Source organism: Mugil cephalus, chromosome 14 (genome assembly GCF_022458985.1).
Source record: "Mugil cephalus isolate CIBA_MC_2020 chromosome 14, CIBA_Mcephalus_1.1, whole genome shotgun sequence".
Taxonomy (NCBI): domain Eukaryota; kingdom Metazoa; phylum Chordata; class Actinopteri; order Mugiliformes; family Mugilidae; genus Mugil; species Mugil cephalus.
In genome coordinates, this window is record NC_061783.1 from 13,896,881 (window position 1) to 14,365,904 (window position 469,024).

Below are 469,024 nucleotides of genomic sequence, written 5' to 3' on the forward strand. Positions count from 1 at the left end.
AATCTCTTAGTGTTGATTTTCATAACGCTGTGACATTTAGAAACAGCAAAGGAAAAGAGCCACGGTGACAAGTCATTTTATTGTTCAGTACATGAAACATAGATCATCTTAGTGTTTCCCCGGTGCATATTTTATCACTGGTTGGATGAAGAAGGAAAAAAAAAAAAAAAAGCGGGTGAGAATTGATAGGTAAAAGGTAATGAATGAATTTAGCATTTAATAACCGAAAACGTCATAGCCAGAGCAGCTAACTTTGAAATATGAAGGGCAGAAAAACAGCGCTTTTAATTCATGTGACATGATGAATTTCAGAAAAGTCTACATCTTGTTATTGTTCCTTCTACGCCCAAATTACCTTTTCTCCCCACTATCTCGGCGGAGCATACAGTATTTACCCCTTTCACGGTCCCCACCACCCAAGCGCAGACGTTTGAGCGAGTTTATTAGTTCAAAAGGATTATTATTCTAATGTGAAAATGGAACTAATGGTGTGCCAGATGCTTTTTGCACAATTATCTGAGAAAACAAGTCTCAAGACAAGTCATGTGTTATTATTTGGTCATTTCTCAGAGACCCTTCAAAATTGCCCAATTATGTTCTATTAAGGCAAGGCCAACCCTGTCAATCAATGAAGGCGCGTTTGCCCCTGCCTTCAAAGACGGTCCACTCAAGATTTAATGGCTCTCAGAAGTTAGCGCCGCGGCAAAGAGATAAAGCTGCTCAGACTAATAAAGTCAGTCAAACAGTAAATGTGCTAGTGATCAACAAAGATTCTTTTCGGTTTAGTTTTGTTTTAGAGAAGAAATCTGGTTCGATGGCAAATTTAGAGTCAACAGACGCGTCTAAATGCAAACCTGGAAAGACTTGGACATGCGCTGAAAACACAAACTCCGTTTCATGACGTTAAAATGAATATCGGTGAAGTGTGTTTGCCTCTTTCTGATGACGAGTGACATCGATTTGAGAGTTTGACAATGTCCTTGTGTGAGCCGCAAACCTTCGGAGGGTTCGCTGCATTGAATAAACACCTCATTCCATTGACACGTAGGAAGGTGGGATCACAGCACATGGTTTAGTAGAGCCTTTAAACACAAGTATAAAACATTTGTGAAATTCTAACATTTAACAGAATAAACTTCAGTTTTGCCCTTTGTGATCCTCCACGGCCATGTATAACTTTTCATATGCGTGGATGAGGAATCCTATGTGAGGAATAACTAAAAGCTCTGTGTTGAAGTTGTAAATGTCTTGTCTGGTAAACAGGAGGCCTTTATCTGTTTGGCATATTCACACATTTAAGTTCAAGCCCAGAGTCGATATCAGCAGCGTTGCTGGTAAAGGAGAGATGTGAAAATATGAGAAAACGTTTCATTGGGCGCAAAATTAGCACACGCCCACGAGTGCAAGATGGGTCCCTGTTGTTTTTTTTTCCCCTAGTGTCTAAAAGAGAAATCTTGAATCTATGATGCCAACTATTAAAAACAGATATATGCATTATATGAAATGTCTGCACATAAAATAAGAGCACGCATTTTCTGTCGTCAGTGTATTTACATGAGTGTAATGACACCAACATTGGATTTAGCGTTAGCAGCTGTCTGTGCAGTTCATATACAGGAATACAAAACACAATGCCTTCTATGGACACATGTATTTAAGATTAAATAATGCATCAGCAAATAAAATCACTTTATAGTAAACAGTTGACTTTCAATCTAATTTTGCCAGCTAGCGCTTATAAAAATTCAGCTAGTTCACGTTACGCCTGGAGTAGTTTTGGGTTTTGACCATCTGTCTTTAAATCATTCTAAATCTCCAAGGTTTAAAAAAAATCAAAAACCACAAACACTTGGTTTTTAAAAAATGGTGGAAATGTGTCTTTTTAGTAGTGAACAACACAAAAAGTTCCACATGCCATGTGAGTTGTCCGTGTCGTTCTCTTCAGAACGGAGCATGTGAATGGCTGGTCTGTGTGGAGGGTCTGGGGGAGGCATCTTTGGGGAGGGGAGGGGAGGGAGAGATGCTTTCAGGCAGCAGTGAGAAAAACCATACAAGCACAATGTTGTTGGAAACGTGCAAAAATGTTCCCGATTCATTACGAGCCCATGGCGACCGCGTCTCTGCTCGGCCAGGCTAAGGCAGAATGGATCCCTCCATATGAGCCGGGTTCTGCTCAAGGTTTTTCTTCCTGTTAAGAGGGAGTTCTGCCTTCAGGCTTCCTCTGGAGGTTTGTAAAGCAGCTTGTATTGTTACTCATGCTACATAAATACAACTGAATTGAATTGCCCAAGAGACAAATGAGAGAAATGGATGTTTATACATCAACGACAGGACAAGGTCTTTCACACCGATTGTAGTACAAAACAAAATGTAGAGACATAGCAATCTGGCTTTTTCTTCTTCTGATGTTAGTACTTCTTTTTTGTTCTGTTTTTGTCAATGTGTATCAAGAAAAAATATATAAAGAATTGAATTAAATTAAATTGGACGCCTGGTGGGCGGCGACAGTTTTGACATTACATGAGAAACGATGGTGATATCAATATTTTTCCTGTTGGTTTTCCAGGAAATGACGCACCGTTAAAATTTTTGTCACTTTGTTACTAAAACTTGTGCTAGGTCAACTCCAAACGCGTTCACTGCCACTGGGACATTTTGGCAGCCCGGGTGTCACATTTGAGTAAAACATCTGTTGTTTCACCAGCTTGGCCAAACCCATTCTGTCGCAGCGAATTAGGGAAAATGGAAAACAGCGTCACGCGAGAACCCCCGACGCCACGGCCTTATTGGCGTTTACCGTGAACAGACACGGGACGCACCGAACGAATGTTAGGAACGTACTTCAACAAAAGACGTTCTATCTGCACAAACGGTTTCATTTCCATCCGATCCAGCGCTCTCAGAATAACAGGTGAGCAGACGGGAGGTCCGGATAAATAAAGACTCGGCAATCAATCTGATCTCCCCCCGTATCCCCTTCTCTCCGTTTCTCTCTTTGTTTTCGCATCTCACCGTCCCTCCCTCTTCGTCCTCCGCCTCCCTCTCCTCTGTCTAACTCTATCTTGCTTGAGAGCTAGCATATGTCTCCAATCATTTCCTCCCAGCCCCCACCCCCCCCCGCCCGCTCCTTCCTCCCAGATTTCCTCTCCTCTCCCCCCGTTCCTTCCCCAGTCACTCCTTCATCTCTCCCAGTTTGACTCGAGCCGTGACTGGTGCAGTTATCAATCACCAAAGCCGAGCCTTGTCAGGGACGACTGAACCCAGAGGCGCCCCTCTCCCCTCGCTACCTCTCTCCCGCTTTTATCTGTCTCGGTCTCCTTCCTTTAACAAATTTGTTCCAGTTAATAAGCCCTCCCAAATGACCCCCTCTTCCTAATTAAGCACAGGCAGCATGTAGGGAAATATGATACTTAATTAATGATGAGATAAACTCTCTCCCAAGGCCCTGTCAGAAAACCATGACACCATGTTTGGCGGTTTGAAATCAAATTAACACGCCAAAAGACAGAAGAATAACTGATGGGTGATTTCACTCTCCCCCCTTCATACATGTCATGTGACAGCGTAACACTCTAAATCTGGATTAGGAGTTTGAAACCAATCTAGCAGTTGCGACTAGCTCGCGCTGCCAATCAAGCGCCGCTATCATCCACCGGCTTAATTTATTAATTATATTTTTTTTTTAATATTTTCTCCCAACATGCCACTCATCAGTGATAAACTTTAAGTGGAGTGGTCAAAAGCATCAGGGCATAAATTGAACCAGCTCAATCGTAGACTCTATGATGACTCAAACGATGAGAATCTCATATTGTTAGTCACACCGTTGCACATTTTTTGGCCGCATCATTGCCCGGTAATGTACCGTGGCAGGATAAAACGAGAGCAGATGTGTTTGTTGCCGCAACAGTCTCATCGCTGGTGTTGATCGTTTGCGACGTCGATTAAACAACTTCGTAACCACCTCCTTTACTGTTGTGTGTACTGACGGCTGGAAATGGACAGTTACCGTAAAAGAATCAAGTGTTGGGTACAGGTGTGCTGCAACTGAGCTGTGAATGATATACAGTTTTGTGAAAAAGTTTTAGGCAGGTGAGAAACTAAGAAAGCTTTCAAAAAATGGAATGATAATAGTTTATTTTCGACAATTTATTAAATGCAGTGAATGGACAGAAGAGAAATTAATATTTGGTCTGACCGCCCTTTGCCTTCAAGACAGCATCAGTTCTTCTAGGTACTTGAACACAGTTTTTGAAGGAACTCGGCTGGTAGGTTGTTCCAAACATCTTGGAGAACTAACCACAGATATTCTGTGGATGTGGGCTTCCTCAAATCCTTCTGTGTAATCCCAGACACACTCAATGAAGTTGAGATCAGGGCTCTGTGGGGCCAACCCATCTACTTCTTTCCTCTAAAGATAGTTCTTAATGACCTTGGCTGCATGTTTCAGGTCTTTGTCTTGTTGCAGAATAAATTTGGGGCCAATCATACGCCTCCCTGACGGTATTGGATGATGGTATTGTAAGCTCCATTTGCAGAAATGCAGCCCCAAACTTGCACGGAACCTCCACCATGCTTCACTGTTGCCTGCAGACACCCATCATTGCACTGCTCTCCAGCCCTTCAGTGAACAACCTGCCTTCTGCTACAGCAAAATATTTCACTTTGTGACTCATCTGTCCAGAGCACCTGCTGCCATTTTTCTGATCCCAGTTCCTATGTTTCCGTGCATAGTTGACTCTCTTGGCCTTGTTTCCATGTCAGAGGTACGGGTTTTTTGGCTGCAACTGTTTCATTAAGACCACTTCTGGCCAGCTTTGCCAAAACAGTAGATGGGTGTACCTGTTCCCACTGGTTTCTGAAGGACAACCAACATTATAAGCCAGTGTTAATCTAATAAGGTTGATATGAATGTAACGTTAATGCCAATTTCATATCTAATATTCTTGTTTGCTAAAAAAAATATCTATCTATATATATATATATAGCTTTATTAAGAACTTAATTGACAACCAACTATTTGGAGTTTCTTCTCAAGCTAAACCGAGACAATATCAAGTTTTTAAGTGAACATTATAGTGAGCTTTATCTAACAGTGAACAGCGACAGCTAGCTTTGACGATGCTAATCTGAGCAGGCCTGACGATGACCGATTAGTTCTGGCCAAAATGCTTGGAAATGTAGCTAACAGCAACATTATTTACAGGTGAGAATACATATAGGCACTGTATAACACCTGTAATAATGACAGCCCTCTACAAAATGCTTAAAAGAGACAAGAAACAAAACAACAAAACAATGACCTTACCTGTTACACATTTTAGTTAAACGGCTCATTTTAAAATCAGTATCAGGTGCCAAATTTTACACAACTTCAGACAATATTCCCTTTACAATAATCTGACTCCTCCATCTTTATTTTTTTAAATTTAATCCTGCTTTTCCACCTTCTACCTTGCTGTCTGCATAGCACTTGTGCCCATTCCACCATTAGCCCAAAAACTGGTACAGTTAAACTAATTTCTAGTTATTTTTTATTTTTTATTTACCTGTTCCAGTTGCAAGTATTTAAAGAAGTACTTTTCTACCTGCCTCCCTGTACACTTTGGTTATTAGTTCAGATTAATGGTACTAAACTAAAATTAATGGTACTTGGACTATGTCAGTATTTGAACCCTCTGTCCTGTTCCCTTTACGCTCAGTTTTGACACCTGCATTTAGCAAATATGATATGACCATCGACTTATCTCAGCTCGAGCTGCTTTCAATAACCCTGTGTAACTCAGACAGTGATACAACACCATCGTGAGCTTTTAAACATCGGTACATTTAAATACGCAAACAATTCACATATTCAAATTAGTTAGAACAAAGAATCCTTCAATCAGGAATCGCTCTCTTACCGGTGCCACAAAGAACGCAAAAGACACTGACAATAATGTATTCCCTCTTATCTCATTACCCTTTATACGATTTCTGTTTACAACAAACTTCAATTTCTTTAATCATGTCCAACATCTCATTCTTTTATTATGTTTTAACAAGCATTAATTAACGGCTGACACGGAACATCACATTTAATAATGCATGGATAATATTTGTCCAGAACATATGGCGTACTTTATTAATATTCAGCATCAATTGTCACGTTCTCTCTGTCAGACCCTCGCAGAAATAGGCCCATTTTGATGTGAGTGCAGATTTGAGCAAAGCTATGAGCGATTTGTTTGCAGTCACTGTCACTGGTATTTTAAGACTCATGTATGGCCTTCTAAGATGAAGACAAATTCATTTTTGAAAGGCAAGTAAAGAAAAAAAAAAAACACTGTGCTAAAAATGGTCTGTAACAGACACACATGACACAAATAAGTACATGCTTTTTATTCGGATCTTGTTGCATAGACGATGACCAACATCTACACATCTTATGGTTTGCAGATTTAAAACAATCTCAGGTAATCGACTTACAATCTGACAACATAAAGCTGCTAGCAGGCAGTATTTAAAGTATCTAGACATTAACAGACACCAGTCAAGCGAGTTTCTGATGGGTAACACCCACAGATGTTTCCTCCACAGCAGCAAAACACATAAAGTACACATATAGATAAAAACTCAATCAATGTTTTATGAATCTGTAATTGTCTTCCATTACATAGGACAAAAGTGACTTCATCCAGACATAGTCTGTCTCCGAAACATTGTCTTAGGTTCAGCTCAGTGTTATATTTAACGAGGGAGTCCCTACACCACTAGTGGGCACCATCTTTGTCTGCTCGGCTGCCTTTTGTCCATCAGTTGTCTCTATTTTTGTCAAGTTTGGAATGACACGCACATCCAACAAAAAAGTAAGGGTGCTGGATCATGAAAAGCAGGACAATGAAAGACTGCAGGAAAGATCTGCACACAGAAACGGCAGAAGCTCCCATTTAAACTTTTATCGTCATGGCGTTTCGGGCCAGCAGGCCCTTCGTCAGGCACCGAGCCACGTTATGACTGAAAGCAAAAGAAAAGAGCAAATGAAAACTAAACTAATGGTCTTCACTTTCCTAGGTGGATGTCCTGTGTGCGACTGGTTTCATGGACATGAATCGATTGCTTAAACTTCAGTGCGATTTTATGAAGTGCAGTGGGTTGTTTCGAGAGATAACAAGGTGGAACACAGCGCAAATGTGATTTTGCATTTAATAATTCCCAATATCTTGAGATGCACACATAATGAATGCACTGTCCAGGCAGCGTGCAATGACTGAAGAATTTTTATTTGAGAATGTCTTCATGAAGCGACGCGATAGGTCACTTTACGTCTCAAAATACATATATATTACTGATGTGCAATGACGTTCGGGACTTTTTTCTGTATTATGTTGCAGTGTGTGAAGTTATATGACATGAATATAACACAGGGAGCAGTGACAGTACGGTAGCTAGAGAATGGATGAACAAAACCTTAAACCTGGACATTAGAGACCCAGTTCTCTCTCAGTTTGAGGTTTGTGGAGAAAGCCACTGGCCTTCTACTTGTTATAACTCACCCATCGCATTGATTGTGTCTCAGAAAATAACACATTGCATTGCAGAAGCCCAATAACACTAAAGCGCTTGTTTCTTTTGTCCTTTTTAGATCGAAACGCAGCCCAAAGCATTCGATTTTTAAAAGAAGAAAAAAAACACGTAAATTAAGAGCGCGGGCCTGGATTTGTGCGTCTGTGTGCTTACTTACGCTTCATGGAATCATTAACACTGCGAGATTTATCTTGCAGCCACAAAGGTCAGCAAATCTGGTCCACATTACCTTACCGAAGCTCCATCAATCTGCGCTACATGCATAAATATGAATCCCCTCGCAGGATACATTCCAATAATAACTTGGGGGACAGGCCTCCTTCTTCTTTTATTTATTTGTAAGTACATCACAACGGTAGTTGGCGGTGAACTGATTTGTTCGCCACTCCAATGCAGTCAGCAAATGCACGTCTCTCCGCTGACATCACAATTATTAAAGAGACTGAAGTATTTTTACCGAGTTGGCCGCCGCGATTGCCTCGCCACTTGAGCTTCTCATCGCGGAAATATGTCTCGACAATGACAACTACATTTTGGCTCTTGTTCCCCCTGATCTTCAAATCAAATTTACACTGAATACTTTGATATGTGCAGAGTGAGCATTTACATCCCCGTGGACTGAGAGAAAAATAAATAAACCAAAACTATCACATCCGCAAACAACCAACAACAAATCTGACATATTTACCATAACAGCCGTTCTGAACTTTGGTCCAAATGAAACACATCCATAAAATAAGTGTTTGTTCTGCACCGTGCTTTGAAGTTGGATTTGTTTTTGCTCTTTAATGATTTCTTTCTTCTGATGATGATGGAAGCCGTGCTGACACCTTCTTTTGCTTCATCAAGTTCCGCTGCACAATTACATGAATTTACTTTCAATAAATTACCATCTTTGCATACATCAGTCAAATCATCCAGCTGAGGCATTCGCAAACAATATGCATTATTAATTTCATTGTCAGTGTTTATTTGGTTAACTTGTAACCGACTTGGACAGCCCATTGCCTTGATGATGCATTTAAAAGCATCAGGGTCGGCTTTTTAAAAGGAAATCAGGGGATGACATGCTTCCGCGCACCACTTCGCTCCCTGCTGAGGCCACAGAGGGAAAAAGACTGAACTCCAGCGAAAGACCAATCAAAAACTCCATAGATGCATCGCGAGCTGCTGTAGTCAAAACAACAGAATCAAGAAGATCATCCACATCACGGCGATTCTCAGTGAGCGGTTGTTAGCGCTGATTGACTATATTTCAATTTAACAAGTTTCCACCGTCTACTATGGTTAATTTAACGAACGCATTGTATTCATTAAAGCTAGGAGAAGAAAGGAGTCGAGTGCCGAACGATCTGTCGTTAATGAAAGGAGAGTTTGTCAGTCGTTTCTTCAAATGAGGACTTTCATAACTTCACGCAAGCAGTTACTATTCACAACACTAACACATAAAAGAGCAGGGAAAGGTGGATGAAAAGCGGACGAAGTACAAAATAACAGTCTATTCCATACACATATGTGCCAAGAAAAACACAGCTAGTGAAGACAAATCAGAGCGAAGAAGCACCTTCTACAAGTGCCACGTTGGAGCCATCCGTTTAGCCCCGAGGGCACCTGGAGGGTGCAACGATGGCAGCTCTCATCTGCCATCACACTATCATCCCAGGTGACGGCTCTCAGGTAGACTCGCAGCTAAATTCCAAACTCTTGCATCAGCTTGCATCAAACAAACAAAAAAAAAAAAAACGGGAGCGGAGGACGGCCGCGCGCGCCGTCTTGTAAATATTTCAAAAAAACTACGTAGAACGGTAGTTCTTATTAAGCTTAAAAACACACACACACACACACACACACACAAAAAAAACACAGCTGGAGGCCAAGCATGAGCTGGAAGTCACGGGTAATGGATGAATCAGTTTATTCGGAAACCGCGTTGAGTGGTTTGTGAAATGCCGATAAGTCGGAAAAAAGAATAGATTTGAAGTGGAGATATTCAGCATCGTGAATTAGTTGGCAGGAAAGTCAGGGATGGTGTTTTCAACGCACCCGTTGCTCAAATGCCTCAAAGTTGAGACGCCTTCACATGGCGCATGGTTTTTTGCACCGATCGTAGTTACAACTCCCTGAACGTAATTAACATGTCGTGGTCTTATGTTGCCACATCTCTTCCTTAACTCTACCAAACAAAGTGGCTCAATTCATTTCCCCCACTGATCATTTTATCAACCAAACGCTTCAGATAACAAGGCCTAAAGCCAGAGCCTCAAACGGAAGACTCGATGTCGTAATGTTATGAGACACGCTGTATAAAATGAATTTGACTAATTGCTGAACTGAATGCGTTTGCTTCGTCTTCCCGGTGTCATGTTTTATGTCATAGCGTCGGAGCTTGATTCCAGAGTGGATGAGTGTTTGGCGCCAACAGAGACACGTCGAGAGAGCTGGGACTCTGGGATTCCTGCTTTTCTCTGCCAGACCTAATGATGGCATCCACCTGCTGTTTTATGGTCACAGCTGGAGAGTGTAGCTCCCATTTGGCCCAAGTGCGCGCACACACAGACACACACACATACACACACACACACACACACACACTCTTTTCTTTCTTGATCTCCCTATTCCTTCTTCTTCTTCTTTTATCTTTCGGTCCAGTCAGTCATCTTACATTTTCGTCTTGGTCACCAACCTGCTTTCACTGTCCTCCTTTTCTCCGTTTTTTTTTTTTTTTTTAATCTGCCTCTCTTTTCAACACCCTACTTTCACTTTCCCTTCTTCCCTTCGTGGCTCATTGCCCTGATGTTCTTTTTATGGTCAACAGCCACAAGCTCCTCATCTAAGCTAGTCTGGCCTCATGTGTTTCAAGAGGGGATGAGTAGATGTGGGGGTGAAGGCCCACAAGGTGCCCAAACAGCCAAATATCAGAACAATATGTCACACAGCTGCCTGATGACCTCGGCCATTCAACCCTGCAGGGCCCCGACTGCGCGTCTCCATCCTAAGGGTGGCTGCAACATGAAGGCAATATATCTATTTCACGCTGCAGAGTATTCCTGCTTTGTTATCGCAAGATTCACAGATAGGACCAGGACACCGTCAGGGATTATTCCGTTCTTCTATCAAACACGCAAGAATGGTTCAATTATATTATGTTTTCTCTAAGGCTGTTTATACATGCACTACTGGATGAAGTAACCAACAGGCCATTTTATTCAAAGCATTAATCAATATTTTCAACAACAACTGAATTTTGGCAACCGACCGTGTGTTATCTGACGTAAATAACCGACGTATTACAGTTTGAGCATTTGCCAGTAATATATCGCATAGTTTTAGCTTTAGGAACGTTCCTTCGCATAATCGTTATAAATGAGAAAATGTTTTTTAAAAAAATGTGGTAAAAATGTGCAGGTTTATGACTTGACATTATCTGGCTAACGTTTCTAAAAATACACAGAAAGCAAAAAATTTGAACGTTCACTATAGCAAGTGGTTGTGACTGACATTTATATTGGGTCAAAACATCTGAGAAGATTTTTGACGAGCACAATAATAGCTGCGTTTTCGTTACCCCCAAATAAAATCGGTACTTCTGAAATTTCAACAGAGTGCAATTGCGCTTTGTACATGTTTCTGTTGAAAGGCGTTTTTAAGAATGAGATGTAAATTCTCATCAACTGTTGCCACGCGAGACTTCACTTTGAGGAACATGGACTTCCAATGAACTGGTCACGTGACCCCCTGTGTCATCTCCAGAGACGCCAGTGACAGGGTGACAGTGTTTCCATTGCACTTTTGCGATAAACTTTTATACTGATACATCTGAAGGTATGGTTTGGCAGGTTTTTAAAATTGCAGGCATTTCTGTTACCATTATTTTCACTGCAATATTTAGGTTTTGTGCATTTCTAGGGGTAATGGAAACGCAGTTAATGATGTGACTAGATCAGTGTTTCCAACCTTTTCCAACTCTCAACCCTCAGTCTCTCAGAATGATGTGAAGATGATCTGAATTCTGCTCGGGTCTAACTAGATGAAACTTCAATTTAAGCAAAGGCAATAACATCAAAGAAACCAAATTAAAACATTGCACTCTCACTTACGGCCTTTTCCTTTTAAAATAAAAACTGCAGTGGATCATATTAAGATGTCATGATGTTGGAGTTTGACATATAATGTCCCAAAACACAACCAAAATCCAAATATCAAATGAATGGTATACTTGCAATACCTTTGCGGCCCACACTCCACACTTAATTGTTTACATGGTATGTGAGCTTACATTCATATATACCATTATCATAATTATGTTAATTGGGCCATTATACTATTATTAATACACAGGACAAGATGTTACGATCCCTTGTGCCATGATCTGAGGCGAAACTCATTTAGAAGCCCAGTCCAACTGGAGAACTGACCAACCAACTAGCCTAGTCAGCACCAGTAGGCTGTAGAGATGATGGGACATGCGACTGCACTTCAACCAAACATCTCTCCCTTCTGCCAATACCAGAAATAAGATACAACCACACACCAGCTACATAGCCTAGTCCACAGCAGGAGGTAATGAGAGGTGGTGGGACATGCGACTACACTTCAACCACCAACTCTCCCTTCTGCTAGGACACCAGCTAATTAGCCTAGCCATGGAAGTCAAACGCTAGAAAACACCAGCTAATTAGCCTAGCCATGGAAGTCAAACATTAGAAAACACCAGCTAATTAGCCTAGCCATGGAAGTCAAACATTAGAAAACACCAGCTAATTAGCCTAGCCAGCAGCAGTAGGTAAGAAACTACTACAATCAACATCTCAATACTAAGTATTAGTGAAATACTAGTGTCTATGTAAATATATAAAGTCATTGTATGTTACATACATAGTAAGATATCAAAGACAAAAGAGGACGGACCTAGATTTAGATGAATGTTGTATTAAATGTGCACTTTCCTGAACAAAGGTACCCTGAATGACTGAATAGCTCTTCCTTAAGCAGCTGCTGTCTGGATTTTGACTGATAACCTAATTTCTGAGCTGAGTATTTCAAAGTCTTGTCGGACACGTTCACTTTACTTTGTTATTACCCAAGACGCACCCATGAAGGATACTCTGAATATCCACCAACAACAGAAAGATGAGGGCTGCACTTGAAGAGCGCTCAGCCACGAGACATTTTTCAACTACATTTCAGTCAAATTTCCAAACAACGAGGCTCACCTTACTTCCCTTTTTAATCTCCCATCACCATCACCATCTCCAGCTCAGTCGAGAAACCCTCAACTGACCAGATTTCAGACAGGTGATCTCAGAGGAACCCCGTAGCAGGTGTTACGAGACAACTTCTGACTGACTTGACTGAGGGAGACTGGACTAAAAATAGGAGAAACAAATCATTTCTGGGAGACAAGCTGAAATTACTCAACAGCAGAAGGGGGGAAAAATCATGATCGCAGCTCAGGCCCGTCAACAACCCGTGATGTCCTCAGAGAGAGGCACCAGCTTGACAACATGCCAATATCACTTTGAGCGCTTCTCCGCGAACGCAGCTCTTTGGGAAATCTCATTTACTTCCACGGCTTCACGCGTACAAAAAAAAAAGAAGACAGAAGACAGTGAATGTTTGACGAATGCAGAAGAAAAAAAAAATCCAAGCAGTTGATCTTTGAGACCGCAGGAAGACAATTTAAAAAAAAGAAGGTAAGACAACACCTCTTTGTTGATCACTGTCAGCGCGTTTACTGGACCAGACGGTGTTGTCTAACTTTCGGCAGCTAACGCCCAGCTGTCTGAGATCTTACGTTCACGGGAAAGAAATCTCTCTCCTTGAGTTTAGCCCCCAGTTCGGCTGCCTCTTAAATCTGTCACTCACGCGCCTCTCAGAAGCTGACAGGATGATTGAATACGAACCCGTATTAACAGTGACAACTCCAGCCGCGGTTAGGCGGACCTGAGCAAACAGAGCAACGCGGTAGGCAGGCGCAGCGCACAGACACTCAGTCACTCTGCAGGCACGCAGACAAAACGGGAAAAGCACGGAATTTAACAAAGACGTGACACGGGTTTATTTATATTAACGCCTCAGATAACAGCCGCGCAAGTTTTTTACGCAGTGGTATTTGGAAAGTGACAGACCGCGCAGTGGATAATGTGAACGAGGAGCTCCTTTTATTACGAAGAACTGCACAATAGGAAAAATATGCATATCGGAGCATGTCTTGCAATTTCCATATTTAGCTCCACACCCTTAGGTGGTTTTCTCAGTCTCCAGGGGCGACAGCCACTCTTGAGTGTGATTTGTCCCAGGGGCTGTTACACATGCTGAATAAACATGAGCCTAATCCTTCTTCCGCTACACTTGTAAGGGGTCAAAGTTCGTATTTACAAGAACAGCAAATCCACTTATAATCAAAACCTGTGTAGAGGACGGCCCTTCTTACATATTACCTCATAACCAGCGAGCCGTTTCAGTTCCTATATGTATATCTCCCATTTAGCAATAATCACGTTAGCTACTCAGGGTTTTTAATGACCAATCAGTTCCGTTATTTCCCAAATCAATGCAATTTTCTCTCTATCTATCTTATTCCTGGGGACGCTGGTGTAGAAACGACTGCAACTTCCTGTGAGACACTGGAAGTAGCAGTGAGCCAGTGGTTGCTAGCAGGTTTCGTTCATAGCGGTTTATTTGAACGTTTGACTGTTTTAATTTCTTAACAATGACCAGCCCCCGTAGTTAAAAATGTCCTTGGGCAGCTTTGCGAACTTGTTGCATGGTTCACAGTTGTACTAACAGCCAAACACAATTAAATCTGTGGCTAAAAGAGTAATGATTTGAACATGCACCCTGGACTAAGGGAGGGTGCTGCCACAAGAATCGGTTCAGTTTCTAATGCCTACTCAGGGATGAGAAAAACAAAAAACCTCAACTTAAAAAGACCACTACAGACGTTCTACATGTGCTCAAATCCCACGGAGGAACACCCGCATCCTACTTTGGGATATGTCAAACCGCCGGAGAAGAGACGCCGGCTGCTAAGAAGGTTGACAGCGGTGGCGCATTTGGACTGCTGGTCAGTATTAACCTAAAAATGCCATAATTTCAGCACAGACTTAACAAAATGTTCAACGATGCAGCTTCTAAGATTGTTCACTGCCTCACCATCTGAAGCGACAGAGTTAAGGCAGCAGCTAAAAATTCTACTACATGTTATCTGTGGCCAATTCTTCATGCCATCCTCCCACCCCTCTGTATTATTAGGCAGCGAGATTGTGACATTGTCGTGTTTGAGCTGCGACAGCTGACGTTCCCACATGTTTCACTCACAGAAAGTGGATTCAGCGCGAACAGCATGTAAACAAAAGCCGGTTCTGGTTCATACATGAAGTTGCGCCCATAATTCACGCAAGGGCTCATGAGGGCGAGGAATGAGGTGGAAAACAATTGTGCATTAAATACCGGAGCATGCAACTGTTCTTGTCAACATGTATATCAAGTATATTCCTTCTGAGGCGTTTTTCTTACACGTATACACTTCATAAACAGAAAGGTTTTTAATTTCCATGAAAAATCAATTGTTCCACACCAAGACATATGATTAATCGCAATTAAATATCATTCATTTTTAATCTATATCAATAGCGTTCCCTGCAAACTGAGTATTTTGACATATCATTATTAAAATGTGCAAACGATTGTACAGATTCATACAACCTGTACAATATAAATACTGAAGCTGTATGATGTATATTTCCGAGCTATGGTCGTCTATTCAAGAGCGCTCAAAAAATATAATATATATATTTATATAATGTGTTATGCAAATTTGGGTATCTTTGGAATGATTAGCATTGGTTAGAAAATGTGTCTACTACTACTATAAAGATCAACTGTGTGGTTACGATGCCAATCAAAGGGTTAAGCAACAAACTAATGAGCAACGGTTCAGAGATTTTACTGTATTTTTACTCAGTTTGCCTCATGGCTTCATGAAGTGGAACTGACCTGAAATATGACAGACATGGGTGGTGCTTTACTGAACAGAACTGATGACCTGTCCCCTCAAAGAATGTACATCAGGCAATCGTTGCTTTAATGTAGATTCCTTTCAGATGTTTAATATCTTTACAGAATACTTTAGGAGCTTAGATCTAAAAAATCCTGTGCAGACAGGCTGCAGTTCAAGTCGACTTTGATAGTTAGACAGCAGGCATTAGCTAAGTTTGCTCGCCGCTAGGCTCCTGTTTACGCTGTCAAACAGTACAAAAGCCAACTGTTGTGACATCATGGTTAGCCTGCTTCAGTTTGCGTATCTGGCACACTGTTTTGTCTTGTCATCAGTCAGTTTAAGTGTTCCCAAACAATGACGTTGGCTGTTTGCCTTTGTGCTGTTTAAGTACCGGGCCGGGGTTAAACGAGAAACTACACCATTCACAGGAGAAGGAGAAGGCGTGAAAAAGGGAAGACATGGAGCCTGTTAACTAGCATTGACTATAAAGGTTTCTGACCATCCTCCTCCAGCCAGAATCCATTTACTTTCCATGCAGCTTGTACTGTTTTGGATCATATCTCATCCACGTTTTACTGGTAACAAAATTGATTTCTCTCTCGTTTTCCTTGCAACTTTTAGGAAAATCATTACCTATTTTAAATTCATACAATAAAAAAAACACAATAAAACACACATGATCTTAAAATCAGACTTTGAAAAGCATCGAGCATGAGTTTTTACCCACAGCCAGACTGTGACGGACTCCATGACCCATCACTGACCAGACAAACAACCACAGGAACATCCACTAATCAGTGTTGACCTGCTACAAAACAGTTTGGGGATCCATGCTGGTTCAGTTCAAAAGTACGACTCTAAAACTCATTAAAACACCCCCTTGTCAGCGCAGGACAATAAAGGTTTGTTTATCCCATAAAAAATCTGCTTCCTTGAAACCATTTTAAAGATGTGTCATGATTCCCTGTTGCTGTTTTTTGTCTAATTGTGAAACATAGAGCGCCAGTAGAGTAAGCAACCCACTTTTAATTGTCATTTTTTATTGCAACTACCTCCTTCTTCCTCTCACCAATTAGGGAATAAAAAGAAAATTTGTCTTTAGACTTTCTCTCAGTATGTGCTCCATCTCCCCACTAAATCATTCAACAGCACTGTGCTTCTCATTAGCCCGCTTAGCAAAACTTCCTCAAAAATCACATAAATCAGCGCCTGGGAATAGAAATTAAAGTCTTTCCTGCAAGCTCTTGGGAGATTTTTTTTCGCCCTTCCTTTCAAAAAAAAAAAAAGACCAGTACTTAAGATTTAGAGCACTGCAGTCCTGAAGATAGGCTGAGGATCTGAATTCACATTTCACACTGAAGTGAGCACTGAATGGTGGAGTTATAAGGTAATCTGTGCTTTTGTTTCTTAGGAGGAGAGTGGGTATGTGGTTGAAAAGGAGATGTTTTTAACAGTGGGCGATGTGCAGCCTGTACTGATGGCACTGAAATCAAACACGCTGACCACGGATATGCAATGTCACCATTTATTCCTTCCAGCTGTGTCTCTCCCCAAATGTTCCCACATCTCGGCTTGTGTTTTCAGGCCGTTAGCTGGTCCTTATGCTGACTTTTCAACTACCAGCTAAAAAAAAAAAAACTCTACAGGATATAAGTTATTTTGAATGGAAGCTCGTTATAGGAAGCTACAGAATGACGGCTGAGAACAGGCAGAGTGATGCAGAATACATTAACGATCTATCTCAGGTATCTCAGAGTATATGGTTGTGATGCAGGCCAGCAGTAACAAACAAACTAACAATCAGTTTCACGGTCAAATAATCTGCTGACTTACTACCTGATCAAGAGATTTGTTCTTTGGACAATAATGTCACTACAACAATAACTGTTTAGCTTTCACAGAAGAACAGGAAAAACCTAAAACATCTGAAACTGTTTGAGAATTTTGCTTAAAAATGTCAGTTTGAACGACAACAGACTCATCCAGTCCCATGAACTAAACTATAATACGCTTCAGTTTGGCATTTTATATTGAAGTCATTAACAGTTTCTATATAGTTTATACATAAACCATAAATACACTGATCAGGCATAACATTATGACCACCTTACTGATATTGTGTAGGTTTCCCCTGTTCCGGTGCATCCCAGATACTTTTTTGTTGTTCCTAAACTATTTTTGTGTGTGTGTCTGTGTCAGACTGCATCCTACTGCACCAAGGAGTGTTATTGCTATGGGGTGGTTGGTACATGTCTAAGTGACATCCATATAAATGCCAGATCCAAAAGTTTCCCAACTGAATTGTAACAAGATGGTCGATGGCATTCACTTCCCTGTTTTTAATGTAGTGGCTGATCTGTGCATTCATGTGCAGTACTGACAGTATGAAAGGATGAACAATGGGATCAAGTCAACTCCCACTTTGAACATGTTCATACAGTGTACTACCAACAGAGTCGACTGTGTGAGTTAGGATTCGTCCATGAAAAAATGGACCAAACCATCAGACCTTTCTATCACTGCAGAGGCAAACAGATTAATCGTGCAAAGACAGTGAATGAATCCTACGACAAACAAGCTGTTAAAACATCTCCACCAGCGGAGACGGCTAAAGAGGGGAATGATGCTGCATCAGTGCGTCTACTCAGTTTCAGCTTAAACCATCATCAGCAAACTGATTTCAAAAAAAGGGCAAAATCAATCCTCCAGCGATTTTTTATTTTTTCGTTGTTCAGCTCTGCCTCTGTTCACGCCCGCCTCCCATAACGACCATCCTTTAAATGCGAGGCAACATCTGACGCTGTTTGGGCTCGGTTTGTTTATGGATGCTGATGGCTAGCCGCTGAGATGCAGGACTCACTCGGGACCGGACCAGTCAGATCTCGTCAGGCCCTGGATGACTAGATGAAACAGCCGTTCAAGGCCCATCCGCCCAGGTTTGCATTCAAAAGACAGCGTGGCATGAGGCCTGGGAGACGCAACCACCCATGGGTCTGTTTATTAAAAAAAAATATATAAATACAGAAAGAGCAGTGAGGATTGGAAAAAAAAAAAAAAAAAAGAAAAATATGATTTATTTAGTGTGTTTACTGTTTACTTTTTCCTGGAGAGCAAATTAATTTTTTAAACAAAAAATAGATGTGAAATCCCAAACGTCTAAACTTTAAATTCCTGTGAAATTTGACTTCAGCACTGATCACCTGTTAAAGAGAGAGGCTCTGATACAGTTCACCTTCATGGTGGAGTTCTTTTTATTTTTTATGATGTTCTGTATTTAGCAAATAGTTTTACCATCCAAGAGTCAGCAACAGAGGTCGGTGATAATTGAAGCCTCCTCTGATTATTAGTTATGAGTGAACAACTCACAATCACGTTTGATTAGGCCTCACCGAGGAACATAACTACTACAAAAGTATAATTATAAAGCTACGATTTACCTGATTTGAACTCTGCAGTTTAACCTGTATCGCTGTCACGTGCGACAAAAAGTCATCCGACTGTTTAACTTTTAAACGCGGAAAGTTAAGACTAAATGAGTTTAGATTAGTTGCTTTCTGTATTAACAAGGGTTTCATTTAGTTAATGTTGATGATGTTCACTTAAAGCAGGGGCAATTATTCCTAATTGCCCGTCGGGGATAAATAAAGTTTTTTGTTCTGATTATGATTCTGCAAAGCAACAGTGCAAAGTTTAACAGACACCAAAGACGATGCTATTTTTGTTTTATGTGAATGATCAATGTAAGTCGTTTTCTGTATTCTTTCTGGAAGAATATTCCATTTATTTGTTTACAACAGTTAATTGAACCCTCCACTTTGGTCTCTTATGATTTTAGATTGCATTTAACTCTTGTACAGACATTTGTTGTGCTAAAATAATCACTGATCTTTGCGGATCCTCCGACTGATTCTCTGAGGCCAGTAGAATGTGTGAATACGCCATTTACCGCCAAAAACAATCCCTATGATGCGACTTTTCCATCTCGCAATAAATGTGATAAAGGCAAGTTGATGATGTAGTTCAACTGTGGCTAAAGGAGGCTCCTCGTCAATAATATGCAACTGGCTCTGATATCATAAGGTGGCAAGGGTGCAAAAAGTGATAACGGCTAGCTACACAACAAATTTATTCAAGAAGCTGGAGTACGATGAAGGCGTCTAGAGAAAGTAGCCACATCCTCTGGCAAATTAGGGTGACTAGACATCTCTGATTCCTGGGGACAGCCCCCGTTTTGGATGACCTGTCCCCCCGGCTACAACTGTCCCTGAAAATGTCCCAGATTTTAGAGTTTCATGAATGAGAAAAAAAATATTGCACACACACTACAACTATTACGGTAGCCGGTCGTGTAGCTACTGACATGAGATACATAGCAGTTTAAAATATGTTTAAATAGGAATAAATATGTTAAAATAAATGAAACCATAATTGTCCCTGTTTCTTCATTTCGTCTTGATAACATTTAATTATTTTTATTTTTCTCTCCAATCTTTGAGTCGTAAATGTCCCCGGATCAAAAATTGCTAACGCATTCAGTCAGTCCGTTCTGTATGAGAAGCAAAGCAAGTGATGGAAAGATAGAGTTTTACCTGGCGGAAGACATGTTACCGTTTTCACATTTTAGACTCATGTGATTAGTCACTACAGTTTTCTCCACAACTTCCTACTTAACCCTGCAGTTAAGCAACTTATTTGACTACAACTGGTTAAGTATCCTCTCAGAGAAGAATGCAGTGACAGAGTGAGACGAAAACATGCATTGGAATTATAATATTTTTTATCATGATTTTTATCGTTATCATCCATTTTTATAGGTTTTTTGTTTTTTTGGTTTTTTTTAGCCCACGCCGTCCATCCCTAAAGGGCAGCCTCACATAGCTGCCGTCACAACTCTTGACAAACAAGTCCATCTTTAAAGACGTATATCTGCTCACCACCGAGCTCAGCTGAAGTAGCCGTGGTTTGTTAGAGGTGCTAGTTTCCTAAATCATCATAGCTGAGGTCTAGAAAATGAATTAAGGTAAATAAATTGCATAGTTTCTCAGTCTAGTGCACCTGTACAACTTATTTGATATTATTCAGCCAAGTCCATTGCAAGTGATGAAATGTCTCTTGTGATGGATTCTAAGCTCATATTTTATGCACCACTGTCTCCTTATTAAATATAATGTAATTAACACCTATTCCACACTTTTCTGATTCTCAACCTCGCTCCTTTCTTCTTCGCAGCCTTATCAAAGCCATCAAAAGTAACCTATTTAAATTGCAGAATACAAGCAGAGGTTCCTCAAGAGGACACGGGAATAACAGTAAGTGTCCACCATTAAATGACTTAATAAATATATATATATATATAAATATATATATATATATAAAAAGAGAGATAGAGAAAAAAAAAAAAAAAACAGGCACTGATGCAAATGAGGGTTACGACGAGACTACTTTGAGGCGACTTTGTGATGCAGCAGCTATTCATCACCGTGGCTCAAGATGCACCCTTTGCTGTCCTTAGCTTTGTCTAATGAAGCCCCCCATATGCAAATGAGCCTGCCCTTTTTCCTTGATTTTTTTCCTCATCTGCGTTTATAGCTGACTGCTGGAAAGTGGGCGTTTCAATATGGCAGAAATGTTACAGCACAAGCACTATAAATTCACTGGATAATGTATGTATGGAGGACACAATGTATAGAGAGAATCATGTTTACTTTTGCTCTTAGCTTCATCTGCATTCGTTTGCACACAACACACAAACACTGAGCTTAACTGGACAAAATTGGAAGGAAAACAAAACTTTTAAAGTCACCAACCAGTAATTTACAATATACATTGAAATCCTGAGTTGGCTTGACATTATCACTAGGCATACACCGATCAAGCATAACATTATGACCACTGACAGAAGTGAATAACATCGACCATCTTATGACAATTTAATGTTCTGCTGGGAAATGTTTGGACCTGGTATTCGTGTGGATGTTACTTAGACATGTACCATCCACCTAGACCAAGACCTAGAACAAGCCTGATCCACAGAGGCCCCTCCCCTTAACCCATAAGACCCAAAGGCCCCCTTGTGTCTCTTGTGGAGACACAAGAGAGACCTTCACAATATTAGGAAGGTGGTCATAATGTTATACCAGATCAGTGTACATTACAAGAAAGGAACTGGAAGGAATTTAAAATAAGTGCTGAGTTGTATGTAGGCGTGTACTTCACCGACAACTCAGGCTGTGTAAAAATACAAGACATCAAATGAATGAATTTGTAGTTTGGCTTAAATATCTGATGCACGGGGCTCAAATCTGAAAATCAAACCTTTTGTAAAGAGATACATTAATTATGGAATATTAAATTGAAAGAGGCTCTGTCTCTCAATGGCCTATAGCTTTATAGTTTTGTTTATTTTTGTTCTTTCCTTTATTCTTGTACACATTTCCAGACAGGAAATACACATCCATTCACGCAGATACAATCTTCTGACAAGATTTAATGAGCTCCCCAAACTGAACTGGACACATTAGATGGAATTTGGGTTATGAGATGGAGCACAGAACAACAAAGAAATACATACAAACAAGAAAACAGCTTGATGGTCCTGAGGCACATACCTCTTGGCTCATAAACAGACTGAACATCAAGAGAATAAAATTTGAAACTGAAATTTCCAAAACCTAATGGCTCGACAATGCAACTGATGCAGACATGTTCACATGTTGTGTACAGTAAATGCTTGTGATGCTTTGCATATGCAAAACGCTCATTATTCAAATAAACATGCCCGTATGAATTTGAAAAGGTCATTCTCAGACCAGACAGAGCAGTAAAACAGTGTCATCTAAGATTTCCACTGTGCTTACAGTTGCGTTGTAAACACATGACACATTTGCCTGTGGTCACACAGTGACACACATTATCTCCAACAACAAATCCTTTGGATTGTGAAGCTCCTCCCGGTAAGGCACATAGTTGCCGTACGATAATCAATTATCATGTCATTTATCGACCTTTGGTGGAAGTTGATGAACGATCACAATAACAGGATTCAGTGGTTACTGATCCCTCACACAATAAGCACAGGAAGCCACGAAAAACACAAATGAGCTTTTGAAGTTTAAAGGGTGAACACAGGAACGTGGTGACTTTAGATCAGCGATTGTTCATGAAGTTCAGCAAGTTGTGGCACCGATGGGTTAAAAAAAAAACACCTTTGGTGACAGGAAGTTCCCTAAATGTTTAATGCAGGGAAACACGGTGTGGCTTAGAGCTAGGTAGAGTGGCGTTGTCTGTATTTTCAGGTCAAATAGTGAGGGATGACGGCACGATTGGTGGTTCGTGGGAATCCACAACATCAGATTATGTTCTGCTCTTTTCGCTTGGAAACCTTTGGCGGCGGTAAACCCTGAAGAGCGTTACCTGTACAATCAGAGTATCACTTTATATGTGGTGTAACACAACACAGAGTTTGGTCTGATCTGTCACATAACAGTGGTACAGTTTATTGCATTGAACATCCGATCAGGTCACTGAGAGTGACTATATTTACCAAATTATAATGTTTTTACATAAACACATAGTCAAAGACTTTAACAGCATCTTTAAATAACTGAATTGCACGACCTTTTACATTTTTTTTTGGTATTTCTGGGCAGACATACTGCAGTATAAGATACTAAGTGGATTTATCGGTTGGGCTGTAATCACCCAGTCCAAGCAGCCACTGCTGACGTACACCAAGATTAGACCATAGAAGAAGACAAAATCTTGGGATTTACAGAACTTCCACATACGGATGGTGAAGTCTGCGGTCTTTGACTCAGTGATTAGAGAAAGCTTTGTCTCAAGAATGCCAATAGACTGAGGGTGTGTGAGTAATCACAAAGAAAACAGAAAAGCCCTCGATAGGAAAAAAAAAAAAAAAAAAAAAAGAGGAAACAGACCGGGAAGAAAGCATTAAAGAAAAAGAAGTAAATTAAATAATGCGCGGAGAGGATCCAGAGGATCACCGGGTCGTGAAGCGTCTTCATAGAATTATATGATTTGAACTTGACACAAGTGGCAAATAAGTAAAAGAGTGTGTAATGAAGAGAGAGCCGAACAGTCGGATAACATATTGCCAGACAGCGGCCATTAGCCGGAGAGCTGCAAAAGCACATCAGGGGAAAACTCAAAGAGATAGAGCGGCAACAAAGAGAGACAGGGGGAAGAGAGAGTGAGGGTTTGAGGCAGAAATGTGAAAGGGAGCGAGGGAGAGGGAGCAGAGCGGAGTGTGGAGACTGATTGCCGTTGATCTTCACAATAAGCGGGGCCGACAAGCGGCAAGCGCGCCTCTGCTCCGACACTAATTGCCCGTGAAAGGTGACCCGCGGTGAGGCGGAGGCGCTCAGCTCGGATCGGCCTCGCCGCGCGACGTCCGCCCTGATCGCGCGCGACACCAGACAGCCGAGCCGTCACACCGGCCACCAGCCCCACCAGAGCCCCACCAGCTCAGCAGCCGGAACCCATCCGGAGGAAGAGACAGATGAGGGGGGGGGCAGGGGGGGGCGAAAGGCACCGGTGGAAGTGAGGAGGAGGATGGAGGATGGAGGATAGGGACTGAGCGGATTGAAAGAGTGAGGGGGGAAATGGAAACAGGACAAGGGTCGGGAAGAATAAGCCCTGATGGAGTGTTAAGAAAAAGGGGGTGAGAGCGAGGCTGTACGGGAGGGAAAGAGGATCTGACAGGGGGGGGGGGGGGGGGGGGGGGGGGGGGCTAGTGGGAGAGAAAACGTGTGAGCAGTCTGACGGGAGGATGAACTGAGACTTAACCGAGGAGCTGTTCATTTGGTATATTTAAAAAAAAGAGTGTGGGCTTATGTAAAGAAAACAATACAATAATCCTGCTTTTGTTGCTTAAACTTTGGTAGATGCATTAACATATCATCATTTTCAAGTCATCAATGGTGTGAAACATAGAAAAGCAGCAAATCAGCACCTTCAGCTATAGCGTGTCCATTGTCTTTGTTTCCCATTTCACTCACGTTATTTAGAGACAAAACCACAGAAGAGGGGATAAAGTGAGAAAGATAAAAAAAAAAAAAGATGTGCAAGAAAGTGAAAGGAACTGGCCTGAGGATTTTTTTTCCCTACGAGCTGCAGTCAGGGTGGTGACAGGGCCACGAAAGTCATGAGAGGATGGAGACGTGGGGGTAAAAACAACATAATGGTTACAGATGATCGGATGAAAAGGGTTATTGCTGTGAGATAGAAAGGGAGAGAGGGCTGCGCTGTGTGTACTGTGAGAATAAAATGGCTGGCTGGAGTTTTGCCACAGATGACAGCTCTCCAATAAGCAGACCGTTTGAGAAGCTGCAGGCTCCCTTTCTACTTCAGCGTTTCTCCGCGTATCCAGGACACACAATCAAATGTCTCCTGCTATAGTTTCCTTTTACTCGGTTAATTTAATGGTCTTATGGAGAATGATATAGTCCGAGCAGGAGCGCTTTTCATGCGTTGGCTCCAGCGGAAAACGTCTAGCCTTCACTAAAAATAATTTCACATGTAACTTAACTGTATAATTCCTCCGAAGTGCACCTTTCATCTGCTCCCTGGAAGATAAAGCCTACTTGATGAACGCGCTGTATCGTGAATGACTTACTGTAACATTTATCAACTAGTTGGAAACTTCCAGAAGCATTTTTATTATTGATTTTCCCCGCTTCTCCTTGGTTTTAAGAGGTTATGAGAGGATAAAGAAGAGAGACAAGCCTGGATCTTTTTACACAGTGGAGCCAGACAGCTGGAGCCCAGTGTGGGGGAAGGAGTGCGGGCAAGGCTACAGACCATTTTCCCAGCACAGATACGGAGATATTGGAACGCGGTGGCCATTAATAACAACTCAGTTGTCATCTGCGCAGTCATTGACCCCCAGACCGGTCAATATGTGTGGAGAGAGTGAGAAAAACAGTGTGTCCCCACATGTGTGTGTGTGGACGTATGAGCTAAATCTGTGCTGCTAATAACATCAGAAAAAACATAGAAAATGTACATAATAAATATATATATATTTATATATATTTTCAACATATAGTGCAAGTGATGGAATTTCTCCATCAAACGTGTGTGCATGTGAATGCATGTGAGGATTACATTCAGTTTGGGGTTAGCACCACCCTTTGGTAGCGCGCAGTATTGTAACCGTATGTGGAAACACTCGCATGTGTGGTTCACGTTAATTAACCTCCCTGCACAAAAGGCTGCATGAATTATAAATCTATCTTAAGAATGGTTTCAGGTGTTGGTGAAAACATGCCTTCATTCACGTAATGATCTGTGGCAGCGGGTCAGCTCTCTCTTCTCTACTGCGGGCACCTTAAACACGAATAATTATGTACTGATGAGACACAATGAAAATACTCATCAGGGATTTGATTTGATTAAATGTTAAACGCACATAAAAGTATACGCCGAGATGGAGCGAGGAGAAATCCACGCTGTATTCAGAGGATTGTTCAGACATATAATAAAAGATTGATATCAGACCAAATATCAGTCATCAGAAAAACGTGAGAGACAGCAGGAGAGTGAGGATCAGCCGAGGGAGCGAAGTGACCGAAGTAACAGCGGCGGTTTGAAAACGTGCAGCGATTCCAGTTATCTCCTCAATTCGATAAATGCGTCTTTTGTGTGACAGTAATCATCATATTTCGCGCTGTCACTTTCTATCTAATTGCTCGAATTGGAAACATGCTTTCCTGCAACGCCGCGACGCCGCGACGCCGAGCCCGGAAGAGACAGACACACACCAATTAAAGAGATTGCGGTGCTAGCTTTGGTTACCTGCACCAGGAACACCTGACAAGTTAATTCTTCGCAATCATGTTGTTTCCTCGAGGAGCCCGACATTACAAGGCCCGCTTGCGAGTGCGTGAGGCAAACAATGCTCAATTACAGTCATGTAAGGATCAGGCGAACGCCGCGAAGGTTTCAGCGAGGTTCTCAAACAAGATGTTCAGTTGTTGTCTGCTAAAGACTGGGAATCACATCCGCTGGCTGGTGCGCTGGAAACTCAGAGGTGCGCGCGCAAAAGGGGTCCGCTTCAGCCTTCTGCAAAAAAGTGACAGGTTGGTTTCACCTGGTAATGTTATGTAACAAATGAATCCATAATCAAGCTTACATCTGACTGCAAGTGTTGTCTTCCACCGAACCAAGAAAACCAAGAAAACACAAAATGCTCTTTAAGATCCTCTTTAAAAATGACTGAGTTTACTAAAACTATAAATGAATACTGATGGACAATGTGTTTGATTATTATCATTTTTTTAAAGAAATACATCCAGTGGATTTTGTGTTGCTGCGCTGGATGTCGGAGAGGAGGAGAGCGGGCTGCTTGTAAGAACTTTTGTTGCTTACTGTAATAAATGTCAGCCAATCCAAGTGTGTTAAGGGCCAGGAGAAACGCTCGCAGTGCGATGCACTGGTTTGTTAAAGCTAGATCACACTCCACTAGACAGTCTCTCCACTTGGAAATGTCATTACAATAGACATTCTGCTCCAAAGACCGGACCTAAGAAATACAACACAGCCCTTCATTTTAATTGCACTGCACTTTCTGACGAAAGATTAGCTATTTTCTTATTTAAAACAGATTGAAACTGATCATTTATATATAAGTATTTATCTGTATGCTCTTTTAACAGTGTATTTGCACACATTTGATTGGGTATATGAAAATATTTTGCTTCTTTAAATTGTGATCTTCAAAATACGGCACTGGTAAATAAACCGATGACTGCAACTTGTTTACTTCCTTCATCGGCAAATTCATCCATCTGCAGCTTTGATGGAGCAATTTTTTAACCTGGATGTTGCACTTGCGGAAAATAATCTGTGGCTGGAAATGAGAATCGAGGTTCTGAAGTTCTCCAAAACGACTGCACATCCACGAGCCATCCGAGGAACTTGCTAATTAAGAAAGTTACCGCTCAAGCACTTTTTTTTTTAGCGGTTAAAAAAAAAAGTTCCTTAACTTCCCCCGGTCCTGCACACTTTATAGTGCCGGAGCATCGGCGCTCAAAGTCAAGGAGCTTTGCTGGGTTTTTCCCCGGAGACCGTCCCCGAGATCTCCCTTTGTACATTTCCGCAAGACTACCGAGAGTGGCGAGTGATAACGCGGTTTAAGATGCTAACACCTCGCCATTAACATGTGGCCAGTCCTAGCGCCCTCTCATCAGCGCCCCAAGGGTTTCTTCCTCTGAAATGCTCTTTTAGCAGCTCCCTGACAGGCGAGCGCTTGGCTTTCTAGTTAATTAAAGGGAAAAACATGGCCTTAACTGGTGCATGGTCGCGCCCAGCCTGCATAATGGGACGTAATTAACTTCCCCTCATCGTTACTTCACTTCAAAGGGTCGGTTTTGAGTCAGCCATGCAGACACACACACACACACACAGAGACACACACGGACACACAAGATGTGTATTTATTACTGCTTGTGCAGGCCCAGAGAAACAGATCCCTATAACTCTCCTCGGGGAGTTACACACGAGAGCATGAACTGTCGGGTAGATCCTGGAAAAAACTTGCTTCTGATAACTTATGAGTGAACGTTGGCTGCGTGAGCGCGCGCACACACATTCAGTGTAATCTTTAATACAGAAGCGGCATCTACGGGTTCGACTCTGATGTTAAATCGCAGCCCGTGAGTTGCTGTGTTCTTCCCTGCACTTAAACGCCTCCTCTTCTCACGTATGACAAAAAAATCCGTTATTCGGGCCTTTAAAAGCACCTTTCATCAGGCTGCATGTTTCTTCTGACCAAGGGTGAAGTCTGAAGGTTAAGTGATGGCGCTGGAAGATCCCCGAGGCTTAACTATTCGTTATTTTATGGATTAATCCTTTATTTTTAGTGTATGTTATGTTCTAGGAAATGTCACAGAATCGGGATTATTTATGTGCAAATAGCAGCCTTTTCTAGTTGTAACTATATATTTTTCTCTGTTGCGACCTCCATAAGCATCTCACAAATATATACAAGTATCACACACACACACACACACACCAGCACCTCCTTCCTTGTTGCAGTCCAACATTGCAGGGAGAAAAAAAAAATCTGAACGCTGACATGTGCCACATGCGTTTGGCTGCCACTGACATCGAGGTGAGCCCAATGTTGAGATATTTTTATTTTTTTTTGCTCCCCTCCCTCCTTCCCTCCCCACCTCTACCAAACCAAGTTACCGTGAATTTCCCAGCTGTGAGCGAACAAGCGAGCGACAAGGCTCGGCCAAATCGGACTGATGGCTGGGCTCTGTTTGCCTTTTGCCGTTATTTATTCATGTGTTTATTCTTCCTGTCGTTCTCCCCTCAGATCCAGCGTCCCTCCATCCTTTCCTGTCCCTCTTCCCGCGGGCCAGCGAGGAAAACAATGTCTCGTTACATCAGGTGTGATCTGCACCCAACGTACCCCCGCGTGTGTGTCTCTGATACAGGAGCACTGTGCATTTTACTGTTGGGGGAATCAAATTATTCAACATTCATCTAAAGTTTCTGATAAATCCAATCATAATCTCATAATAATATGATATTTTGTGTACGTTTTACGATCACATGTGAACTAATGTTGGCTGTGAAACAAATCAGTGTGACACACTCCAGGGTGAAATGTGCTTGGTGGCTGCTAGTAGTGATGATGGTCAAGTGGTCGCTGGCAGCAGGGGGTCCAGCACAAGCACTTGTGAAAAGAAGGACCCGCCGTCATTGGTCAACGGCGGTGGACGCCTCTCTTACACTTAGCGTGTTATCGTGTGTAAACTCAGTGAACCTCACACACACACGCACACACACGCACACACACACACACACACACACAGTCAACCCCCGTCATGAACAGTTGCCATGTTGCGGTAGCTTGTCCCTGGATGTGCTCCACAGTTACACTGCATTTACATGTGTGCTAATTAGACTGGAAGAAATGATTGGCTGCTCACAACATCGCAGTAAAGAGGGCCCAGATGCATACGCACGCACACACACACACACATACACACACACACACACACACACACGCTCGCCTGCACACACAGACACATATAAGGGCGTCTGCGTACTCAAAGCCGCGCTGGACAGTAATGCATCAGGGCGTGCCCCATCACACTGTGTCAAGAGACACACCTCGGCCGAGTTTGGGTTCTGTCACATGTGATTTAGTTGCCGTCAGACATCCTCACACCCCTCCCTTCACAGCGTTCGACTCCATCTCCCTCCAAGTCCCCTGTGTTTGTGTTTGTGTTTGCATGTGTGCTTACCCACATATTGGGAATCTAATTCAGCGCCATATGCTACGTTGTTGTGGGCTGTTCTTATACACGTGCAGCACTGAAGTCCATACGTAATTAACATGTGTGTGTGTGTGTGAGTGTCAGAGTGGCGAGCGCTGAAACCCCCACAGAGTTTATCCATAATAGTCCTAAATCAGCCTTGTAATAATAACACCTCACCCCGTGTTATTCCTCCTGCAATCCTATGTGCTTAGGCCCCCCCATCTTCTGCCAAATAGCCCCCTTTGATGTCTCCACTGCTGCCAGGACACAGTGGGCTCTTTGCTCTCCGCTTCACATAGTCCTACAGTGTGAGGGAGGAAAAGAGGCGATGACGTGGTTGCATCGAACAAATACGGCAAATCCTGCTTCCTCAAAAGTATTTTGTTTCATTTTCTTTCAACATTTTTTTTTTTTTTAATAATCACAGCACCCACACGATATTAAATGGAATAGATTTCACCGGCTTCAGAAAAAGAGACTTATCCGAACGTCATTGTGTTTTTCAGCTGGTGAGCGGAGAGCCCAAAAAGTGGGTCACGGGTTCTGTCAGAGTCGTACTTAGGAGAACGTTATTCACCGGACCGTCAGCTCATAGACAAGGTCAAATTGGATTACTCAGTTCAGAACCTCTGTGTTCTTTACTATTAGTTTCACACCAGTGCAGAGCAGTGTCTGCCTGCGCTCAGCTCCGGCTTCATAATCTGAAAAACATCACACAAGGTCAGTTGTTTCGCAGGTCCGGACGCTGCGTGTGCGGGTGCGTGCAGAGGAACGGGGGGACGCGGCTCCAAAAAGCTCCACGCCACGGCACAATTTAAATATTGCTGAGACATCACTACTTGATTCACTCAGACAAGAAGGAAATACTCCTCCAGCGCCGCGTCAAACCTTTCCCTCTCTTCTCCTGCTCGCTCTCGTTTTGCCACACATTCCTTTATTTTACTCTTTTACTCATGTTGTCTTCACAGCGCAGGAAGATGAGCAACGCATTCGAGTTCCTGACTCTTTTTTTTTGGGAGGGTCCACTTCCCACTTTAAATCTTGTTAATTAATTAGATGATTTATGCATGCGATTAAAACACAGACACATTCAGATTAATTATGAATGCTTATGTACATTTCATGCATTGCAAATTCCAAATGATTTGTTTGGTTTCTTACTATATCTAGAATTTTATTTATTTATTTTTTTTTGCTGGTTATTTTCTGTGTTACTCAGACAGAAAAAAAAATGTTTCATCATAGTGTAGGATGTTCTTACTAAATTACAAGCATTGCTTGGCCGTAACGGGCTCTATTTAATGAATTTCCTCATTTTTGACGTTCGGGTTTTTTTTAGTAAACACTGCAACACATCGACCAATCTGTGCAAATCTAAGTATTTCCGTGCGCATCGATGACGTGGCAGCCCTAACCTGCACGTTATCTTTCACTGGCCACAGTGCAGCGAGTGCACATTACCTGACGGCTTTATTCATTCTGAATAGACAGAGTAAATATTTTAACCTCGCGTGCACATATTTCTGATTGGCTGACGCTCAAAGCTTGAAAATTGATGTTTGTAAGGATTGTAAAGCAGATGAGTTTTTAGGTGATGTTGGTTGTTGTGCTGTGATATGCAACCTGCTGCTTCCAAAGTTTAAAAGGTTTTCAGAATTTGGTCTTTACATTTTAAACAAACGCAGTAAGGTCCAAGAAAAGTGAAGTTAGATCCAATAGCTGCTTTCACACTGGGGGAGTTCAGGGTTGTGAAAAAAGCAGGTTTAAGTTTGATTACATTAAACAGTGTCTTATATTTTTATATAAGTTATTTTAATCTAATTCCATACTTATATATGTATATATATAAAAAATAAATAATAATCTGTAGTTTTGGCTCAATCATTAAGATTGATCATTGATTAAAGACGCCGTAATGTTAAATAAATCCACACAAAGTGGCAAACTGCACCAGCAGAACACCCATTAAATATGAACATTAGAGATGTTTTAAAAGCTGCACATTGAGCCACATTACGGCCCATTACCATCCTGATGGAGCATATGCGTGGGCATACTGACCATGTAGTTTCCTTTGGATTTACAGAAAATGGTGCAAACATAAAGCAAAGACACCTAAGAGACAGTTCTTGTGAAAGAAAAGAACAGAAACACATCTGAAAAGGAACAAAAACTGTTTTCAATTTTGCCCCCACACCACCACCAAAAAAAAAAGAGAGAGAGACTGAGATAACTATCATCCCACCAGAAGAAAGAAAAAGGAAATCATTCAATTTAGCGAAAGAAGGACGAGCAGGGGGAAAAAATGTGAAGACCCAATTACGAGTAATTACCACTTTTCGCTCTCAACATGGTGAAATGATTTGATGCCTTTCAGTGGGTAGTCTGGTTTAGCTCAACGCAGACATCTCCTTCTGCCTTGTGTTAGTCTTTTGGCGGTGGTTAGCGCGATCGTTTGGTGGAGATAAAAGACGGGGGCGTTTAAAAATGATGGCGCCGGAGCCGGATCTGCTGGCTATAAATCACATGAGGTGGTGCTGACACGAAGCAAAGGTACGTGCCACGACAGCCCTCTCGCTGTGTGACCAAGACTAGAAATGATAAAGTGAAAACAAAAAAGAAAAAGCGCTGAGCTGCTTATGGGCTGCGTCTGTGCTTTTGTTGTCGAGTTTGTCGCTGGCATCTCGGTAGGAGAAAGACATCTAGTTGTAGAACATTTACTTGCAATCATACACCAGGTCAGATGTGGAGAATTGTATTGAGTGTAATCTGATTTCACTACCATTGGACAAAATGATCTATCATCTTATGACAATAAACAGGAAAACATCATATGTATAACTTATATTATCATTTGGAGGACAGGTTTTTCTGTTTCTGTTCTGAGTTATTGGTTATTGTGTGTGTCTGTGTCAGGTTGTCATATGGGGTGGGGGTGTCTGGTCTCGTCTGGTCTGGTCTAGGTGGGTGGCACATGTCTAAGTAACATCCACACATGAAAGCCAGGTCCAAACGTTTCCCAGCAGATCACTGTATTGTCAGTGGTCAATGTTATTTACTCCTCCTGTCAGCGGTTTTAATGTTGTGGCTGATCTGTTTATATACTCCAACTAGTGAAAAAAGTAGTAGCAGTGAAGAACGGCATTGCAATACGAAAATAATATTGGTCATCACATTTTTACCTGATAAAAATGACACAAGATAAATACGTACGAATAAATTTAACTGGAAATAAGTTAAATAATGATTTTTTTTTTCAACTGTATTAAACAGCCGACTCATGCAGTTACAATTTTAAGACAAAAACTAAATAATATCAACATTTAGATCATTTATATGCCTACCCCGCTGTAACCTTGGTGTATAGCTGAACAAACAGATGCACCAACTAGATAACGAGAATAAGCAAAATCAGAACAATGAAGGAAAAGTACTTATGTTACAGCTTTTACACACAATAAACAGCCTGTGTTACCGGGAGAGTTTCAGCGAGTCTGAGGTGGAGAGTGGTACACGGACAAAAGAGAGCATTTTCACCAGCGGAGACGCGAAGGAATGAAAAGAAAACTTGTTTTGAGGGTGAAGTGACCCCTCTTACACCTCAAATCACAACAAAAGCCCCCGGAGACAAGCGGAGAACGTATGTCTGTCTCAGAAAAGCCGCCGCACTCACACACACGTGAACAAGCACACACTCCCAGCGCCGCTTCTCAGCATCGACACAAATACAGTTCCAATCCACCTGGTCGTTTGATGGCTCACACACTCACACATGACAATGCATTGATTTTTATTTTTTTATTTATTTATTTTTTACCCCCCCTGCCCCCTCTCTCCCGGCTCTGCTGGGCGTATAGAAGGAGCAGTGTGGAGAAATCCATTAAGCCGACACTTCTCGTTTCCATTGACTGACAGGCCTTGACGGGCTCGGGCTTTTGGCCCACCCGCTTGACTGGCAGCTCGACAGTTAAACAAGCCCTCCAGTTGCTATAATAGTTTAAAACACTTTCAATTACCCGAGTCAAACAAATCCAGCAGACGAGCGCTCGGGTGCTTCTCTACAAGCAATCCCACACCCGAGCAAGTCCTCCTCCGCCTATCGTTCCGCTTTATCTGCAGACTGCTACGATGAAGGGGAAGAGGTTTCTTTTTTTTTTTTTTTTTTTTTTTGGACAAAAGAAAGCAGGAAGTCAGTGAGGAAAATTGAGGGGGGTAGAAACTGCAGGGTACCCCGAAGAGGGGAAATGGTTTCAAGGTTTTCTCTTACGGCGTCTCAAAACTCTCCACCGTCCCGCTTGTGTGCGGGCGCCGCTTGCATCATCATCCTCCCACTCAGACCACGGAGCCCGTTAATGCGCATGCGGCCGCAAGATTTATAACAAAACTCATTAAACATTAAGTAAATCAGCTCTGACCAACCCCACCGACTTCTACTGTGAAAATCACACAATAACAGGGGGTGGGCACTTTCCACAAATCAATGAAATCTCACAGTAATAAGGCAGACTCATAAATCACTTGTTAACAAGCACTTCACAGCAGCTGCATCATCAGCTGACTCTCTCAGGTTTAAACGCTCCTGAAGACTGCCAGACCTTAATTGGCGGAAAAAAATATATTAAAAAAAAAAGGAAAAAAAAAGGCAAATGTCATATTTCTCACGGGAGATTTTGTTTATTTAAATTATATTTATTTATTAAAATTGTGGCAAAGATGTCAACCCCATGGGGATCTTACTGTAATCACTTGATCTTCCCAAAAAATAACAATAATAATAATAATCATCCTTCGTCTTGAGTTGTGAATTTACATTTGAATTTGGATAAAATGCAACATAATTTTGTTGCTTTCTATATATAATGCCTTTTTTTCATTCACAAATGAGCCTTTTAGGTAATTATTGTATTGCTTCAAACATATTGTGGATATTGATTTCACTTTTCTATTTTTTTTTTTTTTTTACAGAAAATTAGATTTTAATCAATTAAAAAGTTTTAATCTGAACAAGTAAACAACGATCTCCTGCCAAACATTCCCAGCATATAAACCCCTAAAATACACCCAACTAAAAAAAAAAAATACACATTAAAGGGAGTATAGTTTACAGCATTCATTCATTAATTTGGAAACCTAATGCATTTATGTAAAACATACAGATTTGGGCTGGAAATGGTGCATTTTCTGTCGCCTTATAAAGATAAATGAGCGTAATTTAGGATAGCAACAGCGTGATGATTTAACTGGAATAAGAGGAGGACGGTGCACACCTCTTGCAATCAACAACCAAAGAAATATGTATATTTTTTACCAGTAATTCTCTGTTTTGTATTCCCGTCGGCTCACTTCTCTGCCATCTGATATGGCCTGAGAATCTCGGCACCAGCGCACCTTTTCTGAGGGGCTTCGTTTGTTTATGCACAATTATCTGGCATAACCGGCACTACCTAGAGCTCTCGCTGCAGTAATAATCTGCTTGTTGCCCCAGAAACACAAGACACACACCAGCAAAAACACTGAAGTCATTCCCTCTTTGTCCTTGAGTCGATGCGGGTGGAGGGAGTGCGAGGAGCGTGCGGCTCAGCGAGGGTAGAACACACCGTGAAGGGGTCCATGTTTCCACTGTGTGGTCAGCAGAATTCAATGCCACTAACTCAGGATGCTCATACACTGAAGGATTACTGATGGAAATGGGCTCTGTGTGTTTATCTTATCTTGGATTAAGGATTTCTTTTCTGTTAAGCAAGAAGGGAAAAGCATTTTAAATAACAACTTGACTCCACTCTTATGCACTCTGGTTTACACTCTTGTGTGTGACTCAGATAGAAAGAACAAAGAAGTAATAACACAGGACTCTCATTGAAATAGAATAGGGAAATATTAACAACATGTAAAATAAACTGAAAAAAGGAGTATGCTAATGAATAAATATATATACCCTATAGTGGTTTCCTGGTCCCACAAACAATCCCTCAGGTAATAGACAGAATTACAAAAAACTGCAGCTGAAATACAAACATTTACAAACATTCCTGAGTTTATCTCAGCGTGAACAACTGAGGGAATTTCCTGTTCAGTTTTAAACCTACGACTTAAGATTTGACTGAGAATCACACCACGTGCACCAAGATTTATTTATTTATTTATTTTGTGGAGTAGCCAATAGGAACGCACAGCAACAACTCAAACAGCGCGTCACCCCGCGTCCTCATAATTCCCGAGGAAGACGACGACGACGACGACCGAGAAAACCTGACCATCTCGCTAATTTTTGGCACCGTCTCAGAGGTCGACAAAGTTCATTTTTAATAAGCCAACTTTTCTCTGTCTCAGTCAAACGTTTCAACTCTCGGCTGCTGAAAATAGTTTGTCACAAACACGCTTGCTCCAAGTTTATCTCGTTCTCTGGACAACAGATCTGCTTGGCAAAGACAAAATACGCACAAATAAATAAATAAATAAATAAATAAATAAATAAATGCCGCCATTAAATATCTATTTTTACTCCAAATTTTCTGATGGATTCATCAAAGCTGCAACGATGCTAATTAAACCATAAACTAAATGTGACTAATCTATACTTTCACTTGAGACGTGATAATAAACTTAATTTGCTGAGTAAACAGGAAATGCAGGACATTAACAGTACAAAAAATACGTATATGAAAAAAAAACACCACAACTGTCCGACTAATTGATTATGAGGAAAAACTGGTAGTTGCATCCTGATAAACACTGAGCTAAAAAGCGATTATTTTACTAGTACCACCTAATTAGCTGTGTCTACTCGCTGGAATGACACAACATTATGACAGGCAGTACCAGGGCAGCAACTGCACATGACTTAAGTGTTCAAAACACTGAGGCGGTGGCAGACTATCCTCATATTTTACATGCCAGGCCGTAACTGTCATTCTGCTCACTGCGGTCTGCTACGACTCAACAGGCTTTTACTTACATTGCGGGTGTTAATGGTGGCAAACCAAAAACATTTCACAGATGATTGGATCTGTTTTTTTATTTTTTAAGGACTTACATGCTTTTCTCCTGTAAGTCGTCAACGTCGTCCTTTTCTGCACTGGTTTAATTTAACTATAGGTTATGATCCCATTTCAGAACTCGTTTAAGTTCAGAAAAAGAAACAAAAAAACTAAACATGACTCAATCGGAGAGAAAGAGTTGCACATTAGACTGGTTGGTGTCATCTAAACCACGCTCCAGATTATATTACTTGATAACAAGTGATTGTTTTAGACTAATATCGACGGTGAGATTTAGAGTAACCTTGTGAGCTTCGGGGGCAGTGGCTATAGAACCAATGAAAACCTCCTGCACCTCCACAAAAATCAGTCAGAAAAAAGTACGAAGTGATTCATCCGGGCTCCTGGCAGTATGGAAGCCCTGCAATTTAGGGCAATTCAAAATCTCTTCAACAATGGAGCTGATTCCTGAGGCGAGCAGCCGCTGGGTAAAAGTGTTATCTTTGACAAGGTTGGTGTCTTTCGATGCAATGAAGCCGAGTGTAAAACTGAAATCAATATTTTGAACGCTTAGCATGCAGGAACTCTGACTGTTCATATTAATTAATAAGTATTAAATTTGCATCTGTGGTAATTGTTATTAGCCGGTTAAAGTAGGATGGTAAATTTGCTTCTATAGAAAATGAGTTAAACAAAAAAATAAAGCAAATTATGTTTAAGATTTGTACGATTATTTTACTAGAAATTAGTTTGGACAAAACGAATACTGTTATCTAACTGCAAAGACAACATCATTTTAGTTTAGAGACGCCAAGTGTGAAAGAGCGAAAGCGACGCACGTTTCTCGGTTAAGTGTGATCATCGTCCAGTCCGAGAAGCGCGGTGACAAATCCTCCCTCCAGCCCTTAGCCTGGCTTCCTATCCAGGTCAATACACGCAGGCGCCATTGTGCAAACAACCCAGGACGCACCGTGTAAAGTGACTCTGCAGTCCCCCATCCCCCACCCCTCCGGTCGGACACTACTCGCCTTTAACAACAACCATTGATTTTTTTTTTTTTTTCTCCTTCCTGATGAGGATCTAGCCGGCATTTAATCTAACATTGTAGCCTCTCGATGTAGGACACGGCTGAGCATGTCATGCTAATCAATTGGTCACTGCAACCAGTGCAGGTTGAGAGTTCTCTTTACCTCCGCTGATGAGAAGTAAGCAGCTGTGACCAAGGATACTATCTATCTATCTATCTATCTATCTATCTATCTATCTATCTATCTATCTATCTATCTATCTATCTATCTATCTATCTATCTATCTATCTATCTATCTATCCATCCATCCATCCATCCATCCATCTATCTATCTATCTATGGGAAATATCACAAATAGCTTATACACAGAGAATTTGGCTAATCATCAAAACACAATAGAACTTTTTCCTTTCCTTGGTTCTTCTCATCTCAAGGACAAAAGCAGATCAGGATTAAATTATTGCAAAAGCCTCTAAGCCAAATGATAATTTGCATTTAGTCACAGCACTTCAAGGCACTGTACGTGTTTGCCTAAACACACCATCAAGCCTCTTGAGTAGCTCATTGTTTACACGGCTCTGACTTGACCAATGGTGCTGCGATCAAAACACACGGGTGGGTGTCTACCCATAATCCCCCTTTCTTTGGCTACTACCAACCCTCTTTAGGCAAGGACACATTAAACGCTGCGATATGCAAATTGTTGCATGAAATTAGCATTTTTAAATATCTCGAGCCCTCCGATTCACCGGATTCTCGGGGCACGCTGAGCCCAGATTTATGCCAACCCTGCCAATCACATCTCAACACTCGTATGCGTTTAACAATAACTCAGGAATGTGTGTAAATTTAATTATGCCCCGAGTGAATTCCTTATATATATATATATATATATATATATATATATATATATATATATATATATATATACATATTCTTCTGTGCCATCCTCGGGTGTTAACCAAGCAGCTATGAAGCTACACTTAGTCCTCTCACTGCCATGAACCCTATCTGTGTGGTCAGCTTCAGCTAGAACACATTTACTTTATCGGCTTATTATAAGAACCAGGGAATTGTTCTTCTTCTACCTCCTCAAATGCAGCAGGCAGAGGAAATGAATGAAACTAAATAAAGATTAAAAAATAAATAAATTTAAAAAAAGGTTATGTATTCATGCTGCACAGATTTTTTTCTTATTTGTTCCCCGTGATTCCAGCAAAAAAAAAAACACAACACGCCGTAAGAAACATTTTATCTAGGTCTCCGTTTCATCACACGCTGCATCTCCATCACAACATGAATAAATAACCAACATATAGACAGCATCCCTATTGTATATCAAACACAAGCGAGATTACATGTGACAAGGCTGGCAATTAACAATTTCTCTCACTCTGAATTCCAACAATAAAAAAAGATGATCAAGGCTAGCTGATATCCACAGACTATGCATAATTTATGTGGCTGGTACAAAATACCGTTCTGTTGCAGTTCTGTTCATTCACTCGACTAATTCATTGAAATAAAGCGTCCCAAAGGGGCGCCCGTGTAATCAAGCCTAATCCCAGATTGATTGGAGAGCGGTCGAAGGCTGAGAGGGCTGGAGAAATCTGGGAAAGCTCTCGGCCACGGGGAGGAGGAAGACTGCGGGAAGCAGGGGGAACTGTTCAGAGGCTTCGCTTTCAAATGAGAGGACAGGAAAATAGCAATTTAGCAAAGATGATTTCAATTTGAAATTTTGAGTTTCGAGAAGGTTCAGAGTAATTTAGTCCAGAATTTCATTAAGATTCGCTCGGTTTCGTTTATGTCTCGAAACTAATTTTGATCTTTACATGTGCTTATTTTTATTTTATTTTTTTTACCTATTAGCAATTTAAATGCTATTGGATGTTGTGTGTGTGTGTGTGTGTGTGTGTGTGTGTGTGTGTGTCTACTGAAGCTGTATATATTCTCAAAGCACCAGAAGAAAAGAGCAGGGATTCCATGAAAGAGCAGGAGAAAAATACAGAAACAGACGTCAGCTCAGGGATAAATAGTGGAGATACTTGAGCAGACAATAAAAGCACAGAGAGAAGACGGATATGTTTCACAGTCAATTTCATGATGTTATGCAACGTTAAATTAGCTGTTAAAATATGAGTCAGCTCGGCATGTTTGTTTTTGTTTTTTAACTTGTACTTAACCAGAATTAATTAACAATTTATCAAATAATATCTTTAAAATAACAACAAAAAAAAAAAGTGCACAAATACATCGTGTAAATCTGCAACCTGGTCCCAAACGACCTTTTCTCTCCATTAGCGCAGCGGTGGGGACAAATTATGGTCTCTGTCTCTGTCTTCATTGCAATTACCCTCTTGACACGCTCTCCTCTGCTCTCACATGGCTACAGAGGCGCTTGGTACGTGAAAAAGGACTTCTCGAGGAGCTTCGTTGCATCATTATCCTTTCCCACAGACCCTGCAGTCTCAGCTTGTCCCACTTTGGCTACCGCACAGCGGCCCCGGCGCTCCTCTCCGTCCCCTCGGTGTCGCCACCAGAGAGAGCGGAATTAAAAAGGTTTAAAGAAGGTGAATTTAAATAGAGACAAAGTCTCTTCTCGCTAACAGACCTCCTTTATCTAATCTATGTATTCTGCCCTAATTCTAATATCATCTCTCTTTGCAGAAAGAAGTGGATGACATTTGTGCATTTCCTGCTTTTATTGGTCTCTCTCCTCTCTCAGGATTAAAAACTAAATGCTGCTCCAAACCAAATGTTCTTCATCTACAAGACCTGAGCTTAAGTTTAGCAACAGCACCCGTGAGGTGGTAGGATCTGTATTAAAGGTCATCCAGCTCCATCTACTGACGATGCGTGGCCAGTGAAAACCCGATGCAAACGCACACATCACCATCCAACCTTTGTGTTTCAATCTTTAATTATTTGCATACATGCTTTGTTGTACTGATCAGCTTTACTGTTAATAGGTCATTTATCTCTGAGAAACACTTACCCGACCCATTTCTAACAAAGGTCATAGAGGGAGATAAATATTTACCCGTTTTATTTCAGTGGTTCAAATTTTCTCAAGAAATCATTCATTCATGTTTTAACGTTTTCTCACCCTGAGCTACAAGGTTTAACCTCCTGTGTGACACATTTGGCAAAATAACAAAGCAGATTCGAATTAGTACGACTTTTTAAACAACTAAACCAACATTCACGAACTTCTGGTTGCTTTTCAAATGCTGGTGTGGTAAATCTCCACACTGGCAACATGGGCAAAGCTGCCACATAGACAAAACTGAATGAAGGAATAATAATTTAGAAGTCAGCTGGCGCCATCTGCTGGTTTCCTGTGGCTAATACAGGTCAATGAAGTAAAGGAAACAGAGAACACGTTCATTTTCTACTGCAGCAAGACCAGTGGGATACTTTAACACAAGCAGGTTTTTGTCTTTGAAACACGGGATTCAACATTTGATTTATAAACTGCACTCAAAACTCATAACTCTACAATTTACCTTTTATTTTCTTTTTTGATATATTGATTTTCACTCATTTTATTTCTTAAAAATATGTGTTAATAGAACAGGGAAGTATTCTGTTTCCCAACGGCCCATTTAAGTGAATATATTCACTAAGTTTCTGTATACAAGCATCTACTGGCAGCACACTGTGAAGGCTGCTATTCCTGAGAGGGATGTTTACAGGTCAGCCGGCTCCATCTACTGATCACACTACGTCTGCAGAAACATGACTGCACACATCAAACACATAGAAAGATCCCCATGAAAATAAAATAAAATAAAAAATAAAAAACTCCAAAAATGTTTCTACTCATCTTTTGTTTGAAAACCTATTTTACTCATATTTCGAACACAGATAAGAGAAATAAGAGAAAACTGATTCTTTCAGTTTGAAATGAAATGTGCTGACCTTCATCCAGCATTTAGCATTTTTGAGGCAGATCCATTAAACAAGGGTTGTCAAACTCATTTTAGTTTGGGGGCCACATACAGCACAATTTGTTTTTGAGCAAGTCAGACCAGCAATAACCTGTAAGTAATGACAACTCCAGATGTTTTTTCATTTGTTTTAGTGCAAAGAAGTTCAAGTACAAAATTTAATAAAATATCCTTTGAAAAATGTTTTCAAGCCAATTTATTTCTTAAGAAAAATAGGTGCAATTTGAGTATGTTGCTGTCTGCTGGTTAATCCTGTCTCAGTATTGTGTTCTCTTCCTAAAACAGTGGACGATTTAGTGATAGCACTTATTTTCATCGAAAAATAGCAGCCTTCTAGGTAAATTGCAAATTCACGGCGTGGGCCAGGTTAGATCCTCTGGCGTACTGCTTTTGGCTCGCGGGACGTATGTTTGACACCTGTGCACTACATGAAATGTATGCTGACAATTCAGCGTTCAGCTGGCACCATCTAGTGGCCACATGAGGCAACACATCACTTCAAAGAGCACTGTGTATTCAGAAAAACTGGTCCAATACCAGATCCAAACAACTCACAATACCATCACTGGTTAATATTGATAGAAGAGACTTAGATTGAACTCAGAAAACAGCTAAAACAACACACTCTCTGCAGCTCTGTGATCACACCACAAGCCTCAGCAGATTCCAGTTACTCAAAGAAGACTTGCAGAGGCAACAAACCCGATACCAGGGTCACCATCTATGCACCACTTTGTATGGACCCCACATCTCTCTATTCAGAATGTCAGCTCGTCTGGGTGAACGTGACGGGTTTTTGGTTTTCAGACACCCCCACGCATTTGTGAAATACTGCATTAAGAATCACTCTTAGGTTTTCAAGTGCAATTTCTTTTAGCACAGTCACAGACAAAACCCTGAACAAGAACAGCCATTAAAAACCTAAAATTGATTGGTTCCATACAAATACATAAGAAATTTTGAGTATTTGATCATTTTGGTACCAGTGATGCACTAATGAAGGCCATGCTATTTAGTTTTTTTAAAAGACACGATTTTTTTTTTTTTTTACCTACTTTGTCTATATAATGTCAAAAATGACAAAAATGACGAAAATGGCCCTGCAAGGGTGTCATAAGTCCCTGATCATTGACAAACGGAGGTTAGCCTGGTGTCGTTGGGCCCAAGCACACAAGATTCTGTGGTCAGATGAGTCCAGTATCCAGCTTTATCTTCATACCGCTAATGTGAGGCTACGCAGAAGACCAGGCGAAGCATTGTCTCCAGCATGTACAGTACCTACTGTCAAACATGGTGGAGGCAGTATCATGGTTTAGGGATTAATGAGTGGTGTTGGTGTTGGTCATCTCACTGTCTGTGATGGCACCTTGAACTCAGACAAATATTGAGCCATTCCCCAAACCCACATGCTCCCTTCTGTACGTTCACTGTTCCGTCAAGGTCCAAACTGGATGTTTCAACAAGATAATGCCCTCCACCACACACCCAGGGCCAGCAGAACTTCAGGTCTAATCCAGGTCTTAGTGTGGTCATTTCAATCCCTGGACATGAGCCCCATTGAAAATCTGTGGTGGATTATCAAAAGGTCAGTTTCAAAGTGCAAACCAAAGAATTTAGAAGAATTAAAAGTAGTAATTCAAGAAGAACGGGAGAAGATTAGCCCTCAACATTTTGAAAGGCTCACGGGGAACATGCCAGCCATGATTAGAGCTCTACTGCTAATGGCGGGAGTATTAAATATTAATTTCATGATGCAATGGTTTATTTATTTTTTTGTTCAGATTTGAACACGTTCTGTTATTTGTTGACTTTGATACTATTTGTTCTGTTCTTGTAAACTATAAAAACAAAAAAATATACAACTTGTATTCGTTTTGGTGCCAGTCTAATGCAGCGACACCTTTTTTTACACAAATATTTCATGATAATATTTGAGATGGTGTAAAATTTGAACGGTGTCCAAAAACTCCGTGTACCGTCACTCAAATCATTTATTCATATTGTCATGTTTGCATTAGAACATGCACATAAGTGACGTAATGTGGTGCTCTGTAATGTCTTCTACATTATAGGGAATAATGACCTTTTTTTTTTTTTTTTTAAAAAAAGCAGGCTTTATAATTTATAATAGTTAGCTATTAGTAGGCATCAAATAATAGACATTATATTGCAGGGCAGTCACAGCTTCGTCTATCAGAAGAATAACTTTAGACAATGCGGCAACAACACCACAAACATCGGCGTCAACACCGATTCAGTCAACAACACCACTAGTTTACCGAAACAGCACCCGTCTGATAATAAGAGCGGCCCTAAAAGAGCTTGAAGCGTCTTAAGCATAACATTTCTTTCCAGGTTCAGCAGAAAATAAAAACCTGTCAAACGTTGACTCACCCGTTGAATCGATAAGACACTGGAGTCCTTTGATGTTTGCAGTTTCTCCTCGACGCGGCCCAACTTTTAATGTCTCCGCTGAAGCGGAGAAAACCTCCCAGCAGTCGTCACGATGAAAAGTATAGAAAACAACCCGAGGACTTTTAAGTTATCTGCTCTCCTCTCTTCTCCAAATAATACCCAGTCTAACTGGAAGACAAATTGTAGCAACTACGGCATACAACCAAACGTCTCACACAAACAAAGATGGCCGCCGGAAACTCCACAAATTAATTACGTCCGCAAATTAATTAATGTCGTATCATCAGTTTAAATAACTATCTCCATAAATATCTTTGTTGCCATTTATTTAGTACAGAATATATTAAAATAGAATTATTTTTTACATTTACATTTAAATTGATAAATTGAATAGTCCTCGATAGATAAATTTAAATAAAACAGCTTTATAATCTTTATAGGTACTTCCGGGACCTTCGTTAATCTTCATGAAGAACATAAAATCCATTAGTTTGCTTGTTAGGTATTTCTGATGTCAAGGAAAATTGGGAACACAACTTTTATAGACATCAAACTATATCTAAATATATGTAAAAAAAATATTTAAATATTTAAATAGATTTAAATAGCTGCCTCCTTTCATTGTCTAATTGATTACACTGATCAGCCACATCAATAAAACCACTGACAGGAGAAGTAAATAACATTGGCCGTCTTGTGATAATTCAGTGTTTTGCTGGGAAACCTTTGGGCCTGGCATTCATATGGCTGTTACGTGGACATATACCACCCACCAAGATCAGACCAGAAACCCCAACCCCATAGCAATGATACTCCTTTATGGCTGTTTACGCTGTTCTGCAAAGTTTATATGCGTAACAGTGACAAAATAACAAATGCTTATTTTTGTCATTTTAGGCCCATGGCTGATATCTTCAGGTCTCTTCAGATCAGCATCTATTATTCTGACAGCGCATTATCTGTGCTTCTCATTTGTCAGGGTAACTTGTGTGCATTCTTGAATGAAACCTTCAGAGGCCCCGTGGGCAGCTGCACATGCCGACCTGTGTCGTTTGATTCCCGATTTAATGTTGGACCAAAATATTGCTTCCTATTTACAACAAAGTGGATACCGGCAAACACGATTCATTCGTTTATAACCCCAAGGTTTGTAATATCTGTTATGTGTGAAATCTGTGCATTTCGCTTTCCCTGTTACCTGCTTCTCTAGCAGAGAGTCGGAGCAGCGGTCCAGCGGGTGCAGCAGCAGAAAGCGAAGCTGGATTCTCGCTGATAAGGACTTCCACAGCGAATGAATGGAAGAAGTTTAGGGAGTTCAGCTCAAGGTGAGATAGCTACACTGTATTAATATATTTCTATGCACTTTGTCCCTGCCGTATTCCGGCCCGCAAGACATTCCCAGACTTTGAAACTAGATTTCCAGCCACATTTGCACCTAAAGCATTTTTAAATTCCACATCGCTTTCCATTATATCCCCCGATTTAATTGTTCTCTGGTGTACTCGGGTGTAGGCGGCCTAAGGAAAGTCATTAAAAACACAGAAAAGGAACACACACATTTTTTTTTTTACAAAAGCAATTAGCCTTTTTTAATTTTACATTGCATTGAAAATTTACATAATAGAGTCATACATTTTACAAATAATTTCATCATAAAAATATATTTCTGTACAAAACACTTTTTTATTCTATATTTCATCTTTTTTTTCTCAAATGGTGAATATTTCCAATGTCCCCAGGCAGGAACGGCTTTAAGTCTTTCAAATCACATGGGGTCTTATTGCGGTCAGTCAGTAGGAAAAGCTTGTGGCAAAATAGACTGAAGCTTAGAAAAAAATGACCTCTGATGAAGGAGGTGGGAGGGCGGAGGGCACGGGGGGGCGGGGGGGGGGGGGGGGGGGGGGTTGCTGCTGGAGCAGGTGTGTGTTTGTATATGTGGAGGGGAGGGTCCCATGGTTTTTGGTAGGCACTGTGTCAGATTCATACCGATAAAACAACATCAATAGCAACGACGACAACAGCAGCAGCAGCAGCAACAATCAATCTGAAAGGAGAAACAATGTCACCACAGCGACGTGGGGTGGAGGGGGGGCAGTCGCTGATAAACCGGGGAGTTGGAGTTGTTACGGTTTCATTTAAATCAGTAATGACTTGGAAAAGGAGTTTTCGGTCGTCTGGTTGCCCGTGGACACAGCAGCAGGGGTTCGCAAAACAAAACTGAGATGTTTTCGCTCACCCTGACACACAAAATCATTAAAAAGAACAACTATTGATCATGTGTGGGACCCGAACTCACTCGGTTCACTCTTTAAAACAAAACCAGTGCTTCCTCAGTACTTACTGATGCAGATTGATCCATGTATTTATGTTACGTAAAGACCAGGTAATAGAGGTGTGGATTATTCCGCATTTTTTCAGACTGTGCCCTTACAATAATCAACTAGTATTTTAATATTGTATGAACATCTCCGGGGGCCCACGAACCATCAGAGAGGACGATAGCATGTGGAGCAACAACAGCCCGCAGTAAATGTTTTTTTATCGGAAGGTGGTAGATCAGATCTGAAAAATAGCTACGAGCCATGGAACACCGAGCTGAGATAATATGGCTATAGATTTTTGTGAAATAATAATGAAAAAAAATAAGCAAAAGCAAAGGAAAAATAAATATAACCTCTCAGTGACCTCATTTTTGAGTTTACTCAATTGTTAAGTTTGAGTTCAGTTGTAGCTTTTGGAACGCCATGAAAAACATTGGTGGGGTCATTAACGGGATTCGACAGGTCGTACAAACCTTTTAAACCTTAACTTAAAGGCTTGAATAGCGTGTGCCACTTATAAGTATAATAAAAGTGTTGACTTGTGAGGCTGCCCTTCATAAAATCAGGATGTAGTGGGTGTTAGACCTGGAGGTGAACTTGATGATGCAGTAAAATGCACTAACCTTGAACCTCTTAGTAGTTTTGTAACTAAATCAGTTTTAGTAGTAAAGCGAGCAAAAACGAGACCGAAACAGAGACAACTGAACGTGGGCTTCCTTGGAAAATGTTTCGCCAAAACTTCGAAACATCTTCAACAAAAGCCAACTGTTCCAGCTGCCTTTGTTTCATCTTGCTTTTGGATGAACCATGACCTGAATGACTGAGAACCTTCACGTATCCATTAAAAACGAGTCCAATCAAATTTCTCAAAAATCAAACGATTCATCGACCGCGTCCGATACAAATTTCCTACATGGGACAAAACATGTGGGACCTTCGTGTGTGAGCCATTTGTTGGTCAGTTCAAAGAAGCGTCTTCAATAAGAGCTGGGATTTCCGCGTTGCCATGACTACACCGGGGTAGTCGACATCTCTGCGCTGAAGATAAAAACAACATTAGTGCGGAGTTTTGATGTGCAAATGTCCGTGGCCTCGCATTACTGCGGGTTAGACGGCAGCGGCGATCATTAAAATGTTGTCTGGGTCACCGCGGTGACGGTAACGCCGCACGCTGAGGGTTTTTTTAGACATCCGCCGCCTGTGACAAATGCGTGGTAAAACATTTAAGAGATTATGACTGTTGCTGGGAAACCTTGCATCTCGAACAATAATGACAATAACAATACCACTGACACTCATGATTGCCTCACTGGGATAGACAGTGATGGTGAGAGGAAGGAACTTTACACAGGAGATAAATAAAATAAAAACCAGCTTCATGTTACAAAGGATCTGAAATGCTGTTTGTGACTTCTGTGAACAGCACGCAGTTGGAACATCTTTTGTTCGGATATTTCTTTCTCTTTTGTTTTTTTTTTCTAAAAACTCTGCTATAATCTGTCTTTCCCCTTCAGCCCCGTCCCTCGTGGTAAATATATAGCACAAAAATATAGGTGGTGAATGCTCCCGAATATATATGCAATAGATTTACAGATCAGAAGATTCTGCAGCAATAACAAAGAAAGAAGATAAGCACTCTCAGAGTGCAGAATTACGGTGGAACCGCGTCCACCATCGTAGGGCTACGACCCTGTTTGTCTTTCTTTTAGCCTGTCTATCAGTTTGTGTGTGTGTCTGTCTGTCTGTCTCCCTGTTAATCTGTGTTTAAACCCATCTGTCCCAGCTTGTCTTTCTTGAACCCGTCTGTCTCATTGTGTGACTGTTTGTCTTAACACCACCTGTCTTCATCTGGCTTACCGAGGGGAGAGTGTACCTGTCATTTTTTCTGTCTGTCATTCACTCGTCTGTCTGCCAGCTCTGTCTCTCTAACCTCTCTGTCCCTGCGTTAGTCCAGCCTATCTAGACGGGTAGTGTTCCTGTAAAATGTGCTTTAGTGCCAGAGCTTTCTCTGTTTCCCCAAAGTCTCTTTCTTTGTTAGTCCACCAGAGTCCTCTGTATCCACTCCGCGTCTTTCTGATCAAAATCCGCTGAAAACTCACAGGAACAGGAACATCTTTGCTCTCATCCATATTCTGTCTGATCCGATTGGTTACGTAGAAGGTGGGCAGACGTCTCTCAGTAGACGATGGGACGTTGAGACAGGCAGTCCTGATTTGCTGTGTTAGGATTTTAACATCTCACCTTCCCTCTCAATGACTCCTTTACTCCACTTTCAGTTCAGTTAGGAGCGTCTCCCGCCAGTGGATGAGAAGGGGGTGTTTATCCATTAGATGAGTCAGTCTCTCATCCGTTAGCGCTAGCTCCCCTTTAGACTCCTTTTTAGTTTTGCTTTGCTCTAATCCCAGTTCAGTTAGGATTAACACGCCTTCTCCGGGGCTGCCCTGATCCTTCGCTTAGGAAGGAGTCTCTTTTCAAAGCAACTTCTGCTACTGTCTGCTAGCATTAGCCACCTTAGCTTCCATTTCACTAGAAAAAGACAAGAGACTGGTAATACAGTACCGGCCTCGGGTTGTCATGGAGACAGTTTTGTCCTGTCTGCTTGTTAGGGCGTTGTAATCCGTGGTCATTTTAGAAATAGTTGTTTTTTTTTCTGATGATCTGCTGGTGACAGTGTTTTTTTTTGTTTTTTTTTTTTACTGTCAATGTCGAGCCCGAATAATTAGAAACAGTTTGCTTCACAGTGTCGACATCTTCTCCGAGTCACATCTCCTCATCTGCGGCCATTGTGATCCTGTTTTGTTAAATGCAGTCTGCGTTTTAAATGAAATCAACCCATTTCTCTTTTTTCCGAGCGCTGTTTACCTCCATGATGCGTAATCGTGGTCGGAGCACTATTAGTAATAACAATAACAATAATTATGTGTGCTCTCTTTCTCCGGGCGAGGATGAACGCAGAGCTCAGTCTTCATCTCCACGGCTTTGTTCGAAATACAAAATGTGGCTCTGGGTTCTGTTGACATGTCACGATGTCCGACAGGCGGGTCATGGCTTACTTATTAGTCCTGGTGGTGCGGACGGTGAGTGGGGTTAAATGAGAGGTCAAAGTGTAATGGCTGCGTCTGGTTTAGAATCAAATTATAAAGTATCCTTGACCCGCTGAGCCTCCCGGTTAGAGACAGATGATAGCCAGCGTTTAGTTTTCTGTTGAGTCGCATCCTTTCTCTTTCACCCGCATCCCTTCTCACTTTCAGTTTACACCGGTTGTTTGCATCTGTCAAGGGCAGCAGACCTTTTGTGTTCAATTTGCTTGAATTTCATTTGCGGACACAAATTGCTGTTGGTGAAGAGGACCGACTCCGGGGAGCTGATGAGCTTTCCCTCCGCCGGGGGTGTGTGTGGGGGGGGGTACGTCTCTGAACTGCGAGTGAAGGTCTTTTCTAATCAGCGTATTGACGATGTCGAAGCGTACGGCGCTCCCTTTCACAGCCTCGCACCAATTGTGGTCCCATTAGATATCTGAGTCATTAAGTTCAAGGAAAGGATGATCAATCCTCAGACCATGGTGCAGACGGTATTTAGATTCGGATCGAATCGAACAGCCTTTCCCTCCACAGCCTTGGCGTTGGTGTTGTACATGGGGTTCTCGAAGGCAGCCTGGCCGTTGTTGTTTTCATGGACTGAACAGCCTGTGTACTGAGTTTTTGGTGTGGTTCTGAGGGGAGAAAAAAGGCAAATGCAAACACGCCGTTAGAGATTTCAATTCTTCTAATTGTCTATTAATATACAAGACATCTGAGTAACCAGTGGACAATGGTGAGTGCAGTTTTGAGAGGCAGAGGCAAAGTAAACCAGCTCTAAGGAGGATTAAGGAGTTTTTTTTTTTTTTTTTTTAGATTCCAATCAGCTCATCCAAAACTAATTCCTTCAGCAAGCTTCTTTTTGTCGACATTAACATCAGAACAGGCGCCATTTGCATCTGTTAACAATGCTAACGCCAGTCAATTCCGTTTAAACCAGATCCTTAAAAATTCCAATTTGCCACTTTCCAAACAGAACTGTTTCGCAGCACAGATTGCAGCAGACAGCGACTTAAGTGTCTGTTAGCAGCTCAACAATCAATCCGCTGAAGCAGGTATTGTTTTCACAAATTACTCTTAAAGTGAAATGACAGTAATGGAAAACAGAGGCGAAGTAATGATGCAATGACAGGAACGTATTCTATCTGTAGCTCAACAACAGCAACAAGAACAAAAAGCCTCTTTGTGATTTATTTTATTTTATTTGGCACATACCTTTGTTTGTAGAGATAGAAGCCAAAGCCAGTGAAGATTAACGCAAAGAAAGGCACCAGGATAGCAATAGCCACAGAACTGCTGTTGGTACCAAGCTGGGGCGGCGGAGAATTCTGACTCTCCGACATATTCAAACCTGTGACATATGATAGAAAAGAAATGTCTTTATCACTGACAGAAAGACTTGTTGTTACTTATAAACCCGTTCACGATTTGTAAACAATGTGACGTTTTTTTGAGGTGGGGGCGGGGCTTAACTAGATGCAACACATCTTTAACAATATAGTCTGTAAACGGCTGTTAGCACATTTCAATGCACTGTTTTGGCAAGAATGGACGAGGAAAATGCACATTTTAAAGAATATACTAATACACTCACTCCTACGCTCTCACTCAGTTGATGGACGATTTGACCAATGGAAACACTGTGGAGGGTAACTAGTAAATGCAACTTCTGCTGGGACACCGCTGAAACACGCAACTAATCTTGCATTAGCTCGCGGTTAGCATTAGCATTGACGTGTAACAAGAATCCCCCAAATAATGATTAACATAATGTAATTTGTCAAATCCCACCTACAAAAATGTCTTAAATGGACATGTGCAAGATTTGCAGTTGAAGAATTTGAATAATGACTTTTGTCCATAGATGGGCTGTCTCTATCAACTGAAGCCTCTCCAACAAAGTTATTACAAGAAGTAAGTGGAATCACTGTGGAGGGTAACTGCTTGGACAACCCTGAAACACGCAGCTAATGCTGTGTTACCTTGCAGTTAGCATTAGCATTATCATGTAACAAGAATCCCCTAAATAAGGATTGATTGTCTCACTCCAGTCCTTTATTTTAATCACCAAAGCCAAACCAAAGTTGTCTATGACGGGCAGTGGCTGATATGTGATAAAACTACAAGTTAGTGTTTTTGATTTTACGGTTTTAGCACCAAAATAATACAGCACGACGTGTTCATGGTTGAAAGTGTTTGCCTCAAGCTTCCCTCTGTTTTGCCTCCAGCTAATGTTGTGACATCGCGATGAAATAGACCTTGAAGGGGTCTGTAAATGTGGTATCTGTGGACATATCCCGGTAACTGGCCTTAAAAAAGGGCCTTAAATGTCATCCAAAACTCACCTCCTAAGGAAAATTCATCCCAAACACCCAAAATTAGCATCAAACCAGGGAGTTCCACAAGCCACCCTCCCAGTCCCATTTAATCCAAACTGATCTGCAGCATCTAAGTTTTCCAGAATCCATTGAAATTGTACATTTCTGGTAGGAGGGGAATAAACAATCTCTTTCCCTTATATATATTTTGCATCACTTCCACCCAGCCTTCCACTCCTGTCTTCTGCTTTTCCATTTGCGGTTGACATTATCATAAACATGTATTCGTCTCCAGAGCTCGCAAGACTGATGTTCAATTCCCAAAGTAAGAGGAACATCCACCCTCAAACTCTTCTGCATATTTCCCTTCAATAAATGTCGATAGAGGGACATCCCCCGAAGACGTGGTAAATATTTGTTCTATCTATAGTCCACATTTTCTCCACTATCTTGTATACTGATTTCTCTTCCGTGTTGGTGTTCGAAAATCTTTAATAATGTTTTTATTTTTTCTTTCACCGCCACTCAATAATCTCTATTCACATCATCAGCCTCTTTCTCCCTCTTTTCATATCTCGTGTTCCTTTCAAGTCCTCCGCCCGCGTGTATAATTTCAAAATTAATTTTCCACCTGAATCTGAATCAAAGTAAACATTTTAATCATTCCTCACTACATCCCTTCAAAGCTCCCCTCCCCCCATTCTCACTGTTTACCCACTGTAATGTCTCGGTTGCAGGCATCTAAAGAAATCACGCTTGTTTAAGTTAAATTGGCCCTTTAATTCCCCCCCGAAAGCCGGGATAATTATCTTCTCAGCATTTGCAGGTGACTCTGTGAAGTTGGAGATGGTAGATGGCAGTAATCCTCGGATGAAAGTGGATGGAGAGCAGCCCTTTTAAGTCTGGAGAGACGTTTTTTGCTCTCTAGACGAGAATTTATCCACTGCTGAGCTGAGTCCGCTCGAGCTGTAAAGTCACCAGACGCTGCCTGATCACTTCCTCCATCAGTGAAGTTTATTATTTGTAGTCTTTTATAATCCACTTACAAGACAGGCATTCTGTTTCCGTTTGTCGCTGCTGATTAACCTACGAGATAATTACCCAGTCTCTGCAGTCCGAACTGTCCGTAGTCTTTTCCCTGAATGAAACCCTGGAATACGTAACTAGAACCGTCCGGCTCTGCTGACACCTGGAGAGGACAAAGTAAGGAGGGAAATGAAAAAGACAATTGAAGACTAATAATAGGGTTTCACCAAAATTCTTATTTGGCGTGATTCATTTGTTAATGTGACAAATGCAGTGTTTATTTATCCTACCGCACTCTGATTATGGAGCAGCAAAATATTTCACTCTACCTGAAATTTGTCCTTTCATTTGTTTACTAAAAAAATCATGGCTCTGTAGTAAAACGTACCCATGAAAATATTTGTCTCCTGCTTGTGATTAAGCACAGTAAATGCCATCAGTAGTGTGGCATTTCCTTTTTACCACTGTGAACTTTAACTGCTACTCCCAACTCAACTGAATTTATTATTATTATTATTTTTTTGTTACGTTTTTACTTACAAATCCGTCCATGGTCCAGGAGTCGTCGATGATCTTGGCTGGAGAGATGGCTGAATCTTTCAGCTGGGTCCCCTGGTTCACGTAGTTCACCTGGTACATCAGCAGCAACAGCCTGGCTTCTGAGGCCTTGTACACTCCTAGAAAAGGATACAATAAACACATATTTCAGCATGCGTGTTTTTCTTTTCCCCTGGGGCGTCAATGACGTATGTCATGTGCAGTTTGAAAATGCATTAAGGCAGCTTTGATTCTGGATTGAGTGAGCTGTTTTCAAAGCCTCCAGTTTTTAGCCAGTCTGAAGACATTCTGACTCACTATGCTGACAGACCACTGATAGAAAGGAAACATGTACTGTATATTTCCCAAAATGTTGAACGTCTCCCTTAACGGCACGGCTTTGGTAAAAAAAAAAAAAAAAAAATCATCTTAAAAAGAAAAACATGCAAGTTTTATGCAGCTGGGGACTGGCCTTTCTGTGACTGTGCGAGTGCAGCTTTAGCTGTTATTGATCTAAAGCCGCTCCTTAAAGTCAGAAGACGGATGTTAAACGTCTGATAGCGGCCTGTTTTTGTGATATGGTGTTTGTGCTCTCTGCTCCTCCAGGAACCAATTCTAGCTTCAGCAGGATTTGTGTTTTAATAGGGTCTTAACCCCCTGCTGACGCTGTTGTAGGACCCAGGGAGGTATGTGTGTGAGTAAGTGTATGTGTGTGTGTGTGTGTGTGAGGGGGGTTTTGGGTGGAAATACAATAACAGCATTAAGAAGAAGAGGCATGGTAGCTCCAAGAAAGGAGTGAAACTCAGACACCGCTAATCCACCATTAGGAAGCGGTACAAACGATAAAGTGTTCCTATTAAGAGTGTTCATAGCAGGGGCACCATATTAAAGTTAAAGGAGCAGAGTGCGGGATTTCAAAGGATATTTTATCAGAAAGAAGCCCCCATTTCATAAAGCCTAAGGCACCATCATGTACAGTAGCCCTCAAAGGACAAACACTTCTTACATCCCACTTTAGGTTCTCCTGCATCAGGGGAAGCAAACTCATTTTAGATCGGGGGCCACATGGACAACGGCCATTTTTTTTTTATCAGTGAAAATAACTGCTAGTCCTAATTTGTCCACTGTTTTAATCAGAGGACTGGACATAGCACATCGCAGAGTTCCAGGACTAAACAGAAGACAGCAATGTGCCCTCATTTTTTCTTAAGAATTCATTTTTGGAAGGATATTTTATTTCTCCTAGTTTGCATGTTCTTCTTTGCACTAAAGCAAATTGAGAAAAACCAGAGTTGTTATATATAGGTTATTATACCGCTATTTCACCGGTCTGGCCCCTTGAGATCTAATTGAGCTGAATGTAATTTTTGCACTTTGCAGATTCCTGCTGTGGACCAGATTAGACCCTGTGGCGGTCTGCTTTTGGCCCACGGCCGCATGTTTGACACCTGTGTCCTACATGCTCAGACAAAGAGTTGCAACAGAGGGGAATTCATTTGGTTGAAGTCTGCACCCTCGCCACTAGATGTCGCTAAATCCCACACACTGCTCATTCAACATGTGACTGTTCATACACAGTACAGCGCCGTATAATCATGGCACGCCTTCTTCTTCTTCTTCTTCTTCTTCTACTACTATATTCCATACTCTGTGAGTTCTATATTTAACCATGATGTAACATGCCTGACAGGAGCAGCTCCATGTTGCCGTTGCTAAGGGTGACGTTGACTCTCCCCGTAGTGGAGTTGAAGCTGGTGATGCTCAGCGTCATCGGCTGCTTCCTGCCACGGTAATTATAGGAACCCTTCCATATGTAGTTGGGAGCGAAGACATCATCTGGAACTAGAAGAGGAAAGAATGGAAATTAGAATAGAAGATAAATCGTCACCTGTCATTTAACTGTTTTTAAAAACTTCTCATTGAGCCGGTTCACCAAAAATATAAAAGCATTGATCCATCATTAGTCGTAAGTCATCTCATGCTAAATATTAACTAGCATTGTCAAAAATACTTGTACAAAGAAGCAAAGGCAAAGTGCTTCGTTTTTGTCATTTGCTTTTATACTCATGATCTTGTGCACACGATTACAAATAAGTAAACATGTAAATTGACAACGTATTTGTCATGTCTCGTCACTGTGCGTAGCAGTAAGTACAAAGATTTCCTGTGTGGCTTAATGCAGAATCTATCAGCAGTGCAGGGCTACTCCTTTTGCTACGATAGGTGCTTGCATGCAGGAGCTAATAGTTTTGAACTTTAACAACTAAAGGCAGCTCACAACAGCTGAAAACAAGAAAATTGAACAGAAATGTAGCACAGAAAAGAGCAGAACTTCTCTGTAGTTAGTTTATCTTTCTACGTGTGCTGAGGGAAAATAAATTATTTAAGCAAGTAAGTACAATGGAAAGCTGGTAAAATCGACAGGAACACAAGAGGAACAACAGCGAGGAGCAGAGGGAAAGCAAGCGGGGCAGAATTTATTGAAGCGCCGACTAAACCAGGCTTAAACAGAACAGATGAGGCAGTAGTGAAGGAATGATAGGGCTGCATCAGCCTGGACTGAAAGAGAGACTGACCGTTTAGTTTGGGACTGGGAGTTCCTGTTACTGGCTTCACAGGTTTCTTCTTCTCTCCGGCTACACACACAAAAGAGAAACAGAGGCAGAGGAAAAATTCACAAGCAGAACTGTAGGGATACATTTTGAAAATATGATTTCATCTTGTTTAATTTACAGCTCAAGTCCTTTAAAAACAGTTTTATCCCAGAGAGAGTGCACTTAATACAATCAGATAATCATAATACCACATATATATATATGCTCAGTCTGTCTTGCCCGGTAGCAACGCCAGCCAAACTCTAGATGGCGCTGTGTCTTTTTTGCCAGTCGGGTTAATTTGTGTTTCTACTTCCTGCTTCACTTTCAACATAGGCGGCTGGAACTTTCACAGAAATTTTGCCGAACACAATGTCTGCATCTCCCAACCTCCTCAGTTAACCTCAACGATTCCTTTTTTGATCCAAAACAATCAATTCGAAAATAGCAAAGGTGGAGAAGCAGTCGGAAAATACTAAAGCGCAAACACGCCACTACCAAGCGGACCAACCAGGTTGGAGGTTAGTCACAAATGCCCGTGAAATGAGTGAAGAGTGTGTTGAAAAAGGTCAATCAAATAAAGTGCAGAGCGATGCAAATCAAATTCACGACCAATAACACATCAGACCCTTTTCACAGTGGCCGTTCAGAAAAGCCTCTCTCATCAAGTCAAGACGCAGCCATTGTTGCCAGCAAGTAAAGCTAAGGAAGGGAATGAGTGTCTGTCCTTGAACCTCAAACTGGATCAGAGAGCGCTCCAATTTTAAAGAATATTTCAGGTCACCGGGGTGGCAGCCTTGGTAATGACTTCAAAAAAGGAGCTTGCAGTTTTCTCTTTGCACAGAGGAATCTTCCTCTGGCCCTTTGTGACTAAGACCAAGAAATAAGAAAAAAAAAAAAGTAGTAGTGGGTCATTTCTAAAGCGCACAAACCGTCATCGAGTGCACTCCCTGGGGAATCTACAAGTTAGTATTTGCAGTGGAATAGATAGAAGTTTCTCCGATAACAATCAAAAACTGAGTGCAGCCCCTAAAAGGAGCTTAGTGAGATTGATTCGTCTGTAACTTTCAGGGATGTGCTTCAGCCAAAATATAGACATTTAAAAAAATCTATAATTCAATCATAGACTTTCTGGCACACAATGAAAAGAGGTTGGTTTGGAAATTTAAGGTCAGTGGTAAATGGTAAGTATTCTATGGTAGTACAAATAAACTGGACTATACAGAAAATTGGAAAACAATAAATGGATATGAAACCACCCATACAACTCATCACCCATAATTCTGTTTCTCACAATGTTATAATCTATTATATATAAATCTATTATTACTACTAATGCTATTTTTGTAGGATATTTAAGTGCAGGTTTAGTAAAGCTGGGATTTAACAGGTGGCTCCATATTTTAACCTTTACAGTTTACAGTATTTTGAGCCCAGTTAGGGAAACAAACACTCATGAAGTAAACTCGTGACCTCACCTGTACGGTCCTGGCTGTCCGATCTACCGAGCAGACAAAACACAGCAGGATCTTAATTTTTTTTTGTATTGGAGCTGCTAGACTCACCACCAGCCCACAGGTTGAGCTCCCCACCAGGAACTCTCCCGCTGCTCCAGATGGCCGGTCCGTCCCGGTGTGTGAGCGGGCAGCGTTTCGGAGCATTTAAACACTCCTTCACTACTCGGGCCTAAACCGCCCAGGATGCAGATGCAGCACAAAGCGACGCCTCCGTGTCCGGCGCGAACCACTCACCTCGACATATAGGCATCTTCCCGGTCCAGGTGCCGTCGCTCTTGCACACTCTGTGCTCGGAACCTCCCGCCAGGAAGTAGCCATGCTGACAGCTGTACACCAAGGTGTAGCCAAAGCCGGGCAGATCCATCCCCACCACGTCCACATGGAGAGGGCTCTCCGGCTGCTTACAGGCATGGGCTGGAGGGCGGAGAGGCATATTGCTTACTCGGGTGTGAGCCTCACAGACAGTCAGGTGTAAAAGAGTAGTAATAGATGCATGTTTCATACGTATGCACTCGGGTTGGGTCCCACTCCACGTCAGGTCGGGCTGGCAGGTTCTAGAGGAGGATCCCTGAATCAGGTGACCTGGCTGGCACTGAAACGACACCACGCTCCCCACCTGTGCACAAAGGAGGACACGTTCTATACTCTATACGTTAAATAACATTCAAACGCTCAACATACGAAAACCACATAGACGGCTGTTTAAATTTATACTCTCGCCAACGGGCGCACACCCCGGACAGCTTATCGGAGGGCTAACGCGGAGAGACAGACGACCGTTCACGCTCACATGCACGCCAACGCAGGACCACCAATTAACCTAACGAGCACGTCTCCGGACGGCGGGAGGAGGCCGGAGCATCCGCTTCAGGCAGAGGGAGAACATGCAAACTCTGCACAGAACGGCCCCCAGCGGATTCAAGGCCTCATCGCTAACCACCGCGCCCCGAAGTTCCCGACTCACCCGGCACATCCGCAGAAAAGCAACTGCAAAGTTCAGCCGGGGCTAACGTTAGCAGCTGAAGATTAAGTCAAATCAGCGGAGGGTTATTTCTAGGGTAAAGCGTGCCCATTAACAACGTACCTGCACTTGTATCATGTGTTTTGTTTATTATATCACGATCATCGTGATTTCCTTGGGGTTTAATATCCGAACAGTGCGAACATGCCGTACGAAATCTGTTGCAGATTACTCCCTCTGTCTGATCAGAAAAGGGCTAAATACCCTGAAAATAACCTAAACAGAGCACTGTGCTTTCTAATAACATCTGCCACAAGGCACTAATATAATATTTGTCAACCAGAAGAGATGGTGACACACACTGGTGATATTTTACAGTGGCATGTAGCAGTGAGTCTGGTTGTAAAAAGTCATTCTGTGCAACAGGGGTAAAATAAACAATTTTAATCCGCCAGATAACTTGCCTATTACTCAGTTATTTATTTGGATAGTAAAAATATGTGCAGTATGGAGAAAGCTATTTTCCAGAGCCCCAGTTTCAGGCGCTGAATAAAAAACGACAACGCTGCAGAAATAATGCCTCGAGCAGTTTTTATGTACCAGTTAATTCACAGTTAAGGGCAGTAAATGGAAACAATTAAATCAGATTAACATTCGCCGTGACCACCGGTTCTCCCCGGGACTGCTGCGGGAACTTTTTGGAGCCACTTGGCATCGCGGGCTGTTTCGAGTATCCTGGAGACCTCGCAGCACTTCTTGTGTGGATTGAGGCTTTTAGCTGCCTCTGTCTCTCCATGTAATCCCAGACTGACTCCATAATGCTGAGATCAGGGCTCTGAGGGGGCCACGCCATCTGCTACAGGACTCCTCGTTCTTCTAGCGGCTGAATACTGTAGTCCTTTATGACTCCGGCTGTATGTTCGGAGTCACTGTCGGGCTGCGGAATGGATTCAAGGCCGAGCAGATGTCGCCCTGATGGATAAGAATCTTAAAGTGCCTCAAACTTCTGCACAGTACCCTGTTTGGGTGTCTTATTTTTATCTTATCCTGTCAAATGAACCACAACAGAAGTTCCTACATAATTAAGTAAAGTTCCCGGGGAAGAGGGACACAGAGTTGGCCAGTGCAGATGCTTTACCTTGAAGCCGTAGGTCCGGTTTAAAGAGCCGTAGCGCGGCGTTCCCGGGTTATCACAGCTGGTTTTGGTCGGTTCTGAAAGAGACGGCACAAGAGCGAAAGTAATTACACACACACACACGCACAATCTAGGAGAAAGATAAATTAGCAGCAGCATTATACATATTCTCTCAAGTCTCCTCTCCTCGCCTCTGTTGTCATGGTAACAGTGGCTCACGCACGCCACCGGGACAGCAGGGGGCAGTAGCGCGTCGTCGGAAAACGAAAGCGGACGCCTTCTCCGGGCTGCGTGCGCGTGTTGGTGTGGAAGGGTCATCAGCATGTAGAGCACATCCTGACGCAGAGCTCGATTCAATACAGCTTCCGAAATGACAGATTCACTCTCCACCTCCCTCCCTCTCTCTTCTTGTACCTCTTTATCTGCCCTCTCTTTCTCCCACTGTTGTCTCCTTCTACCCCCCCCCCCCCCCCCCCCCCCCCTTTATAACTGCTCTTTTCCTCTCTTCCCGTCTTTCCGTGTCACTATATCTCCATCTGCCCGCTCCCCCGCCCCTCCTCTCGTCCGTCTTACTTAAAGAGCAGCCTGCTTTGGCTCAAAACTCATTCTGCCTCGGCCGTATATTAATACACATCACACGCTAACACACAGCTGCAATCACACTCTAATAAATCACCCCAACACACACACACGCGCACGCACGCACACACACTCAACATTACAATCTCACTTCGCCCCGATCACAGAAGAAGAGCGGCACTGATAGTCATTTTATGTCCGTGTGACAGTTTCAGGCTCAAGGTGTAGAAGGGAGACCTTACACTTCAGCTGCTTCTTCCCCGGCACGTATACATCGAGCCCTTACATCGGCGGAGAAGCACTTCACAGGCACAGTTCTATTTTTAGATCATCCATTTCACTAGGAACATTCGACTTTACAGCAGCTGTGAAAGTCCTGGATATATGGCTTATCGAGTGCTGCCGAGGAAGACAAAGTCAGGTGTGTGCCGGCACTGGAGAAGCTCTCATTTATTTCAATTCTCCTCCGTACTTGATGCTCCAGCACCTGCTCTGAATCAGACATGTGAAGTGGTGCTCTAAACATCACATGTGGTGGTGAATTGACCCAGCGGGACCCATTTGTAATGTGCGCCGAATATCCCCGCTCATTTTCTCCCTAATCCTCGGATAGCCGCGGCGCGTTTGAAGCTGCGACGCGCACGCCTGCTCCCGGAAGCCCTCTGCTAAATACTGTAAGTTACAGCGTGTACGGGTGTTGTCTCACTTATGAGCAAGCACTTTCGCTGTAAATTCTAAAGAGGGCTCCTCGCGGATGCCAAGGCTTCAGACGCAGCTGACCTATTGCTGGGGGAAATTAGACGACTGGCAGCCTTCCTCGCAGAGGGAGGGGGATTCAGATACATCACACGTATGACATTATACGCCGATCAGCCACGAAAGCAAAACCACTGACAGGAGAGGTGAATAACGCTGACCGTCTCGTGGCAATTCCATGTTCTGCTGGGAAACGTTTGGACTGTGGATGTTATAAGACATGTACCAGACCCCCACAAACAACATCCTGGTACCAGACACCACAGGACACCCTCCGTTCTCTGATCAGACACAACTGTTTTGGAGGCCGACACAATATTAGGAAGGTGGTCATAATGTTGTGGCGGAGATGCGTGTAATCACATGTTTCCGCATATGTTTGAAGAAGGAAAGCGTCACATCAATATTCTGAACTTGCTTTAACCGGAGCGGCGCACCGCGGCGAAGCTCTGCAGCAGCACGCGAAATGTGAACGTTTAGCCGCGCGGCCTTGATTTGGACTGACAATTCAGTGGTCACATGACAAAACAGTAGAGTGGATAAACTCCATGATCCATTGGCACGATCGTGTCCGGGCTGCTGGTGACAGTCTGCTGCCGTTCCAGCTGGTGAGCCACTCTCCTCCAAGGCACGGCTGCCGAGGAACAAACAAGCACCAACCTCCAGGGCAGAAAAAAAAAACGAAGCCAACGCCGAGGCGCCAAGCGCTGCAGTTCCTCAAGCGGCCACTCGAGGATGACTCCAAAAAATCGAGTCAATCCCCCCGTGTTGAAACGCCCAGTTTCACAGTGGAGATAAACATGTTTACAGGCTGGGAAAAAAAAAAAATCTGGTTGATTCTGCATTCTGTCCATGGTACATTTCTATTGACCTCATTCGCTGAAATTGTATTAAGGCTTGAATTTATGAATAATGAAGGACAATTGAGTGACAGGCAGTGGCCAAAAGAGGTCTGCTCATGCTCCACCTCTGCACATTTGGATCAGACAGGAGTGAAACTGCCACCGTGGCAATGTCAGAGACATATCTTTACTTGTTCTTTCACACTTTAAGGTGTGTTCAGCTTATGTTGCACTCATCAGATCAAATACTATACGTGCAACCAATGTGTGACCTTCCGGGACCTTCCAGTCTTTTGTGAGATTGATGAACTTGTCAACTGAAAAGGAGCAGGGACAATTATTAGAAGCTAAAACTGAAAAAACTTTTAATATTTACAGTATTTAATGCATTTAAATTGCAAAACAAGATCTAAGATATTGATGCTGTTTAACAGTAAAGAAGGAGACGTTTCATTAGAAAACGTTGCCAATTGGAAAATGATAGTTTCTCTTACGTTTGGAGCAGTCCTCTACGGCTCGTCCTCCTTACGCCGCCTTTTCATTAACACGACCGTCTCAGATGAGCTTCCAGTCACTATTCATTATTATTCCAATAAGTCTACAAAACTTTAACTTTTACAGAAGTTGCTCAGCACAACAAACCCACAGAGAGGAGGGAGGGGGGGAGGTAGGGGGGTCGGACTGAAATGTGGCTGTCAACTCCGTAACGACGTCTCGTTAATTGCTGTGATCGTTAAGTACAAACACTGGAGCGGACTCAGAGCGGCGATGAGAAGCGGAGAGAGTAGCATAAACCAAATAATGTGGCTCATCTTCCATCGGAGACGTAAACACATAAAAATCTAAATTATATTATCTGGGAATCTCACTGTAAATTAAAAGGAAGCATGTACGACCATAACACTGCTCAAAGAAAACACTTTTCTTTGGATCAGAATGAGAAATCTCTGGATCTAGTCGACCAGTGCTTTTTATTTTTAAGTTGAACTCCAATGAGACTAAGAGACCTCCGTCTCCGACCTCCGATAAATAAGTGGTGATAACGTCAGGAAGTGTAAAAAAAAAGAGAAAGAATGAGTAAAATCAGTTAAAAAGATTTCTGTTGAAAGCTAAAACATAAATACTGTATTCTGAAGTTGGAGAGTCAGCTGGCCATGGTAAATACTGAACGAAAGTTAGGAACTCATTAAGAACTGCAGAGTCTGGGCTTTCACTTACTTTAAGTTGTCTGATTAAGATCTGTGAAGCTTGGTATTGAATTTCAAGATTTTTTTTTTTTTTTTACATATTGACCAAAAACGATGAAACGTAAAAGCACCAAATTGGAAGTGTGGCACTAAAAATCTTAAAAAAGAAGAAGAAAAAAACACACATTTCAGACACCCACCTCAATCCAAGTGGACTGACCATTATTTAACCCAAATTCTTGAGTGGCAGCCAGAGTTTAGACAATGTTTTATATAAGGTAGACAAGGTATTTTTGTAAAGTAGCACGTCAATAAAAAAGATGGTTTTGTTATCAGTTGGAAAACTGTTACTCAGTTGTGGTGGACGCGATGGTGTGAAGTTGACAAAAGTTTGAATGACTCTCAAGGCCGTTCTGAACCAAAAGTACTGACTGAGATCTGCCATTCTCATAAGCTTAAGAAAACCTCACGAGCAGCAGCTTTACTGGAAGCAACAGTACACTGATCAGGAATAACACTGTTACCACCTTCCTAATATTGTGTAGGTCTTCCTTCTGCCTCATCAGAGAATGGACATGGGTGTTCATGGGTTAGTGGGGGCCTTTGGGCATTTTGGGGCCTTTGGATCAGGCTTGCGCCCGTGCATCTCACAGATACTTGATCAACTTCTAGTGAATTTGGAGGCCAGGTCAACACCTTGTGCTGTTCTTCATGTCTTTTGAGTTATTCCTAAACCACCAAGGAGTGTCAGGAGGTGGGGGTGCCTGGTCTGGTCTAGGTGGGTGCTACATGTCTAAGTAACATCCACATGAAACGCCAGGTCCAAAAGTTTCCCACCAGAACATTGAATTGTCCCAAGATGGTCAATGTTATTTACTTCTCCTGTCGGTGGTTTTAATGTTGTGGCGGACCAGTGTTGGTCCAGTTGATATGACATGTGTAGGTACACGAATAACCTTACCGATGCAGCGTGGCTGTGTCCCGCTCCAGGTGCCGTCGCTTTCGCAGAGCCGGGTCGCCGTGCCGACCAGCATGAGAGGTGGAGCGCAGCTGAAGGACACCTCTGACTGATAGATGAAACTTCGCCCCTCTCTGAAACCTCCGATCAGAGTACCCGGGTCGCCGCAAAACTTGGCTGCAAGCGCAGAGGCACAATCAAACACACACAAAGCTCCATTTTAGTTGTGCTGCCGAAAAAACTGCTGACTTGCGCTCACTTTTCCCAAGGACAAATGTAGATTTTGCTTCCAATCGCGATCGGTTGTTGTGATATATGTTCTTGGTAATCGCATGCGTGTGTGTGTGTGCGTGCGTGTGCTTACGTAAGCATTGCGGTAGCATGCCGCTCCAGGTCCCGTTGGACACACAGGTCAGCACGGCTGGGAACGAGAGCTCGTAGCCGGGCGAGCAACTGTAACTCACGCTGCTGCCCCATTCAAAGTCACTGCCCTGCAGTACCCCGTTACTGATGCCAGGGGGAGCTGAACAGGTCACCGCTGGGAGAGAGGAATGGGAAGGGTAAGAGATTTTAACAAAAAAAAGTCCTGTTTTTTGCAGCTGCAAGTGATGCTACTGCTGCACTCAGCATTGCTGCCCTATAAAACCACTGAGGAGACTGAGACCGCTTGATTGCATAATTGATGCCAACCATCGATTTGGAAATTGGCTTGTAATTTCATTGCAATGACAATTTACCAGTGACTGCTAGACAATCACATCCAAATATTTGAATTCAGCTCAGTTTACATTCACTCATGATTACGGCACATGCACAGCTGCAGCGGTGGAGACACTGTTGATTTGTTTGTGTTTCTCGTTTTTTCATTCTAAAGGCTAAAGAGTCAAGTGGCTAGAATCTGTCCCGATAAAGCAAAGCTAAGCTGCTGGTACGAACACGAACAATATTCTATTATACTAAACGTTCACATGGGGAACTTTTTATATCCTACTTAAAAATTATACTGATAACAAACACATTGAAACGAACACTATATTAAATGACCTGGCTGCTGCGCTACGAAATGCGCACGTGTTAAAAATACACAACATCCATCACCGATTTGTGATGTACAACTCTGTACCTGTGCACAAAGGCATGTTCCCGCTCCACGTCCCGTTTTGGGTGCACATCCTCACAGGTGATCCATCCTCCTCCATCCTGTATCCAGGCTGGCACTGGAAGGAGATGTTCTGACCGATGGTGAAGTCTTCACCGTAGCGAAGGCCATTAGCTGGCACACCTGGATCTCCGCAGTTTATCACTTTGGAGGAGGACAAGCGGGGTTGGAGGAGAGATTACTTTGCAGGTGAATGCAATTATAATTTGGTTATTACTATTATTATTTTGTTTGTATTTTTTTGGAAAAATATTAAAAATATTAGGAGAAAAAGAAAGGCGATAAGATCAAGTGAACAGAAAGACATGTAAGGGAGAAAAGGGATTAAGGAACAGTTTTTCTTTCACTGGTAGTTAGATCAATCGGTGACCAACCCTAGAAAAGAACATATCATTTGAAACTTTTATTTCTTTATACAAGAACATGTCATTCCTGGAATCGCAGTTTTTAAAATACTGCAGCTGCGAGAGACGCAATAATCATATTACTGCTTGTGTACCGTATCTCCTAACGTAGGTTCACCAATCATAAGCTGATTTATGTGAAGATTAGAGCAGACGAGGAAGCCCTGATTGAACCGGATGATCTCATTCCTTTATGGTGCTCCTTCCTCATGAATGAAACAACAGCGATATTAAAAGTGGCTGCGGTTATCCCGAGACTCTTTTAAGGGGCATTAGGATTCCCCTGACTGTACTTTTAGGGCACTGTCCTTCATAGTCTAATAGGCAGTTTAAACGCTTTTAAATACGCCCCAGACACCGTCATGCCTGTTGTAATCTGCTGTAAAAAAATAAATAAATAAATGAAATAAAAAAATAAAAAAACATCTGCTGTAAGCCAGGTATTGTTTGAAACTTTTATTCCTTCCAGGAGCCTATATGTTTAAGAGTTTGGTTTCCTCAGCATTTCTGTGTCTTTGTCCCGTTTTTGGTGGACATTCTAAACCTGATTACTTGTTTTTGTATAGTGCACGGATGTAAGAAATGTTAATGGAACTTGGAGAACATGAAATAATACTAGAATTCCCTTCACAAGGCCTCTCGCTCTGACGGGAATTCACATTTAGCATGTATGCACGCACGGTGCATGTATATATTTACATAGAAGAGACAGGAAGCAAATTATAACTATCATTAATTAATGATTTAAGGAAGAGGGGAGTTTTTTTTTTTTTTAACTTCCACCCACTATGTAAATTATATTATAAACAGTTAAGACTATTTTTTTTGCATTTTGCTTAGTACTTGCTACAACTATGAATGCTTGTATAATATTCTCATTTAAATTTGATATATTTGGATTTCTTTATTCATACATTCACATGTAAATAGATGCAAACATGGATTAATATGTGTTGATCTCCTGCTCTGGTCATACTTACTTACATACAGTAAAAACAGGACTGCATTTTATGGTTATTTACTGTCTGGAATTTTCCCATTAAGTCCAAAACATAAATTAGCTAAATTGATGTCACCCCAGAGTAACAATTAAATACTAAGCTTATTAGACAGTTTACTCTTTACCTTCAAAGTCACCTAATGAGTTCACATCCAACCTTTTTTTCTTTGAAAACCATGTAACTTACTAGTGCAGTTGGGCTGTGCTCCTGACCAGGTCCCGTTGGCCTGACACAGCCTGGTGTTGGCCCCAGTGAGCAGGTAGCCGTCCATGCACGAGTAGACGACGGAGTGAGAAAACGTCGTCCCGTCCAGACGAAACACTCGTCCATTACTGGGGGTGCCGGGGTTACCGCACTGGACAGCTGAGGGGGGAGAGGAAGAGAAACTCTCGGTCAAGCTTCAGCTCTGTGACAATCGGCCGTCAAGGTGCTCGGTCAGGATGAGCTGAGATCAAGTCAAAGGAATCGTCCTACGTTTACAGAAGGGCTGCGTGCCGGACCAGGTGCCGTTGGGGAAGCACATCCTCTCCGAGGAACCGATGAGGTCGTAGCCCTCGGAGCAGGTGAAGTAGACTTTGGAGCGGATCTTGAAATCTGTTTGCTCCCTTGAGCCATGGGAGGGAATGCCAGGATCGCCGCAGGAGCCGGCGGTGTCGCCTACAGGGAGAGGTACAAAGAAAGGTCCCTGACATTAGTGAGAGCAAACCAGCAAAACCAGTGTAGTTCAAATTAGAAGGGGAAGAACTTTCTAAAATGTCACGAACATGGATTCAGGATTTTTTAAATCTTTAATGCTATTTAAAGTGCGTTCGCATGGCGCCGTGTGAATTAGCTGCTTCCAAACAGCAGCAGACCGCACACATATGCCGTTGACAGGAGGCATACGTTCGCCTGAAGACTGCATGTGTGCGTGCGTATGCGTATGCGCGCTGATGGGTGAGCGGGTGCATGCGTGTGATCCTCGCTCTGCCCTTGCGGAGCCGCCTGGTCAGCAAATTCTGTCTGACAGACAGAGCACGCTCCTGGGAACGCATGCATTCACTTTCACGAGCTAAAAACTCACACTGTCACACAACATGCCCACATGGATTAAAATATTGCTACTCTAATGTTTTTTTTTCTTTGGTGAGTCTTATTAAGGGTAATTAAGTACATTTGACTGTGTTTCTTAAATGTTCTAACGCTTGTCACCTCTACTGTCGTGCGATAAGTGTTTCCACAGTGTATCTGCAAAGTTTACTCGGGTTTTTCCGCCTCACACTTTTGACAAATAACCTAATTTAACATTGGCTCTGTTTGTACTTTACCTCAAATATCTAGAGGCTTGCTGCTAAGTTCAGCTCACAGACACAACACATAATGACATGACATCTTTTGTTGTGCCTTGGGATTTTCAGACGCAGATTCTCAGATGTAAATAAATAATACTCCGCAGCATTGTGCCAATGCTACGTGCCCCTAATGGTTTAGAGAAATGAGGAAATTCTCTGTGACAAAATGAATCATTTTGTCTCTCTGGAAAATCGTGAAAGCCTCAGAAAGCGAGCGGATGGTGGTGCGAGTCGACTGCGTGCACAAGTCTAATTCTGAGGGATGACTATTAGAAGGAGAGAGAAGACGTGAACATTTTGCTTTACAGCTGTGACTTCAAAAACCAACGCCTTTCATTTCTTAGGAACATCAAATGAATATCTGATACATGCAGCTTTGCAGGTTCTACTTGTAATTGTCTTATTTTACTGTGTTTCTATTTAATTTGCAGTAAAAATAATGATAATGGTCAAGGCTCCCTTTGTTTGGTAACTGATGCTAACCTGAACCAGGGAAAGTTTTAAAGCTTCAGGCGTGGTAACGTTTTTGTTTTTTTTTATTGTATCAGGGGGAATTAATTATGAATTCCACCTGATACACCTTGAACAACATCAGAAACGTTTTTGCCTAACAGCAACAATGGAGTGGAATCAAGTACTGGCTGAACCCTTGTCTCTGTGGTGTGGACCTGCCAGGTGAAATAATATGAATCACTTCTTCTTAAAGCACTGGCCCCCCCACGCACACGCACGCACACACACACACACACACACACACCCTCACCTCGTGCCTCCCCCCAGGCAACTGCTGTAAATAAAAATGTATTCTTAGTCAACTCATCTGGAATTTATTTCCAGCCAGTTTATTATATAAGCTTCAGCTGGGAGCCTCTCAGTCTGAAGAGCCATAATCGGGCCCCCAGCCGGCCGACTGACGGCCATGTAACTGAGACGTTTTGTTTATCCATGATGGAGGGTCAGGAGTCTTTCCGTCTGGGGAGTAAATCTAGCTCGGAAAGCGGCGAGATATGCAAATGCCCGGAATCCACTGGGGAGGGGATATGCTTGTGTAAAACACTTTAAAGAACAATGACAGTGGTGCGTTGACACTACACAATATTCTGTAGTCTTTAAATCCACCCAGTTCACCTGATAAAAAATACCTCCACTGCCTGCACAAGAAATGTCTACTGAATGTTTAAAGTCCCCATGAAATGTAATTATTATATTATTATTAACATGATATCACATGAGGTATACACAATGTTACCAATACACCACTATTTTCTAGTTTTTATAAATGCTCATTTAAAGTTTCTATTTTTTGGAAGGCTTTTTGATATTAATCCTGCACTTGGGGGCGCACCGCAACTTTTTGTCCAATGAACGCTTCCTTGACATGAATGGGGGGTGTCTGTTCAGGCTACTGGAGCAGAAGCTAAAGCAAGTAGAGCTCCCCCTGGTGACTGGCTGCAGTATAGGACATAAGCTCCACCCCTTCCATGTTAGTGGATGTGACAGGTCAAACTAAAACACTTAAATACATGTCAAGTAATTTTATGTTGTTAATATAATAATGATGCATGTTCAGTGTCAGATTTTTGGACAAGTTTAGTTTTGATTATTTGATGCTATAGAAACACGATGTGACATAATGGTGAACAACAGATCACGCCAACCGCGTAACTGGTGGAGGTCCCCAGTCCCCGGGACAACGGCGTAATATTTGTGCAGTCAGTTAGAGCAGGCTGAGTGTTTCAGGGGGGAGGCTCTGGAAACCTGGAAACTTCCAGTCATTGCTGTTTGTCTATTTTAATTCTCTATCCATCAAGTCGCAGTAGACCACAGGAGCTAAAAAAAAAAAAAACAACCTCCAATTTTCTCAAACAGCACCAAAAACAGGTTCACAAATTGCTGGAATTACACTGCCACTAGAGAAATACGCAGGTTTAAAAGTCCAAGACTGAGTTAAATGAGTGAGTGTGGGGCGAGGTTACGGTCCAAAAACCCTTTTAACAGACAGATACTGATATATTGTATTTGAGCGCCTTGAACCCGGCTCCTCTACGCTTCCATCCCTCCCGTGATCCCTCTTACTGAGTGCAAATGGTTTGAGAGCGCTGCGCCGTCAGGATGCAAAGACATGAACTGTGCCACACTCCGGTGGGTCTAGATGCTCTGGACATCTCCGTCTTTCACACGCGACCCCTAACTATCCGTCTCTCCATCTGATAGGGTTCACATTAAAGTCTGTATATCCAACGGAGGTTAAAATGGTTACCGGAGCAGAAGGGCATGGGTGCACTCCACAACCCATTGAGCTGACAAGTCCGGGATGATTCTCCTTTCAGCTGTCTTCCGCCCAGACAGGAGTATCGAACCGTTGAACCAAATGTAAACTTATCTCCGCTCAGCACACCGTTAGGGGGAGAGCCGGGATGACCGCAATTTACAACTGGAGATCCGGGGAGAGAAATGAGAGAAAGATAGACAGCTCATTTTGATGCAACACGGGTTTGAGACAGGAGTGGCACCAGAAACAAGACACAGAATCAGAGTGAAATAAGTGTAGGAAAATGAGAGGCAAAACACACAGACGTAATCTTTTTATATCTAGCGTGTGTCTATGTTAATTCAAGATGGAAATATACCAACCTATACACTCAGGCAGAGGTTTGTCCCATTGTCCGGTCGGTTGACAGGTCAGTACAGGTGATCCAAACAGGTAATACCCGGGGTTACAATCATAGAAAACCACCGTGCCAAAGGTAAAGTTGCCGTGCTCTATTTTACTCTGCCGGATAGAGTTGGCCGGGATGCCGGGATCGGAGCAATTGACCACTATAAACAGAGAGACACAGAGACGGACACACACAAATAGAGAGACACAAACGTATGTGTTATTTGGCATGAACCAGAGAGAGTCGTTTCTCTTCCCTCGCTTCCCAGTTCCAGGTTTTTTTATGCGCTGGGAATCATGCACAATAGGGAGTAATAAGAAGGATGTGGTGGAAGAGGAAGAAAGAAACCATCGGGGCGAATGCAGAGGAGATGTTAAGCGGTGATAAGGTGAGGCAGGTTCGCTGGTACCGGATCCAGAGCCCAAGCCGTGTTATGGCTTGTGATCAGCGTGCTGCGTTTTTAATTTTATTCTCAGTTCCCTGGCACTTCATTCCGCAAACTGGGCAGGACGCCGGTAGCTTGTGTACCAACTCGTGTGAGTGAAGCTATTCTTGTTGGTGTTATTTGAACAATCTGAGCTTGAGATTTAAGTGGTCCTGAAAAACAAGGTTTCGTTCTTGGGTTTGGAGCCATGTAGAGGATCAAACACTTACAATAAAGTATTTTTTTTAAATAGAAATTTAACTTCTCCGTTGAGGTGAATGTTTGTTTTAGGGTTGTGTCAGATGTGTTTAAGGCGAACAAAGTCGGAGGCAGAATGGATGTGGAAAGAAAACGGAGGGGGTGAACAGGGAGGAGGAAAAAGGAAAGAAAACAAGGCGTATGTTGAGGTGGTACCAAAGGCCAGGGAGAAATAAGGTTTAGGGGTGAATACACTTAACTTTTTTCCCCACCTTTACACGTTGGGGGCGGGTGGCTCCACTGGCGGTTGGCCTGGCACTGAGCACGTGGGGGCCCCTCCATTTCATAACCCAGGTTACAAACAAAGCTGACCACGTCGTGCAGGTTGAAGCCGTTTCCCACCGTGCGACCGTATATGGGGCTTCCTGGGTGGCCGCAGCTGATCGCTGAGGGGGAAAATGGGAAGAATCACGGTTACGCGCACCTCCATGCAAATTCTCACATTTATTATACCCACACACGAGATAAAGCATAAAGCATTACACATTTTTAATTCATTTAATGATTAGACAGCAACCAGCAACACACAGCGACCTACATTTACCTGTTTGCGCCGAGCAAACTCAACTCAAGCCATTTGAAAACAACATGGACCCGAACAAAGGAGAGTGATTAAAACCATTGTCGATGCAAAGTGGATGGATAACAAGTTAGACCAATCTCAACCATGGATGAGGCGACAATTGTGTACGGGCCAGGTCAACACCTTGTGCTGTTTTGTCACGTTTTGTGTGTCTGCGTCAGGCTGCATCCTGCTGGGGATGTCTGCTGCCATCAGGGAGTGTCACTGCTATGGGGTGGAGGTTGTAATGACTTTTTCAGTGAATTGGTCATTTCAAAAAATGCCACGCACAATGTTTTTTGGGGGCATGCCTGTCGTCATGTGCAGCTCCGCCGTTCCAGCTCCGGATGCATCGTAGCAGCAGTTTGACCACTGATGTGATTAAGATGCAGCTCTATCCTCTAAATGCTTTTCATAACCCACTGCCTCTTTTCCTCATTAAATTACAGAAAGCCAATCATGTACGATCTATTTAGTGATTTTAATATGAAAGCCACAAAAAAACTATGGCACAGATGATCATCCTAAACTATAAAACCACAGTGAGTACAGATATCTGTGCCATTCCTGCAGTAATTCATACATATTTATGAGAATGTCAGAGAATATATTACTAGTAATCCCATTTAGGGTTATTATTCAGGAAATATAAGGTTCTGATATCTACTGTGTTAGCAACGATTGTTCTGTTTTTGCCATCGCGCGTCGTAATAATTCGTCTTCTTGACCTCATTCACTTTGGCCTCTTAGGGTTTGCATGATGTTTGTGTAAACCAGCCAGTTCAACCCTTTCTCATCTGCCCCTTCAAACTCTATGCACATACGTATGCGAGAGGGTTTATTTTTAACAGAAAACCAGCGAGCGGTGAACAACGGAAAAAGAAACCAGCCGAAAGTGAAGAGGGCAGAACGGAGACGACGGAGACGAGCGAGAAAAGCGCAGAGAGGTAGGCGCAAAATGAACTTGATCAGTGAGAATCAGAAGTTTGTTTGCATGGCTCAGATACAAATTCATCTGACACCGTTAGCATGCCCTGCAGCCCCGCGCGCGAACACACAGGCGCACGCACGGATCGCAGTCTCATCATCATTCTGTGTTTGTGTCTCTAAACAAGAGCCTCTCATCTCCATAATTACAGTATAATTTGGCTGTAAAATGATTTCCCTCAATAACTCCTGCATGAATAACCTCAATAAAAACAGCACAGCACAGAAACTCTCCCGGATATGTAGCCCTGATACGCGCATTGTACAAACCACATATATACACAAAAGTCTACGGGGGAGTGGTCCCTATTTTCCTGAGTCCACACTTCTTTTTGGATTTGAAACAAAAAGCCTCATCTAGTCTGGAAATAGTAGCCGCCGTGACACCGCCTCCATCTCTTAAACACGGTGCTAATTTAGTGAACAAATAGGCTGTCTCTTCTGGGAAAAAGGGAGCCTGTAATTGGCTTCATCATCATCGCCACCTCAACGGCGCCCCGTGTGCCGCCTAAAAACATTCATGACGCGCACAGCAAGTGACCAATTTTAGAAGATTTTCACAGAGGCCTGCACACGTCAGATCCTTCTGCTTTATCTCCTAACTCAGCTATTTATCTCATTCAGATCGCGCCGGCTGTTGTGGCCCTCCGGCCCTTTATATAAGGCGTGAATCTGGACATCCTCAGTAATATTGCGTGGCAAAGGGACAGTTCTCAAACACAAACCACGCGTTGACTTTTATTAAATAATTTGTCTTTTGTAACTTTTGGTGCATTTTTGGCTTTTTTTTTCCCTTTCTAATCGGGCGGAAATCTCAAACTGTTTTCAGCACTGAGTATTCTGCAGCGGTGGCTACATTTACGTGCAAAAAATATTCTCGTCTTTATTCCCAAAAAGACACCACACAAACCCTAAAGGGGAGTTTCCAGTTAAATTTCTGTGAAATTGTTATTCTGGTTTTTACTGAACCACAACAAAGGTATGGCTACAGGCGATTCTTTCATAATCTGCTCGATCAGATCATATCCAAGGCTGCTCTCATTATTTAGCTACTACACTTTGACTGAGTGTACCTCATCTGGGACATTTGTTATCAACAGAAACCAGGTTAAAATTGTAACCCCCACTACTGCACTGCGTAACGAAGACATCTATCTAACAGATATATGTTAAAACGTATTTGTGTGTGTTAGTGCAGGGTGCCCACACGTCTCTACGTTTCCCTCAACGTGCAGGAAGTATTAAAGTGCGTGTTCCTTACATATACAGATGGGCAGCTGTCCGGACCACTGGTTGTCTTGGAGACAGATGCGAACAGACGAGCCTATTAGTCGGAAGCCGGGCAGACACTGATACACGACCGTATCCCGGTAACCGAAGTTCTCCCCGATCACCTGGCCGTTCACGATGCCCTCTGGGATTCCGCAGTGACCAGCTGAAAGAGACACATGTGGTTCAGAGTGTGGACAAAAGGAACATCTCTGACAGCGTAAACAAACTGACTGCGTGACCTTCAGCGACCATCTCCAACTCCGCGCCGCTAATAAAACATCTTTTGCCCTTATATCGCAGGGCATGTTCTCCATCCTTGTCCTGCAGATATGCCGCTTGGCTTTACTTCCCAGCCTTATTGTACCCATTAGATCGGTTCATTGGGTTATTCTTGCAGGAGAGCATTTGGCTTAAGCACTTGAGACCAGTTTCATTGTGTGTATAAGAGCAAACACACACTATGAATCATCAAAGTGGAAAAACAACAAGCAGCCGCACAACCACAAAACAGAAGACTTTCTGTCACAAATTGGATCAATTACGATGAAGGCTCAGGTGGTCAGCAGCCACTAGAACACTTTCACAGCTGCGTTCCTGTTCTTTACGACACCTTCAATTTTCCAATGAAGACTTCAGAAGAATCAGAGCTTGGCAAACAGGGTCTGGGGGGGGATAGGGCGGAGAGTGTCTTTAACTCACCGATCAGATTCGTTCGCAGAGGCCTGACTGATGCACAGCTCTAACGCAAGACACTTTAATCACAAAGCCAAACGGGAATGCGTATTTCTGTTCTCAGACTTTTTTGGATTGAGTATTGATTTCATTCTTTACAGTAGATAAAACCCGCACTGCGGCCCCCCCACCCCCCCACCACCACCTCGGGTGTCGGGAGACGCTGGCGGTTTAAAGGCAGGCGGTGAAGTGGAAGGGAACCAGAAAAGGTTGCCTCGTGTTAACTTTGTCATTTCACTTTGCGTTTGAGGTGCTGATTACTGGAGCTAAAGGGCATCAGTCAAGAGGGTCGCACATTTAACTGTTGTATGTGCCGCGTGCCGCTGTGAGTCAAAGGAGGGGAATCAGTCAGAGCCTGCAAGCTTTCACACCACACTAACACACCTGGAGATTAATTCAGTATAAATGTACCGATCTTTGATTGCTAATTTTGGATTTTTAATTAGCTTTAACAACTGACTGTGGCTTCAAAAATAACTGTACATTTTAAAGCCAGTTTTTGTTTTGAAGGAAAACTCATCGGAAGAAAATGCTGTTTATAGCGCTCTGTTTTTTTTTTTTTTTTAGGACTCTGTTTATTTATAACGGCATCGGGCCTCCTCATCAGCTCAGGTTAAGTTTAATTGAACTTCTCCTTTATAAACTGCCTCTCACATCCCCCCCTCGTCCTGTGAAGTATTCCGGGAAGCGCTGTCTCTACTGAGCCTTCGCGGGGGAGTGACAGCGCCGTGTCATAACATCTGTTACCTCTGGCTGGCAAGCCGACAGAAGAAAGTTCCCGCTTCGCTCCGGTTCGTACGAAAAAGGGAAATGAATTTGGCGAGGCGCGCAGCAGCAGCAGCAGCAGAAGTTTGCCGGTGAGAGTTTTGCTCGCGAGGTGGACGAGGTCAGGGGGAAGCAGCTGTGCAGCCAGAGACGAGGTGAGGGGCACACTTCTACCTTTGATACCTGTCCTCATTAGACTGACTTAAAATACCACATCTCTCCGGCTCTTGCTGTAATGGGCGCAGTGTCAGCGTGCATGTGTGCGGTTGCTAGTGTTAACCTCAAACTGAAAGCCTGACATTGCACACGCACGTGTCTAGATACCGTGCTGTATGTATCTCATGTTCGTGCGGGCACATACCTAAACACCGCGTTTCTGTTCCGCTCCAGAGCCCCGATGACAGGCACTCTCTGACGGCTGAGCCCACCAGCATGAAGCCGGCGTCGCAGGTAAAGATGGCCGTGGCGCCGAATGTTGTCTGAGTACCAATCTTCTTCCCGTTGGGTGGAGACGGCAGCTCGCCGCAGGAGATAACTGAAAACACACACGGTCAAACGCGGGGCCCATCAAAAAGCAGTCGTGCGCCAGTTTAGCGCCAGGTTAACGTGCGTGGCCGCGAGAGCTCATTGGTTTCGGTGATAAACGCTACCGGTCCCGTCAAGCTGTTTAATTCTGGTGGCATTTCTTTCTTTCCTCTTTTTTTTCTCCCTCCCTCACACACCAAAAAACCCAGAAAATGAAAGTAAATGTCACAAATTTCCTAAAATGTCAAGGCATCAAAACAGGAGAAACAACAGACGACGGTTTTAAAAAGTCAAGTGTGGATTGGAGAACAATGTAAAGCAATTATTAAACTTAATTAAATTAAAACTGAACATTAAACACACCTCTGACTTGTAACGTTCAGCCGTGTTTGCAGTGCAAGCGGTGTTTTGGTTCTGTATTAGCTCGTCTGTCCAGCTGCCAATGCCCTAAAGCTCCCTAATAGATAAGCCATAAGCTATTGTGTAAAATAAAAAAACAATACACTCTTTTATGGGCCAGAATTTGTCTAGGATTAGTTGCCAGGGGAAAAGAGAAGAATCCGGGAAGACTGTTAGAAACCCATTAAGGCCCTATTTTTTTTTTTTTTTTTATTAAATGCACACAAGAGTAAATTATTTATACTGTTACGTACAGAAATGTACAGTATGTGTAGACTAAATGCACCAAGGTTAATTGGTTCATTAACATCTGACCACACAAAAAAGTGTCTTAATTGGGGCAAAGGCCTAGATCATAGGTCTTCAACAGGCCCCTAGGGGTCAGTGGAGGTACTGCAGGAGGGTTTCCCCCGCAAATTTAAATTTCTTTAAATACACATCAAAATGAATCCAACATATTTTAATAAAGGGATAAATGGAGGCAGCACAGTTTCACACAGAGTGCCACACTAGGCTGTTTCGTATAGAACACATATAGTAGGTAGAGGGTCCCTAGATGCAGGGTTCTTGGCCTGAAAAATGTTGAGGACCTCTGGCCTAGATGTAGTTTGTGACGATTACCGATCTTCAAAATCGCAGCTACTCACCCTGGCAGTGTGGTCTCTCGTTCCTCCAGCTCCACACCCCGTTGGGTAGGCACTGGATGTGGGCAGGGCCTAATCTGAAGTACCCCGGATCGCAGGTGAACACTATGCGAGTTCTGTACTCGTAGTGTGAGCCGTTGACGATCCTCCAGCGGCCGTGCTCCAGAGAAAATGACCCGATGCTGGGACACACCACCACTATAGAGACAGAGGAAATTTTACTGTGGATTTACTTTTTAGTCATATAAATGGCATATAGTTGTGCCATCGTATCTGGCATTTGTATTTTTGATATTTTCCACGGCTGCCCACTAACCAGAACATCTCGGTATCTTGTTGTGGTTGCTCCACGTCCCGTCAGGCTGACAGATGGCTGACGTCAGTTCTTTACTGGAGAGTCTGTACCCGTCGTTACAAAAATAGGAAACTCTCGTTCCCACGGAGTAGTCAGCTGTTAAAACGCCGCCGTTTATGGGAGCCTTGGGTGCCCCGCATGAGACAGCTAAGGGAGGACAGATCCACACCGGTTAAGATGTAAACAGACACACACAGACGCTTTAATGCACAGTTACGTCTGACAGGTAGGCAGGTTTCATGAGCACTCGAAAAATGTTCCCGGGGATTCAAAGACACTGAATGCACTGTATGCTGATAAACAAGCCACCGGATCTCCTTTACTGGCGCGATCGAAACTAAAATTATACAATCAAGGGACGCCCGATCTCTAGTTCGAACCAATTCACACGAAAATGCATCCGTCTTGCAGAGCTCGCTCCATCGCGGCTCTAAATAGGCTGCGTCGAAAAGTGTGATTCTACACAGCTTCCTCAATCTGCTACACATGCATCATTTAACTTTCTATTAATAGTAACCGGGAGCTGCCTACCTACAGTCTGATACGCCAGATTAGGCAACAAAAAGTAACAACAAAAAACGCTGCATATGCTGAAAAATAAATACGGAAGGAAAGGTTTGCAGGTTTTTACAGCAGGGATTTAGGTGGCTCGAAGAATCTAAACTGTATTTCAAATAATTGTGGTGAATGACCATATGACGGCGCTGCAATATCTAGATTAATCGTATTAAGATACAAGTTGGCATATACTGATATTGTTCAAGATTTTTTTTTTTTTTTACTGAGTTACTTTGAAAAGGAACCAAAAGGATGAACTACTTTGAGCTGTTTGATGACACACTTCCCTCTTCTCAAGGAGGTAAGATAAGATAAAAGGGGATAATCCTTTATTTATCCCACAGTGGGGAAATTTGCAGTGTTGCAGCAGCACACAGTCCAAAGGACACTGTACGCAAGAGATAAAAAAAAAAAAAAAAAAAAGTAAATCACCAAATAACTCCAAAAAATATTGGGGGAGCAGACTTGGTTGTACAGCCTGACAGCAGCAGTGGGGAGGATGTGCTGTAACGCTCCTTCACACAGCGCCGAGCTGCCCGGTGCTGTTACAGCACCACGGAGGGGGTGGAACCGGTTTTCCATCAAGGCTGACAGCTTCGCTATCATCCCCCCGTCACCCGCCTCCTCCACGGGCTCGAGAGCCGGCCTTCTTAACCAGCCTCCGCTCGTCTGCCGCTGAGATGCAGCTGCTCCAGCAGACCACTCCGCGGAGGATAACTGATGTGACCGCAGAGTCATAAATTGACCTCAGGAGAGCTCCCTGCACTCTGAAGGACCTACGTGTCCTCAGCAGGCAGAGTCTGCTCCGGCCTTTCTTACGAGTTGCGCTGGCACGGCCAGTCCAGTCCATCAGTCACAGACTCATGTGGAGAGTGATCGAAACATACTTGTCATGACTTCTTGGTTAAAAGTTTGTCAAAATTCTGTAATATTAAATCTACATTTGCTGGTATTTGCGTCACTGCCTGCATTAGCTAGCTAGTTTATGTTACTGATCTGAACTATTTTCACTCACCATTAAGTTTGAAGTTGTTTGTAGATAACGCAGCCAGAGTGGGAGATTTATATAGAATATTTGCGCACGATCTAATCTAAATATGATCAGACAACTTCATACAAAACTTTACAAATGAACTTTCTAGAAGTTATATGATAGTTCAAATAATATGTTTATAAGAAATGGAAATTTAACAGTGGAAATGGAAATAAAAAAAACTTCCCAGTGGCCTTTAACTTTACACGCACTCCACACGGGGACGAACAAACGCACCTTGGCACGCGGGCACAGGGGAGTCCCAGGCGTGGTAGCCGAGCGGCGTGCGGCGGCAGGTCGCCGAGGCGTTGCCTATGAGGCGGTAACCGCGGTCGCAGGCCCAGCGCACCACGCTGTTGACGTGGCCGCCGCTCTGGGAGGAGATGGAGCCGTGGAGCGGGGAGTCTGGGGTGGAGCAGTAGAGGGCTGCAGGAGGAAGAAGGACGTTAGAGGAGCAGAGATTTTAAACGGCTTCGCACGCGGAGGTTTCTTTTCTGCTGCCGCCGAGTCGGAGCATGCTTCATTACAAACAGCACTTTAGTTTTCTACAACCATATTAGAAATATCATTTCATCCAGACCAAGACCTGACACGATGGATTATAGTCTTACCAGCAAGGTTTTTTGTGTAACTGACACTTCCATCTGGTGCGATGAAATAGCAGGGATGCTATCAGTTTCATTAAATTGTACTAACATGAGCCCCAACTTATTTATGACACAAAAAAGATGCATAAGAAATTGGACTAATGGGACCTGGTGTCAAGTGTGTTCATAAAATCTTTTTTTTTTTTACTGACAGCAATTTTGTCTTAGATTGTGGTATTTAAAGAGGCCCAGGAGAAGGATTAGGATGTCACTCAGAAGCATATCTCAGAACAAATAGACGGAAAGTTCAGAGTAGAAATATTAACGGCCGCATTCATAATAATAATTATGGCTTTCAGAGATATCTAAAAGGAGAAGTGTTTTTCAGCCAATTAGGATCCATCTGACGAGGCCATATAAATGCCAAATAAGAACATAAAACATCTCTCCTGGCACAGTTTTTTATCATTAAACAATCAATGAGATGAGTTACAGGAGTTGTCAGACATTACGGGATGCACAGCCCACAACCACATCAATGGATATATGTGAATTTAATAATTTTTATTTATTTATTTATTATTTTTTTTTACAGTAAGACTCATAAATCCTTTGCTCCAGACAAAATTGGCATCTGCAGGAGGGAAACTTGCTTCAACGGCCAACAACCTGCCAACATGTTAAGCACTACGTGTCTGAGTTTGTTGGTGGATTAGTTAGAATAATGTGCCTCTCTATATAGGGAAGAAGATAAAGGCATTTATATATCTATACATACACATAATAAGTAACCAGTGTTGTCATAGTGAAAGTCTCATTCATAGCATATTAAAAATACCCAGGCCAAGTCCGGGAAGATGCTGTTGTAACTCTCCAAACTGGGAAAAAAGGACGTTCTTAACTGACCCTATTTATTAGTAATGAGTCTGTTTTATGCTGTAAGTCCCTGTAGTGCGTTACTGGCCCAGCATCTGTGTGAATGCATGTAATCTTGAATCAGCGCCAGCGAGGTTTTGTACAGTTTTGTACAGTGATTTCTAATCAGCATCTCTCTCTGACACCATCTTTTAATTTCTAAAAGTAATAAACATTTAATTGGCAAATAGGCAAAGCAGGCAGTTGACAATATCTCATCAGGTCCAATCTAGGTTGTTTCCCCTGTAGTGATTTTAAGATTGATGGCATTAAAGCGCAGATTTTAATCATACAAGAGCTTTTTATAATGACAAAAAAAAAAAAAGAAAAAGACTGCTTGTTATAATGACATGGTTATAATTAGAAAATGTTATTTCAACACATGCATTAAATTTTCTCTTCATAATTAAAAGACCCTGCACATTATGTTTCCTCACAGGAGGAAGTGCGCTGACATGCACTGGCCTCATTTTGCAAGTTAAAAAAAAAATCATTCTTCAAGTTGAACCCTGGTATTAGTAGGCTCCCAACATATGTTTAACACTTCTCGCGGATGCTCACATTAATCACAGCAACCGAAGAAGGTTAGTGAATGAGAGCATCCTGGGAGGCTCTTCTAATTTTATTTTTTTTTTCTCTCTCATCGTGTAATTCATCATACGAAGCAGCGGCGTTTTAAAGGTTAAAGAAGCGGCCTCCTGACTTGAAGGTATGGAGTGAATGGGAGAGGCAAACAGGTAAAATGGTCTCCTTCCCTTTAGCTGTCAGATATGCCCTTGAATAAAGCACTCAAGCCTCATTACACAACGGTCTAAAAGGTATACTCAGCAGACCCAGGTGCAAGACCGTCTAAATGCAAAGCTGTAAAACAACATCTGTGCTCATCAAGCTTCCTTTTAGATAGATGAAACTTTAAAACAAGCGCATATTGCAATTTAGCAAACTGCTTTAGGAGACAGACAGAAGTTTGACGCATGCGCAGTCGGAGATGTGACACGAGCTTCCCACTTGCGATCAGATCACCCAGGATGCCGAGTGTGTGAATAGGGCTTTAAACTTTACACTCTGACACAACTTAGAGGTTGAAACGGCTCCTCCGACTGCACCTCCTTCTGTCTGCCTCTGTCTACCTTACTCTCATGCATTATATTATAAAGTAGTAGTAAAATAAAGTTGGGATACATACTTTGGTACTCACCAACATAGCGAATTTTGAAGCCTTTCTTGTTCGTGCCATGGTCTGAAGACCAGCGGACCAGGAACTGGTGACCGGAGGTCGTGATGTTAAAGGGGGTCGGCAGGTCGCCGCTCAGCGTCGCCAGAGTCGGACTGTTGGCTGTCGGGCCTGGGAGGGAACATGACAAAGCGAAAGAGGTGGGAGGGAGAGGAAAGAGAGGGATAGCGGGTGAATAACACGCCGAGTGCACGGTGACATGTGGCGAATACTTCAATTTCACTAAAAGGCTTTCTGTCTTTTACCGTCGAAAATCTCCAACACATCAAACTCTTTCTCAGTGTGGAAATTTTCAAGGGTTATGGTGACATTGTATCCTTTCTCTACTGTAACGCTCCAGGAGCACATCTGGAGGTTTGGGTAGCTTTCCGGCCAGCCGGGGCTCAGGATGACGCCCGACGAGTCGTAACGCACGTCATGCGCGGGGCACTGGACTGGAGAGGGGGAGAGAAAGGCAGCGGTTATTTTAAGTGACGGGAAACGTTGTCAAGATCTGGACCCAGTTCAAGACACGCACCCTGGCACGTTGGAGGCGGCGCGTCCATTTGTAGTCTCTCTCCTAAGCGACAGGTTAGAATCTCACTGCCGACCAATGAAAATCCAGGCTGGCATCTGTACCTGATGATGTCACCTGGAAATCAGCAAAATGGGCATGAATAACGGAACAACAGCAGGAAGAGGCAAAAACACACTTACACAGGAGAACCCCTGTCGAGCAGGAGGCTTTTTATACGACCTCGTGTGTGTTCACAATACCGAAGCAATTCACTGAAATGTGTCCCAGGCCAACTCTAAATGTGGTCTTGAGATCGATAAAGTAGTAAATACTGTACATCAGCTCTGGCTATACAGTGAAATGAAAACGTGCACGTCAATGCACCAGTAATAATTATCGAGCATATTATATAACTGTTATTCAATAGCATGAACATTAGTTTTTCACAGTTCTTTTTTATTTATTTTGCTTACTTTTTAAAGTTTTGTTAATAGAATAGTTAATAGACACTTTTACGTTAATATCTTACGTGCGTAAAAATTTTGGTTGGTTAGACATTTTATATATATATATATATATATATACACACACACATACATTAAAAAAAAAACATTCCCCACAATTTTACATTGCTTTAAATACACATTAATATGGATCCAACATATTTTACTAACAGGATAAATGGAGGCAGAAGACATTATCTTTCAGTCACCACTTCACATATTACACACTGACTCATACTGTCAGATTCCCAGCAACTGTCGACGAAACCCCAGATGCACAGAGAAGCTAAAACTGCAGCTGCTAACATTAAGTATGTTTATGTCAGGTATGTTTATGTTTATGCCAGTTGCCACCCTATTGTTGCACATGTTTGAAATAAAAAAAAAATAGCTTAATATTGCAAACAGTATTATAAGTTATAAGTTCTATATTAAAATAATGCAAAATGATAATCATAATGGATATTTATAAAGAGCACTAGTTGGAGTTTAATATACAACACATATAGTAGTAGGTCTCTAATTAATCTCCCCATCAGTTTGGGGGTCCTTGACCTGAAAAAAACAAAACAAAACGTTGAAGCCTCCTGAACTATACATTATATAATAACTATAATAACGTAGAGCATATCCCGGCTGCTGATTTTTCTTGGCACCCAGAAGTTTCAAGTTTCCATTTTGCATCCTTCAATCACGCTGACACATTTGGAGGGACGACAGGCAGACTGACAACTCACCTATCTCCAGCTCACCGTCCTCCATCAGTATGTCAGCATTGGGCACTTCTGGTGGAGGCTGGCAAACCCTTAATTGGTAGGCTATTAGAACAGACAGAGGAGAGGAGAGGAGAGGACAGGGAGAGGGAGAGGAGAGGAGAGAAGAGGAGAGGAGAGGAGAGGAGAGGAGAGGAGAGGAGAGGGAGAGGAGAAGATATATAAAAATATAAAAAATGTGCAAGAAAGAAAAACGCGGAGAATCGATGAGCTTGAGGAGAAAAGTTTAACATTCATCAGACGTCGCAGACTGCACAAAGAGGTGCGGTGTGACATCTGCTATTTGGATTTGAATTATTTAATCTGAGATGCCTGTATCAGTTTAACCTCACTTTCTTAAGTTGGGATGGTCAGCTTGGCAAAGCATGGAATCAAAAACAGACGAGCTACACAGATACGTGATAAAAAGGAACTGAGTTCACAGCTGCTGAGCTGAAGGGTGTAATCAATATTACTGCATGACTGTAGATCACTCACTAACACACAGAGAGAGAGTGTGTGTGTGTGTGTGTGTGTGTGTGTGTGTGTGTGTGTGTGTGTGCGCGTGAGAGAGAAAGAAACAGGGAGAGAGCAGGGGGAGGACTAGAGGGGAGATAGGGAGAGAGAGGAGCGCTGAGGGCTATAAGTCAGGATGAAATTGAGTATGAAAATGAGACCTGCCAATAGTATCTGCCGCTCTCATGCATACCAAAGCCCTGTGGTCTGCGTGTGTGCCAGCAATGCGCGCGCGTGTGTGTGTGTGTGCGCGCGCCGCGACGTTTGTGTGTGCAGGAGTGTCTGAGCCTCTGTGCGTGAGGAGGAGAGGATCGCTGTGAGCAGCCATTGATCTCACTAAGCTCTAAGACCATTTTTATAGCTACTTCCACATTCATGTCACATCGCCTCTCTCAGTCTCATGTCCATGACAACATTATCTGCAGCTGTATGGCACACACAGCCCCTGCATGGGACGGCTTGGCTTTCTGGGAACCCTGACCTGGAGATAAATTTACAGAAGAACAATGACTTAGATAAATATCCCGGAACAGTGTTCCGCTGCTTCTTTTGGGCTTTATTTGACATTTCAAACTAAATGTGCACTTTAGCAGCTGTCTCCGATGACTCAACGGTGACATTCTGAATTTCGGTCATGTGGCTAAAGATAGAAACATTGATTTTGACAAGCCCCTGCTTAAGGTTACTGCAGCGCAGTCATTGTGAATGGTGTAAATTCTTTCCCGCAATTATAATCCAACAATGCGAGTCTTCAACCGGTGACTCAATACGGTCTCGCTCTCGCCGCCGTCCTTCTTCCCTCACAATGCTGCCCAATAAAGCGGAAGCGACACAACACTGCTAACAGCCACCGCCGCGCACATATCATCGCCTTTCCATTTTATCCATCTTCCCTGTCACTTTGCGCCGTTCGTCGTCCGATAAAGCCAAAATTGAAAATAAACTTGAATCCATCAGATGGTGCGGCTCCTGTGTGAGTGTGACAGCTGACAGTTAAAAACCTGCCAACAAAAATTCATTAACAATGTGTCATCTGTCAGAAAAAAGGGAAGTCGACTCAAAAACAACCTGACATGCAGTGTTTTTTTTTTGTTTGTTTTTTTTACTAAAGAGTTGTGAAGAGAAATGTTTTGAGAAGCAGCTAATATAATCTTCATGAAGAAAAGTGTGGGTGTATGGATGTATAGGTCTGTTTGAGACTCATTCAAAATTATCCTGTCAAATTAAAACTTCATCCAGCCCTGCTGTGGACCGGCAACCTGTCCACTGACCGTCTGGGACCGGCTCCAGGTCCCCCCTCTGTGAACCCCCAAAGGACAAGCGGTTATAGAAAAAGGAATGAATGAATGAATGAAACCCCATCAACAAAGCCAGTTTATCAGGTCATAAACAATTATGACACGGGGAGCACATTTTCCATTTCTTTATGGTCTAGTAAATTGATGAATTGTACAGTCAGCAATAAGCTGATTCAAATAATACCTACAAAATATGAAATGTAATCAAAAGACATCACTTGTAAATTGGAAAAACCCATAAACAATTCAATTATGAAAAATAATCATGCGTGCAAGCTACTTATGCTCTGTATATATACACAGCACGCTTTATGCAGTGCTTGAGAGGGGCCGGGGGGTTCACCGTAAACAGCTGCTGGGAATAAAAGGATCTCTAAGTGCAGTGAAGGACCAGAGCAGGAAGAGATTGAAAGAAAATGAAAGAGTAAATGGCAGAGACAGTTTTGACATGGAGAAAGAGCAGCTCAGGGCCAGGAAAAATACAATCTGAACTACTCTGTGAAGAGAAAATGACTGAGGGGGTGTTTATGAGATAGATATAAAAATACTTTTAAACTGTTGAGGAAAAAGAGACTTTGTGACCGATCAAAACATCACCGAGAGGAACATCACAGCAAAACGTCAGGTTGACTCTTGCTACTTCACGTGAATACTATTGCTGTAGTACTGTTTAGTTACAAGAAAATGCGATTAAGGAAATTATTTTAAAGGACGTGTACACAGGATTAAGTGACACCTAGTGGTGAGATTGCAGATTACAGCCAACTGAATACACTGTCAAGAAGACGCTGAATTCAAGAAAGTTGTTAAGGAAAAATAATCAGTTAATATGAGCTGGGGGTAAGAGATGGCAAACACACAGCTGTTCAAAGCTTACCGTGATAACTTAAGACAAAGAACCCGGCTCCAGAGAAGTCTGAGTGGAATTTAATGAGGATGATGTTGGAGGTGGAGTAAACAGACTCCAAAGCCGTGTTCCCGCTAAACTGGCCGATCTGAGGAGACGACTGATCCGGACCATCCCTGCGGTAAAACAAGGACAGAAACACACACAGGAAAACTTCCATTACAAAGGAGGCAGTGACATACAACAAACAACCGCAAACGAATGGACCAGATCTTTCTTTATAGAACAACGGCAGAGAAAAAGTCCACCTAAAACACAATTCGGGTGAGCTATTGCCGTCATCTCTGACAGTTAGATGGCTATTAGTGATCAGGATATGGATTCTCTGAGTCTAGAAACAAAGACTGAATATACTCGAACGTATTTATGAGATACAACTGGAGCTGCTCCATTGACTGTGATGACTCTGCAGATGGACATTGTGTGACAAAGTGCCTGCGACTAAAGTGATTTTGCATGAATACGGGCACATCTTCCTTCTCGAAAACAATCCAAACTGCAATGTCATGCAGCTCATTTAGACACAAAACCCTTCACGGATTTAGATACTAACTCACTTAGAAAAGAATGGCACAGTTCCAATCGTTGGAGCTATTATTCTTGCTTTGAGACGCTCAAGTTCATAAATATTGAATACTAATTAATGGCGAATATGAATCCTTCTGTAGACGTGGCTTCAGTGTTGCCACTAATATTGGCCTCGCGAGAGAAAAAAAAGTTACACAATTACCACAGAAGGTAGACAGGGACTTATCTGTCACCTGGCAGGTCGGACTGTCGGTGCAGTGTTGTGAGCATATTTCACCTTTAATGACGGCACCGCCAGCTGTCAGACTGGAACTAACCAATGGTAGGCTCATTATCTGTGATTAAAAAGCATCATCATGGATTAAAATGGAATGATTATTTCCTGCTGTTAAGTGTTTTTGGATGGGACTAATTATACCTGTCGTGTTATATAAGGAATCATTCCATTCTCTGATTCACATTAGGCGGTTCAGACTCATCAGAGCAGTTCCACTCGCTCATTAGCAAATTATTAGCACATGACGCCAACATATACAACGCGGAGTAGGCTGCAAGTGTGAGGTTTCACAATGCTAGTAACATCTATGACATATATGGGGGGGGGGGGATTTCATTGAAACCCTGTAGTAAGCCTCCCAGCATGAGACCAATTAGCGGACTAAGTGACTGTCAGGTTGGCTCGCTCTGGACTGAGCAGACCGCTGCGAAAATCACACCTTTACCACTGACACTGTGCTCTCGGCAGGGGGCGGGGGAGGGGGGGGGGGCAGCATCATGACTGCACAACTGAGATTTCGAGTTCTTAGTAAGTTCTTGTGCGGCTGCCATCTTTGCTTTGTGTTGACTTCAGCAGTTTGGCTACTTTATTTTCGACAGACGGCGGGGTCAGATTCGCGCTGCGCGACCTGTTCGCGGAATTCACAGAATCAGCTGCAAGTGGGCAGCGCATGGTCCAACGGTGAGATAAGATAAGATGAGATAATCCTTTATTTTATCCCACAGTTGTGAGATTTGCGGAGCTGCAGCAGCACACGGTCGCGGGAAAGACGGTCCGGATGCTGTGGTTTTGAAATAATCTACGGGAGTCTATCTGCTGGTAGTTTTTGATAGTAAAAGAAAATAGCTCTGCAATGACAAGCGTGTGAAGATACCAGACTAAACTATAAAACAGATAGAGTTGAATAAAATAATGATATAACTGTGTTGTCTAGCAGCATTTTGATGAGAGCATCAAATAAATGATCGATTGACTTACAGAAAATAAAACTTAAACTCCAGAGAAAAACTAAATATTTTCATGATCAAATTCAGTGTTTGCTGCTTCCACACCTTAATCTACATTTAACTTGTTTATCTATACAATTCATTTTAAAATTTGGAACATTTCTAGTACAAAAGAAGCTACTTCAGGACATGTTCTTGAGCACTGAATATTTCATTAAGTCTCGCTTATTACCAATATTCACCATAGAGAAGTGGCAATAACAGAGAATAAAATTGGATTGGAAAAGTTAAAATATCCCACAGTGCTCCACCGCCGAAGAAAAATGGAGAAAGTTATGGGAGCAGAAGATTAAATTATTATGTGAGGTAAATGTCAATGTCTCTCTTTGACATTTGTTAAGACTTTATACAGGAAAAAATAAAGTCATACCATCACTAATGTGTACCCCGATCTCAAAAACGACCGACACCGCTTTACAAATGAATGAAGTTTGAATTTAACCAGGCCTTATGCTAGCTTTATGCTAGCTAGTTATCATGACTAAAGGCTTAAAGAAATGGCAGCTGACACGTAACTTTTATTATGGCTAGCGTGCTAGCGTTATAACAATAATACGAATGACAATACTAAATAACAGTAAGACTAGTTTAATTATTTCTGCGTATTCATAATTTTTCTGAGCAATTTCAAACTTTTAACAATGGATGCCGATGGATAAACACGATGAGACTGAGGAGCAGGTAAACACAGCTCCGTGGCTGATGAGGGGATTGGACTACAAAGCATTTTTCAAGCTCATTTAAGATATTTAAGGTAAGTAGATGCTGGGATATTTAAGTGAGGGCCTTTTACATTCCGACAGACGTTGGAAATAACATTTATTGGCCTATTAATGGTCAAAAATAAGCGTTTTAGTTTGACATAGCACATCCGCCCCATTGCGTTACACTGTAGAATCTTTCCTCCGATGTATCTAACATGGCGGCCATGATATGAGTTGGTCAGCCTCTCTCTAATATACAGCACTGGAATATCTGATTAACAGTAGCCATCTAGTGGTCACTAGTGGTATTGCTACTCAATGAATGGGCTACTAGAGCCAACATGCAACATTGCTCAACATTCAACATTGTTATTTGGTAAGAGCCAAATAAATATACTTGTGTTTAGTATTGTGTTGCTAATCCTCTCATGAAAAAAGTACAAAGTAAACTGGCTGAGTGAGTGTACGACTGCTTCACCTCAAATATCACAAAGAAACTGCCCTAAAAATAAAAAAGGTTTCAGTTATAATAGCCCCGGTGTTTGACAGTGCATGCATCACGACAGGCCAATGAAAGAACCAGACTGTGTCCGTGTAAAAATACATGATTTGCAAGAGAAATGTTTCCGCATCCAACCCTGTCTGCCCTGATGTTTATGTGTCCTCCCTGCTTACCCCTCCGCCTCTGCACGTCTATGTGGCAGGTGACGTCGCACCGCGGAGTCTATTTATAGGAAACGGGATTCAGAGAAGGGGCAGCGACACGGCAACCGCGGAAATAAGGCTGCGAGATCTATTTACGGTTCTGCTGCTGCCACCTCGGACCTTGAAGATAACTATTTAACATGGTATATGAGCGCCATTTAAACGCGCTCATTGACAAAATGTCGACTGTTGCCAATGGCGGCCTCCCTCGAGAAGAAGGATGAAGATAGAAGTCAAGGCTGCGCAGACAGGAAGAGAAAGATGTATGTAACATGAGAGAGCGACTGAGCATTGGGGAGATGCCGGCAGAGGAGGACTTATGGCTAAAGAAGAACGGGTAAACCATGACAATAAGGAAATTATGTCGGAGTGACTTTATATTCAAGGAGAGATGCCCGTAGTCATAGTAACCCCTGCAGAAATTTAGCCAATTAGTGACAAACTCTGAAAAGATGTTAAGGAGCATGACATCCACTTTGGGAGAGAACGCATATGTGGGTGACAGAAGTTCTGAGAATGTGCAGAAACAAATTAAAGTATTATGTCGAATAAAAAATTAACAATTATGGGTAAAAGATGAAGCGGAGGAAGAATGAGACCATTAGCAAAAGAGCATATAATGAGAATGGAAAACCAGAGGTAAATACGGCAAAATTGAGTAAATAAACAACATCTCTTCAACTAAATAGGACTTACCAGACTGTAATGTAGTCGTATATGGGCTCGGTGCTCAGTACAGTGAAGTTGATGTATATCCCATGTCCAGGAGGAACTCGAACACTCCACACACAGTCCTGGAAGTTTGGGTACTCCTCCGGGTGGCCGGGAGAGTAAATGGTTCCGTTTAATGATGTGATGTTACCACCGCAGAGCGCTGGGAGATAGAATATTAACAGAATTACCCTTAATAAATTACCAGCAAATTAGTATCACGATTGTCAGGCTTCGGTAATTGTGTGCATGGCTGAGGGAGGAAATGTCCCCATCAGTCAGGTAATGACCACTGGTTAATGCCTTAATACCTTTAATAAACTGTCATTACAGTTTTATCTCAGCACTGCAGCTCAGGTATTTCTCGGGCGTGTTACTCATCAGTATTGTGATCTTATCCTTGCTGAGAGCTCAAAGAATGAATATGTATTTTCTTTTTAAATTAAGGTCATTGAACAAGTGTTGAGGCTCAACAGCCTGGCCTTTACACACACACACACACACACACACACACACACACACACACACACACACACACACACACACACACACAGTCTTACTGTTTTATGCCTATATTCAGAATGCGCAGTACCAACTCGTTATGATACACTTGAAATAACTGTAAACATACTGTGCTTATACATTCAGGCTCATTTCTGCCCATGAGATAAAACTCTTCTGAAAATACCATGAATATATCTGAAACGTACGACTTAGTATTTCTAAATAACAGGACATTATAAAATACTAAATCATTATTTGGTATCTCAAAATAATGACTAACTCCTACGAGTCTCAAACTAAAGTGAAATGTTCTTAAAGTAATTATTTCACATGTCAAAATGATTTAGAACTTAATTCTAAAAAAAGAAAAAAAGAATTCGTTTTGTAATGCATTTGTGTTTGAAAATAATAAGAAACGTTCATAGAATAATGACTTAGTATCTTGTAGTGACTCATTATTTTCAGATCTTGAGCAATAATTTTAAGAAAGTTTCTCATTGTAATGTAGAATTCTATTTTATTTTATTTTTTTTTATGTAATCACATTGGAGAAACTGAGATTCCATAGGAAACACTGCTGGTTGTGTAGATATTAAACAGTTGCTGTAAATTAAACTAGATTAGCTCATTAGTGATATCAATATTTTCACATAATAGCTATGTATACCCTCAGCTATGGCAGAGTATTATGGCCACCTACGAGAACCAAAAAAAATCTGAGGAGGAAGATTTTTTTTTGTCACCATGCACTTTTGAGAGAAAAGTCAAAATTTCGAGAAAAAAGTCCAAATTTTTTAATATTTATTATTAATTAAGCCCCACTACTCCTCTGTGGAGTATTGGCGGTACCATGTGCATACGGTACTGCCAGTTTAAAGGTCTAATTTCTACTTTTGACTTTTTTTTCCATAAAAAAGAAAACTCTAATTTTGTATTCTCATGCGTGGCCCTAATACTCTTCTGTTCACAGTATCCTCTTAAGGATTCACATAATTTCCTTACATAAAATCTGACATTTATTTATCTTTGAGAGTGGAATATTCAATATTAGCAGAACTAAACAGAAAATGAAGTGACTGCTTTCTCAAATATAGAACACTGAACCCGAACTACAGCATACTGCATGTACTGCAAATGAGGCCGTGTAAGGTACCTTCACATCGTGGCAGTGGGTGGTTCCAGTTCCTGCTGATTCCGTGCAAACATGTGAGGGAAGCTTCTCCGATCAGAGAATACCCAGGCAGACACTCGAACGACACCGTCATCCCAACGCTGAAATCCGTGCCGATCACGATGCCGTTACGAAACGGCCGAGGGTCCGGGCAACTCTGGAGCTGATAGGCTGGAGACACAAGTTGCAACAACGCCAAAGTGGACTTAAACATTAGTTGTTTTTTTCTCTCTTGCAACATATGAAAAAACAAAAACAAAAACAAATGTCGGTTACATAAAGATACATCATTACTAATACAGAAAAATCGATAGTCAGCCAGCACATGAAATTCAGATGAGGCTGCTACTGTTCCAGGACTCAGGAACGAGTGGACTACGTGATGCCTTTAAAGCAGCTCAAACTTGTTTGAGTTCAAAACTCATGCTTTTTTTCTGCAGTCTGCAGCCGGAATTCCTAATATCACTGAAATATGACATGCTGGAGAAGAAAAATGTAGATTCAAACCAACTTGTTTTATTTTTATTTTTTTAGATGTTGGCAAAATTGGCAAATTAAATCTAACAATTGGCCATTCAAATGTTAATAGTCACGTTAAGTTTTCCCTGCACGGGCGTCAAGAATCAGGGATTTCTGCGACTAAAGAAAGACACGTCGTTGAGAAAGACGAACATTAGCGGCAATGGTCGGAGAAATAATAAAAACCGCTGGTATTCACTTATTTTTTTTTTCTATTTTGAAACACTTTGGCAGTGGCGCTGTCAGGAGATAAAAGGTATTATTCATCAGCCACTGTAATTTTCCCATTAAAGGAATTAGGCGTAACAAATTTAGACTATCCACAAGAACTGTCATAATAAATATAAGTCTGTTCAGAACCGTATTAGAGCCAAGCAGAATAAATAAAAACCTCGCCTCGCCACTAAAATTAATCCAAACTGAGGACCTGTGGGGACCCTGTAATCTTTTTGGCAAGCCTCTTATGAAGTCGAGAAACATATTTATCGAGTAGGTAATTTTGTGGTTGAGAAATGAGGTCACGCTCGGTTCCGCGCAGGCAACAGTCACACTGTTTGCGGCTAAACAGGCGGCTCGGTCGGATGTCTGCCCTTGTTTTCTTTGCTTGGGGAACGATCACCGTAAACAGGATGCTGGAGAGGAACTTGTTGAGACAACATTTACCTTGATAGGTGATGTGGAACCCGGGTTTGTTTTGGGAGTAGTCGCTGTGGAAAAAGAAGCTGCTCTGGTGGGTGGTGCTGAACAGAGGCTTGGGCACGGCCGGGCCGCTGAACCGGTCGATGACCGTTCCCGTCTCCAGCGTTCCACTGCGGATCTCTAAGTAATCGTGGATCGCTTCGGTGGAGAAGTTCAGAAACTGGAGATGGATACCTGAGAGAAAAAAATAACCCGACTTATGACACAAGCATCTGCACGGAGACACAAACACTACAAACATATTTTTGACTCAATGAAAAGTTGACAGTGTTTCTCACCGAAGCCAACAGGTAAGGTGACTGTCCATGTGCAGTCTAACCCACTCGGGTAGTTGCCAGGGTAACCCGGACTCAGAATGACTCCACTTACATCTGTCATAGACCCACCACACTGGGCTGCATACACAAGCACACACAAACAAACACACAGGAAAAAGGAAACAAAGGGGAAACGGTGAGTCCGCGAGTCTGACCTCAGAGCGAGCGGCAAACATGCTCCCCCTTCTGAAAACTCCAGTCTCGAACTTCCTGCGTCACTTTAAATGGCACATGAATATGCGGAGCCTTTAATAAATGCCCTCCTAATTAAATTTGCATTGTGCAAATGTGTCCGAAGCTTGTTTTCTCCAGCTCGCTTCTTGGTGTCTGTTGTACGCTCGGCGTGTTTACAGCGGAGTCTGATTTTTTTTTTTTTTTTTTTTCTCTGAGTTGAAAAGCGTAATCATATTCTTGCGCCGAATACTAAATTATCGCCTCATTGCAGAACAGTAAATTGATCAAACGGCTTGTTTTACAGAGAGCCGGAGAAGAAGTGGAGGCTGCTTGCATCAGTTCTGCAGCTTCTTTCAGTATAACCAGTGTGTGTGTGTGTGTGTGTGTGTGTGTGTTGTCAAACAACACCTACCAAGACACAGTGGTACAGGGTAGTTCCATCTTCTAACAGGTCCAGGCATACAGGTGATGTGGGCGTTACCCTAAAAGCAACCACATTTTTGTCAGTTATTAAGTCTTTACACGCTTTGTTTCCATGCACTTCAGTAACAGGACAAGATCTATATAAACACAGCGCGCCTTTATATTTAGCACGAGGCAGACAAACCTCCATTAGAGCTCCACAGTATACTGCACAGGAATTGGGAAGACCACACCAGAGACATGCATTATTCAGGAGTTGTGCACACCACACCAGAGTTGTGTGTTTAGTCGGAGCCGGGGAAAACCACCCGAGAGTGGGGTTTTCCTTTTGATTCGGTTTAAATAGTTCTTGGTTTGTGCAGCCAGGGGGATATGAAAAAAGAATGAATGGCGGAACATCAGAGAGGCAGAGCAGACTTTAATGATTTCACAAACACATCTGGCACCGTCGGTTGGTTTGCGCCGAACAACTTCTAGCGTGCGTTCGGAAATGAAAAAAATCCTCCAGCTGCACCCGGTCCCCTCAGCGGAGCGCGCGGCTCCGTGCAAGAAGCGGAACTTCTTACCTGCAGAGAGTATCCTTGTTCGCACGAAAACTGCACGACGTCCCCCACCATGAATCTGTCTCCTTGTCTGATCCCATAGTTTGGAGTTTGAGGCTCTGGACACGACTCCAGACCGATAGCTGATCAAACACACATCATCATAATCGTTACGTTGGACAAATTGCATTGGCTGCAGCTTATTTGTTTTATGAGGTGAACGTGTACCTGTGTACTCCAGGTGAAATCCAGCAGCTGACACACTAATATCCGAGCTGAAGCTGAGATAGAGGTTGTTAGATGTGCTATTCAGGAGAGGGGGGATGGTGGTGCCTGAAAGCAGGGGCAGAGAAAGAGAAAGAGCAGAGGACCACAATCACATTTCTTTCATTCCATTTTATTTTTTATTTTTTTTAACGGAGGTTCGAGAGCAAGTGATCTTAGTTATTTGACAGCAAAGGAAACAACAAAGGCCTCCCTCACCTACATTTTTCTTTCACTTTGCGCCCTCTCGAAGGAGGAAGGGGGGAATTTACTTTTATTTGAGACATCTGTTATATTTGAAACCACTTTTCAAATGCTGGCTTGACCTACTTAGGTTGGCAGGGAAAGGTACAAAGCCAAAGCAGCGGTGCGGCACTAGCAACAGTGTAATTCTGTCAGCGTGCTTCACAATGTGATGCATATAACACCATGTATTAAAATCCTTATCAGTGGGGGAAAAAAGTTACAGACATAATCATCTGAATGAACAGTGAATTAGGACGGCGCGCGTTATCGGTTGCCTATTGAGAGGAATTAATTAGCAGGTTTGTGAATAGTACCCCTGCTGGTCATTTTCGCGTTACAGAAAAAAAAAAAAAAAAAAAATCATTCATTATCACTTTGGAAAATAAAAAATAACTTTTCTCTCCTTCATAATAATTAATGGATGATGATGAATAATTAACTGCATGGATTTAACCATGACGGTTATTAAGGGCTTTGTGACAGAATTAATTAAGAGTTGTAATTAACCCAAATAAAAAAATAAAAGTTTTATTATTGCTCTGCGTGACTTTAATGACATTTTATATGGGGCGAAAAAAAAAAAGAATCCTTGTCATCAGTGTCGTGTCATTGAAATATTACCTCCTTTCCGGTTCGTCGTAAAGATTCATAAAGATCAAGGCCTCTCGTATATTATTAAACACGACCGACGAGGACATGCTCAGACGACTTAGCCGCCCTAAAAGCACGACTACAGCCCTCAGAAGATGCCAACTGTGGCTTTGCGCAGAGGTTTGAATTATATGACTGAGTGAATCCAGGGGAAGGTTTCAACCCGGACTGAGTACATATTCTTTAAATGAATATGAGCTGCTGGAGCTCAGGCACTTCCATTGTAACACCCCTGTGGAAACACCAGCTGCACTAATGACACACTAATATACAGCACTCTGATCCTCGCGCTCTATCAGGTTCTCCCCCATGTAAGAAAAGCAGCACTTTTTTTTTTTGCTTATACAATATGCATGGTGAAGTGTAAAACATAAGTGACTGACAAAATGATTTGAAAGAGGAGTAAATGAAGCCATCATGTGATACTGGGAAACTCAACAACAGTCTAAACATTCCTCCCGAAACAGTTTCACCTCCATTCACTCCTTGAGCTTTGAGAGTTTCTGGTTGTTTGTCACTTGTTAGCGAACCATTAACAGCGCAAAGAAAAAAAAAAATAACATCCTCGCATTCAGGTTTGACTCTGACCTGGTAGAAAAATAGACTGTAAATGATGACGGACAGCAGAACAGCTACTAAAAAAAGCCAAGTCAAAAGCAAGTAGAGCCCCCCCTGGTGGCTGGTGACCTAGGTCATGATCTCCTCTTTCGTGTCAGTGGATGGGGCTTGTACTCCACTAAAACACAAAAAATAAATGTCTTTTTTTCTTTTCTCCAAGGTTTGTTTCTCTCGTTTTAGGTGGGTAATATAATGCTGATGCATGTTCAAGTGTCATTAAGTTTTGTAACTACCAGTTGCCATGCCAACCTCTCCGTGAAGGGGTCTCGTAGGATCGTGAGAGCAAAGAAAAAAAAAAATACTAAGTACAGTGCATAATTCAGCATTTCTTTGTGACTGGTGGAGGTAGAGCAGAGTGCAGGATTAATCAAACGAAAATGCGAGTGAGTCTAATGGAAGTGTGGGCGGGTCATCTGTAATGTGCAGACCCTGGTTCCAAACCCGTCCATATTTAGATACAGTCTGTGGTTAGGAGGGAGTTATGATCATACACAGAAGCTACAAAACAGGAAACAGGAAAAAAAGTGATCAGTTGCAACTAGAAAAGCATAACTTTTATACCGTATTGAACATATCCAGAGGAGCTGTATATATTAAACATACGGTAATTTGCATATGCATACGGAAGTTATCTTAAAAGTGCAGCTAATAATTTTGGAAGTATTAAGAAACCTGAGTAATTGTATTAATCCGGAAATGAAGGTGTTTGACAGACCATCTCGTGGGTCGTTTGAAAAAAAAAAAATAAATGCGAGGGGCTCAATTAGTTATGCAAGAGAAATTTCTCATATGTCTTTGAAGGAATCACAGATAAACAAGCAGGTGTCAGTGGGTGTGCAACTCAGCTCCTGCTGGGAGACTTAGGAAGCAGCCAGTTTAGCTCTAATTGCGCTCGTAGGAGGGAGCAACATGGTCAGAAATGTTTTTTCATTATTTAACTGTCAAGGAATATTTGCTTTGATCAGGTCACAACACAGCGTGGTTCGTCTTTTTTATTTTGGTACCTGGACTATGAATGTTTGTAAAGGGGACACGTTTAAAAAATTAGATGTATTTTGACGCGCTCAAATGTGTGTTGCTGTGACAGGTATCTCTCAAAGAGACAGTATTGGACTCTGGACCACCACTTTGGGCAGCAAGTAATTTCAAAAACACCGTTGAGGTGTGTATGACGTGTGCCTACAGTACATAATATATCTATCTATAACCTACCGCTGCACATCAGACAACAAGCCTCACTGTCCATTTTTAAAACTTGTCTTTAAACCATTTTTATTCCGTGGCATTTTCTATTGCTCTTATTGTTTTATTGCTTTTTAATTGCTTGTTTTATGTCTTATGCTCTTATTTTATCCATGTACGGCACTTTGTCTCGGCTCTAAGTCTTTTTAAGGTGCTATATAAATAAATTTGACTTGAATTGAGTACATCCCTTGTCTTTTTTCCCTCTGAATGTCTGAATGATTTTCTTTTTAACCAAGATCATAAAAAAATTCTTAAATGCATCGTAGATTCTATAGCACTCTTCCTTATAACCACAAACGAAATTAGTAGCAAGCAAATAAGGACGAACTTAGTGGCCATAGGTAGTGTACTGCTACGTCTCTGTCACCATGGCTCCTCCTCTTTTCAGCTAGTGTGGGATTTAAAACTCTATTGGTGCTCTGTGTGAAATTGGATGTGATGGATATTAATTCATACTTTTGAAAGTATAAGAACACATTGGAAAAACTGTTTACCGGAGTAGCTGCCCAGTCTCGGTGCGTGGTTGTCGGCACCGTCGTAAAAGTCCAAAGAGTCCCAGTTATGCTCGGTGGCAAAACTCACAACTTGTATCTGGAGAGAAACAAAAAAAAAGGACCAAGAAGAGAACTTTTTTTTAGCATTTATTATTTTTTATTTATTTGATTGCATCAGTAAAAAACTGAACACGTCTGAATATAATTTAATATAATAAAAATATAAATGGTCAGTGCAAATGTAAAACAACAAAAAATAATCAGCTTGTAACAGAGTGGGAAACTTCACCTGAAATACTGAAACATTAGAGGAAAAAAAAATGTTTTGAGGTGCGTGTCAAATATTGTGAAAGGCCTGCACGCCGTGTAAGAGGCGTCTTTGCCTTTGTATTTGTCCGCGAGAGCAGTTTAGCTTACACGCAATCAGGCCCTATCTTTCATGATTAGATGCTATCTGGTTATCTCTGGATGGCCCCTCTCTTAGAAACCATCCATCCATTCATCCTTCTAATAATATCTTATCTACCCCCGAGATCCTGCCTGCTCAGCTTTTAAGCCAATGATGCATAGGTCAGCCAGGAAGCAGCGGGTGAAAAGTACTACCTGTATCCCAGCCCCTTCTGGAACGGAGACCTTCCACACGCAGTTCTGGTTGTTGTCGTACGGCTCAGGGTAGCCAGGTGACAGGATGGTCCCACGGCGAGAGGTCAACACGCCCCCGCAGGGAACTGGGGGAGAGGCAAACGAGTAAACAGGGCAGAGGAGAGAGGAACGGAGAGAAAAGCCGAGGTTAAAACAATACTTTTTCTATACGTTGAAGGGAAAGCAAGGGAAGGTGAATCACACCGATAATCCCCCCCACTACAAAGAGGGAGACGCTGGGTGACAGATCGACTATTGTTAGGTGTGTGGTGCACGCTCTGTTTCACTTGTAATTTTAAGATCCTTTCCTACCTATACATGTCGGCAGGGTGTCATTCCACTGAGCCAGGTTGTCTGGCACGCTATCACACCGAATGGCAGTGGAGCCATGCAGCACGTAACCAGGGTTGCACTCGAACTGCACCAAAGAGCCGACGGCGAAGTCGTTACCGAGGCGCTTGCCGAAGCGCGGCTCAGGCACCGAACTGCACTGGGTGGAGCTGGTCCTCGGCACAGCTGGGGAAAGACGGAAACAGCACCACAAAACGTTAAAATGTGCTAAAGGTGCTGTCGATTCCGGTGAATCGCGGCGAATGATTATACAGTCGTGAATAAAGGTTAAATATACAAAAACATACCTATGATAAAAACACAAAGGTTACCCACGTTAAATCAATTCTTACGGAGTGGCAACTTCTCGCCACTGTGAGACAATTTGTTTTTAAAATGACCTTTACGGACGTCTGTTGTGAATCCTGTGATTCGCGCAATTTCTTATAACGACAGGGCTAATTTAAAAGATGAACTTTTGGGTTCTTGCGCACGCCTGACCTTGGTAGACAAAGTGGAATCCCTTGGCAGTTTCCGGTCCAACTGTGGTGAACTTTATCGTAATCTGATTTCCTGAGCTCAGGGGCAGAGATTCACCTAGAGAGGAGAGGAGGAAAACAGTGAGATACGGGGGCCGGGGTTTAGTTCGTTTATCCGAATGCAAAGCCGGGCATCCGTCCTTACCAGAGTGAGACCCGGAGAGAGAAGACAGCAGCGTGTTCTGCTGAGTGGGCCCGTCGTAGATCTCCACCACGTCGTTCAGAGACGTCTGGAACAACACAAACTGACCAAAGAGAACTGGAGATAAAGAAGAGACAAAAACATATATATACGGATTAATCACAAGTGAACGGTGGCAAATTGTTATTCTATACCACTGACACAGCTCGACCTTCTGATGATACAGTTAACCTGTGATGCCTAATTTAAATTTTATCAAGCCGCGGTGTCAACTTCTATTTGAAGCTAGCGATTGGCGCAAAATTACACATCAGCAAAGCTAATAGTCAAAACTTCACATTATCGTCATCACGCTCCAGTCCCCCCCTTCTCCCTGAGCCGGATCAACTCGGCTACGGCGAATGTGTGCTGTCAGCTGGCGTGGAATTGCTAATATTAACATCATCTGGCGACATATGTCAGCGGGGGGGAGGGGAAGATCGAACGCAAGTCGTACGACAAAGGTGGTCGCGGCTGAGCTTTTGTCGCAGGGGCTGCCCACAAAGCCGCAAGGATCAATCCCATGTTCCCTGGCAGGAAAACATCCCAGCAGTTGTCCATTGATTACATGCTACAGTTGTAAGACAGATGTGGTACTCTTGACTCCTGCAGTGGCCACAAATTAAACCGGGGATTGCAACATAATAGCAATATATTTTTCTGGTAAGCCATGGATTTTACGGTGCTGCTGTAGTAGCAGGTAGCATTAGACAGTTCCCTGGAGGCCTGCGGTCCTGTATTTTCTCACTAATACTCCTCTCCCCTTCTTGAATGATCGCTATACGGTCATAGAAATCATTAGTAGTCTTAAGATGAAAATCTGTAGGTGAAGATGCATAAATATAAGCGAGTTTATCCACTAGATACATATATATATATATAAAAAGTCCTTTAGGATAGAATATCTAACAACATTCGAAGCTCTCTCCCTCTGATTACACACACATACAGTATATCACCTCAACATCTCCCCCTCCCTCTCCCGTCCCCAAAGGCTGAGGTATAAAGGATTAAATCTGAACATTGCCAAGGATTTTCCGCTATAAGAAGGTCACCGGTCACTTTGTGCAAGGCTGTTTCTTGCTGCAGATTTCTCCTGAAGATTGAGCTGCATAATACACGCCGCGCTGACACAAACACGCCACCTTCTCTGCTTTCATGTAAAACCTTGCCTCGTGTTAGAACGCTCAGTTCACACCGACTGGTCCAAAAGGGAACCTGGCCACCAAACAAGTCGACGACTAACAGCTCAGTTCAAGTGCGCGTTCAACAGACGACCGCATTCGGGGGTGGCCTGGGTCGCGTGTGTCCATATTCCTTTGGTAGCGTGAAGGCAATGCATCCGACTATACTCAACAGTGGTGCTCCTGCCTCATTCATTAGGAAAAAAAACAAACACACGCTGGCTATTAAAAATGATTGCCCGTGAAGGAAAAAGCACTGGCCTTTTAATATATTCTGTCCTTGTAGCCGTTGACTAAAATTAATAAGAATTCACCATAGAGGGTGGGAGATATCATCTGAGTTTTGTGTTGGTTTAACTAACGTCAGGCTGGAGATCAATACATAATAATTTAATCTGTGGCGTAAACACATAAACCAGAGATGTCCTCGGTTCTGGAGCAGCGGTGGAGATCCATTCGAGACAGTGGCTGTGAAAATACTCTATTGTGCTCCAGATGATGTTGTGGTTTATTAGCGTAGAGAGTGCGAAACTGGAGACGCCGTTTATTGGCAGGTCTGAACGCACACACCTAAAGCTGGTCACTTGGTATCGGCTCACCCAGATTAGATCTTAATGCAAGGTCTGAACGGGCCCTCAAAACCTGATCCATGGTTGAACATTTGGACGAGTACAGTGTAATATAATGAACATAAAGAGCATGCTGTCTGCCTGCAGAAATAGATAAAGGTGGCAGCCATTTGTTAATTTTAAGGAAATCAGAGTGATTACAGTTTGAATCAGCTCTTGCTGTGATATCGACATACTGCACAGCAGGTGGAGGACTTCACAGATGAAGCCGTTTCTACACAGCATAGATTCATGGCAGTGGGATACACTTAAGATAAGATGTGCGCAGTTATACGTAGTACAACACAATATGCAATGTACTGTTGTACCTGCAGCCAGTGGTAAAAAAGTACTCCAGTACGACTACTTGTACCTACATGCAATAAGTATCATTACACACAGGGAGCGGCTTACATGCCTAAGGTATCCCTGGCGAATGTCCCTCTCATGCTGAGATTAAAAAAATGGCAACATGCATTATAAACACTATGCACTAACACACTAAGTGCACTTAAACAGATAATTGATCACAGCATTGTTGTACCACACTATGTTAACTGCATGGCTCATTGGTGGTCAAATACCTCTGCACTGCAGTCACACACACCCACCCCACGAGACCTGCTAGGCCCAAAGATGTTCAATTAATGTTCAACCCATCCCTTGGACTCGTTATGAGATGACTGAAACTATTTCACTGTTCATTTGAAACGCCTCTTCTGCTCTTGACATCAGAGGGAGAAAATCTGGGCATCGATCCCTGTGGAGCTGCCATGCGTCCCGATGAGCTTCCTGAGTGGGTGTCCTCGGCCACGTAATCGTTCAACAGGAGGTATGGCATCTCCAAGACGATACATGCCAAGGGTTGTTCCCCACTCGGTGTTAAAACCGAAGCAGCAATTTGCACGCACACCGAGTGGCTTGATTTCAACCTGAGCCTGATGCAAATCTGAGATGAGTTATTTTCTATATGAGAATGACAGCTGTTTAAAAAAAAAAAAAAAAAAAAACTCTGGGCAGCATTTAACATAACAATCTGTCTCTGGCTCTGTGTGGGAAGTTTGGGAAGGCTTGTTTCTGTGTCTTATACAATACGTAGGCCAACCAAATGTTACCTTCTCTCAGTCAAAAGATTCCTCCAAGAGTCTCTACGCAAATATAAGGAGACAATAAGCATCAAGAGCCTCGGGTAAATTTATTTATTTATTCAGAACACCACGGGGCATAATTGGACATTGTACACATCAGTTACTGATTGTTTGTTAAAGCTCCAATCACACCCAACGCAGCAGTCACTCTAATGATCAATCAACCATTGATCTCAGTGTGTGATCATTGGATATTAGAGGGACGAAATTAATTTGCACATTTTTGAAAATTGAATGATGAATGGGATCACTTACCGGCTTTATCTGGAGCTTTTAACCAAATCTTCAGAAGAAGACAATCAAATTGTTTACACAGTCCAACAGCTAGTGAAATGCATTACAGCCGGTCTATCTGGTTCAAGATGTTCTAATCCTTTTGGAGCAATCATCCGGTTGAATGCTCCAGAAAAGAGTAGAAAATCAAATATAAGAGTATAAATGCCATTTGTTTTATTATTTAGTTTAAGAAGAAAAAAATCTACCTATAAAGTTTAAATCAATGTTGATATCGCCTGCACAGACCAAATCTAATTTGCGCTGAATTCCATTCTAACATTAACTCGTTTACAATGAATAGACCGGTATTTGGTACGGGTATTAGATATTCAAGAGTACACTGTTCATAGCTGTGGTAATTATCAGCACATTTTTACTCGTTACATCGTGACAGGGCCACTTCCAGGCCCTCCCTTCCCTCTAATGATCGCATTCACAGCAGGGCCTCACTTAATGTGAAGAATCCCCCACAATATTCCTATCGTCATAATGTGTCATTTATGGTTGGAATAGAGATCACAGGTCCAACGGGGCAAGATAAAAACAGTCTCTGCTTCAAAGATCACTTCAATTTCGAAACCCTGACCTGGAATCAAAGCTTGTGGAGCTTCTTTTCATCATGAGCATTATCTCTGTTTTCCAGTTTAAAACCCCCAAAAGAGCCTTTCAGAGGAGCCAGGAGCATTCCCATTAAAAAACGCATACGCATTAATATTACTTTGCTTCACTGAGCAAAAGACAATTAGAGAACACATGTCAAGGAGAATTGTAATCACAGGTTTTACTTGGTGTCATTCTTAAGAATAAAGGCCAAGTGACTTTAGTTAGCAACAACTTTTATGTAACATATTTAAAAAATGATGTTCAATAATATATATTCTACGATATTATTGTTCCATGAAGATGCTGAATGCTAGCCAGCTGAGCTGAGCGAAGCTAGCCTGAAATTTCCTTGCCCACAGACTTATGTGGTCAAAAGTTGATCTGGTTTTGCTCTGTATGGAAATAATTATGCCCCAGCAAAGATCTACCAGGCCAATCAGATGTGGGATTTAAGTTTGTGATATGAACACCATTGAAAGGAAGTTGTTTACCCACAAATGGCTCTGATTGGTTGTAGGGCTATCCAATGTCATATAGAGGTGTTTTTTGATCTGTATCGGATGAAACTTGTCCCAGAATGAAGTCCCATTGGTGAGTTACCAAATTTATACTCTGATAACAATCGTGTGTCAGCTTAGTTGAATGCAATTTCATGTTTGAAATGTGATAAATGTATGGATGAACTCACCGAACTCTCTTGGTACGGATATAGAGTAGACACACGTCAGGCCAGAAGTATAGTTTCTTGGGAAGTTAGGAGATAAAACAGTCCCCTCTGTTCCTGTAGAACGACTTCCACAGGGAGCTGGAGATTGACACATGTACGTAACACGACATTGAAAACGCACACACATACACAGGAAACAGCAAGCCGTGAACTCAAAACAACAGTGCTGAAATAAATGTCACACAATACTGATTAAGGTCATCAGCGCCACTGGAATCACTGTAATTCGCAGCATTTCAGCGTTTTAAACCTGCCGGTCCTGGTGACATTTGAGTATCGATGCACCAATAGTGACGTCTTTTATGTTATACAGCTTGCCATAATGATTGCTTGACAGAGTTGACAAGCAGCCATATCGACAGAGATGGAGTAGGGTAAAGCAGCTACAACTATGAAGGGGCATATGGAGGAGTTATGAATGTAACTGAAGTTCAGGATGACAGTCTCTGGCAGTCACGACAATTGTAGCTTTAAAAATGTTTTTTTTGTGTGTGCATGCAGGGTTCATTTCCCTCGCATTTTACCTTGACAACTGGGCAACGCCCTGTTCCATCCAGGTCTGCCATCATCTCCCATACTGCAGGTTAGAGTAGAATAACCCTAAACAAAACAAAATGAAAATGCTTTACTGCAGGAAAACCCATCAGGCCAAATACGCCAATCACCCACTCACTAAACAAACCAAGTGTGTTAGCTGAGCAGCTAATCACTCAGTCATTAATCCAACCAACCAACCAACCAACCAACCAACCAACCAACGAACCAACCAACCATTCAAATAGCCATGTGACAAACCCCTTATCCAACCAACCAACCAACCAACCAACCAACCAACCGACCAACCAACCAACCAGCCAACCAACCGTTTAAATAGCCAAGCGACAAATCCCACATCCAACAAAACAAATTATCAGAGACATACCTGCAGCACATAACCTGGCTCACAGTAGAAGGTGACAGTAGAGCCCAACTTATAATCGGATCCGAGCCTTGTTCCATTCAGGACCACACCTGGGTCGAAGCAGGATTCCCTCAGCTTGGCTGTGCACAGAGAAAGAGTACAAGGGAGTTAGATCGAGGATGAGGCAAAGAAAAAGCGACAGGCACACATGAATAATAAGGCAAATTAATAATAACTAAGTCTCTTGAAATAATCAAATGAGGCAGGCGTTCTGTTGGCCTTTCTAACAGTCTGTTTGACTTAGCTGCCTTGCCAAGATGGAGCAAGAGCGATAACTTGAACCCCCGGCTTCTGAATGCTACATGAACCTTGTAAATTATGGCTTGGCTCCCCTCCTAAAAGATTACCAGCCACCCGCATCAACTTAAGACTTAATTCCTTGGTCCACATGAAGCCAGTGTTGATCCATTTGTGCAAGTAAATCAAACTCACATCTCCTGACAGACTATTTCAACAGACACTAATTCAGCAGGGACTTTATGGTTAGAGCAATCATTCTTTTTCATCTTGAAATCAGCATGATACAATCTGTCATCAGTGTGGGAGACATCGCTGCATATATAAGTGCACTGGGTCCAAAGAGAAAAAAAAAGTTCTCAAAACATTTTGCACGTATCCTGTCATTACACGATACCTTAAAGAGCAATTTCCCCAGTTATCATGTTTATGAAAAACAGAAAACAGACAAAGCTCCTGCTGATGCTACCTCAAGCTGGGTATATTAAAATTATTTTTCAAAGCGGCTCTAAAAACCTTCTCAGTCGGGACATGTGTCTACTTTCTGTTTTTACACATTTTCTTTATCAGAAAAGGACAAACGTGCTGAGCCTAGTTGAGCCAGGATGACATCTAGCCCGTGATATAAACTATTAGATACCGACACTGGGGTGCTTCCTCAACATGGGTTATATTTCAGTAACGTTTTTCTGTGTTAAAATGTTCTCAAGAAAATCTGAATTGTTGCTGCCTGCTGTAGTTTCAGCAGTTCAATCAGCGACTTAAAGTGAAGCATACGCAGTGGTAATGTTAATGTTTTACCTTTGTATTCCAGGTGAAAGCCAGTGTAAGAGACCGACCCGTCACTGCGGAACGCTAAATGCATGGTATTAGAGCTGCTCTCTATCCGCTCTGGGAGTTTGCTGTCCTGGAAACTACCAATGAGTGGGCTGTTGCTGTCTGGACCGTCGTAGATGTACAGGAAGTCATAGTTTGGCTCAATGTTGAAGCTGGAGACAGAAGACGAAAAGACAAGGGGTGAGAAAGCAATTAGGGTGAGCAAATATATGATGTGATTGCCTTTTATGAAGAGCTGAATAGAATTACCACCAGAGGAGGATCTCCAAACATTTTAAGACTTCAGATTTAGACAGGGCTTTTGTCCGGCCTCATTTAATTTTCATTACATTGTGCCATGTTTATTGCACGGGATGAATATAGTTTTGTGCAGCTCAACTGAATCTGATCAAAGAACTTCACTTTACCTGATAAAGGCCAGTGACAGCACGTAGTCAGAGTTGACAGCAATGAGCCAGTCACAGTCCTTTGAGTGAGGGTAGGGATGCGGGTAGTTAGGAGAGAGTATAAATCCATTGGAGCCTGTTAGGTTCCCTCCACAAGGAGCTGTGAATGGAGAGATTATAAGCAGAGGTAAGCAACCATTTTAATAAAACGCTTAAAGTGCCATACAATTTAAATATTCTGTCAAGCTCAACCATGCGGAGTTATAAACACACTTTTGATCATTTTATGGGAAACAGATAACTCCTTTAACTCCCACTATATGAAAGTTAGACTTTTCACCTATGCAGACGGGCGGGCTCGGCTGCCAGTAGTATCTGTTATCCACTTGTATGCAGGTTATTTTGTCGTCCCCCTGGAGCTCGTATCCCGGGTCACACTGAAAGGACACTGAATCCCCCGGCTCACGGCCGTCTCCGCTACGACTGCCGTTCATTGGTACGCCCGGGTCCCTGCAGGCCGTAGCTACTGAGCCTGGGAAGATAGCGGATATGGACAACATGGGTTGAGTCAAAACCAGGGAATACAATACACACACACACACACACACACACACACACAAAATGCCGCACAGGATATCTATTCCTGTTAGGCCAGTGCTTTAACCCTATCTAAACACAATGTTAATGTAAATATCTACTATACTGTTTTTTTTTACAAAGACAATTCCTGGCTCATTAAATTAGTCCTAGAGAGAGTCCTTAGAGAATAATTATGCAAAGTTGAATTAGCTTGAAACTAAGTTGGAAATCTGAAAATTATACAGTTATTTCATGAATCAAGCTCTGTCTGGTATATGATTCATAAAAACATTTTCAAGACATTAAAGTATAAGATAATTAAGGCCACATACATAAAAAAGGGCATCAAATTAACAACAGCAGATCTTTTTATATGAAACTAGTCTTTTTCTTTCATTGCTTTGCTTCACTTACTGGAGAACTGAATAGCAAATCCTGACTTGCTGATGTAGAAATCAGTCTCAAACTGAACTGTGACTGTGTTCAGTGTGGAGTGGATTCCCTCGGGGAGCAGAGACCCACTGAGCTCTGCCAGAGACATCTCATTCTCAGGTGGTCCGTCCCAAACTTTCAGCATGTCATGGCTGGCTTCCGTGTCAAAGGCCAGGAACTGAAGGCTGTAGTTTCCAAAAAAGAGGTTGTAACTAGTCAGCTATAATCTTTCAAAACATCTTCATGGAAGAACTACAATCAAAGATTTTTGGAGGTTGCCAAACTTTTCGATAGATGACGAAGATAAAGTACACAGAGTAAATAAATGTGAGATACTTTAATCTTCTAACGGTCAGTCCCTAAACGTAACTTAAATGGGTTTTCATTTGCAAGTGCTACTATCACAGACATTTCAAAAGGAAGACAAGTTATTTCCCGTGTCTGTGTCACCTGCTCATTTCGACTAGCGACATGTCCTGAGGATGTTTCTTATCAATTATATTGCCACATTTTTCACAGGCAATACATCTTCTGAAGATAGAGAGTAAAATTGCATTTTTTTGCAAATGACAAATGACAAGAAAATGAACTTTCATGAAACTGATCTGGGTCTCTGATCTGGCACCACATGCAGACACTTCCAACACCATTACATACCATTAGCACAGCCTGTAATGCTGATATAAAACTCTGTTTGCAATATGGGAAGAAACATATTATAGAAATCTTATAATTCCACAAATGCATTAATAGTGACAGTAAAATGAATTTAAATAATTACCTCACAATATTTCCTGAGTCCACCTCGATGGTCCAGGTGCAGCGGAGGTTATTGTCGTAAGGAAAAGGGTACCCAGGGGACAGAATCCGTCCTGAGGACTCCCCTTTAAACCGACCGCCGCACTCCGCTACAGGTTTCAGACACACAGATAAGAGTCACCGCAAGACTGTTTCACGCTGTAAAAAATGTTCCCTGTTTTATAACTATAATTTGCATGATTGTCACAACATCACACACCCACCACCAGCAGCCCAAACAACGGCTAATGGATGGCTGTGTTCGTCTTAGTGTGTATATGAGCCATGACACGTCAGCCATTTATCTGTCGGTGGCAATTGTTTATTAAAGCAATCAGATTCACTAGGTGCACCTCGGTGACCACTGCGCGGTGATTAAACGATCTCCAGGGAGACGGATGCATTAAGGAAGAGGCCGACTATTATCCTCAGAATTCTTATGCACGGAAGATGAAGAGAAGAGCGGAACAGAGAGAAGAGGAGAAGAAAGAGACAAAGTGCTGATCTTGCAATCCTCCCCAAAGAAGCCGCCACACATTATATAACAGAAAATAATTCCCCCTTCTCTCTTTGTCCTGCTCAGTTATATATTTTCACAATCTTCATCGCCTGTCTGGCATCCTTCCCTCTCCATGTTCCTCCTCCCCCAGGCTCACCTCCCTTCATCACTGGAATATATTATCCCGGGTAATAGGAGCGATATTAAGAGCTGGGACGGAGGGAAGAAAGAAAGTGGACAGAACCAAGGGGGTAAGAAGGAAACACTATGAGTAATAATAATAAGAAATATAATATTAAGACTGGAGGTTAGGTGAGGTCACCGTGTGTCACTGCTAAAATATAAATGCAGAGAATTTCAGCCAGCGGTTTTTATGAGTCTTTCATTATTGATAGTGAGAAGGAGAGAGACTTATTAAGCTGAATCTGAAATCAGAAAGTTCAGAGGCAGCAATGAAGGAAGAAAGGTCCTTAAAACATTGGGCCGGCTCTTTTGCTTATGGCTCCCATGTGGCACATTGCACCAGAAGCCATTTTGCTTGTCACTGTGTGTAGGCTTAGCTTTCCTGGCTTTAATTAGAGGATGCAATCATTCAACCGGGTACTTATTCGGAAGAAATGACAATGGATCCAAATAAAGTCTGAATCATTTTAGATACTGCATACCGACGTGAAATTGCACCGCCAGTGAGATGCCATTATTGACTCGTTGACATCAATATTTGGAAGGTGAGGATATGATTCCCCATCAGTTTTAAAGCCTTGGAAAATAAAGTGAGCTAATGATGTTATAATTGAAATATTTACAAAGGCGTCAAGACTCAAAAGGGAGCTGGTTAATCGTTTCCCCTAAAACGGCCTGTTTACATGAGAGTCTGAAGCAAAACCAGATCGATTAGAATGAGCTTATGAAGCAGCGCTCACAAAGAGGGCTGTCGCTAAAACCTTCACAGAGCAAACGTAACGTAAAAAGAGAGAGAGAGAAAACAAGCACAGACACAAATAACGTTTCACAGAAAAGTTCGTTCGTATGTGTGCGCGCGCGAGGGCAGGAAGTCGGTCACTGCAGGAAAAGGAAATCCATCAGTTGAGCCGGGGGACCCCAGGTGGTGTAATGCTGAATAAATAGGCTGTTCATCGAGACTTTAAAACTACCACAGTGTGTGATATCCTGAGAAAATCAAGGAGGTGATTCCACAGAAAATTGGCCCCATCTGCTTTCTTTCCAGTGTGCATCCTGTAAGCAGAGTCTTCGCAGAAGTCAGTGAGCCACTTGTGTGCGGATGCATTAAAGAGCAAGAACCTGGCAAAGGGATGTTTTATGCAACTTAAAACTTCGAACGGTGTTAACATTTTTTTTACTGGCTATATCCTTCACTTGATTCTTGCTTGTCGAAATGTAAAAGGTTGAAATGTTAAGGTCCCCAACAAATCAGCTTTGACGTTTTCACCAGATGTACTGCATCTTGCAATATGTGTCCCCTAACTACTGGTCTCTGACCCAACATATTGAAATGGTGGAGTGACACACACAAATACAGCAACACCAATAAAAGTCAGGGCAGCAATGAACACTCCTCATCTTTCCGCCGTGTCTTTTTATTAAAAAAGAGCCGTCTTCAAGCTTCAAATCAGACCTTTGTGCGTTTGTATAACTGCGTATAACCTGCTTTTCTCCAAGCGTAAATGGCTTTCATGAAAAAAGATGGTTCACAAAGAAAGTGACATACCTATACAAGATGGCAGAGGGTTATCCCACACTCTCCTTTCACCTGTCATACACTTCAGAGTGGAAGCACCATGCAGAGTGTATCCAGGCTCACATCTGTATGTGATGCTGCTCCCAGAGAAGTGGCCTTGGTCGTTGACCTTGAAGCCAAACTGAGGCACGCCTGGATCCTCACAATGAGACAACTCAAAGCCTACAGGGAGAGGAAGAAGAGAGAGATGTAGGATGTACCTTTTAAAATACTCACTAAGGGACACCAAAGACCCACTACAGAAAAGAAAAATGAGTTTTATTCAGATGCACGGCAATGTTTCCTGCTTAATATCTGACGCACTTGAGTATTCTGTTTCTAAGCTGATATCACAGATCTTGTTATGCTCTCATCCCGGTTTAAAAACAAAACTGAAAAAGATACAAGCCGTTATTAGGAGTGATACTAGTACATGTACACACCTTTATCCAACTTAATGTTGTTTTTTTTTCAGTTTGTCTGAGCTCAGTTTCCATGGTAATATTGAGAATATTCTGTTTGTGCACAATTTTGAAGCGCGGCCTATGAAAAGAAGTATAAATAGCTTATCCTTATGAGGCCATAACTGGGATTTGATCTACTGGAAGACGAGATGGACCAGGGTTTGAGACATCTCCTGACAGACTGCTGCAGATGCATGTCTAAATCCTTAAAAGTGGCCATTTGGAAAGACGTTTTTTTTTTTTTTTTTTTTTTTTTTACTAGTGAGCATAAATAAAATCTGTCATCAACCTAATATCTAGTGTTAACAGTTGCCCATCCGGATTCATAAAACTGCATCTTGAGAGTTTTTACGAAGCTGCAGCCTCTGTATGAAATGTAAATCTAAACATAATACCACAACCAGTGGTACGGCGAGGCATGAGAACGGTGCAGATGCTCCATTCCACTCACACACTACAGGGACATTATAGCGTCAATCGGGAGGTAAATTGTGCGAGCCCATCATGCCGCTTGACTGATTTCCTGATTCCAGCTACGCATCTAAGGGGACACTAGTGAACATCTGAACACACCTTTAAAACACCCCACCCTACTTTGAAATCAGAGCGCTCTGAAAGCTTCGCTAATCAAACATGAGACACTTCTTGTGGTCATCACAGCGGTGGAATTCGCTTTCAGTTCTTTGATAAAAACCATCAGGAGTTGAAGTGAATCAGTAGGTATGTTGCATTTGTCAGTAATGAGTAGAGTGACCATGTGACATTTAACTTCTGATTTAATGTGACTAAGATACTGATTAGCTTTCACTCTTGTCAGGGTCTATTTTAGTCAATTTACCTGCATGCAGCTAACAGCTATATGTGGTATCGCTACCGTAGGTCCTTTTCATGTTAAAGATGGGATAAATAATTTAAATAAAATAATCAGATATAATCTTTGATATTAAAAATGCCAAATAAATACAAATAATTATACAAGATAGGATGCAATCTACAGCCTACATTAGTAATTGATCAGCCCAGCTACCCCAACACAATATTAACATGCATTTGTGTACACTAGTGAACAGACAGACAGGTTAACATAGAATAATAATAAAACCCTCACAATAAAAAATAAGAATCAACAGTGTATGGATGTGCCTCTGTCCACATTAATCCAGTTTATGCTACATGCGAGCTATTTGTGTACAAGCCCTGCAAAATGTTGTTTATTCACGCTCTGCTACTCAAGATGAATAAACATTTAAATTGCAATTTGAAAAATGTGCAGACATTCCAGTACAAGTGTATTTAATTCACCATGATTTATATTTATATGCACAGTATATATTTAACTAAAATAAACAGTGTATGTGTTTAAAGAGTCTATACTGATTAGCCAAGTTGGCTATTACTTACTGGAGTAGACCAGCTTGAATCCTTCCCCTGTACTCTCTGCATCACTGTAAAATTCCAGCCAGAGATGGTTTGAAGTGGATATCAGTGTCAGGCCCAACATGGATGACCCCGTGAACGCGCCAAGAACATGGGCTGTGTTGTCTTTACCGTCATAAATCTGTAATTAGAACAGCACTTTGCACTCATGATGCAGCACACGTAGGGGGGGAAAAAAAAAAAGTTACAGATACAATTAACAAGCATGAGGTTGAATCACCAAATGTGTGTGTGAGTGTGTGTGCTCTTGTGCAGCTATCTTTCTGGGGACCACTTTGGTTTTTACACCATTTCATTATGAATTACACCAATGAATGTCATCACGAAGACAGCCATACAAAAATGTGTGTGTGAGTGTGTGTGTGTGTGTGTGTGTGTTTGTTTGTGCTCTTGAACAGAGGATGTTTGTGCAAGATGAGGATGCTTTGGCCAGTCTTTGCTGTTCAAGGGTTAAGACTTGGTTTTAAGATAAACTTTACTACTACCTGATGTGCTTACTGTTAGGGTTCTCACCAAGATAGCCACACAAACATTTGTGTGTGTGTGTTTGTGTGATCTTGTACAACTGTCTTTCTGGGGACTATAGAGTTTTCCAGTGGAGTGAGGACATTTGTGCAAAGTGAGGACATTTTCTCCGTGTGTGCATGTGTGCGTGCGTGCATGCACACGTACCTTGAGTATATCACCCTGGGCGAGATGAAAGGTTCTAGCAGAGATGTTGATGCCTTTCCCAGCTTGCACCTGGATTTAACATGAAATTAGCTGCATTGACAAGCATAGCAAACTGCATGCACTCACAATGGTTTGAGGATGATATGTATTTTTCACATCTGGCCAGATGTGGAATATCTATATCATCTGCTATATAACTGCAGTGAACAATTGGAAATTATTTAAGTAAAGTCGATGTAAGACATTTATGACTGATTACCTGGATGCTGTAGATACACTCGTGGTTGTTATCATAGTTCATTGGGTAGTTTGGAGAAAGTAGTATCCCTTCATTATTTATCACTGAGGAACCACACTCCGCTAAAGACAGAAGAGCAGAGAATTACAAATGACACAGTGAAGAGACGTGGTTTAAATCTGCAGCGTGTTGCTATAATTGCAGCGGAACCATGTGATGATCTGCATTGAAGAGTTTTATTTCAAAAAAAACAAAAGCTGCGTTTTTAAAGGCTTTTAAAGTTGCTCAGTCGTACTTGATAAAAGTTCTCGTCGCAACACTGAACAAAGGCTGTCCTTGTGATAAGAGTTTTCAATCCGACAGAAGATTCCCTTTTTTTTTTCCATAAATGCATGAATACGTCTAATGAGGTTCGTGTGTTTGAGTGCATCAGAACAATTTAACAACCCTTTTAAACAGCTGTTTCATCAGCCGTCTACTTCCGTTGCGGAGAATGAGCAGGTATTAAAACTCTGAAAGTGATTTACCTAAAGATACTCGCTCTCTCTACTTTACCACATGTGCCCTCCATCTACAGTATGTATGTCCTCTCTCTTTCAACGCCCCTCCACCCCCCCAGCTTCCCTGTGTCTGTACTGGTGTAATAGTCATATTACAGCTGTCATATCGTCAATAAATCACCCTGCTATAGTTTCCATTTAGAAAATTACCTCTCCACCCTCTCTCTCTTTCCACTTTAACTTCCTCGCTCTTGCACGTTCTCTCTTTCTCCCACTCCATGAATAGTGCCTCCTTTACCCTCCTCTACTTCAATCAACCTTCCCCTTCTGCTTTTGCTGAGTTTTTTCTTCTGTTCTGTTCCCCCTTCCGTTTTTTCCCGCTCTTGTTTTCTTTCTTTCTTTTTTTTTTCTCCTCCCACTCCTGCCTGCTTTTCCTTAGCCAAGGCTCTAAATATAAGATAATGTCCAGATATAATAAGAGAGAAGAAAAGAACAAGCCAAAGGCACATTAGATTTTCTGAAAGAGCAAAGAAACCTCTTTGGTAACTCTCCAAACCCTTTCGGGAGAGTAACATTATGTTAGGAATTATAAACAACCTCTTGTAAAATCACAAATGCAGGCTGCCAAAGCAGTACTTTAAGGCTGCAATGTCCTTCTTTAAAGTTAACTAAAATCACAAAAAATAAATAAAAATGTTTGTGTGCCTTTGTGTGGTTTTAGATGATTAGTGTATTTTACCGTAACCGGCAAAAACTGATATCAATGGAAACAACAAACATCCCTTGTGATGTGCACCGTGTCAAGCGGCAATGAAACGCCACGCACAGGAACTAAATATAGCCAGCCGCACAACACCTAAGAACATCAACAAACAACACCACTCCCACCTCTTTGCATTATCAGTCTCATCACGTTGAGAAATGTATGCACGCTATTTACACATTACGCAAAGCTGCAAGTAAGAGTGGAGTATGATGTTTTGTTTTTTACTACAGCTGGATGGTCTGCATTGATCTTGTTCTTGAATTTCCCCCCGACTTCTTATGTGTAAAGCATCACATCTAGTAGAATCCTGTAGTTTTGTCTCTTTGCTTTTATTATAGCCCGTTATTGATTCTACATCTGCACCCAAATCACATCTCATTTTACACATTCCTTGTTTATTCAGACCCCGAGGTTGCAGGTACATGCTATTGCTCCCTCACGCTCTGTATTAGACTTATCCCATCTATCGAATGACGCAGGGGCAGCAATTCTCTGATGGCCAGGAAGCAATTGTGGGGCAAGTGCCTTGATCAAGGACAATTGCTGGTGTAGTTGTTATACACCCAGAGGAAACGAACACAAACAAAGTGAGAGGCAAATAACACAGAATTTCACAGAGTATTATTGCTTTCTTTTGGCCACTATGGTTACTTTCATCTCTTTTTATTTGTACGAACTTGACAACCCCAGTGCCCCATTGTTGACTGCAAGTTTCTGTTAGAGATGTTTTCTATAAGAAAAGTCATGTGTATGAGTTCATCCACTTTTCATTATTTCATTTCCTTTCATGCACACTTCTTATTATCTTCTGCCTCTATACATTAATCCAGTAATTACCAATCATTAAGTAATTGACAAAGTGAAGATGGCACAAATTCACATTTAAGGTGCAACATTTTTAACTTTCAATGTGCACATCATCACTGTAAATAGTGTTGCAGAGAGAGTATACTGTTCACCTCTCAGGTTGGTATACATTCACGTATACATTCATATACATTTATCTCACTGGCTTTTTTTTGTTTTTGTTGTTTATAGCACTCTATTGTAGCCTGCTATGACTGCATCATGTTGGATTAGAGTTAAACATTCGATAATCTCTTAAAGGATGGAAATGTTAAACCCCTAAACCCGTTTCTTATTCATCTTATTTGTCTTTTTCTATGAAACAGGAAATAACTGAGTTTTATCTATTTATGGTATTACTTGTAAGAGCATTTGCAAGATTGCACACATGGTTTTCCTTTGAACGGGTGCATTTTACACACAGCAAACACTTCATGTGATCCACTTGAAGTCTGCAGTGGCTGGAGACCAAGTACATAGCAAATACCAAATATCTGAAAGGCTAAAGGAATTCTCATACAAACACTGAAGCGTGACAACACTACTAATAATATTCAAACAATTGCCACAGCATTATTATTATTATTATTATTATTATTATTACATACCAACACATCTTGGTAAAGGAGCGCTCCACATTCTTCGTCCGCCTCCCAGGCAGATTAACTCTGGCGCACCCTCTAGGCGGTATCCCATGTTGCAGGAAAACGACAAAGTGTCACCGACACCGAAACTGTATCCGTTTCTCCTGCCAAACCGAGGCATTCCAGGGTCCTCACATGGCTCCAAAGTATATTCTGGAAGAGAGAAACAAAAACTGAACACAAATCCAATGTTGGTCGAACTGGCTCTTTCTATACTTCTGACTAAAAACCAGGGTCAAATTGAAGGTTCATCTACCATTTACAACACATACATTTTAATGATTGTACAGTGTGAAGTTCATTGTAACATATATATTATAGTGCCATTACAGTAAGTGACAAATTATACCAATAATAGTGTATATAAAAAAATATTCTTTGTGAGTGCCAGTTCAGAAAAGTCAATGCCCATCACACTCACAGACATTTAGCGCAAGGTCAACATCATAATAACAACATCATAATTTTAGATTAGCTGAGATATGCAAATACTTCTTCTCCTTTTTTTTCACTCACTGAATCTCATTTATGAATAAAAAAATCTTGAAAAATGCATCCATCAAAATATAATATATGCTTGATGTGCATATTCAAACGATTTGTGTCTGAGCTGACTCTGGCGTTTCTTCAATTGAACTTGTTACAATGGATGTCTGGCACAGTACAGAAGGAGATATATTTTCAATGGTTTCAGACCAATGATGCAAGGTGCATTTTTCAGTGTGCTGCTGGGTGGGTGATAAAGCATGTCGGGCATGTTGAGATTGGCAAGTCGAATCTCTGGTGACACCTCACATGCGTTACATCCAGAAAATCAGCTTATGCCATCTGGGTGCCGACAAAGCGTCCCTCTACGTGGATTCAAGTGCTTTTTTATGGGAAAGCACTGAAACAGTAGTTGAGAAGAGGGTCTTGTTTATTAGGGGCAGGTGTGCAGCAATCTTTTTTCAACAACTCCTGTCCCTGAACTCATACCTTCGTTATGGAAGAGTGTGGTGTAGGAAGTTCAATGGACATTTGACTTTTGTTTTGTGATTTAGTTAAACGAAAACCTGTTACATCAATATTGATGTGTATTTGCTGAAGGGGGCCTAAGGTGTCTCTGTAAGATTCTATAGGCAGTCCTTCAAGCCAAGGGTAAAACTGGTGTCTACAGAGACACTGACAGCTAAAAAGTCCCTTAACACTGCAACTGTTCTGTTTCAAATGTGGTCCAAAAGGACAAAAAAAAAACTGAGAATATCACATTGCTAAGTCCTAAACTGGTACATAAAATCTGTGTGTGCAATCTTTTCTAAAATAACTTTTAGTACCAGAATTTCCTGAATATATATTTTTACATTTACTGCAAAAAGCATGGCTGTGCAAAAATATCCTTGATACTTTCCCCAGAACCATCTCAAGTCAAAATCTCCAATTATACAGTATCTTAAGGCACAGTGATGAAGAAGCTTGATCAGCACTGCAAATCGCTGTGGTGTTCCTCAAGGGTAAGTTTTGGATCCCTTTTTTTTTTCCTTTGATTAAATAATTTGAAGCTTTAAAGAGTAACTTCACACTAGATATTTTATATATGGGGAATCTAGGTCACCACTAGCACAGCTGGATATGATTTGTTGTACTTGTGACTGCACAAATTTCTAATATAGCATGATACAAAGTGCTTCACAGGTTGTGGCAGTACAAGAAGTATTGTTAGGACCAAGGACCATTTCTGTATCACAATATGATTATGATTTTAATTATTAAAAACCTAATGATATAAGACCAAGATTACAATACAATTTCTTTAATTATGTTGTTCAAAATCTTTCTGACTGAGTTCTGCAAGGTCAGTGACACAAACATCTTATATAAGCCTTACATTACCAGAAAGGAAGAAAGGAGGATCTCAGGACCCGTTGTTTGCACTTCCCGTTGTGATTTAAACTAAATATAAGATTGTCTTTTTATGGTTGTGAACCTGTCTGACATTAAAATTTGTTAACATTTTGCATTTATTATTGATAAGCACCCTGGATGTAATAAGATATAAATTAATTCATTCTGAGATTAATTTTAAGTAATTGTCTTTTTTGGTGAAACAGTGCTCTTCTTTCTTCTCTTTAAAGAGAAGCTATCATTTCACAGTGGTGTCATAGATCCTCAAAAGTGTCTGATCAGTTTGGATTTACAAACCCTTCACAGCTTACAGCACTACTGTATTTTTCCATTGTATAAATAAAGCAGGACTCTGAGCTTCTTGAACTGACTGCACTCAGGGTAAATTGAATCGAGACTTTGCTGAAGTATAACATTACAATATGAGTATGACTAAAGCCAAGTTAATTACCGGAGAAAGTTATGTTGAAGCCTTCATATGAAATGGAAAAGTCAGAGATGAATCGTAGTTGGGCTTTGAAGTTGCCATAGAGACCAGCGTTGATGTTGCTAGGCAACTCGTTGCCGGTCAGGCGAGCCAGCGGTTGCAGGAAACTCCCGTTTTCGGTAACCAGGAGATAGTCATGCTGGTCCTCCAGATGAAAAGAAGTGAACTGAAACTGGACTCCTGTTCAAACAGGACAGAGAAACAGAAGTTTAAATCTTTAAAAGTTTGTTTTATTCTCAGATTACTCATGCGCACCCAGTTACAATCTCTGTGAATTGATGATGATTCATAGTGTGATAAGACGGCAGACACAAATTTAAACTCCCTAAGAATTTCACAGACATTATGTGAATGATCTATTTTTTCATTATGTGCTGTATGCTTTAACTCCTCTCGATAAATACACAGACTATAACCAGGCAACTTCTAAATGGCCTGAAACTGAACATGAACTTACAACTGTATATGCACCCACAACTCCATGAAATGTTTTTGGTTGTCGTATACCAGTAGCTAAAACCCTGTGCTCGCTGTGCCACTTGGTCCTGTCTCTGACTCTGTCTCTCTCTATTAGGGAGTGTGGATATGTGCGTATCTCTTGCCTTTCCCGTGGCTGACTTCGACAGTCCAGGTACAGTTGAGAGATGAAGGGTAGCTGTCTGGATAGCCGGGACTAAGGATGGTTCCCCAGGGACCTCTAACATCCCCGCCACATAGAGCTGGACAGATTGAGAGAGACAGAGTGGGAGAGTGAGGCAGAGGGGGAGAGATATAAGCAGAGACAGGGGACGGGGGAAGAGAGAAGGTTAGCATCAGATTGTTGATAGCTAAAACAGATAAGTCTTCCCCGTGGTCCCTTAATACCACTTCTATAGTACGAGCACACATGCATATCTACACACAAATACTGCAAGAGAGAAAGAGAGATCCGTTAAGAGTTGTGTGAACAAAGGTCTGTGTGCACTACCGGTGGCAAAATGTGTTCTTAAACACATTAGGAAATGAGAAAAGGTTGTCTCGGTTCACTTCCAACTTTACTTAAAGTCAGATTTTTCTGATTTATTCCTCCCACTGTTGCAGCGACATAAAATAATGACATAAATAATGTAAAATGCGCTACACACTGCACTGGAACTATAAATAATGCATTATGTGTTTGTATATTTTAAAGTCCTTGAAACTAACCAACACATGATAATGATTAACTACTCAGATGATTCGCATTCCTTACGGACGGGATTAACTGTGAAGGATTAACTATGTTCATTTTCACATTTAAAATCTGAGTGTGTGAATTATGCAACCTTAGTTGTTTACCTTTGCGAGAGTGTCATATAAAAGCAATTTCTTCAATACATACAGAATATATGGCGGCTCACCAGAAGGAAATAGCTTTTGCATAATTAGGGAGGGACTCAAGGTTCTGAAAGGGCTTCTTATAGACCTCTAATAACATACTGAGATGCAGATGCAGTGTGGAGGTGTTGGTATGTGGTGTTTAAATTGATTTATGTATTAAATCTGGAGAAACAGGTTTCTCCAGCACAACAAACTGCAGCATCCTGCTTAGCAACAACGTTAAGATTCAAGATCATTACTGCTAATTTAATATTGTACACATTTAACTCATCACAACTTCATAGTTCTGCTTAGTTTTGTAAATGCAACAAAAAAACACTTTCTGGCAATGGATAATTGGACCTGCAAAATGTATAAAGATGTAGTATGTTGCTTTGCAGCAAAAAACTAAAACTCACTTAAAATATTTTTAATATATGTAGTAGATTGGATGTGAGTCAAGGAATGTGTGCGAAAACAAAGTTAGTTGAAATATTTGGAGTTACTGGCTATCTTTTTAGTTTGTTTTTCTATTTTTTTGTTATATAACAAGTGGCCATCTGGACAAAAAAGTATAATTTCCGTTATTGTCAAACGTGGGAGATTTTAAAATTTAATTGCAAGATTCTGTTGCCCTAGGATGTGCAGTATTTTGGCTCAAAAAAAAAAAAAAAAGTTTTCAGTCAAAAACAAAAACCCCAAGAATAACAAGGCCGGGATATTCTTTAAGCTAGTTTATCCGCAACACTAAAGCTGTGTAATAGCTACATTGTGTGCAAGGACTTTAGAAGTCCTTTGTCCCTGAAATAAGTATTCTGTTAACTCTGATTTAAAGTGATTCAAAGCTGTGCTACTCGAGGCAGTGAGGCGAGACAAAATGTTTCTTAGAGACTACTTTGGAACATTTTGAGCCTCGCAGTATGGCCTCAGGTTGACCCTGCGAGCTCTGCACGTGGTTCCACTGCAGACATTGTTAAGCAGCGACAAACCTGTGCTCGCACAGAGAGGAACAGGACTGAGACCACTTCCTTGGACAAGCTTGAGCAAATCTGTTGCTCATTTGATGCACACTAATGCATGCATATGTTTCAAGGTTCCTCGTTTTTGCTCGCCCCAGTTGGTTTATCTCACAGTGGGATGGCCGACCCGCAATTTTCTCTCGCAATGATCCTATAAAACGCCGCAACATCACCTGAAAAGTGACATGTCGGCCGAGCAGGAGGGAGAAGGTCAAACCTAAAAGTTGAGCTGAAGTTTCTGTGCGCGGGACGTTCGGCCAGGCACTGGATGTAGGTGCGAGTGTAACACCGCAACACTCCTGACAACTGCAATCCAGATTAAAATCTTTACAGGCCCTTTTTTTTTTTGCTGACTGCTGCAGTCACCGCAACATGCAAGACAGGAATTGAGAATGTGCTCGACCCACAACAGGGCATCAATATCTTCACACTCAACCGCTGCGGTTTAAACAACATCGGCATCCAAAACAAGAGGAGAGAGAACATTTCCAAACCACACAAATACACACAGACACACGGCCATTAATTATTAATGCTTTTCTGCCAGAATGCTGAGCTGTGCGAGGAGTGTGAACCTTTTTGTCTTTTAGATCTCCCTCCATTTACCCCTTTCTCCGCCTCTGTGTGTTAGTCTGTTAGCAGTTCTTTCTGTCCATTTTCCTCTCTCATCTTTTTGTTTTTTGTTTGTTTTGTTTTTATTTTGCATCTGAATGGAGATGGGTTGTGTGCTTTCACACTGCAGACCAGAAACTTTGACCAAGTAATTGAAACATGTTGATTTATGTAACTCAAAGCCACTTTCAAAATGTAGAAATACTTCGAATATTCTGTCTGGTGTGAAAATATTGTCAATATGTCACTTATTTTATGTCATGTACTTCACCAAATGTGGAACTGCAGCGTACTTTCATCCCTCCTCGAGTGCAGATTACGAACAACACTCGCTCCCTGCTAGATTTTTTTTTCCGGGGCTGTATCGGCCGGCTTTCGTGATGTCTTGCTTGGATTTGTGGATGTGTGCGCCAGTTGTCAATCAGCGGGATATTTCATTTCTTACCAGCCCTCGCAGCAAATATTTCCTATATTTGTATGGGCACATACTGCGTAAACACAGTCTAATGGCATTCAGCCTGCAGATTCCAGGCAGCCCTCTTGATGTTTATATGCTCAAACTGCCTCCTTGGAGGAAACTTCTGCCAGTCCCAGGAACTGTGCAATTCAAATGCGGTTCACAAGCGAATGAGCCAACAAGCCAAACCACCAGATAACGGATACAGCAGTGCAGCATCTTTCTTTCCTCCATCTTCTCCTGCTCCGGCATGATTGGAATGAGAAAAAGAGAGAGGGCAGGTGAAAGAGAGAGAGAGAGAGAGAGAGAGAGAGAGAGAGCAAGATGTTTCCCGCTGCCCCCTCACCCACTGTAACGCCCCTCCCCGTCTCCTCCCCCGAATCCCCCAACTCCTTGATTCCAAAGAAATGAGAGAGGGTTGACAGCCTACACAGACTCTCTTCAGCCTCACCTCACATCTCCCGCGTTCATGGCTCACTAAGGAGAGGAGGTGACAGGAGGCTCGTGGATAAAAGCACAACACACGTAAGGGCGACAAGCACACATGTATGTATGCCGCGCACGCACTCACACTTGCTCACAGATCTCTAATCTTCCCCTGAAATCATCCCCTATCAGCCACAGTAGCCTTCACTGTAAATTGTCCCTCTGCGGGTGTGCGTGCGCGATTCTACCAATGGTTTTGTCGCAGAACAGCATGTGACTCAGATCGCCATACAGGGAAGGCGGCTCAACTTCTGGTCTTTTCCACACACCTTCTCCTCTTTTTGTCTGCTGTGATGTATACGGCAGATAATCTACAATTTTTGCTGATAATGATTTCTGTGGCCTGTGAGCACTGGATATCTCAAAACTCCTCATCAGTGCTGTAAAATACCAGTATATCATTGCCGGGACTGCAGTCAGGTTGACCTTGTGCCATCTTGGGCATGCGCACCAGCTAATCAAACAGCAGATATTGTCTATATTTGTACCAGTGTTAAGGCAAATGTTTTTTAATGTACCCAGAAAATCGTCTCTTTATTCTTAGTTAACTCACTGTGTTAAAACCTACTGTATTGAGTAAGGGGACTCATTTAAATTAAAAGCCATCTGGTTGCAGGTTTGCCCAAGCAGCGCTTTCCCAGTCAGCTTTTGTTCAAACAGAATAATGTATAAGTGCTTCCACAAACCAAAATGTAATGTAGATGTACTTTACACTGTGCACATACATGGCACTTAATTATTAGGCAGGACATTAAATCTTCACATTTCAACTCAAGCAACAACTTGCGAGAAGCGCCCAAAATTGCAGTACCGCAATTGTCCACTTGAGGGTGGCTTGAAGTCAATCTCCACAGACATTGGAGACATTGTGTTAAAATGGCCTCATGTTACCATCTGGTATAAAAACAATGTCAATTCCCAATTCATGGAAAAACACAAGGGATAGATTTTTAGAAATGTCTGTTCATGTTATATTAAAGCATAAAGTTGAAGCCACTTTGAGTGACATGTTGGTGCCACCTAAAAGATGCTAGCTGTCTTTCCAGGCATCCTCAGCTCCACTCACGTTCTACTTCTTGGTGTAGTTTTGAATTAGCTGGAAGTAAGGAACAACCGAGACGGAGGTGACTTCATGCCACCCACAATGCACTACCATGTTGCTCGTCAATCTCTATATCCTGTCAGCGCTTCAATTATCAGAAGCTGATTTGGAATACTCACCGTCACAAGTAGGCAAGGGGTGGCTCCACCAGTGGTTCTTTTCACATACTAGCGGCTCCTCGTGGCTGAGTCTGTAGCCGGAATCACAACCAAACGACACAGTGGACCCGATGGAAAAATCCTGTCCGTACCGAATGCCATTGACTGGGATACCAGGGTCCAGACATGAGTAGCTGTCCACTGTAACACCTGAAGGAAAAAAAAATGCTGATTTGTATTATGTGAAACTCATAATGGTTGTTTCTCCTGCATTAACCAAGTGAACTTGGTGTACATACATACATTTAGTGTATTTATTTCTAACGTACTTTCATATAGTATTTTGAAGCCCGCATTTGACCGGCTGTTATCCGTGGTAAAGAGCAGATACAGGAAGTTGCTGCTGCTGAACAGGAACTGGGGCACCTGGGTGCCGTTAAAGGAGCCGACCAGAGGGGACAGGAGGTTTGGCCCGTCATGGATCTCCAGGAAGTCATAACCCAGCTCCGTCTGGAACCTGTTAGAGATTATTATTTTGGACAGAAATATGGGTTTTAAATATCGTTTTATAGAGAAATATAAATTCAGTAAGTCTCATCTTTAAGGCTTTTTAAGCAAATGCCGCTAAATGAACTTTAGAGTGAAATAAAGCTGAAATACATTCTTAAACCAATAGCCCGTGAATTTAAAGGAATGTCCTGACTCTATTACCAGTTTGCAGCTCAGAGAACACGTAACACGAACAAAAATATGCCCTGCCTTCCTGATCAATATACAACTCTCCGTCTGATCTTAATAGCCTATAAAATTAAAGAGATCATTATTGTATTCTCTAAATCCCCATAAACGTAAAGCCTTTGCATGTCGATGTAATTGCTGGTGATCTCAATGAAGCTTCACAATTCTGGCTGCTCAAAGCTCTGAGAGTCTTTTTATTATGCGGGATCAAAGGATTATGCCACCCACCTGTCAAAAGTGATTTTGATGGATCGTCCAGGTTCTGATTCAATCACCCACTCGCAGCTGAGCGAATCTTTGTAGTAACCAGGCCACCCGGGAGACAAAATCACTCCACTTGGAGCTGAATAGTGGCCTCCACACGGCGCTGGAGGAGGTGGGGGGGGGGGGGGGAGAAAGAAGGAATTAAGGGGAGAAATAGAGGACAGGCAAGTCCGAGTGCATAAGAAGAAGACCAAGTCCGAGTTGATGTGTGGTGAATGACAAATTACGTTGCCGGGCGGATCTGGCAGGATTTATATGTAGCTTAGGTTTGTGAATCAGCTCCACCAGCAGCTGACACGCAGGCAACTTGAATGCATCTTTTATTCAGTCAATCTCCCTTTGAGTTTGTTTACTTGTAAAGCATAAAGCTCTGATTTTAGAATTCAACAACCATACGGGAGACTTTATTACCAAGCGATCAGCGATCACAAAATTTAACTTATAGCATTTATTTAAAGCTACAGACGTCAGCTACAAAATGAAAACCACGAACCAGTGGAGTGAGTAACATTGACCACACTGTTGCAATGTAGTGGCTCTGGACTCAAATATTGATTTTAGTTTTACACAACCCACCAAAACATTGGCAGTGACCTCCACCAGCTGGACATTGCATCCAAACACAGCACAGAAATTTCCAATGAACCAAAAAATGACCCAGAGTCGCAACACTGGGACACCAGCAGGAGGACCCACAAAATATTTAAATGTTGTGGCTTGATTGGTATATATTAAATTGGCCTTTAGGCACTTTTATTTAGATGGAGACTCACAACAATTTAAGTATTGCTTTGGAATATATTCCTGAGTACTTGGTGAATATAACTCCAATAAACAGTTTGCTTTCACCTAAGCTTTACGCTCCAATCTGTGTCTTTAGCTGCTAAAGTGCTACGTTCACCAGAGACGTCTGTGACGCTTTGTCTGTTTGGTGCTGGAAGCAACAGTTATACGGGGATTAATGTGTGAATTTGTAATTTTGAGAAACTGTGTTTTGACAAAACATAGCTAAACATGCCATTGCAAACAGTGAGCCAAGGCTTCACCATATTTAAAACAATCGTGTTTGCCAGAATCCCATCAGATCAGCACCCTTGGTAGTAAATCTAATGAACACATCAGATCCCGTCTGCTGAATTCTTTCTAGAAACACAGACTAATTAAGAAGATATATTAAATTTATACCAGATATGCAAGTACACATGGGTCATGAAAATCCATCAACTGTTATTATTTTAACGTCACATTGGCCCGGATGCATTCTGTTGTTTCTCGTGAATCTTGTTTAAAGTTGAGCTTAGTGTCAATTTGCAGATTCTCCATCAAAGCAGTTCCAGGCACACTTTAGATTAGAGTGGTCTCATGGCTTTAAATGACCTGGAGGATAATTAACACACTATCCCCAGTCCTATCAACAATAACTGTTTAGAAATATCTGTTGGTGTTAATTATGTCTACTGCTGGAGCAACAGCCAAGCACTCGTGTGCTACTGTTAATCATTCTGTTCTATCCAAGATTCACGGGTCAAAATCACACTTCTATTTTTTGTACTTTCACAGACACTGTTAATTAGGTGTGGGCTAACGCAATCTGGATAAATTACTGAACATTTAATAGACGCATAATCTTCATAAAACTGTATACCAACAATAAATGTGTTCTACAGTAGCTATATAATAGTTGCTGATGTAACTAATGGTGTAAGAACGCCTAGTAAAGAGACTTCTCATGACCTCAAAAAGAAGTTGTTACAGTTAGATTAAATCCAATTATATCTAACACATTCATATTTAACATGTTCCATGAATATTACAGTAGGGTTAAATGTCATTTCAGCAGCTTTCTGCCCACAAAAATCTTCAAAGAAATAACTTTAGATTGTTAAGTAGGACTCCAGTTGGAGTGTATTTGTAAGGTGCCAGCTGTATCTGAGGCAGGAGTGTATTAATTAGTTTTTTTTTTTTTTTTTTTCCCTGGGCATTTGGGTTAACTGGCCACCTCTATATCTTTTCCTCCTGTTGAGCTGACAGCAGATAATTTCCACCTCCTGGGTCTTTTTACCGTAGTAATGACGGGATTTTGGATGACACATTGCTCCCCAGTTAATAGTTTAAACAGCAATCTAGCTAATATTTACCTTCACATTTAGGGATGGGCCCGCTCCACATGACTTTTCCTTTTTCCAGCTGACACGTGATGGTCTCGCTTCCTTGGGTTTTGATAAAACCGTCCTCGCAAACCACAGAGATGGAGCTGCCGAGCTGGAAGCTGTCTCCAAAGCGGCGAGCGTTGATGGGAATGCCAGGGTCTGGGCACTCGTTATGGCCAAACGCTGTGGTAAAAAGTTACAAGGAGAAACATTTACGAGGGGGGGAGATATCGGAGACTAGAAAGAGACAGGCACATACACCAGAAATGTTATTAAGGAATATAAAACCTACAGTTTACAGGCACTCACAGGCTACATTTCCCTCATCATTCCGGATGAAATTTCTGAGAACCAATCATATAGATCTATTGCTGCAGCTTGCTCCTGGAAAACATCTATAAATATCTCCTATAATACGTCTAATCTGAACTCCTGCGCCGTCTTTCCACATCTTTGCTCATTTCTCAGAGCATACGTTCACTTCTGCCCGGGTTGTATCTGTAAAATGTAACTCCTGATAAAACTCTTTTGTGCTTCGGGATACGGCGCGGCTCCTCGGATTAGAAGTCCAGCCTTTTAAATGGTCACGTTCTGCCTGTTAAAGTCTGGTGTAATCAGGCGACAGAGACGATGCAGTGATCCAAATAAAAAAGACAAAATTGTATGAGGCGAAGTTATAGATTCGCCGTGGGGAAACTTGAGGGCAGAGCAGCTTGGCAAATACGCCTGCCGTCCAACCCAGTCAGATATCAGTTTCCAATTCTGCTGTCTGATAGAGAGACGTGTTTAGCCTAAATGAGCTCAAAGATCACAAAATCTTCTGTGTCTACTGTTAACGCCGTATCCTGTAGTTTTCTCGCAGGCGGGTCATCAACGCATCTAAGAATCACTTGGATTTTGATCAGTTATAAATGTTTGCACAGCTGAAAACTTTCTAAGGAATACATAACTTTTGCGACGCTCCTAAAACCGCCACGCCTCGGTTTCTATTTTGACACAGGTTAAAGACGCACGATATTGTGGTTAAAAATACTCCGTTTTGACAGAACTAACCTGGGCAATTCTTTGTACTGGACACACAGAGACGAAAATGACACCAGTCGTCTCGTTGACTTCAATTACGGCAACAAACGAATCAAAAAGTCCTTGAAAATCGTTCCTTTTAACGCTCCCTTTTGTCTTAGCTTCCTCTTTGTTCTGCCTCCTACACTTCTATTCTTAGCCGTAGTAACCACGCGACCCCTTTCTAATCTAAAAAGCTCTTTTGCCGTTTCAACTCTTTGCGCGGCTGAAGCCTCGAGTTTGATCCAACAGTAAATTTAAAAAAAAGCTTCTATCCGAGAAGAAACGGCTCATATGTGAGGAGAGAGGGGGGAAAAAAAATGCACCTGCACTTATTGGGCTTTCAAGGACTATTTGTCACCGTTTAACTAAACACACTTTAAAAACTGTTTTGATGTGATTGCGACGGTATAATGAGGTCCAGGCCATAAAGCAGCGACAAATACGGATGATATACTGTTTAAAAATGAAATCGCCTCACATTTAATACAGGCACTAGAAGTCTTGGCTGGAAGTTATGCATACAACTCATGTAGAGTTATGTATCAGAGGTGCTGCTTTATTGCTTCAAGAAAGAACAACACCTCTGCCTCGGTCTCTCCAGGATTTGTGTTTCGCATATTTAAATATAACCCACATTATCATATTCCTGAACTAAATTTGGGGTAAGGAAGTGGATAATTTGCATGCATTTAATAAAGCAAGGGAGAGGAATACGGCATACTGCTGTATGTGATGTTGAATCCTCTTCCCGACATGGAGTGATCAGCTTGGAACTCCAGCCTCAGCGTGTTGGTGTTTGACGTCAGGTGGGAGGGGCTCTCAGCTCCGGAGAACCTCCCGATGACGTTGGCGTCGCTCGTCTCGCCGTCTTTCACCGTCAGGGAGTCGTAGGGTGCCTCCAGGTCAAAGTCATTAAATGCCAAGTGTATTCTGGAGCCCGGATCCGACTGTATGAGCCAGACGCAGTTCATGTTGTTCCCGTAGCCTTCTGGGTAATCTGGGGAGAGCACGGTTCCCGAGGGAGCCGTGAAGTTGGACATGCAGGGGACTGTTGGAGGAAAGGGAAGAGGAAAAACACGGACAGACGGTGAGACAGAAACATTTCGGAGAAGAGTGGACGGGAAAAGGCACACAGGCAGGAAGAGAGAAATTTTCTGTTCAATATTCATCTCCACAGCATCATCGGTCATCATCCGCCTTGGGCCATAATAAACCCTGTCACCATGGTGACGGGTCAGACTGAAAGCTACCAACATCACAGCAGCACATGCAATACTTTTTGGTTGTTTGTTTTAAAAAAATGACCAATTTTCTGCAGCCGGTTTTTTACTGAAAACCTCTCAAGAAATACTTACATATGCATATGGGGATGTTTGCCGACCACTGATTGTTGTCTTGGCAGGAGATGGTTTTCTCCCCAATCAGCTCAAAACCGAACTGACATTCAAACCTCAGGATCCCTCCATTTAAAAAGCTGTCGCCTTCCCTCACCCCGTAGAGAGGAGTTCCGGGGTCGCCACAGCTCTCCTTGTCTATTTCTGGAACGACACAGATACAAAGGAAGGCATTGAAATGTAAAAAAAGGTTTAAAAACAGTCCACGTTGACCTGATTCTTGGTGGCAGAACACAGAGGGCCGCGTTGGAAAAATGTACGAAAGGCAGGGCCACTCAGGTTGAGGTGTATCGGCAAATAAATGTAAATAAATGATGCTGCTACTATATGAGTAGGGAGCAAAAAAACAGCAAAAGGAGGCTAAGAACAAACGGACAATTCAGGAATGAACACCAAACATGACCTGAGAAGAAAACACCAATAAGAGTGTTAAAACATAATGAAATATACAAAATTAAACACCAATTTATCGAGATAATGGACCTTTAGGAAAGGGATACTGTACATTTAGGGGCTTGACTGTCAAGTCTGGTTTATGCATTGTCAGATTGTCATGTTAGATGGACCCCTACTCTGCCCCAGCTCCTCTGTCTTGCCCAAATACTTCCAAGATGTATACAAGCCAGTCCACTTTTTACCAACAGCGTCATACGGCCCAGACGCCCAATTTATGCTAATTCAGCAGGATATTAATTTAGAGCCACGTGTATAGTTGGCAAGTTCTTTTCCTGTGCACAGTTTGAATGTAGAACATCTGGATCAGTTCTTGACAGACCCCTCCTCCAGCGTCCGTTCACGCACTTTAACCTTCACAGTACGTGTGAAAATGTCCCTGTGCGGTGCCGTCAACCCTCAAAAACCTCGGCGGTCGTCCGTCTCCTCTGTGAAATGCGACGTCATGGCACAACAGCTCATCATTCATTTTGAGCTGGAATATGTTGCCAGCTGAATTGAGTCCTGCTTCAAGAGGATTGGCGCCAGGTTCGCTGAGTCAGGGAAATTTCTCAAATGCATCTGCCTCTCAGTTCATGTAGCCTGGAGCAAGTTTGTGTCCATCTCTTCCTGAGTGCCTCCCCTGAGTGCTCATTGTCACGTATGATTTTGACTTTTTTTGTGTGTGTGTGTGACCATAAGGTTAACCGTAAGCATGTTTGATTCTTTATAAAGGTCCCACTGTGTCAACATAACTCTGTTGAAAATGTTGTGTACGGGATTTATAAAAATACACCCCTTCATTTCCCCCCCGGCGCCCCGCCTTCTTCATGCCCCTGTTCTCAGTATTATTTACAGGGGTGGACCGTGGCAGAAAAGGTGTGTGCGTGGGAGGGGTTTCGCTGTTAGTATGTGTGCGTGCACGCGTGCCTGAGTGCGCGCTTGTGATGTATTGCATTAATTTCCAACGTGACATCGTCTTTATGAGACCAACAAACTCGACCAATCGCAGCCTCGCTGACACACATGCACGCGAGGACGCACGAACGCGCGGCGAAAAGAATGGAGAACAAATTGCTTTGGAGAGAAACCCGGCGCACTGTTGGAACGTTCCCACGCTACGCGTACACACAAGAGCGCACGCATGAGCCAATGGCACATCCTTTTGCATCTCACACAGCGACGCGTACACATATCCTCACACACACACACACACAAATAATCCTATTGTGTTCGTAACAACAAGGCTGACAGATTCACAAAGGGGATTAGGCTCCTTAAAGTGTATGTATGTGTGTGAGTGCATGCGTGTGTGCGCGTTTGTGTGTGAGCTGCTTCAATATTTTGTGATTGCACATTCAGCCCCGGTTCCATGCTGTTCTATAATATTCCATCATGCTCACACCACAATGTCCCTTTGGAATTCATATACAGCACACATATGTGGAAGGAAAGCAAATGCTCTCCCTACTAAAGATCCGAGTGAGTAAGCTAATAGATTTTGGGAGGGATAATGAGATTGGGGTGAAAATTTTATCGGCTGTTTCTCCTTTGTGACCACAGTAACTGATTTTAAAGCTAAACTGCTAATAGAGATCGAATGCCGAATGTATAGTTTTATGCATGGGCTGATGGTGCACACTGTAAACCGCCTCCTGGAAGTTGGGACTGCAGCTGTTCTACCTTATTAGCGTCTCCCAAAGCAAACCCAAGATGCATTAAAACGCATTAAACCGCATCAAATATTAATCTCAGGTAGCCATAATAGCCACAGAAGAGGAGGAATCGAGTGGGAAGTCTATTAGGGCCTCGCTGGCGGGTTTGCAGTGGGAGGACGGGATGAGGCGTCGGGCTTGTCTAATTACCTTGTAGCTTGTGTCTGAGAGTGTGACCTAAAGGGAGTGGCACAAATTGACTGGTTCACGCTGCACACATCGGCGAGGACGCTCTGCTGAATGAAAACATCTGTTGCGGGCTCGTATCAGGTTCCACACCAGGTCACCGAGGAGCATTTTAGGATTGATTTGATGTGTGGAGAAGAAACATCAATTTTCAGTCCTCATTAAAACGCACCATCTCTCTGGGCGATTACAGTGCAAAACTGCACAAAATGATGTACGCTGTGCAACACCAAAACACCTGTAACTCCCCGTAAATTGGACTTCAAGAAGACGGATAATGACTTTGCTGCTTTCTTTGATCTGGACACATTTGGGCGCAGAAATACATCAATCCGGACTCGGCGGCCGCAGACCCAGACTCTCATGTCTCGTGACCTTGTAATAGGCTTGTGATTCCAGCATTATCAGTTGGCTTCAGGACGCACGTGTCCTCGGAAAGGTTCCCCCGCAACCATCTTTGTACAGAAAGCACAAGGAGAGAGGACAGGCACGGCCACATCTCAGAGGCACTTCTGTCATTTTCGTTCCGCGAAAACATGATAAATACCAACATTTGTGCCAAGTGCTCTGTGTTATAGCGAAACAAGAGAGCAAACCAATAAAGGCCGTGCTTAAGAAAAGGGTTGAAGCGGCGTTCTTTTAAAAATCTTCTCCTCTGTTAAGAGTAAACACATAGTCTAATGAGCTCTGAACCATCTGGAGCTCCTTCTCAAAGAGCTTTTTTAAATTGCTTCATGACCAGCGAGGGCTAAAATGACATCTTATTCGTTCCAGCGCTTAGTCAATCACTGTCCATTTTAACCCGTCCTCACACAGCGGACTGGCTCACTGTGTTTGAAATGATCAGCGTGGAGTTGAAGCAACACATGATCTGAGACACACGGGGCTGATTTGATGTGTCATCGTTACGTCCTAATGAGAGAAACCGTTTGATGCTTTTTTTATTTCAGGCTGAGTGAAAGACAGCTATGGTGTTTCTGCATCTGGATTAATATTACATGAGTCAATAACTCATGACGAGGTAATGAAATGCTGCGTAGAGTGCCATGATTAAGTAGGCCCTGCCACTCAAAGGTTACTACTTCTGAAGCACATACAGTATAATACCTGCGTACATGCACACACACTCCGGCTCAGCACGTCGATGGGGAGGTTACCGACTTTAAAGCTGAACCACGTTCCTGGTTTATGTTGCGAATAAATATTTCATCTGTTTCGTGGCGTCTCGGCTCCTCTGACTGAAACGCCGTCAGAACTGTGCAGTTTGACTCAGAGCCTAGAGTAAACTACCGCAGCACATTTAAGATCCAGCAGACTGTAATATTAGTGTTTAACACCGGGATAACCACGTATAGACATACTTTGTCTTTGAGTGAATAATATACGCCTACATGCAATATCAAGTTTTAATTCAGCTCATATTTTCAACCTTCTCTCAGCGAGCCAGCCTTTATCGATTCTGATGCGCCAGCAAACTCTAGGACAGGGCAGAGGCAAGAAACGCGCGGAGACGGGGCCGCAGACGGAATAAAAACAAACAAAACGAACGCGCAAGATTAAGACCCAAACGTGTTCAGAACGTGGAGGAAAGAAGCAGCGCTGCGTTGGACCAACCTGCAGTCGCAGAGATATATGGCTTCACAAACACGCGGCGACATGAATTAAACACAGATACACAACCACACACCGCGGCCCCACCGCGACACCCGTGATGACTCAGTGTGCTGGAGGTCAACTGTGCTGTAAAGACCCACCTTGACTTCTCTTCCCTCCTATAAAACACATCACATATTGAAGACGATAAAAGGCAGATCGGAAAAAAAAAAAAAACACGGGAAAAAAATTAAATCTGAAAAGTGAGAGCTGACATTATGACTCAGTAATGGGATCCTGTCGGAGAAGAGAAGAGAAGAGGAGAGGAGAGGAGAGGAGAGGAGAGGAGAGGAGAGGAGAGGAGAGGAGAGAAGAGAAGAGAAGAGAAGAGAAGAGAAGAGAAGAGAAGAGAAGAGAAGAGAAGAGAAGAGAAGAGAAGAGAAGAGACCTTTCGTACCACTGCGATCGTGTGTTTGAGCCTCAGCTGCAGAGTAGGTAGCAGGTAAACTAATTGCTCATTACGGGATAAACCTAATATCATCTAGCAAGTGGAATATACTATAATAAATAAATAAAAAAATAAAAAAATAAACATTTGTCATGAGATTAGCATATGCACCACTTGGCCCCGTTCTTTTTCAGCAGTGTGGGAAGCAGGCACTTGATGTTTATGCTGCACTTTGTAGTCTCCTAGACAGCGTTATGTAACGCAGGGTGATGGGATAATGCTGGAATGATGCACTTATAAAAAGCCCGAGCTGGAGGGAATGACTCATCGCCGGAAACAAATTCTCAAAAATCCTCATTCGAGAGTCGAGGCAAATATTTGCCCTTAATGTATTTCGTATCATCTGGGAGAACTGCATTAGATTCAAAGTAGAGTTCCATATGGTGTGCACACCATGCGTCGTTAGCGGCGGGCTCTTTTGTTCTAGCGTGCTGGAATGCTAACAGTGATCTCGTTCTGGCTGCGCGCTCTCGTTACTCTAACCGCCTCAGAAGGCGCAACACGTGCCGAAGCCTAGCTCGGCCGCTCGCTCTGATGCACAGGTGTCTTCGATGGCCACTTTCCTTGTCAGCACATTGCTTTAGTGAGCAGGAGGTGAGCGAGGGCAAGCGAGCACCTGCGCCCGCTTCAAATGGCAACAATCAACCGGCGCAGCTAACAGAAGGTTTCGCCTGTGTGAAGTGTCGATGCCTGCGTCAACCCAACCGGCACCTGTTGCACTTAAAGTCACGGACATTGGTGCACTCTGTGCACGCCCCTGAATAATCTGAAAATCTGAAAAGGGTGATGTGTGATAAATTTGATTTTGCAACCAAATCACAAGAAGGGCTGAAACAGGCGGATACAGTGGTGGATGTACAGGTCCTTACACCTCTAGTGGCCACATAATATTTATTGTTTTCCTATGAGCTACAGTGCAGTACATTTTGTCATGGACCTTATTCAGAAACATGTATCTGAAGAACTCTCAAATTTTGTGTTTAATTCAATTTTTCACTCATAACCTATAGTCACATTTTAAATGATAAGAAGGAGAAAAAATATATAATATCCCATTGCAATCTGGACTGAACTGTTTCTACTTCTATAAAATGTTGAAAGTGAGACATATATACACTATATATAGAGAGACATCGGTTCTCGGTGAACCAACACAGAGAAAATAATAATAAGTCACAGAGATGCTGTTTTATTGTTCCTGAAATTGAACTGTAAGGCAAATTTAGAGCTAATATTACGCTTTGGAAGTGCTTCCTCTGTGCGCGTTCCGTATTATTGTATTTTTTTTTTTTATATCTCGACAGTCACACACAGGCCGCATCGTGGTCCGAAAAACCTTAACGACTTCTCTTTATGGACTTAGTACGCAGACGGATTTTACAGGGTGAACTTATGACAAATTCCTATACTCACTTCAGTCGACAGAAACTCATTGAAACTTTAATATAAATGACGTCAATAACGTTGGCGTTCCCCTCTTAGATCTATAGCTGAGGCGCGCTACGGTTTGCGTTAGACTGAAAGATTGCTGTATTAACAGTCTAGACTGCTGTATGTGTGCGGCACTTATGTTATGGCCACATAAATCTGTCCGCCGCAGTAGCATTCTGCAGACTCGCTTCCCTTTTGGGGACAAAAAGCAAATTCCTGTAACGTAAATTATAAAATTTAAGGTTTGCAAGTAACTGTACTCTCCTGTGAAGCGACGGGAACGGGGTCGCATGCGTGTGATTTGTGTCAAAGCGGCGCCGGGTTCGAGACCTTGGCTTTAATAATGGACGCATGTGACAAGAAGAAAAAAAAGAGGGATGTGAACGGAGAAGCGGGGAGAGTGCAACGGAAAAAAAAACGCTGTACTGGTTGTCTGACAGGCACGAGAGGAGAGAGGGGACAGTAAGTGGCTTTGGAGAGAAAAAGGGAAGAAGCAGGGAAACCAAACCGTGCATTAGAGGGCGACTGACAGACAAAATGTTGTGATTTCAGAAAGAAGAGAATGAGAGGAGAGGACTGTGGACAGAGAGACGGCTAACGAGGAAAAATGAGAGTGGCAGAGAGGGGGAGGGCAGAGGGATGGGAGGGGATGGGGGGAGGGGGGTGAGGAGTGAAAGAGGTGAGCGACTTGTTGGTAGAGCCTCGTTGGTTTGCTGATGGAGGACCTGTCCAACAAACATGCACTCTCACATGAACACACACACACACACACACACACACACAGGTTGTGTATTGGCGGCTTTGCAGCAAGGCTGGAGTTACTGATAACGTTTATATTTCAGGTCTGTGGGATGTGGCTCCAGAAACACACGCGTACAAACACACACGTGTACTCCGCGTGCGTGCCCTCCTTCTTTCTCACATTACTCAAAAACCCACATGCACCTCACCCACCTTTACAGTGAGTCTCGTGGGTGATGGAGCCCGCACCCTGAGACAAACACATTTATCTTCTGCCATGTATTGGCAGAACTTTTCATGGTACTCGGGTGCGAGCGAGAAAGTCACTTTTAAAGATATGTTTCGGTGGGACGTGACCATCCAAGAATGTCAAAAGTATTAAAGCGCCACGTAACGACTCTGGATTATGTACGGGATAATGGCAAACGAGCTGTCCATTGTCTAGAATTAATGGACCACGAGAGGTCAATAACTCCTGATTGAAGGACGTCATCCCACTTACACGGTGAGAACTTGGCAAAGAAGAACAAGAAGAAAATTAATTATTATGTCTTTTTAATTAAAATGGAAGGTTTCCCTAGTAACACCTGAGGGTTTGACTAATACCTGGAACAATCATCATGATCCCATAAGGAATTTAACCGTACATTTTATTCATGAATCGATTCAATTGAATGTGAAAAGTTGACTCTGAACGACACCTCGCCCACATTTGCAGAATGAGAAGTGCACAAGGAGAATGAGGAAAAGACATAAAAATAAATAGTGTCTTTTTTAGAAAATAAATAGTGGGCGTATGCAAGAGTAAGATAATGGAGTAATAATAATAATCAAGAAATAATCAAATAAATGTGATAATTTAAAAATATTTAAATAAAAAAATATTAAAAATAAAATATGTAATAATAAAATAATAAAAAATAACACGGTAATTAAAATTGAAAAAATATACAGATACATAAAAGAATATTCATTTCCCTATTAATATGCCTATATTTATTTAAAACATTTTGTCGAATTAATTTACTAAGTCAATGAGCTTGTGTTCTTTGTCAGAAATTAATGGACAGCCTGATTATGAGAATCTATATTCACCCAGAGCATGACATAAGAAATGAACCAGGGACTGACAGCAAGAAAAAAAAAAAAAAAAAAAAAAAGGTTCCTTGGCATTTCAGTTCTGCAGCTCTGTGTAACTTCTCAAACAGCATTTATACAACTTTAAATACAGGACTGCCCAATCCAGTGCACACCTGCAAGCGATTACCTGCCATCCAGTGATCCACATGGGATAAGTATAGTGTAAAGGTACACCTGTTCAAATTCAAGTTAGTGTCATTTAGTCCCTGGGTATCTCAAATCTTACCTTTTTTCTGGTCATTATTGCTCGAAAAAACTCCACTGGTACAACAGCTCTGGTTAAGTCCTTTCAAACAGACACAGAACTGTGATCTTCAGTTTTAATAATTTTGACATTATGGTCTTTTCATCGCTTTATTGCTGCTATATCATTTGAACTTCACACTGAAACCGAAGGAGAATAAAGGGCAAAGATATATCAAAACAACGCGTCACTGTGGCAACACTTTTGGAACTCAACGCAGTTCCAGACTCAGCACTGTGACCTCATTATGGCAATAAATCCTCAGATGATGACATCCAAATGAGGCACACAAAGTTCATTTCTGCAGCAAAGCTCCCCTTTCTATATTTCATGGACTGTGATCAAATGAACACTACATCTATCAAACAGGAAACTTTGGAAAGGTTAATATTTTGAGTATGGCAGGAGCTGAATTGATAAAATGTAAAAATGCTTTGTACTTAAGATAAAGGTCAGGTGCTGCTAGACATATATATATATATATTTTTTTTTAAACATAGCCATGAACCAACTGATCAAAAATACAATTAATTTTGTTTTAAATAATGGGATTTACAGCGACAAATGTCAAGATACCAATCTCCACAAGGCTAATCTTTCTTGGAGAAGAGTGTACGGACCAACATATCTATGGCACGACTGCCTTTAGACGGGGAAAAAACCTTAAGTAAAACAAACCGTTACCTACTTAAATTAAATGAAGCTGGACCTGACAGTGATTCTTACCAAAAACAGGTGGTATTGGGACATTAATAGAGGGCCTGTAAATGGAATTCCTGATAATTACACGTGTCTGATGTGACATTAATACCAGGGAAATACACAAAAGGAGCCTGAAGACTAACAAAAGCCTTCATGCTCGGTCGCACTTAAAGTTTGTAGCTAACACTGACAATTACCAACATCATCTATTTGGAAAAGCGGAACAGCCAGAGAATGAATGAGCCCCCGCTGAAACGTTCGAGAGCTGAGGGAGGCAGCTTTTGATTTAGAGAGACATGTTTACATGAGGGAGCGCTGATGTTTGCTGATAGGTGAGGATGGATGATGAGACACTGTGTACTTCATCGCGAAGTCAGTAGCCTCAGCCAACACAGACAGATACACGGTCTTCTATAGATGCGACCAGCATGCGGGGAGTAGAAAGATTTTGAAGCCTGTGTTGTGGAGCCATTGAAGCAGAATGCTGCTACTCAGCAAGTTAGTGTATCTTCCACTCAGAAAGGTGAACTCGGAGTGACTACGGGCTACTAAAGCTTGTGCAGACCGGACAACTTCACTGCTGTACCAAGACACCTCATGTGATCATAGCAGCAGAGACGACTCAGAGAAGACAGATGAGGAGTGGGTGGAAATACTTCATGAAAGATGTAGCCCACGCTACTGTAACATGCAAAACATGTGAATCTGTCCTGAAATACAACAAAAGGAAGGATTCAAATCCTCTCAACAGCAGTCAGTTAACAGTTTTCACATTACACCCTGTAGTAACAGAGGGAAGGTGGTTGCAAATAACAATTTGCATGTCAAAGTTATTTGAGCTTTAGCTGCAGCACACGGTGAAGGGATCAAAGAAATACTTAAAAAAAAAAAAAAAAAAGCTACACAACAGATGGTGTTTAGTTGCTGCCCCGCTACCTGTTCTTATACAGGCTATATATATCTGCAGCGCACACACTCTAAAAAATGATGTGCTGGCTCAACGTAAAGATTTGATGTAACAATATGCATGAAAATCACTCTAGTTATTTTCATTTAGACCAACGTGTTAAATTAAGTTATCTGCTCATGATAATGTATACACAGAACTTATTTTTTATGCTCTTGATTTTGAGCTGTACTGACTAACCCCATGAATCATTTTTTAGAGTGCAGCAAGTAGCTCATAAGCTCAAGAACATTCATTTCATTCTTTCAAAGCTTAACTTCCAACTGTGCTTTTTATCAGTAAGATCATCAGTGACTAGCTGACGTAGATTTGACTTGAGATTGATAAGACAATGAGAACAAATCAGATCCGAAAACCAAACCTGATCTGAATCTTAGACAGTCATATGTCTCAGAATAGTGTGTAAAAGTCTTTCAAATGTGGAGGACTGCTGTGACTCTAAGGGTGAAGAGACACGGTGTTCTTTCTTTGTACGCAGCCACACAAGTCTGTCTTCTAACTTACACTGGAGTGTGTTGCAGGGTTGGAGGAGGTGCTCTGGTCTAAAGACAGAAGGGTCACTGACACGCAGCTATGTCACTCAATTCACTTAAAAACACCATTACTCACCTTTATAGTTGATCTTGAATCCTATAGATCCGACGCTCTCGTCTGACTGTAGGTGGAGCCACATCTGGTGGGTCATGCTGACTATCAGGTCAGGAACAAAGCTACCTGATAGGCTGGAGCACAAAATACACAACTATTAAACCATTGTCATCATAATTACCCATGCAAAAAGTAGAATTTTAATCACTGCAATCATAGCTATAATCAAATTCTCAAGTGCTCACTCCGAGTGTGAACAAATTGCTGGAATTTACAGCGCTGTAGTTGAACACTTTGCTTTGTTTGTAAAGTGTTGCCGCGAGGAAGCAAATTTCTCCGAGAACATGCACACTACCCCCATTTTTTTTTTTTTTTTGTGGGCCGCCAGTGTCTATAACAAATGAAACATAAAAGTGACCATTTACAAAGTGAACCAAAAGCACCTACTTTGTAAAAGGGCTGCATCTGTTATCCTTTTAGGCATCGCGGAGCCTTTTTCTGAATTCAAGAACGCTCCGTCTTCTTAAGGGGAGCGCACAAAACGTTGACTGCTGTTTTATTATCTGGCTATTTGCGTCAAAGGATGTGCAAGATTTTAGAAATAGCGGGATGCCCACAGTTACATAAAGAAGCAGAATAATGAAAATAGTGTAGTAGTTTTGCTTTTAAATGGAATATGTTACCCATGAAATGAAGTGTTTTCATACAGATGTGTCACCTATAGGCCAATCTCTGACATTGGGCTTTAAAATTTATGGTTTCTTTTCAAAAGGGGAGCAGATGGGTTTTTAGAGGCGGCAACATACGAAAAAATAAATAAATAAAATCCATCTAGTCTTTTCATGGGGATTTTAACTGTGTTGTGAAGTCTTTAAGAGACTGACAATAACACTGCTTCTTCGCTGCTTATGAGGACAGCTGGCAGTTATGGAAACATACTGTCTGCTGAACAATCTGCTTCATATCAGTAGTACTTATTTGCTTCTGGAAACTTGTTTTCAAAATGTACTAGGCAGCTGCAGTGCTACACTGTTTGATATGACAACCACCACCAGTCATGGCGGCGTTGCTTAGGAGATGATATATATTTATAAAGATAAGAACGGAAAAAATGCACAAGGATAACGGGGGGCATGTTAGAATACTTACACCTGTAGTATAGTTGTAGGATCTCCCACCTCCCCTCCATCCCCTATGGTTAGAGTATCGTAGGCTATCTCCAGGTCAAACTCCTCAAAGTTGATCTGGATCACCTACAGACACAAACACAATGCGTAAAAGTTACAACCTCAAACATATTCCAAATGCAATTCAAAAGTCCACAATTGCGTTTTATCTAAATATTTTAGGAGAACATTCAGTTTATGTGAATTTCCAGAATTTATGACATTTGAGTAAATAGTTGTTTGTCATGTAAATTGATCATTTGTTTTCATTAATCTGAATATGTGTACTATTATGTAACCAAATAATTTCCAGAAGATTATAGCTAGGAAATGTAGTTCTAACAATTAGATAAATTCACTGCACATGAATAATCCATCTATGATCTTCTATGTAGCCATTTTTACAGTTTCAGAAAGCTGAATAGTGGTAATTAATTTTTAGGAAAATTAATATTTCTCCACACAATAATTTTCTTTTTCCATACATTTCATTCCCATACCTGGAAATGTATTAAATCAAATTCCATACTTAGGGTAGGAACCCTGTATATCAATATAGTACAGAAACAGAGGGTACAGCCATAATATCTAAATGGATATATATATTTTTTTAAAGTCAAATTCAAATGTGGAATAGCCAAGAGCTGTAACAAAACAATCATAGTAAACACTGTTGTAATATTATAATGATAATGATGCAGGGGACGATGAACAGTAATTAAAATCAAACACACCATTACATTAAATATAAGTACAGATATCTCTGGATTTGAATATTCTTACAAATATTTAGGATGACATAAGTCACCAAAATATACACAGACAAACACTCATCATCTCCCCATCACAGCACCACAGGTGGGACATTAGAATTCATTCATGCATCACACTGTGTGGTGTGATTCCAGTCAAGTCTTCCAAGATGAAGGAGTTAACGAACACCTCGGCCCCGCGCTCGGAGCTGCGAGGAACAGCGCGCGGCTCAAAAAGTCTGATCAGGAATTATTAAACCAACACTTTCTGTTTCATCTAAGACCAGAGAGAAACACATTTGGCAAAGGAGAAGAGAGAATGAGGGGTGAGTGGATAGAGAGAAGGAAGAAGATGGAGGCAGATGGGAGAGGGGAGGACAGAGGAAGAGAGCGATGGGGCTACAATAATGAGCACATCTTTGATGGTAGCAAAGTACAGTGCTGGAAAATTTCAAACTAGAATTCTGACTTGACCCTCAGGGGAACATTGAAACCTCACCCTCCCTGCTCCCTCCCTCCCTCCTCCCCTCCCTCCCCCTCTCTGTGAGGAATTTTCAGATTTCCAGATTTAATATTCTGCTGGAGGACTTCAAAAACCTCCAGAAACATCACACAGGTCCGAGCCTCCCGCACGCCGGCGTGTTATTTAAATACATCCGCTTACTCCCGATTTATTTGCATTCCACATTGAAACTTTCCACTTCGAGGCAGGCATCACAAACACAGTTCTTTTCCACCTTTACTATAAGCAGCGTGAAACACCTGAGGACATGCTACTACTGCTGTGCATCACGCAGAAGAATAAACAGCTTATCCCAAGATGACCCGGAGCACTGAACAAAACTCGACACGGAAAACAGTGGCGGCGCCGCTCCACACACCTGCTGCTTTTCAGTTATCTGCTGGAAGTGATTTGTTTTTGTTCATGGGGTTAATTTTGATTACCGCCACACACAGTTGCTCAATTACTCTTTGATTTGCTCATTGCAGCGGCAATTTTTTTATTTTTTTTTTTTTATTATTTCTTCTCTGACATTACGGTGTACACAGGAAACAAAAGTTAATGCATCCGAAGCGGAATGAAATTAAGCATCAACTGCACGATCACCTGATTTAACAAAGGGTTTAAACACGGAGGAGGTGGAGGGAGGGGAGGGGTGGGGTGGGGGGTGGGGGGGGGTGCTACGGAGATGAAACGGGGATCTGCCCACCGCTCACAGTGCTGACTCAGCATTATCGGCGTGTAAGGCGGCAGATTGGATTAAAGCATTACCTACAAACCTGCTAAACTCTCTCTGTGGAAAGTACGTACACAAAAACACATTCACACACACACAGACAGGCAGGCACGGCTTTGTAGAGATTAATGTATCTATATCTGTGATTACACACAGTCATTCACAGACACTTCTCACCGTATCCCAACATAGTAAATAACACGCTTCTATGGAAAGATCGTATTTTACACATTTTTATTCAGAGTTAAGAAGAAAAAAAAACACTTCAGTAGCAGGACCAATCACTGTTGATATTCTATGACGCACATACTGTACTTGTTAAAATTCACTTCACCTTGAAATAATTCAAAGATGTTGGATTTTTCTTCGGGCCGGTCAAGACGCCTGTCACTGAATGCTTTAAATTCTATATAACACAACTCTGTGGATCTTTAAAGTGACTCCACATCTGCTCGGAGAAGTTCACACCCATTGGGAATTTATTTCCAACACAGGTGACACTTTATTGGTGCAACCTGAGGAGGAAAACAAGACCGGCGCAACGAGATATACTGAGTTTGAGTAATGCGACGAGGGACGGGTTATAGAAAAATATAAAAGCAGTCGGCAAATAGTGTCTCAGTAGAGGCTCAAAGACAGGTGTCCAGGTCTGCACACGGTGAATTCAAGGACTTTAAGTTTGTTACGAACGAATGTTAATATTCTGAAATGTTAGCTCGTTCACAGACGGCATTCTCAAAGGCTAATGTAGCAACAGCGGGTAAAGTCAGCTGGTTGCTAGTTATATGCCAGTGCAATTAAACTGTAGAATCTAACACTGTGCATGTGTATAGGGAGTGGTATTTTAAAATGTATGTTACTGCCCAAAAAGTGAACTCATGCATGCAAAATTATATAAAAAGAGCGGAGCTGAGGACGATGGAGGCATCAACAAATTAAATAAATGAATAAATAAAACTGCTGAATGTGCAGATTGCTAATGATTAGCGCATGGGTTGATGTGGATGTCATGAGAGGAGGCTTTCTTGTATCGCATTCTTGCCATGCATTGTATAAACCTAAACCGGACAATCTGTCTCCTTTTATATGTCCTTACAGAGCAGCCTAATGCCACATCAGCACAGTTCACAGAGCATTAAACACAGCTTGGCTATAACTATATTACAGCGAACCCATATCTGTGTGTGTGTGTTTGAATGAGAATGTTCAGCTGTAGTCAACTTTGATTGGAAGCTCATTACAGACTGTGTGTGTGTGTGTGTGTGTGTGTGTGTGTGTGTGTGTGTGTGTGTGTGTGTGTGTGTGTGTGTGTGTGTGTGTGTGTGCGTGCTTCTCTTTTAGTGTACTCAGTGTGTGAGAATGATAGATGAAAGTGAACACTCTACATATTTCCCCTCTACTCTAATTGGTTGGTGTTCATGCAAACATCCATCTCTCTCTCTCTCTCTCTTTCTCTCTCTCTAATTTTCTCTCACTCTCTCTCTCTGTCACCCTCTCTGCCTCTCTTTTTCTAATTGGCTGCTGCATTCCTTCCTTCCATCTATCCATGGCTTTCGGCCAGTGAGGTGACGGAATTGGATTTGTGCTTGATAAAGCACTTCCTTTGGTTGTTGTGGAGACGCCGTGGGGCGGGAGCATCCTCTCCACTCATGCCATATTAATATCTGGACACACCTCGAAGATGCGGTTACTGCGGGAATATCTGAAACACCTGGTGAGCGACGCGGTCACCGATGTAAAGCGGGCACTGTCAGGGCTGGGGAATAATAGATTGCCTGTGACAGTATTGCAGTAAACCCTCTGCCACCCGTTCCCCTTCGTTGTGCCCCGGCCTAGACAGTAAAAATTGTGCCATTGCGCGAGACCAGGGCTTTAGCAGATGAAGACTGATCGAATGCTGCTCAGTGTTTTACCCTTTACTTCTAAATCACTGAACTGGATCTACCAGGTGCCTTCTTTCCAGATACCAACTGGAAACAAGTATGAAGGAAACACTATACCCTCCCCTCTACTGTTGCTATGCAACTACTCTACTATAGAATTCATTTAAATGCAAAACTCCCCTGTTTACCATTTTAACCTGATCTCTTTATTAAAGTGCTCATCCTGTCTGCAGAGGTATGGCACTTTAATGACAAAGCAAAAAGAGGAATATTTTTTTTAAAGTCTATAGGGCATTATTTACATCAATGGCTGCGAAGTAATGCAAGGAAAGCCTCTACAAAAAAAAAATAAAAAAGATTTTCCTCTTGCTGAAGCTCTGAATCTTTCCTTTGTTTTTGTCACAAAGGATTCAGCATGGCATCCATGCCTTATGCATTAGTCTGCGCATGCAAATGTGAACGGGAGGGTGGAAAGCCAGTTACTACTTCAATGCATGTTTAAAAAAAAACAACAAAAAAAAAACACATTATCTAGATGGCATGTGCTAGCCATCATAATAAAATAAAAGACAGAGGACGCACGCTGTGAAGCAGCAGCAAACGGTATACGATCTCATGCAGCATTAACAAATGATATTAAGAAAGAATGCGTTGATTGGCTGATTTCACGGGAGATGGGAACTCGAGGAGGAAAAGGAAGAAACCGAACGATGGTGGAAGAGAAGAGAAGAGAAGAGAAGAGAAGAGGAGAGGAGAGAAGAGAAGAGAAGAGAAGAGAAGAGAAGAGAAGAGAAGAGAAGAGAAGAGAAGAGAAGAGAAGAGAAGAGAAGAGAAGAGAAGAGAAGTGTAGTAATGGCCACCCTGTCCTACCAGTCCCAAGGTTAAATGAGAACAGGAGAGAATGAATTGGCTCTAAAGGCTCATTCTGCCAAAACTAAATGAAGCAATAACATCAGAGTGCTATAGAACCCCATTAACACTTAACCTGAGAGAGAGAGAGGGAGCAGAGGAGGGGATAGACGGAGAAAGAGAGGGATGGAGGGAATGGGGCTTACAGAGATAGAGAGAGAGAAGAAACAGAAACCCTCGCTAACTTCAGCGTATAAGGAGATGGTGAGACAGGTGTGATAATGGGTGCAATAGAAAGAGAAAGAGGGACATATGAGTGGAACGGTGAAAACAGGTTTTTCCCCTCCGGTGCCCTCCTCCACTCTCGCCATATTCTCTCTTTCTCCGTTGTAATTTGATGGCTTCAGCCTGAGCTCTTTAATGAAGAATCTGGGTAATTCTGAGGACGGAGCCTCTGGGAGTGAAGGAGGAGGGGGAGGAGGAGGGAGGACGGGCAGCGTGAAGAAAAAAAAAAAGTACAAGACAAAGAGATGAGAGAACGAGAATAAGGAGAGACGTGTACAAGCAGAATTTTTTTATTTTTTTTTTTTAGATGAAACTATTCCCTGACTCTGGATGTGTTACCCTGCCTGCTCTGCCTCCCTCTTCCTCTCATCACCGTCACACTCTCTCGCTCTTATTTCAGGGTTTCGGAGCTGTCTCGTCGCGTCCCCTTCCACTGAGCTGACCACTCCCTTGTCCAGTAAATTGCCCCTCGTTCCCTCATCAGCCTCCTAATTGGGAACAGCTTTTTACTGCCAGAACACCAGATCATGATTGCTCCCATTAAGCCATATTCCGCCCGTTACCTGTTGTTTACCTGCCAATTCCCCACTGCGTCTTTGCCTCTGCCACCTGCCCAACATAAGCACGCCTTTGAACTACTAAATTACCTTTTGCTCAACGAGATGCATCCCCCGAGCAGTATTTTCCTGTTGCCGCTAAACATTTGAGCCGCGGCAGAATGTGAATATCTAAGCCAACAAGAAAACACAAACACTGAAATGTGCTCAACACTAACTGTTTCTCTTCAAACTTTAAAGATGATCACAGAAAGCGGTTAATGATATCGAGCCACTGTAAGACTTCTGGATGTCTTGGAATTGACTGATACCATTACATTAGTCAGCCTCCAAATCTTTAAATACTAAAATTCACTTTGAAGCGATGAAAGAAGAGCAATGACAGTTATCTGAAGCAGGAGACGGCACCGGAGGTAATAATCCGTGAACAATACCGAGGGTTCCTCCATGACAATACTTATGTGAATGCGCTTCTTCTCATGTGCTCGGCAACTCGACGTGACAGATAAAAAACGATGATGATTTGTAATTAAACAAGGAGTGGCCTTTCTTTGTCCCATCCGTCCTTTTGTCTTGCTTTTTATCTTAATCTTGCTAAGTATATAATTCTTTCTTCTTACACTGTATCTGTGTCTGTCTGACTGATGTTTAAACCTCAGTTTGCCTCAGCCTCATGGATGCATGAAGTGGGCGATGAGCAGTTTGTGGTCTCAATACAGTCAAAAGGTTGGACGTGATTTGACGGAGACCTCTCACCAACTAATTTCTTTTAAACATCTTTAAACTAAAACACAGGAAACTGCACTATGCAAATGTTAACGTACACACACCTTCATAGTGTGTAGAAGTCATCAGTGTGATCACTGGGTTCATATAACTGTCTGTCTTGATTTGATCGCACAATCTTCAGGTAGGATTAACTTGGTACGCACTCACTTGCCACTTTATTAGGTACACCTGTTCAATTGCTTGGTAACAGAAATAGCTAATCAGCCAATCACATGGCAGCAATTCAAAGCATTTAGGCATGTAGAGGTGATCAAGACAACTTGCTGAAGTTCAAACCTGCATCACAATGGGGAAGTAAAGGGGATTTAAGTGACTTTGAACATGGTATGGTTGTCATTGCCAGATGGGCTGGTCTGAGTATTTCAGAAACTGTTGATCTACTGGGATTTTCACGCACAACCATCTCTAGGGTTTACAGAGAATGCAGTGAGCTGCAGTTGTGTGGATGCTTTGTTGATGTGAGAGGTCAGACTCAAATAACCACTCATTACAACCAAGGAATGCAAACTTTGAAGAAGATGAGCTACAGCGGCAGAAGACCACACTGGGTGCCACTCCTGTCAGCTAAGAACAGGAAACTGAGACTACAGTTCACACAGGCTCATCAAAACTGGACAATAGGAGATTGGAAAAACGTTGCATGGTCTGACGAGTCTCGATTCCAGCTGCAACATTCGGATGGCAGGGTCAGACAACATGAAAGCATGGATCCATCCTGCCTTGTATCAACGGTTCAGGCTGGTGGTGGTGGTGTAATGGTGTGGGGGGTATTTTCTTAGCAAACGTTGGGCCCCTCAGTACAAACTGAGCATGGTTTAAATGTCACAGCCTCCCTGAGTATTGTTGCTGATCATGTCCATCCCGTTAAGGCCCCAGAGGACCCATCTTCTGACGGCTACTTCCAGCAGGATAATGCACCGTGTCACAAAGCCCATATCATCTCAACTGGTTTGACAGTGAGTTCACTGTACTCCAATGGCCTCCACAGTCACCAGATCTCAATCAATATGATTGGCATCATAGATGTGCAGCCGACAAATCTGCAGCAACTTTTTTTTCATTTGATAGTTTGATGCTATCATGTCAATATGGACCAAAATCTCTGAAGAATGTTTCCAACACCATGTTGAAAGTATGCCAGGAAGAATTAAGGCAGCTCTGAAGGTTAAAGGGGGTGCAGCCTTTTACTAGCAAGGTGTACCTAATAAAGTGGCTTGTGAGTGTATCTTTCTATTGAGTGCAAAACTTGCCATGCCCCCCACTAACAACCTAGGGACCCCAAAGGACACCCCCAGAAGACCCATGTCCATTCCATGATGAGTCACAACTCAACGGTGGTCATAATGTAATGCTTGATCAGTGTAGATAAGGCCACAATTTGTAAAGATGAAGTAAAGTAGCTCAAATGTTCCCAGGTTCAGATGTGAAATGCCCCTCTGGTGTCATGATGGAAAAGCATTTGTATTAATGTGCTTTATGTCTTGGCCCGTGAGGACGGCACCAGTGTTTGTCATAAATGGACCATGCTCTTCACGTCAGGACATGTACAAATTTACAGACCCGTGAAGACCTCTGGTTTGATGTAGTGTCATGTGTAACATGTGGAGCAATGTGGCGCATGACATTTCAAAATGATTCAGTGTGGTTCATGACATGTACAAGATAGAGCACGGGACATTACAGGACATGATAAGGGAGCACCTGCACAGACTTTAGCGCTAAAAGGCTATAAAATGTCTTGATGCAGATTCATTTGCTTTGGTCTTCATCAGTGTGTTATATCTGCCCCTCTCATCATCCATAATCATTCATAATGCATGCACATTAACGTTCACACTTACGCACATCACACATTCAGACACTCCCTAAAGGGTACAGAAGGACATTAGTACTGTGGCCTTCAACGGTCACATACACAATGCAGCCTTCAACAGAGGATGTATTGCTCTAGGCCATAAACCGGAGGCCTTGGGCAGTGACAGAGAGCTTTCTGTGTGTGAGTGTCCGGGAGAGAGAACCAAAGGTTTAGAGGAAGAATAAAGTGTTTTAAAGTGTATATTTGTATGGGTCTAAAAAAAAAAAAAAAGAAAAAAGATGGAATGCGTATTTGTCCACAAATACAGTATGAAAAAGTGTGTTGTTGTGTGCGCGCATGTGCATCCTTATCGTGCTGACGCAGGTGTTGCCATTGACAACGGTGCGGTCACCACAGAGAGCCAGAGTTGAAAAGGGATGCATCTGTGAATACCAATCAGATTTCTCCTAGGGCATAAAGTGACCAATGGCAGATATCCATCTAACCTCCAACCCTCTCGCCTGCACCTTTGTGGGATTAACCAATGACACGGAATTGGACACTGACATGCTTTGACTAGCATATCATTTTGCAATACCTCCTGCATGAGTTATCATCATCCCATTTCAATTATGTATAAATCCTAAACTAACTTGGTAAATACCTGTAAAAACTGCTGTGTTGTATGCATTAAAATTACACCGGCTGCATGAAATTCAAACGGGGCAAAGGCTTCAAGCTAGTTCACAAAGACAACATGACGTTCTCACTGCAACATGCTCCATAACCGACACAGCCTGTACAGCGAGGCACATTAAGCTGACATGCACTCCCTATTTTTGCTGTCAGTGCTGCTATTGCTTATTTAACATTTCATGAGTCCCACTTCCACACCGCCCACAAATATAACCTGTAGGCTTCAAGCTCCACATTTTGGTAGCTTGGGTACACTCGCTAGGAGAAATAAAATCCACATACTGAGTATTACTTTTGAACATCTTCCAAATACGCTTTCAGAAAGTTATAACGCAGTTTGAGTCTGCTGGTTGGTTAGATTGCTTGACAATATGTAGTTTTTTTTGTCTTGCTTATGGAAAGTTACCGAAGCGGGTAAAAAACACACATGCAGTCCCTTAAAGGTAGGAGAAGAAAGCACAGTGTGGAGCAGTAATCTCAGTAGACGTAAAGTAACCATGAATCCAACAATGTGTGTACACAGACTATTACATTTTGTTGTCATGAATGGAAAACAAAAACACGCACTGGCACAAAGTGGGCAGGTACCAATTTATGACATAAATACATCATTCCTCTAGCACAGGGGTCTTCAATGTTTTTCAGGTCAAGGACCCCCAAACTGATAGAGAGATTAGATAGGGACCCCCTACTTAATATATGTGTTGTATCATTTTGCATTCAATATTAAGATATTCAAATAACACATGTTCAAATTCCTACCGTGGGGCCTATTGTGTACAGGTGTACAAGAAACAGTGCGCTGTTGAGACAGCTGAAGTGTTGACTGAAAACCTATTCTGTCTGCATTTATCCCTTTACTAAAATATGTTGGATTCATGTTAATGTGTATTTAAAAAGATTTAAATTCAATAGGGAAAATTCAAATAAATAAATAAATATGTATATATAAAATGTCTAATCAACCAAAGATTTTGCAACATCCTCCCTGCAGTACCTCTGCTGACCCCTAGGGGTCACAGACCCCCACGCTGAAGACCTATGCTCTTACATTTACCACAGGAAAATGTTGTCCACAGCCTTGGTTCCTACCACTAAATTTACCATGATGGCTATCAAATAGGTATCAAATATGTAACCAATGATTGGACAATTGATAATTGGTTAATTATGAGCAGACCTGGGCACGGGAGGCCCCATGGGAAGTGTACGGCCCTTTGACTGACTCTGACTGGCCTGCATAAAACTTGATGCATACTCCAGAGAGAGAATTTGTACATATTCCAGGCAGAACGTTTTTCCCATGCAGTGTCTGAAAACTAGGCTGTCATTGTTCAGAATTTGGAGTGGGTGTGGTTTTCAACAAATCATGGACTACTAAGTATGTTTTCACTGGTAAAGTAAAAAAAAAAAAAAAGCTGTGTGTTGAATTTGTGGACAGCAGACCGCCGTGTTTCAGGACTTCACTTTAAATCGACATTACAAGACAATAACACGCAGAGAAACACAAAAACCTGAAGCACGGACTTCCACGTAATGTGCAGATAACTGTGTAATCATTGCGTGTTAAGTGACAGAGCTAAAGAGAGGAAAGTTTACCTTGTTTGGATTTGACGCAGTAATTATCCACACACACTGCGCGTTGCTCTCGTACTGGATCGGGAAGTTAGGGGACGTAAAGGTCCCCGACGGTCCCTGAAGATTACTGCCACACGTTTTCACTGTGATTAGGAAATAAAAGAAGGGAGAAGAAAACATCACAGTTATTAAAAGCAAGTGTAGAATTAGCGGCGGCATTATTAGCAAAAGCAATTGCGCGGCGTTGAGTCACCGCACTACAACCGAGTGACAATTACCTTTATAATTAAACCATTTAAGAGATGCTTAGACAGGCGTTCTCAGAATAAATCCAACCACATTTATAGTTTTTAAAAGTGACAGTAATACAGCTGAGGGCTGGAAGAGAATATGCAAAGAGAAGAGAAGAGAAGAGAAGAGAAGAGAAGAGAAGAGAAGAGAAGAGAAGAGAAGAGAAGAGAAGAGAAGAGAAGAGAAGAAAGAATCAAGTGAAGACAAAAAGAGAAAGAACAGAAGGTCACCTAGATGTTATTGATACTGTCAGCAATATCTCCGTGGATAACGGTACTTAATTGGAAGCTATTGGGTGTGAAATATCACAGGATTAGCTAGAGTTGTGGTATTGGCAGAAAGAGACATTCGCCAGCAATTTACTCCCAACATTTACTGAAAGTCAACAACTGCCAAATACTACCTTTGTAATAATTACACTTCATCTTAAAAAAACAAACAAAAAAAGAAACTCCTCACCACCATGGGGGCAACACACATCTTACATTTGATGGTCTTAACATTCCCTCTGGTGTGAAAGTGGATTACCATGCGTGTTAAGTGGCGACTCTCCATGCAGACACTGTAGCAGGCACTGGAGCCACACTCAGTGGGCTGCTGAAAATGACACATGCTAGGTGTTCGATAAACCAACTAAGCCTTTTATTAGGCTTCGTGTTCTGACTGGATGTGATAGAGAACCAGCTCGCCCGTCCTTGGGTCGTCCTGTTAGAGTTGGGAGGTAATTTTCTGGTTGGTTTGAAGCAGCGTTTGTCCCTTAATTAGTTTGTTCAGCGGCAGGCCGCGAGAATACGTACAGTTAATGGGTGCACGTTCGCACAAACACGCACGCAGAAAACAAAAGAGCGCAAGCGCTCGTGTGGCTGCGTTTTGAAAACGGGAAACAAACAGGAAATCATTCAGCCGCACGTACTTTGACACGCAAATGCGCGGTCAGGAAGTGAGAGTAACAGCTAGAGCTGCAAAACAATAGGCTTAATAGGCACATGTCTTCACTGAGCACAGAAATATATATTTCCAAGCACTTTCACACACGTAAACCTGGCTGCTACTGTGACTTAGTGGTCAGAGTGAAGGGAAGGGACAGATAAAAGAATTGTACCGGAGTGTGTTTATGAGTGTGTTTCTTCATCTGTGTAACGCAGTGTATCCGCGAGGTGCTGTAAGAGAGTGTCAGAGCAAGTGCAAGGCGCCTTAGAGACAATCCCATATCGCTCTTCTGTCTCCGTGTATGTGTTTTCCTGCTTCTCCGTCTATTGGATCTGTGTCTGACTCACCCCCTCAGACTACTTGATTCTGGTGTCTCTAATTCTCAGCGCCTCTCCAGCTGACCTTCCCTCCCGTTCAGCCCGCTGCAATTTATACACCGATAGATGCCTCGAGATAGAGTGTGCGCGCGTGCTCGAGTTGAGTCGCACGTGAGAAATGATTTATCTGCATGTCTCACACGGTTTGTGTGTCTCTGCGAGCGGGTGCGTGCGGGCGCGCGCGCGCGTGCGCCGACAGCTCAATCAGCGTGTCCTGAACAAATGGCCAGCCCATCGCCGTGCCAACAGCAGAATGGGCACGATGTTGCTATAGCGATAGCGCGTGGAGGGAAAGAGAGAGTTATCACCAGAATTACCAGAGGAGCTAACATCCCATAATTTATATCAAACTCCATCCGTCTCTCGGCCTGCGTCTGTCTGTCTGCTCGTTCCGTCTTTCCCTCCGTGCCTTTTATTCGCGCGTCGGGCCATTGTCTGTGGTTGATGATTTATATTACACTCTATCATTTGCTCTCAGTGTGTGTTCATCACCTTTTGTTCACATTTTTCTTCCAGTCTGTTCTCGTGTCTTATTAGGTTTAACTTGCCAGAGGTACTGTATTAATATTTCCATTTCAATCTGCCTTCAGTTTAATCTGCTGAACTTTTTACTACACTATATTTATCTGAAATCCATAACTGATGGTTACTTTGCTGCAAAAGTTTTAAGCCGTGTGATGAGATTGTGAACATGTACAGCGTGTAACTAGTTAGCGATGTACAGTATATAGACAACATGGAATCTTAATCTTACATTAACACTGTAGGAAAATGCTAAAGAGTTCAAATCAACGTTACACTGAAGGGGCACATTTTTTTTGTTGTTAACATTATTATTAACTTGATTGGTGATTGTGAATCCAGTATCCACTTACTTTTAGCTCTATTTCGTTTTCGTGGTTTTCGTAGCTCTACCAGAAATATTTTTGGCTTCGGTTTTCTGTTGCAGACATTGACGTTATGGGACCAGAAAATCATAACCAGTGACCTTAAAGAGGCTAAAAACACATCAAGTTGCAGAGCTACGTGCTAACGCTCGGTGGTTTGACTCTAAGAACGAAACTTTTTAAAACACACATGGTCATTTGGCTCATTATAAGCGACATAAACACGGCGTGAAGCTCAGGTACTCTTGCCACTGTCACCTTCGTGGCTGCTCGAGGGGTTTAAGGTCCCAGACTCTGCAAAACATCTTGAGACTGTTTGGATTTGTTATTGACTTCTACCTATAATTATGTATTTTTCGTATTATGCAGACTGGTGAAGGGTATGTGGTTTGTGTATTTTTTGTGTTTATCTCTGTGCCTCTTCCTGTCCTACTTGTCATTATTTCTACTGGCGTATTGTGTAAGGCCAAAAGAGCTGCTCTATTATTGAGGCGACGGAGACTCCCAGACCAAATTAGCTAATGTGTCAATGGGTCTATTTGATAGAGAAAGTTTTAAAATTGATGAATGCTTCAGTTATGTTGGAGCTTCAGCGTGTGTGTTACAGTCTACACTGGTTTGATTTTATGCATTCGGATCAAGTTGATTCCCTCAAAACTTTCTCTTTCTCTCACTTCACTCACACAAACATGCGTACCTACATAGACCGCTGGGATGCGGACCATAATAAAATGAGGTTTCAGGCGAGGATCTCCAAAGTCTACGCTGTAGCATCGGCGCCCTTGTTCTCATTTTGTTTCACAGCCTCAGAGACTATCAGACGCGCACCAAAGCCGCCGGGGAACCCGACAGCGAGGCTGTTTACACCGATATTTTAATATTGTTCAGCTTTACATTATGTTGACTCCCGGTGTTTCATTCGGCGGGATCTGCCTTTACACTCAAGGTCTATCTATCTCGGCGGCCTTCTCAGTGGGATGGCCTTTGTGGTTAGCGAATCGACCCCACCACCCACCCGTGGAGACTCCGCTTCAATCATCCATGCTGTAATTCCTGCTGAAGCATACCAAGGACACTTAACCCATGCCTGTTTCAGATTATCCGTCTGACCCCGCAACCCAACCAGACGGCATAAAGAAAGCTGGAGGTAAATCGAACAGAAAATAAAACTGAATCACATAGATGAGTTTTTTTTTTTTTTAAAGTGCTCGATTCATGGGCAGGTTTGGAGATGATATGATGGTACGGTGGCCTCTTGGTTCAAGTATGTATCTGCTCTCAGTGAATTTCTTAAAAGTCTTTGTTCAAGCAGCTTCTTGAATAGAGTAAGTTCATTAGTGGAGCAACATCAGCTTATAGGTAAATTTCATATTGAAGTGACATTAGCGAAGATGATATGTGGCGTGGAAGCTGAAATTAAACCTGACTGTGATGGAAAGGACCAGGGGTTATCGTTTATTTTCTTGTTGATCACAAGAAATAACATGTTATTAAGTTATTTTTTAATTACATGTACCCAACCTTTTTTTTTATTATGAAACCAACAAGTTTCAATCTCGATGTCGCGCGAGCCAGATTCCATCTCTTTGCGAAGTTCACGCGCTCACAATTGAGCCGTCACAGCCAGATTAGACATCCGGATTTTGTGCAGACTGTCTCTTTTAACAGGCTGCCTACGGGAGCAGATAGATTGACCAATGGACACGGAGAATGATTGATGACATCATTAAGCTGGCACACAGCGTTCCAGTGGCCCTCGTTCCGGTTGAAGCGTTAATGGCCGCGCGCGCACACACACACAGACACGCACAGAAAGACAGACTGTTATTTTGTATCGCTGTTGGACCCTTAAGCTTTTCTCCTCTTTCTTCTTTGGAATCAACATATGTGCATGTGTGTTTCTGTGCATGTGCAGCACCTTTTGTGGCATCAGTATATTCAGGCAGATCGACCGAACTCCCCTGGAGTTCACACACACACACGCACGCACAGACACACACACACGCACAGACAGAGAGAAAGAGTTGGCTCAGTGGCCTTGCCATCTGTCCATTAATCAAGGTGCCACATGGACTCTCTCTCATGAAGTATTATGGGAGTGAACGCAGGGCCACTGCAGTTCGATAGCTGTTTTTGTATCTTATTTTTTATTTGCGTCCATATTTGTTCTATTGTATCTAATAAAGCGATTATCACTCTGTTGTTTTACGTTTACCTCCCTCTGTTGACTCGCTGCTCGCTGGAGCCGAGGGGAAATATTCAAGATGTGTTCAAGTTGCCCCCCCCCCCAAAAAAAAATATCCCTCCCAAATACACATTTAGCTGTATTTAAGTTTTATGAAAGGGGTGAGCCCGTTATTAAGTCATCTGGCCTGATGCTTCCTGACAGATTGCTTCTCTCTCAATCTTATTCATGAGTTCCCACTTTAGCTACTGGCTGGTTGGAAATAAAGGTCAAATCTGAGTAGTGTTTAGCTAGATACAGCCTTTCTCTCATTCTATTTATGTTCAACAGGGTATAACAAAGCAGGGTAAATAAGGACACTGCGGCTCAAAGAGCATGATGTTTTCTCACTGAAGAATGAATGCGCATTTATTTGCTTACCTGTTGAACATACTCCAGGCATTTAATTTAGTTCCATGAGCCAACAAAGCAAAAGGATGCGCAAACACTAGTACTTGATCCTCTTTTATTGGGATCAAGCCTCCTCCTCAGTGTGAAAAAACAAGCTGTGTTCTGGGGAACGATTGCGGTAGCAGCTAAATGGATTTTCTTATGACTGGACTATAGTCTGTAAGCGCAAACTGTGTGGTACAACAGTAAGGTCAACAGTGTTTATGCAGTTACTCTTGCTTTAAAAAATGTAAAGAGTTGTTGGCATAATTTTTTGGTTTATTCATTATAGTAGATCAACCGATCAGGCATAACAATATGTCCACCTTCCTAATATTGCTTCCAAAACAGTTGTGACTCATCAGAGAATGGACATGGTCCATGGTCCTATGGGTTGAGGGGAGGGGCCTCTGTGGATCAGACTTCTTCCAGTGCATCCCACAGATACTTCATCAGTTTGGGATCTACTGAATTTGGAGGCCAGATCAACACCTTCTGCTGTTTTTCGTGTTTTTTGAGTCGATGTACATGTCTAAGAAAGATCTACATAAGTGTCAGGTCCAAATGTTTCTCAGCAGAACATCGAACTGTCACAGAACGGTCAATGTTATTCACTTTTCCTGTCAGTGGTGGTAACGATGTGGCTGATCGGAGTATCTAATGAGTCTAGCTGTAACTGTACACCACCATCGCTGCACCTGTTGATATTGTATGCTCACACTAACAATGCAGTTAGGACACAAATACTATAGAAATAATGTATCGACTATAGTCCAGTTCTTTGACTACATTAAGTCATCAATAATTTTAAGTCCTATTTTAAACCAAGCGCACTGCAACTTTTACTTCTGATTTTATTAACTTCTGGTTTTCATCATGCACTTTAATGTATTCTTTTAATTTGCTCCTTTAATGTTGTTTGTCCTGCTGTTTGTCATGATGTTTTAATGTCTTTGTGAATCGCCATTACTGTTGAAATGCGCTACATAAATAAACTCGCTTTGCCTAAAGTGGCCAAACATGCACTTGCATGTTATGTCTACTTCAGTATTATATTCTGGTTGCCGGCTGGTAAAAGAGCGAGTCTGGCAAGTAAGGTAGAAGATAAAGCAGATTAAATAATGATAACAGACCACATCTAGACAATACAAAAGTTGATTCTATTCACAGCCTATTATCTCGATGATAATGCTATTTAGATGAACTGTTCTCTCTTGGCTTGGAGGCATTTTTATTTTCAGAATTTCAATATTAGATTTATGTCCCCGAGGGCAAACCTGTTTTTTTTTTTTTTTGTGAATAGGTTTATAATAGAGAGGCAGTCTTCGGTATATTTCAGCCTTTTCTTTTCAGTTAAGCCACCACTACCGAACACCTTGAAGCCTTGAATGTATATCTGCATTGTTTACCGGTGCACAGCATTGTGGTTTTTTTTTTTTTCTTTTCTAGTTTCTGTTTTGAGCGGTCCCGACACATAGCTCCAATAAGGCCTGTACACTGTTGTCAAAAGAATGTGATTTGAGTGCTGCGTGTGTCTTGTCCTCGAAGCAATCTCGGTGTTACTGTGGGATTTGAGAGATTTCTGAAGATGGATGCCTTTCTGCTTCAATGTAGTAAGACAGATACACACGGCGTAACAATGACATGTGCTGGAAAGAGTGGAGCAACAACACAACTCTCTGAACGAGCACGAGTTGATCATTTGGGAAGATTTATGCAGCCGTGTCACAAACTGTGAACGTTTAGTGTCACACAGCAACTGTTTGCCTTCTAGTTTAAGGTGGAAAACATTGTTTATGCATTCGCTTGCATGAGGGGACCGCGCTGGAGCAACGCTGTGAAATTCTCAAAGTAACAAATTTCGCATGGCGCAGAACTGCGAGCAGCAACGGCCAAACTTCAGCGAAAAATGGTTCATGTTGGGAATACCGGCTTCTGCTTTCAGAATTCAGCTGAGCTTTAATAATGTACACCTGCTCCTCATAAAGTTACAGTGAAGACGCTTCACAGTCCACGTACTTCTCTTGCAAAGATCCCCGCTGAGTGATGAGTCTGTCCCTCAGTGATGGAGGTCATTCTTTTTAGCCGTTCGCTCCTCCGGGGGAGAGGACCGGTGACTTTTAATGTCACAGACAGCCTCCCCGTAGTGAACCTTAACCCGTCATCACATGCAGGTAGATGCACGACTTGATCAGCGTGATGTCAGCGGCTGTATTATAAAGTGTTTAGCTGTGATGGACCCCTAACAGCTACTAAAAAAATAATAAACAGCCTAAGAAGCGCTGCAATATAATGAGTTGGATAATAAGGCTGACTGGCAGGAACAAACCAGAAAGCGACACAGTCGTACTCCGGCTGCTTACAAGGATCTGCACTGTCATGGTAACAAAAGCCTAATGAAGGTCAGTCCCCTCGTGTGCCTGCAGACCGGGTCCTTAAAGGAGAGGGCAAGAGTGCAGGTCCCGCAGCTGGCTAGCATCTGTCCCTGCTCAGGTGTCTCAGAACGGGACGCCAAATCCCTCCAGGCTCCTCGGGTGCTACTTTCGCCTCAGTTTTTGCTCTCTGTATGCAAATGCTCTCAGACGGATTTATCGAGTTTGAGGAGAAAGTCTCTGCGACACATTTTCAGCTCTCTCCTTCCCTGCTACACTGAGGTTGTTATTAATTACGCTTCGAAATACGTCTCATTCCTTCCTGCTCTCCCACGCAAATGCACACACATGCAGACCCACGCCCACTGAAGATTTTTTTTTTAAATTTATTTCTTTATTTTAAAGCATGTGTCTCCAGCCACATTCTGAGGCCCAGTGAAGGAAGACGTGACAAATGACTTTGGCATTTAACATGACAGACGCCCTCTCTTTCCGTGCATGCGTGCGTGTTGAAAGTTCGAGGCTGCCAGTAAAGGAGACTTAAAGAAACGTGCAAAGAATCACGCCATCATCCGGTAAATGGAGCATACGGGCAGATTACACGCCTTGCACTGTCTAAAAAATAATTGCAGTGCAGTTTTCCGTATTGCCAATTGGTATTTGATTTGTACGCCGTATTGAGAAATAATGATCGAACCCGGTGCTTGTGTGCAGTGGTGTTTACTTACTGTGTTTATGCGATTTTAGGTCTTGAATAATCACTATCGCAGCTCCCGTGATGAAAGCGCGCAGCCGTAGCATGTTAGTGAGCCGCCGCACTGCAAACACTGGATCACGGAGTGTTTTGTTTCATAATTTTATTGCCACAGGCTTGAAACACAATTGGGATCTTTTCCACTCCAAACTCGGCCTTGTTCGACAAAAATTCGCCCCAGAGAAAGGCCGAGCCAGCCCGCCGGCGACATTGTAAAGCAACGCACATAAACATTTGCGTTTTAATGCTTTCCTACCTTCAGGTCTCTGATTAGAGCCACTGGACACTGGCGTTATTTTTGGAAAAGCAGAAAATCGTTGTAGAATTTGAGGATATTTACATTTAAGGGATATAGCAGAAAACAGACTCGAGATCAGGCTGGAAAATATTCCGCTTCTTTCCTACAGTAGCTGCTTTCACTGTAAGTTTTTGGCCGTTTTTCACACGTCAGCTGACGGTACAGTACACACATCAGAATTCATCTGCATCTTCTTCATCAGTGAACGCTACACATCCTGAGGCACTTCCTCCTCGTGACGCTGTATGTAGCGGATAATGAACCCTTCCTTTTCCTGCTCGTCACTCAGGTAGAAGTGATCCAAGTTTCATTTCTCTCAGGTTGTGAACCCTCCGTATCCGTTCTCATTAAGTCCTCCGTGTACCAGATTTGCATACTGAGACGTCTACCCCCTGGAGAGCATCTTCCGCATGCGGTGGCCAAATTGCATTGCTGTGGTGCCGGCAATATAAAAACTTGTTGTGTGTACGCATTTCTTACCTTTGCAGACGGGTCGGTGGTCACTCCAGGCTGCGAAGACTTCCGCCACTCTCTGGCAGCTGATTGTTTTGCTGCCCTGAAGTACGTAGTCTTCTCCGCAAGTGAACTGCACCACGCTGCCAATGCTGCGCAGAAACACAAGCCCACAATCAAAATGCAGGAAAAAAGAAAAACTGTACTTAATGTCTAAATGTAAGCTGAACCGAGTTGTACCTGAAATCACTGCCATGGCGTTTTCCGTTCTCTGGTTCTCCTGGGTCGGGGCAGGAGTTAGACGCCTGTCTCACACCACCTTCATTTACTAAACAGAGAGACAGACAGGTGGACATCCAGGACAGACGGGTTACACACTGACACGGGGGGGTCATAGCAAAGCAGCGCTGAGTCCGCTGGGTTCAGCAGGCGCACACTCAATTTAACCGAAGCAGTTCATTTGCAGAACACGAAGGTGGGTTTAAATTGCCTGCAATACATTAAACAGCCCATTTATTTTGTACTTAGGAACTGAAAAATATATCAGATCGTTGTTATGAAGGAGTATATTTAGATTCAAAATTCGCTGTCAAGCCAATGCCGCCGCTTCAGAGGCAGCAGGAAACAGGTTAGACGGAGCAGGAGGCAGACAAACAGACGGTTAGGGAGGCGGACAGGGACGACACAGCGCTCCACACACAATCTGAATTCTCTCAGAAACACAAGAGCTAATCTTGACAGTAACGCTCCAAACATCGCACGAGTAAAAACAGAGACAACAGAAAGAGGTGCACAAATACTGAGCGACACCACGACAAACGTGCACCTGACAAGTTGCATCTCCACTCAGTCTGTCTCTAATTAACGCACCGCTGTAGTACATGCATGCAGCTCTTATTCCCTCATCCCTCTCATTCTTTATTTACCTCGTTTTGCTTTTTTTTTTTTTTTTTTTTTTACTGTTTGTCTTGCTTCTTTGCTTTCTGACAACTTAATCTTTCGCCGCCTCGCTTTCCATATAAATAACCCCGTGTCTCTCTCTCCCCTCCCCCCTTGGCTTTCTTTGAAAGCCACCGCCATATTGAACTTTTATTTCCTTAAACCTCAACCATTCAGAGTCTTCTTTCTCTTTATAACTTTTGAGTTTTTCCAAAAAAAACAAACAAAAAAAAAAAACGGCAACAACAGAGCAATGGACTGTTTGTGTGTTGTTGTGGATGAGCAAAACAAAATTACATATATTTTCTGAGAAAGCTAAAGCTGTCAATCACAACTGGAAGGCTTTTTATTGTTAAACTTAATAGCCTAATGTTTTTTTCCTACTGCAGATTCATCACTATTCTATTAATTTCTAGTAATGAGCTGCACTCCGTTGATGACCTATTTTAACTAATGTGACAGGATCTCTCGTATCCAGTATTGAGGGTGAAGTTATTTGAATGACCCCTGAGTTTCCTGCATCTCTCATTCACACCAGTGAGTGTAGAATTAGGCCACTGAGGATTTTTAAGTGTATTTTCTCAGTCGGCCATCGCTCCCTAATGTCTGGTGTCAGAATATTACCGGAGGGAGAGACACTATAGTGCGCTCATTCATTTCAAATACACAGCAAACAATGCACCGCTCGTGTTTGTTGATATTCAAACGCACAGACGGATATTAAAATGGATTTTACTTTGGTGTAAGCTGCCGATTGGTTCCCTCAAGAGTGAAAATTAAATTGTGGTGCCGAAAACTTTGCGTTTGCATTATAAGATTGTCGAATAGAATATCATGATTAATAACTGATCTTTCCTGCACAGCTTCACCATTTGAAACTATTTTTCATCGAAGTGACCTTTTGCTTTCCGTGTGCCGAGTTACTCTTGCGGCTGCGATGAGTCATTGTAAACGAATGCGTTTCGCGCAATTATCATTAACATTTTATTGAATAAAGGTGGAAAACCGAGAAGAAAATGAAAATTCAAATCACTCGAAGTCAGTTTTTTGCTAGGTTTTTTCCGACTGCTGATTTTCAGTGACGACTAATGCGCTGTTTTAATATTTTATCTTGTTCTGACTCATACATTAAAATATCGATGACATAGATAGTTTATTTAATCCTGCACAAAAATGCCGAGGCCAGTGAACCCAATTATGCGTGACGAACACAGGCCGCAAGATAATACTGCCCATTTCTGCTTTCACGCGAACACCTCCCTACCCAGGGTGTCTGGACTATCTGGCTAACATGCATATACATGTTTTGTCCGTATCAACAAACCCAGCAGGTGGTTGGTGTGTATGTGTACGTGTGTGCATTTGTTCGAGTAGATAGTTTGTTGCTTTGTTGGAGCGGCTAATTTGACCATCTGGACTATTAACACTATAACAGAGGGACTGGTTACAGTATCAGTGCTGCGTGCACACACTCGAACGCACAGAGCCCACTGAAGTCGATGCACACTCACACGCGCACGTGCACAAACACAAAAAAAACACATCCACGGGAAAAACACAAACGGACGGGGACACAGACAAACTTCAGGTCCTCGCTGAGGAGTTAAAGCGCCGCTCAGAGCGAGAGCGGATCAGCGCCTGAAACCAATCGGAGCCGGACTAATCAACACACAAATTCACATCTGCAGAGTCCGACCTCCGCCGTGACTCTCCAGCCTGTCAGGAAAACCCGATGGATCCACGATGCGCTTAGCTCGGCCATCGCTTTTCCATCAGCCCATGCGGGATTTGAGAGGTTCACGTGTAGGCAACGCAATCACAGAAACACTAGCAAACGAGGAAGACGAGCAAAAAAGAAACAACAAAAAAATGGAATCGTTCAAAAATGCATCATCACCAAGCATGCAAACCAATTAATTACGAGCAAGGTCTATTTGTCATACAGCAGTTGCTTTATTAATGTAGTGCAGGATTGTTTTAAAAAACACATCCGTGCGTAAAGAAGTGCATATGCATGTGGAACATTTTTGAACTTTTGGGTGCGATGTGTGAGATGAATTTGTGCGCTGTGTTGTATCAAAGATAAGAACATGCATAAATATCACCACAATCTGTAGCACAAACAACCTTTGTGCATTACATGTACATTACAGCATCTGAAAACACAGACGGCGGAAGAAAGTACAAAGGACTAACAGAAAGTTAAAAAAAAAAGATAAAATAAATCTACAATATGTGAGGTTACAGCGAGCACTCGGCTTTTTAATAATCTCTCCACGCCTTTTATGCATGTTCTCCCAGTGTCAGTGCGGAATAAGGTTGAGTGAAATGAAATGGTGCTCATGTGGCCAATTTTGCCTTACAATAAATCAGATGACATGGGGACCATTAACACTATTACACTCTCCCTTCAAGGTGCCTGACGTGAGACCTGGATGTATTATTACAAAAAAAGGGGGGAGGGGGAGGGAGGGATTTCACAAAGTTAGAGGAAAGCGTGATAGTTCCAACAGAGGATCAGTAAATCAACAGGGAAGTTTTTACACTTATTAGGGTTGCAGCCTCCCTAATAAATTCACAATCCAGTTTTTGCACTGACTGTGAGGGGTCATAGATAAACCAGGACATAATGTAGGCGCAGAGATACTTTAGATATGTTTTAATAATTCCGGTGCTTCTCCATGAGAGAGGAATGTCTTTATACACTCAATAATTGCTCTGATAACCCTAATGGCCTGCGTATAAATATATATATAAAATGGGTGAGAAGAGAAGAGAAGAGAAGAGAAGAGAAGAGAAGAGAAGAGAAGAGAAGAGAAGAGAAGAGAAGAGAAGAGAAGAGAAGAGAAGAGAAGAGAAGAGAAGAGAAGAGAAGAGTAGGTGGGTGGTAAACAAACATAGGAACAGCTGATTCACATCCTCTGATCGACCATAGCCAAAGCAAACCATGATTAGGCTTATCAGAAACAAGCCATGATTAGATATATCAAAGCAAGCAATGGAGACGCAAGACAGCGGGACCCCAAACACAGACGCACAAACGAAACATCACAACAACACAAAACGCACAGCGGTCGAGCGGGAAGCGAAAGCAGCGCTCTCACAAAGGCTCGGGCACTTTCAACACATTTGTGATTCGGGAAAATTTAGCACAACTTGCGGCGTCAAACGGCGACGCGCGCGGCGTGCGCATTCATGACCTCACAAGTTATCCGAAAGCTAATGAGAGATGTTTCACGTGCCGCCAATAATCACAAAAGTGTTGAAGATAACAGCCTTTTTAAGAGACGCGAGCAAAACAAAAGCAAATCGGGGAGAAAAAACAAAAAAAAAAAAAGAAAAGAAAAAGAAAAGCCAATCCAAGCCATCACATGTTAGTTCATTAGCCAGAAGGGACATTAAGATGTGAACTCACATATTGAAAACTTGTTGCTGGAGTCTTTGCCAGGGAATAATTTAACGCCCCGCGACTTAAAATCTACTGATCGCTTCACTGCGGAGGAGAACAGAATACAGAAAAGAGAAGGGAAATCAGAGAACAGATTGAATAACGTGGAAAGCAAAGGATCTTTTATTTATTTTTTTTTTAAATATGGCAGATTCTTCTCCCTCGCAATGCTGGGAGAGAGAAGAGCATAGCGGAAAAGAAAGTTAGAAAAGCAAAGTAAATTTAAAAAATAATAATAATAATAATCATAAATGGTGGACAGCAAGAGGAGCATGGAGAGACAAAGGGATACGCAGGAAAAGGGAAAGACAGTTGGGCAAAGATTGTTTCACCAAGAGGCACCGTTTCTGTTCAGGAGGAGCTCAGTTCGCCCCTCCGCGTCGCTCAAACAAACGCGTCAGATGCCGGGGTGTTTTTTCTGGAAGCCCCATCATATTCCGCACAAAAGCTGGTAAAGGAAATTGCAGCTTTAATCAAAATGACAATGATGCAGCTCTGTAATCAAAGCATTCCGATAATGGCACGTTAGAAAATAGATGGATCCTTTAATCAGAGTGAATCAAAGACAAGAGGAGACAAACCGACGCAGGGATCCCTGTCAGCGCGAGCTCTGTTTTCTAACACCGGTGACATTATTTCACTACAAGGTGGGCAATGTTGGGCCTGTATGTTAATACGCATCGGCATGTATGCTTCCAGAGATAGAGTGTGGGAGACAAAGTGAGTGGGCGAGAGCGGTGTTTGAATCCGCGCTCTAATGACAAAAAAACAAAACACCCCGGGGTAATCTCAATTTGACTCCCTCCAGATTAGATCCTTCATTTCTTTATTTCTTTATTTTCCTGCTCCACATCGACAAAATAAATGAATATATTACCAACATAAATAATGAAACACGCAAATATATCTTGTCCCAAATGACAAAGTAGTACAGTGACAAATTGCTTTAATGAATGTCTGACGGACTGTCTGACAGACGTCGTTTTCATAATGACCTGACTAATCCATTGAATGGTGACAAATGGTACGCGAGTTAATGTGCTACAATTATCCTGGTGTTAAACGAGGACTACATACATGTACATGCATCATCGCGTGTACTCCATGTCAACAATTATGCTAATGCCGAACGGTGCCGATGTACATGCACATATGTCAGTGGCTGACGTATTACTAAATCAATTAAACTACTAATTAATCTTATATTAAGCAGTGGAACAGCAGCTACATTAGTGTAATATTGTGTGAACTTATAAGCATAAGGATTTAATGAGGAAAAATTCTATGCGTGTACATCATGGACTGTAAATAAAGAAGGGAGGTGGAACAGATCCTGAGTTAAACCAAAGCGAGCAAAGCTCCCCCTGGTGACTGGCTGCAGTATAGGTCACAAGCTCCACCTCCTCCATGTTAGTTGGGTGGGCCTTGGGCCAAATTAGAAAAACTAAAGCAAATGTTTAAGAAAAAAATATATGACATATTTATATATACAAAATATATTTTTTCAAGGATGGTTTCTGCCACTTTAAGTAGTTAATGGTGATAAGAAAAGTTTTAGTTAGACGCTATAGAAACAGAACGTGACATCATGATGACTATGAGTGTCCATGCCAACTACTCTGTGACAGTAGGAATAAATACATAAATAAATAAGGGCAGTGTATAAGCCAACATCCGCTTGCAACTGGTGAAGGTAGAGAAAAGCTCAGTGTTAACCAAACAAAACTGCAAGTTTGTTTAGAGGAAGTATGGGCGGGATTTAGTCAAGTATTAGTCGAGTAGAAACTTATGTTTATACGAGGTACTTAATGAATCTGTTAAAATGTTTTTTTCAGCATATGTAACTTCATATGGTGTTGTACATTAATACCAACTTAACACATTGTCACTGTAGTGTGTGCTTAAATAGCAATGGATAGTAGTTAATGAACATCTGTCAGGAAAGTTGTGACAGACCTGTACGTTTAATGCGAACGTATGTTAATTAAAACTTAATTTAAAAAGTACAAGACAGAAAACCTTGTCTGTAAACGGTGTAGCAAATATGTTATTTACTTAAAAAAACTCAAAACCAAAGCCATCTACCTTATTCCTTGAGGATGAGCGTGTGCAGCTACAATAATTTGCGGCTGTGCAAAATGTATGCACTGCGGTCGCGCCGGCTTGTGTTGAAGAAAGGCCGTGTGAGCATTGCTAGAGTACAAGGACTCACAAATGTAGTTAAAGTCCAGGTGAGATGCTGTTTAACATTCTCTAGGAACCATGTGCTACGTTCGCCCAGAGACAGGAAGGGAACGCAATGAACCACGGCTGAAGGCTTTTCCATAGAACTTGGCACAACTCGTTGACAGTTTGCTCCGGCCCAATTTGTATCTCGCACCAAGTCTGTAAAGGTGGAAATCATGAAATGACCTTACACATCTTGAGATTCAACTCAGAGGGGACCTCTGTGCAGGCTGACGGTTCCAGGGTGTCCTCATCACACTGATCAGTATCAGGCCCAATGCAATTTTTTTCAGACTCTATTGTATTTGTTGGAAAGTGAGGGAGATCTAACACTACAAAAAGCTTGCAGCATAAAACCAGCGCTGCAGTCTGCACCGTTTGCCTGCTAAGAAGTTGCCACATTGTTTTATGTTGTTGTCCTGGCAGTGTGCTAATCTCCTGGTCTGTGAAGCAAAAAATGAAAGGGCTGCTTCACTAAAGTCTGACGGTGTGGCTCTCCCGCCGTTGCTCTCATCAACGTGGACCAAACGCGAGCAACGAGCCTGGCTAATTAGACAAGCTAGCCTTAAAGCAGAAGTATCGCTGCTTAAGGTTAAGGTGATTAAGTACGAGCCAAAGACACGTGCGCAGCCGGTGGGGGTGCAGAGGGGCGTAACACTGCTGCGGTAAAGAACCGTGAATCTGGGTAGTATCGGATAAGGGGATAAAAAAACGTATCCATCGGAGTGTAATAAAAATCATAAAATTTTTATTTTTTAAGGTAAATGAGTCAAACTAATACACTCACGAACATGACATTTCTTTACATCTTGAGTTTGCACCCAGCAGCTCATGTCTCAAAGCTGGTTATAGCAGGCTCACAGCACTATACACATAGAAACTAAATGCAAAAACTTCACAGAAATCCACCTACACAGAGAATGAAATTCATTATTCATGAATCACTAGTGTCACAGTTATCCAAGGAGGATCATGCTCGATATGTGATACAGTAAAAACTAAAACAAAAAAACTCTTCCACTGCATCTTGTTCATGATATTTAAAAGCAGTGACTCATACAGCCCCGGATCATCCTAATCTTTTTCAGGTCATTACATAAATATTTCAGAACAACAGATTTATATAAAAGTGTAGTTGGCGAGAATGGAGTGAATACATTTTCCATTCCAATGCATGTACACATGAAATTTGATGTAACAAGACTTTGGATCTTTCTGACAGGTTGGTTTGTCTAAAAATCTTATTTGCCAAAAGCAGAATTGTATTGTATCACTAATCTCGATTATCGGATTGAACTAGTATTTCTAAATATTCTAGCTGTCACAAATAAAGACACTTGGACTTGTATTACTTTCAGTACGCAGGGGATGCTGTCAAACAGAAAATAGTGTGGAAATCTGGGCCAAAAATAGTTAAAAGTCAAATTAGTTTTCGTCTGTGCAGTTTCATTCACTATATCAAGCCCCTGTTAATATGCAAGAAAGTTAAAAACGTCCATGTCACTATTCCAGCCTACAAACAGCAGCTCTGCTGCACACAACAGATGGAAGGGCAGATGCATTTAAGTAAAACACATTAGTGAACTAAAATATTTTTTCATTTGGCAAAACCGCGTTTAAGTTGTGACGGAATAACCAAGCAAAAGTTCAACAGTAATGAATCAGCACGGAAGCAGGCTTCGAAGCAAACGCTCCTCCCGCAGACTGATGTAGATACTTTTCAAATCAAAACTAACCCCGTTACCTGAGGCACAAGCCAGATCTATGACTCACCTAGTTGAGTGGTACTGGCGTGTTACCCACAATACCATCTGGGTTTCACATTTTATAAGACCGGTAGCGTGGAGCGGGGAGACGATCTCTAAGGAGGTGATTCAAACAGATAGGGCACATGCACTTTGATTGAACCCAGCAGCTTTCAGGCTGGAGGCCCCTCGCTGGTGTTTTAATGTACCCACACAGGGAAAGCAAATATTTACTCCTGACTGCGGAAACGTGTGATCTCGGATGGGGGCTGAAATACCGTGGAAGGAATTTGAAAATCTGTCTTATCTGTGTGCTCAGATTCCCGTAATGAGTCCACGTGAGAAAATGATATTCATCCAGACTGGTTTTGAATTTGAATTTGGACTGGAATTAGTTCGCTGTAGTCAAACACACGGTGAAGACTTGATGCAGTTGTGAGCTGCTGATAAATAAATGAGTGGTGCAGGAAAGATTGGACTAGCGGTTAATGCTTGCGCATAGCAAGAACCCACAATGAATCCCAGTTTAAAGCAACATGTGAGAAATAAAGGTATATTTTATGATTAGTCTCTGTCACATATATGTTTCATATATATGGGTTTAATCATATGCAATTAGTGATGGAATCAGGGGGTGAGGATGGGAATTTTACCTTCTCGGATAGCCGTACAATACTGATCTCGGAGCTAACAGACGTTTTGATAAAGCCATAGTAGAACACCAAGTCAATAATGGAAGTCTGCCTTGGTAAAATACAAGCTTCCACAATAATATAAAAGATGATAAAGGGGTAGTTCGTAGATTTATGAGCTCATACGGACGCCCTGAGGCTAAGACGTGTCCCTGTACTCTGTCTGACTAATGACTTTTAAGCTGAGGCTGACAAGGCAAAGGACAGAGGGATTTATTTACACAAAACCTAATTGTATATTGTGCTAAATGCTCTCCTTTTCCTTGGCTGTAATTATCCGGAGCACTTAGCACTTCAAGATGTGTGCACTTGATCACGAGTAATTTTGAGACATTATGAGTGTCATATCGGAGGTACCATACAGTCGACAACATCCAATATGTCAGCCTCCCTAAGGGGGCGCGCCGTGTCACCGCTCCAGTTGAATAATGTTCCCGTATTGGTGTTTGACTAGTGTTGCTTTTCTACTGACTGACTTATTTTGTTGCCACAGCATTGGCTGACTGATAATGCCGTCAGTTGTTCATTAAGAGCCAATCACAGCCCTGCAGACACAGAAACTCATGAATAGGTAATGAAGAGAGATGATGGAGGGATGTGATTGGTAGCGAGTGCCGCAGGGAAGGAAACAGATTGTTCATACCTGACACACACATAGACAGCGGGTGGTGTGTGTGTGTGCGCGTTAGTAGACAGATTCATCAATTTGAAATGGAAGCAGGAACGCAAACTTGGAAATGCACATATACATACAGCATTTAGAGCTGAGGATCACAGACACACGGGCACACAGTGCTTTATGTGAGCAGACACACTAAGCACACACAAGGGCACACACACATTCACCGCCAGGTGTTGAGGGGTGTCGGGTTGGGCATGAGAGCAGAGCACCATGCAGGGAGGAGCGTGGACAGAATATCTAATCAAAGTTACCCTCAGCATTTATGATCCTGCGTCTATGGCTTAAGATTTGATCCTGGTGCTGCATCAGGACAGAATTAGTGGAGGAAGCACTGAGCGCCGAGCATTAATGAATGAATAAAAAATGGTAAATAACAGAGGAGAGGAAGCTAGCGAGCACACTGTCTTTACTTCATCGTTCAGCAACGAAATGAAAGGTTTGCAGTAGGTAAACAAACAGGCCATCAAGTATACCCGTAGCGCATGGTAATTATGTCTGCACGCAGTGTCTGAGGAAGGAAACATGTCACAGATGCAAGCCACACTATGCTTCACTGCAATATCCACAAGAGGAGGCACAGTTGTGAGCCCTAGTTTCGGTTCGCCGTTGACCTACCTCGTAGGGACCCGTAGGGCGCAGACAATCTAACTGTGAGTCACCAAAAGAATGGCTACTGCAGGTGTGGCCTTTGCTGATATTCTTGACACTTAATTGGTATTAAATTGACTTACAGTCTGCTAAAAGTTGATGCATCGCCTCCTCCTTCAGGTGCTTAGGTCGTTGGCGAAGACCGTTACGGGTCGGGGTCGGAAGTCCCGACGGAATACAGCAATCAGAGCAGCGTTGTGACATTTTCATTATGCTGATGCTGTAGGGAAACTGCTTTCTAAACATTTAAAATTGTGAATGCAGAATCGGCCCTATTGATTCAGGGGTGCCACCTAGAATTCAAACAGGATGACCAGGGAAGGTCACACGCAGCCGTCAGTCAAACCCCCCCCCATTATGTCTTGGGAACAGCTCCATCTAGTTTCACCTTTATGGATCAAATGCATCATAGTTTAAACAAACCGAACTGGATCATTTCCAAAACCACAGACGAGACTTTTCCTGCAGACTACAAAGCAGGCCAGCCTCCTTTGACTTCACATACGTATCAACTTGGGCTTGTAATTGAGATCGAAAGAACTATGAGAGAAACAACAGATTTGATTGGGCTGGTCTGCTCCAGCTGAACCTTCTACAAGGCATGATCATGGTTCTGCTACTATTCAGTTACTACAGTGAGCACACGTGTGTGGCTAAAAAAGTAGTTTGAAAGATGTGAAACAAGGCATTGCAATTACCTAAAAGCCCATAAGCATGGAAAATAGTATCGGAAAATTATGTTTATTACAGGAAAAATTGAGTTTTGAGTGTGCAGTGTGAAAGGAAATCACGAAACAGAAGAAATGTGTTATGTAATGCGTCGAACTCTATTGATGAAAACTAAATTGCATCTTCAAACGTCTTGTTTGAAAGAGAGGAGTATACTGATACACCTTAAAAGTTGATGTGCCGCCCAGCGATACTACTAAAATAAAAATGCTGTGTGGAAGTCTGCATTGGGAGATTGGAATCTGCCGATTCGAAACCTTATAAATCACACCAGGCAGCACAGTGCGGTACCCCTGCTGCACCTGTAGTCAAGTTTAATGGCTGGAAATATAAAAAAAAACACACTGCGAAACGTTGGAACAGATCTTTAGAGAGTCAGCTCTGCTTTCAGCTAATCCTCAAAGAGACGTCAATCCAGTTAATATTTGGCTGCAATCTCAGTCTTTATAGATTTTATGTTCTACGTGAAACATTTTCGAAATGGCAGCTGGCAGCAGAGTTCACATTGAAAAGACATGTATGATAATGATCAGTGACCTACTGGGCCTCAGACTGTGAACATTTCCAGACTGTGTTTGCCTTTAAATGTTAAGTAATTTCCGTCAAGAGCCATTAATACGAATAGGAATTACAGATACACCAATCAGGCATAACATTATGACCACCTTCCTAATATTGTGTAGGTCTCCCTTGTGCCTCCAAAACGGTTGTGACTCATCAAAGAATGGACATGGGCCTTCTGAGGGTGCCCTGTGGTGTCTGGTAACAGGATGTTAGTGGGGGACCTTAAGGTCCTTTGGGTAGAGGGGGGGCCTCAGTGGTTCAGACCAGGTCAACATGTGCATTTTTTCATGTCTTTTTTTTTTTTTTGAGTTGTTCCTAAACCATTTTTGTGTGTTTGTCTGTGTCAGGCTGCGAGGGCTGCTGCCATCAAAGAGTGTCATTGCTATGGTGTGGGGGTGTCTGGTCTGGTCTAGGTGGGCGGTACATGTCTAAGTAACATCCACACAAATACCCGGTCCAAAAGTTTCCCAGCAGAACGTTAAATTGTCACAAGACGGTCAACGTTGTTCACCCGTTAGTGGTTTTAATGTTTTGGCCGATTGGCATATACACGTTTTATAAAATAATCCAAATGACACATTTCAATTCAACCTCTCGTGTTCAAGAGAGAGTATTGTAGCAGTGAAGCCTCAGACGAGCTTCTCCGTGATCACATTCTCTCAAGATGTTTTAACTCCGGCGCCTCCTTTGTCTGTTTATCTGCAGCGTTTCGCTTTGAATACTGATCCCACCTGTAAAAGGAGATTTAGACGCGGAGATTCTGCGCGGAAGTTAAATTGCGCTTTTAATCATCGTGTTTTCAGGTAACTTCTACATCCTCGCTTTGCAGCACTGCCAAAGCTCCCCCCCCCCCGCCCTCACTTTCTGTAACGTTAATGTTCATTACGAGATGTGCCAGACATTATTTTTCATTGCGAGAGACCAAAATGTGTTCAGTAAATGGAACCTCTGGCAACCGTTCAATCAACCAGCGGGCTCGCTGACTGACCTGCTAACTGGCTGAACGTCGACAGGAGTAAAAATCTCATTGACTGGATATGAATAACTTCATGAATGACAATTAGACTGCAGGAATACAGCTGGTGTCTAGTGCGTAATGGTGGCCGAGACATTTTTTTTTCAGTGTGCTCCACAAAAAAAGCTCCGATGCCTGGTTATGAGGCATAAAGAAAGTTTACAGAATATGACAGTATGACAAAAAGGGAAAAAGGCAACACGATTGAAATGGAGTTGCTTAGACGGAAAACAACCCATGCCCGTGGCTATTTTGCTTCGGTATTTTCTTCTGTGAGTCCACTCACAGCAACAACTCAATAAGATGTAATGACTGAAATGCTCTGCTTCTACCTGTAGGTTTTCCAGCTAAATGATGATTAGCTCACCATGAACGACCCACTCTGAGGCACATTTCGAGCACTTCACTAATTGCCCATCATCATAAGTAACACATTATATTGCTTGTAACTTTCATTTCTCAGCCCAGCTATGGAAGTTGGAAATTGAAATGTGCACAGAATCCTGAGCTGAACTCAAATACTCATCATCTCAGTGTTAACTCCTTGTACGCTAGATGACAGACTGGCAACTGAAGCTTAGTGGAAGTGAAAAAAGTCAGGTATTTTGATGTTCTCCCATTCCCAACTCTGGGCAGGACTTTATTATTGTGTGGTGTCTGACAGCTATTCTGTGATTGGTCTGAAATTGAAAGCTGGCGTAATTAATGCAGAAAAGTGGATTGTGCAGTGGATCATTTTGAGCATTTTGCTGGTGAGAAACTACAAGAACCTGTATGATACGTCTTTAAGGAATACAAAAACGCACAAATGGCCTTATGAGGACTTCCCAGTACTTCTGCACTTGGGTTTCTCATTAAGTATAAATGACCTGACAAAAATGAACCTTGACCAATTTCTCTGTTCTTACAGGGCATGTAACAGCTTTCAGACAGTAACCTGGATCTGCTTCCATCATAGAGTCCTCATTCCAAGATGGCCTCCAGTTGTTTCCACGTATGCCCTTTGCACACACAAATGGCCTCAACCAATCATCTGTGGACAACCTTTTATTGTTTTATTGCGTCTTTACCAATCTTTACATGTGCATGTCCAGACGTTGTAGCTTATATTTTTGCATTTGTTGCATTTCTGGCTGGATGGGCATTAACTGAGTGAATTCAGAGGGGGGCGCGACAGCTGAGTGAAAATGTGACTTTCGGTGTCTGACTGAAAACCATGTGTGACATGCCGGCTGACTAGTCACGGCCTTTCACTTGTTCTACTTATAAATAATTGCACAGCGAGAATACTTTCCTTGAGTAAAAGTATGACCTCGAAAATGAACACGGCGCCCTATTTAAAGGGTAAATTCACTGTAAAATTGTGTTCTCATATATTATTCCTGTGGACATTCAGTTAATTTGGCAATGTGTTCCACTGGTTTCTAGCTCTGAGCGAGAGGTGATGGAAAAAAAAAAGTTTTTAGAGGTTATATAAAATCTTGAAAGATTCACTTGTTCTGTTAAACTGATGAATTATGTGTTTCAGGAGCATCGCTTAGTCCGTCTGCACAGATCTTAACATTCAAAGGAGCTGCTGTAACTCAACATAACACAAGTTGATTAACACAATGTTCAGAAGTTACATTGGAACTCGCAATATAAAGACTCATACAGTTATTATATATTGACTTCACTGACAACTGTGTCCAGCCTCTTGGTCTTGAGCAAAACTACACATATTTAGTGATTTAATATTTGTCTTTGTTAGGCATAAAAATACTTTTATTACTTTATTATCTTGGATTTTGGATCGTTGGTCAAATATAAAATAAATATTTAACTATTACCTGTCATATTATGGATGTATAAAAGCCAATATATTAAATAAACATTTACAAATCAGCTGCATAAAACCACATCACGAACAATTCAACAGAGCACCGTCGTTTTCTTCGAAAGGCAGACGCAGAACGTTATCCAACACTTCAAAGTGCAGATAGAGAAAATATACAGGCTGAATGCTTTATGATACCATCATCCCCGGGTGAGACACTCGCAAAGCTCGGGTAGAGTCCCCAAATGGCATGTTGTGAGGACAAGGATAATTAAATGCACTTACAGCGGCTCCCATGGCGAAAAACTCCATCAATTCAGATGTCATCTAGGACCCTATAGCGCATTTCAGAACACACTCACCATCTCTTATATGTATGTGTAAATGCATTTTGTTCCTGAGGTGAAAAGCATTTACTCTTTACTCAGAGATGTTGACAGAGCTCAACAATTGCTTGAGCGTCAATTAAACATGCTAATGGGCACTTAATGGCCGCGCTTTTATTTAGCTGGAGACTATGAAAGTGCAAAGAAACAACATCTGACTTATTGGCAAAATGATAGACATTTTTGAATATATTAAAACATACTCTTTTAAAACACTCAAAGTTATAATTATTTTCCATTCCTTCATTCCTTTAAATATATACATATAAAAAAAAGCCTGCTTGGGATATTGTGAATAAAAGAAGTATGTAAACAGAAATGATTTATCCTTGTAACAAGCACACTCTGTCCTAAGAAGAGATATTTGAATTGAAATGGTTAATGCTTTTAAATTAGGTTTATCAACATAAAGCCTATGGCATGTTTAAAGCTCTGTGCCGCTGTGAATCATTTTGAAGCATCAATTAAGCATTCAGCCGGACAATTAACTTAGTACATTTGGTTTAGCCATGCGGAGGAGCTGCAGGCTTTGCGTTACTAAGTACAGTAATTCATGAATAAAGGCTTTCCCACTAAAAACCATAAACACACACACACACACACACACGCATGCATGCGCACACGCATACACACACTTTCTCTAACAGCCATTTATGATTCGCGACATTAAAAATTCTTAATTTTAATCCTTAAATATTTAACAAACCACGTTGCTAAATGACTTGTTCCTCTAAACCCTCTCATCTCTCTCTGGTAGTTTATCTCACTCTCTTTTTTAATCACTTTTCTGGATCTCCTCACTCTTTCACCTCCTCTCCCTCTCTCCCTCTCTGTGTGTTATCCCTTGGTAATGGTTTTTGTATTTTGCTGCCGCGCGCCCCTTCTCTGAAGACTTGGACACAAATCATAAGGAGATCATTATTAATTCAGGACTTCATAATTTAGGCAGGAGGAGGAGGATTTTATGAGCTGAGTGGCTGACCTTATACACACAGAAACCCACCCAAACACACACACACACAAGCACACATTAGGAGAACAGTCTGTCCGGTTAGTTGGCACTACCTACAGCCAAAAGTGTCCCTCTGAGGTCTCATAGCAGCGTCTTATAAACTAAACTACCCCTGCCAAATCAGATTTGTTCATTTAGTCTGTCAAAGGCAAATTTGGAATTGTTTTCCTACAGTGTTTGCCACTAAACTCAGCTAACCCTGCCCAAGGGCTTCGCCATTACAGTTCATTCCCCTGTAGAGAAGTAGAAATTAGCCAACCATAGCAACATATGGTTTTTCCGGGCAGTGGTGGAATATCATTAAGTGGAACTGTTTATGATAAAGCGGGGTTGATAAACACTCCACAAACGCTAATTAAAGTGTAAATCTGGAGGGGGGCCCGAGAAGAGCGGACACAGCGCAACAAAGTGCGTGAAATGCAAAATAATACGGCGATTCCTGCGACACGCGCGGACACACTGGAAGTGGTTCCACAAGATATGAAGTCAATAGGAGATCATCAATCATTTAACAGCGTCGGTCGTGGGATTGGCGGCGTTGCAGTCAGAATATTGATCAGCCTCACTTCATACTGACAATGCTGACAAGCATTTCATGACATATAGTGAAGGGATGGTAACGTTTACAGTAAATAACAAACCACAAATATATCAGTTCTTTAAGTGGCTGGTTTTACATTGTTTTTGAAACAACCACGGCTAAAATGAGACAACATCAAAGAACAAATTGCTGTTTTGTGCGTTATATGACGAATCTTTTGAAACGCCCTGCGTTGTTAATCTGCAGTGTGTTATTTTAAGTCAAATTCTCCATTCTCCAGCCAGCCTGCCCACTCTGCTAATGTGCAACGGACTAATGGAGATGACTGGCAGCTGACAGGAAGTAGCCAATCAATCATAAGCTTGTTAAAAACTCCACTAATTAATCAACTAACTTATCACACTGACACCCCTCATTAACATGCTGATTAACCTTTTAAACTAAATAAGATCAATTAAACCAATTAAAAGGAATTCTCGAGGGGAGTGGTCAGGTTGTCAGTCAATCAATCAAGCCGTGTGTCTGAAGAGGAGACGAGGAGAGCGCGCGGATACGAAACAAGAGAGTGAGGAAGAACGGTGAGCCCGAGAAGAAGGATGGGAAAAAGAAGGCTTCACCAGATTCTGTCAGCTCACATCCCCGTGCTGTTTTTGGTGTATTAACTTTACTTGATGGCTAACACTGGTGGCATGCTGCGCGAGACATTCAATATCCAGGATGTCACCCGGTTCTGACAGAGCCACGCCGAAGTCCTCCCACACTGGTCATGCTTAAAAGCAGCGAGGAATCATCTGGGGTCAAATTATTAAACTCGTCATACCCGCAGATTGGAAAATTACGCTTAATTAATCTAATTAATGGTGTTGGCATAACTGGTCAATGCAGTAATGGATTCAAGTTAATAAAGACATTTTGTTTTTTGTTTTATATATATACATTTAGATGTTAAGTTAATAAAAACCACAGACAGATGGAATGAATTCATTTGTTCTTTACTTGCTCTAAATCATAGGTCTTCAACTGGAGGTCCATGACCCCCAGGAGGTCCGCGGAGGTACTGCAGGGGGTCGCAAAATCTTTAGTTGATTAGACCTGGGGTCTTCAATATTTTTCACACCAAGGACCCCCAACCTGCTGGAGAGATTAAGTAGGAACCCCATATATGTGTGTGTGTGTGTGTGTGTGTGTATTAATTTTTCCCCTCAAACACCTTACTGTTGCACATGTTTGAAACAATAAAAAAAAGACTATTTGTACCTGTATATGATTCAAGTAGCTTAATACTGAATTCAAAATGATGTATATTTATAAACAGTATTAGGACAAGTTTAATATAGAACACATATAGTAGGTAGGGGGTCTCTCCATCAGTTTGGGGGTCATCGGCCTGAAAAATGTTGAAGACCCCTGCTCTAAATCAAATATAAAATCAATGCAGCAACTGTATGTACAGTACACACAGATGGGTTTATGTAATTCATTACACTTTTAGTGGAGGGTTGGAACCATTTTAAATTACAAGCCATAAGACAATATTTCACTACCATTGGTTCTTGTCAATCTAAACGCCTGCTCACTTCCAAAGCCAGTTTCATCCTACATTTTCCTGTCAGGAAAATGCACAGTGACCATGACATGATATCATTTGAAAGCTGCACAGAGGCTGTCAAAAGCCCCCACAAAAATGAGCAAATGACCATGATTGCCGCTGAAAGACGAGTGTTTGTCAGAGCCTCTGAAAAATACATGAAACATACACCAGTGGGTATGGAAAACGGTGACAGAAAGACAAGGAGGGTAGGAAGCTGGGAACACGGGAATTAGCTCTGTGAAAGACGTTGCATCACTGAGTGGGTACGAGAGTGTCATTTCAGACCCATGCCGACTCCTCTGTGTGTTTTTGTGTTGTTAATGCTGACACGGATGTGTTCCTCTCCACAAACTCTCCCGGCAGCGCCCACATTTTTTTTCTTTTTCAGAACAGCACACGGCGCAAAAGCGCTGCTCCCGGGAGCTGGCATTTTGGATAGGTGGAGCACACCTTATTTTTTCTCGCCCGAGTGTGCTTGGTATTTTGGTGACTCGCTGTGAACCTGAGTGTGCTGAAATAAGAAGCGAGGCGCAGCGGGGAGTGTGTCAGTAATAATCAAGTGGCACAGTGCAATTTTGGTGTCAAGCATGACCAAGATTCAGGCTTGTGCTGCCTGCCCACCAAGACCGGCGCACTGGTGCATGGAGGACGCCACGCTGCACTGTTTCCATGAATTTACTTTACACTATTTACACTTTAGCGAAACAGAAACATATAAAATGATTAATTACACATCCGCAGGCTGAGTTTCCATCGCGCAGTGTTTGCGACATCGCTGCAGATGCACTATATGCCTCTAGCTAAGAAATTAACAAAATAATAAAAGAAGAAGAAAAGTGCATCTTGCACCGCTGATTACACCATGGGGGCGCGATTTACAGAAAAGGGGCTAACATTGTTAAGACTCATGCAATTAAGAGCAAGAGGCGATCAGAGACTAAAACTGAACGCTGGAGAGACGGAGGTATAAATAAAAATGCTATCTGTTCCAGCCTGTCTGTGCAGTTGTTCCACACGTTCAGCTCTCATTATTGCTGCTGGGAGACACGGACGCTGCCAAATGAATTTGAGAATGTTTTCCACCAGTTAGGGTTTGTGTCAAAGAAATCTAACTGTATGCCCATGAGCAGTTACCCGAGAGACAAAGAAAGACTAAAAGAGCCGGACAGAGGGAGGGGAAAGAGAGAAGGAGACGCAGAAAGATGAAGACAGTGGGAGAGGTTGTTGTAGAGAGGAGGCGATTGGAGTCAACAAGCGTAATTAAAAGGAGTTAGAGGGAGGGTTGATGGGAAGAAACTGTCAGACAGAAAAAAAAAAACAAAAAAAATGCAAAAAAGAAAAGAAAAAAGCAGAGCCTTGAAAAGAAGTGCTATCAAAAACAAAGAGATGTGTATATACTATACATACAGAGTCCTTTTTATCAGAATTCTATGCATATTTTAGGTTGGTGTGCGTACTTGTGTGCATCACGGCGGAGGCAGTCACACCTCTCCCATCTTACCTTGGTAATGTGCGCTGAAACCTCGGTAACGGTGGTTGGCATCAGTCACAAAATGCAGCCGCAGCCAATTCTTGTTGCTAACGATAGGAGAGGGGACGTTACTGCCTGACAACCTGACAGAAAGATAGAAAAGACGTGGTTAATTGAAAGAGAAGAAAAACACACATCTGCACACACAGAACCTAAGCCTTTACCTTCATTCTTCGCCTAACCACACAACGCAATAACACAGAGAATGGCATCTTGCCTGGCGTTAACCTGAATTGGGTCAGATATTGAAGGTGCTCCCTTATGAAAGACTCAGTGAAGGGTATTGAGAGGGTCTTCACCGAAGTGGGTCTGTTTTGCTTGACACCTTACTGGGGAGTCAGTATTCCTTGCAACGGTCCCACACACAAAGAATAAAACCAATTTGTGGCTGTGTACTAACGTAAAATGTTAAAGTTGACATTATATAGAATATGAGAGAAAACTTCTGAGTGCAATTTCTAGGTGTAGTAAAGGGGACGATGACACTATTTTGCTTTTACGGTCCTCAGTCTCTGTGTTATTAATATGGTGGCGACATACGTGGCTCTAGCTCATGTTTAAAACACGTGCGCCGGCTCTTTTGAAGATGGAAGTACAGGCAGACGTGCTTCACAGTATATGCAGTTAACCGTCGCCATGGCAGTTGGTCGCTAACGGATGTTCCAGGCTGCGGTAACCCAGGCAACCCTTGTGTATTTCCTAACAACAAAAAAATGTTCCTCAAATGAATGACAAACAGATCATTAAAATGCTGCTGGTGTAAAGACAGAGCGAGTTTATCTTGACGCTCCGTTTGAAAAGAAAATACAGCCACTTTGGAGCTACAGACCAAGGTTCAGGATGGCGGCCATGATGGATTTCCGGAAATACAGACGCTGAGGCCACAGTATCAGTGGCTCCCATTGGCCCCATCAGTGGGATGATTAGAATTATTTTTAATTTACCTACATTGCAACTAATATATTGTATGCACATATGCCAACTACCCAAATGACAGACTTCAGTGGATATTGTATATTGTGTACAGTATTATCTCTATACCGGTGCTTCGATGGCACAGCAGCAGCAGCAGATAGGGCCCAATTTGCAGCACTTTCATCAAGCGCCGAGGATAGGTTCCCTTAATTGGCCGAGAAGAAGAACAAAGCTCGTGTGGTTGGCAGAGTCAAGAGTGTGAGGTCACTGCTGGCAGGATTAGAGGAGGTGACTGCTTTGCATTTGACACATAAAACAGCCTTGTTCTCGCAAGACTTCAAACACAATCTGCCGGCAACAACCGCACTTCCATACATCGTTTCTTTGATGTATGGTGGTTTCATCTCGTAGTGTGTGGACCAACAGGTCCTGTTTTCCTCCCATTACATTTTCTTAGAGATATTTTTAGCAATATCACCCTCGTTGTTAAGTTACGAGACACATACACAATCGGTGTTAAAAGTGAAGCAGACTCTTATTTTCGGTCATTAATATCAACACGCACGCGGGCACATGCTCTCACACATATCAATAGCGGCATTGTAGTGTAGACACTGTCCTACAGCAGTAGCCTCTAATAACAGTGGTAAAAAAAAAAAAAAAAGTGGAGCACAGGAATGCTGAGCCGGCATTTTAGATTGGTGTGTGTGTGAGTGACTAGAGAGGGGGTCACCTTGTGCCCTAGATCAGTAGGATTCTCTGATGTCTGCTATTAGTCACACACACCCACACGCACACACACATATATACAAGATGCACAGCGGTTTCACACGCCCAGGTGTACATCGACTGCCAACACAACAAGACAAACACACAGCTGGGGATGTAGGTGAACAACATACACGAAGAGCTTGCTCTTAGTTGTACTGCATCATACACTCTGGGGAAAAGTACCATTGCACCGGCATTATATATGGTTAATTTGCTGGGGCTGAATCATTAATATTACTCAATAAATTAAGTTAATTAGTGGCACATGGGGAAAAAAATAGGCTGCAGAAAAAAGTATAATATCAAAGTTTATTATACAAATCTGTTTGTCTTAATCTATTAACAACAGTGCATTATCGTGTAAATATTTGTCTTCCCCTTATTAAATTGTATTCAGACAGACTGCTCGAATGGTATTTAAATTGATCACAATATCCCAAATCAATGGTAAATTAGTCCACTAACTGGACTGCACAGTAAATTCAATCCGTAGATTCACCTAGGACACGGGACATTTGAAATTTCAAATGTCAATACATGATGTAATCCATTTATTGGCAAGTTTCCTGAGATACCACATCAAAATAATAGGGTATTTATTCGCCTCTATTGTACACGAACACAGACCAAACTTCAGGATGGTGGTCACGATGGATTTCCGGAAATACCGACGCTGAGGCCACAGTATCAGTCGCTCACATTGGTCCCATCAATGGGATGATTAGAATTATTTTTAATTTACCTATATTGCACAAAACTAATATATTCTATGCAGATATGCCAACTACTCAAATGACAGACTTCAGCAAGGTGCATGCTAAATAATACTAACAATAACAAGCACTGAAACATGATCAACACTAGCTGCCAATGGAGCCATAGGAAACAGTAACAAGTTATCTCAGATAAATGAATGGTCGTTATCAGAATTTACTGTTCTATCTAAAAGCTTCAGGCATTTGAACATGCTGCACCATCAGGCACGAATCTGATTGGTTTATATGGAAGAAGATACTTAGCATCACTGCTTTACTTTAAGTAACTAAAATTTTAAATAGTGGCCTTAGCTAACCTGTGTCATTAGGGTGAGATCTTACTCATTGAGTCTAAATAAATTCCCTACTCTGTGTATAATTTAATAACCCTATGTATATCTAATGCACGTAAGCAGAAAGTATGGAGCTTTCTTGGATATGTTGTATAAGGACTGGAAGGTATGCATGCCAACTTCTCTGTGAGCCTGGGTGACATATGATTACCCACAAAAATCTTCTCTGCATATGTCTGACAAGATATTTACATGTCCTCTGGGAGAAGCAATAAAAAGACTGTAAATTGGCCCTGTACTAGAACACAATGTAGGGACAGAAGTAAAGAACATTTGCTCGGTGACAGTATTATAGATGAAGCTAGAATCAAGCTCTCTGCTGAAGTCATTTCCCACAAACTCTTTATTTTAACTTATTTCCATTCTCTTTTTTTAATTTCTTCACCTTACTTTTATGTGCCCTTTTACATGTTCACTCACTCTGTAATTCACCATTATTATTCCTGTTTACAGCCCCGTTTTTCTCTTCCTGCTATGACATTATTACCCGGAGTACGCCGTGAGCATATTCAGTCTGTTTTAATATTAAAACAGAAATTTAACCGTAAGTCTGTGCAGACAGTCCATGCGTGTGAAGTTAAAATATTTAACTATGTGCGCTGTAAGCACTTCACAAGTCCATGCTGCAAGATGAAGGTATAATTAGAAAAATCTCTCCTGGAGCAGCAGATGGAAATGTCACCAGTCTGCATCCCTATAATATCCGGGAGCGACTCATCCTAGCACTCTTTGTCTTATCAAGTACTTTTAAGAGGTGGTACTGCTTCTGCACAGGTCCTGAACATAGGATGAAGATGAAAAACGGCCGTGTGTGCTTACGAACTACTGCTGTGGATAATTAAAACCTACAATTAAGCTTGCAGCAGAAATCCTAATACTGAGCCAATAGCTCAGAAGCTAGCTGATCTTCCCTGTGTGGGCAATTTGTAATGCATTATTAAACCATTTATCTATTCTGATGACTTCTGTCTGTGACTGTTAAGTGTTCTCCCAAGATATGTGCTATAAAAGCACTTCAGAGCAGCCCTGAGGTATTATAGATCATCTTCAGATGGGCTCCAATGAACACTGTGGTCTAAGAGGGTGTCCTACTCTTTGATTTGACAGCGACAGAGGCGTCAAACACATCACGCAAAGCCAGGTTTGTGGTTAAGTGATCCTACCACTATGAAATGTCTAAAAGCGGAAGTGCAGGGAAAAAAAAGTTGTGTGAAGACTTCAGGAACCATGAACAAGGCTTTGGAGAGACAAGTATTAGGAAACAAAGAAAACTTTGCTCTGCTGACATTTCCCTCTTGCACAACGGTCTAGTTGGATGATACCTCTACTCCCAATGCAGTAGTTCCTCTATGCCAGGTTCAGACTACAGGGGTTTTAAAAGGCCAAACTATTTACCCGTCTCCTAACAGCAAGAAAGCTCTGGGTTTGAACCAGCCAAGACGACTTTGTGTGGAGTCTGCATATTTTCACAGTGACTGTGTCGGTTTTCTGCAGGCACCCTGGCTTAGTTCCAGAGTCCACCGAAATGTATGTAAAGTTAATTGGTGGCTCTAAATTGGCTGCAGGTGTAGGTGTGCGTGGCGAATGACTGGCAATTTGAGCAGAGAGTAAGCAGAGAGTAAGCTCCAGGCCCCCAGAGCCCTCTGGAAGATAATAGAATTTCCCATGCACAGGCTATAGGATTTAAAAATAATAAGGCGCCACACACTACAGTATAATACGGAGACAGACGGAGTAATGAACCACTTGGTGATCTCGAGTATTTATAGCGAAGCAGATGTCAAAAAAGAAAAAAAAAAAATTGTGGTGCAATGAATTGGAAATTTTGGTCGGACTTGAAAATGGCTGGAAGGATACGGGGCAAATGGGTTGTCTTGTCTTGTCTTCAGTAAGAACTGGAGGTGAGACTTTAATTTTCAGATTTAATATCTGTCATTAGTAAGCTAGCTAATTTTAGCCTGATGAGCTTAGCTAGATGTTTTCTGTTCTTGCTGCCTCTCTATTGTTCCTTTAAAAAAATAAAAAATATGCATAATCAAAAATCAGATCATATATATTAATAAAAAACTTGATAGGCAGCTCAGGGGGTTTAAGACTGGGCCTGTGGACCCCTCACATTACCAGATAATTTGGGGCTGAACATCAAGGTCGATGACAAGATTCTTCTTGTAATTGTTCAAAAGGGTGTTTGGGGGATAAATCAAGCCAAAGCTCCTGCAGTCTGAGTCTGGCTTTAGGGAGAAAATGTTTTATAATTGGTGCTTGAAACTTCACAGGACACTGTCAGCAATCAACCACCAACAATGGCTGTTCCTGTAGATTCTGAGAGTTCTCCAAGGCTACATCACTGCTATTGTTTTCTGAGAGTCATCAGTCTTGCCAGGTAAGGTATTGAATGAGGAGAGAAGCCTTGTGTTTCATGTCCAGCTACAACAATTCTAGGTTAAAAAAATAAATAAATACTGAAATAGAAATAGTGTGTGTATGTGTGTGTGTGCATGTCTGCAGGAGAGAGAATATCAAGTGGAGAGTTGCCAGAGGGAGCGAGAGAACATAATTGATTAAATACACTAGACCAAAAGAGCATCTCCCCCTCTCTCCATCTCTCTGTCTACCATCCTCCCATCCATCCTCTGTGCCTCTCAGAAAAATACAAACCAGCTTTGCAGCCGGCAGTATGGGAATGAAAGAGAAGGAGGAAATAAAGAGAGGAGTGGAAGGAGCGTCGAAGGAGGCGAAGATCGATGGAGGTGGAGACAGTAAGACACAGAGGTGGAGACAGTAAGACACAGAGGTGGAGACAGTAAGACACAGAGGTGGAGACAGTAAGACACAGAGAGGGAGAGAGAGGGAGGGAGGGAGAGAAAGAGAGACAGCATCGGAGGTAGGGAGGGGAGAGAGGATGACACACCGGGGCTGACAGAGGTACACTGCTTTGTTTGTTAGCTTGTTAATTATTCATCTTTAAGCAGAATGTAATCACAAAACACCAAAAGCAGTATAGCTGGAAAGCCGAGTTTAGTGTGAATAATTGATGAATAAAACATATAAAAACATTTAAATTAAAGAAAGTCATTTTCTGCTGAGTTGAACACATGACAGGACACATTATGTTATAATCAAATGGAGGGCTGTGTGCTTTTTGTTCATTCCCCAGAGCTTACTGGAAATAACAACAACTAAAAAAAGGGACCCGTATAAGTGTAGCACCGATAATAACTGAGTCAGAGGTTTGAACACGTGAAATACAACTTTTGCACGTTAACAGAATATTGGACTGTAAGTTTGGTTTTGAATTTGAGTTACCTGATACTAATGCAATTTGGATTCCATGCCGTCGCTTCGGTTCAGTTCACATGTAAGTGAACCGAAGCTTTTATTGTAACATTTATTTAATCTGGTCTAAATGCAATCAGGCAGCCGACGTCTAACGTTCCTGCGCGCTCTCATTCTTCCCCAGGTTGTTAAATTACTCACTGTGGACTTTCTGCTAAATGTGATTTTGATCTCATGTGACATCGTGTGCCGAAATGACAGACTCAGATGTACTGCGTGACCGGCAACTTGATCCCTGGCTTGTACATTGAGAGCTCCAACCCCTTATGAATGGACACACACATGTGATTTACACTAACCGACACAAACTTTTCGGTACTCACCCATGTGTGCGTCTGCCCGCGTGCACACATGTGAGAGTATTCATTAGATAGAAGGGGAATGCTACTTAATCAGGCAATCTGTCTTAATAGCCGCCTCTAATTAAGACAGGTGGGAACTGCCACACACATACACACACACGTACGGCGACGTTCACACAGAGGGAAAACGGGACTTTCACACACATGCACACGCGGAGAAATGAACGCACAAAGCCACACTGCTGGAGTGTTGGGCTGAATGTAGTCTTGGTGGAGCCATCATCAATCAGAGAGGTCCCCCACGTGTGTGCGTCACTGTGTTCCGTGTGCGCGACTGCTGCCGCGTAAGTTGTGTATTTATGAATCCGCGCGCGGCCCGATGCGTGTTCCTGCGTGTTCGTGCTTGCGTGAGCATGCCTGCTGTGTCACTCTCCATCAATCTCAAATGGGCAGAGAGTAATCAGTGTTCACAACAGGACCCTGCTCTGTCTCGCCCTCCCCTCCCTTTATCTCATCTAAATTTCTCTCCTCCTCCCTTGCCTCCCTCTTCACGGAGCAGCAAGGTGTTTTTAAACTGGCTTTCTCGCACGGAAAACGGATGACTGAAATAAAGTGTGCGGAGGTGGCGGCGGACTATACGGCGGGAAAGAAAAAGCACTTTGACATTAATATTTCATGCATTTAGAGATGAGGAATTTAACTTTGAGAAAAATCTGAGTTATGAAATCACTTGATCTACACTTCTGAGGAGGGGGTTCACAGTTTGTTTTCAGCCTCTTGACTGGTGCCGCATAAAGTCCTGATATTAACCTCATTTAACACCGCTTGGATGAAGTGGTCCCACTGATGAGCCAGGCCTCATTACCAGTTATCATTGCCTTATCTTCCTAATGCGTTTGCAGCTTGCAACCAGGTTCCGAAATGCTACAGAAAGCCTTCCCGGGCGTCTACATACTTATGGCAATTAAATATCTTCAAAGCACATCTGAATAAATATAGGAAGCCGCTCTTAAAATTAAATAAAGCACTCACCGTGACAGTCTGAAAAACATACCGTACGCATGGTGATAACGCTAAATTAAAGCTCTGACAGAGCTGCTTTTAGGAGGTGATCACAATCCTGCAGCTAAACAAATATCTAGATTTGATTAGAAGCAACTAAACAAAAGACTTCATTTTTTTCAGGCAGAAGCAGATGAGATTTGTTTATTTCAGAAAAGTAATTTTATATCATCTCCTGGGTTGTTTATGCTTGTAATGGCAGAGCAAGCAAAAACTAGGGAGACTCGTTCTTTTGGTTGGCATGCGCTAAAAGCATGATCTTCAGATTGCTAGAATGAGTGGCCGCTTGGCAAAAATCGAGGTACTGGGTGATGAAGCTCAGTTACAAATCACTCTTGCTCTCTCCAGGTTTTACGCTCCATCTCTTGTTCACTTCTTTCCGTCAGCTCAGTCCTCTCTAAACTTAGGTGGCGCCCTGCTTCACCTCAAACCGCATGCGCGTGCGAGAGGTTGTGTTTGTAAGTGTAAGTCCTTGTGCGTATAGAGTTGTGAGGGCCTGTTAGACTTTTGGACAATCAGGGTGAGGACATTTGGCCAATCCTCACTTTCTCACAAGGGCTGATTAACTGTGCGTGTGTGTGTGTGTGTCGTGCAGCTCAGCGCGGTAATCAGAGCAGAGAATGTGGAGAAAATGGGGACAGAGACTAGGAGATGGTGCTACTGCAATTTCGCACCATTATTAAACCATTACACACATAACCACATACTGAACCATGCAAAGACATAAGTACATGTTCGCGCACACGGCTCGGCTTTAGTTCAGGGGATGGCAGCGACAACATATTTACGCCAGTGGAATTAATTTGCTGTGGCTGCCTGGCAGAACTACATATTGTGCTCCAGTGGTGCTCAACCTTTAGCCCTCTTGGGTTTGGCTTAGCAACACCTGGAAAGGTTACTTGCTTTGGGGATAGTAAATATCCAATTTCCCTGCCTAGCAACAGTGACCTGTAAAAACACAGTCCCTGCAGCAACGACACATGTCCACTTTAATTAACGTCCGACAGCATCTAGTACCTTGTTTTAACTACGGCCTTTTGCTAAAAGCAGCACTTCGTGGTAGAAAACTAATATGTGATTTAACAAAGATATCTTTTCCGCTCATTTAAAGAAGGCAGGCGCATAATAGAAAAGTCGACCCAGGAGACTGTTCACCACATATTTCAAATTTCACTTGTAGAAACTGTCAAAATGTATTCCCCACTTTCATACCCAGAAAAAAGGAATCTGTTTTGTCATTTGTGCCAGTCATAGGTAATAGTTTGGATGTCAGTTAAAAATATAAACATCAAATTAACATAAGATAATTATAGCTTAGCTCTGTCATGGTGTTTGGTGTAGTAAAGTGCAAAAGTTGAAGATGCCTCAGGATGACCTATTTTGAGTTTTTTTTTTTTTTTAATCCCCCATGAATGTGTTTAACTTTGTTTGCATAAACACTATAATCTAATTATCATGCACTAATCTAATTATCAACCTTACTCTGATTCTAAGAGTAATTTGATTAAGCTGTTTACATGCATAGCAGGAGACAATTTATCTTAATATACCCATCTTGATGCAATCTTGCATAGTGTGCATTGACTCAATTAATTGTCATGTGCTTTCACCCCCCCATGATCAACTAGTAATCGCAGTAAACCGGCCTCATGAAATGCTAATTGTCGCCTTTTTCAGGAGCTCCTATGTAAGAACCCTGCAGCATGTCCAGATTGGAGACGTTAATGCCAGCAGGGAAAAAGACAGTAGCTCTACAAATTAACACTCCCATATATTGGGCGAGCTGAACAGACTGGAAGAACTCAGATGGACAGATTTAGCTAGCGTATGGTGTTTACATCTCTGAACAATCTCCCTGTAATGCGGTTAATTTCACAGTTCTCCACACATCTTAATCCTGCAGCGAGCACTTCTCCACCGTACATGTTCAGTGGAGGAAGCAGTGGATTAAGATGCAGGCTTGGCTTTAATTTAAATGCAGAACTCTCATGATTTACGAACATTTAGCTTCACGGACAGGTGGTGGGTGTCAGTTAAAGTTCCTCTGTGCGTGCATGAATCTGTCCTTCTCTGCCTTTCTCAACTGCTCTCAGTGGCTGTCTCTCTCTCTCTCTTTTTTTTTTGTCTACAACCTCTTCCCTCCCCCGTGAGTCCCCCTGATGGCTTTCTCTTTCCATGTATCTCCCTCCATTCCTCTTATTCTTCTTTCCACCTCTCTTCTCCTGTCAGCTCTCATCTCCCCCAGTCCGTGTCCCTGATTCCAGGGCCTCTACTTTCGTCTCCTCCCCAACTCACCTTCTTGCCTTTCATCTCCACTTCTTCTCTCCTGGCTCCGGCTGTCACCCCAATTGCCCTTTTCAGCTCCTCGTTTCTACCCATTCCTCTCTTGTCCCCTGTCTCTTTGCCTCTCTTGTCTTCTTCTGCGTGATCTGACACCGTCTCCCTAAAACGCCATGACACCTCTCTCCGTCCTCTCATTTTGAATCCCCTCTCTTGCACGCTGGCTCTCGTAAATAAGACCTCGCTCCAGTCATCTGTTTCAAAGCTCAACAAAGGTTGCGGGTTAATCAAGCACTGGATTTGTGTAGACAATAGAGTCGCAGACCTAAATTATGCTTTGGGCCACCAGAAATTGGATTTAAAAATTTATGGCCCCAGAGAAACGGTGTGAAGGTCACTGCTATAACCTATAAGCCCCAATGTTGCAATGAGATTCAGAGGGAAACAGTCTGCATCATGAACTTGTTTACAACCTCTCTATGAGAGTCATTTGGCCTATGAATGCGGCTGCTAATGGATTCTCTGGAGTCCTCCGTGACTCTCAAACAGGCGGTTGGTACGACTTGCTGCAGTTCATTTCAAGAAAAAGAAAGAAAAACACCATAAAATGTCCTTTTTTTCTCTGTGTTTCAGATGTTACACTATGTTTCCAGACCGACAATCATTACGCAACAATACTGACTGCACTTAATCTGAGCAGAGCTGTGGAAATTATGACCTTGTTTAACAACATTTCACAGAATACATCTAAAAAAAAAGAAAAGCAATGACCCTTTAACAATAGTCAAATTCTTTGTTGCCCGGGAACAAGACGAAACCACAAGAATGAAGTTCACGCTTTCTTAAATTCATCTTCAACATATTTTATTGCTGCAGGCTTCACCACGTCTGCGTAGATACAGATCTCTGGCTACGACAGTTGTTTAGAGACTCAAATGCTGATTTCCTCAAGCTAATATATGGTAACCCACTTGTCTTAAAAGTAATGCGATTATGAAGAGTCACTGTTCATCCAAAACTCTACAATTGCCCCTGTCCAATATGCTGCTGGTCCCTTTCCAAAACAGTTCTGATCTGCAAAGTCAGGACTCCACGAGACCTCTGGAGCCTCTGGGGATGTTAGCAAGTGATCCTTGCTGCACTATGAACTGATGTCGTGAGTTGTTGCTGTCACCAAACAGAGTTGTTAAAGCTAATCCCCAACTTCTCTGTGGCTAGGACTACTCTTGGTACCTCCTGAGAGGTAGAATAGGAAACATTGCGATTTATGCCTGTGTAGTTCCCACACAAGCAACACATGAACTGCAAGCACCTACGGCTCACTTATTGTCAAAAACATCGATCAGCCATCATTAAAACCATGATCAGATGAAGTAAATGACATTGATGATGTCATTATAAGGAAATGTTGTTCTGGAGAAACAGCCTCCACACTTGTTGGACTCCAATCAACAGAATGCATCAGAACAAGCCTGAAACATGGAGGCTGTATCATGCAATCTACGGAATCCAACTCTGCCTACGCCCTGGAAGAATAATCTGATGGGTAGGAACTGTTTTGGTGGGCCTACACAATGTAAGGTATGTGGTTTTAATGTTGGGGTTACCACTACTGGGGTTAGGGTCAAAGTTTTGCGCATTCTTCAGGCCTATTCGAAAATGTCACATGTATTTATATCCCCATTAAACGTTGGAGAATGTTTTTCAATAATCAGAAACCTGAACTGTGTGTTACCTTGTTGTATATCGGTTCGCTTTTCTCGCTACTTTTCTACTGAACCAGTGGGATACTGCAAACCCCCTGGTAATAACGTCTGTCACACCAACTCCTAGCACAGGATACACACACAAACATGCACATGCTAATAGTGGTTTAAGTATTCAGCGGAGTGCTTTTAAATACTGCCTATTAAGGCTATGGCCACAAAAGTGTTTCTCCAACCGGGGTCGAAGTCATTACCCGGTTATCCCAAAAATTAGAGCTCGGTGTGCCTCTCTGCGTGTTTCCCTGAATCTTTGATATAATGTGATATGTGTGTGTCTTTGATTGTTGTGGGTGAGTGAGAAACAGAAAAGGTGTGTGTTCGTGTTCAAGGTCACCACTCCATTTCCGATTCGGGATGGTGCCGCTATCCCAGCATCCTCTCTGCCAGCAGCATTGATTAGCACTCGGCAAGCATAACATCACTCACACACACACACACACACACACACACACACACAAACACACAAACACACCCGCTCTCTTTGTCTTGTACACACTCCGCTCCTTTCCTATCTCTCAAACGAATGCTAATGCCTTGAGCAGAGCAGGTCTCTCTTATGTAAACTCGCAAACGATCATGTGATGTGTTATGATGTTTGCATAGACTAAGAACAATGGCTAGCCATGCAGAGCCGAGCAAAAAACAAAACAGCTGAAGTTTCAACGCTGCACAACATGAGTAAATTTTGACTAACGATCCTGGAGAAATTGGGTTTATTTCTCTGGGACAAACATGAACCTTCTCCAGTCATGACGTGCTTTAGAGGTTGTTCACTTACTTAGAAATGCTGCGAGGTAGTATTTCAACTTTTGCTTCCTAGTTATTGGACTACATTAAGATTATAGTGGATAGGATTGAGTTTTAGCCACATGTCACCTTTTTACTGTGACTTTAATTAATGAAAATGCCAATGTTGCAATGCAAACTTTTCAAGATAAGACTGTTTTATATTGTTGACAATGCTTTAGAAGTTTAATTAAATCCCTTAAGACCCAGAACAAGAAAACAATATGATGTATTTTTTTCCACAGATCTATATTTTTCTATATTGCGTTGCAGTGGTTGTGTCGTTGAATGCCTGCTGCTGCCTTCCCTGTGTTGCTGTTCCAGATGTGATGAGCTAATAATAGGCTAATAGGTTGCATGTAGGAGGAAGCATTTATTTTTTTTGGCAAAGTACCAGCACACAGGTCTGCCGTGTCGCTTTGGATCACGGCGTTAGCCGCTAAAGCACAGTGAAATGAGCACTTATAGCTTCTATAAAAGCAAGTGATAGATATGAACTCACACAGCATTTGAATTCAGAATGAATGTTGCACTTACAGAGCAATATGTGTGCTTGTGAATATAAAGAGTCGGGGTGTCAGGGTAGAATCAACTGTCTGCTAAAATGGGCCACCTGCAGTGATATGACTCCAGGCAAACCTGACAAATTAATTTTTAGTGGTCGTAAAAAAACAATTCCCAGACAGGCAGGAGATTGGTAAATGACAGATTTGGAAAAGCCTAGTGAACATTACAGTGGATTTTGTGACAGGTTGTCACGTTGGGGAGCCTATGGGCTCTAAACAGTAAACTGTATTGTGTAGTTTTGTAGACTGACATGTAAGGAAGAGGAGAAAGCAACAAATGAATAGTTGGGCACACTTATGGATGGATAAATGGATACCGAGATAGATAGAAAAGGTGAAATCTCTCTACTTAAGATGCTATACATGGTTTCAAGGACAACTGATTCTGAAACAACAAAATATAATATATGTGTGCGTTAGTGCGAGTGTGTACTGCTGAGGCTGGGATTACAGGCATTTAGCTCGCCGAGATACACTTCTCTCGTAGGTGAGAGCACACCTCTCTGCATACTGATGAGACACAAGTGTCTGTATGAGGGCCTCTGAGTGTGTTTACGGACGTGTGTAAGTAGTGACTGCGTGAGCGTGCCGACCGCGTGTGTGCCGCCGTGCATGTGGACACCCGTGTATGTGCGCGCGTGAAACTGCTGTTGACAGCCCTGCAGCAACTGATAAACACACAACTCATTCTTCCACACACTAACGCATTAGAGAATAAGCCATTAGCGCTCTCTGTTAATTGCCATTGGAAATTAGCATTTTAGCTACTAGCTTCTCCTATAAATTGCAAGTGGAAACGAGTGCGTTAGCAGCTGGCGGTGGGTGAGGCGTTTTCTAAGGAATCAGGCAGATGGTCTGGTATTTATAGACTATCCCGCAACAAAGGGGTCAGCAGATTAAGTTTCGCAAGAAGACCTTTCACATGTATGTGTTTATGCCAATTGCGCCTTAGTGAAAAAGCAACATGTATCGCACCTCTTTTAATACCTTCCCAGCTATTTGAAGGGTGCAAAAACACTTACACCTTAATTCCTGAACATTAAAGCATTTGAACCTCTCATGAAAGTAAGCTTCCTTTTATTTCACTTCATCTGGGTGTTCATTGCTCCAACAATAAATAAAGATCTCATTTGCACACTTCCCCCACAGCCTATAATGCTGTTTGGAAATGAAGCCATGAGTCTTCTCAGGCGCACAGTGATTACCCAGGTCATCCTCCAATGCGTCTGTAAGTTGGCTTTGGAATATTTATCTGTCTCCATTTCTTTTCATGTTCGAATTGTGCTTTGAATTTGAATTCATCAGCGAAAATTTTTACACAACTGTGGCTCTACAGCTCCACAGGCATGGCTGTCCATCTCAGTGTGTAAAAGTCTTCGGTCAGCTCGAAAAGGGATGACATCTATGACTGTGTAATATTGTCACTTATAATAATAAAATTTCCTACTGTCATGAATACCGCATCTGGCCAGGTTTTGCAATCTGCATGTGTTACCTGAAACAAGCCTTGGGAAAACATAATTTACAAAAAAAAAAAGAAAAAGACACCTGCTATCAAACTCCTGTCAATTTAACCAGAAGCAGCTGGCCTGAGTTCCAGTCTGCTGAATGCTAGCAGGGCTAATGGCAATCACACTGGTGTAAGTCCGTCATCAAGATTACCTCAGAAGAATGTTCCTGTAATTTGCACCGTTCATATTGAAGGGTAAAATGTGCTTCAGGATCCTCTATGACAATATAATCTGCTTTGGTTAATATGTTTTAACAGATCACACAGAGATAGCTGGTCGCTGAAACAGCTTTCACGAACTTCTAAGTCATAATTTAACTTCCCGTTGAACTTATTCTAATGTCACTCCAATGTGTCACATCCTTCCGTAATCATAACCATTCTGATAAGACAGATAAATAAAGGATGTTTACGAAGTAGGGGCACGAACAAAAAAATCTTGTTTGCAGAGCGACTTTTTTGTCAATATCAAGCTTCGGGAATTTCCATGAGGACAAAGAGGACTGACACTAATGTACAAACACAAACAGGCACGCTGCTCAGTACACGGCATTACACCAACGTGACACACGCTTAATTATGAATGCACTTGACATTCAAACGAGCATTTAAGCACAGAACAAGGCTTACACAACGGAGCATGTGAATTGATGTGATGGGCTTCTTTTCTTTACACCGAACGTAACAAGAGAATCAATTCCACCTGATTTGCAACTAACTTCAACTCCCTCCAGATCTGGAAGAGGGATAACATGTTGTCAGTCAGCAAAGGCAGTCTTGCACGGGATGAGGACTGAGACCAAATTTCTATTTTGTGTGACCAAGGCACACATTTACAAAGACTACAAACAGGCGAAAGGAGGGAAAAAAACGATATTAACCTCGCTATGCTAAACATATACCATGATGTTCCAATGTGCAAATATACAGATGACAAATGTAGATTACACTATCAGTATCTGCTAATACCCAGCCAGCGGGGAGTTTTGACCCCAGGACTGAGTTGCTGTAAAACGATGTGCTTCCTCAGACATGTCGGTCCACGCTAAGTCCCTGTTGATTTCCCAGCGTACGCTCCCATAATCTGACAACAAATTCACTAATGTAAACATTTAAGATAGTGTGTTTGAACTCCGTGTGTTGTTAGAGATCACTGATCCTTGAGGCAGCTCTAAAGAAGGGTGAGTTTAGCTGGTACATTATTAACGACATCAGGACATGTTGGTATGAGTTTCGCTCCAGGCACTGTGACGGAACGTAGCCTTTCCTCTCAGCACAAAGCTACCGTGGGGTTGTAAAGCTGGTGCTGAAGGAGATTCGTTGACGGTATGAGGACATCAACGTGGTGACCTTAGCGTGCCATATGGGACTCCAGAGTTAATTCATTGAGCAAATAACTAAACAGCAATGCATCACATGGGTCAAGACACCAGCCAGGCTAAATCACACGCTAGCAGCCACCGACACATTTCACCCCAAAGGCCAACAGTCTAAATCTGAGCAATAAATATTGGTTGTAAACACGATAGAGAATGTGTTTTCTTTTTTCCTATATTTTTTCCACAGCAGTAAGGATTTGTGTAGCTCAAAATTAAGTATTGCTCCACACGTAATCAGATTCCTGAAAATATTTTACAAATGCATTGAGTCAGTTGAAAAATAATGCTTTTCTTCCCATTGGGAATTTGTGGCCTTTGTAAACAATACCACATCAAGTCCTTATCTTTAGAGCGCACCACTGGAGAATCTCAACATTCAGCTTATGACCAATTTACCTGGTGCCTCATTGCATGTATGTAGCTTCCACTTTGTCCAAGAGCAGGGCGGTGTTAAAGGTCAAATAAAACAAGTATTACGTGATAAATCAAAAGAAAAAGCTGGCAATGTTGTTTGAATTATCGTTCTTATCTGCATCTGCCTGGTGATTTATGCAGTTTTGCCTTCAGTGCATGAGTATCTATCATGGAAAAGGTTGAATTCCAACATCATCGATCTCTCTTCTTTCTTTTTTTTTTCCTTTTTTTGAAATACGTATTGAATATGTATGATCGTAATATATTATGTGGCTTGAATCAAGTCATTTCCAGGGAGCCGCTGTCAGTGCTGGTGAATAAGTGCGTGTGATAAAATGTGACCAGCAGAGCATGATCAGGAACAAATAAGATAAATTATTGAGAAGTTGTCTTTTTCCAGCGACGGCGGCAATATCCTACTGCTTGTATGGCTGGCAGCGTGATTGCGGCGACACAGATACGCACGCACGCTGGTAATCACCAGCGAGCGGGAGCGTCTGCACCTGTGTAGAAACAGTTTCCTGAAAGCAGTTACCTGAACGTGATTACTTCCAAATCAATTCCGCACGCTAATATCCCTAACCATGATTAGATTCAAATTGGTTACTGCAACAGCAATGGTTGATCAATACCCTAATTTGCCAACAATCAATAAACAGCCGCGGCAATAAAATATTGTTATGAGTGGACCATCTGAAAACACGGAGGGTCGTAAAAAGGTCTAACTAGTACAAATCAGTATTTTTCTCTGTGATATGTGACGCCTGTGTGCGCACACACACACACAGACAAGAACGGAGGTTATACGTCGACATTTTATTGATTTATTTATTTATTTTTCTCAGGGGAGAAAGAAGGGAACTGCTTGATTCCCAGAACAGGAGATAAAATCTGTACTTCACACCTGTAATAATGTTTACGTTCTATAACCCGTTCCCACTCGTGTTCTAACTTTATTACCCATTCAAACTTTTTATCACTGTACTCCGAGTGTGGTTAGATTGTACCATAAACTCAGAGGCCACATGACTACGCCGCCTTTGCAGAAATGTCAGAGTCGAAATGCCAAGCAAATCCCCCCCTTTTTTTTTTTTTGGAAAGTATGGATTTAAAGCAACATCGCCATCTTGCTGTGTGTTCCAAAACTTTAGCCTACCTGAATTTGTTGAATTGAATAATGGATTTTTATTCAAGGAGGTATTTTTTGGTAGTCGAGTGACCTTTTATCGAATTTTGCCATCCACCCTGAGGCAAGATGTGACCTCTCCAACACAGGCATAAATGCAAAACCTGACGTCAGACAGACAGACAGATGTATAAATAAACAAAACAAAGCGACTCACCAGATGGTTGGTGGTTCGGAGCCCTCCACTTCCAGGTAGTCGTACTTTTCCTCCGTCTGAAAGTCTGTAAAGATGACAGAGATGGTGTCTCCAGGTTCGGCCAATAGGATCCAAGTACAGTCGGCTTGGTTACCATAGTTGCCGGGGTAACCGGGACTGGTCACCACCCCACTGCCGCCCCTCACAGTGCCCCCACATGTGTCCTCAGCTGTCAATCAAATCAGAGTGACAAATAGAAAACCTGGGTTAGGGAGAGGAGGAGGGACCGAGGGGCGGACTTTTTCTTTTCTTTTCTTTTGTCTTTTTTTTTTTTAAATAATTGAATTTCTTGCTTTTGGGATGAGTTTTAACGGCTATATAAGAGTGGGGGTAGTCAATTCACAAAAAAAGATTTACCAAATTAGCATTTCAGATCTCATTCTTACTAAACCTAAGACGAACTCTCAAGTACTCTAATAGATTACAGGTCAGCCAGCCCAACTCCCCAGCTCTCTCCCTGTAGTAGGTGGCTTTTACTCTTAATTCTAGTATTACTGGTAAACTCTTTGCTCTCAGCTGAAGGTTACTTTGTGGCTTGAATGTTAGAAATGGATGACTTTATCATGACAAGTCATTAGCAAACCATATTATTAAAAGAATATGGAGCTCTCGCGTCACACTTTGGACATGGATAATAGCATGTACAGCGTATGTACAGGGACTCTCAGTTGTCTGCCTTTAGGCCTGTAACTCCATATAATGGTGTTCTTATAGCCAGTTAGCGTTAGGGGTGGGGTTTAGGGGTTAGGGCTGCAGTTCCTGTCACACTCAGAGCTACTGTCCTCTCCTCCAAGTTTTTCTCCAATCACTCCGCTCTCGTCTCCTCCAATCACCACCGAGGAAATTTAGACTCGACTGTTTCCCAATTGGCTGGTTTGGAGTCAGTCTATCCGATCAATTTGCCTCTGAACACATAGAGCAGATGTGACGGTGGATTGGCCCGATTTCCTATAATTGTCGATCACATCTGATTGATAGCAGTATATAATTGAAACTGATTACTGTGTAACAGATAAAGACACATGGATTGCGCTGTGCACACGGCATAAATTATACACATATAATTTATACAGATACACTCACTGAGAAAAAACATACTACATTGGACCTTGATGTATCACTGGGGCATTGGCTGTAAGGCGAAATATTGCTCAACTCACTTTTTTTAAATACTTTTTGTTTTTTTTAACACCCATCCAATTCGTAAATATCCTCCTTAAAAGGAGATTTCTCCAATTTTAAGTTGTATTTATCAAAAGCAAATTGAGCCCAGTCAGTGCCCCAGTGATAAAAGATACAATGTTGAACCTTTTTTTCTGAGAGCGTACAAGTCCAACTGTAAACATGGTATAAATTATACCTGTATAATTTATAGTTAATACATAACATAGGCAATACTGCATGTAACACACTCTTATAGCAGACATGTATTTTCCTACACACCAGTGAGTGCAATTTGGGATGATTTATATTACTCTGCTACACATCACACATGTTGATATGATCGGTATTTAGGGCAGACAGACAGAAAAGTGCCAGGCACGCGTTGTCCTTAAACTGCACTCACTGATAAGCTGAAAAAAGACACATCCTTTATAAGAGTGTAGACAGGCACTGTCAGGTATACATGCACATCCTTCGGGCTCATCCAGGCGGCGCCGCCTTGGGGGAGATGCATGTACAAATGACAGATAAAGTAGAGACCAAGCCAGACTCCACCCGCAGGAAGGGGCAAAGAGAATAACTGTGGTCCAAGACTCACATCTAGCAACAGATGATAACCAATAGAAATTAAATAGAAACACTGGCAAAAGATATTAGAAAACTGGACGGAACACTGAGTAGAGACAGGAAATACATAGAGGCTAACAGGGGAACAGAAATAGAACAGAACAGAGACAAATAATAATAATAATAATAAAAAAAAAGAGAAATAAAGTGAAGGAGGCAACCAGATAGGAAAACGTGAAACGGAATGAAACAAAATAAGTGGTCGAACATTAATTTCGAGATCAGCTCTTCTTTTTCAATGGATCGGGGAAGTTAGGAACAACACTCGTTCACCATCGTTTGTCACGCGAGAAAAGCTGCCTGCGTCAAAATGCATTGACAGAGGCTGCAGTTCCACGCTTCCTGAATAATGAACTGTGTATTGTTCCAAACTATAGCTGCTGATGTGCTGACAATGGAGTACAGAAAATAAATCATTATTAATTCATCAACAGTTCACTTCAACAGATTGATACGGGCTGCTGAATCAGTCACGCAGACAGACAGACAGACTGACGGACTGATAGACAGACAGACCACTCACTTATTCAGACATTCACTCCACAGCTGGACAGTCATTTTCTAAATGACCCAACACCCTGAACCATGTCCTACTGAGACCCCATCACATTTACAGGGGAGCAATGATGCAGTGGTCTGCATGCGTACGTGTGTGTGTGTGTGAGAGAGAGAGAGAGAGTGTGTGTGTGTGTGTGCGTCTGTTGTTGTGTCCACAGTGCGGCAGCGTGGGAGAGAGCACTGCTAGCAGGATGACAGCTGTCACAGGTTTATCATGGCAACAGCGGGATGTCCGCAAGCACTGGACACGCACCTGCACCCACACACAGATATAAACACACATATGCACGCACGCACACACACACACACACACACCCACACACACGTGCACACCTCTCCCAACCCTCCAGCTTATTGATGTGCCAGTGACAGTTGACAGACAGATGGAGAGGCCTTTAAGGTGCATCGATGTGTGGCTCTTATTAAAGAAGAGGAAATTAACTTGCTAAATTTAAAAGAAAAAGGTTCCTACTAAACAAATGAGGAGCGCTCTTGTGCGAAGAACATGAAATTAGCTGCTGTCAAAATTCATTACGATGAACCGCGGCGGATAAAAGAGGTGCAAAGACGGACCTAATTGATACGTATCGGCGAGCCTGTCACACATTTCTTCTGCTTGTGCTCCTGTGTCCGTGCGGCGGTTTGCTCGCTGGCCAGTTTCTGCAAAACTGGTGACGACACCGCGCTTCGGGATGGACACAGACCTCTCAACACACGCCGAAGAAATAGACGCAGAGGGTCGCGTCAGTGTCGGGACTACGGCGTCCGAGACAACAGCGCTAATGTTAGCAGCTGCTTTCAGAGAACATTAGCTAATGACTCCTCCCAGTCAAAAGCAATAACAAAAGCTGATACCTTATTTGGAAGGACACCGGCGCAAGCGGCAACCTCCAAGCCTGAAAGGTGAAGCCAACGCAAGAGTGCCGGAAATTGCACTTGAGTAAGTCAAGTCAATGTAAGTCAATCCCTGTAGGCCTTTGTGTTAAAAGTAGCAGGGAGTTCGGAGCAGCCTGGCGCTGGCTCGATTGGCGATGACCAGTGCCACCTCCTTTGAGCTTCAAAACCGTCTCTGCAGGAGATCTCTGGGTGATGTCACACAGCGTTTTGTTCCATCTTTACATACAGTCTTTGGTCCACAACATCCAGTGGAAAAGCATCGTAACTCTGATACGACAAGGCAGCAGCTCACAACAAATTAACTTATGTTGCTACAGCACTCAGCAAGCCTCAGGCAAGAAAAAGAGCAGGACGCTGTCGGTTATCATGTTGATTTATTTGTCCGACCTAGAGTGATAATAATATCCTCAACATTTCTCAGTATTCTCAAGGGTCAAATGTTGTTTCATGACAACACAGCGTTCACCGCTGACACATAAAACTCAAATATTTTGGCTTCGCTTTGACGCTTGACACCCTCAGTGTCGCACAATAATGTTACGTGTGATTTGCGAAACAGAATCAAATGATCGGATCTGCGTGAAGCACAGTGGACCGGATTCAGACCGGAGACGGCTGGAGGGAGCCTGAGAGGCGCGTAATGGCTCCATGTGATAATTTGAGCTGACACATGATGCAATTAGTATCCTCACTAATTCTGTTGTGTGTCATCTAGTAATGGCAGGGCTGCGCAGAGACCGCTTCAGGAGCAGCTGCTCTAATAAAAAGGGACATTTGTTGCATGTTCGCAGAGGGAGGGCGAGATACCTATAGCCAACTCTGATTACCTTCTGTTAAACGCGTGCGCATCAGACGTGACATGCAACTAGTCAGCGTTTCATGTTGCACCTGCTAATTTTGGATACCGCTTTGCCCGCGCGCCATCAATCACGATGACACATCTGTTATGACAGTGTTAAATATTACAGTGGCTACCGTGCACTGTTTCCTGGCCACATCGCTTCCACGTCTTTCTCGTGTACAGTGAAATATATTCCGGGTCGCTTATTTTTTCTGTAATAATGTAAACATGCTCCTTTGTAATCCACACCATCGGAACTGAGAGAGAGAGAGAGAGAGAGAAAAAAAAATTTCATCACAGAGCTTTAGGAAGAAATCTTTAAATCCAATCAGCATTAAATTTAATCTGCGCCGCAGGAAATAAAGACTAATAATGTCGCCGGAGGAGCTACAGCCGACGCGTGAATGGAGACGCAATACAAATGTAATTGATGAGCAAGACATTAGAAAATGACTGCTAATGAAATGCTGTCATATATCATTCTAAAACCTGGTTAAGATTGCGCCTAAATCTGTGTGCATTAGTTCGATCAAATATATGCAATTAAGGATTAGGATTACTAAATATTCTTATTTTCCTTTCGGCTGTTCCTTTCATTGGTCGCCACAAGGAATCATCAGCTTCCATTCCGTCCCATCCTCCGTATCCTCTTCCCTCACACCAGCTACCTTCATGTCCTCCTTCACTACATCCAGAAGCCTCCTCTTTGGTCTTCCTCTAGACCTCCATATTCACTATCCGTCCTCTGACCATGTCCAAACCATCTCAACCTGGCTTCTCTAACTTTATCTGAGCTGTCCCTCGATTCTACTCACTCCTGATCTTATCCATCCTGGTCATGCCCAGAGAAAACCTCAACATCTTCAGCCCCGCTACCTCTGATCTTCCTCAAAGCCACTGTCTCTAAACCACCGGTCTCACAATTGCTCTGTAATCCTTTCCTTTCATTCTGGCTGCTACCCTTTTATCACACAACACACGTGACACCTTTCTCCACCCAATGCTTTGTGAAAAGACACGCAATTTTATTTTCAATTCTGTCATTTAAGGTGCGGCCTTTTTATTGTTCCCGGATAAAAACTTGTACACGTACATTCGTCCATCTATTCAAGAAAAATATGAATGTGAAGGTAATAATCTCATCATGGCCACATGACTATCTTTAGAGTTACATTCAAAAGAGCAGAGACTTAATTCTTTTAAAGTCTTGTCTCTAAAGCTGAACATGTTTTAGTGGGTTTAAAAAATTATATATATATAATAAAATAATAATATAAATAATTGAAAAAAGAAAAAAAAAAAAATGAGCACAGTGGGATTTCAGATTAGAGTCTCTAATCTGATTTCATCATGGGGCCAACCTGAGGATATCTAGAGGTAGAAAGTGCTTTGCTACCTGGCTGCACTGCTGTTCTCTGCTTTTTACTTCAAGCTGCAAACTGGGGAGGCCGGAGCCATGCTCGTGGCTCAGAGCTCTGACCAACAGCAGGCGGTAAAGTTTGCGCGTGGAGGAGGATTCCTAGACGCGTTAGGTTGAGTGTGATGCTGCGTGTTCGACGAAGGGAGGGGAGAAGAGAGGTAGTGTTGACCATGTTGCCTTCATTCCTTATCACATCAGTGAGTTGGCGTTGCCCTTTTCTTTGCCCCCCTCCCTCTCAGTTCCTGTAACACCTCCTCTCTTTTTTTCTATACTCTTTTCCTCCATACTGCTCGCTATAGTCGCCCTCCTCCTTTTGCTGCAACAAGATTATTTTTACAGTAAAACAGCACATCACTTACTTCCTGCTTCCACCCCTCCCCACTTCCATTCACACTCTCCCTCGTCACACACCCCTCCCTTTCCTCTCAGCCTCACTCTCCCCTGCCCCTTCTCTCTTATGGCCCAGGGTGCTTTGATCACTCGTCCTCAGCCTCCTTATCCTGCCTCCCTCTCCTCCATCCGTTCACCCCGTCTTCCCCACTGTGCTGTCATCAATATCACAGTCATCTGAGGATTCCTTCTTTATCCTTCTCCGTCTCGCTGTGTCTCTCTGTAAGATCTCACCCTCTCTCTGCATTTCTCGTTTCTCGCAACCCTCTCTCTTTCTCCCCCACCCCTCCTCCTCCCTGCTGATTGATTTTACGTTTAATGGCTTTTCTGGCCTCATCTCTTTCTCCCCCTCTCTTTTCCGCTCCCCGTTTCTCTCTCCCCTTTCCTTCCTTCTGTCCCATAACTCCATCCCCTTTGCTGCACCACTTTGATAGGCAGATCACTATCACCATCAGATTCTCACACACACACGCACGCACGCACACACACACACACACACGCACGCACGCACACACACTTCAATCACAGAAGACCTAGTGTGCTGTCAGCCTCTAAGGATTATGGGCCATCTACATCATCCTCTGCTCTCCTCTGTCTCCAGGCTGTATCCATCCATCCCTTCTGCTCTCTTATCTACATCAACCCACCCATCCATCAACCTGGTGCCCCCCCCATACACTGTAAAGCTGAATATATATTACCACCCCCCTTTCTCCCTCGCAGCCCTTCCATACCTTAGATTACCTGCATGAATGACCAAACAGACAACGAGGAAGACTCTCTTAAATGTGTGCATGAAAATAACCCATCAGTTATCTGGAACAAATGACCCTCTGGTCCGATGGGCGACCGGACATACGCCAGCTACACTGTTTGCACCACCGACTCCACGGAGGATCGATCCAGTTTCACTTGTGGCCTCAATGTCACTTGTACCACTTGTGCTTTGGATGCATATGGATCCAACTTTACACGCAATACCCCCGTATCTGCCAAACCAATTGAATGTGTGACATTGTGGATGGAATCCAACACAGCTTTTGGATGCAATCCAGCCACAATGTGCATATAAGCTACGCAAAGAAAAAGATAGGGTGGGAATTACCGTACACAATGTCATTTTAAATTTAGACTGCAAAAAAAATAAAATAAAATAAAAAAATAAATGAAAGATCCACTGAAATGCCCCACACTACCTATATTTATAACACTGTGTGCATCGTCTTGATTACAACCTGCACCCTCTTTTTGGAGCAAAGTACACTGTAGCTAACAAATCCATGAAAAATTTCTGCAGCAAAAATAAAATTGTCTCTGATCTCACACCCCTACGGTTGTAATGGACAAAAACAAGTTAGTTGGGGTGAAACTGTAACTGTGGTTTGGATTAAATACTTGATTGAGGTTGTGGCCACGCTTAAAAGAAATCCACATCAAATATCCTTAGAAAGAGAAAGTCATTAAGGGTCTCTCAGATCTACGGTTTTCTTAATCTAATCAATGACCCAGACCTTGTTCCTCTGCAGTGATTATAACTCTGTAACAAGGACAGCGCTTTTCCTCTCGTGTGCGTCATGGATGGCCGGAAGGGTGCCAATTCTGATCACTAGAGGGGGGTGTAGCGTTTGGCTATCTTCTGAAACAACTGATGCAGTATTTTTTCTAGACTGATAGTCTCTTCTTCAGCATCTCCCTCGTTTTTAAGTAATGCTGTGGGGCACAGATATACACTAAAATGTGTCTTTGCTTTCTTGGTCTTCAAGTTCCTGTGCTATTGGAGCCCTGCTTTCTTTATTTAGCAAGTATGATATCAGCATGAAGCTGGTTTTCCATTGGTCAGTGAGCAAAGACTGATGTATCGATCTCGGTGTGATGACTTCTGGTCGGCTTGTCCAGAGTGTTTCAGAGTGCTCCCTGATAAATGATAAGTCTACTCCTAATCTGACGCTGAGAAAGGTTCTCTTCAGCTACAATAACAATTTGACTTCTGATGCTTGCCCTTACTTCTGACAAACACTATATCAATGTTTTGTACATAATCTTCTGATGGAAACTCGAGGCACGCACATAAAAAGTATGACAGGTTTCCAATATATACATGCATTATACATTACAAATATTCTGCTTTTGATAGTCAGCCCTTTTTGCAACTGATAAAGTTTCAGTAGTGCATCGTGTGTTTTGCGGCTGTTCTTCAAGGGTAGCCTAAAGTTCATTGAAGCACCAAACAGAAATATACCGTACAGATGTCTGACTTGATGTAGTTGTTCAGTAAATTATTTTTTGAGCTGATTTATAAGTGTTTATGGAAAATGATGCATAAAAAGAACAGTGTTTGCGCCATCTGGCCTCATGTTCCTTGGCAGCTATTCGGCAATGCAGCAGACATGTGGGCTAGAGGCATCCGTCTTTTTGCCAAATGTAAACCCATCTGGATGTGTAACGGATTGTGATGCATTACTTTTATGCATTACTTTATTGCTTATCTAATTCACAGGTTGTATCCTGTTCACGTGCGTTAATGTGTCACTGCGGTACCACCATCAGCTCCAGGGCGGCGCCGGCTCAGGATGGGATTTCTTCTGAGATGGTCCTGGAGATGTTGAGTCAGTCCTGCTATTAAATGTGACCACTGTTTGTAGGAAGCCCCTTCGGTTATTCGCATATAAACTCTTTTGAGGCTTTGAAGCTGAGCGGCTCTATTTTGCTTTTGAAAACTCACAAAGTGACACATCACATTTAAAGCGGCTAAACACCCACATTCAACTTCGCATGACTCATCCGTGTAGTTGCCTTTAAAGCTGGGATTTAGTAACTTTAGTTTCAGTCCTTTCCGTGCATTGCTTACAATATTTTTCCTTTCCCTCATATTTTCCTATCACTTCTTTAAACCTTGTTAGTAGCATATTGGTGGATGTCCTCTCTGTGGCAGCGTTACATATCAGACTAACAGTCACAGTGTTTAGGGTGCACACACACCCACACACAACTAGTAGCCACACTGACCTTCAGCTCCTCCCACCATCTGTCCACAAATCAAAGACAGCTGCTGTCTGCCAGTCAACTAACAGTCTGACATTTAGACTAATTAGGGCAGAAGAGTGATTTAATGGTAGATCAACAGATTGAGACGTGAAGACAGAAGGTATTGATTGATAGATAGATTGCTAGCATAACCGTAATCTTCTGACCTGGACTATCTGGATGATATTTAGATTCCTAATAATGGATAAAATTTGACTCTTATTATACAGTGATTATTATCTTCTCATAATTGTCACCATCTGACCCGACCAACTTTACTTATAGAGAGTGTCAGAGTGCGACAATATCAGATAAAAGCCTATGTTTAATGTGTTTTTTTGGACTGCAATTACCTTGCCGATAAAGTTCATTCTTTCTTTCTCTTTGTTTTTTCATTTATTTTTCGAGTGAGTGAGTAAAACATCCTCGTTCCATTCTGTTGTCTTCCGCTTATCTGAGTCCGGGTCACGGGGGCAGCAGCTTCAGCAGGAAGGTCCAGACAGCCCTCTCCCCGGCCACTTCCACCAGCTCCTCCGGAGGAATCCCCAGGCACTCCCAGGCCAGACAGGAGATGTAATCCCTCCATCATGTCCTGGACCGATCCCGAGACACCCCCCCTCCAGTGGGACATGCCCGAACCACCTCAAATGACTCCTCTTGAGGTGGAGGAGCAGCGGTTCTACTCTGAACTACGCTACACTACAACGTGTGTCCGAGCTCCTTACCCTAAAAACCTAGCCTCGTATACATTTTCAATTTGGACACCTTCAATCACTATTTGTAGTTCTGAATTGGTTTTAGAGTTTCCAAACATCATTCCCTAGGTCTTATTTAAATTTACTGATAATTTAATATAGTCCATTCTTTTTTCAGTTTATTTAATTTCTCATTTACAGTGTTTAAGTTTATTATAATTATCACTGCTAAAGAATATGTTTGCGTCATCCGCAAAGAGTATGAGTTTTAGCAACTGAGATACATCAAATATGTCACTAATATAAACCTCAAACAGCTTTGGTCCCAAAACTGATCCCCTACCTAATAGAAATACCATTAGCTTGTTATGTATGTCAGATGAAAGGGTCACCTACTTTACAGTAGCCAGTAGAAACGTTGCTCATTTCAGGAGGACGTACAGAATACCAAAAGCTGTAGAGATGTATGTACCTGTGACTGTACTTAGACAACAAGTGTGAATAATCACAAAATAAATAAAATATCTGACAAACCAAATGGAAAAGCAACAGAGAAGAGGAAAAAGTTGAGAGAGCCGTTGAGCAAAAACAGAAAAAAACTGTCTCTCTCTCACTGCAGGACATTATTGAGATGGATGATTTTGGCAACTGTGGTTTTCTCATTTGCTCATTAAACAGAGGTTCTAAATTATCAACTGTAATGGCAAACTCCCAGAAGTTTGATATATAACCATCACCTGTCCATCATTTTCCTTCCCCTCTATTCCTCCATTCTCCAGGATTGGGTGTGTCTGATTGTGTGTTTATGCGCACATTTGACAGTGAGCGCTCACCTGTGTCAGTCGCTGGGTTTGTGTGTGTGTCTGCCGATTTGAATGTGCATTCATCTGTGCACTTGGGTGAGACAGAGTGAGAGAGAGAGACACAGAGAGAGAGACAGAGAGAGGGAGAGAGAGAGACACACACAGAGAGAGAGACCCTGGGTGTTGGTGAATGTTAAATGTCACCCCTGACATCTTAAACAAATAGCTGCATGCTGGAAGTTTAACGCATCATAGCCCTGGTGAAACACATTCCACTCTTGTCTCTCCTCTCCACAACCGTATTTGCTTTTCCTTTCCTCTAATATGTCTGTGCAACTCGCAATATCATTTGACGTGTGTCTGTGAAGGTTCTCAGTCATCCAGGTCATGGTAATCCAAAAAAGCGTTGAATAAGGTCAGCTGGACTTGTAGAATTTTTTGAAGAAGTTTTGCCACTCATCCCAGTAGCTACTTCAGTTCTGATAAACTAGTGGGAAACTGAGGTATAAATGGGAAAAACTCCCACCCACCCGAAATTTGCTTGACCAGAAACTGGGGTCACTAATTTCCATAATGGCTGGTACTTACCTGTCATTGAATGGGGGGAACTGTGTGCCTAGGCTACTTACCCTATGAATAGAGCTCTAACGAGGCTATTGTCAATGGGAGCCTGGAGGCTCAAGGTGTGAATGGTGTTGAAACTTCTTGGGGATAGAAGTCAAAATCGAATTGTAAATAGATGGCAAATTAATTCTCAGTCCACCTCCTCTGTTTAGAGATGGTTTTTCCACTTTGACAGATGAGTGGTGAAAGGTCTTCAAGGAATTCCACAAGTCCAGCTGACCTTATTCAACGCTTTTTTTGAATATCATTTGACAAAATCAGAACCAAACAATCAACACAAATGTCCAGGAAAAATAGTAAGATTCCCTCAAAATTCTAAATCATCTTGTCAGTTATTTCCTGAATATTGATTATGCACTGGACATGATCATTATATTCACCTCTAGTAGTGCTATAGAGCAATGGCATTGGTAGTCTTTTGCACGCACGCACACACACACACACACACACACACACACACACACACACACACACACACGCACACACACACACACACACACACACACACACACACACACACAGAAAGATGCATGCATCAGAGCCTTGGAGAGCAGTTAGAGGATTTGATATGCGTTCCTACCAGCTGCAGAGAAGGATCACGGAAATATTTACTGTCAGAGACATTTACAAAATGGATTTGGCCCACATAATGTACAGAATCAGCAGCAAGCATCAAAGGAACCGTGAGAACTGACATTTACCAAAGTTGCCTTGAAACACGTGTACAAGAAAACCTCAAAAGCTACTTTTAACTATTTTTGTGTGTGAATAACAAAGGTCGCGAAGATAATTGTTGTATTAGAAGCAGGATGTATAAGAAGAAAGACATGGAATCAGGAAATGATGCATCTTTCTCAAAATAATTACTGAATTACTGTCACCCAGTGTAGTCACAGTAATAAGGTGCTGTCAGGTGGAATTTGATAGAGAGAATGCCACATGTGTCTGCTGATGACAGTCTCTAAAAACAGTTAGGAAACAAACGTTACAACGGGGACTTCCAAATAGTTTCTGACAGGCCGTCCATAGTCTGAACGGTGAAGCTACAATCTGTCCCGACACAGATCAACCACAACCATAAAGTTGGATCAGTATGCCAGTCTATATCTAGTTGACATTCAGTCCCATGTAATCAATACACACTCACAGAGCTGCCGATCGATACTAGTAAGAAAAAGACAGTAAGCTGATCACATGCACAATTCACGAGTACAGCATCACTCCATTTTAACATGTACAGTGTAGCTGACCCTTTTTAGGATTTCCATAGTCAATACTTACAAGTAACAGCTTACAGCTAACAGATCAAAGGAACTCAATAATGGAACATGAAATCCAGCAGAGAAATGGACACTGAAGAAACTAAAGACACCCTGCACTAAAACGGATACTTAATTGTAGTTGTTTACATCCAGTTATCTAAGCATTACAGCTATCTAAGTTATTATTCGATCATTTCCTTGAAGATTGCACTCACATGAGTACAGCTACACTGACATTGTTCCATGCCCAAGTACTTATGTTGACATGGAGTTCATGATTCAGCTGACTTTGTGGTTTATAGGTGTTTGAGTGCGGTACTGTAAACATCTGATGTCAACACATACTGTGCCAGGGGTAGAGCCTGTCCAACAAAACCATTCATGTCTTCGGCATTCTTTGGTCCAGGCAATGGTGATGATGTCCAGACTGGATTTTGGGTCAATCGCGGTCAGGGACGGTACAGATCACAAACGTTGTCCAAATCCCAAACATTTGATACAACCAAGTGTAAAAGGGTGTTAAATACTAATCGTGAATGGTCCACCGCTTTTCTATCTTAGTGGTACCGTGTAGTACCACCAACACTGCAATGTTAAGGAACATTTTCTTAAGTTGTGATAACAAGATTAGTTTGTGGATTTACTTAATACTTTTGACTTAATTATGTCAAAAATTATACTAAATAGTATCTACCTGTGTATCTGTGTAGAGACTTGATCCATGTAATGAAGCCCTCCTCGATCACAAAAATACGTACGCCACGGCATTATAGCAGGAAATGGTTAGGTAAGGTACACAGAGTACATAATCATAGGCCGCTTCCATAGATGTGTAATTGGCTAAATCAAATCACCATGCCACTGAGAACGTACTTGTGTGTACGAATAAAACCTTCCATGCAGGGAACTTCAACTGCTGCATGTCGCATTAAACCAGAGCGGGAAGACGAGCAACAAGCGGAGAAGAGACATAAAGCGATCAGAGGAGATCAGAGATAAAGACAGACGGAGATAGAAAGGGAAGACAAGGAACAGGAAGAGGAGGAGAGAAAAGTGCAGCATCTGTGATGACTTTGAGATTCTCCTGCAATCAGTCTTTCGCCGGTGAAAATGGAAAGTAGCAGAACGCCTGCATTGCTTTTATTTATCGTGTTTCTTTTTAGAGCCGTATCGTAAACTCCTTTTTGATTCATGATTTTGTTCAACCTGACCCGCAAAGAAGAGAGCAAAAATCGTTAAGCGACGGTATTTTGAAAATAAGAGTTGCATATGATGGAGATTTCTTCATTGATGGTGCCTAGATGCTCATGTCCATTACTCAACACTGCAGCAGGTACTATAGAGTTTTTTTTTTTTTTTTTTTTTTTTTTCTTTTTAGGACATTCATATTGATGCATTAAGTTACAATCTGAGATATGGCATCTATCACACAGCTGTCAGAAAATTCTGATGACGACCGATAAAGGCGTGACAGGCACAGGGGTGGTTGAGGGAGCCAGATAGAGACGGAGGGATGTTAGCACAGGGGGAGACAGATCACAAACCAAATCAAGACAATGACAGATTATTTAATGAAGAACTGACTGGCTGGAAGGGAAGAAAACCAATTAGAAGACACAACAGAAATGCAGCGAGAGGGAGAAAAGAGATGGAAAGAAAGGAATGAGAAGGAAGATTGATGAATATTGGATAGAGATGGATCAAGACAACGATTGAGAGGATTACTGGGAACAGCGGTAGGAGATAAGGGGAAAGATAGAGAAATATGAATACAGATAAAGAGCAACACCACAGGCAGAGGTAGAGATATGCAGATAGACAAAACTGATGCAGACAGGAGAGGAGAAGAAATGATGGATGCATCAAATGATTTGTATGAAGAAGGATTTCAGACGGGAGAAATGGACGGATTTGAATATCTTTCAGGGATGGAGAAGAGCTTAAAGAAAATCTCCAAACTGAAGACGTTTTGTGAGAGATTACTAGGCTTAGAAGCTATTTTTTTTTTTTTTGGCTGGAAAGTAATATAACTTACCAAAATTAACTGGCACAGCTGCAAAATTTGAAATGCAGCAATAATGTTCAAATCTGAAAAGGAAAACGCATAATGGAAAACCAGAGGATTAAGTGCGTGAAATTGTTGGTTTGCCTCAGCATGCATCTGTGCATGCGTGCATCTGGTTGATATCCAAACGGTGTTAGAGTATTTTGAAATCTTCCTCACCTGTGGTTTTGTCTCATTCTGTCTCTCTTGAATGTTTAATGGAAGAAAGAGAACAACCTTCATCTACAGCTGCCTGGAGCACCTTGTTCTCCGGCTTCCCATCATTTTTCAAGGTTTTGTTTATCCTCCCACTCCTCACCTCCTCTGGTTTCTGTTTTAATCAATTTAATCGCATAAATGTTGCAAGTTGCTCTTTGTTCTTCACAGCCTCTTCTGTTCATCTGCTCTCTCCCTTCATCCTACCAGCAGATGTCCACTCCACCAATCACCCAACCATCTTCTAAGAAAGGTCCACGTCCTGCAGTTTTAAATACTTAGAGATCAACGCAGAAACGCCTTGTATGTGTGTGTCTGTGTGCACAAAGGCCCCGAATGAGCATGTGAATCTGTGCATGTCTGTTTAGTGGGTAGTGTGCATTTGTGAGTGGAAGTGAGTTAGTGTGTGTTTGAATTATTTATGAGGCTAAAGTGCTCCTCTGGGAGAAATGCAACGCAACGGGCTTCTAATATCTTATTCACAACATGTCTATCTATGTTTAAAACTTGCATTGCCCAAGGAAGTTTAATGGTTCGCCGCGTAGGGTTCAGGAGATCTATTGGCAGAAATAGAATTTAATTTCCACGGTGGCAATTTCATTAGTGTGTAATCACCAGAAACTTTATTTATTTATTTATTTATTTATTTTCACCTGAGATCAGGTCTTCTTTTACTTGATTTGTTCATGGTGCATGTTTATGAAAGGGGTTGTGTTTTGAGGCAATGTAACAACACGCTAGGATATGGGAGCAATGGATTAACATGTGATGCAAACACAGAGTTCCCTAAACATTTGTAGTAAGGAAACAGCATTCACAACTTTGGTTCCTACCACCAAATCTTTGTGATGTGCTAGTATTTCTTCCTACACTACCAATACAGCTTCTGGCTACTAGCTAAAAAGCAATGGCCGATGAGTGTAAGTATTGCAAGTAAGTTTTGCAATGTTTGGTTCTGTGCTATATGTTGTTAACTTCAGGGTTAAGGTAAATCTGAAGGACCGTGACAAGGCTAATAACAATGTTTTCTTCATCTGTTTTTTTTCTTTGCTAGAAGTAATGCATGGTTTTATCTCTATGGGCCGCAAATATCCCTGGAAAAATTCAATCTGAAAAGAAAAACTATTTGGACCCATAAAGATCGGAAATCACTGAAATTGCTGACATTACAACAAAATCAATTCATGCTTCAGCCCGGCTTATACTCCAGGAAAAGGTGAGTGATTAAACAGAAATAGATGGCGCTACCAGGGTGACACAAGCTGCATTGAAGGCAGACAGCATTCTAAACCATTACTCACGCTTGTGTAAAATGAAAATCTCCTTGTTTGATTTAGCCCGATCGTGCATATTTGCACATCGGCGCCGTATGCTTGTGCAGGTGAGTGTTCGATGTAATGTGCTTTTCATTACCATGGGTTATCATGTGGCTGTTATTAGGTATGATAGGATGTTTGTTTTATAAACTCACAGTTGTATTTGTATGTAAAGTAATGTGTGTGTGATAAAGGGAGTGTATCTCTAAGTCATGCATAGGTGAACAGCCTGATTGCCTGGTACGCAGAGAATGAGACAGTCATGCATGTTGACTACTGATACAGATGCGGGCCCCCAATGGAGCCGCTGTGTGTGCATATCAGAGTGACACGGAGCAGTAAAAGGTTGTTTGTGTACAGAAACAAGAACATGTGTGTTTGCATGTGTAAGGCAGCTTAAATGTGCACACATACATATGTATAATCACATGTGTGTTTGCATGTGTAAGGCAGCTTAAATGTGCACACATACATATGTATAATCACATGTTTTTTTTGTTTTGTTTTTGTGTGTTGAATATACAGCGCTGTGTAAAAAATGTAGGATGTTTAAATTCTTGCGCATCATGCCGTACCATCAGGGAGGCATCTGATGGCTCCCAAATTCATTCAGCAGCATAATAGCACGCCCAAACAAACAGCCAGTCAGAAAGAACTATCTCCACTGACAAAAAGTACAAGATGTACTGAAACAGATGGCAAGGCCCCCACAGAGCCCTGATGTCAACATCATGGAGTCATACTGGGATTTAACTGAAACTAAACAACTGAGACAGCCTAAATAAGGAACCGTGGTTACTTCACCAAAACACTTAAAACAACCAACTTGCCATTCACCTCAAACTAAAACTACGACTAATGAGCTCTGACTACAGGAGTTTTAAAATCCTACACTGCTTTAACATCACATATGTTCTTCTCTCTAGTATTTAACATGCACACCCAACAACATTTTCAAAACAATAGTGCAATACAGACATCGGCATATTATTTGTAATATCATGCCAGATCAGGTGCACTCAATACACAACCTTACATGAGCTCAAGAGGAAACAAAGCAGAGACTTTGGTAAATCAATCCACCTTCAACTCTGAAAGGTGGAGAAAATGCACCTGCACCAAAAGAAGATTTTTGTTTGAGAGAATAATAAAAAACTGTTGACTTTTCAGGAAGAACTGGAGGCAATATTTCCTCAACAGTAGTATGGTAGCTAGCATCAGTCTCAAGGGCTGGGATGTGAACTTTTGCTTGACAACACAGATCCATGTCCACCTGGGCTCGTATCTCTCAATGGCTACCGAGAAGGTACCGATTCGATCATACAGATTTTGAATCCAAATATCAAACATGTCTGGTATTAACTGGGGCACCCCAAACCGTTCTGCAAGAGATTTTCCTGCAATATGACGATAATCTAATCTATTCTCAGCTACGTAGCGTGTTTGACTAACATCACACACAATGTTAAACACTGGGCAGATCCTTAATAAACTGAAACAAGAATTAAGATTTAATCGTGGCAATCGGCAGGATGAGGAAGGGAAGACAATCTATGGTCTGTATTATTAGTGTGATAAAAATGGAAATATTGCACATTTTGTGACATCAACTGAAATAAAAACTACTCATTTGATATATCTGAAAGCATATGTGAAAGCTCTTCACTCTTAGTACCTGAAAACACGGGCACATACCGTGCACTCTATGTATGTGCTTGTATTTGTCTGGCAGTGGAAGGTAAAATGAAGCCATGCCTAGCTCAACTAAGTAGTTATCCTGAAGCTTAACTAAACAAGCAAATCATGCATGTGCTGAGGCTTCTCCTGAGGGAGCATGTGTCTGTGCATGTGTGCCAGGTATGACGCATTTATGTGTCGCTGGTGCATGAAAATGAATATGAATGAGTAAATTCATGTCAGTATGGTGCAGCGTGGCATTTTGTCTATTATCATATTTTTTCGTTCAGCGGTGGAGGGTAACCTCAGCGGGGACATTGCCTCCACTTTATGGCAACAGACACATCACAGCTGTTGTCGTTGTACAGTGGAGCCCCTGGGCAGCTCTTGTCTGCAATCGCAACAACATTTACATACAGGAGCACAAATGTACTTCTGACTCAACATGTAGAATGTGTAGCTACAAGGTGTGGGATTCAGTGCCAATACAGAAGCCACATGCCAGGAACTGTGGTTCCATGAATGGCCACTTGAGGCTTGCTCTAAACTTACCGTGTTTCCTGTAATAGTGACGAGGGCCTTTTTTGCTCAGCCGCCCAAAATACCTGGCCATTATTGGAGGGGGACTTTTATTAGAGGGAGGACTTTTTTTTTCTCTCTCATTTTAGCAGCTACATCATACACACAACAGCAGCCCGGCAGGATTAAACATGTTAAAGGTGGTCAGAATGGACGAACGAATAAAAAAATTGACGGCAACTTAAATGGCCACAGCAGACATAGCATAGGTCAATATACAGTTGTTTCGCAACTTCCTCTGGTGTATTTCTTTCTGCATAATTCAAAATCTTCTTCTTCTGTTTTGAGAGTGTTTCGTTGAAAATCTGGGTTCATGTGTCACTTCAAATGTAGCTACTGCCACCTGTTGGCACCTGTGTGTTACTACATCTGTAATTGGCAGGCTAGCACAGCCGGCCTGTATTTGAGGCTGTATTTGTTCATGTTAACTGCCCATGGCCTTTATAAGAGACCTGGGTATTAATTAAATAACGGCCACTATTGAGGAAATACGGTAATTCAATTTCCATAGTACTTTCATGTAAAAATATGTAACTTTACAGAAGAAATGTGTTCACAGCCTGTTTTAACTAGACCTAAAGCCAAACACTTGTATTAAATAACATGAGAGAGGGAAAAAAATGTTTAATTTCTTCATAAGTCATACGAAATGTATCCCTATGAACAGCTTGTAACTTTTTTTGGGAAAATACATTCCAAAACATCTCATGTCTCTGAACCCACAGGGGCTCAGAGATTTTCCTATGCATTAATTCCCTGTTAAATCCGAACTTCTGGTCAGAACTTTTGCGGGGAAATGTGTTAAATATTCAGCACTGCAGGTGGAGGGTAGTTAAAATTCTATAATTCCATAGCACATACTCTTTTATCTTTATCAGAGGACGTGCAGTGTTTTTAACACTAACTTTCCTGTCTCCTTGACTGTCAGCCTGTCCGTTATCTCTCTATCAGCAAGTAGACTTAATCCGGGCATGAGCTAATATTATGCATCCCATTTAATGTGTGATCTTGTGAAAGTAATGCATAATGTTCGGAGCATTGCGGGCTACGTATAGCGAACTCTGCCAGTGAAGTTATGTCTGGTTCTTTTCTCTTTATCTCTCTGTCAGCTACAGAATGTCTCTCTGCTAAATCTATATTATGCATGCAGGGAGAACGCCTAAACAGCGGTCTCCGTGGTAACCCAAAACACATCCATCATCATCACCATGACAACCAGGGATAGAGATGTCAATCAGCGCTGTCCCGAGGGAATCTGGGTAAAGTCTATGCATTCACATCTGCACATCCGAGCACAGCTGTACAACACACACACACACACACGCACGCACACAGACACACACACGTGCAGAGTCAAAATGATGCACACAGACACACACACGTGCAGAGTCAAAATGATGCACACAGACACACGTTTACAACAAAGTCAAACAGGCACACACCGACTGTGTTGTCTAGGATATTTAGGATATTTGATCAGCTGTGAGATTATGCACAACGTCATGCACATAAAACACAGATCCATCAAAAACTGGTGCAAACAGACACTTTGCAACGAGAGGGCCTTTGAGCAGATGGCTAAAAAAGACAAAGGTAGGCATCACACAATTTCAAAAGTGTCACTTCCTTTAAGCTTGTGCTGGTAACATCTGACCACTTTCTCTGTGTCCAAATTGTTTGTCAAGTCAGGTTTAATTACACTGCCACATACAGGAACAAAATGATGGTGCAACAGTCTGCCTCGAGCCCTGCCGCGCTGCTGATTTGTAACGTACCACAAATAAAATGCAGACAAAAGCAAAAGCTGCGCACTGAATCTCCACAACTAACGCTCTCTCACTCACTGTTTTTCTCTCTGGAGGGGAAGAGTAATAAAGTTTTGCCCGTTCACCGCTTCCTCTTCGTTTCTCACAGACATGTCCTGGCCATAACCCCCCCACCCTCCCCGTCTCTCTTTTGCTCACTCTATCGCTACAGTATCTCAGCCGTGCTTTCTCACCATCCCGCCTTCTCTCTCAGATTAAACTGTCTATCCTGCTGTCCCCCCTTGAAATCCCCTGTTACACACCACCTCGGGCTGTGAGCGAGCGCGCATGTGTGTGTGTGCGCATGAGCCAGACACACTAGCTGAGCATTAACCTGTCAAAGTATCAAGAGACGGAAAAGGGGGGAGGAAGGCAGCAAAGAGAAACAGAAGCAGGGGACGAGTGATGTAGACAAAGTTGGGCCAGCAGACATAGAACTCTACTCATGTTGCTGGGTAGGGGAGGTGGTTCTGTTCCCATGGTAACGTTTCCTCTACTGTATCCACACATACAGTGTCCCTGTAACACGCACAGTCGCAAAAGCGCGTTTGTGCAGACGCGGTGTGTTTCGTCACGACCCTGATGCAGGCCACGACTTGAAATGTGTCGGTCAAATAAAGTTGTTCTATTTACTACAAGAGACGCTGGAGTATGGATCTTTCTCCAATAATTACTAATAACAGGAGTGAGTAACACCTCCACTTGATAAACACATATGATACGGAAACACAGATGACACCAAGTATAATTAATGTGTTGCTGTAACACAGGGGTCTTCAACGTTTTGCAGGTCAAGGATTCCCTTATCCCTTTACTAAAATATGTTGGATTCATGTTAAAGAAATGTAAATGTGTGCAGGAAAACAAAAAAAATATTAAAAAAAATATGTATAAAAATGTATATATTGCTGTTGAAGAACTATGAAAGGGCAAGTGTGAAAATGAGACAAGATAAACAGATGCATTACTCTTCAAGTTTCACTTTTACAAAAGGGAAAGGCCCTTAATGAGGGAAACCCCTATTCAGTTTGGATTAGTGCTAATTCCCATGGAAGATTTACCAAAAACATAACATGAGGAGACCTTTCTATCCTCAGATAGAAGGGTACGAGGTTAGCAAGAGTCCTCCTATATCTGGACTCATGTGTTAATCACATTTGTGAAGTATGCAAATTTTCATTTAACTGATCTTTCAATCTCCAAACAACTGAACGGCTTTAGCAAATCTCTCCTGTGACAATGTAATTAGAGATTTGGTATAAACAGCAGCTTCATTGTGTCCTCGTGGCAGCCATGACTATTGTCCTATTGTCTGTGTAAGAAAAACTGATTCGCTTGTCACAGCAGCCATGTGTATATTACAGATGTGACTAAGCAGCCGTGACTAATCTCAAATTCTTAATTCCCTTCAACAACTACCGAAGTGCATTTACACCGTTTGCACTTAAACGCGCACGCATCTGGATTGCACAAGTGTATACAATAGCAGGGAGGACAACAGTGAGGTGTCGGAGGAAGCGGATGCATGTAAGCGACCTTCGAGTAACAATAGGCTTGCGTGTTCCGCCATTGTAGCTGCCAACGGTGCAGCCGCAGCCAAGTAAATTGAGCCTGTGAGCGACACGTGGTCAAGAGCATTAAGAGCGAAAATGATAAAATGGATGTAATGTGCAGTTGGAGAGCGCAGACATGGTGGCTGTGTGCACAACCCCTGGGAAGGTAACATAGCTCACTTTGTTGAGGTCACGCAGCAAATTTGAACAATTTCCAGAGAGAAACAAGAAGGTCCAAACTGCACTGAGGTATGTGTGAATTATTAGACCAATAAGGTTTCAAATAGGCCAAGTTTTAAGTTTCTGATCGTCAAGGTGGATGTATTTTCTTTATTTCTGCTGAGATACATTTGTGTTTATTCCAAAAGTAAAACTGAGCTAAAAGGAGAACGTTTAAGATATAAGTAGCTTGTAGTTAAGGGCAGAGAGGTAAAGAAAGAGCAAAGGGAGTTGGTTACACAAGAGAAGCAGCACTGGGGAGAAGAAGAAACCTGCTGTCCTAAAAATCCATGGCAGCGTTGGCCACAAGCCTCCACACACACACACACAAACACACACACACACAATTTGAACATCCTGAATCGTTTAGTGGCTAAATGAGCCCCTGCTGACTACAGCACTGCCACTATAGTGTGTGTGTGTCTACATGTCTGCATGTGTCTGGGTGCGTCAGAGCGTGAAAGAAAGTTTTGTGTGCGTGTGTGAGCGTGTGTGCGTGCGTGCGTATTTATGCATATGAGTGTGTCTACGGTGATTGTGTTATGGTGCGCCAGGCTGTGTTTGTGTGTGTTTGTGCGTGCGCAGTGCAGCGTCAGCACACTAACAAGGGAAAGAAGCCATCACGATAAATCCATTTTTAAACCAGTGACACTACACTGAACTAAAGTACAAGTGACATAAACCTTCTGTAGCCTTTCAGAAACCTCGCCCTCCGCCGCAAACATATGTGTGGGCAGTGAATAATTCAGGGGCTGGGAGTGAAACAAGCATGGCGATTCAATTAAAAGGATCTCCCTTTAGTTTAAAGGGCAAACTTTAAAACAGATCGTGAGTTATGCTAGTTTTCGACACTGGGAGGATCAGCGCAAACCTGCAAAGTTGATAAATCATCACTAGAAGAGTTTTGTCAAGCTTTGAGAGATGTGGCAAGCTGACAAAAAAACAGTTTTCCTGAGGTCACAATAACCTATCACAGGACCACCTTGGTCCTGACAGAGGTATTTTACAATAATGGGATGAATGGACATAAGGAGGAACAACATATTGTCTCCACCCTCATCTGGCAAGACACAGCAAACAGCTAGGGCGCATAGCTATGGCTCTAAGACATTCCAAAATATATGTAAATGCATGGTGTGTGCTCAAGTATAAATAGGATTTGGTGCTTCACAGTAGCCAAATCTGAAAAGAGATTATTTCTGCAAGATATATTTTACTCCGGAGTGTGGATAAATGAGTGCTGTGGACAGGGGGAAAAAAGTGAGATGTGAGCTCATGTACTCGCAAATGAAACAGGGTAATGGATCACTGTTGTCCTTATCCTTGAGGTGTGAGGAGGAAACGTTCTTTCGAGGCTGCATTAGCTCCTAACGCTTTTTAGCCGACTCGCTTCGGGTCGGCTGCTCCCGATCACCGCATCCGAATTGAGTGTGATGGCGAAGCGTGCATTTTTTGCCGGATGGTGTAATCGCGTTGTCGAGATTTCACGCTGAGCTGCGTTTCGCGCGACGTAAGCTGGCATTTAGGTACCTACTCGGAATGATCTGTCACTGAGAAACTCGGAGGAAGACGGAGGTTTCACTAGAACTTCAGGAACCTGTTACTTGGAATTCGACCAGAATTCCCTACAGCTCTATCAATTTTTGAATAATTTCACACCAACACGGGTTATCATAATTGGTGTTTCTATTATTTTGCGAGTGAGACCATTAGCCATTATATCAATTACATTCCCTTACAGAGCATCTACAGTACTTTGTACCATTTAAACAATAACATGTTCCCTACAGATAAACTACAAAACTTTTACAAGGACACCACAGTGGCACCACCAACATCTATGGGTGTATAATAGTTAAATAAATAACCGTATATCTGTTGATCACATTTTTCCAAACTGTGACGCAGTGTAAGTTTTGCAGCACTGATGCTTACACAAGCAAGAATTTTCACTTCGATGAATACATTCATAAGTTGTAATAATAAATTAATAGTGTCTTAGTGAAATCTTCTCTGGCACCAGAGGCTGTGAAACTGCAGATCTTCATAAATTTTGTCAGCTCAGTGATCCAATGTCCTGGCAAGTTAGTGTAGTGAAGCCACAGCAGGACAAGGCCCCAAATGCAACGTCTGATTTATTTATTTATTTATTTTTTAATCTGTGACTTTCTTAACTGGGAGTCCTTTAATAGGCCTAAGATTACTCAAATATTAACGAAAAATACTTCGAAGTTGGGCTCGCAGCACACGGAGGAGAAGAGGTTGAGGGCTGGACAATAAACTGGCATTTAAATGGCAACAACACCATGACCTGTGATGCGATGCTGTTCAGTTACAATGTTTAGAGGTGTTTTAGGGACACGATGGCGAGGCCACTCGAGCCGCGTCGCACATAAAGAATCTCGTAGAACCGTGCGGCAAATATTAACAGGGAAAACGGCACAGAGGTTACGGAGAGAGACGAAAAACTAAGTCACATGACTTAGCCCGGATGAGGGTCACGGTAGAAGGTGCAGAGGTGTCCGTCTTATTTGAGGAAACATTAGGCATTCAGGGTACTCGCAGATGAGCTGCGAGAGCAGCGTTAAATGTCAGTGTTAACTAAAGTTTAGGCAGCAGCCGTCCTCAGCAATAATGAGGGGAGAGGAGGGGAGAGGAGAGGAGTGGAGTGGAGAGGAGAGCTACAGTGTCTGCAGAGCAAAAAAAAAAAAAAAAGGAGGGGAAGAGGAGGGGAAAGAGGGGAAGAGGAGTAGCAAGGATTGAGTAGGTCTGCAGAGGAGAGATAAGAGTACTTCAAGTGTCACTACAAGACTGGTACATTGATCTAAGAGAGAGAGTTGATTCATTACCGTGAACTGTGTTTCAAATAAAAATTTAAACGCCACTCTATTATATCCTAACTGCAACATACAGCCAACTGCGTGCCGTATAAAAAAAAACAACACACGGGGGTTAAAATAATGAAGACTTATACATACTCTACGTTTTTTGGCGTCCCAGTGGTGCTGCCACTCTAGTTTCTAGCCCTGAGCCATCAGAAAGTTCAGTACCTGTCAAGCAGCTGACATCGGCCACGGCCACATCGCAAATGTTCCGTTGCTTTTTTTTCCTCTCTCTTTTCCTTGACGCGGTATCGAAATGAATAAAATGCCAAAACTGTTTCTAAAATGTCCACCTTCACAGCAAAAAAAAAAAACTTCAAACATACTGCTGCTAGTACTGCTACACGATTTCAACATTGTCAGCCAAAACTGTCTGAAAGTAAAAGCCTCTGCCTCATCTGCAGTAGCATGCTGATTTCATTAGTTTTTTAAGGAATAAAGTATATGGCTTTAAATTTTAAACAGTTTAGTTGCTGTCTCAGTAATTGCACTTCGGGATGTCAACACACAAGGGTGTATTACAAAACGAAATCCCTACACTACAGTCAGCAGAGAGGGATTAGGAGTACGGTCAGACTAAACCTGGGAATATGTGTGTGTGTGCGCGCGTACAGTGAAGTAAGGTAAGGCAGGCTACTGTGTTATCAAATGGGTCCTTTTTTTTTTTCTTTCGCATTGGTGGCCACATATGGGTCTGGATTATCTTGGGTTTACCTGGAAATGCACTGTATACAGTTTGTCTGTGTGTGTGTGTGTGTGTGTGTGTGTGTGTGTGTGTGTGTGTGTGTGTGTGTGTGTGTGTGTGTTGCACTGTCCGTATGCCAGTATGCTTGTGTGCATGAGCGCATGCATGTGCAGTCTCCAGCTGCTTGGATCAGCAGAGCTTGACATCCACAGGGAACCATTAGCAAGATAATAATGAGACCATGGAGATGCTGGGGAGGTGTGTGTGTGTGTGTGTGTGTGTGTGTGTGTGTGTGTGTGAGAGAGAGATTGTGAGATTGTGAAGGAAAAAGGAACAGAGAGACAGGGAGAGGGACATTTTTTTTTCCAACAAAGAATTAGGGTTGTCGTGAGGTGAGCTAAGCTTGATTAATTCTATACATCCATTCCGATGGAAGTTTCTCCTTGTCACTGATTCATTTGATCACTCAAAATTATGTCAAAAGCCGCGCTTTTCAAGGAAAGAACTTTCCCGCTGTGTTTCGTTTGCAGGTGCGTCGAGCTCACGTGAGAGGGAAATTATTTTAATCATTTTCCAATTAAGTCCCAGCTTGGAAAATAAGAACCAGGACTTTAAGGACGGGGCGTGCAGCTGGGAACATTTCAGATCCCTCAAACGCTCACAGTCAATCTCTACAATGGCTTGTTAAATGTGTTTGCTCACTAGTATCTCAGGCGATGTGAATCCACTCGGCTGCTGCTGCTCGTCTCTTTTCAAGAAGAGACTCAAGGACCCCACACGCTTAGTAGTAAATCACAAGCAGCGTCGGCGTAGCTTTAAGCTCCACCATGTTTGCTTTTGTTGCACTGATGCATGTAGGTCACGGTATACGGCACTGATGTATAGTTCCCCGCATCCCTGCCACCTACTGGACTGGAGTGGAGCAGACTGAAATATAATCACACATTAAATGTTGTAACTCCGAGGCAATTTTTCTTTCTGTCCTTTTTTATGTGACTTGATCTAATTAGTTGAACTGAAAGGAATGAGAAGAAGCTACTCAATTAATATTTATTTAGTACAGGATAATCACACCTACACCGTGAACCTTATGTATTCAACTGCAGGCATTTATACAGGCGACTAATTTGACAAGGTCATTACACTGAGCTGTTGAATGAGTTTCTTTTATTGATATTCTCGTGTCTTAATGATCATTCTGTCAAAGTGAATCACTGCAGGAGTGCTGGAACTCTTTGATACTCTTTGATACTTTGTACTTACACACAGTGTAAGTACAAAAACTCGAGTGCGTGCGATGCATCATGTCTGAATGTACGTGTATCGTGTCTGATTCAATGTGAGCGGTTAGCTTGAAAGTCCTGCGCTAGAAGGGAGAGTGCGTTTGTGCGTAAACCTGAATAAACACCGTAATCTGTAGAAGCTCGATTGAACTTGATCAAAATATTTGGCGCACACAAACACGCACTTTCGAGGTACGTCAAGCTGGTATTGCTCCCTGGCTCCCGCTCTGTGCGATGCGTGAAATGACATTACATGTGTTTATCAGGCATATCATGCAGGATTGTTTAGTGGGTGGATTTGTTCAGTATATATGTGAATTTCACTCATTGTATGTTCACTATTTAAATTGTTAAAGAAACATCATGACCCTAAAAGTGTCACCATACGGGAAGATAAGCCAACCGTATGATTAAGGGTAATGCCTCCATGCCTTCATTATACGGATGTAGCTGCCGATATTAAAATCTACCGTAATGCTGGTTTAAGAGAAAAAAATCCAACTGCCACTCACTAAAGCAAGTAGCACAATGTAAATCAAAATGAAAAGAGGAGAAAATAAGCAGAAGAATAGAAAGTGGAACAAAGCATAAAATCATGCTAGCTCCAAACTAACACTGTCATAAAAAATAATACTACAAGCGTGACAATCTCACCATCTCCCCGAGCAACAATTGAAGTCAGCCTTGGGCAAAACACACACACACACACACACACACACACACACACACACACACACACACACACACACACACACACACACACACACACACACACACACACACCATCAAAAACACACAGTCATGAGTGCTTGTCAGAGGCAGTCACTCACACACCCAAACAGTCTTAAAGCAAATAGGGAAAGTCGTTTAAAGTTTAAGTGGAAGTCAAACAACCAACTTCAGCAGAGTTTCAAAGTACTGACTCTGGCAGATTCTCATTGGAAAAGGAACACCTTCTATAAGCTCATGCTGACGAGAAAGTCTAAATAGCATAATCACTTGCTTAGCACCTGGTTTTTATGTGTTTTCAAGTGACAGGGGTATGCACTCTGTGATGCAGCATTTTGCAGCAGCAGTTTAATATTTGATACATAGAAACACCACCGACCGTTCTTTGAAAATGTTTTCCAGGACGGAGAAAAAGAAATTGCTGCTGCACATCTGGATGTTATTATCGAACAAAATGAATAAATAAATAAAAGGAGATAGTATAATATATAGTGTGATTTAGTTTAATTCGTTATCTCTGTACACATTACGTATAATACAAAATAAACACAGCAGCACTTCAGAAGGAGTTAACTGTCAATAGAAATTAGATGGTTATTACCTGCACATACCTTGTACACCTTGACAATACAGTGTCCTAATTAGAATAAAGCTTGCTAATTTCACCACGTAATTAGCATACAGGTAGTATGTATGGGATCTACTGATACTCAACCACTTCTTTCTTTTCTTTCTTTCTTCCCTTGAATGGACGCTTAATCTGTATTTTAATTTATCACTGTCAAAAAAATTAACGTGTCTGCAAATGTCAGATTATGTTACACATGGCTTAAATTATCCGTCAAACTACTTAAAATTAAAAAGTTAAACGAGACACTGACAGACACTATTGCCAGCGGGACTTAAGCCCAAAGGGGAGCGTTATGAACTAAACATGCTTTGTTCTTCTCTTTCTTCAGACTTAAGTAACTTTCTGAACGATGGATGAAGTGTTTTGGTTTTACCTTTTCAAAGTCTTGGCGTGTCATTCCTCGTGTAAGTGACTCCACGGGCTACTCACAAAGGCGCTGGTGCTTATTGTGAAGCGAATTTGCCCCTTGCTTCATTCATGTAAATAAGATGACTGGACTGATTTGGAGTCTGTTTAATTCAGCACAAACTGCAGATTCAGCAAAAGTGCACACGTGAGGTTGTAGCTGACAACGCATATCTCACTGCGTGTTTCCAGAAATCCCTCTTATGTTTCTTTCCATATTCACGTGTTATTAAAACACCAAACTGGCATATATTAGAAAACTTCTACGGACACTGTTTTCCTTTGTTGTTTAAGAAACTACCTTTGTACTCTGGTACAAAATGTTCTTAATGTAAAGTGACAAAATGTGAAAGGAAAATGTGTTTTTTTAAAAAAAAAAACATTAATAAATACCTTGATGTATTTTTAATAGCATTTTTGTGTTTTAATGGCGTAATTAATTTATTTGAGTCATTTATTTAATTTCTGCTTTGGCACTTCCATTACTCCTTATGAACAACTTGTTTAAACCTTTTATCCCTCGAAGGCATACCTTTGGGCTGTAATTACATAAGGCAGATGAGGGAACACAGTAAAATTGATTTGCTTGTAAACTTTACAGTAGAGTTCATAAATGTCTCACTTATGAAATTTTAACAATTTGAAGACATCGCGAAGCATATGCTTTGAATTCGTTAACACTTCTCAGGGTAGACTTGCAAATCTTGTATAATCTATAGAGGGACGGCTGCCAAAGACAGATGAGTCAGCATAGTAATCGCTAATCACAGCGGCACGCTTGTAGAGAGTGTAACATGGAAATTATGCGAACCAAAGATGTATAGGACATCCATCAGATCCTGGAAGTGAAGGCACTCCAGCTTAATTGATATTTTCCAGGAGAGTGCGTTTTTGAGATCTTCTGGGTTTTTAAGTTGAAGAAGACCTGACGACTACTTGTGCATATAAAGCAGCGGGTGGTTGTATCCTGAGCGGCTGCGTCTTATTCTAGTTCTGACTCAGACAGCCCCTCTGCACGCTAAACGTGTGTCATTAACAGCCTCCAGTATCACGAACTAAACATGTAACCCATCTGAAAAGCTGCTATGTTACTATAAGAATAAATGTGTTCAGACCAAACGGTTCTGGGTACTCCCTGAGGACAGGTTCTCACTGTGGAGCTCCACCAAAAATGTTGTTTTTGGAGTCAGGCTACAAGTAAGAACCCCTAAATTCCCCCTTGAAGGCGAACAGTAAGAGCTGCTGTCATGGCAGCGCAAGTGTTTTTGTAAAGCGGTTGCCAGTGTGGTGTATTTTATGAATCACTGTAAACTTAATGGCCGTACTCTCACGTCATTTCAAGTTAATTTTGATAAAAGATAAAAAGATTAAATTAATTAATCTGTAAGAATTATTCTTAATGTTTGTACTTTGAACAAATAAAAGGGACAAATACATGTTTCATTATACATGCATCTGGTTTTAGTCACTGTAACTGTGACATAGCACAAACTCCTTCAAACAAAGCAGCATTGCCTTAAAATCATAGGTCCCTAGGGGTCTGCGGAGGTACTGCAGGGGCGGTAACAAAACCTTTGGTTGATTAGACATTTTTTATATATATATCTCAAAAATAAAAAAATGAAAAAATACCCACAAATTTAAATTTCTTTCAATACACATTGATATGAATCCAACATAGTTTAGTAAAGGGATACGAGATAGCTTAATATTAAATGCAAAATGATAATAATAGTGTATATTGATAAATAGCACTAGTTTAATATAGAACACATATAATAGGTAGGGGTCCCTATCAGTTTGGGGGTCTTGGCCTGAAAAACTTTGAAGACTCCTGCCTTAAATAATTTCTGTGAAGCAGAAAGTTATATAGACCTTTTTCAGATAAAAAAACATTTAATTTGATCTCTCACACCCTATAAGACTTAAGTGAAGATACATGCAAAAGCTTTAGAGCCATAACCCCCATTAGTTACTTTTCACAGCAGGAATAAAATAATAATAAAAAAATACAACACTCGAGTGCTCGATCAGACTGCACCTGAATTAGTACCACGAGCCCAACAAATAATCCCTATACTTCTGCAAGCACACAAAAATATGCACACAAACAGCAGCAGCAGCAGCCTCAATCACGTTATGCTGACTACACACACACAAACAAACACACACTCATTTCATTTCCGCTTCTAAGCCAGTCTAATTTCAAGTTTTGTCAGAGCACATTATTACTTTTTCAATTCCAACAATAACCCCTACTTCCTCTGCTCCCGCCTCCTCCCCGTCTCTCTCTCACCCCCCACGCTTGTTCCCATTTGCGTAGCACATCTCCCTCTCCCTCCCTTTCAAACGGTCTTATTGTGACTTGAAGATATTATTCACGGCGTATTACGGCAAACATGCGCGGGATCAATCACAGTTTCTCCTAAATTCCCACATACATTTTCTCTCTCATTTCTGTAAAGAGATATAAACACTATACACAATGATGCACTCCTCTCATATCACCCCCGTCCAAAACGCCAACCCATGAATATTCATAAGCTTATTCTTTATCTCTGAGATCATGATGATTATTTTTTTTTCTTCTCAGGGCCAGGTCTATGCATGTGTGTGAGTATAGCTGTGCGACGGTGGATGCCTCGAATGCTTAAGAATATTTCCGTACTGTAAATAATTCCGCATTGACTTACACACTCACACATAAATGCACAGATGCACTCAGCGATCTGCACGCTGGCACATGATGTACACACTTTACATGGTTTTCTCCAGCATTAGTGCTGCTGGGTGGTATGTTTCCCCATTATATTTAGCTTATGGCACTACATAACATACGTGCAAGTGTACCAGATCAGCACACTTCATGGCTCAATTTCAAAATCATGTTTGAAAGACTGGCTCTGCGGTCGCTACAGTTACACACGTCAAGAGAAGTTTATTTCTACATCTAAAAGTCACATACAGTGACTCAGTGGCCGTGCAGGGCCACATCCAGCAGCTATTAAATAATCACTACAAACGCACAAAACTGAGTGATATTAATTCTAGTTGAAATAATTGCTCACTAAAAACAGAGAGGTTTAAGTGTAATAAAGAGAGCACTGATGAATAAGAATCAGAGTGTCACCTACACTTCCTTTCTACTAATATTATAGTTAACTCAATGGCAACCATAAAATGCGCTATTCCTGACAACTATTCCTATTTAAAGCCCCAGTGCCTCTCGAAATTAGTTAATCGTACAAACCAGAGGGGGATGCTTGATTGTAGTAGTTCATTTTTATAGCTTGGCTTGATTATTTGAAACTCAGGGCTTTTAACGGAGTAAATATACAGGGTCTGTTAACCTTAGCAATGAGTTCAATGTTGAGCTGGCAAACTGTTCCGTTTAACCATTTAACTGCAACATCACCTGAGAACAAGGGAACCTCAGACTGATCAGTGCACGATGGAAAACAGGTCATATTTAACTGGGGTCAGGAAAGCACTTCTAAACCTCCTAAATCTGGGTCAGTTTTTGGATGAACAGCTTTTCAGGTTATCTGCAGACCTCGTTAAAAATGCACATTGTGTATAAAGAGGAAGGAAATAAAGGTGGGGAGCTGGAAAACAAACGTCCTTAAATAGCAGCAGCACCATAAGATTATATTTTCTAATCTAACAGAATAATCATTGCATTGTCATCACACTGTTTTAATGCTTCAAATCACTAAAAAATAAACATTGGGTATAAACCGATCATGACGTCACCCATTGGATTCTGAACCTTGAATATGAAGCCCAGAGTGGGCGGAGCCTTTAGTCACCATGTTAGATGAGCTTTACTCCGCCCTCACTCAGATACTCCAAATATGGACAGAGATAAAGCAGCCTGGAAGTCAGACCTGGCAACCTCCAGGTCTGAATGATGAAGCCCATGTCAAAGTACAAAAAATTGCAGTTCATCAAGTGGTCGCCTGAGGTTGGCTCCAAAAGGGAGCAAATCCCCATAGACTCCCATGTTAAAAAGCCCAAATTTACAGCAATATTAAACATGTTTACAGCCTGGTATAAAAAATGGCTTTGGTCTCAATAGTTTATTTCAATATTCAGGACAACTGTACGGGGATGAATTTTTTTCTAAGTCATTTGTTTATTTTTTTATTAAGGTTTAAGATTATGCATAATTAAGTGTGTTCCTACTTAGTTAACAGGTAGCAGAGAGTTGGGTGGGCGGGTCTCAACGTCTGACACAATGTCCATATTTGGAATACCTGTGTGTGGGCGGAGCAAAGCTCATCCAACATGGCGACCACTTCAGGCTTCATTTCCGATGTTCAGAATCCAATGGGTGACTTCACGACAGGTTTGTCCATAGTATATACAGTCGATGGGTGAGACCCCCGCACCTAACTCTCTGCTAAATGTTTGCTCAGGCTACAGCCTGTCACTCAAAGCAGGAACGGCCTTAATCAATGCAGAATTTTAAACCTTAATAAGAAATAACCGAATGACTTCGAAAGAATTCGACCCCCATACAGTTGCCATGAACAGTGAAATGAACTATTGAGACCAGAATCATTCTTTAATCATATAGCAATGCAAACAGATATCAAAATCTTACTATTTTTGAATGATAAACAACTTAATACTATACAGTATACTCTCCCTGGTATTCTGTTTATGACTGATGCATGACAAAGCAGTGAGTTCTGCAGCTAGCTCTACGTTCATGTAGTTTTATGAATAAAGGGACAAAGCTAACAACACACACACACACACATGAACACATAGAGAGAGAGAGAGAAAAAAGAAAGTGTGAGAGCTAGAGAGAGAAGGAGAGAGCATATTTCCGGTGATATTGCTAAAAGCACTGCATTTCAAGTCATTTGATTGCACAGCTGAATAATTGATAGAAAGCTATTACGGCTGGTATGAATGCCTCTAGGTGTCACCACACATACACACAAGCAGAAACAGTTTGCTGCTATGTTTGTGTGTGTGTGTATGTTTTTTTGTGTGGGTTTATGTTTCCCGACGTGATGTGTGCAAGTGAAAGTGGGTGTAAATAGTTGTGTATATGTGTGTGCGCGCGTGTTTCCGAGTTGGTGTGAACGCATTAGTAGCTTAGCTCCTCTTAGCCTTTCTGACAGAGTGACAGAGACATTGCTAATCCAGCACTGACAAGTTGCCATTTCCCCTGCTTCCCTCTCACTCCCTCTCATTCCTCTCCACCCCTTCTTCCATTCCCTAGACAGAAATTACACTTCGCTGCACAGCGACGCATGTGGTGCAACAATTTAGCACACAGTTGCACGTGTTGGACTGGTTTTACCTGTTGTGCAGAAAAAGGCAAGGCTAATAGGGAAGACCAAAATCTTTACCCTAAATTTTTGAGATTTCACAAATTTCCATCTCAATTTTTCATTTATTCTACTTTTAAGGTGTTTTAACTGATTTAGCTTTTGTCTTCTGTCAAAATTAACTAGTGAGATGACATTTTATTAATACAATCTTACAATAATAAGCAGCAATATTATATAGGATCCTCTGAGCTCCTATAGCACTTCCCAAAATGTATGCAGCCCGAAATGCCCAGAAATCAATGTGATCCATAGTATGTGGATCCAGATGCTTCTGAAGATTGGTAGATACGGGCTCCTTGTCTGCATTGGTGTGATTAGTTTAAAATTCCCTGCTGTTTTTTTCTGATATCTCAGCTGACAACAGTAAACTCATACTGGTTCTCTAAATCAGTAACCGCCAGTCAATATCCAATGTGTTCCCCACCACTTCCTTCATGTCCTCCAGGAGCTGATCCCTGTGTCGTGCAGAAACTGTTTATCTACTACAAAGAGGCCTTCTATCAAAGAGAAAAAGAAAAAAAAAAAAGTATAACCCGGCCAGAATTCACTGAAGTCACTGCCATCACACATGAGTAGGCGTGAATGCTCCCAGTGTGCGTCTGTGATCCTGAAATTACTACTGCTCGAAGCACAGCCACTACACGAGTTTCCACGAGGCTGATTCTGCAGCAATCTATACTTTGTGGGATTCCAGTGATTGCAAGCAATTACTTTCCTCACAGCGATCGGTGGGATCTCTTACTTATCTCATCTTGTTTATATTGTGCTTGCATCTCTAAAGAGCGCACACACCATACACTGATATCCCTCCAAGTTCAATACTCTGAGCCCGCTCTCTCTCTTCTGGGACGACGGGTCCACTCGGGTCCCTTACGGGGGAGTGTAAGTGGCTTTTCGTATGTGTTAAGCAATGAGGTTCTTCTGGATGGCTGACTCTGTGTTGCTTATCAGACCCACGACCAGAATTCATTCAGGTGGAGCAGCAAAGTTCAGACTTGTAATTAAATCGCAGTGGTTGCGTGTAAGAGGTTCAGGTCACTGGTGGCAGCAGACAAGTCGCTGGAGTAACATAAAGGAAAGTAAACAGTCACTGATAAAAAACAGCCCTGATAAAGAAAGACACATCCTCAACCCAAGTATGATGGTTTTGATACGGTATCTCCGCCTCTGTTGAAATTCTTTAAAAACACATATCCCGAATATCGTTATTATATATTATATTATATTATTATAATATATTATATTTACCCAAGATCCTGAATTTGGACAGTGACCAAAAGGATAAGATCACAGATACAAGCACACGAAGTGAGATTCCTTCATAGGGTTGGAGGATCCAGCCTCAGAGACAGGGTGAAGTACTCAGACATCAGAGGGGAGCTCAGAGTAGAACCGCAGCTCCCCTGCTTCGAAAGGAGTTAACTGAGGAGGTTCGGTCATCTGCCGAGGATGCCTCCAGGGCGCTGCCCTTTTGGAGGATTACCAGCTGGGAGGACACCCCAGGGAAGACCCAGAGTTTGCTGGATGGATTACATATCTCATGTGGCCCAGGAATGGTCTCTTAGGAGGAACCAGAAAATACTGCTCTGGAGAGGAAAGCCTGGAACACCTTGCTTAGCTTGTTGCAACTGCTGCTTTGGATATTATTCACGGCATGAATATGTGATCAATTAGATGGACTAACAGGACGGACCATTGGTCGGTGAACAAAAAAAATATTGATAAAACACTGGATGAAGTCACTTGCATACTTTCTTGTCATGCAGAAAAAAAGACACTGGCATACAATCAGAGTCCATTGGTCGAAACCTGTCAAATATTAAGCCCAATATGCTGCTCCCCTCTCCCGACTTGTTTCTGGGTTGTCCCTCAGCTACTCGGATAAAAATATGTGTGTTTTGGGGCTTTGTTTAGTGAGCTCGCCACACACACGCGTCTGTAAATGGGGGTCAATGAGAGCCTCTGGGACTCCGCCATATGGACAGGCGAAGTAAAACAATGAGCTGTCAGCAGACTGAGGCCTGCATAAGTCTGCAGACTGTTGGTGTAATTCCGGGTAGGTTTAGACAGACTTTAATGATCCACGAGGGACACCGGTTGGTCACAGTAGCTAAGTTGCACATAAAATAAACACCCTTAAAAAACACAAGTAAAAAGAACTATAAAATAAGATGAGGTTAGATTAAAGATTAAGTATTATCTAGAAAATTGTAATCAAAATATGTACAGAATTTGCATTACGAGCACCCTGCTTCATATCAGATATTTAGCTATGGGGTGGTGGTTATGGTGGTATCGTCTAAGTAACATCCACCCGAGTGCGAGGTCCAAAGGTTTCCCAAATGGTCACTGATACCTGTTCACTACACCTGTGAGTGGTTGTAATGTTGTGGCTGATCGGACTTTATGGGGCTGTGTAGTGTCTTTCTTTTGCATGAGTCTATACAGTTATAAAGAAGAGGTGCATCTTTGATTATGAAGTCATGAATAAAACACACACACACACAAAAACCCATCCAGACAAGGATTCTTAGACTTTCACACACACACACAAACACAGTCTGTCTGTCTTTCTGTCTTTCTCACAGACATACGCAGAAATATATGAAGAGCTTTCTTCTAAAATTCCAAAATACATTTTGTTTTAGGAAAACATCACAAAGAGGAAATATCTCCATGTGATAAATCTCTGTGTTATTGCTGACATTCATTTCTAATTTTTAGCATTTGTTTTCATTTTCTCTTCAGAATCAAACTCCTCATATCTAGCTCATGCACACGCTCATACAGGTTTAGTGCGTACCTCGACAGATAGGAGCCGGGAAGTCCCAGACGGCGGTGTTCCCCGCGTTGGTGATGCAGGTGAGCGTGGCGTGGCCGTCCAAGACGTAACCGGGGACGCAGCTGTAGCGCACGCGGTCTCCCACGGCAAAACGGCCGCCGCCGCTCAGCACGGCTTTCGGAGGGACGCCGGGATTTCCACAAGACGTGCTGTGGAGCTCTGCAGAAGAGAACAAAACAGCACAGAGGGAGGGATTTAGGCTTTTGCAATTTCACTTTTTCAATTAACTGTACTAAAATCTATTTACTCCAGCTGAGCCATCACTCAACCAAATAATACACCCAATTCTTGTTCAGCGATGCGTCCCTCTCTGCAACACTTTTGCTGTGTCAACACAGAAAGTGTTTTGGCTCTACTTTTTAGTTGTGCCTCTCGCACACGTCTGACTAAACTGCCTACACGGGCCACATGATTTGCACTTTGCAATTGTGACCTAGTGGATATTTTTATGCCAGTTTCCTAGACTTAACGTGCACATCCGCCGCGATTACGTGCTTCCAATATGCAGGTGAACTGCAGCTCACTACTGTGCCTGAATGCCTCCTGTGTAGTCACAGATGGAGCGTCACAGCTGCTGATGCCTCTCTGCTAATGTGCTGCTCACACTGAGTTACCCACGGAGATAGTCCACAGGTACCGGTGCGCCTGCCATTTGAAAAGGATTTTATGTTCAGAAGAGCAACATGCTTGCATTGTGGCGATGCAGTTTATATACCGACAAATCACTGCAACCTGTTCCTAAATCTCACCCTAAGCCCAGATATAGGGAGGTTCTTAAGTCTGTCATACTTTGTTGTGCATAAGGAAAAATGTTAATGTGCATTTTGCACGGGAAAACACCTGAATCTCAGCCTCAGAGACATCGGATGAGGCATTGTGAAAGAGTCTTAATCACATTTCCGCCTCCAGGTGCGTTCACAGCGCCGTGCCGAATGCATATGTACAACTGAACACATATAAACATCCGCAGACGAAACCACAGCAGAGAGAGTGGGGGGGGTGAGAAGGGGTATTACAAGTCATAAACCGGGAAGTAGATGGGAGCGCAGGGACCAACTCTGCTCCCATTGTTTGAACCTGATTGATACAAGTATGAAACTGCTCAGACAGATACGGAGTTAGGGAGGAGGTGAGAGGGAACCAGGCGGATGGGGTGAGGAGGAGGCGAGAGAAAGGAGAAGCAGAAAGGAGGGGGTCATGGTGCAGAGAGAAGAGCGGAGACGCCCGGCATGATGGATAGATCCACGAAACCACTGAGACAGAGTGAAGAAGGTGAGGCTGGAGAAAGGGATGGGGAAACAGGAATGAAGAGTGGAGGTGAGCCCTCACCCACCCCCTCCACACCCCCACCCCCCTCCAATGTGAAGTGGAGGCAGAGAAGTGCTTATTCTTAAAATGTCACCAGGAACAATGAAACCTTACAGCATACTGAAATATGTGCAATAATCTTCAAATGAAAAGCCGGAGTACAGCTGCAGGGGAATCTTCTGCACAGTAACAGCAAAACGTGCAATTATCATTCACAAAGACGGCAACGGCTAGAGAAGATTTGATGTCAGCAAATGGGCCGATAGAGCGACTCTTAGATTGGCTGGCTGATTGATTCATTTATAAAAATTACTCTATTGTCATACCTTTTCAATTACACTTCTCGCCTTCTTGCTTACTCCTCATGTTTCTGCACCTCCTCTGTAGCCACGGCAATGGCTATTACTCACAGGACCATGTGGACGTGTCTTTTTTTTTTTTTTTTAATAAAAAATATATAGATAAACAATGAACTGGTAAGTAAACTTCCTGTGAGGTTTGATTTGGGTGTATGTTTACTTCTAGCAGTCGTAGAGGAAAACCGTTTTGGTAAAGACCCTGATAACCCCCCCTACTCCCCTCCGGCCGCCATCACCTTATCTCCAAACCCACAGTGGCAAGATACACTTCGACTCCAGCACTCATACACGCACATACAACTCAGGTCATCCATCACCGTGGTAACCCCCTATGCTGTATTGTGATTGGATGTCAGCTTGGCCTAGTGCTGCGACCTGTTGGCCTATCGATTTTTGCCACTCAGCGCGCTCAGTGTCAGGATGCTCGTTGTTCGGTATCCTATCAGACACACAATTACTCTCAGAGATGCACACACACACATTCACATTCCAGGGCGCTATCTGCAACACACACGGACCAACACTTTCTCATTTTACCCTAATCTGAACCTCTATTACTATTTCATTTATCCATCGCCTATCTTTTTTGAAGACTTTCACCCCTTCTGCTGCTTCACTTTCACTCTTTTACAATCGCTTTCATTTTCTCCATCTGTTTTTTTTTATCTTTCTTTCCCACCTATCCTTCGGCAGAGACACTCCACCCATCCCCTCCCCTCCACTTAAAACTCTGACGCCCTCTCTACCCCTTCCCTGTTCCATCCATGCCACTTTATCAGCCCTTCTGTCCATCCATCCACTCCATCTTTCTCAGCCTAGTTTATAGTGAACATCCCATAGTTTCATTACACTAGTTTATTCAGTAGCCAGCAGCTACGGCGCTCTCTTTTCTGTGGTTTATTGTCGCTCGCCCTCTCTTATTTATTCTCTCATCCCCGCTCTCCTTCCTCCTCTCACTTCACTCCATCTATCTCTGCCTCTCTTTCTCTATCTCATCCTCTCCCCAGTTTACCATAACCATGATTTCGGTCTCAGTTGCTTCATTACAAGCTGCTGCTTTTATGGGCCATCTGTAGAACTATCTGCATTTGTCACACACACACACACAGACACACACACACACACACACACACACACACACAAGCAAATAGGGCCACGCAAAAGACAGCCTACAGAGGAGGCAGTAGCGTAAAGCTGCTCTTTCTACCGCACACACACTTTCACACACACATTACCATTTACCTGGCTTTTATTTCTCCCTCGATAAGCAATTACAATGGAGTCCAGAGAGAGGAAGAGAGAGGGAAGAAGAACTGAAATGGCAGGCATGAACTGAGGAGTGGGTAAAAAGCAAAGAGCTAAAAAAAAAAAAAAAAAAAAAAAAAAATTGTTGCCATGCTTCAGAGTTTTTAGTGAGACAGATGACACTGCAGACTGAAAGACTGGCGAGGGGGAGTGAAGGACAGGGAAGATGGAAAGAGGGGGGGTAATGGAACAAGTGGCATAGACAGGCAGGCGCGATTCAATGAGTTTGGAGGTTTTACACCGCAGTCAGCAGTAACTTTTATAAAAGATGAACCCGCCATTATACCTGAGCACAATAGATGCTGAAACGCTTGAATACAAACTGCAGAATGGTTATGAAGGTCCGTCTACGTGGGTTTCCAGTGGTTACACCTGAACAATGATTTTTTCTTTTTTTCTTCTTTTTTTTGAACTTCTTTTTAAGACACATCCCATAAAGGATGGAAGGTTTATAGGAAGTGTAATAGGACGGACAGAGTCCTGTAACAAACAGATATGTGTTCGGGGGCACTCGGATCTATAAAGGGTTTCACTGGCTGTCAAATTCTAAGTCAGTTGCCTGTCAGTTTGATTTATTCAACACTTTGACCAACTCTTTTTATAGACTTGTGAAGGACTTGTGGAATGAAATATCTGTTTGTGTGGTACATCATTTTTGTGGTCTGGTGGCCTGAAAGTGAATGCAACAAACAAAAACATGAATTTAGTTTCACAGTGACATTTGTCTTGCAGGGGTCTTCAACAGGAGGTATGCGACCCCTAGGGCGTGCCTGAGGTACTGCAGGTCCTGCAAAATCTTTGGTTGATTAGACATTTTTTTTTTTATTTTTTTTTAACAAATTTCCCTGACAAATTTCAATTTCTTTAAACACAAACATAACAACATATATCAACAGAACATTATTTTAGTAGCACTTATCATTAGATAGGAGCAGCAAGACATGATCTTTCACACAAGCCATAACCGACTGTCAATCTAAGCCTCCTATACACAGTAACCTACTGTTGCATTATTGAACCTGTGTATTATTCGAAGAGCTTAATATTGAATGCAAAACTACAATAATATTCATAAGCAGCACTAGGCCGAGTTTAATATAGAACACACATAGTTGGTAGGGGGTCCCTAGTTAATCTCGCCGTTAGTTTGGGGGTCCTTGGGCTAAAAAAAATAAATAAAGACACATGCAGTATTGTATTACCCCTATTTCTTTTTTCACATATTAACACATGTTTTATGTGCTGATGTAATTATTGTTATTGTGTGGGGCAAGTCAAATGCTTTGAATATCGAGTCCAGAACAGAGTTGGTGTTCATTTCCTCTCACTGTCGTTCCGCCATTGTTTGCACATTGATGGCTTATTTTGGAGAGAGGATCGCATTTCTGTTATCAGCCAAGCAGATAACAGAAGTTGGATACTTCCTCTTGATTTCAGCTCGCAGTGTTCCCAAATGTGCGCTGACGAAATATGAACAAAATGTTTTCCCCCCGACATTGGCATTCTGTTGCAGCTTGGCAAAACATGATTGGCAGCTTCCTGTTTGCAGTGATATATTACCATTACCAGCCGAATGAGGGGCCTCAGGAGTCGAGTTAAATGTCATTTGGAATTAGATGTGAGCTGGTGAGAAAGACATCTTCTCCACAAACTGTCACAATTAATACTGAAAGGAGAGGGCTTTACATATTTACTACTTACTACTCATTTTCTTCCATAGCCTCATTAACATGCACTTGATTGCAAGTTCATTCTGTTCCTTGAATTTGCAGAAATGTACAAAACTAAATGTTTTGGTTGAGTAATAGGTGGTACTTTTGTGCACATTTTGTTCAGCCTTAGTACATTCATTATTTATAATATTGACAGTGGGATTTTTTTTTTTTTAGTCCCCCCCAAAAATACTCTGTTCCTAGAAAGTTGCTGCAGAGCTGTCAGGAAACTGTCATGTGAGGATTTAAATTGCAACAATGGCAGCTCAACAATCGTGGATAGAATAACATAGAACTATTCAACATGGTTGCGTGCTTTTTAATACGAAGGGATTACTGTCAAGATGACATATCTGCCATTTGGAAATTGTGACACGCTCTTTCTCAGAAATAATACAGCATAAAATATGAAAGGAAAAGGCTATCACCAAAGATCATGTTGTACAGGTACTGAGCAAGAAAAACCAAAGTGACAAGGAAGAGGTTTTGGTCGTTATGTGGTTACATGATGCACAAACTCATCTATAGTTAAGAGATATGGACCTGCAATGTGTTTTAGTGGTAGCGCGACTATGTGTCTCTTTTCATGTGATGACAAAAGGAGACAGACAAAAGGGACCAACTAAAGTGGGGTATATTGGTGCTGGAGAAGAGCAGTTACAGGGCAGAGCACATAACCCCCTTTATTGTTGATCATACCACTGAATGCCCATGGCCATCAGACCAACAACAAAAAAAAGTAAAGAGGGCAAGCAAGATAGCAGTAATACAAGTGGCACTACAAGCACCCACACTTCTGATTTCCTCCAACCATCCTCATTCGCAGTCCAATAAAAGAAACAGCAGGGGGACAATCTAGGGACTCCATTCCAGACAAATTCTCTTGGACTCTTGAGTCGACACCCTGCAGCGAAGGATGGCAGAGGCACCGGGACATAACCAGTCAGTTACGACAGTTTGTTGCTTTCATCCGAGTTTACTGTCCAGAGAAGAAGCATTAACTAAAGAATTACATGAATAAAAACTTTGAGAGTAGATTGAGCTCAAAAAGAAAAATACAATTATGATAGAATTGGAGTTACAATAGGAAGATCCTTGATTGTAGGAAAGTGTGTGACCAATATCCTTACTTTTTTGAGACCTTGGCAAACCACGAACGCCTGATCCTATCATTTTAAAGACATAAAAAATCGTACACAGTAACAGAAATGGTCAATGCCTTAAAACAGTTGTGCTAAGATAATCGCCATTGTTCCATTCCTGCAGATTACAAAAGGGTAAGCATTTAGGGCCAAGCCCCATTCCTACACCAATCATCCACTTGAGTTGTGATTACATGACTACTTAACGCCGAGTTCCAAAATACTCCACCACAACTCTGCATTTGGCAAAAGCTGACAACTTAACGATTTTGGCACAATATGTCGGTTTTAATCGTGTTGCCAAAGTGCATTGGTTGCTTAATTGGTTCCTAAGGGACTAAATCCGAGCCATATTTGGTTAGAATTTGGACAGCAACAAAAGCAACAAAAGGCAAAGTCTAAAATACGACAGCAAAGAGGTTTGTACTTTTTGTGTGTGAGTATGTTTATTAGACTTTACTCCGGAGACTTGTGTTTGAGGTTAGTCACTGAAATGAGCAGGTTAGTTGGTACCTGACATGCAATTTTCTAAGCCAGGCCTGGCACGTTTCACAACTGGGGACTGCCAAACTGGCATGGAAATGCCCAAATATGTATTTGGCTAGCGTTTTACCAAACCACTTTAAAAATTCACTGTGCGAAGGAGATAATTTAAACCATGGGCAAGGCTGGAGTGGGGGGTTTTAGTGTTGGCATTAATAAATTAGAACATGGTTTGATATCTATTTGTTTTATTTTTTCTGTTCTGGGTTAGGTATGTGTTCTACAACCCTTAACATAGAGTCAAGGACTGGAGCGAGCATAACTTGCATCCCCCCATGAGAAACCAGCTGGTTAGTGATGGTATAATTATGAAAATATATTGAATTCATTATTGATTACAATTAATAATGAGAATATTAAAGGAAGGGGAGGGATTAAGTGTCAGGGAGGACAGGACCAAGAGACTTTAAGTATAGAGCTCTAAGTCTTAGGTCGTCGAGCAGCTCTGAAGATCAGTCAATACACACTCAACTGTGCTGCTAATGATCGTAGATTCTGGTGGAGATCTAACATTATGGACTCTGAGCAGCAGACTATTAATGTAGTGGGTTTATTACACACCACAGCACAGACAAACAAACAAACAAACAAGACAAGACACAAACTACTGTTCCTGGAGGTAAAAGCTGCCCGGAGGATTGCCTCAGTGGCACCTTAATGTTGAACAATTATTGTAGGTATTCAATACAATCGTGTTTCAGCTTCAAGCCACTCAGTGTCAATGTATTTTGGTCAGTAAGTACCATCTGTATTTGTAGCATATACTGAAGTGGCTATATGCTGCTCTGGCAAGGGATTTTCTGGAACTGTTTTTTTTTTTTTTTTTTTTCCCTTGGCAATTTAAACTTCACTGATAACGTTCAATCATTGGTCCAGATGACAGGCACACTGGAAACACCAATGAAATACTGCCATTGGCTGAGCTGAAGCTAATTAGTTTTCATCAGTTTACTTTTTATGACACTGGTCATCTCAATGTCAAATATACACAATTTTAGAGACAGCACCCATTAATGCTATGATGGTCCTCCTTTCAAATTTTGTGCAAATAAGTGTAGTCATCTGGGTTAAAATCCATCAGTCGTCTGGGAGTTTTCTGTGTGGAGTTCGCCCCGTGTCTGTGTGGGTTCTCTCTGGGCTTCATCCCACCGTCCAAAGACATGCTCGTTAGGTTAACTGGTGATTCAAAAATGGCTGTGGGTGTGCGTGTGAGCGTGATCGGTCGTCTGTCTCTCTGTGTTAGCCTGTGACCACCTGGCAACTGTCCAGGGCGTACCCTGCCTCTCGTCCAATGACAGCTGGGATAGGCTCCAGCCCCTCCGTGACCCTCCGGCGACTAGCAGCTATAGAAAATGAATGAATGAATGACATATTGCCAGATGTGCATTTCCAAGTGCTGGATACAGCAGATTAAACTCTGTATGCATTAATTTTCTACAGTCTTTACCTATTTTCCGATCAATTTTACATTTTAAGTCACTACTACGCTACACAATCATAAACTATCACACGCAAACACACACTCAGCCAAGTGAGGATGCAATTCAGTATGGCTGGGTGAAACGAGTTAACCGTTTTGAAGGATGACAATATCCCAGTTAAACACAATGACTTCATTTGTGTGGATGGAATACCCATCTAAGAAAAGCCGAAGAAAAGACGGACTCATTGTTTTTTCCGGCCTTGCAATTTCCCTGTATGTAATTGAATGAGCAGATAATGACGGCAGTCTGAGTGCTCACAAAGAAACATGGGGATGTCAATTATAAGCTCTTTACCTTCACTTCACCAACATGCGTGCACACAGAGGCCCAGTGCCTGTGTGTCTGTGCCGGTGTGTGCACATGCGTGTTTTGTGTGTGTTTGTGTCTGTGTGGGTATAGCTCCTTGATGCGGTGATCAATGCCTCTCTGAGGCCTGGTTCAATAAACCATTAGATTTCCCCCTAAAGACATCCTGCCAACAGAACTTCATTAGACCCACACACATACATACAAAGAAAAACAAAAAAAATACCACACACACACACACACACACACATACACTGCTCTCACTAATTGTCCTGTGTTTACATGCTGTAGCCATCAGGACTGAATAACATCATGGGTTAGTTTGATTGCTTTCACCTCTTTTTGCAGAACTTACAGCAGTAGCCGGCAATCATTTGATCTGACCTGAAAGAGTCAAATCTTTTAGACGAGAAAAATTAGAATTGATCAAACTAAACTGCAAGAGGCCCAGTGTTTTTGACATTGAAACGTTTGTTTTGTTTTGTTTTCAATTAAACAGATTCCCTTTAGATTATAGGTCTTCAACAGGAAGTCCGCGGGGGTACTGCAAGTGGGTCGCAAAATCTTTGGGTGATTAGACATTTTTCATATTTTTTTATTTTTTATTTTTTTTAATTTTCCTCCCAAAATTTAAATGAGTTTAAATGCATGTTAACATGAATCTGACATAATTTAGTGAAGGGATAAATCTAATTTATCTTTCAGTCAGCACTTCACTCATTCAGTGACACATCTAAGCCTCCTGTACACAGCAGGCCCCACCCCCATCACTGCTGATCCAATCACGAGGCTGCATGTTACAAGCTAACAGTGCAGCTCGCTTGCAGCAGTCAACTGAGGCCAAAATGTTTTGGTGATTCACTGTCCCTACTACATTTAGCTATGTTTAAAGGTAAGGGTATCTATTTTTATGGCAGTTGCTGGGCCACCCTACTGTTGCACATGTTTGAACATGTATTATTTAAATAGGTTAATACTGAATGCAAAATAATAACAATAATATATAGTTCTAAATGACACTAGGCCGATCTTCATATAGAGTTGGTACGGGGTCCCTACTCGATCTCTCTCTCTCTTGGGGGTCTTTGGCCTGAAAAACACTGAAGAACCCTGCTTTAGATGATGGTCATATTAAAGGGATGTGGAAGAATCAGGGCTGAGGGTATTATATTTGTGTCCAGATTAGAAATTAGTACATTCACCAGGCACATAGAACTGCGTATGCTAGAAAGACCGATGTTTATCGTGGCACACAGTGGTGGAGCCATTAGCAATTTACTAAATGCATAAAGGCCAAGGCTTGTTTGCGGTATCAAAATTCAGCATACCATTAAGCTCTGACTTACCATTAGTACTTACATCAGGGGGGCTGCACTGATTTTACTCAGTTCCGCTTTTTGTATTTGAACCTTTTCTTCTCATTCATCTCTCCCTGCTGCCTCTTCCGCACTCTTCTCCTCTTATCTCGTCTCACAGCCACCCCTCTCCTTACTATTAATTAAAACTGTTCTATGGGCTTGTGTATGTGCTTTTGTGCGTGCCTGCGTGTTAGTGTGTAACCATCAGGCTTCAGTATTAATTAAAGGTGTGAATGCTAATTGGTCAGATCAATAACAGGTCGTTAGGCCTCGGGCCTGACAGCCAATAGGAAATCGTTATGTGTCTGACATCGCTGTCACTCTGCAAAAGCTGCGCCGCACTGTGACACATAAGCAGGCACGCACATCTGCACAAACACGGCAGATATGCGCCCGCACTACTGCCATCTAGAGAGATAGGTTCACTTCAAAGGTTGTGCAAGGGACACGGAGGGAGTATAGAAACTGAAGAGGTTAGCACGGCAGAGGTGGGAGAGTGGCACAGTAGGTAGAAATTTACAATATGTCCCTAAAAACTAAATCAATACCCATTAAGGAAAGCGAGAGAGGAGAGGAGAGCAAGTGAGAGCTTTTCAAAAAAGAAACAGATGCCACAGTTGTCATTGAACAGAGCCAAGTAAATGAGTGCGTCGTCTCAGAGGGCCTTTTTGGTGCTGATCGATACCAGAGCAACCTTTCGGTGCCCTACCACACTCATACGCTCTCTTTTGTCGTTCTGTGTGTTTGTGTAACACAGCTGGATGCATATACTTTTGCCTTAGGTTGACAACATGGCAGGAGAAGAGAAGAGAAGAGAAGAGAAGAGAAGAGAAGAGAAGAGAAGAGAAGAGAAGAGAAGAGAAGAGAAGAGAAGAGAAGAGAAGAGAAGAGAAGAGAAGAGAAGAGAATCTTCACTGTGTTCATGTGTGAACATCTGTGCATCTGTGCGCATTTGTTGCTTGGTTGCACAGTCGGGGTGAGCTAGCTATCTAACTCGGTGGTGCGCATGTGTGCCAGCATGTGTGTGTGATGTCTAATAGCTGTGGTTACTGTTGCATGACTTATTAAATTTTACATCAAGAGACCCCCTGGAAAGCTGACTGACAGACACACACACACACACACACACCTGTTTATAGAGCAATCTTACTGAGGACATTAACTGACAAAGCAGTCCCTAGCCCCTTACACCAACCCTAACCATAACCTAATTTTAACCTTTACTACCCTAAAACCAAGTCTTAACTCTCAAACAGCCAGGAAAAGAACTGAAGACTGGCTGAAATATTCTCATTTTGCACAAATCCAATGGTGTGAAACTCAAACTGGTCCTCAGAAAGATAGCTTTACAGGTGCACACACGCACACACACGAAAGGAATCAAAGACAGAGCTGAGTAATGATCCTACATATAACAGCATTGATCATAAGTTGTCTAAAAACCAGGAATCTGCTTTGCAGAGGCCCTCTGACTGGAATAATGCTCCAACTCTATGGTGATAAAATACAAGTTAAAGAATACAAACAACGGTCTTGTTTTCTCATTAAAAATAACCCGACTAATCTCTTCTTCTTTCATCATCTCTCCTGCCGCTAGTCTTTGTACCATTGGCACTAAATAATCTAACATCAACCAAACTCAAGTGTTTCTTTTTCTGCGCAAGACTAACATTATTCCCTCGTTGCACATCGCGGCTTTGTATTGCTTGTGTAGATTCATTTAGGGGTTGCACAATCAACAGGGAATCAGTTTGTTAGGAAGTTGTTCGTTTCATCACAGGACAAGACTTCAATACTTGCATAACTATCTGTTATGACAGAGACTTCACAAGAGAGCGTCTGCGGCAAAGTCACCGAGTTTTAATGAGATTTACTGGCTTTTGTTCCAGAGATCGCATTTTCTGTTCTTGCAAGTTGCGCTTATGCACAGATGAATTCAAATTGTCTGTCTTGAAAGGTTATGTTGTCAGTGTTGGGCCATGCTCTTATGATGGCTGAGCTAAATTCAACAGCAGGGTAACTAGATGATGTCGAGATGCATTGAACAATTGTTGTCTGCTGTCCAGCTTCGGTAGCGATACCACCAGAGCGCCAACACCTTTGGATGTAACAACACCTCCATTAGTGTTAATTATATTCTTTTTGGGTGTGTGCAATAAATTAAAACATGTACAAGTCAACCCTTATACTATACTTTATTATACAAAGCAGCAAAATGACCAGTTATACTTTCTATTGGGCATATCCTTGACTAGCTCTGTCTCCATGGACAAAAATAACAAAAGGTTGCAGAAAACAAAAGCACATTAGGGCTCTTCAGGAAGTCATTCAGACAGCGGTGTCTGCAGTTCATCAAATAAATAAAACATCCTCATGAGAGTCAATGAGAATGATGTGGGCCATATTAAAGGAGCTGAAGGGGTGGGCCAGCAGTACTCTGTGGAACATGGTTTGACGTTGATTGGACTATCTACAGCAGCGACAGTTAGCTTAACACTGTGGATGAATGTGATGGAAAAATAACCCGTTGGCAGGTGTCACCCTATCGCCTGATATTCGACTAAATTCAGACAACGCTAAAGGACATGAAGACCAAGTAGAAATGCCATAACCACAAATGCTCTGATGTTAACTGCTGTAGCTATCCTCCACAATACGATGTAAGCTGGCAGAAAGAGGTCAACACTCTACTTGTAATTACCTGTTTACATATTCACTGCCGAGACTTTTCTAAGCCTCAAATTGCCGAACATATAAAATGCCCAGCCATCAGTATTTGAAAACTAAATCCAATGACTCAGACATTCTCAAACTAAACTAGAAGTGCTGTGTTACTCTACTTTCCGTTGCTGCACTGCTGTTCTTGTTCCCTAAAAACGGCATTTAAGAGAGTAAAAGCGGAGGGAAAGTAGAATAACAAAATCTGCTGATAGAAAGCAGAGCGCAGGGGCTGGAGAATACAGAGCTGATAGTCATTTTAACAATTAATCAGATGATTAAATATTGAAACAAAAACCCCATGGAATGCCCTTAAATAATGAAATCCGCTGATGAGAAGCAGCTCAAACAGAAAGTTCCGTCTATGCTCTTATCGGATTTTAAGTTATCGACATTTCATGAAGATCTTTTTGTTGGTCGCTGGTGTTTAGGGGTAACTAAATTCTTCGTCTGAGTTCTGTCTGACTCATGAGATTAAAAACTGTCGTGTCAGCATGAGCAGCTCATTCACTGGTTATGCTAATCAGGTGACATTCCTCCTTGCTTGGCAGGGGGAGTTGATTGGATGGGCCTAGGTGGAGACCCTGAGGGGAGGCCATTTGATTGGTTGGCGGATATAAAAGCTGAATAATGGACTGGCATTGGCCAGGTGGCCATGATACTATCAACACACACACACACACTCATACGCACATAAACACACATCTACACACACACACTGATATTAACTACTATATGTATCAGGGTAGTCTATATTTTAGTCAGGTGGCCTGTGGTTGTCTGACAGACCTGAATATCAAATCAATATATCATTTAATGTAATTTCTACCCGGTCCCAGCTCTGAGAGGTTTGGCAGCTATTCCCCATAATTCCACCATAAAGGCGTTTAATATCATTCAGATATGAGGTCAATATATCATTCGCTGGACTTCTTTTAGCGTTAAACTCCTATCTTGCCACTCTGGGCACTGACAAAACTCCACACTTAAATCTTAAGCATTATTAAAGAAGCAAACTGATGACTGTTTTTTGGACAATCTTTGATGTTAGACGGCCTTTTCCAGCTTTGAAACACTTGGCACTTTCTTGATATACATACATCACTTAATTAGTTAGCTTTATCCAGATATCACATTAATTTGTCATTTGCCGGCCTCTTGTGATGTAAGGCACCTACAGTATTCTCTCCGGATGGATACTGAGACGTTTGGCAGCCATTTACTGTAATTACATTATCCAGACATCAAATTGATCCATTGCGTGGATGGTCGTTGAAGGCTCGACACCGAGAGATTTGGCAGCTATTTTGTACCATACCATTATATAATTATATACAATGATCCAGATAATGAGCTTCTGTCACATGCTTTTGACAATGGCGGATAACCTTGAGGAGTCCCACTTCTTTTGTAAAAGGCTGAAAAGCTCACTCTTTGTCTGTTGCTCTCCTTAGAGCAGGGTTGTAATCTGTCATGAGCACAATTATTAAGTAGCACATTTGATACGAGGCCTCGAAAAGTTAAACTATTTGAAAAAAAGAAAAAAGAAAGATACAGCTTGTATCTTAAGATATATGGCTGTGTAATAATAAGGACCTGTTCTGACCTAATATTAACACAATTCCTGAGTGATAGGATCACAAGTGGACAGCACAACTAGAATGCAGATGCGTTTTGAGCCACTCCTCGAGATCCTTGTGTGTTCTCATCACTAAAGGAATGCGGTCACAAGTGGCCCAGCCAAACCTTCACCTCCACATGTGAGTGATGACATGAGAAATGCATCCTCAGTGCATCTTGGGGACACATGTCAATACCAGATGTGACCAAGGCCAAGTCCTGTTAACGTGCCTGTGGTTTATTTGACTTATTTGTGGGTTTCTTTACTCTCCTGGAGGTAAATATTCAATTTTCCATTGTGGTTTCTAGTCCAGGCCACGGCACGGATTCAGAAACTTTAAAAATCTCTTTAAAATTCAGTTTCGCACAATCCTCTTCCCACATCTGCTGTCACTATGTGTGTGTGTGCAAACAGTGCAAACATTGTGTGTGTGTTATTGTTTTGATTGATGCCCCTATGTTGACGCTGACCTTGCAAGAGTGGCCACAGTGAAAAGCTGCATTCACGCTGTAGATAATGAACGCACACACAGCTATGCACACGTGCACACACACACAACCACACACACGCGTCTCTCTCAGCATATATTTGCAGCCTTGTGTTTTCTCCTCTTTTTTCTTCCTCCTTTTTCTCTTCTGCTCCTCCCTTGCTCCTCTTAACTCCTTACATGATGCATGCTCCTCATGCCCCATCCCTCTCCTTCTCAAATCTCACATACTTCACACTCGCCGGCAATAGACATGGGAATATGAAGGACACATGCATATAGAGTACGACACACACACACACACACACACACACACACTCACACACACACACACACACACACACACACACACACACACACACACACACACACACACACACACACACACACACTGTACCTCAGTTCAGGATTGTAAACCCCATCTTCTCCAGGGAGAGAACTGACATTTCCTTCTCATTTTAAATGTATGAACTGAGCCATAGTTGTAGGCAGGCACACCCACATGTTGTACACTGTGTGTATTGCATTTGCAAAATATATGCATCAGGCTCTGTACAATCTGTAGGGGGCAAAAAACTGTACTTTTTTTTTTTTTTAAACGGCAATACCGCCTATTTTCAAGGTGTTTTGGGCAACATCGTGGAGAAAAATCAGTAAATGAATGCAAGTTACTATAGCAACAAAAGTTTGACGAACCTACTCAGACCTGAAAAAAAGCAGGTGTTCAAAAGGATTATACTCCCACAAACTGCAACAGAGAGATTCAAAGCTGCCTTGAAAATCCCACAGCAGCAATGATTTTGCACTTGTAATGAATCTGTAATTTTCCTATTTTTGTTCCCCTACATTTAACTAATACTGACTATTATTCCGTTAAAGATCCCATTAAGTTGTAGCTCCTACAATCATCCTATTAGTGTCACCTTCTCTTTCCCTTGATGCCATTAACTGACCTGGATTCACCGAATTGAATTGAGAGAGAGACAGACTGAAAGTGAGAAAGGGAGGAGACAGGCCGATGGAGGGATGATAGATAGAGGAGTGGATATTGTCAGTCCCCTCAGGTTTCTCTGATAAAGATCAGAGCAGCCAAAGCGGGCACCTCAATCACCTCCACATGCCCACTCACACACAAACAAACAAACCTGACTTTTACACTCAGATCATGTTCGAGTTAAAGAGACAAGAGTCAAAATCAATCAATCAAGAGCTGATAGGGAATCAAAGAACCAGAGAAGCAAATACTCATTCAATGCCTGACTCTAAATATGGATTTTCTGTTCATTCTTCACTGGAACTCTGGCTATTAGCGGCAGCCCATCATTCAAATTTCACATTTCAGAGAGTGTTTCCTCAGTGGCAATGAATGGCACCGTCTGCTCAGACTCCGGTGCAGGAAATGTTGTAAATGTATCTCAATGAAAAGATGCTTCGTGAATTCTAATGTGGAAAGCCATTAGATAATGTTCTTGCTAAAACTTCACGCTTCCTTGATGCGTCAACACCAAACAGATGACTAGAAAAGTTGAGCGCAAACACTGATTCGGCGTAACATTATGACCACTTTCATATTATAGTATAGGTCGGCCTTGTGCCTCCAAAAAAGTTGTGACTAATCAGACATGGGCCTTCTGAGGATAGTCTGGAAACAGGATGTTGTTAGTGGGGTCTTTGGGTCCTATGAGTTGAGGAGAAAGGGTTCTGTAGATAAGGCTTCTTGTCATGTTTTTTGAGATGTTCTTAAATTGTTTTTGTGTGTCTGTGTCAAGCTGCATCATGCTGGGGATGCCTGCTGCCATCAAGGAGTGTCATGGCCATGTAGTAGGGGTGTCTGGTCTGGTCTAGGTGGGCGGTACATGTCTAAGTAACATCCACAAGAATGCCAGGTACAAAAGTTTTCCAGCAGAACATTGTATTGTTACAAGACGGTATTCACTTCACCTGTCAGCGGCCATGACATTACACTCCATTGGTGTATTTTTTGCATTTCAGTTGTATTGTCACACTAAAATCTTGAAAATGATCTGATGTCTCCTCAGAATGTTAAAATCTGAAGAACTGATAATGGGATTTGACACAAATAAAAAGGAAAACCCAACTGCAATCTACAGGTGACGTATGTTACGTGATTCATGGTAACCTGTGTTACCATGTTGCACTACAAATATGGCCATTTTCCAAGATCTGAACGAGCTCCCTCCTACAAAATAGAAACCATTAGTCGTATATCAAGATGGGAGCACACCCAGAAGGTCACTGGGGTGGCTGCACATCTCCGTAATACTCTCCATGATATTATGTGGAGCTGATGGATAAATGCCCAGATGGAGGTGATTCCACTGATGCCAGTGACATCTGGCCAGTGAGCGCTCCCAAAGTGTTTAACCAGCTGCCAGCAACTTTCATGTTTTTGCAAAAATACCCCCGAAATCCCTTCAAAAAAAAAAAAAAAAAAAAAGGGAAAGGGAAAGGGAAAGGGTAGCTTTTATTTATTGCAAACATGTTGAACCATGGACCCTCTTCCACTGAACATGTCATGCCTTCTTTTATAGTTTATCAGCCTATGTTTACATCTTCTTATATCTCAGTAGGAGGGGAGGAAAAAAAACAGCTGCAGTGAAAGGAGGTGGGCAAGAGGGGAGTGAAGTGAACTCTCCGCTGACTTGTTAGTCACATGGCAGCATGCTCCAGAATAAGGAACACGTTCTCCAGCCTATGTACTGATAAGAATAATTACACGGGGGAGCTGTGCATCTCCGCTGTGCACCATATGTCTCCATATGCACGCGTCTTCCGTTCCTCTATGTATGCCGAAGCCCAGGGATACATGGATATGTCTGAACGTATTAATGCATAAATGCAGAGGGGGGATGTATATTTGCGTTTGAGGTTAACACTTTGGGTTGTCTTATTTGGATTACCGTCTGTGGCTGAAACAAGTGTTGATTCCCGCATACAGTACCTCAAAGTGGGTATGTCTCACACATGGCATTAGGATCATGAACATAGCCTCTTTCATGCCTGCTCAACAGGGGGCAACGCGATTCTTCAGCTTCCAAAAAAAACATCCAATCATCTCCAATAGCATGCTAAAGCTGACTACTGGCTTACAAAGAGAGATCACTGACTTTTTACTTCTATTTCTAAGTTTTCCTCACACAGGCAAGGTACTTCAGGCAAGCCGACTCAGGTCAAACGTAATCATATAAAAACAAAAAATGAGAGGAGACGAACAAGTGAAAGGTGGAGCAGAAAGAGTTAGAAGACACAAAGGGAATAATTCTTCGATGGTGATCGCGCCGGGGAAGGACAGGGTAAGTGTGTGTAAGTGCATGTGTGTGTCTAACTGCCGCGATAATCTGTGATTCCGTCTCATCAGCACAATATCAAACTGCCTCCGACATCATCCTAAATAATACATCACTGTCTTTCTCTCCGTTTCACACACACACACACACACACACACACACACACACACACACACACACACACACACACACACACACACACACACATATACACAGTGCATGCTATGTGCCGGTGCATGAATTAGTTATGGCCTGACAGTCTTCAGAGGAAGAGGAAGAAATATTCAAGGGGTCCAACAATCACATCAAAGTGTATCCCACCGGGGTGCACGGGAGAGTTTGAAGCCACACTCCTGTACCTTTGCCCTGCCGATTGCAAATCTCCTTCCTGTAAAGGAATCAATGATTTTTTTTTCTTCCTGCTTCTCTGTAATACAGCACCGCGTCCACTGTTTTTAACATATCTCAAATCTAAAGAAGCAACAGTCCGGACCTCCAGACCTGCTTCTTCTTCACATCCACATCCTCACACTCCTCATGTCTTCCCGATCGAGGTCCCATGGTATTCAAAGGCCAGGTGGGATATTAACGCCCTGAGGCACCATCTTCAGTCTGCTCCAGGGTACAATCTTAGTTATGTGTGCTTAGAATACACTTAGAGTGAAATGTCCAGGAGGCTACCTCATCAAATGCTGAAACATTCCCTTCGCATTTCTAACATTTTATGCGCTGACTTAATTTCAATACATGCGCTAAACTAAAATGAAAAGTCAGAGAGGTCAAGTAATTTCATTCCTACGAGGAAAGCGTTCCGTCGAGATAAACATACGAACAGTTTCATTTGATTCGGCGACGTGCGGATATTGTGTTTCTGTAACTGAACCGCTGATTGCTGGAGTTCTTACTCTTAATGCTTCAAAACTTCATGATAATATTTGCGATTGTTCCCAACAATCAAGATTTCCCTCAGTAATGATGATGAGCATATTTCTCCTACTCGTCCTTTTCATCATCAGCATGCATTGTTGCTAAGGTATTACCTGCAGAAATCTAAAAACCTGAAACGGCTCCAGTAACAGATTAGGCAGAAGGATTACATGGACTATGGATGACTCGCCAAGAATTGTCTAAACTGGGGTGAGTAAATCCGTTTTGAGAATATCTCCTTCCTCCTCCTTCTTGTATGAATTTACACCCTAGCTGCACGTCGTGGACATCGAGAACCTGAACATTAACCGATCATCAACAGAGCGTCACCTTTTTTTTCCTTCTTTTTTTGCAAATGCCAAGTGCAGTCTGCATCTATGTCTCGCTGTCTTCCGCTCTCCTACACACACAGGCGCACACTAAGTCAAACGGCTGAATGTATCAGCAGCAGGGGCTCTTCAGATAAGTCCCCTGGATGCTCTCACTCTGACAGCAAAGACTTCCTGCGTCACAGCCACACACACAAACCCACACACAAAGATACACAATCACGCAGAATGAACATGGGCCAAGTAGCAAGTAGAAATTTGTGCCAGAGAATAAATCTGGGACAACTGCTTCGACATACAAGTGGCACAAACGCGCGCACACACACACAGGCAGGCATGCACACACACACATATACAAACACAGACGCAGCATGTGTGGAGATTTAAAGCCAGACTCTTTGCAATCAGTGATATTGTCATTATGCCGCACACCAGACACACATATCAACAAGATGAACACCCACCAAGTAACCAACCTAGATAGAGGAAAGCACAGAGGCCCGTGGAGGGAGGCAGACAAGACACACACCGACAGTTAACTGGTGCATCATTTTAAACAACAACCGCAGTGACAAACACGGTGTGTCTGCATGCTGGGGGGATGCACACACACACTTCTAGATTTGTAAGGACCCATTTGTGCTTTAGAACATGGGACAGGGGATGCTACTGAAAAGTAAGAACAGTGAGAATTGTGCCAAATTTTTTAGACTTTGGGTTAAGTTTAGGTTGGGATTAGGTATTTATTTGGGATGTTGAGATTCAAATTAGTTTGTCAGATGGGGATATAAAACATATACAGAAGTATAAGCAGTTGATTTTGAAACTGATTCATTGGCAAGTGTAGCAAGCCTTGTTTTTTCTAAAAATACTACTACCATAGCATTCACACCAGCTCTGGTTTCGTGGTACCAAGTATACAGTGCGTGGTGCACATGGAGGGGAGGTGGGTCATTTTAATATCACCTACACTGGTGAGTGATCTTGAGCCAAGCATGTGGGGCGCGAACAGCGTTGTTATTTTTTACCCACTTCAAGTAAAAATTACAGCTGAAATCACTGGTAATTTGAATGAATCAGCTCATGAGCTTTTGTTTTTCATTCTGTGAAAAAAAAATAGTCAACAGGGCTTTGTGCACTTTGCTGCGTCTATATGTGGCAAACACCATGTGTGCATGTGTGTGCTCAAGACCCCTAGCCTTCCCAAGCATTACATTCTAATTAGCAAAATAGTTCCAAGCTGTTGTAAGGATATTATAGAAATATTATGCAGGAATTTAGGATAAGGCAAGACGATGATGTAAACTATGTGCTTGTGCTGTGTGCAGAAAAAGGCCCAGTCGGCCCAGGAGTTGAATCAAGGATGAAGTTCCCGAGGGGAATTTCACCCATGAGGGATGTGCCCTCACCTCCCTGCCATCGGGGTCACCTAGACGAGTCTAATTCAGGCTAGCCGTGTGTGATCAAATGCTTTTTGACAGCCTAGCTTAATTAGATGTTTTCAGATCCTGACTTGAGCACTGCCTACCTGATCCACATTCAGAACAAAAAGTCACAGCAGGACACGAGACTGCTGAACAAATTCTGTGACATCCAAGTCATCTATACGGTACTTGAGTCATACTGCACATGCAGATGACTGGAAAAAAAAGTAAAAGCAACCGAATGATCATACCTTGATAATTGTATTTTTTTTGCAAACCTTGTGTTTAATATATATTATCAGATTTTAATATACATATGGGGTTGTATATGTAGAGTTATCTTGTAAGAATCTGCTCAGTGCGTCAACGTGAATGACCTAAATGTGCACTTACTAGCTTCAATCAGTTTTGTTATATCTAGAATAACATGCGTACCTCCAGTAAACGGGTTTATGCTCCAGAACTAACTGAGTTGTGGAGGACATCAAAGTCTTTCTAATCTCAATCTAATCGGAAACCTTTAATGCACACGGGAAAAAGGTGTCGGAACGTAGTGAGTTCTAATTTTAACCGTCGCTTCAGCCATTTGTATCGCTACTTTCATCTGTGAAACTGGCACCGTGTTGTTTACTCGAGCCCTAAAGCGAGGGGGCAAAAAGGCCGCACCAGGACAACTTCTTTGTCAGCCCTCCTGCTCCTCTGCTCTTAGAAGTAAATGCTAAAAAAAAAAAAGTTTGCTCTGATGTGATGTTAGTATTTATTGTGAGAAAACTGTTAATGGTTAATTGGAAGTCAAATTCAATATTTTTACCCTTGAAGTGTTAACAAAGGCCCCAAGGAGAAAAAAAATGACAGTTTTAGCTGAATTTAAATGACTACTGTATAAATAATGTGTTTTAGTGCACAAGCAATTTGGCTTTCTTGAGTCAAAATGAATCACTTTTGCGAAGTGATGTTCTGTGTCATGGAAATTACCTCAAAATGCCTCTGTTTTTATCCTTGAAGGTCTACAATATAGGACCTTCGGTAAGCTCATTTTTGTTACGCCTGCCCATATTTCCCTCTCTCCTCTGATTTGCCAAGTCTGACAGCCTCCCTTGTTGAAAAGGAATGAACCTGTCACCCATTAGGGAGTCCTTTCCTGCACTGAGTGGAAAAGGAGTCAAAAGAAATGTGGATTGAGTTCAGGACATGACAGTTCTCCTTGAAAACCTTCACAATCTGAATAGTCCCTCAAAGGAATCGCACCGAATGGGAATCAGCAACACTACAATAGCGCCACGATAAACGAAACAACATGTAACCTCAATTTTAAAAGTTCTGAGCGTGATATTTTGTTTTCTTAAAGTGCACTGTGTCAAAGCAAATATCAGCTAGAGCTGGTGAACAACGCACAGTGCACCAGCACATTTACTTCTGCATCCAAAGACGGGGGCTCTCTGAAGGTCTTTGTGGTTACTGGGGCACAGCCTATGAAGTCTTACCGTTCCAACCAGACACACAAATGCGAACACAAAAGGACGATTTCTGACCTTCATAGTTGAGTTTGAAGCCATGTGCAGAGACGGCAAAGTCACTGGTCAACCTCAAAGAGAAGACGTTTCCGGTACTGGTGACCGGGGAAGGAACCTGGAATCCTGTTAACCTGTAGAAACACAACCAGACATTTGAAACATTAGCTGTGCATTTTTTTTCATTTATATAATTATTGAGTGAATTTGAAGCACACTGTTGAAAAGTGTCTGCTAGTTTGGAACAAATAAACTTGGCTTCTCAGTGCTGAATTCTTTAAAGAGATGAACACTTTATAAAAATCAGCCCACTCCAATCGTTTTGCATGAGCCTCTCCACCATTATCCCACCACGAGTTGGCTGATGGTCAATCCCTGGGAGTCCTCTTTATTTTCTCATATGTTCTGCTTTAGACAAGAACTTAGGACAGATGCTAATGGATAGTATGGCAACGTCGCTTGTAACTGCTTTTTGTTTATGCACATATAATCTATTAAACTGAATAACATTATGTCCTAGGTGAGTGTAATCAACCTTTTACTGTTGAATAATACAAGTGAATTTCCGATTCATTACAAGCCATTGAAGTTATATGGTATTCAACATAATAAATTTTAATTAGAAAACATGGCTCCTAATTAAGTCTAAACTGCATTTTTTTTTTTTTTTAGGTTCGTTCACTCAGAGAAAATGCTTGAGTAAAGGTTAATTAATTAAGTTTGTTGTTTGGAATTTGTTCAAAGGTATAATTGGCTACTCAGAAAATAATCAAAGTATAATCAATCGATAATACTCTAATATATATATATATATATATATATATATATATATATGTATTGATTTAAAATGGAATTTACACTAATTAGCTTAGCTGATTAGCCACCTGTCTAGTATTGTATAAGTCTGTCTTGTGCCTCTACCATTATGACTGTGACTCTTGCTCCACAGCATCCCATGGTGGTTTTAATTTTGTGACTTCCTCCTACTATTGATTACACTGCTATCTCAGATTTGCTTTAACCACTACCTGGCAGAGAGTCACAGAGGCAGAACAAACACAACCCTCATTTTTCAAAAGTATGAAGAAGGGTTAACTCAACTGGGAGTGTGCTGACGAACAAACAAACAAAAAAAAAGAGGGAGTCTGACCAGTAATCCGAAAATAGGCCTGAGCACAAATCAGCAAACAATAAAACAGCAGTCAAGTAGAAGGGCAAGGCAGCCTTTAATCTGCACTCCACATGTTTGAGTTTGTCCTCGAAAAATATGCTTACACAAAACTGCCCAGGTGGGCCTTTGGTGTTTAGATTCCTTGAATTAAATGAGGTGGAAGCGAGGAGGAAAGGAAGGCCAGCAGAGGTTTTTTCAGGTATGGAAAGGAGCCAAACTGTCTTGCTGCCACTGCGACACTTTTTCTTTTTTTCTTGTCCTGCAGGTACCATTCTCCCTTTAATTTCACCTCCCTTCTTCCTTCTGCTTACTCTCTCTACCCACAATCCACTCATACCATCTTTTCCTCTGGCATTAAGTCACCTAACTCATTCTTTTTTCTGCTCTTTTACCTTCCTCCCCTTTTATCTCCTCTCTACACATCCCTCTGTGGCATTTATCCACCTAAATGTCCCTTCTTCCTCCCTCTTCTTGAGTTTTGCTCATCTCGTTTCCCTTTCAGTCTCATATATATACACACATATACATATGTATACATACATTTACACACATGTATGCATTTGTGGTAAGAAATGATGCAGCTCTCTACCTGGAAATGAAATTGTGGCACAAGAGTTAAGTTAAAAGCATCTGACTTCTTGCGCTGTTTAAAATAGTCTTCCCATTTTTCTCTCTGTCTTCACATTTTAATTTACGATTCGCATCAGCACAAAAACAACGTCAGTTTCTTCAAGAACCTGCACTCAGCCTTACACCTATTTTACCTCTCAACCCTTCTTTCATCTTCCTCTGCCTCCTACCTTGCTTTTATCCTCCATTACGGATCTGCTGTCACCTCTCCTCTCATCTCTCCATCTGACTGTTTATTCCTTTCACCCTCTCACAGGCTCCTTTTCATATTTATTCATCCTCTGCCCTCTCCTAGCTCCTCGTCCATCTCTCATCTGTCCTCCTTTTTTTTTTATTTGACTTAACTTGAATTTTTTTCTTTTACTGCATATGCACTTTTCACTAATCTTTCTGTGTATCTGCTGTTCTGATCATCCAAACTGTCCTTCCCACCTTTGTGCAAGCTTCATCCACCCTTTGCACATTACCCCCCGTGTCTTTTAATGGCCCCACCAAAGTTGATTCCGATTTGATCAACTTTCTTTGTTCTCATCTAATCTAATATCCCTCGGACACTTGCCAAAAAATTACCCAACAATCGTTTTAATCTCTGTCTATCATCTCCCAAGATGTAGCTCACCTTTATCTACTGGATTCCTAATTTTGGTGATTTTCTGGTCAAATCTTCCATCTTCTTCTTTTTGTATTACCTTGCTGAACTTCTTTACCCCATTCTTTATTCCATTTATTGTCTGTCCTTATGGTGTTTTCCAAGTTAAAGCCAGCACACAGGAATCGCGTTAGCATGATGTGTGTGTCACGATGCACAGTGTGTCACTATGCTTAACCCCAATAGGAAACGATATATGCACATTCACATGCAGACTTTTCGCTTGTGCTGCAGTGAACAATATATCAAACTCAATGCCACGCATGAAGCAACACAGGAAACTTGGAAAGGAAGAAGCAGTGAATCACAAAGAATTTGGCAGCACTACGAATGGCACTATTATTGTGATATTATTAGCGAAGAACAATCCTTACATAGGACTTGGATGACAGACAATCTCATTTAAAAACATGGCACACAGTATTCCGGTAATAAAAAGTGAGAGAGGTGACTTATTCTCCTTATTTAGCTTAAAAGATGGAAGATGTGCTAATCGGTTCTTCAAACACAAATGATCATTACCTAAGGCATACTGTCTTAGTAGTAGTAGATATAGATTTATATTTTTATAATGCACTTTTCTCCTACAGTTTGGCAAGCAAAGTTAAAATAAGTAAAAAGTAAGTAATGTGTCCTTGTACAACTGGGACAATAGAAAGAAAGAAAAAGGGAATCTGGATGAGAGAATCATCTTAGTGGCTTAAGGTAGTCAAATTCCACACAGAAAGCAATGAAAACTCACAAATGCACTATCCTTTGTACATATTCACTGATGGTAATTACATGAAGGACTTCTATCATTTATATGGTCTCATCATTATGTTGAACATCATTGTTCCTTATCATTCACAGCAAGGACAGTTACTCTGATATCAATATCCTTTAAATAAATGGCCAACGGGGCTTATTAATAGTAACTTTAATCACATAAAACGCTTATTTAAATGTTTGCACATATTAGGTGTCCAGGAAAAACTATAACCATCCAGAATATTATTTTAGATCTTGTGTATATCCAGAGCATAGACTGCACATAAGTATGGACAAGGCGCTCCCACTTCCTTCCATTGGCCATCTTCGCTATCTTGTGAGTCTGTGTAGTACGTCTGCACACATCGAGCTGCTTTATTGATGACCTGTCCACACTTCGTCCAGACTCACATTTTTGTTTAAGTTAATACTGCGCTGTACTCTACCTCTACCACTTACAATGAAATATTGAATTATACACAGCAAACTGAGGAGAGTTGAATTCTTTGGTGTTAAACTAGACATACACTAGTAGAGTTAATTATACTCTGCGTAATGTACTAGAGTTAATCCATTATAATTAACTCTCAGTCGATAAATAAGGAGTGTAAAAGGAAGTGTCACTAAATCAAACCTCTAGGTGTAAATATTTAAATATTAACTCCGAACTTCTTACTCTAAACTCTGATCCTGTATTTAGCACCTCAAGTGCTAAACCTCTGAGGTGTAGACCCATATAGACACTAAGTGTTAAAATCCACTCTTACAGTGTTATTTTGGGTATGTTGATTTTACTGTGTACACTGTATTTATTTATTTATTTATTTTTCCAACTCCCACGTTCCTAATGGACCTCTTCACGGAGTGGTTGGCATGGCAACTTGTAGTCATCATGATGTCACATCCTGTATCTATAGCATCAAATAACTAGCTAAAAGGAAGCTTCTCAGAAAAATGGACAATTGACTATTCTTGAAAAAAAAAAATACACTTTGTGGACTTTGTGTACTTTACTGTCCAAAATCCCAGATACAAACATGGAGGGGGTGGAGCTTATAACCTAAACTGCAGCAAGTATAACAAATTGTTGATACTTTAAACCAGTGGTGCCCAAATTGTTCCCAGTGGAGGGTCAAAGTATTCATGGGCGCAGTGTTCAGAACCCTTTCACCATCTGTTAAAGTACACTGTTGTTGAATTACAATAGCTCACTATGGTTTGCAATATAATACAATTGAATACATTCAAATTGTTGCTCAACACTGGGAAGTTGTACTTTTGTCTGGAAGACCTCCTTCAAGGGTATAACTAACTTTGTTTTTACCAAAAATTTGCACCAAAGTCCAGCTTTGTTGTTTGGTGGTGAGACCTTCTGTATTATGTTATGGCCCAGGCCTAGGGACACCTGGGTCACACACGATAAAGGGCCTCCGCTCTTCCCACTCCTAAGGAGGACAGCTGTCTGAGAGTACTTTCAAGACCACAGAGTTTAAGTCCAAGTTGGGCGAGGAGTTTGATGAGACGACTGCTGACAGTTGGAACACCAAGACCACCATCACTTTTGAGTTTGAGTTGCAGCTCTCTGCTTCACACCACCTGGTGGGACTTTAGCTTCACCTGCTGTTCTGCGACTCCAAATGTTTCTTTACATCCAATGTTTGCGTGCTTGTACACGCGAATGCATACATGTGTGCGTGTACACACACGCGTGTATATAATACAGTACTGTAATTCAAATACAGCAAACTTTTTGTTCCGCAGGTGGATATTTAGGTCTTAAATGTCTTGAAACAAATCCAAATTAGGTTAGTTTAGACTAACTTAATTTGGATTTGTTTCAAGGTATGCAAATGGGCATCAGTGTTTAAAATAAACTCACCAACCAAGGCACTGATTATGTGGATTTCATAGAAAAATCATGGCATTTTTGCACCATCATAGTCACTGTTATATTCGACTAGATGTATTATTCCAAAATGTTTTCACCACTGAGAATAATAAAGAAAATGAAATATCCGTTCGCATTCATGGAACTGTAAGGAGCTTTTTGATGAAAAAAGGGTAAATATGGCATGAAAATAACCCTAAACCCGTTCTCTTTCACTCCTCTTTCCTCAGTAATATCTTATTTGCAATGCTCCACTCCAGCAGTACAAACTTTGAACGTACACACGCGCACACACACGCATGCACACACAGCACCCTCTATTTCCTGTGTAGCAATTTATCTCTGGATTTATGTGCTTTCAGATTTATGAGGTAAAACCAAAATTCTCATATGGATGGAGCAGAGGGGCCTCTGGTATTCAGAGTCTATTCCCGTGGGAGAGTGGGTGCGCTAGTGTATGTGTATGTGTATGTTTTGTGTACAGAGTGAAATCACATTAGCAAGTGAATGAAGAACTAGCTAATATCAGCAGAGTGCTTTCTCGGCTCACTCCCTCTTGGTCTCTCTCTCTGTCACACACACGTACACACACACATACAAAAACATAAGATCACACACACATAAACACACATAAAGAGACAGACCATTCTCTCAGTTTTTTTCCCAAAAAGCAACCATGCAGCCCCGCTAATGTGATTGCCAGACCACCATTCTCTGTTTCTCCTCTCTTTGTCTCTCGTTCCTTTGTATCTGATGGTGTCTTTATTGCCAGCCGGGAAAAGATATTCTTTCATTATTACAGTTGTGAAGTAAAGAGGAAAAGGTCTAAAGAGATAAACTGTAAAAATAAAAAACAAAGAAGTATGTGCGGACAGAAGAGCTGCGCAAGTTAAGATCCAGTGTGCTGCTGAAAATGTATTTCTCAGGTCACATCATATCTGATGTGAACTACATCATTTAATTACATCAGTGACTCATCTTACAGCCTCCAGACACACATAGAGATATGCACTTGGCAAAGATATTAATGGGAACGGTGAGGTTACATACCAGAACCTAAAATTAAACAGGTGCAACATGTGTGTTTGCAAAGATAACGATGTAAAATGATGGAGAACATTTTATTTCTCCCCTGACCAGGACAGTCCATGATGGACAGGACTGTTGTTGTTTCCTTTGCAAATTTCCGAGACCATAAAATAAAGCCATAAAACAAGCTTTTAAGCACATTCCCGTGCCAACAAACAAGGATTTAAACCTTTTGTGGAATCCACCAACAGAGAAGAAAACCCACAGATGAGAACGACCAGTCAGTTCGTGATTTGTGTCAATTTACAGTTTTGTTCGTTTTTCTAACTCAAAATTTGATAAAGTTAGCCCTTGAGAATTTTAATCATAAGTCTCTACCATGGAGCCATACTGCCATCCAGAGACTAGTTAAAGAAATGTCTTTGGAATGTAATTTTAACAAGTAATACTGTTATAGCATTTTAATAGTCTATATTCTACAAAGCAAGACTGGTTAGACTAGCCAAAAATGAATATGAATATCTACCTTTCCTTCTTCTTGATATTAGTTAGTGTTGCTTACTATTATTATTTACTTATAATGAATTAGGATATTGAGGAAAGTTATAGAAATGAATGAAGTTTCTGATAACATGTTTTCATGCGGACATGATGTTTCATTCATTGATAGCGATTGATTTCATGTCTCTTTCATCCTACTTCCGAGTTTAACATTGTGAGAAGTACATCCGTTATTTAATACTCCCTTAGCGCTGGGTTTCCCCGACGATACTGCTGTGGAAGATCGAGCTCACCAGGACAGCGTTTGGTCACCCAATATAGTTGTGCGGAGCGGCATTCAAGGAGTTTCCAGAAGTAGACCATTACCTTTATATTTGAGCAGAGTTGATGATCGTGTTATAACTAAAGAAACCTTAAGCAAATCTAAATAATTCATTTAAGAAATTTGGTTCCGTTTGCGTCCTCATTTTCGTTCATACTTCTCACTTAAGTTAAAATCATTTATCTCGGCATCTCGGTAATCTCATCATTGTTATACTGTCTATTATTTGTCATATTGTTTATTGTTCTCCATTCACCTTTGCAAATAAACTACATATATTTACTACCACATATAAACTACATATTTCACTCAAGTCATTGTCAGAAGGTCATTGTGAGCTGGAAACAGATGATCCCTGTATTGAAAGCTGACACCTCAGATATGATGAGATTGATTAATTACTAATAATTAATATTGTAATATCAATTGATTCATTCTCACAATGTATTCTAAATCTGTGAGTGGTGCCCCCTTTCGACAAGTGCAGTTATTACACTTTATTGTTTTATAACTTATTTCCCCTACAAAAATATGCTTTGCTATATTCAAGGGTATCACAAGCAACAGTAACAATTGTGGTTGCTGATCTCAGTGTTGGCTTTTTAAGATCTAAGATATTTATTTCTCAAATTGATGGATGTTTTTTCCAAAAGACATCTAAATCCACTGTAGGACAACAGACCAGAGGACATTAGTATTTTTGTTGAATAAAATTTTTGGTTCCTTCTGCTGTGTCTTTCTGATGTGCATACAAGGTAAACTGATGTGTAGAGTTCCCACTGTGAAGCACAGAGGAGGAGATCCTTTAACCATTTGCTTTTCTACGATCAATGACCCAGAACACATCTCTGGGCTCTGCAAGGGCCATTTGACCAAGTGGCATAGTGTTAGAGTGCTGCATTCAATGACCAGGCATCAACAATCAACCAAACTAAACCCATTTGAAATGGTGTGGGGTAACTCGGAATGGGCCACAAAACGACAAGCAGTCAGAAGGAACTCAGCATGTGGGAACTCTTCATGACAGCTGTAAAAGCTCCAGGTAACCTCCCTTACAGAGCGGCGGACAGAATGCAGTTAGTGGGGTAGGGTTTCTATAACAAAATATAAAAACATAATGTGCTTAGCTTTGTACAACATGCATTTAATTGAGTTATTAAATAATTTGAACAATTTCTGTGTTGCTCTAGAATGGACACAGTAGATAAAAATAATAAAACACTTTTTGATGAAACACAAATTTGTTCTATATGGGAAGCAGCACACAGGTTAAGCCCTAAATGTAAGTGATACATTAATGAACCACCACAGCACATTGACCTACCTAACCACAAACACATGTACACATTAAATGTAGAATGAGAGTTTATTCACTGTCATAAAACCAAAAGGCTACATATGCTGGTAACAACTCTACGAAAGACCCTACAACACATTTAGGTATTACAAAAATGTATTAATGTTAACCTCCTTGAAGCCAAACTACTTACTAAAATGAAAAATAAGAATCCTAATTAATCTATTTTTTTTTCTTAATCAAAAGCAATGCAGACAAGAGGTCCATGTTAAAATCTGTAAGCTAAAGGCTGTTTCCCTCGGCTAGTGTCGGTATGTGTAGCTACCAGTCCCTAACCACCAAAGTAACACTGCTGAGAGACCACTGGGAGTGTTTCTCTGTGAGCTAGACAAAGTGTGCTCGTGTGGGTGTGAGCGTGCGAATGTGCCTTTTAGTTTGTGTGGATTTTATTGAGCTGATGCTGACCCCACAGCCTGACCCCACAAACCAAAATGCTCTGAACCATCTCTTTCTCCAGTCTCTCTCCGTGTCCCTCCATCTATCTTTTCCTCTACTCACTCGCTTCTTGTCTTCTCCCATCGGGAAAACAGTAACTGTGTCAGTTTACCAAGCATTTGCTATCCACCTTCCTCTCCTTCCTACAAGGCTGGTTGCTTTCTACATGTATAACAACCTACACAACCCACTGCCTCGTTTCATACCGTGTATTCTCTTCCCACTCAGAGCACACAATACAACAAAAATAGTGGAATATCCTTTTAACTTTAAGGGGACATCAACAAATCCAACATACACCAACACAGTAAAAGTGTACATATTTTAAACATAATACTGAAATAAAACATTGTGAAAAGGAAAAAAAAATCAAAAGAAAATAAGCTTTTAAAATGCATTTCTGAACCGTTTTGCATCATACGCTCCGCCATCTTTATTTTACGTCACTCCCTGCGTCATTAGAATGGTTAGTTGCTTTGGCCGCAAATGAAGAACACAGTTTAGGGAGAAAATCTGTCAGAGGATGAGGCAGAAAGGGAGATTTTTCACTTTTTCAACTAACACTACTGAACTAATCTTTTTAGTATAAGAGACCTTCTTTAAATTATCATAACTATGTTTAGTATTTTAATGTCCCCTTTAAATGTGGACAGCAAAACCGATGAGTTGATTTTATTAAAACTCTTCTGGGTGCTCTTTGGGTAGCAGTTTAAGCGTAGTACACCGAACATTCACAATATTATGACCACCTTCATAATATTGTGTAGCTCCCTTGTGCCTCAAAAACCGTCATAACTCATCAAATAATAGACATGGGCATTCTGAGGGTGTCCTGTGGTGTCTGAAAACAGACTGTTGATTGGCCTCTGTGGATCACGCTTGTTCCGGTGCATCCCAGAGATGCTTGACCAATTTAGGATCTAGGGAATGTAGAGGCCAGGTTAACACCTTGTGCTGTTCTTCATGGTTTCTGAATTGTTTCCAAAACCATTTTTTGTGTCCTGCTGGAGATGGCTGTTGTCATTGAGGAATGTCATTGCTAAGGGGTGGGGATGCCTGGTCTGGTCTAGGTGGATGGTACATGTGCAAATGGTACTGTTCTATATTTTAATATTGTGAATTACGGTCATAAAATAAAAAAAAAATAATAATAATTTAGCGGCTATTAATTGGCTGATCTCAATGTCGTTGCTGTTGCTTTGGTGTTAAAGGATATCTCCAAAATCGATATATTCTCCTTAAAAAACCAATCCAAATGAAAAATCAGCCATATTTGATCCACTAAAAAGCCACGTAGACGACCGCGTTTAATCAAACCGTTTACACCCATACCCCAGTATTGTTATTTGATGTTGTATTTATTTAAGTTTTTGAACGTTTCTCTTATTTCAGTGGCGTTTCATCATGCAGTCTCTAGTTAATATTCGTACGATCATCAGAGAAAATTCGCTCTCTTACACAAACACACACATTCAAAGGTCCTCTGTTCATTTAAACCGTAATATTTATGCAACACTGCAGGATTTTGACTTCTGTTTATGCATGCGTGTGCTGTAGACCAATATTTAATCTTTTATTTTATGAGAGAAGTAACCTAATTGGAGCCACACTGGTGCCTCTTAGTTGTTTTCACTGCTTCAGGACCGTGAGGGAAGACCAAGCATTAGACACAGTGAAAGGTGTTTTTGATCGAGTCATATGTTTCATCTTTATAAATATGTATGAAGATTGTGCTGGGGCTCTGATATATAATAACACAACTTAATAAATATACTGAAAATACACCCTCTTTACGGGAGAAAGTGAGACTTGAATTTGAACATTTCATCAAATATGAATTTAATGAAACACTTTTGGTGAATAACCTGCTGCAACAGCCGTGTTGTATCACTTAGATGTGAATCTTCACTTTGAGAATACATCAGTATTTGTAATTTAACTGTAAATTTCTCTACTCCATTATTTAAGATAACCCAAGCAAACTGTGTTACATCCAACCAAGGATTGGTACATTATTTATACTGATCCCAAAATGAGCATCTTCCTCATAAGCTACAAAAAAGAAAAACACTATTTCCCCCTCCATCCCTCTTCTTCCACTACATGTCCAATAGATTTATTTCCTTTACCGCTGTTCAAAGTTCAGGGTCTGTAGTGAGTGATTGATTAACAACACTAGCCTGAGTGGCACATACACACACACACGAGCGTGCGTGCACGTGCACACACACAAACACAGAGTCATTTTTTAGGCTACAGTACATGTAGTCAATAGTCACCGCTGTGTCTTGTAAATCAGTCATGCGCTCCCCACCCTGAACTTTGTGTGTATTTCAGTGCGCCTGTGTAGTTTTGTATGTTTGCGGAGGGGTCCTTGACCACGCTGGAATGCTATCCATTAAATTAGTCACACACTCGCACACGTAAATTTAAAAGCAACGAGATGCACACACATAAGCTCCCGAGCCAGGCCACCCTAACAGCCCACTCACTGCCCAGCGCCATTTATCACAACGAGCGAGAGTGAAAGACAGAAAGAGATGTTAGCTCTCTAAACCTATATGAAAAGCGTAATATAACAGGGTTATTGTGTGTAACTACTGTACTGTTTAGCCATGGCAATTCAAAATTATAGTAGCTTTATTAGAGTGTTTTTGCAAAATAAAAGCAATATTTCTTCAATTTTGACAGCACTTTATACATATTTCCATTGAAAGGTGAATGAGCAGTAACTCTCGTGAAGTCTCATCTCGCGATATCCCATAATTCTCTCAAACTGTCATCTCATGAGGCTTCACTTCGAAGGAGATGGACTTCAAATGAACTGGTCACATGACCCCCTGCGCCATCTCCAGTGACGGGGAAATTGCTGAAATATATATCGATACATCTGAAAAACCACCTCATGAGGGCGTCTTAACGATATTTGAGAGGTTTTTCGAAATGTAGGCATTTCCATTTTTTTCTAAGGGTAACGGAAATGCAGCATATGATTCAAATATTCTGACTCGATGACCTCCGAAACACGTACAAGATGGAGAGCAGCAGACAGCAGCATGTGACTACCAAGGCTTTAGATAGATAGATAGATAGATAGATAGATAGATAGATAGATAGATAGATAGATAGATAGATAGATAGATAGATAGATAGATAGATAGATAGATAGATAGATAGATAGATAGATAGATAGATAGATAGATAGATAGATAGATAGATATTGGAAATGGTGTCAGCCTCCACGTACAGCCTTTCCTTTTAACTTGTCATGTGTCACCAGTGTCATTCAACCTCATATGTGTGTTTGTGTGCGTGCCGCTCTTCGTCCACAATTATTGGCATCCAGCAGGGCAAACAGCCATGTCTTCCAACAGGTTCCGTCCTTGTTGTGATGTCCGGGGATGATAAACCCCTTTGTGGTGGATCATGGAAGAAGGGGCTTCTTGTCTTTGAAGGTGACAGAGGCCATCACCACTCTCTGTGAACCCCCAAGGAGAGAGACAGGCTCAGGCTGGGGTTGAATAGTGGATTAACCTTCCTGTCAGCCCCAGAGGTTGCAAAACAAACATGCTGAGACTCATACAGACAAGACCTGATGCACATTAAGGAAGACTGCGCAGTAGAATACTGCTTCCTCTAATTCATCCACAATCCTGCAGATTTTTTATTTATTTTTTTTGCAGTGTTGCCTGTATAGAGTGTGTTTCATGAATTTGCGATTGTATCATTCAGCCCCATTTAAAGCAGAAACATATGGAGTATCCCTCCTTTGTTGCAAAAGAAGTTATTGCATGCAATATTAAATGATAAATCCATTCTTTTTCTTCCCTGCCCACCCTCTGTCTGTCTCAGCTCAGGCAGCTAGATAGATAGAGAGCGCTGCACCCCCCTGAGCTAAAGCTTGTTTGGGCTGCTGGCTACCCCATCACTTACCATTAAAAACTGCCTCTCGTACATAGAAACGGGCAAACAAACACATGAATACGTACACCTGAAAGGACAGACACTAATGTGAGGCCTACACAAATGTTGTCAGCGCCTGCAAGTGCACACACCTGTATTTTGTAGATAGGTAGAGACGGATTGCATGTGTCTGCTGGCATTTAAAGGGGAGGTGTCAGGACTGACAGTACCTTAAAGGGACAGTCGTTAGAGAGATATATGGACGGAGGGGGACGAGAAGGAAGGAGAGGATGCGGTGGGGTGGAGAGAGACAGAGGGAGAATGTGGAAGAAATATGATGGTAGAGAACACCCACCCACACACACACACACATACACACATAGCGGTGACTTTAGTGGACTTCACACTGGCTTACATTAAATCCCGATAACACCTGCCATAAAAACTACTTACCTACCCCTAACTCCACTTTTAACCTAAACATAACCTCACCCTGACCTTCAACCCTCACATTTACTGATTTATGTTATGGGGACTGGTACAACATGATGAACACAAGTACACAAACAGACTCTCCCAGCAACATACAATAGCAATCCACAGGAAACATATTATTCTATATGTAAATTAAAACATAAATAAAATGATTAAATCATTCTAGACTCTTGCTGCTTCCTTCCATTGCACTCTGGACATGACCTGATTGAACCCGCCCCCCCGGTAGGCACTTCACACCAAAACAACTGGACACGTGTCAGTTTCTTCCCACTGGCCCATTGTTCGCAGTCATACAGAGATAATCCCCCTCCAACAGCTAATCACCCACTTCTATGACACATGTTTATATTATAGTTATTTGCACATCTCTGCTCCTCTTTTAACATGTGCAAATGTGCACACACACTGTAAATACTGCAATTACTACACTCATTCAATACTATATCCATTTGCACTGTTTACACTGTATACCGCCATTACCCCACACTTGAATGTGTTGTTCAGTCTATAGAATAAACTATACACAGTATGATGAAGAAAATAACATGGAACATCTTGTGACAATACAAGGACACAGTATTTGTGTGAATGCTACTTAGACTCCAATACTCGGCACCATAGTGGCACCGCCCCCTTAGCTCTATTACTGTGCAAACCCGATGTGACTTTGGTCAAAAGTTTGGCTGCACTTTACATCACAAGATGCAGACTCTGCAATTTGCAACAAGTGCTAGAGGACGATATTGTGACATCTCGAATTCGATTAAACATTTGACGATGCGGCGTAGCATTTTTATAAAGCCGAAAATTTGTAACATCTTCACACCCACAGAAGGTCCATGTCCATTCTCTGTCTATCTTATTTACATACACAAACAAAACTCGTAACAGACAGTCCTATCCATCCCATTCCCCCCTTTTTATTTGTCTCACCTATTATATCTATCCATATTCATGACCAGTCCCTTATGTGGTTGCATACTTGGCCAAATAAAGCTGATTCTTATTCTGTGAAATGGTTTATATCTTTTCAGTGAGATACTTGTTAACTGGAAATAAAAGAGTTTATATATATATATATATTTGGTTGGACTGTAGAGGTCAGCTTTGGTCACATTGTTATCAACTTTTCATATTTTATTGCATGTCGTCTGTGCACACTGCGGTGTATAACCTTGCCTGCAGTAATGAGTATCTCTTTGACTTGTTAGAGGAAACAAGCGACCACGCAACTCGCAGTGTCACAGAGCCAAACTGTGGACTCACACACATACACACACACACACACACACACACACACACAAAAGAAAACCACACAGTCATAAAACCTACACATGAAGGCCGAACACAAATCTTGGCAAACGTTCATATGTACATGAATGCAGTGAGTGAATGGTTCAGTGTCGGCATGGCTCGCTGCCGAGGGCATCTGGCCCATTTTTTTTTTTTTTTTTTTTTTCTGTTTATGAAAAAAATAATGTTTATAATACATCCAAAATTAAAAGCAAAGACAAAAGGAGTGTTCACCGCAACCTTGTATTTCCCATGTGAAGTCTCTGGACTGAACACAATGAACCAAATGAAGGGCATAATCAGTCAACAAAATGAAACTAGAATTAATTATGTTTTCAGCAAAAAAAAAAAAAGAAGAAGAAAGAAAGAAAAAAAAGAAAAACCTTTGCAGTGAGTGGTGATGTATTTTTCTCCATATTTTTGCCTTGATGAGACATAATGTTGCCTTCAAGCAGAGGAGCTGAGGAGAAATCAAATAGAGAGACTATCTGATTTGATTATTTTCACAGGTTGACACAAAAGCTCAGGCATGTATGTATTGAGACTGATGTCAGATCCTGATAATATACAGAGAATGAACAGCGCAATGCGAATACCGAATAATAATTCACCAGCGTGCACAAACATGTACCAAACAAAGACTGTTACAGATGAGTTAAAAAGGCTAGCTTCAAAATATTTAGACAGCATATTTATGATGTGCAATAAGTTGAGGTCTAGCAGTCTATTGGCCGATGATTTACTGCAGCTTCTTCCCCATCATCTCTGCCAGCTTACTCGTGGTTTGTTCTGTCACCACCCCAACACTACCTGAAATAAATCATGTGTTTGCTGACCTCCAGTGACTCAACTCTTCACCTTGCTGCAGAGATGCAGACGTGTACTTCAGGTACTAATATAACACCCAGGAGGAGCGGTGAAAAACTCCCACACACCTTGGAATGTGGTAGTATTAAACTAGACTTTAACTTAGATACAGCAGAATTATTGACCAGGGTTACCAGGGAGTAGGAGTCTAATAATAATAATAATAATAATAATAGTGTAGGAAACTTTAAACTTTAAGTTTAAATTTCCTATGAAATTATCAGACTTGTAAGACAGCTCCAGTTTGTTGCTTCAGTAAAAAAATGTCATCTTAAAAGACTGAATGTTACAGTGTATAGTCATTACTCAACTGCTTAATGTCGATGTTTGATATATTGGTATAAAAGTCACTATACTTTAAAGACAATCATTAAAAACAACAAATGTAAAATTGGAAATAGAAGTATCTGGGTTTTGGTTAAAGATGGACCAAAGCTATTAGAAAATTTAAACTCTACCAATATGATTCAGACATACGAATATGTCAAGGCTGAAATATTAAAGTTGTTAGTTGTTGATACAGTGATTTAGTTTTGATATATAAACACACTTTATTCATTTGCAAGAATTATAGCTTCTATCACTTTTGGGTGCTCTAAATGGCATAGTCTGTTGTCTTTGTTTTAGGGTAATTATGAAACCCATTTAAATCATATATCAGTTATAAGTATAGGCATGATCAATGGAAAACGTAATGTGAAAAATGCATCTGCATGCACTGCAGCACACTTAATAAATGACACTGTGGTCACATTTATCCTTATAAAAGGGAAAGTGTAATAAGTTTCTGGCAAAAAGCCAGATAATTTGTCCGTGCAGACTATGACATCAAAAGCAATGGGGCGAGCAGAGTTAGTGAGTTTAATTTGCCACTGTGTGAAAATACATGACAAATTGAAAATCACAATTTTAAGAATCAACTTCAAATGGCTTTTAATTCCAGTGAAAATTTAATGGACAGGGTTTCGTACCCTGCTAGTTTAAGCCCTGGGGCTCAGGCCATAGTCTGTCATTTAGTTTAATAACACAACTACAGAGCACAATTGCATTCTAATGACTTACAAAACAACACAATCTATTGGAGTCAACAGCTTTTTAACAATTGCGATGGTCGTTATAAAACTTTTTTTTTTTTTTTTTTAAATACACACATTCACACTTTATGTAATTCCCATGGCCCACTGAGGAAACACAGGCTATAATGGTCAACTGACAGACAGTGATTAATTGATACATCAACGCTGTGTGTGTTCACGTATGTGTATGTGTGTTAAGGTCACTACATGGTCTTTTAATTGAATCCTTGTATTTCTGTCTTGAAGGATAATGGAGGGAGCAATAGAGCAGAGAGAAAACCATTGTTCTTACTTCATCTGTGTCTGGGCCTTTATGGCTGCTTATATGCGCCTGTCTCTGCTCTATTCACTCATTCTCCCTCCGGGGCGAAGATTGAAAGTGTAACTGGAACCCCTCTTTTAAATGTCCATCTACATGTGTCTGTATGCACACAGGAGCAATTAAGCAAATGGCTGCATTAAATGTCACTTTAAAGGGTAGTCAAAGTGGAAAGCACTTATTACAGTTAAAGGAGTATCGCTGAAGTTTTACTCAACATAGGTTAAGATGGCTCATTGTAAATCATATCACTATCCACAAGGTTGTTCAGGACAAACCTTTGACTTATAGCTCTCAATTGGTTTTGGACAAGTTTGGTCAAATTTTGCTCTCTAATAGTGACTTTTCTTTGGGTGTTTCTTTAAGAGTGGTGGAACCAACAGAGATCTTAAATTGGACACATTCCACTTTGCATTGTGTGAGTTAAAACATTTGCGAGAGTTTGACAGAAGGTCATAGATAATCTTACTCTCATTCCTTTGTTTGAGAAGATCACATTGATCTAAGTTATGTTACCACCCACTCACAGCGCCTGGTAAGGTACCGATCATTGGCTGGTGGTGGATGTTGCCTTAAAAATCTTTTCCAATTTATAATGTTGTTTTGAGGCATAATTGACATCATTGTTGGGTATAGAGACTGTGCATGGTGAACTTAGCATTTATATAACTCAATGAACCCTGTTTGAGGACATAGAGAGAAAAAAGTAGCGAGCATGAGCAAACTTAAATAGTAGTCAATAAGTCATTTCGTGTACTTTTCTATGTCCAGGACTGCAATCTAATGTGTCAATTCTGACAACTACAGCTCACAGGGAAAATGGCTGCAACACAGATTGAACGGGCAAATTGGATTCACTTCATGCAGACATTACCGGCATGAACAGGATGCATGACACAAACAGGCGCTAGCTTCACCTGAGGCTGGACACATACTGCACCCTTGTCATTCCTTAGCATGTCTGAGTTAAACTACACTTTGGGGTAAAAACTTTAAGACTCAGACCGGATCACAGACAGAAAGACAGACAGCTGCCCGGATGTGAGCTAAAATTCAGCCTCTAGGGAAGTTTGCCGGTTTCCCAACTTTCAGGCGTGTTGCAGGTAGGAGGATGATGGATGTTTCAAAGTCTGACGATCAATTCCAGAGTCTGCTGACAGGCTGACACAAACTAACTAAGACTCTACCGCGACAGGATCTCATAGTCTGACATACAGGATATAATGATGGAAAAAGAAATAAATCAAATGGACAGCATATCCAAAGCTTTCAAGTCTTACTCTAGTCAAATAAATGAGTTTAAAATTATACTGTATATATATCCTTACGCATCCGGAGAACCATAGAAACAAGTTCGCTATGGAGTTCACGAAAAGTACAATCGGAGGTTGACACCCCACATTGTCCTGTGCATCTCTTTTACAATAGGTGACAAATTGCATTCATTCTATGCATTTACACGTAGAGTTGGAGGTTGATTATTAACATAACAAAGGAAATTGACCATGGGAGGGATAAAGAAAGATAAAAAACATCAACGCTAATTCTAGTCCGTCAAAGTTTTTAGCTTAAAGCGGTGATGTGCTGTTGATACTCTCCATGGTAGAGATTGTAGCTGCTTCATCAATGGTAAATTTATCTCTCTAATAGTCAAATAATTGAGTGCATAGCTTAACGAATGCTAGTAAGTCAAATTACCTACTTTCCCTGAGTCTTTTGTTCTCTCTCTCGGAAAGTGTCAAATAACTCTGGGCAACAAAACGTCTAATTAGCAGATTAAAGTACACAAATTATTTCTTCTTTTATTTTTTTTGAGCTAAAGAATTATTTCGTCCAAAGAACACTGAAGGAGAAAAAAAAGGAAACAAATGAAATGCAAAGAAAGCAGAAAAATATACAAAGACACATGATCACTGATGAGCCAAAACAAAATGACCACTCACAAAATAAGAGAATTACACTGATTGGATTAACACAGGAACCTCATCAACATCGAAGGAAGAGAAAGGTAGTCTATCAAAGAAAATATAAATGGAGATTATGGAAGGAGCATGTGACAACAATCACTTCATCAGTTAATGTGATGATGCTAATCCAAAATCTCAACAATTGTGCAGAAAAACATTGAAACAATGAAAGTAGGTTGCCTGGTTCAATTTTTCACACGTACATCAGTGACGAGGGACATGTGCACTGTTGACCTGGGCATGTGAAGACGAAGATAAGAGCATGTAAGGATCATTCTGCCGGGAAAATCAACCCACAGCACCTTTCGTCCTGAATAGTTTGAGGAACCTGGTGAAAGAGCCCAAGGTGTTGCCCGGGTCACCCAATTCCCCAGATCTCGGTTCAGTCATGTTTCTGTGTGATGTGCGAGAAATACAATAGTGTTCCACAGCAGCCGGCAGTCGTTATCTTCAGTAATGAGACATATTTCTGAGTGAATATGTGGGTCAGACCACAGAATGCTGCACAAATAAATCAGACCTGATCCCCTGTCCTTGAAATCCCCACAAGCTTTTCCTACTAGGATTCCACTCTTCCGGCAACCCACTTTAAGTCAAGTGCGGTTTTGCATGTTGCACTAGACACCCGAATCACTTTTAAATGAAAGCATTTATGCAACTGCCCCCGAGTGCAGGAGGAGGCCTCGAAACTAATTTTCACTTTTACAGGCAGAGGAAAGAGATACATATAATATAAAAAAAAATGCTTATTTTGACACATATTTGACATGAAGGAAAGAGATAAATGGATACAGGGGAAAATACGCCGATCGGGCATAACATTATGACCACTGACAGGGGAGGTAAATAACAATCTTGTGACAATTCAATGATTTGCTGGGGAACTTTTGGACCTGGCATTCGCGTGGACATGTAAGACTCATCTAGACCAGACCAGGAGCCCCATCCAACGGCAATAACACTTGCACTAGGATGCAGCCTGACACAGACACACACTCAAAAAACATGAAAAACAGCACAATGTGTTGACTTGGCCTCCAAATTCCCTAGATCCCAAACTGATCAAGTATCTGTGGGATCCACTGGAACAAGCCGGATCCACAGAGGCTCCTCCCTTCAACCCAAAGGACCTAAAAGCCCCCCCCAACAACATCCAGTTGCCAGACACCACAGGACACCTTCAGAAGGACCGTGTCCATTATCAGATAAGTCAGGACTGCTTTGAAGGCACAAGAGAGACCTACACAACATTAGGAAGGTGGTCATAATATTATGCCTGATCCGTGTAACTATATCTTGGAAACTGTATTTCTTACAGAGTTTTGGTACCAAAAACCAAACGACTGATGAAGTGAGGCATCTTTGCAGGTCTTTAGTGGTTTCCTTGACAAGAGTTAATCTACAATATAGCGGGAAGGTGGTCATAATGTTTTGCTTCATCTGTGTACATGAGAGAAAGAAAGAAAGACACATAAGAAATATTACCGAAGCATCAACACAACGAAGCACTACGTAACCATGCGAGGATTCATCCTCTGACGTTTTGTCTAGAAATGGCGGAGACAAAGAAGAGCGGTGGGAACACAGAAGTCGCATACACATCGTGTGAATGAGTCATAGCTGGTGTGTCAAAATGTTTGTGTTATGTGACATACTAAAGGGAACGATTCCTGTATCGTCCCACATAAGCGCAGTGTACTGATGGGTTCAGTGTTCAAACTGAATGACTCACAATAGTAGAGCTCCAATGTGGTTGTCTTCATATAATGAGACAAGCATGTTTCTTCCTGCCTACACAGTATACTACTAAACTCCAGGGGAACGGTGGGTGGCTACGAGACTCCATCAAGGCATTGTTGTCTGAACAAATGACACATACCTATACAAAGTGGGTTTTCACAAAAGTGCATATTTTCTGACTGACAAGCATGCATTTAAAACTCTGGTGAGCTGTTTGGCAGGTTGCAAGGGCCTCAAGAGTCCAAACACTGATAATCACATCAGTTAAAAGCATTTCACGAACAAAGACAGTATTTCCACAAAGGCATTGTATTGTTCAAAAAGTCCATTTGTGGCTCAGTTGCATCATCCGTTTGAGGATACTAACTCAAAGGAAACACTACTGTACAGATCAGCCGAGAGGAAAGAAGTAGACACAACAACAGGGGGTACATAGGAGAGGAAGAGAAAGAAAAGGCGATGTATGAGGGGGGAAAAAAACACTCAAACATAGCAGAGATCTGGTGCTTTGCTTTGGTAAGTTCAAGTATCACATAAGTTCACATTTTCTAGATAACAGCTCAGGAAGCACAAAGATGGAAAAATGACTTTCTCTCTTTTTTCTAATAGTCACATCTTCCGTTTTCTCTCCTTGTTCCCCCTACATTTGCCACACCCTGTTTTTCCCGTCTTCCCCCATCCAGTCGTCCAAATCTGGCTCACCTGTCACCGTCCTTCCCCTGTCCCTCCCTTCATCTGCCATTGCTTCCCTCTCTTTAATCTGTATGTATTGCCAGCCTGTATCTCCAGTCCTCCTCCAGGGGCAGAGAGCCAGCTCTGTGGCTGATCATAGTGATCCCTGCCTGAGGAAAAGTCTGCCTGACACCTGGGTGACTGCCCCAGAGGAACTGTGTGTGTGTATGTGTGTGTGTGTGTGTGTGTGCTGGCACTTGTGGTTGTGTGTGTGTCAAGGGGCTAATGGACATCTTGATGGGATTACCAGTTTAGCCACTGGGATTACTGGAACATACACATACACACGCACATGAGCAGATGTGCAGACACAAATACACACAAGGTAGTCAATATTACCAGACAGAAGAGTCATTCAAGGTTTTCTGTTTGACTTGTAATACTGGTCTGGTTCTTATCAGCCTGCTACCCGGCTAAAACAAGCAAGGTTAAGGTTAAGATTCAGCCATGACCAAAGGGTAAGCGGCCTTCACCATGACTCTACCAAACTCAGCTGGTTCAGCACTTAGAATCAAATCCCATTTAGAAATTCCTGAGGAAACCTACACCGATCAGCCACAACATTATGACCACTTAAGGGACATCTACACAATATCTGAATGGTGGTCGTAACACTTGATCATTGTATAATTTCATTGCATGATTTCATGTACACTACTAAGTCCTCAAGCTGCCAAGCGTGGCCAGCTACACTGTCACAGAGCTTGATGACATTGTGTCATCTATTTGAGTTAATTGGAGAAACAAACACCTGTGATTGGTCGACATGTCACCGTGTCACTACAGAGTTATAAAAAAGAAGAAGCCAGCTCAAGTTTGATATTGGCAGTACCACATGAAGCCCTTTAGAAGTGATGTGAGTCAGCTTGCTGCTTCATCTTGTCCCCTTCCATTGCAAGAATCTCTAGCCTTTTGCTTTTCCACCACCTGTGTGAACACAGACTCACATACGCCGACAACGTCCTGCCCAAATAAATGTTTCTTAATATCTGATGAGATAGGAGGGGGCGCTGCAGCTTTAATCAAAAAGGCACATCTCGGTTGTTGCCAAGAACGCTCTAAACAGACCCATAACTTCTTACTACACACACTCACAATTACCTTGCTCAATGCGACGCTCACATTTCCCAGTGACAAGCAAAGGTGCCAAGTGGCAGAAGTGTCTGTACCTGGTTCATTTTATGTAAAGCCACCGATGAATATTTATGACCAGAGAACTGCGAGTGCTCATCTTTGTCCTTCCAAGTAAGCGGTTAAACTGCCAACAAACAGCTAATGGATGTCAAACTATAGGAAATATGGAGTTGGCAGACTCAGAACGTATTTGTAGAAGAACACTGTTTCCAGGTATGACAGATTTTTGGGAACGTTTTGACAAACTTTATATCTGAGCAGGCTGATTCACAGTGCAAGAGATACAAAGCACTCATTCACACACTAAAGCACGGACAGTATTGTGCTATGAATATTTTATATAAGATTCATCTATGGGGGTTATAACTGTTTGGTCGTTTGTTAATGTTTTACACTGATTACAGCTTTCAGGTGAAATAATTAGCCGTGAACCAACCCGCGAGTCAACCATACGGCCGTTTTTGGAGCTTCGCTTTCATCGAGCGCCGATAGGTGGTTAGTATTCAAATGTGCTATCTGTATAGGATTGGTTATTACACAAAGCCTGACGAAATTGCTGCTATTTTCCCTCATAATGCTGAGGAGACCACTCAGAAGAGGAGGGAGAAAAAAAAAATAAATCAATTAACGCCAGCCCCAGGTGTATTTAATACACACACAGAGATGCACGGTAATCTCTACAGACTACGACGGCCACAATATGACACAAAGACAGGAGCTCCAAAAGACTCAGGAGAGCAGTATCACCATGGGATTTGACTCCTGCATATTGTATTGCACTGTTAATGTTACTGTAATGATTATAATTATTATCTGTGCCAGACTGTGCTGAAAGAACCGAGCTGGTTATCAGTGGCGAATTAATGACATTTATAGGAAGAATAGAGAGAGAAACAGATGGGTAGGGAAGCGGGGGGTTGAATTAATATTGTGAAAAGAAAGACACACAGAGAGGCACACAGAGAGGTTGAGAAACAGACATTAAGACACTGAGATGAAAGAGTGAATTATATTCTTTCAGCGGAAGGCAGATTTAAGACGGAGGCAGACTGTGAGAACGAGAAGCGATACCACTGAACATATATATCAAAACAGCTGAGAGAAAGAAGTGAGTGAAAGACGACTGGTGAGCTGAACGCATCAGGAAATCGCATTTCAATGAACACACAGCCCTTGTTTTGCTGTTAAAATATGTCAATGCATTGAAAAGTTCAATGTCATGTGCCCTCTCTCCGGTGTTGTATTCAAGAAGGCAGAAAATAGCTTTGCAGCTTCCGATGAAAGCGTCCCCGACTGCAGCGCAAACACACGCTGACCGTGTTTCCCCGCACACAGTGCGAGGCTTAGCAATTATGCACAAATCTAAGCTCAAGTTTTTTTTTTTTTTTTTCTTGCAGGGGTCGTTTACACCAAATTGGACACCTGACGGACACCCACTGTGCCAAAATGTTGTTTACAGCGATAAAAGTCGGTGCGGCGAGGAAGTCGTCTAGACAGGATTTATTCGTTTTTATGGGAGTTATCTGCAATCTGAGACAACTGTACATGTTCTCTTAACTAGGCTGATGTACAGGAATAACAAGGGATATATTTGATATTTAACCCTCACCGGAGGTCATGACATGGATTTAGAACAGATGTTCATGTTTAATTTGACTCAAACTGATTTTGTGAGCTTGCAAAAACAAAGTAATTTCGATTTTAAAGTAAAAAACCGTGAGGGGAACAAGCCATACTAGGAAAACGACTTCCTTTTCTCTTCCTTCGTGTCTTTTTAACCTGAGCGAAGCTATTTGGATCTTCCAACCGGCACACACACACACAAACACCTCTTACCCCCCACAGGGACGAACTGATGCAGGAAGAGATGAAATACCACTACCTCAGGGGTAAACACACCTCGGTTCACACACACACACACACACACAAACCCCTCCCCATTCACGCACTCCAGCACACATGTGCACCTCCCGCTTTTTGCCCCCGACAATGAAAATTGTACTCAGGAATACTGTCCCAACATCAAAGACCATATTTGTTTATCTTCACACCAATCACACTGTGCCGTTTCCCATGGCCTTTGCGCATGTTTTCCCTCTGTGCATGTGTGTAGTATGTGCATGTCTTCCTGTATGCCTCTGCGTATTCATGCAGCCGGGGAGAGCTAAGCATGGGGCCTCTCTGTTTCTGCGCGTGTCTTTTATTGTGCGTAGGGGAGAGGGTGTGACTTAGCCAGGTGTAAAATTGGTGCTGTAGAGGAGTGCAGATACAAACTGGGTCAGCGCAGGAACAGGAAGCAAACTAGCCTGAATATGGCAACACACACGGGTGGAACAGAACTGACTTTTGTGTGTTGTTTGGTGTGTTTTCACAGGGATATTTAGTGCGGCTGCTAGGGATTTTAGCTAACGTCACTCATGTAATTTGTGTGTGTGTGTGTTAAGATCGGCTCTTGGTGTATTCGAACGGCGCACAGTTAAGAGCGGTGAGATCAGATCACACTGGAAACAATTGGAACCAGTGCTCCCAAATCTAGAAACGACACAAACCTAATTGCTTCCAGGTCACCTGCAGCTGTAGACGACATTTGCAGAGGAACAAATCTTTTAATGTGTAGCTACAAAAAAAACGTACAATAAACTGTAACACACCAGGCAAACAGTAGCTCTCAGCTAGCAAGATAATAATGGGCTTTAAATGCAGTGACTGCAAATCTACAGTACAGTCATTTGCTTTTTTTTTTTTCTTTACCAAAACAACAACAAAACCATGTGGATACTTCCCTCTTCTCTCCTCACTCATTATATTTTTCTAAAAAGTGCCTTTAGTGGTCTATAAACCAGATATTTTGCTGGGCATTATAACATTACAATCACGCTATATGCATAGTTTCCACATTTTATACAAGAGTGCAACACTATATGCCCTGTAAGCAATGCCACTACTGCTGCTGATGCTCTGCTGGTCGCCTGACCCCTTTTCCTTTCCTACTGGGGTTTCCTCTTGTTGCTCATCAATTCTCCGCCTCTGCCTCTGGACACCTCTCCACAGTGTGATTTAGAGTCATAGCTAGAGATGTTAAGGTTAAAAAACAAAGGAGTCTCAATTTGTTTTTTTTGTTTGTTTTTTTTTCGATCATTGATATTTGACACAAAATCTACCCATAAATCCTCCGGCTTGCGGCAGCCGCGCACATAGCTTGTAATTATCTCGCAGGGAAAAATAAACAGCTATCTGGTGTCAGTATGCTCGGGCTGCCCCTTTGATGGCTCTATACATTATGGTGCCTGATTTGTTTGGGGAGCCTGAGAGCGTGACGTGCAGCATAAAAGCGTGTCATGCCAAATGTGGGGGAGTGAGTCCTGAGAGACACAATTTAAAAGGCTGTTTAACAAACTGATTTACCATTTAACAATGATATGGTGCGTTGCGGACTGACGACGAAAGAATGCAGTAATCCAGATAGTGGCATGATACAAACCATTTGGTGCATTCGCGCGAGCCTTCGGATTGCAGTGTCTCTGCTATTACACAGCCAATCAACAAAACGCCAAGGAGATGGGACATGGCACAGCTGGTCAGTAATTCTTCCTTAATGGTAGTGTCTGATGATGGGTATTACGCTCAAGTATTATTGAGCCGTTCTTTGGTCAGCCTAAGACAACAGAGAGAGTGTTGACTGCAGGCGCCCTGACCAGTCCCTTTGTTCCCTCGGCTGCCCTACAGTCTTGTTTTCCTGCTCTGCAACCTCAGTCACTTACTCACTGACCACCTACTGAAAGACAGACGCCCTTGTTTGAGCTTCTCCACCGGCCCCAGCACAACAAGATTACTCACACATCACAGAGCATACACTGTGACATAGATACATATTTTGATATTTTCATTTGCTTTACAATTGCAAAAGAAAAAAAGAACTATTTGTACTGCATCTGCCAAATGCAGATTTGCATATTCACATGCTGTATATTCAGATAGATAGCTTGTATTAGAGCTATTTATTTTTGATGATGTTACTTTCTGGTGTTAATTAGCTCTATTCAGACTCTTGTCACGAGATGCCGATGAAGATACAAAATGACGTATTTCAAGCCGGTGCTAAAGCCATTACATGACATACAATGCCTGGATGAAAATTGTATCTCTTAAATTGATGACATTACATGTTTGCATAGCTGATAAGAATATACAATACACACTGCCTATCCAAAAAAAGGTTGTCACCTGGATTTAACTAACCAAATAGGCACAAGCCTCCTGTTGGATAGTTAATGCATGGGTGATTATCTTTCAACTGGCAAGAAGTGATTTAACCCCAACTGATCCAATGAGTAGCTTCTCATTTCTTAAACAATCATGTCGAAAGACACATCCCACGTTCGTGGAAAAGATGTTAGTCAGTTTGAAAAGGGTCAAAGCATTAGCATCCATCAAGAAAAGAAAACATCTAAGGAGATTGTAGAAACTACTAAAATTGGGATAAGAACGGTCCAACGCATTATTAAAAACTGGAAGGATGGTGAAGAACCATCATCTTCAAGGAAGGAATGTGGTCAGAGATAAATCTTGATTGATCGTGATCATTGATCATGATTTCTTAAATGTTTGATGAAATCAAATCGGGAAAAAAAAACAACAGTAGAACTCAGGGCTGTGTTTAATAGTGGAGGTCTGAACAGCTGTGTAGCCTTAAGAAAACCACTAATCAATTTGCTAGGGAGCATTAAGATAGGACTCTGGAGAAATAGAAGAAGGTCATGTGGTCCAGATTTACTCTGTTCCAGAGTGATGCGGCATCAGGGGAAGAAGAGAGGCAGATAATGCGAAGTTCCCATCAGGCCTAGTGGCTATTGTACCAGCCTGTGGGGGCGGTGCTATGATCTGGAGTTGCTGCAGTTGGTCAGGTCTAGGTTCAGCAACATTATTCCCAAAGGATGAGGTCACCTGACTACCTGAATATACTAAATGACCAGGTTATTAGTCAATGGATTTTTTCTTGCCTGATGGCACGGCCATATTCCAAGATGACAATGTCATGACTCATTGGGCTTAAACTGTGAAAGATTGGCCACCACAAGATTCTTAACCCAATTAGGAATCTTTGGGATATGCTGTAGCATTTGGCTTGTGGTTGGACTCTTTCATCGTCAATACAACATACAAAAATTAATGCAACATGAGCTTATCGAAAAATTCCGCAGCAACGGAATATTTTTGGTGACAACTTTGTTTTTGTTTTTTTTTGGCAAGGTAATGTATTTAACATTAAAGTTAAATTATTTTGCACAGGTGTTGACAAATGTTTGTTGACTTTAGTTTAAAAATTTAACAAAGTTTTTCTAACTCTAGTTAGTTCTGGTTTTTCAGAATATGTATGTGCTGCCAGATCTCTGCTGAACCACAGATAATACTCAAACTTTTTGGACTCCATGAATGGTTAAAAATTAAAAAAATAGCAACAACAACGGTAGCATGAGGGTTAGGAGTACCATCGAGAGATTTGATTAAATATTAATGGAGAGCATAAAGATCGCAAAATTAAATGACAAACTTTTCTACCACGATTAAACAAGTATAATCGAGACATTATATATCCACATTTCTAATGATTTAAGTCTGACATTCCCCCGATCAAAACCTGTCAAACTGTTGACATGCATCCATTATGCAAACCTTGCGTACTTTAATAAAGGGTTTAAAAACAGCTTTGCTCGAACACAACAAATATAGCTACAGGACAGACCGCACTGTCGACTGACAGATTGCATTCATCAAATATTCATACTGTGACCTGAGACAACTTCAGCAGCCGTTTTGGGAGCCTTACTTTTTTAACAAAAGTTTTTTGACGTTGCGGGACATTTTGGCAACTTTGACTGCTTAACCAAACGGAATTTAGTTGCAGCTACTGTATATAATGAGCACGGGAATAAAGTGCAGACTTTTATTTGGGGATATTTACATCCAAATTGAAGGAGGAGGAATTTAGGAATTGCCTCCACTTTCTGTCAGAAAAATAGGTACCGTAATGGTGACAGTACAAATGAATTAGGGTCTTCATATCACAAGAGTAATGTAATGGTAATCCAAAATCAATTTCCGTCACACTCCAGTAACAACTCAATTTTTGTTTCTCCATTAGTTTAATTACAAGCCTAGAGCTTTTGCTTCTGCTTCTCTCTTTACCAACCACCACATCCAATCGTCCCTTCGGTTGCCTTTGATCTGGGAAGTGTAGAACAGTAAATAAGAGATTTCTGTCTAATAAAACTTTTATTGTGAATGATTTTATTTCCCAAAGCTGCATTGATTTTGGTTTTAACAAAACTGTGGCTTGCTGCAGAAACCGTCTGACTGAAGTATGTTGCTGGGGTTGTACATTTTTTACATAGGATCAGGTTTTCAAGACTTCGTGGTAAGGTCGGAGACCCAGAAACGTCTAAATGTAATGTTTCGGCAGGGGGTGCGTTCAAAGCGTTCAAATTCTTCTGATTTATTCATTACAGACATTCCCCTATTTCTGGAGGATTGATTTATTGTCCTCCAAAAGCCTCTTATGACTTATTTTCACATTTGTTTTGACCCACTTCTTGATGCAATTACCAAAACTCATTGCCTTTTGGTTTTATTTTGCTTGTTGACAGCAATGACAAAATGAGCTTTTCCGGCATGCAATCACAGAGTCCCATGCACTATTGTGAACAAATCCTCAATCTGGTCCTTTCCTATTTAAGTCAAAAAAAGTCTGGCTAGAAGAAAACATGTAGTGTCTTCCGTCGTTTAGCACTTGCATTTCAGCCATCTTGACATGCATGTCCAAAAACTCCCAGATACTCTCTTGGAGCTTGCACATTATTCATTTTCAGGCAGCTGGTAAATTCTCCGAAGTCTGCTTGTTGTCTCATTCACTCCAACAGTTTATGTGCTGCTAACTTCCCAGGCTTTTACATCCGCTATGACTAAACATCAGTGAGCGACAGGAAGCCAACCATTTCAAACGGCAGCTTGTGACACGGGAATACATTGGCACAATGGCAGGACAAAAGAATGAAACAAAGGAGAGAAAGCGGGAAAATATTGAACTTTATGCAAATTTACAAACCAACCAGCCAGACAAACAGCACTTGTCTGTCAGCCTCATGAAAAAAATGTGAATAGACAACACTGAGTCATCTTTTGTCCTCAAAAACAGTGATATAAAACTGCATGTATTCGCAAACACTCTGAAATCAATGGAAGGAACTACCACTTTGCTCCAATGCATTTATTAAAGGTTATTTAAGTATTTATTATGGCTGATAAATAAATTACCGCCACATCCTTAAGTGTAGCTTTACTCTGCTCTTACCACATTATCAAACATTTTCAAAAATGTAGATGTTCAAATCAAGATGAGGAGTCAACAAAACGATTTGACCGATGAGGAACACGAACAGCAAACAGAATTTAATTGGAAAATGTCACACTCTCTGTTTGAATGCCTCAAGATAAATCCCAGACACTTCAGGTGACTCTGATAAAATTCAAAATGATTACATGTAACACGCTGTCTTTGCCTCTTAGCTCCCTGCCACCTAATTCACCTTTATCTCTCCTTTGTCTACCCTTCTTCACCGTTAATGAGCATCGTTAACCCTTTAAGACCCGAACATCCGCCTGCACTTAAAAAAAAAAAAAGCTTGTGGTATTTGAATTACCGTAACTCAAAATTCAAAGAGTGGCTGAACACTGGGAAGTCGTGCCTTCTGGAAAAAACGCTGCCATTACGGTAAAGATAATGCACCGCTGCTGTCGGCTGCAAGACCGGGGAGACCCAGGTAGAGAGAGTTGTTTGGAGGAATTTGTTGGTAAAAAAAAAAAAAAGTTAGTTAGTTATACCCTTGAGATGTCATGAAGGTCTTCCAGACAAATTCACACTTTGAATTTTGTCAACAGCACAAACCACAGTAAATTACAGGGATTAAAACACCATGAACTTTAACGGATCACCAGGGATACGTTCAGGCTTAAAAGGGTTAAAGTGCACACCAGTATCTCAGTTCTTGCTGCTCAGTAAGTCACTAAACCAAAGAGGTTCCATCATCACAAAAGGACAAAATGTTATGAATAACCTGGCTACTCTATGGTTCATGAGAAATATCTTGAAATCAAAAGAGGCGAAAGTCTGAACTGAGTGGAGTGATGTGAAGGTCTCATCTGTGCTTCAATGAAGGTTTGAGACTTAAATAAAAAAGATTTGTTTATATATATATTTATTCATTGTGATTAATTAATGTGTAAAGGTCCAATAAAGGTGGGGTGACTCTAAACTCTAGTGAAGGTGATTGTCATGGTTAAACAGCTAAGATGAAAAGGCCAATCTCCAAAATGTGTATTAATGTTGGCATCCAGTATGAATGGAGTGGATGTAATGTACCAAATCTGAACAAACAACATCAAAGTGTATTTGTACCCACAGCACACTGTCAACAGTTTATCAGTTAATTTATTTATTAGGCTTTTTAAAGAGGAACTATGTTTCATTAAATCTTTTAATTGCCATAATTAAAACGCTGTATTTGTTTAATTAAGAAAATGCTCCCTGGGAGAGCAGGAGTGAAAATTGTTAGTGCACCTTTATTAACTCGCATTTCTCCCAGGTATTTCCAGCTTTGTGGTTGAAAGGCAACACGGGGTCACTTGTGTTTAGTGAGACTTTACCCAACGATATAGCTAAATTAAAATAGTATTATATAAGGACGAGACCAAAAAATGAGTTTTACTACACTAGCGGTCCAAGGTCCTGTCTGCTTCCTGGCTTTAAGAAACTCCACAGGCACAGCGAGTACGAGCAAGAGCAACTCCATTCATCATATCTCGCTGTTGCACCAGCATCATGGAGAGGGTGGACAGGTGACACGAGACCCACCCAAAGTTCAGAACACACTGTTTGTCAGAGTTAATACTTTCAACTTTCAGGCAGCGGCAATAAATAATCGAGGGAATTGTTTTTTTTGTTTTTTTTTTCTAAATTGGATAGTGGTTCTAAATCATGTAACAATCAAGGGACGGGGCTTTCACAGCTCATCCCTGAAAGATAAAATAATTTAAATCTTGATTGTGGTTTCAGTAAGACTACTACTAATAATAACTCCGTTTTTTCAAGCAGCGTAATCATTAGACACTGCCATTATTTGCAGGAGAAAGGTGGTAACGTCCTTAAAAATTACCCCTTTGATTTCAGGTTACATTCAAGGTGAGTGCTCGAAATTAGTTTAATTTGAACATTCCTTATGAGAGAACTTCAGTAATTAAAATTTATAAAACCAGAAAAACAGTCTGGAGTGTATCTCTTGTTTGTGTACTGTGAGCGCACGCACAATCATGTAAGGGTTTGTGTGAGCAATCCATGTTAATCACTTTCCCCATAATTACCATTTTCTTGTTAATGGATCTGACCTTTTAATCACCATTTTACCCTTATGTCCGTGTGTGTGTGTGTGTGTGTGTGTGTGTGAGTGAGAGAGAGACGGGGAAAAAGAGAGACGGAACGCCAAAGAAGAAGAGGGGAAGAGACGGCGGAGGTAATTTGGCTTAACTAGTGAGGCGATTGTAGCTATGCAGACCATAAATCTTCCTCGCAGACACGTGCACGCACACATCTGTGCATGTGGATACACACTCAGCACAGCACATCATTTCCTGCTATCTCTGATAAGCAGGAAATCCTAATCAACCATTAAGAGTAGAGAGGGCATCTTTCGCTTTCTCCTTCCTGAGGTCTGTTTGTTCTTCCCCTCTCTCCTTGTGAAAATCAGATTCATATAAGAAGCGTCAAAATGTTCTAGTCTAGTCTATTCTAGTCTAATCTAGTCCTTCTTTAATTAACTCTTTGCAGCAATGTGAGCATTAAAAGCCACTGGACTGTCTAAGAAAGGTTGATTATTGCAGCTGGCTGATTAGAAATTATGCCTGTTGAACCAAGCAAACATGGTTCATTTCCCATGACGAAAGAATTGCTTTCCAGCAACCAACCAACCAACTATCCACACGACTCTGAGCAGCTCTCCACGACTGAGATCCTTTTTTCCTTAATTGGACAAAACTTCATTTTCCCAGCCTAAATAAATGAACAACTTGTCTCGTAAAAATGTGCTTAATATTATGCTATTTAATACATTATGTATGGGTGTAGGTTGATCAGATTTCATTGACAATGTTGCATGGGAACACATTATGCTTTAATGAGAACAGCAAGGACAACCCTATAAAATCTGAAACAATTTGTTTAACTGATGATTAGCGGCTGATTGTTATTCAGCAATCGTCAACCACATAGGCCAGCAATGACGCAAGACGAGATGGTGACTGCTTGAACAGAGGAGCAAAACGCAGCCACACATTGCTCATGGACAGGCTCCATGAATGATATGTATGCTAACAGCCAATCATCATAATCACAGATGACCTTATATCCATTGGAACCAGTGGTCCCTGCTAGCGGACAACAACGTGTGGTGTAAGAGGACAACAACCCCAAGAGCAGATGTCCACCTCTACATGTTGTGCAAATGGATCCCTGGATTCCTGGTATACTGGATTTTGAATTTAGCTTTTTTTGTATTTTTTTTTTCTTCCTAGTAGCCTCACAAAGAGCAAATAGATAAGACCATTATTTTTTTCTTCTGTTTCGTATAATTTGTTTCAAAACTGTATTATTGGCACATTTGACGTTTTGCCCAAAATATGTTTAAGTAGCTGTTTGAGAGTAGCTGCAGAAATGCTGTGTTGTCAGCTGAGTTGCCAACTTGCCAATCAGCTTCTTGACTTCTGAAGATGAACTGATGTGAAGAAAGCACTTCAATAACTTCAGTTACCTTTTTATCTTTGTTTTAGATCAGGGGTCTTCAACGTTTTTCAGGCCGAGGACCCCCAAACTGATGGAGAGATGAAGTAGGGACCCCCTACCTATTATATGTGTTCTAAATTAAACTTGGCCTAGTGCTATTTATTTTGCATTCAGTATTAAGTGTATATCTTTATGTTATTGTGTATTTAAAGACATCTTAATTTGTGGGGGAAAAATATATATATAAAATGCCCCCCCCCCCCCCCAGGGGTCGCGGACTCCATGTTGAAGACCTATGTTTTAGATCCAATGACCTGGATGACTGAAAACCAACCAAAAAACATTTATATAATATTATAGCCATGCCACATAAAAAGTAGCAGATACATTTCATGAAGTCAATCTAGCTGTTAAAGTAACTGCCATTGACTTGCATTTCTACATGTGTTAGCCTGCCCAGCAAGTTTACTTTTTTTTTATAGCATCTTATGTCAGACATATCTTCAAGGACAGAGCTGGCATCTTTCCACGTGTTGCTCATTGTGTCGGAAGGAGCCGTACCAGACACATAGTTCTCTTCACCCAAGTGACCAAGGTTGGAGCTGTATGTGCGGAGCTTGCTATCGTCTTGTAGGAAAAGAGCAACAAGGAGTGTGTGAGTGGAGCTTACCTTGGTTTCAGGGTTGGATTATTCTTGATTCCAATAATTAGTTCCAGGTGAATGTTCACATTCACGGAATCCAAAATGAAAGCGAGTGCCTGGTTCGCAGTTAGGTGCTAATTACTGTCGCTTGCACAGAGAATGACGTGCCAGCGAGATAGAGGAGGCTTATTCAAAGATCAAACTATGGTTAATCTGTATAATGTCAGTCTGTATTGTGAGTGGACACAGCAGTGTCAAGATAACAAATACTAAATGGGCTGCAGCGTTTACTCTCTACAGGGAAGGAGAACATTGTCCTTTAAATGTCTGCTTCTTCTAGATCTTTTTGATCTGAGCTGCACTGCTGTTCAGATCAAGAGTCTGCAAGCAGAGGAGGACTTTCATTGAGGACCACCTTGAAGAACAACACTTGTTAAAACTTCAATACCAACCTAATCTCACCCAGTGTTTAGCATGTAAAAATCAAACATTTCAATAAATGTTTCACAGCTAATTGAATAGCATAATAATAACTTAATTGTAATGTTAAAAGAACATGTCAAATGTGAATAGAGATGCTATGAGGCTCTATTGATTGCCTGATACAATCATTAGGCAAGGGGAGTTTAATAGCTTATCTGAAATGAGTTTCTTTCAGGGTATTGTGTTTCTTCTTGCAGGAGGGGCTCAATAAAATAATTCAACACGTAAAGGGAAGCTGCAGCAACAGTGATTGAGCCTTGGCAATTTGTGTGCCGCAGCAGGATAGCACCCTGTTGCTGTACAAGGACATTTGTTCCGCTGCAATAGCATCGCGCCAGAGAATCCAGCTAGATAATATTTTGTCTATATGTTTGCTGAAACAAGAAGAACACTACAGGCTTCTCTGATACATTCAGAATATTTGAGGTCGTTTTGTTGGATTTATTTGTTACAATTGAGTCTAGTTCCTTTTGTAGTTGATCGTCTTTCGACTTCATAGTTCACTGATGCTTAACATTTTATCATATTATGAGCGTATGGCTCAGCATGAGACATTTGCAGAAACAGAGTATTATTATATAGCTTAGACTTTTGGATGAAGGTTATCAGATGAAAACTAAAAAACTTTGCCGTGAACCACATTCACATTTCCATGTTTGAATAATTCTGTGCTGACGTTTTGAACACTTAAAAAGTTGAAAGAAAACTAATGATTAAAAAGCAAAATCACTTGCCTGGTCCTGAAGTTAGCAGGGTGTGGGTGTCCATCGTACAAGGACAGGAAGTCGTACTCTTCTTCTATGGCAAATGACAAGAACATGAGCTGGATTCTGCTTCCCTCCTCCCCAACGATGACCCAGGTGCAGTTTGCCCCGTTGGGGTAGCCATAGGGAAACCCAGGTGATTCTATACTGCCGTTTCGGCCTTTCAGTGTGCCCCCACAAGTGTAGATGAAACCTGGGAGAGAGAAAGAGACAACACGTACTTTAATTTCAAAAACAGAGATCATGTGCGCACTGTACAACTGTATTAATAACCATTAACTTCAATCCAGTGTAGATCTGCATGCCCGACAGTTAAATAGCTCCACAATGCATTAAGAAAGAAAAAAAAACATGTCTCCTGCCTCCAAGCTACTCCATAAAGATTTTTATTTTATTTTACAACACGACAGTTAAGCCTTCCTCATTATTACAAATAATAAAGTTCAATATCTATACAAACAGCTCTGTGGCGTGTAATTTCAACATTCACACTGCAACAGCAAATACTAAGTCACAATTCAATTTAGACCTGTATTATTATAATTATTATGAACTCTTACAACAGAAACTTCTTAGTTCTATAAGAGACTTCCAGACAGTAGACAGACACTGATCAGCCACAACTTTAAAACCCCTGATAGGAGAAGTGAATAACTTTGACCGTTTTGTGACAATTCATGGTTCTGCTGGGAAACTTTTAGACCTGGCATTCATGTGGATGTTCCTTAGGAAGGAAACATAGGACAAGGTGTTGACCTGTCCTCCAAATTCACTAGATCCCAAACTGATCAAGAATGTGTACGATGCACTGGAACAAGACTGATCCACAGAGGTCCCTACCCTCATCTCATATCCAAAGGCCCCCACTAACAAGATTCCTTAGCCAGACACCACAGGACACTCTCAGAAGGCCCATGTCCAATTTCTGGTGAGCAGAACTGTTCCTTCAAGAGGAAAGAGAGAAAAATATAGAAATCCCTGCTTTGCCTCAACAAGCCAAGAGTGAGCATGAATGATTCTAAGTAGGTCAGCTTAGTTTGGATATATCCACGTCTTTGATGCTGATGTTCGATTGCATAAAAATGGACAAATTTGAAACTGTTGAAATAAGTACTTTTCTGAATTTCATATATATATACTGTAGCTCCACACATCTGGAGTAATCCTTTCACGGCTCCCCCCTGACACATAGGCAAAAAGGACTGTTTCTGTTGCGGACAGCACAACATGAGCTGCTATTCACGTTCAGCATGGGGTGCATGAACCCAGGTCCCCTCACTGAGCAACCCTTCCGGCTGACTTAAAGGGTGAAATCAATAAGCGACCAGAGCGTTCCCCTGGATTCACCCCGGGTGCCTCTACAAGATGAAACGCCGGCTATCCCTTTGTTTTTTGCTAATCAGTTGCTGACATGTCAAAATGCACAACAACAATAGGTCTGTGTCAGAATCCCTTTCAGCGTGACTCGGAAATTTATCACTGAGCAGCTCAGCCGTTTGGAGATATCCATCTGCATTCTCAGTGGCAAGTCAAACACAGAACAACAGAAATGACACAAGTGCGAACACCTGAATACGCTATGCTGCATCAAAGACGGCAGGGAGGGGCAGAATGAATGCTCTTAGATCTCAATGAGCTACTGTAGACCCTTCACCATGACTCTGTGTACAGGCTGGAAGGAGGAGAGATAATGAAAGCAGGTAGGAGGAGATGAGTGGATTCAAAACCAACATCTAAATCAACCGCATGAGACAAAACATACATGTCACCACCTCCACTGATGCTGATTCTGAGAGAGCATGACGGCATGAAACATCTTATGCATTATCAGACATCCGCCATGGCCACTTAATCAATAAAGGTGGTTTTGTAAAAAAAAAAAAAAATAGATAAACACAATAGATGATTCATTTTGTTTATCCAAGTTTTAATGAGAAAGTGAAGTGGTTACAAAGGATGGAGTGCAGCAGCTAGGAAGTACAAGGCTGCAGTAGGTAATAACAAATGTGAGCTTCCTGTGGCCTTGTTATAAAGATATGGCAATATTTAGGAAGAGATTTCTCATGTGGAGACAGTAGCGAGCGTGTAGTTTGTGTGATCCTTTTAGACGATGCTTGTACTGATAAATTAGGAGTGAAGCTAATTCTGCTGCTGTTCTCATTCTAAGTCTCGCCGGGCTACAGCGTCTGCTAAATGCCTAAATTGTAAAATGTAAATGTAATTGATCTCCTTGGACTTCAGAGTTCACATCAGGATCATTATCTTCTCCCTTTGATCTTAATGATCCTTTTATATCAAACGCACCACAGGTGCAAGATGAAAACCTTGGAGTGTCCAGGAGAGAAGTTGGTCCAGAGCATTTTTTTTGCAATGCGCTATCGATCCTCGATGAAGAAAGTCTACACTCCTTTTGGCCCTGCAGGAGAGTCAGACTGCAGACTAAGCTCATGGAGGACAAAACCTTGGAGCTGGTAGGGATTTTGCATCATTATGCTCAAGGACAGTACAGCAGAGAAGAAGCTTGCTGTTATACATGTCTGATCCGGTGTCTTCATGCTGAGGAACGATGCTACAAATTGGCATACATGTATGTGTGTTGAGGCTTTTGCCTGTATAGAGTAGCTGCGGACTTCGGTTTATTTTTCCACCATACATGCATTTCATCAATGTAAAAGGAAGACAAAAACAGCTTCACAACAGCAACAGTATGCCTTTGGTTTAAATATAAGTGTTTAAGTGAAAATATGTGGTAAGTCCTTGAACTCCAAGGCCTTAATTGATCTCCTCTGAGTACAAAGCTCAAATCAGGGTGATCATCCCCCTGCCTTTCATGTTTATGAGCCTCCTTATTCACCATGGCAGCCAAGGCCACAGGGACAGCAGGGCGATCCCACTGGATGCCTCTCAAACCAATTATCCAAGACAGAACCCCAACTGGAAAAAAAAAAAAAAAAAAATGTGTGTCTACATATATATGTGTGTGTCAGTGTGTGCCTCATTTATCCAGACAATTCCAAGACCATCACAGTGACGGATATAATGACCAATGACAGTCTGGGCTGCAATTAAGGGGCTGGTATCTCTGTCCCTTCACAACCAATCAGGGATGAGATGTTGAGCGACCGGTAGGGACAAGCAGAGTCGAATAAGAGGACACCAATAGACACATACACAAATACCTAGAAAACAGACTTGCCACAGGCCAAGTGTGTCTGCTCATTTCTGCACAGAGTATAGTAAGAAAACAACCTTCTGAGTTTCCATCATGGCCGAGTTCAGAAAGTTAAGGGTCGCGTAGTTCCAAATGAAATAACATTTGTGCTTCAGAACTTAAATACAAGGGTTCATCTGAGGACACCATTTAGTAATCATTGACTGCATAAATATCACTGTATATACTACGGACAAATGAAGCCTGAAGTGAGCGGAGCCCAATGACGCCATATTGGACAAGTTCTACTCCGTCCACACGTGGATATTCCAAATATGGACATAAGGGTCGCGTCAGATGCTGAGACCCACCCAATCAACTCTCAAATGAGTTAGAAAAAAAAATCACCCCCAACACTTGTCATGAACAGTGAAATAAGCTATTGAGAGCAAAATAGTTTTCTGTACCAGGCTGTAAATATGTTTAATATTGCTCTAAGGTTGGGCTTTTTTTTTTCTATGGGGATTTGGTCCCTTTTGAATCCAGCCTCAAGCGGCCACTTGTGCAATTTTTGCACTTTCACATGGGCTTCATTGCTTGATAAATATGGACGGCTCAAGTGAATTCAAACCAAATAATGCTCCCCCTGGTGACTGATTTCAGTGAAGATCATAAGCTCCACCCCCTCCTCTATGGTAGTGGATGTGTCTGGGGGCCCAACTAAAACACTAAAATGAACAATTGTCAAGTGTCAAATTTTCAGATTTTCTGTCCTAGTTTTTTAAGGCTATAGAAACAGGATATGACATCACGATGACTGTCAGTTGCCATGCCAACTGCTCCATGACTAGGACTGTGACAGTAGGAATACATCAATAAATAATAGTAATAAATAAGTGGATAATCAAATATATCTTTGTGTCTGGTGGAGGTAGAGTAGAGAGCAGTATTAATTAAACGAAAACACGCAAAATGGTGCTGCCCGTATCCCCAAGAAAATACTGTCAGTTCAGCAAATGGAATGAAGTAGGGACGCATTGTTCATATTTATATACAGTCTATTGCAGTAACAGGATAAAAAACCTTCAAATGTATCAGAACCAGTCAATGAAAGGAAATATCTGCTGCACTTACACATTTGAATGCATCTTAGTCTGAATGAAGTAACATCATTACACTGAAATGCTGTGATAGAGGGTGGGGTGAATAAAAGAGGGAAATATGGACAAAGTGACAAAGATGGAAAGCAGAATAAACAGAGAGAAAGAGACAGATTTCTCCTCATTCGTCAGGGGGCAAGAATGAAAGGATGATTTAAAACTCATCAGTCAGAGGGACAAGGAGGGAGGAAGGGAGAGAGATGGGAAAATGTAGAGAGAAGTGAGAGGGGTGAGTAAAAGAGAGGGATAGAGAAGAGGAGAGGAGGAGGAGGAGGAGAGAGAGAGAGAAAGAAAAGCCGAGAAGGAGACAGGGGTAAAAGAGAGACTTCTAATTATGCTGACTACCAGACCGAAACTGACAGCCGCTCTACACACACACACACACACACACACACACACACACACACACACACACACAGAATCACAGAAACACACACGCAGGGTCACAGGCAAACACACACACACACACACACACACAGAGAAACACACAAACACACATGCAGGGTCACAGGCAAACGTGAACACAGACCAAAAGACCCTCCCATGCGCACACACACACACACACACCAACAAACACACAAAAATGCACATATACAAATCCATGCATTATTCACACATTATTCAACACGTCGGCAATTTAAACCCTTCACTCATTCTAGCATTTGTTACGTTCACAGTTTCTAACCTCCTCACCCTCTCTCTCCTTCTATTCTCACACATCAAGGCACACATGTACACAAAGCCTCCTCTCCAACCCTGACCTCACAACTTAATCACACACATATAATCTATAGAGAGGTGCTGCAGGGGAATTTAAGTCCATCTACAGTTATTCAATGTTAGCGATTGTAAGGTTGCAACAAAAAGACTAAAATCTGACCCGAGAGAATGCAAGAAGAATCAGTAAATGGTACTTTCAGCCTTTTGGTCATGCAGATACTGTGAACATGGAGTGGAACCATTTTAAAGGATATTCTAGTTCTTGCTGTGAACCAGGGTCATCACTGGAATCTATGAGTTCTGCAAATTCAGTATGATTATAGCTGCTGCCCACAAAACCTAGCTACAACTGTATTACAACCATCAAAATCTGGCTATGAGTGGTTAATTCTTCTTAACAACTCAATGGAGATGCTAATTGGCAAAGAGTAAAAGAGTTGGGATTGGACCGGGTCGCTCCCGTGTGTAAAAGAAAAAAGAAATTAAAAAAAAAACACTGTTACTAACGAAGAGCAGGGTTTAGCTGGAAAAGAGCATGCGTGCTTAGCACAACCTTTAATGGATAAAAGAAGCTTAAAGACAAAGAAGAAAATCTGCTGCGCGAATCGAGTGAATTTAATGAACCCCACTCAGCAATATACGTTTGATCTCTTTCGTCTTTTTGAATGTCTTACAACAATTAAAGACAGAAGTTAAATAAGTCGATTAGGACGGCAATCGGCACACAAATCTAAACAGTCCAGCTTTAACTGTACAGCTCATTTTTGATGTAGGTTTTCTAGAAATTTGCAGTCCAGGACAACGTTCTGATGATTTTGCATGAAATTCCTTTCACAGTCCAAAAACTATATTATAATATTTTGCACTCCGCATGAGTGCAAAATTAAAGATTCAGAATCAGATTATCTGGGTTAAAGGAAAACATCCCTTTGATGATTCCACTACGTTGGTACGTGATACCTGTAGCTACATCATAGTTCAATACACTGACTGTAAGTGACTCTGAAAGACACTCATGACTGTTAGCAGGAAATATAGTAACATATACAGGCTTAACATTATGACCACTGACAGGAGAAGTCATAACATTAACGTCAGAGGACCCATGTCCAAGCAGAAGCAACGCTACTGATTTCCTGAATGAATCCCATTCTGATTCATGGGGTCGCAACTGAACTTGATTCAATTCAGTGTTTCAGTTTTTAAGCAATGTTGCTTAGTTGTGACCAATACACAACATTTTTACCTCTAGATAACAAACCTCACCACACACGAGCTTTCAGGCCTGACGGTGGACATGTAGCTTCTGTCATGTGAACTAATGTCATTGCCGGTCTCGAGAGACAGCGATGCAGGAAATGCATTATCTAGTTTTTATTGATAAGCTAAAAGCTAGAAAAAGACCACGTCTTGTGTCAAAGTATCAATCAACAACCACATTTGTCGTATTTCTGATGAGGTCGAGCTGGATTCACAGTTGTAAAATGCTCCATAAAAGGACTGGAAACCTCGGTGCTGTATATCTGCATTGGGCAAGCCATCAACATGGGCTTCTGGTGCATTTCACACAGTACAGTAGGATACAGTATCGTACGATAATTTGACTTCACACATCCTGAAATAATCCTGATGACTCTCCTGGTGTGAAATCCATTACTGAGCTGGCCATTTTGCAAGGAGAGCCTCATGATCAATATAACCATTTTCACATGGTGCTGACTGCTAAATGAAGAAGCAGCAATATTACCCTATTCTTCATTGGAATGGGACCTCTGGTACCCCCTCAAGGTTGCTTGATGTCCCCTTTCCCTTCTTGGGGGGGCAGTAATGTTTCTGTGTGGGTGTGCACATATCCTGCAATGTAAAATATTACTCGTATCCTCAGCAGTACAGTGATATTACACGAGTCCATCTCTGAGAGGGAAATATGCTTGAAATTCTTTTCCTCTTTCTCTGTGTCTCCCTCTTCCTGTTTGTCAGACTTTCTTTCATCTTGACCCCCCCACCCCCACCACACCTCTCTCTATTCCTCTCCCCATCTCTCCTGGGGCCTCAGTGATACCAGATTCGCTTAAAGGGGTATTACGTCTAATCTCACAGTCTCTCATTTATGATTAAAGAAAGGCTTTCCCAGTGGAAAGCGAAATGACCAATCAAATCACAGCAGTCAGACAAATCAACCAATCAGTATCCAGATCACATCAGAACTCGGCATGAGTCGCATGCGTGTGCTCGAACGGTGGTGTGTTAGTTAATTTAAAGGAATCTGCCTGTGTCTCAGGAAAATGATTGTATCAGTTCGTTTTAACTGGAGGCGGTTTCGGATCAGAGAACGAAAAAAGGGCCAGAGGCAGAGTGACAGAAAGGTAGACGAACTAAAAGCAAAACAAAAAAAGGGAGAGGGAATGAAGAGACGAGAGGGGGGAAAAAAAATAAAAAATAAAACGCAATAGAGAGAGACAGAGCGGCAGAGAGTAAGCATGTTTGAAACGTCCCATTGGTTCCTGCTGTCAGGAACGCTTGTCTGCCAAGAATTAGACTGCTCCATGCTGCCGCTGACTGACAGTCAGTCCGCGGTCTAGACTATACCCTGGAGTGGTTGAGGCTAAATAAGGGAAATGCCTAGAGAGAGGCAGAGGGAACACACCGGGCTGAAAATCAATTTATAACACTGTCAGTCAGAGGCGGGAGGGGACGATGGGATAGAGATAAGTAGGGAGGGAAAAGGAGAACAAAGGGGGGAGAAAGACGGAGCCACACATAAAAGGGAAAACGACAAAGGCGACATTTGAGAAAGCGGTTAACAAATGGGACGGATCGGGGGAAAGAGGAGAACGGAGGGGGGCTGCTGTTGCGTTGAGGGAGCCAGGGAGAAAGGGGGAAACAGCGGATGGAGGGGCAGCAGGTGGCACGGCCTCTTCAAATAAAACATCACTCTGGAGAAATAATCAGCTAATGCGCTAATTAAAGCGCATAAAAAGGCTGGCATCAAAACGAAATCCATCCGGCCCCAAAAAAAGAAATAAATAAATGATTAGAAAGGCTGGAGAGCTGCACTGTTGCACTTGAATGATGCTCCATGACTCTTCACTGTTCATAAAGTCCATGTATCAGTTTTCAATCGCTACTCCATGTTTCAGCAATTGCCTGTTGACATGATAATACTACTCTGTAATATACTCATCTTGATTTGTTTTGTTTTTATAAGAAAAGTAAATTCACCAACACCACAGTATTCAGTAACCTTAAAAGCAAGATTTTAAAAAAGACATTTGAATTATCCCAGCTTGACTGAAGCAGACATATTAGAATTTAATAAAAGTGTCCAAAGCCAGTTTTAGTGCTTTCCCTGGCTAGAGCAACGACTTCAGAGGTAAACATTAAATTAAAACATAAATTACCATCAGGCTCCGCTGCTGTGAGTTATTTAAGATTTACAAGACAGTGTGAGGCAAAGCTAGGGGGGGAGAAAGAAAAAAATATGAATAAATAAAAAAAAAAAGAGCAGCTCTGCATTACAGCCTGTTGTGGCTACACAGATTGTGTTGAATGGATTTGCCCGGACGGAGGAATTTGTGTGATTGAGTTTCACGTGGCTCCGATCAATCACTGACACAGTCAATTGCTGCCTTTACGCGGACACTACGACGAGGACACAATAGATATTTTTCCCCTCTGACACCTTGAATTGAAAGAAATCACATTCTGCTCATGCTGGTTCACTCAGGACTTACTGGGGCACTGAATTGATTTAAGTCGTGATTAATACCCCTGTGTCACGAGTCAAAATATGCTGCTGTGCAAACAGGTCTGTAATAGAACAATTTGAATAAAAAATCCTCACATAAGCACCTCTATTGGAAGGGACTGACCCGATCAGAAGGGATGTTCACTAATTAACTAACTAAATTTATTTTTGCTAAACATCAGGTTTTGGTTCCAAACAGACCAGTCGACGAAAGTTAAATTCTATATACACCGATATTGTCTCCAGTGGCCAGTCGATGAACTGCAGCTTTTTGTAAGCATAAAATTCATCCATCAGACCTGGAGGTTGAGGGACGGCCTACACAAGGGTAAAAAGAGAGATATGTGCTCTCACATCCGAGTTTCCAAAAAGTGTCCAAGACCAACAGAAAAAGTCGTTAGATTTGTCAGTGGACACTTTTTTAGGGGGGGGAAAAGCCTCTAGAGGGGTCTGAATACTCACTAAAGATAGCGACAAAGTTGCTAAAAGTTGCTCGGTTAAAAGAAATGCTGCTTTTAAATGTGATGGTGAATTGCTATTTTCGAATTCCCTTCTAGCCCTTTTCCCGTTGAAAAAGTCTGCCGTTCCACAAAGCTTTTGTCGTCGAAAGTTATGTTGAGAGCCAAATTTTTTTGGGCGAGATTTGATCTAAGTGAAAGCGCAGGTGTTTGGTGAAGTGTCGGGACAGGGGAAGAGTTGTGCAGACGATTAGTGCCGAGAGGACGGAGGAAGAGGGGACCATGCAGGACAGGATTTACCTTGGGGGAGTTGTGAACCGTTGTCACCCAGTGGCAGGCGCAAACACACACACATACACAACCAGTTACCTCTTCAAACTAGCCGGCTGCAGTGAGTGGGCACCCAATTGTAAAAGGACAGTTACATCACATCCTCCATAGTGACAGAATAACACTTTAAAACAACTATTACTCAGAAGAAAAAAAGCAGATTCTTGTTTCTAAAATGAACCAGAAAAATACATCAATCCGAAGCCGAACACACATCTTCATCAAGACTTTGTAGCAATCACGTAGCCTTTATGTGACACAACGCTGGCGACCGCGGGGATTTCTCTACAGCGCAAATGTATTCAGATTAAATGGAAACCATGAGCACACCACACCGCCGGTGACTTGCAGAAACACAGATTTACCGTTGAGGCCATTTGGAACTCTGAAGGGCTTTTATGCCCTCCTGGAAAATGATGTGTAAGTGCTGTAAATAATGTCTCACCATCTCATTTCATTGTTACTTTCATCTTAGCGCTATTTCACCTGAATGCTTTTTCATTTTAAACGTGATTAGGCTTTCAAAGTCAAAATGCATATACTAGGCCCTTAGTGTTCCTTACCGCGGAGCGCTGACAGGTAATGGCGCTGTGGTTCTGATGAATCGGTGGTAATGGTCAATACCTCTGACCCGGCCTGGCTGTTGCATCATGTTAGTGTTGCATTACTTGCTGTACAGTAATACTGCGAGCGACTCTGCTCCAGGAGGTGCTAGCCGTATTCAAATGACATTTTAATGCACACTAATCCTATAACTGCAACTCATTTGATTATTCTATATCATAAACTGGTAATATTTGTTTTCATGCAGTTCTTGACATCCTTAGCATTATGCTAGAGGGTGCAGAGAGTTGTCCACTAGCCATCAATCCCTGCCCCAAGTGTCCTTCCACCAGTTCTTATCAATGTGTATCAATACATTGTAAGTCGATCAAGTCAATAAAACTTATTCTAAGATTCACTTCACCCATTCTCTGAAACATTCTCCTGGTTGACTAGTTTTGCGGATGTCTTTGCTGATGAGTGAACCTAAACTAGCAGTTCCCTAACACCGGTGTGGACGGCGTAGAGGCAAATGGAAAACCCGTAAAAGAAAAAAAAAAAAATCATTTCCTTTTTTTATTGGAATTGCCAGCTTGTCGAATCAATCCGTACATACAGTATCTGAGGCTGAATCCAATCTGTAGTGTCACTGCGGGCTGCCTCTATTCTGTAAATATTACGCTGAGTTCATGTTTATTGTGCAACAAAATAAAGCAGGTAACTCTATATTGAAATCCGCATAGAGCTGACCTGTGGAAGCAGAAACAAATATTGTATTCTGTTTGTTGTTTATACAATATCATCGAATGTAAAAAATAAGCAAATAATGTACATTTTTTTTCTTTCCAAACTCCTTTAAAATCCACTTTAAGTGTTTTTTTTTTAACGTAATGTTTATTTTATTTTCCATTGCCACAGAATAACCTCCTCACCACGTTAATCTTTTAAACTCAACAAGATAGCGAGCATCTTCTCTAAGCTCATTTCCTTGTACTTCATTTGTATCATATATAAGACACTCATTTTTTTTTATTGTTTTTTTTGTTTGTTTTTGGTGTCTGTGTTCTATCTAAAGGAAACGGGCACTGTGTACAGCAATTAGAGGTGGGAACATTATGTAAAATTACAATAATAAGCCATAATATTTGCAGGGTGTGTTTGTCACTGCGGCGCGACGCATTTAATGCAGCTCGCAAAACGGCATTTTCGAGGACCTCTGGCATCGCACCGCACAGCGTTGAAGAGAGGGGGGCAGCAAATATTGAGGACGGGAGGCAAGGGGAATAAGCGAGCACTCGCTTTCACTAGTAAATTTAAAAATAAATAAATAAAAACAACAACTCTGCTTTCTAAGAAAGTGGGTCACTGGAAGCAAGCAAAGAATGCTAAGCAGATGACGTTTTTTTTTTTGGTAAACACAGTCTTGTGCGCATTTCTCAGAGTGACTACTTGGTTTTTCCATTGTAAAGATTTAGATTATATTTGCACAGTGATAGTCAATCAATGTGATCTCGAGAAGATGAAAAAGGACCAAGAGAAAAGCTGCAACAAAAGAGTGTTATTGCAGTCATTGCTGTATCTGGAACGTCTTATTACGATTGATTACATCAATCATCTCGTCGCTCTGAACACATCTAATGAGGCCTCCCCCGCGCTGAGATAGACACACAGACATATAGAAAACACATATAGGAGCCTGCCTGAGTGGCAGGTACTACGCAGCATAAAGGAGTAATGAGACAGAGAGACAGCTGCTGTCTTAGAGGGTTACTATTGATTTGTGTCTGCTGAGTGTCATCATCTCCAATCTGACTAATGAGGTTCTACACACTCCTATACTCTCACGGTGAGAGTGCGTATAGTTTTCAGTCCGGGTGCTCTCTTTTTTTTTTTTTTTTTTTTAAAAGGAGTTTCTGTGACTGCAGAAACGTAGAACTCCCCGTCTACTGTACTGCCCCGCTAATCCCGCCCGGGTTCACGCAACCTTCATTGCCCTTTTCCCCCTGTTGTCACTCAGCCTCCCTCCGACTTGTGTTATTTTTGTCCTCTCTGCCTGTTTCTCAGCCTACCGCAATTTCCTGCCCTTCTCCAGCATGACATGCATCATGTCTATTCCTTCAAATGAAAGATATTGTAGCCATTTTGTGGACCTGGGTCTTTCATCGAGGTTAGTCCAAACAGGAATTGCAATAAAAAGAAAAGTCATTCAGTTTTTTTGTTGTTTATTTATTTCTTCTGTCTCTCCTTCCTTCCTTCACATTGCAACAAGTAGCATTATACATGCAGCCAGTATTGGGTGAGTTCACTGAGAGGGCAATCACACGATTCACTGAGGCTTAAGGGCTCATTTCTCGATGTCTGCACGTATACGGAGAGGCGCAGCCGAGGTTGCAAGCCAACTGTACTGCCGAAAGTACTCGCTCACCCATCCAAATTAACTGGATTCAGGTGTTCCAATCACTACCACGGCCGCAGGCGTATAAAATCAAGGACCTAGACATGCAGACCGCTTCCTCAAACATTTGAGGGAGAACGGGTCGCGCTCAGGAGCTCAGCGAATTCCAGCGTGGTGCTGCGATAGGATGCCACCTGTGCGACAAGTCCAGTCGTGAAATTTCCTCTCTGCTAAATATTCCACAGTCAACCGTCGGCGGTATCATAACAAAGTGGAAGCGATTGGAAACGACAGCAGCTCGGCAACGACGTGTCGGGCCACGTGAAATGACAGAGCGAAGGTCAGAGGATGCTGAGGCGCGTCGGTCACTAACTTTCTGCAGACTCCATCGCTACAGACCTCCAAACTTCCCGTGACTTTCAGATCAGCTCAAGATCAGTCCCCAGAGAGCTTCATGGAACGTGCAGCTGCATCCAACCATACAAAGGATACACAATACCACTGGACTCTAGTGGTTCTAGTATGTATTTCCAGTTCCCTCTGGATAACTGGTCATATTTTAAAAAAGTAGCCTCACTTTGATTTCATCTCAACTTCACCCAGAAAGGCCCGAGCCGGACTCGTTGAGAGGCATCAGCGCCAACAACCGAGCCGCTGTGCCGCCCTCCTGTCCTTCATTTCAAATGAAAAGCCATTTTGCCCTTCTAGTTTGAACTGAAACCCTTTCTCCTCTTAACAGGGCTTTTACCGTGGAACATTCCCAGAGGTGCCACCGTTGTTAGCCTAACAGCATAAATGTCATATTTGAACGCATTTGGAAAACAACAATTATGCTATCAAGGCTAACAATATGCAAGAGCGGTAATGACAGGATTAAAGGATGACAAAGAAAAGCTAATCAGAACGAATGAATAACAAACACCACCATCGGGTCAATTTGATCCACGTGAAACATTCCATCCTCACATTTATTTGTTTAATCACCCCCTGCCACCAGCGGAAACACGGCTATTAAACGGTAGCCTCTATTCATTTGAGAAAATACGATATGTTAACCCAAACCTTCATGAGGCTACCAACTAGGGGTAATATATTCCCTGATTAAACTGAACTACATGTACCACATATAGGAGGCTGCTTTATATTTCAGTTCGAGAATCCCGAAACTTCCCAGAGCCTTTGAATACTCATGACTAAAAATGAGTCACATGTTTACTTTCATCTGTGTTACTGCGTGGCACGTTCTAAAGAATTTGCACAGCCTCACGAGACCCTCATCAGTTCCGCATTTACATGCTCTGCCTCATGTATGTATCTTCCCCGCATTCGATGCCCTGTGCAGTTCTGGCACCAGATAATGAATTCATGATCGAGCTTCCTATAGTGCACGGAGCTCTTTAAAATTCACAGCAAAGTGGGCCAGCTGTGGAAATGGATGTCATGGCAGGCTGCATATGAAGCAATGAAAGCACTAAGTCTGCCTCGTACTTTGACTCCGCACTGCGAGTTTTTTTAAATTGATAATTTTGCAAGTATGTCTAAACAAAGCAGAATCTCAATAAAATATGTAATTGGAGAATTTGTGGGTGTTTTTGTGGGTCATCTGCTGCATTTTGAGGAGAGATAGCTAATGTAATAATTATGAGCTGAATAAAAGATATAAACCCACGTCTTCATTAAAGACGCCGAAGAATTACTCAAGTGTGCTTTTCTACTGCACACTGCCCCGAAATATTAGGAAAAAAGGGAGAAGCAAGGTGGCTTTATGTGAGAAAGCGTCAACACTTTTAGCGGATGCACATAAAGACATACCTCAATTAGTAGTTGAATAACAACCAGTTACATAACAATCCAGTCAAGCCACTCAACCAAAGATGGTTTTATATAATTCTTTTATGTAATTGTGTAATAAAATATGAACTTACAGATAAAAGTAATGAGAGAAGGGAAGAATTAAACTGCTTCAAATCCACATGTAGCATCTCAGAAAAGTGGTCTTGTGTAGCAACAGAATCAATGTTCACCTTGAGATACCTACTTCAGGCCACACCATTTAGAGTCAAGTGCCAGCATCGAAAGTATATCACAAACTACTTCTTCACATGGATATTCACTTCCTGTCAAAATGAGGAGCTACAAGCGTGTGGAAAGCAAACCTTTGATAGAAAACAACTTGATTCAGGAGGTCTCATTATGACGAATCACAAAAAATAAATAAATAAACGGACCTGAGCACCGCAACGTGGCATTGCTCTGAGCGACAGCTCATCCAGTCTTTTTTTCCCTTCTTTTTCTTGTTAAAACTTTATTTGTCCAGGGACAATGAGCTCAGCTGTTCCCACTTAAACCGATTAACCCCAGCAGGGCAGCCTGAGGCGAACATGTGGTACATCAGTTTTTTTTATTTTTTTTATTTCTGACTCGTCATGACGTCACTGTCATGAAACATTTTTACTGGCTTTAAAAAGACGATGGCAACGTGTTTATTACCTCTGCTACGGTAATGTTGATAGAGGTCATGTACATTCTTTGACAACATCCTTTCCCCAGTTTCTGAGACCTGACTATAGAGAATGATCTTAAAGAGCATCCACACCCACAGAAGTACATTTTTTCCCTTCCCTTCCTATGAGTTAATCATTCGGTTTGAACACAGCGGCAAAGCTCTACTCAACTGATCATGCTGAATGTAGCTGGTCTCTGCACACGCTCCCAAGCGCCAAGACACACTCTCTCCTCAGTTGACATTTCCACGGTTGCCAGATTAGCAGCAATGCAGCTACTTTTGCTGCCATCACGGATCAATGAAACACTTCAGTACCAAACTTGGCAATCCTGACACGCCGACTTAGATCAACGCGGCGAGCACATTATTACAATTATTGTGGGAATAACGGTAATCTAATTAAACTAATAGTGTTCTGCTTATATTACACTTTTTATGCAACTCTGCTCTCTAATGATAAGTGACATAAAGGGCAAGAGTGAGGAAAATTAACAACTCAAGGCAAGTGAAACTGCCCTAAAGCCAATGTTGTCTTTATTGTGCGCCAGTATACAGAGATTAATGAGGGGGTGAATCTAGAATATATGAGTGCTCGTCCTACTTTTTCATAAATTATATAGACCCGATACTGGGAAAAAAAAAAAAAAAAAAGCCCTGGAATAAGTTGGCGTATCGTGCCTCATGCTCAGTGTCCAACCAGAGAGGCACCAGACCCTCTGCAGGATAAGCAGCAATAGATAATGGTTGGATGGAGGGGTGGTACTGGAAGAAGTAACCTAGTAACACGAGTTTAAGGTTCAACCCAGTCGAAATCAAGAATCAGTGCTCGCCTTCATATTTTATCGTGAACACTGAGAGGAAATCCCTTTGTGCAAAGAAGACTGAACCATGCCCACTGAGGATTTTCTAAAATGCATTAGATCCTCTCAAGTAACATTTGTGCTCCCACTTCCAAAAAATACTACCTCAGGATTATTTAGTAAGATATGAAATTATAATGCAGCGATGAGAAGACATACAATAGCTCTGAACCTTTTAGTCATACAGTGGAAAGATGAGAGAAGAAACACTCCGTCCCTCTTTAGATCCCATTAAGAAGCTGGAAGCCTCCTTTAACTCTACATTAAAGTGATGCCACAACAGTTAAATGTCCTATGCAAGGAGACGATCCTTATAAACCACGTGCATTGTGTCATTTTAACAGTACGACGAGACAAGGGATAGTGCTTAGATATGATGTTTAATGCATAGGTGGAAGTGCTAAAGCAAGTTGACCGCTATTTCAGAGGCACATGTGGAAACGTGTCACTGAGCAAAAAGTACGACACACAGGACACTGCCTTCGTCCCACACTTACGTACGTTTCCAGCAACACCATCCATCAAATCCACAGGGCACCACACGGTCCCACCTAGCAGGTGACTCATGACTGTCATTAGACACATCTGCAGGGGCAGTGGGATGCTTTTTTTATCGGACCATCACGTATCGAGTGTCGGAGGAGGTTGCGTGTCACCTTGTCGGGACTTGAAACTGGTAAAAAATCTCAATCATGAGGCCACAACACATTGCGAGGGCTGAAATCTTAATTAATCAGTTTACAGGAAAATGATTAGCAAGTCAAACTGGTTGACACTTTTTACAGCAGGTGTACCGTCGCTGAACAGGAAACCCAACTCTGTGGGCTCATTAAATCTTGGCTCGGGATGACACAGCCAAATAAGTTGTGCAGTGTCTGTCTGTAGGGCTTACAGCTGTGACGTCTTCCCATATGCCAGTAAAACCACCACTGGTGCTGTCATACAGTCCTAGGAATTGTTTCATTATTTAGAGTCTACGGAGCATCCGTCTGTGGATGACGTCACCTCCACAGTCTGTCTCCCTGCTGTTTAGCTTAAGGAGAAACTTGTTTAAAGTCTTAAATTAAAATTAAGCTGTACAATCCTGCAGGAATAAGAGGCTTAATTTTCACATACAAATAAAATTAAGGAAATTACTCAAGACTATTAAAAGAAAAATATATAAAGAAATAAATAAAACGGCACAACTGAGGTGAGTTGTCAACACGTTGAAGCTGCACCCCGTGCCCCATCCCCACCGCACCCCACCCCCAGATACACTCATTTGTGCATTATGCGACAATGCTTGCGTATTCCTATACATTTGTAGGCACAATAAAAACATTTTCACACCGCCCACATAAAAGGCCCACACAGTGACAATTTGACAAGGACATCTTACATCTCAACTACAATCTAACTTACTGAGACAACAGTCCAGTACATCAACTAAGACATAATGTGGACATGAATCAGGTGAATTAAAGTAAAAGTGCTTAAAAATGGACACGTAAAAGATCAACTAAATCTTCACTTGAGACCATAAAGGCAAACTCCATGCTTATCAAACAACAATGAACATCTGTTGCAATGACAAAGCAGTGGGACATTACACCATGAGAGCCATAATCCGTCTACAACCTTTATCCGATGACTTTTGAGATTGCTTTACAGGAGGAAGAAAATGGCACCATAATATGCTCTATATGGGGCTTATGGACAGTTATGTCAGTGCAATTCAGTGTCTTGCTCAAGGACAGTTCAGTAGGCTGCATGGATGCTGTAACCTAGCCAAGAGACTGAATTCCCCCAACAGTATTCTGTCTCATCCAAAAATATAGAAGATTTTTTTTTTTTTTTTTGTAATCCTCTTTGTTGTAATTCACTCGTTCCAGCAGAGGCATTTTGGGCAGACACTTCCATTATCTTCTCATATTTGAGTCTATTTTGGAGAAACCTTTGTTGGCAACTGTAAAGCGTAATTAGGCCACGCCATTGCTTCCTGTAATGCGTTTTTTTTTTTTTTTTTCCTTCCTTCCTCGGGTTTTATATTTGGTGCTCTTGCTCAAACCTGGCAAAGATTTGAAAACCCTTAAAATGAACACTGCATGTTTCCAAATCTGCGAAAGTAACTTTGGCAGGATCGCTAAGCTGGAAAGGAACACAGTTATGACATTTCTTAGATTACCTAAAAAACAAACAGCCTCCAAGTCTGAGTAGCGTAAAAGCTACGTGAGCGTGACTTTTATGAAATCATCTCATTCTGTCTCCCCTTTGTGTATCTGTTCGCTTTACGCCAATAAACAAAGCAGGTCAGAAGTAAGAAATAAAAATAATAGCTCTATATTTAGTCATGGGTTTACAGTTATCTGTGATTTCTGAAGCACAAATTCAGATCTGAAAGCTGTCTTTTAGGACCATTCGTACAGCTCTTCAAACATCGACATATTGACCCGAAATTTGATGCCTCTATTTCTATAAATCACGTCTCCAGCTAACAAGGTGACAACAAGTTTCTGGTTTCGGGCAGCAAAAGTAGTTCTAATTGGGGAGCCAGCTGTTAGACCGTATTGACCTCCAGTCACTTACTGTGTGCATACATGGGTAAAGCGACTCATTGCAACTGTGATTGATCACAAGCAGTCTAGACTGAGAATTGATTGTTTCCAAGCCATGATTAATTCACAAAAATGAGCCCCGCCGACAGCTGGGGGTTGAATTATGATAGAAATATGGTTAATGAGTAGACAACAGTGACAAAATTCATTGGCCAGGATCAAATTTAGTTACCTCAGGAACCGCTGCCTCGGGAAGCTCATTACAGTGAAGTTTTTGACATTATTGATCTCTGTAGGGAAATTATGCTTTTACCTCAAATCCTCCAGTGTGACTACAGATGCATTCGGAAAAGCAACACTCACTAGTTCAAAGTTTTACTCAAGATAAGCAATACAAATAGGGCCATGCACACCTGAGTACCATCGCCAAGCTGCTTTGCCAATTGCCAGTAAAGACAGAAGAAGAAGTACAGCAGTGGACAGCAGTAACTGTCCATTAACTAGAGGCGTTTGGCTCAAGAAGTTTTGCCAATGACAGTTGGACATTTAAACACTACTCCCGTCTGGAATACATTCAGACAGAACTCAACCAGCCTATTAAAACATTCCAGCGGGTTGGCACGACCAATCTAAAAAGACATATAAATCATATATATCCCATAATTGTAAATAATAAAACATTTTTTATTTCTTTTCCTCACCCGAATCAAAACATCCTTGAGTAACCTAGGCAACCTAGGTCAACACCCTGTCCTGTTTTTCATGTTTTTTTCCTAAATCATTTGTGTGTGTGTGCCTTTGTCAGGTTGCATCCTGTTGCCAACCAGGAGTGTCACTGTAGGGGTGACTGGTTCAGTCTAGGTGGGTGGTACATGTCTAAGTAACATCCACACGACTGACAGGTCCAAAAGTTTCCCCAGCACAACACTGAATTGTCACTAGATGGTCAGTGGTATTTATTTCTCCTGTAAGCGGTCCTAATGTTATGCCTGATCAGCGTATACGGCATCGGCTAATTGTAATTAATTAATGAATGAATTAAAGCTATTTGAATAACTGTAAGAGACATTTATTCCATTTATCTGACACTTTGTTAAGCAAATGTGTAAAGAAATTGTGAAGAAAGGCCCCAGACACTATTCAGCACCTTGGACAGCGACCGCAGGAAGAGTGGATGGGGTTTTTTGTGCCATTGTAAGCACACACTGTTGTTTTATTTTAATGTTTTTCTCTTATTTAACTACACATTACAATTATAACATTGACTAATGTTTGGGCAACTTCTCAGAAATTCAAAAACACCCTGTAATTGTTTTCATCAAGTCAGAAAATAAAAACCCTCGGACAGGAGGCTAAGCAGATGAGAACATATCAAGGTTTATTCAAGGTAGAGGTTTGAACATCTCTTGTTTGAAGTTGATGACTCAGTCTCTCTTTTTGAAAAATAAAACTTTGAGAGTTTGTTACTTTAACTGGCACAAATGTTTAATCTAAATAGAAAGAATGAGCCCGCGCTGCGACATCAAGACCATATCTCCCTGTCTCTCTTGTCTCCTGTATCACACACTCTTCAACTCTCCCACTCTCTCTTTCCTAAGTTCCTTGTTCATGTTCCCTCCTCTACCTCCCTCGCTGTCTGGTAACCGTAGCAACAGGCAGATGAGTCGTAGAGGGACCAAAAAAAAAAAAAAAAAAAGCTAGGATATGTAAAGACATATGGAAGTGTAACACCTTGGAAAAAGAAGAGAAAAGTATCAATTTTAAAGGTGAGGAAGGTAGGAGAACGAAGAAGGGTATGAGGAGAGAATGGGCAAGAAGTGCACGAGTATTTCTCATCAAATGTCTGTACGTGGCTTTTCAAGCTGCAGTGTCTAAAAAATAAAATCATGACGAAAATAGTCATTCACAAATTTAAGAAATATGCTTTCAAAGGTCAGAATCTATTACATTTTAATGTCAATTATGAAAACTGTGATTATTAATAATAACATAATTCCAAGTATCCATTCATTCATTCGTGTGATTACTATAATCCACGTAAAAAGAAATGGGTATGAAAGCGATTAACGTGTCCTTGAAACACAAGCGCATGTCCCCCCAAAAATGCAAATTTTAGATGTTGGAACCTTTTCACTCGGCTCTTTGCCCAGATATAACAGCATTGCCTTGTTTTTTTTAGGAGTATCCCTGTAAAACCTTTATTTCATTCAGTAAATGATGAATGACTTGAAGAAATGGCCAGACTGGGAGCATTGTTGGTCTGGCCAAAGAGAGACGGACACCACAGCAGCAGGCTAAAAGCGATGGTTAAACTGCTCAGACACACACACACACAAAAATTCTGCCTTACACTGAACTCCTTTTGAATGTGTTTTGCCTTACCATTTTATTCATTACATTCATATAGAATTAATCCATCTTAACGTTACTGTGCCTCACTTCGATTTTACGGTATAGCAAAGGATCAGTTTAAGACAAGAGTTGAGAATTTTGGCAGGCAAGACCTCTAAACTTTAACAATTTGGCACGCTCAGCATCTTTTTCAAAGGCATTGGGGGACACTATTCCATAAACTGAACCAATAACTACTTTTGTTCCTATTATGCTGTGTGGATTTGTCTGCCAAGAGTCCAGGTTTAGCATTTCACTGCACTCACACTTTCAAAAAGTTTTTCTCCCTCTTGAGTGCTCAACTCAAACTTGTGCTTACAAGAAGGAGGGAACAACTAAATGTGTAAACGTGTTCCGTGTTGACCCACAAAATTGCTGCTTTTCTTGTTCCTCGGTCAGAACGCGCTTCGTATCCATGACAAGGGTATCGTTCGGAATGAAAGATTTATAGTTTTTGGGCCGCTGCGCCATGAAAGTTTCATGTTGGTTGCTTTCATGCACAATGACGCTAATGCATAGCGATTTTCTACCCACCTCTGGTGTGGAGTTGGCAACAATGGCACTGCGCTGTAACCTCACAAATTCACTCTGAAATTTGTGAGGATTGTTTTCAAGGCAAGCACTGATGCCTCACAGCAGGAGGGCTCTGGGTTTGAATCCATCGGGCCTGTCTGTGTGGAGTTCCCATATCCTCCCTGTTGTCTGCGTGGGTTATGCTCGTTAGCTTAGCCGTAGGTGACCAATCACAGGTAAGTATCTAGCCATTAGCAGACGCTAATCAAGCACAGTTCTGGTGAGGTACACCCACAGATGTCAGTAATTTAGAAGTGAAGAAGCTAGTCAGATGAGTGGTGAAAGGTCTTCAAGGAACATTGTTGAACGTGTATTATAATATAACTCTGAGGTGAGTAGCTATTCTAAGAAAGGTAGTTCAGCTAAACTGTAGTGGTGAAGAGAGGATCCATGGTCCTGAAAGGGTCTCAGGGGGACTTTTCTCCTTATAGTGGCTGGGCTCAGCCTTAGAGATAGAATGAGGAGCTGGAGGGAGAAGAGCCGCTGTTCCTTCAAGTCAACAGCAGCCAGATGAGGTGGCTGAGGCATCTGGTGAGGACGCCTCCTAGGCTCCTTGGAGGTTTACTAGGCACAGCCAGCTGGGAGGAGACCCCCGGGGTATACCCAGGGAGAGGGACATCTGTCGCACCAGGCTTTTTTAGCCTGTTGCCACTGTGAAACCGACGACGGATAAGTGGATGACAATGGGTAGATGGGTGGATACGTATCTTTGGTTCTTTCATGTAAAATTGTGAAAAATCTCCCTCTTTCTTGTCTTACTGAGCTCTGCAGCTGGCTCCGGTAAACGCCGTTTTCGGGAATAACTTTGCGCACGTGGTGGAGTCTTCTCTTCTTGTCCGATCAACCGTGTCAGTGTTTCTGCATCTCTTGGATCCAGTGTCTAAGAGCATGAATCACTGTGTGTGTGCATTTGAAGAGAAACGAAGGAAGGTTGCCGCTGATATTGGTAACGTGGCACTTGGCCAATCTCATTAGCTTAGCATGCGGTGGGCAGCGTGCCCGGATAGACACTACCTCCGTGTGTGTGTGTGTGTGTGTGTGTGTGTGTGTGTGTGCGTGTCTGTGTCTAGGAGCATCGGGGGCCAGTAAATGCCACCACTCTGGCTGATGGTTCCAATAATGGTATTAGAGAAAGAGAGAAAGCGAGAGCAAGGGAGCGGGAGGAAGAGAGTGAGAGAAGAATGATAGTGTGTCAGAAAGAGAGAGGGGGGGATGTAAAGACACTGACAGAAGCGTGAAAGGAAGGGATTCTTTGAGTTGCAAGTATGGAGCGGTTCATCTCTTCTGCGAACCTTCATGCATATGTGTGTGTGTGTGTGTGTGTTATTCTCAGGTTAAATAAAGTCTCTCTAATCTAATGTAATGTAATCTCATCTAATGTAATCTAATAAACCAGGTTACTATATTGTGACACTTCGTCGTTGAATGATAACCCGAAGTGTCTGACACTAGAACCTGTGTATGTGTGTGGCTGTGTTTCAGTGGACGATTGCAGGTGTTGAAGACAGAGAGGATAAAAAGTGACTGTGCAATTGGTGGTTTGACATTAGCTGTCTGTGTGACTCCTCCTATATCCACAGAGATGAGGGGATGGGAGAGGATGAGTTATTTATATATATATATTAAAAAAAAAGTCTCCTTTCAAATTATGTTGAATTCCACTTAAAACAGTGACTCATAAGTCAACAAAAAGGCTAAACATTATATTCAGAATTTAAACAATTTGTTTCATCGGGTTAGGTAAAAACATGACTCACGCTGTATGTGACGATATGAAGTGGCTACTTTTGCCATCGTACATGTCAAACAGACATTCGGGTGATTTATTTATTTTTATTCCATTCCTCGTGGTATATTTAATCAATCTGGGAGGGGGTGTCATTTTCAGACCCAGCACGGCTGATGTTCACAAAGCCAGTGGCATTTTAATTAACGGTAAAATTGCAGAAAAATGGCGAGCTGTGACATCAAAAGAGAGTAAAGGTTCGTAAAATCCGCCCGCCGATGAGCGCAGGGAATATTCCAGCGACCGGGTCCAGGGTTGTCGCCTTTCACGAGTTAACCCTCACCCTCATCCTCCATCCCTCGGCTCATTCACGCATCCGTCCGTGCATCCAGCCGTTCATCATTGCTCCCTCTATACGCGCATTCATCATTTTCCCCTTCATTTCATTTTTTAATCCATCCATCCATCCATCCATCCTGGAGACAGATGCACTCATTTAGATCGTTTAAAGCCAAGTGGAGGATTTGGGCAGAGGCCGAGCGCGGTGCGATGACCGCAATGGCATATGGGAAGAGATGATGGGATAATTGATTGTTTAATTAACCAATTAACATAATTAACTTAATTAAGTCCAAAATCACACCTGTGTGTGAACACCTGCTTTGAGTGCATCTGGCAGGCTGCCTCTGCTTCCTCAGGAAAAAAAAACAAAAAATGCTGAAATTGCTTTTCAGGGAATCAAACTAATACCTTAGTGTATACCTAGGAAATTCCCTACTTAAATGTTAATGTGATATATCATGTTATTTGATTATTTACCTATTTGAAATATGTAGTGGAAAAACAACAATAATCTGTATCTTAACATATTTATGACGCTAAAATTATTGTTATCTTAGCAGAGAAATTTTATTTTCACAATCCGCAAATATCCAAAAAAATGAGTGGCCTTTAGGGAACAATCTTCAGCTGTTTATATGTGGCCTAAATGCCCCTCTGAAGCCTCTACAGTCAAAACAATTACAGGCAGCATTTAGATACACTGAAACTCTCCATTAAAACGAATGCTAATGAAATTCTTTCAAATAACACTCAGGATGGAGTATCCATCACCAGGCGAAAGCAATGCTAATGGAATCCTCCGAAACAACATAGAGATCATTAAACACTAAAACTTTTCATTGATGGTGATATTAATTAAATAACTCCAAAATTGCATTTAGGTAATGAGACACTCAAACCCCTCAGTTAAACCCCAACTAATGAACTACACTGCGTCATAGTCTGAACCTCATGACACTGAACATGATGTAACTCGGCTTTTGTAAGCAGATAAAGCCATTAAAGTAAACCGTTTGTGGAAATAAGACCTGAGGCAGGTATAATTATGGTTGAAATGATTTCGGGGGATAATGAGGCCGCCACTATATTAGAGTAGATGAAGAAGAAGTAGAGTGACACGGGGAGACGTGCAGGGGCGTAATGTCAGCGCACCAAAGGAGTAATCTAGATTAGCAGAGATGTAACTAGATGGGTTTAAGTGGCTCTTTGGCTACAGTAGATACTACTTCTATAGCAATTTTATTTTAAGCTGCAAGATCTGTTTTTGGTCTCTTGAAAACTCTGGGGGATATCTGGCTTTTTAGCGGCTAAACGCTCCACTGTGCTCACTGGGGGTCACTAACTGTGTCTCTTTGCTCTTTGGTGCTCCAGGTAATATAGAAGGGGTTATTTTTGAAGCATTACTTTTTGTGCTGAATTTAAATAACAGTGAGAATAAACTGTTTTGCAAGAGGGGCGGCTAAACAAAGCTCCTTAAATTTAAGAGGAATATCAGATGTGCTTCTGCAGCAAGGGACCTATTATGTTCCATATATTACAGCTGGCTGAAGTAACCAGGTTAGTCAGAACAACCAGGTGGGTAATAGGCGTCTACACGCACCTGATTCCAGTAAATCTGTATATGCATGCAGGAGGTTAGTAATTGAATTTCCCCTACCCTGCTATCCACCTGCTTCCTCTTTCTCTGCCTGCATTCTTTGTTATGCACATGTACAAATGTAAAACACACAAGATTTATCGCCAGTGACAGAACATCATCGACTTCATTTTCAGGAACGGAAACGAGGGCTTAAGGGTGGAGTTCTCCCTTAAGTCATCATGAATTAATGGCAAGGATCACTGAGGCTAACTTGACAGAATAAATCTGTTTAATGTGTGTTCCACTCAAATTAGCGTAAACACAAAGGTTGCTGGGATTATACGAAAACACCGCATCTGCACACATGCGCACAAACACACGCTCAGGATTGGCAGGAACATTAGTTTCCACCGATGGTCGTATAGTTAAATACACGCCGACATAATTATCGCGTGAAAAAGTAGGATTTACGGGAAACGTCTTAACAGGATTCCACGCGTACACCCTATAGTCGGGTGTGGATCTGCAAACAGCATTCTCCTTCTGTGTTCTGCAGGCATTGCACAGTCATGGCTGCGCCGTACACGCAAACACGCAGACTTACACACTCGAACCGCACAATCTTCAATAGCGCCAAACACAGATACGCACGCACATCGCCTGCAGCAGCACACAGCGCTAGACATGAAAACAGCCTCAATTGACTAGAGGCGAGATTTTCGACTGCTCTGGAGGGCTGAAAGAGAGTGGCGAGGGAGAGTAAAGTATGAGGCCATGGAAAAGACATTTTACATGGATACACACACGCAGGCAGGCATGGCGAGACGCTTAACATCCTGACACAAACACCGCTGCTCTGCTTTGAACATTGTGCCCATTACTGATAGCTACTGAGATAGCAAAGAGTGCTGCTGCTGCTGCTCTGATGAGAGCAGCGGAGAAAGAGCAAGAGACAGACTAGAAGAGTGACAGTAAGAGATAAAGACTCGACTATTTGTATCTTAAAAGTCAATATGCTTTCTGTGGTGAAGTCAAAATCGCCGCCGCTAACGTTTTCTTAGCATCCAGGTATCTCTTCCTTCTTCTGACCTCGATTTCACAGTTTTCGCTCAAACTGCGTGCTCTTACACAACACCTCCTCGCTTGGTTTCTAATACGGCTAAACATATTCAGACCCCGGGGCAGCCCCATACCACAAGTCACATTTTTCTTCACTCGTAATTGGTGCGCCTCGCAAACATTCACATTTGGCGGTTGAGCGTTACGCTTAAGGGGCAAATTGAAGGTAGCTGTTTAGGGAGGGGAAACGTCTCTCGCTGACACTTTACACGTCTAGATTTTCACACCTTCCTTGAGAATTCACACAATCCCCTGTCTCACTCACTATCCGGTTTGCTGCTCAGAACCATGAGCTCTCAGTAGTTGCGCCTGATAGTCTTTGGATGCAGAGGATTGGACAAACCATCAATCGCAGGCAAGCTTTGAACAGTCAGATCAATGAACAATAGTCGAACTGTTGAAGAAACAGAACGTCTAGTCAAACTGTAGCTAGCTATGAAGTTAGCATATCAGTAGATGACAAGTGGCATCTTTGTAAGCATGAGCTGCACAGTGTTGTTTTGAACATACAGTCCGTGCTTATACATTATATTCCTTATAGGACTGGTTTACTCACTGTGGTCCACTGTGGTTAATTGCATAGCCTGGGGCCTGGCAAGATAAATTGTTGCTTCATCTTGTATTCTGGCGAGAATCCAGTTGCCTTGAAAGGTAAGCCATGACGTAAATGGCCTGTGAGGCAGGAATCCAACCTGAACCGTGGCACATCTGTAAAATGTCACTTACTCCAGAAATTGACAATTGAACCAGGCAAAGAAAAGTTATTTTTTTCTTCTGTCCACGGTATTTCATTGTGATGTAAAATGATGTTGAAGTTCCATATGGATTCAAGCTGATCACAGGAACTTTGTACTTTGTACTACTTGCTTGAAAGTGTGTGGGGGGGACGAGGTGATCTTTCTGTGGTGTAACACGTACCCTTAGCTGTGTTTATGTTCAGCATTTGAAATATATAGCCACGCACCGACGCTAAACATCCTCGTCACCGTCATTATTTCCCGAACGTTGGGACAGAGTCGTGTAGGATGGGATGTACGCATACGGTCATTTTCACATCAAGGAAAACCCACACAGATGCCTCGGCCCTCCAGCACCATCCCTAACAAGTCAAAACAATGTGGCAGAGCTGACAGCTTGCATTAGACCACGAGGCCTTAAAAAGACCAAGAGTGTGTGCGCCCTTTTCCTCGAGTGTGTATGTGCGTGTGTGTCCACCGTGAGTCACTCTTAGAGATAAATGTCAGGGGTTAGTGTAAAGTCAATGTCTTAAGAGTTGCCCAAAGCTTACAGCTCTTTTCAGCAATGATTTTAGATCCTAGGTCAAGACACGGTAAAGAGATCGGGGGGCCACAACGCGTATATTCACAACTTCGGATTAAAAGCCGATTAAAAAGAGTGGGTGTTGTTGCTCCCTGTGGAAATGCTCTATGGTCACTTTTGTATCTACACAGCATAAAAAGTCATGCCATTTATTAAGCTGGGGGAAGCTACTATTTAGTCTTTTTTAGTTTGCATATGTGTAGCAGGGTTCGTACTGACAAATGAGTTAAAGCAGAAGGCTCTTAAGTCCACTCTGTCCTATTATAATAATAGCCATGGTTATAAAGTGAAGTTGAACCTTAAGGTCAGCCTATGTTAGATTTGTGTTATTTTATGAATTTGTAAGTAGCTTACTTACAACAAGGTCTTCTCTGGAGCCACAGAGGACACAGAAATCACACGCACCTGCACTTTCCAAATATCAAGCCACTCAAGGTCAATTATTTCCCTGTGCAAAATGAAACTGCACTTGGGGGTGCATTATTTTGACTCATTTCAGTGCATTATTCCAACAAAATATTTTCACTGGAACCCGTAAAACAAATTCTGACTAATTGTCAGGAAAACAAATTCTGACTAATTGTCAGGATTTGTTTTCATTTTCATCGTTTCCTTGTTTTACTTTGTAAAAACACTGTTAAAAAAAAAAAAAAAAAAAGAACTTCGGTTCCAGCAGCACAGCCCCCTCATAGTGCAACCTGGCCATGACGGTCCTAGCAAAGGGCGACACTTTTTCCCATGCTCTGGCATTTCAGGAGAGGTGTCTCACTGAGCTGGAGAGGACAAGTTCCTGCCTGAGACCTGGAGTTCAGTCCATGTCTGAGCAGCTGCAGGCTCTGACAGCACATCCCAGCCAAGTTATAACTATCTCGGCTCCATGACTCGGGCGAAAGCCGATCCAACTGCTTCTGCTCCTCCTACAGCCCCCCCGGTCTCTTCAGATCATCGTTTCGAGCCCAATGCACTCCCCATCGAGAGGTATAATGGCAATCCTGAAACATGCTGCTCCTTTTTGACTCTTTGCTCGTTAAGTTTTGAACTGCAGCCTGTTACGTTTGCCGCTGAGCGTTCTGGGGTAGCATTTATGATCACTAATCTCATGGGGAGAGCGTGTGAGTGAGCCACTTCGAAGTGGGAGAGACTTCATTGATTTGCGACTATGTGGCTGCCTTTTTTGTTGCTGTGGGTCGTGCTTTTTTTACTCAACCTCAGGCCGTGAAGCATCCTGTGCCCTTGGCAAACTCAGGCAAGGCAGGAACCGTGTTTCTGATCATGCCATCGGGTGTTGGCGTTTGCAGGTACTTTTATCCTGAGCCTCTCTGAGGACATTTAAGATGGACTCGTCATGGTCGATCCCCCGACCAGTTTTAAAGCCCCTGTGGAACTGCAGGAGTGTAAGCAGCTCCGAGGGACTACTGGATGCGAGATTTGCCAGCGTCCGTCCTGCCGCTGACCCAGACCATTGATCTTAGTCGGACCTGCTTGAGCCAAGGGGAATGCCAGCACCGCCTGCATTAGGGACTTTGCCTCTTCCGTGGGGGTATTGGTCACTTCCTTGTTCAATGCCCAGTAAAAGGCTAGGCTTGCCAGTGACCGCAGGCTTACTGGTGAGCCACGCTTCTACCACCTCCACACCTGCACTTTCCAGGACCCCGGCTCAGCTGTGTACCTCTCCCAAGAATTCGCTTACCCTGTCTTATCGCCCCAGGTCTCACAAATCAAGTCAGATGCCCTTTCCCTGCGGTTTCAGGCAGGAGACCGCCCTAATGTGTTTCACTTGTGTCTTGTTCCCCGGTTTATTTGAACCCTGTCTCATTCCCCTTGTCTTTGTTACCCAGTGTTCAAGCTCTCTTGTGTTTTTTTTTTCCCTACTTGCCTCCTGTGTATGATCTGTTCTGCTATTTTCTGACATTTGGATTTTGCTCCTTCCCTGTCTGCTGTGTTCATCTAATCCTGTCTGCCTTTTTGGATTTCAAACTCCTGCCACCTTTGGATTAAAGAGCTTGTTTTGTGTACTGTACATCTGCCTAATATCTCCTGTTTGCACTTGAATCCCAGCCCCTTCACACTAATTACCTTTCCCCTATCGAACTAAACAGAAAAATCCAGGCAAAAACATCTCTAAACGCTCACTATTGGTTTTACTCATCATTAAAATTCTTGCTCAGCTTCTGAGTCCTTGCTGTGACCAAGCTTTAGTCTTAGCATAAAAATTACTATCTACAGTTAGCAAGGCTATTTGTGGTAATTTTACTTCCAGCTCTGCTCAACTCTCATTATTCTAATCATCATTATCTGCAGCAGCGGCAGCAGAACCAACATCTCACTGATGTTGTAGAATTAAGTAAATAGTCTGTACTGTATAGCAAAGACACGGGGGTTAATTATTTACATCTAACATTTAAATCAAACATGAACGTACTATGAAGAGTGAAAAAATAAGAATACCGAATTGAGTTTCAGTAAAAAACAAAAAACAAAATCTGCCTGATTACACTCAGGAACAATCAGTCAATTAATGGCTATAGTGGAACCCAGAACATGATACAGACTTGATCATGAACATGTACAAAGGTATGTTCAGATGAGATGCAGATGGAAACTGAGAACATATACAAAAAGGTACTGCAGAGAAGGCAGTAATGTTTCATGAGAGGAATAGTCTTCTAAAAGAACTAATATCTGCCCACTGTTACAGCCTGGCTGAAGTTTCTTTTTTTTTTTACACATTAAATTGTTACTTGGTTGGAAGGCTATTATTGCTCAGCGGTTCGATCTCTCCAAAGACCCCGACTAAATTCATATTTCGTCTTAGCATTTTTTTTTCTCCTTTGCCGTCATCAACTGCGGTATCGGTTGTCTGTGGAGCTTTGGTTAGTACTGCACAACAAACGGCAAGAACAGAAACACACACGGGACACCACACTTCTCTTCTTTGATGTAACACAGGGGGAAAATGACAGACAGATGAGTATTTTGATCAAACAGCATCCATTTGTGACAAAAATTGAACCCTGCAGACGCTAAAAGAAACACTCCAAGGACTACACACTCATGCACTCCCGTGCACACACATTAATGGATAAACGCACTTTTTGCCGCATCATTATGGGAGAGAAATACACATGAGAGGATGATGGGAGACATAAATAAAGGTAGGCAGTGTTTTATTCTCCTTATATATTCTATCTTTTACCTTGCTTTGTGAGGCCCGCTGTGAAAACCGGACCTTTATCTGTGTGAATATACCGAATGTTGTTGTTCTTATACATTTAGACTGAAATTTCAAACAAACGTATAATCTAATCCCGCAAAGAAAACGAGAGAAATGTCACATCCTAGGGGGCGCTGAAAATCATTAACGGATTTGAAGTGTGACTTGACATTTGGCCTCCAGTTGAACTCACACAGGCAGTCAACCATCCTAAATCCTGTCAGCATTGTTAGGAAATCAAAACCAACTCTTACATATGAAACTTGTTTTTCCGCAAGAGCTATTTGACAACTGTGGCACATCGTGATTGCTGCGGAGAGAGATTTAGAGTCGGCATTAGAATTTAGTGTATAACTAGTGGAATAAGTAGAATTAGTGTATTTCCTTATTGAAGAATAGAACTGCTTTGAAATGCTACGGCCAGTTTATTAATTGCTTTGAATATTGTGCAAAAACATCAGTTCAGGACATGTTTGACCCGTTGAAGCCGGCTATCCAGAATGTATCTGGGAAATGAGAACCGTCAATTACAGGAAAATATATGATGGAAAAAATGGAACCCACTTACTCATAATGTCAATACGATCCCAACTGTAGCCAGGCGCAAATCTGAAAATGCATCAGTGCTACAATAGAAAATCTATGGCAGTTTCATTAGTCTTACAATCAAAATGCCAAAAATGCTTGTAACCCTGACCTGGCTTATCTTCAAATGCACTTAAATGCGTATTTATCTTCATTTTAATTATTATTATTATTAAGTTTTCAGCAGCTCTTTGGTAGCTCCAGGTTTAGGATTCAAAACCTTTTGGTCAGGGAAAAGTCATGGTTTATGTGAGAACTCTTTAACAACATGTGCTAAGAAGTTATTCTGTCAGGTGCAAATAGTACGGTTGGCAAATAAAAATTTATATTGCATATGCAATTATTGTTATGGGTGAATAGTTGATAAATGAAGGCCCGCACAGTTTGTGTTGGCTTCTAGTTCTTGCACTGTTTAAAATACATCACAGGCATAAATTCTTAACTATTAAAGTGTTTCATTTTGGCACATGTGAGCAGTAAAAGACATCTGTTTATGGCACTACTATATTTATCTACTAGATGACTCACAAATTTATGACTTTGAATACAGATGAAGAATTAAACCCCGGTTGTAAAATTGCAGAATTCTGCAAATCTTTTGATATAAGAGGTGGCTGAACATACACGTATAACTCAAACCCTTTGGGAGACTTCAAGTACACACAGATGCAATACACGCCTGTAATTTATTATCAATTACATTTTCCACACTGACAATTGAGACGTAACATGTTATTTCTTTCACTGACATTTGACAGGCGGCTACTCGGCTTCTGTGAAATACAGTCAAAATCTCCATCTCCCGTCTACATTAAGACAATCCCTTGAGACCGTGTGACATTTTCACAGCTAATTTAGCGTTTTAAAACTGTCAGCATTTTTGGAAAATACTCGCTTGTTTCAAATGAGTATGACGACCAATCTGTCCCCTAAATAAGCTCCATCTTCTCATTCTGTAATTCATTTCTTTATCTGCCTTTTTTTTCCTCCCCTCTCTGCTATCCTGCTCTCCAATAACCGCTCTCCCTCCCTTCTCCCCGACTTTTTTTTTTTTTTTTTATCTAGCCATTTCCTCTCTTCCTTTCCATGAATAGTAATGTTGTCTTCTACGGTTTTTAAGTTGTATTAAAGGCTTAATTAGGAAGCGAGTAAGGACGATAGGAGAGGAATGTTGGCCCCTATAGCTTTAGCAAGGGTATTAAAAGCTCAATGTTCAGCCACATGCTGATCCCAAAGAGATAGGCCTTAAAAGGCTACGCGCACACACACATAAACGGGCAAACTGCACACAGACAATTGCTTGTGTGTGTGCCCTCTGTGCACAAACAAAATATATCGATCGAGGACATTGTTATCTGATGGCCAAAGCGACCAGTGCTCCCCAAAGTCATCAAGAAAGTTAAGGTTGAGAAAGATGGAAACAAATGAGCAGAGAGGACGTAGCGCAGTAACTGCTATCAACAATATCTCACAACTAGACTCGGCTTTCGTTTCTTTTTTTGCAATTATTTTTAGTTATTTTTGCACTAATAAATCTGCTTTTTGCACTGCCTTATGTTTGCACAAACCACTAACTCACTGTCGTGTCCAATACATTTTCTTTTCTTCATTTCTCTATATATTTTTCAGTGTTTCATTATTGTTTCTTGTATACAATTTTACACTGTTGTGACAAGGAAATTTCCCATACGCAGGATAAATAAACAATGTCTTATGTCTTCGAAGCGATAAAAGGAAAAGGTTATACGTAAGTAAGCAGTAAGACAGGTTCAGCGTGGAGTAGAAGAGAGTGAAAGACTGAGGGAGTTTCAGAGCTGGTCGGGGGTTACACGCCTGATTGTCAGGTGGTGAAAAAGAGAAACAAGTCGAAAAGGCGGAGAAAGAGAAAGAAAGGTGAAGGCAAGCATAAAAGAAAGGCCATTATTCCAGGCAGGTTGACATCTCAGGGGTTTGTTTGCTGTCAATCAGGACTTTACCCCGTGACTGATTGTGAAGGACTTAAAAATTCCAAATTGCTTTGAGATCGACTACTAAGACGCTGCAGGAATTTGTAACGTAAGAACCTTTGAAGGGTAGGGAAATGTTTTCACTGAGAGGTACGCATGTCCACCCCAGGGAAATACCAAGTACAAAAGATTGTCTTCTTCTGTTGGTTGATGAGGAACCACCTTGAGGAAGTTTCTTTCAACACAAAAGCTGTTAAAAAAAAAAAACACGTCTTGCTTTGTTCTAGTCTTTCTGGCGTGAAAACTGAACTTAAAGGCTGCAATGCTGCTTGTCCAACCTCTGGTCTACTGTCACGGCTGTGATTGTCCTTTCAGAGACATGACTCATTTGGTTGCCCCTACATGGTCACGTTATTGCTACCTGCTGTGTGCCTTTGTACGAACAGCTTGTGATTGACTGCTTATAGGCTAAGCTGCTCAAACGTGAAGCCAGAGACCAATGTATGCACTCATGCGACACCCACACCTACTCAGAAACACCATGTACATCATGTAGGCCACATCACATTACCCTAAAGGCTCTGGCAGGTTTGACTGATGTGCATGCGAGTATCCCGTAACCAACATACATAGTATTATTTTGGTAGTAGTAATTCACACACTTACATGTGGAATAACTGGATTCATAGCTAATTCTACCATTCATTTTGAGTTGCAGAAACCTTGAACCTATATTTTCAAAGCATTCACTTGGTCTGCTAGCTCTTCTAACGGATTTAGAGGGAAATAGTGGTAACCGACTGCGTTCTGCGACTGAAATTGCATTGGTGGAAGGTGTGAGTTTTCCTCACTTAAAGAGTAAAGTTGAAATAATCTGAAGGTGGAAGCTCCATGCTCCGTAGGGAAAAGGGAAACCCCTTTCACGCAAAGTAGGTGAGGTGAGGCTTGCTGGCTGGCTGTGTCTGCATATTTTCTGTTAAATTTCCTCCGCAGGTTTTTGTATAAATTTTCCAAGTGAGCTGCAGGGTTTCTGGAAAAGAAGATTGGGAGTTTAATACAAGTGTCTGGTTAAAGTCAAATTGGGCACAGTTTGTCTATCTGCCAGGTACCTGAGCGTATAAACTTGGCTAGTGAATGCAAGAAACTTGCCAGTGGATGTTGGCAGTCCCTGCACTTGACCTGCTTTTTTTAAAGAATGCAACGTCTGATAAAGGTCATTTCGCTGGCTGCATGATCTGCAGAATTTCTACTCGAAAACAGATATGGCGCTTGTAAAAAGGAGCATGGAGGGACTTGCATACGATTTACTGCAAATGCATATTTCATTAGCCTGCATTAATATTAAAATCACTGGTGCATCAAACTGACCATCAAAGTCTATCTTACCACTAAACAAAATGTATTTCTGAGCAGGTTGAAAGAATGAGGAACATGTTTTTAATAGCCACTTACTTTAAAATTGCAACATTTATCAATTTTCTTATATTCCACCTGCCTCTCTCTTCTCTCAGTTCAATATTAATGCGATTTAATCTTCCACTTAAATCAGGAACTCTCTCAGGATTCTCCTCTTCTTTGATCGTCTCCTTGCTTTTCCCTCCTTCTATTCTTCACTATGTCTCTCCCCTTTCCCTCCATCCTTTTCAGGTTTTCAACCTTTATTCAATCTCATCTCAATCTCTCTGTCTCTCTTGAAATTCAGAGAGAGAGGGAGACTGAGCGAAAAGAAAGCGAGGAGCACAAGGCAGAGAACGTAAAAATATGCTGTGAGACACTGAAAAGCTTTATGAAGTAAGTCATAGTGGGGAAAGGAGGGCAACAAATAAAGGGGAGAAAGATGACAGGGCAGAGAGCATCTAAGGACAAACAGATGCAATGAGGAAGTAAGAGATGGGCGAGATAATGGGAGGGGAGAAAAGGGACTGAGCGCCTTGAGAGGGAGTAACAAGAAGTTGATAAGATGGAGAAGGGAGAGAAGAGACGGCATCTTTCCCACATTGCTGATATTTCTTTGGGTTTCATCATTCACAAAGGCCCCCATGTCAGCCCACTGGTGAATGTGCATTAGCCATTTGCCTTGGGAAAACCGGGGAGATCTCAGGGGTCCTGGTTTCCAACCACGATGGAAATACTTGGTTACAAAACCTCTGTGTGCTTCTTCATGTTGCAGTCACATTCATCATTAAAAATTCACTTCAAAATATTAAGCTGTCGTCACATGTTCAGAGAATAGTTACATGGAAAATAAGTGAACAAAGATTTGTGTGTAGATCCTTTACATTGTGGGTATAAAGATATTACTACATCCTGCCGTACGCCCATCACATAGCACTGGTAAGTCCACCTTTTTTATTATATCTTTCAAAAGAATTGTTATTAAAAATAATAATAAAAACACAAAAACAAAATCTGCCACAAAAATGAAACATGAAATCAAATTATTTTCTAGCTTGGTGTGAAAGAACAGTTTAATGACTGAATACAATCCCAATGGATGGAAAACCAACTGTGAGCTGATACATGAGGCCTCACTAATGCTCTCATTACTGAAGTGGTGAAAATCCCTGCAGCCTAAACCATGTCCTAAACCACGTTGGAAGCGATTTTCAGAAGGAGATGGTCGTAACAGAAAAACATTGAAGGAACAAAGGAAACTGTCTTACCGAGGATTAGCTAGCTTAGCAGAAAGTAAGATGCAACAGCTAGCTTGGTTTGGCTTTTGTAACTCAAACCACTTGTTAGCATCTCTACAGTTCACTTCTCATATTAATCTATTGGCAATTTTAGAGCCAGGCTAGCAGTTTGTTATGCTAATCTTAGCTAACGGTCATCTGCAGCCTCACAGTGTATTTACTACAAACTTGAGAGTTGTATGGATCTGCTCCGCTAAATCTTCCAACAGGCTACCTACTACCTCCCTCTACCCTTCTCTCTTCATAAATAATCATCCCCTTAACAAATACAACTATAGGCTTTTTAGTAAGTGCTTGCCCATTCTCCTTACTCAGCCTTAGTCAATTTCAGTAGAGACGTGGGAAAACAAATTACAAGCCAGCCTCAATCACTAGAACCCTAATCCACTGCTGAGGCCAAACGACACCCCCGACGATTGGACAATGCCCCATACATTTAATTAACGCTCTCAGTGATTGGCTCCTGCTTTATCCCAAGCGTCTGAGGCAACCTATGAAGAATTTCCTTTTTTACATATCACACTGAATAAATGAATTATGATTGCAGCCATCAGCGCGGCTTTCCACCGGCTTACTCCGAGCCTCAGCGCTAATTTTCTTTTCCATCAACAGACTCCATTACATTCCCTTCTCGCGAGCCTGCGCTGCGTTTGATGTGTCTGCTGGAGGGGGTTTCTTAAGATATGGAGGGAAATTGAGCACAAGAACCTCCCAGACTAGGCCAAATAAAACCGGAAAGCAGATCATTTGATTAATGTAATCTGTGGTCTTTCAATTACTTTTGCACCACTAGGGTGCCTGTTTCCAGTGAGTGATTCTGGAGAAGCAACAAGGACAGCTGGGGGGGTGGTGTGTGGTTTTCCTTCACAATTAAGATCACAACCACGGATGCATAGAGGCAATTACAGCACACACACACACACGCAAATACGACTTTTTTTTTTTTTTTTTTTTTACATGTCCACACCGTGTGATGACTTTACTGTTATTGCCTTGATTGTAGTTTATTTATTGTATTTCCTTTCTGGTTTTGCAGCAAGAACTAGGGCATCCTTGCTTTGTCTCCCTCCCCGCTTCCTTCTGTCTCTAGCGCACATACATTAGCCTGAAGCTCAAAACAAAATACACCTGGTGAGAGGTACGCACACATGTAGCGAAGAGGGGAGAAAGAGAAGAAAAGGCTGCTCGGAAATTGAGGACAGAGAGGGGTGGGAGAGAAACAGAAGGTCCCGCAACCTCACCCATACTACAGACATGGTTCACGAAGCCACGCACACACTTGCACGCTACTTGCGCCGCATTAGCCCGGAGCTTAACGCAGCTACACCTGGCGTGAGACAGAGAGAGGCGCAGCGAGGCAATAGATATGAGCTTGCCTGTGAATTGAGGTCATGCAGAGAGACACACAGGTAATGACAATAGGAGGTAGAGCGAGTTCAGAGGAACCGACGTGTAAGCCGCCTATGAAAGAACATCTGAAAAGGGTGTACAAAGGGAGAAGGTAGATTTGAGAGCGCTTGAAATGACTGCGAAAGAGGAAAATGATATACAGTTACTGTGAATATGCGCCTCCAAAAAGTTAAAAACAATAAGCGATGATGATCTACATAGATAATGAGAAAGTATCAGACAGCTTTAAAAAAAACTTATTCAAACAACAAAGGCTGCAAAAAGATTTTGTGTGCGCAGCTGCACTGACAAGAGAGCGATCAAAGTTTAACGCAAGAGTGTCGGAGGCGTTTGAAAGCGAGAGTGTCAAAAAATTAACAATCTACCCTCAAATGCAGCGAGCAAGACAAAATGAAACATCTTGTGAAACAGAAGCGGCGCAGCCAAAAACTACTTCAAATACTTGGAAAACAGAAGCAATTCGGAGGCAGCAACTTTAATTTACGGTTTGCCTGGATGAATTGGCTCCGTGCAGACGCGAGAAAGCATACGCGTGCCCAAGGAGCATCCTGTACTGTAAGCATGTTCTCTCACGTTTCCCTCCACTGGTTTACTTCTGAAACCCCCCCGCCCCCATGAGACCTTTTTCTCCTCCACATCCTTTCAACAGTTGATATGAAAACACATTAAGAATTTCTAACTATGTTTCAATGGAGATTGTGTGACTAGGAGCAGCTTTTGATGAACAGAGAGATGTTTTTTTATCAATCCTTTAGCCCGCAGGCATCGGGTGCATTTCCTGTGGAAGCTGTGATGAGCCGCTGGAGACTTCCAGCAGGAGACATGTTGCGAGCGATTCTCCCTCCTCGCCTCTCTTCTCAAACAACATGTTAACAACACCTTGATGGTTTTCCCACTGAAGATTGCTATTAATGTTTAAATGTGTAAATCAAAGCACTCCGTCTTGCTCCCTCATTCTCGTGAGCATACTGTACAGCCAGCTCCCTCTCGTTTTCTCCTCTCTCCCGAGAATACTGAACTGTGCTCTGCTCTCTTTCTCTCTATCGTTCTCCCAATCTTCCAATTCACTTATCCCCTCTTTATTCCACGAGAACCCTTTGTTCTTTTAGCCCTTCTCCGTATCTCAAAGTTCGCCCCGCGCTGTTCATGAATCAAATTGACCTCCTGCCTCTCAATCGTCCCTCTCATCTGAAATCTCTGCTGTGAAAATTTGGTATCATTACAAAGGGGTTAAGAATTCCCCCCAGTGTAAATACCCATACAAAACCACTTCTCCCTTTTAACATTACATCTACTTTAGCCGCACAACAGCGTTTGATTGTGCGCGCAAATGGGTTCGTGAAAAAAAAATGGAAAACTGCATAACTGCACAGGGTCAGCAAGTCTGACACGAACTGTCTCGCTTTCTCTTTGTCGCACACACACACACACACAACATGTCACATAAATAATGGGGAGCAGCTTTTTACCTTGAAGACACAAAGGGAGAGGCAGAGAGAAACAGGCAGAAAGAGATGGGGGAGGTTGGCATTCGGCCAAGAGATTGTGGCAGACAGAAGAAGATGAATATTTCTCTTCCATCTCTTTTCTACTTTCATCTCAGCTGCTCTTTTCTGATACCCCGACATGGAAAACACCGAGACGTACACGCGGGCAGTGCACGCATACAAGATGCCTCCACTTTTGAGTAAATTAGCTAAATGATAAATGACGTAATAAACAGAAGATTTAAAACATACTGCAAAGATAGTTTCTTATAATTTGCGCGGAAACGGTTGCAAAATTTAACGACGCGTGAGAAATAGCACGAAATGTGAAAACGGGAGCTTGAATAATACCAAGGAGTCAAACATAATAAAAGCATACTTGATCATTCGCTTTCAGGCAAAAAAAAAAAAAAGTATTTGATTACAATGAAACAGGAAAATTGACTGCAGCAGTATTCAGTTTCAATTCATTAGCAAACACGCCTCAGAGAATAGAGGCATATGATCAAAACGTTTCAAATAGATTAGAACAGAGAGAAATGTGAAGCAGGGCTTATTGAAAAACTGATTCAGCTGAGGAGAAATGAGACTTAGAAGAGCACTTTCACTTAATAGGTGCGGCTTCTGAAATGGAGACAGCTTCTTTTTTTTTTTTTTTTTTAAGTGTTTCAGAAATCCCAGCAGCACATGTCTTCATTCAAGGCAACGCAATCTTTATTAAAAGTGCTGAGGTAGAGGCGTGACTTCCTATAGGACACATGATTAAACACCTAAAACATGCACACAAAGTGAAAATTTTTTATTTTTTTTACCTCAAATCACAACCGAAACTTCAACTCAGCCACGCATGCACATTAGATGAAAGGAAACCAACTCATCTGGTCAGCACAACTTTGCCCCTCAGGAATGATGCTATCTTAACATTATGTGTGTGTCTGTGTGTGTGTGTGTGTGGGTTTGCCTCACACCTTAAACTAGGCTATCTGATACCAGAGGGTCTAAAACTGACACACATACACACAAAGACACACACACACACACACACACACACACACACACACACACACACACACACACACATTACTTGTAGGAAAATGTCTCATTCCTCTGTCAAAGCTGTAGAGCGTGAGCTTATCTTGGGATTCAATATTCCTTTGCACTCCATTTCTTATATGATTATAAATGACTTCTTCATGTAGAGTGGGTTTATTTTTTTTATTTCCCCCCCCTCAAGTTTAAAGCAAGTGGGAACATTTTGAAATTTTAATCCACATCGCAGCGCAAAGCAATCCCTCACGCAGCATCTTGTAAAGTCTTATAGGCTGAATCAGCATTCAGTACATCATGCAAGAGACAAGACAACTTTTAAAATTCAGCATCGCATAACGGGCTTCTGAACTTTTCCTTTCAAGCCATACGCTACGGCAAGCATTTGTTACACTTCATACTTTTGGTGTTAGCACAGAATAGCAAGATGGAATAGCACATTAAAACAATTTAGACAAAAAAAAAAAAAAAAACATCAAGCAAAAAGATTATAGTCACAAGCGTAACAAAGATGTTTCCACGGTTATTGATGCTAATTTTGTCAGCGTCTTCATCGTCCATTAAAATAGCCGACTGGATTTTGTTGTGCATTGTTAGTCACAAGCTTACAGCCAGGGCTAACAAGGTGCTGTTCAGTTTTTACTCCTCTTTTATCTTTAGAAATGCGACTTTCCACAGATGTCAAGTTTGCAGATCTCCACATAAGAGAGCGGGGTTATCCACAGTGCAGAACCACTTATGAAAGTATTGTTTAAGGGCACTTACGCAGGAACAACCGTAGGTGCAGTCCAAGCCGACCGACGGCTGGAGTGCCTCCTCCAGTCGGTGCCTGACAAAACTAACCACCTTCCTGTCTCCACAGCTCTCGGTAGAGAGGATTTATTTCATTTAAATCTAGAGTAACTGAATACAATGCAAAATCATTTTTAGATTTAAGACTGTTAAGGCCGATGATGTAAGATGCAGCAAGAAGCAATCAGAGGGGCAAGTCGTGACTAAAAGTAATACATAAAAATGCAAGCACCAACACACCCACGCAGACACACAGCCAGACAGCCACAAGCAGAGGCAAACGCATCTGCACTAATGTGTACTGTCACATGCATGCATGCAAAAAAAAAAAAAAAAAAGTCATTAAGAGACACGCTGTCATCGTAAAACGCAAAATACTTAATGTTATGAGAGAAGACAGTGTGGTGTCAGAAGAAGGGTCAGAGAGCCAGTGAGAGGACCAGCTGAGTGTAGCCCATTGGCTAGAAGGGCAGACATAATGAAAAGGTTCATTTCACAAAATTACAAAAGTGCCCTTAAGCACTGACACTCATTTCTGTATTTTATATGGCAATCTGGTACAAGGACACATTTCGCTTTCTTTTTTTCCATTTCTCTTTCAGATAAAAACTGAAGAACACATTATTACTGAGTTCAAACAGGACGACACATTCTTTACAAAATGAAATATAAAGCAAAATTCTGCTTTAAACGTCATCCTCTGTTGTAGCTTTGGCCATCGGTTCCTTTGGTTATGAAAGTGTACTCATCAAGCAATACGTCAAAGCTAAAATAAAGACGACTGGATTCTTCAGTTCTCACTGACTGGTGGGGAGTTTTTAATTCGGTGTGCTGACTTGAAAATCACATGTCAGTGATCACTATTTAAGACTCACCTAAATTGGGGCATGTTATTCACATTATGCAACCTCTTCTAATGGTTTTCTAATGACCCAAAACTCAAGGGACGTTTCTATAAGTAAAGTTCAGAATTCTGTAGTAGTAGTCTGTAGTTTGGACTAGACTACTCTGACTGTAAGTACAGAACATGGAGGACGTGGGATGGTTAGTTATTCTGTAATTACAGCAGCGTACCTGATGCATTTTGAGTTTCTTAGCTGTCCCATATCCACACGTTAGCTCCCAATGGTTCCTCAAGTAGGCATGGCAAAAACCACAATGGGGAATATGGACTTTACTTGGCCAGATGTGTGAAACATCATCACATACAACCCTAGAGTAGAGCCTGGACAGCAAGTTCACCTTCACAGTTTGGAGAAAGGACTCAAATTTTATATAGATGGCTTCCCCCTAAAGCAGTAAAAGAAGAAGCAATTTGGATGACTGGTGAATTGTCTTTGAGTAACCTCAGGATAGTCTAGTTGCTTTGTTTTGGTCCAGTTTTCATCATTTTTTTTATAGCGACAGAGTGAAAAAGTATGTATTCAGCTGATAAGACAGGTTGTAAATAAGTCAACTGTTCAGCAATCCTTACAAAGTCAGTTTATGCTACACACACACACACACACACACACACACACACACACATATACATATATATATATATATATATATATATATGGACATGCTGGATTCAGTTTCTGACTAAATCCAGCATCACTTTCAGGAATGCAGCTCAGGGACCTGGACATCTGAACAATATGCCTCGAAAAACTCAAGGAAGGGATTATACAGTAAACTGTATCTAATTCTGGGCTGGGAACAGCTCTAGTCGCCCTGGGAAAGCTGTAGGACATGGCTGGGCTAAGAGACATCTGGGCCTCATACAGTGATCCAGAAGTAGTGTAAATCAATCACAGGGTTAGCGGTTTGATCCCCAGCTGAAGTGTACTTGAACATGATACTGATTCCCAATTGTTCCTGCGGGGTTGGACAGCACCTTGCCTAGTAGCTCTGGTGCCATCGAAATGTGTGAGTGTAAAAAAGAGGCAGATGGTAAAGGGCTTGGCCCACTTTAAAAGCAGCCATTTGCCTTTTACTTTAATCGCCGTCACCATAACTTGCAATACAGAGCCAGGTTTTCTGAAGTAAGAACTGTATGTTGGTAACAATACTCTGCTTCATTAGTCAGTCTTGTGCACAGATCCATTATTTAAGTCAAACTAGGACTGCGCTAAATGTACTTAAGAGTCCTTAGCTCCTTTGCACCCATAAAAAAGGCCTGTAGCTTTGGAGCTGAGCAGCATAATCCAACAATAATGAAGACTCCTAATTAGCTTTGTGTGCGTTTGTGTGAGTGTGTGTTGATGTGAGCTCGTCAAGAGGCGGGTGGTATGATTCCAGTTGTCGGGGGGTAAGTGAGTGTGAATCAACCCTGCTGACATCAAATACGCTCACACACAAAAGGCCTGCACACACACCAAAGCCCAAGTTAAGCTCTGCATGTCACTCATTGCACTAGTCATTGTTCACAGCGCCATGAGTCGTACTAAGTGCTAAAAAGGGACACGTGTACGTGTGTGTGTACATGTGTGTGCATGTGTGTGTGTGTGCCTGAGTGTATTTGCTGGTGAGAGAGGGAGCAAGGGAAAGAAGAAGCGAGGGAGGGCAGGGCAAATTTGTAGAGCATCACAACACCAATGTTTACGAATGTTTAGTGCCCATATCCTGTTTTGTGCAGCATTTCTGTGTGTGTGACAACACACAAGCTATGAGTGTGTGTGTCTGTAGGTGTGTATCAGGCTGTGTTTGCTGTGATCATCTAGCCCATTTCATTTAGTCCATCTCTTCAGGAAACAGCTGCTGTGACATCGTAACCTTGACTAAACTTTATTGGCACCGAAGAGCATTTAGGAGAGCACATGTAGCCAATGAGATGTGACAGCTGAATGAACTTAGGGTGTTAAACCTAAACGGGGTCTTTAGAAGGATCAGCACGACCAGCCGTAGGAGAGAACATATGGACACGCTGTGTGCCCACACAGGCCAAAACACATGTAACCTGGTGCTCTCACACGGCATCGATTAGCCTGATCAATGTGATCCATGGGAGTTAGCATAGCGGACTTCATTACGGTTCACCCTATCTACAATGTTTCCATGTTGCAAAATAATTATGATAAATAGTGTTTTTTTTTTGTGTAAGAACTTTGCATTATAAGACTTATTAAAGTAATCTTTGATCTACATTTGTTCTGCGAGGGCTCAGATGATGAAGTCGTTCTTCAGTTAGTGATACTTGAATGTGTTCACAAAAAAAAGGCAGAAAATTATAATTTTTTTCATCTTCTTACAAGATTATCCCAATTCACTCCTCTGAAATGCTTCAATACTAAGCCTCTCCTTTTGTTTATTAGAATATCCAGATTCCCATATCCTTATCAGTGCAACTCTGAACCCATACCAAAAAAAAGAGAAGATATGATACCCTACCGCAGTGCAGTGCACGGCATCTTTATCCTTGAAATTTCATTGATTTTAAGTTTCTTCCCTGTTTCACTGCTGATTTAAGTGTATCTACAGTTTTATGGAGGACTTGAAGAGTTCCATTAGCAGCTGCTCGTATAAGCTGCTTCTCTCTCCTCAGTTTAATCAGGTTTTAGCTCATATTGGAAAACAGAGTGAAGGAACATAGCATGTGTATTTTGGTCTTCTCGTTCGCAAAAAAAAAAATAAATAAATAAAAATTTTATCAACCAACCACACTGAACAACATTCTCAATCTTAAACCTCCACACAACCTTCCATGGACATACCAGCAGCAGAATAGTACTCATCTGAAAATCTTACATTAGTAGTTTTAAGATGACTGGATGTGATCAAAGAGGGACAAGTCAGGAATCGTTTGGGACACAAGTATAATCTTCATATAGTCAGGAAGATGGTATGCTATTGGAATTGCAGCACTTACAAGCTCCTGATTGTCCGTCTACTGGCTTGATTTGATCCAGCAATTTTCATCCCAGTAAATTACACTTGGATCACGGAATAGAGTCTGTGAAAATTTTAAAACTTATCTTCTTTTGACGCAAGTCATTTGTCTGAAATTTGTCTGAATATGATTCTACCAATGGTTCCCAGAATGGCGAAGTTTAAAATACTTACAATCTGAGTTGAGAAAATAGTTGTGTGCTATCTGTGACCTTGAATGGCTTTAGCGAGACTGACTACAGAAGATAAATCAATATTTCCTTCTAACAAAAGATTACAAAACATTATAGCAATCTGATAAATCCATAGTTTAATCAACACAAATCAATATCAGTCTAAAAAGATGCCTTAAACGTCCAGGGTGTAAGATTTAATTGTTTATTTATTATCTTATAATGAGCTCCCTATCTATACGTATGGAACCCTCTCCACGTTGAGCTTCTTAAACACACTCACACTTTTAATTTGAAGTGTCAGAAGAGGTGGGGACTGGTGACACAAAATAAGTACGAGTGAACAAACAAACAAAACAAAGTATTCAATCGGTTGTAGTTCGCAACCTCACAGCTAGATGGCACTAAATCCTACACTCTAGTCCTTTAAACAATGTTCAGAATGTGTGTTGTTACAGGATATAAAACCAGCCTGTCCAGAGTCTGTACTAATTACAGTACGTGAAACATATTTCAGGTTTTGTACTGTCTGAGGTAACAGAAACTGTATATGAATGTGGTAGTGGATGTGCTTAACAAGGATACAAAGTGAAAGGGATATAGTTCATGGTTTGAAAGAGGAGATTAAAGGTTTAATAGTATTTTGAGGGTGAAGAGATGGAGACAGACAGATTGGGGTAGAGTGGTGGCAGGGAGGGAGGGATGGACAAAGATGGGAAGACAAAGATAGAGTTACACAGGGAGAGACGAAAAACAAGGGAGCTAGATGGAATAAAACTGAACAAAATGGAAAAGAGTTAGAGAAAAGGGAAGAGACAAAGAAAATTAGAGAGACGTGGAGAGAGAGAGAGACAGAGAGGGCCTTATCAGTGTATTGCAGGAGGCATAAGATGTAACTGGGGAGTCCGTATGTGTATGTGTGTGAGTGTTTGTGTTATTGAAGTGACTTTGGACAAGTTTAAAACTGGAAAGTCCAGCCGGCAGATGGACGGAGAGAAAAACAGGAACACTTACTGCGTATTTATGGCTTTGATTAATTAGAAAATCAAACCGATTATAAGGTGTAAATCTTCCACGTTTGGGCACCTACTTGAAATATTTCACAAAGTCATCTGACACATGTGGGAATAAATCCCAAGTTCAAAACAGACATCCCAAACTTAACAAAGTTCTAGGTTACTCTGAATCAAAATCAATGCGTGCTGTTCTCAGTAGAATTTCCTCTTATTTTCCTGTGTCAAACGCGGCAATCGATTTAGAGACAGCGTAATCAGTCAGCAGCAGTCAAAGCTAGTAGCAGCCCATTTTAAATATAAGAAGTTTTATAAGTCATCAAAACACTAACAGAATCCCTCTCCCTCAGCTTCTTATTATAAGATGAATGATCAAATTATCCACGGTAGCTCAGAAGATAGCAAACCACTGCTTCACAGCAAGACCGAAATTTTTCAGTTTGAACTCGGTACACTGGTCTGTCATTATGTGTGTTTTTAATTTAAGATGGGTATAAACCTGTGTTGTGTCCTGAAAAAAATATACATACAATTCAAAAAGGTATTATGTAGGGATGCGGTGTTTGGGTCTCAGTTAGCAGGCTTGTTAGCTTATTTGCTAATGGAAAATTCAGTCAGAGTTGTGTAACATTCACACATTTTGCGTTTTGCTTCATTAATTATTAAATGATAAAATCAAGCAGCATGTAGTTTAACTTAAACATATTAGTTGTATATATTACCATGGGTTAAATGGGTTAGATCAGAAAAGTAAAAACACAAAAGATAAATTTCCACAGTGGTAACGACGTGCTAACATATGCACAAACAGGTCCTACACCTGCAGACATGAGATACATCAGTGCATTTTTCATTTAGCTCAGTGAACCGATAGCAGTAACACATTGGGTCCGAATATAGCAACCTGACTCTCACACCTGTTTTTGACAGGAAGACTTTCTGAGGACAGGAATAATTTTAACAATAGTTTTCCCTGGGAAGGTTTCCCTGAAATACTATTACTACAAGACACTTCATCACTGGTGGAAATAAAATATAGTAGTAAGCAAAACCCACATCTGTGGGATTTACTTGGTACTACAGTCCTAGAAACCTGAATGGATTAAGCAGTTGAGAACATGAATGGACAGATGGATGGATGTGCTTTAGTCACATACTCTCACTCTCTTTTGTATGATCCTTGGAAGCAGTTACTTCAGCGGTGAAATAATTTTCTCTCAAAGGTGGTATTTTCAGAACATTTCCTGATCTCATCATCCGTGACACTATTCCTTGGCTTTAGGGACACATTTTCTCCCTTCTTAATTTCTCCCGTAAAGACATTAGAACATGCAATAAAGTTATTTTGAGTTGTTTCCTCTGTGACAACAAAAGACATTATATGAGCCTTCAGGCACATCTCCAGGGACAAGAAAACATCAACATGCTGGTGCAGGTTAACACTCAGTGGTTCTAAAACCACACAGGTTAGAGAAAAACTCTAAAACGCCCCCAGGAGTGAAAGTTTTCCACACAAAAAATGACTTTCTTAACAAGCACAAAGAGTGATTTTGTGAATTTATCTTGAAGGAAAGGTGGCATGAAACAGTCCCTGAACAGCACTGACTGGCACTGCAAGCCAGTCCACATCACGAGTCCCAGATACCTGTTGGAAACATCACGTGGAGGCGATCACGCCACATCAAATCGTAAAATTTGATCGACGCAATTTAGCCTGCAAGTGAGGAGTCATGAACCTTTAATGGAGCTGAAATGGTAGACGACCATAAAACGACGACATGGACGTAACCTGGAGGCATTCAGGTGTCTGACACAGTGAATACTAACTCCCCTTCTTTGTCTCAGAGTTCTTTCACACCGCTGATAACCAGTCAACCAGTGTTCTTATCGGGTGTGTTCGCTGTCCCTATCTCCTGAGAGAATTTCACTCCATTTGTGCCTCTCTTTTAAGGTAAAGGTATCTCCTTACTGTGGGTCCGTTTGTCTGTTTGTCTGGCTGACTGGAGTGACTTTGTGTCTATGTCCGTGCCCGCCTGTGTGCGTGCGTTGTATAGAGAGCTGTGTTTTAGTCTTTGTGTCTGTTTGCGTGTCTGTGTATGTTCAAAAAGTAGAGCGAAAAAAAACAAACAACTTCAAATGCCCAAGTTGTTGTTTTTTTGGTGTGTGTGTGTGTGTGTGTGTGTGTGTGTGTGTGTGTGTGTGTGTGTGTGTGTGTGCATCTCTCTGGACAATTTGCATCAATGCCGTTGTCAGATTGGAGGAAGAGCATTAGAGCTTCTTAAACCTCAGCTGTCTGCCACAATATACACACACATAAAGAGGGAACACGCACTCACATACAAAACCAGGGTGTGTGTTAACAGCAAAGTGGTGTCACATTTAGACACACACGTTTAGAAAACAGTGTTTGTCTCTTAGTCAAGTATAGTCTCCTGGTATACCAGACGATGGTTTGTGTGTGTGTGTTTGTTTGTGTGTTTTCAAACATTTATGGATCCTTTTACTCAGAAAGCCACGACCCTATAGGCTGGAACACAACACAATTTAATACCAGACGCACATTCCCTTCCTCCCTCACACACCTACAAACAACGGGGGTCTCAAATGTGGATACAATTCACCACAAAGTGAAAAATACCTTTAAAATGTTAAGAAACAGAATTTGAAGAGGAGTACAGGTCAAGGTCTTGTCGATTTGTTATAGAAACTGTAAGACTAAGAATCCAATCTTTTATGCATCAAACAAGACCTCCAACGCACACATCAGCCAGACAAGCATCCAGCTGCTTTGATGATCATCCACCCAGGTCTCCTACTGCATCCGACCGTCAGCAGATATTAAAGGTTGTGTGTCACTCATTCCGTCCAGTGACTCATTCACTCAGCCAGTAAATGAATTTTTTTTTCTCCCCCCAAATCCATTCTTCATTCCCACGGCTCCCTCACACCTGTGCTGGCCCCTCTAAAGCCCTTTTCTCCTACGGCCGTTAAGAGACATCCGGCTAATTGCACCGATAAAGGGCTTAGCGTAGGGATCACTATATATTAGCAGTGCTTTGTGTATAGATACTGGGCCAGGTCCTTGGGATCTCTTACAGCTGTCGGAAAGCCAGTGAATGAAGGCAGCTTTAGATGTTAAGCGCATCATCACATTTCAGCTCCAGCTTTGCACAGGAAAGAAGCAAGGTGCGCACTTCCAAAAAATAGGTTAGAGTCTGACTTATATTTGGAAAAAAGAAAGAAATTGACCCCTCCGAAACCTATGCATCTCAGTTTTAACTAGGGGCATAGAGCATAGTCAATGTCAATCATACAACCAAAGGTTTGCATCAGATTTCTAACTGGTACATTTTCAGGCCCTAGGCTACACTGGTGCAGATTCGGAGGCTTTTTAAATTTTAAGAGTGGGCTCTGTAAATTGCTCTGTAATGGTAAAAGAAGTGTAGGTTTTCATAAAACTAAGTCCTTCCTAAAACATTCTATAGCTCTTAACATGACTTTCACTGAATTGGGTCCTCCTAGACTGATTTTGTTGCCTGTTTATTAATAATTTAGTCACATTGCTATTTTAAAGGCAACAAAGATGAATATCAGGCTTAGCACGATGTCACGTGGAAGCCCACATCAGCATGCATGGGTCTGAATGTAACACATATAACACAGCCAGGAGACATATGAGTTGTAAGTTGTGCGACTAGTGTTTTGTCTCGGCCAAAAACAAAAAGAAAACTTCTAGTCTACCGCTGCTTGTCTCTCCACCTGCAGCTTGGAAGAGGAAGTTCAGTCCTATCGCCTGGGGACCGCTGAAAGGCATTCTGTGTAGTCAATCACTAAGTGAAGTGGAAGTAGACGAGACTGGTATAGGGATAGAAAGTCCCCAGATGAAAGTAAATTACAGCATTTCATCACAAAAGAACTCCTGAAAGGCACTGGATGTACAAAAGAGAGGGGGGACTGTGGAGCTGATGTCATCTTAAGACAAATCCTGGAGCTGCTCCACAGTCAATGAATGGAGGATCAACTCCCTAGACTAAAACAGCATCCAGAGATTTCACTGAAATATGTGGACACTCTCCAAGTCAAGGGAGTAAGCCATAGCGCGCATTTAAATATAAACTAATTTGGATGTAGCATCTGAAAGGAGATGAACAGGCTGTTCCAGTTAAATGGGAGCCAGGAGAAAGAGGCTAGCTGCTGCTCTTGTGAAAGCTATTTGCTGATGTGGTGGGAGTCACTCGTGACTCCTTCAGTTTGTCATTGTTGTTCAATGAGAACAGACACAGGAGCCCATTGTACTGGTGTCTTTAGTCCCAGAAATATCAACCTACTTTGTACCAGTGATCAAGAACTTACATGAACTGTGTCATACTGCTAACCTACCTGCAGCCACATTCGCAATAAGGTAAAGTGAAATACATGGTACTGCTGCCTCTTCAAAATACAAAACATAAGCTTTATACAGCCCAGTGACTCAACTTAACAAAAACGAGAAGGACATTTGCACAGAGATGTACAGGTCTCTTCCAGGACAGGGAAATTTCATCTTATGATCCACTGACTTACAACTAAAGATGCATATTTCACTTCGATCAACCACATCATTAAAACCACCGACAGGAGAAGTAAATATCATTGATCATCTTGTGTCAATTCAATGTTCTGCTGGGAAACGTTTGGACCAGGCATTCATGTAGATGTTACTTAGACATGTACCACACACCTAGACCAGACCAGGCACCCCCACCTCATAGCAATGACACACCTTGATGGCTCCAGTCATCCCCAGCAGGATGCAGCCTGACACAGACACAACACAAGTGAGTTGACCTGGCGTCCAAATTCACTACACCCCAAACTGATCAAGTATCTGTGCCCTGGATCAAATGTGATCCACAGAGGTCCCTCCCCTCAACCCACAGGACCCAAAGGCCCCCACTAAGAACATCCTGTTCCCAGAGACTCGTTTCATTGCACTTCACTTCCAGACTCCTGTCTGTGGTTTCTAACACACAACAAAAGCACTTGGACTAAAGGAAAGATAGAGCATTAAGGGTCTATCTTTTTTGAAGTTAGTGCGAACATTTTTAATATAATAAAGCAGAACCCGATGTTTTACCATATCCTCCAAATGTCCTCTTTTTTTTTCATCATTTTGTCTGAACTCACAAGCTCCATAAAAAGATAATCATGAATTCTAACAACTCAAACATGTAAACCGGTAAGTGGCGAAATGCAACTTCAAAATGGATATTGCCTCATTAGGGGAAAGAGAGAACAAAAAAAAAATTAAACAAAATTTAAATTTAATAAAGAATAGTCCGCATCGGATGCATTTTAAACACCAACATTGCCGTCATTAGGCAAAGTATTTTAGGGTCCATCTGTCATGAGTCGGTGTGAAGCTGTGTACACAGTTGCTTAGTTTTTGTTTTGGAACCACTTTACCATAACTCCCATGTGACTGCCCACTTGCATAATGATGCGGAGCAGTATTTTTGGCTTTCTATTTACTTCACCTTGTTACTGTTAGAAGTGTGTGTGTGTGTGTGTGTGTGTGTGTGTGTGTGTGTGTGTGTGTGTGTGTGTGTGTGTGTGTGTGTGTGGGTGTGTACAAGAACAATTAAACAGCTGTACGCCTGGAAGAAAAAGAAAAGGAGTACAAAAACCATCCGGAGTGAGAAATTACAGACAGACAGACAGACGGTAGCGTACATACACAGAGCGACAGAATGGGAAGTAATGGAGTGAGGAGAGAACACTGCTGTCTGGCATGAAAATCAACATAGCGTAACGTGACCATTACACACACACACACACACACACACAACAAAGCACATACACACAGATCAATGACCAACTGCTTAGACCTCTGGCATATTATTTGGAACAAAACAACAACAGCACAGAGACGAAAGCAGCATATTCACATGCTTAGAGGAAGTAACTGATGATTAGCCAGTCTATTTGATTCAACTATAAACAGGCATGTATTTTCATATGTGACCCCTCTAGTGACAAAAAAACACACACACAAGTTATATGACACCAGTCATAATTTGCAGCTGAGCCTATGTCCTCTTTTCTAATCTTTTTGAGTCTTAAAGATTAATAAGGGCACAGATGTTGGGAAATGGTTGAGTACTAAGCAACAAAGCTGAAACAAATAGAACAGGGCCACTGTCCAAGGACCACCAGAAGGCTCAGATTGTTGTATCTTATTATACGTGTCAGACAACATCACAGAAAGGATTCCTACAGAGATGGGCACATGGAAAATGTCACACTGAAATAAATACAGTACAAACATGAGAGAAAGTTAGAAAGAGCGATCCAGGAAAGAGTAATGTTATGTGTAGCTAAGAGCTATGAAATACTCGTCTTTAAGTGGGCAGTGTTTCATGCATTTTCAAATTGTAGCAACAAGACCATGCTGAGCTTTTGGCGAGCAGGGTCACACTGAAGTTGTTGCTAATCGTCTTACAAATGGATCACAAGAAATGCTGCGATGTATTGAATAATTGCTGAGGAACGTCTACTGCATCCATCCTCACCAAATCCATTCAATTTAATACTGGAACAGACTGAAGTAAAGCTGATTTACTTCAATATACTGTCAGGAGCTTGAATTTATTGCATAATAATTTACTGTATTTTCAACTATAATCAGATTGATAGTTGATAGAAAGTGCTAAACTAACTTACTACACATTAAGACAACGAAAGTATCCCACAATCAAAACTGAAAACAGTGTCAAATTGAAATGTTTCATACTGTACCTGCATACAGTACAGTTTCAGGTGTGGCCGTATAACACAAGGAAACTGAATCTGATGTTGTGTTTTTCCATGCCATGTTACACTAGTGTGTTGGTGAGTTTGTGTGTGTCTAAACTGATCCATTTGACCTTTTAAGGTAGCGTTTAAGACTCCTCCAGAGACTACCAAAGAAAGCTTGTGAGACAGACAAATGTGACATTATATGTTCATCACGATGTATACTAACACACACACACACAATGGAAGTAAGTAATGCTGCTCTCAGTGACGAAAACAATGTGGCAGCAGTGACATTTATCCTGGGGAGAAACAACAATCTTTATGTTGGTTTTGGTCTCCCTCCGTCTTTGACGTCTCTGCCTTTTTGTTCCTGTAACATTGCTGTTGTGGGCTTGACTTATATAATGTCCCTGCAGAAAAGGGTGTTTTAGTTCCACGGGCTCCGTGTTGGAAGCAAGGTTTTCGTCAACTTAACCGTTGTGAAAACGTTTATTCAACTGTGCTTTATTCCTATTGAATGCTATGATAGAAATATTCAAGTTTAAAATACTCCGTTAGCTACGTGGAAAGTAAACTACACATCCTATTATTAGAGGTGGGTGGGTTACTTCTTTTATTTATTTTATTTCTCAAGTCCATCGAACACTTCTTTAATTAAGGTGACACCGAAGGAATATTTGCCTATTTTAACGTTCCTCCCCAGTGTCTCTGTCTTTCCACCCCCCCTACCCTCCCCTCCCATCCCTCCCCTCCCTCTCCCTCTCTCTGTCAGCTATAGTAGGCCAGTTAACAGTAATTATGAGGTTTCTCGTTAATTAGCGAGGAGCACCCAGCTGTTTCAGCCCCACAAGACAAAAGGCCTTGAGCGCACACGCTCAAACACACGTGCGCACACAGACACAGACACATGCACACACCTGGGGGAGTCTTGGTAAAATGTCAGGGCTGTTCAGATTGTAATTACAGGGAGATTTGCTGCCTCTCTCACAAAGCCGAGATAAACCACCTGACTGACACGCACAAACAGATGCACGCGCACTTGCAAACACGCACACATTGCATACACATCACAAGTAGGTACACACTCAACTTTTACAGAAAATCAATAACGAAGCCTGTCTTTGAAACACATCGTATTAGAGGTGACTGTAGTAACAATTAGCTGCAGTGAGCTTATTTCTTTGGGTCATTAATAACTTCAGGTTGTACTTCTTAATAGAAGACCTTCTTAGCTTTCAATTTGCAAAATTGAAAGACACTTATTATAAGTATTCTTTAAGTGATTATGCTTTCATGCAGCACACAGGGTAGATATGGAATCAATACACTGAATGCAACACGACGCACATTAATTGAAAATATGTCTGTATCTGCATGGTTTTAATTCAATAAGAACATGGCCTTCACACTTGCATAATTTTTCATGTCAACATGAACATGATGAATTATAAACGACCAGTTTCCGTATGGTTCAGATAGATCAGCTGAAAGATCTGCTGTTACTACCTACTTAGCTCTGGGGACCTTTTTCCGCCATACATATGTTACACTGATATATTTAACAAGGTCAAAGATTTAAATAATAAGGTCATGTTTGTGAGCAGCAAATGAGCACAATAGTCTGAAGAGTATCAAGTCTGAGCAAGATGTGGAAAAGAGGCAGAACTGTTAGTCATGTGCTGCTGGCAACTAAGATAACACGTCGACTTCATCAAGTAAACAGCATAAAAGTACCGAGTGTTAGGGGTGGGGGAAAAAGCATCAATATGGTAGCATATTGCAATACAACATCGATTTTGAATGTCTTAACATAGTTTTTAAAAGAAAAAGTCATGTTTCGGGATTACTGTGAACAACTTCCGCACCTCCACCACCACCTTTTCTGTACAAATGCAATGAATTGGAAATGGAGTCTTGAACGTTCTCCAGGCTCAAACAGATGAGAGATTAAGTAGGGACCACCTAACTTCATTATGTGTCCTATATTGAACTCCATTATGCATTCAATATAATATAGCGATTCAAATAATACACAATTCCATATATATATATATATATATATATATATATATATATATATATATATTTCAAACATGTGCAACAGTACGGTGGCAATGCCAGAAAATTGTAGGAGAAAATTAAAAAAAAATGTATAAAAAATGTCGAATCAACTAAAGCTTTTGCAACCACCCTGCAGTACCTGTGCAGACCGCCTAGGGGTTGCGGATCCCCTGTTGAAAACATATAATTAAGATTAGTACTGTTTTTTGATTCAATTTGTCCAATTTGTTGTTATGAATTATCACTGATGTCATCTGATTTACATATATACAACGTGTATTTTAAGCTGCATTGTAAATTTCTCAGTCAACTACGTATAAACATTGCAATATATCGCAATATCATAATATCTCAATGATGTATCGTATCGTGACTCAAGTATCGCGATACGTGCCGTGAAGTCCTCGCCAATACCCACCCTTAGTGAGTGTTAAAAGCAATCCTGTCGTGGATTCAATGGATCCTTTCTCACATCTCAAGTTGCTAGTCAAACTCTAAACCAGTGCAAGTGAAAATAAAATCTTGTTCTCCCCAGTCGGACTCGAAGTGTTGAAACATTGGCTGCTGCCCCCGGGGGCTGTCAAACGACAGCTGGTGGAAGCAGATTGGGGTATATGTGTCCACAGTTACACCCAGGGTAAATACAGTATACTGTACGTACAAGTCCTTCCAAAACAGTTCACTTGAGCATTATATCAGCCACTCAAAAACATAATCCCTTAATGTGTTGGCTTATAAACTTCATATATCCAAGTGGACACTTTGTGTGGGCAGGTGCTTCAACTTTCAACTTCTCTATGAGACTTGAGCTTGAACGTGTATGGATGGATTTGAGAAGATCCCATTTTGAACAAGGAAGAAATAGTTCTGTTACTTAGGAGCTTGCTTTCGGAAGCTCAACAACACCAAGAGGATGAGGTGGAGCTTATAACAAAGGCCCTGCAAAGCCTTCAATCAGAAGAAACTACGCTTTTAGGGCGGGGGGCGCCTTAGAAGTGCCTGCAGCTAATATCACCTATTTCCAGGCTGAACTGAAGGACTCAATAACAAGCAGTGTGAGATAAATAAAGATAATGTGTGCTGCAAATTATACAAAGCTAATCTAGGTGAATTCCAGGATATAAATAGAGGGATGGAAATTAGCACAGCAGGTGCCCTTTAAGACCCCTCATTTTCATTAGCCACCACTAAATCTTTATTAATGTCTCAAACCAAACGCAAGCGCTTCATGCCTCGCCTCAAACGGCGTTCTTTAAATGTATACAGCCGTGTCTGATTGATAGCATATGGATTTGACAAACAGGATGTGGTTAAAAATCCACTTACACAATCCGATAGTCAGAATAAACTGATTTCTTACGGGGGATTTGTGCATGTATCAGCTTACACTAATCAAGAGTGTCGCCATAATCACAGCATTGGCAACAGCTGCATTATTGCACGAATAAAAATTAATTCCCTCTGCAATAATAATAATAAGGGTTACAGATAAATACATTCAATTTTGACCCCCACTGTCAATTTGGAATCAGACGGCATAAAACACAAAAGAACTACCCCACCACTGAACAGCCATATCACTTTAGCAGGAGGTTTGTGTGTGTGTGTTCGTGGGTGGATGCACATTATCTGTTCCAGGCAGACAGTCTACCGCTTTCTACATGTTTGCACGAGCGTCTGAACGTCTCCGTGCGTCTGTGTGTATTAAATGTGATCTTGGCAGGTTCCTGAAGCACGCTGAGCAGTGAGGAGGCGGTGCGATTATAATTTCAACACCCCACTGTTTCCACCATAGTTATATCGGCGCTTAGTACCTGCTACACCTCTTTCCCCCAGTGCTCCTATTCATAATTCTTCCCTCCAAGGGCACAGAAAGCAACTTCAATCTAGACCAAATTAGAGTGGAGACAACCACAGCTGTCAACAAGCTCACAGGAAGCACTATTCATTCACTGAAATTATATTTTCCTAATATCTCAAAACAAAAACCGCACTGTTTTGTGCTACTACTTCTTATGATGTTACTACTTCAATTTCATCTAATTCTCCATTCTACCGCCATAATTTGTTATTAGCTTGGAGGTAATATTTGTGTGCTGTGATTTTTGTGCGAAAGGATGCTTTTAAGGACTGTATTGTGGGAGGGTTTTGTTGACTTTGGTTTCCCAGCATGTTCAGTGCTGTAGCAATTAAGTCCCATATAGAAACCATCTTCAAGGAGATGGCTCTAGAGTTATCAGGAGGGTTTACACAAAGCCCTTAGCAACCAAAACCACAAATATACGATCCCTCAAGTGAACGGAAGCATCTTCAAGCTGTGGCAGACGAACAACAGCTAATGGCATTATTTAAAAGGGTATTCTTGAGCATGTCCCTTCACTCTAATGGACTAAAATTGAGAGTGCATAATTACGCTGTGATTAATTTGACAATCATAGGAAACTACCTGTAATGACACAGTCTGTATATCAAAGAAATATGAAGACAGGTGAGACCACTTGTTTCACACCCAGTGCATCAGTACGGTCCATTTATAATCAGTCCCAGCTTTTTATAGCTTTTATACTCAGTGCTTAATCTCAGATTTCAGCCACAACATTATGACCAGTGACAGGAGAAGTAAATAACATTGACGATCTTGTGACAATACATCGTTTTGCTGGGTAACACTTGGACCTGGCATTCGTGTGGATGTTACTTAGACATGTACCACCCACCTAGACCAGACCAGGCACCCCCACCCCATAGCAATGACACTCCTTGATGGCAGCAGCCATCCCCAGCAGGATGCAGCCTGACACAGACACACACACACAACAATGGTTCAGGAACAACTCAAAAAAAACATTAAAATAAGCACAAGGTGTTGACCTGGCGTCCAAATTCACTATATCCCAAAGTGAGGCCCCTCCCTAACTCTTGTTGCCAGACACCACAAGACATGCTCACAAGGCTCGTGTCCATTCTCTTATGAGTCACAACTGTTTTGGAGGCACAATTGAGACCTACACATTATTAGGAAGGTGGTCACAATGTTGCGCCTGATCGGCGCATATGTCAGTCACGAGCATAAATGAGTTTGGCTTTGCAAGGCGTTTAACTTTCTTTTGACAGCACCTACGGGGAGACAACAATAATGCCACGTTTGCCAATGGATGCTCAGAAGTCTGCGGTTCAAGCAGAGGCAGTTCCACAGCTCGCACTCAGTTGACACTCCATCATGGTGCATTAAGTTGAGTGGCTGCACATCAGCAGCAACATAACATTTCCAATAGCAAAAACACACCTTCTCTGTAAAACCAAATGTGACAGCTCGTTCTCACTTTTGCTCAAGGCCTGCAAGACAATAAAACAGGCTTTCACAATGCCACCTACAAGGCTGACTTCACCCGCTCTTCCAGTACCTCTTGTTAAGTTCCATTATGCCATCCCACACATTGCTGTTGACGTTGCAGTGACTTTTTTTTCTCTCTCTCATTTAAATTTCCCTAAAGTTACCTAAGGACAGTCTACATCCAAACAGTGACTCTGACTTCCTCTGACTCCCTACATCATCTACTCTGTCTATCTATTAAGAGTATTGTTCAGATTTTATCTCTACATGTTTAAGCTGATTACCGGCAAGTAAACATCTCTGCATGTCACTATAAACCAGAGTTTATAGTCCTATTTTTTGGGGGCTCTCCTGCACCAGTTCTGTTGCATTTTACATCAACCAGCAATGGTTGTTTGCCAAGGTTGAAGAGGGGGTGCAACAAAGACAAAGTAGCCTACAGCAACTTTGGGGTGTGGTGGAGCCTGTGGTGGAGAAACTAAAGGATGACTGCCTCTGGCTATCTGGAACAATGAAGCAGAATCCAGGAAGCATCTAAGACATTTCTGTGATGTGCCACATAAAAAAGTAATCGAGAGAAAGGTTTACAGTCTAAAAACATCAACCGATTGACAAGGAGACAAACACACCATTACTCTGGCATTTTCTTTAGAGAATGTTGAAAAGAACTGAAAAGAACAAAACTAAGAACTTTAGGAAGCAGTAAAAGAGGAAAAGGGAATGAGGGAATGCAGACTAAAGGTACAAGTCACCCACATGGTGCCAACAGTATATACAACGTAAGAAAGCCCCAACAGCTGATGAATGTCACAAATGGATTTGAATTACATGGTGAAGCCTTCTTACTCCTGTAATAAAACATTTCCTCCACATAAAAAAAAAATGAACTATGGAAGAAAAATGTAATGGACTAGACCAAAAAGGCTAAAAGGATGCAGAGCTTGGTTCCTTCAAAGCAGTTCAGCACAACTTCACTGTAACCTCGTTTCCATTGTGAGGAATCAGGACGTACACAGCATTTGCTCAGAGACTTTTATTTATTCTACTTTGATTTATTTATCTGTTTATTTTGCGTTTGTCTCAACTGGGATATATTTGGATTTATTTATTGAAATGCAGTTTGCTTTATAAAGGAACAGTATTAATATTACACTTTGCTGTCATGGATTTGAGATATGATGTCTATTCATTTAGTTGCTGTGTTCTCTTTAAATATATATTTTGCTCCAGTTACAGAAAATATCTGTTTGCAAATAGATTTATTTTATTTATTTATGTATTTGAAACATGCTCTCCATATAAAGGAATGATATGAGATGTAAGCATGATATATCTGAGGTGTGATGTGCACAGTTCAAATCATCACCTCTGTCTCCATTAACACATGTTGTTAATCTGAGTTATTGCACTTATGACTGAAGAGGACAGATTAATAAGAACCACATAGCCACCACATAAATCCACATGCTCATCCTTTTTACGGTAGGATTAGACCCCTTCTTTGCAGCATGAATGACAATAACATCCTTGACATCAATTATCATGTCAGCCTGGAAATGTGACTTAAGTTTGACTCGTGGACTTTGCTGGACTGCCTTAAATGGTGAAAAGCATCGCACACCCAAAAATTCATAAAGCCCCAATTAGCGGTGTCTCGCATACATTTGAAGGACAAATGAACAAATGAATGCATGTAATCCATGTAATCCATAATCCTCGCGGGACCAACGCGAGCACTTAAATATCTACAGTCATTTGAGCCAAATTCAACATGCATATGCAAGGGGCATGCAATTAATATTTAAAACTTGGTGGCTGGGGTTTGCAAACTACTATTCACTCAGCGTAAGAGTCCCCTTGAGGAAGGCCTTGTAGTTATAGTAGATGAGCTTGGGAACACTGCAAATAAAAGTAAAGAGAACTCCATTTCAGTGTGTGGTTACTCCTTTCATTACAGCTTTCTATATTTAATTTTAATTTACAGTGGAGGTGGCCTCAAGTTCAAAACAAACTGTTGAGCTGGCTTGTTTCCCATCTGCAGGAGGAATTTACTCACTTTTAGCTAATGTTTCCTCCAAACACATGCCACCGGTAGGTGAGCATTAAAAGTAGCACATAAAACCTTGGCTCATAAGTCATAATAAGAGTGGATCATCAAAGAAAGTCTCAAAGTCCAGCGCCCTCTCTGTCTGTGTTTTATCTGCTATTGTCATCCTTTCTCATTATCTCTTTTAAAAGGCAAATTGTGACACCATTTCCAGAGAAAATGATGATTTTGTTGTTGCTTCGTAAGCCCAGTCGGTTGTGCGAAGTCCATAGAAGTATCTTCTGAATATGATGACCTTGGTGACATGCATGCAGTCGTGTGTTCCTTGCGGTCGAATGGATTCTAATTCTGTTGATTTCTGTTCTCTAAAGGCGCAGTTCTGATCCAGCTACTCAATCCCTTTTATCTTACAATCCCTTTTATCCTTTTATCGTTCTGTTTCTTTTGATCTCGCAAACTCATTTCAGCTCAGTCTCCAGCAGGCATTTAGACATTGACTAGTTCTCAGAATAGTCTTTCGCTTCCTTTGTTTGTTGTAAGATTTACAGTAAATTACCTCCAGCAGATTGCGGCGACAAGGTGAAACATCCCATGGCAATGTTACGACATGCTGTAAGATCATGTTACTTGCGGTGCTAGGATTTTTTGTGACATTTCAACACTGAACTGACGTTATCCTTCTGACTTTATTATATTTTTGTATAACAGTTCTCATTTTTAATGGTATTTCATCTTCTGTCTTGTTAAAACATTGTAAATTAAATATTAATATGTGGTCACGGTGCCATTTCCCTGAATCCCCTGGTTTGATAACTGTGTATTAAGTTCTTCTAACACATATACAGTATATATATAGAGAGAGAAGGTGACTGTGTTTGTGTTCTTTAAGGCAACGTAAACTTTATATGTTTGGTGGAAAACTGGATGGAAGGAGGAATGTCTCAACCAAAAATACGGTTATGGTTTTCTATTAGCAACAAAATTGTGATTAGATCGTTTGCTTTGCCTTTCATGCCAAGGAGGCACTTACAGCGGCCTTATTTTTTGTAAAACCACATAAAACCTAGAGGGACGTTGGCACCACATACGACAATAACAAAGTGTATCACGGGACGCTTGCCAAAGAAGAAGGATAATTCTAGTTTTGTGCGTTTGCTGTGGTCTGTATTCACTTGAAACGTGCTTTAGGACGACAACTGCAAAAGTTGAAGCTGCACAAAACATCAGGTTTGTTAAGTGTAGGCGCACTGGGATGTTTTGCTAGAAAAACAATTGAAATGGCTCAATGAAGCTCTATGTTTGTGAACTGAGAATATCAAGCTCTGGCTGTAAATACAACCTGTGTTAAAATGTGCAGTGAGCATTACCTAACCTTAATCAGGTGCTGTGGAAAAGTAAGAACAATCATTCATGCTGTGATGATTACAAGTGGATATTTCACGCACCACGTACTTTGTCATGAAGTCGAATGTCAGAGAAAATACGCGTTGAGTAACTTCAACACAAAATTTACAGATATCTACTACATATCAGTCGAGAAATCCAAAACAAATGGGAACCCGGGTGACAAATAGAGTTAACGAGGGGAGGTGACAGAATGGGAGTGTGCGTGTTGCGGTGTCAGGTTTGGTTCTGGCCACGTCGTTAAGCATCTGCTCCCCGTCTGACCCAGTGACCCCGAACGAGAGAGGTAGGGAGATGGCGAGAGAGAGTGAGCGGTGCAGGGTCAGGGTGTGAGAGAAACAGACGGCTCAGGTCAAAGATCGGAACATTTATTGTTGTCCACTGAAACACCCCGCTGAGCCTATGCCTGTGAAGTTGCCATCACCCTGGGATTTAGTCTGTGCATGCGTGAGCTTCATTTACCTTCTCCTCAGATGAAAATACATTTGTAACAAACTGTATTTTCATCATAATATGAATTCAAATAATTTCTTATCTGGAAGTTGTTGTGTCCGTACGATAGGTCCCATTGGTTAATTTTGTAGTATATGTGGAATATATGCGTCTTTGTTACCACCCCCACCTGGCCAGCAGAGGCTTCTGCTGTTGGAAAAGTATGAAAGCTTTTGAAAACAGCGATTTCAGTGAGCTAAATACTGCTGTAAAAATAGGACTTGTGGAGTCTCTGTTCAATCGTTACACTGTGCCGTCTCTTCAGAGTCATTTTATTGCCAACTATAAAAGACCAATTTCCCTCCCGTTTACTTGTTTTGTAAAAAAAAAAAAAAAAAAAAGCTGCTCCAAAATGTATCACAAAGAGTGCTGCATGGGGAAACGTTGACCGTGGTTATGACTGGCATGAGGGTAAGAAATAAAAAAATTAAAAAAATAAATAAATAAAAATAAAAAACTGAGGGAGCAGGGGTGAGGAGAGAGGAGAGGAAAGATGTTAGGTAAGCAGGTGACAGCAGTTGCCTCCAGCTGTGAACTGAGTGCGCCCAGAAACAGCCTGACAGGGCCTGCTGGGGAAATGAGTCTTCTCTGGGAATAAATCCGACAAGAGCGCGCACACGAGAACGCACACACCTACCTAGAAAGTCATGCTGCGCTCGGAGAGACACGCACATGCATAGACAGAAAGAACAACGGTACAAAAAGGCTCCCAAGGTGCGAGACTCAGACAGGAAATACATCACCGCTCAGGAAGGAACGCATCACCTGCAGAGATGCGGGACTCCGAGCCAATAATACCGCAGGTGAGGTGAGAGTGCTTATACATGCAAACAGAGTTGATTATAATAGCGATAATACTTTCTCTCGCAAAGATGTGCGTCGGCGTCATGCGTCATGACGACGATGCACATCTTTGCAGGATTATTTAAGCACGGGGCAGAATTAATGTAAGAGCATAATTAAAAACAATAGACTATACACGTGAGAACAGCTGCATGAGGTGATGAGCTAGTGAGATCGGCCATGTGTGTTTAGATAGCAAGGTGTGCGTGATGTGTGCTGACAGCCGTGTTTCTGTGGGTTTGGGGCACATGGGTATAACTGTCATCACACACCAAGTCTAAACACACAACACACCTACTGCAGCTCTCTCATTTCCTTTCTCCATCTCCCAATTGTGCCCAGTTATCTATTTTTACACGGGGAAAATGAATGAATCTTGTTTTCCTACGCGATGATTACTAAAAGCCTCCGAACGGATTCATTAAACCTATTACAGGCGTGGTTTTTTTTATTATTTTAAAATTACATGAACTTCCATCTATAAATAATGATGGTGTAGGGATTGCTCCATCTGTTATCTGTGAACGAATTTGGGTTCACGTAACGTTCACCTGTCTGTTCTTTCGTCTTTGGAGACTCGGATACTTCAACTTCCACGAAATATGCTTTCAACTTATTGCTCCTTCCCATGAACAGGAGAATAATTAGTGGAAAGACGGAATAATACGAAAAAAATTTTTACTGTAGCTGATTAGTTAATAAGTCCCTTAAGCCTCTATGTTAATGTGTAACAACATCACACTCAATTGTATCGTTTTCTCACACCTACACTCACGCAAATTATATTTAACCTTTGTATTAGTTTAAAAATGACTGTGTAAATTAAATAAGCTTAACCTGTATGTCAGGAAACCTCGCAAAAACTAGCTAACAGCCATAAAGTATTCAAATGAATGTCTCTAATAAATAAACTGATGGTGGATCTAAAATAGAAAGTAAATCTATGTTTAAAGCATTTCAGTGGTCCTTCATTAGTTAAAGCTGTTAATTAAGGCTTTGTGTCACATTCATGAGTATTATCGCTGCATCATTTACACATTATTACCCACCTAGCCACACGTGCACCGCCTCCATTCAGTTATCGTTAGCCCACCCCAGTGGACACGACATAAAACGCACTGATTGACGGTAACATATTAATCAGGACAGCATTCATGTTGCAGCTGCATTTTAAACCTGCATCCCTGGACTGTTCCCCTCCTTCACTTGAAGAATTCAAAGAGAGTGAATAAGCTGCCAGCAAATTTACTAAAACAAGTTAGGAACAAAGGAAATGTGACAGGACTGAAACTAAATTCGTTGAGTTGATTTTCAGTTGCCATGCCGTCAACGTGACTTTGGCTCCGGAGCGATTTGTGACAAGGACGGCTCGCTCGCATGACGGTAATGAACAAGCTTATTATTTGTGTCTCTTCGGTCCTGCGCGTTTTTTGACGCTGGTTTTGTAGAAATTATATGTCAGCCACAGTGTGTATTCTCCCCACAGAGCAGCGCACAGCCATTAAGAGTATCAGCATCTTCCTCAAGGACAGTTTGACGGGGACAAACTCTGGCTGTCGCCAGGGACTAAACCTTTGACCGACTCCATCCATCCATCCATCTACACCATCTTTCTATTTGTTTTTCTTAAATGGAATACCTCCTCCCATAATGGCAATGCTGCATGTTTCCATGTTACAAAGATAACAACTCTCTCTCTCTCACACACACACACACACACACACACACACACACAATCACCAACAGGAAGCACCAGCTGGATATAAGACTGTCCGCCTTTGTTAATTTCTCATCTGCCTTTCTCGCAACGCATCGCAGAGAGCCTGTGTGTGCACGTGTCCATCTCCCCTTCCTTTGTGCGTACGTGTGTGTTTGCGGTCACACCCTCAGGGAAACACATGCTTTCCCCGTTTTGCCCAACATATTTTGTGTATTTCTAAGTTTGTGTGTGTGTGTGTGTGCTTGCGTGTGCTCTTGCCTACTGAAAACGCTTGTGTCATGTCGACTTCTAATCACTTTGGAAATAATGACGAGGCTACAGAAGACTGACAAGAGTGCGTGTGTGTGCGTGACAGAGACAGAGACTGAGACCCATGCAAAGTGCTAGTGTTCAGTAACAAGTCTCCCACAGTATCACACAAAAGTTTGTTTTTTTTCCCTCAATTTAATAGCTTTTTAATCACAACTTCTTTTTTAAACATTTGAAATGCCTCACAGTGGTCTAAGCAACACAATCTGATTCAAAACTCATTTTGTGGAACTGGAGGACATACACATAATAAGTGTATAGAGAAATCCATTATGTCCTACATGATTTCTCAGCCCCATCTTTACCGATGACCCCTGCGGAAAGCCACTATATATTTTATTCAATTATGATTAAATTATGATTAGACTTCATGATACCATTCTGTAAATGCGCATTTTACAATAGACCTGCAGAGGAAAAGGAGCAGTTGTGTATAAGGAGCTGTTATGGATTGAAGGGGTAATGAAAAAGCTAGAACAGCCAACTGGAGCGCAGTCCCCTTTTTTTTTTTCCAATTTGCATGGCGAGATGATCACTTCTTTCAATTTAACAAGCATGTTGATAGCCCAGATGACTCAATATGTGCAGGCTGACATTTCTAAAATCATAGCGGGCGAACAGTAAATACACGAGCAGATTTGGCTGCCTGGCAATTTAAAGAAGGCACCATTTGGGTGGAAATCTGTGCTCAGGAATTAAAAGTGTTCCCTGCTAAGAGAAAAACCACACGAGAGATTAACAGAGCCGTTCCCTGTGAGTACCAACCTACTACAATCGACACTTATAACAAATTCACTGAGGATAGGGCTTCAGGGAGGAAGGGTGGGGGGAGGAGGAAGGGCTGTAGGCAAGACTAATGTGTGATAGTGAAGAGAGACAGGAAGGAGATGAAGGAGGTGAGAGGAGAGACGGCCGATGCGAGATGAAAGGAAGGTGGTGATTACAAATTCAGTATGGGCGGAGGTCAATGCGATGAGGCAGGAGGAGAGAAGAATGGGTGATTAGGGAAGGAGGAATATGCATCAAAAGAAAAGTATGATTAAGAATGGAACAATCAAAAACATACAGTAGACATGTGCTTCACAACTCAACATGAGGGAGAGTACCTTTTATGCAAAAATTGCAATATCTTTCTTAAGGGGAGGTCAAAAAGGGATTTGTCATTCAACCAGGAGGTTCCCGAACCCTCTGCAACAACTGTAGCTCACGAACTAACACCAACGGACGAGGGCTTCGGAGCAATGAAAGATGAGAGAGGGAGAAGGTGAGGGCGCAAATTAAATCGGGAAAATGCTACAAAGCGACCCCTTTAACGGAAAGTTCATCATCCGCTAATGTTGTGAAACATCAAAGGCTCCAGATTCATTAAAAAAAAATATGCAGTGACGCACAATAGCATCTGCTCTCGGGGTCAGATCGGACCATTATTCCATAAATGGCTTTCATAGGAGAGGCCTTTGAATTGGGAATTAACACTCTCAGGATAATCATCAGATAAAAGATTGTCATAAATATCCAGGAAATGTTCTTGATGTGTAATAACTTAATACAGAAATATCCGTTTTGCACATAACTGTGAAACGTTTAGTAAACTCTGACATTTGAATCCAGCTTAAAAATGTTGCATTCAAGGTAATAAAACTTTAAAGTTATATTAACTTTCACTTGGGGTGAGACAAGGTTAATGTTTGGTGTCATAATGCATTCCCTTATGCTTGCTTACCTTGCACCAATGCTCCATTAGGATTAATGGATTAAATGTTGACGGCGCAGCAAAGGAGAAGTAACAGCACAGATGCTGTAAAATTGTTAGGTGAACGGAGGTCAAGAGGAACGGAAGGAGAATGGAGTTAAATGTATACGTACATGAAAGCAGTAAAACAAGAGTGCAGACTGGAGGGAGAGGTGGAAATGAAAGAAGAGAAACGGGTGTGATGAGGTGAGAGGCTGCTAATGTCAAAGTCAGGGGTGAATGTAGATATTTAAAATGTCAACTGACTTATGTCATGTTGGCACTGAACTCCCACCCCTCATGCGGCTGCCATTCGTCTCTTTCTCAGTCAGGCCTCCCCTCATCTTCCCTCTCCCCCCCGTAAGTCAAAAGTCTTTACATGATCAAGAGGATGACTATGCGACAGACACGTCTTCCTCCCCGAGAAACCAGCCATAAGCCACAGGATTAAATGTGTGTTAGAGAGTCTGTGCCGCACTTATGTTCAGTGTGAGAGGGCTCGTCTGGCACCGTGCGCAGACAGTGTGCACACAGTGTGCTAATGGTCCCAGAGTAAGAGCGCGGGAAGCCTCCGGGCTGAAGACTAAAACATGTTAACTATAGTATGAAGAACATCAATTGATAAGAGACGGCGGAGAATGATGAGCAAAATACTCAAACGGTAACTAACGCAGATAAATGATTAGTAGTGGGGTATTAATGGACGGCATCAATCAAAGACTTATAATCAGCATCAGGGTTGTAGACTGCTCCAATCAATCTCTGATATCCAGTGATGGGTTGTAAAACCTGGTTGGAGGACCGTTTCACTGCGCCTGACGGCCCGTGCAATTTAACACTGATGACCAGCATTAAATTACCAGAAGCTACCAGGGGATGACTGATAAATTTCAATTTAGCCATGTTGCAAGAACAAAGCGCTACATTTCCATGGCTCGTCAATATAAATTAAATGAGCTATTTTTAGCCGCCTGGGTTAATTGCTTGGTCACATTCTGGAAACTAACCTTCAGTGGAAGCAGTTACGATTCCTCACCCCACCGATGACCAGAAGTAGATTACCGGGGCTGTGTAATTGATAATTACTCCTCCATGATTGATACGTGTTCGCCCTGTGATTGAGCGCGGATGAAATCCTAACTGTCAGTAAAAGTCTGTGTTAAAGTTATATCTCATGGATAGTGTTGAAATATACACATTTCCTGCTAATGAGCAGGTGGAGGGCTTGGATCGAGGCTCTCGTTTTGCTTCTTCTGCCAGGCTGCAAGTAGCTCAGAATACATTTAGGTCTTGGAGATGGTGAGGGAAAAAAAAAATAAAAAATGCACGTGGGTTTCCGCTCTTGTGTGCATTTGCACATGTGTGATTTAGTGTGTTTGGTGAGTAAATTAAGCCTCTAGAGCCACGGGACAAATCTGACAGACGGAGTGAAGAGAGGGAGCCCGGAGGAGAGATGAGAGCAGAGGAGAAACGCTGAACAGAGGAGAGGATGGAGGAAGGGAGGAGAGGGGAGGTGGGAGTTAAACTGAGAGGAGCAGAGGGGAGAGGTAGAGATCAAGGAAGAAGAGCAAAGTACAAGTACAGCAATTTCTCAGGATATGACAAAGAAAAAGCTCCTTTCATATGAATCTACACATGACCCTTTTTTTAAAAAAAAAGACTGCATTCTCACAAAGCGCTGCAAAATATACAGTGAAAGGAAAGCAACCTGTCAGACGCACAGAGGAAGCTGGGATATGGAAATCTGGCTTCAGCTTTGTCCAAGAATGACCTCTTGTCCTCATTTTATTTCACAAAGGCCTTGTGGAACATAGACTACCCAATTAAAACCCTGCATTATGATAAAAGATGCTTTGAAAGCGGCTCTGTTTCTCTGTGTCAAACGTGTAAAGCAAGTTGAGAAATTAAGGTTTTTGTCTACTGGCCACCATGGCACGTGGATCCATTATCCTCTTGTTCATTACTTTACCTTCCAGATTGCTTTTTTTTTTTTTTTTTTTTTTAATTGTAAGTTCACAATGATTGGTTACCTGCCAATGGCCAGTAGAGTAGACTCATTTGCCAGCAACAGCAGAACCTAAACGCATTTGGCTGGTGGCTGGTTTTAATTTTCCAGCTTTTTTTCAAGCTCTCGTCCCCAAAAATGTCAGCGTGGATCAAGGGGGCATTTAATTACGCATTTATTTACACCCTCTCTGCTTTTAAACAAGATTCTGATTGCTTGCTTGCTCTGCCAGGATCTACATCTACCTTTGACATTTTATAGATCGGAATAGGAATCTGCATTTAACTAGCTCTAAAAAAATAAAATAAATAAATAAAATAAAAAAACAGCCTGAGATAAAACACCTTCATCCCATGAAGAGTTTAAAAATACTCTCTCGGAGGCGAGACAGCCGTGAGGAGATCGGAGCCAGGATCTGTGCCCCGAGTGGTTTAAAATTAGCTCCTCTGTGCCTGAGGAAATCCCACCTGTCTTGTCGACACCCTGCAAATCACAATCTCCCGTCTGTCCATCAAAGGGAACCATGAGAAAATCTTTTGAAACAGGCTTCAAAAAGTCTGGGGACTCTTTGTTTTTTGCGTGAAATCCTAATCCTGCAGCCTGTGATGGTGCAAAGCCACGAGTCTAGACATTGTCGATTTGTTTAATCGCTGTAGAAATCCATAGTATTTCTGCTCAGTCAGCCTACACACAAGCACCCTACACTGGAGGATCATGCAGACTTCGGGATGACAATGACAAATGGTTCTCAATAGCCTCCACGCTAGCTGGATTTCAGAGGTTTCTTGAACAATGCTCAATCTCAGCCTCTCACTTCCCCGCTTGCCAAATCCTAACCCACATTTTTGACAGAAATCAGCCTGGCCGAGTGTTATCAGAAGATCACAGACGCCCGAGCAGCTCAAGTTAGGCCTGCTTGTCCTGCCTCTTTCTCTCCCTCCTACTTCCCTCTCATTTCCAAACAGTCCTCACCTCCCCCAGACGTCTTTTCCCTCCTCGGCTCCAGATACGACGACGACGACGAACGCTCAGTTAGCTTCCATACCACAAAAGCCTCACCTGACGCAGCAATGGGTGTGTTTGCATGGTGTGTGTGCGTCTCTGTGTGTGTGTTCAATCAAATCAAATGTATGCTCACGCGGCATTTCGGAAGAGAAACTAAAAAAGGGAGAGCAGACAAAGAAAGAAAGAAATCTTGAGGGAATGTACCATGGTGTGAATATTTTAACATTTTATTTCTCTCAAGAAAAAAAAAGATGTGGTGGGTGGGAGGGAAGGAGGGATGGAGGGAGGAGGGCAAGGACAGAAAGTGTGAGAGAAAGAGGGGAGACACCACCATTATATAACATCTCTTGACAGAAATACAGTTTTAAGAAGAAGAAATGGTGTTGGAGATTTGGGGGGGGGGGGTAAAATTGCTGTGTAAGGCTTGGGCCTCATCACTATAAGCAACACGTTCACACACACACACACACACACACACACACACACACACACACACACTCCCGCACACACTTTGGTATAAGCAACTCACGTTCGCTGCCACAGCCCAAGAGCTACCGCAAGAATATTTATTGGCTACTGGCTCAATGGCTGTATTGAAGAGAAGGAAGGAGAGGGAGGGAGAGAGAGAGAGGGAGGGAGGGAGAGGGAGGGAGAGAGGGAGGGAGAGAAAGAGAAAGAGAGAGGGAGCAAACTGAAGCGAGCAGAAAAAGAGGGAAAGAGGCTGTTGCCGGTTCAACCCCTCTCTCCTCCTTTCACTTCATCCTCCCTTTAAGCCAATTTCTATTTCTCTGCTTTCCTCCGCAACACACCATACATCCCCGCGCGCACGAACCTCTCGCGCGCCCACACACACACACACACCTCCCTTCTCACTCACGCGCCGACACCTCACAGACATCTCCACGCGCACGCAGACACCCCTACGCGCGCGCACTGACTTCCCCCTTTTTCACCCGAGAAGAGGGAGAGGAACGCTCCCCGATGACTGCAGTGAAGAAACAAACAGCACCCGGTCTCACCCCAAAACTGTTTGGCGCTGCGCGCGAGTGTCGCATCCCCTTACCTTGCGCGCGCGAGGAGAGCGAGCTGAGAACGAGACTCCACAGAAAACAGCGCAGCACCGTCATCCCTCCGTCCGTCATCCTCCCGTTCGTCCCTCTCATCCTCCTCTTCGTCGTCACCCTCTTCATCCCCGCCGTCGGCGACGAGGGGTGCGCGAGACAGCGGTCCGTGCCTCTTTCGGTGATATTATTGGCGTCAACGCATCTTCCGCGAGCCGAGCGCGAGCCCTCTAAGCTCTCACCGGGCCGCATGCTGCTTCACATCCAGAAAACGGAGGAAGAGAGAGAGAGAGAGAGAGGGAGAGAGGGGGAGAGAGAAGAGAGAGAGAGAGATAGAGAAAGAGGGGGGAGAGGAGAGAGTGCGTTTTCTTTGCCTCCTCCTTCTAACATAGACTAGATAAATCCTTCATATCCGAAAAAATGAATTCAGTCAACATCCACGGAAAGGAAAGCGGAGAAAGGGGGCGAAGGGACGGGCGCACAGGTTGCCTTCTCTCTGTCTTTAAATCCACTCTCTGCCGCGTCTTAGCGATGCCTGTCGTCAGTATCTCTCTATTCCGTCCCGTTCCATTGCAAAAAAGTGATGGAGAGGGAGGGAGAGCTTCAAATCCACACTTCCCCCGGGCTGCATACCCTCTTCATTCTGAAATATCCCTCTTTCTATTCCCCCCTCCGCCTTACATGCGTCTCCTCCTGTGTCGTTTCTCACACTATGCGTCTCCTCTCGCTGGGTGTCTTGGAATAAAACTAAAAAATAATAATAATAAAGAAGCTTTCCTCTGCTCTTGTTTCTTTTATCTCACAAACCGACACGGTTATCTCTTCTGCATATTTTTCTTTTTCTGCCCTGGATAATCCTCCTCCTCTTCTCCTCCTCCTCCGTCTCTTGACAAACCTTCCTCTTCTTTTCCTCTTCTTCTCCTCCGTTCCTTCTCTCACCGACAGCTGCGAGGATCATTCAGCATCTTCGCCCACCTGAAAGAAGACAAATTGATTAGTCTCGCCGTTTTCATGTGACTTCTTTTCGAATACGCACCAGCACCGGTCACTCCTTTTTTTAACATCCTCACCTAACGTACCCAGTCGGAGCTTTGTTGGTTCGTTGTGTTGAGACAGTCCTTTAGTTTTATCCCATTGAGGGGAAAAAAGGGAGAATATGAAAATCCCGCTTGTTGTCAGAAACCAGAGAAGACATAAATCGCCCCCTCTGCTCGGCACACTCAGGTGTTGTGTTCTCGGGTCGGTGTAGCGGTTAGTGCGTCTCTCCCTTCCTTCTGCCGCCGGTACAGAGATGCTGCCTTCACGAGCTGCTCGTAAGCGCCCGCTTCTATTCACGTGCGTTTGCTCGAAAATAATAGTCTAAAACTAGGCTGTTGTTGTTTGGTCCGATGGTGGTTTACTCTTAAACACGGGGCCATGCAGAGGACACACTGAGTACTATTTGCTGCTGCGGCTGTGCTGGCTCTGAGGAGTGGGTACATGCCAAAACTTAACCAACCTACCTACCTACTGCATAAATTTGATGGAAAGAAGGAGGGAAACCTACACGGGAATCAAAAGCAAAACCACACAACAAGATGCGAACTGCCAATGATCAGTCACATGGACACACCAATAATAGCTATCACTCACTCCTCCATTTGTCTACTGAAATGAAATCAATACAAGACAGGAAGAGTTTGGGATTAAGTGTTAATTGATAGGCAGGACACTGTGGGGGCATCTGTTGATCTGTGGTGAAGTGACCACTTGAAGGCGTAGCATCATACCGTGGACATACACTCGCTTGAAGTCATTAGGTGCACAAAAGAGAAAGAATGCATTCAAATATAAAAGCCCTGCGCTAAATCCTCCTTCATTATTGTTATAATGCTGCTGCTAAACTGTTTCTTTTATTTAGCCAAGCCCACTGACTACGATGGGGTCTCGATGCAACATCAATGGCACTACAAACTGCAGCCACCAAATAGAAAAAAAAAATACATTTATATCAACTTATCATAACCCTCATGAAGCTGAGATTCAGTGCAGGAATACTATATAAGTATGCATTTGTTTCTTCTTGTGTTCCTAATGAACTGGCACGTTCTCCGTTGTAATATTAAGAGAGTTCGCATAGAAAACAATAACTGACAAGACATCCCAGATAATTAAATCTATGACATCCAACAGTAATTCTGCTACTCATAATAACACATAATGTCTCATCTTAGCAACTCAAATGTGTCTCTTCCCAGTCAAAATAAGCTCTTATCCAAAACTTGCACTGAGCAACGAGAGAGGAACAAATTGCTTTCTCTGAATACATATTTCAGTTTTATTCAGAAAGTAATACTATCATCAAAGAGTTGTAATTGGCTCCCTGTCGTTTCTTTTGTCAGTAAATTCACTTTCACAGCCTGGCAAAGAACGAATTGCGCTTAGGTTTTAAGTTTAAAAACTGGAAACGGTTGTGACCGAGTCAATGACAACAAACAATAACACTCGGCTGTGTCGCATCTGATAGTCGACGGTTAATGGCTTGAGGCAGTTTGACTCGAGTCCCAAACCTTTAACAAAGCCGTTTTAAATTCCCCACAGCTTAAGTAAGTTGCACATTAAATCACATAATCTGGACTGTAAGCTGATTTTAAACTACTGGACGCACTCACACACGGCCAGTTTTCTTATTTACGCTTTCGGGGGAAGCAATCGCATCAGAACCCATCTCCGACCATCCGTTCCGCGCTGCATGGCATGTGGTTTTCCTCCAAGGTTATGAAGCCGTCGTGCTCAGACTTGGAGATGGCGGTGAGTCCTTGATCTTGAGGCCATATGAGGCCAAAAGTGCTGGCAGCACGTTGGAGGAGTTTTGGGAGGATCCAAGCTAGCTGTGTGCAGAAAGGGTGAGTTTTAATGACTTTGATAACGTATCACTGAAGACATAACGGTGGCTACTGACAAACATCCTTTTTTTTAATGCTTGTTTTTCTTCCATCACCTTTCATTTTAATAGGATCTTTTTATGATAACTGTATGACAATCAAATATATCAGCTTCACTCTGACGTTCTAATTAAATGCATTATACTAGAAGTGGAGCTTTTGCGGATTGCTCATTCTTAGTCAGGGAGCGGCTTCAGTGTAATCTAAAGCGTTTGTGTGCTGAAGGGTCAAGGGAGCAATGCATGTGCATTTTTCTGAAAATCAGTTTGGGGAATTTCTGCAGGCTTGTGTGCCTGAATGTATATGTGTTTGTGAAATCTGCTCCCACATGTTCCCTTAAAGCACTCTTCTGCCATCTACAGGCCCGTTCTCTCGCTTTTTTCTCCCCCCATCACCATCCCACTGTTAATCATCTTGGCGTCGCCTAAACATTCACCGCACGACCGCTGTCTTCAGGAGTGCGCATTCGTACTGTACACACTGTCTGCATGCATCTGCCTAACTGGGACTAAAATCCCCCGTGTGAAGGTTTCCGGGCTCCGTTTCGACTCTACGTCCGCGTTGCACTCGCAAATCGATAAGCCATGTGTGAGGTTCAAGTCCAGGGAGGGAGAAAGGAGAGTGGAAGGGGAGAGGATGGAGCAAGGGGCTGCGAGTTAAGAGAAACGCAAGGGGTGTGAAAAAGGAGAGAATCAGGGGGAAAGAATATTGAGTATGAGAAGGAAAGGGACCTGAGAGAGATGGAAGCTGCACAAAGAGAGGGGGAGAAGAAGAGGGAACGAGAGGAAAGGCAACGCCGCCATAGAAATGGATAAGAAAGGGGCAGAATAAGGTGAAAAATGGGAGGTACAAGATGTAAAAGAAAATCACAGATAGAGAGTGAAGGGAGCAGAGGGGACGGGAGGGGGATGGGACGAGTGTCTGCATGAGTAATTCACTTTCCTCAACGCTGCTTTGCAGTTGCCCCAAAAAGTAGACATACTGAACAGGCAGATGTAATGTATTCCTACACGTCCCAGAAACCCGAGAAACCAAGGTTCACGGTATACAAGTTACTTATTCTGCTGTACATTGAGCCTCATCCAGAGGAGCTTATACACTGTAGGCAGGTGGAGGCATCAGCGTCTTCTTCAAAGTAATGTGGCTGACAGAGCTGAACCCGTCAGCTTGTCCTCATTTATCCCTTTTTTTTTTTTTTTTTTTTTAGCTTTTTCCTACAGGGAGGTTCAGAAAGCCTGTATATATATGTTCGTTACAGTTCCAGAAGCCTATTTATTTGTATCCGTTACCAGTCAATTGTTGTGTACACAGTAATCATTTTGTTTTTGATGATTGGAGATGACACACCTGGGTCTGTTCGGATCCTGAAGCCAACGGCTTAAATCAATCTGCAATTTCTTCTCCATTTATGATCCTTATTGTGGCGAGTGCGCAAGACACAATAGAACATGCCAAATCTTTTAGCGGCCATTTAACAATGATTACGTTTTGTATTGTGTTTGACGCGACTGAATCATCCCCGAAGTCACGGCACGCAGTGTAATGGCAAGAGAAGCTTAAAGGGAATCCGTTATTGAGAGAGAGCCGACCCGTCCTTCTGTTTCCGGCGAGACAGTTTTATTTTCAATCGCCCTCGTTTGAAAAAGCTCACAGAGACGTCGGCGGCACGGGTTGAGGGGTAGTTTAGCAACACTGTCAGGCGCAGTTTCTTTCAGGGCTGTTCAAACAAATGTTTCTTTGGGTCGATTGATTAATCCAATACTAGTCGTTTGATACTAGTTTGAAGTTTATTCAAACATTTTAAAGCTGAATGTTTACAATTCAACCAAAGTCAATATTAATTCATGGCGACCTAATCAGGAAAGGGGTTGTTCACTACATTCTGCATTAACATCCGTTGCGTCGCAACTTTAGCCGGATTTATACCTCTGTTATCTATCAACAAAAACACATCTTTTGTAGATAACGCTTTCTTTTTGCTTTTTACCATTAATTTTAACCTGTGTCATTTAGTTTAATAGTTCCATATGCACATAAACAAGCCGCTCACTCACTGGGAAGTGGTGTTTCCGTACGAGCCATTAGCCTCTGCTCTAGGGAGTCTTTGTTCTGAAAAGAAAAAAAAAAAAAAAAAACAACAGATAAGAACACAAAACAGCTCAGAGGCACTGAACACCAATCATGAATCAGATAAAACTCCCTGTAATAATGACAATGTAAAGCCAGCTGATCTTCAAGGTTGTGATGCTCCGGCATGGCAGCTGTGGTAGGTCAGTTTTTATAAAACACCTTTTTTTAAGGCTCCATTTGAAGAGTTCCAACCTTTCTGAGGAAGCCTGCATCACTGCTTTCGTAAAATAGACGTATTTACACAATCGGTGTCGCAAAATTGCGCCGCCATGCCGCTCCATCCCTAGCTTCCTCCAAACAGCTCTTTACATTTGATTCTGTAAGTATGAATTAATATAAAACCTGAGGGCAGGGTGAAAAGCATATCATTGCGAATAAGATAATCGTGAAGCTGCTGTTGCCTAAAGGGGAGTTTCTGTAGGTGACGTACCATTCGACAAACACTCCATCCGGAGTGTGCCGACAGATTACACAACGCTTCGTCATTCTAGAGATCAACTGTCTTGTTAGCAGCAGAATATTATAGCCACGGGGAGAGCGGTGAGTAATCCAGGGTTTCTCAATACCAGATGCTTTTGATTGTACATTGACTTCTGAGAAAAGGGATCATCCACCAAGGAGGCACGTGAGTCAGCTGCCTCGCACGCATTGAATGGTGCTATCTAATACCAACATCCACTGACATATTTACTTGAACAAGGTGGATATAGGAACTCCAGATGTAGCAGCTATTCTCCAGAGCAACAGAATCCCACCGTCCTCGTGGCCAGAGCGACGAATAAACACCGCCAGATGTGCATTCAGACTACTGACTTGAGCCCTCCTGGGACTGGCACCAACCGGTCATGTCGGTAAACGAGCAGACGGCTTAGCTGCAACCGCGGAATATAAGAATCCCATTTGGAGGATACCGCGCGAAGACCGCCACCCGAGCAAGACGAGAGGAGGGATTTATCTATTTTTTGTCAGCGGAGCGCGGCCCCACAATGGGACATCCGCTAATGAGGTAATTGACTAACGAGATATCCAATCAGGAGCCACAGCGCCGGAGGGCGGGAAGGCGGCTGCTCCCGACACAATCGAGTGACTCCCATCTCCCAAACGCACACACACATAAATACACAAGCATCCACGCTCACACCCCTAACAACAGATAACAGAGAATATTTGTTCATCACCAGCTGCCTCTGTTCGTGCAATGTCGCTCGTGGGGTGTGGATGCAGAGAAACAGATTGAGTGTGTGTCTGTCTTTGTGAAAGGAGGGCAATGTACAACAAGAGGCAGCATCATTGACTTTACAACAAGGTGCCAGTGGCTATTGCAGGCAGACACACCCACACACAAACACGTACAAACAAGCGCACGCCAGGTTTTGGCTCTGATTAGTTTCACACATGGCAGACAGCATCAGGAGTGTTACCCTCGGTTATTGCGAGGATGGATGCCATCTGATTGAAGGCAAGAAAAAGGGGAGGAATGGTATTACTGCCAATGTCCTGCGGAAACCAAGTATGTGCTACCTTTCCCGCTCATACGAGGTTTCTCAGACACCCTGACAACATTTTGTTTATAGTGTTCATGTTGAGTTGAAGGCTACCACTGTACCTTATGTGCTGAGTAAGTCCCCCGACCGCAGTGCAGATGAAAATATGGCCCCACTTCCCTTCATTCCTGAAAAGTTGACTTTGGTGATTTCACGGCTGTCAGGCCGGCGCCTTGCGAGACGGGAACCTTGTATGTCAAAACAAGAAACCTGATGTCCGCTGCTTTATACAGATGTCTTTCAGGCGTTCACCATGAACAAATGAAAGCATAGTTTGGTAAGAATTTAATCTTTACGCAGAAGACATTATTTAAATAAAAAGAATGATAGAGATAGTCATTTAAAATAATAATAACGCACAGTTCTTCTACAGGGTTCTGCGGAGGCACTGCAGAGATATATATTTTTTAAATTTTCCCCCACAAATTTACATTATTCATCATCTGATACAGGAGCGTGCTGTTTCACACAGGGTGCCACACAAGTCGAGATCTGTCAATCTAAGTCTCCTGTACACAGTAGGACCTGCCCTTATCGCTACTGAGCCAACCACGAGGCTGCATATTACACATCGACTCAGGTAAAATTAAAACTTGAATTTTCTTTATTTGCCAGTTGTGTATACCAGTTAGGTATGTTTGTTTACGGCAGTTGCACAGCCACCCCTAGTGTTGAACATGTTTGAAATAATTAAAAAAAAAAATTAAAAAATGAATATTTGAATCTGTGTATTATTTGAATAGCTTACTATTGACTGCAAAGTGATGGTAATAATGTATATTTATAAATAGCACTAGGTCGAGTTTAATATAGAACACATATAATAGGCAGGGGGTCCCTACTTAATCTCTCAATCAGCTTTTGGCCCACTGATTACAATATTTTGGACATTCTTGTGAAAAATGCTGTAAATTGCTGCTAATGAAATCTTAATAAATAGATCTAACTCATCAGAGTCGATTAGTTCCTAGGTTGCTGGTGATTTTAAGTGGCAAATTGAACTTTTATTATAATGTAATCAAGGAAAATGAAGTGTGTCTGTCAGTGAGGTTCGCATGTTTTTTTGTTTTTTTTTAGTTTTTAATCCAGTAAGTTATGGAGCAGCCACAGTGAGCTGTTGGATGAAAAGCTGTAGACAACAGGCCGCACACCTCCAACTTCTCAACAAGATAACCAGCTCTTTTCACTGCACACTACACTTTGCAGACTAAGTCTGTGTGCAGCTAAAATCAGATCACAGTGGCTCACAGAAATGGAAGCGATCGATAAATATTAACCCTTTATAGGGCGAGGAACCACATGCGGTAACTTCGGCATTCAGCATTCAGCATTTTAAATTGCGTCCCTGTGCCTCTCACTGAGGTTAAGAAGCATGTATTCTCACCCCCCAGCGAATCAGAGAAGATCAAGGCAACATCCTCAGCTCAAATCAGGGTCAAATGTGGTCTGCAATATCTGCCTCTGCATGCACACTGAGTGTAGCTACCTCACCAGGTACCACAACGAAGATACCTAATGTTGAAATTTTAGTGATAATGTGTGTGTTGACAAATGCCTGAACTGCATTTCCATTCTAATGGTCTGAATACATGTTTACATATGTTTACCACTTAAGGGCAAGGCACCATATATGGTGATTTCAATGACCTGGCCTTTCTACATGAAATTAAATGTTGAATTTCCAAGTATTTCAATGAGGACAACTATAAAAGGTTAAGAAGAACTGCACTAAACTGTAACCACTAGTAAACTATAGGTGTCACCAAATCAGCCAGAATCTTTGAGCTTAATTGAAAAATTCACAAATCCTAAATGTTTTTGCTTAACTACTGCTGTGAGTGCACACGGACGTCTTCACTGAGCTTTTCTGTTGTTTCTTTTCAGTTGACAAAAGTAGAATTCTTTGTCACCAGTGACACAGGGGGAAAAAAAAGGAATTTTGAGTATTAACACTTCAAACCAGGCTGAGAGCAATCCTCTCGGTATTATTGCACATTGAAGTGAGATATTGATGTGGTGTCTGGTTTTTTGGAGTTTAAGCGGACGTAGCCCCCAGCCACCAGTTCCCATTACTTTCAGTTGGCGGTGATTTGGATGCAATCTACCGCACTCCACCACACCGTGTGTGTGTGCGCGCGCAAGAGTGTGTGTGGTCATAGGTGTTTTGTGTGTAATCTCTAATAAAGCAGAGATAGATTGTGGGGCGCAGCCATTTTGAGTGAGATAGACTGAATCTAAGCATTGTGCTGCCTGCCCTGATACCCTCTCTCCTTCATTCGCCGTCTTCCTCTCTCCCCGTCGCTCCGTCGTCCTTTTTTTTTTTTTTTTTCCCCAGCCACATCGCCGGGAGGAAAAGAGAAATTTTTCTAAAACGGTTATTTATCTACATCTCATTCCTTCTTTTCACTACCTCTTTCCTCTCTACACGATCAGAGCAGGACACAAACAAATCCTCAATCACACACACTTGCAAACTTGCGCACACAGGCCGGGCGCTTTAGGGCCGTAAATCCAGCAGCAGCCGAGAAGCTGTCACTTGCCACACCAGATAAATAAGGCGCCCGTGAGTGTGTGCGCGCGGGGCGAGTATGCAGAGTGTGCGTGGGTTCGTGTGTTTGGTATGAGAGGGGTTGAATTTATGGCTTTCAGTTTAATGAAGTGTACAATGAGGTCACACTAAGAAAATCATCAAACGAGAGGGGTGGGGCGGGCGATGGAGAGACGGGAGCACAGCATATACAAGCATGTTCATCCATTAGGTCAGAAAAGGGAACAAACTAATGCAGTTCAATATTTTTTAGCGTATTTCCTGTTAATATGACTACCGACACAAGTTACACCGAATTACAACATTTAGCTGCTTAGAACATCCTTTGGGTCCTACGGGTTGAGAGGAGGGGATACTAGATCGGTTTGGGATCCAGTGGGAGCCAGGTTAACACCTTGAGCTGTTCTTTATGTTTTTTTGAGTTGTGCCTAAGGCTTATTGTGTGTGTACCTGTGTCAGGCTGCATCCTGCTGGGGAGTGTCATTACTATGGGGTGGTGGTGCATCGTCTGGCATCCATACGAATACCAGGTACACAACTTTCCCAGCAGAACATTAGATTGTCACAAGATGGTGGTTTTAATGTTGTGGCTGATTGGTGTGTGCTTCAGTGAATATAAAATCTTTCCATTTTGCTTCATGCTGGTGAAGTAGGAGACTTGTGTCTCAAATGGTAGGATGAGTGTGTGTCAGACTTGTGTGTAAACTTGCTGTTTATAATTCCCGTGTTAATGTATACAGTCCATAGTGCAAAAAATAAAATCAGAAATCGACTGTCAGTGAGAGAGTTGTAATAGAACACAGATAATGCTGTGTCTCAGCTATATGTCAATGGTTCTAATAGCCCAGACTTGCAGGTTAACATCTTGCACTCAAAGGTTAAGGTTCAAGGCTGCATTGAGGTGGGACGCTACACGGCTTAATGTCACCACAGACTGGTCAGTTCAGAGTAAAGCTCGCTCTGTCAATATAGATTCAGGACCATGATGTCTTCGTGAAAGGAGGGCAATGTACAACAAGAGGCAGCATCATTGACTTTACAACAAGGTGCCAGTGGCTATTGCAAGCAGACACACCCACACACAACACATACAAACAAGCGCACGCCAGGTTTTGGACATCATGGACCAAGACCATGATGTCTTAGGTCTATGTTGACACAACATGCTATCACATGTGCAGTCTAAAACTTTACCTCCCCTCCCCACAATCAATTACACACAAAACACTAATAATTAAAACTAAACAGATACCCAAAGGCAATGTGGGGAGTTGAAATATAAATATATTAAGTGAATAGTAGCATGCGATTTCCAAATCTATTTTGGTGATGTAAGATTGGACAAGTGCAATGGCTAAATTGAACAGCACAATAAATGTGTTAAAAAAAAGTTCGAAAAAAGTTTTGTGAGCATGCACTCCAATGGGTTGTCTTCCCATGTGCAAATGAGAAAAGGTCCTGATGAAGTCATGACGAGCAGATGAGCTCTGCATGTTGGAGTTGACTAGGATCCAGTGGAGAAGAGCTCCTCACAAGCTGGTGGCGGATTTTCTTGGCTCTTGACCTGTGTGATTTTTCTGAAACTGAAGCCTACAGTCTAACCCTTTGTTTTGACTGGCCATTCAGGCAGATACCAAAAACAGAGAGAGACGGGCTCAACTTTCAATATATACATATTACTATAATTATCTGAACATGTTGTTCCTCTAACAGGAATATTATTTATAAAAACAATGGTTTCAAGTCAGTACATTGAGCAATTTGAGATTGAATTTCTATTTAACATAATGACTGTGTTACGATTATAAATGAACCTCATGACTCATGTACAGGGGAATAAATGTGTAACTATGACAAACACATCAACGTCATAGCTAATCGACACACAGTATTAAATGTCTTGAAGGATCAGTGTGTAGGATTTAGTGGAATCTAACACTGAGGTGAGTGGTAAAAAAAAAATAAATAAATAAAATAATGATTATAACACATGTCACTGTCCCCTTCCAAGTAGTGGTGGCCACTGCAAATTTGAAAGGGCCTATCCAGAGTCTGGGCTGTTGCAGAAACATGGAGCTGCAATGTGACTCTGTGGACCCACTCCCTGGGTAAATATGAAGCCTCTTTTACCCTCTATTTCCTTCCTTGTCTTTCATGTTGGTTTTCGTGACCGGATTCATTTCTTTTGTTGGTTGTTTAACCTTTGGATTGTGTTCTTGTCAACCATGCAACTTCCATCTTTTTGACTCTTTATAGGGCATAAAACCTATCACCTTATTCCGTTTTTACATTTTTAACCAAATTCTTTTCAAATAATTACTACATATTGTCTGCCATAAACAACACGTATATTAAATTATCTGATATAAAACATCTGGTTTATAAAAGCTGACATTTTCCTGCTTCCTCAAGCTATGATAGTATGGTGATATTTATTCAAGTTGTGCAAGGGTCATATGAAAAAGTGCTCTTGGAACTCGAGGGGACGTCTTCCGATGACATGGATTTACTGGTTACAGATGTTTGACAGAAATGTGAAACTACTGCTTTAGTGGTCATTGTTTCAACATTGTGCTTGTTCAGTCGCCCACGCCACTCCCCAAAGCCAAAGAGTACGTACACATTACACTGCTGTGCTCATAATACATGACCTTCTCCTGATCTTTGCCTCAACAGAAGAACTGAACCTGGCTCAGGCTGACCCGCAGCTCCGAATCCAAGCATTAATATTTACAAGAGTACCAGCAGACCGAGAAGACTCATCACATGCACACAAAGGACTATCGGCTGCAGGTTTCTTTGCTTTAATGCCTTGTGCAGGCGGTCTGTGAAGTACCGTGCTATGGCAACCATTATTGCTATATAGCAGATCATTCGGAAAGGGCTGTCTGCCCTTCCAAAAAGATGTCCCTCCAATCACGTAACAGAGACTACAAGGACATCACCATGTTGAGATGACCCGCAACTGAAAGATCAACAGGCACAGGACAACAAGTTACCTAGCAACAGCCGCGGTGCAGTTTGAGCCAAAAATGCTGCCGCTGAGAACTGGAAGGCACTTTAGCTCTGGTGTGGATTGTGTCACAGTGAATCTGCCAGATGTGTTCAATATGACTTTGGCTTTTCATTCCAATACCTGATAAATAGATTCTTCAAGGGGTTTTACATTTATCATGGACATCTCTTTAATAATATGTTCCTAGGTTTTCCCATTGAACTCATTCTTTGCTGTTAAACCTTGAAAAATAATTTCTTATAGCCTCATAGTTGCATGAACTCTATGATCATATCGGCATTTCACAATAAGTTACTTTTCACATATGTCCCCATAAATAAATAAATAAAACCCTGAGCTATCGCATATACTTTACATAGTCTATTTCAATCATTGCATTCATTCATTACATTCTAAATTGCTCTCGACAAAGGCCTTGGCTACTGTATCAGCATCATGGTCTTATCTGAAGAGATGTGTCAGAGAGGTGGAGTGGTTGAGATCTTGACAGACGGAAAGCGAAAAGCTCAGCGCAATGAGAGTAAAGTCAGAGAGAGACAAAAAAAACCCCAAAAAAACTGGCACAGTTTTCATAGTTGCCAAACGTAAGGGTACAATTATCTCACAATAGCACACTTCTGAGGAAGACTGAACAAAACCAAGCACATTTAGAAATACTGTTATAATTACAGTCCATTCAAATGAATTGTAATGATTGAGAGTGGATCTGGGTGTGCATGTATTGCCATGAAATACACTAAGAGAGAGAGAGAGAGAGAGTGCTAAAAACAAGTGCATTCATATAAGATCCATGCTTTTGATTTGTGCATTTCAGAACTTCGCTAAGACAACTTGCAGTTTTCCCGAGGGCACTCCTGGGAACGAGGATGTGGAGCCGTGAGGCACGGTGCTACAGAGTTCAAGAATACTTTATTCTCAACGTCAAGATTCAGCCATGCAGAGCGAACATCACCTCAGGTTCAATAACTAGTCTAATAACTAGAAGGAGCATTTAAAGGTGTGAGGGTGTCATGGGTGGGACAATAAAGAGAGAAGAGGGCAGGTAAAACCTACAGCCGATGCTTTATTCCATACTTCAATTCATATTATTGTGTAAAAAAAAGAGGGGGAGGAGATGGAGGGCTAGGGTGAGAGGGAGTATTATGATCGCATGAACAAGGTGACCCAGCAGTGCAAGATACCATCCAATTACTCAAAGGTCACGGGTTTGATCACAGAAAAAGCCACGCATTGTCTATCAGGAGCCATGTATCATGCGGAATGGTCCTTGAGACAGACAGTGAATGCCAGCCCACTCACTCAGTTCAAGTTCATGAATGGTAAACACGACAGTACAGTCGATGTATTAATCAAACTTAGATGACAAAAAGTGGCGAGCTCTCTTAAGGCTGTGCCACACAAACCCAACAGCTGGCCATTCACAGGATCACAGGAGGTCTATATACACCTGTGACCCCAGCTCTGCAGGGTGTAACTGCTGACAGTGACATCTGACGGCGGCCTTTTAGATGAGTTATTCGTAACAGAGATCACTTTGATTGGCTCATCAGCTGAGTGGATCAGCAACCCAAGGAAGGCTCTTCTAATTTTTCATCTTCACTTCATTTAAACATTCAAATACACACAGTCATCTGGAATTAAGGACCTTTACACTATTGGTAAGGCTGTTAGCTGTAGATGTTATGGTGTATTCAACAGTGTGCAATGTCTTAGCCAAAACAGGCAACATCACAGTTGCCATTTTTTGTATTTCTTGTTGTGATGTTGGTTTAGTGTCTCCAAGCTTTTACAGAAGTTAGATAAACCTGGAACTGGAACTGCACAATGTGAAAGCAGCATTTTAAAATTGGAATCTTTCAAAAGAAAACAAAAAAAGATCACTTCCATGCCAAAATGCAAATCAATCCAATAAAGAAGAAGCTGAAGTTAAAAGAAGAAGAAGAGCTGAAGCTAAAGAAGAAGAAACAAGTATGCTCTATTAGTGATCAAATATGGCTAAATATGCAATAAAAAGTGTTTTGATGCACCACTTACAGAGCTTGAGGGCTTGCTTATATTAAGTACACCTATACCGTAGATACCTGGTCAGCAGAGAATTAATGTGTTGCTCAGCAAGAGCCCCGTTCAACCCCACTAAAATGAAGTTTCTCAGCCTCACGTAGAATCACTGAGTTGAACCAGAAAAATTACGGTTTACCAAGTACATTAACAAGAGGACACTTTGAAAATGTAGAGAATATGATCTGAATGTCAGCTTGCTGGGAACATGAAAAAAAAGGTAGTAATACGGTTACATTTTGTACTTTTTTTTGGTCCTTTGAGGAAAAAAAATGAAACCCATATCTGAAGTAAAGAATTTCTGCAGTTCTATTTAAATTTTAAAGGGTATGGAAACACTTTTTCAGTTAATGTAAGGTCTATCTGTTCTACTAACAGAAGTATTAATATTGAACTGTAACTTTTGAACTATTTAATCTGCATACACAGATTAAACAGTTAACACACTAGCAAAAGAAACTTCACCTAAAATACACACATTTACATCAATTGCAGGAACACTATACATGACAATCACAACATTTCACTAACAAACATTGTTTTTTACAGATTCAGTTGGTGTTTTCATGCAAATTATGTCAAATAAAAAAAGTGTATCTGGGAAATATTAACAAAAAATATATATATATAAAAAAAAAAACATTTGTAGCTTTAGCTGAGAATCTATATCTATCTATCATTTTTGAATGCGTTTTGACCGGGAGTTGAACCTCAATGTCCTATGAGGTAGTCAGCGTCGCTAGCCACTGTACTATCCGACCGTAACTTTCAACTTTCCTGCAAAGACGAGGAATTGTCTTTGAGGAAATGGATTAGAAATTAAGTAATCCACCTCTGAAATGCCAACGCCGCCATAGCTGAACTTCTTCTCCCTCCTCCCACTCTGGCACCAGCAGCACTTCTGACCAACGACCAGCAGCCTGAGGGCCGACTGGATTTAGACCAAATGATCAGTGGATGACGGGGGCATGACATGACACCTGTCAATCACTTACAAGAAGTGATTGACAGTGAATGATAGTGGACCGGGGGCGCTGGGACTGTAAAAAAAAAAAAAAATCAGCCCATTTACAGATATTCTGTGTTTTTCTTCTGACGTTTTGGTGCTGTTTCTACCACTGGTATCACCAAAATTTAAAACAATCTGTTTTAAGAATACTTCAAAAATCATTTTCTCATCTTTTGTTCTCCAACAAAAGGAAAAGGTGATAAAAGATGCAATCAGGTTTGGATTTAAGTGTGGCATGTTTAAGGAGAGATACAGAAGAGAGACAAATGAACAGAAATAGAAAACTGGTTGAGAGGAGACTCCTACATTCAAAGGTCAAGTCTTGCCCGCTTGCCCGCGGTTAATATTTAACTTTTATCTTCCGAGACAGAAAAAAATATATGTATTTAACAGATTTTGCCACTTATCATTCAATAAAACCCACTTGTGTTAAAGCGGGGAGAAATCTGTGCAAAAGGACGTCAATTAATCAGGCCTTCACCTATTCACACCTTGGGTCTATACTGGTTTACTTTCTACATGTGGTTGGGGTTCCCTGAACTGTCTTCATTTATTCACAGAAGGTTGACGTGTAATTTTAAGAGCTGAATTTGATGTAGTTAAGGAGGAGGATGGTGGGTGGGGAGTTTTCTCTGGAGAACGTACTGCACCAATGTGTGGCTATTTTTGCTGCCTGTACCAGCAATACATCACATCACACGACTGAAAAAAACATCATCCAACATCTCTATGGTCATTATTAAACATCAGAGGGATTTTAAGTAGTTTTCAGCACAACTGTTGACCACTTAGGATGAGAATATAAAAGATAAATTGAGGAAGGATTAAATGATAAATTATTCATAATGATCTAAAATTAACCTTATCAATACGCCTTTGATTCCAACTGGTCACATAAACAATTTTTTACTAAGATTACACGCCACACTTTTTCTTTAAATTTGCCTTTATATGTCAACCACAGACTGCCGTTCAATAACTGTGTGCATGCCAAGACTGCAGTAGAACAAGTATGCGTGCGTGGGAAATGGTGTATGCATAATTTTTGTGTGTATGGATTATTTATATTCTTAATATGACAGTAGGTGTTGTTGATCGCTGTTTACTGTGTGGGAAAAAAAGACCAACACATACAGCACCATGTGCAAGTCTATTATATGAAACTAAAAAGCTAACAGCTGCCACATAAATGTTGGGAAGCAAAAGGTACAAAATGTTCTTGTACCTTGCCTTATACAGTGACTGGACTCACCCACTGCCTTATATAACAACATGCATTGTATCAGTGGTTGTTGGCTTTGCAAGAAAAACTTTAAAAGGCTCGGACAAGGTTAGTATGACATATTGCAGCTATGTACACAATGTCCCGGTGTCAGGAGATGGCATTTAGAGAGTCCTTTCGGAAAGATTGAAGGAGCTTCCTATGAATTGAAGTACGGTTCTCATATTCATGTCAACAGAAATACAGAGATCAAGCATAACATCATGACCACCTTCCTAATATTGTGTAGGTGAATGGAGATGGGCCTTCTGACAGGATGTCGTTATTGGGGGCCTCTGCGGATCATCTGTGGATGAAATCCTAAACTGTTTTTGTGTGCGGGTCTCAGTCAGGCTGCATCCTGCTGGGAATGGCTGCTGCCGTCAAGGAGTGTCATTGCTAAGGGGTTGGGGTGCCTGGTCTGGCCTACGAGAGTGGTACATGGTCTAAGTAACATCCACATGAAATCCTGGCCCCAAAGTTTCCCGGCAGAACACAATGTTGTCACAAGATGGTCAATGTTATCTACGACAGTGATTTGCCTGATTGGCGTATTTTGGTAGATAATAAGCTGAAAATTGATCATTTAAAACTTATAAAGACAAATGGGTCCCAGGTTGACTATTGTGGGACTATGTCACCTTGTGTCTATTTAAAGTAAATCAGAGACTAAGATGACCTGTTCAGGTGGGCTAACGTATTCAGGGAGGATGTCCACTTGAAGGATAATGCCATGCAAAGTACAGACACTGCAAAGTTAGAGGGACGCGGCAGTCCTAGAAATTGGATTCCAACCCGAATAGTAGTGGCTGCTTTCCAAGATGTCACGGAGGGGGCGGGTGAAGATTATTAATAATCTGGCAGCAGCATCGCTGTGGCACCAGCTGGCTGTTTTAAACTAGTACCCTCCTGCTAAGCCTTCAGAGAAAACCTCTCAAACAGGCATCACTGCTTTAACGAAGCAGTCTTACACCTGCCAGTACATAAGGCAGGGCAGGGGTTGGTACGCCAGAGAAAAGGAAACTGACAACAGACTGCCCTGCTGATCAGGCATGGACTTGGCAGAATGTGTGTAAGCACTGCTGAGGGGGGACTGAGGTTTAAAGCATGTTTGGACTTTGTAAAATATTTGCCAGTCCTCAGTTGTGGGCACACAACATCACTGAATTGTGTGAAACCAATGATTGCTTTTGACAGAGAAGCAATTTTAAGGCAAACAGGTCTTCTTAAACAACACTTCCTAGGGTTTCATGCAAAATAATTTACAAACTCCCACTCGCAAGCAACAAGGAAATTCTCATGGATCTTTAGCATTTTGTTTACACACTGTGAAATAATTAACTTCTGTGCGTTAAGACGCGAGGGAGAGGAAATGGAAATAGAACACATTAAGGATGAAAAATAGATCTTTAAATGGTCTTCTCCGAGTTGCATACAGCAGAAACTGATTCAACTGAACAGAGTGACATCTTAAACTGCTACTCACGCGGATTTGCAAAATAACCTTAATGCTAAACAAAAACAGCTCAGTTACTGGCTTTAATAAACCGCATCTCTGTTCAAGGCTGGCTTTTGACATCGGACGGAAATTGCCTGAAATTGATTTTCCTCCTGCCTTCTCCTGATTTGTGATCTTGACCCTCCACAAGTGAGCACTGTGATCTGTTTACAGACAGTTTATATGATGTGCCTCTGGTGTTCATGCCATTATTTTGCTCTGTATTACCTGCTGTAGTTGTTGTTGTTGTTGTTGCTTAGAAGATGTTTTCGGGTTCATCTCTATATCTTTCTTTTACTTACCTTCCACGCGGTGAACTGACTTATTTTAGAGCTTCAAAGTGCTGTGTAATAACAGACAGATCAACAAAGGTCAGCCTTTGGTGTAGGGATGCAAGCAAAAAGAAAACTAGATTTCCTATATCATGCTAATGCGTGACTGATGGAGCCGAAGCTCCTGTCTGCACGCAACTGGTGCAACATTTGTCAAAATGAAAGCGTTTCTGTTCGGACAGACAGACGAGTACAAAACGTGGCCGACTGCGGCACAGACGAGTCCTTAGGAGAAGGAAGAGTTCTTTCGCTGTAGTGGTCAAAACCAGAAACCTCAAGGCTCTTGAATATGCTAGCGAAGCTCAGTGGCAGATGTTTCTGAGAGAGCAGAGCGTGGCTGAGGTGGAGACGGCTTTTTAAAAGGCATGTGTAAGAGATGAAGTGATCTGCAGGGGTGGCAATGGGGCAATACTTTCTTACTGCCGTGTGGGGGTGTTGGCTTAACAACATAGCGGTCTGAAGAACAGTTGAAGGGGAGGACAGGAACACTAGAACCTACGTAAGATATTATGTAAACCATATCAAGACCCATGAATTCAAATTCAAAGTTTGATTTCCAACTGTGTTACAGAATAAAAAAAGATAAATAAAATATCACAGGATGTGTCTTACTAGCAATTAGTAATAAAAATGTCAATTTTTAATGTAATACATTATTAAATTTAAATTCTGTTGATGATATATTGATGCTCCTCCAGCAGACATGCCAAGGACATAGGGTTCATAACACTGTTGTAATTCTGGAGATTACTTAAAAGCTTCAGTGAAAACAAATGCACTCTTGCATAGGCAGTGTAATGGGTGCAGGTTGCAGTGAGATGAAGAATATATTTACAAAAATTAAAGAATTCCTGCGATTCCCTTGCACGAACGAATTATACATCTCACTTTGCCTGAAATGGCCTCTTGGCATTATTAGCATACCTCGTTCAAATCAAAGTCACACAGCTCCAGGCGCTGCTAACGGCGAGCTCGCGGGCCAAGCAAATTGGTATAAAAAACACTGACATCACAAACTGACGCTGAGGAACGGCGTCGTTTTAGAGAGTTTCCGCTCAGTGTGTGTGTGTGCATGTGAATCAAAGTGTGTAACATATGGAAAATCAGAATAGTTACTTCTCCCGTTGTAACAGATTTGGTCTCTGCAGCTTATTTTTCTATTCATGACAACTGTACAGGGTGGAATTGCTATGCAACTATAATTATATCAAGGCAGTTATGCATAATTAAGGGAATGGTACCCTCACAGGCTGCTGTCTGCATCACTTGCCTGCATCGGCTCTACTCCCTTTACCCCTTTGACCATTTTTGAATTAGCCTGAAGTTAGGCAGAGACAGAAACTGTCAAGATGGCCGTGGCTGCTGCCATCCACAATGAGCATCAACTCCGCTCTTTGAGGATCCCATGTGTGATGTATGAAGGTTCCTCTACGGCCATATACAAACCGAAGGAACCAATCACGCCAACCTGATGGGTGGATGGTCATTCTATATCTTTGTCAAATTGCAGGTATCAGCAGAGAGGCCAGGTATCGCTACGATTTGGTATTTTGCAAGCTAAATGTGACTATTTTCAAACCAGTGGCCAGAGGGTCTGAAAATAGTTTCATTCAAAGGAGCAGTAATAAGTCAATCGGTATTTTTCCTGTGTTTTACACAAATAGGACCATCGACTCTATTGTGTGCTACATACAGTTAGCCAACTTGTGGCTGCCAAGTTATGTGATGATGATGATGATACTTGTCAGATGCTGACGGGTCATTTAATAAAGCCCGGGGATGCTGATGAGAAAAATCACAACAAACTCCAACCCCCAGAAAGCCGATGACGATAATGAACGTCCACATACACCGATGGTGAAGCGTTGCTAAGGTAAGGCTCAAGTAACCTCACCAGTGAATTGGCACTCAGACACCTATCAGAAAGGGGGAGGGTTTTCTGTCCCGTCACATCTTTCTGAGTGATGAACTGGTGAACTCGTTCCTCCCCTTTCCCAGTACAAGGAGCAAGTCGCACATCTACATATCAGACGGTTCGAGTTCTTGATCTGACAGTCTCTGACAGTCCGTTGTAACATTTATCTGTCTGACTGGCCAGCTGCCTGGCCGACTTCATCTTTATGCTTGTGGACTAATAAATTAAATTAAAACAAAGAAAGAATACAAATCTTGACAGAGTGAGAGAACATTTCACCTTCAGCCTTGCAGTCTACGTTACCCTGAATGTTTCTCTCTCCATTTGTCTATTCACAACTTATTACTAGTAATTGTAACGTCGCTACATTAATGAGAGATGACAGCAGAATCTTTGACTGAAGTCCAACGGGTTAAGAGAAAAGGCTGGTCTCACTTACATCTATAGCTGGTGCAAAGCACTTAACTACTCCAACAAAAGCTACAATGCCAAAGCCCTTTTAAGGAATGTCATGGATTCATATTTGTCCTGAAGCTCCACCGATGTGCTCCTTTATGTGTGTTTGGGGTTGTTTTGAATAGTGCAATGCAAGGACTTGTGCGAATAAAACACACTCTTTTACAAACTCACACAACAAATTAATCAATCTCTGAGGTTGAAGAATGAAATCCTAAACTTCTTTATTAGCATTTTGTTTAGGCTCCTGTATTGTACTGAATAAAACATTGTTTCCGGCTTGTATAGAAGCTACGTGTACGTGTGGTTTCAGGTATGTGTGAATCCTAAGGGTACCAATCTATTGGAATTCATTGCTCCAGGCTGCATGTCCTCTACTTGTTCTCGCAGACAAACACACACCCCAACACACTCGGTGTCTTCTGAACGTGACCCGGCATATCCCTTGTTATGTCAAGCTGAGGGACCTGTGTGTGCATCCGAGCGTTACGTGACATGGCGTTGAGATTTTATTTACATTTTTTAATAAAATAAATAAATAAATATATAACGTCAAACAGATGGCACCTACATACAAATACATTTTAGTTGTTTTTCTTAACAGTTCGGACAATAAACACTATGAAATAAAACTATATATTTACTATATATATTTAAAATATATTTACACCAAAGACTTATTTAAGAATGTTCTACTGTTACATTTAAGCCATATCCACTGATAAATTGATGTTTTTTAAGTTTCATTTCAGACCAAAGGTCAGAGTCTGAGTGTTCCAGACTGGAGGAAATGGATTGCCGAGATAAAAATTACCCAGAGCAGATGTACTAGGGGGAGAAACCCATTGGCACCTATTTATATTATTTGGAAACTAATGATAAAAGCAGAAGAAGGAAATGACTGATGGATGCGTTGGCATAACGTACAATGTCCATTAATCTAAATGTTGTGAATGTATGTTGTGAATGTAAGCAGGGCTGCACAGTGGACTGTACTGTACATAAACATCTAAACTTACGTAGGCCTCCACTTAGGTAGCGCCCGTATTGTTTATTATTGCCCTGACTTCCTTAAGGAATAAGGACCCAGCCCCATTTGCAAAAAAAGAAATTTGCAGTTTGACTACTTTTTTCCTCAGGTAAACATGAAATGTGCTAATATGTATTTGATAATACTGAACCAAAACGAAATGTCAACTCTGCCTCTAGAATTTACTTTTAAGTTTTGATCATTTGTAGTCATTGGAATGGGAAACGGGAAACTGGTGTTTACAGTCTTAATATTTCTCTTGGTTATATTTAGGCGACAGAAGTACTCACCGAGTTTAACCAAACCTGACATTATGCTGCTAAAAGCTTGTTGCTGTCAGAGAGCATTTTGTAAAGTTAATGTGCAACTTGGCAAATATGTTAATTATGAGATTTAATGATTTAAACATGGTAGCAGTATCTGCTGTTGTAAATGATGTATTTTCTAAGAGAGAGTGCTGGAAAAGACAGACAGAACTCTTCCATAAAATATACAAAACTAAAGTGACCACCTTCTCTGACAATCACTATTTAAAAGCCCCTTGAGTTTCCTGTCATACTAAATTCCTCAACTGTAGATTGTGGATTTAAAACATCGATTACACACAGAATTATGTTTAGCAAAGAGGCTGCAGGAGTCTTCCACCAGAAAAAAAATGGATGTCTTCCAGCTGTGTTTACGGGCGATCACTACAGCCTCTCTCATTGTGCAACTCCACATCCTTCAATAATTCATATAAACCCTGAAGGTCATGTGCAAACAGCTTGTAATACAGAATCGAAATAGATTTTAATGAATTAATAACTGATATATTCAACTCAACACTTATTAGAATAATAAATCAAAATACAGCCCTACAAGAACTAAATGATGGAGTCGTTGGCAAACATGGATTTACTTTAAACTGCTCTAACAGAAATGTGTGAAAATGTGTTTAATTCTATATATTTTGAATTTATGTATGTACGTATGCAACATGTTTTTTTTTCTTTTGAATCCAAGACCAAATAAATACAGTTGCAGGGACAAAACAGACAATTAATATTTCTTAAAGTGAGTAAAATGGCAAATGTTTGATGAAGTAGTAAAAATCTAAACAGTGATTCATCAATATACCACAGATATACCTTGAAGAAAAGGTGTGTCCAAGCCATGGAGGAACACATAGGGAATTAAGTTGTAAACAGATAAGTGTAAAACTGGAATATGTTTTAATGACGGTTTTGTTTATTCCTGGCATTCTCTCAATGAACACCATTAAGTAATCACCTGGCTTTCCAACAGCCGTGAAGGAGGTGTCGAGCACGTGTTCGCTGCTTCTCCTCCACTCGGCGGTCCAACTCATTACAAACTATCTCAGTTGGGTTTAGGTCGGATGACTGTGGAGGCTAGGTCATTAGAAGCAGCCATCCATCACTCTCACTCCTGGTCAGATAGCCCTTACCAAGAAGCTCTTCAGCTTGAATCTGAGGTGGTGTATGAATTTATCTTCTACAGAAGAGGTAACTGTGGTTTACATTTCCCGCGGTCATCCCCAAGACATCCAGTTTCATCATGCTGTTGAGGATCCAGTTAGAGTTTTCTGGATTGACTAACCTTCAGGTCTTAACATAATAATGGGCTGTTGTTGCTCTGTACTTAATTGAACGGTTCTTGCTGTAATATGGATTACAACAGCAACCTGAATAGAGCTAATCACTGGGGAGAACTGTGCATCATCCCTGCATCGACGCAACACAACTGACGGTGTCAAAGACATTAAGAAAGTCACTCTTGACAAACCACACCAATTAATTACACTGTCAATAATCCTATAGGTTTCTTCACAGTTTTGATATTAATCTACAATATAGAAAATAATTGAAATAAACAGGTTTTTGATGCTGTCATAGTTTGCAGTTAGACAAATCCGCGAGATAGATAAGATAAAGAGGCTCTAATATTCCTTTTTCTTATTTTCTTTTCCAAGTGGCACACTTCCAGTTCATCTTGACCACACACACAACTTTCTTATTTTATCCCGCTCTCTCCCTCCTTTCATGCTTCCCTGCTCTACCCTCATCACTTCACCTCATCATCCATCTACCCTTCGAATACTTGTTGTACCTTCCCTTTAACTGCCATCCATCCTACATTTATCAGAACAAGCAGCCATCCATCCCTTCATCCCAGACCTGATTTTTCTTTATAGTGCTGCCAGCACGAAAAGGCTGCTGTTTAGTTGAATAACACCTAACTGTAATTATAATTATTCCCTTGATTGATGTAGTTGTTGAATCGTAGTAAATTAAATTATGGCACTAAAAAAAAGGGGCCCCTCTAATATACTATTAACAGTATTTGTTTGGAAAAACCCATCAATGTCATGAGCATAACCTAAAGCAAACGACTAAAGAAAAATGCTCTCGAAACGCGGATCCATCATTCTTTAGCGTAAGAAGTATCTTTTTTCTCTAATTTGATGATTAGCAGTGTAAAGCATGAAGCCTTCGAGTCAAATCCTTTCTTATCATTGATGCTGATATCCTCATTCATGTCTACTGCTATTAACTCAGCTGGGTCAATACCCTTTCTCTTTGTTCAGATGTACTGCACTGACAGGCAGTGAATTCCCAGCCTTACTTAGACTTAGATAGACTTTAATCCTTCACAAGGGAAATTGCTTGGTCACAGCAGCTTAGTTGTACTAAAAAGAAACAAACTAAATTAAGCTTAAAATAAAATAAAAATAAATAAAACACTTAACTTTCCTTGGCTTTATGTTGAGAAGGAGGCATCTGAATGAGTTCACTGATCCGTGGCTCCAAAGGGCCTGTAGAAGCCTGGAGACCGTAAGTAGTGGAGTACGTACATAGATGTACCTGTAACAAAGTTTTGTTAATTTAACTTTGAAAGAACCGTTATAAACCTTTGGACATTCTGTGGCATTAGGTGTAAGTTTTCCCAGGATCTTCATCCTCCATATTGAACAGGCTAGATTTGACATGCAGAACATGCTGGTTCGCTGATTTGTAACTGAACCTTGGTTTATACTCTGCGACAAATATATGCAAGGCCATGGTCGTAGCCTATGTGAGCACCCTTCAACATTTATATTTGTGCACTGGTTTGTCAGCACCATTCTTTACGCCACTATATAACACTAGTTACCCGTTTTTGGCTACATTGGGTTTCTCTGTGTACTTCAAACAATGAGAACTGAAGGAGAATATTCAGAGAGACAACTTTAAGAGGCTAAGTTGTATCAGGCTAGGTATTAGGGTACAGAGTGACACCATAACTATCCAATGTCTGGCTTAATTTGAACAAGATATTTCTCAATTATCTGCCATTATGTGGAGTGGATGGCAACACAAGGTAGGTCAACTTAACCTGACACGCTACATAGTCTGTTACACAGAACCATCTGGTCCTTAATGGAAACCTCTTGAAAACTTGACATGGGATTGGACTGAACCATCTTACTGCATATCAGAGGCTAACATTAACCAGATCAGAATGAAGGTTAGTAGTCGGTCAGTAGTCAGACCAGTCAATGTAGCCAGCTATGTAGTTAGTATGTTAGTTGATGGGAAAAAAATAAATAAATAAATCTGAACATAAACAGGCACTTTTAAGTGCACATTTTAGGCCATTTCCTCATCAACCATCATTTTGTAGCTGTCTGCTCATAGCAATTCAGGCTCTGGTTGCCCTCTTGAATATATTTGCCATTCAGAGTGAATAAGAAGAACATAAATATGCTAGCATAGGGACATAGCTAGCTCAATTCGAAAACAAAATGTCCTGAATGACACCACAACTCCATCTGGGTTCACCAGACACTCAAACCTACCATCAACATGGTGAATTTGATGACAGAATGAAAACTCACTGACAGTGTGTCCTTGCAGTAAATGTTTGAAGAGGTTATTGTCATTTGTCATCCAACTGTATCAGTCAATCCCATTGGTTGTCAGTCACTTCGCCTTAAAGTTCAAATCATGTTGTACTTGGTATCACCAAAGGCCTATTGTTTTCTGTGTTAACCACTTTAATATATTATCTATTCTGAGGTTCGCTGTATGTAAACACATACTTACATTATACTTTTTGTAGTTGTTGGTAAGCGGTTTTCTATTTAGTTTCTTAGTTTCTTCTTCTATTTCAAATCTGTTTTTAATGCAACAATATGAAATCCCAGAAGCATTTGTCAGCGACTCATCAAGGACATTTGCTTCATTTTCTCACACTGACACACACACAAAAGGCGACAAGACAAATAGTATTGCTATGTCATGAAGCGCTTTAAAAAGGCCCAAACAGGCCTGTCTCCTCAAGGAAGCTCATGTGTCTTAACTTGTACAAAACACTGTTGTGCGGTTTCTATCACATTGCTGCAGCCTATGTCCTTTTTGTGCTATTTTCTGCCGCAGTGCTGGCAACATCAACTCAAGGGACACATGGACTCCTGTGAAAGGCTATCTTATCTCTGACATTGGACTGAGCCTAGAATTACTGGCAGTGTTAGCGGAAAAGATGTTAGCAAAACTCAGTATTATAATGGGCAATGACCTCCACCCCTCTCCGTGACATGCTGTCAGACCAATGAAGGGCCTTCAGTCATTGTCTCATAAAGCCATGCCAAAGAGCCCATCAGGCGCTGAGTTTGCCAACTACCAGCTAACCCGACAATGCCTCCTCCCGCAAGCAAAAAAAAAAAAATCGGCAGTAGATTTAACAAATGTCAACTGGGAGAGTGTTCAGAAATCTGTTGTATGCATAATCTACCTCACACCCTCCCCTTTATGTCATCACTGTTAAATTTGTTGTTGCCATGTTAACAGAATAATGGTGTTCCCGAGCAATATCAATTTGCTGAAATTATCTCTTCTTTACTGCATGCTTGCTTTGTGGTATTGGTCACATTGCCTCCAATGTAGAGTGATCTTAAAGTAGGAACCTTAACAGAACATAACAGCTAAATTTATACTTCACAACACTGGCCTTGAGTTATTTTTTTTTTCTGGAGACAGAACAAGGGAAGAGGAATAACACTTCAGTGATTCGCAAAGAAGTGCCAAGACAAGGTGTTCAATTGTCTAAAATAAAGTCCAGGCGTAGTGTGTAAATGTAAACTGGGGTATTGTTTGGAACCAATGCATTCCTCCAAGTTTTGATCCAAAGCCAAAGTTTACAGAGTTTCTACCTTTGACACATCATCAGTAGTCTATGAAACAAACTGGTCATTACATCTTGTTTTGGAGGGTTATAGCAACTGATGGCTGTGGATTTATAGATTTAGACAGCGACAACATTAAAACCACTGACAGGAGAAGTAAATAATATTGACCATATTGTTCTGCTGGGGAATACTTCCGAACCTGGCTTTATGTACGCTGGCATGTTGAACACACACACATGCATAAATATACTTCCCTCGTTTCCGCCCACCAGGCCTTTTTCTGGTGGAAAGCCTGCCTTCTTTTGCTTTGGTTCTTACTGTAAACATGGACATTTCAGAGCTCAAACATCTTGATGTCTTGAGCACTTTGTCTCTGACGTTTTACACCATATTACTGAGTGCTGATACTTGTCCTCTTGTAAAACCTTGTCAGCTGGTACATAATTGAATATAATTGTATCTTGTAATCTACAGAGATAACAGCGTTGCCTCTGGTCTTCATTAGAAGCCAAGTCTGAAAAAAAAAAGTTCTTGACAGTCAGGACACAAATAGCATCAACCTGGTGGTTTCATTATTTTATGGCTGAAAAAATTGTGCAATATGTCGCTTCATATGAGCATTAAAGGGAGGGAAAAAAATAAAAAACTCAGCATTGGGAAAGCACTTCCCGTCCATCTGAAAGCATTTTGAAGGCTCCCTTTAAGGCAGGTTTGCACCCCTGAGGCTGAGCCATTTTCTAATCTCTTGATGAAAGTATTGACCTCTCTATGATCAGATAATGGGGACTGGAGTTTGACCAAATCCCAATGAAACAGCTTGGGTCCATAACAGTTATTGCACATTTAGCACACCAGATCCAAAGAAGCCACAGTGCATCTGTTGTGCAAAAAAAAAAGAAAAAAAAAAACCCTTGTGAAATTGTTTTAACCCCATGAGAGTCTTCATTGCAAACCCATGTTGTATAAAGGGAAAGACAAATCTCATAACACTGAGCAAGTAGAGCGATTTTAATAAAAACTAACAATGGTTACCTCAAAGCACTAAGTTTAATGTAAAGGCTTTTCTGAGAAACTGATTTCCCCCTAAATTTAAAAATAGTAATAATCTATTCCGGCTTTGTTTACATTTTCAAACATTGGTCATTTGATGTTTCCCCCATGTGGGGCTAGCATAGACCAATTGGAGAGAAACAAACAGATCACACATTTACAATGTTGTCCAGCACTAATATTTTCCTAGAGACAGATTAAGAATGTCTTAGAATGAGTCAGGTCACAAGACACTTTCTGACTTATCTCATTAACCATCTAACCATGACGTATTTTATTTCCTCCGACGTATAAACCATATTAGCTCCACACTACGGCTTCTTGCTAGGTCTTCATTATACAGCCTGGCTTGCGTAGGTTATGCTGAAGAACAGAGTGATGAAAGCCAGATATTTCTGTATCACAACTTGTTGTCAGAAAAGGTTTGAAACCTTGCAACTCAAGTGCTTCCTGACGGAGCCATGTTCCACATGTGTCTCTTGGCTTTCATCTGGTTTTCGCTCTTAATTTCCATCTTTCTTGATGTCTCCCTCTTTTTGCGTGTGTGCATGTGTGTCCTTCCTCATTAAACCCAGTCATTTAACCAGGTTATGGATTAGTGCCATCTGCTTTCCTTGGAGCCGGATCGAGAGAAAAACAGACAGAGACGGAGTGACAGGCATGGTGAGAAAAAAAAAAAAACATGTGAGAGAAAATCACAGAAGAAAAGAGAACAAAGAATGGAGGGGGCACACACGCAGCAGAGAGAGAAATAGATATAAAAGGAGCACGATGACTATAAATTTATTTTCCCTGTGGCACCTGTCTGCTTCATATTGGAAGGTCACATCACTGACATCAGTGTCCACTCCACTGTCACGTGAAATTAAAGTAAGTGTGCGTGAGTTGTCAAGAATAAAATCCATTTTGCAGCATATGACATCTTTTAAGCGGGGCAAGCTAAAACGCAGCTGAATTCAGGGACTGTAGAGCTGTAGAGGGACTGTAGATTTCACCACATCACCATTGAAAACCAGGTTTCATCAAAGTAGGGCACCGTCATTTTTACATTTCAGCAGCAACCGTGGCTAAAACTGATTGGTGGTTTCCTGTATTTTGAGTTCACATTAATTCTCATGTGTGGCTCAGCGGTGTTTGGCCATAACTAAATAAAGCATGAGGACAACTGGAGTGCAGGAACATACTGTCTGTTCTCACCACTAGACATAGCAATGTGTAACAGGGCATACGACTGTGGAGGTAAATTAGTGTTATCTTGCGAGCACATGGATGAAAAATAATCTTCAATATTTTAGCGATAGAGAGATGGCTAAAACACACACACAGTCAGCCACAAGGATACAAAATAATGAGAAAAGGTAATGGATGGAAACGCATCAAATGTGGGGAAAGGTAAGATAATGTTTTAAATATGTATTTTTCACTGCAGCATGCAGTGGGGTGTAGACCAGTTATTAAAGTTAATACGGACTCCGCTAGAAAAGCTGTGCAAGCGCATTTCGGGTTCCATGAGAAGTAGCTCTCGCTTGTCTGGTAGGATTGTAAGCAACATGTGATCCATCCTTCTTAATACTGAATAGAATTGATTTGTTGCTGTGATTTAATTTGCACAGTGAGCAAAGCTTTCTTCAACTAAGATACACTCTATACATAAAGTATACACACACAAACAGGGACGAAGTCAGTAATAAAAACACAGCAGAAAGTAATGCTTTGCAACAATGAAATCTATATGCTACATAATAGATATGTAGAATACTATATATTCTGAGGATGGACAGCTCGTGTTGCATGCTGTGTGCTGCAGATATGTATAGTTGGTGCAAAAAAAAATGGCTGCAACTCAGCACCATCAACAGCATTAAATAGTACTCTACAGCGTGTTGTAAGATGAAAAAAAACTACAGTAGTTGTCTGAAGCCGCCTCTGTGTACTGCAGCTGAAAGTCTAATAACTTTCACAATGAAATTCACCGGCAAATTGTTGATTTGCAGCCACTTTCTCCCCGTTACCGCAGGGCGTCTGCTGAAGTCGTTTATTGACCGCTGTCGCCAGTGTTAGCGGATGCTGATAAAGAGCGTCCACTGCAGTAAAACGTTTGCTAAGCAGCGGGTTTCAGTGACTTATTTAAACTGTTTCCATTTCATCTTAGATCTTCTAATCATTTTCCGGCAAGGAAACACAAAAGTGATATTTGAGTACACCCTGGGAACAGACAAGAAAAACGTGAATAAATGACATGAAATGCTACTGAGATCAATGCATCTGAAGCAGCTGCCAGGTGTAGAGTAAAAAGGTATTTCAGATGTTGTTCAACCATTCCAAATGGTGCTTTGGTTGAAACCTTCCGAAACCTTTAGTTTGTGATTCCACAACATCTGTGGATTGTGCGGAGGACTGTTGCCTGCCCGCACACAGGAAGGGCCTCCAGCAACTCTGCAGGTTATATTAGAGCTGCTCTCTGATGTATGAATTGGCTGGCTAAAATAGCTAAAATGCAGAGCATGGGCAACAAGTTAGATAGACTGGCATGGCTTCCAGGCAGATATGGCAGACATGCATGGTGCATCCAATCTAGTGCCAGACAGCAAAATTGCTTTTTTTGGGGCCAACTCTGCCTCTCTGATAAACAGAGTGGAGGACAGTTAGCAACTAGTTGGCAAAATTCAACTTTATTCTTGGTTCGGGCCACTATACTGGGATTCCTTAACTGTCCGCATGACTGTGCGTACGTCCGTGCGCGGGAGAGAGCGCGGTGTTGGTGGGTGTTGGTGTGTATAGGATGCCAGCAACCTTGTTTGACACAGTGAGACACTGACAGGTCTCAAGGTCTGCCAGCGTGCGCACACTCCCGTGCGTGTGTGCGTACACGCGCACGCACACACACATAAACCACGCCACACAAGGTCTGCCAACTGACATCTGTAAAATTTTTCATGGCCAGAGGCTGTTATTGGGGGTGTGGGGATAGGAAGGAGATAGTGAGGGATGAGAGGAGGTAGCAGACAGGATGGAGTGCACGGGAGGCAGACAACTGAACGTGTACACACAGGAGGAGCTCTAATAAGGCTTTAAGGGTAAAACTAAAAAGCTGAGGGGATTTCGGAGGGACGGATGGATGGATGCGCTGAGAAGAAAAGCAGGGGAGGACAGACGTTTCTAAAAAGTCTTGTGAACAAGACGCCGAAGAAAGTTCCACTCGTTTTCATTTTATCCGAACAATAAAACACACAAATATCTGTGACATGATCATCTAGAATTAACTACTTGTAAATTCACTGAGCACATTTTAAGAAGACTTTTATAAACACAAAGGACACAAACTTCTTAATTGACAAGTTCTACTCTGGAGTGAGGACACTGGGGGACAGGAGGCTCCTTCTATAAGTGGAACGGCAGCATACTAGATGAAGCCCAGGAAATGCATTGTGAGATATCTGGCTGTAGCGAGTCCAAACAAGTTTCCTCCCAATGCAACATAGATAAAGTACACATCTGGGTGTTCTGGCTGTACTTGGACATATGCATACTTTGAATTGGAGCAGTACTTGGGCTGTGACTGCAGAAGTTTCACTAGTCCACTAGAACACAGGTAGAGACAGGCATGCATATTGTTAAACGGCCCATGTAGGACCGTCTCTGGATCTTGCTTCCTATCATTAACAAGGTTGTGACAAATGCAGACTATTGATTTAGCCCTTTAAGACCTAAACATCCGCCCGCGCATAAAAAAAAGCTTGGAGTATTTGAATTAAAGTGACTCACCAATGGACAAAACACTGGGAAGTTGCACTTTGTTTTGAAATTTTTAATTTTTGAAAACACTGAAGTTACGGTAAAAGCACGTATTTTAACAGATCGCCAGTGATCCGTTTTAAAGGGTCAAGTGATAGACTCAGACTGTCTACTGGAATGAAGGAGGTGCAGAACGTATGTGCTAGACAACCATTGGCTGGAGCCTTCCCAGTGCAACGTTTTGGTCCAGGCACACAGAATATGAGGTAATGTTGCAGGTAGGTCTTTTACGTCAGTTTGTTGTGTCCATAACATGTGAATGTCTTTCATAGTAATGTAACTATGATGAGGCCAAATGCATAAACATCCAGTAACTCCCCATGTTTGCAGAATCGCTGCGTTTCTCTTCAATTATGTTTTTCAGAACAATACGATAAAAATTAAAGTGAATCTGTGGGCATTAATACCGCCCTACGTAAGGGCCTCCATTCCAGCTATCCTGCTAAGGGAGCAATTCCTAAATGTCAGTCTGGCCCCTGCAGGGCTTAACTTCCTGGTACTGAAGGATTATGGGAAAAATGTCAGGGAGAATCTGAGGTACTGATGAGAGCAAATGAGTGCCAAATTGAGAGAGAAACAGAGAGCGGGAGATGAAGAGCCAGATGCAGAGAATGGGTTTTGGGAATATGCAGATGAATGACAGGAATTAATCATTAGACATACATTTGCAAAAGGGCACGCACACACGCGCACGCACGCACACACATGCAGGTGACACATTACATAGCCCCCGGCAAAATGACTCATCGAAGGGCCGGCGTCTTTACGCGTGCGTGCGTGCGTGTGTGTGTGTGTGTGTGTGTGTGTGTGTGTGTGTGTGCGTGCGTGCGTGTGTGCGTGTGTCTCTGTCGTGAATCACCCGCTACATACTGTGACTGACAGCACAGGCATCTATCCAGCAAACCCTACGGTCAGGTTGAATCAATAAAGAAACAAGCGAACAGAAAACAAATAACAGACAAGTCAAAAGAGGAAAGTTGCGAACGAGAGAAAGAGACATAAAATTAGGAATCAAAGTGTACCGAACATGACAACCTCTTAAGAGACTCGACTTAGCTGGAGGGCGCATCACCACTTGATTTAGATACTGAAGCGTCAAGACTAGAATTTTACCACGTAGCCTTCTCTAATTCTTAGGCGGACTGCTTGAGGCCTGCTTAAATTAAAGTACTCTTAAGAGAGATGTAGGGGTGGATATGACATATAATCAGCCACTGACAACAGACAGTTACGCTACTGGAACTGACAGCAGACGAAAGCAGATGACTGAGAGGAAGCGCTAAAATAATGCACGCGCGCAAAAAAAGCTCAGAAGGAAACATTCAGCAAGTTCAAAACAGCTAAACAAATGAACGAGGCGATGAGACAAAGAGAAAAAGCAACAGATGCAGTGAAATTATGCGGGAGTGTGACTTTCCGCCTACGTCTACAGAAACCAGGGCAGCAGCTGAATATACTGCCAGATAGAAAAACACGGTGTCAGATAGGACGTCATCCGGCGCCAACATCTGTGGAGGCTATGACATTGATCTCCTCCAGTGACGTGCAGACTCACCGCTCTGAGTCTGCCTGAGAAGGAGAAAACGCACAGACTCACACAGCGCACACATAGCTACATCAGAATAAGCTCCCTTTGAAGGGGAAATTTATGGTGCAAGACCTGTACTTACATATAAAACGCAATCCAAACAAACTGGAGCAATGCTGATTGAGAAATTAACCAGTAAAAGCTTGGTTATGTATATTTAGTTTCCATGGCAGTGAGACATCAGTTCATGACATGCAGAAATACAGAAGTAAAGAATACTTTCTAGACATTTGGAGGGTGACAGCCACTGTCACAGCTGGCTGTTCTGTAGCTTTCCAGCACCCTGCAGAAAAAGCACAGTGCAGCTGTGCAGGCAATCGCAAACCACTGTTTTACTGAAAGAATTCCACCACTCCATCTATAAAAATCCCAACAAAGGAAATGCAATAAATCAATATTAATTCGAGAGACCGCAGTCAGAAGAACTGTCAGCTGTTTCCAGAAACTAAATACTGCGGTTCCTCCTACTCGCACAGCAGCAACATAAATCAGATTACGCTCACTGTTTCTTTGATCGTATTAATCACCAAAGTGATCAAATTACTGCTGGAGAAATCTATACAAGCTGTAACAAGTAGGTACAATTCTGCCTTAGGAATGGACACTATCAGGGATACAGCACGCCTTCAGGCTCAGCAAATGTTTTGCACTGAGAAAAAATATCCTCCACTTGACTTATACGTTTCAACGTCAAACAAAATTAAAAAATCCCTTCCCGGTCTGACAAGAGCACCGTGTAAAGTTGACCAAGATTTTGTCTGAATTTGAAAGCAGACCAAGAAAATGTCAGACAACAGCAGCGCTTGAACACACAACCTGCATACGTTATCAGATACAGAAAGGTGTTTGTGATATTACTGTGAGTGCTGCCTGTTTAAAAGGCAAGTATAATCAAACAGGGAGAGAAGTTAAAGAAGTCTGAAAGCAGAAAACAGACACATCTCACGACACATTATTATGTGAAACAGTGATCACATTAATTTACAACATACACTTCAGCTAATATGTAATTTACTTTCGTTATTCACTGTCGCTCTGCCTTTAAAACCTTCAAAACCATTAAAGAGTTTGTTTGGAATTCCACTATTTTGAGGTCAAAACAGGTCACAAGCTCATTTTATTTAAAATGGCAAACATTTTAATACATTTTCATGCAAAAAGGGAAAAATAAAAAATAAATCAAAGATTCAGCCTTGCACATGAGAAACTTTCTGGCTGATCAAACATTTTAACCCATTATTATCAGTTTGAGGTTTTTCTACACATGTACTGTGGAGCTGGATTTTTAGTAATTGTTGAAGCATTTCTTCAAACAGTCACTTGATTAAAGGGAAAAACTGAATCATCTTCCCTTTAAGTCACCTGTATGAGACAAACATCAATGGATTTACCGCAGGGAGTCGGTCTCTCCCATGTTGCTGCAGTCACAGTACAGATCATTTGCATCGCCACCCGGAGATACTCATAACAGTTCCTAAAAGACGGCATACTGAAAATAAATTTTAAAAAAGACTCTGTTTATGCAGTGCTACGACGGTACCCTGCCTTCCTCACATCACACTCTCCTCACCAAGTGAAAAATGTTACCAGCGGAAGCAGAGCGAGCATGACTAACCTGCACAGATGGGTAGCAAGATCCTGGTAGATACAGCGTAGGTGTTTGCGGTACACTGTTTATTTAGACGTTTGCACACATGCATCGCAGTCCTGAACTTTTCAAGGCGTCATGCTGAGAAGCAAATGCCGTGGAAAAAAATAAAATACAAAAGTACAATTACTTATTCAGTGAAATTTTGTCAAGGTGGAATATACCCTGAAACTATCACGCGTTTGATTCCAGTGAGGAACATGGTGTCTTCACTGAGAGACTGTTGGTATTGCGGACAGAGGACACCTCGCCACCAAAATCTAATCAGCTCATCCATGTGTTGATTGGTTAAAGATATTCCTTCAAGGCCTTCCACCCAAAACTGTCGTCACAGAAGCATAAAATACTGAAACTTATCACAACATACAAGTTAAATGCTGACTTTAAGTGCAGCACAAGCAATGCAACCACTGAACATTGCCCTCCAACTATTACAGTTTTTATTTGAATTTGGTTAGAAAGTTAGAAGCAATAAATGGGACATAGTTTGATTGTGAGAGTGACTATACTTCAACCTTTAACTAAATAGTGGCGTAGCTGAAAGCAATTTAGCAGTGACTGGAGTCAGTGGAACGAGCTTTATTTTTGTTCCTGCCGCCGATTCAGCGATGCAGTGTGATGAAACACTCCGAGCAGCCTTGTCATGGCTTTCACCGTGAGGTGCTTACATTAAAAGTTTTAATAGAATCTCCACTTTACGATACCTGGATAAGTTATGAGACATGACTACAGTCATTGAACTCACAAATACTTCTGTCTGCTCGCCTCGGGGGAGCTGAGGAACAATTAATAGTCGAGGAACGGTATCGGTACGAAATATCAACCTTCAAATGTTCCTTTGAAGTTTACGTTTTTAAATATGCACTGGCTATGTGAAAGAAATTAAACGCACTAAAAATGTGGCGTCTCATTATGTGTAATTATTGTCTGACCAGGCAGAGAACAAATTCCACATTTCCCACGAGCGAAATCTGATTACGCAACGAAGTCAGTTTCACCTGAAAAAGCTTTTGTGGTTAGAAAAAGGGAGGAAAAGGAATAGAGAGATGCACCAGGCTTTGAATGAATGAAACCGTCATTTTAAAATCCATATTATTTAACATTAGACTTACAATTGTAACATCTTACATACAATTGTTTAATGTAATCAAAGTACATTTCTCTTTTCTTATATATTTTAACATATATTATAGGTCTCCACATAACAAGGAGTTGGAAATGGGAATTGGTAGTAACTGGAATATGGGAAGCATGTTATTTTAAAACTTGTATTTCAGTACTAGAATTACTATTCTTTCTATCTCTCTATCTCTATGTGGCCTAATTTTAGTCCTGACATCTGGAAATTGTGTGATTTGATATATATTTATCCCAGGTACTCCTTACTTACTTTTTGCCAGTTTATACCAGTAGCACCAAAGACGGACCAACCCAGTGCATCTATAAATCTTATAGTGCTACGTTTTACAACAAAACTCACAATCCAGTGGCACTCAGGTAAGCTTTAGTTGATGCAACATCAGTGTCCGACTTACAACATATTTCCAGCAGTGTCTTTGGTGAAGTTTAGAGAGAGGATGTGTGTTGTTGCAGTATGTACCACCTGTGTTATTATTATTTTCTAAATTTTTGAGATGTTGTCTTTTTCTTACCCTTACTCATATATCCACTATTCCCTTTTGTAAAGGAAATTTCTTCTCAATTGGAAAAAAATAAACAATAAACTGAATACATAGAACGTATAGTGAACTACTCTTGTGAGATCCATTGCTTTCATCACTTTAATACGTATAGTTTATCAAGATGCAGCAAAAAAAAAACCAAGTCAAGCTAAAATACTTGTCAGAATCAAAAAAAAGTTTTGAAACGCTTTGTAAAATAAATGCATCCAGATGGGAGCAACCACCAATAAACAGATGACAGAAAGAGTAATGTTCACCCCTGCAGCAGCATTTTGTCTGAATATGATTAAAGGTCTGTTTTTTACAGCAAGGAAAAAGAAACACGTTAAATTAGCCTAAAGAGGAAGGAATAACCAAGAAGAACCATTAAATCTATATTGGTTAATATTGGTCAAGAGATCTATTAAGCTAGAAAAAGTGGAATAATAAGCTGTTTCAATGTGTTGCATTGTTTAACAGCATTTATTCCCCTTTTCTCTATTAAAGCAGGTCCCTACTTTTTTGCTACTACTTCAATAACTATAGCAAATCCAGTCTGAGCCAGTGTTCATGTTGTCGGTTAAAGTGTCAATGAGGCACAATGGGTGCTAAATGTTTCAGGACCTTCCTGAAAGCGTTTGACTTGAATTCTTTCGGTTTTTGACCAATTTGTTTAGAATGAACCATTCCTAAGAAACTCACGAAGCAAAAATAAACCTGGCGCAAAAGCTTGTCAGTTGTACGGGTGTGCATTGTAAGCGTGTGTGCATGCCCCACTGTGCTGTATATCTAGGTGTGCTCCATTGTTTCAAAGTGGTGGACCATCCATCACCATTAGGCTGAAGCAGAGAGCCTGACTCACACTCAGGAACAATCTAATTCCGCTAAAAACACCCCTCTCCGCCACTCTCTTCTTCACTTTCTCCATTGTCAGGTTTCTCCGCTTCACCTTCTTGTTTTCTCCCCCCCTCTCACTCTCTCTGCAGAATTCATGGAACAGACTTCAGCAGATGAAAACCTCCCAAGCATGTCTGCAGTAATACCTCAGACACACACATGCTGCGCGCAAGACACACAGAGGACACAATCTCGCCGTCAGTATATTGTTTTAGCTTTTCGGCGGGAGCCTGTTTGACTGTTTTCTGTCTAGCTACTGCTTTTTAAACATTCAGTTTTGCTGATAAGGATGTACAGTAAGAAAGAATACTTGAACAAGGATATTAATACTGAATTGCCATGGAAAAAGGGTAGAAGTTCAATTTTAAATGGTACCAACGTCAAAATTGTAAAGGTAGTTATAATTGCTGCTATCCGCCAAGTTTAAACTGACCAAGGTTGATAAACAAGAGTTTGACAGCTATTAGAAAGTCAGTTTGTAGTAGTACATAGCGGGAGTGACAAGATGTCAGTTTTTCTATCAATATGCATTACTTTCGAGATTAAAATTCAATCATGAGCTAATCAACACAGAGGAAACATTTAAATGAAACTGTTTCAGTTTGGTTGGGTGGTAATTAATGAGATGGCGTCTGCCCTGTATAAATCTCCACCACAGGATGTAAGCACCGTCTTCTTCCAGGTCGTGCGCTTAGAGGCAAATTACAATTTTAGTAGCAGATGGACTATAGAAGAGACATTTACACAGTAATTTCTCACCTGCTAGCCGGCGTGCTTAAATGGTTTGCGGCGAGAAATACCGGTGGGGTTGAGAAGAGCGCTTGCCCTACCACACATAGGTTGTTTAATTAGACCCATGACACATGTGGCTGTGCACTAAGTTCCAGCATACGAGCACCACACCTTTCTAAAGCCATTCATGGGGCAGATCAGACTACACTCATCTGCATCATCCTGGATAGACTAGGCCATCCAAACAGTGATTTCCCAGCCTGTATGTATCCCAGTGATGTATAGTGTAGGATTAGCATTCAAACCACCAGCTTCAAGAAGAGGTTTTACCCTTAGGTTGTTTTTCCTGATCAATAAAGATGGTTGATCTGATCTTTTTTGTGGATGAGGTGTGATTTGACTGCAAAGAGGAGCCATAAAAATCTACCATCGAGACACCAAAGGAGTGGGGTGTAGAAGATGGCTTGCTACACAGGGCGTGAGAAGGAAGAGAATAGGAGGGAGTCATAGTTTTCTGTTCCCTTCACATCTGATGACGTCTGCTGAGAAACGTCTATGAGACAGTCTAAGCTGTCAAACGCATCTGGGAAAGAAAATATAAATATTACCCCCTGGAAAGAGCAATAAAGCATTGGGAAACCAATACCAGACCATTAGATTTCTGTATATCGATTCCATGCCAGTATTTTCTGGTGGAGCTCACACAATCACTTAAAGGTTTGGCTTATTGCCCGTTACCAAATGTCCGCTTTGAAATGTAATGTGAATGTGAAACAGGGTCCTGTTGGTAGAAAGAGCACACTGCAACACTGTGTGGGCAGTGTCCAAACGCAGAGATGACAAAGAGGCTTGGCACAGGTTAAAGTCTCTTTATATGTGACTCAGCAGGACGACTAATGCAGAACAACTAAATGCGACTGCCAAAAGGGCAGGAGCAAACTGGGCACTGGCTACGGTCACACAGCTGCAAACAGAAAGCAACAAACCACCTCGAACAAGGAGAGAAAAACTATAACAGTGGCAAGAAATTTGTGACGAGAAGACACGACGTTACATGTTGAGGGAAAACGGAGGCATGCAGTGACAAACAGATTGACTGGATGTTTGTACTAGCCATGAACCCCCTACTAGCAACATTCCTGCCTGCTGCCACAACAAATTCTGGCACCTTGGACAGTTCCTGTATCGCTGACAGGTTCGGCATCAGCAGTCCATGGACAGGAACAGGGACGGCAATCAAGAGAACTTTCAAACTTCTCACTGTGTTACTGCACATGTTTTGAGGTCGGCGGTTTTCCTTTCTGAACCATGTCTCTCCGTGTCAACAACATCAGGGCGAACTGGTAGCAGAGAGGAGCTACTAAAGGCACACAAAACATTGTTGTGAGTTTTATCCCAGTGTACCTTTGATCCAAGGAGGTATACAGTCTCAGCTTTTCAATTTATCGTATGAAGGCCAGACAGAAAAGGAGAAAAAAAATCATTTTTTTCTCAAAATACAGAGCGTTACAATGTACTAAATGTACACAGGTATTGTAAGTGAAATCTATCTCCACCTTGGCTGTGTGATATCCTGATAAATGTGTTGTTTGTTTTTCTGCCTGGGAAAGTGTTTTTGTGACGAAACAATCTGAAAGTCATTTCCACCACCAAGACTTTGGGGTTGTGTGTCTGTGCGAAAGAGAAGGAGAGAGTGTGTGTTTTTGTGGGTGCGACGGGAGAGTAAAGCCGGCAGACGAAACACTTCCAACACTGAATTCACTTCCTACTCCTTCTCCCTCTCTGCTGTCTCCCCTGCTCTCTGTTTTCCTCAAAGAGTGCCTAAGAGGCAGTGGCGCTGGATTAGCATGGGGTGTGTGTGCGCGCATGTGTGTGTCTGCATGTGTGTGTTGTGTAAAATTGGATTCTGAGAACAGGTGCTTGAGCACGCCTGGGCTTCAGAGATGAAACCTCCCTTGCTCTCGCTCTCTCTCTCTCTGTCCCTCTTTTAAAAATGACAACATATATTTTCAATCAATCACACTCATCACTCATTTCGGATGCCTCCCATGTGCAAACTGCAGGAACAAATGGAAAAAAACATGTGGTAAAACAATAGTGCGTGAGAGCACAGGGGAACAAGCAAAGAGCACAGAGATTTCAAACTAAAACATGAATATAAATACAAAAAAAAATGTCGGAAAACATGGGAGAGAAGGGGGTGGAGACAAAGGACAGATCGGTGCAATGGCTGAAAATGCCCCGTCATTTTTTAGCCATTTTCCCCAGACAACCATTTACCAGTGCAGAGGGAAGGCCGCGATCGAACATCACGGCGGCTTTAACCTGGTGAAGTGGCCGCGCGAAGTCAGTTGACATTTGTGTTCTCGCAAAACAGCTCGTCCAGGGTAATGTCTGGAAAAGTTTGAGGCTGAAGCGAATGTGTGAAAGCGGCTTTTCTCGCACTTCTGCCATCCCACAAGACTGGCAGGTAGAAATATAATTGGGTGGTAAAAATTCCCTCACCTCGCAAGATGCCCATTTAACCATGAATCCTGTTTTATGACCTACATATTACCCCGGTGACCCCAACAGACACACGCACACATTGTTAGCGGGCTCTGCGTAAGCCGTGTGTCTAAATAAAGACACAAGAAAACGCTTCAGTGTTTGGATTCAGCCAAGCTACGCAGCGCGTGTGTGTGCGTGTGTATCTCTTTTTTGAACAGTGTATCTCTACGGGAGGTTTGCTGACGACGTGTGTATGTGCAATTCCAAGCGCGTTTAAAGCGATTGTCTTGCTTCTTCTCTCAACTGAAGCCAATTAACTCCACTGCTCTGCTAATGATAACACATATACAGAGAATACTAATACAGAGACACACAGACACAGAACAAAAGACATGAGTGCACATGGATGCCCTTTTGGAGAGAAGGAGTTGTTTATTAGAGCACAGTTGTTAAGGTGAAAGAGAACAGCAATGGTTGGAGAACACAGGAAAGAAATGGCAGAACAATCTGTTGCTAGGTTACAGTGACATGAAGGCTTGTTGCCTACCATATTTGAACAATTAGTTTCAAGACACATCTGCTTTATTAGGAGGTATACGCTATGATGGTACATGACAGGACACTTTAGAGACATTATCCACCAATCAGCCTACTTATGTACTCACCCACTACTGTGGAACAAAGCGACAATGTGCAAACTATGTGACGCCGACTCAGATCGTAAATCAATGACACTCACTGACCAGTGCTTTGTGCTGTGTGAAATAAGCAGACGAAGAAAATATTGCTAGCATACGGACAGAGCTGTGAATGGTCTCTATACACAGACATCTTGTCACAGTTCAGTGTTCTGCTGGGAAACGTTTGGACATGTACCACCCACCTAGACCAGACCAGGCATCTTCACCCCATAGCAATGACGCCCCCGGCAGGATGCACCCTGACACACACAAAAACTGTTTAGGACCAACTCAAAAATCATGAAGAACAGCACAAGGTGTTGGCCTGGCCTCCAAATTTACTAGATCCCAAAATGGTCAAGTATCTGTTGGATGAACTGGAACAAGCTTGATACAAAGTGGCCCCTCCCCTTAACCCATAGGACCTAAAGGCCCCCACTAACAACATTATGTTGCCAGACACCACAGGACACCCTCAGAAGGACCATGTCAATTCTCTGATTAGTTACAACTGTTTTGGAGGCAAAAGGGAGACCTACACAATATTAGGTCATAATGTTATGGCTGATTGGTGTATGAAAAGAAAACATCTAATACCAAGGACAGTGTTTCCTCACTCTAAATGTATCAGAGATATTTTGGTCACCTCAGTCATGTAGCTTCAAATTTGGGATCAGTTCAACCTGTTGCCCACGTCCCTCAGATCACTAAGTTTCACCAGGTAAGTTCACTAAGTTCACTGAGTAAGATTATTAAGCTGATAAATTGGTTGCAAACAACCTTCTGGCCACTAAAGCACACACCATTCCTCTCTATCTTTTCCTGCTCCTCCTCATCTAAGAGTAGCATGCCAGAAATTAAAATTATTAATTTGCAAATAAACAGTTTCAGTGCTTGATCAATTCTGTTCCACCGCATTACAGTACATGCAATAGGCAAACTGCCTGTCCACATTAGGTTAATAAAACATCAATTAAGCTCAATCATTTATGAAGGTCACATCCCATTTCATCCACGCTGATAAAATGCACAGTCTACTCATGTGGAACACATTTATTTACTTTGATATGTGGCCTCCAGGCTCAGACTCTGTCATTCTTGCTAGCATACACTCTTCGCTCAGAGAAGGTTGGGAAGCGACAGTGATAAACTTTCCCCAGAGGTCCTCAGAATGCGAACTAACAAGTGGACGCAGTGTTTGCTGTGGTGCTACATGAGTGCTAGCAGTATCTGCTAATGAGCATCAGTTGCATAATGGAAAAAAGTGAACAGAGCGCTGTCAGCTCGAATAAACTACTGTAAAGTATCACTGTAAAGCATGTGTTGGGAACATTACGAGGCCATGCACTCATCATTGCCTTTCAATCACAGGAATTTATCCATAGGCAATAATTAAAATCTTATAAAACCTGAAAACAATTATAGTTGTCATTGTTGTCTTGATCACAGATCTAGCCGTTGATTCCTCCGAAGTTGTAACATGAGTTCCGGTTCTTCCGGCAAGAAAAACATCACTGCTGACCGCTCAAACTTCTTCAAAGAGGCAGACATGGCATACAGTGCTGACACACACATGCAAACACACACAACATCGCGATCACTCGTCACCATATACTGGGAGTGCAGAGTTGACAAGTGTGACAACTAATCTCTGTGGTTATGGTGGGGTCACATCGTTTATGTCTTAGTGAGAGCCAACACAGAGTAGGACTATCGATTCTGCCTCTCTGTTGTCATCCTTTGTGGGTGCAACACGGTTATACACCATTGCCCACCACTCCCTCCACTTTTCTGTCACTCACTCTAAACGTTTTTTGGACCGTAGTACAATTACCTTTCTGTCCGACAGTCAGCCCGATTCCACTTTTTTTACACTGCAGTTCGAGAAAATGCAGAGAAGACGCACAAAGTACAAATCCAACTTAAAAATTCTCAGTGGATAAATATGCAAAAATGAGCTTGAATATTATTGTTGTCAGGGTGTTAATGCTGTTGATGAGCTTGAGTACAACACGCTGCAACTCTGTTTCCATGCACCTGTTCGGTTCATGGTTTAGTGTCTACAACAAAGACTAAAAGTCTCCTGACAATAATAAACTCTGAAAGCCTGAAATATTACAGAGGGAAAAAAAGTGCACAGGAGGAAATACTGTAGCATGTCACAGGTGGTCTCCCATCGTTGTTCTTACTCTGTTTGATTACCTGCCTTCACTTTGTCTTTTCTTTCACTGGCTTCTGGCTCCGCTTTTGTTGGATGATGAAAGGCCTTTTTATTGCAGTGCTGGTGTACCAAAGCAAAACTAATAACCGTTTGTTTAAGTAGCTTAGTACATGTTGCATGACATGTACTCTTAGACTCTTCCAGGTGATTTGAGAGCATCAGTGGTTGCCAAGGGTGTTGGCATGTTAGAAATGAAATAACACAATAAAAATAAATAAAGCCTAATTTTGGATGTTAAAAGGTCCGTAATCAAGCAGGTGAAACCATGGGGCTAGTTTACTTACCTTATTTATTTCCTTCCGAGTGCTGCTTGTGACCAAGAAGTCCAAAAGTATGAGGAGATTTCTGCATTGCGCTGTACAATGAGTCATCAGTCAAGATTAAAATAAAGTAGGATTCACTTAGTCATCTTAAAGGGCCTTGTTTAAGGTAAAGTGCCTCAGGACTATCAGAGTAGTCATAAAACAAAAGCTAGATTACGTTTTGGGGAGGTAAGTCTTCTTAAGGGCTGTTCTCGACTGAAGTTCCGCATGCTTGGAGATGTAGAGAATATTGTCATTTGGACGTGCATCAGCTCATGATCTGAGGGTTTAGGCACTGCTGGAGGGGAAAAGAGGGGTCAGAACTGAGGTGACACAGACGCCGTCCACTTAAAACCATTTCATCTCTCTTCTCGTTCAAGCTCAGTAAATGCTTCTTTTTAAGGCATTCCCAGGGTCTCCTGAGTCAAAGCCGATTTATTTACGCATTTACCAGTATTTCTGACACACAAAGAGTATTCACATATGTTCAAAAATGACCATAAATAGCAGCAAGCTCACCAAATTATATCAAGGTAAATTCTAGCTACTTATATAAACATTTAAATGACAGAAAATATCTTTCAGATTGGGCTGATTGCTGACATTTATCAAACGTGTACTTTAGATGAAGAGAATTTGACATAGTAGCTGGATGTGCTGCCAAACTAGATTACTATCACTTTCTACTACAGCGGCTTGGCCTTGCTCAAAGCCACTAAGATGAAAGCGTTGGCTTCCCAATACTGAATCTACCTTTGCAGTTTTAGGTCGCAACCTAAAATCTGGCACCTCTGGTTTCATATCCGTCCAGGGAGTCAGATCAAAAAGAATAACATACGGACTGTATTCTGAGGAAGAGAGTTAGGAAGTGTTATAATTGAGGAGGATGGAAAGGATGCACAAAAAGGAAGTGATATTTAATGATGTATGCATTCTCGTGTGACTGTGAGTAAAAAGCAGGGAAGACCTACAGAGAGGCAGAGACTGTGCGTACGTAAGAGACATTTCTGTGACCTTCTGCCTTGCAAAGCCCCATCTGACTAAGAAATGAGGAGGGATGGAGTGATGGGGGGAGAAAAGAGGAGACTGCTAATGAGAGGGAAGAGGGATGAGGCGGCGAGGGAAAAGGAGAGATGGAAGGTTGGGATTTGGCCATAAATGTTGAATATTTGACATTTATTGAAATGACAACACAATTCCTTGTCTTTACTTAATGGTTTCTATACAGAGGCAGGAAGGGAAAAAAAACACAGAACAGTGGAACAAAAATCAGACCAACACTGGTTTCAGATTTAAGAACATAGTTTTAAGTATTGAAAAAAAAAAAAATAGTGTATTTGGTTAAAGAAGTACACATATTTCTTTATCATCAAGTGCTGATACTGCTGCACTGCTGTGCCTGAACCGTTGTCTGCAGATCACACAGCAAACAGGCATTGTAAAGCTGCCACCTCCCTTTTCCTCAGGGACGCAGCTAATTATCATCCCGCAACGTGTGTGTATATATCTGGCTTCATTAACCAGGAGCTCATCTGAGGGTTTCTATAGTAACACATTTTAAAGTACTTTTACTTAACCTGAACGACTGACTCGCCGCATTATCCCAAGTGACTGACTAAAAGCACATACTTGACCAATGGATGATCAACATAATCATTTACAGTGATAATCTGCAATATTCTTGAATAAATTATGTTTGTTTTGCTTCTCCCAAGACAATAAACCCACTCATTAATGGTTTTTCATTACTGTTCTGAACACCCAGCGGAAAGGGGGAAAAACTCTTCATAAACAGAGGGGGACCTGGGTATTGAGAGGGGTCTAAAACATGATTGCTTGGTTGATAACCTTCACAGTATTTTTGTCTGACGTTTATAGAGTCGTACACTCTTTACACGACTTGGAAGAGACTCATGACAAACTAGAAACCTGGCTGATCATCCAGAAGTCAACTACCAGAAAGTGAAATTCAAACAATTAATGGCATCCAAAGTAGTTACTTGACACTTGAGCTGTTTGCAAATGTATAAAATAAGAAAGAAATGACAGCACTGGGTTAGCTGAAGCCGACTGAACCTGGCATATCTGTACATTAATGGTGACAGCACCCCCTGCCCGAACCCTCACACAATAGGTTACTAATACTGATATCCTTATTTAGACTATTTATTTAGACTGCTATGTCCTGGCCTCTGCCCACGTGTCCTTAGACATCCTCACAGGTGCAGAGTCTTATTCCTCTCTTGCTACCTCATTGGTAAGAGCACTTGGGACAAGCCAAGTTTAAAATAAGCCACATGCACTGTGCTCGGATGGCTCTGGACTCCAGGGTTTGGGGTGAGGGCTGCTGCCTATTATTCTATCTCTGCTTAGAGCCTGCTTCTGCAAGTAAGAGACAACTGCAGTCTTGGTGTAAGAAAAAGCTGTCCCCAATATATTAGCCTGGAGGCAGAGTGAGGCCTACTGCTCTGGCTCACAGAAAATTAGGCTTATTTTGAGGGTCGGCTTCGCTGATCCAAGCTGGAGTGAGAAACGGAGCTGTGTCACCACACTTCTGCTCATTTTACTGTCCCGGTAACACTACTGCTCAGCAAGCCGGCATGTTCGGGGACAGGCCTGTTCTTTAAACCTGACTGCGCTTTTAAGAACTGCGCAGGCATGTTTGAGCCGACTGTCCCTAGAAAGCAGGCACAGGATCACTTATACTTGAGCTGCATTTGTTGGCTCCAGTACAGGAAGTGCCCTTTTCATTGCGGTCCCCTATGGGCTGATATCTGGCACCAAAAAGCCACTAAGGAAGCAAATGGAGAAGCTTTCTGATCTCAGTTGTTAACCATCTCCTGGTAGAAGTGTGTTTTTATAATGTGATAGAGCAAAATGGACTATGTAATAGGTCTGCTCTGCGAGGCTACTGCTGTAAGAGATTCATAAGGCTTCTTAAAAATATGACATACACATTATTTTTTTCTTTAGCCATCATCTGGTTCACATTCTATGCTTGTCATGTACAATATAACTGTCTGTTTGAGCTCTACAAATAAATCTCTTATCACCTTTCTGATAATAATGTAGCATATATCTCCACGTACAATACTACACAGCACAGTATATTTGCAACAAATCAGATGATTTATATTTTTTTTGTGGCATTTTAAAGGTTTGATTCAAGTTCACTGAGAATTGTACAGAAACATGTCCACTGAGAGCTCTAAAGAGAGTTGGAGCAGTCCCAAGCCTACATTGCAAACACATATTCCAAGGCTTTTGTATATGAATTTATGGGTGTGTGAAGGGAAATGGGATTCGTATGTAAGCATACATACATATTTATGAGTTTGAGAAATTAAATGTGTTTGGAGACCTATTCTGCACGTACTTACAACCATCAAATCACCAGGGCTGAACAAATACTATTGACTCTAGTTTGATTAATCACGTGAAATGGCTTCTGAAGCAACAAACATCTAATGAAGGTCAAGGAAGAGGTTTAACTTGTCTCGCAAGTAAAGCGGGTGAGAGCCATTCTGCAATTAGTTTTCAAAGCAAATCAAAACACAGATAATGTTGTGAAGCTTCTTATTAACACCTGGCTTCACCTTGAGGAAAAGGTTGGGGAGTTTATACAGCTCTGCGATTCACTCAAAGCTAGGGTCACTGGAATAGGTCTACTGTCGGATGAGAATATGGACTTAAATGGAGCTGACTAGCCTCTGTGTGTGGGTGTGTGCACTGATGAGGCTGCTGCCATGACCAGAAAACAGAGTAATGGTGCTTATCAGGCTGAAAAGTCAGACAGAAAGAAAGTCAGATAAAACTGACAAACTGTGCAAGCGCTGCAAAGCACATACCTCCCATTAAAAAGCTATCACTACACACATTATGCAGGCTGCTTCTGTCTCTAACCATCTTAAGCTCTCCATCCATCTCATTTAAAGCCTTAATTTTGGTCATGAGCTATTTTACAAACTAAATGGAGTAACCTTAAAAATTGGGCGGTAAATTATAGATGGAAAAGCTGGAGAGTGGCAGCTTTCCACAAGCTGCTTGCTACATGGTTTAAGGTCTGAGTCAGTGTCATGGCTGGGGGTGTAGCTATCAAACTCTTTGCAGAGCTCTCTAACAACTCACCCTGCTGTTTCACTACTCACAGGGGACACTGTGGATGAGAAGTAAGCTTGTTTGCTTTCTAGATGGGTAGCCACCACTTAGTTGAAAGAGGTGACCCCGATGAGCATGCAAAAGATCAGATTTTCAGACTTTTCAGAGTTTCTGGCTAAACTTATAGAGCGGTGATACATAGAAGTGTTTAGTCATTCTTAGAATATTAATTATTTCAGATTAGCAGAAGAATATGTTACAAAACTGTCTGGTTTCACATTTTTAATGTTACAAAGACCGGCTCCAAAGTCTCAAAATGGCACTGCCTTCATCCCAGGGAAAGCAGTCTCAGGACACGTTGTCCATATTTATATCTACAGGTAGTTCTTTGATATCGGTTTGGTGTGTCAAGGTCATAATACACAATAAATGTCCTTAATTTGGTTTTAATAAAGTTTATTTTAACTGCTAAAGTCATTAGACATACACCTATTTAACCACCGCAACAGACATGCAATACAAAATAGAGTGAAACTGCAAAAGCCTCTCACATATAAGACATAGGCACTGTAAAATTATAAGCATGTATGTGGATGTGGGATGAGGGTATCAAACTAGCCTTTATCAACTGGCCAACTCTCTCATTCTCTCAATGGAACCGTTTTAACGGACAGGTCTTATTTATCAAAACGTATTTTAAAATTATATTTGATAATTAAGAGGAAAGACAATACCCCTCTGTCAAGGAAAAAACGTAACACACCTTCAATTTCCATAATGCGAGGATAGTATTCAGTGCATTAACTAACCTACTGTCACACTGACATTGATAAATCCCTTATTACCATTTTTCTGCACATTAAAACACACATACCCACACACCACTGTAATGTCCATTCATGAGCGGACCATCAATATTCATGACATGAAGGACCATTATAGCTTGGTTTTGTGCCTGTGTGTAAAATTCAAAAACAGAATTCAAGGAACCGCATCCATCACTTGATATTTATTACCTATCTAGCCTTTGCAGGGAATCATCTGCGCCACACCATTACAAACAAGAAACACTTTGATGCTCTGTATGATAACCTCAACTTGAAACTACTGTTGGAAGGAATGCTGCTTCAGTGGTACAATGGTATCTGTGCTCTTTCTGAATTCAGTCAATGGTACAGACATGGAACCACAGACAATGCAGTGGCCATCTCAAATTCAGCAAAGTCACAGACCTTCACATCTTGGCTCTGAGGAAGGCCAAAGCTGAAAAGTTGGACAACTCTCCAAGGCTGATTTACATTATACATGGCATGGAGTGTTTCACCTATCTCTACTTGAATTAAGTTCATACAGACAGTCAACCTGATATTTCCGAGCATCTACTGCCGATGCCTTCTCTTCTTCACTTCGTGTCTCGGTGTCAAACTTGTTTCTTTAGAAAGGTTAGAGGGTTCTCACCAATTTCCTTGTACGTGCATAGAGAAGATGGAGATAAAAGAGGCGGCAGCAGCAACACATGGCGTTGTAGAAAATAGCCCAGAGCGGCAGGCGTGGGCAGGAAGAGTATTGAAGAGTGAGAAAAGCAATGACCATTGGATCTGTGAACGTTTAAAAAGCACTTCACAGATCTACTCACAAACATCATATAAATTATATTGGATCCCAGATAGCTACATACATAGATAAAGGTCAAGAAAGTCTGGTTTTGTTGTTTGGGGAGGTTCTATATCACCAGACATCATGTGTGTCTGTACGTGGTCTTCCTATTCCTCTTCCAAATGGACTGACCTTTAGTAAAAGGTCAGTGTGTGACACCACTCACATGCACAATACTATCACGAATGCTCAGGGACACAGAGTCACAGGCAGGCTCAAACTCTGGCACAACGTCGGGAGCGTTATACCATGCTGCTCCCCAAGCCTTTTAACCTTCATGTGTGAATTTTAAATTGTTAAAAATGTAGCCCTTACATGAGTGTGACACCCACGCTGGTCTTGTCCTGTCAAAGGTGTCAGGTGCCATGAGGACTCTGGGAACACATTCACACCACTATTTTATGACGGCAGAGTTTGTCCTGTTCACTTTGTGTAATAGTGTTATAGTGTTATATGTTAACCGAGAACTGTGAACTAAGAAACGAGAATGCTTTTAGAAATATTTGCACAGGCAGACAATGCAAATACAGGAAATGTATTACATGTTTATTTTTTAAAGAAACCAATGCACTCCCAACTACAGCTCAATGCCAAAAACTATATGATGCTTAGCCTCAGTCACCATTGGTTAAACTTAACTCATAAACTCTTGTAAACTCCGTCTGACGTTAAAAAATGCAGTTTGCTGTTTTTTGCTGTTGCAGCCGTGAATGTGATGCCTGAGTGTGACTTGTGTAGCTGAGGTTGAGAGTGTTTTAGCATTGTCAACTCTGTAGCTTCCTAAAATATGAATGTTCCTCATCCATTCTTTCAAAAACAGTCAGTTGAAATATGCTAACCGGTGTTTACAGTTCACAGTGTTTGAGATGTTTTGCCTCCAGCTAAGCCCCGCCCCTCAAACTACGTCACACAGTTCACCAGCTGTGAAGGGGTCTATATTATACATGGAGATAATGAGCACTCACATTACTCATCAACATGGCTGTGTTGAAGTACATTAGTATTATTATACATACTATTTCCTGTAGTACAGGGCCCGTACAACATGAGGTAGTGTAGTTGTGCACAAACAATATTCAAGCACCAATCTCGAAAGAAACATGGGAATGGTGAATTCGACTAATGAATGACAGCTTCCAAAGAAGGAGGTGTGGAAGTGGATGGTCGCTCTTCAACATTAAAGATGGCTGCTGTCTCGAAAAAGAGCTTTTGGGAAAGGTAGTTGCCTGACTGCGTAGGGTCATGTGGTCTTTCCTGCCCTTTTACTCACCCTTCAAGAAGGGCAGATGCCAGCCAATCAGCCGCCCAGCAGGATGAACAAGCTGCACCTTGTCCTTGAAAAGGGAGTGGAGAGAATAGAGACACGCTGCAACATATTGCCATTTGAAGGTTTATAGTTCAGCTGCTGGTTCACTCAGAAGCTTAATTAAGCCGAAGTACTAAAATCTCATTCTCAAGTGTAATTAGGACTGAAAACTTGGACAGCTCCGTTGAGTTAACAATGGGGTGATCAAACCTGCTTACTCTTCTGCCAGAAACAAACATCATCTAAAATCTCGAAGGATACATTTTTTTTTTTTTTTCCAACCATTCCACATCATCAACCGGCATCAATTCTGATCATTGTGTAAATTTTTTTTGTTTACCTTTTTTCCCTGAGAGCAACAATATTCATAAACAAATTATGTTCATTGAGCAGCAAGGAGATGAAAAACTAATCGGAGTTTTGATGAGATACAATTCTTTTCAGAGAGATTTTGTTTTGCAGTGTTTTGTAACAGGACATCTTGTTTGGCATGTAGCTGTAAACCAGAAGCCAGGTTTTCATGACCAGCCAGATCCACAAAATTGTTTGGATACAAATTTCCTCCCATTTTCATCCATCTGCAGAAGTAAAATGTGTCATTTTTCTACACATTTGCATCCGTATCCTTTTTGAACTTTGTATTTGTGTGTCCAAGCCCACGCCAGTTCTTTCCGTGTCTTCTAAATCCTGTGCAACTCTTCTGTCTCTTAATGAAGGATTAGACTTCTCATAGTATGACTGCTCATCCGACAATAATCCGCACTGGCTTTGAGCTGGAGGAGGCAGTTGGCCAGATGGGAAAGAGGTAGCGGCAGGAGGTGTGGATTGGGGTGAAGGAACGGCAGAAGAAATTGTACAGTAACTGTGAGAAAAAAAGACTTTCTAACGTAGAAAAAGTAATCCCTACGGAGCCGTCCCTCCGTAGGGAGATGGCAAAAGTATGTCAGCAGAATCCACACTCAACCCTAAATACCCCTCAAAAACTGTAACACATATTCCCTGAGAACCATTTCTCGAGATGTTTGTTACATATGATTCTGCTTTAAACGGAGTTAGATCCTTGAGCCCTTTCTGGCGATTTTTTTTTTTTTTTAGCAAGGTTCCTATGAGGTTCCTATGAAAGGAAACTATTGCATGACTTTTGATAAAGCCATGTATCTCTCCAGATGAAGTGTAGGTATTTCATACTTCCCTTATCCGGTTTAATTACCATGAACCGTGTCTTTGGTTTTAATGTTTGCAGGCTAACAAGCGCAACTAAAATTGTGACCGTGGTCACTGTTAATACTGTACCTGCACAACACCAGCATAGTAGCATTGTCACTTTTGGTGAATTAGCATGCTGCAGTTAGCTCAAAGTGTCGCTGGGGCTAGCTGCTAATGGCATTAGCATGGCTGTGGCTGCCATTAACATGGCCGGGGGCGCTTAGTTTTGCCGAGTCTACAGTCCACCTAAAGGACTAAAAAGGATTTGAAGTTGCCATTAAACCACTGTTCTGAAATCACCTAAGGGCTGAGCTTGTCTTGTGTTCATCCCTCATGCACATGTGGATGAACTGTCCACACACAGCCTTGGTTCGCTGACCAAGTGTGAAAGAAAGAAAGCTTGCTGTCCCTTTGAGATAGTCATACATGCTGCACGCCGTACAAAAGTGGCTCAAAGACACGCACACTGAAACCCATTCAAGAACCACACTGAAACCTCAGTACGTTCAAATACACTGTGAAACACCGACAAACAGATGGGCACACAGATGATCTCTCTTACACTCACTCAATCTCTTTGTAATCACCCCTGTTGTGGTTTGTACTCTGAATTAAATTCAATTATACAACACAAACAAAAACTTTAGAATACGTGCTATAAAGAAAACAAACAAAAATGCCTAAAGATTCTGTCTCACACATTGGATGACATACTGCATCAGGACATCAGCCGCAGTGCTACACGCAGTCAAAACTGAGCTACACTGTAGTAATTACAAAGCCTTTATTCTGATTCTTAATTATTTCAGGGGGTTCATAAAATCTGAACCTCTCAACTGAACTTCCTCCAAATTGGATTTTAGTGACTCATCTGGTAAATGAGTTGATTTCTGAAAAGCTTAGAGAATCACAGCTGAAACTGCATTCATGCAGAGCAGTAAAATGTCCCTGTTCCAGTGTGAAAAGTTTCCACTTTAATTTCCACAAATGGCTGGAAAGCGGACATGTGTGAGATACTGTGAAGACAGATGAACAGGCAGACTGGCAGGTATTCAGACACAGACACAGGGGAAGAATCTGGGATGGAAAGCAATTTATTCTTCTCTGGGCATTGTGTAGTGACTTTTCGCAACCCTTCTTTAAAACTCCAGGGGCCAGTATTGGTGTAACCCTGGTAACAGCACAAAACAGCCCACTGGCTCCTGTTCATCTACATCTGGCACACATGCACACACATAGAAAACCAACAAGCGGGCAACGCCACACATGCCTCTCAGACAAAACCAGACACTATCACTGTCTGCAAAGTTTCATCTCAACTTGATTTTTTAATTTATGCAATTACTTGGTAATTACTAAAGGAAGCACTTTGTCACTGTCACTTCAACCTCTGTAAGAACTTCACTACCGGCTAGTCGTCTGATGATCTAATAAGGAGCATGGAGGTGATATTTTGCCTTGATTTCAATCACTGTAGAAAAAAACAAACTTCCTCCAGAGAGGTTCCTGTTTGTATACATGTCTCCTTGTTTGCTGAGCTATTTAAAAAGGGATTCACATGAAATGTGGTGGCCAGGTAAATGTTGGTGCACAGGAACAAATCGAGAGCTTTTTCTAGCAGCCTGAAGGTACAATTATCAGCATCAAACTTTTCTCATTTTTTTGGCAACAAAAAATGGAAGTAGGGAAGAGAGCTTTGATTCCAATAACTGAGGTTGTTTTCAGAGTTGAGTTTTAATAGGTGTAAACTGGAGTTAAATTACTCATAAAGTCATACCTACAAGCTGCTTTGTTACTTGTAGATGAGAAAAAAAAGAAGAGCCGATTCTTTGAGCTGATTCTCCTACTTGCAGGTCAGATTTTCTTGACATATTACTGATGATATTTTTCATCCCAAGTGCTTGCACCCGATAGCTTATTCAAATGGGTTCCAAAACGCTCCTAGTGTTGTCAGCACCACTGAACTGTGAACTGTGCAATTATTTCCCAACAGTACGCCTGGTGGCTGCTTTTTCAGCACTGCGCTGTGTCACAGCAACGGCAGCTCCATCCTCCTTCTGCTTCTGTCTTCTCACGCTGCTTTTCTGCCAGTGTGTCTTCTGCTGGTGTGTGTATGTGTGTGCATCTTTAAGGTCTGATAGTTCCTCACCTGTCCACCAGGTGTCCTCTCTGTGTGCTCCCCTACTCTACACACCTGCTGCTCATCTTCTCACCACCCCCATGTGCTCTGGACACCTGTCTCCACAGCTGGCTCGTATTATCTCATTACGTTCAGCGTAAGTAATTACACTGTAGTGGCTGTTTCCTCTTCTACTACTCATCATTATACACAGAATACTCAACTAGAGACTATAATGTGCGAGTTTAATATTATAGTTCTCCGCTAAAATCGTGTGTACATGCTGCTAATGTAATGATTCTATCTGCACCTTTTTTATTTAATTTGTGCGTGTCTACGGCTGTAGATGTATAAAACTGAAAGTATAAAGGCATCTTTCAGCACACTAGTCTTGTACATATTTGTCTGAAATCCTTGCTGTCTTACTTGGACTTTGCATGTGTATGTATCTTGGGTTTTTGTGCATTTTGCAACCAGGTATGGTCTGACAATATTCCAACAGTTTTGGTAAAGATATGATGTACAACAAACTGTGTGACGATATCAAACAAAGCATGCACAGACTGTTCTCTGGACATCCGAAACATTAGAAAATGTCAGGGGTCACTACTCGATTACGCATTTAGTATCCTTCAAATGCTTTATCCTCATATCCTCCTTTACAAAAGTCTTGCATTTCTCTCTTTTTCTGGTGAAATTAGTTTTACCTTCCTGGCTGTTGGTGAACAAAGATCCACGTGTTTGAAAAGGATTTCGAGAGAAGAAATCCTTATTGTTGAGTCTGCATTTGACTGTGTGTTTTGAAAAAAAATGTTTTTTTAACAGTGCATGTGTACTTCTGCACACCAACCGAGAAGCAAAACAACACAAAACACCATCCGAACAACAGTATTCACATTTTTCTGTTCTGATTCGTGACTTTGAAACGTGATAAGGGCTAATTAACCAATAAGAATGTGTGGATCTAATTAACAAAAACATTTGTTTGATATCGCACGACTGCAGCTCGGTAGCTAGACGATACGTGAGAAGAGCAGTAATATTTCTCCCCTTTTACTAACTTTCAGACGCTGGACATTTTTCGCCTAGCTCTACTGAAATAATCCTGTGCTTTAAATGCACTGAAATGACCTGAGATTATAATTTCCCTTTTAATATTATTATTTATCATTCTCTGGCTCTGTTCATCTCTGAAGCATCTCCTCTGTTCGCACCGCTATAAGCGAACACGCACTGCATGAAGTGGATGACTGAATTCAAGTCAGTCCCTTGACAGACAACAAGGATGTGTCGTAAATGAATAAAATATTATGAGAAGTGGAGTAACAACGTGCTGACAGGTGCACTGCAGTGGGTTTTTCCATGCAGATTACGGTTATGATATTAATAAAGACAATCTGTGCTGGAAAATACAAACACTAATTGCCCAGGATAGGCAAATGAATCACTTACATAAAACACTGAAATGAGTGCATTTACATACGCATTAATAATGCAGCCCGTTTCAAAAGGCTGGAGTGCTTTGTTTTGCATTTGATGCTTGTGAATGGCCCATTTACATTAACCTGGATAAGAACAATAGGGATCATAACGCAAATATTAGGGAGTTATTTTAATGAGTCAGCAAGATGAGGAGTGAAAGTCTTTGTTCTATCGTAAGATCTTCAACATGTTATTGTGTACACAAAATAATGGGAAGTGTGATTTTTTTTTTTTAACATTTTTCTTATTAACACTTGTGAATCTTAACTACAAATGTGTTTGTGGATAACAGTGTGAGAAATGAGCAAAATGTCTGACTTTCAACAAACACAAAAAGGCTGTTTGTTCGTTTGGCTGGTTTTGGGGGCAGAAGATCAGAGTGTGTAGGTGAATCCGTGTGTGTATACGTGTTGCTGCCGTGTACGCACAAAAAGGTTAACTATCAAGTCAAATGTACTGAGAGTTTTCAAGGAAGCCCTGTCTCGGTTGTTATGGGAACAAGATAAACCACCACAGAAAGACGGAGGAAGTATAACAGGAAGAGTAAGAAGTCCAGAGAATCATAAGGCTCTGGGAGGAACAAAGTTTAAACCATAAAGTATGTTTTCTATTTGGAGAAAGCCGACATCTCATCAGTCAAAAGATGTGGGATATCCTGTATTAACTTCGAACTCATTAAAAGCTCATTTCCCTTCTTTCATCAACATCTCCAAGAGGTTCTCATCTATTCATTCAAAACAGTATATGGAGGAAGCACTTTAAATAAATCACATCATTTGCAAAAGTGATTAACTTTCTTACAGTTGTGGCGTTGGGTGACGTGACAATGTGCTTTTCAGATATATCATAGAGATACTGTCTTCAAGTAAATACATGAATAATCACCTGTGCAAACAACCGTGCAAGTCCACCTGACCTAAGCTGGTTGTCATGCGGTTACTGGACAAACTGCAGATCTTGGAAGGAACATATTGTATAAGCAGAAGAGCGAATGGTGGAGGAAGCACAGTGGCCAGCAGACCGACATCCCAAATGAAACACAAATCAGGACTTTGAGTGAAATCATGTGTGCTGCAAAGGGCCACTCGGGTTTACTGAACAGACGTTGATCTTAAGGGGGTCAAATAAACTCAGCTGCTCTATAAATGTTCAAAATAAAGCAGCAGATGATAGGATGTTTTTTCTTTTTTTTTTTTTTTGTTCATGTCCCTCACAATTTACAATGAAAGTGTGCTATTAGGAAAGCCTTTCAAATTCCAATCACACCTGAAATCACTTCACCTCTCTGATCATAATGGATGATCTTTCTGTCTCAACAGTGTGAGAAAATGACCTGAGGCAAAAGATCCAAATGAGAGATGAAGACACGGAGGACCAGAGATGGTTGTCATGATTGCTATCAATCTGTTTGCCTGTCCATGTCCACTCAGTTCCCATGTAATAGCATCAGTGAATCACAACCTCAAGTACTCATCTGCAGAGCATAGCAGGCAGAAACAACAGCTCAGTTTAATATAGCTTTTTTTTTTCCACATGTAATATAACAGGTAATATAAAAATGGTAAGACAGCTACACACACTGCCAGTGAACTACTCAGGGGAATCAAACATTGTGCAAAAATTAGATGTTGAGTCTCTGGTATTTACAGAGAACAATAGTCAAACAGTTATTTGCCAGTCCGTCCTGTGTCTCAGGTGTTGCTGTGTCAACAGCAGAATACTTGACAAATAATGGGGTGCGTGAACACTGTATGACCATAAAATGACCCCTCTGCAGGAACCTGATTGGAAAGTGTGACGGGCAATGAAGGGCTATAAACCATTCTAAACTAGAATGGTTTAAGAAATTTAAATGGAGAAAAAAAAATGCCTGTAGGAGCCATTTAGTTCATTTTAGTTTAAGATTTAAAATGAAATTTGCTTCATTGTTTGAAAGCCCAGTTGAACTGTGTTGAAGTCAGTACGCCATGTTTGAGTACAATGTTTCAAAGTAAAAGACTAGATATAGTATTTCATTTTGAAAATCAGCTGGATCCACTATGTTTTCCAACGATGGACTTGACGCCTGAAAGATTCAATCTGTCCGCACTGATGTGGTCTCAGAGCGTCAAGCAGGAAAAATACAACAGCCACCTATATTTAGTGGTGCGGCGTGGCACCAAGCTTCTGAGACGCTTCTGAAATGTGCTGCAGCATGCCAGGATGGAAACACTCGCATTGACTTGAATTCCCCAATCTACTGTGGAGTCGTGACCACACCGCCTACACACTGCAGACAGTTCGGTGGAAATCCAGGGTTAAAGTGGTTGGTACCATCAATTGTGTTGTGCAGAAGTCGGGTTGGGACACTAGTTGCCCTGTTTGACAACTATTAAAATTCATATTACGGCAAGAACCAATCAGCTAAGTAAATGAACTGAAGGTCAGTTGGTCTGGAAAATTGCAAAAACCTTGAGTGTGTCCCCAGGTGCAGTGGCAAAAATCAAGATCAAGCATCACAAAGAAACTAGCTCACATGAGGACCCTCCCACGAAAAGCAGACCAAGAGTCACTTCTGCTGCCTTGGATGAATTCATCTGAGTCATCAGTCTCAGAAATCACAAGTTAGCAGCACCTCAGACTAAAGCCCAGATAAATCCCACACAGAGTGCCCGTAGCAAACACATCTCTACATCAACTGTTTAGGGGAGACTGCACGATTCAGGCCTTTATGGTCAAATAGATGCTAAGGAAACATTGCTAAGGAAAAACAACAAGCAGAGGATATTTGTTTGCGCTAGGAAACACCAGGAATAGACATTAGACCAATCTGTGATTTGGTCTGATGAGTCCAAATTTGAGATCTTTCGTTCCACCTGACGTTTCTTTGTATGATGCAGAAAAGGCGAATGGATGGATTTATTCAAAATTGAAGGCATACTGAACAAGCATGGCTACCACAGCATCCTGCAGGTACATGCCCTCCCATCTGGTTTGGCCTATTTGACCAAGAAGGAGAGTGATGGAGTGCTGTGCGAGATGACCTGGCCTCCACAGTGACCTGACCTAAATCCAAGAAGAGAAATCTAAATAAAATCAATATTTGGTCTGACCACCCTTTGCTTTCAAGACAGAATCCGTTCTTCTAGGTACACTTGCGCATGGTTTTTGAAGGAACTCAGTTGGTAGGTTGCTCCAAACATCTTGGAGAACTAACCACAGATGTTCTGTGGATGTAGGCTTCCTCAAATCCTTCTGTGTAATCCCAGACACACTCGATGATGTTGAGATCAGAGCTCTGTGGGGCTGAGTTGAGCCGCTTGGTCTTGTTCCCATGTACCATGGCTGCAACTCTTCCATGAAGACCACTTCTGGCCAGACCTCTCCGGACAGTAGATGTATGTACCAGTTCTGCCAGATGCTGGACATCTTACGATTTCAAAGGGAAATAAGCTTGATGTGTTTTTCATCTAGTGAGTTTCCTTGGCCGACCACTGTGTCTACGATCCTACAAAATCCCTGACTTCTATAACGATTGATGCTGGCTTGAAGGCAAATGTTAATTACTTGTCTTTTGTTTACTCACTTTGCATTTTGTAAATTGATAAAAATAAACATATTTTTGAAAGCATATGAGGAAATTTATAGCACTTTTTCTCCTACCTGCCTAAAACGTTTGCACAGTGCTGCATGTATAACAAAATATCGAAAATTTTGGGTTCCTTGCTATGCTACAGGACAACCTTTCATTATTTAAAGAACAAACAAGGTTATCCATCTGAAGAGTCATAATAGTCCCTGATTTATGACTAATTGACAAATGACAAATTTTCCTCATTATAATTCAGCATTGCACATTCCCTTTAACACTTCAGGTAAGAGAACATGAATTCCTTTGTGTTTTAAGTAAGTATTATTCTAACAAGGCCTGTGTCTTTCAAAACAACATTAGTAAAACGATTCTAATCCAAGTAAAACGGGTTTTATGGTTTTACGGATAAAAATCTAAATAAAAAAAAAAAAAACACCCCAAGAGAGAGACTAAACTTCAAGTTAAGTAAAGAAAGAAATGATGTACTCTTCTTTTGAGCGTGCAATCCTTACAGGAGGAATTATTTGACCAAACATTTTAAGAAGTCTAGGCATCTACTTGATCCACAGAACCTTTTACAAAGACTCCTAACTTTCTCTGCTGAGATGCAGCATATTCTCAGGGACTTAAGTAGCTTAACGGTAGTTAAAAGATTTACATCAATATTTAGCAGCACTTGTGGTTCCGAATACCTCATATATGTTTTTTTTTTTCTTCATCATAAAAACTGGTTGCAGCAGGTTTACCATCAAAGTCTGTGTGTCTTATTCACTATGTTTCATTCTTTTCTTTAAGGCAGGCCGCACATTATTTACTTCAGAACACTCCTAATTAAATTGTCTTCTTGTATTTATCATGTGTTTCACAAGGGCTACTGATTATTCACGCAAATCATAGTTAGTTTTGAAGACTCCACCAATGAGTTGATATGCATTGAAAAAACAAAAAAGCTACTTCCATAACGACTGTTGCCAGGTTTGTGCTAGTGATGTGTGCGCGCTAAAATAATTGGCCTGTTTTAAAAAGATGGCTTAGAAGCCTTTTTATATTGTGGATATATTGTGGCATTTTGACAGACATATCTACTTTTGACCACAGCCTTCACACACTTACTGTACTCTGCGATGACTGATTGGCCATAAAATATTGATCCTTGCACTTAGTGACAATGTACCCCACCACCGCCACCACCAGCGTATATTACGAATGTACAGATAAGGGCTGGTTGGCACCAGAGAGTCCTGTGTTCTTGATTCTAGACGAGGAATGAGCTGGCGACACTACTGAACTAGTTTCCAAGCCAAAGAAAATGAGTCTTTCACAAATAGCCCTTGATGGGCATTAAAAATGTCAACAACTAGCACTTGATTCCTTTTTAGTATTATATTGCCAAGCACAAACATAGGTACAATGTTAATGTTAAGGATGTGGGTTAAATACAAATATGGACTATACTGTTACTCATTTATGTAAGAAGGAGTTGCTAAGGTAAATAAGCTACAGGTTGAGTGAATTGGCCGACTGAACAAACACAAATGGGGACGTTCTGTAGACAGAGCATCTGGCAAAATACAACACAAGGGAAATTACTTATATGAGTTTCTGATACAATACATCTAAGGTGAAGAGCTCAGGAAGGAAATAGCTCCCTTTTAGCAGTGTGGATTCCTTGAAGCTATGAATCCAACCTCATCAGCCTTTCTCCGCAATTGCTAGTCCCTCAGGTCAACTTGACTGCACTGATTACAAACACAAAACAGATTAGGAAATACATTCAGACACAGAGACACGCGCGTTCATTTACCTCTGTATACTGTATGTGTGTGAATACTGGCAACCCAGAACATCATGCAAAAGTCTTGAATCACATCTTTAGAAAATATCTGAGTTTAAAAAACATTATTCACACTAATGTACATCAATATATGCAACAACTGACTGAGAGGCAGCATTTTCAAGGGATTAAAACTGAAGCTAAAGTAGTGTGTTGCAGTAGTAAGCTGCTCTTAAATGACAGAATTTCACAGCGCGATCAATTATAAAAGAATGTCTATGTTGCATAATCAACTTTAACCTGTGTAACAAGTATATGATTTATTAGCCTGTTGGTTAATGTGTTCTTGGATGATTGCATTCAACCAACTGCTTTAAATAGAGAGAATTCCAAATGCCTGCTACAGAATAGGATGGCTCCAAGCCAGTGTTTTAATGATTTATGCACCTGCGTGCTGGTCCTTTCTTTTACACATCTATACAGCTCACAGCTGTCTGTTCTTTAGCATTAAATGTTTCATTAATATTCATACTAAGAAATGCCTGACGTCAGAAAACTGTCAGAGTAGAGCTGCTTCATCCTGCTCTGCAGCAAATAATTACACCATTTCTGGTGACAAATGACATTCGTCTTTCCTCTGGCCCTTTCCCTCTCCGTACGCCCTCCTCATTTTCCCCTCATTTCTTCAGCTCCTCAGTTTCTTCAGTTTTTAAGACGTTCACATGACTCAAATGCAATTAGGAACTAAATATGTTTGAGGCTGACTGTGAATAATAGATACAGTTTAAAATGGAAGGGTCAGTCGGCCTTGTCAGAGCAGCTCTCCACAATGAAGACATACTTCACTGCTGACTGCTGTCTCCTCCGAAGCATCCATTTCTTATCTTCCCTGTTTGGTTCCTTTTATTAAGAGTTAATCACAGCGCAGTTTTAGACGTGGCATTTCCTCTTCCCCCTGCCGCTGTCCTGCTGACACGTGGAATCTCTACTTTGACATATGACATGTGAAAGCTCTGACATGAAACCTCCGCCCCTCTCTGCCCCATCCTTTATCCCTTCACTTCTCACTTTTTCTCCCCAATTCAGCTCTGCAGCTTTCAGTGTCATCTCTCTTCTCGTAGCATCCTTTCACGTGTTTTTCCCACTTCTCCTTTCATGCTTTTTACACTCTTCCCTTATCAACCCATGCACGCTTCATTTTCTCTTTTCTCATATAGCCTGCCCTCGTGGTTCTGATGCGGAAAATAAAGCAGCAATATCTCTTCGTGGAACGGTTTCAGTTTTACCTTAATAAAATATTCACAACCAAAATGTATCTGAAATGATTTATCATTTCCATATTTGCGGTGGAACTATAAGAAATGGTAAATTGCTATATTGCTGGTCTATAGAAAAAAAAGGTTTTCAATATTTTTCGGAAGGAATAGACCCTGACGATGCTTGTAAACCTCACAGCAGTAACACAGTCAATCTGAGCTTGACAAGCAGTCAGAGTTGAGTTGGTTAGTGAGCAACGCATACAAATCAGGAGGCCAACAAAGGGTCAATTGCATTGCCAAGTAAATGAGGTTAGAGAAACCAATAAACTTCCCCTACTCTAGATGGAAATTTCTTGCTGAAACATGACAAAACGTATAGTTGCATTGCAGAAACAACACACAGATATTAAACGTATACATGGCTATTTGGATGCACCAAATGTGTAAATGCGTATATTTGTGTGGGGAAGCCTGGCCAGAGCAGTAGGATTTAGTAGGAGGCAGACTCAAAACTCGTTCCAAAAGTAGAGTTTATTTCGAACAAAACACCTGAACTGAATAAAACTAAACTTTTAGCAACTTAAATTAACTTAACATAACCCAATGTACCATACACACAGTGTATACCTCCTCCCTGCCCAGGGCCAACAAGCAATTTCTTATTTGCTTATATAGAGCTGTTCATCAACACTTGGCTGGCACGCAATTAGGGAAAACTAAGAAGCAGGTAAATTCACCATCTCCTCTGAAACAAGAAGTAGGTGAATAGGTTGTAAGTTTACTCTTCACATACTATACAGTCACATTCCACGTAGCCTTTACCTTTAGTCCCCTTCCACCATCTCTACCAAATCTCAAAACAACAACAATCCATAACATAATTCCCCAAACACCCCCACAGATGGTTTAGTCTAGTGACCTCATTGATGAGGCCATAAAACATGGGTGTCAAACTCTGGCCCGCAAGCCAAATTTGGCATGTATTGTTGATACTACAAATCCCAGAACGCTCTGCTGGTGTTTTGATGCGTCAATCAGTACAGGACCTGTAAACACTCCTCTGTTGACTGTAGTCACAGCATCATCATGCTACTACTGGCAAAAATGACAAAAAGGAAGACAGAAAACAGGAGTTTTCTGGTCAGGTCTAAGACAGAATATCTGTTTACATGTATAAAAGATAGACCTGTTTGTCTTATATGCGGAGCCAACATGGCTATAACCAAGGAGTACATCATTAGACTGCACTATGAAGCAAAACATCACGTCAAGTACAAGGAGCCGGACATGACTCAAAAATGCAGGAAAGTAGAAGAGGTGAAAAGAAGTTTGGTTTCACGGCAGACTACGTTCAAAAAAAGTCATATCGCAAAGTGAGGCTGCTGTAAAGGCCAGTTTTATCGTGGCAGTACAGATCGCAAAATCTGCACGGCCCTTTAATGAGTTTGTGAAAAGGTGCATGATGAAAGTTTGCAATCCCAGAGAAAAAGCGAGCAAGCATTTTTAAATGTGAGCCTGAGCAGAAACACAGCAGCTGATCGCACATGTGATATCGCCACCAAACTATATGACCAGCTGATGGAAAAGGGAAGAGATTTCATTGCATTCTCCCTTGCTGTGGATGAGAGCAGCGACAGATCTGATACTGCCCAGCTGTCAGTCTACATCTGTGGAGTGGACTCAAATCTGTGTATTACGGAGCAACATTTGGGATTAAAATCAATACACAGCACAACCGCAGGACAGGGAATCTTTGAAATGAAGCTGCCGTTAAATAAACTTGTGGGATTAATGACGGATGATGAACCAGCGATGTGCGGTCAATGGCTCATTGAAGGATATTATTATTAGTTAATTGGTTTGTTGTTGGTATTTTTTTTTTAAATGTATTATTAGCCTGTGGGGGAAAAAGAGGTTACGGTCGAAATTTAAATCATATTGCATACGATTTTTATTTAAATTTTATCTAAGAAATGAATGCCATTGACCTGTTTTTTTTAAATTATTATTTAATATATGTGTAATATTAAGTTATATACAGGTGCTGGCCAGTAAATTAGAATATCATCAAAAAGTTGAATTATTTCAGTAATTCCATTCAAAAGGTGAAACTTGTATACTGTATACTTTCCTTCCACACATAGTGATATATTTCAAGTGTTTATTCATTTTCATTTTTATTATTACAACTGACAGCTAATGAAAACACCAAATTCAGTATCTCAGAAAATTAGAATATTCTGAAAAGGCCAATGAAAAAAATGTTTTTTTTAGAAATGTTGGCCAACTGAAAAGAATGAACATGAAAAGCATGCGCATGTATAGCACTCAATACTTAGTCGGGGCTCCTTTTGCCTCAATCACTGCATTAATGCGGCGTGGCATGGACTCGATCAGTCTGTGGCACTGCTCAGGTGTTATGAGAGCCCAGGTTGCTCTGATAGTCGTCTTCAGCTCCTCTGCATTGTTGGGTCTAGCGCATTGCATCTTCCGCTTCACAATACCCCATAGATTTTCTATGGGGTTAAGGTCAGGCGAGTTTGCTGGCCAATCAAGGACAGGGATACCATGGTCCTTGAACCAGGTACTGGTGGTTTTGGCACTGTGTGCAGGTGCCAAGTCCTGTTGAAAAGTGAAATCTGCATCTCCATAAAGTTGGTCAGCAGCAGGAAGCATGAAGTGCTCTAAAACTTCCTGGTAGACAGCTGCATTGACCTTGGACCTCAGGAAACAGAGTGGGCCAACACCGGCAGATGACATGGCACCCCACACCATCACTGACGGTGGAAACTTTACACTGGACCTCATGCAACGTGGATTCTGTGCTTCTCCGCTCTTCCTCCAGACTCTGGGTCCTTGATTTCCAAAGGAAATGCAAAATTTGCTTTCATCAGAAAACATAACTTTGGACCACTCAGCAGCAGTCCAGTCCTTGGCCCAGGCGAGACGCTTCTTACGCTGTTTCTTGTTCAAGAGTGGCTTGACACACGGAATGCGACAGCTGAATCCCATGTCTTTCATGCGTCTCTTCGTGGTGGTTCTTGAAGCGCTGACTCCAGCTGCAGTCCACTCTTTGTGGATCTCCCCCACATTTTTGAATGGGTTTGTCGTCACAATTCTCTGCAGGGTGCGGTTATCCCTAGAGCTTGTACACTTTTTTCTACCACATTTTTTCCGTCCCTTCGCCTGTCTGTTAATGTGCTTGGACACAGAGCTCTGCGAACAGCCAGCTTCTTTAGCAATCAACTTTTGTGTCTTGCCCTCCTTGTACAAGGTGTCAATGGTCGTCTTTTGGACAACTGTTAAGTCAGAAGTCTTCCCCATGATTGTGGAGCCTTCAGAACAAGACTGAGGAACCTTTTAAAGGCCTTTGCAGGCGTTTTGAGTTAATCAGCTGATTAGTGTGGCACCAGGTGTCTTCTATATTGAGCCTTTTCAGAATATTCTAATTTTCTGAGATACTGAATTTGGTGTTTTCATTAGCTGTCAGTTGTAATAATAAAAATGAAAATGAATAAACACTTGAAATATATCACTATGTGTGGAAGGAAAGTATACAGTATACAAGTTTCACCTTTTGAATGGAATTACTGAAATAATTCAACTTTTTGATGATATTCTAATTTACTGGCCAGCACCTGTATTGGATAGTATTACGCTTTGCTTGTTCCATATTCAGTGTTTAAGCCTTGTTTAGGTCCATTGTTATATCTGGAGGAAAATTTTTTTTCAGTAAATATCAGCTTCAGCCAGCGACTTTGTCCAGGTTTCAAATGTTGGCCCAATGTGTATTTGAGTTTGACACCTGCCATAAAAGCAGGAAGTGATCCAGTATTTCCTCCTTGTCCCCAGAACACATTATCGGTACCGTATTTAACTCAATTCAAAGAATGCAAACTAGAAATAAACTAATTTTAAACTCAAGGATACTTGTCAGAGTCTGATTTTAATTGAAAATGTTGATGTATGAATTGTAACCAAATATAATGCAAAACACAAACCAACCCAGGATAGTAAGTGTCTGCACCTACAGAACAAAGGTGGAATTTGGTAAATAAATATTAAACAAGTATGATAAAAATGAAATGGCAAATGGGGACAAACGGTGCAGTTCTCACCCACTTTGTCACAATTTGCATGGGATAAGTTTATGTGTCAGAGTCCGTTTTCAGCAGGCCCATTCCCAGGCACGCTGAAGATAAACAACAAAGCGTGAACACACAGCAGGACAAACACTAAGCACAAGCGCCTCAGCAGAGAGCATTCACAGGCTTAATGACCTCAAAACACCGTGGCAGCCATTAGAGTATTTATGCTATTACAGTGAGGTTTGTTTGATTTGTTGTTGGATGGTGGTCAGTGCCTGGGATTTGTAGTTGTGTCCTCATCTATTGAGAAGAACTCACCAAAGACTCCCCAGAGCAGTTCGCTATTGGCAAACATTGCAACGCTGCTTTCCAGTACATCTGCAAGTTTTAAGCAGCTTGGTTATGAATATAGATCTACAAAACTAAATGACGTGGGCTTCCATTAACGTTAAGTGGAGTGTAAGCGATCATGTGCACATAAATAATACAGGGGCATTTCCAATTAAAACCAGCACAAGCCAATGAACATGTGATCATACAACATTACCGTTTACTAATTACTAATTAATAGCAGAGTAGAGTAAACAAAGCCTTTTTCAATTAGGTTTATGTTAAATAAATCTTAATTTTTGTAACTAATAGTATCATTAGGTAAAAGTTAAAGTTTGAAAAGGTTTTTTAATTCATATAATTCATGTCAAAATAGATTTATGATTTAATGATGTAAGTTAAGCAAGTGTTAAATTAGCTACTCAGAAAATAGTTAATAGAGTTATCGATTGAAAAAATAACAGTTTGTATCAGCCTTGAAGCAGTGAGTACCCCAAGGCCTGAAAGATCATATTATTCTTAGTGGAAATTCACAATACATTTTTACACAATGCATTGATTATTTTAGTGTATTTGCGATACTAAAATACTAAGATAAGATTCAACTGCATTCCATGGTAGTATAGAGTGTGTGAATCCTCATGAGCAACAACAGTTTACAAAATAGGTTAATGATATACATGAATATGAAATATCCACATTAGACCTTTTTACTCATGTCATATCCATCCTCTTGCTTCCAAGGTCCTATTTTCCTTTGAGTTGTGTCACCATGAGGTACCTGGATACTGTACAGGAGCATAAACGACATAATCTATTCTCGAAAAGGGCGCCTCATGCCCGAATTTCTCCTCCCTTTCCTTGTTCATGTGTTCTCCTCCTCCTCCTCGTCTGTACTCCTTTTCCTCTAGTCCCCCTCTAACTCCATCTGGCTTTTCTGTCCTCGGCCCCACTCTCCTCATCATCCCTCCCCTTATGTGCTCAATTTCTCTAGTTACCTCCTCCCCTCAGAGAAGAATCTTTCCACTCTCTGGGCATCACCTTCTGCCCTTATTATTTCCCTATCGTCTCTTCTTTACCTCTCGCTTTCTTTCACTTCCTCCGCACTTTTAATCTTGCCTCACTGACTTTTTCCTCACCTTTTCTTTCCTCGAGTCTCCACTCATTCTTTGTCTTCTACTATTCTTTTGCAATCTGTGCTCACAACTCCTGTTGTCTGGTTCCACATTATCTCTTTTCCACCAGTGTCCCTGCTTTCCTCCCCGTCTGAAAGTATTAGAGCTATTGTTCCCACATCAATTAACACTGCAACTCCCCTTTCTTCTCCTCTGCAGCCTGGATGCAATCACATGAATCATTTGTCTCATCTGCCACTCAGATTTGCTTCTTTGCATTCTGAGTTTCTGATTCATGTCACTGGCATTGCTTTCTTAGGGGGGACGCGTCCCTGAATTCATCATCTGCCAGACCATTCATACTCAAGTCCTCATCACAGACCAATCATGCAAGGAAACCGCTGATTTACTCGTATGAGTTCACGTTATCATCAGGCCACATACCACTGGTGGATGTCCAATTAGAGTCCTTCATGGCAGCACAGTAAAGCTGCTGTCAGAGGAGACCACGCGGTCTAAATCGCAAACTTTAAATCATTTCAAGGTCAGTATGTACGTTCATTAAAATTAAGGGCAACGGCCTGGATTTGAGTGACCCCTCTATTTTGTTAATTTTACCTAGATTTCCTCAGTCTAAATGTATGTGTTCATTCTTTTAGAATATGTAGCGTGTGTCAAAATAAAACTTTGTTGTAAAAACAGCTTTCGGTTTCAATCATCTTCCAGTCATGATATAGAAATGGGATTTCATCAGAACTCCAGCAATCATAAATTTCCTTCAATATGTAGATCACATGCAGTCCAATCTACTGTGGAATTTAATAGAACTGTAAATTGACATATCGGTCATGAAGAAGAGCGCACTAGGCTTTAGTCACTGTCATAATGTGAGCAGAACGCGCACACACACACGCACAGAAATCACATTCACTGGTATAATAAATCTAACCACACACACACAGCTTCACACAAGAATGCATGTGTATGTATGGGGTTTTATGCATACATTTATTCACCCACATCTATATGTGTCAACTGACCCAAGGGTGAACTGAAGCTGATTGTAGTCATCTGTCTGTTAACTACATTTTCTATAAGAGCATGACATAGTGATTAATGAAAGATCAAGACTCTAAAAAGAAGTAGGCAGCGGGAGACTACGGAAAGAATTAAGTGTGAGAATGGAAGGGTATGAAAGAGGGAGAGAGCCAGATAATCAGAGAAGAAGTCTTGGAGAAAAAATATAATCAAGATGAGAAAAGGCGAGAAGAAAGACGGAGATAATCATCCTACTTTCCACTCACAGTGTGTGATGCTGATTGGTTGAATGACCTCTGGGCAAACCCTCTCTCAGCACCATTAGCAACAGGATGACTGATAGGAAAAATATAGTGCGACGAGGGCCAAAAGAATTTGGATGAGTAGATCGTGTTGCTGCGCACTTGTGGACAAATCAGGGTCTAATTTTTTTCCCACTGTCGGTCAAGACCTAAATTGTGAAGGTGCGTTATCCTCACAGACAGAGGTGCTAATACACTCTAATGAGTTTTGCTCTCAGGGTGACAGAATATATGTTCTCATTTTGGGCTCTCACAAGACAGGAGTAGTAGTATGTTATAATGAGAAAGGCTCCCAGAGTTTTATAAAAAAAAAAAAAAAAAAAAAACACAAACAAAACAAAAAAACACACTTTTGCTCAGCTCTGGTCTCCAAATGGCATGAAAGCTAATATGTGTTAATAAACCAGGGAGACACATTTACTCATCAGAAACTGTAAGTGAGAGTTGTGTACCATCTAATGAGCCTGTAGGTCCCAAGGTGGAGACTCAGATTGGGTCCCCACATGCAGTGTTTCAACAGTTTGGCTGCAGGTTCTATGTTTTTACATTTGTGCCGTTTCGTCGCTTTAATCCAAAGTGATTTTTGAATCATTAATGGAAATTTAGAGTAAGAATATATTTCTTAATTATGAGCAGTCAGACTCGAGGGAATACAAATATTTTAGCATTAGTGCATTTCTATTATTTCTGTGCCTGTCATGTCAGAGTGAAGCCTTACAGTAAAGAAACACAATGTTGTAAGCTGAGAGCAGGGTAGGGCTTTCAGTCTATTAGCAGCCTGTAAGGCTGCAGAGAGGGGCGAGTTCAGAATTTGGGGCCATGAGCCATGTAAACGAGTATTACAAAAGGATCAAATTAGCTTATTTTTGTTTGTATAACACAACAGGAAAAACTCTACAAAAGACAACTTATTCATGTTCTTTCAGCTTTCTAGCAATGGTAACAACTGGTACGCACAATACTTGGTCACGGACAACAGAGCTGGACACAGTACTTTGATAGCAAGATCAGCTAATGTCAACGATCGATCCAAAAAAGTGGGATGCTAGTGGAAGCTATTCTGTTGAAATATCACAAATTCAACGCTCGTCTAGCAGCATTCGATTAATTATTTAGTATTGTGAACAATCGTCGGCTCATAAGCTTCAATGCATGGCTTTCTTATCTCCTTTTGGTCCTTCTTTTTTTCTGAATCTCAGAGGGATAATCTCTTTTCATTTTGTATTGGGCGCCAACATGCAACATGATTAAGTGAGCAGTGTGGTGCTATGTGGGGGCCCCATAGGAAGGTCTTCTACTCTCATTGAAAACTTAGAACATTGCCACTGCTATAGTTTAAAGTTCATCACCCTAGGGGGCCCCCTACTGGTCTGGAGCATCAAACAGCCTGCCCCTCTGATTAGCAAATGAGATCACAGCTAATCTATTATTCAAGTCTAATAAGAACGATTCAAGTCTATCCAGTCTATACGTGTAATTATTGTAACTAGGTTACTCGGCTACTTAGTCTAACTTATCTCAAAGAACTTCAAGTCAAGTGGTCAGGATTTTTTTTATATGGTGGGGTGCAAATGTGGAACCTGCACAGTAACAATTAAGTTTAATATGAAGGCTTATGTGATAATACTTCAATATATTATTGGGAAAACAAGTCAAACATCATCTTGAAATGGCAAAGGCCTCAGCTTTCACTCTGAACACTGTGGATTCCCGAGACCACAGTTTAGCACCATATACCCGACAGTTTTTTCTTTTTTTGTTCGTTTAGAGGAATAAGTGAGTGGATCGAAATGAGAAATAAGAGAATTTTGACTGTTCTGTTGCGATAGGGTCAAGGACCAAAGCAAAGCAAAGCCAGCAGCTGAATATATCGAATTTGATACATATGAACTGAATATATTTACTGAACACAATGCAGCACTGACAGAGCCGGTGCCGTGGACTTATGAAGTCAACAAAGCAATTGCCAGCGTTTTTCAGAAAATGACAAACTCTCAAATGCTAATATTTCAAAATACCTGCAAAACAACATATTTTCTAATCATTGGGCCAGACACTAGTGCACAATGCAAGACTATCTTTACGCAACACACATGAATGTTGCAAAGCTAAAACGTGCACAGATTTATTCTAATTAAGGCAACAGTCCTGAATTCTAGCATTTCTACATTCCCATGTGGACTTTATAATTGAATCTTGCAGTAAAACAAGGTGCCAGAGTGAAAGTAGATGACTGATGTATCTGGAGGGTAAAACTTAACATATTGATAACATAAATATTCACTTTAATGCATCAATGACAGCAAGTGTGACTACATGTGAGATAGCAAGGAAGATTAATCTTCCAAAGAGGAAAAAATAGCCTGAAGCCGTTGAAACAAAAGAAAAAAGAAAAAAAAAAAAACAATAAATATAAAAGCAGCAGGTGAGCTAATTAAAATGCATTGTGGGCAGAAGGGCACTGCTACACATCTATGAAATTTCCCCTCATATTTCGGTCTGGACTTCATCAGAATGTTACATTAAATGTTACAGCAAATTCCAGTTGCTTGTTTGCACTTATTAGCACATATGCCTGACATCTAGATTCTTTATATTCATTCATGCATATATGCAGAATAATTCACAGCTTTTCAGACCGTTTCATTTACATAATCTACACCACAGGTGTAAAACATATGGGCAAAAAACAGCCCACGAGAGGGTCGATGATTCGATAATTTAAACGTTCTCCTAATTTACTTGTTCTTCTTGGCACTGAAACAAATGGAAAAGGTCTGGAGTTGACGATATTATGCTGTAATGATACTGGTTTGACCCACTTTATGTGGCCCTTGAACTAAAATGAGTTCGGACACCTCTGATCTAGACCATATCATCTACATCATTTTATATCCTAATAATCTTTCTCTCCGGCTCACAAACACATACACAGTAAAGGCTACAAATTGAAGAAAAACAAAAGAAGCTGTGTTGCACTGATGTAGTATTTTCAGATCGCATGCAATGCAGGCTTTTTTCAGACCACTGACTCTGAATAGAATCGTTATGTATTATTCTTAAGGCTCTTTATAGCCAAGCACCTTAATGTATTTCAGAGATACCTTAATCAACCTGTGAGCTGCCAGAGGTCCAAAGAAAACCACATGCTGGCTATAAACATGTCTAGACTGAGACTAAAGGGAATGTTCTTGAGACTGTAAGCAGTTTGAAAGCGCTTTTTATTATTTATTCATGATTATTTATTTATTTTATTGAACACAGAGAACATTACAAGACTTGCCAAGTATCACTATAGCATTTATTTCGCAGTATCACACAACTACCAGACAGAGGTTCGAGCTTCAAAAGCAAGTATAAAGTAGAAGGTAGAAAGGATAAGGAAAGACAGGCACTGAGCAAAAAGTGCAAAAGTAAAGAATAAAAATCCCCTCCTATATTCCAAAATAAGCATTTGGATGATCCCCTGAAGGACCCAGCGTGCCGGGTTAAAATCTGCTGATTCCACTCCGTCGTGTTTCCATTTTATGAGATAGTAAGTTACTTTGATCTCCATATGTTTTTAAGTACACCTTGTAGAAAAGAGTCTGCACAAATCCCAAACAGACACAGATGAAGAAGTGCACACGTGCATATACACACACCTCATAACACGATTTATTGGCTTGAAAAGCTAAAGATGGGTTTTCAAATGCTTGCACAAAAACACACGCACCTCGCTTAAGGAGAAGAAAGATGAGATATGGATGCAATAATAAACCGGCGACATTTTGGACAACCTTTTTTCATAATGCAACACAGAAAGTAACGGTTTGCTTTTTCCATTACTAAATCCATAATGCCATGTAGTCTGTCTGTGTTTAGTGGACTTCTCTTTCCACTTCTGCCGCACCATTACACACACTGAAAACATATTTCACCTGAAGGATACGGAATTGAATTTATTTGGTGAAGTGTTTGATAATAATGCTGTTCGGGGTACATGCAGGATTTTCATGTTTACTACTTATATCCATATGAAATTGTAATAGGCCAAACACTTGTCAGTTATTCAAGCTGATTAGACCACTGAATAAATATTTACTAATGTATTAAATTGTTGAAATCACTGTGAGTGCGATTCAATACAAATTATGGCTTTATCGTTAATTTGATTGTAACAAGAGGAGTTCACACTTACATTAAACCCTGTGGTGTTGCAATGCATCCCAAATGGAAAAGACCTTCACAGATCAATCGTTATTAAATCGAAAGCAAACCCAGACAACAGCACATTCTGAAATAGATTTCTGTAACAAGGAATACCTCAGTCAAATAAAGAAATGTCAATATTCTGGCGTGGGGTCTTTTGCCTTTTCAGGAACTTGTGTCATACACAGGATGAACTACACAATGACCAAAGTGAGGTTCCAGCCTATTCTTTAGTAGCATGCCATTCCATCTGCCTTGACTTTGTCTGGAAGAGGATTCCTTTTCCAGTGATCCTGTCCCATGTCTGTTTGAAGTCCAGAGGACAGCAAGGAGTGCTGACATGCATGGCTTTCCCTTCGCCGAGCATCTTTGAGAATATTTGAAAAGGCAAAGACCACAAGACTCCTGCTCACATGTGCTGACAAAGCAGCTTGAATACTGTGGATTCTCATGTTTATCAGACACTTATGTGATCAATACCAGACAGAGAGAAAGCTACAAAAAAAAAGCCAGACAGTGGATTCAAACGCAGAGATGTTATGCTGTTGTTATTTACTACTAAGGGATACAAAATTAACAACTGAACTTAGTGAACAACTTGATTGTTCAGAAAGCTTAATTAACAATTGAACTGATCTTTCTGCCTTGATCTTAGGTCAACATTCAAACAGTTAATGTGCGAGTCCATGTTAACCAAATTTCTGCAGAAACTCCCTTAACAAAGCTTTTTTGAGGGACTGTAAATGGAATGGATGGATAACCTTACAAAAATGCCTCTGACCATGTAGAGTTATGATTTGTCCATTAAAACACCAAAGCACAGGTTTGCCCCAATCAACTCTAAAATGTTTAATGTTTAAATTATATTACAGTTTGTTTAACTTCACGGCAGTTAATGCGGCAGCTAATGCCATGAAGTTAAACAAACTTAATATAATCCATTTTCCGCAAGTGTCTAAAGGAAAACAGTTTTGTCCACATAAACAAGAAAAAATCACAACACAACAAATGTGCGATCAATTGCTAACTGGTATATCACAAACAAAAAAGTTACAAAAATTTTTTTTCGGTCTTCAGTTGTTTCATTCATTCATTCGTTAGTTTCTATTTCATACCAAGAATGAGCCGTGGGTTAACGTGAGGCACAGAAGAGATCACTGCCTCCTCGATATATAGTCGGAGGAGAGCATATATCAGCTGCTTGATGTACAAAAAATGCCAATGTCTTTGGCCAAATCGCCAAGAGAATGTGCGAGGCGGGCTTTACCCGGACTCCGACATAGTGTCGGCTTAAAGCAAAAAAACTTTGCCAAAGATCCTGCCAATAATTTTTATCCAGTGATTGAGTGGCTACAAGACACACGTGGGTTTGTTTACATTGTTGGTCCGCTTGTCCAAAAATGCAATGTGAATACAAACCGAAACAAGTTTTTTGTTTGTTTTTGTTTTTAAAGGTCCAGACAAAACCAAGTGAACTATTTGACTTTCCTGGTGTGAATACGCCCCAATACTCCAATGCAAAATATAGGAGATAACAGCAAAGAGCTTAAATAAAACCCTTATGAACATAAAGACTACTTGCAGCCCTATGTTGTGTATTGCAGATGAAACCTTATTTATTATTAACATGGATGTATGTTTGTGTATGTGCGTTCCCATGTATGCCGTCTGTATTAACTCCAGTCGTTAAGTCACACCAAGTAAGTGTAACCCTGTTGGGGAGCATGTACTTATTTAAAATCTGTCTTCCTCTGCTTTCTGGATATCTTCTTCCTTATATATATTATTATTATTTTTATTTTTTTTACCTATACACAGAAGGATTATCCAGAATATGAGATCATTTGATAATCAATAACAACAAGTCCACTCTCAGCCACCTTCATACTGATACACAACACATCGCTGTTGTGCTTTTAATGAGATACCAAGACACTAGTTTGGAGACGCTCATCAGTCTCCAAACAAGTAAGTACCTGGTATATGGACACATTATAGTTCTGCTGTAAGCTCTGTAGCTTCCAGTGTGACACACTCATAAAAAATTCCAAACAGTTTCAAGTGGTTCATACACAGACATTTTGTATATTGATATTCCACTCAGGCTACGTGACATGACCAATATATTCACAAACGGCAAACATACATGGACACAAACAGTTCTACGCAAATGCAGGGGAGAATAACACAAAGGCAAGATAACCGATTCACTCAACTGCTCCCATGTGACATCCTTGTCAGTATGGTAACACACTAAATGTAAATTACTCACGTTCGGAAAACACAGAACATGTCTGCAAATAAACAAGCATATTCCACATGACAGATCTGTAAAGAATCCTCTGCCTTCAGTCTTATATTTTTACATATATCTGGCATATGTTTTATCATGCATGTCACACCACAGTGTTGACAAGTTGTATCTGCTCATGCATTCCCCGGCAGAATAACATTTACAGTTTGAGCAGATGAACTGGTTATTGCACGTTTTCTGTAGGTGAAACGTCTCAAAACTACAAATGTAGAAATACTTTCTCACTTGGGATTCAAGGGTGTGTTATGTGTAGAATAGGCAAACCAATGTCTGTATGTATGCAGATAGACTGAAAGACAAAGTCAGAGGACAGATGGACAGACAATAAAGCTAATGTACTGGTTCCGGTTTCTTACGTGTGAGAAGGTGCTTGTTTGTGAAGTCGTTTGTGGATTGAACTGCAATTGTGGTGGATAAATGGATTTAATATATTATTATCATCAAAGAAGAACAAGCTTGTGTAACAAATCAAATCAGAACCACAGGCTGATGTTTTGGATAGATTATGACAATCTTCAGTTTTTAGTTACAGTGTTGTTAAGTTTAGGCACCAAAATTACTTTTTGTTAAGGTTAAAATTGTCCCTTTCACATACCAAGTCTTTTAAATTCGAGCAGGTGGTTATCACACATAGATGAGTACACTGCAACTATAGTAGCATTTTCTTTTCAATAACATCTAACTAACATCTAACTCCACTTAAGTTCCACGAGCGTCTCTACAAGCAGCAGCACACTTCAGCTTCAGCAGGAGTCTGACACTTTTGAAACTCCACAGAATAAAACCAACCATAAAACACTAGGTGATGAACATAAATAATACTTGCAGTCTGCTACAAATACAGCAGAATGAACAGTGTAAATGTCTCTTTATTAATGTGTGACCTCGTGTATGCATGTGTGTTTCAAACAGTTTTTGTTTATCGTCTGTAGGAACTGGATGATGTCTCGGGACGATATAATCTCTGAAGCTTTTTTTCTTTTCTTTTTTTTTTTAGAGATAGCTGATGACCTCAGACTTTGATCTAATATTGATAGAACAAATGATTATGTTCCCTTGGAAATGTTCCAGATGCATTATTCAGGGCTACAGGATAGACTCGCTGTTCCTTTAAACAACTCAGAATGTAAATGGGAACTTGATTAGATGTCAACACAAGAAGACAAAAAAAAAAATAATAGAAACTAAAATCCCATGGTTCTAAAAGAGCTTTGTTTTGTCTTTTGTCCTGCATTTATAGATAGATACTGAGATAGATCCTTAATTCATCCCAAACTGGGAAATTTAACAGCTGCAGCAGCAGTGTACAGGCACTCACACTATAAATCCTATATAACAGAAAAAACTCAATCTACTATTTACAAAATATTTACAAGATTATGGAAATAAGTGAGTTGAAATAAGTGAATATAAATGATGTAGTCATTAGTGTAATCTGTCACATACAGATGAGGCGTATGGACTGAGGCAGAGAAGATTTCCTGTAACGTTCTTTGAGACAACAGAGTTGTATGAGTCTTGAGGAGAACGATGTATGTTATATACAATGATCATAGACTGGGACTTGGTTGATTGTGAGTACTATGCTACCATTGTGTTTTTATGTAAAATAAATTGTCAGTATGTTGTAGAAAAGCACACAAAACAACCAAAATCAGCTTCACAATGTCAGTATTTTCAACAGTCTGTGCTCTCCTGCCTTTCTAAACAGAATTTGTAACCACACTGTTTAACCCATTACCAGGAGCAAAATGACCTACTTTGGATGAAATTACTGTCTGCAGTGCACCAGAATCTGATGCTTCATTTTTCCAACGGACACGGCTAAACTATAACAACGTCGATGCTGCATTTATTTCACTTGATCCACTCATCTGCAATTTGAACACCAGCCATATCGCTATGCCCAGACTGTGTTTCAGCCTACAGTATTTCCACAAATGTATGACCACACCCTGACAGACAGACACACACACACACACACACAGACACACATCGCTAAAAGCAATCACTTCTTGCCTTTCAGTCAGTTCTCTGGAAAATAAATAGCTAGTGCCATCTCCTCTTGCCAGGACACACATGCACACACACACTCAAGGGTGTAACAGATTTCCCCATCCGCCACCGCACAAAATTGTCTATGGATATACGCACACATCCTTGATACATGATTATTAAACAACAAATAGCAGACGGAGAGGTAGTGGAAATCATTTGGTAAGCAACAGAGAATATGCTGAAGAGGAAAATAGAGAGAGGGGAAGACAGAAAGGGAGAAATGGGGCAGTGGATGAGATGATTATGAGCTTGTATTGGCAAATGGATATTGTGGGAACCATTAAGTAAATGACAGGAGGATAGTGTAATATTTACCAAACAAGTTCAATGATAGATATAATGAATTATTCAACAAATGACACGGTGATGCAGAGCGCAGGGCCGGTGTGATGGGATAAAGACAAAGTGATGGAGAGAGAGGCAGGAGATGACAGAGATATTAAGCAAATGGTCAGTGGTGCAGACACAACAGATAGCGCCGCTGCCTTGTCTAAAAAAAAAAAGGGAGGGAAGGAGGTGTGAGAAGGGGAGGCAAGATGGTAATTGAGCTATTGTGATTGTCACTGAAAGCAAATAACTAAGCTAAGCTAATGCTAAGAGACAAAATATGTGTCTGTGTGCGTTTATTTGTCCTTTCAACACCTAAGTGTTTGTGTGTAATATCAAGCCAAGAATTGTGTGTGAGATGCGAAGTGATGAACATTTTCCTTTAAAATAATTACAAAATGTTGCAGAGGAAATAAAAGCCACTAAAACACTGACTAGCATTGACATTCTCACTCATTTAATGCCCGTTAGTTAAGTTTGGACTTAAGAAATAATATAAAATGATTGCAACACAAGTTCCTCTTGCAATACTGAGGAAATGGTAGTTCTTTGTATTAGCTATAAAATGATCATTTATACACATTATTTTGTTAATGTTTGCTTGTAGAAATTACATTGAAAATATAATTTTAACACACTGAGGATATTATTATTATCATCATCATCATAAACATAAGAATAACAGCACCAACACTGATGAGTTTTTTTTGTTTGTTTTGTTTTGTTTTTGTTAAGTTCAAGCACAATATTCTGTATGAAATTTCTGTGCGGAATCTGATGCTCTGGCTTCCTCCAAGGTCTGACTAGGGATAAATGTGAGCATGACTTATCATCCTTCTGTGTTAGCCCTGTGATGGAGTCGTGACCTAGGTCCCTAATTGCATGTAATTCAAGATGATGAACCATTGTTATCTTGTCAGGATGAAGTTGATTTGCTGAGGTCATCATGTTTGGAGAATTGAACCCTGCCAGGGACCTCTGGGGATTTGCACACGAGCACATTGCACTAAGTTCCAATTAATCAGATCTAAACTTGACTGAGTGATGGACCTTTGAAGTCTTGATGATTATTAAGCTTTGCCTATGGGGAAATATCATATTTGGCAGTGAATGGCACCAGAAGAATTTTTCTAATGTATGGAAACACAACCATTCTTAAACCATCCTTAAAACTAATCCTTAAAAATGTAGCATAGGAAATCTACACCCTTAAACATCCGAATGTGGATATATATATAAAACAATAATAACAATAATAATAATAATAATAAAAGGCTTGCTGTATTTCAATTACCATAACTCACCAATGGAGAAAATTCAAAGTGTGGCTGAACACTGGGAAGTTGTGTTTTTTGGGAAAAAGAAAAAAAGCTGCCATTACAGAAACGATGACGCACTGCTGCTGTCGGCTGCAGATGGGGAGCGACGCAAGCCCGGGAAGCCCCAGGAAGAGAGAGTTGTTAGGAGGAATTTGGTCTCACAGACACAAGCACAACTTCCCAGTGTTCAGCCATACAACTTTATCAATAGCGCAAACCATTGTGATTTACGGTTATTCAAAAACAACGTGCCTTAACGGATCGCCAGCGATCTGTTTGGTTTTAAAGGATTAAACCTACATCCTGTTGCTTGTACAGCCTGTCAGAATGAAAATGTGTATGTATTATGCAAACCAACACTGACTTTCACTGATAAACCTGTCACACAATGCTAAACACTTAAAGTGGCTTGACATGCATTTTCGCGTTCATCTTACAAGGGATGCCCTGATTTTTGATTATGCAGTGTATTACGACATCCGGTACCACACACTTTTCCCGTAGAAACACATCAATTATCGTGTAAACATGTGTACACAAACACACACTCATGAAGCCTTGTGTTACTAAGTGGAAGTCAGTTCCATTATTATGTTTCCTTTCTGTCTGTCTGATTACCAAAATAACAATTTCAAGATGGAAGCAGTATGCAAATAATGCAGTGTGTGAACCTACGAATATTTCTGCATTTGTATTTCTGTGTGCAAGAGAGAGATAATCAGATGCCAACTGAGCTGTGAAAGTGATTGCAGTGGAATGCAGTGTAAAAGAGGGAACAATCAAAGTAACAGTACTTATCATGCTCACACACTCGCATACGCACAACATACAGTTAGTTAATACGGCCGTTTCGGATCTAAGATTGCAATTTAGGAAGTAATTATGGTTTGCCTCTTTTCTGGTTTCCACACGACTATTGCTTGCACTTTTATTTCTAAAATATCATTGTAAAAGTGCGTGAAATAGAGCGTGAATCAGGAATAGCATCACATCCGCAGCTGAAATGCATCATCATTTAAATCGTGACTGAATCCCATTCAAAAAAAATATATAATAAAAAAAAAAAGCTGGAAACCAGAAGACAAAGTAAAATTTTCAACGTGACTGGTGATTTGTGAAATTTCTCAAATGTAGAGAAAAAAGTCCACATACAAACCGGCGCTACCATCTGTACTCATGGGGAACATGAGGTCTTTGGCAAGATGGACGAACTGTGTGTGCTTGGACGGACCAAGAGGGAGAGAGTGTGTCGTGAGCTGTGTTTTGGGTTTGGATTTGGGTTTTGAGACCTGGCTGCATGTGGACTTCCCGGACCACAGAGGGTCTGTGCCCGGTTTCAGGACTCTATGGGTGGATAGGGACATGCTCCTGAGCATTGCAGTTTACATCCCTCCCGCAGTGGACAAGGCAACAGTGTGTGGCACTATTCACACCACTGTTGCCATGCAACAGTCTAATATATCAGCAATATAACTGAAAAAATAATCACAGTACAATTTTATATTCTTAATTATGATTGATTATAAATTAAGTCCTAATACTCTTCCATATGGTACCACCGACTTGAAAGTTCTTTTCTCGACATATCTCTTTTTTCCCCCTCATGGGTGGACCCAATACTCTTCTGCAGATCCATGCACAACTGCACATCTGTCTAATACATCATGTCACTACGCTTTAATGCATGTGTGTGTGTGTTCACTTGAAACCGCCCCCCCCAGGGAGCCGCGATGTCATAGGTCACGCCCCTGATACCTCTGCTCTGTTCTTTGTTCCTCTCCTCGTTAAACAGTGGTTTAGAGGTCCTCCGTTTAGAGGAGATAACGAGCCCAGGTCAATTAAGAGGGAAGATAACAAGGCAAAGTGTGATAGGGGGACAACCTGGCGGCTGCTTCACACGTTAATGAGGCATTGCAGGGAGAGAGACAGAGGAAGACGTTTTAGTTACAGCCTTAAACCTCCTTCAGTTCAGCTGCTGTGTATTAAAAGAAGGCTCTGTATTGGCCAGTGTCTGCTGAACTTCAGAGATTCCAGTTGCATATTGTTATATGAATGAACATCTAAAAGAGCTGATAATTGGGCATCTAGGCTCTGAACTCATCAATCCTACAAAGGCACAACATGCACAGCACAGAGGCCCGTAGCTTCAGAGCACAGGATGTTGAAGAAGATAGGAGTTATAGGGAAGCAGTCCAATAGCAAGCATGGCAGAGCAAACGGGTCATCAGAGCATGAAGGTTTCACCAACTACCCTAGTGTGAAAGTGACATTTGCCGCACACAGGTATGTTGCATTGATTAGAGTATGTATTATAAGGAAACTGCAGCACTCGTTTATCAGAAAAGTCGTGATCAGTTGTTTTTTTTCTAATGAGACTTAAGTTATAATGCAGTTATTTGTAGCTGTAGTGACGGGCTAAAGTTAAAAGTACATGCCAATTTAGTTTACATACATTGACAATTTAATTGCATGATTTTGCAGATGAGACGTTGTCATCAGCTGTTCTGTTTCTGATTCAACACCATGTGCAGAAATGGATACGGTTAAAGTAAGTTCCCCAAGGTCTATGCTGTTGATGTATGCCACCTTCTTCATCACATCATTACATCTCGCTCCCACGCTTTCCTCCTCACTTTGATATCTATATCAGTTATTATCTGTTTGCTTTGCTGAGCTTTTTAGTATCCATTTCTTGCTGGTCTCCCACAGACGCGGACTTGCACTGCGTGTAAAATGATATTTACCCTGTCTCAAACATCCATGAAAATTGCAGCGTTTGATGACAACAATCCAATGTAACAGCCTGTGATGAAGAGTCTTACTGTCAAGAGACTTTTTCACGGAAATATATCAGTAAAAGACAGAACAGTGAGAACAAGATATTCTCCCCAGCTGTCAAGACCTGGATCAGATTTACTCTGATCGCCACAACACATTATAAAAATGCCTGAATGAATATCAAGGCACTGCATGACCAATCAGCTCTGCATTTGTTGAGTGGCTATTAGAGCTGCTTCTCTACTGTGTATCAAAATTGGGAAAAACTGGCAGGGGGATTTGTATAAACTGGTAGTGAATGCTCCAATACTCCTGTGTTGTTATTCTGGCCTAAAATGTAGTGTTGGCATAGTAACAGTCAGAGGTAGGACATCCAGCAACCTTCTCTGACAGATGTACAATAGTAGTGACACTGTCTTTCATTCACACTAAAACACTGGTGTTGTTTTTAATTGTGTTTGATACTTGGTATGGAGCAAAGAAACACAGCAATGGCAAATTAACATTTTGATGACATTTAAACGATAATTCACACAACACCAACCACTACCAACGTAAAACCTCAACAGCTGGTCAGGCTTGCTTTTGAATGAATAATGAAAGTAGCCATTCCCTTATGTTCCACGGTCAAAGGCATTTAGTGACAAGAGAGAGGACAGTGGGCTACAGAAAATGTATGAATGAATGATCTGATCTGCCTGCTTTCTTTGTGCCTCACAACTGTCATTAGTGTGGATACGTGTTGTAGGACATCTATCCTTAACGCCTTAGCATCATACACCAACAGGATCAAATTCAGGTATTTAAAACATCAAATTACATCTGTGTTGGAAAAACTAAGAAAAGAAAAGAAAAGAAAATAAATAGTCAAATGTCTATCTAAGAGTCATGTAGCCCATGTGGAAGAATTGGTATCACTCCCTAGCAACAGCATCAGGTCAAACTTATACACAAAATAGGCTTAACTATAATTACTATAAATGAAACAGAGCCAGCACTTCCAGAACACACAACCATGGAAATGTAGTGGAAACTAAATATCATGCAAGATCAAATATGTGTTCTTTTAACAATCTGTATTGCAGCCGCCAAACCTCTCTAGTCCGTTGGTGTTATCTGCCTCAAATTTAAATGTTCACAGGGTTTTATGAGACCAAGCCTATGTTAGAATGCTAATACATCAGAAACAGTGAATTTCAGACCTCATTATCTCTGCTGTTTCTAAAAGGCCATTTCACAGGTCTTCTCGTGCCCACTGAGCTGTGCACACATCACGAATCCCTGAAATAATTAATACTCAGATTTAAGCCTTTTTAATTGCTCTAACAGCTCAATTTCCACTGTTCAGATTTCGAAGTCAAAGCCAAAATATCAGGGTGTGGTCAGTGATTCCTTCTACAGTGATTTATTTCTAGATTTTTTTGTTACACTTTGCACATAATTTCATGTGTAATTACCTTCAACCAGGATGAACATTTCAGAATGATTCTACTAAAGAAAACAGCAGAGAACAGCAGAGCATGGAGATGCAAGTCTGAGACTTACTAAAGGGAAGCCATAGTTACACACAGTGTGGGTGGGTGGGTGAGTGTGTGCGTACACATATGGGTTAAGGTACTGAGATTTCTGTACCAACCATTAAAAAAAGCTGTGTCTGTGCAAGTGTGTAACAGATTTAAATCTTGATGACATATATAAGAAAGAGAGCAGCAGAGCCCCAATGTGTATGTGTCCTTGTGTGTTATTGCTCCCTGAGATACTTGATATTTAATGAGTGCAGGGAAAGGGGGAAAGAAAGGGCCATCTGGGCTCTGAGTGCTTGTTTTCTCTGTGTATTCTTGAGTTTGGTGTGTTAAATGTGGATGTTCACTTTCCTATGTATGTCTGTATGGACGTGGGAAGTTGTGTGTATTTCTCTGCTTGTGTGTACCTGTAATAATGTTTTATCTAAAGTCATAAGGGGCAAAGGTAGCTAAATAAAACAAACAATCGCAAGATGCAGCGGAACATTGAGTCTTAGTGTCTGATAACCTTGATAAATATTGGTTGCGGCAGTACTGGAAGAAACCATTACATCACAAGGCAACGTTTCTAACTCTGATACAGATTGTTTCTTGTGACAAAATAAATATCATGGTATCGTTTCTATCCCAAGATACCTTGTAAGAACCTTTCGGTTAATGTCCAAGAACCACTGGAAGATGTCAAAATTGAAAAGAACAAAGGGAGAATATGACCTGGTATAAATAACTTCAGAATTAACCAACCAGATGCAAACTGCAGTCAGCCCACACAGATTCTGTCGTAGCTCTAAAACCAGCCATGACAGTAACATGATGTGTTCCCAATTAACGAGTTTCAGCAAAGCAAAATGAGTGCATGCAGGTCATGTAGCACTGCACTTTACACATCACATTCTGTGGAAAAAAAAAAGCACTTGCGATAACTATGACACATCACATGTGACATCAGGGGTGATATTTCAAGTAAGATCTAGTCCTGCATTACATATTTAACACACAGAGTCACTGCAACTCAAGAGGACTTGACTTGGGCTTCAGGTTTTGAGTTAGGTCACAGATAATATGAGCCAAGAAAAACCATTACGACCTCAAATTCCATATCGTACCCATTCAAACTACTCGGCCCTGCATTTGTCACAGTTTGCTGAGCATCACAGCTCTTAATATGTGGTATACTTGACTTATTTCTCAGTCTGTCTGTGTGACACCTTTGACTTATCCACGCACCATATAAGCACCATGACAATGACGGATCCCCTTTGGTTTTAAAGCTTTATTGGTGTACCACCTGTTGGCCAGCAACCATCTGTGATATACTCCACTCCAGTAAGAAGGACCACATTACGGCTCGCAGCAAAAATTAATTTCCAATGTGAACTGGGGCGTTAACGAGTTCAACTGAAGTCAACTTGGAAGCAACACAATTGAGACGCTGACCAATGGGGTGTCTGATACAGTTCATTGACATCTTAGCTCCCCAAATATTTACTGCAATTACACACCAACCACAACTCTAAATCCACAACTTCCACCATGCTGATAGTAGACATGAGTGAAACTAAATGGAGCGGCAGCATGGTTGGTGTTATGTAGCAAATAGTGAGCGACAACAGGCACAATAGCTAGCTCTGTCCATAGACTAGCATTATTGGCATGTTCTGCTTGGGCTGGGAATTATACAAGAGGGGTTACCTTAGCAACCGTCCCCTGGTGACCAACTGTAATATGACAGACAACGAACAATTTCTATGAGCTTTCTCGTGTGCATGTGCACCCTTGAAAGTCTGTTGACCTATATAGAAACTACCAGTATAGAGTAAATCCACTGACTTGAGATCTTTTGAAGTCAACTGTGCTCGACTCAAACGGCACTCAACTGTCATTCTGGATCAATCACACATGTGCAAATTCACACAAAAAAGAAAAGCAGCAAGAAGAGGCGAAAATGACTCCTTGTGGGTACACAATCACACATACACACATTTTACATCAAGACAAAGCGCAACGTCTTTGTGAGAGAAGAGACCACTGAGGCAGTCGCATTGGCAGACGACTGAGCATTTATCCTTTCCATATTTTTTTTTCCTTTTTCTCTTGCAAGTGGGAAAACCATTCACTAAAACACATACGCAGACACATGTAATACAGAAAAGTGGTTGAAAAAAAATTAGAAAACACCTGGAACTTAACACAGATGGGTAGATTACTGCAGACACCACTTAAGAACACTTGTGGTTATGATGTATCAGTACGAACCATCTGTTGACAGAGAAAACGCTCTAGTTTAATTGGACACACTTTTACTTGTGCATGTCCTGTTAAGGGACATGTTTCAACCAACACTTATGTTTGCATAGAAGTTATGTGTCTAGACTCGATTCGGCAACTCTCTACTGGACTATTTAAAAAGTGTTGAATAAATTATCCTTTGTGACAAACAAAAATAAACAAACTACAATCGATAATTATGTGTGTCAGGGAATAGAAGAGCAGACAGGTGCAGAGCAGCCCTGGTCTACTGACCTTTGGAGAATGCAAAATAATGATATGATCCAGCATGCTGTGTCGGTTGTTAGCCAGTAACCTAGTGTCAAATCTGTAATAGAGCATCATGTTGTGCCGTGTGACTCATCGGATCCGGTGATTCTTATAATAATAGCCATTTTAACAATGCCACGTACAGCTAGCGGAGCAGGCACTTTCCACATATCTCACGATTAAAATAACCTTGCACAGAACCATGAAATCACACAAATTTATTGATGTTTTCCTTTTAGATGGAGTGTATCAGACATGTCAAGCAATTTAAATCCAGAACATCTTTTAAGGCTTGTAGTTGCAACCTAAATTGTGTTAAAGGGAAGGGCAAAGTCTAGACAAAAGACTAAATAAATATACTATACATGTATATGTATTTACTGATATATCATCTGTCTGGAGGGCTAAGCCGAAACTAAAGTTTTTAAACAAGGTCTGACAGTCTATTTGCAACGTAATGTAATATTTTTGTACAATAAAATTTTCATTTAATTAGCAGTTTTCATTATTGTCAAGTCAACACCATTTAGAGTCTAGAGGGCCTCTTTCTTAATTAGCAGATACTATGGGGGGTACGTATGGAGAGAGTAAGCAAGATAACACAGTAGACAATACCTGAATATCTCATTAAATCTTTTATGAGAAACTGTATTGCCGCTGCAGCGCATGCCTTCTCAGACAAAAACTACTTTCTGTGTAACAAAGTCCACACAAGGAAGAGATTAAATTACTAACCAATATCAAAAGAAATATAATAATTAAGGGATAAAAGAGACTGAATGATAAAAAAAAGACCTGTTTCTTGGGACCAGCATTGAGCACTGAAATTAATATGGAGTTAAAAATATTTTTCTCCATGCCACTCATCAAGATCAGAGCCAAAACACATTTTAATGACTAAGACAGCTCGTTGAGGTTGGTTTCCAAGGTGAATGCATCATCGACGATGCATCTACGTTTGGACCAAATAACATCTGACTTCACAAAATGTTCTAAATATTGATTGTTGGTATCTGATGCAAGGCCAACTCACAATAAGGCAAAATCTGTGGCATGTCTGAGATACTTACACACAATAAATTAGTTCATCAGCAGGTCATGAAAATGTGAGAACTAGGGGGACTACGGATGTTCTAAAATAAAAAGCTAAACTCAGCACCACTTAGAACTGAAGATGTGAAATGTCTCCAAGAGTTTCAGGTTCAATCCAGCTCAATTCATACATTGAGAGATATTTCAGTTGTTGACGTTGGTTTAGGAGATTTGTGGTCTTGCAGTGCTCTCGTAGTTATACCTCCTTTGTGAGACTGCACTGGATTCATTATATGAAACCAGTCATACCGTTCCTCTCATTAATATTCTATTATCACGTGTTGGATTTGTGTTTCAGACACCACTACAGCCAGTGTGCAGTTGATGAACTGACATCATCAAACTAGACATCACACCTAAAAGAAACAATGTAACTGAAAACATAATGTCCTTTTTCCTCTGTTAACTCAACAGTCACATAATAAGTGCTGATTCACAGCGTGTACAGAATAAAAGTACTGCCTGATCGGTGCAGCACTTATATCAACCTCTGAGTACTTGACTGTCATCAAATTTGTATACTATATTCATCTAATAAGAGACTCTCACAAAACCAACTGCATTCAAAAAGAACTGAACACAGCAACAGCGGAGACACTGCAGCCGTGTTGCACTCATCTTCCCAGCAGTTCAATTCTGTCAGACCTTTAAGACCTTATTTTCAAACAATACAGTTAGGTCAGCACCTCTAGCCCAGGTGAGGTTTATGGATAACACTGGTGAACCTTGATGGGGCAGAAATACATCAGCAAGGCTCTGCAATCTGTGCTTCTTCTTTGTAACCTAGTGTTAGATGACAATCACAAAGACCTGCTTGCGCTATCAAAAGAAATAAAAGCACATTTTCTCCACGGTCAAATTTTTCTCAGTGGGTACCTCTGGTATACAAGCAGTGTTCCTTCACCTGGGGCAAACTCTCCTGTATAATCTCCCTCATTCACTTGAGTTGAATTCTGCTTGCAGGCACTGCATTTCTTGAATGTCATCCTGACTGAACATTCCCCTGAGCTTTATCTAACTAGGTCCAATATAGCACTGTGCCCTGTAATACAACAGGTCAGGTCGGTGCAGCTGTACCACTGGTCTGCTCGGCTTGTGAATCAAGATGTAAATTTCTGCTTGTGAATAAATAGCATTTCCCATCACACTGACCAGACAGACAGACAGACTGACAATACAGCAACTACAATACACAATGTGCAATGATTTGTAACACATTGTGAAATTTGTTTCCGTTTTTCTGTTACATTTGTAAGGATTGAAAGCTTGCAATGGTCAGCTGGAATCTGGTAATAAATAAATGTTACTTGTGTATAAGATACAAGAATATGTGGGTATACAAAATGTGTTATTTATGTATATTTTAAGATTAAATGGAAGGACAGGTAACAATGGAGTTGCCCTTGTTACATTAGTAGTATTGATGTGCCCTTGTGCCAGACAATTAACCCCAAGCAGCTCGAGTCAGCTGATATTAAAAGACTACAGGGCAGAACCCAGATGTCAGTATATGTATTAAGAAGGTCAATATAGACTAAAAAAAACATGCTTTCATTGCAACCCCTGGCAAAATAAATATATAAAAAAATACATATACAGGCTGCCCAGTCTGGAAAAGCATATCATCAACTCTGGACTCTGGTAAAGCCACAAATACAGCATTTGGCTCCAAGTACCCAATGTGCTCTTGTTAACACTGTGTGTTAAATGTTGGTTTCTCCCCACTGAAGGGCAAATGAGGGACAAAGCATGAAAATAACCGGAGGCAAAATACTTTAATTTTAAATCATTGATGATATGCAATTTTGTCCAAAGGCTCTGACATAGGGCTGAAGTACGACCAAAAATGTGTATCACGGTATATTTCAAAATTCTGACGGTATCATGGTATGTTTGTTTTTTTTTCCATGCATAATAAACAGGTGTTCCCAACATTTCCTACTGGTTGAGAGAGGAATTAAGGCAGTAGATTGACTAAGGATGGACTAGATTACTGTCATGCTGAATAAATATTGTAGAATAATTCCACACTACTGGTAAAACAGGTTTGCATGACCCCGTGTTAGCGCTGACTGCTGATGTGAAGGGCTCTGACCTTAACTTTCTTGATATTCCAAGACATGCTTGAGGCTAAGGTGGTGGAGCAAATTGCTTGTGTTGAGCAACACAAAAAACACACACACACACACACAAAAAAAAATGTCTTGGGTCACCATCAGAATTTTTAAAAAACAAAAAAACAAAAACGAATTCTCAGCAATAACCCAAATACCACATCTGTACATAAAATAGACCAGCTGACTGTGAAGAAGTTACTCAAACTTAACCGTATCTTTTAGGTTTAATGCTTGGACATTAAAATGTGCCATCTGTAAATATTTTTTTGCAACAACAATGACTTGCTGTGCAAAAGTACTGTGTGAAAAGGATTAAACACAAAGCATTCGTCAGCATGGGCCGCGTAGAGTTCACCGGGACATGTTGGATGGGTCACCAGCCAATCACAGAGGAAAAGCAGACGGACATAAATCGAATTAAATTGACGCCAAAGGGGACTTCAGTGTGTCCGGTTCACTTGACTTGCGTGCTCTTGGAATGTCAGAGCACTTCTACCAAACATGGAAAGATCACGTAAACTCAACATTGAAAGGGTCAGAGTTCAAACATCTCTTACCACCACATGCTCAAACATATTACGCTGTCCTAACCGTAAATAAATAAATGCTCTACATTACACATATTACGATCATAATATAATAACACAATTCAAGACATTTGTACTAAAGGCACAAACACAAAATACTACTGAGGATTTTAAGCATCTAAATGCGCACAAATTATTAGCTCCACGTGGCCAAAGCTGTGAATCAAAGACATGAGACATTGATGTAGCCAACAGATTATTTCCTCTGCACGCGCGTAAAAATACATTAATTATGTAACAACAGGAGGTAGATGCATAATCGAGGCAGTCTGATGGCATGCAATAAATTTAGAGCTGACAGACACAAATAAAATGCATATGCACGTATGCACATGCACACATGCAGACAAATTACAGTAGTCCGGGCTCCAGCCCTGAAGATAAAGGATTTATTACTACGGCCAGGGTAATGGGAATGGATTTCTAATTTGTGACACATTAAGAATGAAAAATAAATAAATAAACACATTTAAAATCACAGTTTCTCTTAGGTATTTAATCAATGTCACTATCACACGTGTCCTTTCTCTTCTCTTCGGTTTATACTCCTGCATTTGTTTATGATGAAAATAACTTGACTCAATGTTACGTGTCAAGAAACATATTTATTATTTTAAAGTGTACCCAGTGGTGTCATCCATCAAAACAACTGTAAAGTACGGCACGCCATCCGTAAAATTGATGTAGCATGTGTAGAGGATAAATGGTTTAACCTTAAAATGGACGGCAAAAAAAGTGACAGTCTGCTGTCATGCAAACTATTATGGCCACGGGAGGAGACCAGAAAACTGTCAGAACTACAGACATGGATGAGCACACAGAACCACTGTTCTAACTGTCAGGGGGGCAGCCTGATATTCCTCGACTGTAAACATAACAATAACATCCTGTCAAGAACAGGCAACACAACCCAGGCACCATAACAACTAGCAAGACCCGATGACACGATAAGCATCACTAGATACTTTTTAATTTCAATTTAAAATGAATTTAATTAATCTGACTGTGACATTTGATTCAGTATTTAATAAAGCACCTAGCTCCTACCATACGTCTGTTGTTTAATGAGCCATTTTAAATCATGATGAATATATGTAATAACAACCTATGTATTGGTGTTCTATATATATATATATATGTTTGGTCCCAGCGCATCATCCAGTAGAGCGTGCCTCGACTATCACAATAATTCACCAGAAATCATCTTTGACTTGGTTCTAAAAACAAGATATTAGAGGCTTTTCCATCAATTTATGACAGTCTCAATTAAATAAATTGCATGAATATCATAATTATAGGTGTAATCAATGAAATGTGTTCATGTAAATTGATTTTTTTAAGAATAATTACTAATAATCACAAAATCTCAGTAGACCTGGGTTATTACTGATGAATGCTGCTCAAGTTACAAAATTGTGTATTAAAAAATCACTGCAAAAGCAATATCTGTGCAAATGACCAGTTCATGCATGAGTCCCAAATCCTGATGGAAATTATTGTAAATCATGTTTACAATGTGCACAAACCAAACTTCCATTTGTTAAAATCTCAGAAAGTGTCCTGGACAGGGTTTGAATCTACAAAGTCATATTTTATGTTGGAGTGTAGTGAGTGCCAGCATCTTTTCTGCTATTTAGATATTTTTGGTTAGAACACAGTCAAAGATTATTTTCTCCCTCTAGTACTTTGATCAGTTGTGGGTTTATAAGCTCTGTAGCCTTATTTGGACTTCAAAAAGGGAAGGGAGGAGAGTAAGATAAATGAGAGAGGAAGAAATCCTTAGTGAAGTTTGATTGCTGATTGCTCATGCTTCCCAGCATTAAATGCAAATCTTAGCCTTTTTCTGCAACACTGCGTTTGTAAAGAACCAGTGTTATGTAGTATTCTTTTGTGAACTGCTGGTGCATTTCAAATAGTTTGTTCCACAAACACCGGCAGTACATTATGGTCTTTGTCATCTGATTTCAGTAAGGTGATCTGTAATGTACAGTACGTTTGATGATTGCTAGTTTAATTTCTAGTCAAAATAAAACATGCCAAAACACTGACAGGAAAAGTGAACAGCACTGTCAATCATGTTACAATTCAACGTTCTTCTGGAAAACTTTTGGACCGGGCTGTTACTTAGACATGTACCACCCACCTAGACCAGACCAGGCACCCCCCCACCCCATAGCAATGACACTCCTTGATGGCAGCAGCCATCCCCAGCAGGATGCAGACTGACACACACAAAAACGGTTTAGAAACAACAGCACAAGGTGTTGACCTGGCCTCCAAATTCACTAGATCCCAAACTGATCAAGTATCGTGGGATGATCTGCAGAAGCCCCTCCCCTCAACCCACAGGACCCAAAGGCCCCCCACATCCTATTGCACCGCAGAACACCCTCAGAAGACCCATGTCCATTCTCTGATCACATCTATTTTTAAGCAGAAATGAGACCTATATGTATATGCTGCATTAATATGGTTTATCTATATAGTGTTCCATCCAGTGTTTGCCACAATATTCCTTGAGACCCTGTGTTTTTGTTTTCCTTTTTGGGGGGGTTCTACTGACTTAATAAAATACCTTACTTGTGATCTAATTGTGATGCCATCTCAACTATGACGATAAATAAACTATAGAGTTTATGGCACGAATAAAATCATGCGTTTTTTTTAATCAATCTGTCTTTAAATTACTGAAATATCACAGCATGTGCCGTTCATATACAGGAATATTAAACAAAATACTTTTGAGGCTTGGTGTTTTATGGGCAGATGGATGTAAGGTTAAATAAAGGATCAGTGAATAAACCTATTGTCATTGGAAACAGCTGACTTTCAATCCAACTTTGCTAGCTAGCACTTATGAAGTAAATTAGTCAATTAGATCCTGGCATGTCGCCATAGTATTAACATTGTATGGGAAACACAGTTATGGGTGTGTGTATATGTACAGGCCATTCATTTGTCAGTTTATGAATGATGCAACCTGTCTACAAGTCTATTTACATTCCAAAGTTATCGGTTTTCTTTTATCAGTTTTCTTTTTCCTGACTGCTGACAGCTGAGGCAGCAACATATGTAAGAGTTGCCATAGCTGACATCATGACATCCTGGCAGACACATAAAAAGATGTTCAGATGTGGTCTGGATGGAAATCAGCAATGCTTGTGTTGTCCTAGTCTGGCTGCTTGTCTCCATTCTGTCCCACTTTTCTAGAGGGATACACTCACGTTTTTTTTCCCCCTTTCATCAACTTAGGGCATGCATTGCATTTAATCCTAAAAAACATTTTCAACCCTATAACTTTTATCTCCATTGACTGTGTAGTCCTAGTCCCCTCTAGCAGCTAAGAGAAGAGATGCAATTTGAAGTGTATGAAAGAAAAATTTGCATCTGTTGATTTGGTTTTAAAAACTAGTCATGAAACTTGATCCATGATTGATGTGGCAAGGCTACAGACAACCTTTAGTTTTTAACATGTTACAGATGAGACTTCAAAACTTCTCCTGAACTTTCGCATTAAGTCTAGATTATGTTTGTTTGTGTGAGTATGCAAGTGTGTGTGTGTGTGAATAAAACCCTGTTGGTGTGTATGCTAATTTGTAAACTCAGCAGAAATAAACAAAAGAGGGGATAAAACAGAGACTGACTTTAGGCAACGTTTCAGTGTATGTGGGCAGTGATCTACAACTGCACCACCGTGTGCACCGGTGTGCGAGAGCTTGTGTGTATGTAAACTGTTCTGAGCACCCCGCAGAGTCCAAAGTCCTTGCAAGAGCTACAAAACACAAAATAAACTAAGATTAAAGAAGAAATAAACTTTTGTGTGTAACAAATTTCACTGTTTTAAGTCCAACATATATCAGTTGGAAACAGCCTAATCGCCGTTTCCATGCACAGTCGATTCCACAGCATCTCCTGTTGTGCTTTCTTTAGAACTAATAACTGCTTTGCAATACAACTGTAAAATGTCCAAAATATAACAAATACGAAAACTCATTCATTATCAGATGCATTATGATTTAAGACAGGAATTAAAACTAATGTATTATGTATCATTATGGTTTTATCACTTAATCATCCTCAGTTCTAAAGCTTTTGGGGGGTTGATGAAAATTCTGATAACTGATATATATATTGGCCAGTTTGATTTTCACATTTTTCATATAAAAAACAAAGATAAAAAAGATGAAACACAAAAAATGTAGATTATTGGATCAAATTAAGGACAATTGGACTCGACAATGATCCATACAAACTAGTATGGATTTGGAAAAGTGGATCAGCCTCAGTTTTAGTTCATTTCATTGCGCTAAGAGCTTTACTGAGATGTAACATTAGCCATACAATACTGTAGCATCCGACAAGACGTTAAAAGGATGACGAGGAGTGACCACAAATAATCATTTTATTGTTATTGTGAAGAACAAGCAGCAATATTAACATTCTGAAAGTAAAGTAACAGAACTGAGGATAATATCTGTGGACCAGTAGCCTGAGACAGTGCTACTCTATAACCTTTGCTGGACCAGATCTGACAAAGAATTATAAATCTAGCTTTCTTTTTTGAATTCACTGAATTCAGAACAACCTGAATGATTTGTTCAAATAAGAAGCATTTCAAAATCATCTAGCATGACACTGGAGCACATCCCTTTGTACTTGTTTACCTATGTAAACTGCTATATTCCCTGTATTCTCCCACTGACTATACACAACACATAAATTATACATGCATAAATATATATTACATGATATATGATACGATATATACTATATCTCAGTTAGTAGCCAGACAGATGCATTTTTACAAAAAGACAAAATAAAAAAACTTGTCCAGTGGAGCTTCAAAAACAATGTTCAAGGGTATTTTTGGTATGTCATCCAAATTCCACTGCTGTTCAAAGCACACATCAAAACGTCAAACACCTCAGATGAGGTTTGTGCAGTGTTTAGGTGAGATGCCGAATGCCTCGGTGACAAGCCCCCTGACAGCAGAGTGATTATTCCAATCACGGCCCTGCCTGTAATCAATGACAGAAGGTCACACATACACCTCAAACACACGCATTCGTGGACGGACTGTTACACAACGCATCCATGCATGGACATGTGTCAAGACTCGTGTGCAACGGCTGCGCACACATACATTCCGATGCAAAACATATACAAAACGAGCACACGAGTGCATACACAAAGACTCGCGTACACTGGTGGATCAATACACTAGGTCATAACCCAAGAGATGAACCATATGGAACATCAATAGGCTCATCAATCAGACAATCAGAGAAAATGGCAGGGTCACTCTGGCTGTGTGTGTCTGTGTGGGTTTGAGACGCAGTGAGTTAGTCTTTTGTGTGTGTTGCACGTCAGCTTATATTTAAAGGCTATGAATACATTTTGTGGATTAAATGCATGCATGGGTCGGATCCAAACTGAAACACTGCACCACTGATGCCTGCCTGTGTTGCCAATTGAGTGTACTCAAGGTCTATAGCAACTGATTATGGGAATCAGTGAGTGTGTATGCATGTGCCAGTGTGAAAGGCTTACATGTTCATATTTAAAAGTTGAAGTTGGTTGTGTGTCTGATACAGACAACATGTCCACATAAAGACGATAATTAGGCTAACACTTCTAAATTACAGAGAAGTGCCAAAGTAATGCAGATGTGCAGTGAGAAATGATGACTGGTAAGACTTCACTGTGAAAGGTAATGTTGCTTGTGATCTCCGAAGTAATTAGTGAAGAAGTAAGGAACAGTTAAAGAAGTAAATTGTCATCTTTCATATTAGAAATAAGCATCTGGTACAAGGCTGGTAGATGACTAATAGTGCCATTAAATTACATGTTTTTCTTTTGGTGCAGAATTATAACCTGGAGCCTACACATTTTACAAAACAACATTTTTCTGTTTAAAATGAATAAGCTTTACCTTTCAAAGTATACTTCTACAGAAACTCTGCTCTATCGGATAACCTTCACCTTCACACAAGTACTATGCACTTCTTACTGGAAACACTGCCTTTTCGGAGATTGAACTTCTGACTTCTAATGAGCCAGAGTCTCGTAGCAATGTTTGTTAGCACATTGTACTAATCTTGTTTTACCGAACGAGACTAATTATAGAAGTTCTTTGTTTTGCAAATTAGCTTTTTCTCTGCATGGGCGGATGGATGGATGTATGGATGAATGCCTGAGAGGACATCTGTCCTATCCAGATGTCACATGGAAGCACACGCATAAGCACGGGATCATACACAAGCTCAAGCACGAAAACTGTACATCACATCCATACGGCACAATATGCAATTCTCAACCCCAGTATCACAAGAGGACACTTTGTTATTTCTAACACCTGACATGTCTCCTCACTTGTTATAAATGTCATTCTGTTCCCTACTTGAGCTTTCAATTATTTGTTCGTTTTGTTGGGCTGTCTCAGTCACAGACTAACAAAAAGCCAGACAAAAGTACCAGCATGTTCCATGCATCCTCAGTGTCGCGCGCACACACACAGGTTATCGATATCTCTTTCGAAAAAACATGCACGCGCTCGCTCACACTCGGTGATCATCCATCTCTTGCCAAGCCCCTTGCCCAATCTACAGTGCAAGTTGCCATGGCAACTAAGTACTCTTCAAATGATGAGTTGTCTGGTAATACCACTTCCTGGAGAAAAGTCACAGCATGTTTGTATATGTGTGTGCTTGTGCCCTGATTATGAGCCCAGATGCATCGGGGATATGTGCACACTTCCCCTCTGTGCGCCACTCAAAAATGATCGCCCCTCCTGCGCCCCCTCTGTCAAAGCACTCAAATTCGCTTCATGATACCACACTGGCACTGATGTGAGCTGGGCCGGCCGGCTGTCATCGTCGAGAGCAGACAAACAAATTGGAGCTTAATGTGGACAAAACAATAGAGATTCAGGTCTCACACTTTCATAGACTCACGCCTACTCATTGCCTCCTGGATATTATGGGCAGCATGGTGGCTCACTTATTAGAGACAAATCATTCTAACAGGAGAGCCTGCTGTTCAGCCCCATGCTCTGACCTGAACGGAGGTGAGGGGCAGAGGGACTGCATGCTGATCAATAAAGCGCCATATTATTATGAAATAATAGGCACAGTAGTGAGAACAGGAGAGTTGTTGGAGTTCCTGTGGATCATTATGTCCAATACTCCAGCCACTCTGCCCGCCATCCACTAACAAAACAGAGGTTTTTGTCACTGGAAAAATAAAAAAAACTTCATTGTAATACCTATCCAAGTCTACACATTATTTTGTGCAAGCAGCAGCACAATATTCACCCCAGCCTGGTTTGCACCTGTCTTCAACTAACCCTCAGAAATATCTGTAGTGTCATCAGTCTAGCTCAGGAGGTCATTTGGGGTTTGCTACGCACCTTTTCACCCAGCCAAAGACCTGGTTGAGAAAGCACACCCTGAGAGAAGGGACTTGTTCTTCACTACAAGAAAGACTTTTCCTTAAGAGCAGAACTTAAAAGCTTCAAGATTGAGTCCAATTTCAGCTCTGATGTGGCACAGTGTCTCTAAATGGTCTCCCTCTGTTATTCTGTAGCTGGTTACAACTAAATAGGCAAAGAAAGCTAAAGAAAGATTTTTATTTTCTGAATCTTTTCTCATGAGCAACCCATTAAGGCACCATTTCAAACATTTAGGAGCCCTGGATTCACTGGTGGTCCATTCTCCACTGTAAAACACAGTATGTATTCCTTCACTGACCATCGATTCTCTGTCTGCAGTGTCCCCACAACACTGATAATTTTAATGTGTTGTGGGACCAAAGACATTTGGGTTTTGTGTGTGTGTGTTTGGACTGTGCATCTGAGCAGTTCGGGTTCAAGTAGCAAACCAATTGTGCTTTGCTAATAATCCAATCTCTTCTCTGTCTTCTCACCAAACACTGCCGCATGGACAATGCATGCCTGCACCGAGACCCAATTTCTGGTTCATCTGTCGCAGATGCCTCCAAGGTCACAGCCTTCCAATTTAAATGCCAGACCAGAGCCAATAAACACAGCGGTAGAGATGAATGACTCCAGAGGGGAGGAAAGTTGATTTAATAAAGTACCGCACTTAAACATTTATGAATTGTATGTTTAGACTTTATCTGAGTTTGTCGATTTGGTGTTAGTTGATAAGCTTTCTGGTTTTACAGGAAGGTAAACCATGTATTTCAAAATATTTAGTTGTGGATGCAAACATAATAAAAGATATGATAAAATCCACCCATCCATCTATTTTTTCCTATAACTCAAAGTCGAGAACATGGTACCCAAACACAGCATTTCAAACATCCCTTTCCAATGTATTGTAGTTCATTGTGAAGCATCCCAGGGAATCCTCAGGACACATCAGACATGTAATCCTTCCAACAAAGTCTGGGACTACACCAAGGTCTCTGCCTAGCTGCCCTTGGCAAACCACCAAGGGGGAGCACCTCTGAGGCATCCTCACCTTATCTCTAAGGCTGAGCCCTGCCATCCTGTGGAAAAAAAAATAATTTTGCAGGCTTGTATCTGCAATGCCATTCTTCTCACTCACTACCCAAAGTTCATGACCATAGATGAGGGAACATAGAGTAGATTTACTTACAGCTCAGGTTCCCTTTCACCACTTCGCTCAGTTATTCCTGCTTTACTGCTGCCGCAGCGCCAAACCACCTGTGTAGCTACAGCTCCATTTTACCATTACATACCCCGAGATACTTGAACTCTTTTGCTTCAGGCAGCAACTCACCCTCAACTTGAATCCAGCATTTTCTGGCAGCAGACCATGGCCTCAGAGGCGGAGGTGCTGACTTTCATCCTAGCCGCCAGGGAAAGCAAGACCCTGACCAACTGTTAAATCTCAGATTCAAGAAGAGCAATGCTTACTCTGTTACAAATCTAAAATGCAGATTAATGCATTAAAAATAACCATTCAATAGTGTGACTCACAATATTTTGAAAGTTTGCACATGAGCCTTGATTTCAAGTACATTCTCCTACCAATAAATTTGGAGTGGTGGGTTTAAGCCATTTAATCATGAACCCATTCTGTTAAAAGACCTTCAACCTGGTGAGCCAAAAAGTCCCTCTTTCATAAATTTAAACACTGCTACCTATTGAAGATTCATTGCAGCAGTGTAGGTCAGAGAAACATGGTGTCATTGTTGTGTATTCTGAGAGTAAGCTTGTATTTTGCCGCACCCTGATTTTCCACTCAGGCCAAAATGTCCCAATGACACACACTCCTGAAGCTGACACATTCAGTAATCGGAGTTAAAGGCCATTTGGCTAGGAAGTGCCACAATTGGGTTTACACCTACAGTTATTAAACCGCCATAAACAACACAACACACAACCCTTATTTAGACAGGTGACATGACAAGCTGCTGCACAGCAAGGTTTCACAAACAACAGCAAAGGAAAGTGTGCAGCATGTGCATGATAACAGCAGTTTTTCAGGAAAAAAAAAAGGGAGAGAAGAGCCTACACAGCATCCTATGCTATTTGTGTTTGTGTTTTGGTTACGAGGAGAAAATTGCAGAGCGTTCTGCAGAGAATAATGACAATGAAAGTTATTCAGTGGAACAAACCAGCAGGGATTGACTCGGTGTGTCGAGTGGAGGCAGGAAATGAGCATCATTCCAGCAGCAAAGAACATGGCAAAGAAGAAAAGCAGGGTGGAGCATTACAGAGGTGAATACAGACCCACGCTGGGAAGAAAGTGACTTATCCACCTGTCTAACTGCCCCTCCATTTACCCCCACCCCCAACCCCCAACCCCCAACACACACACACACACACACACACACACCCTCACTCCCTTCTTTTCACCCTCTGTCTTTCACTGGTTCACTGGTTGTCTCTTTATTTATCTTTCTGGAACTGCTTCACCGATATTCAAATACACTCGGCCTAAAACTGCCCTAGAATACATATTAGAAACACACACACACACACATATATCCTGACACAATAAACCTTCACACACACACAAACACTGGCAACAGTGCAGGCTGGAAGATGCCGTGACACCCAAAACACAACCTCACTCTACCATATGGGAACGCGCGCAAGTGCCCGTTTGCTCAATAACTCACTCAAGCAGCAACACATTCACACAAACCCAGACACACACATACACAGGTATTCACAGTTTGAGGTAGCTGCAGGTGGGACTAATTGTCTCAGCATGGGTACACGTTTGCTCTTGTTCATCCTCGTTTTTTTTTTTTTTCCCTCTCCGCTCTTTAGCTCCTGTCCTTTCCTCTGTTCCTCTTCACGCTTCAACTCTCCCGAACTCCTATCTCCTTCCGTTCTTTCTTTTTCCCCTCTCCTCCCCTCTCTTCTACCCCTATTCTTATTTCTTTTCTCCTCTGTCCTTTGCAACGACTGTGTCAGTCCGTGCTCAGGCTTTGGGCTGGCATGGCTGAGGAAATTGTCACCGCACACACACAGCACATGCACACTTCAGACGAGGATGGTACATGGTAGACAGCAAACATAATGTCATTAATTTTTGATGAGACATTGTGGTTAAATTGGTCACTGCTGGGGAAGGCGGCAAAGCAGCGGGAGCTGAACTAGTGTTTGGTTTAAACCATTCCAAATTTTAAGCGTGCTGCACAGACTGTCAAACCAGATGTTAACAGTACCAGCAGTGACAAAGTCATGATTTCAAGTTTTGGAAATGTTTCAAATGCATTTGGCAGGGTGGGTGCTCCGTGTTCTTTTCTGTGGTTTATCTAACACTGCAAGCACCGAGCTCCCACGAATTTTTCAAACAGACCGGTGCTGCAGAAAATCAGCCGGTGGGCTCGCCAGGTCTCTTCCCTGCACTTCAGAGAGGAAGAGATGATTTGAAATGTGCCTGTAATTACTGAGGGCATCAGGATGAAGGTTAGAGTTTTTTTTTTTTCCTTTAAGTAGAGGTTTAATCATGACTACTTTGAAGGTGCTGAGGTGGGGTTGTGGGGGGGGTACAATGAAAGAAGAGAGGGAGATATTAATAAAGTGAGCACAGCAGGTCCTAATATAAGAGGGACTTCGTTAATGAGTTGGGTGAGGAGAGAGTTGAAGAGCATGGTATGTTTCAAGTTCTTTACATGTCCAAACGTATTCACAGTGACCGTTTCAAGCTGAGATAATATGCTGGGTGCAGAGCCTCAGCGGGCAACAAAACAATAATCTCCTCTGTGATATGGTCTCCACAGTGATTAAAGACCTCTGACACCAACAGCAGCATCGGGAGTGAGTACTGATCAGCTGACAGGAGCAGCAACAGTAACAAAGGGGATACTGCCATTTTAGACGACTACTTTCTCGCAGTCCTACAAATCATACAGAAGGCAGACAGAATTTCAAACAGATTGCAAACATATCTTTAAAATAATTCTTCAACAGGTTCTCTCAAATAAACAGTTCCCATTGATTTGCAGATTGTGAGAAAATACTTAAAATTGCCATCTGCTTCATTGTGCTCTGGAGCGTCTGGGTAGCGTACCTTACCCTTACGCGCACACTATGATGTCTTATTTATTTAACTCTGAAACGATTATGTATTTTAGATTTCTTGGAAGGACCCTATATATGTAATTTTTCATAGTAATGTGTGTATGAGATAATTATTTCAATCAGACTCTGCTTATACAGTGACCTCAAACTGGTGGAAAGATTCCCTACCTGGCTCGGTCTGAAACTCGCAGCAGACGCTGATTGTGTTGTTGGCTCCTACGATGATGGATGGTGTAGATGTCTGGTGTTCTGTTTTTGCTGGAAAGAGAGGAAATGAAACATGACACACATTAAAAAAAAATCTTGCGAAACAGAGAAACCGACTCATAACTTTGGGAGGAGGAAACTCTGGATGTTACTGCTGAGCAGCGCAAGTGAGCAGAGGGTCATTTTAAGAATGTCTCAGGTTATTAAACCGTACCTTCTCTCAGATCTTCTGGAACTATTGTCACATACATTTCAGCCATTGACTCAAGACTACTGAGCGCCTGGATTACACTTGTTACAAGTAGTAGTGTCATGGGATTAGTATCCTTATCCAGTTCCCATTATCTCACCAAAGAAACTAATTGCAAAATTCTGTTAACCTCAACCCCAGCTGTTTTCATAGCTTATGAGATGATCAGTTTCCACCGTTTGTTAACTCTTTGACAACTTGAGGCTAATGCCGTCAGTGTTTAAGTAGCCAGGAGTCTTATGGCTACGGGTCAAGAATACGTCAGTTTGCATTAAGAGACTGACGGGACTCTTTGACTTCTTTGCCTTAATGTCTCCTTGTGGTGTTGAATATGGGTCAGCAGCTATGGATCTTCCTATTTGTATTTTTAAGTTGTTTTTCAGTGCATGTAAATGAACCTTTTGTTGGTGGCTTGCCTATTATTGCCCCTTATGGGAGGAGTAAAGCACAATCAGCTATTGAACAATGTTGCCACCTAACAATCTACAAAAAACTATACTCGCTTTCAATTTAATTACTGATTTCCAGCATTAGTTAGTCATAGTTACACTGGACTGGTTGAAATTCATGAATGTTCTAATGATTCCAAGATGTCTGGCTCATCGCACCTTCCTACAAATATACATGCTACATGCCACAGAGCAACTCCAGCGTTTATTAGCTCCAACTCCGAGATGATTTGCTCAGTTCCCGGCACCATTGTTTGCAGAACAAGAACAAATTCAACGCGGAGCCAACGAAAACCACAGACTACGGTTTTGGCAGCGAAAGTACACAGTGACGCTAATAAACCAGCACTCTGGTGTGAATGCTCACAACAGCAGAGGACACTTGAGCAGACTATGACATGGGAACAGCGTGCATTCTCATGTAAAGCGTGAATCCAGCTCCATCCCCTTGTTTTGTCTTTTCTTTAATCCCCACTTATGCTTCTTCCACGTAATTATATCGCACCTGTTTCTCTGACATAATCCACCCCAGCAAACAGGAAGAAGGAAGGAGAAATGGCTGAATGGGAGAGATTGTAAAGGAACGGAGAGGGAAGTCCTTGAATGACAGCATGACAGTGAGTGATAAACTATTAGAGAATGAGAGGAGAAGAGAGACAGGGAGTGAAAGACCTCCACCTTTCTATCTCCATTGTCATCTTGTCCTCACCATTCATTTCCCTCCGTTTCCCTTTTCTCCAACACTCCCCTCATCCGTCACTCTCCCTATCTCCACCTTGCTCCTTCCTAATGCTCGCCCCCTTAACTCCTCGAGGATCATTATCATTCCCTGCGTTCTCTCCCTGCTTCATTTATTCACTCTTTAACTCCCCTCGATGCATTTGTTTCCCATTTCTCTTGCCCCCGCCACGCTTCCCCTCCCTCGCTCGCCATCCCTCTCTCTGTCTCATCCATCCGTTCGTTCATTCTTCCCTCGTCGTTCGCCTCATTCTCGGGCTCTCTCTCCGTCGTACCGTCCTCACTCGCCAAAAGAGATACTACAGTTATTTCACATTACTTGGAAGAGAGCTTTCATTTTCTTTACAGTTCACACGGTCCCCTCTCTGTCATGCAAGCTATTCCATTTGTTTCATAATTTATGTTTCCTCTTTTGTCTTTCTCTGCTTTTCACTACACAGTTTTGAGTTATCTTCTCTTTTACTCAAGCAGTACATCTTAATCGGTCATTCCCACCGTAATTACAGTTCCTCCGATGTTTCATCACCTCACAATACCTCTCCAACATTCCTATTGTATCTATCCAGGTTATTTATTAACTTGAGAGTTCCATCCATCACAATCTAATCATTTAAATTTCTTTCCAGTCCACTTTTAGGGATCTTCTCCCTCCCTTTAAAACTATTTCCAGCATTTCAAGTCATATTTATTTCTAAATGTAAAGGCATTTGATCAGAAATATCACTTAGGAAATTACAAAGTTTATGATTCCAAAGACAACTCAACTTCCACGTTGTTGCCAGGTCAAGTACAGGCATATAGCACACAAGCCATATAATAAAACCATTTATATCTTGAAGACGTTTCCCCATCAGTTTAAGCTTCAAATGATTTTCTTCACGTTTTCTTTGCCACCGTCGCCTTCAGGCTTGTTCTGGAGGTTTCAGACCGGATTTTGTAAAAGCGTCTTAAGACAATTTGCATTGTTGTTGACGCTATATAAATAAAACTGAATTGAACTGAATAACAATCCTGCACAATACTAAACCCTCATGACTGTGTAATGTTTGTTTTGAAAGAGCGCGAGCAAGTTGGTAATTGGAGGATCTAGTTTTTTTGTTTGTTGTTTTACTGGTGTTGAATTTCTGTTATTAGTCCAGACCATTGACTTCCTGGGTGTTTCGCCTTTGGCTTGAACAATGAAAAGTTGTGGCAGTAGCTGAGAGTTGTGTGAATGTATCTGAGTCGTGGCCTGCCTAAAAATGTAATCAAGTTTATATTAATGATGTGTCAAAACTCACCTGCGACGTCTCTTAATGAGTCCTCGCCTCCCGCACTAGCATGACATGAAATGTAGTTTAGCAGCTTATATCCGGTGCCGGCTAAATACAGGGAAAACTTTCTCTTAGTCGGCTTCTTCATTTGGAAAAATCTATTGGAACTGGGAGAAATGGGAATGGGGGAAAACGACAAGTTTCTCCTGAAGTATTTCTTTCGAAGACAAGAACCTGACCAACTGAGCCGTATCTAATTAAGCTAATGACCGGTTAACCAACTGTCAAGTGACGTTTCTGACGTACAACTTCCTTTATTTATTTATTTATTTATTTATTTACAAATACCTAAAACACCTTTTAGCTGTTTTTAAATTCGAAAATAAACACGAATAAAATTAAAAAATAAAATAAAATAAAATAAAATAAAGCAAGCAAAACTAGGAGTGCTGCTTGTTCAAGAAGGACACTGTCATTGGACGCTGAAATAATATGCTCAGTGCAGGATACCAACTCATAACATAAAAAAGTATAACAACAAAACAACACTATATGGCATGTACAGTAGTGCAATACGTGACAATGAGAAGAACTAAGTTAAAATATGACCACATATTTTATGTTTCTTTAAAGAGAATGAAATTATCAAAATGAAAATGAGTAAAATTAACGCAAGTGATGATTCCATTTATACTTGGACACTGAGAAATAACAGAGGATGAGAATCAAACTGAGATGAAGTGCAAAGTCTGTTTTAATTTGAAATGAAAAGGAAATTCTGCACATGTTGGAGGCAGACTTAATTAATATATGTGCTATTTTGTTCTACATAAACTCTGGAGATGTAGCTACTTGTTGCACACATCCTTACAAAAAATGCATGCACGTACACACACACAGACAAAGGCCAATACTGACTGAGTCCTTAAATGACTTTATAAATGAAATGCAAAATGGACGCTCATGAATAAAAACTGACACATTCAATTTGCAGATGCTCCCAGACTTCTTCCTGTGTTTGTGCTCCTGTGAAGAGCGGTTAACATCAAGCCCTGCATGTAGAAGAAGTAGCAGTGACAACACAGAAGTGACAAAGGACTTTAGCCTTTCCTTTCAATCAGCTGTACTGTGCACTGTACGTGTGCATAAAAATTAAAATCCTGGAATAAAAAGACAAAAATACGTCGATAAAAATTTGACATTTCACAGCTGGGTCTATTTTCCCTGAGGTCATTTCTGTAGAAAATAAAAGGGTGACAGAGAGATGGAGAATGGAAAGATACAGAGAGGGGAACAGGAGTGAGAGATACAGTATAGAGGAGATGGGGAGATGTCAAGAAGACATTGAGAGTTTGACCTGAAGGTATACTGAATTATGGATGGATGAGGTGGAGGGTGGAGAGGAGAGGTGCCATCCCTTCCTTCACCCCGTCTGCTTTTCTTTGACTCTACTCATGTGTTTTTTGTTGCTTATCCTCTTTACTTTCATACTACTTCCTTATTCTTCAATCCTGACAATTTCCATCGGATAATCTAAGCTTAATTATTGTCACCATGATGACATTCATGTACGTACAATCAAAATAATAGAAAACAGAATTGGAACCAATTTAGTTTTATCAAATGCTCAAAGTTCAACGTAGTGTGCCCCGCCCATCCCAGTTCACTGTATTATTAGAGAGAATGTGTAGCATTGACCTTGTCTTGGAAAGTAGTCCCAGTCATTTATAGTTTTTTTGTGTCTTCTCCGTGAGTTAGAGACAGATAGTGAAGTTACTAAAGGGAAGAAAAACTTAATTCAAGGGCCGTGGCCGCAAATTAAGTGGGATAACTAAGAGGGTGTAGGGATTTCATCTCTAAGGAAAATTCTCACAATATAATGCAGCTTAACAATAATTCTAATATAAGTGTGGGTGTAAAATGAATATTTATGGTGGAAACATGAGTGAGAAAAGTATTTCGGTGGTTGGATTCCGAAGGGTATCATGCTGCTGAATCCACAGTCATGATGGAAGACAGGGACCGGAGCCCCAGGAGTCTAGATGCTGCTGGTGGTGAAGATGTAGTTAACAGGTGGACCAGTGAGACCCCCAACTGATTTACCATTTTCTTAAGGAAATGGAGTGTGTGAGTCACAAGTGACCAGAACAAGATTATACAAATGACAAAGAAAAAAAATCTGTAATTCTCTTCCCGAATTACATTATTTGGAAAATATTTTCATGCATGTGAAAAATAAACACTATCAACAAACCAATAGATAATATTCATTATGCATGTGGCAGCAAACCAAACTATCTATTTTATTTGCTTCCTTATTTATTTATTTCTGTACATACTTACCAAAATCAGTTTTGAAAGATAGATAGGACTTGCCTATTCGCATGGGATTAGTTTTACCTGAAGACCTCCGGTAATTTCTAACAGTCACGGAGGTCATCTGTGACCTTAATCCCGTTCGAATCGTCCATGTCTGTGATTTGTCAAGGACAAATTATACCGCAAAGTTTCTACCATAATTCTTGTAACACAGAGGTCCCCTTATAAAACTGATCCAGTGCGAATATGTGAATCATAGGACATCCTCAGGTAAAACTCAGAACTCAAATCCCACATGAATAGGGCCAACACAGTCTCCAACACAGAGTGTACAGTGAACCTTGTTTTTGTTTTTTTTAGCTGACACAAATAAACAGTGCTGGTATTTCCAGCTAGAAAATGCGCATAATTACAATAATTGCACAATAATTTGTCATTTGTATAATCTCGTTCTGGTCACTTGTGACTCACACGCTCCATTTCCTTAAGAAAATGGTAAATCTGTTGGGGGTCTCACTGGTCCACCTGTTAACTGCATCTGCTTCTTCACCACCAGCAGCATCCAGACTCCTGGGGCTCTGTGTCCCTGTCTTCCATCGTGACTGTGGATTCAGCAGCATGATACCCTTTGGAACCCAACCATCAAAATACTTTTCTCACTCATGTTTCCACAATAAATATTCATTCTACACCCACACTTAAAATAAAATTATTGTTAAGCTGCAGTATATTGTGAGAATTTTCCTTAGAGATGAAATCCCTATACCCTCTTAGTTATCTTACTTCAGATGCTGCCACGGCCCTTAAATTAAGTTTTTCTTCCCTTTATTAACTTCACTATCAGTCTCTAACTCATGAAGAAAAAAACAAAAAACCTGTGAATGACTGGGACTA

At 41.5% G+C, this 469,024-nt stretch overlaps 1 protein-coding gene across 6 annotated transcripts; it reads right to left on the bottom strand.

Annotated features, from left to right (window-relative positions):
* Nucleotides 1-46,113: 46,113 nt before the first annotated feature.
* csmd3b (CUB and Sushi multiple domains 3b) lies at nucleotides 46,114-362,646 on the bottom strand. Of its 6 annotated transcripts, none has more exons than XM_047604800.1 (73): nucleotides 362,330-362,646; nucleotides 361,253-362,225; nucleotides 290,743-290,965; nucleotides 255,815-255,927; nucleotides 233,913-234,110; nucleotides 197,394-197,457; nucleotides 179,826-179,938; nucleotides 164,645-164,722; nucleotides 160,531-160,618; nucleotides 160,318-160,442; nucleotides 151,336-151,457; nucleotides 140,876-140,979; nucleotides 139,748-139,860; nucleotides 129,441-129,623; nucleotides 128,807-129,133; nucleotides 127,009-127,203; nucleotides 124,835-124,973; nucleotides 124,198-124,385; nucleotides 123,890-124,078; nucleotides 119,359-119,475; nucleotides 118,721-118,936; nucleotides 116,353-116,541; nucleotides 113,654-113,754; nucleotides 113,395-113,463; nucleotides 112,687-112,843; nucleotides 110,813-111,004; nucleotides 108,568-108,694; nucleotides 107,769-107,971; nucleotides 107,116-107,307; nucleotides 106,797-106,935; nucleotides 106,354-106,541; nucleotides 105,277-105,395; nucleotides 104,879-104,954; nucleotides 104,316-104,432; nucleotides 99,773-99,886; nucleotides 99,590-99,685; nucleotides 99,071-99,274; nucleotides 98,720-98,844; nucleotides 98,117-98,213; nucleotides 94,827-94,931; nucleotides 94,623-94,741; nucleotides 94,046-94,115; nucleotides 93,421-93,537; nucleotides 93,107-93,316; nucleotides 91,907-92,095; nucleotides 90,235-90,412; nucleotides 86,288-86,433; nucleotides 83,582-83,662; nucleotides 82,363-82,476; nucleotides 82,091-82,279; nucleotides 81,798-81,956; nucleotides 79,347-79,535; nucleotides 77,480-77,665; nucleotides 77,167-77,361; nucleotides 75,957-76,130; nucleotides 74,088-74,261; nucleotides 71,478-71,663; nucleotides 70,570-70,755; nucleotides 70,196-70,369; nucleotides 67,079-67,261; nucleotides 66,791-66,967; nucleotides 65,164-65,343; nucleotides 64,405-64,578; nucleotides 64,044-64,217; nucleotides 59,722-59,795; nucleotides 58,127-58,238; nucleotides 57,857-58,036; nucleotides 56,088-56,147; nucleotides 55,195-55,353; nucleotides 53,515-53,651; nucleotides 53,050-53,137; nucleotides 50,846-50,981; nucleotides 46,114-50,265 (listed from the first exon to the last, which is right to left on the bottom strand). In XM_047604800.1, exons 2-73 carry the CDS (start codon nucleotides 361,500-361,502, stop codon nucleotides 50,106-50,108), a joined length of 10,785 nt encoding a protein of 3,594 aa, XP_047460756.1. In that variant the 5' UTR covers nucleotides 361,503-362,225; nucleotides 362,330-362,646; the 3' UTR covers nucleotides 46,114-50,105. The 6 variants fall into 6 exon arrangements, with proteins under 6 accessions (XP_047460756.1, XP_047460755.1, XP_047460754.1 ...); XM_047604799.1 differs by having other exon boundaries at nucleotides 71,490-71,663; nucleotides 81,810-81,956; nucleotides 197,394-197,601; XM_047604798.1 differs by having other exon boundaries at nucleotides 81,810-81,956; nucleotides 197,394-197,601.
* Between the last annotated feature and the right edge of the window lie 106,378 nt (nucleotides 362,647-469,024).

What these genes read in the sequence shown, in the direction of transcription:
- csmd3b (XM_047604795.1), bottom strand. Translation starts at nt 361,502, where the DNA reads ATGCGGCCCGGTGAGAGCTTAGAGGGCTCGCGCTCGGCTCGCGGAAGA. An exon ending in CGAAGTCAGCCACGGGAAAG is followed by an intron (nt 118,937 to 119,358) that starts GCAAGAGATACG and finishes CTGTTTGAACAG; the next exon opens with GAGTCCAGTTTCAGTTCACT. An exon ending in CTTTCACCTGGAATACAAAG is followed by an intron (nt 105,396 to 106,353) that starts GTAAAACATTAA and finishes CTCTGTGCACAG; the next exon opens with CCAAGCTGAGGGAATCCTGC.